General features: G+C 37.0%; 4 protein-coding genes and 1 pseudogene across 11 annotated transcripts; 3 read left to right on the forward strand and 2 right to left on the reverse strand.

Annotated features, from left to right (window-relative positions):
* Nucleotides 1-71,092: 71,092 nt before the first annotated feature.
* FREM2 (FRAS1 related extracellular matrix 2) lies at nt 71,093-311,592 on the forward strand. Its single transcript, XM_072610422.1, has 24 exons — nt 71,093-76,573; nt 86,537-86,626; nt 178,930-179,076; nt 186,487-186,717; nt 196,960-197,085; nt 199,629-199,880; nt 252,485-252,634; nt 254,800-255,009; nt 255,850-256,047; nt 257,552-257,716; nt 257,807-257,989; nt 259,770-259,900; nt 261,396-261,554; nt 263,499-263,802; nt 265,709-265,840; nt 268,154-268,485; nt 288,718-288,910; nt 290,744-290,848; nt 296,655-296,782; nt 297,081-297,215; nt 299,989-300,115; nt 302,158-302,345; nt 302,759-302,905; nt 303,248-311,592. Exons 1-24 carry the CDS (start codon nt 71,368-71,370, stop codon nt 303,758-303,760), a joined length of 9,552 nt encoding a protein of 3,183 aa, XP_072466523.1. The 5' UTR covers nt 71,093-71,367; the 3' UTR covers nt 303,761-311,592.
* On the forward strand, nt 108,276-118,603 carry LOC140504942 (protein MANBAL pseudogene; annotated as a pseudogene).
* Nucleotides 311,593-322,845: 11,253 nt separating the features above from the next.
* Nucleotides 322,846-355,942, reverse strand: STOML3 (stomatin like 3). Of its 2 annotated transcripts, XM_072610434.1 has the most exons (7): nt 346,132-355,942; nt 335,585-335,688; nt 335,427-335,499; nt 331,286-331,368; nt 326,806-327,009; nt 325,691-325,825; nt 322,846-323,558 (listed from the first exon to the last, which is right to left on the reverse strand). In XM_072610434.1, the coding sequence occupies exons 1-7, from the start codon at nt 346,181-346,183 to the stop codon at nt 323,337-323,339; spliced, it is 873 nt and encodes a 290-aa protein (XP_072466535.1). In that variant the 5' UTR covers nt 346,184-355,942; the 3' UTR covers nt 322,846-323,336. The 2 variants fall into 2 exon arrangements, with proteins under 2 accessions (XP_072466535.1, XP_072466534.1); XM_072610433.1 differs by lacking the exon at nt 346,132-355,942 and having other exon boundaries at nt 335,585-335,920.
* A 243-nt stretch (nt 355,943-356,185) lies between these two features.
* On the reverse strand, nt 356,186-383,456 carry PROSER1 (proline and serine rich 1). 6 transcript variants are annotated; one of them, XM_072610424.1, is made up of 13 exons: nt 382,565-383,456; nt 374,118-374,183; nt 371,682-371,750; nt 367,074-367,168; nt 366,048-366,141; nt 365,457-365,567; nt 364,242-364,325; nt 363,347-363,425; nt 362,858-362,953; nt 361,078-361,119; nt 358,603-360,364; nt 358,052-358,202; nt 356,186-357,601 (listed from the first exon to the last, which is right to left on the reverse strand). In XM_072610424.1, the coding sequence occupies exons 1-13, from the start codon at nt 382,607-382,609 to the stop codon at nt 357,479-357,481; spliced, it is 2,817 nt and encodes a 938-aa protein (XP_072466525.1). In that variant the 5' UTR covers nt 382,610-383,456; the 3' UTR covers nt 356,186-357,478. The 6 variants fall into 6 exon arrangements, with proteins under 6 accessions (XP_072466525.1, XP_072466528.1, XP_072466527.1 ...); XM_072610427.1 differs by lacking the exon at nt 374,118-374,183; XM_072610426.1 differs by lacking the exon at nt 361,078-361,119.
* A 301-nt stretch (nt 383,457-383,757) lies between these two features.
* Nucleotides 383,758-400,989, forward strand: NHLRC3 (NHL repeat containing 3). 2 transcript variants are annotated; one of them, XM_072610431.1, is made up of 7 exons: nt 383,758-384,133; nt 386,981-387,133; nt 388,174-388,321; nt 391,837-392,037; nt 395,577-395,668; nt 397,027-397,139; nt 397,734-400,989. In XM_072610431.1, exons 1-7 carry the CDS (start codon nt 384,050-384,052, stop codon nt 397,960-397,962), a joined length of 1,020 nt encoding a protein of 339 aa, XP_072466532.1. In that variant the 5' UTR covers nt 383,758-384,049; the 3' UTR covers nt 397,963-400,989. The 2 variants fall into 2 exon arrangements, with proteins under 2 accessions (XP_072466532.1, XP_072466533.1); XM_072610432.1 differs by lacking the exon at nt 397,734-400,989 and adding an exon at nt 397,245-397,724.
* The last annotated feature ends 115,972 nt before the right edge of the window (nt 400,990-516,961 follow it).

Consider the following 516,961-nt stretch of genomic DNA (forward strand, 5'->3'; position numbering starts at 1 on the left):
GACAGCAAAGTGAAGATTCCTACATGCAAAGCCTCCAACAAAAATATGAAATGGTCTCAAGTCATGGAGGAACTCAAAAGGGATTTTGAAAATCAAGTAAGAGAAGAAGAGGAAAAATTGGGAAGAGAAATGAGAGTGATACAAGACATTCATGAAAAACAAATCAACAGCTTGCTAAAGAAGACTCCAAAAATGTTGAAGAAAATAACACCTTTAAAAATAGACTAACCCAAATGCCAAAAGAGGTCCAAAAAGCCAATGAGGAGAAGAATGCCTTAAAAAACACAATTGGTCAAATGGAAAAGTAGGCCCAAAAGCTCACTGAAGAAAATAATTCCTTCAAAATTAGAATGGAGCGAATGGAAGGCTATAGCTCTATGAGAAATCAAGAAATTATCAAACAAAACCAAAAGAATGAAAAAAGAAGACAATGTGAAATATGTCCTTGGAAAAATAACTGACATAGACAATGGATCCAGAAGAGATAATTTTAAAATTTGTGGTCGACATGAAAACCATAATCAAAAAAAGAGCCTAGACATCATCTTCTAGAAAATTATCAAGGAAAACTGCCCTGATATTCTAGAACCAGAGGATAAAATAGAAATGAAAAGAATCCACTGATTACCTCCTGAAAGAGATCCTAAAAGAAAAACTCCTAGGAATATTGTAGCCAAATCCCAGATCAAGGAGAAAGTATTACAAGCAGCCAGAAAAACAATTCAAGTATTGTGGAAAAATAATCAGGATAACAGTATTTAGCAGCTTCTACACTATGGGATCAGAGGGCTTAGAAGACGATATTTCAGAGGTCATGGGAGCCAGGATTAAAACCAAGAATCATCTACCCAGCAAAACTGAGTATAATACTTCAGGGAGAATAATGCAATTTCAATGAAAGAGAGGACTTCCAAGTATTATTGTTGAAAAGACCAGAGATGAATAAGAAATTTGACTTTCAAATAAAAAAATCAAGAGAAACGTGAAAAGATAAAGGGGAAAGTGAAGAAAAAAAGGACTCATTAAAGTTGAATTTTTTACATACCTACATGGAAAGATGATTTTTGTAACTCATGAGATCTTTTCTCAGTATTAGGGTAGTTAGAGGAAAAATATGTATGTGTGTATATATGGATGTATGGATGTATACATATATACATATATATTCATAGAAAAAAAGATAGATAGACAGACAGAGGGTAAAGAGGGAGCTGAACATGAATGTGCTGGGAGAAAGAGAAAGGGAGAAGTAGAATGTAGTAAATCATCTCACATAAAAGAGGCCAAGAAAGAGTTTTCACAATGGAGGGGAAGAGGGGGAGATGAGAGGGAATAAGTGACCCTTTCTCTCGTTGAATTTGTCTTAAGGAGTGAATAGCACACATTCAATTGGGTATGGAAATCTATCTTACCCTGCAGGAAGGCAGGGGTGAAAGGAATAGGAAAGGGAGGATAACAGAAAGGATGGCAGATTGGGGCAAGGGGTAATCAGAAGCAAACACTATTGAGGGGGGAGAACAATTTAAGGGAGAGAATGGAATAAATGGAGGGCAGGACAAGACAGAAGAAATGTGGTTAGTCTTTTGCAACATAACTATTATAGAAGTGTTTTGAATGGCTACACTTGTATGACCTATATCAAATTGCTTGCTTTCTTAATGAGGGTGGGTAGGAAGGGAAGGAGGGAGGGAGAGAATGTAGAACTCAAAGATTCAAAAATGAATGTTAAAAATTGTTTTTACATGCAACTGGGAAATAAGTCATATAGGCAACGGGGTATAGAAATCTATCTTGCCCTACAGGAAAATAGAGGGGAGAGGGATGGGAGAAGGGAGTTAAAGAAAAGAGGGCAGACTGGGGAAAAGGGTGGTTGGGGTGCATGCTGTCCTAGGGTGAGGGAGGTGAGAGATGGGGAGAAAATTTGGAATTCAAAATCTTGTGGAAAAATAAATGTTATGTTAAAACTTAAAAATAATAAATTCTAAAGTATAGATTTTTTAACTCTTTGTAGTCTTTTGTCATCTTATGCACTAGAGAAAGAGCACCATATTTGTTCATAGATTGTTTTCGTTGTTTTAGGAAATGGTGTCCAAACCCATATACATCTTCCTCCCTCTCCTAGGGTAATTATCCTTTCCAGAGATGGACTAGTTTTTAAGGGTACTGTTTGTAACACTTTATAAATGCCACTGAAACACATGCTACTACGAACTATTTCATTTCCTATTCAGGTTACCGTGATTTCTCCAAAATGAAAGCTGATGAAAGACAAAGAGAGATTTCCCACATATTTCTAAATACCAAGACAAGACTTGAATTTCTTCATACCTGTAGCAATAGCACGCTGCTGTTTTGTATGGAAAAATATCTAAGAATCTGCTAAATCCAGATAGCTCAGTGCCTCTAGTGAAAATGAGAACACTTGATACTTGAGCCCTACTTCACAGATCTTCCATCTCTTATCTGGGTATCCAGGCAAGATCAATTGCCTCTTTTGTCACCGAGCCACATTTGTCTTATTCTTCCATTCCTTGCCTGATTTGTTTTTAAAGACCCTCAAATAAAAGAAGGCTTTTCTCATGAGTCTAATAATCTTCTAGAGCTCTTTGCCAATATTTCACTCATAAAAAAAAAGAAAATTTTCAGATCTCAATCAATTTCTCAAAATATTAACAATAAATATTTTTCTCAGCTATCTCCAACATTACATAAATCATTTTGGTCAATTTTTACAAATCACATTATCACCCTGCCTTATTAAAAAAAAAAAGAAGAAAAGAAGAAAACTAGTCACTTTTAAACATTTTAGTACTTCTAAACCTGAATAAAGATTATACATAAATAGAATGTGAACTCCTGGATATTTTTAACCCTGTCCTGTGGTAAATACAGGTGAAGACAATGAACCAAAGAAATCAACAGGACCCTCTTAAGGTCAGACCCCTGGAATCAGACTCAATCAATGTGAGCCCAAAGTCTAGGTGAGTTTATGAACTGGGAGGAAAGGGGAATGCCCTGGGCCAAGTGTTACAGTGTCATAACAAACAGCTATCACTAGAGATATACAGGAGGAAGCTAGATAATTATTTCTTGGAGATATCCTACTCATGTGTATTTGTGATCAAAAGACCTCTAAGATCTCTTATGAAGTTGAGATTCTATGATACTGTCAGGTAGTAATAACCTGGTACTTTTCCATTACCCACGTCTGATCTAATTGCCCAGGTAACTGACGATATCTTTCTCTGAGGTTGTCTCAACCAGGTCATGGGGCTACAAAACTTTGAAGGGAGGGTTGGTTCCCTGGTTCTTCCATGGGAGGAGGGGTAGAGGTCAAAACTTTGGGTAGGATCCACAAGTGTGAGTCTATTCTAGACCAGTGGTTTCAAACTCAAATAGAAATGAATCTATATTGTGGCATATTGACTTAGAAAATCACGGATTAATATCATCTATGTTGCTATTTCATTTTTAGTATATAGTACCAATGTCTACTACACTTCCTGACACAGAATAGTCATTTAACATTTGGTTCTTGAATGAATGGATGAATTCCTACCTTATCAAAAGTGATAAACTCCAGAAAAAACTAGCAGTTTAACAATAACATTAGCTGGCATTTATTAAATAACTATTCAAGGTTTATAAAATGCTAAATCAATGTCCATTATTTTATTTGGCATTCTCAAAAACCGTGTGAGATAGATACTATAGGCATTATTGTCCTAGTTTTATAGAGAGGAAAGCAAGAAGGTTAAATGACTTGCCCAAGGTCACACAGCCAACACGTGTCAAAGGTAAGATCCAAATGCAGGTCTCACTTGATTTCAAGCACAGAATTCTTTTCACTACACAATTCCAATTTAAAAAATAAGTTCCCATTGTGCAAAATATTTAATTTGCTACATTGCAAAGATGTGTGCATAGACAAATTGTATATAAGATGGCCTGAATCTTTATACTCATGCTCTAGAAATAAGGTATTTTTCAACAAGACAGAGTCAATAAACTCCTAGATCCTATCTAAGAAGTTATACATAAATTCTTGAGGACTGTATTAGATGTATGACTAATCAAATAATAAGGGTGCAATCCAGGTCTCAAACCTTATCATTCATACAAGACTCTCCTGATTGGTAGAGAGAATATGACATGATACTATACTTGCATGAGGGACAGGTTGATCAGAGAGCTTTGGAGAGATAAAAGAAGGGAAGCAAGGAGAGAAGGAAGGAGGGAGGGATAGAAGGAAGGATGGAAAGGAGAAAAAAGGAAGGGAGGGAAGAAACAGAGGAAGGAAGAAGAGAGGGAGGAATGAAAGGACATTTATCAGTTGCTTATTATGTGCCAGCTACACTTTGCTAAGGAAGGGACATTCTTCCCTCTTCCAGAGAGGACACCAGAGATTCTAAACATTCTGGAGAAAGAATCAGGGAGAGATGCAGCAATGTCAAGCATAAAGTATGCATTTAATTGATGCTAGTTTACTAACTTTGGAGTAGAGTAAAGTGGAGAAATGTCAGAAAAATTATAACACAATATAACACATAACATAACTAGGATATTTGGTTTCAAATTTGGTTTCAAATAGCTGCTACTTCCAGGTTGTCCTTTTGTCACTATCACTTAACATCTTGTCTTCTTTAGAGTTTCACTCCATTCCTCTATATTACTCAGTCAACATCCTTGTCACAGTTTTATGCCAGCTTTCAATTCACTCTCTCTCTCTTTAAGGAATATGTACCTGTCTCACAGACAATTTGGTTTCAAATTGTGGTGGTAAAGGGGAGGTCTCTACTGGCAAATCACACAACTCTATCCTCAGCATCATTGGAGTGCACATTTTTTTAACAATTTGGATAGTGATATTAATGGCAACATGTCACATATGCTGATGATATAAAGATGGGAAGTACAGCTAATCCATTATATGATGGAATTGGAATTTTAACAGATCTCAACATGCAGCAACAATGGATCACTTCTAACAAGATTACACTTAATATGGATACATGTAAAATGTTAAATGAGTTAAAAAAGAAAAATGATTACAAATTCCAGGATGAAGAAGTAGCTAGATAGAAGTTCAAGAGAAAAGGTTCTGGAAGTTTAGGTGATCTGGCAATCAAACAAATTATTGTGATCTTTTTTTAAAAAGAGTTCATAGAACTATAGTGTCCAAGTCAGACTGTTCAGTTCTAGTCTCTACATTTTATGGCAAATTGACAAAAAGGACCATGTCTAGTATTAATAAACTCCTTTTCAGTCTAAATCTCTTCATCTAACTAGCTTTGTATCATCTAGTACACATAGAAAACTAGCTTCCTTCAGAAGATTCCATATCCTTGACCACCTCTACGATACTAGGATTTCCTTTTCTCCCCAACACATAGGATTCAAAAGGGGAAAGGAAAGAAATAAACACTTATTAAGCACTTACTATTGCCAGGCATTGTCCTAATTTTAGTGAATATTATCTCATTTGACCCTCACAATAATGCTTATGTAGGTACTTTTATTAGTTCTATTTTACAGTTCAGGAAACTGAGGCATACAGAAGTTAAGACACTTGCCCAAGGTCATATAGAAAGTAAGTGTCTAAGACTACGTTTGAAATCAGGTCTTCTTGATTCCAAGTCCAGCATTCTATCCACTCCATCAATTAGATGCTCACTCCCATCCCTGCTCCTAACTGCTACTTCTAGGCTGTCCTTTTGTCACTATCACTTAACATCTTGTCTTCTTTGGAGTTTCACTCCATTCCTCTATATTACTCAGTCAACATCTTCATCACAATTTTATGCCAGACTTCAGTTCACTCTCTCTATTTAAGGAGTATGTACCTGTCTCACAGACTTCCTCTTTCCTACTTAGTGACTTCACTATAGAAGCTGAAAAACTGGACATCCACTTCATAAACTCCCATGACCTTTATTCTATCTCAGCCAAATAAAGGGATGATGGCACTATCATCCATAATTATACTAAGTCTATGATCCTCAACTCTGAAATTTTTTGTCATTACAATCTCATAATTATAATCATAGTCATAACTATTCATTTCTTCTTCTGACACATTCTTCCTGAACCTATTCTTCTTCCTAATCATGCCCTCTAGTTCCTCCACCCCTTCCTGTTTTCCTGTAGTCATCCTTCTTGCTCTGGCTTCACATTCATCTTTTCAGAATTTTAATCCTTTTAACTATACACTGTCATTTACTCATGATTGTCTTGATCAATTATCTTATCACGCTCACATCTTGTCAAACCTCAGTTTCTTTGTTTTTTACTTCCCCCATCAACTGTTTTATCCATTTATACCTGTCCACTTGTTGCTCATAGCAATAGTAATCATGCTGACTATATCCATTGTAAATTTGTTACAAACCCCACAACCACGTGGCCATCCTTTTATTCATACTTGATGGGCTTTACCCCATTTTCCTACAATAGTCATCTCTTCTAAACCATATCTTTTCTCTTCTACCCTCCCCACAACACCACCGAAAGGAGTAACTTATTCCCTCCCCTTTGGCACTAGATCTTACCGAGAAAACTAGATTATCTTCCATTAAATCTATTTTACTTCTCACTTCATATCTCACAACAATTTTGTATCATTTCTCATTCATTCTCCTTTGATTTAGCTTTTAAGGAAAAGATGGGTCTTCTCTTTGCTTAAGGCCAGCCCTGCACTTGCACCCTTGATTTCATTGCCTTTTTCCAGAAGCTGGATCCTCAGGCAGCCCTTCATTCTCTTTCATTTTCCATCTTTCTACATTCACTGACTACTTTCCTTTTTACCACATATATGTCAACTTCCCAATCTTTACAAACCATCACTTCATCTGGCATCACTTCAAGATATCATACTGTATTTTTCTCCTTTTCACAGTGGTTGGTTTTTGTCCTTCATTCTCAAAGAGGACCAAAATGACATCACCATGGTAAAGTGAAATTTCAGTGTCCAACTGTGGCTGATCAGACCAATAGGAATTCAGAATGCTCTACCACAGGTTGGGCATGGATAGTCCTTGTGAATATTTGAGGTGGATCCTCCAAATTTGCACATAATATGTTGAATTTGTGCTGTCTCAATTCTGCTTTGCTCATATAACACAGCACCCTTTCTGATGTGGGTACACCATGCTGAGCAGTCTTGTGCCAGTGTCTCCCATGTTGCACAATCAAATTCAAAGTTCTTGAGAGTGTCCTTGTATCGCTTTTTCTGACCATGATGTGATCGCCTGCCCCATGTGAATTCTCCATAAAATAGTCTTTTTGGCAAGCGTACGTTTTGCGTTCAAACAATGTGGCCAGCCCATTTGGAGTTGTACTCTCTGAAGCACAGTTTGAATGCTTGGCAGTTCAATTTGAGCAAGGACTTCAATGTCTAGTACCTTATCCTGTCAGGTGATCCTCAGAATCTTCCTAAGACAGTTCAAATGAAAGCAATTCAGTTTCCTGGAATGGCACTGGTAGACTGTTCATGTTTCACAGGCATACAACAGTGAGGTCAGCACAATGGCTCTGTAGATCTTCAGTTTGGTAGTCAGTCTAATACCTCTTCCCGCCCAAACTTTTCTTCAGACTCTCCCAAAAATGCATGCATCAACCTCATTTTCAATATGTATGTCCCTGTAAAGTATACTACCAAGGTAAGTGAACTTATCCACAGCATTCAGAACTTGTCCGTTTGTTGTAATCGACGGTTCCAAGTATGGATGGTGTGGTGGTGGCTGATGGAGCACCTGCGTTTTCTTGGTGTTAATTATTAGACCAAAATTAGCACAGGCAGCAGAGAATTGATACATACTTTGTGGCATCTCTGTTTCAGAGGCTGCATTGAGCGCATAATCATCAGCAAACAGAAAATCATGCACCAACACTCCCTCCACTTTCGTCTTTGCTTGTTGCCTTTTCAAATAGAAAAACTTACCATCAGTATGGTAGCTGACCTTGATACCATCTTCATTCTCATTGAAAGCATTTGACAACATGGCTGAAAATATCATGGTAAAAGGCATGAGAGCAAGCACACAGCACAGTTTCACTCCATTGGTGACTGGGGAGTTACAAGAGCATTGTTCACTACCCAGAACTTGGGCAAACATGCCATCATGAAATTGACGTGCTATATTGATGAACTTCTCTGATGAACCAAATTTTGACATAATTTCCCATAAGCCCTCATGACTAACAGTGTCAAAGGCCTTGGTCAGATCTATAAATATTGAGTACAGACCTCTGTTCTGCTCCTGGCATTTCTCCTGGAGTTGTTGGGTAGCAAACACCATATTGACTGTTCCTTTGCCCTTTCTGAAGCCACACTGGCTCTCAAGTATATGACCATCTTCCAGGTGAAGGATTAGCCTGTTAAGGAGGACTCTAGTGAGAATTTTGCCAGAAATGACTAAGAGAGAGACCCCTACCTGTGATTGTCATAGGACAATCTATTCCCTTTACCTTTATAGAAATGGACAATGGAGGCATACTTGAACTCCTAGGGAATAACTTCCTCCTTCTGTATAACCTGAAAAATTTCAGCTTTTGTACGAGCAATGGTTCCCTTACCTTGCAAATCTCAGCTGGAATAGAATCAGCACCAGGTGCTTTGCCACATGAAAGGAGCCTAAGGGCCCTCAAAACCTCTTCTTCAGTTGGAAGTTCAGCTAAGAAGGGATTGACTTCAACCTGAGATAAAGTCAGTGATCTCAGCATTGATTGTTGATGGTCTGTTGAGAACACTATGGAAGTGTTCAGCCCATCACTCTTGGATCACATCCTTATCACTAATCAATGTGGCTCCATCAGCACTAAGTAGCTGTGATACATCATAGGTTTTTGGTCCATAAATAGCTTTCCAGGAATCATAAAAGCTCTTTGGATTGTCATTATCAGCATAAAACTGAATTTCATCTGCCTTCTTACTGAGTCAGAAATCCTCTAGAAAGAATTAGTCATATGAGTTTTTTCCATTTCTTCACCACCTCCCTCTTCTTAAGCCTCTTTCAATCTGGCTTTTGATCCAACCATTTGACTAAATTGTTATCTACTTTATTATCAACAATCTCTTAATAGCTAAACATGAAAACTTTTTACAGTCCTCATCCTAATTGACCTCTTTTTGTTTTGTTATAATCAGCACTTCCTCCTGGATACTCTCTCACTCTTCGAATCTCATAACTTGCTATGTTCTGTGTTTCTGATTTACCTTTCTCAGTCTCCTTTGCCAAATCATCTCTTACTGTGACTATTACCTTAGCCTTTTCCTTTAACTCTCTTTTCTATAATATTCCTTTTTGATGATCCCGTGAGATTCCCTGGGTTCAATTATTTTTTTCATATGATTCTAAAATATCTTTATCCAGTCACATTTTCTCTCCTAAAATCTGGATTTATATTGCCACTGGGCTATTGGACATTATTTGGATGTCCCATTAGCATCCCATTAGAACTTACCATGTTCTCTACACTAATCCTTCCTCTGATTTCCCTTCCTTCTACTGAGAAATACACTATTCTTCCTTTCATATAGGTTCTCAACTTCATAGGCCTCTTTTATCCTCGTTATTCCTTGTGTCCCATATTCAATCATTTCCCAAAACTTGTTTATTCCATATTCACAAGATCTTTTACATCCCTTTCAATTTCTCCATTCACATGATCACCACCTAATTTATGGCTTCATCTCCTCTCAACAGAACTATTGCAATAATATTCTAGTTGGTCTTTCTGTTTTCATTTTTCCCCTACTCTAATTCATCCTCCACACAGAAGTCAATTAAATATTTCTAAGCCATAGCTCCTATCATATCACTGCATTACTCAAAAATCATCAGTGGCTTCCTCTTGCCACTAGGAAAAAGGAAAAAAAAACATCTTTCATCTATAATCTGGCTCTCAACTACCTTTCCAAGTAGTTCATGTTACTCTTTTGATGCATTCTGTTTCCATCACCTTGACTATTAGCTCTTACCCAAACTGGGCACTCCATCTTCATGGTGTTGCACAGACTGTCCTATATGCCTTGAATGTACTCCCTCCAAATTCAGGTGTTAGAATAACTAGCTTTCTTTGAGATCCAACTCAGGTATTACACTTTAAGAAAAGAGTTGTACAATTCCAGATTTGTTAATTTCCATTCTCAAATTATCTTGTATTTACTTATTTATGTACATATTTTATTCCCCTACTTAAACTCTGGGATTAGAGAATTTTTTTTTTTAATCTTTAGCACAAACTTAGTGTTCTTCTTCATCCATAGGTAGACTCTTACTAAAATGTTTGTTGACTCCAATTGAATGTCCAGAAAAAAATGCCTTTCACTGAAGACAGACAGAATGGTGACTTATTGAGACTTGGCATGGAACAGAACTTGCTCATAGTAGGTGCTAAATAAATTCTTATTGGATTTGATGTTACACAGTGGGTTATATTATACGGCATCTAAGGCTCCTTTCAACTGTATGGTTTATATAAATGAATTTTCTTTGGATTTCAGATCAATATTAACTCCAAATATTTATGCCTTACATTTCTTTTCCTTTGAAATTACAAATGTAACAAAATTTAAAATTATTTTGTGGGTGGTTTCAGAAATTGTAATAAAAGAGAAAATTTTTCCTACTTTTATAGTTGTACTAATCTGTACATTGTGGTAAGATGCAGCAAAATGGTATCTGAAAGATTCTCATCAAAGTTTTTGTTCTTCTCCATGACTGTTTATCTAGGAATAGACTGCAAAGTGTGGTGAGTATGCTGCCCTCAGCTTCCCTTTCAGACACTGCAGTATAATTTCAGCAACTACTGCAATGCTTTTCCCATAAATAATGATATGCCCTTGGTATGCTTTCCTTTTTAAATTTCCTGGAATTGGTAACTATGAAATACAGTAGAATCACTGGAATAAACTCACATATTTATTGCTTTAGCAACAGTCTAAATAAAAATAGACAAACTTTCATTTTCTTCTGTTCTTTATTCAGGTTTGCATTAGTAATGACAATATGATTCTTTGAGATCATAGGAAGAGCATTTAGAGCTGGATTTAGGAGCATCTATATTTTAATGAAGTACAAATGGTTTCCAGTTGGTTAACTCATGTCTAGTTCACTTCTGGCTTCTTACTGAACACAGATGGTGAAGATTTAGTTACAAGTGTAACTATTCCATCTTCTACTTTTAATTTGATTTATTTGTCTTTAAATGCGACTGATTCCATCCATCCAACTCCCCATTCCACTCCCTCCAATAAAAAAAATGACATGGTACAGTGGATAGAATGCTAGATTTGGAGTTGGGAAGATGACAGTTCATTAGTTAATTAATTTATTTTTTTTGTTTTCAACATTCACTTCCACAAGATTTTGAGTTCCAAATTTTCTCTCCATCTCTCCCCTCCCCTCACCCCAAGACGGTGTGCATTCTGATTACACCTTTCCCCAATCTGCCTTCCCTTCTATCACCTCCTCCTCCTTCTCTTATCTTCTTCCTTTCTATTTTCCGATAGGGAAAGACAAATTTCCATACCCCATTGTCTGTATATCTTATTCCCCAGGTGCATGTAAAAACAATTTCTAACATTTGTTTTTAAAACTTTGAGTTCCACATTCTTTCCCTTCCTCCCTCCCCAACAGTTCAAATCCTATATCAGATACTAGCTTTGGGACCTTGAGCAGGTAACTAAACCTTTTTATCTTCAGTTTCCTTATCTGTAAAATAATAAAGTTGCATTCAGTGACTTCGAAGGTTGTCTTCCAACTCTAAATTTATGATCCTATGAGTAAGATCTCTCTTTCTTCTTTTCTCATGGAAAGAGGAATTACTCCCTCCTACCTGGAGTAGGATAGAACTGTGGTTAGCTCCTAAGATAATCATTGAACCTTTTGATTGGTACTAATATTCATTTGATTTTGACTGTCCAAACCTGACAGTAATTTACAAAAATTCTAGAGAGACTTCTTGAACTTAAGTCAAAGATACTCAGGAAGTCTGAGGAAGGATGAATAAACTCTTCATTTTAGAGTATTTTATAAAACATATTTTGACATATTTTTCAGTTTGTCTTATGATGTTTTATTGATTTATGTGACCGTGTGTATATAAACATGTATATGACTACATATGTACTTATTGAACTTAACAACATAACACATCTGCTCATTAAATTATTGATTAATAAGGACAGTTCTCTGGTAACCACTATAAACAAACTGGCTACAAACTGATCAGGGACCCAAAGCAAACTTGCAAGTTCAGGCTAAGACTCACTTGTCTGGTTCAGTTTGTTGACTACTGACAGCCACAGTCAAAGACTCTTCATTCCTGGGTATAAATTAGAGCAGATAAACTGATCTATAAAATATCTAGTAAGGCACATCTCTCAAATCCTTCCATTAAGCACGAGAATTTGTGCCTAACACTACCACAAACTTTAATGAAACTTGATAGCAAGAGGAAAGTTTTAAACATATGTAGTTACACTAATGGGAAGTACGGATGGAGGGCGAGATTTACATAAAAAAATCAAACTGTTTACTACTTTTTAATCCATGCCCTCAGAAATACAGAACCAAGACCTCTTAGTGATTTCTCCTGACTCTCTTTTGATTCAGCAGGCAGAATAGAAGGAAAAAATAATTTCTGAAGTTTTGACCTTTTTAAAGTACTCTGAAAGTGTACTTTAAAAAAAATAATGCATGTAATGCTATTTTTCTTTCTTTCTGTTTACATCAGGGGAAATGAATGAGGGCAGAATTTTCCACTATCTGGGCTCTTTGTTGTGTTTGCCCATCATTCCCAGGAAAGGAAAGAGACATTATAAAAGCATCTCCCAAAGTTTGACTTATTATATATTTCCTTGTACTAAAGACTTAAAGAGAAACCTGAAGGGTTAACGTAAAAGGACTCATGTGGTTGAGATAAATGAAGCTTGACATATACCAATTCAGACATAAAGGTGGTTAACCTGTCCCCCCTAGGGAAAAGAAAAAGCATAAGAACTATAGTTTGGAGGGAAGATTACTACTTCCTCTCTCAATAAACCACACAGAAATATTTTAATATTTAAATATTAAGTTTCAATTAAAAGTTGTAACATTTTGCATAGGATTATGCTATTGAATTTTTCTGCATGGTGGAATTTAATATTAAATGATGACATTTGATATTAATATATTGAGATCATGTAAAAATGATGAATATGAAGAAAAGAGAAGCATAGATCATAGCTCTAGAGCTGGGAAGGATATTAGAGGTCTCTTAATGAACCACCCTATCCCCATTTCATAAAGGAGGAATCTGAGAACCTAAGAAATTAAATAACATCCAAGGTCATTTCAGCTAACATTCAGGTGACAGATGTGAGATGTGAGTTTCAAATACAGTCACTCTGGCTCCAAGTTCAATTGTCTAACTACACCATGATATAGCCCATGGAATGGCTTTTATGAGGTGGCACAGAATACAAAAAGTCAAAGAGAATAGTATAACTAATTGACTACAGTAACATAAATGAAAATAACATTAAAGAGTAGATGAACTCAGACAAAATTCCCTGAAAATTTTGTTTCTGGAAACAAAGAAGAGGAATACTTATTTCTCCTATTGGTAGAGAAGTGTAATGTGTAAAAAGTATAAGTGCTTCAGATACTGTCAGACAGTTGCTTTGTCAATTTGTTTTACTTATCTCAAAAAAAATCTATTACAAGAAGTAGATCCATGGAGGATGGAATATATCAGAAAATGACTATGACATTTTAAAAAGGAATTAGTGTTTTTAAAGAGGAAAAAAAGCTTGAGACTGCTGGACACAATCTCTGATCTAAATCATAGAATGAAAGATTGAAAGTTGTAAGGGCTACTACAGATGATTCAGTCCAAATCCCTCATTTACAGAGGAGAAAACCAAGGCAAAAAGGTGAACTGGTTCATAAAAGGAAACATAGGTTGCAAATACCAGATACAGGAAAGATTTTAATCCAGGATTTTTTTTTTTTTTTGCTTAGTAATAGCTAGCATTTTTATTGCATGTTAAGGTTTGCAAAGCATTTTTCACATATTTTCTTATTTGATCCAAAACTCTTTTCTGTGTAACTCTACCTTCCTTGTGGAGTAGGAGGGTATGTGGTAGTGGGGGATGAGTTAGATTACTTCCAAACAACAGGTCAGATGAATTCCAATAATGCCTGGCTAGAGGTACTTAGTAAGTGTGTGTGTGTGTGTGTGTGTGTGTGTGTGTGTGTGTGTGTGTGTGTGTGTGTGTGTGTGTATGTGTGACGTAGTTTTTGATGCAACAGGTCATTATTGTTCCCTTTCCCTCTTTGGAAAAATGCAAAGCATATATAACCTGAAAAGTCACCAAGTAATGGCTGAATGCCCTCTGGGGTAGTCCCACTTTACAGTGTAAACATGTATTGGTTCAACTAATGTTCATTTATTCATGAAGAAGGGGGAAGAGGGAATCACTTCATGCCTTGTGCACAGCTATGTATGACAGCAAAGCCTCTTGCCATTGCCAAGAGGAAGAGGTCCTGGGGCAACAGAAGCACAAACCCATGACAGTGTCTAATCAGCCCTGAAATAACTTGACTGAGACCAAGTCTAGCAGTTACCTATCATCAACAGAGCTGGATAAGCATGACCTGAGTGGCTCAGGGGAATCAAGGACACAGTGCTGCAGACTGAAAGTTGTCTGGCAAATGATCTAGCTGGAGCCATGATTTTTATCAGCTGTCACTCCTGCCTTAAGGACAACATCTCTCAATAATGGAAATATCTAATAGTAGACTTCATAGATTCATAGGCTGTGAGATGGAATAGGGATCTTAGAGATCTCCTAATCCACTCCACTCTCCTATTTTACAAAACAGGAAACAGTAGCCCTTAGATGCCCATGGTCATGAAGCAAACAGGATGTAGATCTGATATTCAAAACTAGGTCTTTTCATTCCAAATTCAATTCCATTTCTTTTCCATCAGGCTAAGCAGAAACAGGTTCCTCTCTCAACTGAATAAAAAAAGTAATTATAGACTGGTCACTCTGTGGGATCCCATAGCTAAGATGCTCATACAGGACTTTGCTTTGTGATCATGAGGATTTCATCCCCTTTAATGTCTTAAACTTATTTCTCAGTTGGCTCTTTGTATGAGACTTTCTTTCACCTTTTTTAAAAAATCTGAAATGCAGGCATTTTCACAAAGAAGACATGTCCAAAAACCATGTCCTTATATTCCTTTTGGAGTAGAGACACCTGAAAAGATGAGCTCATTGGTTACGGCTTTCTGTGCAGAGGACAAAATATAGTATTATATATGCTTAAAAAGAGACATAGTACAACAAAAGGGAAAAACCATAACAAAGAAAAGCAAATCAAAAAAACCCAAAAGAGACAAAACTCAGAACATATCAAGGGAAGAGTAAAAGGCATAGGTGTTATCTAAAGCACAATCATCAGGTTTTCTGTCCAACATGACATTTTTTTTTTCTGTACTTATTTCATCATATAGCTAAGTAGTATTATCACCAATAATGTAAGTTACCAGTAGATCAAGGTTGGCATCGAATCAAAAGAAAGAAACCAGGAGTAGGTTTATCCTTGATTTCTTCTTATTCCATGTCAGGACACTGACTGATGCCATCCATTGCTATAGGATTAAAATTGTCATTCAATAATACCCCAATGCATATTTTTTTTTTGTCTACTTTTGGACTTGTTCAGACTTGTGAAGTATTTTAAAAGTGGACTAAATGTTTGAATGTTAACTGAAGATAAATTTGGTAAAGACTAGAGAACTAGAGCTGGAATGGACCTTAGAAACCATCTAGTGCAACTCCTTATTTTATAGATGAGGAAATGGGTCTACTGCTGCAAAGTGACTTACTCAAGGTCACCTAAGTAGGAAGCATGACAGGCTGTAGGTCTTCTGTCTCTGAACACTGTACCAGGTTGTTTCCTATATTTCTCCCTTATTACATTAAATGTGTAACAATCCAAGGCAAGCACCTCATAGTCATCTTGATTCTCTAATCTTTACACTGGATAACTTATTGGCCAGAATCTTGCTTTTTTCACAGCAGGATTTGCCCTTTCCTCTTCATAGCCATAGCCATTTATTTAATACAATCACCAATCATCTTTTACCCTGGCAATTGCAATATTCTCACAGGCATCCTCCATTTCCATCACCGAATCTTTCATTCTCTCCTTATCATACCTTCCAAAGTTGTGTTCTTCACCTAGTCCATTCTCTCTCCTTGCTATCAGTACCACAACATTTGCAACAAAAGCAATCCTGATTAATATTTAAAAGTGACAAGACAACTACAGTGGGCATTCAGTTTAAGCTATCAGCCTCTTTTTATACCCTGTGCTACAAAACATTGTGTTAGAAATTGTTTGATTTCTACAAGTCAGGCTGCGTCTACACAACAACTGGAAGCATCTTAAGTCATATAGTGAAAATAATATGATATTAGGGGGATTTTAAGCCTACTGTTGGCATCTAGAATAATATGCTTAATTTGCAACTTTGTTTGTTGGCACTGCCCCAACAATCAGTCAACAAGTATTAACTGAGTGCCCCCAGGGTGTATGGCATATCTGTACTGTATCTGCTGCTGTAAACATATGTAGAGTTTCCAGACCATGTGCATTGTTCTTCTTCAGCCTAACAATGTAGACACTTCCTTGAAGAGACATGCAAAAGCGAAGAACGACGCAACATGTTTAAACTCGATGATGTCTCCTGTTTCTGTTTGCATGGTAAAATCTATCTCAGAGTAAAATATTTCAAATATTTATGGATGGTATTTTGCTCTTAGTGCTCAGAGAAAGCATTGTAATCTTCAGAACCTTTGAGAAATATCAACAGACAAGCACAACCAGGTGGCTTGGATTTATAACGTTCCCATTTCTCAGAGATGGAAAGACATAAAACTTAAGTGATATACCTAAGGTCTCAGAGCTAATCAATAACAGAAACAAAGAGAATTCTGACTAAACTAACTAAGTCAAAGTATACTTCACTAAACTTATAGAATAGTAACTGCCCCACAATAATTTTTTTCAGTCTGAGTGTCTATTGGATTTACAGTAAAATGAAGGATTAGTACGGAAAATGGTTTGTATTGGTTCTATTTGGAAAGGAAACGTGCTAAACTGGGAGAAGAAGAGCCATAATAAGATGCTGGTTTCTAGCCCAATTCCATCAATATACTAAGAAACTAAATAACCTAAGACAAATCATGGCTCCTTTTTCTCATCTACACAATGACGGCTTTGGACTAAAACTTCTATAATATTACTATTATGAGAGACAGTAGTCTGTTTGACTGAATTCAAGACCTGCCTCTGACACACTAGCTATGTGTCCTCAGAAAAGTAGTTTGACCTCTCAGTGCCTCAGGTAGCTCTCTAAGACTATGAATTTCAGGGAACTAATCTATATTAGGGTGTTTCTTAATCTTGAGTTTGTTACACTGATGAATTTTTTTTTTAAAGTCCAGTCCTCTTTCCCCTACAAAAAATGGTTTTCTATAAGTTCTAACATTCTTCAACTCTAAAAATATTTTCTAAAAATATATTTAGAAGGCACATTCTTTTTCTAGGCAGTTTTAAATCAACATTTTTAAATTTTGAGGTCCCCCCATGAAACTAATGATTTCTTGATCATCAGATCTGATGGTCTTTAATTGGTCTTCATTCTTAGACCAGAGACATGTTTGTGTCATGGACCCCTTTGGCTACCTGGTGAACACTACGGACCCCTGCTAAAAATAATATTTTAAATGAATAATGTAAATCTACGTATGGACCCCTTGAGAAGTCTGTGGACCCAGATTAAGAACTAATTTATCTGCTACGTTTGCCATTATTGGTCACGCTGTCCTGAATATTGTCTCCTCTCGGGATTTTTGTAACTTACTGTCTTCTGGTTTTCCTACCAGGTTGCTGCTTTTCCTAGTGTGTTGTTTTTTAACCTTTCTTTGTATTTTCAGCACTTAGCTCAGTGCCTGGGAATAGTAGGTGCGTAATAAATACCTATTGTGTTCATCCTTCGTTGCCGAAGAAGACCGTGCCATCAGAGAAACAATGACATGACTTGCACTTGACTTGGTTTTGAGTGAGGGAGGGCTGTGCAGGTCACCAGACTCACTTCTCCCCATCTGAATCCAGTAACCAGATATTCATCAGGATGACTAGAGATGACCCAGGATGAGGCAATTGGGGTTAAGTGACTTGCCCAAGGTCACACAGCTAGTGAGTGTCAAGTGTCTGAGGTGAGATTTGAACTCAGGTCCTCCTGCACTGGTGCTCTACCGACTGCACCACCTAGACTTTCTTGATAACCAAATTGATTATGTAGATAACTTGCATATGTGTGTGTGTGTGTGTGTGTCCAGCCCAAGCTTCTTTATCACCAGTTGCCTATTAGACAATTCACACTGGATATCCTAGAGACATCTTAAATTCAACACATTCAAAACAGAACTCTATCTTTTGCCTGACCCAAGCCATTCTTTCTTAAAAGATTCCTTATTTCTGCCAAAGGGAACCACAGTTCCGCTATTGACCACCCTCTTCTGAATATTCTCTTTTTTACAATTATCCCATTTGATCCTCACCAAAAACACTGAGAGGTAGGTGCTATTACTATCTCCATTTTATAGAAGAACAAGCTGAGGCAAGCAGAGGTTAATTGACTTGCATCACCATTCCTCCAAATGCATAACTTTGACATTATCCTGGACTCATCACTTTCATTCACTCCACCTATCCAAGTTACTAAATCTTTCTATTTTTACTTTCATAACATTTCTCACATGAAGTACATTTTCCCTACTCACATATCCACCACTCTAGTTCATATCCCTATCACCTTTCACCTGGACCATATAGCATCCTTCTTTTAAAAAAGAAATTTCACTTTTAATTTTTATTTTTTAATTTATTATTAATTTATTCATTTAAATATGTTGACTTCCAAATTTTCTTCCTCCCTGGTATTCCTCCCCAATCCATTAAGAAAGCTAGCAATATGATATCATTTATGCATATGAAGTCATGAAAAATATATTTCCATATTGGTAATGTTGAAAACAAAAAGCAAGAAAAACAAGGCAAGTGAAAAAAAAAAGGTGCTTCAATCAGCTCTGGAAGTTCATCAATTCTCTCTCTGGAGGTGGATAGCATTTTCCACCAGGGTCCTTTGAAATTGTCTTGGATCATTGCATTGATTAGATTAGTTAATTCTTTCACAATTGATCATCATTACAACATTGCATTTAATATTTACAATGTTCTCTTGATTGGCTCACTTCACTTTACATCAACTCACGTAACTTTCCCCAAGTTTTCCTGAAACCATCCTGAGTTCATCATTTCTCATAGCACAATAGTATTGCATCACAATTATATGCCGCAACTTGTTCAACCATTCCCCAGTTGATGGGTATCCCCTCAATTTCCAGTTCTTTGCCACCAAGAAAAGAACTGCTATAAACATTTTTGTACATATAGGTCCTTCTCATTGTATCTTTGATTTCTTTTGGATATAGACCTAATAGTCACTGAATCAAAGGGTATGCATAGTTTTTTAGTGCTTTGGGCATAGTTCCAAACTCCAGACTGGAGAACTCCAGTTCTCCAGAATGACTGGAGCTATTTACAATTTCACCAATAGTGTATTGGTTTACCTATTTTCCCACATTCCCTGTAGCATTTGTTATTTTCCTTTTGTCATGCTAGCTAATGTGATAGGTGTGAGCTATCACCTCAGAGTAGTTTTATTTTGGATTTGTCTAATCAATAATGATTTAGAGAATTTTTTTTTTCATGTAGCTATTGACAGATTTAATTTCTTCTTCTAAAACTGCCAGTTCATATCCTTTGACCATCAATTCCCTATGTGTCTGAGAAATGAGGAATGTCTTCCTTCCTAATTACCTACCTCAAGTCTCTTCCCATTGCAGTCCAACTTGACACTTCTATCAAAGTAATCTGACCATGCACTTCTATGAAATAAAACAGTGTCTTCCTATTACCTTGAGGAGAATATAAAAGTGGTTTAGCTTTTAAATTCCTATGTAACTTGGCTCCAACATAACTTTCCATCCTCACTAGATGATGGATCCCACACTCTATGATCCAGTCAAACTGACCCTATATCTGTCCCTTATGTATGACACTCCATCTTCCATTTTCATGATCTTGCATTAGCCATTCCTCATGCTTAGAATGTGTTCTCCTCTCTGAGAGTCCTCTCTTTTTTTAAGAGGCATCAACTTCTGCATAGAACATTTTTGATCTCCTGAATGCACTCCCACTCATACAATAACTTGTATTTAACTACTTTGTATATATTTAGATTTATTCACTTTGTGTTTAAAGTGGATATATTTTCTTTTTTAAAAAATATCTATTTAGTAATTTATTTTCCCCATTTATATGTAAAACAATTTTAACATCAATTTTCAAAATTTTAAGTTTCAAATCCTCTCCTTTCCCCCCTCCCGTGGAGAAGGCAAGCAACTTGATGTAGGTTTGTGTAGTCATGCAAAACATATTTTCATATTAGTCATGTTGGAAAAGAAAACATAGACCAAAAAAATAACCAAGAAAAGTAAAGTTTAGAAAAAGTATGCTTTGATCTTCATTCAGACTCCATCAGTTCTTTCTCTGGGAATGGATGGTATTTTTCATCATAAGTCTTTAAGAGTTGTTTTTGATCGTTATATTGATAAGAATAGCTGTCATTCACAGTTGATCATCTTACAATATTGCTGTTACTGTGTACAATGTTCTACTCATTTCACTTTGCATCAGTTCATGTAAGTCTTTCTATGTGTTTCTGAAAGCATCCTGCTCATCATTTTTAAAAACACAATAGTATTCCATTACAATCATATACCACAACTTGTTCAGCCATTCCCTGATTGATTGGCACCCCTCAATTTCCAATTATTTGCCACCACAAAAATATATCTGCTATAAATATTTTTGTACATACATATCATTTTTGCTTTTCTTTTTAATTTCTCTGGCATACAGGCATGGTAGTGGTATTGCTGGGTCAAAGGGCATGCATGGTTTTATAACCCTTTGGGAAAAGTTCCAGACTGCTCTACATAATTGTTGAATCAGTTCACAAATCTACCAGTAGTGCATTAGTGTCTCAATTTTCTCATATCTCTTCTAACATTTGTCATTTTCCTTTTCTGACCTATTAGTCAATCTGATGAGTACAAGGTAGTACCTCAGAATTGTTTTAATTTTGCACAAAGTGGATATATTTTCATCTGTATTTTTTGTCTGTCCCATTGGAATGGTGGTGTGTTTGTTGCTGAAGAAGACCATGCCATCAGAGAAACGATGACATGACTTGCACTTGACTTTGTTTTGAGTGAAGGAGGGTTGTGCAGTCACCAGCCTCACTTCTCCTCCAGAGCCATCTGAATCCAGTGACCAGATATTCATCAGGATGACTGGAGATGACCCAGGATGAGGCAATTGGGGTTAAGTGACTTGCCCAAGGTTACACAGCTAGTGAGTATCAAGCGTCTGAGGTGAGATTTGAACTTAGGTCGTCCTGACTCCTGCACTGGTGCTCTATCCACTGCACCACCTAGCTGACCCAATTGGAATGAAAGCTCATTGTGAAATATGGATAGTATCATTCTCTGTATTTGTTTACTCAGCCCCTACCACATTGTCTGGCACAAAGTAGATATTTAATAAACACTTGTTGGTGATTTATTGAAAGTAGTAGTGAGAATAAATAGAAATTGAGATGAAGCAGGGAAACAGGAAAAGATTATGGTTTAGCACTGACTGAACCTGAAAACAATCAAAACTTTCAGTAGCCAGTATATAAATCAAACTAGTGATTGTTTTCCTAGTACATGGGACAGCTAGGGGCACAGTGGATAGAGTACCAGTCCTGGGGTCAGAAAGATTCATTTACCTGTATTCAAATCTGACCTCAGACACTTACTAGCTATGTGACTCTGGGCAAGTCACTTATCCCTATTTGTCTCAGTTTCCTCATCTGTAAAATGAGCTAGAGAAGGAAATAGCAAACCACTCCAGTATCTTCTCCAAGAAAACCTCAAACAGGGTCATGAACAGTAGGACACACCTGGAAAATGACTCAAGAACAACAACAATCTGATCAACCCTGGTCTATAGAATCCTTGAATATTCTTTGAGCATTGTGAAGCTCGACATGTATTCTTTCCATCTCTACTTTCTATTCTTCCTTGATGCTAAGAACTTGTGTTGGAGATAGGAAAAGAGAGTTAGAAATGAGGGATAGAGGAATTGGACATTGTAAAAAGTATAAATCTATACTAAACCTAGATACAATTATTCCCTAAACATTGCAGGGATTAGGGAGGCCATGCCCCCACAATCTAGACAATTCACATAAAAATGTTTGACCCTTTCTTAGTATGAGATAATAAGCCTTCTGTCTTCATGGATTTCCAGTTCCTTTTTCTTGATATGTCTTCTGGTTGACTCATTAACACCTTAATGATGGGCAACCACAGCAGCCATTTTGCCTGAATGAAGCATATCAAACAATTCTATTTTTTACTTCAAGTTTATCACTTTCCTCTGTTTCTTGGGAGTACTTTCCAGATCACTAGGAACATTATAGTTGGTACCCATGATTTTAATAGAGTTTATGGAATTTAACAGCACAAGATATGTGAAATTTGAGATACAAAGATCACTGCAACATCACCATGGATGTCACGTGAGAGAATGTCATACACATACTTGATATCCCCAAACCAGTGCACAGAACTACAGTACTTTTATCACAAATTTAATTTAAGAAAAAAACTGTTAAACAGTAAAATGCTTACAATGCCGGTAATATTGTGCATAATAGTATACGTATATGCATATATATGTGTGTGCGTCATGTATTTATGAGTTACTAAACTTTTTAAGATATCTCCACATTTCTAGCCCTTATGTGTCATCTGCCGACTTTCATGATCTTTTTTAAAAACTTTATCTTTCTGCTTTTAAAAATTATGGATTTTTATGGTAACAAAGGACAAAATATATTGATGTTATACAACATTATACATATATTTTTACGCATTTTGGAGTTTGGTTTTTTTTTTTCTGTGTTATCTACTGGCCTTTGCCTGTCATCTGTGGCTTCAGCAAAACTCCCATTCATTAAATTTCCACTTAATTTCTTAAGGTGACCCATGATATATCAAAACCTCAATGGGAAAAGCTGTGATGTAGAAGGGATAACCATATATAGCCAAGGGACCAGAATTTCTACCATGCATATCCTTAACAGTCTCTAGCTAGTCCCTTAAATTTTCTGTGCATTGATAAAACAATAGGCAAAAAACCATATTTCTCAAACCTCATAGAATTTTGCACAGTGCCTTGTACATTATAGATAGTGTCCAACAAATATTTATTGAATGAATAAATACTCTTTAAAAATAAATGAAGTCTGATTAAGACCATTCAAAAGGAACAAAGAAAGGTTGCAATAAGAGAAATACATATTGCCAAATTTCTGTTTGCATTCTGAAAGAAGAATTGTTAGGGGTAGATGATATGCTTATTTAACATGTCATGCAATACCCTTTTTGAAAAAGGATGTTAATGTACAAGCTTTCTAAACTCAGGCTTTTAATAATATAGTGTCTGCAGACTCGGACTTTTAAGCTTTAGTCAAACAATGATCATTCAAATTGACAACTACAAGAGGCTCTGGAAAGGCTAAGCAGTGAACAACTGAGTCATTGCTACATATGGTTTTGGAGAGAAAGGGTCTTGGAATTCCCCCATAGATTAGATCTATAAGCCTAATAAGCTTAATAAGATTTCTTCATTAATTTTGTTATGAATATACATAAAAGATACACAAGTATCTTTTATACTCAAGTATCCATTCTTCTTTTCATTTTCATCCAATGTTTTAGTCTCCCTCAACCCCACTGTCTCGTCCTATCTCCTTGGGTTGCTGTGAGGATCAGAAGAAACTATAGGTAATGCCCTTTGCAAACCTCAAAGCATTCTATAAATATCAGTTATTCATTAATTATTATTATTGTTAAGTAGAGCAAAGTAGCCTTTTCTAATATCACTGCTCATCCAGTAGCATGGAAACAGCTGATCTTAGTAACTAATAAATAATTAGTTAATACAGGAAGCTTTTGGGTGACCCTTTTCACCCACACAATAAGGCTTCCTCAGTCAGCCTTGCTCTTCCCCTTCCATCCTCTAAGTATGAAAATTGCCGGTTCTGGTTCAGGAAATGTATATGACAGATAAGTCAGATTATGTGAATTGATGAAAAAATCTTATCAAAACATAGTCATAACAAAATCCCCATGACCTCTGGGAGACTGGTCAGCAAAGTAGAAAGTACAGATTATTTGATATTTGCTATCAACTATGTATTCATGTGTGTCTCATCGTTGCACTTATAAAAATGTAAGAAGTATTCTTTAAAATATTCAAGTATTGCGTTTGCCTTATGATCAAATTAGATCTTAGTCTTCTTCAGAAACACACAAATTCCTGCTCCAACACTGAACAGAAGGTCTGCTCAGAAACCCACTAAGAGATAGAACACAGCTTCCCATTTGTATATCATATTTTCTGGAAGATTGCCAATGTTCCTTAAACTTTCAAACATTTAGATTAGGGGACCAGAAAGAATTGTTTAACATTTTATTTGTGGAAATTTTTGCCTGTTCTTCAACACTGAATTACATGCACATACACACACACACACACACACACACACACACACACACACACACACACACACACACACACACACACACACCCTTCCTCCAGCCTCAAGCTATTTTTTAAAGAAAAAAAGCTGAGGTACAACAGTCAGACTCACTCTTACTCAATAACAATAACTAGCATTTATATAGCACTTTAAGGTTTTTAAAACATTTTACGTAGTTTATCTCACTAAATATGACAACCCTGTGAGGTAGTTGCTGCTATTATCCCTATACTACATATGGGGAAACTGAGGCTGCTAAAGATTAAGTGAGTTGCCTGGGGTTACACAGCTGGAAAGTATGCAAGCAAAGACTGAAAATCAAATCATTCTAGCTTTAAGTTCCACCAACTCTATAAGGAGCAAAAATGCCTTTGACTTGTCCTGGCAATATTTGAAAACAAACTACATGTATTTTGCTTAAATGGGGCTGGTTAGTTGAAAATCAATCCCAGAAAAAATGTTTCCAAAGTGATACGTATGCTACAACTCCAAAGACCTAAGGATGAAAAATGCTATCCACTTCCAGGTAAAGAAATCATACACCCTGTGTGCAGATTGAAGCATATTTTTTTCCCTACAACGTTGCTAATGTAGAAATATGTTTTACATGACTTCACGTGTCTGTGAATTGAATTTTTTTCTACATTTCTTGCTTTCTCAATGGGCAGGAGAGAGGTGAAAGGAGAGAGAGAACTTGGAACTGAAAATAAAAATAAAACAGTATGTGTATATTGGCCTGCCTTGGCGAGGCTTGTGATGCACTGAGCAAGTCAAGTTGTTAAGAATATTGGACTTCTTTTATATATTTAGTGGCAGACTCCAAAATAAATCAGAGAATCTTAATATACTAAGAGTGGAGAAGACATCTTGTGGATGTCTTAGTATACTAAGCGTGGAGAAGACAGGATTATAGATTGAGTTGGAAGAGATTTAGGAGACTAAACGGAATTTTACAGAGAAAGAGTCTGGGGCTAAGAATGGTTCAGTGTCTTGCCCAAGGGGTAAAACCAGAATTTGAATGCGGGTCCTTTGCCTCCAAATACAGTGACTTTTCCCCTACTTTTATACAAATGTACTATTATTGGGATGATGTTCTTATTTGAGCATGAAGAAATTTAATTTATCAATAGAGATGGTGCAGGAAAAATAGATGAAGAATGAGCCTGGAACCTCAGAGATCACTAAAATGGTTATGAAAATAGTGTAGTCAGGAGATAATGACAAATCAAAGAGCAAGATTTGAGATAATTTCTCAATTTATTTGTTGAGTTTAAAGGACTAATAAGACATCCAGGTAACGATATCTAGGGAGCAATTGGAAATGGAAGTCAAAAAGAGAGGTCAGAGCTGGAAATATAGATTTAAAAGTCATTTCATCCATTATTTTCATTTGATGAGAAACAATGAATAAATTGTTATTTTGATACTGTCAAAGTATGAAACTGAATTGCATGTCTGTGCATGTGTATACCAGTCCTAGACAACTGAAAAAAGAGAGATTGACTTTGGAAGCAATAGACATATGAGGGAAGTTGCTGGTTCACAGTGTCCCTGATTTCCTGTTTATCTCTGTAGAAATTCCTGGGAATTTTACCTCAGGTGCAATTTATGTGTCTTTCTAGGTTGAGTTATACTCTCATCTTTTTCTTATCTAAAAAATTAATTCACTCATTTATTTTTCTGGTATATTCTCGTCTGTGGGACTTATCCTATGCCTGTTCTTTATTTGTTTGGATAAACAGATTTATTCTCTATTTATTATTTATACTGGTCTTTTGTGTACCTAGTATTTGGTAGCAAGGAGGGAAACTAAGCTCAATGAATGAATTCAAAACATGATGGAAATAAAATTGTTTCTAAACATTTTACGTGCCTTATTTTATTTAAGCATCACAATAATCCTATAATAGGTATACTCATTCCTGTTTTACAGATGGGGAAACTAAGGCTTAAAAAGTTTATAGCTAGTCAATGATCATATGGCTAGAACTTCTTTAAGTAAGATTAAAACCTAAGTCCCAACTCTAAAAATAATAATAGGTTTCAGCCCACTTTCTGTAGTGCTTTAAAGTTTGCAACATATTTTAGAAACATTATTCACTAACCTCCTCTCTAAGGTAGCAGCTTTTATCCCTGTTTTACATAAGAGGAAAGCGAAGTTGAGAAGTTTTCCACTACACTACATGGCACGTAAAAAGTAGCAGTCACCACTCCTCCTTCTGGGTGAAGCTGTGTCCTCAGCAGCTTCTAAAATACGAACAGCCTTGTATGTCTGGCTCAGTTTCTGCCCTCAGGGTTTAGAAGGGGGAGGTCAGAGCTCAGAATACTTACTGCTATGGCAGAAATAATTTACATAGCAATTTCTAATTTAAAAAGCACTTTGCAACAGCTCCATGAGATATCAGTAGGCCAGGGAAATTATTCACATGTTAAAGATGAAGAAATGGAAACTAGTAAGTGTCTGAATCAGGATTTGAACTGGCCTATTTTCTTTACCTCTAGTGCTCCTCTTATTATACCAAGTGCCTGTCCACATTACATTTTATACAACAAGAATCATCAACCTCATCAAATAACTAGTGTTTGTATGATACTTTAAATTTTATCAAGTGTTGAATGCGTTATCTCAGTTGATCCTCAAAACACCCATGTGGATTAGCTATAGTTCTTGTTCATCCTTTATTTTCACAGAAGACCAGTGACATCATGGGTGATGTCTTGACTTGCACATGAATCGAATTTAAGTGAGACAGAGTTGCTCGAAGCCATCACCGCCACTTTCTCTTCAGGATGACTAGAGTTGGCCCAGGATGTAGGGCATGACCTTAGTATCTTTGATGTCTGACCAAGATCTAAGAGCTCCATGGCACCTGCTTCAGCCACTTTCATGTCTGTTGGAACAAATTGTTCTCTTCTTCCCATTTCACCAGGGAAAGTCTTCATATCCCATATTCACTAATTATTCCCATTTTACAGATGAAGAAACAGAGAGGTGTAATGACTTGCCCAGGATCACATATCTGGCAAGTTTCTAAGGCAGGTTTGTTGACTCATCTTCTTGATTCTAAGACCCACATCTACCCATTGGCCTCGTAGCTGCCATGGATGTGATGGGTGATGCTAGTGGTGATACCTTTAATTCAGAATATAGACTTGAAAATAAAATATGCTACTTTATCTACCTTTGTCTGATTTTTATGTCATTTGTAACAGTTTAATACATTTTAGTATATTAGACATTCAGGAAATTTCTGAGTTCTTTTTTCTTATATAACTAAAGACAGGAAGATAAGATAGGCTAATCATGTAGCACAGCCAGAGTATTCCCCTGGTATTCTCAAAATATCAGAGGAAGATGATGAAGACCCCCAGCAAGATGGCTGAACCTCCTGGGGTGAACTTGGGGGATAACATGGATGCTACTTCCACAGAGTAGGCAGACATGGATAGATTGTATTCCATTTCATTGGAAGGAACCCTAAAATCAGTGAGATCACAGATTCATTTGAGTACTGGGGAACTAGAGATCAAAATGTGAATTTTAACATTTTACTAGCATGAAAAAGTATATGTGCATATATATATATATCTATATATATATCTACATATATATATCACACAGCTGCATATCATGTGATATAAAACATTCCAAGGTAGTGGTTTTTTTTAATTCAGTTCACTTCCGCCTATCAATGCCATGAAACATATATTAAGAAAGAAGCTACATTTAGAATTCATGTTAAGTCAGAGGCATTCATTAATTCTTTTAATAGCATGGTTTTCCTTTGTGGCTAAAGTAATCCAGAACATTTGCGAAATATTCTGATATTTATAGTTCTAACACTACACTCTTTTCAGTAACATGCAAACACACAGGATAATAGCAGTAGTGCCCCTTCTACATAAAAGTAGCCTTCTTTGATGAAACATTTGAAAAAAATTTAGAAGTAGGTCATTATTCAGATAGTGCAATGCCCATTCCTATTTGTAAGCATGCTACATGATTATCCATGAGTTGAATGTGAATTAGACTCCCTATTAATTTCTAGTGAAATGGATCACAAAACCTAAGTGATAAAAAAATGATTAATTAATTATTCTGCTTGATTCTCCTTTCCAAATAGTCAACTTCGCATTTTGTTTTGTTTTTTTTTTAAAGAAAGAAAAACCTCTACAATCATGTCCAAAATTAATGACTCCAAGATCTCCAGTTCTGACACTTTTGTTGTAACATTCAAAAGTAGAAAAATGTGCCTGGATTCATGGAGACTCTCATCTGACCTTATATAGAGCACTTTGTGGATACCCTGAGGGCTACATGACATATGCTACAAAAGAGATGAGCCTCAACAACCTCTGTTCAAAGAAAAACTCAACTTTATACTCTTATGCTTTATTCCTGGAAGATTAATAAGTCTATCTATAAAACCACAAGGACTAGAGTTTTCTTGTTGGTTATAGGTTATCAGACTATGTTACCTGCATTTATAAGTGTAAGTGAGGTGAAATGGGGGTCCTCTTATCAAATTGAAGAGTTCAACCAATTTGATAAAACCATAGAGCATGAGCCTTTGTGGAGCTGCATTTGAGAGGCACCTTTCCTTGGCATATTGGCATGTCTACTGCTGCCTTCCACAGAGAGTTATTGTTTGAGTTTCAGGGATTGGGGATAGAGCCACTGATTGGAGGTTGTTGACTCATTGGTATTCAGTAGGAGAGGCTCTTTTCAGAGATGCTGCCTTTCTCTATGGTATATAATAGCAAGCTGATAATATACAAGCTTAGACTTCCTTTTCACCTTCAGAAGATAAATTAATAGGAGAGTGGCACCTGTCTTTATCTCCTCCTCCTAGGCAAAATGAATGGCTATTTTGGGACATTTGCTTGCAATAGGAGAAGGCTTATGAGTAGATTTTCTAAGGTCAAAATCTAGTAGCAGCCAGGATATTATAAGATTTCCTAAAGAAGTATATGATAAAAGAACATGTGAATGCCTACTCTGGCCAAGGGCGGAGTCCTAGGCTTTGAGGCTGACTCATAAGTGATGCATAATTTAAGAGTTCTTAAGTTGAAGAGTTCCTAAGTTTGAGAGTTCAGGGACTGGTCCTTCTTGAGAAAGAAGGGGTTTCACTGATGCAATGTGGTCTCTGGAGAAAAAAGATCACTCACATAGTGATTGTGCATCAACCTGTTTGGAGAACAAAGCCAATTACTTGTTTGCATAGGGCAGTACCAACTCTCTGCCAACTTCACTTTTAGTCCTTTCTGAGAGGCAAATATGTGGGCTATTTGGGTGCCTTGTGTATTTCTGTATCTGTTTGTAGACTTTTCTAAGTCCTTTGCATCTGCTGCATATTTTTGGCTGTTGAGTGAAATAACTTGTCTCATGCGCTTGAGTATGCCACTTTGCATGCTTGTATGGGACCTGCTAGCCCTTATTACCCACACTGGGACAAACATAGATATAAGCTTTCTTATGGAGATTTAGTAGAGTAACTTGAGGTCAGGGCAATAAATCAAAGAGAGAAAATAACCTTCTTGGTCCCTAGGATCACATCTGGTCTATTTGAGCCCTGGGCTAAGAGTTACAGGCACACAAAATCACCCATACTACAATAAAAAGTCCTCCTCACATCAGTCACCAGACACCAGTATGTATGAACCTCAGAGCTCTTAAAAAAATCAATTTGACTATGGAAAAATATTCCTTTCTAATCTCATAGCTAACTACCGGAAATTGGTACTCAATATTTTAATGTCATTAATTTAACATATTTAAACTGTGTTATATATTGAAAATTAAAGTACTAATCAGAGCAAGGAATAGTGCAAGATAGAGTAGATATAGTCTCAATGAATCAAATATTCTGAGTATAGCTATCAATCAGTCAGCATTTATTAAGGAACTACTCTGTGCCATGGGCTTTGCCAGGTCTTGTGGATAAGGACTGGACCTATGACTTCATTAGTACAGGTATGCCTCATTTTACACTTCAAATTTCTGTACTTCTCAGATATTGCTTTTTACAAACTGCAGATTTGTGTCAGCTCTGCATCAAGCAAGTCTATCTGTGCCATTTTTCCAATGGTAAGTGCTATGTCATGTCTCTGTGTCATATTTTGGTAATTCACACAATAACTGACCCTTTTTCATTATTATTATATCTGTTACTATGATCTGTGATCAGCCATCTTTGATGTTACTATTGTAATTGTTTTGGGGTGCCATGAACTGCACCCATATAAGACAGAAAACTTAATCAATAAATGTTTGCCTTCTGACTGCTCTACCTAGTGACTATTCCCAGTCTCTCTCCCAGCCTCCTTATTCTCTGAGATAGAATAATATGGAAATTGGGCCAAGCAATACCTCTACAATGGAAGAGCCAATCCATGTGGCAAACTTCATTTTTGTCTTATTTTAAGAAATTTCCACAGTCACTCCAACCTTCAACAATCACCACCCCAATCAGTCAGCAGTCATTGATGTTGAAGTATGACCCTTCAAATATAGCTTCCTGAGGGCTCAAATGACAGCATTTTTTTTAGCAATTAAATATTTTTTAATTAAAGTATGCATGCGGTTTATTTACACATAATGCTGTTGCGCACTTAGATTACAGTAGAGTGTAAACAAAACTTTTATATGCCCTGGGAAGCCAAAAAATGCTATGATTTGATTTATTATGATACTCAATTTATTGTAGTATTATTGAACTGAACCCATAATATCTTCATGGTAAGCCTGTATAGGAAATATCTGGGTGAGAAAATTTGCTCTATCAATGCAAGTTACAACTTTATCTACAATTTATAGTCTTAAAGAGTTTCCTAGAGCACTGAGGTTAAGTAACTTGCACAGTCACACATGCAATATGTTTTTGAGTCAGGACTTGAAGCCAGGTCTTTTTGACTCTAAAAACTACCTTTTTCACTCCCTTACCTTGGATCCCTGAAAATTTAGTGAAACTATTTCCAGGACTTAATTGTTTGGAAGAACTACATCTTATACAACTGACATACTGTGGCTTCCTGGTGACCTAAGGCATAAAAAGGCCTTGCCCACAAGTAGTCAACACTACTATTGTTCTGGGCTTCAACACACTTGACTAGCATGCTTTTATATGAAGATGAGTGTCCTGATCAAATGAATCAACATCGTATCTTTGCTGAATATCCCTTCCAAGTTATTGTTAAGTAAACTTCCTTTTATAAAATATTATATGGTCTGCAAGTTATTCCTTTCATTCCAAGCCTGAATCACTGGAGCAGGCTGAGTCCTGCCCTAGAACAGAGGGAGGGTTGTATTCTCTTTGAAATGAAGAGTTAATAGAATTTCCTTTGCTAATTTCCTTTCCTATGTTACTCTTTTATTTAATACTTCAATATATTTAACATTGTCTTTCATTAAGGCACTGAACATTTGGAGTTATAACTAGGGTGGGTAATCAGGCCCTAGGGCAAATAACTGCCTCAATTTGGAGGCACTCATGATGGGTGATTTAAAGGCAAGGGGGCTGTTGGTGTGATGGGATCAAGGCTTATGGTATATCTGGGGTGAGCCAGTGTCAGGATGATATGAATGAAAGTGAGAACAAAAAGCTTGATTGTCTCCTTGACAAAATCTAGTGAGGGACCCAAGTTCTGGACTGACTTAGGGATGAGGAGAAGGGCCCTTAACCCAGCAAGTTATTCCCTTCAGTGCAGAGTGTGGTAACCCAAGGGTCACTTCATACCATGGATAGCAACCTAGGGAAAGGAAGCATATAAGAAATTAATGGCAGTTTGGTGTGGTTTCCCTCCCCTATCCATGATCCAACTAGGGGGAAGAAGAAGACATCCCAACAAAAAGATGAAGGCTAAGAAGGATCATTACCACTCTATCATTTGATTGGAAGGCTGTGCCTTCCTTGAGACACCCCTGTCTTCCCAATTCTGAATTCCCAAAGCCCCAGCTTTGCCCTCCCTGGCTTCTTAGACCTTCCCAAGTTCTATATCTTTGGAAGGAGAGAAGTAATTGAAAGGAAGATGGGGGGATTAGGTTGAAACTGTGAGGGAAAACTCTGCTAGGGGAAAGGGAAGAATTTAAGAGACTGGTCTTCTGCAAGGATTGGAATACCCTGGGGAAGGGAAATAATTTCCCAGCCCTACAGCATCTCAATGATCTCTGAGGAGAACTTCAGGAGAAGAACACGCAAGTATATTAAAGTAGAGGGGGAAGTCAAGTCCAGAGTCCCTGCTTAAGACCCATTTTGGAGAAAAGAAAATTGAAGTTAAGTGATTTACTCAAGATCTACACCTCTAATATATGGACAAAACTGTGGCTCAAAAGGCTAGGTTTCTGATTCCAGATTGGATGCCCTTTCCACTTCAGCATGCTTCATCTAGTATCTAATAGAATAGTCACAGCCTTTTCCTGTCCAGATGCAGAGATACACTTCAATTTCCAATCGTTTTAAAGGCATGCTATCTCTATCAGTTACATCATCTCTACTACCTCCCTGCCAAAACTTTGGATACCACTCGTTGAACCACCCTGAGCTTTGATAGGGCAATTTTGGTTTTATTTTACCCCATATACAGTTCTTTATAGGAAATTTTACAGCATGACTCCATGTATATATACTATCCCCCTTCCAAATCTTTTATGTCTTATCTTCCCATATTAGAATGTAAGTTTCTTGAGGGCAGGAACTGTGTTACTTCTTTATATTAATATTCTGAACAGTGTCGGGTACACAGTTAGTGATTAATAAATGCTCTATTTTTCTATCTGCCATCTGTTTATTGACATGACCAGGTAAGGAAATCATTGTTATAGCAAGAAAAGATCAAAAGTCCTCAACATCCTCATTAAAAAATATACAGCCTTCATTTCTTCTATGACATCTGTGGGAAAAGTGAATAGTCACATGTATGCATTCATACTTGCCCTTCAGGGAAAGGCTTGGGCATAACACTCATGCATAAATCATACTTATTTATAGTTCCTTAAGTCATTCTCTTACTCCAAAAAAATGGACAATTCTTAATGTATGTTTATAGCTACAGAACTCACAATTCAGAAAAAGAGATGGAGTTGGTCAGGCAAAAGAGATATTGTATGATATATACATACAATCATAAAAGAAACTATGTTTAAACATTATTTTTAGAAGGAAAGATATACAAATTAATAACTCTGGCAACAGTTATGATTTTTGATTCATGCTTATTTAATCATTCCAGAATGAGAGACGGAGACAGAGAAATATTTGAGTAAACTAATCCATTTTTGCTCTCCTCGATGTGAAAGATTCATATAAAAAGAAACACCCATTAAAAGATACAAATTGTAACATATCTAAAAATACTGAACTAGGGGTTACTCAAGAAATACTATAGAAAATTTCCCATAGAACCAAGTATATAATATTCAGAAAACCCTTGTAATGTTACAATGTTACTCAACATACATTTGTTGAGTTTCAACTTTATGCAAGGCATTATGTGATAGACTGAGGGAGAGAAATAAAATAAGAATTTAGATTCAACAAGTAATTATTAAATGCAAGCCATGTTCCAGACACTATGATAGGTACTGAGTATCCAAAGTAGGGTGGGGAGAGAGGAGGGAGGAAGGAAAGAAACTGTGCCTGCCCTCAAGAAGGCGTTTTACTGGAATGGAATAACATGTACACAGATAAATAAATACAAATATATAAAAAGTAACTACAAAATATACTTACATTATAATGTATACTTACATTGTGTATACTTACATTCTACTGGAAGGAAATACCATGTACACAAATATATAAAAAATAACTGCATATAGTTACATATAACTACATAAATACAGAAAAAGTAACTATAATAAAATGTATAAAAGGAACTCTGTTGCAGTGAGAAGTGCACTAATATCCTGGCTGTTCTAGGAAAACAAGTGATTCTAGGGGTTTCCTATACTAAGAAACTCTTCCTTTGTAAATGAATCAAAGAGACTCTGATGATTGCCTGTTTCCCCCTTTCTTTTCATTCCTTTGCAGTGGTGGCAGGGAAGGAGAAAGGAGACATGTATATGCTGTAGCACACATGCTGTCTTTTAAAAAAATAATGTTTTTCTAGTTACATATAAAATCAATCTTAACGTTCATTTTCTTTTAAATTTTAAGACCCAAATTCTCTGCCTCCCTCCTTCTTCTCCTCCTTCATTGAAAAGGTAAATAATCTGATTATCATGTACTGTCATGGAAAACATATTTCCATATTAGTTATGTTGTAAAAAAATTCAAGAAAAAATAGTTTTTAAAAGTATGTTTTTAAAAACTTGCTTCAATCGGCATTCAGTTTTTTCTCAGGATGTAGGTAGCATTTTTCATCATAAGTCCTTTGAAATTATCTTGAATCATTGAATTGCTGAGAATAATTATGTCATTTCAGTTGATCATCATTACAATATTGCTATTACTCTGTATCATGTGCTCCTGATTCTGTTCATTTCACATTGCATCAGTTCATGCATGTCTTTCCAGGTTTTTCCGAAAGCATCCAACTACTCATTTCTTATAGCACAATGGTATTCCATCACAATCATATGCCACAAATTTTTCAGCCATTCCCTGAGTCACCCCCTAAATTTCCAGTTCTTTGATAACACAAAAAGAGCTGTTCTAATTTTTATACATATAGGTCCTTTTCATATTTTTTAACATCTCTTTAGGATACAGATCTAGTAGTGATATTCCTGGGTAAAAAGGTACACGCAATTTTATTGCCCTTTGTACATAGTTCCAAATTGCTCTCCAGAATGTTTACATCAATTCACAACCCCACCAACAGTGCACTAGTGTCTCAATTTTCCTATATCCCCTCCAACATTTCTTATTTTCCTTTTCTATCATGTTAACCAATCTTGACAGATATAATGTGGTACCTCAGGGTTGTTTTTAATTTGCATTTCTCTAATCGATAGTGACTTAGAGCATTTTTTTCATTTACTTTGATTACTCCATCTGAAAACTGCCTGTTCATATCATTTGACTATTTTTCAATTGCAGAATGACCTGTATTTTTATAAATCTGACTCAGTTCTCTATGCATTTAAGAAATGAGGCCTTTATCAGAGACACTGGCTATAAAAATTCTCCCCCCAGTTTTTTGGTTTCCTTCTAATCTTGGCTGCATTAGTTTTGTTTGTGCAAAATCTTTTTAATTTCATGTAATCAAAATTATCCAACTTCCTGTAATGCTCTGTATCTCTTGTTTGATCATAAAGTTTTCACTTATCCATAGAACTTACATGTAAGATTTTGCTTATGGTATCACCCTTTATGTCTAAATCATGTACCCACTTTGACTTTAGCTTGGTATATGGTGGGAGATATTGTTCTATATCTGATGTCTATGAAACTGCTTTCCAGCTTTCCTAGCACTCTTTGTCAAATAGTGAGCTATTGTCCCAAAATTTTGGATTTTTAGATTTATCAAACACTAGATAATTGTGGCTATTTACTATTGTGTTTTGGGGACCTACTTTATTCTAGTGATATACCACTCTGTTTCTTAGCCAGTACCAAATTGTTTCAGTGATCACCACTTTGTAATACAGGTGGACATCTGGCATAGCTAGGCCAGCTTCCTTCACATATTTTTTCATTGATTCCCTTAATATTCTTGATCTTTTGTTCTTCCAAATGAATTTTGTTATTATTTTATCTAACTCTATATAATAAGTTTGATAGTTTGATTGGTATCACCGTGAATAAGTAAATTAATTTAGGTAGAATTGTCATTTTTATTGTATTGGCTTGGCTTGCCCATGAACAAATAATATTTTTTCCAGTTTTTTAGATTTAATGTTACTTGTATGAAAAGTGTTTTGCAATTGTGTTCATGTTGTTACCGAATTGTCTTTACAGGTAGGCTCCAAAGTATTTTATATTATCTAGTTATTTTGAATGAAATTTCTTTTTCTATCTCTAGCTGCTGGACTTTATTGGTAGTATATAGCTTTTATATCCTACAACAAGTTTTTAGTTGATTTTCTACAATTCTCCAAGTATACCATCATATCATCTGCAAAGTGTTTTGTTTCCTTATTGCCTATTCTAATTCCTTCGATTTCTTTTTCTTCTCTTATTGCTATAGCTAGCTATAACAGCAAGCACCCTGGCACATGCAGGATAGCCTGCTAGCACAGGTTCTTAGATCTGCTTTTCTAAAAGGAAAGCAACTTTTGAGGGGTCAACAGTCTTCTTTAATCACATATACCAAAAGGAAAAATACAATCAGAGAAATAAAGACTAATAGATAGGACTTCTAACTGTCTGACCATAAGCAATACATGCATCGCAGATCAACAGACAGATCCATCTGTCTGACCATTACATAGATTCATAGTTACCAGAGAGAGATGGAACAGCATCGATGATTTGTCAAAGCTGGGGAGCTCTTAATGACCATCCAGAGTCTCATCTGGCACATAAACATTCTTCCAAAGAGTAAGCTCCAAAGCAAAACTTTACCTCAGAGTATATATGCACTTTTCAGTGGCAAAGGGCATCATGACCCCTATGACCCAGTACCTCATTAGAAATTAACAAAAGGTGTGGACCTTCCTTCAAAATAAGCCTTTCCTAATCAAGCTTACTTTAATGGGCTTCACATGAGGCCATTTAATGGGCAGAGAAGATCTTTAACTCTCATTATACTAGCATTTTTAGCAGAATATTGGATAAGTATGGTGTATACACACTATCTTAAGGGGTAAAAAATTTTACACAAAATTTTGAGGATTGGTGGTCTGTGATAGAATGCATTAATTGAGAAGGTTTGGAGAAAAGGACTGGCTGCTAGGGAAAAAGCAGGTGTTGCTTTAGGTTTGTAGGAAGAAATATGGAAACAGCAGCATTAGCAGATATTAATTATACTCTTTCAGTGACAAACAGTTCTCTGAAGCCAGAGAACTACCAAGTTCCTCAAATCCACAGATGGCAAGGGATTCTAGTTTGTCCAGTCAGTTTTGAGGCTATTTTATGCCATATAATATTGTTTACAGGAAAAGACACAAAACCTGTCTGTTCCCCCTATTTTTCCCTCCCAAGACAGAGAGGGATAGTAGAGAGTGTCGTAGGCACTTCTGAAAGGTTTCCCTTTTCTCACCCCATAAAAGGCATATAGAGAGATAAGTCCAAATACTTCTTTACCCCACAATAAGAATCAACCTTCTTCCAATGTGCTCCCAAAAGATGCTCCACACTCTCTCTAACCAATCAGCAAAGCAATTCCTCTATTCCAATTAATAAGTTCCCAGTCAAGCAATAGAAGTCAGCTGTCATTAAGTAGAAGACTTTAATGTCTTCAGTGCTCTGCTTTTTGTGATGCCCATGTTCTTTTTATTCTTGTATTTCTTCTTTTTTTCTGTCATTTCATGTAGTTTTTTTTTTCTGGCTTCTTACATCTTTCCTGTCAAAACCTCTTGGTGGTAAGTGACTTTATGGGATAAAACTCATGAAACCCACCATTTAAATATAAGACCATCATTTCTTATATAAATTTGCCATAGCCTCTAGTTATTTGACTTACAACTTATTTATTATAAACCTCAAAACTCTAAAAAACAGTGGTATAAATGAATCGATAGACCACAATACCCTTCAGCTATTGTTACTTCAATAATTGTTGCCCTTTCATTGCTGGCCCTCTCATTCAGCTCAGGGTAAATTTTTAATCTTGTCCTCAGAACAATCTGTTTCTTTCTTCAACATTCAATCTAAAATGCATTGTTGCTTCTCATGCTGATTTTTGATCATTTTCCCTTATTCAAATGATTTTTTTCTTTCTTATTCAGCAAACTACTCATCTATGAAAAGGGCAATCTTGTTTACAAAAAAAGAAAATAAAAAAATAAAACCTTTTACTCAACCCAGACACATCCTCAACTTATCATCCTATATCTCTTTTCCCATTTGTGGCCAAAAACCTAGAAAGAGCTGTATACACATTTGCCTCCATTCCCTTTCCTCCATTTAGTTTCTCCCTTACAGTCTGAAACCCTAATTACTACCTTCAAACTTACCAACATTCTCAGCTAATAAATTTAATGAGTTTTTCTTAATCTTTATTTTGTTTGGCCCCTGAAGATTTTGACACTATCCTTCAGCCCCTCTTCCTGGATATTCTTCCCTCCTTAGGTTTTTTGATAGCATTAGTCTTTACGGATTCTTCTGCCTTCCTGACTGCCCCTTCTCAATATCCTTTGCTGAATCTTCATCCACCTCCTGTGCAGAAGTTGTGGTTGTTGTATGGGCTTTGTCATTGCTGGCCTTTCAGTTTCTCTTTCTCTACACTCTATTTCTTGCTGCTCTCATCAGATCCTATAGGTTCAATAATCATTTCTATGCAGACAACTTCCAAATTTATGTATCTAGCCTCAGGTTCTCTCTTGAACCTAAGCCTAATCACACCAGCCACCTACTGGCCATCTGTAGCAAGATGATCTATTAGCATTTTTAATTCAATCTGTCAAAAAAAGTACTCCCTACTTTCCCCTCTCCATTCTTCCCCCTCATCTCTCCTCCAAACTTCCCTGTTTTTTGAAAGTGATTGAAGACAATACTAACATTTATAGTTATTCATATTCTAATACTTTATTTTAACCCCATTTATCCAATCAACTACAAAATGTTATCAAGTTTACTTCCATAATATTTCTTTCACAATTCTTTTATCTAAAATCACGTATGGAAGTCCTTATCATACTTCACATGGACTTTTGAAACACTCTGCTAATTGTTTTTCTTTTAGGTCCCTTTCCTTGAAAATCTGTCCTCCACATACTGTCAAGTTAAAATTCTTAAAATATACAAGTCTACTCTATATTCTTAAAACACAGGTCATTACCACTCAACTGTTCACAGATCTTACACGGTTTCCCATTATCTCTAAAATATAAAGGAAATTCTTCATCCTGTCATTTAGTGACCTCCATATTTCCCACCTAGATGTGCTTCAGACTCACTTCCTTAATAGAATTTCTTTCCCTCATCATCCTTTGTAATTGACACTGATGTGTAAGCTATAATTCATCCTTTTTTTTCAAATCTATGACATGGGCACTGATATTTGAGATGAATACATGCTTCATGAAATGAAATCTCCTACTGTCATTACAGACATGATAAAACCAGGTCTGCCACCTCTTTTGATTCTCCTTCCCAAGGAAAACCTATAAGCCATCCTTCCATTTAGTTGAAAACTATTTTTGTCTTCTTGCTTCACTCATATCAAACTTTGAAGATTGAGAGAATTTAGCTCTTTAAACATGATATCTACTCTTTTGTCTTAGGACAAGAATCTCCATTTTGAAAAAGCTAAATCAATCTTTACATCCTAAATTTTTTTTATGTTCTTGTTGACTTTTAGAAATTATCTATAAAAGTAGAGGGATAGACAATAATCTCTAAAGTCTCTTCAACTATGACAGTTTCGGTGGTTCTGTGATTCTATGAAAAAGAGATTCAAATTGTAGAAATTCAAAAAATGCTTTAAAACACAGAAGCATTTATGAAGAGAAGGGATGATCCCTACAAGCCAGCATGGACTAAAGTCATGTTCTGTGAGCCTAATTTTTTTCTTTGATAGGGTTTCTTGAAAGATCTGAAGAATGATGAACTTCTGGAAGAGTACTGATAAAGAAGTTTCGCAATATTTAATTGAAAAAGATGAAAAGATGTTAGCTGGTTAATAGTAAAGTCAAGGGAGATTCAGGACTAGTTGAATGATGTAAGATAGTGAATGAAAATTAATATCAACCGAGAGAAACTTCTCTGTTGCATTGTTTCACAGAACAAACTACTTGGACCTATTTCAGTCAATCATTTTATTAATAATTTTAATGAAGACTTATCATCCTATATCTTTTTTTAGTTGAGTTTAGAAAAAGCTAAATAACTGGACACAAAAAGTAGTGAGAAACAAATTTTATATAAACTTGGATACAGGCCTTTGATGGAATGTCCCAGGGATCTGTTAGTGGTCCTGTGCTTTTAAACATTTGTATCAGTGCCTTCTCAACAAGCATATATGAATTGACCAGTAATTGCCAAGTACTGTGCTAGGTGTTAGAGGTCATAGTATTCAAATGTGCAATTGATACAAAGCTAGAAAGGATAACTAATACATTGGTCAACAGGATAAAATAATTAAATATAATAGGATTATATTTATCAGGGATAAATACAGAGTCTTACATTTTGGTTCAAAACATCAGATTTACAAAGACAAGAGTGAAGAAATTTAGTCAGAAAAATTTGTGCTAAAAAATATAGGGGGAGGGCAGTGTTAGAGGCAGTAAAAAAAAGCCAATATTAATCAACAATATGAAATGACAATCAAAAACCCAATGCACATCTAGAGTAGGAAGATTAATGGTAGCATGGTATCTGGAGCAAGTAGATGACAATTTGACTGCACTGTACCTTGTTCAGGCCACTTCTAGAGTATGGTGTTCAGTTTGAGGATTCCACATTTTAGGAAGGTTGTGAGGAACTGAGAGTGCATCCAGAAGGACAGTGACAGGCTAGAGTCTGCAAACAAGAAGGGCTTTATTGAAAGTTCTAGGAATATGGAACCTGAGAAGGCAGCTAGATGGCATGGTAGAGACAGCACCTGACTTAGAATCAGGAGGAGTAGAGTTCAAATCTTGCTTTAGACACTAGCTTTGTGACCATAGGCAAGTCATTTGATTTATCCCAGCTTCTATCAGATATAGACTGTTCTGATAACAAGATGGTGAACTTCCCCTCAAATAAATGTACTGAGAGAATGAGTCTAAAAGTAGAGAAATGACAGAAGTAAATGAGAGCTGTAAAGTGTCATGGTCTATCAGTCCATTTTTGTGTGACTGTCTTCAGAGTTTTGAAATTTGTAACTGATAAAACACAAGTCCAAGCTTATTCATCTGTAAAATGGGAAAAACAATCATAATAGCATTTACTTCAGTTATTGGTATGTTAAAATGAGGTAATATACAAAGCACTTTCTAAATCTGAAAGTGTAATTAACATTTCGTTATTACTGTTGCTGCTATTGCTCTCATAGTAAGTATAGTGGGATATTTCATGTGGAAGAGAGATTAACTTTGTTCTTCTTAGCCCAAGGAAGAAGAACTAGAACAAATCGATGAAATTTATGGAAAAGTGGATTTAGTTTTAGAAAAGCTTCCTAACAATTACAGTCATCCAAAAATGAAATGGTTTGTCATGGCCTTATTTTATTCAGTATTTGTATCAATGATTGAATGAAGGCATAAGTGAATTTGAAATAAGTGGAGATTCCTCCATCTCTGAGGTCTGCTCCCCTCATTTTTGAGTTCATCCTTGGGATCTCCAATTAAGAAAGTGCACACTTCTATCCCAGCTTAGCTTCTGACTTTCCACAATATTTTTCCACTCCCATTTATGGCTCCTATATATGTGTTATTTTTCCCCTAATGGAATGTAGATTCCTGGAGGGCAGAGTCTGTCTTTCTTGTGGCTTGAATGTGTTCCCAGGTTTAACTCAACAGCTGTTTACATGGTAAATGCTTAATCTAATCTCTAATACCCTCTGAGATAATGGCTTTCCCCTCATTGTTGTTTAGTTATTCAGAAGTGACCCTGTGGACTTCAATGTCCAAGGGTTGTTTTTTGTATTTTTGACAAAGACACTGGAGTGGTTTGCCATCTCCTTCTGAGGCTATATTTGAACTCAGGTCTTCTTGACTCCAGGCCCAGCACTCTATCCACTGAGCTATTTAGCTGTCCCCATTAGAGTTTATCAAAAGACAGTGGGATGACTAATTTCTGGACAGGCATAAGATGGACCCAAAGAGCCTGTGGTCCCCAATTACCCTGAGGACTGTGTTAAATGACATGCTATGAAGGGATTATGATTTTATGTTCAGCCTAGTGAAGAGATGACTTGGAGGAGAGAAGAGGAGGTAGGGAATGATAACTATCAGGAAGTTTTGAAGGGTTGTCATAGAAAAGAAGAACTATACTTACAACCACTAATCTAGGAGGACAGAACTAGCACCACTGGGTAGAAGAGGCAGATTTCAGACCCTTAGAAGGAAAACACTTTTTAATAACTAATGCTCTTAGAAAGTTGAATGTAGTGAGCATGGCAGTCTTTAAGCAGAGACTTGACCATTTGTCTGGGACATTATAAAGGGAATTCCTGATCCTATATAACTTAGATCATATGACCTCCAAGGTTCTTTCCAGGTCTCATATTCTATGGCTCTATGTAAATTTTCTAATTTAAAGATGATTTCTTGCCTCCAGGGTAATACAATGTGACTGGTGTAGATTTAATTGTGCCATCAAGATAGATAAATAGGGCTGCCTATTTGTCTTATGTGAATTAACCTGCTTTAAAAAACTTCTTTTTTTGTCTAGCAAAACAGATTTCAATTCTGTTATTACATTCATTGTCTCATTTCTGTTGAAGTATATTCCTAATTGTAGTTTGTTAGACTTAATTTCAATGCATCATTAAATTAGCCAAGATATTATTAATTTGAAATGCTTTCAGATTTTTGCCAACGTCAGCTATGCTCTGTTATGATACATGACTATGTGTACATTATTAATCACATAGCACAATTAACCCATTCACTGTTTTGCAAACTATATTTTTAATCAGTGGATACAGTAGTGCTAGCCATCCCCTTGTACTACAAAATGTTTTGGCCAAAAAAAGGAATTTTGAGTCCAGTTTTCTGTACTTCCCAATGAAACCCAAAATATAGGTCAGAAACATGAAAAAAAGGATTTAAACCTTTTTTGTGTCATGGACTCCCTTTGGCATTTTGAAGTTTCTAGGTTTATGAAGCCAGACCAGAATTCTATGGACCATCTCTTAGAATAATATTTTTAAATGGATAAAATAGAGGAAGATAGGTGGTGCAGTAGACAGAGCACTATCCCTGAAGTCAAGAGGACTGGAGTTTAAATCTGGCCTCAGACACTTACTATCTGTGTGAGCCTGGGCAAGTCACTTAACACCAATTGACTCAAATAGATAAATAAATGTATAAAATACATAGAATTCTAATCAAAATATGGTTAAAATATTTTTAAACCTAATTCACAGACTGTAGCTAAAGAACTTAGATTAAGTTCTGGATTAAAGAACTGGATTAAAACGCATGCTTTAGTATACAATGTACTTAAAAACTTTTGGAGCACATAAAATCATAGTCTGGATCATTCCATCTCCAACACTTAATTCACCTATGATCAGGAAATAATAAACATAGTAAAGACAGAAGGAAACACCATGTATTCATAGGCACATGGCATCTGGGTGGGGAGATAAGCCAGCTGTAGCATTACTTGCCTATTGTCACTGATCCTACCTCTCTTTCCAATAAAAGGCTCACAGTATTTCTTTCACATACTAAAGCCATGAGGAAGAGAGATTTCAACTTCATATGTGTGTGCCTTTTGTATACACACCCAGTTCTAATTTAGCAGCTAACTAAAAGGCTTTTCATCACCATGTGGTAAACTGACAGGAAACAGGCAGAGAATACCTGTGCGTTCTCATCAGGGAAATAAAAAAGAAAACACTCTTCCATCATGAATTTATGGAAGCACAATGACCCAGTTTCCATGTAGGTTCATACCAAGCGGAGCATATTGTGCATGATTTAAGGACTGAGCTCTCATTAGCCAGTCCCTTCTTTTCTAGTTTCCTTTTTCTCCAAAATTTGCCTTCTAGAATCATAATTCTATTCATTAAAAACTTTTTTCTTTCTCCCTTCTGATTCAATTCTTTTCTCTCTCTCTCCCTCTCTCTCTCTCTCTCCCTCCTTCCCTTTCTCTCTTCTTCTCTCCCTCCCTCTACAGCTACTAAAGTAAGATTTTTTTAATTGATTTTTTAAAAATGTCTTACACTTTCTTGTCTTATCAAACAACATATAAGTAATATAATATATATTATTATTGATTTAAATTCATTATAATGTACATTAATTATTCCCATTTACTCTAAAATAATGATGCAATCAGGGACTACTAAAGTGGATAAACTTGAATTTTTCCTTCAGTAACTTTCCCCAAGCTGTGATTCTTTTCTTTGTTATTTATTTTACTTTCTCTTAGCTGTTTCTGATCTCCATAGCCTCTTTTGATAACTGTAAGTCATCTGTGAGTGTCCTCCCCTCTCCTGGCTCTTTGTTTCTTTCTTTACTACATACATGACCATCTCCAGTCATCTTGATATATATCTGGTCACCTGACCCAGATGATTCTGCAGGAGAAAGAGAGGCTGGTGACTTTGCACTTGTCTTCCTCACCTCAATCCAATTCACATTCATGTAATGGCATCACTTCCATGATATCATGGTCCTCTTCAAGAATGAAGGGCAAACAACAACAGCACACACACATGCACACACATTCATGCACACATACACACACAAAACTAAATGGATGAATATACATCGATTGTGATACAACTGTATGTCCATTGAACTACAGAGTATAACAATAGTCTAGGCACAGTGATTAAGACATGAACTAGGGAGAGGCTGTATGAATAGATAGGAGGGAATACAAGCAGCAAAAATAAAACTTGGCAACTGATAGGAAAAAAGGTAATGGAAAGGGAAAAGTCAAGGATAACATAAAGTGTATGAAACTTGGTGATTAAAGCATGGTGTTGTAATCAACAAAAGGAGAGAAATTAAGAGAAAAAATCTGTTTCTGAAAAAGTAAATTAATGCCATTATTGACATACTGAGTTTGAGATGCTTCAAAATGGAGATAGTGAATAAGCAATTAGTGACATAGCGTTCAGGTTCAAGAGTGACATTATGAAAATATGGGTTTGGGAGTCATTGTATACAGATATTTGAAACAATGGGGCCTGATGAGATCACCAAGTGAGAAAGTATATAGAGAAAAGAGAGTCTTATTGAACAAGACATGAATGATGACCCAGCAGAGGCAACTGAGAAGGAAAGGTGGGACCATAAGCAGAGAACCAAGAAACAAGAATTATCAAGCAAAAGAAAGTCCCAGGAAGGATGGATCAGAGAAGACTCCTACAATGAGATTGGATTATGATGTTCACTGAAATAAACAATTAAATTGATTATTAATAACCTTAGAGAGAAATTTCTTTCTTTTATTAGGGTACAAAGTCAGATTGTAAGGGACTGGGAAAGTGAATAAGGAAAATATCCAGTAAAGGTTTTGGGGGGATTTGGGTTGTGAGAGGAAGAAGACATATAAGACTAGGACAACAACTTGAAAGGGAAGGCAAGTCCAAGTATGGTAGACCACCTCTCCTCAACTTTATGGACTGAATCTTCTTTAAAGTGAGTGTGCTGCAGTTCTTTTGTTGATAACTCTATACTCTGAGGTAATATCATTTTAGATTATATATCTATACATAATTATGATTTAGATATTTTCTAAAAAATTAATTAAATTTATCATCATATAGGACTCTATTTTTATTAAAAGAAAATAGAAATGGATGATTTTTAGAACCACTATAGAATCAGCAATACGATAAAGGACTTCATTCACTCGTTATGAAAAAGAGTGCATGTCACATATTCATTTGATGCTCTCAAATTGTTGGCTTTTCACTCTTTTAACAATGTGCAAACTGATGAATGTGATCAAAGTAGCAATTAGTCCTTTATACAATCAGTAAGGATCTGCATACATCGGTTTACATTGCTTAAATTTCAATATGATGAAGTGAACTGTATTTGCTGGTTTTGTTATGACAACCATTGTTATGGAGATGAGTATATCTGTCTTATGAGGAGAGAAAGAAGAATGACTGAGAGCCTCATTAGGGCCTAATGCCAACCATTTCTATGGGTGTCTTGGATAGTCATACAACTTCAGAGCTGGAACTCTTGAGTTATCTTTTAAATATTCTGATGTAGTTTAAGGTACTAATCAAAATTATGAAGATGTTTTAAAAGAAATTTTCATTCTCAAGAAAGCATTTGATAGAGTCATCTAAAACTTGTATTTACAATATTTCTGGCTCATTGATAATATGAGTAAACCAAAGTGGGACATTTTAAATTAATGATGCTCATGTATATGTCTAAGTCAGAAGGTAGACATCTGGTTATGAATTGAGAAAAGGAAAAGAACAGGTCACATTGGACCTGGTAAAACCAAATTTAATATTCCCTCTAAAGACTGTTATTAATATAATTGGGGCCTACAATAGAAGAAGCATTAAATTGTTTAAAATATCAAAAATAATATTGAAAGTATATTGGATAACTATTTAGCATATCATCATCTCACAAAACTTGGGAAGAAAAATTTCAACAGGACACTTGTTGACCTAATCATAAGTCATAGACTTAGTGTTGTAAGGGACCTCAGAAGTTTTCTAAACCTATCCCTTTATCTGGACCTTTTTATTGAAATTGCAAGGTATGGTAGAATATTGCCCAGACAGACAAAACTGAAGTACTAAAGACAATGGTGGACAGCAGACATGACAGAGAAAGATTCACCAGAATGGAAAAGATAGTCAGTAATTCTCAGGTAAAATAATCTGAAAGTAGGTTGGTTAAAAGATTTATGGTCTCGTGTGTCTATAATGTCACAGTCTAGACAATAGACATTCTTCACACATGAGGTTTCACTGAATGAGCTCATACTTTTAAAAAACACATATAATAGATAGAAGGAGGGGCACATAACTAAGAATGAGTACAAAATAATGGCACAATTCTTCCTAGAGTGAGTTGAGACTTGAGGAAAAATGCTAAGGACAAAAAGGCTGTTTTACCTGTGCTTAGGGCTATGGTTAGACTAAATAGAAGAAGGAAATGCTAGGTATTCACCACTGGGGGAAGATGGAATAATGAGCATGGATGAGCCAGAGAAGATGTGGATCTTATATCTGCCTTTTCTAGCAAGGAGAATGGTTTTAAATTAAAAAAGATCAACTAAGCATTGTAAAAAAAGATAAATGAATCCCTGCTTCATAACTTATTAATGGGGAAACAGTAAAATGTCATTGATCAATTCTTTAGATACTCTAATATAATTAGTTCCAGGTAAATTGCATTCTGTGATACTAAAAAAAAATGAAAACCTTGCCGAAGTGATCATATAACCATTATGAGTAATTTCTGAGAAATCCTGAGAGAGAAAAACGAATGGTACATAAAAGACTGTACTCAGAAAAAATGTCTTGATTTTCAAAAGTAGGATCAAGATTGAGGCTGACAACTATAAATTGAGTTTGAATTAAATCTCTACAAAAATTCTAGAAACAATTATTAAACAGATAGTTTGTAATCCCATAGAAAACAAAATATTGATTTCTAGCCACCAGCATGTGTTCATTAAGACATTATTTCCAAGAAAATTCATTTCCTTTTTTTGATAGGGTCAGTAAATGGTCCTTGTTTTCCAGTTGCGTCAGACTCTTTGTCCTCATTTGGGGTTTTCTTGACAAAGATACTGGAGTGTTCTGACGTGTCCTTCTCCAATTCATTTTATAGATGAAGAAACTGAGGCAAACAGGGTTAACTGACTTGCCCAGGGACACATAGCTAGTGAGTGTCTGAGGCTGTATCTGAACTCATATCTTCCTGACTCCAGGACTGGATTTCTATCCACTGCATCATGTAGCTATCCTTATCCTTGTTCTTTTTTCCCCATTGCATCAACATTTATTTTTCTGGTTATTTTTATAGCCTTCAATTAATATATATATATGCACATATATATATATATATATACATATATATACATATATATATATATATATATGAACATAGCTACCACTATTGTCTCAGTGCTTTTTTCCACCGATTTTTTAGCAGAATGATTGGATTTTTTTTTGTTTCACATAGTAACAAGAAATGAAAAATTTCCACTACAGGGCTTCTGGTGCAAGGGATTCTAGCCTGACTTCTTACCCCAGAGAAGAGCAAGAATTAACCTTCCAGAATGATCATGCAACAAGCACGTAGCAAGAATTAGAAAAAGTAGGGAACCCCCTACATGAAGGATTTACTAAGGAACCCCAGAGAACCCACTTTGAGCTTATATAATTAGAAAAAATTTGCAGTTAGCCCACTTTCTTAAACCCAGATCACCTAAAGTATATTATATTTTAGTGAAGACAGGTAGTGTTACTCATACTTCTACCTTAGAACACCTCAACTTTGTTAGGCAGAACTATTTTTTATTTTACAGAAACTTTGTGATCATGTTGTAGGAGGAGGAAGGTCTAGTGCCTTCACATGGTTGTAGCAACTAGTTTAGCATCATAGAATTTTATAACTGAAAGAGACCTTGCATACTTAGTCCAAATTCTTCATCTAGATGAAATACACACAAAGAAGTTAGGAATGTTGCCCATTGTCATACAGCTGGATGGTTGGCAGTACCAGAACCAGAAACAACACAGTATAATAAAAGTGCTGGGTTTAAGAGACAAATGTGGCTTCAAGATCTGATGCCATAATAGACATCTTTGTGACCTTTGGTATTGCCTTTTGCCTCTGTAAAATGAGGCAGTTGGATTAGTAAGTCACTGAAGACCATTTTACCTCTTACTACTCTGTGACCTGTTTCTTGTTGAGTATGAGTCAGCTGAGGCTTGGAATCCTACATGTCTGTAGATTCCGATCTCCTGGTTGGGGAATCTCTGCTTTTCAAAGAATCACCTGCCTTTCTCTTCATCCATTTCTTACAAATTCATTTTTTATGAATGACTAGCTATAATATAATCTTCATTGGAGAACTAAAAGTGTCCTTGGTTTCCATCTCTAAAACTGAGAAGCTCATTGCTAGCAATGGTGAGAGAAGAAATGGCACCATGGCTGTAAAGCCCTAGGGAGTTAATGTAATTACAGAAATATCATCCTTTCATGGCCACAGACTTGGCCTATGGGACAGTTAATAACTGCATTTCAGTCTCAGAATAGAGAAGGGAAGGCGCCAAGCAGTCATCTGCTGGAGCCCCATCCCAAGTTCTTATCTCCTACACAGGTTCAAATAGTACTGAAGATTTGAAGAGAAATTGACTATTTCAAGGCATTACTTTGATAAATACCTACATGTATATGATTAAGCCTTGGACCAAAATATTAGCTTGTTGATTCATTGTCCCCTGCTGAGTCAGTATGGAAGGTACATGCATAGGGCCCATCGGTTTTTTTTTCTTTAGATTTAAATTTAGGAACCTCAAACAATTGTTCACCTTATCCTTGTCCTATTCAGTTGTTATATGAAAGAATCAGCTCAGAAATTTGTGAATGACGTAAATCTGTTAGGGATCACATCACCAATATATTGGAGGACAAATGGAGATTCAAGACCCTAAAATGCTAGAGTCATTGGCTAAATCTAACAAGAAGCCAACTCATAGAGGTAAACTAGGTGGCATAGTGAATAGAGTACTGGTCAAAGGGTCAGAAAGACCTGAACTCAAATCATGCTAGCTGTGTGACTCTGGCCAAATCTCTTAACCTCTCTATACCTCTATTTCCTCATCTGTAAATTGAGCATAATTATATCACCTACATCTTGGATTGTGGTGCGGATGAAATGGGATAATTCTTGTAAAATATTTTGCAACTTTAAAGTGCTGTATAAATGTAACATTATTACTATAATTACTCATTTTAGCATATTGACAAAGGATAATTTCCACATGTTGTTTAAAAAATAAACATGAGTGTGAGATAGGAGATATTTTGCTAGTAAACAATTAATATGGAAAATCCCTAAAGGTTTTAGAGAATTTCAAACTCAATATTAAATCAACAATGGCACAAGAGATGCTACAGAACAAATGTGATATTAGGCTGAATTCATAGAAAGCTAGTTTGTATGATGAGGGAAGTTATAGCCCCCCTGTACTTTGTCTTGGTTGTCCCACATCTAGAGTATCGTGATCAAATCAAGGAACCATATTTTGGAGGATATTGACATGATAGAGTGTGTTTAGAGAGACGCAATCAAGATATTAAAGGATTTAAGGATCAGTTGAAGAACTTGAGCATTTTTAGTTTGAAGGTAGTATGACATAGAAGATATATTACAACTGTATTCAAATATCTGAAGTGTGATAGTGGGAGAAAGCAGGTGTATGATGGTGTGGTGGAATCACTTGAACCATCTTCTAAGAGCTGATTGTGAAATTTTTATTGTGAACATTTATACCTCAGAAATTTGCAAATGCTAAAAATTAGGTCTGATTTATTGTGTTGGGTGTCTAGTCTTAAGAAAATGATAAAGAATGTATAAATAATTTAAATTAAATTTAAACGTGTCACAATCACATTTTTGAGGGAGGGAAGGAGTTGGACTTGTACGTGACTACAGAATGAAGAACATTGAGCAGAAGTCTAAGAGAGGTAGTTATTTTTTTATTCTTTTATGCATTTCCTTTCTTTTTGGATCCACTCTGGGGTTTCATGTTCCACACTCTTTGGAGAGTCTCCTGAATTCTTACTTTTTCACACACATTTTTATGTCTTAAATTGTTCCAAGAACTTTATAAATTCCTTGAGGATTTATTTTTTATATTTCCTTATGATTTTTGCATTTTCTCTATTGATTTATCTGCCTAAGTTCTAGGATTTTATCATGAATTTTTCCTTTAACCCCTTCTCCTGTTGATGAACTTCTCTTTGAGCCTCAGTTTTGTGGAAAGGCCAAGTCTGACCACCATTATCCTGTTCCTGACTTCTGGACTTCATAATCATGTCCCTTTTTGTGTGTTATCTTCTGTTAAAATATAATTCCCTTGAGGGTAGGGACTGTTTTTCATTTTACTTATAAAGGATCTGTTCCATTAGTTCTTCCTTCCTTTCTTCCTCCCTTCCTCTCTCCCTTCTTTCTTTTCTCCCTCATTTCCTCTCTCCCTCCCTCACTTCTCCTTTCCCTTCCTTTCTTCCTCCTTCCCTCCCTCCCTTCTTCCCTTCTTCCCCTCCCTTGCTCATTTCTCTCCTTCTTCCTTCCTTCTCTCACTTTTTCCTCCCTTCCTTCCTCTCTGCCTCTCTCCCTCCCTTCTTTCCTGCCTCATTCCTTCCTTCTACTTCATACACTATAAGGCTTGCTTGAGATGATATCATAATACTTTTCCCTACTTTTTATGATATTTTCACATGAAATATAGACTGTTTTACCTGGTCCAAGGAGATAAAACTAGGAAAAATAGGGCAGATTTATGAAAAATAAATGCAGGTAAGGAAACAGAAGTAAGGGAAAATTTCTTCATAATTATAGTTGTTCAATGTTTCAGGAACTAGTGGTTTTCCCTTCATTGGAGGTCTTCAAGCAAAGACTAGAGGACCATTTGTTTGGGATGTTGTACAATTTGGTTTAAACCTGAATCATAGAACATTCACCCCTCATTTGCTTTTGTTTACCTTCTTATGTGTCAGTATGACTAGTGGTCTTGTTCAAACTCCACTTAAATCCTGGCAAGTTCTTTAATTTTGAACTTTGTTTGAAAATTTACAGGTGGAAAATTCATGGACTGTAAGGTCCTAGAATAGCTGACATGAAAACTCTTAACAAGAAACCCTGCCAAATGTTAGGAAACATTAAACATTTTTTTAAAAATGTGTTCCCTGCCTGAGGCCTTGTGTGTTGAACATCAAACCAAAGTGAATTGTTATTAATGACTTGGGTCAGGCCCACGCAGCTGCAGTAACCTGGCCCAACTCCATTTAATCTCCCCTCTCTTTCTTACTGCCTCTACCTAAAGAAGAATAGCCTTCATTTTGCCTTTGATACTTTTGAATAGAATTTTATTGGTAACATTTTTTTAAATTTCTCCACTATCCTCCTTCTCTCCTTGCTCAGAGAACTGTCCCTCAATAAAAAAATTGTTTTGGAAAAGAGGAGAAAAAGAATAGAAAAAAATCAGCAAAATTAATCATCATATCACAAATAGACTTTTCCTTTAATTATAAATTACTGTCTTCTTTTCATGTTATTTCATGTTACATAAACTAGTTATCAAATGTATTCAACCAATTTTTCCCTTCACTAATCTTGACCCCATTTCACCCTACCAATATTCCACCCCATGAAGTCCTAAAACTATTGTCTCATTTCAACCTACAATTTCAATTACCCTTTTGACTGGGGAGGAAGGAGGGGTTGAAGGTGGAGGTGGATGAGAAGTTATAGTCAGCTTGTTATGCTATTAAGAATATAATTTGAAGAGTGAAATGGGCAGAACCAAGAGAATACTGTATACAGTATAAGCAATATTATTTTGAAGAACAACTGTGAACAACTAAGTTATTCTGAGTATTATAAACATGCAAATCGACTACAAAGGACCTATGAAGGAAGATGCTATCCACCTCCAAAGGAAAAAAGAAACTGCTAAATAGAACTATGTTTAGTGTGGTTTTATATTGTCTATTGACCACCATTTGATGGTCTTCTCTAGTGTGGGGTGGGGAAGGAGGGAGATAGTTTGGAACTTAAAATGTGACAAAAAAAATAAAAATATTTTTTATAAAAAGGGACGAAGAACATACTTTACACTATGGTGGAAAGAGTGTCACTCCATAGACTGTGGAACCTTGAGTATGATTCTATTTCTTTGTATGTGTGCATAGGGTGGCAGGGTGGAAGGGACGTTGAGTAATACTCTTTAGTACAGTAATTGAAATATAAGTTTTGCTCTGATTCTTTCATTTCTTCACATATTATGTGGTATATTGGATAGTGTTTCAGATCTGTAATCAAGAAGATCTGATCTCAAGCAGTGTGACTGGGAAATTCACTAGACCTCTCTAAGACTTTTCTCTTTTGTAAAACAAGAACAAAAATGTCACCTGTTTCAGAGTTGCAGTGAGGAGCAAATAAGTTAATTTATGTAAAACACTTTGCAAGTTTTAAAATAACGTACAAAAGCAAACTATTGTAATGTTATCATTATCATTACCAACTGTAAAGAGCTAGAATATTGTATTCAGTTTCAAGGAGTCAGGTTACATGTGTAATCATAAGTGTTAGGATAATATAATGTCCTTAACTTATGAATTAATTAGATTTAATATTTAATCTTGAGTTTGGTATATATAATTTGTCCTCACTCAATTGAAAATTTTATCTACATTTTAAAAATTAAAATAACAAACAAACAATGATTTGGGGAAACATATTGGAGATAGATGGGAAAGTATATTGTATTTAGGTAACAATACTAAAAGAAATAATACCTTGTCCCTTATTTATGAAAATGAAGCTATTAATTCATTGTTCAGCAGGGCATCACTAAGCTTTGAGGTTGTGGGCTGGTGATTTTTTCCCACAATAGCAGTCACATAGTTGTCTCATACTATTTCCCTTTTAGAGCAATAGTACACATTTACTAGTTATAGCCAGCAGTTATGCTGGAAGGTAAAGCAGAGTGAGGTAAAGTGGATGATGAGTTCAGTGAACCAGCAAGTCCAGCATTATTAGCACTGCAGGAATGAACACAGCTCACAGGTCTCCAGGTAATTCCAGTTTCATAATACAATTAAAATTCTTAAAAAGTAAAAAATGAAATGTCTGCCATGGTAATAAGCATGTGGAACTTGAGTCATTGATTTTAAGGACTTTTATGATCACAGTTCATGGAACAGCATTTCTAAATTAACTTGGCCATAGAACTCCTTGAGACTTAAAATGAGAGAAAGAATGAAATTGTAGGAAGAGAGTCAGATTTGGAATAAAAAAGCAAGAGATCCAATCCCAGCTCCACCCCTTCTTACCTTGATGTCCTTGGCTGATCAGTTTAGCTCTATGAGTCTTACTTTCTTCATTTGTAAAAGGAGTATTTTCTCCATTTAAGGAAAGAGACCAGTTCAGACATCTTATTTCTCATCTGGCTGCACTATGTTAGGAGTTCTCTGATGTCATTCTCCATCATGCCTCAAGAAGCTCATTATTGGGATGACCTCACTATCTTGAAAGAGCACATCGGGGCAGAGCCAAGATGGCAGAGTAGAAAGACGCATATACCCTAGTTCTGAACCCACAGCCCATAAAATATCTGTAAAAAAAGAACTCCAAACAAATTCTGGAGCTGCAGAAGCCACAGAACAATGGAGCGGACGAGATTTCTGTTCCAGAGAGCCTGAAAACCTCTCGCAAAAGGTCCTTCGTGCTGCGGACGCAGAGTCAAACCCAGCCCTGCTTCGGCCCCGCGGCACCAAGAGGAGCAGATCCAAGAGGGCTTCAGGGATGGAATCTCCAGCAGCCGCACGGGTCCCTCCACCCACAGGTGACAAGGGTCGGTGAGAGGGTCTCTTTGGTGGGTCGAGAGGGGAGTGGGGTGCCCCCATAGCTCGGGCCCCCTCGGGAGGCGGCAGTGGAGGCGGGAGCTGACTTGGGCTCCCCAAGCAGGCAGGAGCTCGAATCCATTGTTGAAGGTCTTTGCATAAACCCCCTGAGGGAACTGAGCCTATGAGGTGGCCCTGCCCCCACCTGAGCACCTGAACTTGATCTCACACTGAATAGCAGCCCTGCCCCTGCCCAAAGCCCTAAGGCTTGGAAGCAGCATTTGAATCTCAGACCCCAAGCACTGGCTGGGCAGATCTGGAGGTGAAGTGGGTGTGAACAGAATTCTCAGAAGTCAAGTCACTGGCTGGGAAAATGCCCAGAAAAAGGAAAAAAAAAATAAGACTATAGAAGTCTACTTTCTTGGTGAACAGGTATTCCCCTCCCTTCCTTTCTGATGAGGAGAACAATGCTTACCATCAGGGAAAGACACAGAAGTCAAGGCTTCTGTATCCCAGCCCATTCAATGGGCTCAGGCCATGGAAGAGCTCAAAAAGGATTTTGAAAATCAAGTTAGAGGGGTGGAGGAAAAACTGGGAAGAGAAATGAGAGACAAGCAAGCAAAGTATGAAAAACAAATAAACACCCTGCTAAAGGAGACCCAAAAAAATGCTGAAGGAAATAACACCTTGAAAAATAGGCTAACTCAATTGGCAAAAGAGGTTCAAAAAGCCAATGAGGAGAAGAATGCTTTCAAAAGCAGAATTAGCCAAATGGAAAAGGAGATTCAAAAGCTCACTGAAGAAAATAGTTCTTTCAAAATTAGAATGGAACAGATGGAGGCTAATGACTTTATGAGAAACCAAGAAATCACAAAACAAAACCAAAAGAATGAAAAGATGGAAGATAATGTGAAATATCTCATTGGAAAAACAACTGACCTGGAAAATAGATCCAGGAGAGACAATTTAAAAATTATGGGCCTACCTGAAAGCCATGATCAAAAAAAGAGCCTAGACATCATCTTTCATGAAATTATCAAGGAAAACTGCCCTGAGATTCTAGAACCAGAAGGCAAAATAAGTATTCAAGGAATCCACAGAACGCCACCTGGAAGAGATCCAAAAAGAGAAACTCCTAGAAAGAGCACATCAATTTTTGTATTCCACCCCAGTATTAACCTCTGCCTTTCTGAATGGAGGATAGGAGTCTATCTCCAAATCTTCATTTAAGGAAAGAGCTCACCTTAGATGTTTCCTCATTTTTCACCTGGATGAACTACTCTGGGACTTCTCTGACTGACTTCTCTAACCTTGTTTTGTCTCCCTCCTCCCCTACCCCTTTTTCAGCTTTTTTTTATATTACCTTCCCCCATTAAATTATAAGTTCCTTGCAATCAGGTAATGTCTTTTTTTTAATATTTTTCCCCCAGCATTTAGCACAGCATCTGGCACATAGTAGGTGCTTAATAAATGTTTGACTGTTAGCGATTGTTGAGAAGGCTGGATTGAATAAGCAAATTTTAAATTCCGTTCTCTGATACTGAATATTGATGTGACTGATAAATATTATGTAATCTGGGGGCATTGATTTCTCTTGGAATAGTCAATGTTTGTGTAGCAATTTCGCTTTTCAACACTTTGGATGTATTAAATCATTTAATCCTCACATCAACCCTGTGAGGTAGATATTATTATTAGCCTAATTTTACAGGTGAGGAAACTTAATCCCAGAGGTTAAGTGACTTGCCCAGTGTCCTACAGCTAGTAAGTAACTGAGGTAGAATACAGGGTCTTCCTGAATTCTTGCAACAAAGCACACTCCTACCCCAACAATGAACAGAAATAACAATGAGAACTAGCAGGAAAAATGACAGAGATTATCTGAATATTAGTAAGCATGGAAGAGAATATATCAGTTCCCTACAGACGTTATTCTATTTTTATTTCTTTAAATGCCAATTAATAGTTACATGTATGCAAAATGCAAGTTTGTCTCCCTGATAAAGGAGAAGATAAAAGACTGAAGAAATGCCTTCCTAATTTGAAAGAGAAAATGAAGCTTTCCTTGAAAGAATGGAAGCAAGGGGGTGGGGGTGGGGGGGAGAGCATCCTTGAAAGCCAAGAGGTATTCAAACTTATGTCCTAAATTTGGAGTGTGCAAAATTATGGCACAGAGAGAAAAGAGACAGCCCGCTGAATTGTTGGAACTGTATAATTGGTATAATTGAATCCTTTAAGGAGGAAGCATCTTTTTTGTGCCATGGACTAAAGATCTTTCTAAGAGAGAAGACACTAATCAATGGAGAGAAAGAAAAGGGGAGATGAGGGGAAGGAAGGGAAGGGGAGGGGAGAGATAGATCCTAATGGTTGGAGATAGGACCAATTCTTGAGGTAGATAGGAAGGAGATTGCAAAGAATTGAGAGAGGCATGAGAACCTGACTCCTACTTTACATCTGTCTTCATTACTAAGAACAATGATTTTCAGACTGGGAAGATGTAATGGTAATTTAAATGGGGAGATCTTTCCCACTCATTAATAACCTGCCTTGGTCACATGGAAGCCTGAGTCACATGAATCTGAGTCACATGGAACATGTGGTGGGAGCAATTTGTTGAACCGGTGGAACAGAAAGAGGCAAAGCTAGAGCAGAGCTGAAAGGAAGTTAGTCTTGAGAGCAGTCAGAGCTAGGAAGGATGCAGGCTGTTGACTAGTGTGAGTGACTTTGTGATTGCTTGTGATTTTGTTTAATGGAACTGGTTTGTGGGAAGCCTACCAGGGGGAAGGCTTGGAGATGGCAGTGCCCCCTGCATTGTTATTGTGTATAGATTTTTGTTGCTTTGATGGATTTGGCTTTCTGGTGTCTGAATAAATGTTTTGGTTGTGTCTTTCATATGGAGAGTCTGTTGTATTTTGCAATTCAGAATTGTGCCAGGATATTGCTGTAGGCGCTGTGAATATCACATTGGTGCTACAGAAGAAAAGGGCAGGTAATAGGTAACTGAACATAACATAAGCTAAGTGCTGGTAAAAGAGGATTAGAAAGAGATGCAATAATCACAAGCCAGTATGAGTTAATCAAGAACAGATTCGGCAAACTCACTTCATTTCCTTTTGTCAGGGTCATTAGAGAAGAAGCTACCACATAAACAGCACACCAGGATTTCAGCAAGGAATTTGACAAAGGCTCTCCTGCTATCCTTTTGAACAAAATGGAGGTATGTGTGCAATGTAATAATATAATTGAGTGAACTTGTTGCTGGTTAAATGATTTGACCTTGAAAGGAGTTATTAATGGGAGGGTGGTCTCCAAAGGAGTTCCACAATGATCTATCCACCCAGGTTTGTTCAATATTTTTATTAATGATTTGGATGAAAGCCTGGGTGACAAATCTTTTATTTTCATAGTAGAGAAAAGTGGGAGAGATAGTCAAACTATGCAATGACAAGTCAGGATCTTAAGTTAGTGGTAATAAAATAGGAATAAAATAGAGTTTTAACAACAAATCAAATGTTTAAGTTAGTGAGATGGAGAGGTCATATCTAGACAAAATTTCACAGGAAAAAAGATCTGAGGGTTGGTGAATTGAAAGCTCAAAATAACATCACAATGTAAAGTACCATCTCTCTAAAATTAATGGAATGTTCATCTGAATTAATAGAGACACCATATACAAAACGGGAGAAGTGATAGATCTGCTATGTTTAGATCACACTTTGAATATAATGTTGAATTCAATACATCATATTTTGGAAAAGATATTGATATATAAATATTATCCAAAAGAGAGTAACCAATATGATAAAGAGACTAAAGACTTGTATCAAATAAATGCCAATTGAAGGAAATGAGTACATTAAATTTGATAAGATTTGATTAAGAGAGGGGGATGTTAGCTGTTTTGTGGTATTTAAAGACTTTCGTGTTATAAAAAAAAGATTCTACTTGTTGAATTCAGGTTGATTTCAGCTGTTTATAAGAATGAGTTTCCTATTAGACAATTAAAGGTATACAAATGGAATAGGTTACCTTGAGATCTTTGAGCCTCTTCAAAAGTATTCAGACTGACAACTTTAATCAAGTCATTTGTAAAGGAAATTCCAGTTCCAGCATAGTTTGGCTTCTGTGTTTGTTCCATTTACCGGTTTCCTTGAAGACTCAATTCAAATCCCACCTTTTTGCAGAAGGCCTTGATTGGGTCTTTCCTCCCCAGATTGTTAGTGCTTTCCCCTCAGATATTACTTGCAAGCTACCATATATATAACTTGTATGTTAGTAGTTATTTATGTATGTCCATTTATGTATGTCCATTAAGCTCCTTAAGGGCAGGAACAATGCTGCCTTTCTTTGTATGTCCAGAGCTTAGAACAGTTTCTGGCAGATAGGAACATTTAATAGTTGACTAACTGCTTAGTTGACTGCTAAGTGTCTAAAGCTTGACTAAACTGACTGGGTATTGTGGTTCATGGCTATAGTTCCTATTGCATAGGAGGCTTGGGCTGGTAGATTGTTTGAGTTCTGGAGTTTTAAGCTTCAGTAGAGTTAAAGCCAGTCAATCAGGTGTCCACACTAACTCTAGCACTAATATGATGAACCCCAGTGAAGGAAGGGCTACTCTGTGTGAATCAGCATTAAGAGAGATGGACCCACAGGGAAAATCAAAGACAGAGAACTGGAGTGGGAGAAGGAAAGATTAACTACGTTAATTTATCCTCACTTAATACAATTTTCCCAGGAAAGATATTTTCATATACAAAGATTCATGAACTTACCTATTGTCTAAACTGACAACATGTTATATAAAATTATTGGCTGGATCTGTCAGTAGGCATCAGTTGGTCAGTCTATCAACATCTATCTATTAAGTGCTTCCAATGTGCCAACCTCTGTCCAAGAGGAACGCTAACAAGTAAATAAGGAGATATTTCAGCTTAAGCAATTTAATTTCTCACTATCTTATCTTCTTACATTCTTTATATTATTACAGTATTATTTTTATTTTAAGTAATTAAATTGTCATGAATAAGCTCTTATTTTTTAGCACTCCAATGAATGGAATCTCAATTACCTTAAGGGATATGTATTAAAGTCCTTCCCCAGTCAGCTACTACCTAGACTCTCCTTTTCAAATGAACCATTTGTCTCTAGCATTCATTTTACACTGAATGATGAATGACTGAGCCAACACTACAAATTTTTTTCAGGGCTGTTTTTTTCTGCTGAAAAATTGCAATTTTTAATATATTCTCCATGCCATTAGGGGGATGCAAGGAGTAACTAAGACGTCAGCAAAATTCTTAAGAACATTTAAACAAAAGACAATTTTAAAAAATACAAGATTATTGATTTTCTTCAGGCTCCTTAAACTTAATTGTGGGACAGGTCTCTTTCTACTCCAAACAAACTAGTGAACTCTACCCTTCCAGCAGAGTACCATACTTTGGATGCTGATCTTATCAATTCTTCCAAGTCAAACAGAGTTGAGATTTAAAAGGGAGGAAAGGAAAACCCTGAAGCTAAAAGGAAACCTTGTTGGTCACCCAGTTGATCTGTTTTATCCCAGTCAAAAACCAATCTAGTGACATGTAGCGCAGGTAAAGGTCATAGTGCATTTGGTTTAAGACATTTCTCCAATGAGACTTGTAAACCAAGGTTTGGAATTTTAAAAAAAGAAAAGAAAAGAAAAAATAAGGGCCTTGTGGCATTTTGTGAGAAATGTTGTATTTGGCAAGGACAATGCAACTTACCCAAAGATCACAGTTCTAAGTTGAAAGAAATCTCAGACATCATCCAGTCCAACCTTCTTATTTTGTGGATGAGAAAACTGGGGCACAGGAAGATTAATTGACTTGCTCAAGGATATATGCAAAAATAAATATCAGAGATCTGAATCTTTGATTCCCAGACCATAATTGCACTGTACCATATTGATCATCAAAATTCCCCCTTTTCAGATAGCAAAATATTATTTCTAAGTCTAAAATGTCTCTTAGAGAGACATAGGAGCTGGACTTATGATTTCACTGATATAGAGAACCCCCAGAGAAGGAAACTTTCTATCAACACTGATTAGTTATTTTTCTCCAACTCTCAGAGCAATGAGAGGTTAAGGGACTTTTCCTGGGTCACGCAGCCAGTATATATCAGAAGTGGGAATTGGACCTAGTTCTTCTTGGCTCTGAGGTCAACTTGTTACCCACTATGTGATATGTCACACTGTTGCTCTTAAATATGGTGCAATATGGAAAATATCCTAATTCGAGTATATAAGTATATTATTGATATTATTATTGTCATCACCATATTCTCCCATTATTTATTAGGACCTTCCAATTAAATAAATATATGTTTTAATACTTAGTAGTTCATTGCAAAGTTGTATAGGAGGATGGCGAATATTATGCTGTGGAATATGCATCAAAAATAGGAAATGAGTGAGTCAAACGTTTGGATATCTCATAAAATCGCAGATTTATATTGAAAGTGACCTTAGACATCATGACATCCATCCCCATCAGCTTACACATGAGGAAGCTGAAGCCCAGAAAGGGCACACAGCTAGGAACTGTCCTAAGCTGTATTGGAACCCAAATCTTCCTGATTTTATGTCCAGGGCTTACATCTCTATATATGAAGACTTTCTTTAAGAAAAGAATAAGGAGGTATTAGTCATGATGAGTATGAAATAACATCAACAAAAACCTAAAATTGATTATAATTTAACATTAAATCACTTTAACCATTATTAATGATGGATCAGAAGAATGCTATAGATATATTTTTATCAAGATTTTGGCTGGGTTTAATAAAGTATAGCAGGCTAGAATGCTGAACTAAATCTAATAGGACAAAATTTATAAAGCATAAATATCATCTCACCCTTGGATTTAAAAAAATCAATTTTACAAGTACAGTATGGGAAAAGACCTGGTGAGACATCAGTTTGTCTGAAAAAGTTCTGAAAGATTTTAGTGGACTGCAAGCTTGAGTCAAAAGTGCAATGTTTCAGCATTATGTATACACACACACACACACACATATTCATATATTTATATAGTTTTCAATGCTGTGGATAAGTTCACTTACCTTGGCAGTGTATTTTCCAGGGATGTACATATTGATAGATACACAATGAGGTTGACACACACATTGTCAGAGCTAACTCAGTTTTTGGGAGGCTCTGAAGGAAAATATGGGAGAGTTATTAGACTGAAACAGAAGTCTACAGAGTCATTATGCTAACCTCATCACTGTATGCCAGTGGACAGTATACCAGCACCATGCCAGGAAAACAATCGCTTCCATTTGAATTGTCTTAGAAAGATTCTAAGGATCACCTGGCAGCATAAGGTACCAGACACTGAAGTCCTTGCTTGAGCCGAACTGCCAAGCATTCAGACTGTACTGCAGAGAGAATGGGCTGGCCATGTTATCTGAATGTGAAATGTACATTTTCTAAAAAACTATTTTATGGAAAACTTACACAAGGCAAGCATTCACATGGTAGCCAGAAGAAGTGATACAAGGATACTCTCAAGGTATTTCTTAAGATGTTTGAAATTGATTGTGTGACATGGGAGACACCGCCACAGGACCTCTCAGCATCAGAGAAGGTGCTATGCTCTATGAGCAAAGTAAAATTGAATTAGCTCAAAAGACACACAAGATGTGCAAATTTAGAGAATCCATTCCAAATGTTCACATGGATTATTTGTGCCTGACCAGTGGTAGAGCATTCTGAATTTGTATTGGTCTGATCAGCCAGTTGGACACAAAGTAATTTGACTCTAACACAGTGATATTATTTTGGTCCTCTTTAAGAACCAACATATGTGTGTGTGTGTATCTGTATGTGTGTGTGTATATACACACATACATATAAACATACATACACAAATATATGCAGTCTTGGATTCCTTTCAAAGTCATAACTTTTAGGGATAAAGAAGTGGTTGTCCTCTATCCTGGTGAGACTCTAACTGGAGAATAGAGTTCCTTTCTGGCGACTGCAGTTCAAGAAAGAAATTGATGGAGCATCCAGAAGAGAGCAACTGCTTTGGTGAAGGACTTTGAGTCCATGTCATATGAGGATCCATTAAAGAAAATGGATTATTTTTTTTTCCTGAAGAAGAAAAGATTGACACTATATATGATAGCTGCCTTTAAGTACTTGAAGGACTGTCATGTAGAAAAGGAAACAGATAAGTGCTATTTGGCTAATAAGGGCAGAACTAAGAACAGTGGACTAAAGAGTCAGAGACAAGTTTAGGTTATAGATAAGGAAAAGGTTTCTAACAATTCGATTTTTCCTAAAGTAATATGTTGTTATTCTTTAGTCATTTCAGTCACATCCAACTCTTTGTGAAACCATTTAAGGTTTTCTTGGCAGAGATACTCTATTGGTTTCCATTTCCTTCCCTAGCTGTTTTTATAGATGAGGAAACTGAGGCAAACAGGGTTAAGTGACTTGCCCAGGGCAGCATTATACCACCTAGCTGCCCCTCAAAGTAGCATGGTTAGCCACAGAAGTTAATGAGCTTCGCCTTACCGAAGGTAAATATGCATTGTCATGCACATCATAGTGGGAATTCCTTTTCAGGCATGGGTTAAAACAGAAGTGGGCTACCTGTGTGCTTGAGTCAACATGTGGTTCTCTAGGTCCTCAAGTGCAGCCTTTTGACTGAATCCAAATGTTCTGCACAGAAGAAATCCCCTTAATTAAAGGATTTGTTTGTAAAACTTGGATTCAGTCAAAAAGCTGCACCCAAGGACCTAAAAAACCACAATTGGCCTCGAGGTCACATGTTGCTCACCTCTGGGTTAGATTATGTGGCCAAAGAAGTTTCCTTCAATACTGAATTTCCACAATTCTGTAAAGATTTACAAAGAAATTTGTCTTTTAAATACAAATATTCTCCAAATGGCACTCTATGGTTTAGAATCTTGGAATACCAAATTTAAGGATGCCCAAAAGGTAAAAAGGGAGATGCATAAAGGACAAAAATAAGCAATGTATCTCCTACCTTCTAAGTGGTGTATTGGACAGAGTGTTGAAACTGAGGAAGTTTGGGAAGACCAAAGTTCAAAAACTGTCTCAGACACCTATTAACTATGTCACCCTGAACAAGTCTCTCAACCTTTTTCAATCTCAGTTTCCCCATCTGTAAAATGGGTATAATAATAGCACATATTTCACAGGGTTTTTAAAAGGATCAAATTATATGATACAGGCCTCACAAACTTTAAAAGGGCTGCCTAGCAGACTCTAAGACCTACTTGAAGTCTCAGAAAATTAAAACATATGGATTGAAAAGTAGGAAACACATATTTGCTAAATGCTATGTCACGGGCACCATGCTAAGTGCTTTATAGATATCTCACCACTCTGGCAGGTAAGTGTTATTATCTCCATTTTGCAGTTGAGGGAACTGGGGTGCAGAGGTTAAGTGACTCACCCAAGGCCACACATCTGCTAAGTGTTTGAGGACAGTTTAAACTCAGTTCTTTCTGAATCTACACCCAGCACTCTTTGCACTACAGCACCTACCTCCCTCTAGTGGGCACATAATTCCTTTCCCATTAAGTTTAGATTTGAACCATGTGCAAATATATACATACAGACATACACATGCATACATGCGCACACACACACACACATATATATATATATATATATATATATATATATATATATATATATATATATATATATATATATATATATATATATGAGAAAAATGCTTAGTGGAGACAACTTCAACTTCATGCAATAATGTGAAATATTTTATTCCTATCTTATTCCTGGCACAAAGATAAGAAAACAGGTAAGGGATTCTAAAGATTAGGACCTTGCTATATGACCTTGGCAAGTTACTGAATCTCTCAAGTTCTTAATTGTTTGATCTTTAAAATGAGGTTAGACTAAAACAGAGCAGCAAGTTGACACAGTGGATAGACTGCCAGGCCTGAAAGTCAGGAAAACCTGAATTCAAGTCTGGTTCAAGTTCAAGTCTCAGACATTTACTAGCTGTATAACCTTGGGCAAGTCACTTAACTCTTTTTGCCTTAGTTTCTTCATCTGTAGAATGAGCTGGAGAAGGAAATGCCAAACTCCTCCAGTATCATTGCCAAGAAAAACCCCAAATGGGGTCAGGAAGAGTCAGACACAACTGAACTACAAAGACTAGAAGATCTCTAAGGACTCATTTCAACTCTTAATAATCTCTAAAGCAAAAATTAACAGTTGTAAAATGGCCATTTGGATTTTCCTCCCTTTCATCCTTTATATGTTCTAACACCTGGCAGGCTCCTTCTTGAACTAATCTCATCTAAAGAATTGAAAAGAATTATCGATCATATCAACAACAAAACTAACAAAAACCACATGATTGTCTCAGTAGATTCAGAAAAAGTTTTTGACAAAATACAAACCCATTCCTATTAAAAACACTGGAGAACATAGGAATAAAGGGAACTTTCCATAAAATAATAAGCAGCATCTACCTAAAACTTTCATATGCAATGGGGCTAAGCTAGATGCATTTCCAATAAGATCAGGGGTGAAACAAGGATGCCCATTATCACCTCTGTTATTCAATATGGTACTAGAAATGTTAGCTGTAGCAATTAGACAAGATAAAGAAATTGAAGGAATAAAAATAGCCAAAGAAGAAACTGTTATCACTCTTTGCAGATGATATGATGATATACTTAGAGACACCCAGAGATTCAAGTAAAAAGCTATTTGAAATAATAAACACCTTTGGCAAAGTTGCAGGTTACAAAATAAACCCACACAAATCTTCTGCATTCCTATATATTAGTAACAAAGTCCAACAGCAAGAGGTAGAAAGAGAAATCTCATTTAAAGCTAAGGTAGACACTATAAAATATTTTGGAGTTTACCTGCCAAAACAAACCCAGGGACTATATGAACACAATTACAAGACACTTTTTGCACAAATAAAGTCAGATCTAAGTAAGTGGAAAAACATCAGTTGCTCATGGGCAGGCCAAGCCAATATAATAAAAATGACAATTCTACCTAAATTAATTTACTTATTTAGTGCCATACCAATTAAACTATCAGATAATTATTTTCTAGTGCTCGATAAAATAATATCATAATTCATCTGGGAGAACAAAAGGTTCAGAATATCAAAGGGACTAATGAAAAAAAAATGCTAGAGAAGGTGGCCTACAGATACCAGATCTCAAATTGTATTATAAAGCAGCAATTATCAAAACCACTTGGTACTGGCTAAGAAACAGAAGGGTAGACAGGTAGAATATGCTAGGTACTCAAGACACAGTAGGCAATGAATATAGAAATCTCCTGTTTGATAAACCCAAGGACCCCAGCTTCTGGGATAAGAAATCACTGTTCGACAAAAATTGCTGGGAAAACTGGATAATAGTGTGGTGGAAACTGGGCATAGATCCATGCCTAACACCATACACAAGAATAAAGTCCAAATGGGTACACGATCTAGGTATAAAGATTGATACCATGGACAAACTGGAGGAGCAAAGAATACTGTATTTATCAGATTTATGGAAAAGGGAAGAATTTTTGACTAAAGAAGAGATAGAAAGCATTATGAAGTGCAAGATGGATAATTTTGATTACATTAAACTGAAAAGTTTTTGCACAACCAAACCCAATGCAACCAAAATTCGGAGGGATGTAGTATATTGGGAAAGAATTTTTACAGCTAATCTTGGGGATAAAGGCCTTATTTCTAGAATATATAGAGAACTGAGTCAAATGCACAACAATACAAGTCATTCCCCAACTGATAAATGGTCAAAGGATATGAACAGGCACTTTCCAGAGGAAGAAATTAAAGATATCTACAATCATATGAAAAAATGCTCTAAATCACATTTGATTAGAGAGATGCAAATCAAAACAACTCTGAGGTATCATATCACACCTATTAGATTGGAGAACATGAAAATGGAAATTGGAGAACAGGAAAATGATAAATGTTGGAGAGGATGTGGGAGAATTGGAACACTAATTCATTGTTGGTGGAGCTGTAAGCTCATCTAACCATTCTGGAGAGCAATTTAGAACTATGCATAAAGGGCTACAAAAATGTGTATACCTTTTGACCCAGCAATATTGCTTCTAGGATTGTACCTCCAAGAGATCATAAAAATGGGAAAGGGTCCCACATGTACAAAACTATTTATAGCAGCACTCTCTGTAGTGGCCCCAAACTGGAAATCAAGGAGATGCCCATCAACTGGGGAATGACTGAATAAATGATAGTATATGAATGTAATGGAATACTATTGTACTATAAGAAATGACCAACAAGAAGACTGCAGAGAGGCCTGGAAAGACTTATATGATCTGATGCTGAGTGAAAGGAGCAGAACCAGGAGAACTTTGTGCACAGCAATGACCACAGTGTGTGAGAGTTTTTTCTGGTAGAGTTGGAACTTCACAGCAATGCAAGGACATAAAAAAAAAAAAATTCCCAATGGTCTTCTAAGGCAAAATACCTTCCACGTCCAGAGAAAGAACTACGGAATTCAATTGCAGAATGTAGCAGATCATTTTTTTGTGTGTGTTTGTATTATGTTTTGGTTTGTTATATGATTTCTCTCATTTATTTTAGTTCTTCTACACAGCATGACTGTAGTGAAAATGTATTCAATAGGAATGGATGGATGGATCCTATATAGAATTGTATGCCATCTTGGGGATGGAGGGAGGGTGGGGGGCAGGTAGGGGGAAAAAACCTAAGTTTTATGGTAGTGATTGTAGAACATTAAAGATAAATAAAATTTATATATATATATATATAAAAGAAAAAAGAATTGAAAAGAAGCTATGTCTAAGGTGACTTCTGCAGCCTGTCTACTTGTCACAGACAATATCATCACCTCCAAGTATTTCAAGTGCTGTCACAAGGAAGACATAGTTCTGCTTGACCCTAGAGGACAAAAAGAGAAATAGGAGAAGATACAAAGGGGACAAATTTTGAATTGAACTAAGGAAATACTTTCTAAAAATTACAGCTATCCAAATACAGAAAAGACTGCCCTCAATGAAATGTGTTCTCACTAGAGGTTTAGAAGCAAAGGCTGGGAGTGGCTAGGTGGTTCAGTGGATGGAGCCAGGAGTCAGGAGGATCTGAATTCAAATCTAGTTTCAGATATTTACTAGCTGTGTGACCTTGGGCAAGTCACTTCACCCTGATTGTCTCAATTCCTCTTCTATAAAATGAGTTGGAGAAGAAAATGATAGACCATTCCAGTATCTCTGCCAAGAACAAAAAATAAGGTCTCAGGGTCAGACAAGCCTGAACAACCACTACAAGGGATATAGATAACTTTTATGCATTTCAATAACAACAACAGTTATATAGCACTTTCACATTTGCAAAACCCTTTATAAATATTATCTCACTTTATCTTCACAACAACCTTGGAAGGCAGATGTTATTGTTATCATTCCCATCGTACAGAGTTGAGGAAACAGAAGCAGACAGATTTAGTGACTTGCCTACAGTCACAAGGCTACTCTTGGAGGATAAATTTGAAATCAGGTCTCCCTAAGGCCATGTCAACTATTCAATCCACTGCACCACTTCACTGCCTCAACACCAAATCATATATTTTCAAAATCATCCAATTCTTGTTTTGCAAAATGTGAAGACTTTCTTAAGCTACTTTAAATTGTCTAAATGACAGTTCTGAAAATTTTAAAAATACTTTGAGGGATATCTTGTTTTTCCATTACTTTTATTTCTTAATATATTCTTCACCACTCCCCAACCTAGAGATTCATCCATCTCTTGTAGCCAAGAATAAAAAAAGAGAGAAAAATCACCTCATAAAAATTAAACATACCAACCCAATTTAATAATATATGCAATATTCTACAGCTATTTCCCTCCACTTCTGCAAGGAGGGAATGTTTTTTTCATTTCTTTTCTATGGCCAGACTTGGCCAATATGACTACATAAAATTCAGTGTCTTCCTTTCTTTTTTCTTTTTTTTGGTGGTTTTTTGCTTTTCTCATATACGTTGTTGTAGCCGCTGGGTATTCTCTTTCCTCAATTCTGCTTCCTTCTTGCTCCACCAGTTAAAATGAGGGTTTCTGTGTTTCTCCAAATTCTTCATATTCATTTTTGCTTATGGCATAGTAACATTTCATTATATGAATATACCACAACTTGCTTAGCCATTCCCAAATTGATGAGCATCTATTTTGTTTCTAAGTCTTTGCTACCATTAAAGTGTTGATATTAATATTTTGATGTATATGGGATTTTCATTGTCTCTTGTTTCTTCGAAGAATATGCCTAACAATGAGACCTCTGGCTCAAAATGTATACATATTTAAATCACTTTTGAAGGCATAATTCAAAAATTTTTCTCAAATAGTTGAACCAATTCACAGTGCCACCCACAGTGTTTTAGTGTGCTAATCTTGCCTTAGCCCCTACAACATTCATTATTTGCAACACACCTTTTGTGTACAGGGAGCTAAATAACAGATAAAATCATGAAATATCCATGATGAAGGTGAAGAATATTGGAAAAGTAGTAAAGATAGGTTCTACTTTTGATTCAGCTTTGAAGTAGCTTTGTAACTGAGGAAATTGTTTCATCTCTCTGGGCCTTCATTCCTTGACTTGCTAAACTATCTCTAAGTCTTTGATTCTGAATTCAGGATAAAATCACAAAACAAAAACTGAAAATCACCAAATTTTACATTGTATAGCTTAAATATGAACCAACTGAAATAAATATTTCTTGTACTTGTAACCAGCTCTCCCCACCTCAACCCTCCAGTATGGTCAGTCTCCCAGCTCCCAGGTATGCCACTGGGCTAAAGTGTACAGGGAGGAAATGACTGGTCAATTTCTATTTTCTTGTGAGTTAGATAAAATATTTTGCTAATGATAAGCAAACCTGCCAAATTATTGGAACACATGTGAAATTCCATTAATTTTTTTTTTTAAAGAAACAAATATCAATGAAAAGGTATAAACACAAGAGGGCAGGAAGAACTCAAACTTTGAATTCTGACTACTGTGAAATTCTATCCAATTTATTTTAGCTTGCCCTCCGGATATTTATCAATTCTCTTTACATGCAAAGAAATGTGATGCTGACAAGTAGATTTAGTTTGTGCTTGGTCTAATTATTGCACAGGGAACAGGAATATCTCTAATGACAGCTCTTCAAGCCCTTCTCGGCTTTTTGAGCGCCTGGGGCCACTTGCTCTCCAGCTCCTTCCTTAATTTGGTTCTTTCAGGATTCTGCACAGACTGCATTTCTCACGCATTCCAAGTGCCCCTTTCTCTTAGTTTATGAACTTTGATAGCAAAGGGGGTGGGGAAGGAGGGACTTGTAAAGCCACCCAAAGCTCAGAAGTGTATCCACAGTGTTTCTTAAAGGCTAGAAGAAATACCTGGGAAGTTTTGGCTCTTTTCTTATCAACGCAAGTTATTATTCACCTGAAAATCTGCAAGGGTCATCCTGAACTGCCACGATTTCTGGACTGGCCCGGGACAGATGAGTTCAAGCTTTAGATCCAGTTTCCCGCCCCCTCTATCCCCACCTCTTTTCTAAAGGGAAGGGCTGTACTTCAGATTCGTAGCCAAGAGGGAAAAAAGCAGAATCCCCAAAGCCCAAAGGAAAATGATTCTATGAATTCAGGTCCGCGCACCATGTTCGCGGTCCTCCACGAGCAACCAGAACCCGGGTATTGCAGAGTAGGGGAAGCCTGCTAGTGCTGGGAGCTCCCAGCAGGTTTGCTGCCAAACTCTTTCTCCCTCAGATCACTAAGAACAACCTGTTGCAGATTTTCTCCCCTCCACTCACCCCACCCTTTCCCAGCCTCTGCCTCCTACTTGATTGGCAGTAGCTGGCATCCAATCCTTGACGAGGGTCCCTCCTCTGCAGAGAATCCATTGGTCACTCTGACAGGCAAGAGCAAGAGGGACAAGGGGCGGGATTTCTCTCTCCGCCCCGGGTCCTCCAGGACCTGCAAAGGAGGGGACAGGGGAAAACTCAGTTTGTAGCGCTAGCCTCGGAGTCAGAAACTGTGGAGACCGTGGAGCTGGCAGGGCTCGGCCCTGGCGGAGCCGTCCTTTGAGCAGCAGTGCTAGCCTGAATTGCATTGCGCTTTCCTCCCGGTCCTGTTACTTCTGGGACCATTGGACAACGCGACAATTTTGCTCAGCCCCCTACGCTTCCCAGGGGTGCTGTTCTCTCCCAGTTAGGGAAGTAAAAGACTCTCAGGCGCACCTTCATAGACTAAGGAAGGACCGGCACCATGCACCACGGCGTGATCAGAGTCACAGGAACTCTCGGGATCGTTTCAGCGCAGCCCGGGACTGTTCGCTCTGTCACCTCACGGTCACTTGGCGTGCATCTGCTGCCCTGGCTGTTACTCCTAATTCTGTCACTAGCGAGGTGGGTCTCCGCTCAACTTGATGGCCCCAGTTCCGCATCGGGTGCCCCAGCAAAAGAGGTCATAGTGCTGGCCAACCGTGGACTCCGGGTACCGTTCGGGCGCGCAGTCTGGCTGGACCCGCTGCATGACCTGGTGCTGCAGGTGCAGCCGGGGGATCGCTGCCAAGTGGTGGTGTTGGACAACGACGCGCTGGCTCAGCTGCCTGGTCACCTCAGCCCCAAACGGTTTCCCTGCGACTTTGGACCTGGAGAGGTGAGCTACTCGCACCTGGGCGCCCGCAGCCCTTCACGGGACCGAGTCCGATTGCAGCTGCGTTACGATACTCCCAGCGGGTCAGTGGTGCTGCCCCTGGTGCTGGAGGTGGAGGTACTCTTTACCCAGTTGGAAATAGTGACCAGGAACTTGCCGCTGGTCGTAGAGGAACTTCTGGGTACTAGTAATCCATTAGATCATCGTAGTCTGGAGTTCACTTACCAGCCTGAGACAGAGGAATGCAGGGTAGGCATCCTGTCTGGGCTGGGGGCTCTTCCTCGCTATGGGAAACTTCTTCACTATCCACAGGCTCTAGGAGCAGAGAGGGACTGGCGAGGGGGAGAGGGATTGGAGAAGACTCAGATGATGGACTGCAATGCTTTCCTGGAACTCGGAGTGCGATATTTGCATACAGCACCCGGTCACTCCCCAAATCGGGATTGGGTACCCATGGTCGTTGAGTTGCACCCCAGGGGTGCCCCACTAGGAAGCCCGTCTTTGAAACGCGAGCGCTTTCAGGTGCTGGTGAGGATCCGAGGAGGCACAGAGAATACACCACCTAAGCCCAGTTTTGTTGCCATGATGATGATGGAGGTGGATCAATTTGTGCTGACTGCCCTGACACCGGACATGTTGGCAGCTGAGGATTCTGAATCAGACCCTGATTCGCTGATCTTCAATCTCACTTCTCCCTTCCAGCAAGGTCAAGGCTACTTGGTGAGCACAGATGATCGAAGCTTACCTTTGTCTTCCTTCACTCAGCGGGACCTGCGGCTCCTCAAAATTGCTTACCAGCCCCCAGCAGATGATTCTGATCAGGAGCGTCTTTTTGAACTAGAACTGGAAGTGGTAGATCCAGAGGGTGCAGCCTCAGATCCTTTTGCCTTCATGGTGGTTGTGAAACCCATGAACACTCTAGCTCCCGTAGTCACCAGAAATACTGGTCTTATCCTTTATGAAGGTCAGTCTCGGCCCCTCACAGGGCCCCCAGGCAGTGGACCCTCCAATCTGGTCATCAGTGATGAGGATGACCTTGATACTGTGCAGTTAGAGGTAGTGGCTGGCCTTCAGCATGGGCATCTGACCCTCTTGGGTTCCCCTAGTAGAGATCCTGGTTCTGGGCCACCACGAAAGCACTTCACAGTAGCTGAGCTGGAGGCTGGGCAGGTAGTCTACCAGCATGATGATAGTGATGGCTCTCTGAGCGATAACCTTGTGCTTCGAATGGTAGATGGAGGAGGCCGGCACCAGGTACAATTCCTCTTTCCCATTACCCTGGTGCCTGTGGATGACCAGCCACCGGTCCTCAATGCTAATACTGGACTAATGCTGGCTGAAGGAGATACTGTTCCAATTCCACCACTGGCTTTGAGTGCCACAGACATTGATTCTGATGACTCTATGATACTTTTTGTGTTGGAACCTCCCTACTCAGCAACAGGACAATTGCTACTCCGTCAGACCCATCCACCCAGAGATGGGGAGGAGCTTACTGGAGGCCCCTGGAGGCAAGTGGTGGACTCCCAGAAGGGTACACTATATGAGAGGTCAGTGATAGAGTGGCGACAGCAGGACATTATAGAAGGGCGACTATTTTACCGACACATTGGTCCCCATAGCCCTGGAGGGGGTCCAGTCATGGACCAGTTTGTCTTCAGAGTCCAAGATGACCATGACCCTCCCAATCAATCAGGGCTACAAAAATTTGTGCTGCGTATTCATCCTGTGGATCGATTGCCTCCAGAGCTAGGCAATGGTTGCCCACTGAGGATGGTGGTGCAAGAGTACCAGCTCACACCACTAAGAAAAAAGTGGCTGCGCTATACTGACCTGGACACAGATGACCGAGAACTGCGCTACATTGTGACTCAGCCCCCCACAGACACAGATGAAAATCATTCTCCAGCCCCACTGGGCACATTAGTTTTGACTGATAACCCCTCAGTTGCAGTAACCCATTTCACCCAGGCCCAGATCAATCACCACAAAATTTCTTATAGACCCCCAGACCAGGAACTGGGTGTGGCTGCTCGGGTAGCCCAGTTCCAGTACCGGGTAGAGGACCAGGCTGGGAATATGGTTCCAGGGACCTTTACTTTTTATCTGCAGCCGGTTGATAATCAACCCCCTGAGATCCTCAATACAGGTTTCACCATCCAGGAGAGAGGTCAGCACACCCTGAGTGAAACTGAGCTACATGCTACTGATGTGGACACTGATGCCACCCATATCTCCTTTACCCTCATTCAGGCTCCCAAGCATGGTCAATTGCAGTTAAACCAGAGAAAGCTAGTAGTGGGTGAGCTCTTTCACTTGGAGGATATTGTTCGAGGCAGGGTCACTTATGTCCACAATGGGGATGAGTCCCCAAGTGACAGCTGCTCTATAGCAGTGAGTGATGGTCTTCATGTGGTACCCATTACCCTCAGAGCAAATGTACGCCCAGTAGATGATGAGGTACCCATTCTGTCCTTGCCTGTTGGCACCCTGGGCTCTTACCTAGATGTGTTAGAAAATGAAGCTGCTGAAATCACAGCTCATGTAATCAAGGGTACTGATGAGGACACTGATGATTTGATGCTGACTTTTCTCTTGGAAAACCCCCCTCTATATGGGGAAATCCTGGTCAATGGAGTCCCAGCTGAGCAGTTTTCACAGAGGGATATCCTAGAGGGATCTGTTGTCTATGCCCATACCAGTGGTGAAATTGGCCCATTTCCCAAAGAGGATTCTTTCAATCTGACATTGTCAGATATGTCTGAGGAGTGGCGTATTGGTGGCAACATTGTGCAGGGAGTTACTGTGTTGGTCACCATTCTCCCCATTGATAATCAAGCCCCAGAGGTCATTGTAGGTGAGCAATTTATGGTAGTGGAGGGTGATAAAAGGGTAATTACCACTTCTCATATAAGTGCTGAGGATGTTGATTCCCCTAATGATGACATTTTATGTACAATAGTTACTCAGCCTACTTCAGGATATGTTGAAAATATTTCCCCAGCTCCAGGCTCAGAGAAATCAAGAGCAGGAATAGCCATCAGTGCCTTCACTCTGAAAGACCTTAAACAGGGGCATATTTATTATGTCCAGAGTATCCACAAGGGTGTGGAACCAGTGGAAGATCGATTTGCATTCCGTTGTTCTGATGGGATTAATTTTTCTCACAGACACTTTTTTCCCATTGTGATCATTCCAACTAATGATGAGCAGCCAGAAATGTTTATGAGAGAATTTATGGTGATGGAAGGCATGAGTCTGGTTATTGATACTCCCATCCTCAATGCTGCTGATGGAGATGTTCCTGCAGATGATCTGAATTTTGTTATCACCCATTTTCCCTCCCATGGTCACATCATGAACCAGTTGATAAATGGTACAGTTTTGGTGGAAAGCTTCACCCTCGATCAGATCATTGAGAGTTCTAGCATTATTTATGAACATGATGACTCTGAGACTCAGGAAGACAGCTTTGCCATAAAACTAACTGATGGCAAGTATTCAGTGGAGAAGAGGGTGCTCATATTGGTCATTCCTGTTGATGATGAGACCCCTAGAATGACTATCAATAATGGACTAGAAATTGAAATGGGAGAAACCAAAATTATCAGCAACAGGGTATTGATGGCAACTGATTTAGACTCTGAAGATAAAAGTTTGGTTTATATTATTCGTTATGGGCCAGGGCATGGCCTGTTACAAAGACGAAGGCCTGATGGTACAGTTGAGAATATCACCCTGGGCATGAATTTCACGCAAGATGAAGTGGACAGAGATTTAATTCAATATATGCATTTGGGGCAGGAAGGTATTCGGGACCTGATCAAATTTGATGTGACTGATGGAATAAATCCCCTCATTGACCGATATTTTTATGTTTCCATTGGTAGCATTGACATGGTTTTCCCAGATGTTATAAGCAAGGGAGTATCTTTGAAAGAAGGTGGCAGGGTAACACTCACAACAGACTTACTGAGCACCAGCGACCTCAACAGTCCTGATGAAAATTTAGTTTTTAGCATCACCAGGGCCCCTGTGAGGGGTCACTTGGAGTGCACAGATCAGTCAGGAGTACCCATCACTTCTTTCACTCAGCTTCAGCTTGCAGGGAACAAAATTTACTACATTCACACATCTGATGATGAGGTGAAAATGGATAGCTTTGAGTTTGAAGTCACTGATGGACGTAACTCTGTCTTTCGTACTTTCCGGATCTCCATTAGTGATGTGGACAACAAAAAGCCAGTGGTCACTATTCACAACCTGGTGGTGAGTGAAAGTGAAAATAAGCTTATCACTCCCTTTGAACTCACTGTAGAAGATAGAGATACTCCTGACCATCTCTTAAAATTCACTGTCACTCAAGTACCTGTCCATGGTCATCTTTTCTTCAATAATACCAGGCGTATTATGGTCTTCACCAAACAAGACCTGAATGAAAATTTGATCAGCTACAAACATGATGGGACAGAATCAACTGAAGATAGCTTCTCATTCACTGTGACTGATGGCACACATGCTGATTTCTATGTTTTTCCTGATACTGTATTTGAAACAAGGAGACCCCAAGTGATGAAAATCCGGGTGATTTCTGTGGACAACAGCTCACCTCAAGTTGTGGTGAACAAAGGTGCCCACACCCTTCGCATCTTGACAACTGGACACTTGGGTTTCATGATTACAAACAAAATACTGAAAGTGGAGGACAAGGACAGCTTGCATACTTCCCTCAAGTTCATTGTGACAGGAGCCCCACACCACGGCTTTCTCTTCAACCTGGGGAAAGGCAACCACAGCATCACTCAGTTTACACAAGGTACCATTCTCTTTTCTTTACTTGCAGTTACTGAATACACTGGGTTCTATTTCCGGAAGTGATAGCTTTCATTGACAAATGCAAAAATAGAGTATGAGAATAGGAATCGGACCAGATTCAGCTCTAGGCTCAGTTACCAGCTTCCTGTGTGTGACACTGTGGATGTCACTTAAACTCTGTGCCATTGTCTACTTTATAAAATGGGGATACTAATACCTACCTAATTCTGCCTCAGAAGGATGCAGTGAGACTAAGTGAGATGATGCTTTTGATTGTTTTTCCCCTTCAGGAAGAAATTAGGAATTCACTGCCTTCTCAGTAGCTTAGGTGCTTGAGCTTTTATCCCATTCCTGGATTCTCTGGTATGCTTAGGCTTATGTTGGGAGTACTACAAAAAAAAACTTTTAATCATTATCTGTAGTCATATGTCCACATTTACTGACTGCTAGAGGAGATAGGCAGGGGAAGAGGGATGAATGAATGTCTGGGAGGTGATGACACTGGGGAGATCCTGAGGGTTTTAAGGGGGAAAATGTCTTGGTTTGGAAGAATCAAGTCTGCTAGGAAGTTGAGCATAGATGGAAGAGAAGACCTGCATCATATTATGTCTAAAACAATTAGTGGGGTTAGGGAGAAATGACTGTTCTACATCACTCTCAAACTGCCTGAGCCATGTTCCCTTCAAGGTTCATACCTTTAAGGGAAAAAGTTTTTCCAAATACACAGAAGAAGCTTTTAGATTTTTTTGAAAAATAAAATGAATCTAGCTTGGTCAATTCATCAGTATAGAGAATTCTCAGGGTGGATACTCTCTCCATCATACAGATTAAGAATGAACCCATAATTTACATTCTTAGAGAGTTGCCTGAGGTACTGGGAGATGAAATGACCTCTCTACCCATAGGCACACAGACAATATATTTCAGAGGAAAGGCTTGAACTTGGGTCTTCCACATTCTAAGGTCTGTCCTCAGTCCACTACATGATACTTTTTTGGAAGAATGCTGCTATATGAATCCTAATACCAGTAGTAGTAGTAATAAAATTATTAATAACAAAATGTAACTTTGAACCTAGATAAAACTCACTTTAGAGGACTTTTTTTGTCTGATTTGATTTCAGTTGGTTATTTTGAAGTTGTTCTTAGAATTCATAAGATCATAGATTGAGAACAGGTCTGGGATCAGAAATCTTGAATTCCTGGCACTCCAAGTTGAGTATTTTGTTTTATTTTTTTTCACACAGCACCACACTGACTTCTCCAAATAACTCTGATAACTGACCAGAATGTTCAACCTTCAGAGAGAAAGTTGCCCTTGATTTTTGTGTAATTTGCTTCATTTTACATGAATATATTTTAATATGAAAAATCCAAGAATAGAGGAAGAATACCTGTCCAGTTATACATACCAAAGGGCAGTTAGGTGGTACAGAGGATGGAGATCTGGGTTTGATTCAGGAAGACTCATCTTCCTGAGTCCAAATCTGGCCTCAGACATTCACTCACTGTCTGTGTGACCCTGGGCAACTCATTTAACCCTGTTTGCCTCAGTGTCCTCTTCTGTAAAATGAACTAGAGAAGGAAGTGACAATCCATTCCAGTATCTTTGCCAAGAAAACTCCAAATGGGGTCACGAAGAGTTGGACATGACTACAAAGGATAGAAAAAACATCAAAATATTTGCACCAAAGATGCATTCATCCCTAGAAATATCATTACATAGTGAATTTTTGTTGTTGTTATACAGTCTTGTCTGATTCTTCATGAACTCATTTGGGGTTTTGTTGGCAAAGATACAGAAGCATTAGTCATTTCCTTGTCCACTTCATTTTACAGATGAGGAAACTGAGGCAAATAGAATTAAGTGATTTGGGGAGGGTCACACAGCTAGTGAGTACTTGAGGCCAGATTTGAACTCAGGAAGATGAGTCTTTCTGACTTCAAGTCTGATACTCTGTGTGTTAAGAGGACTATTGATTGCTCATAATTTTGTAGTTATTCATACATATTGTACCTTGCTACATATTTACTTAGAAAATCATTTGGAAAGTGTGATGATAATAATAACTCATTATTCTCATGGTAAATGGTGAATTAATTTATTCTTTCAAAACACAATGAGTGAGTTGGATTAGATGGCTTATAAGGTTCCATCCTAATTTTAAAAAATAATAAACCCTGAGTGAGATGTTATTTAATGTGCACAACACATTTCCACCTTTCTGTGAGGATATCAAGGCTCTGTTAACAACATGTGGAAAACTAAGGCAATTATTAAACTAATTCTAGCCTCCTCTCCCCTCTAGCCTTCACCAGTATCTAGCCTCCAAATCACAAAGGACAAATTGCCTCCATTCCCTAGATATTTTAAAAAGTGTGTTTCTAATCTGAATTAAAGTTCTTTGAATGCAATACACATTGAACAAATGTTTGATGAATGAATGACTGAATAAACCATTTGCTTTGGCTCCCTTTCTCTGCTTGCATATAGCCTGAGGCAGGAAGGACAAGTGATTTATGCATAGCTGCTAGTGGTATAGTTAGTTACCTCATTCAGCGTTCTCTCTCTGGGTGTAAAGCCCTGACCTCTAGACTTTGTGCCCCCCTCCTTTTTTTTCAAAGTGCTTTGGTTGCTTTCATGAAAATCCCTCTCCGGGTGACAGAATGGAAACTGGATATAGATCCCTCACAGTGATTTTTAAGCTCAGGGATGATGTTTAACTCTGGGACATCCCACTGGGAGTGTCCTTTTCCTGTTTCTAGATTCCTAGCAATGCTCTGCTTTTAGACAGCAAATGCTTTGGGAGTCTCAAAATGTGTTAAAGTGAACTACTTGCCTGTTTTAGACCCTGGCAAGTAGCCCCACACTCCAACTCCTTGAATCTTGGCTGAGTGCCTAAACATACCCTAGGGCCTGTAGAGACAGGCAAGCTACAGAATGCCAAGTGTCATGCTGAACCAGCAGGACACTTTTTTTGTCAGGGGCCCTGACATGTACCATATAAACGATACCATGCTGTCTTTCATCTGGTCCATGTTCATGTAAAGAAAAGAAGGTGAGAGGGATATTTACTGAGCATTGAAGAGCAGAAAATGATGCTTTAAACATTCTTCCCCGCTGTGAAAAGGATTAGGTATTACAGATAATAAGGGGTCCTGGTGAATTTGGAGTAAAAGGTTAATTAAAGTGATCCCAGACCAAATCCCATAGCTCTGAACATGAGTTATCTTTTAAATATTGCTGGATGGCAGGCCTCCACTGCTCCACTCTGCCCACTACTTCTCTACCCCTTCAGCTCTTGTAAAAAGTACGCCATAGACTTGTTCTCATTTGCAAATGTGAAGTAATTGTAAATGATGAACCTGCTTTTGTGAGGCCAGCAAACTCACATAACTCAAGCAAAGATCTAAATGTTTACTAAGAAAATTACTTTACATCTATATATATAGAGAGAGAGAGACACATACATACATACATACATATATACATACACACACACATATATACATATATGTATGTATGTATATGTATCAAACAGCACTCATTTCAACAAGTTGAGGCTGGAGCTTGATTTATAGCAGTTATTTATGGAGATTAGATAAGTGAGAAAGAATGAAAAAACTCCATTATGGAGTTGCCATGGTTGCTTTTCTAGAAAGGGAATGATGTATGTGTCTAGGGTGAGGGCTAAGCTGAGCTGTGGCATTTGATCCTGAAGGATTTATTGAACTATATTTTGATGGGATTTAGTGGGTTAGAGAAATATATGATGTTATACATGTATGTATATGTACACATATGTGTATGTAACATTACATGTGTATATATGTATGTATACATATACACACACATTCCAATTTTAAAAATACAGTCAGGAAAACTGCTAAAGCAATAGTTTAGGCAGGCTAAAAATATTTTTCATGTAAAATTGTATTCCAGATGAAAAAGGAACAAATAAATACTAGAATTATTGCAGGATACAATCATATATAGTATAATTTAGAAGTCACTTTGGAGAAACTTAATATATTAACTCAAAGAATAAAATTTAAGTTATATTTTGAATTCATTTGCAGCTAATCAAGTGATAAATTATATTTTATTAATTACATAAAACATGAGAAGATTGTGTAGATTAGCAGAAAGTTACTTTTGTTAACTTCTTAATTCCTCTACCCTTTAACAAAAAGCATCTATCTATCTATCTATCATCTATCTATATGCACACAGAGGGAGTATTCATACCTTAAACATTGTATGTGTATGTAGTTTAAGTATGAATACACCCTAAGAACTTTCATCATAATCTTTATTAAACATTTTGGGTTTAACTTTAGAATAACATTGCTATAATCAATGGTTCTCATTCTCTGAGATAAAAAAAAATACTTAGATATTAGGCTTTCAGACCTCTTAAAGGATGAGATGGGAAGATAAATATAGTTTTGGCATATTTTAGCTAATCAATATCACCTGCCTTGACTTGCAATGAAAATCCTGGGACAATTGATAGTGATATATTATAGATGCATGTATTCTTTTCATTTTTTATCAATAACATTTTATTTTTCCCAATTACACATGAAAACAATTTTAATATTCTTTTTTTAAAAATTTTGAGTTTCCAATTCTATCTCTCCATCCCTTCCTTCCTTCCTCTCTTTCTCTGGGGTGGTAAGCAATCTAATATAAGTAAAACATGTACAAGCAAGCAAAGCATATTTCCAGATTAGTCACTCTGTGAAAGAAAACTCAAAAACAAAAGGAAAAACATGAAAAACGGTATGTTTTGGTCTGTATTCAGACTCCATCAGTTCTTTCTCTGGAGATGGATAGCATTTTTCATCATGAGTCCTTTGGAATTGTCTTGGAATGTGGTGCTGAGAACAGCTTAGTCATTCACAGTTGTTCATCATATAATATTACTGTTACTTTGTACAATGTTCTTCTGGTTCTGCTCACTTCGTTTTGTATCAGTTCAAGTAAGTTTTCCAGGTTTTTCTGAAATCTGTCTGCTCATAATTTCTTATGGCAAAATAATATTCCATTACAATCATATACCACAGCTTGTTCAGCCAATCACCAATTGATGGGCATCCCCTTAATTTGCAATTCTTAGCCACAGGAAAAAAAAGAGCTATTATATTTTTGTACAAATAGGTCCTTTTCTCTTTGCTCTTTTTATTCTTTAAAAAAATCTTTGAAATCAGTTTTGAGCTAGTGCTTCGTTTCTCTGGGAATACGCTCCTAATGGGCTTTATTCCTTTCTTAGGAAATAGTGATGCAGAACTTCGTTTCAGTAAGGAGGTTTTTCACATTCTGCTTGCAGAACACTATAGTCTTGTCATTGTAAATCAGCCAAATTTTCTTTAAAATTATGAAAGGAAGGGAAAAACTAACCAGAGGATCTTAGCATCTGGTCAGAAGTCACCTTAATTTGGAGTTATTTAGCTATGTGGGCAGAGCAGTGTAATTTTCTTCCAAAAGATAAGTTAAGACTTGTCAGTGTGAATGGGGGGCTCCTTAGGTGTTGAAGTAAGGTTTCATTATATTACTTTCCTGCCATTTGTGTTAAGGGCAAGAGTCAAGTATGATTCAGGGAATGAAAGAGGACTAGGATGAATGCTAGCTCACCTGTCATTTCATTTTTTTCCCTCCTAGCCTTGAATTTTCTATGAATTTACTCAGTTGGAAGGGATTGGGGGGGGGGGTTAACTAATAATTCTTGCCACAGACATTCTATAGATAGGATTTTTCATGACCTTAGACAAACCCTATTTCCAAGCCTCTTGAATTGGATTTCATTTTGCAACAAAGGGACATCTCTTTTCTACAACAGCACATGCAAAATAATGAATACTAAACCATATCCCTCTATACCCCCCACCCCAGCCCTAAGTTACTTTGGAAGTTGTGTCATCCACAAGTATCATAGATATGGGCAAATTCTGACTTAGTGTTTTTAAAGTGAACTATTTGAACTTTTTTTCTCTACAAATTCGGTGTATAATATGGGGATGTTGGCACCTTGTTTTAGGTTTATATCATAAACTCAATTGCCATTAAGCCATATTGGCCTGAGTTTAATGCAGTTAAAAGTATACCTCCTACCATATGTTGGAAAGGGTGAATGTAAAAGAAATCTGTAGCCTGAATTATCATGAGGGAACAAAGTCTGATTTCATATTGACATAACTGGTAGATGATATTTTATTCTTGTGGAGCAACTTATTTAAAGAGCTTAGGATTTTTTTTCTTTTTTTAAAATTTATTTTTCATGTTAAACATTGACTTCCACAAGATTTTGAGTTCCAAATTTTATCCCCATCTCTCCTTTCCCCTCACCCAAGGACAAGGTGCATTCCAATTACCACTTCCCCCAATCTGCCCTCACTTCTATCACATACATCCATTTTCTTTTCCCTTCCCCTCTATTTTCTTGCAGGGCAAGATAGATTTCTATGCCCCATTGCCTATATGTCTTATTTTCCAGTTGCATGTAAAACAATGATTAGCATTCAATTTTAAAACTTTGAGCTCCAACTTCTCTACCTTTCTCCCTCCATTGAGAAGGCAAAGCAATTCAATATAGGCTATATATGTGTAGTTTTGCAAAAGACTTCCACAATAGTCATGTTGTGTAAGACTAACTGTATTTCCCTCTATCCTATTCTGCCCCCATTTATTCTATTCTCTCTTTTGACCCTGTCCCTCCTCAAAAGTGTTTACTTCTAATTACTTCTTTCTCCCATTTGCCCTCCCTTCTGTTATCCCCCTACCCCTGTTTATTCCCTTCCCCCCCCCCCAATTTTCCTGTAGGGTAAGAGAGATTTTCATACCCAATTGAGTGCGCATGTTATTCCCTCCTTAAGCCAAATCCAATGAGAGTGAGGTTCACCCTTTCCCTCTCACCTCCCTCTTCTTCCCCTCCATTGTAAAAACTTTTAGTTGTCTCTTTTATGTGAGAGATAATTTACCTCATTCTATTTCTCCCTTTGTACTTCTCCCAGTATATTCCCCTCTCACCCTTTAATTTTGTTTTTTGTGGATATCATCCCTTTATATTTAACTCACCCTATATCCTCTATCTATATGTATAAAATTCATCCAACTATCCTAATACTGAGAAAACTCTCAAGGGTTACAAATATCATCTTTCCATGTAGGAATGTAAACAGTTCAGTTTTAGTAAGTCCCTTATGATTTCTCTTTCCTGTTTACTTTTTTCAAATTTCTCTTGATTCTTGTGTTTGAAAATAAAATTTTCTATTCAGCTCTGGTTTTTTCCTCAATAATGCTTGAAAGTCATCTGTTTCATTGAATGACCATTTTCCCCCCTGAAATATTATACTCAGTTTTGCTAGGTAGGTGATTCTTGGTTTTAATCCTAGCTCCTTTGACCTCTGGTATTTCATACCCCAAGCCCTCTGATCCCTTAATGTAGAAGCTGCTAGATTTTGTGTTATCTTGATTGTGTTTCCACATTATTCAAATTGTTTCTTTCTGGCTACTTGCAATTTTTTCTCCTTGACCTGGGAACTTTGGAAATTGGTTACAATATTCCTAGTTTTCCTTTGGGGATCTCTTTCAGGAGGTAATCAATAGATTTTTTTCAATATCTATTTTACCTTCTGGTTCTAGAATCTCAGGGCAGTTTTCCATAATAACTTCTTGAAAGATGATGTCTAGGCTCTTCTTTGGATCATGGCTTTCATGTAGTCCAATAATTTTTATATTGTCTCTCCTGGATTTATTTTACAGATCAGTTGTTTTTCCAAAGGGATACTTCACATTGTCTTCTATTTTTCATTCTTTTGATTTTGTTTGATAATTTCTTGATTTCTCATAAAGTCATTAGATTCCATTTGCCTCATTCTAATTTTAAAGGAATTATTTTCTTCAGTGAGCTTTTGGACTTGTTTTTCCATTTGGCCAATTCTGCTTTTTTAAAGCAGTCTTCTCCTCATTGGCTTTTTGGATCTCTTTTGTCACTTGGGTTAGTCTATTTTTTAAGGTGATATTTTCTTCAGGTTTTTTTGGGGGGGCGGGGTCTCCTTTGCCAAAACTGTTGATTCATTTTTCATGATTTTTTTGCATCACTCTCATTTTTCTTCCCAATTTTTCCTCTGCTTCTCTTATTTGATTTTCCAAATCCTTTTCAAGCTCTTCCATGGCATGAGACCACTTCACATTTTCTTGGAGGCTTTGAATGTAGGAGCTTTGACTTGGTTGTCTTCTTCTGGTTGTGTGTTTTGATCTTCTTTGTCACCAAAGTAAGATTGTATAGTCTGATATTTTTTCCTATTTTTGCTCAGTTCCCCAGCCAATTACTTGACTTTTGAACTCTTAGTCAAGGTAATTCTCTGCTTCCAGTAAGGCCTACTATCAGCTGCTCAATACCCCCACAATCTGTGGACCTAGAGCTCCAGAAATAGCCTCTGCCACTGCTCCTGCTGCTGCTGTGGCTGCTATGGGCTCCACTTCCTCCTCCACTATCCTGGGACTGGGGTCGGATTGCACCACTCTCTCACACAAGCCTGATAGCTTCCTTCCACTCACCTTCCAAGTTATCCTTGATGCCCTGGGGTCAAGAAGTATGGAAACCACCACAGCTACCAGTGATTCGGTTCCCCAGCCCTAGACCTGCTCAGGCCCCATCCATGCTGGTGCAGCCCACCTTGGACTGCACTCCACTCCCAGCCCTGTGTGACAGATGCCTGCATTCAACCTTCCAGGCTGTCTTGGACTAGAGATCTGCCTCAAACTGTCACTCTGTGGGTTCTGCAGCCCCAGAATTTGTTCAGAGACATTTTTATAGGTATTTTCCAGGGTTTGGGGGAGAGCTCAAACAAGTTCCTGCTTTTACTCTGCCATCTTGGCTCCACCCCCCCTTAGTTATTTCATAGGCAATAACTCATCACCAGAATGTCTATATGTAATTGGCAGTAGTTAGCCTAACAAGCCTTTTAACATGTCCACTCCTTTGAGCCTCTGTACGTTGTCCTATTTTACTGATATAACTTGACCCTGAGAAGGATAATCTACCATGAGATCCATTCATGGAAGATTGTACCTACACAAATCACATTATAGTCACTATACAACATTGAATTTATATTCTTGCAAGCATTAGTAAAGTCTATTTGTGTACATATTTCCCCTTAGGTGGGCACTTAAAGTTGTGTTAAAAGGGAGGAGAAAACCTTGACATGCTTATTAGGCAAATAAATATTGGACTATTGTTGAATCTGTTTTTAGTGATGATTTACTTTTCATGTAGTCTTTGAAATAACTACTATCTGACTTGCTTGAAACAAATATTGGTTTATGTTGGTGATTACAATGTTAGAAGAGAATGTTATTGGGTCAATTCCATTGCCAGTACACCATCACTGGTAGAAATAATGAAATAGTATGCTCCTTGAAGATAGGGATTCTATCTTAGTCAACTTTCCATCTTCCTCAAAGCCTATTACAGAGATACTCTGTAAATGATTTAGATTTAATAGAGTTAAACCAAGGGAAATTGAGGAATGAGACAGAGAATGGGTACCCAGGGATGCAGTGTACCAAGAGAGGGAAAGCAGAGATGAAAGGATACCAGAATTGAACTCTTTTACTGCCTCACATTTTTAGCTAGGTCTGACATCTCCTATGTCTCTCTCTGGACTCTTTAGTTTCTTTAGCTGCACTCAATTTACCTTATTAAATGTAAGTCAGATGCTAGAAGACCAAATACCAATATGATACTAGGTTAGGAAGTCTAGAGGCCTTTTTCCATTTCAGAGCTCTGTATCTAACAATGGATTCAGGCATGGGCATGTTAGATAAGCATTTTTTGCATCTGACTGAGCAAAAAGGGATGGGGTGGGGGAGGGCACAGGTTAATACCTGTTAGATAATCTGCACTTGTTTTTCAATTTTAAAAAGTCATTCTATTCTTTTGTTATTTTTTTTTCAGCTGACATTGATGACATGAAAATATGTTATGTCTTAAGACAAGGGGCTAATGCCACAAGTGACAGTTTCTACTTTACAGTTGAAGATGGTGGTAAGTACTGTGTTCCACATTCTAATGAATGGGAACAGATATTTAGTGCTTTATTTAATACCTGCTTACAGTCTAGGCTGCACCAAACTGGTATTATTTTGGTACAATAAAGGCTTGCTATTTTGTATAAGCAATTTTACAAAAAAAAAGATGTCATAATTTTTCTGGAACCAACACAGTCATATTCTGCTAAGAGGAAAAGTGATACATCCCTTTGAGAAAATGTGGAAGAGAGAATTGTACTTTAAAAAATCTCAGAAATTATTTTGCTTTTCATAAATTTGTTTACAGTAGTTATTGCCAAGGTATCAGTAGTAGAAGCCAACATGAATGTAAATTTAATTTCATCTTCCTATTACTAGTGATTTATATTATAAACTTGAAACTATTTGTTTTTCTTCAATATTGACCTAATAGTTCCAGTTTAAGGCAATATTTCTCAAAATAAAGGTCTAAGCAAAGGTGCTATAGATAGTCTTATAATCAAAAATCTCATTTTCCACATATTACTATTGCTCCCCCATCCAAAGGCTCTGACTAATAACTTGCTCTCTTATCCTTGCTGTTAGCCAGCCTGTTCTTTCCTTTTCCTTTAATAGAGAAGACAAAATAAAAACATTACTGTTCTCTTCCTTCTCAAGAAAAAAAAAAAAGAAAAGCAACCCCAAGAACTGAATGTCAAGAGTAGGGGCAGGGTAAACATTTGGACAAAGGGAGGATACAGTTATAATACACTTTAAGAGGAGAAGGAAGAAATCACATAAGAGATAATAATATGATAGTTGATTATGTTATTTTTTAGGGATATTCCATTATGTCACCTGTATCTATATTTGTACTACTTCTGCTAGTTACCTGCCCTATAACAATTTATAATCTAAAGTAATTATTCAAAGAGATCTCACCAGATAACTATGCTTAACAAGATCCAAAGCACTTAAGGCATGAAGACTGCTAAATATGTGCCAAGGACCCAATAAATCTATCAACCAAAAATGTCTATCTATCTACATACTATCAACATATTCATATTGATTTGGATTCATATGTTATATTCTTGTTACCTCCCTTAATCAAAATAAATCCAACTCCTTCATTTCTAGAGTGATTAAATTATACTTAAGTTTCTCCACTGGGTTAGCAAGGTCATTCAATTGATAAATGGGATCATGGTATGAAATAAAGTCTGAAACTGAAACCAACCTCAGGTGTTTTCTAACTTACTATTCTGACTTAGTTTTCATGACTCACCTGGAAGTGCCCTTCTATGTGCAATTCACTTAATAGACCCTAAAACAATTTGAATTCGTGTAGCATTCAGCGGCTAAGAACTAAATTAGGAACTCCTGATGACAGGTTTTCTTGGCAAAAATAAAGTTCTATAACATTTTATGAATTTTCCCTCCAAAATTACACATAAATTTTTATAAAAGAAAATGGAAATAATTCATCAAGGTCAATGTGATGTGTTTTTTTTTTTCCTTTTTCATTCTTAAAATAAAATTCTAATTTCTGGGGATCATATTGTTTTACACATTCTTCAAATGGATCACAGGGTAGCATTTACCTTAAAGTTTTAACCTTCATTCAGACTGTACAAAACAATGAGTCATACATGATTTAATGAAAAATGACTAGCTGAAAATGGTGAGTTTATATTTGTAAATGATAGAAATATGGCTGGGACACTAAGAGTTTTCTGTTCGGAAGGAGAAGTAGAATGTTCCATTACCCTCTTTAACGGTTATAGTTTCACATGAGAAGGAAAAAACTCAGAGTATTACTTGATATTTCCCTCCTTTCCATTGACTTCCAAACATTGGTTGTGGGGCTCAGGTAGGTTCTGGCAGAATATCAGCTGAGTAACATGGTTTCAGTGTCCCTGGCGTGAAACCAGTTCTTGATGGAAGAATCCACACATGAAGTACCCTAAAGACAGAGAATGAAATGTCACAAATATCTTTAGAGTTGTTTTTCTTTAACTTTTATTTGTTAGGATTTTGTGTTGCATCCTAAAATTCCCAAATATTTGCATGGCCTCATACCTTGAATAACTATCTTCTTTGAAATTCTGGTGTTGCTGAATTATTTCAGTCATATATGATTCTTCATGACCCCACTTGGGGTTTTCTTGACAAAGATACTGGAGTAATTAGTAATTTCCTTCTCCAGATCATTTTACAGATGAGAAACCTGAGGCAGAGAGGGTTAAGTGATTTGCCCAGGGGACATAGCTAGTAAGTGTCAGAGGTCAAATCTGAACTGAGTCTTCCTGATTCCAGGTCCAGTGTTCTGTCCACTCTGTCACATAGCTAGTCTTTGAAACCCAATTTAAGATCAAATTCTGTTGTCAAATATATGGAGGACTCTTATTGAAATGGATGAATGAGGCTGAATCAAAGGGAGTAAATATATTAGAGAACCACAGAAGTCTTAATGGCAGAAATTTTCTTTCAAGATTTCCCAGCCCCTCTGTAGAGCAAGAATGCAGTTCACAATGTCTATGTATATATATATATATAGGTGTGTGTGTGTGTACGTGTGTGTCTTCCATTATGTATAAAACTGAATCTAGTTAAAGACCCATAGTAAAGGAGATAGGATCCAAAAATGAATACCCTGTGTTACTATGCTACATTTAAGCTCTAGTAATACTGACAATTATTTTGGTTGGGACATATTATAATTAAGAATATCTCTTGTGGATTGAAACGTGAACATTTTGTATCTCTAAATTTAGCAACACATTCCATACAGTAGGGGTGAGAGCTCTTTCTGAATGTATAATTAAGGAACCTTTTGAAGTCTTTATTTTTAAGGCCCCTGCTGTGTGTACCATCTGGAATAGTGAATTGAAATAGTAGATCCAGCTTATCTCTAATCATATATAATGATTTAATTCGTATACTGCTTTACTTAAAATCTTAGTAGTAAATCTACGTCACTGAATCACTATGAAGTAGGAGAAAACATTTCCTATATTTAATCATCAGGAAGTGAATAAATAGTATAGTTGAGTTTAGAATTAAGGGGTCTTTATCCCTAATTTAATATTCAACCTTTTATATCAAGTCCTTTTCTAAGTCAACAAGATTGTAAAGAAAAGCACCTTGGTGTTTTTTTTTTAGCTAAACAGTTACCTTCTAAGGTTATTGCAATATTAACAGAATGCCTAGAAGACTTGTAAATTAAACATTCAGAACATGCCTTTCTGGAAGCTCAAAAGTAAAACATGACCAGAGGAAAATGTGGAAGAGACTTAGGAGAATGGAAGAGGTAGAAACAACTGGGGTTTCTTCCATATACTCTTAAGGACTAGAGATTAAAATAATAGGATGCTCATCTTCAATTCTTGGAACTAGAGGCAGGAGAGCATTCCAGGTTCAGAGGTGTAAGATGGAATGTTGTACACAGGGAGCAATATAAGGAGGTTAGTTTGGTGGAACTACAGAGTACTTGAGTGTGAATAACATATGAAGAGTCTGGAAAGACAGGCTGGAGCCAGCTAGTGGAAGACCTTAAATACCAAATGGAGAAGTTTATATTTTATGCTAACAGTAGTGGGAAACCACTAAAATTCTTAAGCAAAGGAGTCATATGATCAAGATTTTTAGGAATAGCGATTTGGCCTTTTGTGGAGGATGAATCCAAGAGGGAAGAAATTGGATTCAGGGAAAATATTTAGGAAACCATTGCCATACAAAGTTCAGGCAAGAGATGATGAGGGGTTTGGGTGTGAGAAGAGAAAAGTGGATTGATGCAAGAGATATTAATGATGTGTAATTGATTGGAGAAGGAAACTACTCCAGTACATTTGCCAAAAAAGGCAGACACAAAGATTCAGATATGACTGAATGACTGAACACAAACGACATGGCTGAATGTGACAGACATGGCTGAATGTGACAGATATGACTGAATACCAGCTGGCTGTTAAGCAAAGGTGAGGAGTTGAGTATCTTCTTGTCTCAGTTTGAATGCAGTAGTCTGTTGGGTGATGCCCCTGCCTCAAGCTTCTTTCCCCACTCCAGTCCATCTTCAATTCAACTGTCAAAGTGATTTTCTTAAAATGCAGGTCTGATCATGTCACCTCTCAACTCAGTAAACTCCAGTGGCTCCCTCTCATTTCCAGGATCAAATATAAAAGGCTCTGTTTGTTTTTTAAAGTCCTTTATAATATGGCCCTCTCACCACCCACCTTCTAAATCTTCTTGTATTTTGCAAGTCAGTGATGATAATCCTTGAGCAAGGCTCTCCTATCTCCTAACTATGGGCATTTTCACTGACTGTCCCTCATGACTCTAATGGTCTGCCTCCTCATATCCACCTCCTAGTTTCTCTGGCTTCAAGTCCCAGCTAAAATCCCACATTGTACAGGAAGCCTTTCCCATTTTTTAAAAATTCCAGTTTATCCTGTATATCACTTCTTTGTACATAGTCATTTGCATGTTATCTTTCCCATTAGACTCTGAGCTCCTAAACAGCAGAAACTATCTTTTGCCATTTTTTTTTAAAATCCCAGTTCATTGACTGACTAACTGGTTGATATGAAACTGAAGCAGAGAAATGTTGAATAATTTGTCTGACATCCGTTTTAGTCATAGTGCTCCAATTGGAAGCTAATTCTAGTCCCTAAGCCACCTTCCCACGAAGTATAATGGCATTTGAATTGTTTAAGGTACTTGGATTGGCCAAAAACTCCTCGAAGTCTTTTGTGGGACTTCAGAACAGGAATTAGAAGTGATTAGTAAGCTAACAACGAAATCATATTATTGTTAGCCATTTTGTCAGAAAAGTTTAATCTTCAACAATCATTAAGTATCTGTTATATGCCAGTGACTATACTAAGCATGGGGATACAATGAAAGGCAAAAACAGTCTCACATTAGACTGTTTCTGTCCTCAGGTATTTCTCAGTCTCACGGGAGAGACAATATACAAATAGCTATGTACAAACAAGATTTATACAGGATAAATTGGAGACAATCAACAGAGGAAAAACACTAAGATTAAGGACAAGTGGGAAAGGCTTCTTGCAGAAGGTAGATTTTAGGCTATTTGAAGGAACTCAGGGAAACCCTGTGGTAGAAGAATAAAAGGAGGAAGAGAATTTCAGGAATTGGGGAGTGCTGGTGAAAATATACTATACGTGTATGGGCAGTGGGGAACAAGAATGGGATGTCTTGTGTGAGAAAAAGCAAGGAGTCCAGAGTTACTGGATCTCAAAATATGTGGTGATGAATAAAATGTAAGAAGACTTAGAAAGGTAGGAAGGAAAGTGGTTATGAAGGGCTTTAAAAGTCAAATGAAAGATCTTGCATTTGATTGTGGAGGTGAATAGGAAGCCCCTGGAGTTTACTGAATGGGAAGGAAGAAGTAAATAGTCAGAACTTCACTTTAGGAAGGTCACTTGGAAAGATGAATGATGGATGAAATGGAGTAAGGAGACACTGATGCAGTGAAAAAAATCAAAAGTTGGGGGGCGGAGCCAAGATGGCGGAGTGAAAGCAACGACTCACCTAAGCTCCTGGAAAAACTCCTTTGGATATTTCTGGGGGGAGAGTCTGACCAGACTTTGGAGGTGTAGAATCCAGTGGGAGACGGACTTTGACAGATTCGGAGCCCAGGCTGGACTGGAAGGTCCACGGGAGGGATCTGTTCCGCGGGGGTAAGAGCCCGGCGCACAGCGCAGCGCGGTCGGCGCGGCAGGGCGGAGGCGACCCGAGGGGCCCGAGAGTGGCGGGCGAGACCAGCGGAGCAGGAGATAAGCCAGGCCGAACCAACGATATCAGCGCAACAGCCTTTGAAATCTTCAGCCTAAAGACGGGACTTCAGTGGGTCACTACTTGAACATCCAGAAGCTGGGATGCCGGAGTGATCAGTAAGTGCTCTCCCCTCCCCCCAGATGACCGTGAGGGAACCATAAAATTCTTCCCCAGATTGATCCTGGATCAGTGGGAGCAGCAGAAGGGGGCGGGTGGTCTCATAACACCAGAGGCTGGAGAGGTGGCAAAGGGGGATTCTTCCTACCGTGGTGGAGGCTATCTGGAGGGACAGACGACCCAGGGCAGAGAAAAATTCGCACTGAGACCCAAGCAAGCCTCAGCCCGGGAGACGAGCCCCAGGAGGGGCGGGAACACGCATTAGCCTCTAGGCGTGCCCCAGCCCTCCAGGGGAAAAGGGAAGACAATAGGGAAGCTGGGATCACCATCCCCCCCCCCCCCCCCCCCCCCCCGGACCTTGCCTTTGCCTCAGGCCAGCTGAGGAGATAGCCTGAGACCAGACCACACCTCCCACACACCTATCAAGCTAAACCCAGGGTTGATCTGGGAAACAACAACAACAAAAAAAAGCCTGCTTTTAGCCTAGACAAACATCAACTCAACTTAAAAGATCTGTATCTTCTGACTGAAAGAACCAAAAGCTACAACACTCAGCCAACATCATGAATCAGAAAAAGCAGACGAAAAGTGAAAAAACCATAGAATCTTTCTATGGGGATAAGGACCAAAACACAAACACCAAAGAGGTCAGAGCTGAGACTGTACTTCCATCTGAAACCTCAGATGGGACTATGAATTTCTCGCAAGCACAACTAGATTACCTGGAACGTCTGAAGAAGGATATAAAAGAAAAACTGGCCAATGATTTTAAAACCATAAAAAAAGAATTCACTGATGAGAACATCAATCTGAAAAAGAAAATTGAAGAAATGGAAAAGGAAGTTCAAAAATTAACTGGAGAGAATAATTCCCTAAAAGGAAGAGTTAATCAAACGGAAAAGGAAACTCAAAACCTAATAGGGAAAATTGATCAGATGGAAAAGGAAACCCAAAACCTAACTGGGAAAATTGGTCGAATGGAAAAAGAAGTACAAAAATTAAATGGAGAAAATAGCTCCTTAAAGGGAAAAATTGGCCAGATGGAAAAGGAGATGCGAAAGCTAACTGAAGAAAACAATACGATCAAGATTAGAATTGGGCAAGTAGAAACTAATGACTCAATGAGGCAACAAGAGTCAGTCAAACAAAATCTAAAGAATGAAAAGATGGAAGAAAATCTAAAATATTTAATTGGAAAAACAACTGACCTGGAAAATAGATCCAGGAGAGAAAATCTAAGAATTATTGGCCTGCCAGAAACCCATGATGAAGAAAAGAGTCTGGACAATATCTTCCAGGAAATCATCAAGGAAAACTGCCCAGAAGTACTAGACTCAGAGGGCAAAATAGTCATCGAAAGAATCCACCGTTCCCCACCGGAAAGGGATCCCAAACTCAAAACCCCAAGAAATATAGTTGCCAAATTCCAGAGCTATCAAGTGAAGGAGAAAATACTACAAGCAGCCAGAAAGAAACAATTTAAATATCAAGGTCACACAGTCAGGATCACACAGGACCTTGCAGCTTCTACATTAAAAGATCGAAAGAATTGGAACCCAATATTCCGTAAGGCAAAGGAGTTGGGACTCCAACCGAGGATCAACTACCCAGCAAAGTTCAGCATAACATTTCAGGCAAGGAGAAAGTCATTCAACGAAATAAGGGATTTCCAGAGCTTCCTGACCAAAACACCAGAACTCAATAGACAATTTGATCTTCAAATGCAGGTCTCCAGAGAATCATAAAAAGGTAAACAGAGGGGAAAAAACAAAAACAAAAACTTGCAACTCAATTAGGGCAATCTATTTACCTCCCTGTAAGGGAAGATGCTACCTGTTAATCTTGAGAACTGTGCAGCTATTATGATAAAAGGGATATATGTAGAGGGAACGGGCATAAAGTAAATGATGTCATGGCAAAAATATGATTTAAGTATGAGAAGGGAATGTAATAGGAGGTGTGGAAAGGGGGAAGCAGAAAATGGCAAATTATATCACAGGAAGAAGTACAAAACCATAGTAGAGGGAAGGAGGGGAGGGAGATGAGCATTGTTTGAGAGGTACTCTCATCTGATTTGTTCAAAGGAGGGAACAATAACCTTAAGCAGATAATCCTAACTAGCTCTATAGGTAGTAGGAGGGGAAGGGGGAAGAAAGGGGAGGGTGGCTAAAAGGGAGGAAAGAAGCAATAAGAGTAAAGGGGACTAAAAGGGAGGGGGGCTAAAAGAAGGAGGGGAAGGCTGCAGGAGGAGGGGGAGAAAAGTGAATACTATTGAGGAGGGGAAGGGAGACGGGAGAGTTAAAAGCACAAATGGTGGGAAAGAGGGTGGAGGGAAATACACAGATTGTAATCATAACTGTGAATGTGAATGGGATGAACTCTCCCATAAAACGGAGACGGATAGCAGAATGGATTAAAAGCCATAATCCAACAATATGCTGCTTACAAGAAACACATTTGAAACGGGGGGATACACATAGGATAAAGGTCAAAGGATGGAGCAGAATATATTGTGCTTCAGCTCATGTAAGAAAGGCAGGAGTAGCAATCCTAATCTCAGACAAAGCAAAAGCAGAAATAGATCTAATCAAAAGGGATAAGGATGGAAACTATATCCTACTAAAAGGCACCATAGACAATGAAGCAATATCATTACTAAACATGTATGCTCCAAGTGGTATAGCATCCAGATTCTTAGAGGAGAGGTTGGGGGAGTTGAAGGAAGAAATTGATAGCAAAACTATACTAGTGGGGGACCTCAACCTCCCCCTCTCTGAACTAGATAAATCCAACCTTAAAATAAACAAGAAAGAGGTTAAGGAGGTAAATAAAACTCTGGATAAGGTAGATATGATAGATCTTTGGAGAAAATTAAATGGGAATAGAAAGGAATATACCTTTTTCTCAGTGGTACATGGAACATTTACAAAAATTGACCATGTACTAGGACATAAAAATCTCACAATCCAGTGCAGAAAGGTAGAGATAATCAATGCATCCTTTTCAGATCATAATGCATTAAAAATTACATGTAATAAAAGGCCATGGAAAGAGAAACCAAAAATCAATTGGAAACTAAATAATCTAATTCTAAAGAAGGATTGGGTTAAAGAAGAAATCATAGAAACAATCAACAACTTCATTCAAGAGAATGACAATAGTGAGACAACGTACCAAAACTTATGGGACACTGCAAAAGCAGTTATTAGGGGAAGTTTTATATCTCTGAATGCTTACATAAATAAAATAGAGAAAGAGGAGATCAATGACTTAGGCTTGCAGTTGAAAAAGCTAGAAAAAGAACAAATTGAAAATCCCCAAGTAAATACCAAATTAGAAATACTGAAAACCAAAGGAGAGATTAATAAAATTGAAATAAAGAAAACTATTGAATTAATAAATAAAACCAATAGTTGGTTTTATGAAAAAACTAATAAAATTGATAAACCTTTGGTTAATCTGATCAAAAAAAAGAAAGAAGAAAACCAAATTACTAACATTAAAAATGAAAGGGGTGAACTCACCTCCAATGAGGAGGAAATTAAAACAATAATTAGAAACTACTTTGCCCAACTTTATGCCCACAAATTCGATAATCTAAACGAGATGGATGAATATTTTAAAAAATACAAATTGCCCAGATTAACAGAAGAGGAAGTTGAATACTTAAACAACCCCATCTCAGAAAAAGAAATTGAACAAGCCATCAATGAACTCCCTAGGAAAAAATCTCCAGGGCCAGATGGATTCACAAGTGAATTCTATCAAACATTTAAAGAACAGTTAATTCCAATACTACATACACTATTCTTGAAAATTGGGGAAGAAGGAGTCCTCCCAAATTCTTTCTATGATACAAATATGGTTTTGATACCCAAACCAGGAAGAGACAAAACAGAGAAAGAAAATTATAGACCAATTTCCCTAATGAATATAGATGCAAAAATTTTAAATAAGATTTTAGCAAAACGAATACAGCATCTAATCACGAGATTAATACATTATGATCAGGTAGGATTCATACCAGGACTACAGGGCTGGTTCAATATTAGGAAAACTATTAGCATTATCGACCACATCAACAACAAAGCTAACAAAAACCACATGATTATCTCAATAGATGCAGAAAAAGCTTTTGACAAAATACAGCATCCATTCCTACTAAAAACATTGGAGAACGTAGGAATAAAGGGAACTTTCCATAAAATAATAAGCAGTATCTATCTAAAACCTTCAGCAAGCATTATATGCAATGGGGATAAGCTAGATGCATTCCCAATAAGATCAGGGGTGAAACAAGGTTGTCCATTATCACCACTATTATTCAATATGGTACTAGAAATGTTAGCTGTAGCAATTAGACAAGATAAAGATATTCAAGGAATTAGAATAGCCAAAGAAGAAACTAAGTTATCACTCTTTGCAGATGATATGATGATTTACCTAGAGAATCCCAGAGATTCAAGTAAAAAATTACTTGAATTAATAAACAACTTTGGCAAAGTTGCAGGGTACAAAATAAACCCACACAAATCCTCTGCATTCCTATATATTAGCAACAAAGTTCAACAGCAAGAGATAGAAAGAGAAATCCCATTTAAAGTTAGGGTAGACAGTATAAAATACTTAGGAGTCTACCTGCCAAAACAAACCCAGGGACTATATGAACACAATTACAAGACACTTTTTGCACAAATAAAGTCAGATTTAAGTAAGTGGAAAAACATTAGTTGCTCATGGGTAGGCCGTGCTAATATAATAAAAATGACAATTCTACCCAAATTAATATACTTATTTAGTGCCATACCAATTAAACTATCAGACAATTACTTTCTAGAGCTGGATAAAATAATATCAAAATTCATTTGGAAAAACAAAAGGTCCAGAATATCAAAGGGACTAATGAAAAGAAATGCTTGGGAAGGTGGCCTAGCGCTACCAGACCTTAAACTGTACTATAAAGCAGCAATTATCAAAACCACTTGGTATTGGCTAAGAAACAGAGAGGTAGACAAGTGGAATAGACTTGGCACTCAAGATGCAGTAGGCAAGGAATATAGCAACCTTCTGTTTGATAAACCCAAGGACCCCAGCTTCTGGGATAAGAACTCATTGTTTGACAAAAATTGCTGGGAAAACTGGATAACAGTGTGGCGGAAATTAGGCATAGACCCATACCTGACACCGTACACAAGAATAAAGTCCAAATGGGTACATGATTTAGGTATAAAGATTGATACCATGAATAAACTGGAGAAGCAAGGAATAGTGTATTTATCAGATCTATGGAGAAGGGAAGAATTCTTTACTAAAGAAGAGATAGAATGCATTATGAAATGCAAAATGGATAACTTTGAGTACATTAAACTGAGAAGTTTTTGCACAACCAAACCCAATGCAACCAAAATCCGGAGGGATGTAGTAAATTGGGAAAAAATTTTTACAGCTAAGCTCGGGGATAAAGGCCTCATTTCTAGAATATATAGAGAACTGACCCAAATGTATAATCATACAAGTCATTCCCCAATTGATAAATGGTCAAAGGATATGAACAGGCAATTTTCAGAGGAAGAAATTAAAGCTATCTATAATCATATGAAAAAATGCTCTAAATCACTATTGGTTAGAGAGATGCAAATCAAAACAACTCTGAGGTACCACATCACACCTATAAGATTGGCAAACATGACAGAACAAGAAAATGATAAATGCTGGAGAGGATGTGGGAGAGTTGGAACACTAATTCATTGTTGGTGGAGCTGTGAGCGCATCCAACCATTCTGGAGAGCAATTTGGAACTATGCCCAAAGGGCTACAAAAATGTGCATACCCTTTGACCCAGCAATATCGCTACTAGGACTATATCCCCAAGAGATCATAAAAATGGGAAAGGGTCCCACATGTACAAAAATATTTATAGCAGCACTCTATGTAGTTGCCAAAAACTGGAAGTCAAGGGGATGTCCATCAATTGGGGAATGGCTGAATAAATTATGGTATATGAATGTAATGGAGTACTATTGTGCCATAAGAAATGATGAACAAGAAGACTTCAGAGAGGCCTGGAAGGACTTATATGACCTGATGCTGAGTGAAAGGAGCAGAACCAGGAGAACTTTATGCACAGCAACAACCACAGTGTGTGAGAGTTTTTTCTGGTAGACTTAGATTTTTGTAATAACACAAGAACTTCTGAAAAAAAAAAAAAAATCCCAATGGTGGACCTCAAGGCAAAAAGCCTTCCACACTCAGAGAGAGAAATATGGAAGTCACTCACATAATGTAGCAGATCATGTTTGTGTATGTGTATCTGTTTGTGTATCATGTTCTGATTTGTTATACGGATTCTTTCATTTATCTTAGTCTGACTACACAGCATGACGATAGTGAAAATATACTCAATAGGAAAGTTTATGTAGAATCTATACAGAATTGTATGCAGTCGTGGGGAGGGAGGGAGGTAGTGGGGGGTGGGTGGGGAGGGATAAAATCGCAATTGTATGGCAGTGATTGTTAAACATTAAAAAAAATAAAAAAATTAATAGGAAAAAAAAAATCAAAAGTTTATTGCCATGGACCAGGCATGAGGAGGTAAGGGCCCACACAGGGGTGGTGATGGTATAAGAGGAGAAAAGGAGGCATATGTGAGACATTGCAAAGGTAAAATCAATAGGCCTTGCTTGGCTACAAGTCCTATGGGATGAGGAGAGTGAGGAGTTGAGGGTTATTGCCCTCAACTTGAGGGCAAACCTAGATGATTGGGAGATAGAAATGATCTTTGGATTTATGGATGCTGAGGAGATCACCAAAGAAGGTAGTATATACAGAGAAGAGAAGTAGACATAGGACAGAGCTTGGGGGCCACCAAGTTAATGGGTGTGACTTGGATGACAATTCAGAAAGGGAGACCAACGAGTCACTAGCTATATAGAAGAAAAATCAGAAAAGAGCAGCTCTAACACTTCTGCATTACTTTGGAGCATGATCATTTTAAGGTAGTAGAAGCCCAAATAGTACATTTCCCCTTCATCTTTTTAAAATACTAACAATTATATAAAATGGAATTTGCTAAGATGTTGGTTGATATGGTCTTTGTATTTATTACCCTGTAACAAGCTGCATGCTTTGTAATATAAATTGAGAACATAGAAATACTGTCAGACTCATGGTCAAACAAGATGATAACACTGACAAATGATATGCTAAATTTATACAGTGGAAAATGTTCAAAAAGTTCATGGTCCTTCTAGCTATCAGTAAAAGTAGCATTAAGGAATATTTATCTGTTTTCCTCTTTTTTGCATTTTCCCCAAGTGATTCAATTAGAATTATACATTTATGAAGCATCTGCTATGTACTAGATTTTGGGAAAACCAAGGCAAAATGAGAAATGGTTTCTGCCCTCTGGGAACTTATCTCCTACAGGAAGAATTGCATAATTAAGTTATATAACAATATTTAAGGATAGGGCTGGCAAGTGTCAAGAACTAGTTACGTCAGGAAAGGCAACTAAGATGAGTGTTGAAGGAAGGAAGAAATTCTAAGAGATAGGATGAAATGACAGTGCATTCCATGTATGGGTAGTAACTTGTGCAAAGGCATGACTGGAGGAGATGGAATGCTGAGTTTGGGGAAAAATAAGGAGGCTAGTTTGGCTACAGTGAATGAAGTGGAATGTGTATATACACATGCATGAACATATTTGCAAGTATATATGCATGCATTTGTTATAAGTGTATATTACACATATATTTATACCTATTATATATATGCAGGTATGCATTAACACATATACATACAAATACACATAGATATATACATATATACCTACATATTATCTTTTTTAAGCTTCTTAAAAATTTAAATTTTAAACAATATAATATAAATTTTAAATAATAAATTTTTTTTTTAAAACAAAGAATCACAGACAAAACCCAGCTACCCTTCTGATACAATTCTGTGTAACTACATTAAGCTTTTTAAAAAGCCTATACTGCACTAAGACTTTTGGGACAAAATACACACACAAAATTATCGTGTAAATTTCTTTTTTTTCATTTTTCCCCAAACCCCCACCACCACCCTAGATAGGAATGATTATCATTAGACACAAATAGGTGTATACATATAATATTATTCTCTACATACGTCTATTTTTCAGTTTTTTCTCCAAATGCAGATAGTGTCTTCATGTGTCTTTTACAGTTAATCTGTGCATTTATATGAGTTCAAAATAAATTATTCACTCAAAATCATTCTTAAAACAATATTGCTGTTACTGTATACAATAATGTTCTCTTGATTCTGCTCATTTTTCTCCTCATTTCATGCAAATCTTCCTGTTTTGCTAAGATCATTGAGTTAGTCATTTCTTATAGCACAGTAGTATTCCATCACAACTATATTTGTTCAGCCATTCCCCAACAGATGGACAACTCTACAATTTCTAGTTCTTTGTCACCACAAAGAGAGCTGTGATAAACATGTTAGAACATATAGGCTCTTTTCCTTTTTCCCTAATCATCTTTAGAGATACACCCAGTAGTGGTATTGCTGGGTCAAACAGTATATGGTCATAATATTTTTAAAAGAAAAATAATAGTAGAGCATCCCTCAGGATAGGCCTGGCCTTAACTGAATGGAGTATGAGGCTACCTAAACTCCATCCCTAGACTAGGAGATGATTTGAGGGGTACCAGAAAAACCTCCCCTACCCAAAAGTATCTCCTTTATCAGTCTACACAATACCTGAGATTCCACTATTAAAAAATCATTCCTCTGAGATAAGGGCACCGCCTTCTTCTGAGATTTTTAGAAGTATAACTCCTGAGAAGAAAGACATTATTTTTGTCTTTATAGTCTCGTCCTAGTACAGTGTCAGGCACATAGTCAATCCTTAGTCAGTATTTGCTGACTGAACATTGCTTCCATCTGGTAGATTAGAATACTGAGGTTCTGAAAGGTTCAGTAACTAGTGCATACTGATACAACTAGTAGGTATCCGAAGTGGAAGCCAAGATAGTAAAAAGGAAAGAATCAGAGGTTATACGTTCAAATCCCACTGCTGACAGGTATTGCCTGTGCAACGTTGGTTCAATTGCTTAAACTCTGTGTACCAGTTTCTTTATTGGTAAAATGAAGGTGTTGAAGTTCATGGGCCTCCAAAGTAGTGGGATGGCCTCTAATTCTAGATCATTGGTTCCATAGCTTCAAACCCAGGTCTCCTGACTCCAGTTCCTTAAGGATACTTTTTCTACTACCTCTTCTCTACTGCCTTCCAAATTTCCATAAAGGGATGAACATTTTTTTTTAAATTATAAAAGTAGTTTCTGCTGATTTCAGAGACAGTAGGAAACCTCTACCTCTTCTTTGGCAGTTAAAACCTGGGCATAAGCAATGGTAGACAGGAGGAGAGGTGGTATAGGGGACAAACCAGCAGAAGGAGCCAATGAAGCAAGGCTTGTAAGCAGAAGAAAAGCTAGGGCCTCTGACCTGCATTTCAAGAGGAACTTTTTATTTCTTGAATAGATTAGAAGCCCCTCAAGGACAGGAATTATGTCTTATCCCTTTATTCTACTTTTCTCCAAGTGTCTAACCCAGAAATTATAGGCACTGAACAACAAAACCAAACATTCAGGAGGATAATAAAGAAATTGTTCCCTCTATAAGTACCTTTCTCCACAATTCCCATCTGGTCTACTGGCTTGCTTCACTCTTGGCACATAATACATTTTTCCTAGCTCATAAACTCCTCCAGCAGTGAGTACTCTATTGTACAATCTCAGGGCCAAGTGGATGTCATTTAGTACATCGTAGCAGAAATTTAGCAAGTGAAGTAGTATTTTGGGTTCCTTCCATGCTTTTCATTCTTAGTGCTTCCCCCCTAGAGACACATACACATATCCCTTTGTGATATATTCAGCAAAGGGTTTGAACAATAATTGCTGAAGCAGACAATCCAATGAGTTAGAAAATCAGCACAATTACATATATACATATATACACACATACAACACATGTAACATACAAGCATATATAGATTATATATCACAAAATATATCACACATATACAATAAGCATAGGTATAAATGATATTTTATATAATAGGCTAAACTGGGTACCTAACCATATGTGTGTATGCATATGCATATATATGTATGTCTATATATACACACACAGACACACTATGCCTCCCACTCTTACCCCACCTGTTCTTGTAGCAGGGCGCAGAGAGCAAGTGAGCGTTGCTTCTTGATGCACAAGTTCTTGAAAAAGATGGCAGCCTGGCCCACATATGGCCAACAGGCCTCCTGTAGTACAAGCTCCACCAGCAACAAGACCAGGGTCAGGGTAGTGAACTTGACCCACTCCCAGCCCAGGGCCTCAGCCTCCAAGGTGGAGAACTCCAAGTAACATATGGCCCAGAGTACACTACACGACCAATTCCCAGCCCAGGGTTGTCAGTAGGTGTAGACAAAATAGGTATAGGCAGAACAAGGGGTAGTAGAATTCTAAGTTCAGGCAGTGCCTGGCAACAGTTGGATGGGAAAAAAAGGCAGCACCCAGGAGGGACCAGGAGGCCAACTAGGAAGGTCACTCTCCTCTATTTTGTTTCCCACAAAGAGGGAGGTAGCCTCCAGCAGCTACAGTCCATACAGGCTAGAACAAACCCAGAAAATTCAGGACCAGGTAGAGGGTATCCACCAGGCCCAAGTTTTCATGCACTTGCACCAGTCAGACCACCACAAGAGCTCACATCTCTGCAGTCATGGCACATAAATCCACCTTAGGAGAATTCATGGACTGCCATGATGATGATAATGATCTCACTACTTATCCAGACCCTTCCAAGCCAGTGTTTCCACTAGCTGGGGCTAAAGTAGAGGCTGTATGGCCCTCTAGGAAAGATAGACAACCACTTCCAAATCCCCTTCCTTTCCCCTCCACCTCATCCTTCAGTAACTTCTCCTCCTTTGAGATCCAGACACTCCATATCTACTGCCCAGTGAAAATCCTGGTATCAATTGTCTATAGACTTCTAGGACACTTTTCTTCCATCCTCAATGAGTTCAGCACCTAACTCACAATTTTTCTCGCCTCTCCAACTCTTGACCTAACACTAGAGTCCTCATACATGTTAATATTCCCTCAAACATCCTAACCTCTCAGTCCTCAACCTACTCATTTTCCAAAATCTACTCTACCCCACCTCAGTCATGCACAAACATATCATACTCATAATCTTGCCGTACCCCAAAATACACCACCTCAAGTACATAAATCCTGAAATTCCTTTATCTGATAATTTATTGGCTTCCCATCTCTGCCTCTGCCTGCTTATACCAAATGCAGTTCTTTACAATGAGGAAGAGCCAGAATTTTGTAAGTAGGAGCAGAGGGCTGGGTCTTTCAGGAAATCCTTACACTTAGCTGGTCTTAAAATTATTTGTCTTAAATTTACTTGATTTTAAAAGTGAAAATTATGCTTTTATTATTAAATTTGTATCGAGTAGTTTTCTTCTCAAATTTTATTAAACATATTAGAAAACATTAAATCAGTGATGGAGAGGAAGGTAAAAGTTTAAATGAGGTTCTAAGGTAGAAGATGGTACCTGGGACAATTGTAGAATTCTTTCAGGCCCTACAGTAAACAATCATTATAGTAAATCTTTTAAATGAAGGCTGTTTAGAAAATGAGAACTGTTTGTTTGTTTTTCCCTCACACACCAGAAAGTTTCATTTGGTGCTTCTGGATTAACCAAATACATGGTAGAAGTGTGTTTCCCTAAATCATGCCAGACAGGAACTCCTGGAATATCATATTACAGGAGAATTAAAAGAATGTAGAAGATTACTAAAGAATATGGGATCATTTCACATTGGAATTAAGATTTCAGGGTAGAGCAAGGAGGAACTGGAAAAATGATGAGGTTCAATATTTTTGAGAATTTTCCCCCTAACTCTAAAATCTGAGTCACACAGAAAGAGCCCCAGGATCTTTAGAAAAGGTCATTTACCATCCCTAGGAAAAGTTCATTTATACCATTTTCAGGGAAACATCAGCATCTCCTTAGAGAATTTCTCATTTATAATTAATTAAAACCTCAGTGGCACCAAAAAATGTTAACCAAATCTCTACAGTTTTTAAACCTTTCAAACTAAGCTCTGGGAAAACATCATGCTTGTTTGTTTAAGTGCATTTGCAGTAGAATTGAAAAGTCCTTCTCCACCAGGTCCCTTCATTCCTTTCCTCTCTTTTCTTACTTTGCTTCCTTCCACACATTTTGCAATCTAGTAATACCCATCATCTTGCTTTTTCTCAAATATAACATTCCAAATAGCGACTGTCCCTTTTCACTGGATGTCCCCCATTCTCAGAATGCTCTTTCATCTCATCTCTGCCTCTTGATTTCCTTCACAATGCAGTTCAATTTTTTTCTTCTAAGAGGACTTTCCCAGTCTTCCCCCATTGTTAGTGCCTTTCTCTTGAGATTACCTCCCATTTATATACATATACGTATATATATATATATATATATACGTATATATATATATATATAAGTATATATATATATATGTCTTGGATGTATATCTTGTTTGCTTGTAGATATTGTAAAATATCTATAATTTAAATATAAAAAATGTAATACCATAACTCTGAATACTAACAGCACCTCATGGATCAGATGGGAGAAGTCAAAGAGAAGAAAATGAGATGTAGTAAAAAACAAAATAAAACAAAATTCACTGAATTTGGAGTCAGGAGACCTTACTTAATCTCAAGCAATTAGAGTTGCCCAGAAGTAACTTGGGCTTCTCCAGGAGATGGTGAATTCTCCCTTCCTGGAGATCTTCAAGCAGGGGCTAGAATATCATTCACTGACTATGATAATAAGACATATGGGTTGAACTACATGACTACCAAAGTCATTTCCAACACTCACATCTGTGATTTTATGATTCTTTGATTCTGATTCCCTGAACCTCAGTTTCCTCATCTATAAGAAGAAGAATCTGAACTTGATTTCTGAGGTCCTTGGCTAACTCTGAATCTAAGAGCAGAAGAGAGGGAGGAGAATTTTTTAAGGCTTTTTTTTAAACAAGAGGACTTGGTAGTAAAATTTTATAAAGTTCAGTTCAATGCTATTTGCACTGTGGTATAATGAATCAAGTACTGGACTTGGGTCAGGAGACAAAGGTACAAATCCTACCTCTCTAACATGCTATCTAAGGGCAAATCACTTAACCTCTCTGTAAAGGATAAGTATTGTGTAACTGAGATAATATATGTAAAACTTTTTACAAACCTTTGGAATAGAAAGCTCTTGCTAAGGAAGCTACTAATGAAAATCAGCAACTATGCTACAATTTATAGTCTTAAAGAATTGTCTTAGAGAGGTATGGGAGAGGGAAAGGCATCATGTTTTCTGCTCCTCAGAGCAGTTCCTAAGTTAAGGACCCCCAAGAGGAAGAAACTCTCCCCAAAACACTCACCCCGCCCTTCCACAAAGTCCATGAAAAAACAGAAGACACTGATTCAGTCCAGTCAGATAATTAAAGATTGGATGGAATTGGAACAGTGGTCCAGCATGATGACTGAAGCAAAAGGGACTGGAATTCAGCTGAGACTGGTTCTGTCTCCTCAGATGCTATTTGGAGCAGGAACTAAGGCCACTGAAAAGTAAATTCAACACATGGAAGGAAGTTGAGACAGTTTTGAGTTCGAACCTCAGGATAAACCCACTATCAAAGGTCAAGGAACCAGAGAATAAGTAACAGAGGATAAAGAGGGGGAAAGCTAAAATCACCAAAGATCTTAAAAGGAGAAAAATTCAATTAAAAACCTAGAGCAGAGATAGAAAGAGAAATCCCATTTAAAGCTAGGGTAGACAGTATAAAATACTTAGGAGTCTACCTGCCAAAACAAACCCAGGGATTATATGAACACAATTACAAGACACTTTTTGCACAAATAAAGTCAGATTTAAGTAAGTGGAAAAACATTAGTTGCTCATGGGTAGGCCGCGCTAATATAATAAAAATGACAATTCTACCTAAATTAATATACTTATTTAGTGCCATACCAATTAAACTATCAGACAATTACTTTCTAGAGCTGGATAAAATAATATCAAAATTCATTTGGAAAAACAAAAGGTCCAGAATATCAAAGGGACTAATGAAAAGAAATGCCTGGGAAGGTGGCCTAGCGCTACCAGACCTCAAACTGTACTATAAAGCAGCAATTATCAAAACCACTTGGTATTGGCTAAGAAACAGAGAGGTAGACAAGTGGAATAGACTTGGCACTCAAGATGCAGTAGGCAAGGAATATAGCAACCTTCTGTTTGATAAACCCAAGGACCCCAGCTTCTGGGATAAGAACTCATTGTTTGACAAAAATTGCTGGGAAAACTGGATAACAGTGTGGCGGAAATTAGGCATAGACCCATACCTGACACCGTACACAAGAATAAAGTCCAAATGGGTACATGATTTAGGTATAAAGATTGATACCATGAATAAACTGGAGAAGCAAGGAATAGTGTATTTATCAGATCTATGGAGAAGGGAAGAATTCTTTACTAAAGGAGAGATAGAAAGCATTATGAAATGCAAAATGGATAACTTTGATTACATTAAACTGAGAAGTTTTTGCACAACCAAACCCAATGCAACCAAAATCCGGAGGGAGGTAGTAAATTGGGAAAGAATTTTTACAGCTAAGCTTGGGGATAAAGGCCTCATTTCTAGAATATATAGAGAACTGACTCATATGTATAATCATTCAAGTCATTCCCCAATTGATAAATGGTCAAAGGATATGAACAGGCAATTTTCAGAGGAAGAAATTAAAGATATCTATAATCATATGAAAAAATGCTCTAAATCACTATTGATTAGAGAGATGCAAATCAAAACAACTCTGAGGTACCACATCACACCTGTAAGATTGGCAAACATGACAGAACAAGAAAATGATAAATGCTGGAGAGGATGTGGGAGAGTTGGAACACTAATTCATTGTTGGTGGAGCTGTGAGCGCATCCAACCATTCTGGAGAGCAATTTGGAACTATGCCCAAAGGGCTACAAAAATGTGCATACCCTTTGACCCAGCAATATCGCTACTAGGACTATATCCCCAAGAGATCATAAAAATGGGAAAGGGTCCCACATGTACAAAAATATTTATAGCAGCACTCTATGTAGTTGCCAAAAACTGGAAGTCAAGGGGATGTCCATCAATTGGGGAATGGCTGAATAAATTATGGTATATGAATGTAATGGAGTACTATTGTGCCATAAGAAATGATGAACAAGAAGACTTCAGAGAGGCCTGGAAGGACTTATATGACCTGATGCTGAGTGAAAGGAGCAGAACCAGGAGAACTTTGTGCACAGCAACGACCACAGTGTGCGAGAGTTTTTTCTGGTAGACTTGGAATTTTGTAGTAACGCAAAAACTTCTTATAAAAAAAAAAAATCCCAAAGGTGGTTCTCAAGGCAAAATGCCTTCCACACTCAGAGAAAAAAATATGGAAGTCATTCACAAAATGTAGCAGATCATGTTTGTGTATGTGTATGTGTTTGTGAATCATGTTTTGATTTGTTATATGATTTCTTTCAGTTATTTTAGTCTGACTACATAGCATGACTATAGTGAAAATATGCTCAATAGGAAAGTATATGTAGAACCTATACAGAATTGTATGCAGTCATGCGGAGGGAAGGGGGTAGTGGGGGGTAGGTGTGGGGGGGATAAAATCCCAATTGTATGGCATTGATTGTTAAACATTAAAAAATAAAAAAAATAAAAAATAAAAACTAGAGCACATGTAGAGAAATCAATAACAAATATGCTAAAATTAGAGGGAAAAAAGACTACCAAAACATCCAAGAGATTACAAAAATATCGCAAAACAAAGCAAATTGAACCAACACTTGATGAAACATAGATAGAATTCCCAAGAGAGCATGGAAAGACAGTATGACATTTTAGAATGGTTTAAGGGAGATTAATTTTCAGAGAATTTAATAGGAAAAAAATGGCAAAATGCATGGCTTGCACAGCAGAAATAATTAGAATTATAAAAAAAACACCCAAACAGCTTGACTCTGTTGTGGCTTCTCCAGAGAAGTCAAAAAAGAGAACAGTAGATTGAGAATATCAATATACTGAAATCAAGGATAATCTGGAAGAAGAGAGGCAAGAAGTATGACTTCTCTATAAACAAAACATAAAGATCTTAAAAACAAGGCTATAGCGACTTCAGGAGAATTATCTAGGGCAAGAGCTGAAGGAGTTTTCTCAGGGTCACATAGTCAGTATGTATCAAAGGTAAGACTTGAATCCAGATCACCCAGACACTGAGCCTAGAGACTTCTCCAGCTGTTATGATAAACTACCAAATTTTCACTAGACAAGCAACTGGAAAACAAAGGCTTCTGATATTCAAGAATATTAATTTGGCATTGTATGGATGTAAGGTGGGTGAAAGAAGGAAGAAACTGGTTGCAAGCAGATCAATGAAGATATTATTGCAATAGTTTAAACAAGAGGTGTACTGGGCAAGGAGTAACAAGGGAGCAAATAGACTCTGGAAAATTATATTGGCCATATGGCATTTATTAAGTCACTCTACTTCACTGGGCCTCAGTTTCCCCATGCATAAAATAAGGGCTTTTGGATTAAATGACCTCTGAGGTCTCTTTCAGTTTCAAATCTGATCCCATGATTAGTTTTTACTGGAAATTATTGGGTGAGATTTCTCTTTAAAGCTATAAAAGTAGAGCTCTAGTCTCATGCATTTTTGATGATCTTATGAAAGAGATTGGAAAATATGCCCACTTGGCATGGTAGGGAGGAAGACCTGAAGCTTTAATTTTATTTATTCCTTTTATTAAGACAACTGGCCAGCACTGACCTCCTTTGAACTCTCATGTGACACAGGGCAAGCAGCCTCAGAAAGCAAGGCTTACTGTTGGCAACAGAACTGGGCCATCAGGCATACCATCAGTGTCAAGTGTTACAGCTACATGAAGGATCTGGGCCCAAGCCAGTCTTTTTTGCTGCTATTCTGTAACTGGGTCTCTCAGTGCCCAGATACTTTCCCATCAGTCATACTTTGTAATTCATATACTCTTAAATACATAAATAGAAGCCTGGCATAGTAGTGAAAGCTGCAAAGTCATTTCTGGATATGGAATATCATGAGTTCACAAGGGGCTTTTTGGAGTTCACATGGTATATTCAGCAGTTCAAGAATCATAAAACAGCAGGAACTGAGCATTCTAGGTAGAAGAAACATGGCCATGGAGTTAGAGAGTAACATCAGGGTTAGTGGCCAAATGGATTGCTGATTACTAGCTTAAACATAAAGTAAAGTAAGGACTAAAATTTTTTAAATAAAGGCAGTGATCAGGAAAATGAGGTCTGAGTAGAAGCATTAAGAGATTATGTAGACCTATTAGTCTTAGAGAGAAAAAGCAAGCTTTTTTGGCAATAAAATTAATTGCTGGTGACATGAGAACCAGAGAGAGACATTAATGCCTTAAGGGGGTTATAATAAGGCAGTGAAGTAATGTCAGACTTGGATAGAAATATTTTTTGATCTGTGAGTGAAAAGAGAGCACATGTTTTAAAGTACAGATTCAGGGAATGGGTGTTGGCTGCCATAGTTGAACATGAGCCACTTCTATTTCTCATTGAGTAATACGGAAGGGTTCAAATTAGCGTGGTACGAAAGGGCATACACTGAGGAGATCTGTTTTTCAGATGCCTGAATTTAAATCTCTGTCTTAAAAGATTTACCCCTTCTCGTGAATGTGGTAGAGGAACTTCTTACATTAAGTGAAGAGTTGGATGAGCTGCCCATTCTCTTCGGGCTTCTATGTGTAATATGACAAGATAAATTTGATAAGCCTAAAATATAAAACCATATATAATTCATGTGTGTATATGTATATATAATTGCTAATTTCCCTTTACAACTACCTTTTAATTCTGCTTCATCAGAAATATTTTGCTAAAAACACGGACTCTTTTGGTAATATAATTATCCAATAACTGAATGAAATAAAAGACTGGGCTTCATCGCCTTTGGAAAATTTTGTAATACTTTTAATGACTCCCCCCAAATACTTTCTTGAAACAAAGGTATATCTCTTAAAAGATAATATTTTCCTTGTGGAATACATGACTGAGAGTTAAGGGGAACTGCAGTCTCTGGAAGAGTTAAGGTTGAGGCTAATTCAAAGTCAAGAGAAAGATTCATGGTAAGTATGAGCAGGCCATAACACATTACAAAGGGTTCCTCATGAGGAAAATCATTAAAAAAAAAAGTCATTAGAGAGATGTATGGCTAGCAGGGAAAGATGAGACAATCACATGGGGAGAGGAAAAGAAAGTAAAGGAATATGTTCCTTATTGGTGTCCCTATGATGTTGAGAATGAGAGGAAGACTCTCCCTACCTATCCCTACCCAGACAATTTTGGGGAAGACATGAATAAGTCACATCGAATGGGCAGGCATGTTTGGGTAAATATGTATAATCATTGTGAGAAATATCCAAATTGATGAGGTCACAGATCCATCAGAATACTAATGAACTAATGCATAACTCTACGTTTATTTTGAAAGACTTAACATATATACCATATTTACTGCCATCATTAGTTATTGTGATTTTTAAATGTTAAGTAAACCTCACAGAGTATATTTTAACTTTCCATTATCTTAAATCATCTTTATTTTGTGCTACTTGATAAAATAATACTCATCTGCTCTAAATTTGTTTCATGTGTCTAGTAACCCTAGAAGTATTTGTTGAAGGGCTATACGCAACCCTGTTTGGATTCTTACTACACATTACCTGTTGGAATTCAATGGAATATGTTTCCGGGGCAGCGGGAGAGTCTATTAGATTCCTTCAATGGTTCAAACCCCTTTAATATGGGGAGATGTTTGCTGAAGAGATCATTTCAAAGAAGGGGCAAGTAAGTGAAATGGTATGCCCCCAAAGAGTAGATATCAGAGATTAAATGGTATTCTAAATTTTATATTTATTTCAAGTTAGGGAATAATCCTAAAGAGCTTTGGGGGCAGATAAATTGTGCTCTGCAAAGTTATGAATGTAGAAAGAGGGCATAAGAATAGATATCAGAGATTAAATGACATTCCAAATTTGTAGACAATAAATCCTAAAGTAGAATGTCTGAGGGGTAGATGCATTGTGCTCTGGAGAATCATTAGTGTACAAAGGGGGCTTCTACTTCTCATCTTTTGTAACTATCTCCTCCTTCACTCCTACCTCATGTGAAAAGGTGGCTTTTCTACTTGCAAAGGAAAACTCCACATCCACCCCTGATCCCATCCCATTCCATCATTCCTTCTCAACTTTTTATAGTCAATTGCCTCCACTACCATGCCAACACTCTCTTCTTCAAGTAATCCCTATCCACTGTTACTTACCATTTAATCTCTGTTATCTACTCTTTGGGGGCATAACATTTCACTTATTTGCCCCTTCTTTGAAAAAATGTGGTGAGTACTAATGTGTCTAGTTTGCCCCATCTAATCTTATCGCCTTTCTACCAGATCATCCAGTATGTCCATTTTTAATTTACCTCTCCTTCCCAGAGTGGCAGGCATGTTCAGTGAGACTCCCAGCCTATTTTAATTTTTACTTGAGTAGTGATCCAGCTCCACAGGAAGCCTTTCCCAATCTTGTAGGGCATGGAAAAATTAAAAACATAGCACGTGAGTTTTCTGAGCTAAAACTACTTATAAACCACTGTGCTAGTACCTTTAGTAAAATTAAGATTGTGTTTCTTCTGATTAAGTCCTGGAAATACAGTATGACAAATCTTTTTAATTCAGGAAACAATTATTTTTAATGTGTATATGTATATGTGTATACCATGTTATATATTAGACAAATTAAAAGTATATTTGTGAGTTCAGTACATTAACTGGTTGCCATAACAAAAAAAATGTTTGTACTATTTCTCTTAGTGTATATTCTTCTAGGTAGATTAACGTATATGAAGGCTTGACTAATTTTCTTGATTGATGACTTATTTCCATGTGGTGAAAATAAATTAACATTTTGTTGCTGTCACATTTAAAGAAAAAAAGGAATTCAAGCATCATGAGTGTTTTCCTTGGTTAATAATAATAATAGAATTTTTATAGTTCTTTAAGGATTGCAAAGCACTTGATAAATATAAATATATGTATGTATAAACATTATCCCATTTTTTAATTCATTCCCTCTGAAGAAAATGTTACATAAAACTATTTTCCTATGAATTTAAATAAACTATGATTAATACTCTAATTTCTTTCAAATAATGATTTGATAGTAAACTTATCTTTATAGCCATACCCAACAAGCTTATTATCTGATGTTATTCTAATCTTCTGCCCTGCTTCACTTCCCTCAATGAGGTCAAAGGGACAAAATGCCATGCTTAATCCTATTCAGCAAATAAGGAAAAATAGGGATTCATTAACATTTAACTTTGTGATAAAGGGTAATGAAGGGGCAAACCACTTGGGAAAGCTATTGGTTTTCTTTTCTTTTCTTTTCTTTTTTTTTTTAAAGAAGCCACATGATTTCCTTGAATACTACATGTACATTTTTAAAAGAAAAAACCACAATGCACCATTCCTTTTTGTTAAGAGCAAAAAATACATGATGACTGAAGAAATATTCGTACTTCATGCTTCACTAGAAGTACTATTTTTTAGAAATGGGAATGTAAATTTAGTAATATTATCTAATTATTAAAGCCTTGAGACTGCAATTCTCCACCCCTGATCTAAATGAAGATAGAACAAAGGAAGCTGAGAGATTTGATCAGACAGGCAGAGGAACAGGGAGAGAGCAGTGTCACAAAAAACCTAGACCAAAGAGAACAGCCAAATGAACAGTATAATTGTTAAGTGTCAAAAACTACACAGAGGTTAAAAAAGGATGAGGACTGAGAAAAGACGATTGCATCTAGCAATTAGAAGATCACTAGGCAGAGCTGCTGCTGTCTTCTGGAGGGAAGTGCGGCCCCAGGATTTGGGCTCTGGGTCAAATTTAACTTCTTGAGTGATATAAAACAAGACCAGAAACTGGTTTGGGCATGGCTGCTGAGCTCAACTTCTCTTCCCCCGAGGTCCCAGAGCCTACTTTGCTAGAGAATCTTCTTTGCTATGGACTGTTTTGGGGGGGCTGTCTTCCAGCTTATCTGTGTATTGGCCATAATCTTCCCCATTTCGAAGTCTCATGAGGTGTATGAGGGACATTTTGAGCCAAGAAAGTTTGAGGTGACCAAGAAGCCAAAGGGGGCTGCTCCTTCTCCAAGCAAAACATCCAAGAAGGAGATCAAGAAGAGATAGAGCAGAAGCTGCCAAATGTGGCACGTGTGGCCTGCTCTACTTGCTTCAGAATCAAGTACTCTTGAAGAGAGACCATTGCAGGAAAATCAATCTTCATAAAAACATTTGTTTGGCATCATCCTCCTTACAGAATCTGAGTTGGAAGATACATCAGGGATCATCTAATCCATTCTCTATGTGAATAGGAATCCTTTCTACAGCCTCCCTGATGAGTGATCTTGCTGCCTCTGCTTGAAGACCTCCACTGATGGCGAACTACTACCTCCTGAGGCAATCCATTCCCCTTTGGGATAGATAGCTCACTGTTAGGAAATTTTTCCTTACATTGAGCTAAAATCCACCTCTGAAATTTCTACCTACTCCTTCAGACACCAGGGAGTTGAGATGGCACTAGTGGAGCATGGATACCCTTCAAGCACAGAGGATGATAAAAGCATGAGAATTTCATTCGCCTTAGGTGGCCAAACCATCTCTTCAAATCTTTTTTAGTCATGGCTCCTGAAGCACAGCCCCTTCAGAAAATGTGGGCTATACCACTACAGTGACATTTGACTTTAGGAGAAATGACAGAAGAATTATGAGCACATTATACAAGCAAGGGCCATATATATTGGGATACTTCGTTTAAAGGTCATGTTAAAATAACTGAGCTGCTTTTTAGTGTTTAGTCATCTTAAGTAATTTTTAATATAACATGTATGTACACTATCATTCAGGATCTGCATCCTAATCTGGACAAGTCTCCCTGATTCCCAATCCACTTTTGCCTTCACTTTAAAAAAAAGGGTTAAGCCCTCTTTTTGTCAGAATGATGTCAAGTACAGTCTTAGTAATTAGTGAGACTAAGGCAATTGAATCTGAGAGGTTGCCTGAAGGAAGGGCAGCCTTTTCTTGTGGTGAAAGTGATTTTCAAAATCTGCACCAAAATATTAATCATCTTTTTCCTTTTCTTATTGAAGCATTTTCCAGTATTTCCTCTGATTTTCCCTCAAAAGATAGATTTCGGAAAGGATTTTGCTAAATAAATAAATGTTTTCCATGTAGAAAATGGCCATAGTCTCAACCTCTAAAATATTGTTTAGGGTGTGTATTTGTTTTACTCCTGCTGCCTCCTTGACCTATTTTCTTAGTGTGTCTTCTGAAGCTTTCCCACCCAAAACAAAGCTTTTAGTCCCAGCTTAAGGAGAAAGATTGGGATGAGCATGAGAGAAAATTAATAAGCCACAATGCATGATGAAAAAAAATGGAAGATCACTAGCACCTTTGAAGAGGGAGGTTTTGGTTGAATGACCAAAAGCAGATTGGAAGCCAGATTGGAAAAACGTTTAGAACGGAGTGAGAGTACAGTAATGGAATCAGCTAGGATAGACAGCATTCTCAGACAGTTTACCTGTGAAGTAGAGGAGAGGTGTAGGATGATAGCAGGGATGGTAGGATAAAGTGAGGAGTTTTTCCTAGGATAGGGAAGACATGAGAATATTGCATGCAACAACCAGTTGGATAGATGGAAATTAAAAATGGAAATGAATATAGGAATGACAGTGGGGATAATCTGCTATAAAAGATAGAATGGGATGGGAGATGATATCAAGGGAACATATAAAAAAGTTTTTCCTTGGAAAGGAATATGAAATAAAAGTAAAGGAGACAGTGAGGGAAGATGTCTGAAAGATGAGATGTGGAAAAGAGAACAGGAATCTCTTGGTGATTGGCCTCAAGTTTGCTTTTTTTTTTTTAGTCAAGTATGAGGAGAGATTCTCAGATGCAAAGGTAGAGAATGGAGAACCATAAGACATTGAGGAGGAATGGAAAACTTTGGAATAACTACTGTGCTAAATGGAAGAGTGAATTAATTAGAATCAATTTGTGTATCTGATTCTCATAAAAATTTCCAACTTAATAAAACTTTTCCAGGGTAGCAACTAATTTTCAGTGGAATCGGCTTTGTTCAGAAAAGTTATGGGTCAGAACACTAATGTTGTTATTATTAAAGAATGTTATTACTAAAGCAGGTTAAATCATTCATTAATAAGCAAATACTGCTTAACACATGACTTCATTACAAATGGTATTAGTTTTTTTTCATTTTAGAGAATTAAGTAGAACATGAAAAGAATAAATAATTAGGTCTGGCATTTTTGTTGAGTTCATTCCTGTTATTCTTACTTTCAAACATAATTGTATTCATATTTGAAAATTTCATTTAATATGGTATCTTTAATGATAAAGCTTGATTTTCCTCTTTTTATTCATGAGAACTGGAATTCTAAATTATTGTAGATGCAGAGAGACAAAGAAGTCTGCCACTCATTTCTATGCTGCATAAACCAGTAGAGACATGTTTAATTGTAGAGTGATTTAACAAAGAAGTTCTTAACCTTTTTTGTGTGTTGTGGACCCTTTTGTATGTCTTATGAATAATGTTTCTGATAATTGAAGAAAATATTAAATTTCATTTAGAGGTTAGTGAAAATAAAGATGTAATTTTTTTCTTGTTCAACATCACAGATCCATACCCAGGTTAAGAATCCTTGATCTAATCCCTGATTTTACCACTACTTCTGTATCTGAGCTGACAAAACACTGAAAATAACATTGTTAGGAGGCGTTGAGATAGCCCCTTTGCTCTCTTTGAGGTATTGCAAAAGGTATTAGGGATGAAAAAGGTCTGCATACATCAAAAATCAGGCAGAAATCGGCCATACCTGAAATTTTGACTGCATCCCATTAGACCTAAACTTTTTGCTAATTTGCCCAAGGAACTTCTGCTACCAATGTTTTTCCTATTAGACATTCTCATGCTGTCATCAGTAGTCTCATTGCTATAAAGCTAGGGATAGTTGGAAGACTAAGGCTAAGTTTAAGGAGTTAGCAGATTTTTCTTTCTGTTGCATTTGGTAGTTAATATAATAGCAAGTTCCCATTATATGTGCTAATAACTTTTGTTTCCCTCTTATTTATACCCAGTTCCATACACCACATCTGTCATACTGAAATTGACTGAATGAAGAATTGGTCATTTTTCTTGGAAAGGTCTTCTTGAATTTACAGTTGTACTTCAGAGGCAGTGTGGTGTAATGGCTAGAGTTAGTCTCAGAGCCTTGATTTCAAGACCTCACTCTGATACCTATTGGCAGTGTGACACTGAGAAAAATCACTTAACTTCTCAGTGCCTGATGGCATCTCTCTAAGACTGTTTCAAAAATGCTAAACTGCATTAATAGAGGGAGTCCTCTCATTGGGAAACTCAACAATGAAATCTCAATGGCAATGATTATTCAGATTATTCAGAATTCACCTTTGGGAACCTAAAGGAAAATATGACAAAGTCTTCTTTTACAAGATCCATTAAAAAGTGGCAGTTAATGTCTTATCCATTATTATATTTCACATAGATTTTGTATTGACCCAGCACTACCACTACTAAGTACTTTCAAAGATGATCAGGGAAAAAAGCAAAGAAACTATATGTTCTAAAATATTTATAGCAACTCTCCTTATGGTGGCAAAGGACTGGAAATTGCGGGGATGCCCATCAAGTGGGAATTGGTTGAACAAGACATGGTATATGATCCTGACAGAATACCACTATGTTTATTTTTATAATGATCTCTAATAACCTGAAAAACTGGTCAAAACAATAGCAAAAAATCAGCAATAATCCAACAAATCCATGCACTACTATTCATTAAGTAGAATTTTCTTTCTGAACAATACCTCGCTATGTTACTAGTATAAAGATCGCTTTCAGCATTTTTACAAATACTCAGGTTTGGTTTGGTTTTTTAGAGACAGTTGCTGTACTCATATTGATTATTGCATTGATTTATACTCAAGGTTCCACGGAATGAATAGAGGACAGGGCGAATGATTTCCCCATCTTGGTAGACTCCCATTGACTTCCCCTTGTTGTCCTGACAAACTGATGACAGCAATCAACACTCCTTTTCTTTACAGAGATTATTTAGATTTAAATAGATGCTATCAGGCCAATATCTCCCTGGTAAATGTAAACATCCAGATGAGTTACATGCTCTAAACTGAACTAGAGCATGGGATGGTACACGTATTTTATCTAGCTAGGAAGAAAGCAAACATAGGAGATTTAAAAAGGAATTTAGTTTTGGACTTTTTTCTACATAAAATTCCTTTAGCTTCATTCATAATACAAACAAAGTAAAAATCACTTGAAAAGAATTTGTGTTTTAAGCAGTTTTCTTCCAAGTTCTTTTCTTAGGAAATTTTCACATTTTAGAGTCACATATTTACCTTTTGGTAATGTATGTTGTGTTTGGATGTTACACGGACATTGGGAAATGCTAAACCTCAGAGTTAGTGAATTGTTATTTTAAAGTTATGTCCACCTGGGTTTCTGTCAGTTTCATATTCATTGTATATCTGTTACTAGCTTAAAAATAGCTTTTTACCTATCTTTATCTCAGCTTTTAGAGATGTTCAAAGTATTTTACTAGCTGTATGATCCTGGGTGTTACTTAATCTTTCTAGGTCTCAATTTTCTCATCCATAAAATAAAGATAGTAATAGCACGTACCTCACTGGGTTATTGTGAGCATCAAAGGATGTAACGTATGTAAAACATTTTGTAAAGTTGAAAGCACTATATAAAGGTTAGTTATTCTTAGCTCTTATTTTTGTCTCAGTTGCTAGTCAGGCTGATTATAGGACAATGATTTACACATGGTGCTCCACAGGAAACATAGGGTGGGCGAATGGGGGTGGGGGGATGATTTCCTTATCTTAGTGGATTCAAGTTTATTATCCTTGGATGTTGTATAATACTGGCAATAGTGACACTGGCTGTTGCTGCTTTGTTGTTGTTGTACTACTCATGAGATTTGGTGGTTTCTAAAACACCAAATAACCAAACTTTTATCTACCATGCATTGCTACTTAAAGCAATATATTCATGTTAGACATTGTTCAATAAAATCTTGAAGGCAAAAGGAGAAAGGGACAGCAGTGGCTGAGATGGATGGATAGTGATATGAAATCAAGAACATGATCTTGGACAGACTTTGGGAGATAGCACAACTAAATGACTAACAAACAGCAAATTAAATCTATTTGGCTTCTTTAATCATGTGGATCTGGTCAGGCATTCTTAATTTGGGCTCCAGGAACATACAAAATTTTTAATAGTTGCATTTCAATATAATTGTTTTTCTTTGTAATCCCATGTATTTAATTTAGTGCATTTAAAACATTATGTTGCAAAGATGTCCATAGGCTTCAGCAGATGACTTAAACAATATTAGGAGCCCTTGATCTAGATATAAAATAGATTCAGATCTTAACTGAGTATGGAGATGGGGAAGGAACAGTACAGATAATTACCATTTTGAATAATCTTATTTCAGTCTCTCTCCCTTCCAACTCTCTATGCTACAAGATCTCATACCATCAAGTCCTCAAATGTTGTATGGTGCTTCTTCTGTTGTAGCCTAAGGAAGAAAAAAATATTTCATCTCTCGAGGAGCTATGCAGTCCCTGGACTCATGAAGGCTTCAGTCCCTTCTCTTGGCATATGTGTATGTATGTATATGCATGTATATGTGTATATATATATATATATATATATGTACATATCCATTACATACATAAATGTATAAATACATATATGATGCGCATGTATGCATACAAATATATAAATGTATGCATATATACTTATATTGCATCTGCACATGATGATAACTAACATTTGTATAACACTTTAAGATTTGCTAAATACTTTAAAAATTTTTCATTTTATCTCACCACAACCCTGGGATACAAGTGCTATTATTCCCATTTTGCAGATTGACAAACTGAGGCAAATCAAAGGTAAGTGACTTGCCCAGGGTCACACAGCTGATGTATCTGAGGCCAGGTTTGAACTCTAAGTCTAGTATTTTATCCACTTTGCCACCCAAATGCCTTCATATTTATCACTTTAAGCAAAACAGTATATCATTCAGACAGCTAAAGTGAAACATTCAAGAATTCTAAGAAGAGTAGACAAAAGTAGTATATATTTCTTGTACCAAAACTGAGGAAAAGAGTTTGAACGTTGTATTACTTGGCCCAAGTTTTTGGCTTTAAACATAGCAGTACTGAGAAGCGATTTCATGGTTAAATTCCTTCTTTAATTCTACCAATGGTCTGTTGATGCTTATATAATTCCTACTACATTTGATAAGTATCTGATTTGATAATTCATTACAGGTGATTTCTACAATCCTACTTGATGAGAGTATTAATTAGATCCAGAGATTCCTGTTCTAGTATATTTCCAAAATTTTTGCATTTTATATTGTTTAGAATTAAGAGAGTCATCTCCACAATTTGGGAAGAATTTTTAATTCCACTTAAAGCCAGTAATTAACTAACTTTAAGACTGCTGGTGGAGGAAAAAAGATTTTCCTGTGTGTGGGAAAGAGATGTGTATGCGTTCTCACACAGACAAATACACAGACTTTTTCTAATGTTTTCCAGGGCATGAAAAGCTTCCTAAATAAATGAGCCATTTTTAGAAGTTAAGAAAACCTTCGGGTCACTAGAAGGAAAAATAATGCAGGGCTAACCACTTACAAAATGTTATTAAGTGATTGGGAAGACTTCATTAAATTCTAGATAATTTCTGTAGAGATGCATGTATTTCATGTAAATCTGAGTTAGCATTTCATTTATTTTCATGACAGTGAAGGAGATGAAACAGCTACCATTCACTTGACCCACCTATTTACCTTTGTTGTATCACCATTTTCCAAGTTACCAGACACCTTTCTTGCTTCTATTTACTTCAGCAGTTTTCAAATTTTGTTAACTCTTCTTTTCCTTCCAAAATCTATTGTAACTGTCTCTTCTATTAGTTTTCACTACCAGGACCTTAATTTAGGTTCTTATCACCCATTTTCTAGCTGATAATCTCAACCCTTCCCAACTAAAAAAAAAGTTACTTTGGTCTCCAAGTCACCAGTTGTTTTCCAGTTCAGTCCATCCTTCATACTAACACCAAATTAGACTTACTATGTTTAGTATTGCTTTGTTCTTGAACTGTTTCAAGAGCTTTCAATGGTTCTGTAATACCACCATTCCCATCCCTTCACCTGCTTCTTCAAAATAGTCATTAACTACCTTTCTAATCTTATCTTCTGTGAATCTCCTACAAATTGTCTGTATTTTTACCAAATTGTACAGTATTTTTCATATATCACTCCCACACTCCATCCCTTGGATCTTTGTTCATACAATCCCTTTCACTTGGAATTTCTTTCCCACAGTCTCTCAAAATTCTACCCATCTTTTAAGGCCAAGTTTTAATAAAAACTCCTTCATGAAACCCTGATCACTCAAAGGAAGGAAATAATGTTTTCCCTTTTTTAAATCTCCTTTACCTCATTATTTGTACTATTTATATGTTATTTACCGTAGTGGTAGAAGGACCATTAAGCTTGGAGTCATAAAACCGGATTTGAATTCTGGCTTTGTTACTCAATTAGCTATGTTATTATGGTTAAGTTATTTAACCTTTCTTCACTTTAGCTTCTGAATTTATAAAATTTAAACAAGGAATGTGTCAGGTGATACTCCTTTCTAATGGGGACAATTATATTGATTGAGAGGAGAGCATAAACGAAGAGAATTGCTTTTGAAACATTGAAAGAGCAGCACAACAGAGAGGACACCAATTCATAAGAAGGAAGGAAAGAAGGAAGGAAGGAAGGAAGGAAGGAAGGAAGGAAGGAAGGAAGGAAGGAAGGAAGGAAGGAAGGAAGGAAGAAAACAAAGAAATAAACATTATTAATCACCTGCTCTGTGACAGACACTGCTATATGCTTCTACCAATATTGTCTTGATCATAAAGATGGCTGAAGTGTCTCCTTAGTAATGCATGAAATTAGAACTGACATTAGGACTTTGAGACTAAAGGCTGAGAACCTTGATACTTAGAATTGTACTGTGACTATGAGACAGCTATATACTGCCTAATTTTGGTCTGGTTGGCAGAAATGTGGATTTGGTCTTTTTTTAAAATCATAAGATAAAAGTGAGCCATAGCTGTTTCAGAGCAAAAGCTTAGGTCAAGACCAGACCTTCAAGGTTGAAGACCAGATCTTTGAGCAGATATGAGAAGAATCCTCAGAATTGGTTCTGAAGAAGACCTCAGAGTCTATACAGTTAACTGCTTCTTGGAAGAGCTGATTGGAGAAAAACCTTTGCCTTTTTGAAGAGTTGATTGTAAATAATGGTTCTCTACCTTTTCTGGCACTTCCATCTACTACTTGAGAGGTAGAGGCCAGTAAAAGGAGAAGTACTTATTGTTGTTATTGTTGCTGTGTTCATCCTTTGTTTTTGAAGAGTACTATGACATCAGAGAAATAATGACATGACTTGCACTTGACTTTGTTTTGAGTGAGGGAGGGCTGTGCAAGGTCACCAGCCTCACTTTCTCCTCCTGAGCCATCTAGATCCAGTGACCAGACACTCATCAGGATGACTGGAAATGACCCAGGATGCAATGGGAGATCTTGGCCTTTTAGGCAAAGACTTTTTCAGGTACTTACCGAAAGTGAGGTAATGCCCATTCAGTGAATAGGCCTCTTTAAGAAGTAGTCAGGGGATGGTCTCTTTAATAGAAAGGAAAAAATAAATAGGTAAATCGTTCTGGGAGGGGCAAGAGCCTCAGGGTTGTTGAGGTAGAGTCAAGAAGACCTGTGTTAAAATCTGGGCTAAGACTCTCAGTTGCTATGTGAATCTGGACAAGTCACTTAACATCTGTCTGCCTCAGTTTTCTTGCTATAAAACAGGGACAATAATCATATCTGCCTCCCCAGACTGTTTTGAGGATAAAAAGAAATTATATTTGTTAAGCACTGTGTAAGCCTGAAAGTACTATAGAAATCACATACGTATATACATATTATATTTGTAAATAAAACTTTTGGGAAGGTCCATATTTGTGATATAATCAATGTTGGGAATTCCCAACATGGAATCCCCCCTCCAACAATGTAGATGAGCAATGGAGACTCATTTGTAATTTAGAAAGTAGACTATGGAAATGAGAGATTAAATAAATAACATATCCATGCTTATCCAGCCAGAATGTGTCAGGGGCCAGGCTTGATCATAGGTCTGCCTGAATCTAAGACAAGCCCTCTATCTACTATTACACACTGCTTCTCTCTGTTACTATAATGATTAAATCATCCATACAAAAGTGTGAGAATTTTGCTTAGCAGAATTCATGAGGAAGAAATAAAAACTTATACCAAAGTTAAGGATGGATAGTGAAGATCAGAATCTAAATCTTAATATGTCCAAACAGTTAAGCATATCTCCAAATCATCTTTTATTGTTTCATGTAAGATCCAACAATACTTTTTTCAGAAAGCTGGAAAAAAATACATCATGAACAGCTGTTTCTCGGAATATTTTTGGATCCTAGTCTTGGGACAGGGCTTTTGTTAACAGAGTATAATGAAATGTCAGACCTGAGCCAAGGAAAAAGACCTGGAAAAGGTCTGCAGACCCCAGGCTTAAGGTCTCTCTTTCACAGAAGAAAAACTTAATATTTCCTCACAAACTCAAAAAAGGAATGGTCTACATGTAGCATCTAACAGAAAATTGACCCTGTCCAGCAAGAGATTGGAGAGTTCTGGAAAAAGAGCAGCTCTGTTTATGAGATAAGTTGCAGTTTAGATTGTCCTTGAGTGATACTGAAGATGAAGTTCCATAGTCCAGAGCTATGAATTGGTCCTAGAAACACAATCCCCTATTCATAATCCTCCATGTTATGCTTTTCAGTTTTTACCTTCTTTCCCCTGTGAATATGGTGCATTACTAGGAGAGTATGCCCTAAGATTATGGACAGAAAATTATATTTTAATTATTTTTGCTTCACCTTCTGTTTAATGAATATTTCTGTTTAAGAGATAATGTGTCACTTTGGCTGATTTTTTAAATAGGAAACAGTTGTAGGGGCTCAAGAGTGATAGTGTATGCTAGTAGACATATGTTCCCTTTTCAGTTTATGCTTTGGTCCATGAGAAAGTTAGTTGTAATAGTGTACTTCCTCTGGGATTCCCCCAACCTTCCAGAATTGGTGAAGATTGGGTGAACAAGCCAGCTTAGAGAAGAAAGAGAAAACTGGGTGTCAGGTCACATGCCACTATATTACACCAACTATTTATCAGACATAGTTATTATGAGCCAAGCACTCTATAAACTATATCACATTTTATGAATTATCACTATTATGTCTCATCTCTTTCTTGTACTACAGACTCCTTGTGCACTATTAGTATATGTTACTCATCTTTGAATTACTCATAGTTCCTACTATATTCTTGTACATAATAGGCACTTCTTCAAATTCATTCATTCCAAGCTATTTTAGTGTCTTGAACAAAACTAATGTTATCATGGGAGATAGTGTAAAGTTCTGATTTCTAGTCCAGAAATAAAGGATGATATCACAGCACAAATAAGAACTGGTGATATATCTCTGGTAAAACTGCTGTGCATAACTATAAAAAAAAACCTTTGAAAGTAAAGCTCTAGGCTAGTGATGAAATATATTTAGTATGTCAATTTAAAATCTGTAGTTATGAAGTGTAAAATCAGTCAAGCTTTATGAAATTATCTGACATGTATATATACATACATCATTAGAAACTATTTTAATGCCTCATCTTGAAAGATATCAAGCATTATTTCACACTATTTCACAGAAGTGCATTTATGAGAGAGAGGAAGGAAACCAGTATTAATTACTAGTTCACAAAATCTGTTTCCAAAGAAACTCAAACCACTATTTTTTTTACATTACTTTAAAAGATTTGCTGATTAAACCCTAAGGGAAATGGTCCAAGAAGGGGGATTTCTTTTGTCATTGCCAAATTAAAAGAAAACTAGAGTCTTTATCTAGAAAGAGTATAAGCATACAGAATAATGTAACAAAGAACAGGAAGGATATTTGAAATCTTTTGCTAACTAATCTGTAGGTTTCCAGACTTCATCAAGGAAACAAGTGAAATGTGGAGGAAAGGTTTAGGGAAGGAAGGGCACTGAATAATTGTTGATGATCAAAAGTATAGAGAAACTTCTTATTACTGAATGCTTTAGACTTGAAATAATAGTTTAATATTTTGTAAATGTTAAAGGGCTTTTAAAATTATAGTTGTTTTTTACTATTATTGTACCTAGAATGAAGAATTATGAATTGGGAAGCCTTTTGTCTCCAGTTTTTTTCCAGAATTGCTATGTGATTTAAAATAGTGCATAAACGCTTCATGCACATGTCCCCAGTTACCTTAAGCAGAATGTAGAAGCATTAAAATCTTTAGCTTAGTTTCATGTTGATGTTTTTGCCCTCATAGACCGAGCCTATATTTCATGGATTGATTACAACATAGGTTACCGCAGATGCAGGGTCTGGTCTTCAGCGATGGTATTGTTTCATTATTATTCAGGTATCCCCAGTATATTGGCACAATGCCTGGCATATCCAAGGCACATACTAATTGATTAGTTGATTCAGTTTTACCAGTTGTGAAATTCCATCTTATCAGCTGGCCACTGAATGATCAGGAAGTGGGGAAATGATTCATGTTAAGTAAACTTGGGAGACACAAATTTATAAACAAGAATGCCAGTTTATCATTTTATTTTTAATATTTTTTTGAGTTCCAAATTCTCTCCCATTTACCCTCCCCTCCCCTTTGAGATGGCAAGTTATACATACATATATATGTATATATATATATATATATTATACATGTGAAGTCATTAAAATATTTCCATGTTAGACATGCTGCAAAAAAAAAAAGTGAAAAAAAAGTGAAAAAATATGCTTCAATCTGCATTCAGAGTTCATCAGGTCTCTTTCTGGAGATGGATAGCATTTTTAATCATGGGACCTTTGGAATTGTCTTGGATAATTATATTGATCAGAGTAGCTAAGTCTTTCACAGTTAATCATCATTACAGTATTGCTGTTACTGTGTACAATGTTTTCTTGGTTCTACTCACATCAGTTTGCATCAGTTCACGTAACTCTTAGTTTTCTGAAACTATCTTGATCAACATTTCTTACAGTGCAATAGTATTCTATCACAATCATCATCATTTCCTTCCTTTTCTTTCCTTTCTTTTCCTTTCCCTTCCTTTCCTTTTCTTTCCTTTCGCTTCCTTACCTTTCCTTTCCTTTCCCTTCCTTTCCTTTCCTTTTTTTCTTTTCTTTCCCTTCCCTTCCTTTCCTTTCCCTTCCTTACCCTGCCTTTCCTTTCCTTTCTGTTTCTTTCCTTTCCTTTCCTTACCTTTCCTTTCCTTTCCTTTCCTTTCCTTTCCTTTCCTTTCCTTTCCTTTCCTTTCCTTTCCTTTCCTTTCCTTTCCTTTCCTTTCCTTTCCTTTCCTTTCCTTTCCTTTCCTTTCCTTTCCTTTCCTTTCCTTTCCTCTCCCAAAACCTTAAACTTACTGCACTCTGAAGCCCATAGTTTGTATCATACTAGACCCCTGCCCAAACTCCATTTAAGGACTGTTTTCTGGACCCTCCTGGTTTAAGAGTGATTATCAATAGTAACTATTGCTGTTTCCCTCCCAGCCTGATTTAGTTATTTTTCTTTGCCTCATTAAAGGGGTCTATTCACTGAATGGGCTTTACCTCACCTTAACTGAGTACAGAATAGGCCTTGGCCTAAAGGAGCCAAGGTCTTTCATTGCATCCAGGCCATCTCCAGTCATCCTGATGAATATCTGGTTACTGGACTCAGATGGCTCAGGAGGAGAAAGTGAGGTTGGTGACCTTGCACAGCCCTCCCTCACTCAAAACAAAGTCAAGTGCAAGTCACGTCATCATTTCTTTGACGGCATAGTCTTCTTTAGCATTGAAGGATGAACACAACAACCACAACACCACAATTTATTCAGCCATTCTCCAATTGATGGGCATCCCCTTAATTTCCAATTCTTTGCCACCACAAAAAAGAGCTGCTATAAATATTTTTGCATGTGTACCTATTTTTCTACATCCACTCCAACATTTGTCATTTTCCTTTCTGGTCATTTTAGTAAATCTGATAGGTGGGAGGTAGTACCTCAGTTATTTTAAAGGAGGAAATTACAAGTACAGTCCAAAAAGTCCCAAATTAATTATATTTGTCATCTTTTCCTTTTTTATTTTTGCAATAAACTATGGTTTTCACATTTGAATAGTAAAAGAGCCTATTTGGATTTCAGCCCCAAGTCCACCATTATCTCACAATTGATGTGACTGTGAATGAGTTGTTCAATCTCTCTTTACCTCAGTGTCTTCATATACAGTGACCTAAAAGTCTTAGTGCAGTTTTAAGCAGTTGAAACTTAAAATTGAATCAAGACTTTTGGAAGAGCCTTATGAAAGAAAGCTTAAAAATACCTGCCTTGCCAATCTCATGGGTGATTGTGAGAAAAGCTCTTTGCTTATGAAATAAGGGATTATTTTTAATGTTCTTTAAAACTCTTGACTCACTTACCCTAAGAGGATGCCAACTTTAAAAAAGTCAATTTCATCCAGCCCAGTTTTGTGTAGCATTTCCTAACATTATGATAGAGGAGTAAGCGACTAAAAACCAAGTTACTATCATGACCCTTTGTAAAAAAGGAAATTTCAGGATCCCTTCTGATTGTAGGTGCCTGTTTAGCTCTCTGTTTCTCACCATCTGTATTTGAAACCAAGTCAAATCAACAAGAGTTTATTTTCTACGACATGCCAGACACTGTGCTAAGTGCTGAGGTTACAAAGAAAGACAAAAATAGCCCCTGCCTTCAAGGAGTATACAGTTTAATGGGAAAGACAACATACTCACAGGATAAACTGGAGATAATCTCAAAACGAAGTCATTAGCATTTGGAAAGGCTTCCTGCAGAACAGATGGGATTTTAGTTGATACTTAAGAGAATTCAGGACATGGAAATGAGGAAGGAGAAGTTTCCAAGCTACAACTTATTGATGACAATGAGAAAACAGTCTGGGTACCTAACAGAAAGAAGGACTGAGTCACCAGAAAGAAAGTGACTTCTGAACTTGGGGTGCTCATTTCTGCTAAGGTGCTCAAGGTTTGATTCCAATAGGGAGATAAAAGTCCCTTCATGTGTACTATTGATACTCTCCACACCAGCCCCTAGTTGTGGAATCTTTACAAGCTTTCACAAGGAGATTTCACCAACATTTTCATATTCCAGATCCAAGTCATCCCCTGCATGATCTAACAAAATCATGTAATAGTAGGTGGAGGAAAGAAAAATATTTTTCCATTATCTATCTGATGAACCCACAAGGGTGACCTCACCCTAATTTGGAATCTGATGGATTTTACTAATGGAGTTAAATGGTGGTTCAGTTAAGTGGTGAACCTTCTGCCAAGTTGCCAGAGATTTTAATTAAAAGGGTGGAAATGAAAGGTGGTGATTGTCAGGCCTGGCAAAACTAAATATGGCTCCATTGATGATTTTAATTAAGGTGAAAAGGAAGGTATTGTTTTAACTCTTCCAAAATTTGCATAGGGTAGTTTTTAATATTCCAGATCCAAGTTTCTCTGTATTTTAAGAGAAACTTTCAATTGACACGCCAAAACTATCCTATAAATCATAGGTATTTCAGCTCTTAATTTCTGTGTGCAATGATGATAATATTTACTGCTTCGTAGATGTTAAGGGAGAAAGGAAGGAAGGAAGGAGTGAGGGAGGGAAGGAAAAGGTGATGGAGGAAAGGAAAGGAAAGGGAGGGAGGGAAAGAAAAAGTAAGGGAGAGAGAAAAGGAGGGAGGGAAGGGAAAGGGAGGGAACGAGGGAGGAAGTGGGAAAAAAGGAAGGAAGAATGGAAGAAGGAAAGAAGGAAGGAAGGAAATAAGCATTCATTAAGCATTACAAGGTACTGTGCTAAGTGCTTTACATATATGATCTTATTTGATCCTCATAACAATTCTGGAAGGCAGGGAAATAGAGAAGTAGTTTTCTGAAAATTTCCTCAGGAATTTATTCGTTAAATTATTCCTTCCTTCCTTTGTTCACTCATTTATCAAGAACTTATGTGTGGGGCATAATCATATGGTTTATTTTTGTAAAGTAGATGGTCAAGTTGTGTATTTAATAAGTAACCTCTTAGGTAAAGGCTTTGATTTTATTTAATCCATAAAACAAGGTGTTTCGACTAGAGGACCCATAAGTTCCATTTCAGCTCTAAATCTATGATCCTATGATTCTGAGGATCCCAGACCATGGACTGTGATTCACATTCCATCCAAACGTATGCTTCATCCATGTTTTTACCCTCTTCCCTGTCTTTGTTTTCTCTGGACTACTAGACCTCCTGAGACCCTTCAAAGTTTTGGAACTACCACCCTGGAGTTCTGCTCTTCTGATGAGTCAACCAAATACATATGATGTACTTTGTCTAATCAGCCTCAGGCCCCAGAAAATACTTCACAAATGTTGACCCCCAACCATTTCCTTGCAATCTACCCTGCTACAGGTGATATCCTATACCTCTTTGTTCTGGGGATGATAATGAAATTAATTTTACCACCACTTTTGGAAAGGGCATATAAATCACTGTCTCTGTGACTTCTCAAGCCAAATCATCCTCCCCTGGCCATTATTTTTTAAATGTGTTTTCTTCCCCCATAATTCCTTTGAATGGAGGGACCATCTTACTATTATTTTATGGCTTTAGATCTTAGAATAAGAAGTGTGTAATAAATGCTTTTTATTCATTCATTAAGTGACTTATCTAGCTAGTTAATGGCAGACTGGCACTTAGGACTCTTGTCTCTTGACTCTCTGAATAGTAAGAGTACAAGTACATACCCGTATTTCACAGTATGGATTTTGTATATATGAATGTATGTATATATCCAAAGAGAAAGAGAGAGATATGTAAGAAGTCCCAACCTGCTAAAATCTAGGCTTTATTCTTAAAGGCATTTCTGCCTCTAGTCCAGTGGTCTCCAACTCTTCCTCTGACGGGCCAGGGAATGACCCAGTGGAATTGCAAAGACCCCAAGGGTGGTATGATCAACCAACTAGACTATGAGAAGATAGATTACATCCTGCACTATTCATTAGTGAGGTCTGTCTCCAACACATCCTCACTAATCCTTCACCCATTATCCATCTGAAATTCCCCTACTCAGCCCTCTCTTATTGCTGTGCAAGGTCCTGACCTTGCCACTTCTGCTGAGGGTTGGCCCCTTAAGGCAATTATAATTTAATTACCATCTGCACAACCACAGCAGCATCTCTGTGCTCACTATGCCCACACCCTCCAACCCCCTAGATCACCTCAGGGCTGTGAAAAGGGCCCCTTGGGAAAGCTGTGCCTTTGAGACAGTGACTAGTGAATTAGATCTCTGCTGTCTCCATATTTTGTTTTGAGTGGGAAAGAATGTGTTACACTGGGTGAGCAGCCACAGATAGGTTGCAATTTGCACTGCAGAACTCATTACATTATCTCCGCCTCCCATCCCCACCCCACCCCCTAACCCACCCTGCTTGCATCCTTCCCTCTTTCTGTCCAGGGCATCACCATCCCACTCAAGTGGCAAGCTCCATATCATCCTTAATTCCTAACTTTTACTCACTCCACATATCCAAGCAGTTGCCAAATTCTCTCATTTCTACAATATTTCTCTCCTGTATACTCACATAGTCAGCATACTAGCCCAGGTATTCATCCCTTCTTGCCTGAATTATAGCAGGGGGCCCTGACTGGTCACCTTTCCTCAAGACCCTCCCTTCTCTAATCTGTCTGCTCTACTAGACCCACCTCAGGCAAGTCTGATCATGTCACCACTGTTCAATTAACTGTAGTGTGTCCTTATTGACTCTAGGATGAAATACAAATTCCTCTGCCATCTAAAGACCTTCACAACCTACCTTGTTAATCTCCCTATCCGTTTCTTTCTAGTTTTCTTGCACTCTATAGAGGAGCTAAACAGATGTTATGGAAATTCCTCACTTTGACACAAAAATACAATCAAAACATCCAAACATAAATAGGAAATTGAGGTATCCATTAAGCAGAACCATATAAAGAAAGGGAAATGGATTTATATTGAAAGCCTTCTGCTTAGTGAAAATCAGAGACAATTTATCTCTTCTCATTGTTTTTGCTTATATAGGAGGTGAATATCAACACATGTAGAAACAAAATATCTGATAAGCTTTTTTATGATCACTGACACTTGTAACCTATGGTTTTTTGTGGCTTTATTGCAGATTTGAGCAAACATTAAAATCTTTAAAGATGTAGCTGCTTGGCCAGCAACATCTGATAACATAATTACTAACAAACAACTGTTATTTACAAGTCTGGCCTTTTCTTCAGAACATGAGCCAGTTTTTAGAAAATAATGAATTATATATATATGTATATATACATATATGGATATATACATATATATGTATATATGTATATATATACATATATATGTATATATGTACATATATATCACATTGCTTTTACTAAAATATACATAAGCCACATTTTACTAAGAGCAAAATATCTTTTTGTTCCATTAATAAAAAGACAAATGTGTTTAAAATATTATTAACATTAATAAACTGGAGAGTATCTAGAGGAGAATAACAGGGATAGTGCCTGGCACATAATAGGTCCCTAATTAATTTACATTGATGATTGACTGACTTATTCAAGGACCTTGAGTCACCTTATTATGAAGAAATGAGCATGGTTGAAGGAACTAGGAATTTGCATGGGGAAAATAAGACTGAAGGGGAAACGTGATAACTCTCTTTGACGTGAAATTACTACATGAATGGGTGTCATGCAGATTAGACTCATTCTGTTTAGCCCACCATGGCAGAACCAGAAGCATTTAGTAGAAGATGCAAAGAAGCAAATTTAGACTTGATGTCAAGAAAGCTTCCTTACAACTGGAGCTGTCCCAAAGTGGAATTGGCTACCTCTACAAGGGGTATCTCATCCTTACTCCTGAGTGGAAAGCCTTCAAGGAGAACCTGGATGAGCAGTATGTGATATAAGCCCCTAATCACTATGATCAAACATGCTATGGTGGACACTCATTTCATATACAGAGTCGATTAAATGACCTCTCACATCCCTTCAAACTCTCAAATTCTATGCTTTCTATAATCTCAGTACTTTTTACTTCTACTGTCTATTATATATAATATTACAGATATAATATATAATATATCAAGAACAAAGAATGAACAACCATAACAAGATTAGTACAGTAGTACATATACGTATATTTAATTTGTAAATAAATGTAGAGTGTTTGAAAAAAAATTTGGTCCACTCTGTACATATGTTGGGAATGTCCGATTTTTTAAAATGACTGATAGGAGTGTACAATCAAAAATGTTTGGCAACCACCAAGAAATTAATTAATTCTCCTTCTATCCTTCCCTTTCACCCTTAACTTTTTCAGTTTTTAAGGGGTTTTAAAGGGAGGGTTTTTTTTTTTTCATTTTAAAACGTGGTAGCATCAAAAGTATATCCAGGATCCATTTTTTACTTTTGCACTTTTAGAGAAAACTATGTTTCCTTCAACAATTTCTTGACAATTCAGAGCTATATTTGTAAGAGTCTAGTATTGTACTGCACATCCCTTTGTGAAGATGTGTGGAGATGTTTGATCCTGAGAGGGTTGTGCTTTTTGGTTTTTCTGTTGGCTTCCCAATCAGTTTGCCACTGGCCACCTCTTTTTACTCTTAGTGGACCTGCTGTGACAACAGCCCTTCTCCTTATTGCTAATTTGCAGCTTCCTGTCTGCTATGGGTTTGACAAGAACCTTGCCTGCAATGTGAGGGATGGATAAAGGGCTAGGAACTCTGCATCAGGTGTTTCATTAAACAGTGAGTTGACTAAGTGACATCTATTTTAACTGATCAGAGATCTTTTTATCCCCTACTGATTTTGTGGATCTTGGTTCTATTGTCTTGATTGTGCCCTGAATATGTGGGCTGCGACTATACTGCATTACATAATTATATACCTGATTTCCATGCAAGAGTTACAAATGCTTTGTAACTGTTCAAAAGGTAGAGATACCCATGTATGGTAGACCAGAAAGAACATTGGATTTATGACCAGGAGTCCTGAGTTTAAATCCCAGATGTGCCACTTACTGGTACGTGAATTTAAGCAATTCAGTTCCCATTTGTAGAGCAACGTTTTACACCATATTAAATACATTAAATAAGATTTTTTTTTGTGAGAATCAAATGTAATCACGTATGCAATTTGTGGCTGTAAATAACTTGAAAATTATTTTATTTATGTGAAAGGTTTGGTTTTTGGGGGGGGGTTTGGTACAAATCTATGGTGTAGGGAACATCCTAGTGTGTAAATTCTACCCACAGATGCAAATCTATACCTGTCTGCAACTTACAACTTGGGAGCATGAAAGGGTGATATAGCCATTGGGTGTCAGAGACAGGATTTGAAAACCATCTTCTTAACTGAGAGACCAGCTCCCTATCCATTACACAGTGTAGCCTCTCATGGAAATTACTATTATTATTAATGTTAGGTGGTAATCAATATTTAGTATAAAGTCATTTCTGCTGCCCCATCCTAGTATACTCTAAAGTAAACTCCATTTATGTACCTAATGGGGATTGCATCCAACAGCTCTATAAACAGGCATAATCTCCTATCACTGATCATTGATTTAAAGCAGGAAGTTGTTCTGAAGTAGTCAATAGAATATTCCAGGAGCTATCTCTGTTTTGAATCTTATTAAAACTTTTGCATCATTTTAATGAAATGAGAAATGTATTTTTCATTCAATTTAATGTTCTAATTTCTAACTTAATGTTTTAAACTAAAATCTAATGTATTAATTTTTAATATAATTTTTAAATTAAATTTTAATATAGTAATATTTAATTTAGTGTATTTAATTTAAGTTTAATTTAATGTATTCAGTGCTCACTATTAGTAAAGCACTGCCCTTGCCACTAAGGGAAATTCACTGATATATAATGTAAAGATGGCCTTAACCTCATGGAGTTTGAAATAAAAAAGAAAGTAGATTTTTCATTCAGAACATATTTTAATTGAGTATCAGTACTGGAGAATATGCCCTTGGGGTTATTGTATCTTTTTTTCAAGTAAGGTTGTACTTTGGGGACACTATGTTTTTTTGTAAGTAAGATGGATGTGACAGGTGTTCTACACATCCAGTGACTTTATTTAGATCTACCCTATATGACCATGAATTTATGTACAACTATAAATGTTAACCCTATCTTATGTCAAGTTTCAAATTAAGATTTTGCAGTCAGCAATAGTTTTACTTTTAATTATCCATTTCTTTCCAAGATTAGAATATTCAAAGTCTAGTTCCTTATAGTAAGACTTTATACATGAAAATAAAGCAACTTTATGTATACCAGCCTTGGCTTTAATCTATTATCAATGAAGACAAAAGCAGAAACAACTGTCAGAACAAAATACTTTAGAGAACAGCCAATGTAGAAATGATGGATGAAGGGCCATTTGTCTTTTTTTTGTTTGTTTTGAAAAAATTCTTCATTAGGCCAAGTTGATTAGAAAGGGGAAAAGGGAGTAAAAAACTAATGGTTCAAGAATTCAAAGGCAAGCAAAAAAAGTGTTAAAACACATGGACCTTCCTAAATAAATAAATATCCTAGGGTCACTGATGCTTCATACTGATCCTGGATCTAGTTGAAAAAATGATTTAATTATATTTGTAAAGAATTTCCCAGGAATTTTTTCTTAGTTTCTATTGATATGTATCTTGTCCCAGAGCAGGTCATATAATTTCACAAGAAATTTCTTAATTATGTTATATTTGGGCCAGATCTGTGATTTCAAAGACATAAGAAACAAGCTGTGAGGGACTTTCTCTACTAATGCAGATCAGGCTCTTCTCTCCAAAAACAAAACAAAAAAAATAAGTAAGGGTCATCTAGATGGTTCAGTGGATAGAACACTGACCCTAGAGTCTGGAAGACCCGAGTCTGAGTTGCCTCAGACTCTTACTAGCTATGTGATTCTAGACAAGTCACTTAATCCCATCCCCAAACCCATGAAAACAATTTAGTCTGTAGAGAGTTGTTTGGAGGCATTGAAAAGAAGTGACATGTTGTGAGTCACACAGCCAGTACATGTTAGAGACTCTTAAACCTACATCTTTCTGATTCTCTGACTCCACTTTACCTACTACAACACACTGCCTCCCATCTCCAATAGGAGATGAGCTCAAATAATTTCTTTGTTCACAACTACACAGTAGAGGGTAATCCTTAAATAAGGTCTATCCAACCAGTGTTGTTTCACACTAAGATGAAATCTTAAGTAATGCACCCAATAATAATAAGCCATGGCTCTCTTGTCCTCCATCAGAAGGTACTTGTCTCCTGAAGCAGTCTAAATCTGTACTGTCTTCTCAGTAAAAAGAGCAATGGATGCTGTAAGTTCTCAAAAATTTTAGGGCATTTCCTTAGTAATGGTTCCAAGATACAACTTAAATAAATAAATGCATTTAACCTGGTAAAATCCCCCCTGCATTAGGCTCTTCCGTTAAAGCAGGGGTTCATAATTTGGGGTCCCATTTTAAAAAAATATACATTTTGATAACTTTCAATATTATTGGTTCCCTTTGTAATCATTTGTATTTCATTTCATGAATTTTAAAACATTATTTTAAGAAGGATACTGTAGATTTCACCCAGCAACCAAAGGAGTTGATGACATAAAACACTTTAAGAACCTCTGCCTTAAAGCTTTGCTCTTACCTTTACCTTTATTTCATGAAACCATATCTTTTGTCAGAGTTTAGTTTTGGAAAAGATCTTAAAAAAAAAAAAAAGAACGTCTTTTCATTGCCTTTCCAGTCACCTGCAATTGTTATTCTTCTGAGACTTTAGGGCACCAGGTTTTTGAAACTATATGGTGTCACTATGAGAATACTGGCATTAAAAAAGATGAGCGTTTGTGACAGGGAGCGATTAAAAATGCAAATTAAAAGCATTAAAGCCAGTGCTGTGCATTTCCTAAACAAGATGCATCCTCATTAACCGCTACTACTCAGTCCTGCGACCAGCTCAGAATTGCTTGTCTGCAGGCTCTAGGACATACACAAATTCACCTAGGTATCAAATACTTTTGATACACATAATACCATATAGATCTAGATAGATGGAGGTATAGATTTAGACAGAGATATAGCCATAGATGTTCACATAAATACAGCATATACATAGACAGATATAGATATACATATATAGAAATAGACAAAGGTATAGACAGATAAAGATATGGATGGAGACATAAATATAGAGAGATATCCTATCAGTATAGATAGATATAGACATAAGTATGGGTATAGAACATAGAGACAGACACAGATGTAGACGTTGACATAAAGTCAGGTGATATGCATTTTGCATCCACTTTAGGCAGCTAGGTTTGTTGTTGTTTTTGTGCTGTTTTGTTCTGTATTCTGTAATCTCAGTGAGAAAGCCCTGTAGTATACCAGAGCTCAGCATAATATAATAAACACACTTGTTTGTGAATAGGTAAATCGGGGGATCTCACTATACTTACATGAAATGTTCCTCTTCTCTTTGTATTTTGTGCTGGACGTAAGTGATTAGCTGCTTATTGTACGTGAGGGGAGTTCATTTTACTTCTTAGGATGTTTTGTATACTTTGTCTAGCACTTTTCAACTCTTATTTTAGAACGTACTCTGACATATAGACCCGAGGCTTCTGAGTAATGAAAATCCTTTGGTCTGTTTCATTTCTGCAGGAAGGGAAGGGAATATACATTTCTATAATATGCACTATGTGTCAGTTGCTTTGCAAATATTATTTCACTTGATCCTGACAACAACTTTAAGAAGTAATAACAGCAGGTGCTGCTATTATCCTCATTTTATAGTTGAGGAAACTGCAGCAAACGAAGGTTAAGTCATTTGGCCAGGGTTGCACAGCTGGGATGTATCTGAGGCTGGATTTGAACTGAAGTTTCTGACTCCAGGCCTAGTAATAAAGCCACTGCCCCACCTAACTGATTTCTAGATCACAAACCAACTCTGTAGCATTTTGCTAAAGTATGTGAACAATATAGCTAGAGAAATTCTTAGGATGACATCTCTTGTAACTTTTAGTGTGCTTATTTCCCATGGAAATGAAGTTGGTTTTTTCTATGAATTTTAGAAAATTAAAAACAAATAATTATGACAAGAACACTAAAATAGATTTTCTTACAAACTGTTCTTGTAAAATTACTGAGAAGTATATTAACCTGAGAATTCCAATAATTTATAAGAGACTAACAGATCAAATTACCTACACACGATAATGTGACAAATTGATTTTTATATTCTTCAGAGAACAATGTCTTATCTTATTTCTTTTAAATGCATATGAACATGGAATAAGAAGTATTCCTAGGCTAGAGTGAATTATCTTTCCAGCTCATCCAACGCATGCAGCTGTCTTCCATGTTCAATTCGAACAATAAACTGAATGGCCATTGTACAGGATTAACTAGACTTAAAAATTGGCAATAGAAGAAAGTCAAGCTAAGGAAACTGCTTCTTTGAATGAGCCATATTTGACACTGGTTCTTGGTGGTATAGACTTTCCCCTTGAGATGTGGCGTGTGCCATTTCAACCTTCAGAAGGATGAGATGTTTTCATGCCACCTCTTCTTAATTTTCACAAGCTGGTGGACTCCAAGAAATTGTGGAGAGAGCCTATATGTGAATGAAAAAATGGAACATTCCTTTTCCTGAGTCTACTAACTTCAAAGGCATTTAAAACAGGAATCATATAACTAGACCCTGTTGTTGTAAGTCTCAAATGACATAATGCATATAAAGCAGTCTGTAAACTTTAAAGTAACTGATGAGGATGATGACGTGATCATGACTCCCACACTACTCTACTCTAGTAGAACAAAGAATCTATGGTACAAAACTGGGGTAATTTTCACTTTTGTGAATTGCTTTCTAACTACCTTAGGAATTGCTTTTACCTGGGGGTACATGTCTACTTTCTTATTGAAGGAAGTGATTATTTGAGTTTTCTGGCTGTAAGTTGTACTAGATACTGAACCATGGCAGGGACAAATGGTCTGCTTCCAGAAGTAGTGAAGAAGTGGATTACCTCTCACTCAAAGTCTTCAAACAAAGGCTGAATGGCCACTTGCTGGGTATATTATAGTGCATGTTTTTGTTCAGGTGCAGGTTGACTAAGTTGACCTCTGAAGTACCTTCTAATTCTGAGGTTCTGAATGACTGTGAATTGTGCCCAGCCCACATTCTTTAGGAGTTCGTATTCTATGAGCAGAGCTAAGACATACATTCAATCTACAATACAAAGTTTTATATGGTAAAGGTCACAATGGTGGTGCAGAATACAATACAATTTGAGGGGAAGTAGAAATCACTTCTGCAAAGGTTCATGAGGACCTTCATGATGGTTTTCTTTCAGTTGGTTATTGAAACAAAGGTAAGATTTGAACAAGCAGAGAAGAGGAGTTTGAATCTGTTAGTTGATGGTCTTTTTTTTTATGCCACAAATTCCTTTGGCAATGTGGTGAACTTTCTTAGGAATAAGGGTTTTTACAGGCATCTAGATGGTGCAGTAAATAGAGTGCTGGATCTGGAGTCAGAAAGACCTGGTTTTAAATCTAGCCATAAACACTTATTAGCTGTGTGATGCTGGACAAGTCAACCTCTGTTTTCCTCAGTTTCTTTAGATGTACAATAGAGATAACAGCACCTACCTCCCAGGGTTGTGGTGAGGATCAAATGTGTAACATTTGAAAGTGCTTAGCACAGTGCTGTCACATAGTAGATGCTGTGTAACTGCTGGCTGTTATTACTAATTATTATTTTATTATTATTAAATACATAAGATTACAAAGTCTATTATATTAAAATACAGTTATCAAAATTTATTGTTGAAGTTCAAGTACTTTAGGTTAAGAACCCCTGCCCTAATTAGAGGAATAAGTACACAAGATGAGAAAATTCAAAGTCTGTTTGAAGAATGGTGAGAGGTCAACCAGAGTATGTGACAATTGTAGGGGAGCTGAAAGAGATAAGGTGGGGAAAGTAGTCTGGAGCCACATCATGAAGAATTTTGAATTCTATATTAAAGAGGTTGGATTTTGTTGGCTAAAGCAATGGAGAATGACCGAACATTTTTAAACAGTGTGGTAGTAGCATGATCAAAGTTTTACTCAGACTAATATATCAGTAGTGTATGTCAGGATGCACTAAGATGGGGGAGTGTCTGGAGGTTTGAAGAGGTAAAGATGAAGTAGAAGATTGGTGAGGATTTAGAGAAATGTTGAGATTGGGATAGAAGGTAAGGGAGCAGAAATATTTTGGGAAAGAAAGTTTAGGTTGTTCATATCACACATAGCCTCAGTTTTCTCAACAAGTAAGAAATGACTTCATCTTCTGAGAGGAAAGGAGACAGTAGCAAAGAAATGGTAGAGAAGAGGGAAGAGGGAGAAGTAGGGAAATGACTCAGTATTTTGAAAAATCTGGGAACATTGTTTTGGAGAGTCACATATAGAATCAACAAGATACCAGTGAAAGTATTTCCCAGAAACACTGAATATATCTCACATTGTAGTTAGATACAGTGGGCTGGTTATTTTCATTCATATCCAAAGAGGACCAAAATCACATCACTATGTTGGAGTCAAGGTACAGTATATCTGACTGTGGCTGATCAGATCAATTCAAGCTTGGAAGGCTCTACCACAAATCTATCACAGCTGGTCCATATAAAGTTAGATATAGTGAATTGTAGTGACCTAGAACTGTTTGCAGTGACACTGGGAAACTGGGGAATAGAAACAGAAAAATATGGTTGCAACCACAATTACAACCATCACCTCTACCATAAAAAAAAAAAATAAAACTCTATAGATGTACTAGGGGTGGGCATTGGCCAAAAAAAAAAAGGGTTAAGAATATAGTAGAATTAAGGATGTAACACAAGAGTAATCTTAGAATAAGAGTTGACAGTACAACCAAAATTAGACAAGATCATAGAGACATAAAAGAATGTCAAAAAGTCACATAAATACTAGGCAACACAACCAGAATCTAAGCTCAAAATTTTACTCTCCAAATTCAGTACTTATTCCATTGTACCACAGGACAATTTAGGAAGGCAAGTCAAGCCAGTAGAGGACTACTGTACTTTATTCTCACAATAAGAACTGTTGATAGAAAGCATGTGTTATAAGTGGACTTCAAAAGAGAAAGCTTTGTTATCATGGGGACAGAAGCAAATCATTCAAAACATATATGTCAACCAACCACTATGTGTGTGACAGAGAGAAATAAACCACGGTCTGAAAGAGGCATTGGGGAGCAGGATGTCTGTCTATTCCTTCTTTTCTCACAATGAGAAGGGTAAGACTACACACACACACACACACACACACACACACACACACACACAGACTCTAAGAACCATCAGGCATTGTCATTCACCTTGCAGTTAAACTCTACTATAAATGTTTTTTCTTGTGTTGAAATATGAGCTCACCAAGAGTAGAAATTGTCATTTTACTATTTCCATGCCCAGTACTATTTCACTTACTCATCATTCATTCATTCATTCATTCAGGGTAGGAGTAGTTGTCTCTGCTGAAATGAGCTATAGGATAAATAATATCCGGTGGGTAAATCCATGTTTGGGTTAAAGTGAAAATATGAAGGGAGTACTCATCAAAAAGATTAACTATAGAACAGCTTTCTACCTATAGAATGGAAGTCTAAGAGGCTGCAATGGAAATTCCTAGACCTAGATTGGACAGGGTGAACTGAGTGTAAAGAAGGAAACCTTGCCTGGATATGAATGAGAGTGAAGACAGGGAGAAAATGGCTTCAGAGGAGAAATACTAAGTAGGAAGACTTACTGAACAAATTTAGAGAATTGATCAACCTGTGTTCCCAAGTGGAATGTAGGTCAGATAGCTCCTTTGAAAATTTGCCCCCCCCCCCACCTAGATTGTGAAAAGACTCAGATGTTAAAGGTGAATGGCTGCTAAGCAAGAAGTCAAGGAGATTTTAACAGTCACCAGAGAGATAACAAAAGCAATATCTTGTCATCAATCATTGATGATAACTTTGGGGCATTTCTTGTGGTAGCCAGAGAAGACTTTCATAATAGGACTATGCTAAAATGGCAGCAGGGCTGGGTATTAAGGTTAAAGGGGGCAGACAAAGAGAGAAATCTGCAGTCCAGGTCAGCACCTCTCATGCTAAAGAAGAGATCGAGAGTATGTTCTTTAGAACTTTCAAGTCCCTGAAGACCCATGATCATGGTACCTGTTTCTCCTCCATACTGGTTCCTCTTTCATCCTTAAAATAGGATGCTTCCCACCTTGATTTGATACACAACAGCAGTCTGAAATTGACTCCCCAACAGATATCTAATTCCTTAGAGTTTCCCAAAGAAGGATGGAAGTGAAGGTAAGTGTAGGAGGTAGGGAGAGTGGTAGTAGTAGTAGCCCTCTGCATTATACAGTATTTCTTGCACTAATAAAAATAGAGGATTCTAAGAAGCTGTAATCCATGTTTATTTTCAGTGACTGATGTAACTAGAAGTTATAGAATAGCAGGTGGTGTTTTGTTTAATATAGGCAACTAATCCTTATGATTAAAGTCAAAGGAATTGTAAATCACATATGTTGTCATGCTTTCCAGTCCAGACTCTATTAGTTTTACTTAAGAAAAAATAGTTCTGAAAAGTTATTGAGTAAAATTTTAGTTCTTATTTTGTTCCAAGCATTATATGTTCCCTACAACTTGTGAAATGTCTTTCTGAAATTATGTTTAATGACCAATTAAAGGGAGAAATGACTCTCCTATTTCCTAACCCAGAAACAAGTGGAGAGGAAAGGAGGGGATGGGTCCAGGAGCCTAAATAAGCATTTGAGAAAGCCCAATAAATTGGTTGCATAAAATAAAGATAGTATAACAATGGCTTATGTAATGCACTAGATCTCCTTCAGTTTAATGTTATATGGTATTATGTATGGATCAATTTTCAAGAAGATAAATTAAGCAAGAGAGTGCTAGCTCCACAGAGGATCTCCTAAGTGCCAGAAATGCTTAGCCCACTGTTCTCTCATTTCCCTCACTTATTGAATATATTGAAGCCTTTTTGAGTTTGATTAAGAATTTCGCTTTAGAAGTTTGTGTTGTTGGTTTGCCTCCATTATTCGTAGAATGATATGCTTTGTATATATTGAAACTTTTGTTATTCTGGTGGGTGAAAGTGGAACAGATCCTCAAAACTGTTAGAAAAGTATTCACTTCTCTTTTCCCCTATAAAATCTTTTATAAAATTATTCACTATGCTATTGAGAATGAATGTTTTTCTTTTCTTTCTTCTTTTTTCTGAACCTAACAAAAGAGCACTTACATATCCAATATGGAAGCAGAAGAGGATTGTATGAGAGACCATAAATTTCTGTTATGTAGAGTTTGATTTTCTTTTTACGTATATAATAAATTCAGTGTGTAACTTTCAAAACTGTCCTGGTAGTGTGTAATTATTTTCTACTGTTCACTTGAAAGATTATTTTTCCTATCCCTAAAGTCCTTACAATTATTGACATATATTTTCCAGTAATGATCTTACTATTCTCTTGCTATTATTAGAATAAGTTTTCATCTATATGTACATTAAAACATGGAAGGAAGAAATAAAACAGGAAGAGGGGAGAGAAGTCCTGGGGAGAATTATGTGTGAGGGAAAGATGTGGATATGAAGGAATTTTTGTTTGTTGTGATTTACGAGATAAGTTCACTACCCACAGTCTATGTTTTGGGGCCAACTCGGGAAGATAGTAGAGTCCTCTAGACAGCAGGAACAGTCTGGATACATAGCGTCCATTGGTTGCTATCTGACTGCATATTCTTGTACATACTCCTATTATAGTTCTGTAGCTTGACTATCATGGGGTATAGGTTTGGACAAGCATAGAGAGAAAGATCTTACTCAGATTTAGGGGATGCATGCCTCTCTCAACCAGTGGATTCATTTAGAATTACTGAATACCAAAAACCTATAGACAAGATAGGTTTCAGAGGTGCTTTGTTAAAAGAGACACACAGGAGCAATTTGTTTGGGCATGCTTTTTCCAGTCCCAAATGACAGTTCTGAAAGGGTCAAAATAGCCTCCAGATACACCCTAAACACAACTGCTGCAGCTCTGCGTTTGTCTTAAGTTCCAGAGAACATTAGAAGGAAGTCACTGAAGTAGGTTAGGTAATTCTGACTGGTTGTCAGATTCCCTGTCTTCAGAATTTACATTCTTTAGTACACTTGCTTTTCCATTGTTCCCAAGTTCTGATGCATTCTATGTTCTTTCATTTGTTTAGGGTGATCATTTCAGGGAGGGGAGGAGTTTATTAAGCAAGATGGGTTCAGTCACAGAATAAAAGCAATTGAACTGAACCACCTTGCTTCTTTAGTGTCACCCATTATCAGTTTTCTTTCATCATTTGTTTAAGATGTAACATTTTCCATTCCTCTCATTTCTTTATTAAGTTTCCTTCCCTAATACCATGGAGGACGCTACCATCCTTCCAAGCACTCAGGCTCATAACCTCATTTCTTCATTTACACTAGCCCCATGTAACCACTATGTTGCTGAGTCCTGTTTGTACTACTTTCACAACAATTTATTATACATAGGCATACCTTGGAAATGTTGTGGGTAGTTCCAGACCACTGCAATAAAGGAAATATCACAATAAAGTGAGTCACGGGAATTCTATGGTTTCCCAGCACAAAATTGTGTTTATAGCATATTATAGTCTATTAATTGTGCAATAGTATCATGTGTATGTAAATCACACACACACACACACACACACACACCACACACACACACACACATATATATATATATATCTTAACTTAAAAAAATACTCTATTGCTAAAAAATGCTAGGCATCATCTGAGCCTTCAGTGAATCCTCATCTCTTTCTAGTGGAGGGTCTCACCTCAAGGCTGATGGCTGCCAACTGACCAGGGTGGTAGTTGCTGAAGGTTGGGATGACTGTGGCAGTTTCTTAAAATAAGACAACAATGAAGTTTGCCACATTGAGTGATCGATTCTTCTTTTCACTTAAACACTTAGAGGCCATTGTAGGGTTATTAACTGGCCTAATTTCAATATTATTGTGTCTCAGGGAATAGGGAGAGAAACAGGGAGGACAGCCAGTCAGTGGAGCAGTCAGAACACACACAACATTTGTCAATTAAGTTTGCTGTCTTATACGGGCACAATTCGTGATGTCCCCCCAAAATTATAATAATAACATCAATGATCACTGATCATAGATCACCATAACAGATATAATAGTAATGAAAAAGTTTGAAATATTGTGAGAATTACCAAAATGTGACACGGAGACACAATGTGAGCATGAGCTGTTGAAAAAATGGCACCAATAGACTTGCTCAATGTAGGGTTGCCACAAAACATCAATTTGTGAAAAATGCAGCATCTGTGAAGTACAATAAAATGAAGCACAATGAAGCAAGATACGCCTGTCCTCTTCTCTCCTTTGACCCTGCCACCACCCTAGTGCAGACAATCATTACCTCAAGCCCAGACTTATCACCGTAGCCTGCTGGTGGGACTCCCCTCCTCAAGTCTTTCCCAACTCCAACCCATCTTCTGCTCAGCTGCCAAGTCTCTTTCCTAAAGCGTTGGTCTGACCACATTACCTCCCTATCAGGATCAAATATAAAATCCTCTGTTTGGCATTGAAAGCCCTTCACAACCTAACCCTTACCTTTCCAGTCTTGTTATAATTTATTTATGCCATATAAATACATGTATGTATATGTGTATGTATATGCACATATATGTGTGTGTATGTGTGTAGATGGATACATAGATTGGATAGATAGAAAGATAGATAGATAGATAGATAGATAGATAGATAGATAGATAGATAGATAGATAGATAGATATTTGTAGGTTGTCTCCCCCATTAGAATGTAACTTCCTACAGGGCAGGAACTTTTATAGCCTTTCTCTGTATCCTCAGGATTTAGCTAGTACCAGGCACATAGCAGACATATAATGAAAACTTGTTGACAGATTGAAGTATATTATTAGTTTTATAGTATTTCCCACTTTTTTCTGGGGTAGGGGTGGAAATTGAAAAGGTGATATGATTATAAAATTACTTGCCCACAGTCAGACAAGGAGTAAGTAGCAGAAGTAGAATTCAAACTCAGAACTTTCCATTCTATCACAATGCTTTCCCTGTCCCATCCCTGCTACCACCCAACACAGTCTTTCCCGTGAGTTTTTGTTCTTTGCACAATATTCTTTTAAAGCAATCTTCTCTGCTATTTTTGTGGCATTCCTATTAATATTTCCAGTCCTTAATCAATTAAATAGGTTTCCTTTTGCATTTCCCCTTTTTTGTCCTCCCTTTTTCTCTCGTCCTTCTTTCAGAACTTCATTGTACTTTTTATAATGCTTCTTTAAGAACATCCAGAGGGCAAAAGGAGTTCCCAATACGTCCAACAGTAATGGATTATTCTAATGGTATCACATGCTTTCAAACATGATTCTACTACTTAGAAACTCTGGATTTCTTCCAGAAATTATGAGAAAAGCTGATGTCATTTATTCTTTAAAAGGGGAAAACTTTCCCATCTGTGGAATATTTTTATTATTACACTCCTATATGCAACTGGTAAGAAAAGAAAACTTTCTTCTGCATATCAGAAACTGTAAAGTTTTAATATTTCTTAACTGCCTTCCCATTCTCCATTGAGAATGTGTTTCTCAGCCTAGAAAACACACCGTTGAATTTTGCATGCCTGGAGCTCTATTATGAAGCTATATCTCTCTGGTAATGTGTATGTTTTTGAATATGGCTCATTAAAAGGTAGGTATTACCTGTTTTCTTTGATGGTTGTTTCTGATTATACCTGTTAAAGAGATAAGCACTCCTTTGTTAGTTGCATGCAGTTTATATTCTTAGCCGAAAAGTCTATGCATCAAAATAGTAATTAGGTGTAACATCACAGGAAGAAATTACACTGAACACTTTAAAAATTCTTTTTTGTACCCCTGAACATATGTGGCTGATTCCTAACATTTAAAATAGGATAGTGAAGATTCTTAAATGTTTCACTTTACTCAACACCAAAAACGGATATCTTATGGGTATGGTAATAACTCTGGGGAAACTGATTGGCTACACAATTTTCTCATCATATACAATGACCAGTCTAGGAAGCATTCAAACATCATACCTGAAACTTACTATCTGTATGACCTTGAATAAATCCTTTGAACTTGGTTCTCATCTTCTTAATCTATCAAATTAAACATTTGGACTAGATGGCTATGAGATCTTTTCTAGCTCTAGAGCTATCATCCATGGGGTATTGCTGTGTATGTAGGAGAGAAAAGGCAGGGAAGTCATTAAGTTTTGATGAAGGTAATGCACAATTTGTTATAGCTTGATTGCATTCCCGTCTCTCCTTTCTCCCTATCCTTTAGACTTCCATAACCCTATCTGTGGACGTCAGAGGGAACAGAATATAGGGGTCACCACTGGACACTATCAGCAGAATCTCCTCAGACCCAGCAACTGTAAATGGTAAAATAGGGAAGTAATTGGACTGAGGAGAGAGAAACAAGTTCAGAAGTGGGCATATGTAAAATTCATCCTACCTCTAACCATAATATTGTATATATTATATAAATATTATATATTTAAAGCATTATTTTCTCCATCTTTGCTCTGATTTTCTTTCATAGAAGGTCAGTTCTCAAACCATGAAAGATAATTTAAATGAAATGGCAGGATATTTTAACAAATTATTTTATTTAACTTGCAGGTCCTGGTTGGGGTCCTACATAACCATCTGCTTCAGATATGTGTCAGATAAGTGACTAGACCACAGATAAGAAGGAGAAATGGCCAAAGACTAGTTTTATGAAGCTCCTGATGAGTAAAGGGAATTTATAGGAAAATGTTTTGGGTCCCATCACTATTCTTCGTTATCCAAGAGTGATCTCTGTTTTTGAAAAGTTGGTTGAATATTAGTTTGCAATTTATACCATTTATTATTTCATACTCGGAAAGCTGATGGACTACGTAAAATTAGAATTTCCAGTTATTCTTTTCTTTAAAGCAAACAAAAAAAGATTGTGTTGTCTCCTACACAGACTTCCTATGTATATCACTATATTTCAACTGCTATCACCATCTTTATTTTCATTAGTGCCATTTTTTCTTCCTCATGCCAAATATCAGTTAATAAAAGTTCAAACTTGGTGGCTCCACTATCACTGGTAGAAAAAATAGTTGGATAGACATGTTTGTATGGATTGTCCCCATTTTTCATCTATTTGCTGACCTTTTTTTTTCTATTTCATTCTTAAATATTCTTAGAATGATTTGACTTAATTCTCTTTCCAGGCTTCTAATAACTTTTTTTTCCTCTATTTCTTCTTACTGTCTACTACTCACATTCTTCCACTACCCTCCTTTATAAGGGTTTTCAAATGAATTTATATTCTGAACCAGTGTTACCTTTGGTTTCCAAATCTCTCTATTTGGCAAGTAGATCACATTTGCTAGTTGAGGTCATTCTTTTCTCTTTGGCACAGTGGCAACTGATTCTACTACCATAGCATGCTTTTAATTGTGATATATAGAGGAGGTTGGTTAGGCAAGTGACTATTTACCAGAAAAGAATTGCAATATGGACAAGATCTTGATTTCATTGATTAATATAAGGAACTACTAGATTAGGAAATTCCCCCTACCGATGCAATGAGCACCTCTTCTGCAACTTAGTCTTAGAGAGTTGTCTAGAGTGCTGAGAAGCTAAGTCATTTATCTAGGGTTACATACCAATTATGTATTAGAAGAGGCACTTGAACCCAGGTTTTCTGTTTCCAAGGCTAGTTCTCTCTCTATCACTCCACATTGCTTCTTTTACTAAAGAACAAGTAGTTAATAACATTATATATTGCTTCTATTTCATTCTTATTTGTATATGCCTGAGATGTGTAAATCAGTATTTTAATTAGACAAAGAAATGGAAGACCAGGAAAATGAGAAGTAAAATAAAAGATGATTTGAAATATATTGTGGTGTATTTCAGTAAGAAATTGTGATTTGAACAATACTTGCACTGTCATGTGCTATTAGAACACTGCATTGCTTGAAATGAACTTGAACAAACATGAATTGCTAATGTAGTTTAATTGGAGCCAATAGGTAAACCTAATAATTGAGTTACTTTTTGCTTCTGTATTTATTATTGCTAGAACAAAAGCGACAAAGGGAATTACATTACCCTATTTGGAGTCATTATTTTCCACAAGGAAACAAAAGAACTATTCTATATTCTCCATGTTGATTATTTTATGGCTTATGTCAAGTTGATGAATTGAATCTCAAAACATGTACCTAATAGAGTGCCATGAACTCAGTAGGCGTCAATACATATTGATGATAATGAAAGGCTTTTGGTTGCAAATGAAAACACAATTATGAACATTTACTTTAAAAATGAGTCATTTGTTTTTCTTAATGGATATTCCAATATAGAGGCCAACAAGCTTTTATTCATAGCTTTGACTCACCCACTCTGGGAAGAGTGTATAGTAACAACCTTTGCTTTTGAGGGAGGAAGGGATGTAGTTTTGATTTGCCATGATTCCAATTTTTCCCCCCAGAATATGAGCTAAGTCAATTCTCTCTGTGAAAGGAACATGTACCACTGATACGCCCAAGGTATCCCACCCAGAGAGGGCACATGATAGAGACAAGTTGGAGAATAATTGTTGATAATGGCTAAACTATTAATACTAGGCTGTTCCACAGGGTATAAAGCCTTTAAGCACCTCTTGATATGACTAATGCCTTTATCTTATCACAGTGGCCATATTTTAAAAGGGCTGGCAGTTGCTGACTACCCTGATGTTTTCCCCTTCATTTGCTTCAAATCATATAAATAAATGTTTAGCGTATAATTACTGTGGACAGTGAACTGTGGAGAATACAAGACAAGTAAATTTACAGTTCTGAAAATGGGGAAAATTGTAAGACTTACCACCCAGTGCTGCTATAAAGACAAAATACCCTGTGCAAACCTTAAAGTGCTCTATAAATGCTAGCTATAATTAAATAAGACCAAGTCCCCAACCCAGATGAACTTATACTTTAATGGAGGATAAGATAAATAGAAAACAAAGTAAAATTTAAAAAACAGTATACAAGCTTTTCTTTGTGAGTTCAGAAGAGAAAGCAATACTATTCTGTTGTAAGATCAGGAAAGGTTCGATGGAAGAAGTAGCTCTTAAGAGATAGTGTTAAAGGATAGGCAGAGATGATGGGCAGGGAATTCATAGAAATTTAGACTGAAAGCTAGAATGGGCCTTAGAGGCCCTCTTTCTTATTTTACTTATTTTACAGTTGAGGAAATGGAGGCTCTAAGAGGTTAAGTGACTTATCCAAGTTCCTAAAGGTAGTAAATGTCAGAGTCAGAATTTAAATATAGGTCTTTAAGTTCAGCGCATTTCCCACTTCCATGGTGGCATAAAAGCACAGACCATGCTCAAGAAACACAGCACATCAAATTTGGCCATAATGTACGTCATGGACTTGAAAGCAGTAGCAGTGTTGCTATTATAAAGCCTGAGAGGAACCATGGATGATTTTAGTTTAAGACAATAAAATTATAAATCATTTTTTATTTATATCACATTATCTGAATTTCTTGAGTATTTTTAAGATAAAATTAAGCTGAGTATTCATTACATTTAATAGGCTGAGATAAACTTTAATGCCAACTGAATATGATGGAATGTTGCTAAGGCACATCATGTGGAGCCCTGTTCAGGAAAGATTCAAATTTATAAAACTGAGAATAATTATGCATTGTATCCTAGAGTTCTACTGAACTCTGACCTCTTCAAAACACACCTAATAATATGTTTGGTACAAGGGCAACATTTTAAGGAGGATATTCATAAGCTAAAGACCATCCAGGATAGAGTCATCAAAAGAGTGAAGGACTCTGAGATCGATCTCATGAGGATCATTTGAAGGAATTGAGACTATTTAACTTTGACAAAAAAGAAATTTATGGAAGGACATGATATTGTATTCAGCTATTTCAATGTCTATCAAGAGGGATTAGGCTTTTTTTTTCTACTTTACCCCAAAGAACAGAACTATGTACACAATAGAAAGAAATTGCAAATGAGCAAATTTAGCTTTGCTGATGGAAAATAAAAAGCAAACCCAAAAATTTTAAAAAGGACAAAAAGACAAAAAACATCCCTTCATAACAATGACAGCTGTTCAGAAGCAGAGTGAGCTACCTTAGGAAGCAGTGAGTCCTCCCTCATTGGAGATATTGGAACAAAGGTTAGATGACCACTTACAGGCATGTCACCGAGGGAATTCTGGTTCAGGATGGGCTGAATAGATGGTCTGTGAGATTCCTGCCAACTTTCAGATTTCTGCAGTTCTGAGAAATAACATACCACTGCAATAAAGGGCAAAGAGCCAGTATATGTTTAAATAAGAAGAAACTCTAACCTGAATGTATAAATTGTGTTGAAATTGAAGTACCCAGAGGACTGGGAAAAGCAACCTAAATTCATAGAGAAGCAAATGGTTTCGTGAACTTCAAGGAATTTAAGTGCTACACAAAAATAAACATATATGCTGAAATTATAATCAGTGGGTATGTTGAATATATCTAAATAATCTTGGACTATTTAAAACACTATTTAAAAATCACCTGATAGTTTGGATAAGGAGATGACATTCCTTTATATCTATTTGAAAGCATGCTTCTTTTCTGTAGAATTCTTTATTTAAGTTCCCTAAAAGATGGAAAACATTCAGTCAAAGAAAAAAAAAAGATTTGCGATAATGGAATATTTTAGTTTCATTTCTCCTGAGTAGAAGAAACTTCTATTTTCCTAAGTAGAAGAAATCTCTATTTTTTTCATAGAAATGCATGTATGTATATATATGTAAATGTAAATATATATACATTTATACTTAACTAAGACATAAAATGAAATTGTTCTTTTAGTTGAGTTTTTTAATCTCTTCTCTCCTAAGCAAGTCCCATGCTCTCTAAACTTCAGCTTTCTCATCTACAAAATGAGAGAGTTTAACTAGATGGCCATTGAGACCCCTTATAACCCTAATATTTTGAGTTGCACTTTTCTGTATTAAATTTCCAAACAAACCAAAATAGAATGATCATGAAAATATTGAAAAAATCTAAAATTTATAAAGAATTTTTTAAAGATTCCTGGTATTGGAAAAAAGCTCTTCAATCATTATGTAACTGTACTCCTCTGGCTTAAAAGAAATGACTGTACAAAACAAACAAAAACCAAGACAATTTTGTCAAGTGATGCTCAAAGCTTGGCATTTGTTAGGCTAAGGTGAATGTTGTACTTAAAGACTGAAGCCTGAATCCCATCATTATGGAAAGACTAATGCTGACTTTTCTTTGTTCCGCACTCCTACAGCACTCTTCTTATCTGTCAATCTGAGAATGTTTTGCTTCTTGCTCATGTGTCCTCATGACAATATCCCCAGGGCATCAGACTTTTGGAGCAGGTCGCCAAGTAGCTCCCCAAATGGAGGAGTCTCAAGTATAGTAGACGCTATTGTCAGTCTTGTATACTGCCTAGGCATGTTTTGTATGAATACAAGTTAGGTGGCTATCCAGTTCAGACCAGTGATTTCTTGTAATGCTTTGGGTCAAGAGGTCATCTACATTTGCAGAATCCAGCATCAAGATTGCAAATATTTACAGGCCACTGTGCCAGCCTAGCTTTCTTTCAAAGCAATGGCCTTTGTTTTTACAGAGCCATGTGAAATGCAAAGGTCTTGGGCAGAGAATTATGCTGAGTGGGTCAGATGGTATGTAGCAGTAATGCTCATTCCATGTATTTCATTCCTGGGCAAAATAGTTAAAGGAAAAACACAGAGATTCTCTCTCTCTCTCTCTCTCTCTCTGTCTGTCTCTCTCTCTCTCTGTCTCTCTCTCTCTCTGTCTCTCTCTCTCTCTCTGTTTCTCTCTCTCTCTCTCCCTCATCTCTCTCTCTCTCTCTCTCTCTCTCTCTCTCTCTCTCCCTCATCTCTCCCTCATCTCTCCCTCATCTCTCTTCTCTCTCTCTCTCTCTCTCTCTCTCTCTCTCTCTCTCTCTCTCTCTCTCTCTCTCTCTAGCTCATCTATATGTATCTCATACATTTATGAGAAAGAGAGAAGGAGTGAATATACTGACATTTACATTTATTGTCTATAAAGATCAAAACATTTATATTCAAACATATAGGTATGTATCTACATATGTTTATGCATACGTATATACATATGTATTCTGTGAGTCCAGTCTTGGGCATAATTCTAAAAGATCAGTATTTCTGCTTTTGGTTCATTGCCCTTCCAAGCTTAGCTCATATATAGGCCATATCTAGGTTTCTGCAAATATGGATAACAGAGTTTAAAATATTAAATGATAACATGAGAGGTGAATATCTAGGGGCAAAGAAAAGATGGAAGAAAAGGTACATGATACGGCAATGGAGTCACATGTTAATTACTCTCCAGTTTTGCCTAGAACCCTGGTTAAAACCAGTGTAATCATCAACATCTTCCTACTACTACTACTACTACTACTACTACTACTACTACTACTACTACTACTACTACTACTGCTGCTGCTCCTCTTTCTCCTCCTAATGACAGTTAGCAATGATATAGGACTTTAAAGTTTGCAAAGCACCTTACAAATGTTAACTCATTTTATCTTCACAATAACCTTGAGAGGTAAATATTATTTTTCCCCATTTAAAAAATGAGTAAACTGAGGCAAACAGAGGTCGTGACTTAAGTGTAATTTTAATATCTGCACTAGACTACTGAATTAACCTGTCAGAGTTATTTTGGGAGTTATGGATTTTATTTGCCTCCATAAGAGAGATTTTTCTTGAGCATGAAGTTAAAATATTACATTCAGTTAGATGTGAACTAATGACACATCGAAATTCTTGTGCCACCTGTATGCTTTAGTTAGTCAATAAGCATTTATTAAGCATCTACTCTGTGCTGGGCAGACGCAGATACAAAAAGAGGCAAAAGACAGTCTCTGCCCTCAAGGAGCTCACCATCCAGTAGGAGGAAACATGTGAACTAATACATACAAACAAGTTATATACAGGATAAATCAGAAATAATTAACAAAGGACGGCACTAAAATTAAGAGCAGTTAGGGAAGGCTTCTCAGTAAAATAAGGGGTTTTAATTGGGACTTCAAGGAAGCCAGAAGGTGGAACTGAGGAAGGAAAGCATTCCAGGAATGGGAGACAATCAGAGAAAATGTTCATAACTGAGAGATGGTGTGTCTTATTTGTGGAATGGCCAGGAGGCCAGCACTACTGGACCAAAGAGTACATGGAGAGGAGTAAGGTGTAGAAAGACTAGAAAGGTAGGGGAAGACTAGGTTATGGAAGGCTTTGAATGCCAAGCAGAACATTATTTTGTATTTGATCCTGAAGCCAATAGAAAATGAAAGGAGTTTATGATAGCGGGAGGGTGAGGGGGAGTGACATGATCAGACCTGTGCTTTAAGAAAATCTCTTTGGTAGTTGAATGGAAGATGGATTGGAGAGGGGAGAAAATTGAGGCAGGCAAACCCACCAGCAGATTGCAATAGTCTAGATATAATGTGATGAAGGCCTGTAGTAGAGTGGTGGCAGTGTCACAGGAAAGAAAGGGGGAATATTTGTAAGATGTTGCAAAGGTGGAATCAGCAGGTTTTGGTAACATAACAGATATGACAGTGAGGTGTTGAGAGATAGCGAAGGGTCCAGGATGACTCCTACTTTGCAAGCCTAAGAAACTGGGAGGATGGTGTTTCCCTTTACGGTGATAAAGAATGGTGGGGTTAGGGGATAGGGGAAAAGATGGTGAGTACTGACTTGTATATGTTGAATTTAAGATGTCCACTGGACCTCCAGTTTAAGATAGGCAGTTGAAGATGTAAGATTGGATGTCAGCAAAGCAATTGGGACAGGCTAAGAAGCTTTGAGATTTCTTAGCATAGAGATGATAATCAAATTCATGGGAGTTGATGAGACCACCAAGTGAAATAGTATAAAGGGAGAAGAGAAGAGGACTCTGAAAAAGAGGGACAGACCTGTAGGACATCTATGGTCAGAGACCATGATCTGCTAGTCTCGATATTATCTGGTCTTACAGACTTAAAGTAATGTTGTCCTCCTTATCCTCTATAACACACTGCCACAATATTTCTTAAATTCATACTTATTACTCACATTTTCACCACCATAATTCAGGATATGATTACCTCTGGACAATTGAAGTAGCCTTTTTAATTGATCGTGCTACTTGTAGTCTCTTCTCTTTGCCATTCATTATACATGGGCACCAAAATAATCTTTTTAATGAATATATCTAACTATACCACCATATATATGACTCAACTCTCCCAAGCTCATTCAGTGGCTATCCATTGCCTACTGAGTAAAAGGTAATCCCCTTAACTTGCTTTTAAGGATCTTCAAATTGCCTCATTTCATCCTAAATCTCTGTCTCTGAAATCTTTCCCTCCTTTATGGCCCCAGCTCCACTGCCACGTACTCCAAGAGGTCCAGTTGGAAATGATCTTTTCCCTCTTAAAATTTTTTCTCGCACTTGCCTAGACCTCTTTATTTATTCCTGTAAAGGTCAAATAGAAATATTCTACCTTGTATCATACCTTTTTTTGTATATGTATCCAGATAGTAAGCTGCTTGAAGGCAGAGACCATGTTGTTTTTAATCTTTGCACCCACAGTACCTAGAACACAGTGCTTTGTACAACAAAGTAGGTGCCTAATACAAATTGGTTGAATGAAATTGAATGTATTTTTTTTCCTACAATTCACACAGAGGAGCAGCTACTTCACTGGATAAAGGAGACAGACTAGAGGAATATGTTCTTTTATTTTCTTTTGTCTTTTAAAAACTTTTTGTTGAGTTTTAGGAAAGCTTATGCTGCATCACACCATTTCCTCCTTTTGGAGTTTCAATTTACTCTGCTTTTTCCATTGCCTGTTGTTCTATCTGCCTCGGAAACATTCTGCTAGGTAAGCCTTTAAGCCCCTTATCAGAGCTGGGATGATCAGAAGGTTCAGGTGTCTGCAGCGAGTAAGATAAAGAGGAAAATGGGAGGCCGACCTAGCTCATTGTACAGTGTCATTGATTTTGGCTCAGCACATTCTGTAACTCCCTGAAACTCTAATCTTTGTTGCTTTTGGAAGCTGATTCTGCCTTTGGCTGTGAGGAAGCTGCCTTAGAACACTAAGCTGTAAACAAGGGGATGCACGTGTCTCTAAGTATGAGCCTCGTCCCAATGAAATAAATGTAAAAGTCCTGTGTATGGGCCATGTTTTCTAGCAGTGACTCTCTTTTGGGGGTACTTCCCAAAGTTACATATTTCCCCTGAAGTTTGATTTAGGAAATTGCTTTGTTGTGAGTTGAGATTTTCATCACAGCTGCAAAATCCCTTAATTGTTTGCACCCAAATATTCATGATAATTTAGGTAATCATATTTAGTAATATATGTTAGACTACTTAATGCGTAACATAATTGATAACTAAAAACTGCCCAACCTATTTGCATTTTTATTTTATTTGTTGCCTTCTGATATTTGGTGAATGATAGAGTAAAAACATTTTTATTTTAACCAGAGATAGATGACAAGGTATGGTAGGAATAGTAGAGTTTGGAATCAAAAGACTTTGGTTCATATCTTGACTCTGATACTTATCTGTATGACCTTGGATGTCACTTTAATCTCAATGGACTTCAGTTTCTCTATCTTTAAAATGAAAGGGTTGGGCTAAGTGACTTCTAAGACCCTTCCCTTCTAGCTCTATGATCCTGCCATATGTGGTCACCACATTTCTTTTCTCTTGGCAACTTCATAGAGAACCCTTAAGAACTGTTCTTTCTTGAATTTGGGCTGTTACCATAAACATTGCACTCTGGCTTCAGGGTGTTTCTTTGAAGTCACATCTGCACCCTAGTAGACTCTGTATAGGTAAAGCTTTTATCATCAGTACTTTGTAGAACAGTTCATAGAACTTCAAGAACAAAAACTACTGCTGATTCACTTATATGCACTATAATACAAATGCCAAATCATTTTTTAGAACCATACTGGAGGATTTATTGAGATTTTTCTCATTATCTGTAAAATATCTTTTGATCTTCATTCCTGACTTACTCTGATGTTTAGCTATGGAATTGACTGGATAGAAGAAATATTTATCTAAAATTATATTCAGATAGAAGAAACTTTGAACATCAGCGAGTTTTCTAATATTTGAAATGGAGATAGGTATCTTGGGGTAGGAATTGAAGGCATGTTTAACATTTGAAAGCTTGGAATGTCAGCTTTCAAGAAGACTTAGAGTCTATAGGTCAAGGGTAAATAATGTGGCCTCTACAGACAGGGATGCTGTTTTGTGTTTGACTCATTGCAGGTAAGCTCTGAAAAAAATATTCCTTTCACCCATGAATTCTCTCCTATGACTACTTCCCACAGTCCAAAAATCCTTCCTTTGTTTCATATTAACTGAATGAAGGAAAATGTAGTTTGTCTTGGCTGAAAAGTGAATTTTTGTTATACCAGTTCTCATTTTTTATGAACATTAAAAGAAGCCCACAATCAGGGTAAAGGATAAAATACCCCATTCCAAAGATCCCAGTGTTATGAGATAAATCAAATAATGAGAAGCCAGACACATATCCAAGTACTGGCAAAGTCTTTCCCTTGCCCCAAGATTATTCGATTGCTTCTCAAGACAGAAGAGTCAAAGAATAACATTCATGCTTAAGGAGGAGTTTGGATGAAATGACCTCTGAAGTCCCCTTCAAGGCCAAGATTCTATGATTTTAGGAATCATATGACGCAAGAGATGAATTCTTAACAGATCTAGCTCCTCCCTCCAAGTCCAGTGATGGACTAAAACCCAATAAAACTGGAACAGACTACCACAAGATGGAACCCTGAGTCAAATCCTTAAAAGGCAGCTCTTTGACAAACTCATATTTGATAAGTTGCAAGAATATTTCAGGTAAATGCTTCCTCTACCTCAAGCAAACTCAGCCCTCACTTTGGTTGAAATTTCATCTACCCTTTCTCATTTCCAAATCTTAAGTCAGTCTACCTACCATGCCATTATTTGTGTTGATTTGATTCCCTTTCTGGTGCCTCTATTTTGCCTGCTCCAAGGAGCTGTTTCTTATTTAATTTTCCATATGTGCCTTTCTGATCCCAAGCTGTACCCACTTATTATTCAGTTTTGACATATGCTTAGGTAATTATGACCTAGGCTAGCTTTGAATTATAATGATCATTTGCTTTCAGTCTGACTTACCTGCTAAAGCCATCTGACATCCAGATTTGCTGGCCTTGACTTCTGTTTACATGACCAAATCATATCCCAACATTCCATTTCTAAATATTCAATCTCCACCCTCTGTCTAAACCATTCTAGGTCCACTCTCCCAGGGAAGTTCCTATCCCAGGTCATGAAATAGGCTTGAATCCTTGATTCAACCATCTTCTGTGAAGCATAATTGTCACTCTGTAAATTTTTTATTTTGAGTAACTAGATGCAAGCTCAAAGGTCCAGCGTGAAGCTAGTCATTTTTAAAGAATCTGTTAAAAATAAAAATGATCGTCCAGCTCAAATGCCCCCTAGATCGTGAAGCATTTCCTGACTCACCCTAATCTTTGCACCTTTTATAACACTTAGCTTGAATTTCTCTTCTGTATTTCCTTGTGCCTTTTTGCTTTATAGTCAAGTATCATATCCCCAAATTTTCTTATCATAAAAACTAATAATAATAATGTCTCATATTTACAAAGATGCTTATTTTGCAAAGTGCTTTATACACATTGTCTCATTTTATCTTCATAATCACCCTGGGAGATAAGGCCTATTATTATTATCAAGAAGGGGTTGTAATCTCCATGTAAGCAGAAACCACATTTTATTTAATTTCTCTAGAAGTTCTACCTGCAGTACTTAAAAAATTCAAAGTTTCTTTTTAATTTCATTGGCACACCTACTGCTTTTATTGATGCAAAATTCAAGCCCTCTATACCATGGAAGCATTTTTAAGAGCTGTGTTAGCCAAACATTCCATACTCTTATACCTTCCTAGATTATGAACTCCTCTGAATTTAGGAAGAGTAGTCCAGAAGCAACAGACCAGTTGGCCACCTTTCTTAATACTCAATACCCCAAGTTTGTTAGAACTTGCTAGAGCATACATTCCATTGCCATAATCTTCAATAGCCATAGGTCACCCCAATGTCACTAGGAAGGGCAGAGCAAGGCTTGACTGAAACACAGTCTAGGGTTTGATTACAAATTTATTGATATAGCTTAAGTTGAAATGAATTATTAGAGCATATCTCTACAAAATATTTTCCCAGAAACTAAGAAAAAAACCCAACATGATAGTAATAAAAACTTCGAGTTTAAATAGTACTTTCCTCCTGAACCTGAGTGACAAATAGGGCAAGCATAAATCTCCCCATTTTACAGGTGAGGTAAAAGAAATGAAGTGGTTTGCTCAATTCAAAGCAACCAAATAGGGATGTGAAGTCATGTCCTCTGCCTTAGCAATCCAAAGTATCTTGCAGGTTGACTAGGACAGAATTTAAAAAAAAAAAGTAAAAAAGTTCTGAGTTGTAGTCATTTGAACAAACGGCCTAATGTAACACTTCAATTAAATACACATAAGAAAGGTATAATCTATCATGGAAATATCCTGTTAAATCCTGTGATCCATCACCCCTTGGTTATTTGTAATTTTGATTTTTCCAAGGCTGCGGAACACTAAGATTCAGTTGTTGTTGTTCAGTCATTTTTTCATGACCCCAGCTGAAGGTTTTTCAGCAAAGATACTGGAGTGGTTTGCCATGTCTTTCTCCAGCTCATTTTACAGATGGAGAAACTGAGGCAAATAGGGTTGAGTGACTTGTCCAGGGTCACACAGGTAATAAGTTTCTGAGGCTCAATTTAAACTCAGGAAGATGAGTCTTCCTGACTCCAGGCCTGGCACCTCTTATCCATTGCACCAACCTAGCTCCACAATGCCCACTACCACCACAACAACATCTGATTCTTCCAAGGCTGTGGCACACTAAGATTCATAGTCATATAGAATCACCCAGAGATGATTTGTATTAAAGAAACATTTTGTAGGAGGGACCAGTGTGTCTGTCAAGGCACCGCTCACTTATTATCCCAAAGTGTACTTACAGGCATTATCTACTCCTACTCCATTCTGGGCTCAGATTATAACCCCCTCCCCTACCTCTTGCAGCACCAGGCCTGGCACATAGTAAGCACTTATTAAAGCTTGTTGATTGGTTCACTGGCTAACAATAGAATAGGTTCATAAAGAGTATAATGAAGGGCTAACTCAGACTGATGTTTTTTTCAACTCAGTTTCTAGGAAATGGGTGTTGCCTGCACCGCTCTTTTGTTTTTCCATCATGGTTGGTAAGACTGATTTCTTTAGAGTTGTTGTGGGATTTTTGGAGGAAATTTTGTAGAACACTGTAACACAAAGCAATTAGCATAATGTTATCCTTGAAGAGGAGCTGCTGGAAACTCTCACCACCATTTCATCATTACACAATCTTTTTTTTTTTTAACTTTGCTGAGAACATTTTCCATGATATTAGTAGATACTTTGGTTGAACATGTCTATTTTTTCCTCACTTGATATCAATACTCTAAAGATAATTTAGCAATTATTTCCCTGGCTACATCTGCAACATATCTGTATAACTTTGTGTGTTTGTCCTTTGTTTTAGAAAAAGACCATGACATCAGAAAAATGACATGACTTTCACTCGACTTTGTTTTGAGTGAGGGAGGGTTATAAAAAGTCATCAGCCTCGCTTTCTCCTCCTGAGCCATCTGGATCCAGTGACCAGATATTCATCAGGATAACTGGAGATGGTCCAGGATACAATGGAAGACCTGGGCCTTTTTTGGCAAAGGCTTATTCAAGAACTCACTTAGAGTGAGGTGATGCCCATTCAGTAAATAGGCCTCTTTAAGAAGTAATCAGAGAATGGTCCTTTCAATGAGCAAAAGAAAAAAATGTATAACTTTAATTATACACAAATATATAAATTTTATGTATGTATATATAAATTATGCATCACATGTCATATACAATTTACATACATATAAATTACATATTTATATGTAATTTAATTTTAGGTACACACAGAAGACACTTTGCAAAAGTGCCTTCAGAGCTACATTTTTTCTTTGACCAAATTAAAATAAGTAAAAAATAAAGTGTGATTGTTATGTTCACTATATACCTTTCAGTTAATCATATAATCATAAAGATATAACCTATTTAATGTGGTGGTTACCTTCTCATACTTTCATTGGAGACAGTTTCCTGAAGATATAATAGGAATGACAAAGTAGACATATGGATTGGTAAAGAATTATCACTTTTTAAAAAATACTATCTCTGATCTCCTCCATTATTTCTCAATCTCTTTAAAATAGCTTAAAAATTGATGCTTGAATGCTGTTAATTGTGTCCTCTATATACATTTGGGTCACTTATCTACTCTTCCAGACTTCATTTTCCTAAATGCCAATGCCCTCTTACATTATGTACTGAATTCAATTGAGCAATGATTCATCAAGTGCCTATGTCCCATGTACTTTGCTGAGGATACAAAGTCAAAAAGGACATTCAATCCAACCTGCCCTCAAAGTGCTTAAAGCCAATTAGGGAGAAGCAACATTTTGCAAGTAAATAAATACAAGATGTTTACAAAAAATGCAAAGGAATTTTGGTGGACCAAGAATATTGGGTGATCAAGAAAGACTTCACATGGGAGGTGGCATTTAAGCCTTTAATGGAGCTTGGGTTTCCCAGGAGATGAAAGGGAGAAGGGAGAGGATTCTATACCTGAAATACAGCCTGTGAGAAGCTATAGATTTAATGGCATGCATGGAGAAGAGCCCAAATATTATGGCTTCATTATTGTTAATGAAATATTTCATTATAAAAATTCTGGGGCATCATATCTTTATCTTGTCCTCTTTTCAGTTTTAGTCTGAATTTCCATATGATGGTTTGGTTTTAGCTAGAATTGACTTCTAATTCTGTGCTTGTTCATTTTCTGCTAAATTGCTTCAATGCTGTTTTGTGAAACAATACTGTTCATAGTCTTTCTTCATTCTCTGTGATATTTTTGTAAGTAGGCTTTTCTTCCTTGAATTATGCAGGGTTGATTTTCCTGAACTGTAAGGAGGTAAAGTGTCAAAAACATTTCTGGGTTATTTCTACTTTTTCATTATATCACGGTCTTCTTTCATCAACTGAATTCCTCTAAGAGAAATGGTTATATCCAGAGTCAATGCCTTTTATCCATTTCCCATTTTTAAGGATCGATAGTTTGTTTAAATAGATCAGAATGGAAGTGGCATAATTATATCATCTCTATCCTTTCTTCCAGTTGGTTTGCTTTCATCTCTTTTGCTTTAACTAGTTGATAATCTGACTAAACATACATAGCTGATTCCAAAATGATAGCTATTTTATTTTATTTTATTAAATAGCCACAACTATTTTCACTTTGTCAAGATATAGTCAATTTAATGTCAATTTCTGACTGTGTTCTTGAAGAAATGTAGGTGACAGGTTTCCAAGTACAAAAATCATTATCTAATCTTGTTCATTTCTTGACCCTGAATCATATTATTCAATATTCAGTTTTACTGATATCCCATATGTTTACTTTCTTATTGGAATGACTGATGAACAAAATACATATTGACATAATTTGGAGAATCTTGTCAAATTATTTGTAGACTTTATTTCTTCATCCTCTATAATGGATGTTTGCCTATAAGCTGTCATGCTAGTTTATTTGTTTAGGCCAAATGATCATGTACCTCATGAAATTGTGATTTTTGTTGCCTACAACTATTGATTGTTGTCCTTCGTTCTTGAAGAGGATGAAAACGTCATCATCATGATAAAGTGAAGTTTCAGTATGTCCAGCTGTGGCTGATCAGACCAATATGAGTTTGGAATGCTCTACCATAGGTCAGGCACAGATAGTGACTAGATACTCCAAATCTGTGTATCCTACATTACTTTGTGCTGTCTCAATTCTGCTTTGCTCATAGAGCACAGCACACTTTCTGCTGAGGGCACACTATGCTGAGCAATCCTGTGCCAGTGTCTCCCATATTTCACAGTCAAATTCAGAATTCTTGAGAGAGACCTTGAAAGTATCTTTGTATCGCTTCTTCTGACCACCACGTGATCACCTGCCCCATGTGAGTTCTCCCTAAAATAGTCTTTTTGGCAAGTGTACATTTTGTATTTGAACAACATGGCCAGCCCATCAGAGTTGCACTCGCTTGGCAGTTCAGCTTGAGCAAGGACTTCAGTGTCTGGTACCTTATCCTGCCAGGTGATCCTCAGAATCTTCCTAAGACAGTTCAAATGGAAGCAATTCAGTTTCCTGGCATGGCATTGGTAGACTATCAATGTTTCACAGGCGTCCAACAATGAGATCAGCACAACGGCTCTGTAGACCTTCAGTTTGGTAGTCAGTCTAATACCTCTTCCCTCCCAAACCTTTCTTCAGAGCCTCCCAAACACTGAGCTAGCTCTGGCAATGCATGCATCAACCTCATTGTCAATGTGTACATCCCTGGAAAGTACACTAGCAAGGTAAGTGAACTTACCCACAGCATTCAAAGCTTCTCCATTTGTTATAACCCATGGTTCCATGTGCGGGTAGTGTGGTGGTGGCTGATGGAGCACCTGTGTTTACTTGGTGTTAATTATTAGGCCAAAATTAGCACAGGCAGCAGAGAATTGATCCATACTTTGTTGCATCTCAGCTTCAGAGGCTGCATTGAGTGCATAATCATCCACAAATATAAAATCATGCACCAACACTGCCTCCACTTTGGTCTTGGCTTGTAGCCTTTTCAAATTGAAGAACTTACCATCAGTATGGTAGTTGACCTTGATGCCGTGTTCATCCTCACTGAAAGCATTTGACAACATGGCTGAAAACATCATGCTAAAAAGCATGGGAGCAAGCACACAGTCCTGTTTCACTCCATTGGTGACTGGGAAGACACAAGAGCATTGTTCACTAACCAGAACTTGGGCAAACATGCCATCATGAATTTGACATGCAATAGTGATGAACTTCTCTGGGCAATCAAATTTTGACAAAATTTTCTATAAGCCCTCACAACTAACATTGTCAAAAGCCTTGGTCAGATCTACAAACATTGTGTACAGACCTCTATTCTGCTCCTGGCATTTCTCCTGGAGTTGTCGGGCAATAAACACCATACTGACTGTTCCTCAGCCCTTTCTGAAGTCACACTGACTCTCAGATATATGACCACCTTCTTGTAGGATCAGTCTACAACTATACAATGGAACTAACCTGCTCACTTCTTTATTTGCCTGTCTGAGGAAAACAGTCTGTGCAATTTTATTGATAAGGTGATTTCATTAATAAAGAGTTCTTTGGTACGGATCCAAAGGACAAAGTTATAGCTATGTTTTATTCAACGTAGTTAGTTTGGAGTTCATAGTTTATGTTGGCTTGAATTGGAGAGCTAGTTTGCTTTTTATAACTAGATCAAAGGCAACAAAGTGTAGTAGAACAGTAACTTTTGGAGGCAGAGGACCTTGGACAACAAATTCTTGCTTGTGATACTTAGTGCCTATAGTAAGAGGAAACCATTGAACCTCTCTTGACCTCAGTTTCTTCATCTGCAAAATAAGGAAATTGGGTTATGTGGTCTCTAAAGCCCACTTCTGGCTCTGTATCTGTCATCACATTATTCTATAAAATTCACCATTTTCTAAAGGTGTATCTAAGAAATAAACTTATAGCTTTATTCCTATGGGATATTTATGTAGACATAAAATTTTACTTTCCCAGAAGAAAAATTGATTTTCTTGCCACATTTCAGTTTCTTTGCTTTCTGTAGCAAAATATCTAAACAAAGAGCTTTTATATAAGTCCAGAGCATTTAAATCACTAAAGTAGAATTGGGGGATGGAAGGTGGGGCTCTGTTTCTAACCCTGGCATAACTTTAAAGGCATCTGAGCAGTCACCAAAGAGTTTGTCCAATCAAATATTAAAAGTTAAACATAGATTACTTTGCAAAATTAATCTGAAATAAATGAAAAGAAAAAGCATAAAGCAAACATTTGTGGCATTTGTGCTAGTCTACTCAACCTATTTCTTTCATTTGTCATATCGCTTAAGCAGGACCAGAGGTAGGGTTAGAATTCTAGACAATGATTCCCTTTCTATAAGAAGTGTAATCTTTCAGACAGGAAAAACTGTATGTGGGGTGTGTGTGTGTGTGTGTGTGTGTGTGTGTGTGTGTGTGTGTGTGTGTGTGTGTGTGTGTGTGTGTGTGTGTGTGTGTTTGGGGTGAAAGGTGACTCACATTTTTTTTTAACAAGGGAAGTCAATTTCAGGGATGGGGTTGGTCATCCATCATAGGAACAGTGGCCAAGGGACCAGGTGTGATCCAATATATTTCTTTTTACTTTAAAGCCTAGAAATTTTAGACTTTCCAATCTTGATTTTGCTGTTGAAAACAAAGACCTTGGGTAAGATCATGTAACAAGCTTATGTGAAAGGAATAAAACCGAATCAAACTAACCCTTGAGCATCTCTCCAGGAAGTTCGCATCCATTCACAAGAAAAACACTCTTGATGGCTATCTGTCCCTCTGTTAAATTTACAGTCACAGTAGTAGCCAAAGAGATTAATGAAGGGAATAACTAAAACAGCAATTATTTTGTTTTGTTTTCTCTTACAGGTGACTTATAAAATAACTTTTAATGAAATCCCCAACCTTTGATTCCCCACCCACCCACCCCTTTCTCATCCCCTTGACTGTTTTCTGTGGTATTTTAGGGGGAATGAAGTAATTTCCAACAGCCCCAAATATGACCCAGACAGTAATTCAGGTTAATTGCTATGGATTTTGTATATAGTAACGTGTGGGGCACTATTTTACAAATAGGGATCAGAAAACAACCTCACATCACAGAGAATTAACCAAGTAAATGGTGCTAAACCGGTTACTCTGCGGTGGTGACTGAGAAGTGCAGCTTTCATTTCCAAGGGGAGTCTCCTTTTGGGGGGGAAGTTGTCTGGCGCCACAAAAGGAATTAGGCTATGATTGGAGCAAAGACCCGAAGGCTATTAAGTTTATTTTAAGAAAGTGTTGCCAGAGATCTAATAAATTTGTTTGTAGCTGCAGGCAGTGTATGCATGAAATCTTGCTGAGCCAGGTGGTGGGTTGTATATGCATGAATGTTCCTTGTTTTTTTTTTCCCCTGAAGTAGGCAGAGGGTGTGGATTTTTCGAATGAACTTAATTCAGTTCTAGGTAAAATAGGTATTATTTCAACAAACAATTTCCTCACAGTGTATTCTTTCACTTCTATTTTTAAATCTATTTGCATCTGCAAACTTTGGTGGGAATAAAATTATAAGAAAATACATGAGTAATATTAATGAAGGAAACAAAAACTATTCTATAAAATTGTGGGGGGGGGTTTCTTTAGTTTGTTTGTTTTTCCTCTGAAATCTTAGGGATACTCTGGGGAGGGGAAGCTGCCAGTAAATATCTTGAGAAGGGAAACAAGAAAGGGTTACTACCAACTATATTCTACTCTCCAACAGGAATTCCAACAATTCTAAGATAGAAACAAATACACAATTTTTTGTGCACACACTTTCAGCATTAGCCTTTATACATACACACACATGAAGATAATATATTGTCTATAATATATATGTACTACCTATATATCTGTACCACCTAGCTGCTATCTATTTATACATATATAATAGCTACTGAAAAATATTTTTTTAATTTTTAGCTAAGTAGTTTATATATGGATATATATATATAGCATTTATATAGCTTTTAAGGTTTGCAAAGTACTTCACAAATATACCATTTTATTCTCACAAGAACCCTAGGAGGTAGGTGCTATTATTACCCCAATTTTACAGATAACAAAACTTAAGCAGACAGAGGCCAAATGACTTACCCAGGGTCACACAACTAGAAAATGTCTGAGGCAGGAATTCTTGAATTCAGGTCTTCCTGAATTCAGGTCCAGTGCTCTCTATCCACTGAATCATCTAAATGTCATTTAATCCAAGTTTGTCATTTTTAGGTGAGAAAATTTTATATTCACTCTGCCGGTAGGATACATGCTATTTCACCTGTTCAGATATAAACTCTTTCAGGGCTGGAACTATTTCATTTTGTCTTTGTCTCCAATTAATTGGCACAGTTCCTGGCACATAACAATCTCTAAATAAATTCTAGATCGATTGATTGTTCTGGGCCATGAGCTGGTTAGTAAATGTGTGTGTGTGTGTGTGTGTGTGTGTGTGTGTGTGTGTGTGTTTCAGGGAGTCACTGATCCCAGATTCAGACCCATGTTCTCTGATTCCAGAAACAGGATTCTCTTTCCTGTACTACGCTGCCTAAATCAAATGTATCAGTTTTGAATATAGTAAGAATTAAATCACTTCCCCAGAAAAAAGAACATGTGCATAATACAATATGTGCTATAGATAATGCAGTATATAGTAACTCATATTTCTATAGCACTTTAGAGTTTATAAAATATGTTTCTCACAAAAACCTGGAAAGGAAGGTAATAAAAATACTATCATTTTCATTTTGCAAATGAGAAAAGTGAAATTTTGTGAGATGTTAAGTGACTTTCTCCAGGTAACAGCTAGTAAGTATGTGAGGGGGACTATGAATCCAGTTATCCTTACTTTCATTGTATCCTTCTGAAATGTGACACATTTCATGGGCACATGTGCACACACGTACACACACTTATTCAAAAAGATATTTGGGTATTTTTCTATCTCTAGAATAGTGCTGTGGAACCCCTGATACATGAAGTGACTGGATCTCATATGCTGTGGTTTTGAAAATGTAGCATTGACTTTATAAATCTTTAATGAAGCTGGCAACCATTTATTAAAGGCCTACTTTGTGCCAGACCCTTTGTTAAGTGCTAAAGACACAAAGAAAGGCAAAGATCATCTCCAACCAAAAAATGCTCACAGTTTTGTGGAGAGAAAACATGCAAACCACTATATCTAAACAAGATATACCCAGGATAAATTGGGGATCATCATCAGAGAGGAGGTACAAGCATTAAGAGGGATCAGAAAGGGTTTCTTGCAGAAGGTGGGATTTTAATTGAGACTTTTCCAGGCAAAGAAAATAACCAGTATAATTGCAGGGTTGGGAGATAGTGTCTTATCTCAAAGGACTATAGAAAGAGGAAAGTATTCTATCAATGTTATTCTTATTCTGGTGTTTATATGTCCACTCTTTTGTCTTTTTTCATCTCTGTATTTGTCTCAGCTTCTGTGGATGTATGGTTTGGGTGGCAGGGGAAATACTCTTACCAGCCCAGTGACAGAATATATCGTCTTTAGGCCTTAGTAGGGAGTTTTCATGAATTTCTATGGCTAAGACATGTATGAACTTACGGCCAACCTTCTAAGAAGCTTCTCCTACCAGAGTTGGGAAACCTGCAGCCTCAAGGCCACATATGGCCCTGAAGTTTGGAGAGAGTCAAAGGGCCACACTTGAGAACTTACAGGGCCACATGTGGCCTTGAGGCTGCAGGTTTCCCACCCCTGCCTGCCCAAAAGGATCATTAGATAGGGATCTCATGATCTCTCGCTGGTCCCAGTGTCTTTTCATCTTGGAATGAGCCACCACAGCCTGAACTACATTGTCTTAGTCTTGGAGAATTCCAGGATCACCTCCAAATAATTCATGAAGCATCAGAGTAGGACTTCAGTCAAGGCCATTTATATTAAGGGTAGCGTCAAGTTTAGTTTCTAGCTTTAACTTCATTCTGCACATTGACAAGCCCTAGATTTCCCACAATTTATTTTTTTGCTCAATTAGAGGGAACCAGGAACTTGTATATTTCAACTAGTTGTTAGTGACTGAAGGCCTGTTTTCTAGAAAGTCCCTTTTAGAAATTCAGTGGGCACCCTGGAATTACCCTCGATCAAGCACGAGCCAGAGTTGTCACACCAGTTTTGTGTTTAAAAAGCGTGCCTCATCTTCTGAGGAATCAGACAAGGCTGTGTTTTTAGGGAGGGTTAATTGGAGGTTGTGATTCTTTGTTGTTCTGAAAAGGTATTGAGTTCCCATGGCCTATAAGAAGAAGTCATTAGACCAGCTGGAAAAGTTCAAAAGAGGTCTTTTCATCAAAATTTCTGTAGCTTTTTAGTGCTAGTGTTTGGGGACAAAGCATTTGGGAGTGTGGTTTTCAGCTGTCGGGCACCTGTTGTGTGGATTTATGACATCGGTTAAGTACTTTAATTTGTTTCAAATGAGATTTGGTGAGTAGCTTACAATACATCACATTCTGTCCATTCTAGAAAGGCCTGCTATGGATCATATATCATTCAGAGTTAAATCTGCTTTTGTTTCTATCTGCTTAGATCAAACAGAGGAAAAATTTCTGAATGTTTATCAGTTGAAAAATTCTGCATTTTGAGGACTTTAAATCTCTACAATACAGTGAGGAACTTGCCGACAGGAAGGTTCCAAGGTTCAGCTCCAGACATTTCCTTGCTGTGGAATCACAGCCATGTTACTTTTCTGGGTTTCAGTTTCTTCATGTGTAAAATGGGAGTAACATCTATCTCACAGCATTGTTGTGAGGATCAAGTGAGATAATGCTACACGTTTTCACACCATAAAGCTCTGTATAAATGTTAGCTACAATTTATTAGCTGTTATGTTTTAAAATGTGTCTAGGTGTATCATATATATTACGTCACATATATTATATATACACGATATATATGTATATACACACAGAGTCTGCTGATAAATTAGAAATGTTGTCATAGTTAGTATACCACACCTCAAAGGAGAACAGTCATAGTAGATGAAAATAGAATTCTCAAAATTTACATGTCAAACCAATGTAGGTTTTGAGTAAATAATATTTTGTATAGATATCAGAGACAGTTTATATTTTCACTAGTATGTAATCAGAATTTAATTCCATGCAGAATTAAGTTCATATCCTAGATTTAAAAGATTGATGACTTCATCATTGTGGTTATTTCCTAAACAATTCAGTTACCTTGGTAGATGCTCTTTGTGAGTTACGTTGCTGGAAAACGTTCATCAGTTGTTGTCAGAGAACAGGTAATGAAACATACTTCCTTCTCCATGTCAGTGAGGTGATGGACAATTAGGACAGAATATTGTATCAGACATAGTCTTTGTATTAGATGTTCACAAAATCTTATTATGAAAGGATTCATTTGAGTGGGGTGTGAAAAAGCCTATGATTTAGAAACAAAAGGAACAGCTTTATCTCAAATTTTATATATAATAAACATATTATGTCATAATGTCACATAATGTATATATATATATTATAATGTGACCTGTAATACAATAATGCATAATAAATAATTACTATATTTACCACAATATATTATTACCATCACCAGGTATCCAACTCTTTAGTGATGCATCTCACAGAATTTTGTTAAGCTGTGATCAGGGAATATGTTTGTACCAAAAACCTTTCTGAATTGTATATATTTTGTATTTGATTATATGCATTCATGCTATTTGACCCCAAAGAATGGAAGTTCCTTTAGGGCAGAGACTTATTTTTACTCTTGTATTCCAAGCACAGTGTCTAGCACATAGTATGCAATTAATAAATACATCTTAATTGATTGATTAGTATAATTTATTTCTTAGCATCTATTAAGAGCTCTGAGAACAATTGAGCATCTCTATGACATGATATGGGGCACTAGAATAGGAATTTACTGGATGTCTAGTTAAATGCCATCAATTGATCTTGCGTATACCTTGGTTGGTCATAGTTGTTTGCATGTTGTCTCCCTATCCTCCACCCAATCGGACTACAAGTGCCTTTAAAGCTAGTAATGTTTTTTTTTAATCTTTCTTTGTATTCTTAGCACTTAGTACAGTGCTTGGCACATAGTAGACTCTTAATAAATATTGTTGACTGACTATAAAAGTTCCAGGTGTGACATTTGTACTAACTTTGCACAGTTATTACAATAGCCAATGATGGGACCTCAGTGAGTAGTATCACCGTCTGAAGTTTGCTTTTTTCTAGAGTGTGTCTTAGAATGTCATACTTTAAAACCCAAGCAGGCTGGTAACCAGTGTTTGGTATTTTATTTCATTGACTCAAAAGCCTCATTCTCTTATACGGTACAGTCCCACTGATCTGATAGACCCCCAGAACTCTCAATCTTCAAGAACACAGCCATGAATTTGGAACTGTGTCCAAAATAAGTAAAACTCTCACCAATTAAGAAAATGGCTGTTATAAAAGCCCAGGTACTATTTTTTTTTCACTAGGGAAAGAGTTAAGAGATTATTATCTAGCTTTCTCTGGAAATGTTCAGATCTCCATGGGTTGCTATGGACAGCTTGCCAGGACCATTAAAGAAGGATAATTGTGGAATCTGTTAGTCATAAAAAAACAACAGTATTGAGATGTACAGGTTAATAATAAGAAAAGACTCAGAAGAAAAAAAGTATTTGGTCCAGACTTGTGATTTTTTTGACGTAGAGAGCTGACAATCCAGAAAGTCCCTCTACTGTTACAGATAGATGACTTTTGTGTAATTTACAATCTCAGAAAACTGAGAGGTTAAGTGACATCAAGAGTCAGAAGGTCACAGAGTCACACAGCCATCATGGGTCAGAGATGGGACTTGAACATAGGACATCTTGACTCCAAGCAGATAGTAAACACTTAATAAATGTGCCTTCCTCTCTCGATTGGTGAGCTCATTTGCTCCCATGGGTGCAATTTTCATCTTCAAGCAGATGATATAAAAATCTACTATATGTGTCTGGTTTCAGTCTCTTTCCCAAGTTCCAATCCCACATTATCACCTACCTGTTGGACGTTTCAAACTGAATGTCTTGCAGCTATCTCTAACCCTACTCACTATATCACAGTGCCACTTCTGAAAATAAATTCCAGCTAGAAAATTAAAGTTTAGGGACCATTTAGATCAGAAACATGATTCATGCCAAGAACCTTGAAGACATTACTGTTTTATAACATAGCACATTAACTGATGCTCATAATCTTCCCACAGATTATCAATAGAAGACAAACTATGTTAAATTATTCAATATGTCTTGTTTGCTAAGACAAAAAGAACAATATAATAGAAAGACCTTGGAGACATTTTTCAATGAGATGCAGATACTAGGTTTTAAACTTTTTTTTTATCTTTACTACCAATCCTTTTATTTAATCTTCAGGTTACTTTGGGAGTTTCCTCTTCTCATATTTGTGTTACAGATACTCATCTAGGATGTTAACTAAGGAGGTCATTGATTTATGATCTCTGGAATATTTACATAACTGCAAGGGCTATGATTGAAACCTGAATGAAGGAAAAGCATCATGGGCAACACAAGTACATGTATTAATGTAAAGAAATTTTGTAAGAGTGCAATTGTCAGGGCTCGGTAAGTGCCTGAGCACTCTGGGAGGGAGAGCTCTGGAATGCCTACATCTGACCCATGTCATGTTAACAGGGCAGGCAGAATGTTGGGTATGCTCAATTTCACTTGTCTAAACCTCAGCTGAGTCCACTGTGCTCTGGGGCCGCCACTCTCCCCTCTCCATTACCAAGTGAAACAGCCCCTTGGACCTAGACCCCAAACCATGTGGGAGTTGAAAAGTGGGAGGTATGCTATCCTAGTGAAAAAAATGAGAATAAGGACACAGTGCCAGTATTTAGAAAGGCTGAGGGAAGTTGTAACCAAGAAAGAAAATAAAAATAAGGACTTTTACATAAGTTAACAAAGCATGACTGAAATACTTCCTATCTTCCTTATTCCTAACTTTCTGGACTTCAGAATCATCCCATCTCTACTGCTGGCTCATTCTGGAATTTATCTTAGGTTTTCTAACCCTGGAATAGCCTACCAGTACTGCTCAATATTTCTCCACAAGGTCTGCCCCTTTTTCCCTTTGGCAAATTTCTCCCAGAGCCTCATTTTGTGGAAGGGCCCAGGTCAGGCTGCCTTCTTTCTCCTTCTGATCCTGTGACCGAGGTTCTAGACCTTAAAACTAGTCCCTCAAACTAGATGCCCTCTGCCCCTTCCAATCCTTTTTGTGTGTTTTCTTCCCTGGTTAGAATAGAAGCTCCTTGAAGGCAAGAAATGACTTTCTTTTTGCTTATATATTTGTATCTCTAGTGCTTAGCATAATTTCTGACATGTGCAAAGTGCTTCATAAATGCTTTCTTCTTATTATAAGTATCATTTTTTCCCATTTTGCCCATGGTCATACCCCTAGTGTTAACAATGAGATTTGAATGCAGATCTCCCAACTCCAAATTTTGGGTGCTCAGCATTCTACCAAAAATATCCTGTGTGCTAGAGATAAGAAAGTTACAAAACATATTAGTGCCTTACAAAAAAAATCACTCATAACAACTCTTACCCCATTTTACAGATTAGGAAATTGAGAGTGAAAGAAGGAAACTTTTGCCCATAGTCACAGAGGTAATTTTAGAGTCAGGTTAATAGAATCACAGATTTAGAGTCAGAAGGGACCTTCAGAGTCATCTGCTTTATCCACCTTGTTTTATAGATGAGGAACATGAGACTCTGAGAGGTTGTGATTCTTCAAATCATAACAGGGAATAAGTGGGAAAGTCAGGATTTAAACTAAAACTCTCTGATGTCAAATCATTTTAAACCTGAAATCCAGGACTTTGAAATTAAAATTAAAAATAATGAAGTTACAAAGGAAAAAAAGCTTTGACACCTACAAGATTGGTTTGGTGTGGGGGATACTAATGTATTGGATGATTACACAGTAAAATGGAAAGAACGGTTGATTTAGAAACAGAGGACCTGGGTTTAAATCTTATTTCTGCCACGTCCTATCTATGTGACTCCTGGGAAGTCAATAACCTCTTTGGACCCTTTTCCTCATCTGTCAGATAAGAATATCAGACTAGATGAACTCTAAGGGTAAGGAAGTATGAAACAGCCTGACAGGTATGTTCAGTGAAGGGAAACCTCCTATTCTCAGTTTATCATTAAGGTTATTCAAATGTGTCCAACCCTTTGTGAATCTGTGGACCATACTATCCATGGAATTTTCTTGGCAAAGCTACTGGAGTGATTTGCCATTTCCTTTACGAGGGGATTAAGACTAACAGAAGTGTGACTTGCCAGGGTCAGGCAGCTAGTAGGTGTTTGAGGTCGAATTTGAAGCCAGGTCTTCCTAACTCCAGGTCCAGTGTTCTATCCACTGAGCCATCTAGCGACCTCTGTTCTTAGCCTCTATTTCTTAAAAAATCATGTTAATTCAGCACCCTCACATCCTCTCACCCTCCTCTTCTAAATCTTCTTCAGCCTAAATTCTGATCTCACCATTAAAATGAAGCTGTCCTCTCTAAAGTTACCAAATGATCGCTTACTTGTAAAATCTAAAGATCTTTTTCTCAATCCTTACCTCTCTTGACTTCTTTGCAGCACGACACTGCCATTGTTTCTTTCTTAACTATCCCCTACCCTCTAAGTTTTCAAAACTTTAATCTCTTCTTCCTAATTGTCTGAGGGCTCATTCTCAGTTTCCTTTGCTGAAACTTCACTCATGTCATGCTTTTAGAACTAAAGGTACTCCCAATGCTTTGACCGCTGCCCTTTTCTCATCTTTTTTTATTCTCTCATTTTGTGATCTCATTAGGTCCCATGGGTGCAGTCTTCATCTCTAGGCAGATGATGCAGAGATCTACTGTACATAACCAGTCGTAGTCTCTCACCCGAGTTTCAATTCTACATTATCAACTATTGGATATTTCATACTGCATGTCCTGTTGATATCTCTTAACTCTGTCTCTATGAGTAATGAAAGTCCCTCATCACCTCTGCCTCTTAGCATCCCTGGCTTCCTTCAAGACTTAGTTCAAACATCACTTCCTACAAGAAACTATTCTTGGTCCATTCAGTTACAGCTGCTTTCCCCTTTAAGACTATCTTCTATCTTCAGGACATGTATTTTATGTGTACCTATTTATGCAGGTTGTCTCCATCTCTACTACCTCTAGCACTCCCTTAGAAGGTTAACTTTCTGAAGGCAGGAACTGTTTTGGCTTATTTTTGTTTTTTGTGCTTCTTGGGTTTTTTTCCCAATCCAAAGTGCTTAGCCTATTGTCTGGCATTAATGCTTAATAAATGCTTGCTGAATGGATTGGAAGGGGAAAACAGGAGTTAAGGAGGAATAGGAAATGAAATTAAACAGATTTGGACCTCTTTGTCAGAAGCTTGAAAACCACAGATGACTAGACTTGATTTTATACATTAGGAGGGCACTGTTATAGGTTTTTAAGCAGAAAAAAGACAAGATGAAAACAGAGTTCAAGGAATATTGCTTGACAGTGGTGTGGAAAAGGCAATGGATGGAAGGAGGCTTGCTAGGGAACTCAGTTATTAATTCAGTCATAAGGGGATAAGGGTAATTAGAGCATAATTTTTACAAATTCAAATTCAATAGCTGTTAAAGTGGTTACTACGTGTAGAGCATTGTGCTATAGTAGATAGAGCACTGGTGCTGGAGGCAGCAAGACTCCAGGTTCAAATCCACCCTCAGACACTTGCTAGCTGTGTGACTCTGAGAAAGTCATTTAGCTGCAGACTGCCTCAGTTTCCCAAGAACATACAATGAGGATCATCATCTCAACTGCTCAGGGTTGTTGTGAGATAAAAGGAAATAGTATTTGTGAAGTATTTAGCACAGTGCCTAGCACATAGTAGGTGCTTAGCAAATGTTTTTACCCTCCTTGACTCCCCAAAGAGTATATGCTCTAGCTAGAGGTAAATACAAATCTAACACTAACTAATACAAAGTGGGGCACTATAAACAAATAAAGTGGGCACACAAAGAGGCATTTTGTTAGATAATAAACAAGGAAAAATTATTTCTGACTGATGGGAATTTAAAAAATTAGCTTTGGAATTGAACTTTGAAGGATGCATAATTTTTTTTTATTTTTACCCAGATTGCTTGTTTCTTTTGTTTCTTCTTTCATTGTCTTGTGTTTAGTTGTGAGGCAAGTTGATTATTTTTGTCCCATAAATATGATTTCATACCTAGAATGAACTAACTGTAGTTTTAGACCACAGGGACACTAGAAAGGAAGGAAGACTTGAAAACACTTCTCCCGACTGTGTCCATGTTTTAGCCCCATTTCAGAAAGAAATTACTTATCACAGCATTGTTCCTCCCCGCACTTACCTTTCTTAGAAACAGTTGGGAGACATCAAAGGAAGTCATAATAAGAAACACTGTGAGGGGAGTGCATTCATCTGATAACCATTTTTCCTTTCTTTTGCCAAGTATAGGAGCTTTCACATTAGAGATCACATATATTTTCTTTTCTTCTGTTAGATGGACAGCTCCATTTTGCTAGAAAGGTGGGGAAAGAAAGCTTTGTCTCCCCAGCACAGAAGACATTGGCATCTGTGTGCCCAAAGGAACAGGGTGGAAAGCATTCTGAGAAGAGACATTCTTAAGTTGCTATAATTAAAATGAACTAAAGTGCTCCCCAGAAGAGTTCAACTAACCCAAAACAATTTTTATTTTTTTTAAATCTTGCTTTTTTTTTAAGTCACAAATGTTCCCTTCAATCAGTAATAGAGCAAAACTTGCTCTGCAGCAGCCTCTTGTGGGGAATTAAGAATTCATAGCAATATGTGCCTTACTAGTATGCCACAGCCAAGGCTAAATTGTGGGTAAGGGTAAGTTAGGGGTGTCTGTTTTGTGGTTGTCATAGTAGAATTCTTCTGGTACTTACCTTCCTTGCTTCTCCCAATTCCCATTTCTCTCTCCGTCTTTCCCTCACTCTCTTTTCCCCTCTTTCCCTTTCTCCCTCCTTCTCTTTACTTATTTGTCCCTCCCTTCCTTTTAACATATATAGTTTAATAAATTCGGAAAAGAAAAGGAAAATAAACATGATCTCCTTTGGAAAAATAAAACAATGTGATTACAGTTCTACCGCTCTAGCATTTTATTATTGTTCAAATATGGTAAGGCACTTCTTCTGAGGGAAGGGGGCAGATATGTAATTTCTTCTATGCAGTGAACTACCTCTGATCAAATTCCCTCTACCAGCATAGATTAGTGACCATTCCTCAACTTAAGTGTTAGGGAGTTGTCTGGGACACAGATGTTAAGTAACCTACCAGGTTTCCAGAGTTCATATGTATCAGATGCATGACTTGAGTCTAGGTTTTATTAACTCTGAGAGCAGTTGTCTGGTAGTTACACCAGGGATGTGTTTACATGAGGAGTTCCCAGTTCCAGCCAGATGTCTCATGAATGTTCCTCATCAATTTGAAAGAACTTTGAAGGTCTTTATTTCTATAATATCTAAATGTTTGAGCACACACACATTTTGTTCACTTGTGTCCAACTCTTTGTGCCCCCATTGACTTTATTGTCCTTGAGGTTCTCTCAGCAAAGATACTGGAGTGGTTTGTCATCTCCTTGTCCAATGAATTAAGGCAAACAGAGGTTAAATGACTTGCCCAGAGTCACTCCAGGCTCAGCACTCTATATACATATACACATATATGTATTCAGATATATATGATGATATATATGGTGATTCTTAGTGTATGCTAATACACATATATGTATTCAGATATATGTATATGTATATATATATATATAAATATATATAAATTTCATTTTAAATAATTTAATGAAATACAGAAAGAAAAATTCCTATGAAATGAAAATATTTTATTTATATTTCCCATCTGATCAACAATTGGAGAGGCAACAAAAGAGCTAATTATTCCAAGGGACCAGAAGTTCTCTCCCTGCAGTTCCCCCCTCCCCCAAGAGATCCTAATTATATTCTTGGTGGTAACTGCATTTGTAGCAATGGAAATGTTAAGTATATGCTTTGATAATTATGTTGACTATAAACACAGTAGAGAAATATTAATACTTATTCATTTAATCTATAATTATTATTATAAAACTGGCTATGGAGTTGAAAAGTAAATAGCAGCATACTTGCATATGCCCTGATTGTATTTATTTCATTTCCGTCCTGCCCTGGGGCAATGGTGCCTTTAAGTGATACATACCCTAGGTAGCTAAAACTTTTTCCAATTCTATAAAAATGTGGAATGTACTCTTTTTTAAATTATTATTTTAAACTTAAATACTCAAACTTAAATACAAAATAGGAAAAGGAAAGAAGCATTTCCATGGCTACAGAAGAACGTAAGGGAGAATTCAAAGGATACAGCAATAAATTTCCATTTCAAGAAAGCCTATATAATAAGTACAGCACATTGCATTCAGAGCTGTTCATCTCTTCTTTGCTTCCTTGGGAGTTTTCTTTTGTTCTCTGTTGTGTATTTTTTACTTTGTTCCTTTTCCCCTTTTCTCCCTTCCTCCCCCAAAAAAGGCTACAATTAAGCATGGAAGTACATATCTATCTATATCTGTATAGATATAGATAGATTTGTATATGTATATGTGTATATAGATAACATCTTCCTTCATAAGTCCAAGTCTTTCCATGTTTTTCTAAGTTCACCAACTCATCATTTTCATTACAGCATATTCCAACCTTATACTGTCTAGTTATTTAAAATAATATTAACACTTATCAATATCACTGACATAGTGTAGTTTCCCTGTTTTCCTCTTTTTATTAAATCTGTTTTAGCTTTAACTTTGTCTAAGACCATGATTACTAGCCCTGCTTCTTTTTGGAATGCACTTCTGCATAAGGATACTTAGTTACACTGTTCTACGATCAAACCAAACAAAGCAAAGCATTAAAGAACTCAATAATTATTAATAACAAAACATAAAGATTGGTTCCTTACTCATCTGTCACTTAGCAGAATAGTTGCGCTACTAAATTGTTTCCACTACTTCAATATCTTTTATTGTCAAGTCATTTTTCTACTGATTTTCGTGAAAAATTAGCAATTTGTTCCACTGGAAATAAATGTTAGTCTCCAAATGTAAATAAAACCATATTGAAGAAAGCAGCAATTTCTTTTAAAATCAATAATACATATGTATATATTATACATATATTTGAGAGTAGTAATAACATTTAGAATATCAAGAGCAATTTCTAAGTATTATTTTTATTTCTATCTAAGGAAAAATGATAATGATTATTTCACTCTGCCAATCACACACATTGAAAAATGCCCCAGCTTCTCTCTTCCCCCTTTTTCTTATCAGAAGAACATGAAGTTCTGCCTGGTTTTTCACAAATGCTACCATTTTAGTATAATGTGTTAATCTGCTAGTTTTTTAAAAATGAACAGATAGAACTTGGATGAAGTGAGAGGAGATACAAAGATACAATAAAACAAGACCTGGCTTTGAGTTATCAAATAGCACATTTATTGACTCATCCAATGGTAAATGAAGTTATGGGGATTATATATACCAAAACTCATGACTCAGGGAACCAAAGAATTCTGTAAGGCAAGGTAGTTAGGAACTGGAGAGCAAGTTATTACAATGATTTTTACATTTTATAAGTTTAAAACTGTATTAAACTGCATTGTAAGAAGATATTAGATGTAATTTGTATCTTTCTTATGCCAAATTATGGTGATTCTTAGTGTATGCTAAATGTGTTTACTTGAAATCTAAGGAATATATAGAGAGAAAAAGGATACCATTTTGATTTTAATATTCTACCTTCCAGGGGGAAATAAGTTGACAAACCAACATTTTCATCTGAATTGGGCATGGATCTCCTTGGAAAAAGAGTACCATCTGGTGAATGAAGACTCCAAATTTCTGGATATTGTCCTCAAACGAAGAGGTTACTTGGGAGAAACGTCTTTTGTCAGTAAGTTCATTTGGTTCTTCCATTCTATTTCCTGTTGAAAATGTGTACTTTCTTTCCTAGCATGGGAATTTCAATGGAATTTCCTGGTTTATTTCTAAATCTTAGCAATGTATAATACCAGCTAAATTCTTAAACTGAGTATGTGACTACAGATTTATTCTAATGTTTAAATGCTATGGCTTATCTTGAAAAGTACTGCCCAATGGGACTTGTAATGAAGGCTCCAAGTCTCAAGGTCCTTCCTACTCTGGGTCTTTTTTGTAGTCAGGTGCTGTTTTCAGTGTGTAATCCTAGGGCAGGAACAAAAGACAAGGGATATCAGAAATCTGTTTCTAAAATACATCCTTCTTACAATACTCTGTCTTCAAGTGACCCTCAGAAATATACTTCCAAAATGGAAAGTTGTTTCTGCATACAGGCTTGAAAACAAAGCAAAATAAATGGCTCAAATATATTAGATGGTAGGGGTAATGTGCTTTCTCTATGTTTAACATCTAGAGAGCTTTAGGATGTAGCCATGTAATTAAACTGTTCAAGTAGTTGTATGAAATCTATGTGAACATTCCTTTGATAATGAACAAACAAAAAACCATTCAGTAGTAACTCATTAAGCATATAGGAGGAACTTCCTGTCATGGGTTGCACTTGAATGCTCAGGTGAGCCCTTACAAGTTCCAGAGGAACAAAGCTCACTAGACAAAGGAAATGTTCTGTGTGCTTTTAAAGTCATACTCATGGTGGTATTGTAGAGCATCGCATAGTTATCATGCTCTGCCTCCTACTCATCTCTTACATTAAAAAAAACACATAACAAAACCAATGCTAAATAGAAGAGATAACTCTTCTTCCATCAAATTGTGTTTCAGTGCATGCAACTATAAAAAGAAAAAAAAGGGCATGTTTATGGTTTTAGGTAGTAGTGTGATAGTCAACAGATCACAGGGTCATAACTTAAAAGATGGAACGGACTTTTTAGTTCATCCAGACCAAAGTTATCAAACACATGACTCATAGGCCCTTGAATTGGATTTTTAAAAATTGAAATATTTGACAAAATTAATAGAAATATAATAGAAAATAGATAATGTTAATATGTGGTTTGATAAGTGAGTTAGCAGCCCTCAGGGATCCTCTCGTGTAGTTTAGTGGCCCTGTTTATATTTAAGTTTGACACCACTGATCTAGTCCAAGCATCTCATTTTTCATATGGGGAAAGTAAAGAGAGAAAAATTAAGGGAATTACCCTTAGGCCACTCGAGTAATATAGCTATCATTTCCACCCTAGTAGGGAGAGGGTGTTAGGGGCATGGTGCCACCATTATCTGGAAAATCCATGTACATTTTTTTGGCCTTCTCTTAGGACCAGAGAAGAAGCCCAAATTGTTATGACATTAAAAGCTGAAATATGTTGATATTTTACAATACTATATATATATATATATATTTTACGTATTTCTTACTTGCTAAACTTTTTCTGCGTCTGCTGGTCTTCACCTGTCATCTGCAGCTTTTGTAAAACTCCCCCAAAATTACCATCTTATTTCATATACCAATCTGCAATATGTTGAAACCACAATCAGGGAAATTGTGATGTAGAAGGGATAACTGTAAGTGGAAAAAAATGGAATTCAATCAACAGTCACTCAACAAACATTCAGGTACATGTCCTCTAAGACAGTCGGTCAACAAATATTTAAGTACCTACAGCTCCTTTGCTGACTACACTGTTGCATGCCTGTGAAAAGTGAACAGTCTATCAGTGTCATGCCAGAAAATGGAATCCCTTTCCCTTGAATTATCTCAGGAAGATCCTGAAGAGCACTTAGAAAGATAAGGTACTAGGCAATTAGGTCCTCTCTTGAGCTAAACTGCCAAAAATTTAACTTTACTGTAGACAGCACAAATCCAGTGCCAAACTCATGCTTACCAAAAAGACTATTCTGTGGAAAACAGACAAGATAAGCCATCACGTCGTGGTCAAAAGAAGTGGTATAAGGACACTCTCAAGGCATCTGTGAAGAACTTTCATATTGACTGAGACATGGGAAACACTGGCACAGGGCTGTCCAGCATCACATGCCCTCATGAAAAAAGGTGCTGTACTCCATGATCAAGGCAGAATCACAGAAACACAAAGGAAACATGAGTTGTGCAAATCCAGAACCACTTTCCCTCTAAATGTTCTAATGGACCACTTGTGCCCAAGCTCTGTCAGTGCTTCCAAACTCCTATTGGGCCATCTATTGTCTTTTTCGAAAACAAAGGACAAACAACAACGTTAAGTACCTATTATATGCCAAGCACAGGGGTGTATAAAAGGATGATAAAAGACGATGCCCCCTTTCCGGGAGCAGTGGGAAAATTATTCATGTAACTATGTACAAACAAGCTATATGTAAGATAAATTGGAAATAATTAATAGAGGGAAGGCACTAGAATTAAAGGGAAGTGAAAAAGGTTTTCTTTATAAGATGGGAACTCTCACGCTGGAACTTGAAGAAAGTTAGGAAAATCAGGAGACAGATATGCTGCCTCCAAACCCATTTTGAATGGCAATAAAGGAATCGCAATAATATTCAAGAGTCCTTTCAGATTTCAAGTTATGATCCTACAATCAACTATAATTTGTCTTTGTACTCACATTGCATTGTATAGATATCTTCCAGGCCAGATGAATAAGAAGACCAGTTATATTAACGATACCTAGCTTACATTTTGGGACAGCTATGTGGTGCTGGACCAGAAGTCAGAAAGATTCATCTGAATTCAAATCTGGCCTCAGAGACTTATTAGCTGTCACTTAACCCTGTTTGCCTCAGTTTCCTCATCTATAAAATGAGCTAGAGAAGGAAATGGCAAACCACTCCAAGATTTTTGCCAAGAAAACTCTAAATGGGGTGAGAAGAGTCAATTATGACTAAATAACAACTGAACAATGACAACAAAAGCTCACGTTCACATATCATTTTTAAGTTTAGAAAATATATACATCATTTCGTTTGATTGCTCTCCACAACCCTGTGATATTGGTGTCATAATTATATCCATTTTATATATGAGGAAAATGAGGTGAGAAGAAGGTTATAGGGATATGCCAAGGTCACATAACTTTTAAGTGTCTGAGGCAGAATACTAACTCCAGTTTTCCTGATTGCAAGTCTAGATTCTATCCAGTAATTCATCTAACCTTTTATGTAGGAACTCTTAACCCAATTATCGAAAGTGGAGGAAAAACCAATAAGGTCAATTTCATTTGAGAGTAGACACCAGTGTCACAAGACTAGTAAGCAGTATTAATGATCTCCTGGATCCCAATGTCCTGGAATGTTTTCTGTTTTCTTTGAAGACAGTTAAAACACAATAAATAAATTCGTTCCCTCTTTAGGTTGGAATTTGTAGCTTAAAAAAATTACCTTTCCTTATATATCTTGCTTGCAGAGAGGTGTTTTCATTAGCTCTTTTTAGATGACAGTATAGTCACAAATGATTTTTGAATCTCTTTCCTGACTGTCATCGCAACCAAATGACGTAGTAATAACATATCAGGACAGTTCATTTTTCATACTTTGATACAGATTCAAGTTTGGGTTTTATTTGAACTTTGTGCCTGGAGAAGAAATGGAAGAGTGGTCTAAAAACAAATCTCTTTAGCATCACTTAGAATGTTTGCATCTGTTTACATTTTATGTGTTTTCTCAGAATGAACAGCTATCTTTACTTTATCAGTCACAACATGACCAGCTAATGATTAATCAATAAAGTCAACAGCTGCAGAATATTCTCAGTAAATGCTCTTTCAAGACATTGTCTTTGGTTCATTCTGACCTATTGGCTCCCTTTGGGTTGAATATTAAAACAATGAACAGTTTCATGCTTTATCTGGTGGCTTTATATTTGTTTTGTGTGATTATGTGGCTTTTATTTGGAACAAAGCATATTTTTTTCCCCACTAGACATGGATGTCATCAGCAGCAAAGATACAAGACTCTACCACTGTTAAGTGGTTAACCTCACAGAGTTACTAAATAACCTGAGGTGATATAAAATTGGAAACCTCCCTTTGGTGGCCCACACCTTGTCAGTCAGAGCAAACAGGAATAGGATTTAGCATGCCAGGGCCAGGAAGTAGAACTCAAACAGAAGAGTGGCCCTTTAGTCTTCAGAACCTCAAAGGGCTTCCTTTCTTTCCATGTGTGATTCATGTCCTTATGTGTGCCTGAAATATCATCTCCTTAATCAAAACTTTCTAGAAAAAACAAAATCAAAATGAAACCTTTTTCCTTTCACCAAGCCCTATGCAGCCCACTAATATACTCATGAATATTTGATGTCGCAGCTAATATCGGGGGAGAATAATTAGAAAATTCAAGAATTGTACTTGAGTTTATAGTTTTCTTCACAGTGGTAATTACAAAATTGCTTCATTCACAGGCCCCATTAGCAAAACAGAATGTGTATAAAACTTCACCTGCTTCACTAGCGAGCTAAAATATCCAAGGACCCACATTAAAGTACAGAGAAGCTCTTTCACACTTCCAAGTCCTAATGAGGGCCAAAGGATTTTGTTTAACAATTAATTATCTTTGGAAGAAAAGTATGAACTTTAGCACAACTCATGAATTACCCACCTGATTTTCCCTGTGCAGGTAATGTTTGGCAGAAATATTTCTGCTGTGTGTACATTTTACCATTTTAATGGATTTCTGAAAGAGGGGGCGAAATTCACAAGAGGCTAGTTTTTTTTTTTTTTTTTTCATTTAGCTTTGGACCTCATTACTTCTTGGAGAAGAAATAGAAAGAAGAAGATACAAACAAAGTTGTTTGGTTACTCTTTAGAGACTTGCATATATCCTCTCGTCCTAGAATTAATGAATATTTGACCAACCAATATAATTAAAGGTGGCAAATGAAAACCATTTAAAGTAGATGTGATAAGTAGAGTGCCTGACATATAGAAGGTTCTATATAAAAGCTGACTATTATTATCAGTATAGTCAATAAATGCATTGGTAAATCAATCAAATATATTGATATTGAGTACCTACTATGTTCACTTCCAAGTCACAGCATCCATTTCCTGATGTCATGGTCTTCTTCAATAACAAGGAACAACCAACAGCGTAAAAGTTACCTTCTAAATGCTATTTATGGGCCATCCAAGGAAACAAAGATATCTGTGAGGGCCCATATCAAAGTGGCCAGAGTGCCAGGCCAGGAAAGACCTAGGTCTAAATGCTGTTTTTGACAATTATGAATTGCATTATAATGAGTAAGTCATTTCACTTTTCATAGAAATATGTAAAATGAAGATTATACCTATACTTCCTACCTCCCAGGGTTTTACAAAACCCTGGCTCAAATTATGATATATACTTTTCAGTGTTTAAATTGCTTACATAAATGTCAACTCTGATTACCCCATTTTCAAGGAATATTCATCTGGGTCATAAAGTAATATTAATACCCCATATATGTTATTTTATATATCTTATAATTTTAATCAATAGAAGTATTTTCATCACATTTTATTTGCTTTATGTTCAAGAAAAAATCAAACTGATTATATATGTACATATTTATATATATGTATATGCACATGTATATATATGTATATGTGTGTATACATATTTTGTATATATATGAAATATACATACAAACACTTCTTTTAGCATGGAGTCCTATACTTACTCCTTATGTTGTGGCTTGACTACATGACCAAAAAGATCAGTAACAATTGAAGGGGAACTGAGAGGAGGCAGAGTAGGATCAAAGGGTGCAAGTATCCAGTCTGAGATCCATCATTTAGCCAGAAAACTTTTCAGAGGTCAAAGCCAGAAGTCAACTAAGTAGTTTATGCCAAGGATTAGGTAGAAGGTCATAAACTGAATAAGGGAACAAAAGATTCAAAACCAGAAGGAAATCTCCATGTAAAACATTGGGTGGATCAGAGGGCAGGGGGGACTCAGGGAAGAATGGAATGGAGAAAAGTATAAATTGTAAATGAAGGGCATTGCAAAATAAATTTTTTTATTTTTATGGCAACATGCTAGCCATATTCATCTGGGGTACAAGTAACTTTGGACCTGCCATATGGCAAGATTCAAAAATATCCACAGGTTTTATATAGTACTGCAAAATCTCATGAAAACTCACCAAGGAAATTTTTTTTCCTTTTTAGTAACTATTAATCTATGTCTGCAAGTTATCATAACTTATTTTCAGCAAGATGAAAGATAGTTCTCACTGGGGAAACAGATTTGTAGTTGGAAATATTGGACTTTAATTTTTTTAAATGTCATTTCCTTTCACTACCTTCTGATCTACAAAAATAAGAATATAATGTCATTTTTTTCAAAAATGGGCAGCACCTATCAAAAGATCAGTATTAACAAGCATCTTTTGCCAACACTGCCCCTGGGAATAGAGAAAAGATCCCATCAAACAGTGACCAGTATATATGCTAGAAATCTCAGAAATGACTCTCCCTTTTATCAGTCAGTGTTGGCCCCTAATTGAGGTTAATCCCAGAGGTGTTGAAAGCTATGCCAAGTGTATGAGGAGTCAGAGAACATAAAGGATGCTCCATAACATTCTACAGTACAGCATGCCTGTCTAATTATGGAACCTGTTTCTTCTCTCAAGTTACATAAATTTTAGTTTCTATCTTACCTTGAAGATAAAATTTTGGATTTTTCATAGTAAGATTTTTTTCCCAAGTAGCTCTGTCATCAACTATAAATAGTCTATAAGACTGGAAAATATATGTTAACTCACTTTTTTTTCTCAATACATGGAATTCAATTTCATTTTGTTTCTCAGGATTAAATGTACCTGCAAAAACTGAAGCATGTGGATTAAGTCAGAATTTTTATCATTGTTTAGTTAGAGTCAATTTCTTATTTGAAATCAAAACATTAATAAGCATTTATTGTGCACCTACTATATGCCAGGCATTGTGCTAAGCACTAGAGATACAAAGAAAGATAAAAACCAGTTCCTGTCCTTAAGGAACTCACAATCTAATAGAAGAACAGAAAGAAAAACATGTTTTTCAATTAAATGAGCAATCTAAGGAACAGAAATTTTACTTCTAATCTTTATCAATTATCAAAGTTATCAAACTAAATTTCCTCCTTAAAGGTTGTTCACTAATATCAATAGTCTCAAGATCAACATTAAAAGAAGCATTCCCAGAGAAGGATCTATAGACTAGTTTACTGCAGAGAGGAAAGGATTGAGAGGGAGAGAGGGAAAGATAGAAGGAGAGGAGAGAGGGAGAGAAAGAAGGGGGGGAGAGAGAGTGGAGAGAGAGAGAAAGAGAGAGAGAATTAATCAACTCTAAGTAGAAAAACCTGAGTAATTTGATTTCAAATGAAATTAAACAAAACTAATTCTGTGTTTCTTTGAAAGGTATTGGCACACAAGATGGTACAGCAAAAAAAGACAGAGATTTCAAAGGAAAGGCCCAGAAACAAGTGCAATTCAACCCAGGTCAAACCACAGCCACCTGGCGAGTGCGAATTCTGAGTGATGGTGAACACGAGCAGTCAGAAACCTTCCAGGTGGTGCTGTCAGAGCCCGTCATGGCTGCTCTAGAATTCCCTGCTGTGACAACAGTGGAGATTATTGACCCAGGAGACGGTAAGAGGATTTAATATTTTTTCCTGTTGTTTCCAAAATTCTATCTTTAAAATGAATTGCAGTCTGAACTTTCCATAGCAAGAACTTTCCAAAATAGCAGATCTGTAGTCAGTAAGCATTAGGAATAAAATTAGAAATTAAATGGAGTTAGATTCTTTAAAAAGTTATATGCACCACAAATATGGGTTAACTAATTTATTCTCTTTCCTTTGGCAATTCTTTCCATTTTGCCTTGTTTCCCTTAAATTCTTACTTAAGAGGTACATTGGCATGTAACATAGTAAAATCAGGCCAATTAATATTTCCGATTTGAAAATTAGGTCCCTTCTTATTATTTCTAACATCTTATCAGTTAGATTTTCAATTGTGACTTTGAGAAAATCAATGAACCTTCCAGGGGTCCAGTTGTTTTTTCCTTTATAAAATAAAAGGGCTGTACAAAATGTCCTCTGAAATCCCTTCCAACTCTAGGCGTAATACCTTATAAATCTACTAATTATTACCCCCAAAGGCAGTAGGGCATAATAACAACAATGTCTAACATTTATTTAATATTTACTCTGTCCCAGCCACTGTACTAAGGGCTTTACAGTTATTATCCCATTTGATCTTCACAACAACCCTGAAAGGTAGATGTCATTATCCCCATTTTACAAAATAAGAAATTGAGTCAGAGGTAAAATGACTTGTCCAAGGTCACACAGCATCTGAATAGCACTTCTGTCTAATTCCTGAAACTGTTTCTTCTCCAAGATTACAGAAATTGTAGTTTCTACACTTACTTTAAGAGAATATATTGCTTTGGATTTTTTCCAACTAGTACTTATAATCTTAGAGTTGCCTCTTTATTGAGGAATTAAGAGACTTGCCCAGAGTCACAAAAGTTGGCATGTGTTAGATTCAGGACTTGAATCTAGGTCTTCTTGACTCTAACATTAGACTTTTTTCTATTTATTCCAGTGGCATGGTGGATTGAGTTTGGTCCAAGAGGTAATGAAAGAAATGCCAAGTGAATGGAGAATGAGAGAGCAAAATGATGCTCTGTTACATTCTAAAATATAATTTATAAGAATAATAACAGCTGGCATTTGCATAGCACCTACTCTATGCCAGTGTTGGAGCTCCTTGGAATAAATCCTACTATGAAAAATACAAAACAATGTATTATCTTAAAGTTAGGCTAAAAACTAAAACGTATGTAACTGGAGAGAAAAAACAGGTTCAGGAATTAAACAGATATGCTACTCAGACACTTAATAGCTTTGTGATTTCAGGCAAGTCATTTAACTTCTGTTTGCCTCAGTTTCTTCATCTGTAAGATGAAGATACTAATAGCACCTTCCTCCCAGCATCATTGTGAAGACTAAATAAGATATTTGTAAAGTTATAAATGCTAGCTACTACCAGTAGGAGTAGTAGAGTAGTGGTAGTAGCAGTAGCAGTAGTCGTAGTAGTAGTAGCAGTAGTACTAGTAGTAGTAGTAGTAATCGTAGGCTGTAACAGAGCATCCTTTCTGCACTCTCATTCTTCATGCACTTGGCATAACTTTCAATGCCTTTGGAGCAACCTCAATCCACCATGCCACCTAGGAATAAATAGAGAAAAGACTAGCTCAAGAAGACCTAAATTCAAATCCCAAAACTAATACATGCTAACTTTTGTGACTGAACAAATCACTTGATCCTCAGTGCTGAGACAACGCTAAGGTTATGAGAATAGAGACAATCTGTATTGATAGGAGGGCTTTCTTCAATAAAACGCAGGTCCAGACTCATTCTATAACCCCATCTCCAAAATACTTGTTTTAATATTGACTAGATTTTGGACTTTCTTTGATATTGTTGGGGATGTTGGATAGCATATACAAAATGTATTCTGTTTCTCATTTTTTTTATGATTTTGTCTCCTCTGTCCTCTTGCTCTTCATGGCTTAAAGCTTTCTTTTAAGTTTCTTTGGACTTAAATTTTCTTATCTGTAAGCATGCTTAGGCCAATGGTGGTCAATATGGATGAACACTGCTGCTTCCCTCTGGCCCTTGTCCTTTCTCCCACTATTGTCACCGGCCCTCAGGGCTGCCTTTTTCTCAGTCCTAGATGAAAATGATGTCTGAACAGTTTTTTGAGGACCACCTTTTTTTTTTTAATGAAAACGTTTTAGAAGCTCTTCTGAAGTTAAAATCCCCTGAGCCAGAAACCATGGTTTGTTTTTAAATGGCCAGCTCACTTTGCTTTGTCAATCAAAGAGCTCTTAAAACTCTGCCAAGATAAAATCAACCTGAGTGCACTAACCAAAGGAGTCATGAGGAAACCTTGCTTTAGATGGTTGAGCACAGTTAAATGTAGAAAATAGAGACTCTATTGTTACAACTTTAATTTTTTTAAAACCCATCCTGCCTCTCATTTAGTTAAATGCACTGTTCAAATATATTCTAGAGTCCCATAAAAGGGCAATTAGCATTAAATTCGATTTGGTCAGCATGGTAGAAGGATAAACCAAGCTTTCATCTGGTCCTGAGAATTTGGTAAATGCCCATGTAACAAAGCTTCTCGATTTAAAAGCCTAATTTGTTCTTAATGTTCACTCATGTGTTAAAATTTTGTTTAAATTCACTTCTGAATACTTGGTTGCTAACCTACAAAGCTGAATTTCCTTGTATCAAGAAAGAAGAGATTTGGTTCAATTTTATTCTGCCCTGCTATTCATTAACTCCATCTGCCTTTTTTACGCCCCTAGTCATATGGAATTGAAGGGCTAGAAGTGAGCTAAAGAGGCTTTCCAATCTACAGTCTGTCTCCAATTCTATCCTGTATCCAAAAAGGACCTAACCTAAAACCATCTTAATTGTCTGTTGTGCTTCGAAATGTCCAAAGGAAATCTCTGCTTCTTTTCATAATGCAACCTCGTGTATGAAACCTAGATAATTAGCAAGTGCTGCTTAATACCTAGATTGTACTTCTCTTTTTCCAATTTAATCCATTTTTTCTTGTTCTTGTTTCAGTACAAATAGAGAAGAGCTATTCACCTTAGAGTTTCCATTCACATATAAATAAATCATGAAATCAACAATGGCCCATTCTTCATCAGATTAAATTACCCTTTGCACCATCCCACAGAGAACAAATTTCCCAAACCTTTAGTTTTTGTGATTACTTTAGTCCATATCTAAATTCTTCATATTTCATGAAAAGTTATAAGGCTTTGACTATACACCACACAAATATTGAGTGGAGAGAAAAACTCATGATTCTCATATTTTCCTTTTCCAGAACATGATTGCTTAGATTTTTTTCAGTTTTTTAATTGCTATACTACAAAAGGCAACTGCTGTGTTGAATAGAGAACTGACTTTGGAACTACCTGGGTTCAAATCCTGTTTCTGACACATCCTGGTTCTGTGACTTTAGGCAAGTCACAACCTCTTGAGCCCTAAACAGTTCCCTAAAAGCTCCAATTGTGAAGAAGTTATTGACCTGCATTGGTAGAGGAAGTTTCTCTCAAAGAGTCCCTACACCATAGAAATCACTAGTCCAATCCCAACACTAGTCTCCTTTCCAAGAGCATCCCTTTCTCTTCATAGCAAGCTGTGAATAAAACCAGTCAATCAAGTATTGATCAAGCATCTCTCTATGCCAAATTCTCTGTTAGATACCAAAAATACAAAGAGCAAAGTGAAATTGCATATTACCAGGAGAAATAATAAACAGATGTAAAACCAAAAAAAAAAGTCATTTTGCACAGAGATACTAGGGGGAATCAGGAAAAGCCCATGTCTTCCTCTCACTACCCAGAGATAAACTATCAGTCCTTCATTCCTTATTTATGTATAGCTACGTCTACCTCATTTTCCTCTTTACCCAAATTCTTGGAGAATCACAGGTTTTCATCAAATTGGATCCATTATTTTTTATAATTCAACAGGACATCCTCAATTAAAAATGCAATGTACTGTAAAATTCACATAACTAATTGTTGTAAAGACAAGAATTTTTTCATCTATAGAAAGTTTGAGCTTAGTCATCAAGCATACTTTGAACCTTTGTATACCTTAAGTAGAAGATATGAGACATTCAGCAGCACAAGATTCTAGAAACCCACCCCAGCCTGAGAATTCTTTATGACAGAATTTTGGTTAAAACAGATTCAAACTTCTAACCTTAGTGCAGATAGTTGTTCATCACTGGCACCTGGTCACTCTACACAAACAGTGACCCTTCACAGACAAAGAGGACCACCCAAATATGGATATGGTGCTCAAGAAGCTATGGAACTTGCTAAGCCTCAGTGATTCACTACCCATATCTTTAGGAGGAAAAATTGTTTTTTAATTGAAAATTTGGACAAGAAAAGCAGATGTTTACATGACAAAAGAAGGAGGCACACCATACTCACCTCTTGTAAATGTCGGTATCTTAATGGAAAAAATGGTTAATTCCCATGCCATGCCACATTTAGAGCCTGGTGTAAAAATGAAAGGTGAATGAAGAAAATCAATTTTATCTTATAGACTTACAGAAAATTTAACACATCTTGTCATTTTTCTTTTCTCTTTTCTGTCTGTTTCACTTTGGAGTCCTATTTTTCTTTTAGTCCACTAAAAGCTTTGTTTCCTTGTTTCTTTCTCTGTTTTATAGAGAATTATAGAATTTTAAAGCTGAAAGAGACAGCGCATCCCTCACTTTGGAGATCAGAGAATCAAGCCTCAGTAGATTTATTCCTTAGCTTAGAAAAGAAGCTAAACATTTTCAAACAGTATCATTTGATTGTTTTCATTAGCCTTGACTAACCCAAAAAGATTAGATTTTCCCTTAGAGATGAGATAATAGGAATTCTCTCCCTAAATTCACAGGATTAGAACATTACAAAAATTTAGAACTGAAAAAAGACCTTTGAGTACATAGAGTCCAACTCCATCTCATTCTGCAGATGAAGAAACTGAGGTACAGAGAAAGTCATTTGCTCAGGTTCACACAATTAGTAAGTGCCTGAAGTAAGATTAGTACCCAAGTCTTCTTGATTCGAAGTCCAGTGTTCTATCCACAGTGCCTCTGCAAGCAATAACCATCTCGCCTTACACTGATTATCTGCTGATTGGGTTGGAAAGTCCCACAAAACAAATCCCACTAATTCCTGGGATCACTGTATTGAATTCCTATGAGTGACCGGTCATGGTACTGCTTCCTTCTTGTTTCTTCCCCTTCTTACTTCCAATGCTTTAAAGTCTAGAAAGCATTCCCACCCACCAGAGAACAAATGGCAAATTGTCCATAGGGGTCCTACAACCATTTCAAATGACCTGAAAGGACTAATTTCTAGAACATACTTTAACAGTGCCCTTCACCAAACAGAACATAGTGTTTCACTTTGTTACTCAGAATAACCATTTTAAACACAACCACTTTGTGACTTAAAAGCTTCTCACCTCTCTGACTCTTACCACCCCATCGCCCCCCACCAACTACTACTGATAATGCAGTGTATCCTCAATTCTCAAAGAATCTGTGAGGTTTTATTAGTATTTTTTAAAGTAAACAAATATTCTTAGGGAAAAGCATGCAATGACAAATCCTTAATTCACAGACAATTTTTAAACACACATAGGCACAATTTGATTTTCTAGAAAAACATAGAAAAATATTTCTATCTTTATTTTCAAAATGAAGCTTTCTTCTCTTTTAAATTTTCATATTATCATATTTCTAAACACAGACTTCCAGGCTGTAACTTCATTGAACATATTGTAATTTAAAAATACTTCCTTATAAATTCAATCAATAATATTTTGTACTCATGAATGTAAGGTATAACAGATATTCATATTGAAAAACTTCCTTCTCTCTTTATGTCAGACCACTACTAATCAAAGCATAGGTTTTGTATGCATTAAAGAATATAACCTTATTGAGTCAACTCTACCAGGACTGGTCACCTAAAATATTTAAGTAATTCAACACTATTATTTAGATTGTAAGCTTGAAGTCTCTTCTAACCTCTTTATGGAAAGAACTAATTGAATTTTCTGTTTGGAAGAATGACAGCAAAACATAGACATATATGTGTGTACAAATGTAGTCTTGAACTAATGGATTAAATATTTGCACACTTTAAATACGTTTTCATTGGGACTGTATTAGTTTGACTAATTATTATTTAACAAAGAATAAACTTCATTCACCCAGAAAAGTGTGGAATTTTGCATGTCTCAAGAACTTTAATGTAATTGAATAAAAAGATGGCAACTTTAGTGCACCTTGTATGAACTCAAGTTCATGACATAGAATTCAGATGACTCAAGCATTTTTTCCCCAGACCTAAAATTAATTGTAATTTGTTGCGCTGTAGGGAATGTAGGATGAGGGAAAAACTGGGTAGCTGATTCATGTCCAGTGTTAAATGTGAGCGTTGAGGTGTCAAGAATTGATAAAATGACAGTTCATTCTAACTGAGGACAGAGAAGTGATAAAGAAAGGAGGCCAGCACATCATCCTGCCAAAATCAGGAATTTTACCTTTGAACTACATGCATGAATTCTCACTGCAGCCTGTGTGGGTCACAGCTTTATGTGATTAAGAAGTTTTAGGAAAAATGGGAGGTTATGACAATTTGTTAATCATACAATATTTATCTTCTAATAGACACAGAAAGGTACAAATGGAAAAGATTCTTCTAGGAAAAACCCTATTTAAAAAAAAAAACAAAACTAAAACTACACAAAATAAGTATAGGCTTTTACTGACATTAAATAGAATTTCTTAACAATCCAACATGAGAGAGAGAGAAGGGAGAAGAGAGGCAGAGAGACAGAGAGAGATACATACAGACAGAGAAAGAGAGAGACAATTCATTAAGCATATTAACACTGTGCTAGTGCAAAGGATACAAATATAAGGCTACAAAAAGACAGTCTCTGCCCACAAGGAGCTTATATTCTAATAAGAAAAGACAACATAAAAGGGGAACTGGAATGGGGGTTTATTGAAGTGAGAACTGAAGGGGAAAACATGGAAAGCAAGGTGGAACCGAGAGAGAAGACATTGTAAAATGCCTGTTTTTCATGCTGTGGTGCTGCCATACAGGAACTCATCAATCAGAGAAAGTTTTCATGTTTGTATAGTACCTGAAGAAAGTCTTCAGCCTCCATCCTATTCTTGAATTGCATATGTAATGCAATGCCAAACAGCTCTTAGGAGTGGCATGTTCTTGTCCATGATTTCTATTAGTGTTCCTATTTATTATACATTGGTGTTTCCACTGTGGTTGATAAATGTGATTGTCTCTCTTTTATAGAGGAGAAAAAAAATAAGGCATGGACAGGTTAATAAATTTTCCCAGGTTTAGCTTTCAAATATGTAAGAAATCCTGTATTCACCATCAGTTGTCCACAAATTTAAGGAACACAATATAAAAGTATTGTTATATTTACAGAAAGTTGTTTCAATGGACTACATTTAATACCAGTCATGAGACTATATTTTCTTTTCTTTCTTGTGTCTCAGTTTTTAAGAATTCACTTTCTCCTATTAAATTTTACAGAGCAGTAATAGTCTTTGCCTGTCTCTGTCTCTGATATAATAGTATTTGGTCAGCTTATAGAGCAAGGCGTTTTTTGTGTGTCATGCACCTCTTTATTTTTCTGGAGAAATCCACCAGTCCCTTCTCCAAATAATACTTTTAAATGTCCCAAGAGCATAAGATTACCAAGGAAATCATTTATATTGAAATATGATCATCAAAATTTGTTTTAGAAAATAAGTCCATGGACCCCAGATTAAGAACCCCTTCCACAGAGAAAAATGTTTCCTTCTCAGAGTGCTAACTACCTCTTTATTTTGGCTTATGAAAACCACTTGGAACTTTAACGTAACAAACAATGGCAGTGCCAGTAATCACAAATATTTTTCTGTTCAGATTATGTTCCAGTCATGCCTTCTGGCTCACAAAGAAAGCAATGGCTGTCAGTTTCAACTACCAAAGAACAGTAATATTGATAACATTGTTTCATCCTCTTATATTACTGAAACATTCATTCATTCACTTATTCCACTAACCAAGAGGTATTCAGCATTTTTATTTTTCATTTTCTATAACAGTGGCAGATCTTTTGGGCAACACTTATTTCTAAGCAGAGAAATCGCTCCCTGGGCACATGTTTTGTTGAGTTTTTTTCAGTTTTTTTCTTTCTGCTTCTCTTCCTGCTTTTCCAGAACCTAAATTCACCTTTGCAATTCTTTGTAATCTAATTTAAATTGGATTCTTTTTTCACTTGTCTTTGGTCTTTGACTCTCAAGGCATTGCTACTTTAAGATAAATTGATCATGCTATTGTAAAAAAATTTTTTACACCATCACTGAATTAGCCCAAAATGCTGTGTCCACTTGGAGCAAGCTGCACACATGAAATTATCAGCTTTCATGATAAAGTGAAGTAAAAAAGAGATCTACCAAAAAATACCACCAAATCAACCTCTCCTCCTCTACATCCCCCCCCACCACTTTCTCCCTCTACATATCCAGTCACATTTCCCATAGATAAAAAAAAAAGCCCATGGGAATAGATAAGCCTGGTACTGTGCCCTCAAGGTCAGCAAGCCCAGGACTTAGTCAAACCAAGTGGAGGAGTGAATTCCAGAGCTGAAGGCCCCCCACCAAGAACACCCTACTTTTCTCTCTTTCATAATTCAAGTCTACTGACAAATGGAAGGAGTGCTGCCCTGCCTTACTCTACAGGCTTAAGTGGTACAGGATAAGAAAGTGATATTCAAGACTCAAACCTCATGGGGCTTTAATAATTAAAATCCAACACATGGAATTTTTCAAGTAAATTTTATAAGTAACTGTCTGACTAGTATAGATGAGTTGAATATGTATTAATTATAATAAATACCACCCAGCAAATGGATTTTTCCATGCAAAGTATGACTTGAAGTTTCATGCAGGGTACAGTAAAATAAGTCCACTGGCAAACATTAAATTTCTTTTGATGATGGAATAATATTCCCTATATTCACCTGAAAGAAAACAACACTACCAAAATATTATACATATCAACTTTCTGTGATATGTTTTGCTTTTATTGTTGCAAAGTCTGATGAAACTCTCTACCTTGAGAAAGAACATTGTGGGTGTGTTTTTGGTTTAAAGGAATTAGAAATAATGAAATCCTAATTCATAACCATGTAGTTCATTCAAAGCTGAATTCTATTTCATAGTCTTATGTTTTTCAACTAAGAATAATATGGGATAAATTAGCTAGATTAAAAACAAGTGCTCTAAAACTAATTCAGATAATAAAACTGGAGGTTTTTAAAATTATATTTGTGAAATCTTAAGGTCACAGATTTTATCTAATGAGTATCTAAAAATTTTCCAGGAAGTATTATTTTCTCACCTGCAGTATTTCTAGCATTCTTTGATTGTCAGAGAGTCATGTGATACAGTGCTTCAAAGAGAACATGATGAATTGTTTTCAGTATTCTTTTTTATAAGGAAATTGTCAGCAAAACCTTTATGTAATGAGTTCTGAAGTAATTAGACCAAGCAGTCATTTCCTACATCGCTATATAGTAAATATCTTGGAAAATCATTTAAATCATCTGAACGAAATTTTTTATCTTTTTTTTTTTAATATATAGCCTTCTATCATTAAATAAAAAGTGAGAAATTTATACTTGTGTGACTATACTTGTACATATCACAGTTACTTTTCTAGGGAAAGAGTCCAAATAAATGCTTCTTTACCTCTGATGAATAGAGCCCTGAATTCCAAAGGAATTCTGCTTTCAAAAAAAAAAGTGTACATTATTCCCTCTAAGCATGCAGCATCCAAAATGAAAGAGATTAAATTAATTTGCTGAAGTTTCATTCTCTGCCAAGAGGCCAAAACTAGTTTCCAGGGAAGGTATGCCAGAAGCCCTTACTTAAGTGAGAAAAAGAGATTACAGAGGAGATGAAAGAGAAATCTTTTTTTTTATAATTCCCAAGGAGATGATGCTTTGGTTCTGAGTTTGTGTGTTTTAGATGTTATCTCCTTCCCCCCACCCCACCCCACGCACTTTCACACACACACACACACACACACACACACACACACACACACACACACCATTGTTCGTAGTACTTTGTGGAAGGAACGACAACAAACAAAAACAAACACTAGGAGAGGTTTTGAATATGTATGTGGTTGTTTCACAGGTGATGATCTCAGGAAGTACAGTAATGACTGTTTATTCTATGTTATCTCTGCAGAATCAACTGTCTTTATTCCTCAGTCTGTCTACACCATTGAAGAAGATGTTGGTGAATTGTTCATCCCCATCAAGAGAAGTGGAGATGTGAGCCAAGAATTAATGGTGATCTGCTACACTCAACAAGGTAGTACAAGTCAGGTTACATGTGAATGATGACTGAAGAAAAGGGAATCCTCTCAAACCAAAGACACAGATAGGTTTTACACTAAGAGCAGCTACCTCCCCTTTTATTTTTCGCAAACCACTAATTGGTAAAGAAGCTTCAGAGACATTCTTTACCAGGGATTGAAGACTAATGAAAAATGAATAAATAAGTTTACTTTGCCAAACAACCTTAAATGCCTCAGGTAGAAATACTCTGATTTAAAGGAATTTGAAGGTTCTACATGGTAGATCATTGATGATGAACTTTAGTGGGCAGGTGTCAAATAAGCTGTCCATGTGTACCACAACACTCCTGAGTGCAGCCAAATCCGATGAAAATGTAATTGGGAAACATTTAACAAAATACATAAAAATATAATACAACATAATTAATGTTAATTTGTGGCTTTCTAAGTCATTACTTGAGTTTGATGCCACTAACGTAGTTAGGAAGAGTGGTGCAGAGTATTGGAGTCAGGAAGATCTGAGTTCAAATCCAGCCTCAGACATTTACTAGCTGTGTGACCCTTATGTATAAAATGGAGTTAATTATAACACCTCCCTCTCAGGGTTATTGTGAGAGTCAAATGACATAATAATTATAAAGCATTTAGCACCATGTCTGGCACATAGTAAGCTCTACATAAATGTGTGCTCTTATTATACAGCTAGGTGGTTCAATGGATAGAGTGGTAAGCCTGGAATCAGAAAGACCTGAATTCAAATGAGACCTCAAGCACTTACTAGTTATATGACCCTGGATGTGCCACTTAACTGTGTTTGCCTCAGTTTCCTCGTCTGTAAAATGAGTTGGAAAAGGAGATGATAAGCCACTTCAGCATCTTTGCTAAGAAAACTTCAAATGGGGTCACAAAGAGTCAGACACAACTGAAATGACTGAACAACAAAAACAGTTATTATATCCTATACTTAAAACCTGGCCAATCATTTAACCATTCTGAGCCTCAGTTTCCCTATTTATAAATTGAGCAGTATTTTAACTATAATGCTTACTCCTCAGTTTATTGTTGTGTGGATCAAATAAGAGAATAGATATGTGTGTATATACACATATATAGTTATATATATGTATATATATGTGTATATATATATATACGTAAAATGCTTTGCATACCTTAACGAGACATATAAATGTCAGTAATTTGTAGCACCTGGATAGCTGTGTATTTTTTGGATTTTTTTTAATACTTGCAAGGTAATTTAAAATGACAAAATGCCTAACAGAAGAAAGAACATCTGAAATTTTATAGTTTAACTATACCAGACCCACATTTTGTTTTGTAACGACAAATACAATATCTTGCTGAGGCATTTATGTGTCTTTCTAGCTTAATTTATTAGAGCTTAAACTCAGGACTAACTCATACTGGATTTGTGGCTGACTTTTCCATAGGTCTAATCCATCATCCATTGACAGGTACTGATTTTCTTTAGCATTCTTGGGCTGTTTTGATCTTCTAGTAGAAGGAATAAACCAGTTTACCAAGGAGGATATCTTAGCAGGGTAAATCATTACAGTAAAATCACAGCAGCCAGAGGAAATAGTGTGTTCCACTGCACTGAGGCAAGATTTCAAGATCAACCACTTACTGGCCATCATATAGACAGCTAAAGATTATTGGAATTTACGCTAAATTCCACCTTAACCATCTGGGTGCCACTCACTCCTTACAACTCCATGACATATTCCTAGGAAAATCTTGTGGGTTACCCTAATTAGTTTAGATTCCTAAAACACACTGTATTAGTCTTCATTACTTAACCCAACACCTTTCCTGCTCCCTTAAAATATACCTTTGCCTCAGAAATAAATAATATCCTCTTTCTGAAGATAAAAAGTCATTCTGGTTGTTTGCATACATATGGTAGAATAAAGAATGACAGTTCAGATGCTTGAATATTAAATGTTAGTTACATCTTTCAAAATAATTTGCTTTTGCATGAGCAATACATATATATATAATCTGTAACAAAAATTTATGCTAAAAATGTTTCCTTCCCTTTTTATGTCAAATCATTTCTAACCAAAAAAAAATGGTTCAAAATAAATTGATTTTGTATGACACAAAATTATTCCTTAATTTGAATTATAATCTGAAGAACCTTACTAGGAATGAAATGTTTTTGCTTACCTGAAACATAAAAAACTTCTGTATAGCTTTTTAAAAGTTGTACTTAGGTGAAAACAGTCATCCACATCAGATCTCAGATCATATTGTTATAATTTCTAAGGCGGTCTTTAAATTGTACCTTTGATTTGGAACTCAAGATGAGGAAAAATGGGAGACCATAATATTTACTTTTAATTGGTTTGGAATAAGCTTAAAATCCTTATAAATGTCAATAATAACTAATGTAATGGGAAAGGGAAAGAAGTTATTGATAATTATGATAATTCATTGGGAATAACAAGGCAAAATTCTGAATATGAAAATTAGTATCTTTGCAAGCACCTTTGAGATATTTTTCCTCATGAAATTTTTAACTGCTCTCTCCTGCTAGGCACTGCAACAGGGACTGTCCCAACATCTGTGCTCTCCTATTCTGATTACATATCCAGGCCTGAGGATCATACCAGTGTTCTCCGATTTGACAAGGATGAACGGGAGAAAATGTGCCGGATTGTTATTATTGACGACTCTTTGTACGAAGAGGCTGAAACATTTCACGTTCTGCTGAGCATGCCCATGGGCGGAAGAATTGGTTCAGAATTCCCAGGGGCTCAGGTTACGATTATCCCTGACAAAGATGATGGTAAGAACTAATTTGTCATTCTAAATGTGTCTCTAGAAGAAGCAAAATGTGGCAAAGAGTGATAACATAATATGTGTTATCCTCCCGTTATATATCAATTTGGCGTTCTTTCCTTCTCTACCTGTTTCCTTCCTCAGTCAAGCCTAAAGTCAGTGAAATAGAAACCTTTGAAAAATTAAAATATTCACACTTATTTTAGAATTAATTATTCACAATCTGCTGCCTCTATGTCTCTGAATAATGTGATTTTGTCTGCATAACATGATTTTTAAGTGCTTAGAGAAAAAAGGCCATATATAAATGGGTTTCATTTTATACACTATGTAACCTGATATCAGGCAATATTAAGTGATTATTTTTTTTTAACGATGAGTGGGGAATTTAAGGAAAGAAATACAGGTAAACCCAGTTATTTTCTGCTTGTGCTAGTCTGGATGGATTTTGTAATTAAACTCTGTATCCAAAGTCATTCCTGATGGAACCTGCCAGGCAAGGATGTTAAATCAGTAACTAGAAAGCTTGTGAAAGAGAACAGGAGGATCTTGTTCCACCTTGCCCTCTTAAAGAGAAATTCCAAAGAAAAATCCCTTCCTCTGAAAGGAAGAATGACAGAGATGGAGAAACAGATAGAATGAAAGAGAAAGAAACAGACACAGGCAGAAATGATAGAAACTTTCCATGTAGAAAAGTGTGTTGTTGGGTTTAGTTTGGGGTTGTTGGTTTTTTGGTTTTTTTTTAAACAATCAGTGAAGAAAAAAAGTGAGACATGGATGGCAGTGTAGGGAGCCACAAAGAGACAAGGATGCATGATGTTTGTTTATTCTACAGTGCCAGACATTCCCTTAGGGTAACAAGGGGGCAGCTAGGTGGTGCAGTGGATAGAGCACCAGTGCAGGAGTCAGGAGGACCTGAGTTCAAATCTCACCTCAGACACTTGACACTCACTAGCTGTGTCACCTTGGGCAAGTCACTTAACCCAATTGCCTCATCCTGGGTCATCTCCACTCATCCTGATGAATATCTGGTCACTGGATTCAGATGGCTCTGGAGGAGAAGTGAGGCTGGTGACCTGCACAGCCCTCCTTCACTCAAAACAAAGTCAAGTGTAAGTCATGTCATTATTTCTCTGATGGCACGGTCTTCTTTGGCACTAAAGGATGAACACACACCCACACGCGTGTGCGCGCGCACGGTAACAAGAAAAGAATGCCAAAGCCAGAGTTTTTGCCTTGGGAAGAAAATCTGTTGGAGCTCTGACACCTAAACACCGCTGAAGTCTTATGAGTTGGGGACTACTGGGGACCAGGAAGGCCCTTTGACACACACTAAATGATCCTCAGATAACCATTTGAAAATGAGAGCAGGCAAAGTGAGGAAAAGGACAAGGAAAGATAATAATTGGGAGAGAGCTTTAAAAAATGATTAATTCTAACAGCATCTGCTTATTCTGAAAGTATTATTTCCTTTTGGTGTTTAGGTTTATTAAGAAGTTAACTTTTCGATATAAATAAGGTAAAAATCTATGGTGAAATCTGGATAAATAATAGGAACAGTGATTTCACTGGTAAAGGAAACTACTTGGTAAGGAAACTCCCTTTACCAATACAGACAGGTATCATATAATCTTAGAAAGTAGCATAGAATGAAGAAGTTAAACAAGTTCCCCAGAGTCACACAGCCTGTATGTGTCAAAAACAGAACTTGAATCTAGATTTTCCTAATTCAAAAACTGATTCTCTTTCCACTACCTCACACCACCTTTCAAGCTTGTACAATGTCAGTGCAGTTTCATTTTAAATGAAGTAGAAAGCCCTAAAGTTACATTATATATTTGGGCACACTACCACCATGCATGGCCACCTAAATTCAAGAATGATTCTTTCAAAGTTGAATAACATCCTTGGAAGTGGAAATTCCAAAGGAATTTCTTTTTGGGAAAAGTAATACGTTGTAGGAAAAAAAGATCATTTAAGGCCATCTAGTGGTTTTAAAATAACGTGCAATGTTAGATTTAAGAAACTGCCTTTCAGTTCTGTTAAAAATTTTCTTTTCAATATTTTTAAAGTCTTTTTTCTAAAAGAAAAAAGTCCTTTTGAAAATAAGATTGGCTGTCTATATCCAGAGTAACTTAATTCTCTATATTCTATTCAAATTTCCATAATGAGGGGAGAGGGGAAGTTTAGAGGGGAGAATGCAAAAGAAAATTTAAAAAAATTATCAAATAGCAATAGAATTCCCACTTCATTTGAAAAAGACCTTTGTGGATAGTGGAAGTGTTGATGGTTATGGCCATCATTGCTGGCTTCAAAAAGCCTCGTAGTATTAAACTGCCACATCATTTTTCACTCTCTTTTTCTTCTGGGCCATAAGGAGAGAAGAAGCAAGGGAAATGCAAAATGTAGTAGCTGTTTTTCCATAAGGAACAACAATTTTTAGCTTGAAGTTGAGTAGAAAAGGATGTTATGTTCCCCATGATAAAGCTAGGTGGCAGAGTGACTTGAATGCTGGACTTGGAGTCAGAAAGAGCAGAGTTCTAATCTTGCCTCAAACATGTTATTACAAGTCACATTACTTCTTTCAGCTTCAGTTTGTTCTTCTGTAAAATGGAGATGGGGTAGCTAGGTGGTGCAGTGAATAGAGTGTGAGGGGCCTAGGGTCAGGAAGACCTGAATTAAAATCAGGCCTTAAACACTTACTAGGTAGGTGCCCATGGTTAAGTCACTTCACCCTGTTTACCTCAGTTTCCTTATCTGTAAAATGAGCTAGAGAAGGAAATGGCAAACCACTCTAGTGTCTTTGAAAAGAAAATTCTAAGTGGAGTCATGAAGAGTTGGATACAACAACCAAATGGGGATAACAAGTATCTACTTCACAGAGTTGTTGTGAGGATCAAATGGGATAACAGATGTAAAGTGCTTTGCAAACTATATAGAACCTAGCTATTAGGAATAGAACCCTATGAGAAGCCTAGCTGCTTGGACCTTGAAAGTATACCTCAAACACCACCTACTGGCAACTTTTCTGGATTTCACTCATTGTTCCTGAGCCCTCTGAAATAGTAGTCTTCTAAACCTGCACCTTTAAAGGGAAATCAAATAGCAAAGAGTTCATATATGTAAAACCCAGGAATACACTTAAATAGTGTATGTGTCTGTGTGTGTGTGTGTGTGAGAGAGAGAGAAAGAGAGAGAGAGAGAAAGAGAGAGAGAGAGAATGAAAATCTACAAGAATATTTTTAAAATTCAATTGTAATGAGTTTTAAGATATGATCTGATAAATTTAGAGATTTCTGATTTACCACATTTTCTGCTTGCTTTCTAAAGCAGGGTATTTACACATCTATGTACATGACTGCCACATCAGTAATTTCATCCCTGATCTCCATCCCAACTTCTATCCTATGTTCTCAGCTTTGTTGAATATTCCTTCTTGGACTTTCTACTCTCACCATATCTAAAACAGCATCCTCAAATACCAGTACTCTTTCTGACTTCCCTGTTTCTGTCAATAGTACTCTTATTCCCCCTGTCACAGAAACTCAGAACCTATATCCACAGGAAAACAGTCTCTTTAATGTTCCTACCATCTCTCTCTTCTTTACTTTTTTCACTGTTCCTGAGAAGCTTCCGGTCCTTATCATCACATGCCAAGATTATAGCAATAATTTCCCACCTGATCTCATTAGCTTGAACATTAAACCCAGATGAATCTTTCTAAAATAAGTATCAAAAACCTTTCATTTTTTCCATTTGCGTATCACATAATCTCTAGGTTGTTGTTGTTGTGTGTGTGTGTGTGTGTGTGTGTGTGTGTGTGTTAAGCATCCCTTCAGGAGATAGGTGAAGTTTATGGGTTCCTTTTAAGAATAATGTATTTAAATGATTGAAAGAGAAATGCTTAATTTTGTCTGGAGGCTGGTGAAAAAATTTTTCCCATCCAAGTTCATGGACCTCCTGAAATCTGTCTGACCTCAGGTTAGGAACCCCTGACTTAGAACAATAAGGGAAAGGGCTTCTTTTATATGAATTGATATGAATGATCTACAAAAAAATCAATCAAAGGAAGCAAAAGAATTTATTTTAGTTTGGTGGGTGATTTTTAGAATTAGCTTGAGATATTAAAAAGTTTAATTCACTTGATTTATATAGTAATAAAAGAATATGAAATTTTTTTATTAAGTATGACAAATATTTTGAAAATATGCTTAAATTATGCACTGTGCTCAATTTTATTTATTTTCCTGTGCAATGGGCTTTCTCTTGATTCTGAGTCTACCAGTTCAACATAGACCAACATTAAACCTGGATGAGTTATACTTTGCACTTTCTACATGACCAGCACATCTCCTTTTCCAATCATACATGTCCTGAATAATATCTGTATGGACAATAGTCTAACAGGGGTGAGGAACCTAAAGCCTCAAGGTCACATGTACTCTTCTACTCTTGGGTGCAGCCTTTTAACGGAGTCCAAGTTTTACAGAACAAATCCTTTTATTAAAGGGATTTATTTTGGGAAGTTATGTTCATTCTTCGTTTTCGAAGAAGACCATGACATACAAGAAATGATTACATGACTTGCACTTGACTTTGTTTTGAGTGAGGAAGAGCTGTGCAAAGTCACCAGCCTCAGTCAAAGGGCTGCATTTGAGGACCTAGAGGGCCAGATGCAGCCTGGAACCTGCAAGTTCCCCACCCTTGGAATCTTTCACCTAAGTTGCCAAACTTCTTGTCTCTCACTTCCATTCAAACAGTACATTCCATTAACCTTCTAGCCTTTCTATAAACTGAACATTCCATCTCCATGCCTTTGCACACATAGGCTGTCCCCTCACCTCTTGAATGCATTCATTTCTGACTTCTCCCTCGTAGAAGTCTTAACTCATTGGCTTCTTCCTCGTGCCCTGTCTGTGTGGCCTTCTGGCCTTCCTTCACCATGCTCCCAGTCCAAGTACCTTTATAACTGCCTTTTTCTTTCTCTTGTGTGCTGTCTTCCCCCATTAAAATGTAAACTCCTTGAGAACAGGAGCTATCTTTTTTTTCTGTTTGTATTTGAATTCCTAGCCCTCAGCACAGTGTCAGACACATTATAAACTTAACAAATATTTGTTGACCAACTCATTCTTGAAACTGCATTTTATTCAATGTGTCTTGAAAGCCATTAAAGCTTAAAACCACATGAAGACTTTTAGGACATCCTGCAACTCAATCAGTCAAAAAGCATTGGTTTTAGGTGCCTACAATAGGGCAGACACTATGCAATGTGTTATATTTGCCCTGATCTCCTCCCAAATCCAGCAGAATATTAGGTCCTTAAGGCCAAGAAGTGTTTTTCTGTCTTTGTATCTCCAGTCACCTTGGACACATTAGAATTAATAATATTTGTTGGATTGGAATATATTAATAATAGCAATACTAAATTCATGAAATATTAGTATTATAGTCAGAAAAAGGGGAAATGAAAGGAAAGCAGAAAGACACAAGCACATGTATAGCATCAAGAACCAAAGGAGATGATAAGTAATGATATGAACATTTTTATCCATTTTAATATGCCTCTCTACAACTTTTTTCATTGTTTCAAATTCTTTTCTCAAGGACCATACTGAAGTCTCCTCTCTTGTAAATATGAAGGCCTTTCATATATTTGAATACAGAAATTATGTCTCATTTTAATCTTTTCTTCCTTAGGCCATATCTCTAGGTGACCATATTACCCCCCCTATCCCACCCTCAATTCAATAAAGTCCAGTGGCTTCCTATTACCTCCAGGATTAAGTATAAAATCTTCTGTTTGGCTTTTAAAGCCCTTCACAAACTTGCCCCTTGCTACCTTTTTCAGTTTTCTTATAGTTTATTCCTGTCTAGTGTACACTGAGATCCAGTCAACCTGGCTTCCATGCTACTCTTAAGCCACTGGCCATTCCATCTTCAGGCTCTGAGTATTTTCACTGACTATTGTTCTCTAGGTGTGAAAATTTCTCACTCTTCTCTATTTCCTAACTTTCCCGGCTTTACTCTTAGGTATTTAGGTACTTCAGTAATTAGTTAGATAATTAGGTCCTTGGGATATCTGGGGTGTGAGGGTTTGCCTAGCCCTTTCCAGGGCTGCTCATCCATCTTTCACTCAACTCTAATCTGTAGTTCCTAGCTGTAGCACACGCACACGCGCGCGCGCGCGCGCACACACACACATCAATAAAACTGTGGCTACCACACCAGAGTAAAACTGCCTCAATAGACAGACCAAACCAGGTTGAAGGTTAATGGAATAGACCTCAAATCCATTGGTGAATTAAGGAGATATCTACCTCAAGCATGTGAATATTTCCCCCAGGGGAATGAGTGAATGAGAACAATTTGTTCCAAAGACTATGAATGTGGCTGAAGCAGGTACTGTGGAGTGATTAGAGTTTGGTTAGACACTGAAGACAACAAAGTCATCCACTGCATCCTGGGACACTGTCAGTGGTCCTGACTTTTGTCCTGCCACTGGACTTGAGGACTCTGGGAGAGTGAGGTTGAAGATTGTGCAACTCTGCCTCACTTAAATCCAATTCACACAGAAGTCAAAACCTCACCTGCTTACTTCTTCATGTTGGTGGTCCTCTTTGAAAACAAGGAAAAAGAACAACTTTAAGGACAGGGGTACTGAGGGACTTAAGCAATTATATATAAGTACTTTGGTAATAAGGTACTTAGTTATTTAGGTATTTAGACACTTAGATAATTAGACGAGGGTATTTTGGGCCGAAGGCACTTAAGTACTTAGGTGGATGTAGTTAGGTATTTAGTAATTAGGTGCTTAGGCACTTAGAGATTTAGGGTTATAATTAGGGTTAGGGTTCAATCCAGAAGCAGACTGAACTGGATTAAATCATTATTTTTACCTGTTTTGAGTGAATGGAACTGTTTTCAAGCAGTCTGAATTGGACTGAAACCGTTTAAACCCATTTAGGCCAGACTGAAATGTTTCAAATCAGATTGAAATGGTTTGAACAGTTTTAAACTGGATTTAACAGGTTTGAACCCATTTAAATTGTATTACACTCAAGTACTTAAGTATAAATTAGGTAATTAGGTACTTAAGTAATTGGGGACATAGATACTTTGTTACTTAGCCAATTAAGAAGCTAAGCACTTAGTCACTTAAAGTAATTTTGTGATTTGGTACTTAGGTACATAATTAGGTACTTTGGCAATCAGTTCATTGGTTACCTAGGTACTTACGGATATTGACACTTAGGTAAGTAGGTACTTAGAGGCACTGGCATTTATTTATTTAGGAATTTAGGATTAGAGTTAGGGTTAGGGTTCAAATCAGATTGAACAAGATTGAACCCATTTAAACTAGTTTGACCCTAAAGTCCCATTTTTACAAGAGGACTTTGCCTGTCCTTAATCTCAGTGCCTTCTCGCTATTATCTCCAATTTATCCTATTTGTACATAAGGTTTGTATGTTATCTTCCCCATTAGACTGTGGACTCCTTGAAACAAAGAACTGTTTTCCCCTTTCTTTGCATGCTCAACACTTACATGATGCAATATGGGTGCTTGTTTAATAAATTCTAATTGACTGACTGACTCCAGGCTCCACATCCTAAAGTTCTTTGGTTACCATAGTCCACATCATCTTCATGAGCACATAGCATGGTTGCTAGCTCACCCAGCATTTGAGGAACTGTTTCTACTACAACCAGTTGTCCTGGCTTTGAGCTAGTTCAAATTCTTGTGCTCATTTCCCATCCAGAGGGTTTTATGTACCCCTCCCATTTTCATGCCTGACCAAAATATAGGCTATAGATCCTTTTTCCCTTCTTCAAAGGGAAATGAATCAAGTCATAGAGCTAGGAATGTTGTTGTTTGCCCTAGTTCTCAAAGAAGACCATGACACCAGGAAGGTGATGCCCTGACTTGCAAGTGAATTGGATTTAAGTGAGGGAGGGCTGTGCAAAGTCACCAGCCTCACTTTCTCCTCTGGAGTCATCTGGGTCCAGTGGCCAGATATAGATCAGGATCACTACAAATGGCCCCCCAGAGCTAGGAAGACAGACAGTCAAAAAGGGAAAGAGAAAATAAATCTGGTGGAGGGAAGAGAGACAGAGATAAAAGGACCTGGAGAAGCAGCAGAGTAGAAGGTAGATAAGATTTAGCAGGTACTCCAAAATGTTTGGGTTTCCTATTTTGGACTCTTATCTCTTACCACAAAGCTTATCTCATCAAAGCTTTTGTGTTGCTAATTAGCTGATGAACCACTTTTCTCAGCTGCTAAATTGTTAAAAATTTTCTGAGTCTCAGCCACTAGTCCAACCAGTTGTGGTTATTTCCTGGGCTCTGGTCACCAGGACAATTTCACCTGCAGACCGGAGAAGACTAGCTTGAGGAGGTGTAACTCCACTACCCATACTTCTATTTGCATATGTAAAGAATACAACAGCATAACCTAGAAGCCTGTCCATCTAATATCTGCAGTAACCGTAAAACCTTTTTCCATGCAAACAGACATTAACTTACAACCACTGATTCCCCTTTGGGTGAGGCAGTGCCAATACTGAACCCTGAACAGCACCTCAGGTCTGAGCTCCCAGCTCAACTCCCTGCCCTCACTTCCCACTTCTTATCAGGGTCTTTGACCCTGATAAGAATCCCATAGGAACCCAGCAGAGTCATGACATTGAGTAACTCCCTCCAAGATCTAAGTAGAGTACCTGTGTGTGTCCATCCTCAGCCACTGCACCCCCCTCCACTGTAAAGTTTGCTTATTTAACTTTCTGCTCCATTTTGTATCTGCTCCAGTGTTAATGTCTCCCCTAACAAACCATTATTATCCCTTGAAGCCCTTTGACAGATCTGTGAGCAACGGTAACTTTTTTGACTTAAGAGAGTATTTGTTGAATGAATGAGTGAATGAACAAATAGCCCTGTGTTGCCTAGAAAGGGCTAATCTAGCCTCCAAAAGCACTATTTACTAAGAGACTGTCTGAGCAGGGCCCCTTATATTTGTCTGCCCTTGGGCAGATCTTATAAAGAAGGTATAAACATATACACACATCTGAGAGGAAAAAGTTGCAATAGCTTTGGTCTCTATTGGATTTTATTACAGATGATCTGATGCTAAAATTCATAAGCATTGTACTCCTAATGAGTCATGAATATCTAACCTAAAGGTATCTTATCAATTATATTGCAACTTCTTAGGCTTAGAGCACTCAATCTAAAGCAAATACTTAGGAGAAAGGGGACCGGATAGTGCAGGAGATTGACAAGGAATCTTCACTGAGCTTGAAGTTGATCCTGTCTGAAATGTGAAAATACTTCCACCCTCTAGAGACCAGTGCAAAAAAGCAATGAGTGGGCTGCCTTTGCACTTGAGATGGTTCACTTGTTTTGGCAAAGCCCACTTTTGCTAATTGGCAGCATCAGCAAAGAAACTGGAGAAGAAATGGATCACAGAAAATTAATCAATTTCTCGATATTGAAAGGATTTAGCCACATTAAGAAATCTACCAAAGAAGTGCCTCAATAGAAGAGAAATAGGACATTTCCATTTCCATCTTCCTAATTTGGAAATACAGATATTCAAATCTATTTTTTCAATTCTGAGAAAGAATTACAGAAAACTCACAGATTTGGTGATTTTGTGTTTTATTTATAAAATAAATTTAAACCCCCCAATAACTGCGTAAAAATAAATTTTGCTAAAATGAACTATATTTTAAAATTCTATCATAGGCTTTGAAGCTAACATACGTTAGTCATGTTAGTTCTCTTTAATCATGGGGAAGTGTTCGCTAATTCATATGAATAAGATAGAATAATCAAGTGTGTTTGTCCTTTGTTGCCGAAGAAGACCATGCCATCAGAGAAATAATGACATGATTTGCACTTGACTTTGTTTTGAGTGTGGGAGGACTGTGCAGGTCACCAGCCTCACTTCTCCTCCAGAGCCATCTGAATCCAGGGACCAGATATTCATCAGGATGACTGGAGATGACCCAGGATGAAGCAATTGGGATTAAGTGACTTGCCCAAGGTCACACAGCTAGTGAGTGTCAAGTGTCTGAGGTGAGATTTGAACTCAGGTCCTCCTGACTCCACTGGTGCTCTAGCCACTGCACGACCTAACTGTCCCTAGAATAGTTGACTAGTATATTGGAAAAGACATTGTGTCCAGACTCAGAAGACCTGTATGTGGCCTAGGGAAAAACACTAAGCCAAGTCTCAGTTTTCTTTTCTTTAAACTAAGAAATCAGACTAGATCATCTCAGTTTAAAAAAAAAAATGTCCTGAGTTTTTTGGGTTTCATTCTATGTTCTCCTCCTCTGTAGAACTCCCATTTTCTTGTTGGCTCGTTTCTTTCAGTATTCTTTACAAGAACTAGTGATATTTTTGAGGAGCAATATTTGTGATTTGAATTTGCCAGTGAAAGATTAAAGTCTAATCTGTCACATTTCTACAAAGGCTTTAAAAGTTTATAAAATAACTTCTTCATAATAACCTTTTTGCGAATATTATTTACATTTTCTAGATGAGGGAAAAATTGCTGTCAGTTTTACTATAATATTTGTTATGAAAATGCTCATTTGTTCCAACATGATTGATATTTTAGAGAACAATTTGAACATACCATGAATTCCCACCTTACCGAGCTGAACTGAGCTGTGTAAGGAAGGAACATAAAACTTCACGCACACGTATACCTCAAACATCTATCAGCAAGTTCATTTCACGACAAGTATTATCCTCCAAGGTTGTGGTTTTTTCTATTCTTTAACATTTGAGACCTTTTCTGTATAAAAAAAATGCTGGGTTTTGGAGTTATACTCTTCTGAAGCGACCCCTGATCCCCACGAGCAAAAACTCAGCTTCACTTAAGGTTTCTGAGGCTGCCAAAATTTATGATAATGTTTATGTATTTATTAATTATTTAACATGGATAAAACCATACTCTTTTTTTTTAAATTAGGTTCCTATCATTTTTTTCATTTATCACTGATAAGTTGTTTTGTGTATTGTGCTCCTATCTCCAATTTCCCCATGAGCCCTGTGATTTTTATTGCCCCATTTTCATAATATAGTGATTTTTAAGGAACTTTTATGTCACATTATGGCAGAACTGATTTACCCACAGTTGCGCAATAACATAGGCTGGACTTGCATCTTCTAAGAACCAGAATATGATTCTATATTCACTGAAAGCTAAAATTTTTATCATCTTCAGAAATGAATAAACAACTCTCCATCCTGGACATTTTAATCATCTGCCCACCTGAGAAAGAGGGGGCTAGGACAGATTCATTTATTTCAACATGCAAGTTTATAATATATTTATTGGGAACCAAGTACTGTGCTAGAAACTGGGTATACAGAAGAAAAAAATTTAAAAAGAGTCCATACCCTCAAGGAGCTTACATCTGACTAGAAGAGCATGAATATACATTAGTAAATATCGATCAACAAGTTCCAGGCACTGTTCTACTAGCTGCTGAGGATACATAAGAAAATAAAGCTGTCCAAAATATATGCAAAATGAATAAAGAATAATTTTGAGGTTGGGGAGAATAAACAATTGTGGAAGAAATAGCAAAAGCCTCTTGTAGGAAATGATACCTTGCTCCAAGATGTAAAAATGAGGAGTGAAAAACATCAAACAGATCAATCTGACTTGAGCAAGGAGTATGTACTCATCCCAAAGAATGGGTTGGAGCCAAATTGTGATGGACTTTAAATTTATACAAAGGAGTTTGTGATTTATCCTAGAGGTAATATAGAACCATGGGAAGCTTCTTGACTGGGTGGGTGACATGGTTAGAACTGCCTTAGGAAAATCAGATATTTAGCTGTGAAGAGATGGTTAGGAGATGAAAGAGGTTGTATGCTGGGAGACTAATTAGAAAGCTATTAGAATAATTGAAAGAGGTGATACAGGTCTGAAGTAGTCTGGTGACCACAGAAGTGGAGAGAAAATGTAGATGTGAGAGATGTTATATGGTAGAAGCAGCAAGTCTTGATATTGGATTAGACATGAGGCATCAGAGAGAGGGAAGCATCAGTTCAAACCTAGGTGATAAAACAAATGATAGTGATTTTGTGAATCTGAGATGTCCATGGGACATGCAGAGTGAGAGTTCTTAACCTTTTTTTGTGTCATGGACCCTTTTGGCAATCTGGTGAAGCCTATGGGTCTTTGTGAAAATAATATTTTTTTCTTTTTTAAAAATTTATTTTATTCTGAACTTAAGAAATAAAAGAAACATTTCCATAACATAGTAGAACAGGAAAAAAAGGATGATTGTACATGAAACTGCAAATCTCATAATAATATTCTAAATGCATAAAACAAATTATAAAATGTTTTAAAAATATAATGTAAATTATAAAGAAAACCAATGATATATTGTTTAATTATTAAAATAATAAAACTTTAAAAAAAACAAACTTATGGATGCCAGTTGAAGAATCTTTTATCTAGTTATTAATATGAGACCAGAGTTCAGGAGACAGATGAGGTCTTGATATGGAGCTTTGGGACTTTTCTGCATAGAGATGAGATCTGAACTCCTGGGAACTGAGAGGAGCAAAAGAGATTATAGAGAAAAGAAGAAAAGGTCTGTAGGATACCTAGAAATAAAAAGACAGGGCATAGATAAAGAATCTTCCTTAGAGACCTCAGGAGTAGGATTGGTCAGATAGATGGGAGGCAAGCCACAACAGTATCATAAAAAACTAGGGAGAAGGAGAGAGTAGTTTGAAGGTGGTCTACAACATCAAATACTGTAGGGAGTCTAAGAATGACGGAAAATGAGAAAATGCCACTGTTTAGAAATAGAGATCATTTCTGATGTTAGAGAGATCAGATTAAGTCAAATGGTAGTGGTAGGAGTGAGGAGAGGGGATAGAAGGGCAGGATTTGAGAATGCTAAGTTTCAGTAATGAAGTGTTAGGTGAGAAAACCTGATCAACCAGTGTAGATGGCATTTTTTCCTAAATCTGTCTGCAAAAGGGAGGATGAATATAGGATGACAGTTTGCGGGTCAAAGGCAGGAAGGTATCCATCAGGGAATTTTTGTAGACAGCAGGGAAGGAGCCAGTGGATAAAGAAAAGTTAGAGAGAATAGTAGGGAATAATGAAGAAGAAATAGCCCAAAGGAAACAAGAAGAGATGATAGCAGGAGCTCAAAGGGAAGGGGATGGTTTAGCAAAGAGAAGGAAAATTCTTCATCAAACAACGGAACAAAAGAGGAGAGAATGAATGTGAGGGATGAAACTGAGGGAATCTGAAGTATATAATTAGGGAAGAACAGAGAGCTAGTAAAGTTTTATATGAATGTTAGTTTTTAGTATACTAATTTTTCCAGTAAAATATTAGGATACCTCTTCTGCTAAGATAAATCAGAGAGAGGATTGTGTGGGAGGCTGAAGGAAAGTTTTAGAATATCCAATATGAGTCCAGTGAAAGAAATGTCTGGAAACAATAAAGGTCCAATTAAGAGCAGATAATGTTAATTTGTAGTGGACATAGCACAAGGCCTTGTGACTTCCCCCAGGGACATTCAGTAGCACCACTGGTGGGAGCAGAGAGGGTGTTTGATAAGAATACTACAGGAAAGCTGTTTGGAAAGGTGTAAGTAGTGAAAAAATAAGCTAGACAAGGGATTCAAGAATAAGAAAAAGTAAAAAGTTGAACTAATTACTATAGGGACAAGATTCTGAAACAAAGAAAGTAGCTAGAGTGGGGGTGATCATCTGGGAAATCAAGGAAGTGACTGATACTGTGGGAGTCCAGAAAAGATTAATGCATAGGAAAAGATGGAAGAGTAAGAGGGTATGGTCAATTAGTGAAATTATAAAGGTAGAATCCATATGGATGATGATGAGATCAAGTGTGTAACCAGGCTGTGTACAGCTGAGGTGACCTGTTAGGTCATGGTTAGAGATGGCACAGAAGAAGACATGAAGCCTGGATTGTCTAGGCCCTGGTCCTTATCCAGACCTAGTAGCATGGTGGCACCAGGTACAAGTCAGAGTTGAATGAGGTGAGCCCTGTATCTGGACTCTTGCTGGTTATAGGACTGGGACTTTACTCAAGATGATCCCTCATCTCCAGAAGTCTTTCTTTCTGGGCTTTAGAATGCTCTAAGAACATAGAATTCCTAATAAGCCTGATCTTTACCTTCAAAATTGTTTGTATTGTTTTATTTTCCTTTATCTGATACATGTTTCCATTGTACAGATTAATGGGTGGTTTGGAATTTTAGGGCTCTGAGTGGGGTATGTTCTCAGCACATAGGAAACCTATGTGCCTGTGCGATTCATCAATTCCTTGTGATTTGCCTTCCACCTCCTCCACAGACAGATCACAGAACAACCTTGTTGGCAAAGGAGACTGTGGAATGTGGGGCTCCCTCATTATGCCCCTAGGGGAGTGTGGTTGAATAAATGCCAAAGTGGCCTCACTCTTGGCATGGTTTTTGATACAATACTTGTTGCATTTAACTTCTTAGCTGTCAAGAGAACTGCATGAAATGTGACTCCCACTGGCTTCATCCAAAGAGGCCTCTCACACTGAAGAACAAGTATCTTGCTTCCTTTCCAGGGATCCATGCATCTTATTTCTCTAGTTATAAATTTTATTTACCTCTAAAAATCAAATGAAAATTAGAATTGTAGAGATGGTGTCAAAGTGAATGAGAGTTCTGATGGTTGCAGAGGTTAGACCTCACAAGCACTTTAGTACTTTAGTTGGGTTCCTTTGAGTACAGGATATGATCTTCATCTTTGCATGCTCAGAAACACAAATTTATCACTTCACCCAGGGGTTCTAAAATTTTAGTCCCACTAACCAAACACATAAGAGACAGAGAAGTCAGAAAGACAATTCAACTGACCAATTCAGTGATCCTCCATCTCCAGACTCCATGCATTTGCACTGGTTCTCCCCTGTGCCTGTAATGCAATGCCTCCTCCCCTCTGCCTCTTCTGCATTTTCTGACTTCCTTCATGGCTCAGCTCAAATTCCACCTTCAGAAGTCCCCACCCCAGTACTTTCCCTTTAATGTTATCTTGCGTCTATATTATGTATATCATGTATGACATAGTTATAGGTGTGTTGTCTCCCCAATTCCAATGCGAGCTCCTTAAGCAGAAACTGTCTTTTTGACTTTCTTTATATCCTTGGGAACATAAGCAAAATTAAAAAAAAAAACCAAAAACCATGGTTGCAGCCCGCAAGTTCACCTTCTAATTGGGAAGCCAACACGCAAATATTCATGGTGGTTGACTGACTAACTTACCTGCTCAGAACCTCTAGACAACTGTGTCAGATTAAAAGATGAAGAGCCAATTTTACCTTGCATCGATAGAGGGCATATTATCATTTAAAGTTCCCTATAATACTGAAATGAAAGGTCTGGTGAAAAAAAAAAAAAACCCTTTATATTACTTGTCTATCTGTGTATGTTTCATTATCCTCCCAGGAAATCTGTGTTCTTGAGCATAGGACTTGTCTCAGTTTTTTGTTGTTTGTGCCTTGCACATAATGGATGCTGAGTATATGTTTATTAAGTTGATTTGAATATACTTTTTCAAAGACCAGACTTCTATTTTACATACTCCCTGCCTGGTACTTGACCCACTACCAGACACTACGGCTCTGTCTTTCTTGGATAGTGTTGGATAAACACTGACAGATTCTCAACTCTTTGACTCACTTTTCCCCCTAAACTTCACATAGAACATCAGGCTTCCAATTGCATTTGCTACATGTCATAATTTCAAAGATTAAAGCTTATCTTACATTAGTTACATTTAGAGCAATGAGATTTCAGAAACAGCCTAGTTTCTTCAGAAGGAAGTTTACAAACCATCTCAGGGTGAATGAGTCACTTCTGTTGCTGGTTAATCTCATCTATTTTATGTTGACTTTTTTTAAACCTAATTTCATTTCATAAAGCAGCATTTTTTCTTAGTTCCCCAAATTCTATTAATCTACTTATTCGTAGTTTTAATTGCTCTAGATGCTTAGCTAAAGAACCTAAGAAATTGTTTCCTTAATTAAATCGGTGAAATTAGTGTCCTTTTTAAAATAAACATCTTCAATTTTACGAGATTCTTAAATTGACAACTGCAAATGCCTTTGTCCTGTATGAGTGAAAAATAAAAATTATGCATATCTAATGATAAATAACACATATATCATTTGCTATGTGTTAAGCATTTTACAATTATCTCATTTCATCCTAACAATAACTCTGGCAGGTTAGGTGCTGTTATTATATTCATTTTTACAAGTGGGGAAACTGAGACAAACAGTTTTAAGTTAAGTGACTTGCCTAGAGTCACAGAGATAGCCGTTGAAATTTTTCAGTACTTCCATCCTGTAGAGTAAAAGCTATCAGAAAATTAAGGAAAAAATTCTTAAGATAAAAAATAAGGCTTATTTCAACTTTGTGGGACTTAAAAACAATGTATCTAATTTATTGATCACCCCTGAAATAACAATCATCTACATATTTGAAATATTTCTAAGATTCTCCTCTCATTAAAGAGAATTGTGTCAGGGGAACATAGAAAACTATCTTGGCACTTTTAAAGCAACACTGATAATTACTGGAACAATTCAAGTGCCATTTTGCTAGTACAAAAATGACTTATAGTACAAGTATAAACTTATACTTACATCATTAACTCAGAGGGGTTTTTCCCAGGAGTGCTGATGGTATGTCAGTGTGATAGAAGTGTATCACATCTCTGCATTTGTCTTATTCCCTTTGGGACCACGGGCACTTATTTTGTGATACATCTAAATACAGCCTGTAAAAGAGTTTTGCTTTTTTTTTTTGTTGTTTGCTTTTGGGGATATTTTTTTCCTTGAAAAACAAACTAGTCCCAAAAGGATTCATTTGTACCAATGGCCCCATCGGTACCACACTCTTATCGGCTGAGATAACCTATTTCCATCTATCATAGCTTATCAAGTAAATGGAACATAGACACTCTTCAAGGATACAGTGGATCTTTCGTCTCATTAAAATGCCCTTTTTCTTAGTGTGTACCATAATCCAGCCCATGCCATCTCACTTTGTGAAACTCCTGGCCCTTTCTGTGAATTCCCCTTAGAATATTCACCTAATGTGGCCACAGCTTTCCTTTTGAGGATATTCAGTTCTTTTTAGTCATGTCTGACTCTTCGTGACCCCATTTAGTCACACAGCTAGTGAGTGTCTAAGGCCAGAACTGAACTCAGGTCTTCCTGACTCCAGGCCAGTCACTCTATCCACTGCACCACCCAGCAAGCATGAAATACACAAGCTCCATGGAATATATTCACACACAAATGCAAGCCCTCACACATATAAGCACATATATAGAGAGCAGAGGAGAAGATTCTATGAGTTATTCTACATTTTTTAAGTTCACACAGTTAAATTGATAGACAAGCATCTATTTAGGCAGGAGATAACTACAGGGAAATAACACTGTGAACAAGCATCTAAACCTTTGGCAAAGAATCTGACAAGACAGTGGAAGCTGGGTGTTGCCTGACAGCTAACTGCTCATTTATCAGAGAAATAAGCAAGAAATAGACATTAAAGAAAAGTGACAAAGGCAACAAGTTAAATATTAAAACAACAAATATAAAAAAGAAAAAACCCGAACTCTTCCTCCTTCCCTAATGGCACATTTATAAATACTGGGGTTTGCTTTAAGCATACAAAAGAAAACCTCTCCCTCATTTTCTAAGCCTTGCTTTTCTGCTTTGTTTGTCTGTCAGTCTCTCAGTCTCCCTTGTCTCTTCACTGTCTGTGCTGGAATTCTTTTGCCTCCATTTGTACTTTTGCCTCAAACTAAAAAGAGAGAGGAGAGGGGGAAGTGGGAGAGAGGGAGAAAATAAAGGAATGAGAGAATAAAAGAGGGAGGGAAGAGGAGAGACAAGAGACAGGGAGAGAGAGACAGAGAGGGAAAGAGAGACAGACAGAGAAAGACAGAGAGAGAAAAAGGAGGAGAAAGGAAAAGGAGGAGAGAGGAAAGGAAGGAGAGAGGAGAAAGAGCCGGAGAGACAAAGAGATACTGAAATATTTTTCTTGTTCTTGTGTCTGATCACTGCCTTCTAACTCACTTCCCTCACAGTAATTTTTTTTTTCAAATATATCTCCTAGGATGAAAGGGAAATATTTTCTCTACCAAGCCCTGGGGCCTAGGGGCTATGGGAATATCCCAGTAATTTTGCTTACTACATGCTTCCTCTGCTGCCTGTTTCCTTTTGGCATCCATTGGGGACCCTTTTTGTTTTTGTGCCAGGTCTACTCATTTCTCTTTCTGTATAGTATTTCTCTAAAATTAAACTCTCATGTAGACCACAAAGAAAAATAGATGAATATTTAATCCGTTAAAGGAGAGGTTTTCTTGAACATCCTTAATACGAAAGCGGGCTACTCTGTAGGTCCTTAGAGACAACCATCCTATCTGCATTAATGTGTGGATTTTGTTTTTGTTTTCTATCAGTCAACATTCACAGAGCACATACTATGTGACACTATGCTAGACCCCTAAGGAAGATATAAAAGAAACAGAAGAAGCAATCCCTGCTGTTAAGGAGTTTGCAATATGAAGATGATAGGTCAAATACAGACAACATATACTTATGAAAAATACATAAAAACCCATCAATTCAGTGCATCTAAGGCACCCAACAGTGCAGTTAACAATACATATACATATTTCTAAACCTTCTTGTTCTATATGTTCTACTTGGACCCCAGTGGGCAAACCTAGGAGCCATGGCTAGAAGTTGCAAATAGGTTGGATATAGTAAGAAAAAAACTTTCTAACCACTAGAGCTCTTCACAAATGGAATGGACTGCCTTGGGAGGTAAGCGAAGACTAGATGACCATCTGGCAGGCATATTGGTTCTTTCTCATGTTCCAGTTAGACTAGAGAGCTTCTAGGGAAAATTTAATTTGGGAGAGATCACTGTAAGCTAGGAACATTTGAGCAGGACATTAAATAAAGCAAAGATGCGTAATGAGTGAGTTCTAAAGCAGAGACAGAAGACTGCAAGAGTATGGATTTGACTGGCCATGAAAGGAAGTGACATGAAATAACAGCTAGAAAAGGCTAGAAGAGCCAACATTTAGAGGATACGAGTGCTAAATGAAGGAGTCTGAGTTTGGTCTTACAAGATCCTTTAGGGAGTACATAACTAGAAAGTATCTGATGCAGGAGTAAAACTGAGGTCTCTTCCTTACTCCTTCTGTCTAGGGCAGCTAGGTGGTGCAGTGGATAGAGCACCAGTGCAAGAGTCAGGAGGATCTGAGTTCAAATCTCACCTCAGACACTTGACACTACTAGCTGTGTGACCTTGGGCAAGTGACTTAACCCCAATTGCCTCATCCTGGGTCATCTCCAGTCATTCTGATGAATATCTGGTCACTGGATTCAGATGGCTCTGGATGAGAAGTGAGGCTGGTGACCTGCATAGCCCTCCCTTACTCAAAGTCAGGTCAAGTCATTTCTCTGATGACGTGGTCTTCTTTGGCAGTGAAGGACAAACACACAAACTCCTTCTGTCCTCTGCACTACAAAAAAGAATGAATGGTCTGCATGGAGACTAGAAAAACGAATGTTAAGAGTAAGAATTTGTTGATGTTTATTTGACACTATCCAAGAGGGAATTTTTTTTTCAAATCCTACATCAAATACTTTGTAGCTATGTGACCCTGGGCAAGTCACTTAACCTCTTTTAACCTCAGTTTCCTCATATGTAAAATGGAGATTATAATAATGCCTACCTTTCAGGCTTCTTACAAGGATCAAATGAGATAATATATGTAAAGTGTTTTGCAAACCATAAAGTGTTAAATACTATTGTTGCTAATGTTATCTGGCAGGCAGGAGTATTCCAGACACCAGAAAGTTATACTAAAGTGAAACAGGAATAATTAATTGCCTCTAGCCCCAGCCTATGTAAAATATCCCACAAGAGCATCTAACTCCCTTTGCTCTGATTCCAAACTCACCTTGAAACTTTCTAATTATTAACTAAATTTACTCAGTAAATTCCTATCAGGAAGGGAGTTGACTTGGACAAGTGTTGCACGTATCCCAGTCACTAAAAAGGTCTATGCCCTTGAGAAATTAATGAATTGAAACCATGGTCTACAAAGGAATCACTTCCCCAGAGCCCCATCACTCATGAATTTTTTTTAACCAGACCTGTGATTTCGTCAATTTAAGGAGTAAGGAACTTCATCTACCAGTGCAAATCGGCACTGTGTGAGTAACGTGTAGTCTTCAAGAGTTACTTGAGATCCTGAGAGGTTAAATAATTTACCCAGGGTTACACAGCCTGGATGTCAAAGGAAGGGCTTGACCCCAGGTTCTTCTGACTCCCGCACTAGTTCTGTTCACCAAGCCAAGTTGCCTCTCACTTCTACATGACTGGCTAAAATCAAGTTTCTGAAACTGCAAAGTCAAGGATCAAACCCAGGCCCACAGTGACCCTAGGATGGTGTAAACTCCTTGGTTGGAAACACCTTGATGAAACCTGTTTAAGCAGCTCTGTCTTTTTCCTCTTTTTACTGCAGCAAGGTTTGATAGGGAAACAATTTTCTATGAAAAAAATGGAAATGACTAGCTAACAAATTAAATTCTTGATCAAATTCCCATGGTTTCACATCTTTGACAGCTAAATTTCCCATTTTGTTCATCAAAAGGATTTTCATATAGACAACAAAATTCCTTTGAACAGTGTTGATACTATATGGCATTTACTTTCTAAGTTGTACGTGTGAATGAATTCTATAGATCACAGACGTTACACACCTCTGCATGTTAGCAGAGGTCAGGTTTAATAAGACTACCACATCAGAACCTTTATTTTTTTCAGGTGGAATAAAAGCCAATATTGGCTACATCGTGATTATCTTTACTGGTATTTACTTGCAGGTTAATTAGAAAATATTCAAGCCCAATACTTTGAATCTATTTTATCTCTTTGAGCCTAAACCAATAGTAGGTTTCAACTAACGTTTTGGCTTCCCAGTCAATCCTGGAAAATTCATCATGCTAGATCTAAGCCAAGAGTAAGTACAAAGCTACATGGTGGTCTCTTTGTTGAACTCAGTTCAAACCCATTCAAAAGCAGGCTGTCATCAGAAAGACTTTCTTGACAGCAGGGGTTATGAAGACAGAAAAAAAAACAGTTCTCAGAACACATGGAGGTTATAGTTGTGTGGGAGTAATTCATTTTTTTCATTTGTCCTGAATTAAAAGACATGGTCCCTGGCCTGTTTCTTCTTGGAACAAGTGCTTCATTTTAATAAAAGCTACAATTATATAACGGTGATTTAATCATCGCATTGAAGGGCTAGATACAATTGATGTAAGCTCTGGATTCAATGAAAGAATAAATCTTTATTTAGCCACCAAAGCAGCTGTATGTAGTTGTGTAAGCTTTAGTTAAAGCAATAGTAATTGTTGATGGAGAAATGTGATTCCTTCCTGTCACAGTAAGTAGGTTATTCATTTAATTGCTTCATTAGCACTTTGTCTAGGAGTGTTTTGGCTACTTCTTTACCAATCCACCCCGTTCTAGTCGCTAAGTGTTAAATAAAGAGATCAGAGTTTGGGAAAATTCAAAGTCCTTTCACTCTTTAGAGTATGTTGCAGTGTAATTTATCAACTCTATCAGTCCTGTCCCCATTACTTTCAAATAATCCTTACATGTAGCATGATTTCAAGCCCTTTGCTATGTTGGTTCCTCACCTCTGGCCATATGCTTGCTTTTCAAAATATTTTTTTCAGATTTGAAGCCCAGAACTGAACATAATACTGTGAAACATAATAGACTGTAAGGGCCATAAGAATCTGTCTTATCTAACTTTTGTATTTCTCCAAATACCTAACGCACTGCCCTGGACACAGTAGGTACTGAACAAATTTTGTGTGTGTGTGTGTGTGTGTGTGTGTGTGTGTGTGTGTGTGTGTGTGTGTGTTTAATGAATCAAATCAAAATGTAGTCAATCAAGATAGAATGAAGCAAGATAACCCATTTTGTTTTGGAGAGTACATTTATTATTTATGTAGCATAAGAGGGCATTAGATTTTTTTTGGCCATCGTGACAAACTGTTGACTCATTTTGAGCTGGAAACTCACTAAAATCCTCCGATATTTTCTAGCTCATTAAATTCAGCTCATTGTTCCAGTCTGTCAAGAACTATTTGCTTCCTATTTCTCTCATCAGTTTTATAAGCCAGAGGTGTCAAACTCACAAGGTCTGGCAAAGCTCCCCAGTGGCCTAAATCAGATTAAAATGTAATTGGGAAATGTTTAACGAAATAAATAAAAATACAATACAGCATAGATCATGTTAAATTATGGTTTTCTAAGTCAATATGTGAACTACAGGGATCCATTCCTATTTGAGTTTGACACCATTGATGTAAACTACGCCTTCCAGATTAATACCATTTGTAAATTTAATAAACATGCAATCTAAATCTTTAACAAGTTCACCATTACGAATGTGGCCCAGATTATGACCAAAGAAACATCTTTTAAGCATTCCACTAGAAACTTCCATTCAAAGTTGCTAAGAAGTTGCTAAGTTGTTACTCCTTGGCTCAGTCTATTCAATCAATTTAGAATAGTCTAACTGTAAAAATTATTCAGTCCATATTTTTCAATCATGTCCACATGGATTTTGTAAGAGACTTTGTCAAATGAATCCCAGAAAATCAGATTTGGAAAGGACTTCTGAGATAATTTGTCCCAACCCATAGCAAGTACTCATATAGCCTCTGACTACAGACCTCCAGCAATGAAATGAACTCCTGGGGTAGGCCCTTCTATTTTGAATAGCTCTAATTGTAAGCTGGACAGCTAGGTGGCTCAGGGGTTAGAGCCCTGGGCCTGGAGTCTGGTGACTTGAGTACAAATCTGGCCTCAGATACTTACTACCAGTGTGACCCTTGGGCAAGTCACTTCACCTCTGCCTTAATCCATTGAAAAAGGAAATGGCAACCACTCTAATATATTTCTACAAAAAACCTATGGACAGTATTGGCATGCTACGGTTCACAGGGTCATAAAGAGTTCGACATGACCAAACAACAAATTGTTAGGAAGCCCTCCACCCATTCTTCTGAAATCAATAAGCTTTTGATCATCAAACCCAATCTTTTCTCTGTGGCACTGGTAACTGTTGACCACCATCTTCCTATTTTAAACTGCTTTTTGCCTTGACTCACATTTTACTTCTCTGTATAGCTTCTTTGACCAGTCTTTCTTCTTCAGTGGGTTCTCTTCCTTCTCCTGTCTTCTAAATATGAACTTCTTCAGTGTCTAACCAAGCTCTAAGTGTTCTTCATCACCTGCTTCATCTACCTTCATGGCCACTGGAACAAATTGTTCTCATCTGCTCATTCCACCAAATAAAGTCTTCACATGCTTGGGGTAGACACCCCCCTAACTCACCAATGGGTTTGAGAACTCTTGGTTCTTGGTTACCTTCAACCTGGTTTGGCCCGTCTGCCAAAAAAAAGCCTCTGAAGCTGAGATACAACAAAGTATGGATCAATTCTCTGCTGCCTGTGCTAATTTTGGCCTAATAATCAACACCAAAAAAACACAAGTGCTCCACCAGCCACCACCACACCATTCATACGTGGAACTATCGGTTACAACAAATGGAGAAGTTTTGAATGCTGTGGATAAGTTCACTTACCTTGGTAGTGTACTTTCCAGGGATGTACACATTGACAATGAGGTTGATGCATGCATTGCCAGAGCTAGCTCAGTGTTTGGGAGGCTCTGAAGAAAGGTTTGGGAGACAAGAGGTAATAGACTGACTACCAAATTAAAGGTCTACAGAGCTGTTGGGCTGAACTCATTGTTATATGCTTGTGAAACATGGACAGTCTACTAGTGCCATGCCAGGAAACTGAATTGCTTCCATCTGAACTGTCTTAGGAAGATTCTGAGGATCATCTGGCAGGATAAGGTATCAGACACTGAAGTCCTTGCTCAGGCTGAACTGCCAAGTATTCAAACTATGCTTCAGAGAGTGCAACTCTGATGGGCTGGCCACTATTGTTTGAATGAAAAATGTTCGCTTACCAAAAAGACTATTTTATGGAAAACTTGCATGGGGCAGGCGATCACATGGTGGCCAGAAGAAACAATACAAGGACACTCTCAAGGTCTATCTCAAGAACGCTGAATTTGACTGTGCAACATGGGAGACACTGGTGCAGGATCAGTCAGCATGGCATGCCCACATCAGAAAGGGTGCTGTGCTCTATGAGCAAAGCAGAATTGAGATAGCACAAAGTAAACACAGGATGCGCAAATTTGGGATATCCACCCCAAATATTCATATGGACTCTCTATGTCCAAGCTATGGTAGAGCGTTCCAAGCTCATATTGGTCTGATCAGCCATAGACTGACACACTGAAATTTCACTATACAATGGTGATGTCATTTTGGTCTTCCTCGAAGATGAAGGACAACAACCAAATATGAACTTCTCCTAAGGTTCTATCCTTGTTTTTCTTTTATTTTCTATGCACTCGCTTCCTTAAGACATCCATTCTCAGTCCAACTACATCCTGAATGAGAATGATTTCCAACTTAATATCTCTAGCTATAACCTCTTTTCTGGTCTTCAGAACTACAAATAAAGCTGCCACTTAGATATTTTTATCTATTATACCCTGTCAGCATTCCACCTTCAAGATATTGAAAGTCAAATCCATCATTTCCCTTGCAGAAAACTAGTTCATCTACTTGTCTTTCTAGTATGGTAATGGGATACCATCCTCCCAGGAAATGAAACAAGCAACTTAGAGAGACATATTTTGCCTTATTTTTGCCTTATCTCCCACCACTTTTCTTCATACCTTCCACCAAACTAGACTTAGGGGTCAAAAAGTAATCCCAAACTTGAAATATGTTCACCTACCTCTGTGTGCTTGTATATGCTTGTCCCTTTGCCTGGACTGACCCTTCTCTCTTTTCCACATTTAAAGTCCTGCCCAGTCCTGCCCAGATCAAAAGCTACCTTTTCAATGAAACAATCTTTGTTCTTCCACAAAGAATGATATCCTAGAATCTCTTAAATCCCTATGCTTCTGTGATAATCATACTGAAATCTATTGTCCTAAGGCTTAAGGAAGTAAAACCTCAAATGCTGAGATTTCTTATAACCAGGAAAGCAAAAGGCTATTTAACTCTTGTCCTACAGTCCTAGAAGAATTTTTCAGTATGAAATCAAATTGGTCTGGTATTAAATCCAAGTACTGATCATATTAGAATTATATTGGCCAAGGATTTTTCCAACAAAGTCACTGATTTGGTAGTAAAAGTACTGCCTAATATTGTGTCACATTTTACTCTTTAAAAATGCTTTTTTTTAAAATGCTTTAAAATGGCTTATTTGGAAAGAGCAGATTCAACAAGAGTTAAAAAAAAAACAAAACTCATGGGTACTGCATGAAGATTAGAGCCATGGTGCAGAACTAAACCCAATAGCCCTTTTTCTATAGTAATATATAAAAAGCAGGAAATTGGCCCCCAACCGTGGAATTTCTCATTTCACTCAGCTGGAGAAACAAATTCTTATCTAAGTGTCTTCGTCATGTAGTCAAAACTGAAATAATTAGGAGGGAGAATAGAGATTTCTGAACCCCAAAAGAAAAATAGACAATGCAACCAAAATTTATATGAAGATCTGATTCATCTTTGCCATGTATGCAAAATACTCAGTGTATCTTCTATATGCAGAGATTATTATGTGCAAAAAGGTAGAAGACCAGCATGGATTAGCACAGTCTATCATTCTACACTTAGATTTGCTTACAATTGGTTTCCCTGAATTCCACTTTCGCAGTACTGACTTCTGCTACACACATTCACTGTGCAACTTGCACTGATGTATTCTTTGTTCCTTGATATATCCCCCACCAACTCAGGCTACAATCCCTCAAAGACATCTTTGAGAGCTCCCAAAGCCACTGTCTGCCCTTATATGAGACTTTGTGAATTTCGCCAGGCTGGTGCTTCAGTGACAGACACAGGTTTTGCTTCCAGATCTCATTTAATCCTCATAGTGTAAGGTTTCCATCCATTATCTTGATCTTGACTCATCTGTGTACACTCTCCCCAAAAGAATGTGACTTCCTCGAGGATAGAAACTGCTTTATTTTTTTAAAGACACATGGTATAGTACATTACTAACACATAGTTTTGTTATTTAGTGGTTTTTAATTGTATCCAAATCTTCATGACCCCATGGTGTTTTCATGGCAAAGATCTTGGAATGGTTTCTCATTTCCTTCTCCAGCTCATTTTACCACTGAGGAAACTGAGACAAACAGGGTTAAATGACTTCTCCAGGGTCACACAGCTAGTAAGGGACTGAAACTGGATTTGAATTCAGATCTTTCTGATTCCAGGCCTGGCACTCTATCCATGGTGCTACATAGCTGCCTACATAGTAGGCCCTGAATAAATGTTTTTTGAAGTCAAATAAACTAGAGGCCTCCCTCCAGATTGACAATAATAATCCCCATAATCATTACTCTTTAGATCTAGCCATTCAACCTGCAACAACTAGCTAGACATTCAACCATTCCAGTTTTCATCTTATCTCCAAGGAGATCTCAATTCTCTTTGCAGAATGTCTTGCTGATATCCAGGCATGCTAGCAGTATCACTTTGATCTGCCATTAGAGTAAGTCAAAAAACAAAAATGAGGTAATTCTGGCATAATTCATTCTTTTAAAAACATCATTGCATTACATGTAAAAAAATTTTAACGTTCATTTTTTAAAACTTTGAGTTCCAAATTCCTCCCCTCCCCTTTGCCCTCATTGAGAAGGCAAGCAATCTGATATAGATCATACATGTATAGGCATGCAAAGTATATTCCACTTTAGTCATGTTTTGAAAGAAAACACAGACCAAAAAAAACCCCAAAAAACAAAAATAAAGGTTAAAAAATAGTTGTATTGATGCTTTTTGTTTTTACTTCACACTTATTTCTAGATATGCCACTTTATATCCTCTTTTGTAGTAAATAAAAACAGTTAAGCAAAATCAACTGGCAGAGTTGTGCCAGTTGAGGTATAATTCATTATACACCCATAGTCCATGCCCCTCCCCATGCTGCCAAATACACCTCTCCAGCAAAAGAAGGAAGTTGCAACCCATCATTGGTCTTTGTAATTACTCTGGGTCCCGCATATTTCCCAGTTCATATGAGCCATAGGAACATGCTTTAAAGCTGACAAGGATCTCAAAAGGTATCTGGTTGAGCCTTCTTATTAAGATTCTCAAAATTTCTTATATTAATCTTTTTTTAAAGTACAATAATATTTCATTACATTCATATACCACATTTTTTTTCAGCCATTCCCAATTGATGAGTACTATGATTTATTCTTGAGAAACCCATAGTGGGTGTTGCCAATCACACTGTCCCTTTCTTAATGGTTATGACAATCTCATTTAATAAAGCATTCTAAACTCTTTTTTTTTAATCAATTTTTAACATTTATTTTCACACAATTTTGGGTTACAAATTTTCTCCCCTTTTATCCCCTCCCCCCCCCAAACCCGAGCTTTCTAATTGCCCCTGTGACCTATCTGCTCTCTCCTCTATCCTCCCTCCCTGCCCTTGTCTCCGTCTTCTTTTTTGTCCTGTAGGACCAGATAGCTTTCTTGACCCCTTAACCTGTATTTCTTGTTACCCAGTGGTAAGAACATTACATTTGGTCCTAACACTTTGAGTTCCAACCTCCTTAGCTCCCTCCCTCTCCACCCCTTCCCCTTGAAAGACAGGCAATTCAATATAGGCCATATCTGTTTAGTTTTGCAAATGATTTCCATACTAGTTGTGTTGTATAGGACTAACTATATTTCCCTCCATCCTATCCTGTCCCCCTTTACTTCTATTTTCTTATGGTCCTTTCCCTCCCCATGAGTGTCGACCTCATATTGCATTCTCCTCCCCATGCCCTCCCCTCCATCCTCCCCCCAACCCTGCTTGTGCCCCTGTCCCCCACTCTCCTGTATTATGAGATAGGTTTTCCTATCAATATGAGTGTGCATTATATTCTTTCCTTTAGTGGAATGTGATGAGAGTAGACCTCATGTTTTTCTCTTGCCTCCCCTCTTTATCCCACCACTAATAAGTCTTTTGCTTGCCTCTTTTATGAGAGATAATTTGCCCCATATAACTTCTCCCTTTCTCCTCTCAATATTTCTCTCTCACTGCTTGATTTCATTTTTTTTAATATATGATCCCATCCTCTTCAATTCACTCTGTGCACTCTGTCTCTATGTATGTGTGCGTGTGTGCATGTGTGTGTGTGTGTACTCCCACCCAGTGCCCAGATACTGAAATGTTTCAAGAGTTATAAATATTGTCTTTCCATGTAGGAATGTAAACAGTTCAACTTTAGTAAGTCCCTTATGATTTCTCTTTGCTGTTCGCCTTTTCATGGTTCTCTTCATTCTTGTGTTAGAAAGTCAAATTTTCTTTCCAGCTCTGGTCTTTTCATCAGGAAAATTTGAAAGTCTTCTATTTCATTGAAAGACCATTTTTTCTCCTGAAGTATTATACTCAGTTTTGCTGGGTAGGTGATTCTTGGCTTCAGTCCTAGTTCCTTTGACTTCTGGAATATCCTATTCCATTCCCTTCTATCCCTCAATGTAGAGGGTGCCAGATCTTGTGCTATCCTGATTGTATTTCCACAATACTTGAATTGTTTCTTTCTAGCTGCTTGCAATATTTTCTCTTTCACCTGGGAATTCTGGAATTTGGCCACAATGCTCCTAGGAGTTTCTCTTTTTGGATCTCTTTCATGCGGTGTTCTGCGGATTCCTTGAATATTTATTTTGCCTTCTGGTTCTAGAATCTCAGGGCAGTTTTCCTTGATAATTTCATGGAAGATGATGTCTAGGCTCTTCGTTTGATCATGGTTTTCAGGTAGTCCCAGAATTTTTACATTGTCTCTCCTGATTCTATTTTCCAGGTCAGTTGTTTTTCCAATAAGATATTTCACATTATCTTCCATTTTTCGAATCTGTGCGGTATGTTCTGAGAGATCTGTCTTTCTCGAAAAGTCCTTTGCATCCATCTGTACCATTCCAGTTTTGAAAGATCTATTTTCTTCAGTGAGCTTTTGAATCTCCTTTTCCATTTGGTTAATTCTGCTTTTGAAAGCATTCTTCTCCTCATTGGCCCCTTGCACCTCCCTTGCCAGCTGAGTTAGGCTAGTTCTCAAGGTGCCAATTTCTTCAAGATTTTTTTGGTTCTCCTTTAGCAGGGAGCTGATCTGCTTTTCATGCTTCTCCCTCATCCTTCTCATTTCCCTTCCCAGTCTTTCCTCCACCTCTCTAACTTGATTTTCAAAATTCCTCTTGAGCTCTTCCATGGCCCGAGCCCATTGGGTGGGCTGGGACACAGAATCCTCTATTTCTGTGTCTTTGCCTGATGGCAAGCATTGTTCCTCCCCATCAGAAAGGAAGGGAGGAAGTGTCTTTTCTCCGATAAAGTACCCTGCAATAGTTTTATTTCTTTTCCCTTTTCTTGGCATTTTCTCCAACCAGTGGCCTGACCTCTGAATGTTCTCCTCACACCCACCTCGCCTCCTGGTCCTCCCAGCCAGCGTTTGGGGACTGAGATTCAAATGCTGCTTCCCGCCTTAGGATTTTTGGCGGGGGCAGGGCTCCTATTCAGTGTGAGAATTAAGTTCAGGTGGTCAGGGGCAGGGCCGCCTCTCAGGCACAGTTCCCTCTGGGGGTTTATGCACAGACCTTCCACAATGGATCCAGGCTCCTGCCCATTTGGGGAGCCCCCGTCCGCAGCCGCCTCTCAGCCCCCACCTCCCGGGGAGGCCGAGCCATGGGGGCACCCCACTCCCCTCTCAATCCGCCAAAGAGACTCTCTCACCCACCCCCGTCAGTCACCTGTTGGTGGGGGGGGCCCGTGCCGCCGCTGAAGATCCCGTCCCCGTAGCCCTCTCGGATCTCCTCCCCTCAGTGTCGCGGCTGCGGCAGGGCCGCACTCCGCTCCCCGTCCCAGCGCCCAGTCCGCAGCACGAAGGACCCCCTGCGAGAGGTCCGCAGGTCTCTCTGGAGCAGAAATCTCCCTCGCTCCAATACTCCGTGGTCTCTGGGTGCAGAATTCGCCCTGGCTTGGTCCCCTCTAGCCGTTCTGTGGTTTGTGGGTTCAGAGCTATGTGTATGTGCGTCTTTCTACTTCGCCATCTTGGCTCCGCCCCCTCCAGCATTCTAAACTCTTGACAAGAATTAAAATCAAACTCATCAACCTATAGCCGGAAACAATTTTACAGACCACTTTTAAAACCTATAGTTTGAATAACTAATCTCTCCCAAAATTTATTTTTGTAACAGACATAACATAAGGTAGCAGAAAATTTTGGACTTGGAAGCCGGAAACAGTACAATAAGAAAGATGATTGCACACAAAACTGCAAATCTGCTATGCACAATTCGCTGTTCCTTTCAAATATGCAACAAAATTATCATGTAAATTTCTTTTCCTTTTTTTCTTCCCTTCCCCATCCCCACCCTAGACATGGCTACCATTAGATGTAAATATAGATATATAAGATAGATGGATGGATGGATGGATGGATGGATGGATGGATGGATGGATGGATGAATGGATGGATGGTTACATAGATAGATATAAATTATTCTATACATATTTCTATTTATCTGTTCTTTCTCTGGATGCAGTGTCTTTCTTCCTTTATGTCCTTTATACTTAATTTGAGCATTTGTAATAGTCAAAATAACTTAGACACTCAAAGTTGTTCTTAAAACAATATTGCTGTTACTGTATACAATGTCCTTACTCATCTCATACTTCATTGTTTTGTGCAAGTTTTTCCATATTGTTTCTAAAATCATTGAGCTTATCATTTTCCATCAGTGTCATATACCACAACTTGTTCACTCATTCCTCAGTTAATGGACATCTCTGCAATTTCCAGTTCTTTGCCACCATAAAGAGAGTTGCTATAAACATTTTAAGAGTCCATAGGTTCTTTTCCTTTTTCCCTAATCATCTTTAGAAATAGAATAAGTAGTGGTACTGCTGGGTCAAAGGATATAAGTAGTTTAATAACTCTTTGGGCATAATTCCAGATTGTTCTCTAAAATAGTTGGATCAGTTCACAATTCCACCAACAATGAATTAGTGTCCCAGTTTTTTCCACATCCCCTCCAACATTTGTCACTTCCCCCTTCTATCCTTTTAGTCAATCTGGGAGACATAAAATGATATCTCAAGGTTCTTTTAAGTTGCATTTCTCTTATCATTAATGATTTAAAGTCATTTTGAATATGACTATTTTAATATGACCATTCCTATTTTCAAATGAAATCTATCTTATATTAAAATGTTGCATATTTTGAACTGATATTGCCAAATGCAACTCAAAAATTCCATCTTATGGAGGCGGAGCCAAGATGGCGTAGTAGAAAGACGCACATACACATAGCTCCGAACCCACAACCCATAGAACAACTACAAAGAAGTAACTCACGGCGAATTCTGCACCCAGAGGCCACAGAACATTGGAGCGAGGGAGATTTCTGTTCCGGAGAGACCTGCAAACCTCTCGTAAAAGGTCCTTCGCGCTGCGGACTGGGCGCCGGGACTGGAAGCTGAGTACAGCCCTGCCGTGGCCGCGGCACCGAGAAGAACAGATCCGAGCGGGCTTCAGGGACGGGATCTCCAGTGGCCGCACAAGTCCCTCCACCCACAGGTGACGGGGGTCGGTGAGAGAGTCCCTTTGGCGGGTCGAGGGGGGAGTGGGGTGCCCCCATGGCTCGGGCCCCCTCGGGAGACAGAAGCTGAGGGGCAACGGCAGACCAGGGCTCCCCAAGCAGGCAGGAGCCTGGATCCATTGTTGAAGGTCTGTGCATAAACTCCCTGAGGGAACTGAGCCTGAGAGGCAGCCCTGCCCTCACCTGAGCATCTGAATTTAATCTCACACTGAATAGCAGCCCTGCCCCCGCCCAAAGCCCTGAGGCTGGAAGCAGCATTTGAATCTCAGACCCCAAACACTGGCTGGGAGGATCAGGAGGTGAGGTGGGTGTGAGGAAAATATTCAGAGGTCAAGTCACTGGCTGGGAAAATGCCCAGAAAAGGGAAAAGAAATAAGACTATAGAAGGTTACTTTCTTGGAGAACAGACATTTCCTCCCTTCCTTTCTGATGAGGAAGAACAATGCTTACCATCAGGCAAAGACACAGAAATCAAGGCTTCTGTGTCCCAGCCCACTCAATGGGCTCAGGCCATGGAAGAGCTCAAAAAGAATTTTGAAAATCAAGTTAGAGAGGTGGAGGAAAAGCTGGGAAGAGAAATGAGAGACATGAAGTCAAAGCATGAACAGCAAATCAGCTCCCTGCTAAAGGAGACCCAAAAAAATGTTGAAGAAAATAACACCTTGAAAACTAGCCTAACTCAATTGGCAAAAGAGGTTCAAAAAGCCAATGAGGAGAAGAATGCTTTCAAAAGCAGAATTAGCCAAATGGAAAAGGAGATTCAAAAGCTCACTGAAGAAAATAGTTCTTTCAAAATTAGAATGGCACAGATGGAGGCTAAGGACTTTATGAGAAAGCAAGAAATCACAGAACAAAGCCAGAGGAATAGAAAAATGGAAGATAATGTGAAATATCTCACTGGAAAAACAACTGACCTGGAAAATAGATCCAGGAGAGACAATTTAAAAATTATGGGACTACCTGAAAGCCATGATCAAAAGAAGAGCCTAGACATCATCTTTCATGAAATTATCAATGAAAACTGCCCTGAGATTCTAGAACCAGAGGGCAAAATAAATATTCAAGGAATCCACAGAACACCGCCTGAAAGAGATCCAAAAAGAGAAACTCCTAGGAACGTTGTGGCCAAATTCCAGAACTCCCAGGTGAAAGAGAAAATATTGCAAGCAGCTAGAAAGAAACAATTCAAGTATTGTGGAAATACAATCAGGATAACACAAGATCTAGCAGCTTCTACATTAAGGGATCGAAGGGCATGGAATAGGATATTCCAGAAGTCAAAGGAACTAGGACTAAAACCAAGAATCACCTACCCAGCAAAACTGAGTATAATACTTCAGGGGAAAAATTGGTCTTTCAATGAAATAGAGGATTTTCAAGCATTCTTGATGAAAAGACCAGAGCTGAAAAGAAAATTTGACTTCCAAACACAAGAATGAAGAGAACCATGAAAAGGTGAACAGCAAAGAGAAGTCATAAGGGACTTACTAAAGTTGAACTGTTTACATTCCTACATGGAAAGACAATATTTGTAACTCTTGAAACATTTCAGTATCTGGGTACTGGGTGGGATTACACACACACACATGCATACACGCACACACACATAGAGACAGAGTGCACAGAGTGAATTGAAGAGGATGGGATCATATCTTAAAAAAAATGAAATCAAGCAGTGAGAGAGAAAGATATTGGGAGGAGAAAGGGAGAATTGAATGGGGCAAATTATCTCTCATAAAAGAGGCAAGCAAAAGACTCATTAGTGGAGGGATAAAGAGGGGAGGTGAGAGAAAAACATGAAGTCTACTCTCATCACATTCCACTAAAGGAAAGAATAAAATGCCTACTCATTTTGGTATGAAAACCTATCTTACAACACAGGAAAGTGGAGGATAAGGGGATAAGCAGAGTGGGGGGGGATGATAGAGGGGAGGGCATGGGGAGGAGAGTGCAATTTGAGGTCAACACTCGTGGGGAGGGATAGGATCAAAAGAGAATAGAAGTAATGGGGGACAGGATAGGATGGAGGGAAATATAGTTAGTCCTATACAACACAACTATTATGGAAGTCATTTGCAAAACTACACAGATTTGGCCTATATTGAAATGCTTGCCTTCCAAAAGGAAGGGGTGGAGAGGGAGGGAGCTAAAGAAGTGGGAACTCAAAGTGTTAGGATCAACTGTAATGTTCTTACCACTAAGAAATAAGAAATACAGGTAAAGGGGTATAGAAAGCTATCTGGCCCTACAGGACAAAAGAGAAGATAGAGACAAGGGCAGAGAGGGATGATAGAAGAGAGAGCAGATTGGTCATAGGGGCAATTAGAATGCTTGGCGTTTGGGGGGGGAGGGGAGAAAAGGGGAGAAAATTTGTAACCCAAAATTTTGTGAAAATGAATGTTAAAAGCTAAATAAAAAAAAAATGTCAAAAAAAAAATTCCATCTTATTTGTCTCCATTTTTTAAAATTTTCAGTTGAATTTAAGAAGTTGTATGATATGGGGAATAAAATAAGGAAATATTTATATGGCTAAAAGTAGGCTTCTAAATAGCTGTATTTATTTTTAATGAGACTTTATCTCTTTTTGTGGGAGGGGGCAGGGGGAGTGGATAAGTGAGAACAGCACTAGCAGTGATAGTTGTAGAGATTCCAAGAAAGTAAAATGACTGCAAGGTCATATCCTGTTAGCTTTGAGGTTGAGCTGTTTGTTGGCAGCTGGAATACATATGACTATTTCCCAACAGTGGTTAATATCACCAAAAGAGCTAGCTACCCTGCTGACGAACAGCTCTCCTACTTCACTGGAACCATTGAAACACCATACAATTCACAGTAAGAAAGATGTTAAATATATTTGTTCCACTGTGCGCACACATGCACACGCATATATCTGCAGCTTCTTGAGACCTTCTTGTCATTCCCATCAGACAGCACCATTACAAAAAAAAAAAAAGAAAAAAAAGCAACGGTTAGGGTTGTTTCTATCTTTCTATCTATCATCTATCTATCTATCTATCTATCTATCTATCTATCTATCTAAGTTTTGCATATCTTATACTTCAGAATGACCTTATCATCACAGTGTATGAAATGACTAGTACCAGAAATAATCCCTTCTGTCTGTTGATTGAGTAGAATGAAGTTATTCAGTAATAATAAAGACTGCAGAAATAGGAATAGGCTCTAAAGATTATTAAATCCAGGGATTCCTAACTTTTTTGTGTGTGTCATGGACCCTGTTGGCAGTCTAATAAGCCTGTAGATTACTTCTCACAATAATATTTTGAAGTGAATAAAATCCATTGTATTATAAAGAAAACAACTACATCAAAATACTATTATTAAAATATTAAAAATAAACACTTCAGGTAAATATGAACCCTTCACTTTCCAGATGAAGAAACTGAACCATGAGAAAAGAAACAACTTTCCCAAAGTCACACTGTTAGCAAGCAATAGAGCTAGAATTTGAATAAAAGTCCTTTTAGTCTATGTCCAATGACTTTCCACCACAACATGCTGCCCTAGAAATAGAGGAACTACCACATATATATTTCGAAAGTCTCAGTGAACCCATTCATTTTAATTCTTCTGTGCAACATGACTAAGGTGAAAATGGGTATTTAATAGGAATGTATGTGTAGAACCTATATAAAATTGTATGCTGTCACAGGGAGGGAGGGGGGAGGGAAGGGAGAAGGAAGGAAAAAAATCTAAGTTATATGGTAGTGATTGTAGAACACTGAAAATAAATAAATAAAAATTTTTTAAAAAAAGTCTTGGTTCAGTTTTAAGTCAAGCTTAGGGTGTCCCAAAAGTCTTAGCGTCATTAGAAGCTTTATTTATTTTAATTATTTTACTTATGTTAAGTTTGACTTAAAACTGCACTAAGACTTTTGGGACACTATAATCAGGTTAGGTCTTTGGATGGGTTATTACTATTCAAGGGACTGAAGTAATGTAGCTCATGTGGTCACTTATCAGCGCTTCATTGACATCATGCATGGCAGATGTGTGCATGACGAATGAAAAACCCAAACAACAGAATTTCTGGGTAATTAATAATTTATTAATTAGACTAGCTAATAATCAAGAAATTGATGATCAGTATTTTCTTTTGGTAACCAAAGACAAAGACATGAAGAGACTGGAAGATTTAGCATATCTCTAGAAAAGGAGGTACCCCTGACAGGTGAAAATTAACCCTATCTGGTGAACGATTAATGTGGGGATGAGCTAAAAGTCTGCAGCTTCTCCTGCTGAGAATGTGGCTTGATCATGAGACTCAGCCACCTTTAGCAACCAAGACAAAGGAATTCATCTCCACCCAGACCACTCTGATGGGTTTTCTCCTTCATGAGCTGAGTCACCCTAAACTCCAATGAAGAGGTACAAGGACATGGGCTTATTCCTTCAGGACAAGAATTCTCCTAGATTAGATTCTGTTTACACTTCAAACAGAAGTAAGGACCCCTAGTTGAATAGGATCCTGCCCAAGATCAATGAGCATGCACCCCAAGAATTAGGGCAATTTCATCTATAAGCCTTTCTTAGAAAGTTTGTAGCCAGTAAAATTATTTGACTCTATAAATTTTATAAGGGTGGTAAAGTGATATAAAATTTTTATCTTTTATTCAATCTTTCTATTTGGCTGGAAAAGTTATTTGAAATGACATTTTAGCCAGATCTAGCCAAGCTAAAAAAACCAAAAAAAAACAGAGTGTATACTAGCACTTTGTTTTAAGAAGTTTCAGGTTGATTTGGACTGCCAAGTACTCAATTAGGAAGTAATAATCTATTCATCACGAAGACAGCTGAAGGATTTGGAATCAGTCCTCCCATTGACATTGTCCAACTCAGTGGTTGCCAATAGTTTCAACTTCAGTCTTGTGAAACTGATGAAAGGAATACTAGGGGTTCACTAGCTAGTAATACATAAATAATCTGAATGCAATAACTTTGGGAAAAGGAAACCTATCTTTTCACACCTGATTGACCCGAAATTTATCTCAGCTTAAATTTCCCCTCAAGTATGTATTAATCTATCTCACAGTCCATGGAAGTATGCTGATGAGCCAAATCTCCTCATTCAAAAAGCCTACTTGGAGTTCATACTTTTTTTCCAGGACAGAGTTATGCTTGATCTGAGGGATAATTTTCAATAATGTGATACTAGAAAAACATTACAAACCAAGGCTGTGATGCCACACATAGATACAATGGCACAATACAATCTTGCAGAAAGAACAAAAGATACTTATATGTTCAGAATCTGACTTCATATTTTCACCAGTACAATACACCTTCCAGATATCTAAAATATGACAGACCATACAGCTATTAACTGGATGTCAATGAAGTTAGGGAAGTTGAAAAGGATGGCATGGCAGAGATGGTCCAGTTGTAGGGGAAGCAGAGAGATTGTGTGTGTCAAAGTTGTTTGTAAACGTAGGTGTAAATACCAAAGGACCAGAAGCTTTCTTAACTAAGGAGGAATGAAAAAATGCCACTACAGATATAATATGCTAATGTAAGAGTGAGTAAAAAAAAAAGCATCAAGCACCCTGTTGACTACTGGTTATCTGTATGTGGTAGGAGGAAGCATGGTTCTGACAGATCCATTAGTGTGTGGAAAGGAATGCAGAGATTGTGGGGGAAAAAAGAGGTCAGTGTATTGGAAGGTACAAGTGAGAACAGTATGCAAAGGGAGTGATTGAAAGAAGGGTTCCCAGGATCACTAACTGGAGTGTGTTAATGAGTCTACGTGAATATGTTGTTACCTCTAAAGCGCTTAATTTCCATGTAGTATTGAAGTTTTCAGAAATAAGTGTGATATCAGAGTGAGCACAGTAAGCTGGTAAACTAGTAAGAAGCAATCTCCAGCAAATGGTCCTTTAGACTATGACCTCCTTTGCCCTTTTTGTTGGGGGTGGCGCACTTACTGTGTCTGTCATGTAGAAGGGGCTTAATAAATGTTTGTTGACTAAGAAAGGGAGTAATTAGAGAGAGATGACAGTGTTTCTGTAGAATGATGGTACATTTTGAATGTGAAGCAACTCTTGAGACCTCCTCCTTCCAGTTGTCAAAGAGAACACAGACAGAAACATGCAATAGAAATATCTTCCATTGTCTTCCTCTCTCTTTATCCATAGATTTTCCCTGATTCCCAGGTAGGTGGTGCAATGGATAGAGTTCTAGGCGTGGAGTCAGGAAGACTTAAGTTTCCAAATGACCCTCAAACATTTATTAGCTGTGTGACAAGTCATTTGAGCAAGTCACTTATTTCTTGTTTGCCTCAATTTCCTCATCTGTAAAATAAGGATAATAATAGCACCTACCTCCCAGGGTTGTTGGGAAGATCAAATAATTGTAAAGTGCTTAGCACAGAACCTGATGCATAGTAAGCAATAAATGTATAGGCTACTATTATTAATTATCTTAACAAAATTCTAGAAAGTATTATTAAGGGAATGGTTTCTAAGCATTTTCCCCTCTCTTCAATTCCAAAAGTTGCTATTCCTGCTGATTGCTTTTGGCTCAATTACAAAAATTCCTAGCTCTCGCTCTGTGTCTTTCTTCCAATTTCATCTACAAATGCTCTCAGGATAACCTGACTTAACTGGATCTTATTCCATTCTCCCTGTAAGCTAATTTTCTCCTTAGCATGGTCTTTTTTCTGGATGTCTACTTGAAAACTTTCCATTTCAACGGAACTTTCCATGGCTTGTACTTTGATAGTGTAGCTTTTGAGAACCAAGGCAACAATTCTGTAACTAGCGAATGGAGACTTTTATGGAAGTATTTTTGGTTTTTTGTTAATAAAGTATAATAACTTTATGTCCTTTAAAAAACAAAAATTTGTTTAAATGAATTTCTCAGGTTTCTTCAAATTGTAGCAATCTGAATCTGCTAATCTATGAACTTTACTTTCCACTTGAAAAATAAGAAAAAATAACCATATAGAGTAAGTGTTAAACTTATACCATGTAAAAATATTTTTAAAGAAGGAAAAAATCAGCAAAACCAAAGAATACATTTTTAAAATCTGACAATATATGCATTGTTCCAATGCTCCCCCCCCGCCATGGACCCACGTCTTACTTCTGCAGAGTAGATAGAGGTGTTTTCTCTTAGCTCTTCTTTCAACCATGCTTGTTCTTTGAAATTTTACAATCTTAATTATGATTTTTTTGTAGTTATTCTGTCTATTAACATTTTTGTAGTCACTGAATATAGTGCATCCTGGCTGCACTTATTTTACTTTGCATCTGTTCATGTAAGTCTTTTCATATATCATATTCATCATTTCTTTCAGTTCAATGATATATTCACATACCAAAATTTGTTCAAATTTCCCTACATGAGACATCTATCTTGATATCTGATTCCAAAACACAGAGGTTCATCTGACCCATTTTTCTTCCCACTGATTGGAATACACAAGCATAATGTTTGGAGAGGAGGTACCCTGATGCAGCAGTGTAAGTGGGAATTGAATCCATATATATTTTCCCATCTCTTCTTTGGGATGAAGCTTGATTATAATAGCTTCACTGGAAAGAGATTTGATCATTTGATCATTTTTATTAGTTGCATGGTTGTAATGTACTGATTTACTGACTATGCTTTCTCGATTTTGCTTCACTTCATAAGTCTTCCCATACTTCTCTGCATTCTTTGTGATCACTTTTTTTTATGGCAAAGTAATGTTCCATTTCATTTATACTTGGCTTTTAATTTATTTTAAATGCTTATATGTCCTAAAAGCACCTTTAATAGGAGCTACTATGGATTCCCTTTCTTCCACTTTCCTAATGGCTCCAAATTCCTGAGAATGACTTTAGAGATCCCTAAACCTGTGTGATCTCAGCAGTGGCAAGACAGCCTTTGATTTGGAATAGAGTACAATGTCATTTCATTTATACTGATGTCTGAACCACTTCTAATTAATTGCAGAAACATTTGTTTCTTCTGTGGAAGTAATTATGATTTATATAAACTGAAGAAAAAAGTTCAAAGCATCTATAGCTGCTTTCCCAACTTTGAATAGAGGTACATGTAACAATTGATTGAGGAAGTTTTATTGAATTAATGTAAAGGGTTCCTTATGTACTGAATAAGTGAGCTAGGAGGCACAGTGGATAGGATGCCAGCCCTGTTGTCAGGAAGACTCCTCTTCCTTCAATCCAAATCCAGCCTCAGATACTCCCTAGTGTGACCCTGGACAACTCACTTAAACCTGCTTGCCTCAGTTTCCTCATCTTTAAAATGAAGTGGAGAAGGAAAGGGCAAACCTAGACTATAGAATCTCTGCCAAGAAAACCCCAAATGGGATCATGAAGAATTAAGTACTGCTGAACAATAGTAACATGTGCTGAACACTGGGTTAAGTATTGGGAATACAAATAAAAAGACAATTCCCACCCTCAAGGAGATTATATTCTAATGTGGAGACACAACAAAATGAAAAAGTCATAGATATAGTGGGGATTTTGATTTGGAAAGTTAGAGATGGTAAATGAAGCCAAAGAGTAGATTAATACACTCTTTTTTTAAAATTAGTTATATTTAGTTTTCAAAATTCACTTCCATAAGATTTTGAATTTTTAATTTTCTCTCCACCCCTCTCCTTCGTCCTTCCTAAGATGGCATCAATCTGATATAGACTACACACACACACACACACACACACACACACACACACACACACACACACATATATATATTCAAATTAAGCATATTTTCACATTAGTCATGTTGTAAAGAATTAGAACCAATTGGAGGAAACATAAGAAAGAAGAAACAAAACAAAACAACAAAAAAGAGAGAAAATAGTCTGCTTTGATCTGCATTCAAACTCCAAAGTTCTTTCTCTGGATGTGGATAGCATTTTCTGTTGGGAGTGTTTTGGAATTTATTAGATCCTTGCATTACTGAGAAAAAAGAAGTCTATCAAAGTTAGTCATTGTACAATGTGCCTGTTACTATGTACAATGTTCTTTCTCCTGATTCTGCTCACTTCACTCAGCATCAGTTCATATAAGTCTTTCCATGTTTTGCTTAAGTCCACCAGCTTATCATTTCTTATAGCACAAGACTATTGCATTATATTCATATGTCAAAACTTGTTCAGCCATTCCCCAACTGATGGGCATCCCCTCAATTTCCAATTCTTTGCCACCACACAAAGAGTTGCTATAATTATTTTTGTACATGTGGGTCCTTTTCTCATTTTTATAATCTGTTTGGAATATAACCCTAGAAGTGGTAGTGGTGAATCAAGGGATATGCAGTTTCATAATCCTTTGGGCATAGTTCCAAATTACTCTCCAGAATGGTTGGATCAGTTCACAACTCTAACAATGCATGTGTTTCAATTTTCCCATATCTTCTCCAACATTTGTCATTTTCCTGTTTTGTCATGTTAGTCAATGAGATAGGTGCAATGCAGTATCTCAGAATTGTTTTGATTTGCATCAATAGTGATTTAGAGCACTTTTTCATATGTCTATAGATAGCTTTAATTTCTTCATCTGAAAACTGCCTGTTCATATCCTTTGACCATTTATCAGTTAGGGAATGATTCATATTCTTATAAATTTGACTCAGTTCTCTATCTATTTTAGAAATGGGGACTTTATCAGAGACACTGGCTGTCAAAATTGTTTCCCACTTTTTGCTTCCCTCTAATCTTAGTTGCATTTGCTGTTTGTACAAAAACTTATCAATTTAATGTAATTGAACTTATACATTTTAAATTTCATAATATTCTGTATCTCTTGTTTGGTCATAAATTCTTCCCTTGTCCATAAATCTGACAGGTATCCATTTTGACTTTATCTTGGTATATGGTGTAAGAAACTATGCCTAGTTTCTGCCATACTGTGTTCCAGTTTTCCCATAAAACACCCTTTCAGGGAAAAATGACAGTATTGGTTTGATCATGGTTCCTAATCTGGTAAAATGAAGAGCAAAGTGGATTGGACAATACAAAATTTGTTAAGAAAGTAGACAAAAGATGGCCAGAGAGTAAATGAAGTATAGCTGGAGCCTGTTTAAATGTGGTAGACCACATAACAATGTGAAGTGTTTACTAACTTCTATGATAGGCTTCCACGGCATAAGTTGAAGATATGAAAGAATCAAGTCCTCCAGGAAATGGTGAATGGATCCCATCAAATGTTAGGAAGTTTCTTCTTGCAACAAGTCTAGCTGCTTCTTTGCAATTGATTCCCACTGCTCCTAGTTCTGCCCTCTGGATCAAGCAGAACAAGTCCAATCTCCTTCCACAGAATAGTTTCTTATTTAATTAAAGATAGATATCATGTTTTTCCTCCTTTGTAAATCATTTTTTATAAATTTTTTGTTTTATTTCTAATTTATGAAATAAAACAAGTATTTCCCTACCATAGTATAATAAAAAAAAGATGGTTGCACATGAAACTGCAAATCTATTATGTAAATTTGTTATTCCTTTTAAATATATAATAAAGTTATATGTGGATTTCTCTTTTTCCCTCTCCCCCAGCACCATAGATGACCACCATTAGACATAAATATGTGTGTATGTGTGTGTGTATATGTGTGTGTGTGTAAAGTTATTCTGTACATCTGCTTATTAGTTCTTTTTCTGGGTGCAGAGAGCGTCTTCTTTCATATGTCCTTTGCATTTAATTTAGATATTTGTAATAGTAAAAATTTTATCCAAGCTAAAAACAAAACAAAAAACAGTTTCTTCAACCAGCCTTCAAGATCCTTTGCCACCTGTGCTTTTCCTCATTTTAATCCTCTCTAGCTTATCAATTCTGCTACCTTGAAAACTGAAAAACAAGCACAAACCTAAAACTATACCCATGTAGCCCTCTTCAAATACTGCTGGGTTAGTCATGAATCCGGATAACCATGAAGTTTGGTTAAAGCTTGTGCATGAACTTATTTTGACCCTGAGAAAGGCCACATGATAGTTTTAGAAGTAGATTGACAATGCAGTCTCTGATAACATTACTTTTGAGGGAAAGGCATAAATCCCCAACTGAAATGTGTAGGAAAATATGGGCCTTAAGTTATCAGCACATTCTATAGGCACTAGCATTTCTTCATTCAAAGGAAAATATGATTTGTGGAGAAAGGAGTACATAAATGCATCTTTTTAATCTCCTGCATATAATAATTAAGAATTACCTCTTAAGTTTATAGTGTATACAAAATTAACTTCAACCAAAAATAGATATTTTGATAGTGTTTTGAATGGTTAATTATGACTCAGAACATAGGCATATGTAGTAGTAGTGAAGGGAGAAATGTATATGTGTTTAAATAATTCAAATAAATATAAAGTAGAGAAAACCTTAGAAAATATTCTTAACCGATTACCAGGTAAGTTCCTTTTCATGCAGGACATTGTTTTCCTTTTCAAAGTGAAGATTGCCTCTAGATACAAATAGAAGCTGAGCAGGATGACTCCTATACCTGAGACATCTAGTCTAGATGTGTTTTTCCAGTCTTGTTGAAAATCTGTGGCACCATCCAAGTTACAAGCTCTTGGCCCTAATATTACCTTACTACCCTCTACTTCCTAGAATCACAAAAAAATGAATTTATTTGCTACTAAACTATATAGGAAGCAATTGTCTTTTTTTTTCCTTCATCCTCTTTCTTTTCAGTACTGAGTAAAAAAGATTACAACACATTTTTTTTATTCTTAGATGTTGACTGTCTTATCATACAGTCCTATTTGTCATATACACAAATGAAAGTAGTAAGATGTAGCTTGAGATAACAATTAATACTGGTATATTTTCTTTTCATCTCATGAGATAAAATGTGATTATAAACATCAATCTAGACACCACAGACTTTAAAAAGAAAATTTAAGTTATTCTTTTTGCCCTCTGGGAGTGGGAGAATGGTTTTATTAGTTTCTCATTATCTCTGTTGCAGGTGTATTGTATAACATGCTAAGCCTTCTCATCACCCTCAGCATAAAGGAAATACACATGATCCTATCTGTGCCATGTGGAACAAAAGTTCTCACATCAGCCTTGATAAGTGTATTAATGTTTAATGAGATTATATAGACCTGTCTAAGGATGTGGCTTTAATCAGGGTCCTTCCCTCCTAATGCATCACAATCAAAGATAAAGAGAGTGAACTTTCATTACTCCAGTAAAGGCATACTGTATATCTCAGCCAATTTGAATGTCCCAAAGAATTAAATTATTAGGATCCTAGAACACCATAGAAAGGTAACATGAAGTAGCAGATAGCCAATAGTGGAGTCAGGAAGACCATAGTCCAACTCCAGTCTCTCACACATACTAGCTAAGGAATTAAAAGTTCGTTAGGCAATGCATTAAGACTATAAACTATTACTGAGTAGCCTACTGAAACAGTGGAAGGAATTTTGTTACCAGGGAGTTCCCAACACAGATAAAGTCACATATTTAGATATGAAAGAGAAGAAAGAGAGAAGAATGAGAAGCAGGAGGAGGAAAGGAAAAGGAAGAAGAAGAGGAGGGGAAAGGGAGAATTAAAGGAAGAAGAGAGAGGAAAGAATAAGAGGGGAGGGAGAGAAAACTGAAGGAATAGGGGAAGAGAGAAAGATCCTTTGTTCTTGCTTCCATAAAGGGTAGTGAGTGCATGGAACAAGACCAATAGTCTGGACTTCTTCCCATAATGGCCTTGGCCAAAAAATATCTCATTCTTTACTTAAGCCCATCCCTTCTCTGTCAGGAGGTAGGTGCCATATTTCATCATGAGTCCTCTTGAATCATACTTGGATATTATATTGATTAGAGTTCTTACCTTTCAGAGATGTTTATCTTTACAATATCAGTGTTTCTGAATAAATTGTTTTCCTGGTTTTGTTCATTTCACTCTTCTTCAGTTCGTACATGTCTTCCCAGGTTTCTCTGAAACTATTCCCTTCATCATTTCTTCAGCACATTGGCATAATTCTTCAGCCCTTTCCTAATTGATGGGCACCTTTTTATCTTCCAGTTTTAAACCAACAAACACAAAAAGAACTGCTATAAATATTTTTTGTACAAGTCCCTTTTTTTTTTCTTTCCCTTTGGAGTATAGACCTAGCACTGGCAGCACTATTTCGTTTAATTCACTGTTAGGCGCAATTCAGTAACTTCTTCCATTCTTTCAAAGGAAAGAATTCATTATTTCTAATAAAATGGAAGCTAGAGAAAAAAGAACACTGAGTATGAAGTCAGAAGAGTCTTGAGTTTGAATTGTATATCTGAGTCTTACTAGTTCTGTGACCATGGTTAAGTCAATCTCTTTGAGCCTTAGTTCCTTCTTCAGTAAAATGGGAGTAATGTATATATTTAGTACTTTCTAACATGGTTCTTATTAGTATCAAAATGAGATAATGTACAGAAAGTATAAAGAAAGCCTTATATCACTTCATAAATATCAGTTATTATTTTTCATCTCACCTGGTCTCCTCCTCTTATAGAAAACAATATTTAATCTTGAGTATACCAATAATAATAGTTGGAATTCACAAAATTCAAGGCTAAAAATACAACTTACTTATTTTAACTAATTTAATCTTCAAAATAACCTGGTGAGACTAGTACATCAGATATTATTATTCTCCTTTTTGTAGAGGAATAAACTGAAGCTTGGAAAGATTGTGACCTGCATATAGTTATACAATCAGTGACTGTTTGATTCAAACCAAGGTCTTTCCTGACAGCAGCTCAAACCCTCCACCCACTGCTATGTACTGTTTAACTAGTACTTGGCCATTGGCAGAAACAGAAACATAATAGACACTCAGTAATGAGGTGGTGTACTGGATAGAGTGTCAGCCCTGGAGACAGGAAGACTCATGTTCTTGAGTTCAAATCTGGCCTCAGATACCAGTTGTATGACCCTGGGAAAGTCACTGAACCCTGTTTGCCTCAGTTTCCTCATCTGTAAAATGAACTGGAGAAAGAACACACCAGTATCCTTGCCAAGAAAACCCTAAATGGGGCAACAAAGAGTTGGACACAACTGAAAAACCACTGATCAAGAAAAACTCACAGCTGGTTTCCCCGATGTTCTCTGTAGTGCAATTTCCTCAGTCTTCAATTATTCCTATTAGTAACTCTTAAGGTTAGCTATCATGACAGAAGTGCTTAGTTGCTGAGACCTCCTAAGCAGAGCTTTATTTATAATAGGACTTTCCCGTGTTTTTCTCATGATCCAGCACTAACTTGCCTTTGATTTGTCTGCCAAAGCCCTAATGGAGGCTGTTCTAGATGTTGTGAAGGCTTTGACCTAAATTCTGTCTTAAAGTTCCTTCTCACTTGTTCTATTCTTTTCTTCCTTCTCCCTGTTGATCAGATGGAAGATACTGATTCCTATCTTTCTGCCTCATTTTCCTTTATTTTGCTGGCTATTGAAAACCACCTTATGTAAGAGCTTTCATGTCTTTTTTTTTCATAGCATATTGCTAGCTTACCAGGCTGTCTTTGATCCATAATTAGCAGATTCCTGCCAAAGCTCTAATGAAAAAAAGGAATTGTGCTTAGCTGTTGCCTGTTGATATCTTAAGTGGATATTCAACTGCTGAACACATCTTGTTTCTTCTCTTATCTCCTGTGTACTCCTCACTGATCTGATTCCAGACACCTACATCATTTTATTACTTAATTATCTCAGGCAGCTAGAAGGTGCAGTGGATAGAGCGCCAGTGCAGGAGTCAAGAGGACCTGAGTTCAAATATCACTCAGACACTTGACACTCACTAGTTGTGTGACCTTGGGCAAGTCACTTAAACCCAGTTGTCTCATCCTGGGTCATCTCCAGTCATCCTGATGAATATCTGGTCACCGGATTCAGATGACTCTGGAGGAGAAGTGAGGCTGGTGACCTGCATAGACCTCCCTCCCTCAAAACAAACTCAAGTGCAAGTCATGTCATTATTTCTTTGATGGCATGGTCTTCTTCAGCAATGAAGGATGAACACACACTTAATTACCTTAGCATCTTCAATTCACAGGAATGACAATATGATAATAAGTTGAGGAGAGTAACAAAGTTGAAGAAAGGTTATAATGTGAATTTTTCTCTTAGTATTAGCTAGACTTGACTGAGCATGTTTGTAAATAGAAGGGACCCAGTTGACAGGGGGAAAAACGAAGACAGAAGAGTAAGGTTAATCACTGAAGTTAGATTTTAGAGGGGAAAGGAGAGGTTCAAAAGTATGATGTTAATCCTAGGCAAGAAAAAGAGACTTACTCATTTTTTTAAAGAGTACATCATTTTAAGTTTACAATTCACCTCAAAGCTAAAGAACATCCTTTAATTCAATCATACTACATAATATATTGTCAAAAAAGATATGCTTAAATACGCAATGCTCAAATTTTTTGAAAGGTAGGAAACTAGGGGTGTGAAACGCTGCCTATTCTGTCAGATATTGTTGCTTTGTCGGTTGGTTTTGCTTGACTGTGTTTGACACTGCAGAGGGGTGAAGGATTCAATGGGGAATATATATTAGAAATATATATCATGTGTCTACAGCTGGAGTTTTTAAAGAAATGAATATACTTATAAAAATGGATCAAATTTCAGAAGATTTCAGTAGACAATTGGGGCTTGATCTAAAATCAATTTATTGATTGGGGTAATATTTTGTTTCAGTTGTATATTAACTGTTCATCTTGGGCTAGCCTCTTTCTCAATATATGCCCTACTTTTCTGGACATGGATCACTTAAACATTTTTCTAGCGTTCACTAAATAGTAAAAGAATAAAAAAAAAGATCTCCAATATATTGTAGACATTCTTTATGAGGAGTTTATGGAAATACAAAGACAAAAATAATCTAGGAAAATAGGTCATAAATGGATTATAATTTTCACTTGGGAAGGGAGTTCTCATACTTTTAAGATTACAGATCCATTGAAATGTGGATGAACCATTCAAGAAGACCCAAAAACATTTTCATTCCTGTCCTAGGAAACTATCCATATAATAGTACAGTATCACAGCTGAAAGGGATCTTATTGTCACTATGATGGTTATGGTGGTATTAGTTATTTTCAAATCCAATCATACCTAAGCAGGAAATCCTTTTATAATATTAACAAGTGATCAGTCAGTCTCTGCTTGAGCACCTTCAGTAGCTGGATATTCCTTTCTTACTGGGGAAGCCCATTCCATTTTATAACAACTCTAAGCTTTTGGGGTTTTTTTCTTTATGTTAAGTTAATATCTGCCTGTTTAATAACCTTTACATGATACCCCTTCGAATACTTGTCCCCTCTAAGAATTCTCTTCTTCAGTCTAATTCTTCATTACTTCAACAATTTTCATATGGCATGGTCCCTAACTTTTCCCCATCCTGGTCACAGTGTTCTGGATATGCTCAAAATTATTGTAGCACTTCCCATAACATTCCTGACATAATTCTATCTCACCTTTCTCTGTCACCTCTTTCATTCTGGAAATTATGTTGTTTTTTTCAGTGTATTATAAAATCATATTAGCTTTTCTAGTTGCCATGTAATGTTGTCAGTTCATGTTAACTTGAAGTCCTCTGAATCTTCTAGGTATTTTTATATTAATTGCTATCTAGCTATATCTATCCTGTTCTACATTTGTGATGCCTATTATCCAAATCCATGTTGAATATTGTGAGTAGATGCTTAATTATCATATTCAGTCCCTTGTTGTAGATTGTAAAAGCATTTTATCTCAAATTTGCCATTCAATATATAACTTATAGCTTCCAACTTCATTCCATCCATAAATTTGACAAGCATGCCATCTATGTTGTCCTCCAGGTCATTGATAAATGGAGACCAAGTTGTGAAAGACTAACTATATTTCTCTTCATCCTATCCCACCCCCCAATTATTCTATTTTCTCATTTGACCCTGTCTTTTCAAAAGTGCTTGCTTCTGACTACCCCCTCCCCCAATCTGCCCTCCCTTCTACCATTCTACCCCCCACCTTATCCCTTTCCTGCCTACTAGCCTGTAGGTAAGATACCCAATTGAGTGTACATGTTATTCCCTCCATAAGCCAAAATCTGATGTGAGTAAGGTTCACTCATTCCATCTTACCTTCCCTTCTCCTCCCCCCCCCCATTGGGAAACCTTTTACTTTATGTGCTATAATTTACCCCATCCTATTTCTCTCTTTCTCCTTCTCTCAGTATATTCCTCTCTTACCCCTTAATTTTATTTGTTAGATATCATTCCTTCATATTCAACTCACTCTGTGTCCTCTATCTACCTATCTATCTGTCTGTCTGTCTGTCTGTCTATCTATTTCCTCCAAATACCCTAATACTGAGAAAGGTCTCATGAATTACAAATATCTCCTTTCCATGTAGGAATGTAAACAGTTCAACTTCAACTTTAATAAGTCTCTTATGATTTCTCTTTCCTGTTAACCTTTTCCTGCCTCTCTTGATTCTTGTATTTCAAAGTCAAATTTTCTGTTCAGCTCTGGTCTTTTCATCAAGAATGCTTGAAAGTCCTCTTTTTCAATGAATGTTCATTTCCTCAGAAGGATTATACTCAGTTTTGCTGGTTAGGTGATTCTTGGTTTTAATCCCAGCTTTTCTGACCTCCAGAATATCATATTCCAAGCCTTCTAGATCTTCCAAGATCTAGAAACTGCTAGATCTTGTGTTATCCTGATTGCATTTCCACAATACTCAAATTGTTTCTTTCTAGCTACTTACAATATTTTCTCCTTGATCTGGAATTCTGGAATTTGGCTATAATATTCCTAGGGATTTTCCTTTTAGGATCTCTTTCTAGAGCTATTCACACAGAGTTTTCCCGCTGACCTTTTAGGTGTATGTGAGTGGGAAGCTTCAACAGTTGCCAATGATTCAGTCCCCTGAGGCCTGCTCTGGCTCATGTGTGCCAGTACATCCCACACCAGACTGTACTTAACTCCCTGCGTGGTGTGATAGACCCTTCCTGTCAACTTTTCAGGTTTTCTTGGGCCAGGGATTTGTTTCACTCTGTCATTTTGTGAGTTCTGTAGTTCTAGAATTTGTTTAGAGTCATTTTTACAGGTATTTGGAGGGCTTTGGGGGAGAGGTCAGGGAAGTTTCAGCTTTTACTCCATCTTGCCTCTGCTTTTATTTTTCATTTTTTAAATGAGTAAGTGAATAAAAGTATGAATTATGCTCCTAAAAAAAGCAAAAAAATTAGTTGAAATTAAAGATGATCCTTTAGTTTGGAACACAGTACCTCCAGAGCTTAGCACAGTATCTGATACATAGTAGGTTCTTAATAAATGCTTATTGACGACTTTCAACCTAGTCTCATCTTGGAATTACCAACAGAGAATTCTGTGTTTAAAAATTAACAATCATCAACTATTAATAGAAAAAAGACTAGCATTAATAATATGTGTTCTTTGACTTGGTAAAGCCCAGATATGTTTCTTCATCATAATCAATTAGGTGTTGGTTTTGTTTTGTTTGTTCTTTGTAGTTATATGTTCCCAGTAGATTGTAATATAACCTGATGTCTTTTGGATGAGCTTCAAATGATTGTGATTGAATATTTTTTCCCCTTAAGATATTCTAATTTAATGATTTTGCATCTTATCTAACAACTTAAGGAAAACAAAAGACTGAATAAGACTAATTTTAAACATAATTGCTATATACAACTATAAAATGAAGAGCTTTTGGTCCATACTTGACTGAATGAACATAGACCCAAAAAGGAAAACTGAGATTTTAAACAAACTTCATGATTAATAATAAGATCTTCCTTCATTTAAGTTATTTTACCCTATTCACTTTCCCATTAATATAATGAAATGCAAGGCTGTGGGGTCAGGAAGAGATTTGGGAAATCATGAGGGAAAGGGAACTGATGAAGGCAGATATTACATTAATAAGTAGGATTTTTTCCACTATTGAAGCAAACTAGTTGGTCCCTTAATCCAAAAATCTAATTTATCCAATAATGTAGTTTGCAAAGACTATGAGGGGGAAAAGATTAGTGTGTTCCTTTATTCAACTCATTGGATCAAACTCAACATTTTTCCTCAAAAATGACTTCAGGAGCCTTTCAGAAAACCTCAGATATGCTATGGTGATGGAGCTGGTTAAAATGAGAACTCTCTGTGTTAGTTATACTTTCCAGTCTCTTTATCTTCACCTTTGTCTGCTTGCAATGAAGTGAGAAATGTCAGGAATTTATTGGCTTGCATTTAAAGTCTAACTTGACTAAGGTTAATAAGATAACACCTTCATCTATACACACACACTCACATGCCCTGGCATCCACAAGTGCAGAAACAGCTCAGGTTGAAAGGTCCAGAAGTAGGGAAATATGTTTCCAGGAGATTTATCACCCATTGGACTAAAATATGAAAACAAAATTCCCAAGTTTGGTTTCATATGCTATAAGAGTTCTCAAGAAAAACTATTTGCTAGTTATGCTGCACAAAACATGAACAAAATAAATTAGCTTTCTTTTATTCAGCTATTTATTTGGTCCAAATAAATAAAAGAAGGGAAGAAATGAAACTGCTTGTGAAGGAGTGCACAGAAAGGGTTCTGTGTGTCTGTTTCTCCTCATGAACCAATGGTGTTAGGGAATGAGCTTAAATTAAAATCATATCCTCTGAAGCATGAAAATCAGGCTCACAATGGTCTTGTGTTTTAAGGAGCAAAGGCTCAAGCTCCATGCCTATTTTGGCCTGGAGCCACCCTGGCTTTATTGGAAATCACAATTGATAAAGAGCAGCAAAATACAATAAGTCACTCAAATTTTCAACTCACAATATGTCTGTAGTCAACCACTTAGTCAATTGGCTAGAAGGTGAGCCTGAAGTAGCAAAAATCTCATCTTCTATCCCCCCAAATCATCTTTTTACTATGAATAAGATAGTGAAATGACTTTCAACAGAGGCCAACTTACGCCTCAAACTCTAGCTATCTGTTTCATAAATGTGTGTAGTTAGTCACAAAGTTGAAGAAAAGAGGCATAGATAGGTCAGTCAGTACAAATCTATCACTGCTACTGGGAAAAGTGGATATGAATTCTGTTCTCCCCGATTCTGACTGGCCCTCAGGAGCTCCAGTGAGACAAAGTCATTCCCATCTGTGAACCCAAATTTCATATAGAGGAAACAAGGCACCCCATAACCCCAGAGAAATCTCTGAACCAAGATTCCTGGATATAGTGACCCATCCAACTATGTTAATCTTAATGATTCATTCATAGCATTGGGGTTGATACAGAGTCCTCAGAATCAAGAATGAGACAGTGTCAGGTTTCAGGACAATATGATTAAACTTATGTAAGCCATGAGTTAAACAACTGGATCTGCCATCCAAAATAAAGTCCCATGCCAGAGGAAATAAACCAGAAAAATAAAAAATAAACACAGATCTTCAGCATCATGTAATGATATCATTTTTAGTATAACTCTAAGAAAAACTAGCTGGCCTGTAGGTAAATCAATGGAATTCTCTTTTAACTTTGGGGTTTGGGAAGAAGACTAATACTCATACTTTAGGCTAACCATCTTTTATGAGGCTTTTAGAAGTTGTTATGATTCAGGAAGTATGAAAGACAACTCAAAGTTCATGCACATCCATGTAATATGTCCTGTTCTGATGGGATTCTACTAAAGTAATAGAGGAAGAAAAAAATCATATAAGACTGATTAATGCTCTATGTACCCAGCATTCATAATTCAAGTCAATTTTCACTCTCTATAAAGATGAAGATTTGAAGAGAAAATAAAAATAACATGATTGGATTCTATTTCTTTCTCACTAGAGCCAACTTTTTACTTTGGTAATGTCAAGTACTCTGTTGATGAGAGTGCTGGATTTGTAGAAGTAAGCATCTGGAGAACTGGTACTGATCTCTCAAGGCTTTCTAGTGTTATGGTGAGATCTCGGAAAAGTGAGCCCCCTTCTGCTGATGGTGAGTCATTTCTTATACTAGTTGTCATTTATTTCTTGGCTTCTGATAAATCTAGGGCTTTCAATATGGTATTATTACATTTAATTCAAAAACTAACCCTAACTCTGTCACTTACTACTTATGTGACCTTGGTCAAATCATAATCTGTCTAGACCTATTTCCTCATCAGTAAAATAAAGTCATGGATGGACTAAATAAAATCTGAGATCATACAACTCTAAATTAATGATTCCATGATCCACAAAATGAATTCAATTCAACAAACAAGCTCACTTTTGCTCTTTATTAAAGATGTTTTCTAGGTAATGTAAAGATGAATATTATCTGTATTACTGAGTAGCAGTGTGAAGTAGAACTTCAAATGCTATATCAGTTTGAATAAAATTACAAAATGTTACAGTTGATATCCTTAAAAATATATTTTTGTCATTATTAAGTAAATATGAGACCTTTTGGAATTATAACAAATCATAATGCATTACATTAGACTAAGTTACAAACTAATAACTAAATAATCTTCTTCATCCAAGAATCAGAGATGTACAAATTAAGTTTTGTATTTATTATTTGGTTCTTTTTTTAATAGCAAAAAAAATCTGTTCATACTCTTTTTTTTTAGCATTTTTTTTTTAGCATTTTAGCATTTTTTAGCATTTAGCACATTCCATTTAATGAATGTACCTAAAGGTCTTTGTTGTTTCAATTACATATTATGACTAATTAAGGAAGCCAGATTTTCACAAGTTCATTGAATAGATAAGCATAATCACATGGCTTAAGCTTGTGAAAGATCAAGAGGGTCTCTCCAAAGTGGAATCCTGGCAAAGCTATCATGAATGATTCTGAGGAAAGGGTATTGAAATGATTCAATGTGGCTCAGCAGAAAGCTCTCTGATGAATTCACATTCAAAAAGAACTTTTACAAAAAGATGGAAGTGATGGATATAAAAAAGAGTGGCACATTCCTATGAGAAAATTTTCAGAAAGGCTAAAGTCTAGAGTGAGCTAAAGGTTGGAAAAAATGCAAAGGACAACAAAAAGCCCTTTTCAAGCTGTTTGTCAAAAAGAATAAGGAAGGGCGTATTCTTGGCTTGGGGAAGGGGATGTGATGTGATTTTTTTGTTGTTGTTCATTGATGCTTTATTAGAAACATAATGTTAAACATTCATGAAACCAACTGTCTTGTAGCTACTTAAAATTGAATAAATTAGTTTCAACATATAGAATGTCCGTAACAGCATGTCATTCATTCTCCAGTCTCCCTCAGCCTTCTTTGTCTCTCCATTAACTCCAGTTATCTTTTCCTTTCACATAGGAATAGTGTTCTGGTTTGGCTCTTGTGTGGGGGCAGGAAGTAAGGCTTTAATTCAATTTAATTCCATTTATTTTGGTAGGAATCCATTATGTGCCTACTTTGTGCTCTTCCTAGCATAAGGGCTATGTGACCCTGGGAGAGGCACTTCAACCTCACAATGCTTTAGACAACTCTCTAAGACAAAAAGTTAAAGAAAAGGTGTTATTTTGCTTTGGTTGAGGGTTTCCTTCCCTAAGAGTTCCCTATACCAGTGAAATCATAGGCACAGTCCCTATCCCTACCCCAACTATGGGTCAGGCACTGTGGTACATGCTAAGGACCCAAAGTCAGAAACCAAATAGTTTCTCTCCAAAGACCTTAGAATCTCTGGATTATTTCATAAAGATCCCTGAGGATTTCTTTTATATTCTAGTTCTTATCCATCTTAATTGTATTGGACTATCCAATGAACCACTGGAGTTTCTTAAGCAGGGAAGTAATATGGTCAGATCTCTTCTTTAGAAATATCCATTGGTGAGTTTTGTAGAAGAGAAAATGAAATGGGGAAAGACTGAATACTGGAAGAACCATAAGGTTATTTCAATACATTGGTACCTGACTGTAGACCAAGTGAAAAGTGATGAGAGCCTGAACTATGGTGTTAATTGGGGAAATGGGAAAAAAGAGATAGACGCAAGAAATATGGGGTCTGGGAGAGGGTGGAATTGATAAGATTTAGCAACCAAATAGATGTGAAAGGTGAGGGAGAAAAAGAGTTAAGAATCCTCCAAAGCTGTAACCCTGAGTGACTGGAAGGATGATAGTTTCTTTTGTCACTCTTTAATCAGTTAATCATTTATTTCCCTGATAGCTGGAACTGACTATGTGGGAATCAGTCGTAATTTAGATTTCCCACCTGGAGTTAACCTGCAAACTCTCCGCGTCATTATTCTGGATGATCGAGGACAACCGATATTAGAGGGAGTTGAGAAGTTTGAATTAGTATTACGTATGCCTATGAATGCTGCCCTTGGAGAACCCAACAAAGCCACAGTTTTTATTAACGATTCAACCTCTGATTGTAAGTGTCTATCATGTTCATGTTATTCATAATATTTAAAAGTGCCATAAGGCTATCTGACCATTTCTAAATTGACATTTCAAATGGGTTCATCTTTTCCATAGGTAGACCTCATAGAATTTGCATTCACTAAAGCTATTTTTAATCTTTGTCTCAAATGAGTAATTATAATGGAATTGGATACTAGTTGTTATGGTCTCTATTTTTCTGACAATTTGAAAAATTCAATTCAACATTTATCATGCTGCTTCCATGTGCAAGACATTATGTTTTTTATTGCATTGAATTCTCATGGTACTTTTTTTCTTTCTTTCAGTTGAAGCAATTCAAGTGCCATGTGAAGTAACACATAATCAGTTTTTGTTGGTTTTGCTTAATGAGATCACCATCCATGAGTGTGCAATGGCCACTCATGGGTGAATCGCTAAATTTTCTGTGTAAGCACTGAAACCTCAGAAATCAGCAAATATTACAAATCAGGGCTTGATTTATTCATTTGTTGATTTGTTCATTTTCCATTACTGGAAAACATTAATAATGAAATTAAATTTTAAAACGTTTTGAGCATAATTATTCTTTATCTAGGTAGCCAGTTGTTAAACATTTGCCAGTATACCTCTGACCATAACCTACATCAAACCTGTTGTGATGAAAATTCCTTGGAAAGAACTAATTATCCTTTTGAATACTATTAACTTTTTAAAAGCTTACTTTATTCACCTTTTATATTTTTACAAGTGAAAAGAATGATAAAATAGGTTACAATTAAATATATTCTGAGCAAATTCATCAAAAAATTCATTTTCAAAATATTCTGATTTTTGTTTCTCTTATTCATAGTGCCTAAAATGCAATTTAAAGAACGTATCTACAGTGGTAATGAAAATGATGGCCAGATCGTTGCCATGATTTATAGGAGTGGGGATATCCGACATAGGTCTTCAGTGAGATGCTACACTCGGCAAGGATCTGCACAAGTAATGATGGACTTTGAAGAACGCCCAAACACTGACAGTTCCATTATCACATTCCTTCCTGGTAAATTAAGACTTGGATTTTGGGTTGTAGAACACTGCATATAATGTCATTTTTTTTATGGATGTATTCCTTTGCTAATTTTTCCCTCCTCTTCTACTTTCTCTTTTAAAAAAAATATTATAAAGGACAGCTTTCTGGTAGAAAAGAAGGGACATAGGGGGATATCTACGTTATGTACAAATAAAAGGTAACAACAACAATCTATTTTTAAAATACATTAAAATGACAAGGAGTAATCACTGATTGTAATACTTTTACTAAGCAGGTTTTAATTTTCATGACACTTTTTTTTATGTGTTCAAGATCTAAGCACCATTGATTGTGGTTAAGGTTGATTAATAACAAATTTATTCTTTCTAAAAAGGAAACACATTTAATTTTTTTTAATTTAAAATTTTTCTCAGTCCCATGTCTATGGCAATAGATATGCAATTACTTTTAATTCCTTCAATTTATTTTTCCTTTTTTTGATTCATGTACTATTTGAACTACTAATTGAGGATTTTATTCTTAAATAATAGTTTGCATATTTACAAAAACATGAAATTAAAGTACTAAAGAAAAAATATTAAATGAATAATCCCTGAATTCTCTTCAAGACTGAGGGAGGATCATGCTTGTAGTGCCTTACTGGACAGAAGAAAAACCTCCCTCAGTTTCTGTCCTCATTGGAAAGTGATGACAGTTACAGTAAACTAGTTTTACAGGGAATAGTATGAAATTCTTCCCTCCAGGATGTCAAAAGGATGGTGTTATGGTTATCAGAATAGCTGTAGACAAGCTCATCCTTCCTCTCTGTTGCCTTTGCCATGTCCCCTTCTCCCAAATGCTATTACCTTAACCCTAGTTCAGGCCCACCTCATTTATAATCTGGACAATTAATGCAATCGTTGCCTAATTGGCCTATCTGACTTCCATTACTCTCTTTTCCAATCTACTTTCCATATAAGTGTTAAAATAGTCTTCCTGAGCCCAATGTTTGACAGTCACTTTTAAAACGCACTCCTTAGTCTAATATTGAAAGTTTTTTTTCAAAATATAATTCATTAAATTAAATAGTTCCCAATTATATTTTCAGTTTCCTCAAATTTGTAATTAATATCTACTATAGCTTACAACTGAACATTTAGCAAGCCTCTAAAATCAGTAAGTTCTTGGGACACTTTAAAATTTTGCAAGTTGAAGGGCATAGCTTCATTTTAAAGTTCTGTTTACAAAAAGGAAAAACTTGGACCATAAATCAAAAAATTACAATAAGAAATCAATCCTGATTAACCTTTGTATGTCAGTATAGAAAACTGCCTATTGAACTAAAAACATGCAGTCACAAATGGAAAATCTCTACAAAATTTGGAAAATATATGCAGTTTTCTAAAAATACTTCATACAGTAATGATTACAAGTATAAGAAATTGCACCCTCTTCCACTATACATTTTTCTCTATGTAAATGTGCTCATGATTAGATGGTACATTGACATCAGTTTCTTGCATTCTCATTCCAGGTGAGACTGAGAAGCCCTGTATCCTTGTTCTGATGGATGATGTAATCTATGAGGAAGAAGAGGAATTACGTCTAGTTCTCGGTACTCCACGAAGTGAATCCCCTTTTGGAGCTTCAGTTGGTGAACAAAATGAAACTTTGATAAAGATCCGAGATGATGCTGACCGTAAGAAGATATTTCCTCCATTCTAAGATGAACTAAGCATGGAGATTATGACCAATATAATCACTTTGACTTTATCTTTCAAAATTTCAGGGACAATTATTAAGCTTGGAGAAACAAAATTTAGTGTCCGTGAACCAAAAGGACCAAATCAGTCAGTCATTGTGAAAATCCCTGTGCTTCGTCAAGGAGACACTTCCAAGGTTTCCATTGTGAGAGTGCACACAAAGGATGGCTCTGCTGTCTCAGGAGAAGACTACCACCCCGTGTCAGAAGGTAAGCAGGCTCCATACTTTAAGCTGATTTAGTGTTATCTTGATTCCTGTACTGGTCAATGCATTTGAAAAAGAAAAGAACTGTGCACATGAATATGTAGATATTTCCATTGTTGCAGTGGATGCCCATTAATTGGGGGATGACGGATGATGCAACAAATTGTGGTATGTTAATAGAATGGAATATTACCCTGCTGGACAAAACAAACAATGCATGTGGTTGAATAGAGAGAAGCATAGAAAGACTTAAATGAAGTGGCACAAACTAGATTAAGAAATCCAGGAAAGCAATATACACAAAGACTGCAAATGTGAAATTGAACAAACATCACCACCAACAACACAGCAATTAGAACAGAATGTGGGGAAGTTATGATGAAGTTTGATCCCAAAGACAAATTTGAAAAGCCTTCTCACTTTGCTTTTGTGTAGAGATGGAGTTCCATGCGTAACATTGCATATAATGACAGACTTTTTCACTATCTTGGTTAATTTTGCTGAACTATTTTTTCCTCTTTTTATTCTTTGTTAAAACGGATTGTTCTCTGGGAGAGAAAGGGAAGAGAGGGCAAAGTATGTAAGAAAAAAAGATTAAGCTGTTTCAAAGATGTAAAATATCATAAGAAATACATGTAACGATAGATGCGCAAACAAAATAAATGGAAAAAAGAAACTCTTAAATTTAACATTGTTGTATCCAGAAAGAACAAAATATTAAGATGCATTGACTAAATATTTAAAGAAAAAGTTTCCATTTCATGAAGTGCTATTTTTCAATAGTAAATTTGGGAGGGGGGGGAGGTGGACAGAAAAATATATGCATTAAGTCATCTACCCAAAGGCGTTATTCATTTTATCCTGATAATTGTCCTACTTTTTCAAAAGGCAAATACTAAATGCAATCATCTGTTTTTAATCAATATTCTATTTTTATCAACATACCATGCCATGTCTACCAGGACATGTCCAATAATGAATCTAAGCAAACTCAGCTACATTCCTATCTCTAGAAGAAGAAAAAATAAGCAATAAGGAAAAATATTTTTAAATACTTGTAGGATCATAGGGTCCAGAGCTAAAGTGTACCTTAAAAATCATCAATCCAATCTCCTAATTTTACAGATGAGGCAACTAAAACCCAGGGAGGCAAAGGTCATGCAACTAAGTAGTAAGCAGCAAAGTAAGACTCTAAACCAAGGTCTTTTGATTTCAAATCCAGTCTTCTTTCCATCATGGTCTACTATATCTAATCACTCAATTTTCCTACAGACAAAATGCAATTAAGCTAAAATATGAATTGAAATGAAAACAAAAACTAAAAACCCATTTAAAGTTTTTTCTCCCCCTAGAGGAAAAACACTCCCTGAACTAGTAACAAAAACAATTGGATGGATTCAATCAGTTTAATCTATACCTAGTCACATTAACTTGTACTTAATATTCTAGAGTAAAACAAGAGCCAGGTTTAAAACCAAAGGTTCTGGGTTCAAATTATACCTATAACACAATATCTATATGATTTTGGAGAGTTTATTTCACCTCTCTTGCCTCCTGTCTATAATGAGGAGGTTGAACTAGGAGCCCTCTCCAGCTCTAAATCTTGAGCTCTGATTTTATCATTCTGTGTTCCTAGCGTATGCCTGACACCAACTAGTGGCAGCCATGTAGTAAATGAGTAATGGGAATAGAAAATCCTGTTTACCTTTTTTCTTAAACCACAAAAACTGTTAATAACCTGTCCTATAGATTCCAGATTTAAATCTGTCTTTTTGCATTTGTAGAAATTGAATTTAAGGAGGGTGAAACCCAGCACACTGTTGAGATTGAAGTACTTTTTGATGGAGTCAGAGAGATGAGGGAGGCCTTCACTGTTCACCTGAGGCCCGATGAAAACATGGTAGCAGAGACACAGGTAAGTGAGCAGTGCTCGTGTGCAAGTATTCCAATGGTTGCCAGGTAACATAGGTTTATCCTAAATCTGCTACAAAATTCCTACATAGCTGGTAGATGTTTGAGGTAGGATTTGAGCCCACTTCAAGTCCTGTGCCCTGTCCACCTATGTAAGAGTCTACATTGCCTCTTACTGGACCCTGTGGCCTCAGAGCGCAGGCCCTGTTAGGTCTTATTAGACCAGAATGGACATATGGACCTGGAAACAGATTGCATCTGTACTTGCAGAATTTCCTAGCTAACTTCAGAAAGTCATCTTACAAGAAGTCTGGTCACCAGGAGATAAATGTTGTTGGCCACACCAGTGTATCAAACCATCTACTAAGATATAGAGAGACTGCATTCTGCATTAGTTCAAGGGGTATCTACGTAGATGAATCCACAGGTCTCATTTTGAACCAACAAAACAGATTCTTTGCTCACTCACTTTACTCACTTATCTCTCAGTCTAAGTTTCCTTATATGTAAAATGGGGATAATAATAGCACCTACCTCCCAGGCCACCATTAGGTTTAAGTGAGATAACATTTCTAAGATGCTTATTATAGTGTTTATTTAGTAGGACGTTAATAGTTGCTTATTTCCTTCTTTCATTTCTTTGTAAGGATAGAGACTAGATCTGTGTCTTCCTTGATATAGAAAACTCCCACGTGAGTAAATTCTCTCTAACCAATGCAAGTTGGCATCTTCTCTACCACTAGTTATTCTGTGACCTTGGTAAAGTCATTTAACCTCTATGTGCAGAAATTAATAATAGCACCTAATTCTCAGAACTGGCAAGAGGATAAAATGAAAAGATATTTATATGAAATATTTTTCAAATCTTAAAACTCTATATAAACACTAGCTATTCTTTTTATTAACTTAGAATCTTGAAGCATTGCCTAGAACACTGAGAAATTAAGTAACTTGTCCAAGGTCACAGCCTGTATTTCTGTGAGGTAGACCTTAAACATAGGTCTTCTTTTCTTGAAGGCCAGATCTCTGTCCACTACCACATGGATGGCCACTATACTTTTACTAGTCTAGCCTAAGACTACATTAGCTTTTTGGCTAGAACTTCCTATCTTATCTTTAAAATTATCATGAGAGCTTTACCAAATATCATGGTGAAATCCAGATATGCTGTCTATGATACTTCTCTGATCCACAAATCTAGTACCTAAATGGCAGGTAATTTGATAAGAATCACTGTTCTCCTTCTTAAGCTATATATTTATTATAAATGTAAATTCAAAACAGAAGTTTTCTCACTAAATTTCTTCTATTTTGTAGTGTTTCTCTGAAAAAAACACTTGTTTTTACTTGATGTTGTTTTTTAAATTCAAGAAGTAGAGACAGATCACTTTGATTTATAATTTCAGAAAGAAATCCTAATTACATCAAGAGCCAATTTGGATTAGTGTGTTTAGAGCAAAAAATATTATTAATAAATGAGATTTATTCTTTTTTTCTAGGTGACCAAAGCCATTGTGTACATAGAAGAAATGAACAGCATGGCAGATGTCACTTTCCCTTCTGTGCCTCAAGTTGTATCCCTTTTGATATATGACGATGCTTTCAGAATTAAAGACAGCCCTGGCCCAGTGCCTGGCTACCCTGTGGCTTGTATTACAGTAAGTGGGAAACTATGGAATACAGTTTGAAAATAACTGATTTTAAGAAGTTATAATAGATGATACAAACACCATGTTATACTAAGATTGAAATATAATATGCTGTAGAGAAGAAAGGAAAGTGAGAAGATAGAATAAATTTATGTTTATCTGGGTATGATTATCTTGAATTCCCAAAGGAAAATTTTAATGATATTTAATGAATGATTTATTTTTGTTCACACACTGATTTATTCATCCATTCCTTCATTCATTTGTTGAATACCAACTAGGAATAGGTATTTCTTAGGTGCCTTGGGAATAGGAAGACGAATTAAGATAAGATAATTATTTTCAAGAACATTGCAAACTATTAAGGATATTTTTAAAACATGCACAGACAACTACAATGACCTACCTATGTAATAAGAACAATATAAGGGTTTAAAAACAATAGGTATTAGTGGACAACATTCTATGACTTTTTTTATATCTTTCCAATGAGTAATAAGTTTTTATACATAATAGTCATTTAACAAATGATGGTTACTTTGGATTGAACTCATAGGAAATGGAGATAGGCACCATTTTATATATCCACAGAATGTTTCATGGAAGAGATAGACTTTGAATATGGACTTGAAGAACTGCTAGGATTATTGGATTGAGAGGGATGGGATGGAGAGTGGAGTAATTCTAAGCCAACGTATACAATCAAAGATATAGATGGATCAAAGAACAAATCATGTACAGAAAATGGCAAAAAATATCAAATGGAAGAACTAGTGCATTTGTATTATGTGTGCAATGTGTAAGGGACTATGTTTATCTCATTTATCAAATATGGACACTCTCCAGTTTTATGTCCTCACTAAATCATTGTGCCCAAAATGGAACACAATAGTCCAGATGAGTTCTGACAAGGTCAGAGTACAATGGGATTATCGCTTCCCTATTCCTGGAAACTATGCCCTTCCTCATATAACCACAATTGCATTAGCTTTTTGAACTGCAACGTTATACTGCTGACTCATACTGAGTTTAAAGTATAGTACAACCATAGATCCTTTTGCAGAACAACTGATATCTTTCCATGCCTTCCCCATTATATAAATCAAGCTGATTTTTTTGTGCCCAAATATAAGACTTTACATAAATCTCTACCAAATCTCATCTTATTGGAGTCATCCCAATGTTCTATCCTAGCAAGATCTTTTTGGATCCTGACTCTGCATCCACTGTAATAAAAAACTCATTTAAAGGATTGATATAAGCTAATTCCTACAATTTCCATGATATTCATGGATAAGTCTTTCTCCAGTACCAGAAGTAAGGTCTAAGAAAATGAGCTCATTATATTTATTGAATGAATTAATAAATCTACAAAAGTAGCTTGGGAATGCATGATGGAGGACTTCAGTGTGAATTTGGTTTACAGTGAGGGTTGGTGCTGTAGGAGTATTACTCTGGCAACAGTGTGCAGTATTGAATGAAAAGAGGACAGAATTCACAAATATCAATTAGGTGCCCATTATCCTATGTATGAACTATGTGTCTATAATAAAGTAATAGCAATGGAAAGACATATCAAAACAGAAGAATGGACTCCTGATTGGGGAAAACTTAGTGAACTAAAGAATCAAGAGTAACTCTAAAATTCAAAGATCAGGTAAGTGGGAAATATTGGTGCCATCAAGAAACATGGGAAAGTGAAGAAGAAAAATTGATATGTGAAGGGAGAGAATGAGTTTAAACTGTCTGATGATAGTGTGGCATTCCCATTCAAGATACTCATTAGAAGTCTGGCAATGTAGGACTAGGGCTAAGGAGAAAAGACAGGGCTAGACAGTAATCATCAAGGATCATAAAATCACTGAGAAAGTGCATAGAAAAAGAACTTGAGAAGAACAATTTCCACCTAATCATATGTGATTGCTACAGTAATGTTATGTCTGTTTTCTGTAGGCGTGCAACCCCAAATATTCTGACTATGAGAAGACAGGTTCTATATGCACGAGTGAGAGTATCAACGACACTTTGACTAGATACCGATGGCTTGTTAGTGCACCCACAGGTCCTGATGGTGTGACTAGCCCTATGAAAGAAGTGGATTTTGACACCTTTTTTACCTCCTCTAAGATGATCACTTTGGACTCCATTTACTTTCAAGCTGGTTCCAGGGTACAGTGTGCAGCTCGAGCTGTGAACACCGATGGAAATGAAGGGCTGGAGCTAATGAGCCCAATTGTCACAGTAAACAAAGAGGAAGGTAATTTCTGCCCCTATTCATTTAAAATTGAAGCTGTAGGCAAATTTACATAGTATCTATATAAAGAACAGTACTGGAAATTTCTCATCTCTAGAAATCATTTCTCTCAAGCAAGGATCAGTCAGAATCACCCTACAAACACATGCTTTTTGTAGTAAGGAAAAACATTTTGTTCATTCTAAAGATCATGATCCCCCAAATGCATTTAATTACGGTTGAATTTATACAAATTCAGTTCATGTGCACATTTTCAGGAACACATTAACTACATAAAATGAAGTATATTGCAGTCGTATGTCCAGTATCTTTTATTTAGTGATAATGTTTTTTCAGGCAAATGTGCCTCTTTCCTTAAAAAAGGCAACATGATAGTTTGCTTTGGAGCCAGGAAAACCTGGGTTCAAATCCCACCTCTGACAATTACTAACTGTGTGACCCTGGAAAATTCACTTAACCTCTCCATGTTATAGGAAACACTAAGGCTATAAGTTATGGAGGAAGTGATGACTCTCATCAGTGAAGGGAGTTCCCTGTAAGAATGAAATCACAGGTCCAGTCTCTGTCCCTTTGATTAATATCTATGGTTTTTAGTCTCTTAAGAGATCAGGCAATTGCTTTGGCAAGAATATTAAACACTGCCATTATACAAAGTGATCTGGGAATGAAATGGACTCTTTTAGTTGCTTCTCCCTTCTCCTTCCACTGTAATAGTGAACTGCCTGTGTACTGTTCTTTATTCTACCTGAACAGAAATGGATAAGAAATTTAGTAGTACCTTCTCATAACCCAAGAGTTTGATCCTTTCTGTTGAAAGGAAATCATACTATGCAAGCTTATGTTGAATAAAGGCAGAGAAGCAGATAGATGGTACAGTAGATAGAATGTTGGAATTAAAGATTAGGTCTGAGTTCAAATCCTTCCTCAGACACTTAGCTGTAAGATTGGAGGCAAGTCACATGACTTCTTTCAGCCTCAGTTTCCTCCCCTGTAAAACGGGAATAATAAGAACATATAACATAAAGTGCTTTCCAAACCTTAATGTGCCAAATAAATGCTAGCTATTGGCATTATTATTATACGAAAATTATGTCAGAATTAGTGGTGCTTTGTTCGTTTTAATTGTGCCCTGAGTCACTTTTACTTTTTTAAAATATGACTCAATATGAAGGGGAAAAAAAAAAACTACTTTATGTCTACTTTTTATTAAGTATAATGAGTTTAATTCATGAACCACAAAGTATTTACTTTGAACCCCTTTATATTCACACAAATGACAAAGTGTCTTAAAGATGAAAATGCTAATTCAGCATGATCAACCCATGTGACTTTTTTCTTATTCATGTCCTTTCCTTTTTGTGTAGATAGCCTTCCTAGCTGAACTTCATAAACAGCTGAAAAGAATTTTAGAGAACACAAAGTCTAACTCCCGTCATTTCCATATAAGGAATCATGACTTGCACTGTTACAATACTAACAAGTGTCTGAGATAGAATTCATATTCTTTGAATCAGATACTGCTGATTTAAACTGCTGTTTGAGTGTTGCTACAACCCTCTACCTACTAATCCCCCAGGTTCTGTTGCCATTAGGAAGGCTTCACGACCTCAGTCACAGTATTAAATTAGCTCAAATGTCCAAAGGTAATAGCCCCCTAATTCCCTTCCAAAAAACATCCTCTGGTGCCTTTAGTAGAGCACATAATATAGGTACGATTTTCCCAGAACTGTTTATTGGATTCTCTCTTTTATTTCTTGATGGCATGCCCTGATGATGTAACCTGTCATTCCATGTTTTTTCTTAAACTGATTTTAAGAGAAACTATCATTAAAAAAAATGTGAGCTCCGCAGTAAGTTATTCTTTCTCTCAACGACACATATAAGAACATTATTTATACTTTTCACAAAGGTCTTTGCCAACCCCGGGTGCCAGGTGTGGTCGGCGCAGAACCTTTCTCAGCCAAATTGCGTTATACGGGCTCTGAAGATGCAGACTACACAAATCTCATCAAGCTCACTGTCACAATGCCACACATTGATGGTAGGTAAAGCAATTTAGCCAAATTATGAAAATATTTTTGTAATTAGCATTTTTGCTTACTATCCCAAATAACCCAACTCATAATTTACAAACTCAAGTCTTTGGAGACCTTTAACTAGCATGTCCCAAGACGGTTGTTCTGCCGAGTTGTTTTTGTTGCTTTTTTTTTCTACAACAGCATTTTCTTCTCTGTACCTTTGAAATTTCTTTTCCTCCCTCTACCTTTGAAAATCAGCAAACAGGCTGCTTTGTTCAATGAAGCCACAGACAAATATTTGAATTCCCACCTTTATGAAATAGGAACACAGACAGTTGGCTCTTGCAGTACTCAGCAGCCTTGCCAAAGATTTAGCCAACAGGTCCATGGTGTTAATCATTCAGTTTAATCATTCACTTTAGTATTTGATGTAGCTATCTGAGCACTCCCTTTAAACAAGTGGTGGAGCTTTGTGTGTGTGTCTCTAAATATTTATAATAATAAAAACACTTTCTCAATTGGAACCCTGAATGAAAGATGGAAATAGCAGTCTAAAATTATTTCATTAATTTTGCTAATCATATTTTGTTATTCTCTTATGTTTGTGGATTAGAACTGAACCTGCCACTGAGACATGTTAGGAAATTTGAATATATTACCCTAAGTACAGAAGGTACTCCCAAATCTTGAGTCCAATCGATTATTTTACCTATTGTTGTAAATACCCCTGCTTTAATTTAAAAATTTTTAAGTTTCATTTTACGATACAGTACCTTGTCTCTTTATATATGTATGTGTATGTGTGTGTATATGTTGAGAGACAGAGAGATACACACATATAAGATGCAGCCAAAAGGGTCAGGAATAATGAGAGCAAAATCTGCCTGCCTCACTTAGGGTGAATATGGGTTGCATCCTACCACAAGATTATGAGGATTTCTGGGGAAGCAGAGATGATATGTAAGACTCCTTGTTGCCTCTCTTTACCCAGTAGCAGAATGATTCCATGATCTAGCTCTGTAAGGCCAATGCAATACCCATAGCAGCTGCTATGAATATATATACGTATTTCCAGGGTAGATTTACAAAACATAATAAACTCTCTTTCTCAAAGGCAAAACTAAAATATTTATTTAGAACATCACTATTAGGACACCAGGAGACAAGATTTAGCAGGGCACTCATCACCAATCCAGAGAGCCAACATCTTAAGCATTCTTTCTGTCAGGCCTCCCCACAAACAAGTTCCCCTAGGCAGAATGCTTCTCTCTCTCTATTTCAGTTAAAATTCTGTTGGGCAAGCCCCTCCCACAACGGGCTCCTTGTGACTCAGGTTGTATCATAGTTGTGAGCTGGGCCAGAGCTCAAAGCAGGTCACATAGTCCCACTAATGGATGGGAAAGATCTTCCTATTCCATTAACATTACAAGCTCTCAACCTATAAAGGTATCAACTGGATACAGGAGGGGCACAGAGATGAACCTCAGAAAGCAATTTGATCTAATAGAGAAAACCCCAGACTTGGAATCTAGAGACCAAGGTTGTAAGTCACAGTTCTGACTCTAAGTAGTTATAGGACCTTGAATAAGTTCCTTTGTTCCTCCTAGCTTTAGTTTCATCTGTAAAAATATGGATAAAAAGATACTTCCTCATGGAGCATTTAGTAAACATTAAAACATAGTCTGGTAAAGTGGAAAGAGTGTTAAATTTGGAATCAAGGATCCAGGATTCTAATTCTGGATCCACTACTTCCTGCCTATATGGCTTTAGCTAAGTCACTTCACTTCCTTCAGCTTCAGTTTATTCATCTATAGAATGAGAGACCATGCGGCATAGTAGATAGGCATGGATTAGAAGGCAGGAATGCCTAGGTTCAAATCCTACCTCACTTATTTACTACTTGTGTGACTCTATTATGTCAGTTCCCTCATCTTTCGAATGATAGGGCAGGAATTGATGGACTCCAAGTTTACTTTTAGTAACCTCTAGTAAGACTAGAACTTCTAGTTCTCAGTCTTTGACCTATGACTAGATCAGGGGTGGGGAACCTGCGGCCTCAAGGCCACATGTAGCCCTCTAGGTCCTTGACTAAATCATAGGGCTTCACTTGAGGACCTAGAGGGCCACATGTGGCATCGAGGCCACAGATTCTCCACCCCTGGACTAGGATAATCTCAAAGGGCCTTTCCATCTCAAAATCTGTGATGTTATACTCCTTAAAGTGCTATCTATATATTATATAGTCTATGCAAACCATTTTGTAAGATCTATCACCTAAACAACTTTGAAGGTAACCACCAGACATGACCAATAACAGTGATAATAATAAATTGTAGGCATGCTCCCCGTGATCTCCACTAGAGAGCTGTCCAACTTTGAACTGACCCTCAGTCCTGATGGCACAAGAGTTGGGAACCACAAATGCTCCAACCTTCTGGATTACACTGAAGTAAGGACTCATCATGGTTTCTTGACTGATGCTACCAGAAACTCAGAAGTGATTGGAGAGACATATCCTTACCAATACAGTGATGCCATCAGGGGTTCTGGTACCTTGCGGTTCTACCGCAACCTGAATCTGGAAGCCTGTTTATGGGAATTTGTCAGCTACTATGATATGTCTGAGCTCCTTACAGACTGTGGAGGCACCATTGGGACTGATGGGCAGGTAAGAGTTTGTAACATATGTTCTTTTGTCCCTAATGACCAAGGTCATGATATGTGTGTGTGTATGTGTGTGTATATATATATATATATACACACACATACACACACACATATGTATGTATGTATGTATATCTCTATGTAGAGGAGTTTTGCTTTCTGCTCTGGAAGCAGAATAAATCTCAACTCAAACTGACCATCTTAGTATATAAAGATATAGATATATAAAACATATGAATACATATAAATATATCTATGCATATATAGGTGTGTGTATATTTGTATTTGTGCCATTAGCCACAAGAGAAATAGATTATTAGGTATCAATGACTCAGTGAAAATCTATCATTAATACTGGAAGAAAAGACAAAATATATTTCCTATTGACAGTGAATCAATAGCGTTAGTTTTGTATATGAAGGATAGTACATCATTATTATTAGACACTAGCCTTTCCTAACATACTTTGTTTCCTTTACAAAAGTCCTTAGAAATTTCAGCCCTGATTTCTGTCACATGCATTTTTTGATTTACATGCATGTGCCCAGATATCGGATATGACACATCATAATGAAACAAATATGAGGTGGAAAACAAAAACACCAGTGACCAATCTAAGTGCTATCTCTCCTCTCTTCACTTTTTCTTCCTATTTTTTGTCCTCATTTTCTCCTTTATAATTTTTACTTTATACTTTCTGTCCTTTTGATTCCTTTCTCTCCCCTTTCTTCTGCCTCTTTTTTGTTAATGTGTTCTTGCTAAATGTCTATGTGTATCCCCCCCATCGCCACCCTCCCACCCCCACACACACACTTCAAATTACAAATGGGTAGGGAACAAAACTAGAAAGCACTGGCTTTAAAAAATGGGTAATCACCATACTTAGACACTTTGCTATTTTAATACAACAATACTAAAATGGAATCATGAGCCTAACAATATGGCTTCTTCCTCCAGTGATGTAGATTACAGTTTCCTCCTGCCTTCTTATCTTATGTGTTTTTTTTCCATGTCCATCCTTAAGATCTCCATAGGGAATTGACCCAATATGTACAGGATTTTCCTCTAGAATCTAATTCTACTGACAACTCATAAATACCAGTGGAGTTTGATGCTTTGGCTATTCATTATTCTCACCATATTATGCTGATTATCTCACTGTCTTCTTTTCTCATCAGACACCTCTATGATAATATGCTTAACACTGATTTTGATAACCATATGGAATTTAAAACATGAAGAATTTGTTAGTTTATTGACTCTTTGTTTTGAATATCAGCTAAGATCTTACTCACTGCGGTGATCTTGGGTTCCTACAGGCTAAATAAGCAAAATAAAATCTCCTGTAAATCTTAACCAATCCATTCTGTTCAATAACCAGCAGAACTAAGTCTGGAGAGGTTCAGCAGTAAGAATGGTTGCTGGGTGAGAATTGTCAGTAATTTTTTCAACCACAGACACTGGTAGAAACCATGTTTACCTGAGGTCTATGGATAGATTTTAGGAGGTACATGAACTTAGATAGGGAGAATAGATCTTTATTTTCACTAAGTTCACTATTAGAAGTTAGTGAAATTTATCATTCCTTCCACTGTTGAAAACCTTCAATCTGAGAAGTGATCCATAGGCTTTACCAGACTGGCAAAGGAGTCCAAGACACAAAAAACTTCAAGAACTCTTGTTCTAAGGCAGAGAGGAGCAGTGGTCTGCATCAATAAAAGGGATATGTACTTACACCATTGAGTTGCCATACCCTCAAAGTATTTGACCTAGGAGTAAGGCTTTATTTCCTGCCAAATCATGAGAACAGATCTTTCCTAAGAAAGCGAGCATCAGAACAAATTCTGTAGTAAAAGAGTTCTTAACCGTTTGTTTGTAATCGACATCTTTGGCAATCTTGTGAAGCATGTGGATGCCTTCTCATACTACTGTCTTAAATCTATGAAAGAAAATACATAGGATTATCAAGGAAAACAATTTTGTTGAAATATAGTTATCAATAAAAGATTAAAACAAAACAAGCTCATGGATGCCAGGTTAAGAAACTTTTCTGTAGAGGTGTTAGATAGAAGGCATGGTGTTACAAATTTGGCTAATGTCAAGAAATGACTTAGCTGCACTATTTTTATAGGGTGTTAAAATGTGGAAGAAGCGAAGTAATAGATAGCTCACTTTCAGTCTCATTAAGCTTCAAAGCTATGAAACTGACTTTGTTCAGCCTGTGTGGATGTGGGTAGATGTCAGCGATTTCTAGGGATTCTCCAGACAGTAAGACAGTGTATAAAACATACCTCTCTAGCGCCAAAAGAAATTGGTAATTGTACCTGCTAGTAAAAACTCAAACAAAAGAATCCTATAATTCTTACTTGTCACTCAAAACCATTTAAATCTATCTGTAGAAATAAAGGTTCAAGCTGGTAAGCCAAGACTTTCTTTATGTGTCGTAATTAGGTATTTTAGCTCCATGGGCACAAACTGTCACATTTTATAAAAGAACTTTTAAAACCTTTAATTCAGTAATGCTTAGTACAGGCTTTGCGTTTCTTAGCTGAGAACATTATATTTCTTAAAGTTTCCTAAAACAAAGGTGTTTTTATGAATAAAGCAGCATCCCCCCAAAAAGGCACTCAAAGTATTATAAGGAAATTGAGATTCAGGACACCTAGTTTGCTCCCAATTCTCCCATTCACTAGCCCTATAATTATGAAGCATTTATTAAGCACTTACTCTACGCTAGGCACCATGCTAAACTCTTGGGTTATAAAGAAAGGCAAAAAACTGTCCTTGTTCTCGAGGAGCTCACATTCTAATGGTGTGACAATATAAAAATAATTAGGTATGTAGAAGATATAAACAGAATAGATGGAAGATATTACTATATATTTATATTAATATATTGTTAATTTTTGTTATTATATTAATTAATAAACTATGTGAAATATTATGTCATGTTCTTCAGCGACCAAAGTGCTATCATTTAATTACAGCTAAAGGGACTATGGAAGTCATCTGGTCTAATCCTTTCATTTTATAGATTAGGAAACTGAGTCCCAAAGATGTTATATGATATGCCCAAGTTCACACGGGTAACAACAATACTCACATTTTACAAATGAGGAGACAGGAGTCCCAGAGATACTAAGTGACTTGCCCAAAGTCACAAGACGATAAATATCACATAAATTATCACATTTTATCCTCACAACCTTGATAAAGTAGGAGTAATTATCTCAATTTAACAGTTGAGAAATTAAGGCACAGAGTGGTTAAGTGATTTACCTGAGGTCATACTCTCTAGAACAGCCTAGAATGCAGATCTCCTAGCTGCCAGACCAGACATTCCTTCCGTCAGTGTAGAATACAGCCCCTCCATACTTTCTCATCCTATAGCATTCTTATCATAGAATGCCATTTATTGAGTTACCATTGCTAATTATTTCAGGGCAAAGAGAAAAAGCATTTGGTCTTTTCAAGCTCCCCCTTTTCACCTCTTCTTAGCTTGCCTGGTTTTTTTCAAGAGAGTTCAAATCTCATCTTCTGCAAAAGGATTTTCCCAGTCTCTCCTGCCCATTGCTAGTGCCTTCCTCTTGGAAAATGCATTCCATCTAGCCTGTTTGTATCTTGTATTACTTAGTTCTTTACATACTTCTTCCTTTTTTAGAATCTGAGCTCTTTAAAGACAGGAACAATGGTTTTTCACTTTCCCAGTACACAGGAAGTACGTAACAAATGCTTGGTCAACGACTTGCTGACATTAATATATTGAAGCTCTAGAACAGAGGAACTCTTGGACACATGATCCTGTCTTATAGAGAGGAAATCTAAGGCTGCCTTCCCCTAACAATGTTTCCCAATTTGTAGAATATCCCACATCTCCTCAAAGAGGGAAATTTTAAATATGTGTCAGAGAAAGTGCCTCCTGGTTCTAAGAACTAAATCAGCCATGTTTTCTCACTAATATGTAAGACACTAGTTTTAAGTGTCTTGGTTTTCAGAACTAAGAAACTTTCAAAATAATGTTTTACTGAAGAAAGTATTTTACGAATTTACTGAAGTACTATATGAAGCAACAGGTGCTTATAGAAAGTTGACCTTGAAATAGCAGAGTCCAAATCTAACCTTTGACACCTACTGGCTATGCCCCTGCACCCTCTCTGTGCTCTTTGAAATCTTAAAAAGTTGCAGATAAAGGGTTAGAATTCAGATCTAGCTGCCAGACCATTGGTCAAAGGGCTTTTCTCTTCTGGGAGTTTCTTGTGCCAATTAAAACCCAGATCCAGCCCCTATCCTTCACCTATTGAAGAACATTTCATTTCTTAAGATTATTTATGTTCTTGTTCCCTTTTCCTGCCTCCAGAAGAATTTTAGGATTTAAGGAGGTCTCAGGTCTTATTTTGAGGCAAGATTTGCAAAGTGTGTACCTTGGATTTAGGAAAGTCTTTGGGGTAATTCTGTGTTTTACACCACTTGTAGTCAGTAAATTTCTCTTAGTTACCTAACTATGATATTGTCCAGTAGTTGGTAATGTTTATCATGTTGTGCTAGGATTAATGGTTGGGATATAGTGAAAGAGCAGCTAACAAGAATGCTTCTTCTGTTCCAGGGCAGCTAGGTGACAACAGGAGATAGGGTGCAGTGCCTGGAGTCAGGACCTCCTGAGTTCAAATGTGTGCTCAGACATTTACTAGTTGTATGACTCTAGCCAAGTCATTTAACCTGTTTTCTTCAGTTCCCCATGTGTTGCCAGTCCTCTGCTTGGAAGCATTGGAGCTCCCTGATTCAAAAAACATTTAACAAGGATAATTCAAGAACCATGTTAGGCATTGGAAATAGAAAGGCAATGGTCATCAATTTCCCTTTTTAGAGTTTGGCACCTTTGCTCTAGGCTACTCTTTAAGAGCCTAAATTGCACAAAAGCTGTTAACTGGTCTTAGTAGACGGGTTTCCTCCCCTGAGAATTTCTTATATTAACAAAATCACAGGCTAAGTCCCTATCCTTCGTCCCTCTCAAAGATTCAGAGAACCCCCAAATTGGCATATAGTCCAAGAAAATTTTGGCCAGTGATTTTAAGGGGGGTTATTTTATAGACCAGTTTACCCAGTATCATGTTCCATTTGTGATCTTACTTGATAAACAGTTGGATTTTGACACAGATCAAACCTGGGTCTTGAATTCTGCCTTTGATGCATGTGAGCTATGTGACTGGACAAGCCACTTAATCTAGTTGAGTTTCAGTCCCCTCAACCATAAAATGGAGATAATGTATCTCATAGGACTATTGTGAGGATCATAAAAGAAAAGCTATGTGAAACACTTTATAAAATGTAAAATACTATGTAAAAGATAACTAGAATTTCATTGTACCCACAGTACAGTGAAAAGGATGCTAAATTTGGAGTCAGGGGATATAGGTTCACATCCCATTGCTGCCAATGTGTAACCCTTGTTCTATCATCAATCATGACTTGTGAAACCCCAGCCTTGGGTGATTCCTATAATCCACCACTTTTGCTTCTAATTACATGCTGCTGAATAGATGTAGATAAAGTTATGAAACTATATTGACTGTATCTGACACAAATGTATGTTATATAATCTCAACTTGGCTCTCATTTCATCAAGGCAGTTCTTATCCACCTCCATAATCAATTGAGTCTCTCATCACAGTTATTTCAAACTTTTCAATTCCTTCTCAAATTTTCCATAGCACCCCTTCACCTAATCTCTCAACTGAAGAAATTGTTTCATCCTTCACTTAAAATAGATAAATAAACGAACAAACAGATAAATAAATAAATGGATGAATAAATAAATAAATACATAGATAAAAGAATGAATGAATAAATGAACAAACGAATGAATGAATGAATAAAAGTGGAGGCCATTGCCTACAGGTCCCACTTTACCCTTTTTTACCTCATACCACTCCAATATTTTCCATCACTATTTTCTCTTTCATTTTTGTCAACTTTCTTCATGTACACCTGACACCATTCCATCCTGTCTTCTCTGGCGCATTGCCTCCTTTATCACCTCACCCTCTCACTAATTTTTAATATCTCCCTATCTACTGAACCTTTTCCTGCTTCCTATAAATGTGCCCATGTTTTCCCCATAATTAAAAGACCTTTATTTTATCTAGCAATCTCCACTAGCCCTCATGCTTCCCCTTGTAGCTAAATTCCTTGAGAAGGCCACCTGCAACTGAAACCTCTACTTCCTCTCCTTTGAATCTCTTCCACATTGTCTCAATCTGGCTTCCATCTTCATCAGTCAACAAGAACTGCTCTCTCTGAAGTTACTATTGATCTCATAATTATCAAACACAGTGACCTTTTCTCAATACTCATCCTTCTTGACCTCTTTGAAACTTCTTATATTGTTGTTCAATTTCTTCTCCTAGATACTCTCTGCTCCCAAGGTTCATGATCTTTCTTTCTCTTGGTTCCCCCTTTACCTGTCTAACCACTTCTCATTTTCTTTTGCTGGATCTTCATCTAGATAATTCCCATTAACCATGAGTATCCACCAAAGTTCTGTCCTGACCACTTCTCCCCTCCTTCTATGCTCTCTCACTTGATAATATCACCACATCCCAGGGGTTCAACTATTATATCTATACAGACAAATCTTAGATTTATATATACAGACCTAGACTTTCCCCTAGGGTCCAATTTCACATTACCAAGTACCTCTTAGATAGCTTGAACTGGACATTTCGCTGTCATCTCAAACTCAGCATGTCCAACACAGAACTCACTATCTTCTCCCTAAAAAAAAAATCTCTCCCCTCTTCCCATCTTTCCTTTTATTTCCATGGGTACTAATACATCCTAATCACCTAGACTTAAGTTATAGATTTTTCCTTCACTTTTCACTTGCCAGATCTTACCATTTCTACCTTCATAACATCTCTCATATGTACCCATTTCTCTCCACTTACTGTGCCAACACCCTACTGTAAGCCCTAATCACCATGATATTGCTACTGCAATAGGCTGCAGGTGAATCTGCCTCTGTCACAAACCTCTCCCCTCTCCAATCTGTCTTCAACTCAACTGCCAAAGTCATCTTTCGAAAGTGAAAATCTGACCATGTCACCTCCTCCACACACTCAATAAGCTGCAGGGGCTCCCTACTGCCTGTAGGATCAAATATAAAATCAGTCGAAGCCCTTCATAAACTAGCCCCCTCCTACCTTTCCAGTCTTCTTACTCTTAAATTTCCCTCTTTGGACTCTGATCCTGAAACATTGATTTCTTGCTGTTCAAATCACTTGATATTTGAGGACAGATAGGTGGCTCAGTGGATAGGGCACTGACTAGAGGTAGGAAGACCTGATTGCAAATCCGGCCTCAGGCACTTACTAGCTGTATGACCCTGGGCAAGTCACATAACCTCTGTTTGCCTCAGTTTCCTCATCTGTAAAGGGGAAAATAAAAACATCTACTTCCCAGAGTTCTTGTGAGTGTCAAGTGATATAATAAGTGTAAAGCATTTAATACAGTATCTGGCACATGGTAAGTGCTATATAAATGTTAATTATTTACTACTGGTAGTGTTATTGTTATTATTAACACTATCTGAAGATTCTGTGCCTTTTCACTCACTGTCTCCCATACCTGGAATTCTCTACCTTTTCACGTTGGCTTTTCTTAAAACTCAGCTCAGTTCTTACCTTCTACAGGAGGCCTTTCCAGTTCCCTTTCTCAGTATTCGTGCCTTCTCTCTGAGATTACTCTGTGCTCACACTGTACTTATCTTTTATAGACATAGCTATTTGCATGTTATCTCCATGATTACAACATGATCTCCTTGAGGGAAGGTACAGTTTTGCTATTTTTTTTCTTAATTCCCTAGCACTTAGCACAGCACCTGTTTTATTAGTAAGAGTTTAATCAATGCTTATCAAATGACTGATTACTCTCTGTGGGCCTCAGTTTCCTCATGTGCAAAGTGAGAGGGCTGAATCTGATGACCTCTAAGGTCCCATCCAGCTCTCATGTGATCTGTTATTATTGTGAAATGTTGTTACAATGGATTTTCCTGCCATATTTGAATATAGCAGGGATTCCTAACATTTTATTTATAGGATAAGCTTTTGTTTTTAGAATTAGAAAATTCAGCATGTGACCTTAGGCAAATTATTTAATTGTTACTGGCCTCAGTTTACTCATGTGTAAATTGAATTGGTAGGACCAGAGGACAACTAAGATCCCTTTGTTAGTGAATCACATTGCATTTTTACTGCTTAAGCTTCATCTCATTGATGTCTATCCATTTTTCTAACTTGTCAATGTCCATTTGAATGGTAATCTTACCGTCCAACACAGTAATTTTCTAAACAATGCTTTTATAAAATGCAGAGATGACTTATTCCAGGTAGAGAGATATTGTTTCAGTCAAATACTAACTCTATATTTTTATTCTCTTTTGCTCTGTTTAATTCTGAGTGTGTGTGTGTGTGTGTGTGTGTGTGTGTGTGTTATTCACACGACCAACACTGATTATCTCTCTGGTTGTCAACATTGTTTTTCCTCGCCAACAGTCCTACCCCATGGGGTGAAAGTTGGCAAATGCAGTCTTTTCTTGAGTTCAACATCCCCAGGAGATTTCTGGTACACAACACTATGAATGACAGATGATGAAACTGCAAAAAAATACGCTTTGAGAAATATACTGGCAACCACAAAAATAGTAAACAAGTTATAGACCACCAGAATGGGGAATGAAATGCTTCTCAAAAGATGCACTTTTTGTACATAGCAGAAAACAAATTTAATAATTTAACTGTAACCTCATCTATCAGCATTATATGTGGAGAGTAAAATTTTGCATACCACATAAAAATTTCAATATCTTGCCAAAAATAAAACTAAAATGCATCCTCATGAAATTCCATGATTTTTACCCATGATACATTCTTAAACTCTCAAAGGCAGCTACCTCCTTTCTCTCTTGTGCTCCTTTTATTATATTCCTTCTGACGTATAGCACTCTTTAAAAGAGAATTATCGATCTACAGCTGGAATGGCCTCAAAGTCTCCTGAATCCAAACCCCTTGTTTTATAGCTGGAGAAACTGAAGTCTAGAGAAGTTGTGACTTGCCTAAAATCACATAGTTAATGAAGATCAAACATGAGAATATAAACCTAGGTACTCTGACCTCATCATCAGGACTCTTTTTTTCTGTCACACTCTGCAAATGGCATTAATCCAGCCCTTCCATAGTTTCTCCTTTTCCTGAATCAAATTCAGGCCCCAGCAAAAAAGAGAGAACATTTATGTACCATTTTTACCTATGCCCTTTTAATGTACAGGAAGCAGAAATCATGAAAGCAAAATGCACTAATATCAGTATGGGGATAAATAAATAATACCTGGAGGAGTTTGCATTCTATCAAAGGAGACAATATATAAGAACCCACAAAATAAGGAAGAGGCAAGTTAGGAGTGGGGAGGGCAATAGCAGCTGGATGGGTTAGGGAAGTCCTAATGTAGGAAATGGTGTTTGAGCTGAGTTTTGAAGGAAATTAAATGATAAGAAATTGAGATCCAGAGATATAAAAGAACCCATTGTTGCTCAGTCATTTTCAGTCACGTCCAACTCTTTGTAATTCTATTTGGGGTTTTCTCAGCAAAGATACTAGAGTAATATGCCATTTCCTTCTCCAGCTCATTTTACAGATGAGGGGAACTGAGGCTAATCTTGTTTCAGTGACTTGCCCAGGATCACAAAGCCAGTATCCAAGTCCAGATTTGAATTCACAAAGATGAGTCTTCCTAATTCTAGGTCATCATTCTATGTACTGTGCCACTTAGCTGCCCACAAAGGAACTCAAGATCACACAAATATTAAGGAGAAATTCTAGGACTCAAACCCAGGTCCTCCAACTGCAAATCCAGTGCTCTCTCTACTAGACTATGCTAAAAATTTGCCCAGCTTTGAACTTTCTATAGAATTTAGATTATTTGTCAATAGATAAATGTACATCTGTCTACTTACATATCCTTTCTTTATATACTTACAAAGGAACCCATGGGCTAATTTTTCTGCTCTTACAGGCAATAAAGTCTGCATCCCCATCTTGCATCTGCATACTTCATGTAGACAAATATGGTATTCACAACTTCCATTCATTTCCTGCCAAGCACTTAGTGGAAATTACTTTCCCTCACATAATTCTTTACTTGAGTTGGTCCCACAGCTCAAGAAAATTATTCAAATTAATTTTACTAACCACTTCAAGTTAAGACAGAGAGCTTCTTGAGCAATTTTTTTGTGAATTACAGTAAATAGCTTGAATCTCATAACCAAATGAAGTTGTGTAACTTCTCTTCAACATTCAGGAAAGAGATCACATCTGGCTGTGGTCAGAAAAGGATATCTCTACATTCACCTACAAAAATTCTGACCATCTAATTTATAACATGAGGCAGCTAAGTGGCATAGTAAATAGAGCACTCGACCTGGAGTCAGGAAGACCTGGGTTCAAAAGTAGCCTCAGACACTTACTAGCTATGTGACCCTGGGCAAGTCACTTACCCATGCTTGCCTCAGTTTCCTCATCTGTAAAATGAGCAGGAGAAGGAAATGGCAAATCACTCCAGTATCTTTGCCAAGAAAACCTCAAATGGGGTCACAAAGAGTTGGACACAACTAAAATGTCTGAACAATAACAATTTATAACACAGATGTTGCACAGCCAGAAGAACCATATAAAATATCCTCTAGAACTACCATCTCCAAGTCATCAAGCAGCTGTAAGCATTGACTCCAGCTTTCCTCTGTTTTATCCTAGCTAATTTCAGTTGATTTGAATTTAGTGATTATGTTGAATTAATCCAATGAGTAAGTCATACGGTCTTAAAATCTTAATAAAACTGCCATCACACTATTAAACTGAGTTTACATCCCAAGTACACAAAAGTTGTTTTTCTTAAGATATTGATACTTTGGAAACTTTTTCAAAAAACAGTTTTTCAAAATAACAAATGAAGTCAGTTTAGGGAAAGTTCCCCAAATGTCTTATTATTAAGTAACAATATAGGAACAAGTACAAAAAGTAAGATTAAACATTGACATTTCAAGGCTGATTTGGGTTATTTTCATTTTCGTAAAGAAAAATAAGCCTGCTGTTCATTTTGCCTTCAAGTGATTTGGTCATCTGCCTTGCTAGGACAAATCTTAACTTTAATACCTTGTTAGGTGAACAGGCAACTGATAACATTTTTCAGTGGGCATGAATAGGTTACAGGATCATAACTCCTAATATAGATACAGTTCTAAACAATAAACTTGGTGTTTAACTTATGAGGTCTCCAGATCCCTAGGACTCAGTACAAAGACTTCAAAAGTAAATGAATAATTTGACTTAGCTGCTTAATCTGACTAATTTATCATCTGTAAGCTATGTGACATGTTTTCTTAATATTCTTAACTATCCCATGTTACAGTATCTTTAACTTATTTTTAGACCCTTTTTAGAAAAAAAAATTATGCCTAAAGTAAAATGAAACTAGATTAAATGAAATACAACAAAACAAAATAACTTTAAGGTTAAGTGAAATATGTTCCTTCATATATAGCCAAATTTACAACTTGGATAAATTTGTAGATGACTAATACTCTGGGGAAAAAAAGATGATCCACTAAAGAAGGAAATGGCAAACTGCTCCAGTATCTTTGGCAAAAAACCCCCATGGAAAAAATAATCCATGGGGTCACAAGAGTTGGATGCTACTGAACAACAATAGTCCCCAGTTACAAGATTTTTCCCTCCTTTGCCAATGTCAGCCAGTCTTTAGTTCTGGTTACCATAAGACTAAAGTTATAGGTAATTTCTATCATCAGAAAACTCTGTATAGGATGTCAAAGATACTTTAATAGTGGTAGGTAGGAAAGAGCACTGGACGAGGGGTCAGAAGAACTGTGTTCAAGTTATAACACAAGTTGTAATCCCTTCCATTCTTTTTCATCTGGTACAATGCCTTTTCGTGTCTTTGTGTAAATACCTTGTAGAGGATCTACTCAAGGCAGCATTGGCCTTCCTCTCATTCTTTCAATAATGTATGGATACATTGTGGCACTCCAGTTGTCAATCTGTTGTCCCTACACTACATGGCTGGCCAACCTACTTTCTCTGGTCATCTCTGTTCTGGAATGTCTATTATACCACTTCTTGGTATGTCATCCATAATACTTGCTGGTTTATTATCACCCTTTGAGGTATCTATGATTTTCATTCCTCTGAAATTATGATATCTCATTATTTGCTGCTGGGGGAAAATGAATTTTGTCAGCAGGGTACAATTTGGGCTTATTTGAGACATCGTACAATTGTCTGAATGTGATTCAGTCCCATCTGCTTCTATGTGATTCTAAACCCAACTCACTAGCTTCTTGCATTTGCTATGTGTCAAGCATGATGGTAAGTATTATTGGTTCAAGATATTTATTAATGTTCTGACTTAACCGGCTGTCCTTACAACTATAGGTGATAGACTGGATAATTGACATTCTTTATCTGCTTTTCTTTTCTTGGTGGGAATACCCAGGATGCCTGTTTTGAATGATCATGGTTTAGTCAATTTGGTATAGTCACTTTCATTTTTTGTGATCTTGTTCATCACTTTCTGACCCTCTCCAAAAGAAAATATTCACGTAATCTAGGCATAAGGACTCTACAAACGTTTTCTTTACCTCAAACCACATTTTCCAGAATAGTTTTCATGATCCCTCCTTTAGCTAGAGTCAGGGTGGTGCAGAAGAAAGTGAACTAGACTTAGAATCAGAAGACATTTGGGTTCAAATTCTTCCTCAACCACTGATGCAAACTTCTTGAGAGTAGGGATTGTCCCATTTTGAACATAGTAAGTATTTAATAAATGCTTTTTGCTTGATTTATTACAATGACAATCATGAGTATCATCCTAGAGTCTCAGTTTTCTTACCTGTAAAATGAAGAGAAGTATTTAATTGAAAGGCTTATTTTGAGCAAAATGCCCTACAAACATTCAAGTGTTATGTAAATATAAATTATCATTACCCACTTTTATTTTGAAGGGAAGGTAATAAAGCATTTATTAAGCATTTATTGTGCTAAGCCCTGTATTAAGCACTGGGGATATGAATACAAACAAAAAGGAAGACTTTCCCTGCCCTTAATGAATTCACACTCGTTTTGGGAAAGACAACGTACAAAAGGAAGATGAAAAGAAGGGGGCAGGGCAGAGGTACCTGTGTCAAAGGATCATGTGTCAAAATCCTCAAGATGAATGTTCTGGAAGGTACTCACCAATGTGAAAGAGGACCAGCATGGCACAAGGATGTGCCGAGGTGAGATGGTACCTGACGCTTAGAGGCAAAATCCAGAGAATCAGAAGCAGCACCAAGAGAGAAAAGTTCTAAATATCAAATTATGTATTGATTAGATTTAGACGATAATATTAAGTTCTTCATAGCATTTTCTCTACTTCATCCATCGCAATAGATACTGGAGTGTAAACTTCAGCCATCTTCATGGTGATCCATTCATTTCGGCTCATCTTCAGCACCAGGAAGCAACCTGATCCCTTGTCCAGGAAATGATGTTTCTTGTTGACTTTGGGAAATGATGAAACCAACTTGTCAAATCTTGTATTTACCTCTGTGTGGTGATCAAGACTTCCATTTATCTACGACATCTTTATGTTTTCAGGTTTTATTTATAGTGATTATATCAATGTGGATGTGGTTTATATCTTCCGAAAGCCAACCAAGAGTGAAAAAATGTATGAAAGAGCCTAATAATTATGTGGTTACTGGCACTGTCTGCTCCCTCTTCCACCAGGGATTCATTGTTTCCTCCACACACACACACACACACACACACACACACACACACACACAGTGAAATAGGTACTAAATTAGTTATTTTCTAATTCATTTAGCATATTATGAGGGTATTTAAAAATTAAAAGTAATTTATTAGGTAAATTCAATCAGAGAGAGGTGGAAGGACAACAACAACAAAAAAGAAACTTCCATAAACTTAATTCTGTCCTGACCATAAGACAAAATTGCCAGCAATTGGAAATAGATATCCTAGAGATTTCCTTTGCTTTCTCAATCATAAAGAGAATGAACTACGAGGGAGAGTTTTATTTAACACTCATGAATTCCCTGCTGGAATCCTTCAATTAAGTAAGCATTCTCAGTGTCTGTTTGTGTGCTTTCCTATGCTTTGCAATACCTCTGTGTCGTTCAGCCTCAATACTAAATAACCTCAACCTACGTCAGTACAACAAAGAATTAAGCCTATTCTTCTAAATGTCTATTGTCTATAAGAAATGAAATAAGTGGAGGGGAAAAATAGGGTTCACGCCAGTGCATTATTCTAAATGTCTGCACTGTGTCCAAGTTAATGATTGAGTACATCTGAAAATATGTGACTTGGTGTGCTTGAGAATTTGAAGTACAGCTATAAGATGTACCTGTCCTGCTGCAGCTCGATCTTTTGGCACAGCTGCTGCTATCACAGTCTTTGTTCGATCTGTCTGCCATCTCCACAAGCCACTAGACTAAGTAAAATATTAACACCTGGGAACTTTTCTGAGTATGGGCCTCAACACAGAAAAGAGGAGGAACAGAAAACTCGTTCTCCTGTCCATTTAAAAAAGTCCATTGATAATTCAAACAATAAATAAATATTTATCAAGTGCCAACTATGTGCCAGGCACTGTGCTAACTGCCGAGGATATGAGAAGAGGCGATAGACAGTCCCTGTCAGCAAGAAGCTTATAATCTAACAGAGGAGACAATAAGGAAATAAATAAAAACAAAGCAAGCTATATATAGGATAATAGAAGAGAGAGCAAAAGTATCAAGGCTTAAATTTAGCTTGTTTTAAGAATAAAATCTGTCTCAGTTATAGCTACATTAACATTTCTTTTTTGAGTTGATTGCTTGTATTTCATGTCTAAGTCATAAAGATTTAATTTTAATGACTCCCCTCATAACAAATATTACATATTTTTTATTTACTGTTGTATTTAGTAAACATTTTATATAAATTGTTTTCCAGTTATTCTTTCACAGTAGTGTGGCAAAGTTGACAGATTGAAGTAATAACCATTTAATTTGTATAACAATTTCATTTTCTGTTGTTTAATTTTATCAGTGAACATGGGAAGGAAGATATGAATTATGCCCATTTGTTGGGACCAGAAAAGAGATATAATAATGTTTCCTATTCCCAAAACTAAGCATTCCTTTCCTGATACTACTAATTGTCAGTTTTCTCTTCTTCTTGGATTTATTTTCTGCTTCCTTCTCTTTTTCTTTTATTGTCATCTTCTCAATAGAAGGTAAGTTCTTTAATGGAAGAAATTGGTTTTCCTTTTGTCCTTCTGTCTCACTTGAATAGCACAGGACTTTGCCCATAGCAGGCACTTTAGAAATATCTATGGATTAGATTTTATGTAACTTTCTCAAAATCTGAGAAATGAAGGTAGGGCTAAAACTTAGTTTTCTTTACCCCAAACTTAGTATTATTTCTGTTAAACCATTCTGCCCTTGCTTCATTTTCTCCATTTTACATATTATAAACTTGATGAACTACAAGGGAGAGTTCTGAATATTTTTAAGCAAAACTTGTGTTAAATTCACATAGAAAAATATCAATATGAATCTCAACTATAATATATGGATTAATCACTTTTCTTGTAGTAATAAAAAGGTACTTAAAGATCAATTACTAAATTGCAGTAATGACTTATGCCTGTTAATATGTTTTCTCAGATTACGTTTATGGATTTCACTAAGTAGCTGAAAAAAACTAATTGACTAGGAATCACATAGCTTGGTAATTGACCTTTCTATTTAATGTAGATTTGTTTATTTGGTGATTCTATGACTTAATTTCATGAAAAGGAGGCAAATTATTGTACATGTGCCAACTAAAGTTGCTCAACAATCCCTTGATTTCTGTTGCCAGCTCAATAATGGATGTACTTTTCCCTATTTAACTTCATCTCATTTAGGGCCAACAATTTCTTAAAGGCCTTAAGGTTTCCTTTAATTCTCTTCTGATAATACAAGTTATTGATAATGTCACCCAACCCATTGTCATACACAAATAAGTAATATGTAGTTTTCTAAGCAGTCATTTTCCCCAAGTACTTGATCAACTTCCAAGGCCAAACTTATTTTAGTAACAAAGGACTATAAAGAATTTGATTTGGATATATTGTCTCATCAGAGTGTGTCAGCCAGAACAATGATGTGAACTTACTGCTTTTAGGTTATTACTTACTCATCTAAACTATTTAATTTCTTTCTTCCCAGCCTGGCAAACCAACCAAAGAAATAAAAGTTAATCTGAGTGATTGAAACACGGTATTTGGTAATGGATAGTCATTCCTTTACGCTGAAATAAGTCTTCCCTAAATCATATCCCCACATTTCCCCCAACCCTTCAACAAAAATGTTTCAGTAAAAACATTTGCAATCTAGTGGGTGAAACACTGGCCTGGAAATCAGAGGATCTGAGTACTCATCCCAAGTAAGTTTCTTGCTTTCTGTGTGACCTGGGGCAAACAACTTAAATTTTTGGCACACTGGTTTTCTCACAAAATGAGGATAATAGCTAACCTGTCCTACCTACCTCCCAGCTCAAGGCTTAAAGGAGACCTTTTATAGAAAAGCTTTTGAAACTTAGAAAAGACCTATGAATATGATTATTAATAGATTTGTTCTGCAATATGGAGAGATTTCTAGGTAAGATATTTTTGCTACCATGTAGATTGCCAAAATAGCCTGTCAGCTTAAATTCAGTATTGAGTAACTCATACTTACATACTACATACACCATTATAACTCCCCCAAGTCAATTCTTCTTTACTCCCAACTCCCCTATTTCAGGGAAGCACAATGTTTTATGCCATGTTTCTATATTTATGCCCCCTTCTTTTGACTTGGACCCTTTGGAATTCTGGTGAAGCCAATGGATCCCTTCTCAGAAGAATGCTTTTTAGTCCCTAAAATGAAACAAATAGAATAACGTAGGAAACCAATTATACTGAAAAATATATATTTTTTCCTATCCAATTTCCCTCTAAAATTCAGAAGTTAGTATGCACCAGGTTAAGAACTCCTATTGTAAAGCAACTTACAAGTGCTTTATAGATATTCCCTATTTCCTCAGGAATGCTTATATTAGAGGTTCTGTGACTTTGATAGTCAATCAGTCAGCCAACAAGCATTTAGTAAGCATTAACTATCTGACAGGTACTGCTCTAAGTGCTGAAGATACAAAAACAAGAAAAAAAAAACATCCTCACACTCAAGGAACTTACATTCTAATGGGGAAGATAACATATAAAAGAAAGTTCAGAAGAGTGGGGGAAGGGGGAGAGAAAGGTAGCTGGCTGACCATGATGGAAAAGTCTGACCTGGGCACCCTCTTTAATGGAAGTTCCAGAAGGAGCTACCCGATCAGAGAGAACTGAGGAGCTGAGATATTTTCCAGGTAATACTATGGAAAGCATGCTACTTCCTCTCATTCACATAGACCTAGTAGAGAAGGAAAGGACAAACCGCTGCAATATCTTTGCCAAAAAAACTCCAAAGAGGATCACAGAGAGTCACAACAGAAACTACTCGACAACAACATAAACCTAGAGCAAAAGCTGGTGAGCAGCTGTAGAAACTGCAAGGGTCGGTAACTTGGTTATTTATCATACATGCATGCATGTATGTAGGTATGTGTGTATTGAGTTGATGAATGAATGAGAAACAATTTTTTAAGCTCTGTGTTAAACATTGGGAATCCAGCTAGAAAAATAAAGACAATACTTATTCTCATGGAGAACATATTCTAATTAAGGGAGGAAACACTGGTAGGAGGGTAAAGCTTCAGGACAGACAGAAGAGAGACAACACAAATGGAGTAGCAGGGGGACCAGGATCATCCCATATAAATGACTGGAGTAGTTCCAGCAGTGTTTCTGGCCATGTTGACTTGATGCTGCCCAATTCAATTCGATTCAGCTACCACGTGCCTAATATGGGCAAGGCATTGTACTAGATGTTGAGATGGCAAAATAAAAAATAAAAAAATAAAAGAAAAACATCCCTGTACCTACCTTCCAGGAGCAGTATAATAAGTCTTGACCTTCCCAGGTCAAAATGTATTAAGCAGTCATTCAACTAGTATTTCTTAAGTGCCTATTTATGCACCAGGCACTGTGTTAAAATCTAGAAGGAAAGCCAAAATAGGGTGTTCTTCTTCTAATACTTCACATTTTAATGGGGGAGGGGAGATGATAAGCAAATAATAATATACAAACAATTTAGACAGCAGAAAATGGGCTAATCTCAAAGAGAAAAGACATTAAGGTGAAGGAGAAATGCAAAAAAAAAGACTTCTTTGGAAAAGGTGTGCTTTGAGATGAAATTTGAAGAAAGCCAGGAAATCTCAAAGGTGGAGATAAGGAGTGAAAGAGTTTTAACACAAGAGACAGCCAGTGAAGATACTTGGAGTTGGGTGATGGAATGTTGTGTCTTAGTCCAAAAGATCCTGAACCTGGAAAGGATTATTTTTGTTTGGGGGACAGAGAAAGAGAGGTGGGAGTTTGTACCTTACATTGGAAAATTCATGGAACAAGAAACCTCCTGGGAAGCTATTAACCATTGAAAGCAGAGTGTCTGCACATTTGGGAGTAATCCCATTACAAGCAGGCTGTGCCTAGCAACATGGAAGGTAGATTTGGATAGTTTACATAAGAAAACTCTACGAACAGAAAACCATTTGAGGCTGGGAAAAGTGGTGCTGTTGGAACTTTATTAAGAAAAGATTACAAACAAAAATAAAGAAGGAAACAAAGAAAAAAAGAAGAAAAAGGGGAAGGAAGGAAGGAAGAAAAAATAAAAGAAAATGAACATTGTAATTATAATTACCAAATTCGACCCCCAGGAAAGAGTTGGGATTATGTGCTTCCCTCCCTTGGCAGAGGGAAGGGACTGCACGTAGGGAACATTACTTGTACCTTCGGGTGGGGTTTAAGTATTGACTGGTTTTCTGAACTGCTTTTGTTTTTTCTTTAAAAAAAAAACTTTGTGAAAAGAGTTGGTTTGCTTCGGGGGAAGGGGGTACATATATGAAAATATATATACATAGATATATGTATTTTAAAATGGAGTTGCTATAAAAGATAGCATTAAAATGAGATTTTAAAAAAGACTTACTTTGAACTGAAGAATATTATTTACCAAGGTCATTTGGATGTGTGGCAATGGGAGCCTTACCTGAAATGGCAATGAGGGCTCTGTGGAAGAAAAAAAATGTGGAATCAAAACACTTGGTTGGGAATCCTGGTTCTGCTGTTTGTCAGGTGTATAGCCTGAAGAAAATCCTCTCATTTCTACGGGTTCCAGGTTCCCATTCTGCAAAATGAGGGTTTGGACTAGCATGAGATAATCTATAAGGTCTGTTCCAGTTCCATAGCCTATGATATTATAAGTATATCTCATAATGGAACTATAAGTATAGAGATGACTCCTCTCTCTCTCTCCCTCCCTCCCTCCTCTCTCTCTCTCTCTCTCTCTCTCTCTCTCTCTCTCTCTCTCTCTCTCTCTCTCTCTCTCTCTCTCTGTCTTTCTTTGTCTCTGTCTCTGTCTGTCACACACACACACACACACACACACACACACAAGCAAATCTTTAGTTATCTCAACTATACTTTTAACATCTCAGAAAAATAGGCATGAAATCCAAATAAATCCCTCAGTTACCAATGTTCCTCAAGACACATGCCACTTTGGGGGCATCCCATGCAAAGTTATGGAGAGAGACACAAAATGTTTCCTTCTTTGCCTCATGAAGCCCAGATTTTTTTAATGGGTTGGGAGACTGGAGCAAAGAATGGTCCAAATAATGTGACTGTTAGCTTTGTATAGTTGTGAACTCAGATTTCAGACTAAAAATTCTTAGTTCCATATGAAAACAGTTCTATTAACAGGTCTTTAACTGACCCAGAATTGAATGGTATGGAACAAAAAAGTAGGTAAAATGTTTCAGTTTCAGTGATTCCTTGAAGCAATGATATTAAATGAAATAAAAAGAAGAAAGTTCACTCTGTGAAGTAAATTGACCTATGTCCAGGAGCCAGCTTTTTTTGTTGTATATTGTTTAGATGCAATAATGTTTGTGTTTAAATACAACTGATGAATACAATGATGTCATCCATCTATAGGTCCTGAATCTAGTGCAGTCCTATGTCACACTGCGAGTTCCACTCTATGTTTCCTATGTTTTCCATTCCCCTGTTGGAGTGGGAGGATGGCAGCATTTTGACCTGAAGTCTGAGCTTCGACTCACTTTTGTGTATGACACTGCCATCTTGTGGAATGATGGAATTGGCAGCCCACCAGAAGCAGAGCTGCAAGGTAGGTGCTAAGATTTCTAGGGCTTTAAATTATTTCTATTCAATATTTATAGAGATTTGTTTCCTTAATATTCATAAATATACATATGAAAAGCACCCCTTTGTCAGTCTGGCAGAACCTATGGATTCCTTCTCAGGATCATATATGGGTTGTTGTGTTGTTTTTTTAAATAATTCAAGGTAATAATTTCAATTAGAGAGATTAATGAAAATAAAGATGTATTTTTAGCTATATAATTTCACAGACCCTCTGGAATCTATCCTAGGACTCCTTGGGTCCATGGATGACCTAGAGATATATATAGCCTAAGGAATTTTCCCCCAGTTCTAAGTTCCAGAAGATTGAAAATAAATTTCAATATATATATTCAATTATTCTTTTTAAATAGCATCAGTTTTCATGGAAAACCCCTAGACTTACTTTCATAATTAAAGTACATTAAAAATTACATCACTTAAGACAATCAGAAATATTATGATATATAAACTTTATGACATGTCTGGGGAAATATTCTACCAAATAAAATAATTTGTGTATTGCAAAATAGCCCTATGACTCAATCAAGGCAACCTAGGAGCTGATTTCAGTTCCTGACAAGGAAGAGATACCTCTAGTAAGAGATACCTGATCAGAAAAGTTGCATAGGGTTTTATTTCTGAAAGTTAATATACAATAGAAACATTGTGAAACACTGTGAAATAAATATTAATCTGGACACTGGAGAACTATGGTGACAAATGTCAGTATAGGGATATATTTCATGTTTTCACTTTTCCTAGGTAATGATCTTTATATATTTTAAGGTTTTCAAAGAACTTTCTGTAACTATGGTGACAAGTATCACTACAGGGCTATGTTTCACATATTTTCACTTTTCCTAAGCAGTGATCTTTATATAACATGTTAAGGTTTACAAAGTACTTTCTGTATATTATCTCTTGACTTTAGATCCATCCCCATTCCAGAGTCATGATTCAAAGGCCAGAAATATGCAGTTAATTAGTCCCATTAATCAAACAGGGTACTGTTTACTTTCAAAAATACAGTGTTATCCTAGTTACATATCCAGTTGTGGCACAATGCCCATAACACCCTTTTTTAAAAAATAGAGAAAAGAAAAAAGAACTGACAGGACATTTCAAGTGTAAATTCATGGTCTTAACTGGATTATAGTTTTCTTAAGAGAGATGTCAAATGTCATGATATTATTGAGAAATGACCCACAGATCATCTTAAAACTGTTTTTTTTTATTTTACTTAAAAAAATATATTTTATGAGATACTTTTTATGCTTCTAGTCTCCAGCATAAGGGCATCACATCATTCTTGTAGCTCAAGCCAACTTCTATCAAACTGCTAGATTTCCTAGGGCAATTGTTTTCTGCAAGGCTATGAATTTTAATAGAATCTGCAGAATGCAGATACTTTTAAAGCCTTAACCTACAAAACTCTCTAATTCTGACAAGTTTGTGTGTTTTTCAGCTACCTCTTCATTTCTGTAGGATAACGCTTCAGGGGAACTTTCACAAGGCATAAGACTCCTAGTGGTTCTGCTTGACTCGCAGAGTTTGCAATGACTTAATCCACTTTCACCAGTTTTATTTCTTCTCATTCCCAGACATCTTCTTTTACCCTGGAATAGGAAGAAACCGAATGCTGCTGCCATTAACACATGTCTGTAGGATTCTCCTCTAATCTCTGATGAAAGCACCAAGAAAGTTTAACAACATGAAATAATTTTTAAAATACTTGAACTATTGTTCTTTAAAATTCTGACTTGGATTTCTTGTTCCTATATATTTTTTCACCTCTATTTGGTCTCTTGCCTGGTAGGTTCCCTTTATCCGACAAGCATGCGCATCAGCGAGGAAGGGCGTTTAGTGGTAAACTTCAAGACAGAAGCTCGATTCCATGGTTTGTTTGTGTTGTCTCATCCTGGTAAGAACTTGTTTTCCTGTTCCTATCATCTCTCAATAAGATAAACATATGTTTCTTCTGTTTGCAAATTTTTCAGTGCATTTGCCCAATTACAGAAATCCTCCTTTTAAAATACATCAGTTTTCTATAAAAAAAAAAATTGAATGTTGTTCACTGATAACCTGGATTATTATTAATCCAGCAGTTCTCAAAGGGAATGCCATGGCACACTACTCTTGCCAAATTCTATGGCATTTATTGTTGCAATATTATTGGTCTGAGCACTTTTCCCAGTAATTGTGTGGAACTTACACTTTCAACTGCATGAACATATACATACCCATATACACACTCTTCCGGGTCTTCCAATTTGAGTTGGTGTTACCAGTTCAAATGTTGAGTCTTTCATGATCCTTTTAGCAAAAGTAATACTAGACAATGAGCAAAAACATTTCAGAACCACTGACATAATATATAACATATTGCTTTTATCTAGAGCTAGACTGGACCCATGATTTCACTGGCATAGATGGGATGGCCTCAAGGTCATAGGTTTTCCACCCCTTATGCTCAAATGAGGAAATTCTTTCTACAATCCAAGTCACCACTTTCTCCATAATTTTGTCTTAAAGATTACCTACTGCACTCAGAGGTTAAACAGCTTACTTAAAGCCACTCAGTCAGTATCTGCCAGATGCAAGAATTAAACACAAGTCTTCACATCTTTAAAGCCTTTTCTCTATTCAATGAGGAGGAGAAGAAAAGGGAATAAACATTTACATAGTGGCTACTGTGTGCCAAGGCACTGGTCTAAGCATTTTATAATTATCTCATTTGATCCTCACAACAGCCCTGCAAGGTAGGTGTATTGGTATCCCCATTTTATTGTTGAGTAAACTGAGGCAAACAGAGGTTAAATGACTTGCCCAGGATCATACAGCTAGTGTCTCAGACTGGATTTGAACTCATATTTTCATGACTGTGTCACTTAGCTGCCACAAGGGTAGGTACTTCCTTTGCTTTAGTTTATTTCATTGAAACTGTAGGATAGTACAAAGGAGCTATCAGTAATATTTTCTTATATAATAATTTATTTTAATAATAATTACAATAATAATATTTTTCCTTATATAATAAAATTTTCTTATATAGAAATAAAAAAGTAGTCATACCTTCTGTTTGTACCATTAAGTATTATAATAGTAATTCTAATACCCCAGTGCCTAGCATTTTGTTCTGTATATAGTAGGTACTAATAGACTTATTGAATTGAGTTGAATGGAATTAAATCTTAATGGGAACTAGAATCAAAATAGCAATACATCCAGTAATGAAAATTATGTAAACAAAGGCAATATATTAAATGTCTACAAAATCAAATAAATTAAGAAGGTTAAAGTGGGTTCCAAATGGCAGAGGTCAAAACATACTTCCTTTCTAGTAAGAAGTTATCAATTTTCTTCGTGGGAAGTTCTATGTACATTCTTTTTTTAAATTTATTTATTTTAAGTTTTCAACATTTATTTCTACAAAATTTTGAGTTCCAAGTTTTCTCCAAATCTCTTCCCTCCCCCACCCCAAAACACTGAGCATTCTAATTACCCCTACCACCAATCTGCCCTCCCTTCTAACATCCTTCCCTTCCCTTCCCTTATCCCCATCTTCTCTTTGGTCCTGTAGGGCAAGATAAATTTCTATATCCCATTGTCTGTATTTCTTATTTCCCAGTTGTATGCAAGAACAGTTGTTCCTAAAACTTTGAGTCCCAACTTCTCTTACTTCCTTCCTCCCTACCCATCCCCACTGAGAAGGCAAGAAATTCAATATAGGCTATATATGTGTAGCTTTGCAAATGACTTCCACAATAGTCATGTTGTGTAAGACTGAATATATTTCCCTCTCTCCTATCCTGCCTCCCATTTCTTCTATTTCCTCTTCTGACCTTCTCCCTCCCCAAGAGTGTTGACTTCTAATTGCTCCCTCCTCCCATTGCCCTCCCTTCCATCCTCCCCCCCACCCTGCTTATCCCCTTCTCCCCCACTTTCTTGTATCATCAGATAGGGTTTCATACCAAAATGAGTGTGCATTTTATTCCTTCCTTGAGCCAAATATGATGAGAGTAAGCTTCACATTTTCCCTTTCACCTCTGCCCTTTTTCCCTCCATTGAAAAGTCTTTTTCTTGCCTCTTTTATGAGAGATAATTTGCCCCATTCCATTTCTCCCATTCTCCTCCCAATATATTCCTCTTTCATCCCTTAATTTTATTTTTTTAGATATGATCCCTTCCTATTCAACTCACCCTGTGCTTGCTCTCTCTCTCTCTCTCTCTCTCTGTGTGTGTGTGTGTGTGTGTGTGTGTCTGTGTGTCTGTGTCTGTGTATGTGTATGTGTGTGTGTATGCATGTGCATCATCCCACCAACTACCCAGATACTGAAAAAAGTTTCAAGAGTTACAAATATTGTCTTTCCATGTAGGAATGTAAACAGTTCAACTTTAGCAAGTCCCTTATGATTTTTCTTTCCTGTTTACCTTTTCATGCTTCTCTTGATTCTTGTGTTTGAAAGTCAACTTTTCTTTTCAGCTCTGGTCTTTTCATCAAGAATGCTTGAAAGTCCTCTCTTTCATTGAATGACCATTTTTCCCCTGAAGTATTATACTCAGTTTTGCTGGGTAGGTGATTCTTGGTTTTAATCCTAGTTCCTTTGACTTCTGAAATATCATATTCTAAGCCCTTCAACCCCCTAATGTAGAAGCTGCCAGATCTTGTGTTATCTTGATTGTATTTCCACAATCCTCAAATTGTTTCTTTCTAGCTGCTTACAATATTTTTTCCTTGACCTGGGAACTCTGGAATTTGGCCACAATATTCCTAGGAGTTTCTTTTTTTGGATCTCTTTCAGGAGGTGATCAGTGGATTCTTTCAATATTTATTTTGCCCTCTGGTTCTAGAATCTCAGGGCAGTTTTCCTTGATAATTTCATGAAAGATGATGTCTAGCCTCTTTTTTTGATCATGGCTTTCAGGTAGTCCCATAATTTTTAAATTGTCTCTCCTGGATCTATTTTCCAGGTCAGTTGTTTTTCCAATGAGATATTTCACATTATCTTCCATTTCTTTATTCTTTTGGTTTTGTTTTGTGATTCCTTGGTTTCTCATAAAGTCATTAGCCTCCATCTGTTCCATTCTAATTTTGAAAGAAGTATTTTCTTCAGTGAGCTTTTGAACTTCCTTTTACATTTGGCTAATTCTGCTTTTTAAAGAATTTTTCTCCTCATTGGCCTTTTGAACCTCTTTTGCCAATTGAGTTAGCCTATTTTTCAAGGTATTATTTTCTTCAGCATTTTTTTGGGTCTCCTTTAGCAAGGTGTTGATCTGCTTTTCATGCTTTTCTTGCATCTCTCTCATTTCTCTTCCCAATTTTTCCTCCACCTCTCTTATTTGATTTTCAAAATCCTTTTTGAGCTCTTCCATGGCCTGAGCCCATGGAAGCCCATTGAATATTTATTTTGGATGTTTGGGATACAGAAGCCTTGACTTTTATGTCTTTCCCTGATGGTAAGCATTGTTCTTCCTCATGCGAAAGGATGGAAGAAGATATCTGTTCACCAAGAAAGTAACATTCTATACTCTTATTTTTTTTTCCCCTTTTTTGGGCATTTTCCCAACCAGTTACTCAACTTTTGGGTTCTTTGTCAAGAATAGGGTATACTCTGAGAATCTGTGAGATCTCAGTTCCTTCAAAGTGGCACAATCAAGTCTATACACTGGTCTGGGAGCAACAAGAAACTTTTTTGCCCAGAATCTGTGAGTAGTAGAGTTTCCTCTCCACAACCACCTCACTTCCAGTTCCATCAAGCCAGTACCGGAGGCTGAGAGTCAGATGAGCTGCTCCATTCTCCCAGGGGCCTTAGGGTGGGGGCAGGGTCACCACACAAGGTTCAGTTTCCCCAGGGGTATTACCATGAGGTCTTCAACAATGGATGCAGGCTGCTGCCAGCCTTGGGAGCCCCTACCACTGCTGCCTCTGCTGCTGCCACCTGAGGTGGCCTGAGCTATGGGGACACCCTGCTCCCTTCTCGGCTAACTGAAAAAAACCCTCTCACTGACCTTTAGTGCTTGTGGGTTGAGGGATCTGTGCTGCCGCTGGAGATTCTGACCCTGAAGTCTGCTCAATCCTGCTCCTCCCAGTGCCACACAGCCAAGGCTAAGCTGGGCTCTGCTCTGCATCCAGTGCGACAGACCTTTCAGTTGGGTTAGAATCTGGGTTAGAAATCTCCTCCACTCCTTTGTTCTGTGGCTTCTACTGCTCTAGAATTTGTTGAGACTCTTTCTTTACAAGTATTTTATGGGCTGTGGGGGAAGAGTTAGTGTATGTGCATCTTTCTACTCCACCATCTTGGCTCCATCCCCCATGTACTTTCAATAACAATGGCTATATTAAATAGTTTTGCTTAATGTTTTTATTGCAGAGTTGGGGGAGGGACTATAATTGGAAAATGATTGATTGATATGCCAAATGAAAACGTATTACAAAAATGTGGAATTGTAAGAACAATGGAATTTAAACTTTATCCTCAAGATGAAGAACTGGCTTTTCTAATAGTGTTTTATGGATATTATCTGGGGAATCTCACTTGCAGTGCCACTCTGTGAGACACCCATCCTAAACTACAAGTTAACCGTAAAAAAGGAGTCAACAATTCTCCAAATGCTGAAAGAATCCTTATTTTTAAAAAATGTCTTTATGAAGATCTTTTCCTAAAATTATTTAGCTCTTTATTATACCAATTCCCACCATTCCAAAGTGTACATGTATCTGTCAGACCTCAAGGGGATCAGAACCTCATCCACATTCGTTTCTTCCCTTTTCCTGAATGTGTTCTGACAACAGAGAGAATGGACTTGCCATTCAGAGAATACGGGTTTCTCATTGTATCTTTAAAGAAATCAAAGTACAAGAAATAAAGAACCAATCAAAATAATTTTGTTTTCTTAGCCTTGACAATCTGTTGAAAAGCAGGAACTTTCTGACATAATTTACTAAGCTAAAGTGTTTTAAAGTTAATCTTAGCATGACATGGCCTCATATGAGTCTTTAAAAATAGATTCTGTACTTAAATTAGACTTGCCCAGCTGTATTGACTGTAACTGGTTATATTAAGTTCATCTCATAACATCTGTGCACTAGAAATGTGTGTAACTTCTAACTCACTTGAAAAGAGACCCTAAGCAGTTCAAGTCTTTCAGTGAACTATCTCATAATTAGAAAGGGCTTTAGTGATCTTCTTGTCCAAAACCCTCATTTTACAGTGAGAAACTTGAGACCCAGTGGGGTGAAAAGACCCAGGATCATACACAGAAACAGATCCGGAATTCAAACTATCTCTCGTGACTTCAAACCTAATGTACTTTCCACCATATAACACTGCCTATTGAGTGTATGGTACAATAGAGTGAAATGATCACAAAGAAGCAAAAGAATTGGTTGTCTAGCCCTGGTACTTCAACATGCAACCAATTTTAACACACACATATTATATGTATGTATATATATATACATATATATACACATATATATGTAGGTAGGTAGGTATATATGCATGTATATACATATATATACATACACACATTTTTAATATATATGTAATATATACAAGTTAATTTCTCTGATTTCATTTCCTCCTTTGCCTCTTGACTACAAAGAGTTGTATGCAACAAAGGAGATAATTCATATAAAAAAGTATTTTTAAAATGAAGCACTTTATAAATGCAAGGTGTTGTCATCACTATGATTGTTGATATTATTGCTGTTGTTGTCTGTATAGCATCTTCCATGACCTCTATGATCATCTCAGCTGATCATCCCGGCTTGACTTTTTCTCTCCGCCTCACAAGGAGTGAGCCAACATACAACCAGCCAGTCCAACAATGGAGCTTTGTTTCTGACTTTTCGGTAATTGATAAAGAATCTACCTTTATTTTCTTTTATTGATGCCTGGAAATCAGTGGATTTTAACTAGATGCTCATGAATTTGTAAAAACTTTTTTTATAAATGCATTTCAATATAATTCCTTCCCTTTGAAATCTTGCATATTTTATTTTGCACATTTAAAATGTTATTCTATGAAGGGGTCCATTGGCTTCATCAGCCTGCCAGAGGTGTTCATGATACTTAAAAGGTTAAAAACCCCTCCCTGACTCTTGTGCAGCTTTTTAACTAAGGGCTATATTTTCTCTTTACCCCTTCCAGGTCAGGGACTACTCAGGAACATATACTGTGAAACTGATACCATGCACAACCTCTCCACATCAGGAATACACCTTACCAGTGATTTGTAACCCCAGAGAGCCAATCACATTTGATCTGGACATTCGATTTCAGCAGGTAACTCTTAGAGAATTATTTCTTTGTTGTGTCACTTTACTGGAAGGTTTTCATAATAGTGGAGGTCACCTTTAACCAGTATCCGGCATGTCATATCCAAATTTTAAAAAAATTAATTATACCATTATTTTTTCCAATGAAAATGGTATTTGTAGTTGAAATCACATCATTTTTATTTAACTTACAGTTAAAATTAACTATCTTCTAAACATGTTAAAGTGACAAAACTTTATTCAAATTAAGATAAGAGCTTCTGAGATTTTGTATTATTGAATATGCAGTAATCCCTCTTATAGACAAAGTGTTGATATATTCAGTCATCTTTTCCATGTCATAAATAAGTTATAAATAAGTACTTAGCATAGCACATAGATGAGCTGGCACAAACTCACAAGCCAAGACCTGAAAAAAAAATAAGCAGGACCTAAAAAGTTAGCTCATGAACAAGTTAGAATTATAATAAAAATTGAAATACTTTTAATATCCTATGAACTATTCATCATTTCCCCCCAAATCTTCCAAACAATCCTATCACTGTTAAGGACACTATCATCCTTCCAGACACCCAGGCCTTTGATCTTCACTCTCAATTCTTTAGTCCCACTCTCCCTATATATCCAGTTGATTACCAAAACTTCCTTCACATATTTCATGTATTTACCCTGCTCTCCACTCACACAAACACAGCCTTAGTTCAAACCATCACCACCTCTTACCTGAACTACTTCAATAGTCTTCTAACTGGTTTCTTTACCGCATCTCTCCCCACTCCAATTTATTCTCCTATCAGCTACCAAAGCAATTTTTCTAACGTGAAAGTCTGGCTACATCTTCTCCTACCCCCTTCTAGGAGCTTCAGTGTTTCCCTCCCACCTCCAATATAAAATACTAACTCTCCTGTTGGACATTTAAAGCTCTTCAAAATCTGTCTCCTTCCTACCTTTCCAGCCATATTATGCCTTATTCCCTTTTGTAAGTGATACAGTCTAGCTACTCTAGTTTACTTGGAGTTCCTCCAAGAAGATACTCCACCTCTTACCTCCATTCTTTGAACTGGCTGTGTTCAATGTCCAGAATCCTTTACCCCCAATCTCTGTCTCTTAGTTTCTCTGGTTTCCTTCAAGGCTCAGCTCAAATCCTACCTTCTACAGGAGGTCCTACTTGGTCTTCCCAGATGCTAATGCATTCCTATTTCAGATTTTATTCATATATTCTGTTCTGTATATATCTTGTATTACCTATTCATATATAAGTATATATACATGCAAGTGTGTATGTGTATACATACATATATACATTATATATATATGTATATGTTGTCTGCTCCAATCAAATATAAGTTTCTTGAGAAATGGGACTATTTCTGTTTGTTTGTTTTTTAACCTTTTTTGTACCTCTGACACTTAGTACAATACCTGTCACATCCTGAGCACTTAATAAAGACTTGTTGCTTCATTTTTTACTGAAATGCCAGTCTGAAGCATCTGTTGGATCACTTGTGGGTACGTCATAAGATTTAGAGCCAGAGGGACTCTTAGAAATCACCTAGTACCACCTCATTTTGCAGATGAGAAAAGCAAAATCTTCAAAATGTTATGGGACTTAGTGCCACATAATAGCAAAACTGGCACTTGAACCCAGGATTTCTCACTCAGAATTCAGTATTCTTGTCAATTCTTCATGCTGGCCCTGCTGCTTAAACTGCAGGGTGCCCCTAGGAGCAGTTCTTTAAGGTAAGTCAATTTCACTACAGAAAGTAATGACATCTTAATGACTGTCTCTCCTGAATTGGACTCAGTAGACTTCTCTAGGCAGAAACTGCAACCTTGGGGATAATTCCCTGAAGTATACTTGTATGTTTCTACTGTGTTTTTTTCTTGATGTTTAAGGAGAATTTCAAATCTTACATTTGATGCTGGTCCAAGCTATGTAACATTGCTCTTCATAAAAGAGATAATATTGAGTGTTGGCTAATAGTGAGCTAACCACATACATTCCATAAAACAAACAAGTGGAAAGGATCTAGACTAGTAGTGTTTTTGTTTTTACCCCTCACAGACAGTTTGACTCATCATTTTACATGTAAGAAATAAATGACAAATTGGTATAGTAGTATGAGGCTCATAGTTTTAAAGACTGGGGTTCAAATTCTGTCAGTGAATGAATGAACGAAATTCACTGAATTTCAAGCAACAATCCTCTAAGATTCATCTCCTAAGTAATGAATCCTGTTCACTTTTCCTAAGCAAAGGAACAAAGAGCATATAGCTTTTCTCAGCTTTCTCTTACAATATCTCCTAAGAGTTGCTCTGTGATTCCCCAGGTAAAAAAGTCCATAGGAGTTTCATGGGTTCTGTGAAGCTCCCAAGCCAATACATAAGGCAATTCTTTTATACTCTCCCCAAGGTCTCACACTTGGGTTTCCAACCAATCCATCTGGTGGGATATTAATTCAAGTGGTACCAAGTCTGTTTTAAAGCATCATGGTCCACAACAGATGACTTGTCATTATCAGTGTCATCCACCAAAGAAATCACATTGTTATATAGATCTAATAGGTCCAAAAAGGGCAAACATAATCACAGCTTCTGGCATAGTATCAACATAGTGAATCAACAGCTAAATATATATGCTATGTTACAGTGAGGTTGTCCACAGCACACAGACAATATTGAAAGCTGCATTATCTTGGGCATATGAGAAAAAATTGTTTTTTGACATCTTCACAATGTTCAAAGGGAATATGTTAAAAGGTCTTTGTGATTCGTTTTAGGTCAGTGATCCTGTGGCAGCTGAGTTTAGTTTGAACACCCAGATGTTCCTCCTATCCAAGAAGAGTCTCTGGTTGTCTGATGGATCAATGGGATTTGGGCAGGAGAGTGATGTTGCATTTACAGAAGGTATGTTTACATGTAGAAAGTGGTCTGATCTAGTTGCTATCCAAGTATGTTTACAAGACTATTACTTTTGCAATTATTTTTGTATAGAATAAACCATCTCTTTGGGGGACCTTCAAAAATAATTTTTAAAATTCTTTTTCATACGGTCATTAGAATTGGGCATTTACTATTGGCCAATTGCTATCTGTGGTAAAAGTACCCTTCCCTGAATGATTTTTAATATACACATATTTGTAGATGCATTTTCATTTTACTTTGCATTAGAATTACAGGGATTTGACATATATATAAGCATGGAAGAAAATAAGAAAGAGGAACTTGTATGATGAAACAAATGAAAAAAGTGTATATATATATATATATGTATATATACATATATATATACATATATATATACAAAGTTATAAATTATTGTATCTCTGTGACTTCTACTTTTTCCAATTATTGAACTCATTCTAAAAGATATGTATAGTATACATATCAGTCTTGTTTTCATAATTATTTTTTCATATCTAAAATATGGATATGTTATTACTAGCAGCATTAGAGGCAGTATGGTTTAATAACTAGAGTTGTGAAAATCCTGGAAATCAGGAGGCTTGGAGTGAAGTGCCCTCCTCAGTATATGTTGGCTTTAGAACCCTGGGTCAATTATTTTACCTCTCAGCACTGGGAATGGTGAAGTTATTGTTCAACCTATTCCACTAATCCATTTTTCTATTTTTTCTTATCCATTATCTGATAGTTTTGATAATTTCTACTTTAGGGGATAATTGTGATGTGAGAATACTTCCATTCTCTTTTGTTTTACTTTTTGATGATCCCCTTGATATTTTGTTATGATTTTGTTATGATTTTGCCAAATTAGAAATATGGTGCAGAGGTCAGGGAGCTTGTCTTGAAGTCAGGAAGACTTCATTCATACTGTTCATGTGATCTTGAGCAAATCATTTAGCCATATGTGGCCTCAAGGCTACAGGTTCCTGACCCCTGATAGCCTTTCCAGCCTCCAGGTTACTTTCTAGGACTATGAGTTACAGGGAAGGAGGCAGAATGCATTGGGAATAGTAGATGTCTTCCTCTAATAAGTAGTACCTCTAGCTCTAGTAAAAAAGAAAAAATATGTATCTAGAGAGATATCTGTGTGATTGGTGTTTTAATCATCATAACATTAAATATATAAATTAAAATGGGAAGTATTTATTGAATATCTCTATTTAATTATTTTTGTTATTTATGTAAAAATTGTTTTATAGTTGACTTTCTGTGTCTAACATACATCATGGCATTGTGGTCTGGTGAAGAAAGTGCTGAGCTTGGAGTCAGGAAGTTCTAGGTTCTATTTCCAAATCTGAGACTGTGATATTTTATAAGTCATGCTTTAACTACCTATTTCAGTTAGTTTTCTAGGACTTCCCTACTAACATCACAAATCCTTAGCTATATTTTTGTATGTCTTGGTAGCTTAATTTCCAACTATATCAAAGATTTTGTCATTATTTTAAATGTTACTGCTCTGTAGATTTGAATGATCTTTAGAAACACTTATTGTGAGTTTTATCTAGAGCATTTCATTTTTTATGTCATCTTAATCTGGCACATCCTTCAGAAATAGCTTTAAGTTTTGCTTTCAGATGTTTTTTAAAGTAAAAAAAGACTAATTGATCTCTTTAAAGACACTATTTTTCAAGTATTAACTCACGGAGAGTGTTATTCTGTTATATTTTAAATTTATTTATGTAAAATGAATAAAATTATAATGGAATACTTCAAATATCAAATGATGGGCCAAGCTGTGAGGGGCATACCTGCCTTTGATCTAGTACTAACTACATTGAAAGAGCTACAATGCCTGCTGGGATGGACACGAAAAAAGAGCAGGTTTTCCTAGAAAAGCCTTGAAATAGACCTTTGGACAACCACTGAAGACCTTCTATACACCTAGAAACAGGCCAGAGATGGTTTTGTGCCAAAAAAGTCACCCCTTTGTCTCTCTCTCACAGGAGATTAACAGGGATAGTATATCCTCTCTCTTCTTCCAGGTGATATCATTTATGGTCGAGTCATGGTGGATCCTGTACAGAACCTGGGTGATTCCTTCTACTGCAGCATTGAGAAAGTGTTCCTATGTACTGGAGCTGATGGATATGTACCTAAATATAGTCCAAGTAATGCTGAATATGGCTGCTTAGCAGACTCCCCTTCTCTCCTGTATAGATTTAAAATTGTGGTAAGTCCCCATGATTTAAGGCACTGAGTAGGTTTCCAATTGGTCGGGTTCTGTATTACTAAAACTATCTAGTCTTCTTGAGCTTAGTCACATAGAGAAAATTTTGTTTTGCTCTTTATTTACAAGAAGGATGGAGGAGAGAGGGTGATGGAAGGGGAGAAAGCAAGAGAGAGAAGAAGAAAGGTAGGAAGGAGGGAGAGTAGAATGGAGGGAAAGTAGGAAGGAAGGGAGAAAGAAAGGAAGGCAAGAAGACAGGCAGGAGAAGAAGGAAGGAAGGAAGGAAGGAAGGAAGGAAGGAAGGAAGGAAGGAAGGAAGGAAGGAAGGAAGGAAGGAAGGAAGGAAGTTAGTTGCATCCTTGGCTTACAAAGTGTGGTGTTATCTTCAGCAGCCAGTCATTTCCTTTATCATTTAGGACAAAGCTCAACCAGAGACCCAAGCCACTAGCTTTGGAAATGTCCTGTTCAATGCCAAACTTGCTGCAGATGATCCTGAAGCAGTTCTTTTAGTTAAGCAGCCTGGATCTGATGGATTTAAAGTTGACTCAACACCACTATTTCAAGTGAGTAAAGAGTTAGTCTTTGGGATCTGGGAATCCTGGGCAAGTTATTCAACTTCTCAATGCCACAGGCAACTCTCTGAAACTGTACATTACAGAAAAGATGGCAACCTGCATTGGCACAGGAAGATTCCTCATAATGCAGGGAACATAGTAGGTGCTTAATAAATGCTTATTGATTGATTAATAAATAAGCGCTCAAATATCTTTTGAATGAATGAATATAACAAATTAAGTGAAATTAGCATCCTTTAAAACTTACCCTCTATTGACATCCTAAGACTTAGTTAACAAGACTGACCAAATAGTTTTAGTCTGATAATAACAAATTTATTTGTTTTCCAGGTTTCCCTTGGCAGGGAATGGTACATACACACAATCTATACAGTGAGATCAAAAGATAATACTAACCGAGGTATCGGCAAAAGGAGTGCAGAGTACCAGTACCACTCTCTCTCAAGTCCTGGGATACTTAAAACATCCACACAGAACAGAAAGAAAAGAGAGGCCAGAAATGCTCCCTCATTTGCCAAGGAAATTGGGGCTAAAAACAACAGGGGAACAAACATCCAGCATATAGCCCTGGACCGTACCAACAGGAGGCAGATCCCTGAAAGGGAAGTTCCTCTGGATGGAGTTCTTCCCAGGGAGTTAAACAACAGCAATCCCGAAGTAAACCTCATCACAGTTATCACAGGTGTGGCCACTGGCCTGCTTACCATCTGTCTAATTGCAGTTACTGTACTGTTGCTAAAGAGGAAACAGAGCTCCAAAGAGAAGGAAGCCCCAGCAGGATCAGGGAGCACTGAACCAATGATGCCCCAGAACAGGTACAATAGTGACAGCTCAGAGGTTTGATCTCAGGTGCTACCGTTCAACTTCAAAAAGGAACCCAGGGTTTTAAACTGTGAACAGACAGTTCTGGAGTCTCTAGGCATACTCACAGACTCTGATTTGAACTCTTTCTTCCCTTCTTGCAAACACAAGAACACTTCAGAACCAGTCTCTCATTCTGCCAAAAGCTCAATCTCATGTCTTCACAGCAGTGCCAGCCACTGAAAGGACAGAACTGAGACAGAATGACATTTCACTGTAGCAGTTTCTAAAGACTGTGAAGAAGAAACTATCCAAAGGTGCTAGTACATCTTATGGACAATAGAAGAGGAAGCCTGCTTTTTCGCTTTTTCACTATGTATGAACTTCAAAGGTGCAATTTTCATGTTGTTTATTCAGGATATACAGTTTGTTACTAGAAACTTCATTTTCATTAATCTGGCAGAATGGGAAGCATGTCACTTAACATGACAAGTTTTCCAAGAAATGAAGACAGCACAGAACCATAACTAAGGCTATCTCTTAATCCACAAGTTTGGGGTTTCTTAAACTATGTGGGAGAAGGAGAGAGAAGAGATCTAACCAGTAGTCTTTGATCTGATTCTCACCTTCCCCCAACCCACTTTGTTTTGTTTGCTTATTTAAATTTAAACCAAAGAATATGGTCTGTCTAGAAGAGAGCACATTTTATGGAAATGGGACATCTCTGTCCTGATATATAATGGGTTATCTAACTACTATATTGTAAATTATACTTGTTAACAATACCAACAGATATGGGAAAGGACATGGGCTTGGTAGCATGTTGGTCATCTAGAGAAGATGTAATGTTAAACAAGACACAAGACACAACTCTGAAAGAATTGAGTTTAGAAAAATCTGCAACTCCAAGTCCTATATTTATAGTTAGTTAGGACATTATAGAAAATGGATGTGAAGGAGCAGCACCTACTTCATTAGAATAAGTTGTATTTATTAATATAGTGATATCTAATGGTGATGTTTCTTGAAAGAACTATAAAGAATGACAGCTTCCTATCTCCTGGGATAAGGCCAGTCCTCAGTGTGCATAAGCAACATGGTCATTTGTGTATGTATGAGGATCAAATTAATGATGACACCCTTTAGGGATGTTCTAATTAGAAACTGATCTAGGTGCAGAGAACACTCTATAGCTTCCAAAAAGGCCCCACAAGATCTGAGAAAAAGTCCTCCTTAATCGAGAAAAACCTCTTTGCAAACCCCATGCTTATGAATTAGCCACAATTTTCTAGTGTAACATAATCTTTTAAAATTCATATATTTATACACATATACTCATATATCTATGTCTATACATATAAATATGTGTGTATATGTATGTATACACACAGAAAGGTACACACACAAAAAATTTAGTGAAAAAGTAACTCTCAGCAATGATGTATACCCTTAATCTTGGAAAATAAGTGTCTACAGTGGTTGGGAGAAAAGTGAAATGAATGTGATTATATAATATGGGTTTCCCTTCCCTTGGTCAGCTTGGCACCATTGCAGAAATCTTTGAGAAAAAAACGGAGTAGGCCAATTTCTTCACTCAACAAATGAGTTTACCATGGTTCAATTACATTTCAAGGGCCCCCAAGCAGCATCTCTTACCAAGCAGATCCATATAGTGCCTTGAATCCCAAGATTTCCCCTATAATTCAGTGGGAAGACTTCTGGAAGCATTCATACACAGTGTTCTGGTCAATAGGTACTATTTGGCTACCTCATAGTTTGCATGAATTGAACATTAGCTCTGTTGCTGCAAACAGTCTATGAACTGTATATACTATTTAGTGTTTGGACCAGTTTGTGCAGAGCATAGAATCTCACCTAACTTTAAACCATCAACAAAAAGGTGACACACAAACCAACCTCACTACAGGGCTACCCTTTAGGAGTGTACCCCAAGACTATGTTACAGCTGTGACCATTATAACCAGATCCTTCTGAGACTTCCAATAATCAATACCTTTACAAACCCATCTTAGGTCAGATTCCTTCTTATAGTGATGAGTGTTTTATTGATGCTTTTGTTGGATAGTTCATGGCATGTAGAATCCAATAAACACGCAACTTTCCCTGTTAAAGAACTAGAAATCTTTGCAATTCTCTCTTATTTTTCTTCCTCCTCTATTTTTAGAAAATATTATTTCATTTTGGTTTGGGGAGCAAAGAGGGAGTGTCTGAAAAATAGTTGAATTAAAATTGTGCAGTCTAACTTTCTTAAGTCTATAGGACTTAAAAGGGAGAAAATAGGAAGTTTCCTAATGAAATCCATTTTTATTTACTACAGTATGTAGAGTATCTTAACCTTCATCTGTAGATTATGCTCCCCAACCACAAAAAGAAATTGGCAACATATAGATTTTTTTAAACTATTTCATGGACTTTTTCGTTTCAACACATTATCATTTTGTGAAGAGTTTACAGCTTTGAAAACAAAATTCCTGTTGTCTAAAGCAGGAATGGAGCCAGTTCCCTAGAAGATAATCAAAAGTTATTGTTTGACCCTAAAGTAGAATGGCATTTACTGAAAATTCATAGTATTAAAAAAAAATGTCACTGATCTTTGTAAATCTTAGTATTGTGCTAAGGATCCACTCATTGGTGAATCTTTTTGTTTGTTTTTATTTTGCACATGTTAACAAGTAAATTGGACTTACATTTACTTAGTCTCAGTCAGTCCAAATTTATTGTGTCCAGCTTGCTCTACTAGCCACTGTAAGGAATTATAAAGAAAACAGAAGTCTTGGTTCCTTCTCTTTACAGTTCTTATTCTACTATAAAACTTTTCCTGAACCAAGAGTCATATCAGGGGCAGCATGGATTTGAGTTTAAATTCATTCTCTGCCATTTACTACTTGTTTGACCTTGGGCAACTCATTTAATTTTTCCTCATCTGTATAATGTAGGGGAGAGGCCCATGTATCTTTAACGTAACTTTCACCTCTAAAACTTTGATCCTGTTATCTCTACGGTATTTTGTAGCTCTAGAACTAATATGACACTGCATACCTAGAACAAAAAGTACTAATACTTGAAGGAACTGTGATTTCCTAAGCTCCCAGCTACTTTTCCTATTAGACTGTGAGTTCCTTAAAGGCCAGGACTGTCTTCTGTCTCTTTTTGTATCCCCAGTGCTTCTGACATAGGACTTAGTACCTAGTAGGTATTTCATAAATCTTCACTAACTGACTGACTCTGTGCCAGAGACATGATTTGAATCTAGACCTTCCTGACTGGGCTCTAAGTTCTGTGCTCCTTCTACTATGTTACTTCATCTCTTGAGTGCTAATATTTGTCATTAAAAAACAAAAACAAAACAAAAATGCTGTTCACCATTGTCACCACACGTCTGTGTTTATAAAATGTGAATGAAAATCCTGAAAAGCATTTTCATTTCACATAACTGTAAAACAACTTGTAACAATGCAGATTTGAACTCTTATCCAAATAGTAGCCTTATCTTATTAAAAGAATAGAACATGATATTTAATTTCAGGATGTCATCAGTAGTATTCTCCATATTGGTTTACTGAAATCTATGTCCTAACAGGTTTCTACTCTGTAAGAATTTGAATATTATAGATCCAAATATATTAAAATTCAATTTTTAAAAATTCACCAAACATTTATTGTGTCTACTATATTCAAGACACCATTTTTATCTCTGTAAACTGTTGCTATCTTAAGTATGATAATAACTTGTTATTATAAAGCAGCTCCATGTTGGACCTCACCCAATGGTGCTTAGTTAGTGAAGCACCCAAAGGGCCTCATTATAAGCCATTCTCACTCATAATTCCATCCCACAAAGTGGACTCTAGTTGCCAGGGTTAGAGAGAAGCAGACTCTCATTTTTTACAAAGGTACCTTGTCCATTCATAACTTTGGTGCTCAAAAAGTATTAAATGACCACGCTAAAGAGAAGATTTATCAATTAATTATTATGCCCTTGAACCAAAGGACCTTTTATTTTTAGAGCATGTAGTTACATTTCCTTTGTATTTTTAAAGAAGTTGGTTAAACATATCCCTGGGTCAGTTACATGGTTCAGATTCAAATTCTCTTTTGTTTTCAATAGTGTAACTGTTCATCAATCTCAACATTGTCATTTTTGTTTTCATTGTAATAAAAATACATCCTACGTGGATTGAAATTCCCTTCAGCGTTGAACTGACAAAAGAGAAGTAATCACAATTCACGTTTATATAATTGAGATTTACAAAATACTTCCCTTGTAATGTCGCTCTGAAGTATATAAAGTAAGTGTTATTATCCCAATTTATAGATGAGGAAAGTGAAGTTTGGAATGTTAAAGTGACAACTATCATTAAACAAGAAGAAGTTATCAAAGGCAGAGCTCAAACCCAGGTCTCCTGATTATATTCTTTCTACTATAACATGGTTCCTCTAATAGAAAACTAAAAAGTAAAACTGATAATAACAACTACTTTAACTCTTTGAAGTTTATAAAATGCCTTGCTCAGAAACAGTTGATTGATATATACACAAGAAAGGCTCCAGCAGTCAAATGAAGAAGAACCCCTAAACAACCAGTCTACCCAGTATGCTGGGCTTGGTTCAGGTAACCACGTCATTTGTCAGGAATGTAGAAATACCAGTTCCTCTATTTTTGTATTCTGGAAACAGCCCCATAGAAGTAAAAACAACCAATATTTTATCTCCAGGATAATGTGGCTCCAGTTATGTAGATCTGAACAAACTGGCCTCCAAAGGTCAAGAATTACCTTAGAGGGTCATGTTCCATGAATCCAATCTAATTTCTCCAAAATAGTTATTTTATCATTTCCAGCTGATTATGATTTTAAACATTTATTTCACATAACATACTTGTCATTTACTTTTACAGTCTCATTTCTTTAGCCACCTTGAGAAGTCAACTAAAACTCTTTTTCTTATTAGAATGAAACTCACAGAAAAGTTGATTGCATGGAATGGCATCATGATAAAGTAGAAAAGGACAGACTGGAATTAGAAGATGTAGGTTTGAATAATTACACTTGTCACTTCCTACATCTCCTGTATGGCCTTGGCTACGACCTCTCAGTGTCTCAATTCCTTCATCCTTGAAAAGACACCTTAGAATATATGATCTCTGAAGTCTATTTTAAATCTAAAACCCTATGTCCAGATTTTCCCAGCACAAGAGTGATAAGGATGAAGTTGAAATTCCTCATATTGTCGCTCTGTTCTAGAACTTCTCAGTTCACATATTCTCTTTGACGCAGGACTTTTTTATGAAACAAACAAAACAAAACCCAAAACTCAAATGAGAGCAAGCAACTAGCTTAAATCCTTTCCCTCCTTAGCATATTTCATTAAAAAGTAATTTCCTTGGGAATAATTCTAAAATGGCATGGTAACAACAATGAAACCAAGAGGAAACATACTTGCCTACACGTAGTAGCTGTTAAATGCTTGTAGATTGATTTATTGGTTGGTATAAAATCAAAGAAGCACATAGGTTAAGACTTTCATTTCTCAGTGCTTCCTTACTCTTTAACATCTCTTTAACTCTTTAACATCAACAAATTGCTCTAAGGTTCTACCAGTTGTTTTGATTTCTTTAGATTATAGCTAATCTCAAAATGGAAATGGAGACTATGTTTCAGAACATATAATTCAGAACAAAAATTACATTGGGGGCATTTAACATATAAAAAAATTAGCCCTCCCCTAACCTAAAGCTAATTAAGTAAAACAACTCAAAGGTGAGGCTTTTTCTATTGGTTTGCATTAGGATGTGACTTAAGGTATGTCTCATAAGGATATGTCTAACTTCTGAAACTTCCTTTTACATTTCCCTAAGTGCCTTGGTGCTTTGTTTTGTTTTGTTTCCATTTTCCCTTAAAATATTCAATTTCATAGGAAACCCTGCCAAAGTTAAACCATTTCCAGCAGTGAAATCCTACTGTGATACCAATAATTCAGCTTATGTTTCATTTCTAATTAAGCGATCGTGGGTCTCATTACTGTTCTCCTTCCCCTTTGGGTGCTATTACTGATGTTCCTAGATCAGAACTCTGCTCATCTGAGAGATGGGAGAAGTCGGCACAGCACCTGTCTATGGGGTGTCTCTTTTGTGTAGAGTCCTGCAACACTTTTACATGAAGGAACAGAAAAGAACTACCCCAAGGAAACATAAAAATCATCGAATATTTTAATGGATATATTTTCCCAGTTAGTTTCTAACCATTTGTTGATGGTTTTTCAACAATAATTTAATAGACAAAAAAGATCAAGTTCATACAATTGTCAATGATATGCAATCATTTCAAATACTATGCAAATTTATTTGAGTTTTAAGTGGGATAAAGCATGGAAATAAACTCCAATTGTAATGAAAATAAAGACAATGTATTATAGTGATTAAGTCAGCCTTGGAACTAAGAAGACCTCGATTTGAGTTCCTAACATGTTCTAGTGGTGACCATAGATAAATTAATTTTTCTGTATCCCCTGGCAGCATTTTAAGACCAATTTTGATTTTGTGAGGAATTAAAGATCTCGAGGAGGGAGTTTCCTCCCCTAATATTCTCCTTTTTGTTCAAATCACAGGTCTAAACTAAAAGGGAAAAACTGTGTCTAGTAAAATTACTTTTCAAACATGATCAATTTTAAATTTATATCTCTGCCCCCCCTTTTTTGAACAATTCCATTGAATCTGATGCTAATTGACTAAAGAAGCCAGTTTCTAATTTCATATTGAACTTTTAAATATGAGTAAAATAGTAAATGTGTTTTATGTAACATGTCTCTTGGTATAAGTATTTTATAGCAAAACACGAGAACTCTAATTGAAGGACAAATTGATGAGAAGGAAAATAAACCAAGATGAAAAAAGAGAATAATAAATTTACAAACAAAAGGCATCCATGAAGTAAAAATTAAATTACTGGTTTCAAAACTAAGTGACTGTAAAGCTTATGACTAAGTTAAGCATATTAAGATGAGGAAACAAACTATTCACATTCAAATGGAGAGGAAGTAGATGCAAGGTGAAGAATGAGAAGTATATCTCTGGCCATCGTTAATGTAGGCATTTGCTTTGCTTGATTATGTATATTTGTTACAAAGGTTTTATGTTTCATTCTTTTTTCAAAGGGTGGGGAGGTAGAAGTCAGAGGCAGAGAAAATATTTTGTTAATTGAAATAAAATTTAATATAAAAAGAAAAGTAGTAAAGATCTATACCAGTGTTCTCCATTGTAGCTTCAGGATGTTGAAATCTTTGGCAAAATATTTCAGGCCAATTTTCCTATTAAATGTATGTAGTAATTTTATTAAGTGCCTTCTTCTTCCCCAAAGTAACCTTCACATAACTAATGATTCGAAATTTATCTAGTCATACCATAAGATTATATATATATATATATATATGTATATATATATATATATATATACATATATATGTGTGTGTGTGTGTGTAATGAATGTATTTGCAAAGTTTTGTAGCCCGTGTAACTTTTTCTATCAGACTATTTATAATACCAGCAATGTGCAAATATTTCCTATTGTTATTACAAATGCTGAGATTTTTTTTATTACATGTGCATTTTCTTTCTGTTTTACATACCAATTATTTGTAACTATTTAATCTCAAGTCCATGCCTATAATAACAAGGTTTCTTTGCTGAAAAAAAAAACAAAACTGTAGCTATTTACTTTCTGGTTACATCTCTGTGTATGAGTACTAACAACAGATAGGAATTGAACAGTATATTGGTGCTTGTTGTAACTTGTTACTTAGACCAAAAGCACAAAATTGTTATGGTCTGCAATAAACCTCATTTGTTTTTACATCCATTTCATTTGTTTCCAGTTTTAAATATTTAGAAATCTATATCTGAACTGCTACCATGATGGTTGTAAGTGATAATGATTTTGTCATCCACTAAATTAGATGCTTAAACTCTGAAGGTTCTCATTTTCCCTAAAGTAAAAACTTGAATTTGTTTATCTAGTAAAAACAAAATTAATCAGCTAGATATATTTGTTGAGAATCTAATACATATGAACACTTTTCTAAGTGCTCTGGTCTCTATATTCAAGAGGTTCACAAGCTACTTGGGAAAAATAAGACCAAAACATGTGAAAAGTGAAATAACAATATATAAGGTAAATAATGGGTACACCCTGATTTACGTATGCCCAACTTACATGAACAGACATATCGAGCAGCTGAAAGTCAGACTGCCAAATATACTCCTCTCCCTAAGACAGTTCTTAGAGATTTCTCTCTCCTGTCACAAGGCAAAGCCCAGTGTTGTCCAAGACTACCGCCTCTCTATTCCCAACCCAATCACCTCAATCCAAGATTGCCTCTCCCCTTAGATCCTTTCTGAGTGGAAGTAAAAGTCAATCATTTCCAGACCATCATTATTCTCACCTATATGTTTTTACCTTTCTGTACAAAGTCTATTCAAAGAACAGAAAAGTTGAAGGAGGACAGCTACACAGGAGTTGTCCATGTTTCTTTCCCAGCTGCAAACAGTAAGGACTTATTGAAAAACTCATAAGAAGAGTCAAACAAAGTAAAGCACATGAGGGGCAAAGTGGAACAACAGAAGAGATAAAAATCTGAAGAGAAGCAGTTGACATGGGGCAAGAGGAGAGAGATGGCAATGAAAAAAGAACCTTACCCCTGGGATCCGAAGAAGTTAATGATGGCCCATAATATAATAAGATTTTTTTTTTTAAATTAGACTTTAATAAACAAGTCCCACTAGATAGTACAATGGATAGAGCACTGAACCTAGAGTCAGGAAGTCATCTTCCTAAATCCAAATCTGGCTTCAGGTACTTACTAGATGTGTGATCCTGGGCAGGTTACTTAACCCTATTTGTCTCAGTTTCCTCTTCTGTAAAATGAACTGGGGAAGGAAATAGCAAACCACTCTAGTACCTCTACCAAGAAAATCCCAAATGGGAATACAGAGAGTCAAACACGACTAAAACGACTGAACAACAATAATAATCCCTAGGTTTAGAGTGAGAGAATCGTATCCACCATAACTCCTCATCCCCTGAAACTTCCTTCCCTTGCTGATCCCTAGCAAGCCAGTCACAAAGTCAACTAGAATTTATCAAGTGCCTGTATGTGCCAACAGTAGGGATACAAAGAAAGGCAAAAGATATTCCCTGCTTTCAAAGAGTTCACAGTCTAATGAGAGAGATGTGACAAGTTTCAGGGTCCTTGTTAGCAACTGCCCAAACAAGCCAGCATAGTATGCAAACAGAAAGGTAAATAATTTATTTGTCCACTGCAGTGTGGATAAATCAGAAGGTGATGGATATACAAGACCTGTTAAAATAAGAAAAAGGGATGCTTAAATTGTTACAAGGAAAGAACATGTCCTTTTAGCACAATCATTTTTACACCAGACAACAGTATCTTTTGTATCAGTCAGTTAGTTAATTATCATTTGTTAAACTGCTTTTCTGCACTTTATTCCAAGAGATAAAGAAAAAGGGAAGAGTTTCTGGAACAAATGATATCCTATGAGTTTTCTTTTGTAATCCTAAAGTAATTAAGCAGAAAGGAGGTACAAAAAGGGACTTTCAGTGCCGTCAACAGGACATCCTAAAAAAGGGGAAAGAAAAATAATAGCAAATATAGAACAAAGTGGAGTCAGTTGCATATGCTCTATCAAATCCAAAAAAGTTGTTGTTTGTTCTTTGTTTTCTAAGAGGATTGATGACATGACAGGTGACATCTTGACTTGTGGGTGAATGGGATTTAAGTGAGGCAGAGTTCCACAAAATTGTCAGCCTCACTCTATCCCCCTAAAATAGATGAACTGCCTCTGCAGGTAGCAGTTTTCCCCAAAGGTAATAGCTTCACCCTCATCGGAGGTCTTCAAACCATGGATGTATAACCATTTTTCATACATGTTGTAGTGTGGACTCTTTGCCATGCAGATTGGACTAAATGGGCACGGAGGACTCGCCTACCTCTAATCTTTTGTCTAATTCCACCATACTTCAGATCCCCTCTGGCCTGTGCTGTCTGTCCTAAGAAAACATACATTATTCATCTCACTACTTCTCCAGGGAGGTACTCTGAGTTTCTGTAAACTATAAATGAACTTAGGAAAAAGAAGCCAGCCAATCACAAATCAAGTATTTTCTGCTTAAGCAATGCCCCAAAGCAATCAATGCACGACTGATTCCTAAAGGTATGGTACAAACAATAAGAATTTAAGAGTCAATGAGTCAGTGAGCTCTAGTGGTGTGAGAAGTCTTCAGGAGGAAACTAAATCGGGTCTTGAAAGAAGGGTGCAAATTTCACTTAGGCCTCCAATTCCCTCAGTCTATCAGTCTTTTAGGCAACTAAGAGGAGCAGTGATTAGAGCACTGGGCTTGGAATCAGGAATCTTCATGAGTGCAAATCCAGCCTCAGATACTTACCAGCTGTTTGACCCTGGATAAGTCATGCAACCTTCTTTGCCTCAGTTTCCTCATCTCTAAAATGAGCTTGAGAAGGAAATGGCAAACCACTTCAGTATTTTTGCCAAGAAAACCCCCAAAAGGATCATGACTCATCCACAACACTAAACAATTTAAACAGTCTGTTTGGCATACTTAAACAGCTAGCATTAGAGCAAATATGTCAAACCTATAGAAATATGTCCAGGTATGCCCAGAGATGGATGCCTTCATCAGTATGTTCAGGGAACATTCCCTGGTAATAACCATGCATCACAGTCTCTTATGTGTTCTACTAACCATCCAATATCTTATCCTCATTTTAACATCCTATGTCATGCCATCCATCAGCTTTTGAAGGCACACAGGTTGTCCTCTAGCTTTTCCCATTGTGTATTCAGTCACCTTATAATTCTGTCATGAAGAGACTTCAAATGATTCAGAAGTCTTATGGAAACTGGGAAGTTTTTATTGCCTTCGTCTAACTGAAGCATCAGTCATTTTTAATATCCCCAGGAGGGACATTCATCATGGTGCTGAAAATGAACTACTTCTCATTCTTCACCCATTTAAAGAGGGGTCCAATTCCCTCATTTAAAAATAAAATCACAACTGACAGTTAAGATTAGTTATTACCTTGTCCTTCACCCCAAGGGTATTCCAGAATATGTTGGTTTTGGCTAAAGATGGGATTAAAAAGTATGCCTTCGGAGATGGCTTGTTAGAGTACTTCTGAGATCTAATTTTTCTTTAATATCAAAATTTATTAAGCTATGGACATAGCTAAGATAGAAATATCAAAACAAAAACCACCCCCACCTTCTTTCATTTCAGTCCCTGTGGGCATAGGTATTCTCACTGCCCAGGCAGCCCCTAAGGTGGGCTGGAGGCATGGGTTTTCTGGAGCCAGCTCCAACAGGCTCTAGAGAGCTGGTTGCTAAATTTTCAATACAAGCATTTACACCTCAAATTCTACAAATCAAGGCATGATTTATTGTTTTATTGATCTTCTAGATTTAAGAAAGTAGTGGACAAAATGTCAATAAGACAGATTATACTTAAAGTGTGTTGTGTCCATTTTTTTTTCAGAGAATCAGTTGTTAAACATTTGCCAGCATTGCACTGGCTGGGAGTCCAGGAGAGGAGGTTCATTGCTAGCACAAATCTGAGCAGAGCTAGAAAAGTAGCCCCTCTGAAAAGCTTTACTTGAGAACTTAGAGTATATGATTATGACATCACACCAAAGTTTAGTGAAGATTTTTCTAACTTAGGAACCAAGCAGAATCAGGTGGTGTGTATAAAAGTAAAATCAGTGAACTTGGAAGTAGATAACCTGAGTTCTAGTTCTAATCATTCTCCTTAGCAGCCAGTGTTACTGTGACCAAGGCATTGAGTCTTGGGTTTGTTCCAGTAGAGAAAAGAGAATTGGGCAGAATGCTTTCTGCGGTTCCTTACTGTTCTAAATTCTATGACCCCTGCTATCTTTGGGATATCAAAGCCCCTTCCAGAACTGGATCCTTTGATTGTTCCAGATCAAGTCTGTGGTACATTTCTACCATTTGTTTCAGCCACAAGTCAGGCATGGAAAAGTGGACAAAGTGTGTTTGCATTGTTTCCTCTAACACTACATGCCCAGTACCCTTGGCCTCTAATCCCAGCTATGACCCTAGCTAGCTATGTGACCTGGGTAAATTATTTAAGCTTTTTGGGTCTAAGTTTCCTTGTATAAGAAAAGAGCTGTTACAATAATCTTTGAAGTCCCTTCTAAATCTAATATTCTACCACTCAAACAGTCTCTTGATTCAAATCCTACTCCAGTTCTTGTATAGTTAGGTAAATATTTTTAGTACTCTGAACCTCAGTTCATCTCTAAAATGTAATTCATTCTAACTGACATTCTTCTAAGTCTATTCTTACTCCAATTCATACTCCACACAGTTACTAGTGATTTTTTTTTTATAACCGAGGTCTGATCTCATCATTCCCCTAGTTGATAAACACCCTGCTCTTTTAAGGATCAATTATAAATTCCTTTGGCATGTGAACCCTTCCCAATCAGGCTCCAACCTAATTTCAAGACTTATGATATGTTTCTCACTTTTGTATATACTATAGTTCAGTCAAACTGGTCTGTTTACCATTCCTCATACAAAATACTCCAGCTCCCATCTCTGGGTATTTGCACTGGTTGCTGCCCATGCCTAAATTCACTTCCTTCTCATCACCTCTTACTATCCCTAGTTTCTCAGCTTAAGAACTACATGAAGACTTTTTGTATCTCCCTCCAATTACTAATATTCTCTCCACAAAAATGATCTTGTATATATTTTATATATACATATAGGAAATATGTTGTCTTGAAGTATATTATAAACTACTTAAAGGTGGGGAATATTTTATTTTTGTATTTATATCCCTGGTTCTTCTTGGTCCCAAGGGGAAAATGAGGAGCAGTGGGTCGTGGTTGTTGAAAAATAAATTGATTAATATAATGAAAAATTGCCTATAGATTTAAACGATCACAAAGTAGAATTGGCTGTCTTGGGAAATAGTAGGTCCCCTCTCAGTGGAAGGTTTAAGTAGGAGGCATGATGGTCAATTGTCTAGGATTTTGCATAGAGAGCTTTGTTCAAGCCTTGGTCAGATTAGGTGGCTTCAGACATCCCAACCATCTCTGAGATGAAGTGGGGTATGGAAATGTTCACTGAAAGAGACCACATTTGATATTCTGATCTCTTTCCCCTATTTTTCCCTTACAGACCTTGAAGCTTTACCATTCCATCTTCCCAGTGAAATAATTATGAAGTTTCCAAGAACAGAGAAGATCAAAGATGCTACTGCTGAGGAGAACTTGGTTTGAGTACTGACCATTTTGAACCAGCACAGCATGAGGTCTACAGTGTCTTTATCCCATGGAAGTCATATGTGGGTCACAAAGTTAGAAAACCAGTAAAGTTTTGCTCCTCTGTTGCCTATCTCTAGAGTTTCAGGCCTGGGTGGAACAGTGGATAGAGCACCAAGCCTGGAGTCAAGAAGACCTGAGTTCAAATCTAGTCTCAGCCACTTATTTGCTGTGGAACCCTAGGCAAGTCACTATACCTCTGTTTGGCTCAGTTTCCTCATCTTTAAAATGGTAATAATAATGGTACCTGTCTCATAATTAGCATAAAACCTGGCACATAGTAAGTGCTCTGTAAAAATTAGCTGTCATTATTATTGACAAGCTTCTAAGGACAGGGCTAATCCATCCTAATGGATAATAGGTTTCTTTTTATCTCTCCTTTGAAAGGTACCCCTGAAGACAAATCACAGAGAAGTCTGGATGCTTCACAAAATGTTAAAGGCAAGTCTGAAACTGCAAACAAAAGTATGCAATAAAAGATCTGGTGGGGTTGCCTCTGTTCCTGTGAATTCATGTGGGTTCAGGCCATTGATTTACTTTGCCCTTTTATTGAGTTTATGAAGGCACTAACATTTTGCTCCAGTGTGAAAATAATATATAAAACCTCTTAAAGCTGAGGTCTTTAAAATGTTTGCCCAGGAGCAATAAATTTGATTTTAAAAGTCTGTTAGCTGGCTGCTATTTACTACCTAAGGCAAATGCTTTAAACAACATTTTCGTACCTTTTTTTACTTCACTATATGAATGCGCCCCTGTGACTAAGATCGTTTTGGGCAATATGTTCACAATGAAATTTGGTAGCTTTCAGATGGTATTCATTTCTCAATCATTACACCATGAAATTTCCTGAAACAAATTTGTCAGTCCTGGCACATGCCAAGTCAAAGCCTATGTTAAGGCTCTAAAATGAGATGGGTAGAGGGTAATAATGCACAGTAGGTGATTATGATGAACAATTGGCCAAGATTAGATCCCATGGTGAATGTTTAGACAAAAACAGGCCTGCATATGAATGGAGGAAATATAGAAAACCAGCTACCCATAAGCATAGGTAGCTTTCAAGACATGAAGTATAACCACAAAGAAATGAATGTTTCATAGAGTTAAAAGTACTGTGGATCTTAAAAGCATACTATAAAGGAGTTTTTAACTATAGAGTAACAGTGACTCTCCGGTTTTCACTGCCTGATGGCCAGATGTGTTACACTTCACTGTGTTCCACTGAACTTCCCATACCCTAACAGCAGATTGTTGTGTCCATAAGGACAAATTACCTGAGAGACCGAGTGTTTTAAATGAAAGAACAGCTCTTTTACAAAGGATTATTTACTTTAAAGACACAGCAAGAACAAATTTACTAACATCTCAATACCTGAGGGGCATAATCTCCCTTTTAAACCACTACAGTCTCTGGGGAAGAAAGAGAGATGAGATTCACAGCTTAATTTCTACATAGCATAGTCCCACCCAGTTCCAAGTACAAAGTCCCTCTGGACTTGTGTCTCAGCACCCTGGACCTTCATGGCTTCCCTGATGGGCTAATAGTATCATCTGGCTTTGAATCCTGAGTCCTAGGTTACCATAGCTCATATTCTTGGGTTCAGGACTTCACTGACTTTACCTAGAACTGAAAAGGACAAACAAAACAGACTAAATATCAAACCCATTTCTTGGAGTGACATCGCCTAAAGGGAAAGGGAGAATGTAGTCGTTCCTCCACACTCGACTTAGCACATGGTATGCATATTTAGGGTAAAGGAGACCTTTAATCCCTGGAGGCCACTACAGAGACAGGAGTGAGACTGTCCCAATCAAGTAATTTCAAAGACATATCCCCTTCTGACCATATAGCCAAAGGAAAGAGCTGCTCCTAGTCACACAATAGGGGAGCATCATCACTGTAACAATATATAGCACTACTATGTTAAGCATTCTACAGTTATTATCTTGTTGATCCTTACAACAACCCTGGGAGGTAAGTGCTATCGTTATCCCCATTTTATAGATGAGGAAACTGAGACAAGTAGGGGTTAAGTGACTTGTCTAGGGTCACACACCTAGAAAGTATCTGAGGCTGCATTTGAACTCAGGTCTTCCTGACTCTAGGTGTCCTCTCCTTGCTCCCCAATCTTCAGTGTCCACAGACCTCTTTATCAATCTCTCTGAGATGCCCTGCACTAGAAATATGACTGACCTTTTTGTTTTCCTGATCAGAATTCAGTCGGGTATATTTGTTAAATCTTTGTTGAGAAGATAAGGAGAGAGCTAGATTCTAATGCTTCCTCCTATTCCACCATCTTGACTCTCCCTCCCAGCAGCAGTTCTCAGTGTTAGACATTCTCCTAATCAGCATCGGCCATTTTATGTGATTCACATACTAGAGCTCATTGACCCCAGCTGTGAGTGGGGCCTTGAAAGAAAGAGACAGAGAAGTGGAAAATTTTGAGGAGATGATAAAATTGAGGAAAAGAAAGAAAAAGCAGGTGATTCCAAGGCCCAGTAGAACACTACTGTGGGGTGCCCTTGGGAGCCAGGTAGCAGCAGCCACCACTGGGTGCCAAAAGGAAGGAAGAACTCTGAAGTGAAGAAAGTGAGCACCCAAGCCAATGTAGCCCACATCATACATTTTGCTCCCACCTTGGCAACAAGACCTCCAGGTATGAGTCACTCCTCTAAATTTCCCCATTTTTTGACATTTCATTACCTATATCAACTCTCAATTATACAAACAACTCTCACACTTCACAGAATCATCTTAGCTAATAGCTGTGTCTTCCTTCTCCAGCAAAAATTTACCAGTAATATGCCTTACAAGCAGAATTGGCAGTTTGAGTTTTCAATCAAAATTTAACTTCACCAACATAGCATTCTAGGGGTGGGGAGGAAGGCACCAGGTGATGCAACAGTTATACTTCCATACCATGGAGACAGGACCCCTCTCAATCTGTAATCTCACATATGGAGCTACTACTTTCCAGATTCAGAACAAGATTTATCCATGACTGTCCATCCTGTGTGACTCCTAATAACTATTATATAATAAAGTATTTTATAGACATCATCTCATTTGAGCCTAACCCTAATCTGGGAAAATAAGTACTTTTGTTAGTATTATACTCATTTTACCAAAAAAAAAAAAAAAAATAGGCCCAGAGAGGATAAGTGACTTGACCATGATTGATGGAGGTGATGCAAAACCCAAGGGTAGGGTACTCAAATTTTTGCAAGAGTTCACAGCTCATTCTGACTTAGCCAAATCTTGGTAGAAGTGATGCTAACCATGCCAGCTGCTCTACAGGAGCTAGTTACTCTATCTATATTTCATGGAAATCTGGGAATCTCTTGCTTTTCTGAGGCAGTATCCTCTGGTATTCTAGATATTTTTGTTTATCCTTCATTTTTCAAGAGGACCAATGACGTTACAAGGAGATATCTTGACTTGTCCATGAATTGAATTTAGATCTTCAGCCTCACTCTCTCTTCCAGAGTCATCAAAGTCCAGTGGCAAGACAAAAGTCAGGACACTTGGCAATGGCTAGGAGTCTCTGCTTCAGCCACCTTCATGGCCACTGGAACAAATTGTTCTCATCTGCTCATTCTGTCAGGAGGAAAATCTTCACATGTTTGGGTTAGACATCTCCCTTATTCATCCATGGGTTTGAGACCTGTCAATTAGCCTCAGCCTGATTTAGCCTGTCTGTTGACACTGTTTTGCTAGGGCATCTCTGCTATGCATGCTACAACTTCTTGGAGTGGCAGGTGGATACCAAAGGTAAATAAGCACCTCAGTAAGCCCTCTCACCATAGGGTCTAGTCCTCCCTGAATACCCCAACCCCAATTATATTCTAGATATATCTACATACATTTTCACCTGATCAGGAATGGTGTCTACATGACTGCGAAGCTGGGAGGGGCTGAAGTTGGATGAGAGGGTGCCCTTGAAGGAGGAGAAAAGAACTTGAAGAACTAGAGCTTTGAAGCTATGATGATGCTTTGCCATTTTTCATAGAACATAAAATGCTTTGGCTTCCATGCTGTGTTTTAGGCAAGGTGGGCGCCAAACCTCTGTGGGATTACAGAAGTGAACATCATTTGAAAGCCACTGGGGGTTGGAAAGAGATGGTTTTGATGGAAAATTTGAAGAAAGATTTGTTGCTCCAAGACAATGAATTTCACACCCCTAGACAACCTGACAGATAATCTCATCTAACTGAACAGCAGGAAAAATTATCAAGAGAAGGACTGTCAGTGAGACCCAAGGCCACTGGGTTGGGGAGAAGCTGATGAACAAGAAACATTTTCCTTAGTTCATGCAAATGGGGACTAGGTGCAAACAGCAGTCTTCTAAGGGTTGGTAGTAGAGTGATGTCTTTTGATTCATGCATAAATTGGATTTAAGTGAGACAGAGTTGCACAAAGTCATCAGACTTATTCTCTCCTCCAGAGTCATCATGGTCCAGTGGCAGGACAGAGTCAAGATGGCTGGCGATGGCTCAGGATACAGTGGATGACCTTGCCATCTTTGGTGTCTAACCAAGTTCTAAGCTCTCCTCATAGCCTGCTTCATCTGCCTTCATGACCATTGGAACAAATTGTCCTCATCCACCTATTCCACCAGATGAAGTCTTCACATGCTTGGGTTTGTGAACCTAACTCACCAATGGGTTTGAGAACCCTTGGTTACCCTCAACCTAGTTTGGCCTGTCTGCAGAAACAGTTTACTGGGATGTGGCCGCTACACATGCTTCAGCTTCTTGGAGCCACAGGTGAGAGTTAGGCAGAACAAGTGGACACCAAAGGTGGAAACAGCCCCAAAAAGGCCTCGGCAGCCATCACACCAAAGGTACTGGTCCTCCCTGAACACACCCTACACCCTGGTAGTACAGTACAATACAGTATGGTATCTAGCTCATTCTCATTGCTGACTCTGGGTTCTGGATGGGAAAAAAGAGGGACCCTGTTTGTGGGTAGGTAGTGAAGAAACACCCACTAGAGGCAAAGAAGAGACCTCAATTGTTTGAAGTATTTTCAATGTGATATACCCCTAGGACCAGTGCTAAGTAGTTATTTTTAAGCCTGGGACAAGAGGAAGAAAGAACAGAATAGAAGTGAATTTCAAAGATGCAGCTTCTAGATGAGGGGTATGAAGTGTTCAGAATCATCTGGTCATTCTGTTTTAGCTATCTAATCTTTGCTAAGTGATATTATGTTTAAGCTAGTAATGAAATGCAAGTGTTGGCTATAAATGTTTCAAGCTGGGTACCCTGGAACAAAGTTCCAGTCATCTGCTCTAGTTAGGTCTCTGTCTAGGGCATTTGGACCAAGAGTGCAGCCCTCCAAGGGAAACTGAGAAATGATCTTCCCTAAGAGGAGTATCAGAGATATGGGGCTCAGATCCTTCCCATGACACTACAATCACAAACCAGAGGCTAAAGTTACGAGAGAGCATTAACTGGAGCATAATAGGTACTCCTAAATGCCAGTTCATGACCTGACAGGTGAGATTCAGGAGTAGGAAAGAATATATCGATATCCTTCCAAGCCTGAGGAGAGAACTAGAGAATCTTTAAATGATTTTATTGTTACGTGTGTATGGAACATAACATGTACTTAAAAACTCTTGTTGATTGATTAACTGATTGACTGAGGAGCCTCTATGGACACAGCTTTTCTTTTACTCCTCCACCCCCAATCCCAGTGTTCACACAAGGGCAAGAACAGAGGACCATTTGGAGGAAAGAATTTAATATTTCATAATTATCATTATTATTGTTCAAGGATGCTTAACATACAACTAATTTGGAATTATTGAGAAGTGATTGGGTAGAAATATAGCATTCATATCATTTTATAAATTACCTGAACTATCTATCTACTATAGTTTAAGGGAACAAAGGTCTTAATGACAAAGGTGAGCCTCAGCTATTCTGAAAAGGCTCCTGCTGATGTTCATGGATTATGATGTTCATCAATTACCACACAGGAATGAAAATACTACATGTTCTTCATCATTCTTGCTACTCTCTGCACCCACCCACCCCAAATGCCACTTTAAAAGCACTCTACACTCTAAGCAATGTTTCCATGTTGTATCTATAACCAGCTGTGGAGTCCCCTATTACTTGAGTTTTAAAGGATCCTGACCAATTGCCTGTTTCTCTACTAAAACAGATCAGACCTCTCTGAGCAATAGGGCTAGGCCAAGGGGACTGACTGTCACTATCTCTCTATTTTTTTCTTATTGTCATCATAGCTGATGTTCCCTATGCCCTCTAGTATATTCATGGGCAGAGGGAAGACAATGGTGGAATTCTTCTCTGTGGCCACAGTAGCCAAAGTTTGCAGATAGCGCAGCTGAAGTGCTACAGGAGATTCAGACAGTACCAGAGAGGCTGACTTCAGTGATTTAGAAGCATTCATCTCTCCTTCTGCAGCTAGCACCTACAGTAACAAAGGAACAAAAAAACATCATTCACAACTGCATTTTATTCAGAATTTTCCAGCAGCCCATTCCTGGGTCACTTGGCAATCATCACATTCCACCCCTCGTGTTATTTTACAAAGAGATGACTGGAAGTTAGAGGCTTCTATTTCTTCCTTTGATCATTTATTCTAGGGAATGTTTTCTTCACCTTATTACTGGCACATCCCATTACAAGATCTAATTCAAATTCTGCTAAATTTCAATCATGAAGAGCAATGGGTACTTCTGATTCCTGAAGGATGATATCTTTGTCCTGAAAAGATGGGAGGGGGGTGGTAAAGATGGACCACAAGAGGGATCCTAGGTTATGTTTGGTGGATCTGGGGTAGTTGTGACCAGATAGTTTCTAAGAGGGACACAAACCTTAGGGTTATGTCTAGCAGGTCCCATGGTGGGGAGGAGCCCTGAATTGTGATGGTAAATCCTGGATAGGCTGGTGGCTAGGAGAGAGCCCCGAGTCATAATCCATGACTCTTATGAGGTTTACAATGAGGAGAGCCATGGTAAGGGTAAAGGGTAGGTCCCAGGAGATGTGATCTTGTAGTTTGGTTGGTGAGATCAAGTCAGGAGTCTAAGGGACCCTCAGTTATAGTCCATAAACCCTGTAATAGGATGTTAAGTTTCTTGGCAGTGGAAATGGTTTTCATCTTGCTTTCATATTCCCAGTGCCTAATAGAATATTTTGAACATAGTAGGCTTTGAAAACATACTTAAGGGTTGAACTGGATTATATACTAACAGTGGATCAAAATAATTCAATGAGGCTTAAATAGTATGGCTAAAAGTAGCATGTGGAAAGTCAGGGTGTTTTATTCCTTAACTTTCTGACTCCCACCCCTATTCTCTTATTTTATTTCTTTGCTTATTCTTTTTATTACTGTATATTTATTTTATCTTATTTTATTTTACAGGTAATGGCTCTCTAACTAGGGGAGAAGGGATACATGATGGTGATGTAAAAACAAATGTATAAATAAATATTTTTTAAATGAACAAGAATCCTTCAGGAAGTTGATCACTCTTTTCACCAAGCGCTTGTCATTACTACTGCACTAAACTGTTTTCCAAACTCAGTGCTTTGGAATGGCTGGGACCAAGCTAATAGCTAATCACACACCAGATGTGTGGTAAAGAAAGATTGCAGAAAGGTTTATTTCACAATAAAAGCATACAAAGAGCTACAGGGAGGGCTTCTAGTCTCTGTTAGTTCCTAGGAATACAGGAAACACACCCACACAAAAATAAAAGGTTTATTGGGGCCAGGATAGTTGTAGAACTGGAGGGACTTGAGTTCGCTCCCCATTTTCCAACCACACCAGCCTAGACTATTGCTGAGCCAAGAAGTTATGGAGCAGATATGGGGCAGATTGCTTTACTTTTGCCTTCAGGTGGATTGATCTAGAAGGACATAGAGTCATATCTAAGATGATAGCAATGAGGTCCTAAGATTTATTTTAGAAGATACCTTTGCTCATTGTTTTTAACCTCACCTGCTAACTTTTACTTGTTTTTATCTTTCTCTGAAAGGCTTTTTAACTGTCCTGGGAAGTGCCTGGAGAAGAGGAGGTAGTATAAGAATAGGTTTTATTAGATGTGTTGGTAATTTGAACCTTCACCCCCTGAATGACCAGGTATACCACATACAGAATTACTCCCTGGACAAAAGCAGAATAACTGGATATATCCAAGAAACTAGTCAGAACTCCACTTAGGTAATAGTATTAGAGTGTATTTTTATCTTTTCTTATACTATCTGTGTAACATTCCTTTAAATAGTGCCAGCGCTCATTTTCCCTAGGTCCAGAGGCAAATTCTTATTAAGAACCTTATTACTGAGAATAACAAAAATAGCTAACATTTATGGAGCACTTGAGGGTTCACAAATCAATTTCCATGTTATCTCATTTGGTCTTCATAGTAATAGTGGAAGGGTTACCCCCATTTCAGATGATAAAACTGAAGTGGAGTTAAGTGGCTTGCCTAGTGTCACCCAGCTAAACAGCAGGATTTTCTCAAGATTATCAACTGGTCTTATTTTCCCCATGATTCTCGGGTTGGAGATTGGCTCTTAAAAATGAATGGTCCTTACCTTGGCTCTGGCCTCTCGGGTGGCCTCTGCTTCTGCAGCCATAGACCTTTGCAACTGCAAAGGAATCCGGACATCTTTGATTTCCACTCGGGCCACCCGGATGCCCCACAACTCAGTAGCATCATCAAGTATTGTCTGTTTTAGAAACAAGAGAAAGAACCATACTGACCAAAAAATAGGTCACTAACTGGGAGTATCTTTCACGTGCTCTGTATTTACAAGGCTCATTCCCCTCCTTTTTTTTTCCTCCTTTATTATTTATTCCCCTTCTTTAGGCTTGGCAGTCCCTTGACTACTTGACAGGATTCAGTTTGATTGATGACTGGGCTGATTCCTGGAAGGATTAATCTAATCTAAATTTCTCCCGCAGGATAATGCTCACCATCCAGGTGTGAGGAGTTTTCACAAAGCAGGCCAGGGAGATCAAGCCACAGGGCAAGTGTTTCAAGGAGTTTCCTATGCTCCTCTTCCCCTAACCCATTCCAAACTTTCCTAACCACTTCCAAGTGGGCACTTGGCACTACTCAGGGTACTTCACATCTCTATAACAGCTTAAGCCTAAAATAACTCAATTCTTAAAGTTCTTCAGAAAAATAATAACTTATGTTTATAAAATACTTTAAGTTTTGCAAAGTACTTTAAAGATAAGAGGGTTTCCCCAATGAAGCTAAGGTCTCAGCCATAAACCTGATGTTCAGTGACTTGCCCAAGGTCACACAAGTAGTTAATGCCTGAGACAGGTTTGAAACTCAGATCTTTGTGATATCTGAGTCTGATACTCTATCCACTATGACATTTCACTGCCTCTTGGGTAGTCCTTACTTTATAATGTTTAAAGGAAACAAGACACTAAGGTCCAAAACATCACTGGAGCCCTCTATGTTCCCAGTCCTTCCCCAACAGACTTTATGATTCTGAAAGATGGCAAAAACTCCAGAATAAAGCCTATATCCTTGAAAGTCATTGATCTTATATATGAATAGATGGATGGATGGATGATAGAAAATAGATTGATTGGTTGATGATAAATAGATAGTAGATAGATAGATAGACAGACAGACAGATAGATAAAAGATCACTTCAAGCATGAAATGCAGATTGTTGATACTATATACCTGGATGCTATGGGCAATAACTTCTCTGCCAGCTAAGATCTGGGACAAAGTTTGTGTCCCCAAGACATTTCTCAAAGTGGTCTGGGCCAGTAGGAAAGTGGCTTGGTGAACATCATTGACATTAGCCACAGCAGAAACAGCGCTGTGGATTCGGTAGTAGACCACTCCATCCACTTGGGTAGTTACAGAATCTCTGGTGAGGATCTGTAGAAAAAGAAGAGAGAGGCTTCAAGCTGTTCTGGCTCTATATTCCTATAAAAGCTGTTGTGACCTTGGTACTTCATCTACATTTGTAGGTTAAGGAATCTGAATTTCAAGTTTCTATATGTCCTGACAGTTTTCTATCCCTTTTCTTCTCCCCTACCAATCCCTACATTGATCATCAATTTTAGCATGAAAAAGAAAAATTGAAATCTGTGCATCCATGCATGTGTGTGTCCTTGTAGAATTTTAGAATTGAAAGGGACTTTAGGCCTATTCTAACCTCATTTAACTAGTGAAGAAGCTGAGGTGCAGAGATTAATTGATTTGAGTCTAAGTTTGCACAACTAGCTAAAATTCAGACAACCTGGCTTCTAGCCTGATGCTCATTCCAGTGTCCTACATGGTGTACATGGTCTAGAGTTGGTGAATTTCACATCTTGGGGAACTTTATTTTCAAGGTATGGCATGTAATTCAAAACAACATTAAGAAGTCATAACTATATTATTTAACTTTTGTGGTTCCATTCAGAGGTAGAAAACAAGTTTCCCTGATTCCAGCATATAATACTTAATCGATCAATTGAAGGAACAATTTTGCTACTTCCAAAAGTGGATGCATTTAAAGTTGCTTATTAAGACCACTAGATGGCAGTAGAGACCATGCTGTATTTGGGGGCTAAAAGAAAAACTTAACTATGGCTCGCCCCACATTTATATTAGGTTTGGACTGAATTGACCCCATGTTCTGGTGTTGTGTAAATAAGATTGCTAGTGTGTAATAGTGAGGGAAAATTCTATCTCACAGAAGTAAAGACTTTTACAAAAGGTGAGAAAACATTTCAGTTTCAGTAGACAGTATTATTTTTTTAAGAGAATGAGGATCTTGATGCCCACTTGGGGAATGACATAGCAAAGGGGACAGACACCCCAGCCTGCCTTGGGGCAGCTTCTGTTGGCCTTATTCCCCTAGGAATCTACTTGAGCTTTTCTAATGTGGACTCAGGCATCTTTAGAACACTTCAGTTTTGCTTCTAGATCATCAATCTCAAAGCTAAATTCATTCAAAATGTCTTGAATTAGGAGTCAAGAAAGAAACTGCTGAAACTGCTCAAGATTGCTTGTTTACTACTCAGAGCAGATATTCTCTACATTTGAAAAAAATAAATTCAGAAGACTTCCTAAGGCAGTGGGGGGCTGGGGAAGACTGCTGTTGTTATTATTGCAAGTGTAAAGTTAAGGGAAAATCTTTAAACTGTTCTTTGAGAGAAAACTTAACTTCTACATTTTTATTCAATTCCTCTCAAAGTATATTTTAAGGCAGAAATTGGATTTCAATTGGGGAGGGTTCCCTCTTTACCAAATAGACTGTTAGCATTTCGAATGACAGACAACCCTCTAAATTTTATCCTTTTATACTTAATTTCTTCAAACCATCTGTAATTTGGTTGGTGTGCATACTCCCTCTGCTATCACAGAACTACCACCATCAGTGATTTATCATTGATTTTGATGGGTTACTGTGGTTAAAATGAAAAAAAAATCATTCTGAAACCAATCAGGTGATGAGAATGAAAATAACCTGGTTGGTCCTGGGACCACACACACGCACACATACATACATACGTACATACATACATACACACACACACACACACACACACACACACACACACACACATATATATACTGATTTTGAGGCTTTCCAGCTAGGTAGGACTTTCCAAAACTCGCCCTTCTTTGGCACAGCCTTGGAGAATTTTTTTTTCTATAAATAATACATGTATTTTGGTTTAGTGCTCCTGCCCTCAGGTTTGATGTTTACTTTTTCCAGTACTTTTTTGCTCCATGATCACCTTTTTGTTTCTCTCTCCCCTTTCTCACTTGTGCACGTGTGGAGATTTCTGCTGGCGAACTGGCCTTGCTTCACTGTGATTGGCGAAGATGTGAACCTTTTTTTAAAAAATACTTAAATTGTTTCTTTTGTTTCATGTTGTATATTTGAAATTTTAGTTATCCTCTGAAGCCTTGGAGAATTTAAGCTAATATGATCATAGACTCCATTAAAGGGAAAGGCTCAGAGCTTCCAGGAATAGAGAGCTGATAATCCCACGGTCCTTGGCTCTCATCTGCAATACTGAATTCAGGACTGGGCCCAAGGTTTAAGGATACTGATTTTAAAAAAGGGGGAGAAAAGGATAAACTGGAGAATGTCAGAGGAGAAAAACCAAAATGGGGAAGGACTTTGAGTCCATGTTAGAATCAAATGAAGGAATTGACCATGTTTAGCTTGGTGAAAAGAAGACTTGGAATAAGGATGGGGAGGGTTGAGAGACATCTTCAAATATTTAAAGGGATGCCATGTGGGAAAGGGATTAGATTTGTTCTGCTTTACTCCAGAGAAAGGAACCGGTCCTAAAGCAATGAGTGGAAGTTGTCAAGGTCAATTTAGGCTAGACATCAGGTAAAAATTCTAATAATTAGAGATATTCAAGTGGAATGAACTGCCTCAAAAGTAGGTCCTGGGTCCCCCTCATTGGAAGTCTCACAGCGGAGGCTGGACAATCATTTGTCAGGGATGCCTCTGAAGTCTGTTCTAGGTATAGATCAGGGATTCAATAATTCTATATTGTAGTGGGGATTCCTTTCATGTGTAGGTAGAACTAGATGACTACTGATGTCATTCAACTCTCAAATTCTGTGATTTTTGTGACTCCAGAATCACCTCCATGGACCAATCATCAGAGTAGAGTTGTAAGCAAACTCCACCCAGATAATGATAATTCACATTTCTATGGCACCTTAAGGCTCACAAAGTGCTTTCATTCCAAAATTCTGGGGAGGTAAATCACATAAGTAGCATTAGCTCCATTTGGCAGATGAGACAGACTTCAGTGACTATTTGCCACTAAAGTGTAAAAGGTGCCAGACTAGGTGTTGGCTTCATCTCTGGATCTCTTCTTAATGGGTTCTGTGACTTTGAACAAGTCACTTCATTTCCCTGGGCATCAGTTTTCTCACTTATAAAATTAGAAGACTGGATTAGATGATCCCTAAAATTCCTTCCAGCTCTAAAATTCTATGATTCTATGAAAAACCATTTGTTTGAGATGTTTTTGTTTAACTTTTTCCCCCGTATTTTAGTAGTTCTAATTATGGATTAACTCCTAATTTTTGTAAATTGTGTTTTATTCTTCCAATTTCAATTTCCGTGAAAATCTAGTGTCTCTCCTATATTAGTTTAACAAATGAGAAAGGAAACTACTCTGGGTGATAACCATTTATTTTTCTCTTTTTTCTGGTTATCTTTCTCTAGGGTCCCAGCATCTTTGAATTCCTATAGGTATTTGATTCTTTAGTTCCACTTTTTAATCTTATTGGATTTTTATATAAAAGGTCCTAGGACCCTGAACCCAAGAACCTTGGGAATAGTGATGTCTCTTCACCCATCTTTGACCCAGCATACAGTTCCATAGGTTCTGGAGCCATGGCTAATAAAGAAATCTTTGTGAAGAAGGGATTCAACTTCCTTACCACCACCAATATCAGCTGCTAAGTAACTTCCAGCAGCAGGCAAGTAAGCCCAACACAGCCCTGAAAGTAGTAATACCCTCTCTGACCCTTGGTCCTCCTCATCCTAGGAAACAATCAGCAGAGATGGTCACTTGACAATCATTTCTACAATTGCTGCAATTTGCAACAGCTATAGGTACAGAAAACCCAGAAAAGAAAGTTTTTGTTGCCAAAGTCCCTGGTACCATCAAATGGTTGATCAGAAATCCATGCTTTTATCAGTGGAAATGATATTAAAGACAATATGTTATCACCTGCTGTACACTGAGAACAATTAGATCTTTTCATCTGACTTACAGCCAAAACCTTGTATATGTATTGTTTCCCCCTAATAGAATGTGTGGTCCTTGAGAGCAAGAACTCTCTTACTTATATCCCCAGATTAGCACAGTGCTTTCCACAAAGCAAGCACTTAATATTTGTTTTTTTTATTTCCTTCATTCAAAGGAACAGGAAGAGCCTTTTGAAATTCACAAGACTATGGAAATCAGATGCTAAAGAAGTAATAATGGGTAGGAGCCACGTTGTATATATTAACATGTGACTAGTATATACTCAAGCAAACTTAAAAAGGCAATGCAAGGGTCCACAACTTTATGAAAGTAAAATCACCCAATCAAGTTAAAGAAGGCTACTTGAGATTTCAGTATACTAGAATAGTTTGGCTTTGTATTTCTAATGGAAATTGATCATGAATGATTGGTACCTCTTGTGGGGGGATGTTGCAGGTAACAGTTCGGAGATCAACTTTGACAAAAACATCTACACATGGTAGCACCAGGATCAGACCTACCAAAAAGAAGGCATATTTCAAAATATTTTCCTGGGTATTCAAAAATAGATAGATAGATAGATAGATAGATAGATAGATAGATAGATAGATAGATAGATAGATAGATAGATAGATAGATAGATAGATGGACGGACGGACGGACGGACGGACGGATGGACGGACGGATGGACGGATGGACGGACGGACGGACGGACGGATGGACGGACGGACGGATGGACGGATGGATGGACGGACGGATGGACGGACGGATGGATGGATTGATGGACGGATGGATGGATGGACGGACGGACGGATGGATGGATGGACGGACGGACGGATGGATGGACGGACGGACGGACAGACAGACAGACAGAAAAACAGATATTTAAACAAACAGCCACAACAACGCTTGAGGTTAAATTAGGGTTCCAAAAGCTCTTGTGACTTTGTTTATATTAACTGTTGTTTTCTTCTCTATAGCCACCAAAGATCCCTAACATTTATTTTGACATTTTCTTCCTGTTTGGGGGTTTCCGATCTCTAAAAATCCAGGATAATTTTAATGAGAGTTATCTGAGGAAACATTTCATTATAAATCCATATGAAAGGCATATCACCTGGCCTTGAATGTCATAGGCTGCTTCCTTGTGAAATTCTTTCCCAATCATCTCTGCATTATAATTCAATAAAAGAATATTACTGTGGGAATCTTCCTGATAGTCTACATTCTCTAAATCCCCATTGTATTACAGAATTGATGGTTCTTTCACTGTTGTCTTCTGATTCAAGTCTACCGGAGGGGAAATGATAATTGTAGATTCTCTGTCACTAAAATATGTTGGTCAAAAGAAGCAAAATAAGATTCTAGGTTAATGGTAGCTTATATTTACATAGCATTTTAAGATTTACAAAACACTTTCCTCACAAATCAGTGCAAAGTATATGGAGCACAATTTTGCTGCTGGCAGTAATGCAAGTGGAATGTTCCTAGCTCCACTCTGTTTCTCCAGGCTGGGCAAGTGAATTTCCTAGTATGTTTTGCCTGAACCTGGAAAGCAACAAAGTTTATGATAATAATTGAAAAGAATTTTCTCTCTACAACATAAACAGCAGACTTCATTCAAGGAGAAGAAGCTTCTTAAATAAGAATAAAGGAGTTAAAAAGAAAGCTTCTGCTAGCTTTGTGCTTACTAGCTGCATGTGGCTGTGGGTCTGATTCACAAAAAGAGTTGAAATAGCTATTAAGGCAATTGATTAAAGTTTGATTTGGGGGGCAGAGTATCAGACTTTGAAGACACTGGCAAATATTTTCTCCATTTTACATACTAGCTAACTAAAGCTTAGATAATTAAAGCAATTTGACCAATATTACACAGTTAATAAGAAACATGACTGGCAAATTTTGCACCTGAAACAAGTAGCAATGGCAAAATGTACCTGTGTGTCTTTTAGGAGGGAAAAGTGTACACCTTAGGATACCATGAGGTTCTTAGTTGGTAGAAGGAGAGGAAGCCTACTACAGGATGAAACTGCTGCTACCACTATGATGCTAGGGTCAGGTAGAGGAAGAAGTATGGCCTGATGGTCCTTCCTGGGACCCCTGAATGTCCTGTCCTGGTACTAAGTTCTAGTACCTAGTACCTAGCTCACAGCCCTAGTTATAGCTCTGCTAGTAAGGACCACAGTTTGAACCCACATCTTCTGATCTCCAAGTTCAATGCCTTTTCTACCACACTGCAGGGGTCCCTCATTATTGTATCCCTCCACAGTACAGCGCCCCTGCATAAGGATTTATTTTGTTCATGGTCAGTTGTTTCAGTCAGGTCTGACTCTTCCTGATCCCATTTGGAGTTTTCTTGGTAAAGATACTGGAGTGATTAGCCATTTCCTTCTCCAGTTCATTTTACAGATGAGGCAAACAGGGTTAAGTGACTTGCCCAGGATCACACAGCTAGTCAGTGTCTGAGGTCAGATTTGAACTCAGGAAGATGAGTCTTCCTGAGTTCATGTCAGACACTCTATTCACTGCACCACCTGGCTAGCCCTAGGATTTGTAAGGATTTCACAGAGTTGCTAAAGTGATGAGTTAATGCATCCCTGTCTTCAATTAATTGTTTATTCATTTGGAGGGAGAATTTTTAGAATGAATGAATTAAAAAAATTAGTATTGGCATTTTGGATGTGCCAATCTATTCTCATTCTCATTCATTATATAGATGATTATAGAAGCAAAATATGGGTTTTGATTCTAAGCTCCATATAAATGGCTAATAATACTGTAGAAGGGAAAGAAAAAAATACTACTGGGATGCTTTCTTCCCCCACAAAATCCTGATCTTTCAACCTTTGTTGTGACTTGTCTTTAGAATGACTGCTTTACGGTGACTTTCCCTGTTGGTGGTAGATAACAGATGGGATACAAAATGATGTTTAGCTTCAATTAGCAAAAGTGCGGAGTCTTTTCATTAACAGTTTGGATGACTTCCCACTGGTCCTTATGGCATTCTGAAGTAACTCATTAGAGACGTGTATGACGAGCGTAGTTAACCTGGGACATTTAGTACATGAAAACCCCTGGGAAATGGGTTCATTGGTAAAGGATGGTTTTTCCCTCCAGCATACTGTATGTTGGAACTACTCTATTATCCCCAGATCAAGATTTATTTTATTTTTCACTCTTACCCTGTCCAAGAGAGAATGATTCTGTTACCCTGTTCCAGAGTGATAACTACTGTATACACTTTAGTTGTGATGGTTCTATGTCTTGTCTTTTCTCAAGATCAGAAGCTCAATTCTTAAGCCTCTGGCCCAGAGGTTCTGAACATTTTTCATGTGATAGATCCTTTGTTGGTCTGGTAAAGACACTGGACTGAGAATAATATTTTTAAATGAATAAAATACATAGGATTACAAAGGAAACCAAATACACTGAAACACTGTTTATCACATAATTTTTAAAATACAAAACAAGTTTATGAACCCTAGATTTAATACTCTTGTGGGTTTTTCACAGTGTATTTTTAGAGGAGGGAGGGGATGTTAAAAGTATAATTCTTTTCCCTCTGATGATTCTAGCGTTAATCTGCCATGGCCATCCTCTTAATAAACTCCCATATATAAAAGTATCCTCCATTTGATGCCTAACAGATCTTTAGGTACAAGTCTTCATTAGGCTTCTAAGTGTTATTTTTTTCTAGATATTTGGCCTCTTGGGAAAATATCCTAAGGAGGTATTTCGATGGAGATGTAACTAAGCCAAGGTCAATATCCCAGGGGCCATATTTTACTATAACTTAAGTTTCATGATCTTCCATAGATTCCACACTATGTAATACCACCCTTGAAAGACATGCCCCTCTTCTGATGCCTGCCTACTACCCTGCCTCTCACCTATTGACTTCCTCCCTCCACCTCTTCCCAGGGTTTGAGAGATGGGGTTTGGAATTGTTGTACATGTGCCACCAGCAATGGTTCTAGATTCCTTGAGAGATGGGCCAGCCCCTCCCTTGGTACAATGACACATAACCACAGCAGTTTATCCTCTTTCTCATCCCATCACCCCAACACACATACATATGCCTTCAAATGAATTAGCCCTGAGTGCCAGGATTCATAGTTGGAGTCCTGATTGATTGATATCTTTCTTCTTTGAAACTCATTTGATTTGTCCTGTGAAGAGAGCACCTCTTACAGGAATACTCACCTTGTTCAAATAATATGGCCCAGATCATATCTTTATCAGTGCTCTGAATTGTAACCTAGTTACCCAAAAGCTTAAGAGAAGCAGTTTATCCCTCTAATTCTTGTATGTTCTAAAGGTGTCTGTCACATGGGAAGCAGGAGATGGCAAGAAAGATGGATTAAGTCCATGAGATTTACCCAGGTGGCCCAAAACCCACCTTGACTTGAATGAGACCACTTAGCAGCTCAGAAGGGCATTTAGAAATCAATTCTAAGTAAGTTCATATCACAGTGTTTCCATTTCAGTGCTTTTCATTCTCCAGGGAGTTCTACCTTTCGGTGGTATTGCCAAAACTGTCAACACAGCTTAATACTGGAAAACATTATTTCTTACCTGGCCCTTTTGCTTTGTTTGCTTGGATTCGTCCAAGTCGGAATACAACAGCCCGTTCATACTCCTTAACAATCTAAGAGAATAGTAGAGTGGGTTTAGTCTCAATGTTATCATTCTGCAGCTTTTAGGAGTAATTTATTATTTCCCCAGGGTGTTACCTTTAGGCACATCCATATGGAGAAAGGAAAGGTGATGATCATCAACAGGAAAGAAAGACAAACCAGGAACCAGCCACAAGCCCCAATGTTTTTATTGTGAGCATCTATTGAGTGAGTAGAAGGAGAGAGGTTACTGCTATTGTCCATTAACGAGCACTGATATCTTAAATGGCTGCCATCCAGTACAGATGGCATCCATGGAGGTGGATGGATTCACCTGATTCTGCTAAAGTGACATGTTTAGTCTAATCAAAATAAAAAGTTCACGTTTATGTAGGGCTTTATTGTCTATCAATGTACTTTTCTCACAATTATATAAAATTGGTGGATAGCATATCAACCAATTTGATTGATTTCAATTTTCAAAACACTTATTAAGTATCCTTTACGTAAGCAGCAGTGGGTTGAGGACAGGAAAGCAAAAAAGAGAAAACCCCTTCAGAAACTTACACTCCCCTGGGGGATATGACACATATTCAGATAAGTAAATACAAAGAGATTTAAAGAGAGATACAATTTGAAGAGGGAGTATCTGAATACAGGTACACTTTTACAATCTTTTCAGCATTTTAATACATTCCTCTGCTCACTCAGCACTAACAAACTGACCTTGTTTCTTACACATAATGTTACACCTCTCATTCTCCTGTCTTTGCACTGGTTAACCCTCCATGCCTCTGGTGCTCTACCTCTGCCTAGTCAATTTCCTGTCTTCCTTTAATATTCAAGACTCAGTTCATGTATCAACTCCACCACTGGCCTTTCTCAGTCCCACACCAACCCCAGATACTGGTGCCTTACCCTTCAAGACTGCCTTCCAGTTACTCTGGATTTAACTGGTAGATACCAGTTTATAAACACATTGTCTCCCCTCTTAGGATGGGAGCTCCTTTAGTATCTTGGTATCTTTGGCACAGGAGCAGCTAGGTGGTACATTGGATAGAGTTATCAGGCTTGGAGTCAAGAAGAATCATCTTTCTGAGTTCAAATCTGGCCTCAGACACTTAATAGTTGTATGATCCTGGGCAACTCACTTAACCCTATTTGCCTTAGTTTCCTCATCTGTAAAATGAACTGGAGAAGGAAATGGTAAATCACATCAAAATATTTGCCAAGAACCCCACAGAGAGTCAGACACAACTGAACAACAAGCAACATCTTTAATTCTTGGCCCACAGGAAATATATGATAAATTCCTATTGATTAAGACCCAAACAATGACTGTTAGATTGATCCCAAATAATTGAAGGTTTGAATACCTTACCTACAACTCTGGGTGAGCACCTCTGTTCAATAACCCCTCTCTAGGATTCCTATAAATGTTTTATAAACACTCAAGATTACTTTGCAATTTAAGAAATCTTTGCTTTGTCTTATGTAATTATCAAAGGAACAAAATATTTGGAAGACCCTACCTATCCTTTCCTTCCCATCTAGTAAAAGAAATAGGTATAGATGAAATGTTTTTATGAAGTTTTTTCATTTGCTTGGCAACCTTACTGGAAAAAAAAACCCATCCTTTATAAGTCTTTACCAAGAATATGCGGGCTTAGATTATAAAACAAATGACCAAAGGAAACTGGAAATTTGCAGATTTTAAGAGAGAGGTGAATGAAAGGATGTCTCTGGTATTAAACTATAACAGTGATTTGCTGTCTGACTCAGGGTAGCAGGAGATGATGTAAAACTGGCCAATTGAATTCCCTTTTCAAAGTGACTGTCTAGAGACCTACGTAACTTTCTTGGTTGAAAACAAGGGTTGGTATGAATAAAAGAAACTACCCTAATTAAGCTTATTGAAGCCCCCTTCTTGAATGAACCAGTGCTGTCCTTTTTGCTAGATCTCTGCTAGAACATTCCCCTACTTCTGGAAATGAACTCATCCCCATTCAATAACTTATTTTTGCCACCATTTTGTAGTTCTTGATGTCAAGATATTCCTGTGATTCAAACCCAGGCCATCTGTAGGCTACAGGACCATCTCAAGAGCAAAGCTACAATCAGTCAAAAGGCCAAAGAGTCCAAAGCAAAGGCTCAGAGGCAGGGACCACACATATCACCCCAGAAGAGGGAAGAGAAAGAACATAAAGGGACAGTTAAACCCATGTTTGCCCACAGATATGACAAGAACTTTACAAGTCTGAGAGATGTACTCCCAGGAGATCTTACCTACAGAGGCACCTTCATCTCACTCTTATGACCAGCTAGCTTTGGAACATAAACCCTTCCCCATATAACTGAATAATAACAGAATCAAGGCATGTGAAAAATTAATTGTAAATTAATTCAATTTATTATAAATAATATTTATATCATATATAAAATAAAAATAAATTAAAAATCCTTTTTTAAAAAGCACTGTATTTTTCCATTAAGCAGACCACAGTGGAAGAGACAGGCCTGGGGACTGCTATAGAAGAGACTCTTGACATTCCAAAGCAACTCACTTGGCCAAAAACTTCCAAGAGCTCCCTACTGCCTCCAGGGTTAACAAACAGTTAAGGGCCTCCATATTCTACAACTAATCTTTCCAGATTTATTTCCCATTAACTGCCTTTCATATACTCTATATTTCAGTCAGACTGGAGTACTAGCCATATTTTGGTCTGTCTAGAAGACTGAAATGCCATATAACTGGACTCCATTCCCTACTTATCTGTTGCAGTGCTCTTCAAGGTCAACTTTGGTTGTCACTTTGAAGCCTTCTCTGATACCAGCTGAAAGTAATACCTCCCTCCTCAAATTTTCTTCCATCTCTTGGTCTAGCTCTCTCCTTTACCTTTATCACATTCTACCTCCAATCTTACTTTTTTCTGTATCTATCATGACCCTTCTTTCCCTATCCCATGATATAGTAAGCTCCTTGAAGTCAAGAACTGAGTCCTTTTTTATCTTTGTATCTCCAGGTAGTAGCACAACGTCTTACACATGGTAGGAGCTTAATAAATGTTTATTGAATTTAATTTTATTGAATTATTCATCACAGACTATCAAGTACAACAAGACCAGGAAGTTCAAGAGCAGAGATTTCCTGAGATAACTGGGCAACTTCAAGGAAGTCTGCATTTAGTCAGAAGGAGTGATGCAACAGCTTAGTGATTTTTATCTTAAAAGTAGTAAAAGAAAAAAAAATCTTTGTGAACTTGGCCCACTTCAAGAGTGGAGAAAAAGTTTCAGTATCCTTACTGGACAGAAATAAAAAATGGAAGAAAGAAAACTGAGCATGGTAGGAACCTGGATTCAGATTTGACCCTGACACTGGTTTTCTGACTGAGGGTAAATCACTTTACCACCTCTGTGAGTTTCATCTTCATCAATTTATAAAGTGGGCATGAACATTTTAAAACACATGTCGCCCTCTCTTATGGAGTTATTGTGAGGGCAATGCTCTGTAGACATTAATGCAGTATAGAAATGTGAGCTCTTGTAACATGTGTCCTAATATGGATAGTGAATATAAAGGATGAAACAGTTACTGTTACTAGGTCATAAAATCTTTGAGAAGGACTATGTATTACTTAAACTTTGTTTCTCCCTCAGTCCTTAGTGCCCAATAAATATTCACTATGTATTTATATGTGCGCATTATTGTCTATCACAATGTTCTGCAATACAGTGGGTGCCAAATGTTTGCTATGTATTTATATGTGTGCACTAATGTCTAGAAAAATGCTCTGCACACAATGGATGCCTAATAAATGTTGAGAATGTATTATGTGTATGCATTATTGTCTAGTACAATACTCCACACAAAATAATATTTACTATATTATTATATAAGTATCATTGCATTTAGCCCTGAATTTAGGCTCTCTCATAGAGAAAATGAATGTTAACATGTTAGAGCTAGTTCTCCCTGTAGTATATTTTACTCATCATAAAAGTCACATCAACTTCTCTTCCCCATTACTTGAACAGGATGGGTAGAAGGCATGAGGCTTCAAGGGAGAAAACATCAAGCAGGAACCTCCAACTGGAGATGCTATGTGGGAAAGGACAGATACCTAGCACATACAACCAAAGCCAATCCAGAGAATGTTGGAACAAGGCCTGTGCAGGCTGGTGGTACAGAGAGATGTCTAGATGCTAGTGCAACAATGTGAACCAGACCAAAGTTGCTGCTTCTGTCATTTGGAAACTAGTGACTAACAGACGAAAGCTAAGGAAAAATACCCAACCTGTAGTACAATGGGGTTGCAATTCCATTTACCTATGCAGGGATTTCATTAATTCATGCACCGAGTTCTCTTATGCCATGAGTTCAACCTCTGGGGAGGTAAATGGAGCTCCCTAGGAGGGAACTCCCAAATTTCTTTACTAAGGACTATGGTCATTTCTTTGTTCCTTACTTCTTAAATGAACCTGTTCTATTTTTAATGCCTTTGTCAGCCTGGGAGCTTACAGAGGAACTAAAGGCCCTTTGAGAGATATGAGCAGATTCTGATGTTTCCAGGAAAGCTATTCTATTCAAGAATGAAACAGTGAATACAGGAGATATTGTGACCCAGTTAAAATACAGTGTCCCAAAAGTCGTAGAGTAGTTTTAAGCTTTTAATAACAGAAAACTGCACTAAGTTTTGGGAGGCACCCTATACATTCTGATAAATTAACAGTTTCACTAAAAACAGCACACACACAGGCTTAGGATTCAAGAGTGAAATACAACTGTGGCAAAGAGAGTATGAGGTTAACAATATATCAGATGGTTTTCCTTTAAGGACAAAGAAAGCTGGTGTAGCAGATACCAAATACATGAGATAGATGTGACTCAATAAATCATAAGCGTAATTTTCGGTCAGGAAAAAGAATGTTTTAGATGTGGAGATCACAGAAACACAGCAGTTCCTCTGATAAAAACGAAATTGTGTATGACCTTTGTGTTGAAAAAGGGCAGATCTTTTCAAACTGCCCAAGACTATGTCATAATTTTTATTATAGCACAGCTGGGTCAAATTCAAGGAAAAGCCCACAAAATGAAAGGAAAAAAGACTCCCCAGAGATTATAACAACTGCCCAGAGTAATGGAGGGAATTCTCCTGGGGAGAAAAGGAGAATGTAGAAGAGGAAAAGATTGGAGTCCAGGGAAGGGAGAAAAAAGTTGAGTCCAGATTTTTAAAAAAGTGGTATTTTGAATTGTGGTAAGAGAAGAAAATGCAGGAAAAGAGTTAGGGAAATATAATAGGTGCAGAAAGCAAATATTAGGAGGAAGGGAGCTCTCAAAGAGGGAAGAAGACAGGTAAGAAATTCAAGTCTCCAGAGCAGTCAAGGAGGGGGAGGGCAGAAGATCTGAAAGGAGGGAAGAGAGCACTCTAAAAGATTAATGGTAGAACAGATCAGTCAGAAAAAGAAGACTGCTGTAGATAGAACCCAGGTCTCTAAGAATAGAAGAGATAAGGAATCTGAAATATAGGGGAAGAGGTAAGACAAGAGAAGTTAAAGGATGGTCAAAGAAAGCCTTAACATATTATCTTTAAATTACACAAATAAGTAGAAAGCATGAATTTAAAATTAGTGTAACAAGAATTGGCATGTGTACAAAGTACCTCTGGTGGCATCTCCCCACATGAAGAGACTGAAGACCCAACTTCTGGGAGAGTGGTGATGATGCAAAATAGAAGTAAGTGCCTTGGAAAAGCATCACAGCAAGTGTAGACAATTTGTAATTGATTCCAGTTTGCTAACCACTTGCTTAGAACTGGGAGTGCCTTTAAAAGGGTTAGTAGTTAGAGTAAAAGTCTGTAACTCTTTTTACCCCAAGGAACAAGAAACTTTCAGGGCTCAGCCCAGGGGTTAACTGAGATGAGAACTTATCAGAGATCACTGGTTGAACTAATGCTAGAACTGAGCTATCTCTAAGTTCCCTCTTTCTGGAAACCAAAGTGGTAAAGAGGAGAGTGTGCCCTTAAGATATTGGGGGGAAATGTTTGTTCTTTTATTTTTGCTAAATTAGAAAAGAAAAAAAAGGAAAAGGAAAGAGAAGAAGGGGAAAGGGAAGGGGAGACCCAACAAATACTTGGTCTCTAAATGCATCACAGCAAAACATTTTGGAGTAAGTTAACCAAAGATCCTGGAAAATGAAAAATGGGCAAGCTATATTTACAAAGAAAAAGTTTGTGAGATCATATTAAAAGGAAGACTTGCAGATAAAGCCTATCCATGTTAACAAAAATGCAGAAACTTATAAATGTACAAAAGAGTTGAGAACTATCCAGAAAAAAGTTAACTAAGCAAAAGAAAACAAGGAAAATTTGAGAATACTGAATTTATAGGAAATGCACATAAAATCTACAAAAATATTGCAGCCTCTCACAATCTCTAACTTCCTTCATAGATGGAGCAAATGTTCCCTTCCACATAAACAACTAGCACTTCTACGCACCTCACATTACCTTGCATTTATTTCACATATGTTTATAAAGGTACATATCTTTCCTCTCATGGAATGTTGAAAACCAGAATTGTTTCATTTCTACCTGTGAACACCTACCCAGCATAGCACTTAGTAGGGTCTTAATACAAGCATGTTCACTGATTGATTAATAGGAAAGTGAGTTGTCTAATTACTTCTAAGTCGAATTTACTAGGTTATATCTCAGCTCTGCCATTTGCCATCTGTGCAGCCTTGATGGTCTCATGGAGTACCATTGGAAGGGAACCACAGAAGTGATCTAGTCCAACCCCATCATTTTACAGAAGGAGAAATTGAGGCTCAGAAGACATAATTTTAACTCAGATCTTATGACTTCAAATTCAGTGACCTCTCTGTTACACTACATTGCTTCTTTTGGGCAAAACATTTGACCTCTCTGGGCCTCTATTTCCTCATTTGTAACATGAGGGATTTTGGTCTAGAAGATCTCTAAGGGTTTCTTCCTCTGTAAGTCCTATTCTGCGGTGGCCTCTGAAACCACAGGTTCCATTCTGGGATGAGGGTTATAGAGGTATCACAAGTTTCAGTCCTACAGGCATCTCAGGATTTCTGGTAGCTCAGGAAGGACAGCATCAGTTAGATCAGCTTCCTCCTGACTCTAGGTTGGTGGCCAAACCCTGGACTTTTCTGAAAGAGCCACCATTTCGCCTCTGTACTTCGCATGCTTTATTTTTTATCTGAGGGAAAACAAAACAAAACAAAGACAAAAACAGCCTTGACCTGTCAGAGCATCCCCGGGGTCCCACCAAGCTCGTGCGTCATCAATCACCAAGCCTGGAGATCAGCTTCATTAGACACTAAACTTGCTACAAAGTGAATAAGGGAGAACACGGTTCATCTTGTGAGAATTACACCTGAGCATTACAAATACCCAGGCTGCCCCTGCTAGGAGAATTGGTGGTGCCCTCGCTTGTCATTAGCAGCAGATTAAAGAGAGAGGCTGCTGGGCTTTGATCTTCAGGGAGTCAGGGAGATCTATCCCTGGCCTGTGCCACACTCTCTACTGCCTGCAGAAGGGAAAGTATTGTCCCATCTTGCCTTTCTTACTTTGTGATAAAATCAGTGAGCAAGTAAGTAGAGATGTGAAGATTAAAATTATTCAGGGAAGGAAGCAACCTTGCTATTTCCCCACTACTCAATCTTCCTGACATGTTGCTATGTTATGTATGTTATGTATGCTATGCATTTCTGAGGCAAATCTCAAAGTCGAGCTATTATCATTCATCATGATGAGGCAGCAGTGAAGTGGGCACAGTGTGACCCTGGGCAAATCATTTTAACCTTTGTTGACTTCAGTGTCTTTACTTGTGAAATGGGGATAATAATAATAACTATCTCCCAGGATTATTGGGAGGATCAAATGAGATATTACATTTAAAGCACTCTGCAGACTTTATGATAAATAATAATAGTTAATATTTATATGTCATTTACTATGTGCCAGGCATTGTGCTATGGGCTTTACAATTATTATCTCATTTGACGTTCATGACTGGGACATAGATGACAGTATGATCCCCATGTTACAGATGATGAACCGAAGTAAGCAGAGACTAAGTGATTTGGCCAGGGTCACAAAGCTATCTGAGGTGGGATTTGAACTCGGATCTTCCTGACCACAAGTCCAGAGCTCTACTACAAATATAAGCAACATCAAAGATAAAAACAAACAAATACCTCAGCTGGGCTCTTACCCTTATTCAGCAATCATTTAATTCTATTCCTAATATAACAAGGAATAGCAGAGAGAGAACTCCAGTTGCAATCAGGAAGACTTGACTAGCTCTGGGACACAATCTCCCTGTGTCTTAGTTTCCTTGAGTAAATGAAAGGGCTGGATTTAATGGTTTCTAAGGTCCTTGTTGATTCTAATCTATGATTCTATGCACTTATATCATTCTTCATAAATAATGACCAGATCCTCTTTACTGGAGTCACCAAACCTTCACCTGCCCTTAAAGAAGTTGATAGAGTTTTCTATTTCAATAAGAATATCAAGGTCATTCAACTGTTAGTATCAGTAAGTATCTACCATGTGCCAAGTAGGTAGGATAGAATAGGGCAGAACTTAAATCAATAAAACTATCTTCATGAAATTGCATGAAGTCTGAGAAATTTCAGGAGGGATTTTTTGGTGTGCAACTTATTTTGAAAATTAAACAGCTAAGTTAGCTCACCCCACTACCTGGAGGAACTTATAGACAATAAGGGTCAGTTAAAAGTATATACTTCTTTTAGTGTGCAAACTGATTTATAGCTAAAACAAAAATTAATTGAGACAGCACTCTCAAAATAACATAGAGATTAACTTGGGGGGAGAGGGAGAAGGAACACCAAATATTTTTAGTTGAGATAGTCGTCATTTAAAGTTCTCATAAGAAAGTAGCAGCCTCAAATTTAAATTAAAAAAGAAAGAAAGAAAAAATAATCAACAACCATCAAATAAACAGATTTCCACCTTCCCAAAGCTGGCCAAATAGCCACAACTATCCTGAACCTACTGGATGAAAGACTGCCCTACACAAGTGGCGGCATGCCCAGCAGTTATAGTTGCTGGTGATCCCATTCAAATAACTCACAAAAGAAACCTGAATGTCTCCACCAATCAGACTTCAGTCAATATATGATGGAAATGAGTATCAATAGTTTCCAGGGGCTTATGTGACTAAACTGTAAGTCTCCTCTCTCCCTTCTTCCCCATTTTAGGTTTTGTCTTAGGGATGAGGGAGTTCATTAAAGAAAGGAAATATTTTAGTTTAACACATTCAACAAACATTTGTGGAGTGTCTACCAGGAAGAAGGAAGTAGACTGGGCTCTAAGGATCCCTAGAGAGATGTCAGATGGCATTTCTTTCATGGAGTTTAGATATTTAGTACTTTAGTGTTTGGAAAAATTCCTTCAAGTCTAAATTCATTTTTAAAATTTCCCCTAAATTGATATATAGACACCTGTTCCCTTTCCAGCCTCAAATAGTAATGAAGGCACCAAGGAACCATTTAAGGTGATAACATTTCACACTTGTCCAAAGAGAAAAGGATATAGTAAATAACAGTAAGAAGTTCAATAGTTATAATGTCATGATTTAGAAATCATTTGATCCAACTTCCTCTTGTTTATTTGTTTGTTTACAGAAGAGAAAACTTAGGTCCAGAGAGTTTAATTTAATTCAACAAACACTTACTAAGCATTTATTATATGAAGGTACTATGGTAAGCACTGAATATACAAAAACAAAAAAAAAAAAAGTCCCAACTTTGAGAAGGAACTCAGACTGAGATATTCACAAACTCCCTTTGCTCCTTTCTTTAGAGAAAACATAACAATGATGGAGGAAGGACAGAAGAAAGCGTGAGTGAAAATCTGTCAGAACAATTTTTCAGTGATGTAGAAAGATGCAAGAAATTATCCTCAAGAGAACTGTTTTCTTAACCCAAACAAGCTTCCCAGAGGATATAATTTTTCTCTTAGAATCTCTCCATTTACGAGAAATGTATCGGTCTTTCTGGTTTTTAACTTGGGTTCATTCTCAACATCTAGCGTACATCAACTAAGAGGGAGAGAGGGTATTCTCTTTCTCTCCTTTTTATCAGTCTTGACTTATAATTCATTTTTCCTTTCACTCATAAGAAAATCAGATGTATGTTAAAGATCGCAGAAACCAGACACTATCTAACCCTTCCATGTAATTAATGTAAAAGTTAAGTATTTTTATACAAGTGAAAAAATATAGCAAGTCACAAACTTTTCTCCCCTACTCAGGAAAATTAAAGAAGATCCAACCAGTCTTCTTTGGTCTAAATGAAAGTCCAACCGTCTCTATTTAGTTAAATACACTCCAAGATCATGTTACATGAAAAGTAGACCCTAATGAGATCATAGACTTGGGAGGAAATTTAGAAACTATGGAGTACAAGCCCACCATTTGTAGATGAGGACACTGAGAAATCAACTGATTTACCGAAGGCAGCATAGATATTAAATAGCAATGACTATGCTATTTACCTACCTACCTCCTTGGCCTCTAGGTCCTGGATTCTTTCCACTATACCACATTAACTGTCTGCAATGTTTACTATACCTATTCCATTATAAAATGAGGAAAGGAAAAGAACCTACCGACTAAATTCTGTTTATCCTGCTTTTCAGGGGAGGACACCCCAGAATCCATCACATCCTCAGAAAAGTTTTATTGCTGTGCAGTTCTGGAGGGACCAGTTATCAGAAAGCAGATGAGGTGTGACTGTGAGAGGGTGAGAAAAGAGAAAAGAATGAGTACATGAGAGATGCTTCTTCCCATTCAGGAGCACCCCAAGGGGTTAGTTACCCAGGTGAAGGGAATCTGTTTCCATAAACAAAAACCAAATACCCTTTGTTGGTTGAGTTTGCCTTCTATAGAAAGAGGACTTGAAAAATGTAACCTGCCAGTGAATAATACTATTTGAAGTAGTCTGGTTAAAAAAAAAAAAGCAGAGGCAGGGAGGAGAGATTTCTAGCTCATCTAGGAAGGGACTATTTACTTCCCATATTCATATGCTCTCAACAAGTATTCTATTTTCCTTATCTCTAAGTCAACAAGTCAACAATAATTAATTAAATGCTTACCACAGACCCTGCACCCAAACACTCTTCCACATAGTCTTGTCACTACAACCAAAGTCATTTCCATTTTGATTTGGTAATTTGCCCTTCCTACCCCTCCTCCCTTTGGTCTTATTTTCCTCAGGCTGGTCTAATTACTTCCCTTTCCACAAGTATTTACTAAGCACCTTCTTGATGCTAGCTGATAGAACAGGACCCTAATGATAAAAAGCAAAAATGAACAAGTCATTGTTCTTACATTCTGCCAGGGTATACAGGTTACATTCTACCAGGGTATACAGATTTATATGAAGTATTTATTTCTTTGCATCCCCAAAAAACCAAAACCTTAAAGTTCATTTGTTTTCAATTTAAATATCAGTATTACTGCTCAGTACTTTGGTAGCCTTGGGTACTTTTGCCTTAACCTTTCTGGGCCTCAAATTTCCTCCTTTATAAAATGATAGTGCTTGAATAGGTCCCTTCTAGCTCTAAATCTTATGATCCTTTGAGTGACATTTCTGACCCCCTGGCATTCAGTCCCTTTTCCCAAAAGTTCTCCAAAAGTACAGCTACAGGTGTCCTGGCTTTTTCTGCCAGGCATAAAATAGGGTGGGATATTAGATATTTGAGTTAAAGTGAAAGAAGAGGGGGCATGCAAATTTTTGAAAAAGCTTCCTGTGTTGGATTGATTTAAAAGGATTATTTCCTCTCCATTCTTATTAGTTATTTTTAGCTAAGGATGCTGTAGTATTTCTGCTACTCAACTATACATTTCCTGTCCATAACCAAACCTGTCATTTCCCATTGATTCAAGGATTTGGAAAAGTAGAACAGCGAAGTAACTGGGCTACACAAAGCCTTCCACCTCTTAGGTCTAGTTTAAGAAGGGTTTGTTGAATTGGGTGCCATCAAATGTTTATCTGGTCTAATTTCACTCTCCTGTCCCTTGCTTGGCCTGCTCCAGGCCACTGGGAATTTGAAAGCTATTACTGACTCTCTCCTCTGAATGTGCTTCTTCCCATTCAATATGAATAGATTACTAATCTCTTTATATCTTTCTACATTATTACTTGGTTACTTCCCTGATTCATAGAGATTCTTAGCCTAAAGAGGAATTAGGGAAGACTTTTGAGATCTGGGCAAAAAAATGACAAATTTTTGAATGCTACCACAAGAGGCTTGAAGTATTTGTCACTTGTGAACAACAAATATTTTTTGGACAAGATATTTCAAACAGCTATTTAATGACTGAAATATACTGTCATTTAGCCCACATGGCATTTAGCATATACTTTTTAAAAAAACTATTTATTTGTAATTTATAAAACAAGCATTTTCATAACGTAGTATAATTAAAAAGATTGCGCGTGGAATTGCAAATCTACACAAGTTGCCATTCCATTTGAATATATAATAAAGTTATATAAATTTATTTTTTCCTGTTTTTCTCCTCCCAATAGCTACCATTAGACACACACACACACACACACACACACACACACACACGTAAAATCATTCTATACAAATTTCTATTTATCAGTTCTTTCTCTGCATGTAGATAGCATCTTTCTTCATGTCCTTTCTAGTGAATTTGGGTATTTATAATAGTCACGATGACTTATTTGCTCAGTCATTCTTAAAACAATATTGCTGCTACTGTATACAATGTTCTCTTGGTTTCACTCATTTTGTTCTTCATTATTTTGTGGAAGTCTTTCCATATTCTTCTAGGATCATTGAGCTCATCATTTCTCTTAGCACAATAGTACTCCATCACAATCACATACCACAACTTGTTCAGCCAATCCCTAATTGATGGGCATTCCTGTAATTTCTAGTTCTTTGCCACCACAAATAGAGCTGCTATAAACATTTTAGAACATATATTCCCCAATCATCATTGGAAATAGATCTAGTAGTGGTATTGGGTCAAAGGGTATAGGCAGTTTAATAACTCTTTGAGCATAATTCCAGATTGCTCTCCAAAATGATTGAGTCACTTCATAAATCCACCAACAATGAATTAGTGTCCCAATTTTTCCACATTCCCTCCAACATTTGTCACATTCCCCTATCATATACTTGTACTGCTATGTATTTTAAGGTGTGCATTTTTCATACTTTCCAAATGAAATTTTAAGTTCCTCAAGGGCAGGGAGTATATCTGAGATACACACACACACGCGCACACACACACACACACAACACAAACATTACACGTGTGTATGGATATGTCTATATATACATTTTACAAATTTGTGCATGTATATGACTATGAATTTATATTTGCATATGTTTATTGACCAGGCAGCTAGGTGGCATAGTAGATAGAGTGCTGGGCTTGGAGTCAGGAAGACCTGAGTTCAAATCCTCAAATACTAGCTGTTTGACCCTAAGCAAATCACTTAACCCTGTTTGCCTTGGTTTCTCATCTATAAAACAAGCTGCAGAAGGAAATGGCAAAGCACTCCAGTATCTTTGCCAAGAAAACCCTAAATGGGGTCATGAAGAGTTGGACATGATTAGAAATGATTAATCAATAATATTTACATACATACATACTTATCCCATGACAAACTAAAATGTATGAAGATGAAAGGCAGATGGTAACAGTTAATACATCTTCCAATTCTGAGATCTTTAGGGGAGGAAAACCTTAAATAATACTTGCCCTTCCCATCAAACAAACAAGGAAAAAAGGATATAAGGAGAATGTGGTAGAAAGAAGAAAAAAATTTGGGATATGGGAGTGGAAAAAAGAAAAAGGAAGGAGAAAATGTTCCTATTATATGATTCTATCTCTTGGACCTTCAAGTTAACCTGTGGACAAATACTTTGAAAAGTTTTGCACTACTTGTAGTGATACAGCTTTTTCTACTCCCAGGTTTAGGTGAAACAAATGACCTAGAATCTTCTGTCATTCCAAATCTCAAATACATATAGAACAGTTTACTGACCTACCTAGGACTCCATTTTCCTCACCTGAATCATACACGTGGGACACACAAACACACACACACACATAACCCACAAGACACACTTCCAATCTTTTCAGAATTACAGAATTTTAGAGGGGGAAGGAACTCATGTTTCAACTCTGTCATTTCTTTGGAAAAGGAAAGAGAACACTCAGTGATGCTATTTTGGTTGCAACGTAATTACGAGATTTTAAAAAAATGACTGTGAATAATTTTCATGTCATTAACAACATATTAGTTGCTGCCTATCACTTTAATACTTGGTAGAAAATAATAATAATAATTGTTCCCTAATGGCAGCAAAGCAGTACCCTAAGGTGAATGAATGCAAATATGTCCCCTTGGAAGATGACTAATCGACTGTTTTTCTGTTTTCAAAATGTTCCTCTTGTCCCACATTAAAAAAAAAAACAAACCAAGATTTATTTCAGCAAAGAGCGAACACTTAATGTGTCTTTACTAGCAGGTCAAGAATGTTAGGAAATTAAGATCAACAGAGAGACACAGACAGAGATAGAGAGACAGAAACAGAGAGACAGAGAGTATTCCTCTGTAAATACCAACTTGAAACAATGTTCAAGTCCTTTATAAAATATTTGTCTATCAGAATAGTTCCCCATTCTCACTGTCTGTGTTTCAAAATAGTAATGATGTAACTTCTTTCTACTGTGATGGAGACAAAAGAGATAAACATTGTAGCAAGAGGGAAATTTAAGTGTATATTTTGTTTCCTCCTCCTATTCCTTCTTTTCTTCCTCGGTCTCCCTCTCTCTCTGTCATCTGTGTCACACACACACACACACACACACACACACACACACACACACACATACAGCTCCTGTACTGTGGTAGAAAGACAACTGGCAACAGAGTCTAGAGAACATGGTTATTCTGACAGATCTAATACACATTAGTTTTGCCCTTAAGAAAAGTGACTTTACTTCTTTAAGACAGGATCTTTGCTTGCAGAAGGAAGGAAAGAAGGAAGGGAGGGAGGAAGGAAGGAAAGAAGGAAGGAAGTCTTTCATTGAATCATAGAATCTCTGAGTTGACAAGAACCTCAGAGGCCACCTAGTCTAAAAAATGCCTGAGCAAGTATTCTCTCTAAACCTCCTGAGCAAATGATTTTCCAAGTCACAGTCAAAAACTTATAGTGAGAAAAATCTAATACCTCCCACAGAATTCCATTATCCTTTTGTTAAAAAGTTTTTCCTCAGCTACTTTGATCATAACATCATGGATAGGGGTACTCCTGCCAATGAAGCCAGTCTGTATTTCATTTCATCTATAACTGCTTATCTTTTGCCTTTCAGTCAATTCTGTGACTGTTACAATGTGGTCTGATAAAGACTGTCACTCATGAAAACTTGCCTGTTCCCTTCTCCTATCTTCCACTGGGATTTCTTTTATGTGTGTAGATTACTTTCAAAGATTTTCTAGAGAAGGGGAAAGAAACATACGGATTGGTTTGTTGTTCAGTCATTTCAGTCTTATCCAACTCTTCACTTGGGGTTTTCTTGGTAAAGATAACGGAATGGTTTGCCATTTCCTTCTCCAGCTCATTTTACAGATGAGGAAACTGAGGCAAACAGGGTGAAGTGACTTGCACAGGGTCACATGGGTAGTATCTGTCTGAGGCTAGATTTGAACTCAGGAAGATGAGCCTTCCTGATTCCAAACCCAGTGCTCTTTCCACTACACTGCCTAGCTGACCCAGTGAATTGGTAGTAACTGATATTTCTTGATCAGGTCTTTTTTTGCTTTTGTTTTTGTTTGTTTCTGGCAGGAATAATCCCTGTGACTAAGTTTTTATTTTTCAGCTATTTTGTAAACAACTTTTTTTCAAGACCCTCAAAATAATGTGACTTGCAGCCTAGGCTTCCTTTCTGTCTGACTGGTCTTGTCCAACTCGCATTCCCCTCCTTTGTTTAATGCCATTTCTAATTTCTCACACAGCACATGGAAGGCTATCAATGAATTAACAAGCATTTGTTAAGTGCCTAAGTACCTACTAGGTGCCAGGCATTGTACCAGGCTATGGGGATTCAAATATAATAAATGAAACAATCTCTACTTGCAAAGAGATGCCATAGAGGAGAGAAGATGGACAAATGTGTATTATATGTATACCTCTCAGAATAAATACAATGAAAATAAATACAAAAGAAGCTAAATAAAGGATGTTTGAATGAGAGGACATGAGAAGTTGAAGGGATTCAGAAACATTTCACATCTTAGATAGTACTTCAACTGTTTTATCAGAAGAGTTCCTTCCCCCTCTAAGATTCTGTAAATCTGAAAAAATTGGAAGTGTTTTGGGTGTGGGTGTGTTTGTGTGTGTCCCACATATTTTATCTGACAAAAAAACCCCTTTTATCAGAAGGGTTTTATGAGGGAGGGGTCAGGAGATAGGATATTCCTGGGCTGGGGGAGAGTCAGTGCAAAGCCATGGAGACCCCAGATGAAGCGTTTGTTGTGTGAAGATAGGCCAGTCTGGATGATTCCTACTATGGTAGGGAGAATAAAATACAATGAGGCTAGAAAGAAAGGTTGGAAAAGTTGTAAAGGACTTTCGAAGCTGATGAGAGTCGTTTATATTTGATTCTAGAGGCCATAAAAGGCACTGGAGTTGACTGAGTAGGGTAGTAACATGGTCAGATCTCTGCTTAAGGAAAATCACTGACAGCGGAAAGGATGGATTGAAGTACGGACAAACTTGAGGCATGAGGATCAATTAGGAGTCTGTTGCAACAACCTAAAGGAGGGGTAATGAATTGAGACCTAAACTGAAGTTCCATGTGAGAGAAAATGGATTGGATGTGAGTGTACAGGTAGAAAAGTAAAAATTTGGCAAATGGTTGGATGCGTGAGGTGAGGGAGAATGAAGAGTGGAATGTAACAGTAAGATAATAAATCTGGGAGAATCGAAGGATGATGGTACCTTAACAGAAATATGGAAGTTCCTTCAATAGAAAAAGTGAAGTTTAGAAGTGATAGGTTTAAAGTAGGTGGAAAAAACGAATAGGCTCTATTTGGAGATGTGGAAATTGAGACATCCCTGAGACGTGAACTTTGAAAGGTCGGACACATAGATTATATCACATGTTGCCATGGTTATAGCAAGTTTTGTTATCAACCATCCTACTGCATGGAATGACAAACTTTGGGAGAGTACACTGTGTATAGGGGGGTTTCTCTTGTTTCTTACTGTTATTTACTTTGATATGCAATTTGTGTGTACTCTGGGGTGGTATAAAAAAATACTAGTGGGGGTTTGTGCACAAGTTTTGGGCAAATGCTGGCCCCAAAGGAGCTGAACTTGAGGTAGTCCAAGATTACATCTGCATATTACCAATTAGTTCATGGATGTTTGTACTGTTATTGTTAGGATGTCATAAGCATCTTGTGACTAGGAATTGTTTCATTTGCATTTGAATTTCTAGTATCTAGCACACAGCCTGGCATACAGTAGGTGCTTAATAAAATACTTTATTAAAACCTTTATTATTAAAAGTCTTGCTTTGTGTTTTAAAACTTCCAGATTTTAATCAATTTTCCCTTGTTAAAAACACAAATGGATGTTTTATGTATCAACTACTTAGACAATTTATTGCATGTGTTCAGTGATTTATTTTAAACTAATTAGTCGTTTTCTGTTAGCTATTTTGACCAGTTTCTGATGGTTTTCCACATCACTTGAATGCATATTTTGTGTAAGACACAAAGCAAAGCAAATGGACTTTGTACAGATACCTGCAGCTTACAACTTCTTTCACTTACCTTAAACACTGATTCCAGATAATCTTACCATGAAGTTCAGTGTTTTGCTCATACTGAGCTGTTTTAATTACTATCTTTTGGTTTTCTTCAATTGTCCTTTACACATCCATTTGCATTTCCTCATCAGCTGTGGTTTCTTTGGTGAGAATCACCAATGGAAATTCAGGTTTTCCTGTTCTGGCTGTGATACCCTCTGTGCAGGCCATAAGTTTTGCTCACATGATTCTTTTTCCTCCCTTGGAATACAGAGGAATATTTTGTTGTAGTTCCATGTTCTCCTGGGAATCTACAGGGTCCTCCGCTTCAGTAGATTCATTTTCTTCTGCCTTGTAATATTTATTCAGAGAAGTTTGGAGTCATTTAGATGTCCTGGGGGGAAAGGGAATATCCCATTCTTTTTAATATTTTCCTTCGTGGTTTATCTACTTGTGTTCAAGGTTAACAGAATTTTCTTCCTTTTGGGATGTCCAGCCATTTCAATTGTTTTTTCTTTTCCCTTTTATATTTCCCTATCTTAATTTGACTCCTCTTTCGATGGTAGTCTCCCAGAGGGCTAGACTTTAAAGGCATCCCAACCTCTTCTCATCCCACAGAATTCACTTTTCACTGGCCTGTCTCTGCCTCAAGTGACATGGGGGAGAAGAGGCTGAAGGTAGAACTGATGTCAGGTGGATGCCTATCCTCTTCCTTCTGGCCTGAAGGAGCCTCATTACACTTTGGTATGAGCCTTTCCCAGTTCCCTGGATGAGTATGGTAGCCAACCAGTGCAAGGTGAGCCGCTCTTCCCACTCATTCTCATGGCCCCCCCTTCCCAAGAAAAACGTTTCAGTTTTCCTCTGCCTCTACCTCTTCCTCACAAAAGAAGAGGTTAAGTTTTGTTTCCTGTAGAATAATGGATTGAAGGAAGGTGAAGGGTCCTGGCAGACTACAGGAGGGGAGCAAGGGAATTGCTAAGTTGATTCCCAGAAAACAAGCCTATAGATCTTTTTATGAAGGGGGTAGTGGGTAAGGGGGTTTCACTGGGGAGATGATAGACTGAATTTTGCTGTTTAGTTCATCAGATACCTCATTAGTGTCTTAAGTTTCTGGAAAAAATTACAATTGCTTTTATCTTTTGTGGAGAAGGTGGCACTGAAGCTGATCTTTAAAAGCCTTTTTTTCTTTTTTTAGACGATGCTGGGGAGGGAGTGTATTCTAGCCATGAGGGATAGATGGGTGAGCCTAGAAAAAAAGCTGGAGCTAATTTGCAAATGATGTTAAATGACTACTGGGAACTACTTGAACTTCTTGGTCAGTATTTCAGACCTAGGCTTAGGAATATCAATTTGGCAGCTGCCTTGGAGGATGGAATGGAGGATTGAAGCCAGGAGAGAAATTAGGTTATGGCTACAGTCTAAGTGAAAGGTGATGAGGGCCTTGTTAAGTGGAGAAATGAGGAAGGATTCCACATGTTATGGAGGCAGATTTGACAAAATTTGGCAACTGACAAGACACAAAGTATGCGGAAGAGGGAAGAGTTGAGGGTAAATAAAGTTGTAAACATAGGTCACTAGAAGGATGGTGGTAACCTCTACAGAAATAATGGACTGTTTTTGACAAGTAGATTTCAAAATGCCTATAGGATATTCTGGGAACTTCTGTCAGTCAGTTGGTGAGGAAGAACATAGGTGCAGCAACTAGGACTGATATACAGATTTGGAATCATCTGTAGAGAGAATTGAACTCACAGGAGCAGACAAGATTATCATGAAAGAATATAAAAGAGGGCCCAGACAGTGCTGTAAAACAGGGGGCAAGACTAAAATGATCCTACAAAGGAGACTAAGGAGCAGTCACAAAGGTGATGGAGGCAGCAGGGGCATGATGGAAGTAGATCTTTAAAGCTAATGAGGGAACACCTACAGCCAAGTTCCAAATGGTCCCTCTTATCCTCTGAGGCACACACACCTTACCCAATTCTTGTGGTTTCTCAGTAGAAGAGCTGGCAGAGGGCTTTAGAAAGGAAAAGCAAAATGACTAAGAAGCAAGTTTTCAGCAAGGAACCCACAGAAACTTCAGCATAGAAATAAATAAATATTCAAAGAAGAGAACTTCTCATAATGGACAAATTTTCCACACCTTCTGGGCCCAGGAAGCCTACTCCTAAACACCTCAAGTCAGTGAAAGAGGGAGAAATAATATAAACCAAGAAATATCTTCCAGACAGTAAGACTCTGGGTCAAACATATGCCAAAACAGGTTTACTTAGTTATGTGATTTTAGCCAAACCAAAACCTCTGTGTGCCTCAATTTCCAAAATTTATCAAATGGTTACAATACCTGTCTTGTCTACCTGTCAGGAGCATCTGAAAGATGACATTAAATAATTCTCTAAAATGCTGCATAAATCTATGTGCTACTATGAGCTTGGCAATATGAATTTTAAATGAAATAATTATAGAGCTAAAGTAACTGAGAAAAGATGGGATCCAAAAGATTTCTACCCTTACCCCAGTCCTGTTAAGTAGTTATATGACTATGGTTTCATATTACTGAGTCTAAAAGGTGAATAATTTCAGACATAAGCACACCCCTCTTTTAATTGTTCAAAATTTAATAATTTCATTTTTATACTTAAATGATTACTTAAATTTATGCTCAATAGTATGAACTTAAAAGTATTAATTCAATTCAGAAAGGTAATAACATAATTCAGAACATTATATGGTAATTTTTTATAGACCATCTAATATACAGCATAAAACAAAGTATATCACTTACCCAATCCATATAAGTGTCCAAACATTTATTCAAGTATTTTTAAACTAGAAAAAAAAGTAGTCACTAAAAACTTTGTGCCATGTCTGTAAACTTTATTTTAAAAATTGTGTTAAAAACTAATCATACAGGAATATTTTTATTAATAGGCTTAAAAAGTTTGTTCCCCCATTAAAGGAAAATACATTAGCAACATCTTCCATCAGAGACCATCTTTAAAAAAGTAAAACCTCTAGGTGCTGAAATGTTCTACAGTAGATTTTCTACAGTTCACACTTGTAAATCACAGGATTGGAGACCATTCTCTCTACTGTTTTTCTCTAAAATCCAGTAGAGATAGCTGTCTTAAACAAATAACTTTCAATCATGTGTTACACTACCACAGGTACTTAAAATAGAGTGCACACTGCATTTCACTAACAAAGGAAATCTTTTCTATATGTTGCCATACCATCTTTTTCAGTATTTAAGTATAATGTCTTTCAAAGAGAAATACTAAATCTCATGACTGTAAACATTCACCAAAGATTTCCAGTACAATGAACAACAGAGATGGCCTAGATGCCAGTCAATTGTTCCTATTTGTACAAATGCTGTCACCACTACTGTTAAGAAACATATCCTGAAGGCAAATTATTACAGATTCAGCTGTATTTCTGTAAGAAAGCATGCCTGGAAGTATTATTTTACTCAAAATACCTGAAATAGTCATTCTAATGACCAGAATAAGCACCATTTTTCTAGTTACTCCTTGCTGAAAATATATTTTTCAGTTTAGTTCAGCAGTATGTGCAAGACATTTCATATTAGTATTTGAAAACTATTGGGGGCAGGGGAAAGAATGGGGAGGGAAAGGTGTCAGGAAGGAGTCTCAAGTCCCCTTCATGTATACACTTGGAGTTCCTATTGATACTAATAGGAACTACTCATGCATACTAAAGGGCAAACCCTAAGGGCCACATGCAACCTTTAATCCCTAGGCACAACTATTACTGATGTCAAGAGAAATCACAGGCAGATTTAAGGCTGTATTCGGCTGTAAAGAATCCAATCTCCTCTTTACCATTCTTTCTGTATAGATCACACATACCAAAATTTCATAAGATGGGAGATAATAAATACAGAAAACTTTTGTAATATTGTTTCCCATATGGTGTGTCAGTCCTATTTACATGGGAAAATGTCCATGTTTAAAACTGCTATAACGAAAAACTGCAGCTACAATTTAACTCTGAGACACTAACATTTCCCCAGAGTAATTCTTATTCTCATTTTCTGACCTCCCCAACTTCTTTTTTTGCCAGGGTGTCTCACCACAGTCCTTAAACAATTTTGGTCTTGCTTCAAAGGAGGAAAAAACACTATATTCACTGCCACCCACTTTGGGAAAGTCCAGTCTGTAATGAAAATGGGGTTCCTGGCGCTGAGGGATAACTAGGAAATCCATCAGGCTGAGCTGGATAGCTCTCCAAAGCTGAAGCTGAATGTACCTAAAACAAAGAGTAAAAATTAATCTACGAAGTTCCAGATATAATTGTTAACAGAAGCAGGTTTTCACTTGTATTTAACAAACATACAAAAACTACAATATAGCGGGGGGGGGGACAGAAAAATGTTTACCTGAGTCAACTGTGAAACTGCTTAAAGTTTAAAGAACGAGTCAGCTCCACACAAAACAGAAATGCTACTTTATTGATCCAGATGTTCTTTGAAAAAATAGAGGAACCACAGAACAGGAAAAGTAATCGAGTTAGCAGAGCCAACTCCACTTTAAGGAGGGCAGTATGACTTGAAGGTCTGTGGTGTGAGCTCAGTTACCATTTAGGTAGAAGACCAGTGAGAATAAACACAGAACAAGTTCTTCCTGCCAAATGCTAGGACTTCACACTTGGCACTAAACGGTCACCACTCTGAAGTACTTACAGGTATGACTGGTTTACCTGCTGTAAGAGGGCTGACTGTGCAGCTGCATTGTGCTGCAGCTCCTGCAAGGAAGACTGCGAGGGGTTCTGCGAAAACCCGGGTATTCCTGGGAGCGACAAAAGTCCAGGAAAAACAGAATTTCCAGCCGCTTGAAGTCCAGATGACAATCTGTAACAAGTCCATTAGGGAAAGTTCATGAACAAGAGCAAATGTTTCCTACTTTTCCTACATTTGTCAAATATATTTCATATAAATATTAAACCTTATTATACTTTCTGATATTCCTGAATTCAACAAACCAAAACACTGAGATCTAATTACCAAGTTTACAAATGTGAAATTATATATGCACCTATTTTCCCCTACGTTTAGCATGCCAACATTGCTTCAAGAAGGCTGTTCAGAAAGCATTTCTGATTATAAATGGTACATTATGAGTTCACAAAAAATAAATGCCACTAAGTATCTGACTTTGACTTCCGCCCAACAGTTGACTGAAAATTAGTTTTTTAAGGGTACACAAGGTTAAAATGAAGGCTTTTATGCCATTTTAGAAGCAAAAACATACCCAGCTTGTGCAACAAGTGCAGAGTTGAAATTGGAACTAAATGCGGATGCAAATCCTGGCAAGACTGGAGCTGGTGATGGTGCTGTAGCAGCTGCTGGCAATGGTGCAACTGCTGGTACTGTAGATGATGCCTGGAATCCCGGGAAAGAAGGGAGTGCAGGAGTAACTGTTGGAGTGTTAGAGACAGGAAAGCCATGGTAGGATGGGTTTGAAGATGGTAAAGGTCCTTGAGGAACAGAGAAAAGGGACGGGATGGCAGTAGACAAGTTGAGGGGAAACGGTGCTGCTGAGACAGGGGCCGAGGCTGTAAGCCCTGAGATTACAGCTGCGGTAGAACTGGGATGAGGGACCGATGTGGAGGAAGCAGTTGTAGGAGTAGCTATTAATGACCCCGGAAGAGATACAGAAGGATTAAGTGCTGAGTTACCAGCTAGAGGAAAGTTATTGGTCAGAGAAGTGAAAGGAGGAAGAGCAGTAAACACAGGAGCAATTGGAGTGGAGGAACCATGAGGGGTCACGGAAAGAGGCGCAGAACCATTTAGGGGAGTACTCAAGGAGGAGAGACCTGATAATGTTGGATTAAGGCAAGTGGATAAACTAACTGGCACTGATGCTGCTGCTGAAGTAAATGCACGACCTAATGCTGCTGATAAGCCTAAAGTGCTATGAGACGGAGTAGCAGGATGGGGAGGGCCTTTGAAAGCTGAAGGTGTGGGGCTTGTAGGCTCAGTTTTTACCATGATAGGAATACTTGTAACAACAGGGGTAGCTGGAATCTGCAGTTCTGGATTGCCTGGGTGGGGGCCATGCAAAAGAGAGACTGAGGAACCACAGCTAACTGGCAGTGCTATCGATGATGATGCAGGAGTGGCTAAAGGAGATTGTGCTGGCAAAGAAGAGGGAGTGGAACTTGGATTGGCCACAGAAGGCGATGAAAGACCTGGGAACATAGCCATTCCTGGAGTGGCAGACCTTTGGGGTGTAGGTGTAGCCGATGGTGTATAGCATTTGTTAATGGATGAAGCAGGAGGATCGGAGTTTTGATTAGTGAGAGAAGATAATGAAGCCAAAGCAGAAGAGTTGATTGAAGTTGTATCATTTGATGTCAGAAATCCTTTCAAGACAGACAGAATAGGATTATTCAGCCCCGGAAGACTGGTAGCAGGACCACCAGCAATTACAGAGGAAGCTGGGCTAGATACCACTTGGGGAGTAGGTGTTAAGGACAAGGGAAGCCCTGCAAAAACTGATGATAATGGAGCAGGATTAAGGTTATTAGTAGAAACAGCTGTAGAAGTAGCAGGAAAAGGGAGGCTGTTAAAAGGGGCAGAGGTAGGAGCAGGAGCGGAAGCAAATGCTTCATTGGGAACAGGAGGAGCACAGGGTGCAGCAGAACCCTGTGGGGCAGGAGGAGGAGCAGCTGTAAGACCTGACATAGGAGTTAGACCAGAAAAAACTGTGGGGATAGGGGCTGAAGTTGTATTATGTACAGATGTAACAGGAATTGTTGCCAATGAAAGGGTTTTGATGACAGTTGATGTTGGGATTGATGACTGGGGCATATGGTTTGCTGAAGAGGCCTGCCCTGGGAACACAGGAAGGACAGGAGTGGAGGAGTTCATCCCAGAAATGACCGGAGTTGCTGGTGCTGATGGATGATTTACTGCCTTCACTGGAGATGGAGTAGGGACTGGAGTAGCAACAGGTGTTGAAGGATTAGAACAATGAGGAGAAAAAAGCTGACTGGAATGGGAGGAAAACGCTGTGAAAAATAAAGATGAGCATTAAGATCACAGTAAAATTTAAGATGCATTTTTTTAAAGACACAAATGACAACTTAAAATCTAGAACTGGTGGGATTTTTTTTGCATATGAACACAAAAATCACACACATACACACCCACACACACACTTTTTAATATATTGTGATCACAGAGAGGCAGCAAAATACAATTGGAAATACACTGGGGTCCTGGAGTAGGAACCCTTGACCTCAATTCACAGCTCTGACATCTGCTAGGCATGGGACCTTGCTGAAAATCATTTCATCTCCCTGAACACCTCAGATCAATGACTGTAAAAAAGAATACAGATAATTCCTGCACTACTTATTTCAAAGTTCTTCTGAGAAAAATACTTTGTAAATTTATTAATTTTTTTGGGGGGGAGGGCATTCTTGGATAGGAGTCCTGGGGCTGTGATTCCATTCAGGTAAGAAACTATGTGAGTAGAAACTACCTCCACTAATAAGATCAATAATTCTTCGGTCTTAGCATTGCTTGGGGGCACTAAGAGAATAAGTCATTTCCAATAGTCACATAGGTAGGCCCTGAAGTCAGGTCTTTCTATTTCAAGGATAGGGCTCTGGCCACTATATTATACTACTTCTCTTTAGTGTCAGTGAATAAAAATTAGCATGATGCACCAGGAAGAAACATAGTAGTTATCCTCTCAGTCAGTAAATCTGACACTTACTTGGATTTTGGGGTTTTGATGGATTAGAAAGTTCTTCATTTTCTGCAGGGAAAAAAAACAACATGATTTTAAGGTCCCACAGAACTGTTTTTCTTAATTGATTAGAGATGGGAGTCACATGAGTGTGTAAGGCCTATGGATTGTTCCTGATGGAAGTCATTTCACTATCTCATAGTAAGGGAACTTTAGATTCTCAGAGTAAGAAAAGGGGACAAGTGCCATCTAGTCTGTAGTGTTCACACTGCTGTTAAATTCACTATAACATATTCAGAGTTCTTCTCAATCTACAAAGGACCAGGCCCCTTCTTAGTCCACAGAGGAATACGTTTCAGGTAGTAATAACAAAATGGTTGAAACAGAATTATCATTTGGGATCCACTGTTCAACACCACATCTTTATTCTTCACTGCCAAAATCATAATACAGAGGCCTAAAAATCCAGATGGAAAGGACTTAAAGTTTGCTGGGACAGGCTAATTTCCTTGTAGCTCTCAATCTATGATCCTAATTTTTAGGAGCTTAGAGAGGCTCCCTCTCCCTGGCCCATTTCCTTTTCCTGATGCTGAGCCAGAGGAAGTTAACTTATGAAAACCAAAGATTCCTGTCACAAGTACCATTAATGTACATGTGCACATATTATCCACAATTGCTTTGCTGTTGCACTCTAAGGATCATGGGAACCTTCCATCTGACTGGCAGCTGATACCTTCCATATGACTTATCCCCCCTATAAGAATGTGAGTTCCTTACAGCAGGAACATGTATCCTTGGCACTTAATGCTTTACATATAATAAGCATTTAATGAATATATGCTTTTTCCATTCATACTTTCATCCACATCCACTTCAGAAACTTCCTAGCTGTGTTACAGTGGGCAAGTAACCAAACTCTTCACTGCCTTAAGCTTCCTTGTCTATAAAACAACAGGGCTGGACCATCTCTGGGACGTTTTGGGTTTCACTCCTGCCCAGTAGATGGCAATCGGGTTCAAGCTTCCTTAATGAGATTAGTTTGATCCAGATCTTAACCATTTGTTTGGTCTCAGTGACCCAGCACTGAGGAAAGGGCTTCAATGCTCTGGCTCCATGTGACTGCACCGTCTTATACCTGAGCATTTCTCAGCATTCATCCAGCTGCTGACCCTCAATGAATCTTCTAGTGATTGCTCCAATATAGTCCTCTGACTTTTACTGTGGTATTATGGAAAACGGGTTTTCTATGTCAGTATGCCATGAATTCACCTTATCTATGTTGTACTGTATTTTAAATTATGTTGTTCAAGACTTCTCCATGACATGTAAAGTTTTGCTGGTCAGGTCCCAGGCAATGAGTGTAACCCCTCTGCTCTATCCTCTGTCACAAGGACAGCATTAGAAGCTTCAGATGCTCTGGGGAAATCCTCAGCACACTCTCTCCAGAATTACTTATCCACTGGACTGACAGCCCTCCCCAATTTGGAAATTATATTAGTCTGGTATCAGCTGTTCTTGATAAAGCCATGCTGATACTTAGTGACCACCTTTCTATGTCACTTTTTTATTCTTCACATTATCTTCTAGCCTCGTATGTTTCCATCTTATCACTATTACATTTTCACTAGCCTCCTGACTCCTCAAAAGAATTATGGCGGGGGAATAAACTCTGCTTTAGAATTTCAGGTAGCTTGTTTTAAAGTATTTCAAATCATAAGGCTATAATATGCAACTGTGCATTATCAAAAATAATTTTCTGGATAAAAGAAATGATCTAATGTTAAGATCTATATAATAGGATTGTTACCTGTTGCCACAGCATTAGGAGTATATGGAGGTGGAGGTGGGACTCCTGGAGCTATGACATTGGCCAGTGGTACCAAACCTGCATTATTGTAAGCACCTAAAACATAAATACACAAGGAAATACATATTGTTCCAAAGTACATAACTTGGTGTTATTTAATTTCACTCACAATATTACCTGATTTACTTCCAATAGCATTCATTATTACAGCGACCAAATAGAGCTGATACAAGTTATTTTATATAATGGAAAAAATATGAATGTTCTAAAATACAAAACAATTGTTTCCACTTGGTATGATAAAATACAGTAGCTAATGCAAGAAAAATGCATTATGACACTTCTGGTAATTTTCAAGAGTACATACTAGATTTTCAATTTTTCCTAATTTTCAAGAGTACATACTTTCAGTAAACTTAGTAAATGAAATATTTAACAAATGAAACAGTATATGCACATAAGTCAAATCAGAATCCAATAACATCTTACTTGGTGCAATAGTTGCATGAGGTCGGCAGGGGGGTATAGGATACGGAACAGGTTTATGTGGATTGTATGTTGCAGGAGCCTGGATAGGGATAAAACAATTTCAGCAATAGTAATAGAAAATCAAATATGCACTACAGCAAAATATTTGTTCAAATAAACTGAGTCTCCCACTATGCACACTGGATCCCATAAGGCACTTTTCCCTATCCATCTATGTAGTGAGAGGGATGCCTATCCAGTACCAATGGTGTAAATTTCAGTTTTAATCCTAAATTTCAGTCACTTAATTCACACATCCTCAATAAGTCACTTAACTTAGTGATTCTTAAAATGTGAAATATCATGTGTCAACTTCCTAAACATTAAGTCACTGAAGATGTGGAGCTCCACAATGATTTTTATAGTTCCTTGAAAAAGTCCTATGACAGAACCAGAAAGGCAACATATACAACTGCAACATGGAAAGAGAAAGAAAAAGGAAAGAAGTGTAATTATACCGGTTAAACCTTTCCCTCCCACCAAAAGAGAAGATACATCTTTCACCTTTCTTTGCAGAGGAAGCTTTTGGTATGGAATATGGCACACACTGTTTGACTCAGTTGATGTGTTAGTGTAGATGAATGGATTTACCTGTTTCCATCCCCCCCTTTACATTAACTTCTAGAAGGAAACACTTTCTGAAGACAGGAAGAGGAGTGATGTATTTGGAAAGGAAGATGACAAAAAACAAATAAAAAAGAAATAAATGACAATCTAATACCCAGATGCAAAAAATGAAATTAGTGTCTGGCACTAATGACAGACTTTTCACAGCTAATAAATGAATTTTTGATAATAGTGTTCTTGTATCTCAAGATTCCTAAGACTATAACCATATTTTCTATTCCATACATACTGGTTTACATGGGCCAAGTATCCTTGCAGCTATTCCTTTGCCTTCGTTTGTACAATCTTCATTATCCTTTTTGATAGGGAAACCCTATAAAAAAAAATAGTAACTCAAGATTATAATATTCTACATACAGAAGATAGTATAGTAGTATAGTAAAAGAAAAATAATATGGGGCTGAGAGTCAAAAAATCTGAATTCAAGTCTTATCTCTGAGACTGAATTACAAATCCTAAGTCTGGTGTGATTATATACAAAGAATTTTCTTTGTGTGATCTACAAAGAATATTAGATTTAGAGTCAAGGGACTAGATCTGTCTCAGCACTCATGCTATGTGATCATCAGCAAGTCACCTTAAAGCTTTTAGGAGCTCACTTTTTTTTTAATAGAGTGAGGGTCACATATCCATTTTGTCAACTGTAAGATACTAGTTTCTGAATATAGCTTCAGTCAACAAAGAAGAATATTTTTTTTTCCTTAAATATGTGATCATCTCTGATTTAGTTGCAGATCTTCTTTCAATCAACAGACTATATACTGCTCCTCTAGGAAATGGTTTTCAACAACTGCTGTAGCAGAAAAATTCAATGCCCTGCAGCTAATGAGAGTTATCAACACTGTTCTGAGTTGTAACTAGTCCTTCATGGCTCCACTCAGATCTCACTTCCAACAAGCTTTCCCTAATTCCCCATTATTATCAGTGCTCTCTGCAACTTAAAATTACTTTATGTATCAGAAAATGGTGCCACCTGAAATACATTTTTTAAAAAAATACTACTAGTTATCTGGCCTCAGACTCTTAGTACCTGTGGGACTCTGGACAAGTCACTTAATTCTGTTTTCTCATCTGTGAAATGAGCTGGAGAAGGAAATGGCAAACCACTTTACTTGCCAAGGAAATCTCAAATGGGGGTCACAAAAACATGGACATGACTGAAATGACTTAACAACAACAATTAGTTTCTAAGACCTATGAAAAATAGGGGGTTGGGAGAAGAGAGTGGTAGGTAGGCAGAAGAAAACTAGTTAATTCCAGGTCTGAAATATCACGAATTCTAAACTACTAGGATGCACATTAATAATGAACTTGCAATTTCTGATGACATAACAGAATCTCCTTCATGTACGCATTTTTCCACCACAGATTTTCTTTACAAATTAAAATTATTTTAAACTTGTTCTTTATCCACAAGAGAGTCATATAATCATAGTTTGCTTACTGGGAAAGTTCCATTTATCTGACTGGGTTTCCCTTTAGGATATGGGTTGCCAGGAATCATTCCACAAGAAGATATCATGGCATGAGGAGCTTTACAACCTCCCTTTAAAGCCTGCAACAAAGCCAAAAGGAAAATAAAAATGAGACTCTTTGGAAACTCCCACCTTGTTATGAAACAATTAGTACCTGAATATGTGATAAACCAACATTTAGATAAATTCATTAATAAATGGCATAATAATCCAAGTTCCTAAAAGAAAGGAAGGAGATGAGATACTGATATCTCATAATTCGGAGAACAGAGCATCAAAGGTAAGCTGCATGATGACATATAGGATTCTGTTGTAGAAACATTTACTTATTTGATTATTAAATTTTTCTTCTCATAATCACTAAGAAATGACAAAATGACAGCGTTGTGACATTGGGGAGGTTCCTTCTTTGTGAGTTGAGACCTGTAAAATCAGGGGACTGGGAGACTTAGATGATTTCCCAGAACCCTTTTAGGCCTGAAATTTTAGGACCAATATATTGCTTCTTGGAACTCTAAAAAAATGTGTATTTGTTTAAATAAAAACCTCTATAAAATTACCTGCTCAAGAATTCTCCTACATCGCTTCTTTTCAGACATGTTGATCCTAAAAAGATCTTCAATAAGGCGATAATTCTGTGCATCAATAATGTTCCTACCAAGAAAATAAAATTACTGATTTTTTTTCCATTTTTTAATTTTTTTGTTGTTGTTATATGGGATGGTTTTCTGGATGAGAGGAGGGAGATAGGCACAGGGGAAAATCAGGCAACATAAAAACAAAAAATAACAATAAAAGTTTGTTTTTAAGAAGTACTGACAGGTGATGCAGATGCTTCATTTCCATCAATTCCTATCTCTTCTACAGTATTCAGTGACTTACAAAGTACTTTTCCTACATCTCAGCTTAAAAGAAATCTTAAAATTCTTGATTTCTCCAGTAAATACAAAGGAGCAGACCTAAAATTATCAAAAGTCTAGGTCCTCAAAGAAATCATAAATCCAAAAAACAAAGTTTTGCGTTCCTTGCTCTTTAACAGAAAACTTTATCTTTAAGAGGGCAAAATGAAATGGTCAAGACAAAGAGGGATCAGGGGTCAGGGGACCAAAGGTGGAATATTAACTCTGCAATGTACTACCTGAGAGACTTTGAGCAAGTCATTTAATTTTATGGACTTCAGTTTCTTCTTCTCTAAAATGAGGGGATTTCATCTATTATCCTATGAACTCAATATATGACAGAATAAAGCAGTCATATTCTTTTAGCACAGTGATCTGGAAAGCAGCAGGCACGCAGTCGTAAGAATTCCAAAGGAAAGACTAACTGATAAAATGTAGACAGGAACAACAGCAATTTCACAATCCAGCTCTGTGGTCTCAATTTAGGGATTTAATACAGAAAGAGTTCTACAAGAAGTACAATGGCTTTTCCTAGAAAGAAGTAAAATAAAAAGATTCTTTCCTACCAAACATAATTTAGCACTGTTTAAAATTCATGGTTATTAAAACAAACATTTACTAACTTCCTTCATAGCCTAACTGAAATCTTTTTATCTGAAACAAAAAAGGACACAAAGAATTACTCACGAAGCCAACAGTTCAAGAGCAACCAGCTTATCTTTGCTGAAGGTGAAGCAATTGAGGATGTTGACCACTTTCACTGCAGGAACAGCCACCATTTTCTAGTAGTAGAAGAAAATAGGTAATGGACAAGTCACAGCATTTATTCCCCTGTCTCCAGTCCCTTCAGAGTGGCACAGGTACTAATTGAGACCCTGGGCAAGTTATGTCTGCCTTTCAGAGTTTCAGTTTCTTCATCTATACAATAAGGGATTAGACTAGACAACTTCTAAACTTCTCTAGATTTTTGATCCTATGATGCCCCCTTACCATCCTATGCTGTTGCTTTTGTTATGGTTTAAGTCACTATCAACGTCATCAAAATGCCATTTCTGTAAAACAAACAAACAAAAAAAAACCAAACTTGCTTGGGAATTTCAATGTAACACCAGTAAGTCAAAATAAAGGTTTAAAAAAATCTAAAGATGCAAGTCTTTTATGTCAGAAGCTGAAGAGCTAAATCAGATTAACATAGAAACTTAAATTATGTGCATGATTCTTGTATTGGCTCTATTGTTGGTTCCCTATCTCCATTTTAACTGAATAATGTATCTAAATTTCATTCAGGGTTAAAAAGAAAGTCATACCTGGGTTTGCTCCAGGGACCCTAGCTTCTGGGACAGGAACTCATTGTTTGACAAAAACTGCTGGGAAAACTGGAAAACAGTGTGGCAGAAGCTGGGCATAGACCAATGCCTGACACCACAAGAATAAAGTCCAAATAGGTACATGATCTAAGTATAAAAAACTGATACTACAAACAAATTAGGGGAGCAAGGAATAGTTTATTTGGCAGATTTATGGAGTGGAGGAATTTATGACCAAACAAGAGACAGAGAACAGTATGAAGTGCAAAATGGATAATTTTGATTACATTAAACTGAAAAGTTTTTGCACAAACAAAGCCAATGCAACCAAGATTAGGAGGGAAGCAGAAACCTGGGAACGAATTTTTACAACTAGGGTCTATGATAAAGTCCTCATTTCTAAAATATACAGAGAACTGAGTCAAATTTACAAGAATACAAGTCATTCCCCAATTGATAAATGGTCAAAGAATACGAACAGACAGTTTTTAGAGGAAGAAATTAAAGCTATCTATAGTCATATGAAAAAATGCTCTAAATCACTATTGATTAGAGAGATCCAATCAAAACAACTCTGAGGTACCACATCACACCTATCAGATTAGCCAACATGACAAAACAGGAAAATGATAAATGTTGGAGAAGATGTGGGAGAGTTGGAATACTAATTCATTGCTGGTGGAGCTGTGAGCTGATCCAACCATTCTGGAAACTATGCCCAAAGGGCTATAAAAATGTGCATACCCTTTGACCTAACAATACTGCTTCTAGGGTTGTGTCCCAAAGAGATCATAAAATGGGAAAAGGACCCACATGTACAAAAATGTTTATAGCAGCTCTTTTTGAGGTGGCCAAAACCTGGAAATCAAGGGAATGCCCATCAGTTGGGGAATGGCTGAGCAAGTTATGATACATGAATGCAATGGAATACTATTGTGCTGTAAGAAATGATGAACAGGTGGACTTCAGAAAAACCTGGGAAGACTTATATGAATTGATGCTAAGGGAAGTGAGCAGAACCAGGAGAACATTAAGTAACAGTCATAGTGTGTAAGGATTGTTTTTGACAGACTTAGTCTTCCAGAGCAAGGCAAGGACCTAAAACATTTCCAAAGGACTCATGATGCAAAATGCCATCCACATCCAGAAAAAAACTATGGAGTCATAACACAGAATGAAACAGACTATTTTTTTCTTTTGTTATGTTTGGTTTTGTTTAGTTTTACTCATGCTTTCTCCCATTCATTTTAATTTTTCTATGAAACATTACTAATGTGAAAATGTGTTTAATAAGAATGTATGTATAGAACCCATACAAGATTGCATGCTGTTTTTGAAGGGAGGGGGAGAAAATTTGAGACTTATGGAAGTGATTGTTGAAAACTGAAAACAAATACATTTTTTGGGGGAAAAAGATATCGGGGTTTCCAGTGTCATTTTAACTATTTGTATGATAGCAAGCAAGTCCCTATTGAGGGACTCCCGTTTCTATATGCAATGAGAAAGGGTGTGGAGAAGGCAGTACAATACATCTTCTCTTTTAGTATATGAGCTTTTTGATCAACAAATTGTGTTATCTAGGAAAGCTATCTATTCCCTGGCAGTTTTTTAAACTTTCAAGTGAAAACGTTTGAATTCAATAATCCCTAGGATTTTCTGGAGCTTGAATATATAGTTCTATATATACACACCAGTGGAGGTTATCAAAGTTAAATATATTATTATAATTGTGTACAATAATTAATGCATTATCTTATATAACACTATATTTTATATATATACATATATATACACATTAATAAATATAAATTTAATAACTGAGTATCTCCACAGGCTTGCTTCATGATTGTTTAATGACAGGGGAAAACCAAAGAAAGAGCCCTACAGAAAGTTATTTGAGTCACTTTGCAAAGATTTATTTAGAGCAAGATTCTTAACCTAAGGTTCTCCAGTCTTATGGCACCTCTCTATTTTCTATGATCTTTCAAATATCATTGACAGTGGCTCAGCAATCGCTTCTGCTAGGTCTTTCAGGGTCTGAACAAATAGTTCACCTCGGTCAAGTGACTAACATTCATCAAGGGCAACAAAGTGTGCTTTTACTACCTCTTTACTTATCTTAGACATCAAATCACTGTTAGCCATTTTTGTTCTCTAATTTCCATTGTAAAAGACAATTCTTTGCAGAGAAAACTTAAACAAAATAGGAATTAGGAAGCTCTTCTATTTTTCTGTTATTTATCATCATCCCACCCACTCCAAGCAAAGATCCTATTCCTTCTTTGATCCTGCCTGTACTATCAATAATAACCCCAACACCTTTATGCGGTCCTCAGTTTCCTTGCCAGCCTCAGCTCATTTGGGGATAGACCATTCCTGATTCTTTTTATAGGCCCATACCATGCCTTATATTTATTTTTGACTTGGTTTTGTTTCCATCTTCTATATATTTATTTTCAAAATCTAAGTTGGTTGGTAACTTTCCCGTGCATTCACATAGGTCTCTTCAGATAAATCCTATTTTTATTCTTATTGGAATTGTCCATCTTGGAGCATTTTCATTCTTTCTTTATACATTTTATATCATCTTCATACATTTTAATGCAAAAGAATGCCATCTCTTTCCACAGAACACTTTTGATATCATAAACTGTAGATGGAATTTCTATCATTTCTACCCCAGTAAGTAAGAATCAGGTCCAGAATAGAATTTCTCTTTGTTGGGTCTATAACATTTTGAAGCATGACATTAACCCTAAGGTAAATCAAGACATTATTAACTGTTCTGCTTTTCATGGAGAATTCCAGAAGATGTCTAGAACTACTATTTCGTGCCTCAGGGCCAGGCTTATGATCCATTTCCTGAAGTCCTCATTTATTATCTTTCTGTCCAAGTGGTTCAGTGACTTGCCACTCCAATGGTCACATCATTTTGATATATCTCTGCTCTGATCTGCACCTTAATACTTTCCTTCATTTATCCCTCTCCCCCTCGTTTCAGAATTCTCACATGAATATTCCTTATTACTATACCATTCTACTACACCTACCAGTTCCTTTACCCATCCCATTTCTTTTCATGAGGTACCCCATATCCAGAACCACAGTTCAGTCAAAGGCCTCATGCCACCAAGATGCAATGATACCAGAGGCCAAACATATCCCCTGGCATTGGCTGTCCCCTTGCTTAATCTTGGGCTGGACAGGTTTTACCACTGGACAGGTTCCTGGTTTGGACTGGTTTTTCTTCTGGGCACTTCCGGGTATTTCAGCTGCTATTTTTCTCACTTCTTTGTGGTCCTCTCTCTAGTATACATCAGTGGGGGCACATATAGGCATTCTTCTCATGCCCTTGTTCTTTTCAATTTACGGCTCTTTTGAATAAATTAGCAACACACTTGTCACATATGCTCTGCTCAGCCTTCATAGGGGTGCTCCATTCTTTGCTAGAAATCTGTCAACCCCAGACCGTAAGCTGCAAGCCATTGACCCACTATGGGGTCAATACTGTCTCCAGTAGGCAGCTAAACAAGATAATGTTAAGGTTTCTTTCTGATTCTTGAGTGTGACATGATGGAAGGCAATGTTGGACTTGAAATCAGACGGTACAATTTATTTAAGTATAGGCTGTGTCACTGTTAGCTATGGAGTCTCAGAGAACTTAGTGTACTTTTTGGAGCTTTAGTTTCTTCATCTATATAACGAGGGTATTGGACAAGATGGCTATTAACATCCTTTTCAGGTCTAGTGACATTATTCTAAGACTTCATGTGGTTTATCATATGTAATTTGTATTGTTCTGAATAATCACCAGCTTTTCCAAAATGGAAACCAAACAAATTTAAAGTCATCTTGCCTGATACACAAGTTTTCAAACTGGTTGAAATTAAAAAAGCAATGGAATAACTAAATAATTAGACAAGACAGTATAGCAAAGAAGAAATTTGAGTCATATATTCTAAGAAAAGGAGGCAAAGTGCACACTTACATGTTGTAATGCTTTCACTGCCTTCAGCTGGGGTTCAGCCCAAGAAAAGTATCTCAGCAATTCAACTACCTGAAATAAAGGATAAATAATTTTACTCATATGGGTCTAAAGCAAAATCAACTATTTTTGAAAATATTTTGCGTGTTGATTTTATGACTAGTTCTACACCACCTCTACTGTTTGCCCCAGAGTCAGACTACAATCATGGTCAAACATCCCAAGTTCAATTAAGGCATAAATAAAGTACAGGATATATCAGAAAGTTTCTAATTCCAAAAGAAAAATGGTTATTTATTACTGAGATATAATATTAGTCATATGAATGTAAAGATATTTTAGTTGATAATGACTGAATGAGGAAACTGCATAAAAACATTAAATAAATACTAGTTAAAAAAAGTTTTAGTCAAAGACTAAAGACAATGAGACTTTGGAACAAAAGACATTTTGGAATCAATGGCCTGGTTCACAATTTGAGCTGGTGAAATAGAATGGAAAGCATTAATATCAAGGTATATTTCCTAAAAAGTACAATCAACAGATGTATTTCTCAACAAAAAGGAGAGGAGAAGCACCTCAGATTATGGGGTTTTTTTGGGGGGAGGGTCAAGGCAGGTATACCAGTTGGAGCAGGAAACGGGGGGAAAGCTCTTTGTGATATCAATGTTGAAAATGGGTTCATTATCAAATCAGGATAGTTTAAATACATTTAATCAAGAGAGAACAGTGCAATAGCATTACCATGATTGATGGTACAGGGGAGACTGAGTGCTAGAACTAGATCTGGAGTCAGAAAGACCTGAGGTCAAAAACAGCCTCACTCACTAGCCTATGTGACCCTGGGCAAGTTAATGAACTCTTATCTGCCTCAGTTTCCTCAATTGTAAGATAAGAATAATAAGAGCACCTGTCTCCCAGGGTTGTGTGATACCTATAAAGCACTAAGCACAGTGCCTTGCACAGCAGGTGCTCAATAAATGCTTGTTTGGTTCCCTGCCCCCATCACATTACCTGGTCCAGACTCCCCTTCACTTTTACCTCTTTCTTTTGCCTCAGAGTACCTTGATAATTAGTTCAATTGGAACAATGCAGAAACAGTAAAAAATCTGGGTCCTAATCTTAATTTGACAACTATATGCATGACTTTACAATACAATCTGGCTTCTCTGCATGTCATTTTCTTGTGCAGTATTATCCCATTCTTATCAGCCACTTGGGGAAAGAGCTTGAAGAAATCAAATTAGTGAAGCATTTTTTGCTCCTTGGAAGAAGGCACTTTATAAATGAGATCATAAATATGCATTCTTCTAGGTACTTGGAAAGAATGCATACATACACCTTTTAAAAAGGTCACATTGTGAGTACAGTAAAAGCCCTCATCTGGAACCTAACTAATCAGAACACTACATAACCTAGCATCTTAATAAAAATGTTCTATCTTGTAAACTAACTACTCAGCTAATGTTAGCACACTTTGAAAAAAGTCAGATAATATGCAATTGTCTTTGATGACAGTTAAACAGAATACATCTATAGGGAAAAATTGAGAACTTTTTCTTAAAACTCTACAGCTATAAAAAGTAGGAAGCTTTTCTGGAAAACTTAAAAATATAAAAGTTTGATTAGAAAAGAAAGAAGTTTGTAAAAGACTTTCTTCTAAGAAGAAACTGGACAACCTGTTAAAGCAATAAGGTTTGGTTATGAGATTGTAGAATTACCAATCTAAAGTTGCCCCAGAATTACTAAAAAAAAAAATAAACCCTGAAGATGAAATCAGTTCTTTTCCCCTAATTTCCCATACATCTCTGCCAAAAAAACCCCCACAAAACAACACACAAACCAAAACTCCCAAAATAAAGTTCACAGAGGTTTAAAGTTCAAAGGTAAGGAATAGAAAATATTAAAAATTCTTGAGAAATGCTAGATAAACAAGTTAAGTTCCAGCATTTGCTACTCCTGGAATACTTTTTCTTAACTCAACCTACACTTCTCTACTCCTTCCCAGAGATTTTCCTTTGTTAAGCAAATCAAAGGCTATTTCAGATTTGTATTTCTATTACTGGCCGAACTCTAGTTACTCTCACAAACATTTTGTAATTGACCAACATAATTTTTGCCAACTGCACACCTCTCTCAAGTAATAAACCTGATAACTGTGATTAAACTATGTTATTAGGCTTAAAAATATTATATTGTCTGGAAATTGATAGAAGTCATCTCTCTTATTGTGTCTATTCAAGGAGTCAGTTTCAATACCATAAATCATGCTGCTTCTATTATGGCATCTCACAAGATGGAAAGAATTTTAAAAGTCTTAAATAAACACAGCAGTAAATGAATCTGGGGCTCCAGAGATCTGAGGTATTAAGATTAATTACATGATAATATTGTCATGAAAATCGTTTCAGTGCTAAAAACAAAAAAACTGAACAGTACCTGTTCACTAGAGAAGTATCCGTGCACATATTCAATTGCTTTTAATTTGTATTCTGTCAAAACGGCCTAAAAAAAACAAACCAAAAAACAAACCATACACACAGTTCCGTTAAATGTGTAAATAGCAAAAACAATAATAAGCATCCATGAAAATTACCCTGCAAATTATCGAGTATTCTTTAGTATCACTGAGCAACAGGAACACACAGAAACTCTAGAGCTGGCAGTTCAGATAACAATAATAACAACAACTAGTGTTTATGTAGTTCTTTTAAAGTTCGCAAAGTATTTCAGAAATATTATCTCACTTAATCCTCACAATGACCACGCAAGGTAAGTATTATTGTTACCCCTATTTTAGAGTTGAGGAAACTTAGGCAAACAGTTATAAAATTACTTGCCAGGGCCACACAGCTAGAGAGTATAAGCGAAGGAAGGATTTGTGCTCAAATTTTCTTGATACCAGGTCCAGTGCCCTGCGTACCGCACCACCTGACTTGTACCCATACAGGAATCCCCCACCTACAACCATCCTAAGAAATGTGGTTCAACTAGCCTCAGTCTGAAAACCTTTAGTGGCATGGAACCCACCACTTCCTGCAGCAGTCCTTTTACTTTTTGATACCTGTGATAGGAAACATAATTATATCTAGCTGAAATCACCTTGTTGACACTTCTACCCACTTCTTATTCCATCACAAAAACTCCTTCCCTATTTCTACACCTATTCCCTAAGCTTGCCAGTGATGGCCCACTGTAACCCAGAATCCCAGGTTAAAGTTTCAAAGCTTTCTTCAGTAGAACCTCTCCCTCAAATTCTGATCATATGACCTTTACAAATCAAAGTAGAACAATTTGAGTTAATGCTTATTCTAAGAATTTGAATATATACAGGCTCTAGTTAACAATGAAGACCTGTAAAACATTTGTCTGAAACTTGGAATGCAAATTCCCACTTTAAAATGGTAGGTGGTGAGTTTATAGAGTTCACAGATTATTATAAATTATTATTTATTATTAAAAATTATTAGATTTATAGTTTATAGTTCATGGAGTTTAAAAATAGGCTTCTATTGGCTAGCTTAGGAAACCAGAAATCATGTTTTAAATGGTTATGGTAGAATGAATTTTGAATTAACAATCACTAACATGCCAAAATGTTTTGTTTGTAAGAGTGTTTTGTACCTTTTAGAAAACCAGTCTATCCTACCTCAGCAAAGAGAGCAAATACTATTAGTGAATACTCGTTTCTAATGACACACAACTGGATCATTAGACGTTTCCTAGAAATACACATGAAAGGTGTAGGAAAGGTCAGAATCAAAGACATAAATGGAGGTTTTAGCTTGGGCAAGAGATGGGTCACATATTCTCAGTCACCCAAGGGAAGCATTAAAAAGAATGGGGTGGGGGGATGTACTAGAGTAGTTCTGAGGATAACATAATTAAAATATTATCCTCTTCCATTCTTCAACATTGTCTTCAGTACCCTGTGAGTCAACAGTAGCATTCAAAACATCATCGATTTTTCTATACTGCACACTCATCCAAAAACACTCATACCAAACTACTACTTGGTCAGCTCCATTCCACTTTTTTATTCAACTCTGAAGTAAGTTTATTAATCAGGTGTGAAAGACAGCATCCATTACAATTTCAAGAATTTGTGTTAATGGCTTTTGGGGAAGGCCATTTTCCCTTTATCATTTTCACAGAACATTTCCCTCCCCTCAAAAAGCATAATATCACTTTTTAAAAAAGCCTTCCTTAATATATAACTTAGAATTATTCCACTCACAAACAACATTAAATACAGTATATATAATATTTTGTGATTTCAAAGTTCTGAACTGAGTATATGATGGATCAGTAAGTTATAGACAGGCATGCTATACAAAACACATTTAAACATGTACTTTTTAAAAATTACATACCATATTATGAAAAAAATCTTTTTTTTTTTAATGTAGGCTTAGGTTTTCATGTTTTAAGACAACATAGTAGAATAGAAATTAGAATGAGGTGACTGGGTTTGAATCCTAGCCTGTTACTTTTATTTGTGACCTATGATAAAATCAATCATATCACTAGTTTCTTTAGTTGTAAAACAAAGGCACTAGAGGAGGTTTTCTTTAATGTTTCTGCTCAGTGTCCAACAACCTAAAATATGGTGAGGAGTGGGAAAAAGAACTTGAAGACATCAGGTAGTAAAATTAAGAAAGCTGTTCTTTTCCTAGGAAGTAGGAGTCTGAATAAATTTTCTGGGATAATAATTTTATTAAGGTGGTTTCTTATAAGTAGAGCTATCAAGAAAGAGGAGCAGGAAATATAAACGACAAACTACATGCTATGAAAGATTGTAGAAACTGCATCAGGAATATGTAAAAGTCAGTTAAGATTTTCTAGGTGAGAGTAAAAGGTAGAGGTGATATGATTGTCACCGATAGCAAAAGTATTGGCTGAACCGAGACCTGAATCATTAACTAAAAAGACTGGTCCAAAATTAAAAAGAACTTAAATCATTAACCAAACAAGAACTATGATTACTTTGTTCCTAACATAAGTACAATTAGGAATTCGTTTCTTTTATATTATCTATGTTCCAATTCTAACATCCTGAGTCACATACAACAAAAAGGTAAATCGATTAGCTCCCTAAACATTTTAGACACAAAAACAAGAGATACTTTATTTCTCATGCCCTTGATCTAAAAGAGCTGGAAGAGATAATAAGATCACTTGGTGCAATCTGCACTTGAACAGGAGTCCCTCAAACATTTCTAACAAATGGTCATCCAGACTCTAATAAGGATAGGGAACTTATGACCTCCTAAAGCAGCTCATTTCAATTTCACAAACATTTATTTGGTGACTGTTAAGACTGTTTCACCAGCCCTCCCTAAAAAATGTGAAATATAGGCCAAATCATTATCTTCAAATAGCTTCCTTAAGACACGCTTATTAATAAAAGATTTAAACAGTTCTGATAAAAAAAAATTCACAAGACTATATAGCTTTCATTACCAAATGAATTTCAACAGGATAACTACTACTGGAGTTCAAAGAGCAAAATCTACAGAGGAACGCACAGCTAGTAAAGACAGTAATAGTGAGGAATGGGTAGGGTTTAGATGGATAAGAAAAACAGAAAGGTTAGAGGGGAAGAAAAATGAGAAAGAAAAAAGGACAAGAGAAACATGGTGGTAAAAAAGAACATAATTCTGCTAGACCCCAGCTATAAGATTTAATTTTTATTACTTTTCATGGAAGTTATCTTGGAGTTTCTCCCCTAGCCCTGACCACTCCCACCACTTGAAGGTTGTGAAATAGTTCTGAGCAATGGTAAGGGAGAATCAATATCAGAAGAGTCCACAGCAATATGTAGGCAGAAGATAACTTTACCCACTGAGTTATTACTGGAGATGGATATGTTCACCGGGCATTAACACCAAAGTATGACAGAACATGAGATATTGGTATTATTACCTTCTCTTAGAGGGAAGTGAAACAAATCTAGCTGGGTTCCAGTGCAAGCTTTGCCAGTTATTAACTGTGTAATCCTTAACTTCATTACATTCCAATTTCCTCTCAACTACAAAACGATGGAGTTGGAGTAGGCACTCAGGTCCCTTCCAGTTCTAAAATTCTATAGTTACTTTTGACTGAAATGTCCTTCATTGTTTGACCAGCTTAGCCTTTTTCTGAGGCTGCCTTTCCAAAAGAAACTGCAGTAATTCTAAGTCCTCATCTTTATTACATGCAGGTGGAATAATGTCCTGATGATGGACACTGAAAGACTTAATGCTTCTCAGAAGACATTTGATGTTTCCCATCAAAACCTAGGTACCTTAGAGTCTATTTTTGTCGAATCCTTCATTTTAGAGAAAAGTATCAGAACAGTAAAGTCACATATTTAGTGGCTGTCCAAGCCAATACTGCAATAGAAGTCTACAAATTTCTAGTCCAGTTTCTTTCTACTATCACTATTCCACACCTTTCTAAGAGCTAATTTTTCTAATTTCTCATATTTAAATGGAAATTCACTTAAAGTAGTACATTCAGATTTTGTATGGCAGAAGAATAATCTACATTGGAAAAACAACTAAAAATCTAATGCTCTACTGGTGAGGGGTATAGTTATGCAGACAGGAATTTTCACTTAAGCTCACATATCCTTAATATACTTCACAGTTAAAATATTTTAACTACAAAACACAAAGCATATAGTAATGCTAAGGTGGTTGAATCTGTGTCTCTCTCCTCCAAAGCATCACTGCCCAGTGAAGAGTTCAAAGGTACATTAGTAGTGAGGTTGGACAGGAAAGCAGAACAAGGTTTACATTCACTGTTGGAGGCCAAGAATGCTCTCTTCTTCCTCAAGTGAATTTTCCAAAGAGATCCTCTTCGGTTATTTAATTTCATGGTGAAGCTAAAAACACAATATATAATTACTAACTTGCCTCATTTAGAAAAAAATATAGGAACATCTCAATAGTGGGTAACAGGGAAAGGACATTTGGAATCAGCATATGCTCTAGGTCCAGGATTCACTAAGGCCACTTGATTTCACCTCCTTCTGAGCCCGTAGCATGAGTGCCTACATCATTTTGCAATTATGTAGTTGAAGGGTGGGGGATCTGTGGCCTTCTAGGTCCTGGGGTATGGCCTTTTGACTGAGTCCAAGTTTTACAGAACAAATCCTTTGATTAAGGAGATTTGTTCAGTAAAATTGGGATTCAAAGGGCCACACTTGATGACCTAGAGGGCCACATGTGCCCTCAAGGCTGCAGGTTCCTCACTCCTAATGTAGTGCTGCTACAGGGCGTCAAAGTGGAACAGTGGATAGAGCCCCAGGCCTAGTCTTCATGAGTTCAAATCTGGCCTCAGACATTTACTAGCTGTGTGACTCTGGACAAATTACTTAACCCTGTTTGCCTCAGTTAACTCAACTGTAAAATGAACTGGAGAAGGAAATGGCAAACCATTCTAGTATCTTTGCCAAGAAAACCCCAAATAGAATCATGGAGAGTTGGACACATTGAAAAAACGATTAAACCACAAAACTCCCTTTAAACTGACTTACTATAAGAAGTTTCTAATTGTTCCCCATATTCCTGAAGTTCTTGTGTAAAACATGAGTTTTAAACTTAAAGTTTTAAACTCACTTTTCCCACTGTACCAATGTTATATCAAAACAACAACTGACATTCACGGTATTAAATGGTTCAAAACTCTTTAAAGGCTTACAAAGTATTTTATATCCATTACCTCGTTTTTATCCCAACAACCCTATGAGGTATTACAATTCCCATTTAACAGATGAAGAAACTGAGGCTCCAGGGTGCTTAAGTGGAGCTCCAATATTCAGTTTGACGAGGTATCTGAAGCAAGACTCAAACTCAGGTCTTCATCTCATAATCTCAGACTTGTTTCACTATTTAACAATGTTAGTCTACCTTACAAAAGTCTATCAAAGCCCTGATGAAGTTGATGAAGTTGAGTACTAACAAAAGCACTAGTCTGACCTCTGGGACCTAGCAACAGGGAACATGGAAAACTTCTTTTATCTCCTTGACTATATACTTTCCACTGTTTCCCCAGGTCCCCAAAGACTTAAAAGATTTACAGATTTAGAGTTAGAACAGAACTCAAGAGACCATTTTACCCCAAACTCCTCATTTACAATGGAAACTGAGCTCCAAGATGGTAAACCAGCTTCTCCAAGTTCACACAGTGAGCTTCAGAAAAAGGATCTGAAAGTAGATCTTCTGACTCCACACTACTTCTAAGTCCCTCATGACTTAAATCCCTCATTCCACCACTATGATTCCCCATCGTGCTTTTCAAACTAAATATCCATAAACAAAACTCCCATTTTTCTTTAGATTCCCTTGAAGTCCTTAGCTGAGATCAGCTGTAAAATCTAACCAGTTTGACTATCTGATATTCTGTTTCTTCCTTTCATTTGCCAGACTGGTTCAAACTGAGAGCTCTATCACAAGTCCTATCTATCCCCTGTAAGACAGTAAGCACCCTGAGGACAGGGCCTATCACTTTTTTAGGTCTCAGCACCTACACTTGTCCTGAAGATGGTAGGTATATAATAAGTGTTTCTTGCACTGGATTTGCTGAATGTTACTTCTACTTTAAAAACCCGTATATTCTCTCTAAAAACCCAAAGATTTTCCTCCACAGTTCCAACTTCAGCAACAGTTAGGAACTTCAGCAACGAGAGGAGGGAAGAAAGAATAAGGGTAGATAAGAATTAAACTTTAACATACATAAATTATTTGTAAAACAACAAATGTGTACAGTGCTCTAGGATTTGCTAAGAGCTTATACCATCTAACTTGTGAAGTTACTATTCCTATTTTACAGATGAAAAAACCAAGTGGAGTTGTGTGACCCTGGGCAAATCACTTAGTCTCAAAATATCAAATCTATCCACCAGATGGATGCCTGCTCATACTTTAACTCCTGTGTTCCGTACGAACTGTGCATTTGTTAAAGTCACTCCTCTCCAGCCAGGTTAAACTCTTTGGGGGACCCTCTACCCACTAATATTTTCTAACCCCCCAAAACCTCAGGCATCCAAAAATATTTTGATTACAGAACATTTAAAAATAAGTACAATTCTTTCTTGAAAAAAGTTGGAACTTTCCAATACATAAACTAAAAGGTAGTCCAAACAAACATCCAATATCCATGCTTCAATGAATAAAACTGTTTGGTAATTAGCATATCAATTGTTCATAAAGGAGTACTTCCAAAGAACTTCTTAAGACAGTGAGTTCTAGTTAAGCATTTACTTAACCAAATTATTTGAATGACAAATTCTTTCTTCATGGACACTGAGAAAGAGGCAACCTCAGGTCTAATCAACATCAAAATTATCATGGATTCCACATCAGATGGAATTGAAATCAATAATATTTTTACTGTAAATTCATTTTAATTGGTTTCAAACAAAAATTTTAGCTTGCAAAACAATCTCCTACTCTGCAAATTTAATGTGACAGACTTGCATAAGAAATATATTTAAATTAGAAAAGAATTTGACATGAACATTGAAAACAAAAGACAGATCAAAGGAGCACAAGGGGTCAACATTTATAGGAGTCAAGGAGTTTAAAACCAAAACCAAACTTACTAAACAAACTCTATTCAAACAAACTTGAAATCTTTCAGGACCTTGTAAGCTACTTCAGGTCTTGTAAGCTACTTTAAGGAGGCAGCTAGCTGGAGCACGTCTGGTCCTATAGAATCTGGAAGTGCTGAGTTCAAATTCTCCCTCTAGCACTGAGTAGCTGTGTAATCCCCCCTACCCCCACACTCCCCCAGCCTAGTCACTGGAACTCTGTAAATAAGCCTTAGTTTCCTCATCTGTAAAATGGGGATAATAGCAACACTTCATTAAAGTTAGGCATACTTCTAAGAAGTCAACCTCAGCAAATTTACTTTGTACCAGCTATGAAAACATCACAGAAATTTTTTTTGATAACAAATTTCAATGAATTCATCTAACTTTTTTCTAAGGAGGAACTACTATATCATGTTGTGGAATTTTATCTTTAAATGTTGCTGCACAAAAAAAAAATCTTAGTTCCTTCTGGTTTCTGACAAATTATCAGGTAAAAAATGCCTTAGACAGAAGTAAATTTCTAGAATTTATAACCAATATTCCAATGCTTCTGTAAGCAAAAGTAAATATACTACTGAAGAAAGCATGTTCCAATAAGTTAACCTGGGGCACTTTTTCTATCAAAACAAGAAATAATTTTTTTTTTCTGTTTTAATAAAAAAACTTGGCATAATCTTGGAAATGGGAAAAAAGCTGCCTGGATGACAAATGGTATTAAATAGCTATGTTGCATGAGAACTTCGGACATCCTACATTGTTAGATAATTCCATGTAAGAACGGCTACTAGGCAACTATTACTTTTGGAGACATTTTCTCCCCAAAGTTTGGAGGGCCTCGCTGAAAATGAAACAAGTCGGACTCCTCAAACTTCAAAGAGCTATTAAACTTTAGGCGTCTGTACGGTACCGAGATCTTTGTTAAATGGGATGGTTCTTGGAGGGGGAGGGATACTGGGAAAAATTCTAGTGCTGTAAAATCAGAACATATCAATAACGTAGGATGTATATAGGTAAGTCTGTGTACATGCACACGTGTATATGTACACTTATTTGTGGGCACATATATGAACACACACACATATATCTCGTACACACGTTTACTTTTTTTTTTTTTCAAAGAACCGAAATCTATGAGAAGAACACTAGAACCCCCCTCCCTGACCCAGCAGTCCCAAATGCCTGGCACCGGAACATCCCATCTCCCGCTGGATCAAGACCTTTGCCCGATTACTTCAAAGCACGATCCATCCGAAACACTCGGTTTTCCGAGGCACTTCTCCGAGTCACCGGCTAACAACGTTTTTACCTTTCTGATTTCGTCCAGCACCGTTTCGAAGGACTTTTTATCCATCTTGATTGCAGTCCAGCCGTAGTTAGGTGTTCAACAAAAGCATTCGTCCCCGCCTGCTCAGTTCTGCTTTATTTAATTTAGAAAGTAGCTACGGTACAGGTAGCAGTAAACGACCCCGAAGGTTAAGGTAGAACGAGGGGATTAGCGAAAGAAACTCTTAAAAAAATAAGCCGGCCGAAAAAGCTGAAACTTGGGGGAAAGAACAAAACGACAATTCCCTGCAAAGTTTCCCCAGTTCCAGGGGCACGGCGGGGAAGGGCTTATGCACTCCCCGGTGAGTTACAAGCAGGGAGCGGGACTCCTACGGAAGAGAGAGGGGCGCCCGGGGCCCGCAGCGGGGGAGGGCCGAGCAGCAGCAGCGGCGGCAGCACCTGCGCCAGGGCTGCAGCCCGAGAGGAGGGAGGCGAGGCGCCCTGCACCTGTCCCCGCCTCCGCCGCCGCCGCTCCGGGAGCCGTCACGGCCAGCCCGGCCCCATGGCCGGCGCGCACCCCGCAGCGCTCGCTCGCTGGCTCACGTCCCCTCCCGGGCCGGCGCCCTCGGCTCCACACGCTCCGGGCCGCGACGGCAGCGGCGCTGGGGCTCTCTTTGTTACCAAAATCCGCGGCTTCCGGGAGCGGGCTAGGCAGCCGAGCGCCTGGAGAGCCGGATGGAGGGGGAAACCTTCTGGAGTAAGGGGGATCTCGAGGACCGAGGAGCGAGGCGGGGCGAGGCCGCCGGGGGCTCGGTGGCCGAAGCCCCACCTGCGGCCCCCACCCCAGGGGGGGAGGGGGTTGGTGGGGAGGGACCTTCAAAGCCGTGTGTCGCGGCCGAGAAACTCAACTCTCCGCGCCTTCGACACGCGAGGAACAAAACACAGCCCCCCCCCATACCCCCTTGTTGAGGCCCTCAGCTGGGGTGGGCCGTCTACTGAGAATGCCAGAATTCACAAAAATTTGGGGCGGGATTTTAATCTTTCCCTTGAGTCTGAATACATGAATTCTAGGTGTTGCCCACTTTATAGTCCAGATTTGCTAGGGATTCCTTGATTTTCCACTCCAAGCTGAGGCGTATAGGAAGAGAGCTCGGTGAGGGCAGGAGCCAAGGCACTCCCAGGTAGGACCCAGGGAAGGCCCGGCCCCGAACAGCCCCGAGGGGCGGAGCCTGGTAGTCACCTGACCCCACCACCTGCCGTGTCGCGTGATTTGTTTGTCTGGAACGTAGGTTGGAGTAGCGTTTTAGGGGAGCTGCTGGTTCTTTTTTTCCCTTGTGGCCCTTCCTTATTTTCAAAGATTTTTTTTCTCCGCTTCCTTCCTTTCTTCAAACTCTGTCACGGAGGAGCGAGGAGCGTCTCTCTCACGGGCCTGCTGAAGTCCGTTGGTGCCGCGTCCTGCCCTGCGGCCACCCTTCAGCCTAACCCCGTTCCTGTTGCTGTCGCCCCCATCCCCACCCCGGCTGCGCTCATGGCCCGCCTCTGGGTCTGTGTGGGGGCCGCCACCTCTTTTTTGGCCGTTTTGGTTTTCCATTGCCGCTTCTGCAGGTCGCCGGTGAGTCTGATGGGAAGGGAGGATTCGTCTTTAGGGACGGATGTGAGTGGGTGATCGGCTGGCACCTGTACAATAGGAACCTGCAGGGATTAGGTTCTCCTGACCCCCCGCTGTGCCGTTAGACGTCTGCCGCCAATAAAGGTCTGTTGTGCTAACATAGTTGTACTGCCCCCCAAGTTCCACACTCTTGTTCTCCAACTACGGGGTTTGTAATCTGATTTGTACGGCGGATGTTCCTGGAAGCCCCTCAGTAACGTTTTTTAATTCGTAAGACAAAATATGGAATTACAACCAGTTATAAAAGTATTAGAGAATAACGTGTGATACAGGGATTTCAAAGCGATGGTGAGGATAAGCTATATTTCTACTTTTGGCCTGGAGTCAGAAAGACATCTTACAGAGTTCAAATTTGACCTTAGACACTTACCCTGGACAAGTCACTTAACCCTGTTTGGCCTGAAACAAGGATGTCCGTTATCCCCACTGTTATTCAATACGGTATTAGAAACGTTAACTTTAGCAGTAAGAGAAGAAAAAGAAGTTGAAGGAATTAAATAGGGAAAGGAGAAACAAAGCCATCACTCTTTGCAGATGATTTGACAGTATACTTAGAGAATCAAGTAAAAAACTACTTGAAATAATGAACAACTTTAGTAAAGGTGCAATATATGAAATAAACCCACATACATCTTTGACATTTTTGTATATTATTATCAAAGCCCAGCAGCAAGAGATAGACAAATCCTACTTAAAGTTACGGTAGATGCTATAAAATACAAGGGAGTCTGCCTTCCAAAACAAACCCAGAAACTATATGAACAAAATTACAAAACACTTTTCACACAAATAAAGTCAGATCTAAAAACTGGAAAAATATCAGTTGCTCATGGGTAGGCTGAGCTACTATAATAGAAATGCCAATTCTACCTAAATTCACTTATTTATTCAGTGCCATTCCAATCAAACTGCCAAAAAATTATTTTCTAGAGGAAGAAAAATAATAACAAAATTCATCTGGAAGAACAAAAGGTCCAAAATATCAAAGGAATTAATGAAAAGAAAAGCAAAGGAATGTGACCCAGCTGTACCAGATCTTAAATCACATTATAAAGCAATAATCATCAAGACTACTTAGTACTGGATAAGAAAGAGTGGTAGATCGGTGGACTAGGATAGGCACAAGACACAGTAGTCAGTGACTATAGTAATCTGCTGTTGGTTAAACCCCAAAACACCAGCTTCTGGGATAAGACCTCACTGTTTAACAAAAGCTGCTGGGAAAACTGGAAAACAGTATGGCAGAAAGTAGGCATAGACCAACATCTTATACCATATATCAAGATAAAGTACAAATGGGTACATAATTTAGATATAAAGGCGGAGACTAGAAGAACAAGGAATAGGTTACCTGTCAGATTTATGGAGAAGGGAAGAATTTATGACCAAATGAGATGAAGAACATGAAATACAAAATGAATAATTTTGATTACATTAAATTGAAAAATTTTTGCACATAGTCAATGCAGCCAAGATTAGAAGGGAAGCGGAAAGCTGAGAAATAGTGTTTTCATCCAGTGTCTCTGATAAAGGTCTCATTTCTAAAATATATGGAGAACTGAGTCAAATTTATGAGAATACAAGTCATTCCTCAATTGATAGTCAAAGGATATGAACAGGTACTTTTCAGATGAAGAAATTAAACCTATCTACAGTCATATGAAAAAGTGCTCTAAATCTCTGTTGATAAGCGGAATGCAAATCAAAACAACTCTGAGGTACCACATCATATCTATCAAATTGACTAACATGACAAAACAGGAAAATGATAAATGTTGGAGATGTGGGAAAATGGGAACACTAATGCATTATTGGTAGAGTTGTGAACTGATCCAACCATTCTAGAGAGCAATTTGGAACTATGCCCCAAGGGCTATTAAAATGTGCATACCCTTTGACCCAGCAGTACCACTTCTAGGTCTATCCCAAAGAGATCATGAAAATGGGGAAAGGACCCACATGTACAAAAATATAGCAGCCCTCTTTGTGGTGGCCAGGAATTGAAAACTGAGGAGACTCCCATCAATTGGGGAATGGCTGAACAAGTTGTGCTAGATGAATGTAATAGAATACTATTGTGCTATAGGAAGTGATGAGCAGGCAGACTTCAGAAAAATCTGGAAAGACTTACTTGAACTTATGCTGCGTGAGGTGAGCAGAACCAGGAGAACACTGTACACAGTAACAGCGACAGTGTGTGATGACTTATTTTGATAGACTTAGTTCTCAGCAATGCAGGGATCTAAGACAGTTCCAAAAGACTCATGATGGAAAACGCCATCCTTATCCAGAGAAAGAACTGGAATCTGAATGCAGATGGAAGTATACTATTTGCTCTCCTTTTCTTCTGTTGTTTTGTTTCTTCTTTGTGTGATTCCTCCCATTGGTTCTAATTCTTTACAACTGATTAATGTGAAAATATGTTAGATATGAATATGTATATAGAACCTGTATCAGATTGCATGTCTTGGGATGGGGGAGGGGAAGAGGGGGAGAAAATTTAAGATTCAAAATCTTAAGGAAGTGAATGTTGAAAGCTAAAAATAAATTAATTTATAAAAAAAAAAAATGTTCCCTAGTCTGTTAAGAACAAGGGTTAAGAAGGTTAAGAACAACTGGTTTAACCTAATAAAATTATTGATTCCTTATAATTGACCAGCTGCTTTTCTAAATGAATGCCTGTAGAGAAAAATGAAGCTCTGTAAAACTTGAAGAATCTGAAGTTATTCTTAAAATGTTTTCTTTTACTTTACTATGGAATCAATTCTGTTTCTCTTATTTTTGTTTAAGGGCTTAGAGACTTTTGGTTTTTTTGTGTCTCGGAGAACAGAGAAACCTCTTTACCATTTGGATGTGAGCTGGCCTAAACATCCAGAGTACTTCACTGGCACAACATTTTGTGTTGCAGTAGACTCCCTTAAAGGATTGGTTTATGTAGCACAGGTAAGTAAAAATGGGATTTTTTCCCTCCTTAGGGAATAATATCATTCCTTTCTTTTTTACTGTCAATGCGTTTTTTTTTAAATTTATTTGTGTTTTCACCAGTATGGGGAACATGTTATGAAGAAACTTTCTTTATCTTTGAAAACTGATCATATCTTTATAACCTTTGAGGTTTGAGATTTCTTTTTTGTCAGTCTGTAAACATTTCAGTGTCCACTATGTATCAGGCTCTACACGAAGAGCTAGAAGTACAAAAAGAAGTTAAAGACGGTCCCTTGAGAAGCTCACGATCAAATATGGGAGATAATAAGCAAACAAATATGTTCATATAAACTACGTATAAGATAATTAGAAAATAACTAATGGGGAAGATACTAGAATGAAGAGGGGTTGGGAGAGTTCCTGTAGTAGATGGGATCTTAATTGGGATTTGAGGAAAGCTAGGAAGCAGAGATGAGTGAGAGTATTCAGAACCTGGAAAACAGCAAGAGAAAATGCTCAGATCTGAGAGCATGTCCTGTTATTGGAAAAATGCTGTACACATAGTAGTATTTAATAAATGTTCATTGATTGGAACAGTAAGAAGACGAGTATCTCCGAATCAAACAGTGTGTGGCAGGAAGTAAGATATGATAAACCTGGAAAGGGTTGCCTAAAGGAACTGAGATGCTAAGTGATATTCTCTTGGTTACACAACCAGTATATGTCAGTGGCAGAACTGGAACTCAGGTCTTTCTGCCTCTAAGACTATCTGTCCCTTTGTCTACAATGCCATGTCTTCTCTATAATTCTTAACCAGTACCACTTAGGATATGTTTGTAATGTTTCTTAAAGATCTCGTTGGAGTTTAAATGTTATATTGATTTAATTGCATTGCATTAAATCAGTCTGAAAGTGCCAAAGATTTTGTTTTGATTGTAGTTTACCAGTTAACAACCATGTTAGATTTAGGGGTGGCATTTCTTTAAGTTTATGTAAGTTTACATTTTATTTTACTTAAACCTGGTTTTGTCTAAACAGCTATTTTTGTATACCTTTAGAGAGGGGATAACATTCCAAAGGTATTAGTGTTCACAGAGGATGGATATTTTCTACGAGCCTGGAATGACACTGTTGACACACCTCATGGTATCTTTGCAACCAGTACCCAATATGAACAATCAGTCTGGATCACGGATGTAGGAAGTGGTATGTGTAGTAACATCTAATAAATTATGTTGGAAGAACTTAATATCTTCTCCCATAATTTTCTTTGTTGTGCTTCATTGTTTGAAAGCTGATTTCCTCAAATGATCAATTTCTCAATTCTAAGAAACTTAGAAATTTCTTTCGCCCTTAGAACTTCAGTCCAGGCAATAAGCCATGGCAACTGCTGTGGGCTCATTGATGATTCTTACCACACTGAAGCTAGCAATTACCCCATCATCCTCCATGGCCCACCAGTGAGAATCATTGAACTAGACTGGGTCAGTGATAACATTGACTTTGATGACTGAGTAGCCCAAAGACACCTAGGACCTATCTCCATTTTGGTCAGCACCATGGAAGAGATCTATTTAGGGTAGAAGGCCTAGTGCTCCTCTTCTGTAGGATATTTGAACTTTGGATTTGTCCCCATCATTTGCCTCCAGGAAGAGCTAGTGAATCATATTTGACTGTACTACAGCACCTCCAGATTGGTTAATTTTAATTGCTAGTCTGATTCCCAAGCTTGCTATTAATATGACAAAGAATTCTCTAAAACAAGCTAGAGAGGAAAAAGATAACTTTGTTGGGTTACATGTTTTATTCCCTACTTCACCTTTTTCAAACTATCACATCATTCTTTTGCATTGAATGCTAAATTGTTATTGTTTCAAAAGAAAATTCTTGTTACTAAATGTGTTCATAAATGTTTAAATTGTAATTTGCTTTTCTGTGTTGGGAAAAAAATATAGATAGATATAGGCATATCTCTCTATCTAGGCATATATATATACACATACACTGTAGGAATCTGGACCCCTTTATTAAGAAAGAATAGGAAACACAAATGAAATGTGACTTTTTTCCAAAATTGACCCCAAATAGCTATTTTTTCAAGACAATTGTCTTAAGACCTCCACTAGCAAAATTAAATTTTTTGTTAACAAGTAGATATCCTCTGAAAAGGATCTGTAGTATAGTAATTGGTGTAACTTGTTTCTACCAAGTATACCAACAAAATGGGAAAACCAAGGTATTTTAGCAACACATTTAGATTCACAGATAGAGAAGGGGCAAAAGACAGTTTGAACTTGTGACCCAGGACTTGAGGAATAGTGGTGACCTTGAGTTTATTAAAAACTTTACAAAGGTGATATATATTTGAGAGATGCATGGTTTTTCTGAGACAGAAATTCATAGACTAGTTTCCTCAACCTAGATTAAAATGAAATTGACAGTTTCTAGTCAGTATTGTAAATCCATCATCTAGATCCATTCTTGTAGGATGAATTAGGATTTTAGTTTGTTTGTACATATCACATCCCATTGAGTTTATTTGACATTTTTAAAGATAACAAATTTAAAATTCTCCTATTTTTGGTGGTCACATTTACCTGACTTATGACTTGTGAAGTTTTAATGCTTGAAAGTTTTAATAATGAATTTTTAAAGAGTTATTTATCAAATAAAATATTAAATGCTTTAGGAAAACTGAAGAAAATTACTTTTTTAAAAATGAATTCTTCCCTAACATCAGTTTGTAAATCTAGATTTTATTTTATACTAATAGAGTAAAATCCTTGTAGTATAATACTTTTTGGTGTATAATTTGAATCAGATTTTGCTCTCCACTTGACTGGATGCTAATATCAGTAACAACAACAGTAGTAATAATAGCATTTTGGAATCCTTCTTTAGGCCAGGCACTATGAGAAGCACTTTACAAATATTCACTATTCAGTCTTAACAACTCTCAGAGGCAGATGCTGTTATCCCCATTTTACCATTAAGGAAACTGAGGCAGAGGTTAAGTGACTTGCCTAGGGTCATACATGGCTAGTAAGTGTCTGATGCTAGGTTTGGACACATATCTTCCTGACTTCCAGGTTCAGCACTCTCCACATCCCTTCTTACCTCTTGCTTTAATGAGACACCTAGTTTGTGTGTCCTGTAATAAAAATGTCACTAATGAAAGGTTTTCAGATTTTTTTAGACCTAATGTTTTTAGAATTGATAAAACTTTAAAAATAGATCCCATATACAGTAAATATTGTTGCACCAAAAGATTTCAGAGCTTCAACTGATGACTCACTTTTTTTTTCTTTTGGACCATTTTTGCTATGACTGCATCCTAGGACAACTGTAAAACCTATGCTGTCTCTGAGTTAATTGTAGGGAGATTTGACATGATAGTCTTTTTCAGGCTCTCATTGTAAAGGACTTACACTTTCAACACAGTTCATCCTGTGATTCTGTTTTTATAACATTCCACTAAATCCCACACATTCAAACAAGATAAATTTTCTTTCTTCTTCCATTGTTTTTTTTCCCTAGCCACAGATGTGTTAAAAGTCTTTCCTAGTTGCCTCAACCTAAAAGAAAATCCATTCCAATAGTCAGAAAGTTGGCTATTAATAAGCATCATTTTATTTTTTTAAATGAAATTCTTTCCCTTTTTGCATTTCTTTATAATCAAATATGCTTTTTGCACCTTTCCAAACATCTTGTGGTTCAGCCTCTGGAATTATTCTTACTAATTAATCAAGACTCCAAACAGTAGGATCTGGAGGTGGAAGGGACGGACTTTTAGAGGCCAGCTGGTCCAACCTCCTCATGTTACAGGTTAGTGACTTGCCCAAAGCCACATACCCTTTTAGTGTTCGAGGCAGGATTTGTACTGACTTGAGAACCATGCACTTTCCACTCTACATACCGTGCTTAACTTTTAGTTATTTTTTAAAAAGACAACTGGAAATTGATTCAGATTAGTTTAAATTTGTATTATGCAATTTGTTACTTTTTTGACACTTCAAATTATAGATTTAGTTTTGAACCTCCACATTGATTTCCATTAGTTTTTATCTATGATAATTCTACAAAAGAAGTATGTTTCATGCTTTTGCTTGCAATAAAATCTACATGGAAATAACTGTCTAAGTAAAAAGTTAAGACACCGACAACTTTAGAACATTTATTCTTTAAAAAATAGTTGAATTATGAGTACCAAAAGAAAGATAGTATGTTTGTATTATAGAAATTATAGCCTTCAAGGGCCTACAAAAGCTGGACTGTTATACTAGAGAAGTAGAAGTTACAAACTAATAGTGTTTTCAAAGTTACCCCTCAGTACTTACATCTCTTAATTACAAATGTTATGCGATGTCAGAATAGGTCCAAAAGGTCACATTTGCTTGGTTCCAATGATTTAGTAATATTACTAACAGAAAACCCTTTTCTAAAATAATCAACATTGGTCAGATCAGTCTACAAGATTCAGTATAAGAAGAAATGTCATTTTTAAAAATGAAAGGACCCAAATCAACCTCAAACAATTGAGATTTTATGTAATAACGATTTAGATAATAGTGCATGTGAGAATACAGTACCATATTATCTACCCCTTCCTAGTCTTTTCTGATTTTTTTCCCCTTAGTTGTTATTTTTTTCATTTAATGCACAATCTATTTAACCATTTGTCTAAGAGCTTTATTTGTGAAAAGTGCTTATTTTAAATGCAGGATCCTATGGACATACAGTGAAAAAATACAACTCCTTTGGTGACCTCATTCAAATTCTGGGTACTCCAGGCAAAAAAGGAACTGGTATAAACCCAATCCAGTTTGATAACCCAGCAGAGATATATGTGGAAAACACTGGAGAAATTTACCTTGTGGATGGAGATGGAGGACTGAATAACAGACTGTTTAAATTGACCCAAGGTATATAACCTCATTTTGGTGCTAGAATCATCTAGAAGAGTGGTCTTAATTTAGGGCTTATAACCAAGGAAACCATGACCAAAGGGTGACCAATTAGTTTATGGAAAGATGAATCCTAGACTACACTTGCTGTGCTAGCCAGGTGGTTTGTCTCCAACACTCCATTGTTCTCCCTTGTCCCTCATACCCACTAGTCTCCAGTGATTACACGAGTTTCCAAACTGGACCCTTATGCTCAGGGCATGAACTCCGCAGGACACATAACCTTCTTAGGACCACTGTACCAGCAACTACACAGAATTGGCAGAATTGACCCTTCTGGGCTTACCTGTGTTCTATACTACTCCCTACTCTCCCCTTGTCCTTGTGTTTGTGACAAAGTGCCCTCAGAGGGCTGGTGAATCCTATCCTTCTACCACCTTAATAGTTAATGGGACAGAGTGTGTTCCATAGGATGACTAGAGATGGATGGGCTGTGTTTCACATCACGTATCTTGTTGCATTATTTAACTCAAAAAATGTACCCCTTTTTCGAACTTCTCTATTTCTATCCATTTACCCAATTTCACAACTTAATGAATCATCTTCTATTCCTTACCCTCTTTGGCAGTCATCTCAATATCTCAAATATATCCCCTCCTCTCATACAGCTGTTGTCTTCAATTTGGGATCTCATCTCCTCTTGCCCATACTGCACCCATGTACAGCTGCCACACTGATGTTCCTGACCATGTCTCCCTCAATAAATTCCAGTGACTCCCTATTCATTTTAGAGACCTATATTATATCTTTACCTGAGCACAGTTACACACGCACATGCGCATGTGTGCACAAATAAGTAAATATTCATATTCATATATTAGGGTGCATGATCAAGAATCTTTACTGACAAAAGCATATTTTTTTATACATAAAAAAACTTTACTGATAAAAGCAAAAAGTTGGGAGACCACTTTTATTTTATTTTAGGGACAAGGGAGAACAACGGAATGTTGGAGACAAACCACCTGGCTAGCACAGCAAGTGTGGTCTATGATTCATCTTTCCATAAACTAATTGGTCACCCTTTGGTCATGGTTTCCTTGGTTATAAGCCCTAAATTAAGAAGGCTTTTATTTAATGTGATAGATGTCTTTTGCTGTTCATATAGCATTTGGATATATTGTATGGAAAAATGACTGGCACATGGTATGATTGTGTTAATGAGTCATTCCTTAACCTCAGAAGAGTAGGTCAATAAAGTGAAGTTTGTATAGGAGCCATAGTGACTGGGCTGAAAAAGTGACTGGGTGACCATAAGAAAAAAAATTAAGGAAAAAGAAGTTTAAATTTGAGTCTAAGAATTAATGATTTATTTGATTCTAATAGGAATAAACAATCATAATGCAGGTGAAAAGGTATAGCTAATAGAGAATTATTTAAGTGCTAAACTGTGGTACTGACTTAGGTAAGGCAGGGTGTTGCAAAAGTCTTAGTGCTTAAAGCTGTGCTAAAATTTTGGGATTATACTATATATATATGAGATTAAAGAAGAGAAATATTAGATTAAATGTTGGCAGATTCTGTAAGGAAGACTTCATAAAGTGGGACTGGAACTGAGCCTTGGTTTGGATAGGTGGTTGGTAGAAAGGAGGACATTCTGGGCTGCGGGAGAAGCAAAAAGGTGCTGAGGCAGGAAAAGGTATGGCATTTGATTTTTATCCTTAGTATCTTATAGACCCAATGAAAATTTTTGTGGAAAAAAATGTGCCATGAGAGCAGTGTTTTAGGAAGATAGAACCAAGTGCAAGGATAATTCGGTGTGGGGAAGATTTCAGTTAGACCGCAGCAAGGAGGGTATATATAGGCCATGAGATGATGAAAGCATGAACTAAATTGATGGAATGGGAATAGAAAATGAATCTAACAAATATTTCTTATGTAGAGAATGGCAAAAATGAAACCATCCTTGCCTTCAAGGAACTTGATTTCTATTGGGAATGGGAAGAGGGAGAGGCAGAAAGAGTACATGGACATGTGTGGGTACACACATGTAAATTTGTAGTATGTACAAGCTAATTAGGGAAGACACTAGTAGCTAAAGGAATTAGGAGCCACCTCATGTAGGAGATAGTAAAGGACTCCACTTTGAAGAAAGTTAGAGATTCTAAGACATGGAGGTGGAAAGAGAACACTTGCCAGGAAAGGAAGATGGTCCTCACAAAGGCAGGGGTGTTATGTGTGGGGCCTCTGTTATGTGAAAGTGAAGAATGTTTGGTCAGTCTGGAAAGGTAGACTAGAGTAAGATTGCAAAGAGCTTGAAGTGCCAAACCCAGGAATTTGTTTTATTGTAGAGATGATAGGAAGCCATGGAGCTTTTTGAATGGGACAGTAACATGGTCAGCCTTGTGTTTAGGAATATCACTTTGCCAGCTGGATGGATGATTGATTTGAGAAGAGAGGGGATAAAGGCAGAACCAGTTAGGCTAGTAACACCCAAAAGTGAGGTGATGAAGACCTGAAATAGTAAGAATGGAGAGAGAAGGAGAAGGGTGCGAGAGACATTATGAGGCATGGAATTGATAAAATTTGATAGATGATTAGATGCTGAGATGAGGGAGAGTAAACATTTGAGGATCTCTCTAAAATTGCCCATCTGAGTGACTAGCAGATTGAGGGAAATTAGCAAGAGGGATTGTTTGGGAGGAAAGTTTTTGAGTTGGTTTCCTACAGGATATCCAGTTAGAAATGTCCAGTGGGAGATGGTAATGTAGGATTGGAACACAGGCAAGAGACTTAAAGATGTTTCAAAGAGATGACCATTTAATCCACAACAGCATGAACACAAATCTAATATGAGAGCTAAGGAGAGAAGAGTGTTACAGATGACTTCAAAGCTAGCATGGCAGCCTAGAGAAGTGATGGTATTGGTGACCTCTCCTATAGACATTAGTCTAGCATTTAAGGCCTTTTGTTATCTGGCTCCCCCTACATTTATAGCTATATTTCATGAGCTCTGCATTTGAGCCAAGCTGGCCTAGTGATTGGTCTTCAAACTTACCTTGTGTACGTGTGTAAGTTATACCCCTTTCTTGGAATGAACTCCTTCCTCATCTTAGGTGTTCCCTGATCTGTGAAGTTTTCGCTGATTTCCCCCAATAGGTCGTCTCAATTTTCTGTGGAAAATTATGTGTTTACTTATCTTTTATGCCACCAGTATACCCTTCTTGAGGGAGGAAGGCTTGTTTGTGCCTTTTATTCCTTGTGCTGATATTTGGTACTTAATTGAAGAGGAAGTATAAGAAGAAAGATGGAAAAATTAAGTCAGCTTTTTTCTGGTGGTTGTGGGAGAGCAGATGATTTAGGAAAGGAAAAGGAGTTAAAGAGTTCCTCCAGATTTGAAGTTTTGACATAGTTTTTTGATTCTTAACTTTTTGGCTCAGCTGTGTAACCATATACTTTTTAAATGATATACCCTGTGTTGTGATTATTTGAAGGGATACCTCTTTCATTGTTCTATAAATTTGACAATACATGATTTAATATTTTCTTATATCTAGACTTTGTCATGCAATGGATTCGTGGGGAAAATGGAACAGGTCCAGGTCAATTCAACATTCCACATAGTATAACTGTTGATTCCACTGGTCGGGTAAAAACATTTTTCTCCCTATATCTAAGTACACATTTATTTGAAACATTGAATATGGAAGTACTTAAGAGATAAGAAAGTACCTCATTGTTTTAAAAAATCTTATTACCCATACTTTAAGTCCTTTAAAATGCAGGAGGAAAAGTTTTCAACAATTCAAAGTTTCATTCATTTTTGTAGCAGAAAAAAATGCTGGTTTTGGCATCATTTGAGACCTCTCTAATACTAGCTGTGCCACCATGGGCAAATCAGTTTCCCTTTGTGAATCTCAGTTTTCTCTTATGTAAAATATAACTAATCACTATCTCAGGATTGCTTTGAGGATCAGTTGAGATGTGTGTAAAGCAGTTGGCAAACTTAAAAGTGATGTTAAACCTTAGGTATCTGTAAGCTGTTAGGATTTTTGTCAGGAACAGAAATTTTAGGACTTGAAGAAAATGTGTTCTTTATTTAGATCCTCTCATGATTAAAGGGGATTGAGAGATGTCAAGCCTGAGCCTTAATGTCCTTCCTTTTTTAGTATGCAAAGGCTTTTTTTCTTATTTCTAAGCAAGATTGGTGATAGTTCACCCATCCAGCCCCCAGAAGCTCACTTGACTAAACAGGCTGAATCTCTTGACACAGGTATCGTCAGGGACTCATTTTAATACTAGATAGGTGAGCTCAGCCATTTGGCCATTCTCACCACCAGAATGGGTCCCAGCCCATCCATGGCTACTTTTTCTCTGAAAAATTCCCTTTCATTTTCTTCGACAAATCTCTGTGGAGGCTACTGGAAGTCAATGCAGCAATTGTGTTTTTTGGGGGAGTTTTCATATGTTAGCGTGCTCCCCCACATATTTGTTGCTGCCTTTTATGCCATTTTATAAAGATACCGTGGAGTTGGTAATATTCTGTGCCTATTTATGCTTACCATGTTTTTTGTTTTTTAAATATCTATTGACATTGAATAAATATGGATTTTCTTGTTATATCTTAAGTCAAATGAATCAGCCATAGTATATTCTCACAGTGCTACAATTAAAGTGACTTTCTTCTGGTTCTCTGCCACTTGTTCTTTTTAAGACTGGGCCACACTAGCTGATGAATTGTCATGGATTATAATCAGAATGATTTAGTTGCCAAGCATATAGAGTTATTTGTGAAGTAGTGGGTCCAATGCAGGGCTACTTGTCTCACTGAATTTTTTTATTGACTTTTAATAGAAAATGTACTACTTTTGTCTTTTCCTTTTTTATGTGAAATAGCTAATGTTTTATGTTATTATATAGTAGTTCGTTATATACAATAAGCCATGTGTTTGGAAAAAAATGTTTTCAATGTAGATCTTTACTAATAACCATTTAATTGATTCCTAGGTATGGGTTGCTGACCGAGGAAACAAAAGAATCCAAGTATTTGATAAAAATACAGGGGAGTGGTTGGGATCATGGAGTGCTTGTTTCAAAGAAGATGGTCCTTATTCTGTCAGGTAATATTTAAAGAGAGATTTTTAAAGTTATTAGATTTGTATCACCATTCCTCTGGAAGAACTTTGTACACTATTAAGAATTTGTTTAATGTTAAAATTTGCAAGCAAAGAAAAAAATGAAGACCATGAAAGATAAGAAAGAAAAACAGTCAGAGAACTGGTCATGGTGTGGCATATCCAACCCAAGACAAAGACAAGCATCAGGCTCCTGAATGTGCAGCCAGTAAACACTAGGTGTGTGAGAAGAGATGCCTTGTCAGCTTCCCTCAAGGTCACTGGTGGTGGGACCTGTAAGCTGAGATGTTCAGTCCACTGGCATACACCTTCAACTTCACTCACCTAAAAAGGACTCTTTTTCTAAGACTGTATCTATTGAGTATTGCAGAATTAGCTTTTCATTCTCTTATTTTAAATAGTAAATTAATCCACATATCTCCATGGAGTGTTTGGTATGTACTTGGCACTAGGTTGAGTGCTATAGGGATTACCAGTGTGTAAATAATCTTTGTTCTAAAAGAAGTTGTTAAAATAGTTGTCATATGTAGAACATTTCACATACATTTAAGAAGTATTTCTTGTATTTTTCTCTTGTAGGTTTACTCCTGATGAGAAATACCTCATTGTTGCCCAGTTGAATATCAACAGGCTCACTTTATTATCTGCCCCCCCTGTAGGGAACATTGGGGACTGTGTTGTGGTAAGCACAGTTCAGCTAGCCAGTCAAGTGTCACCACATCTTGTGGATGTTGATAGGAGGACTGGAGCGATCTATGTGGCAGAACTTGGGGCAGAGCAAGTTCAGAAATATATCCCTTTAAAATAAATAAATATCTTCCTTTACTTAGATATTCATAAATTTACTTTTCCCAAGGAATGACCATTATAGATGTTTCTGTGGAAAGCTTTTTTGATTTTCTCGTTAATGACTAAATATTCATGTAAAAATTTAGCATTCTGGCATATTCTTTAAAAAAAATGTTTCAGGAAGCTTTCTGTTTTTATTAATAATCATTGAATCCACATATTGGTACCATCACATCTTATGTATATTTTTTTTTGTTTTAGAATACAGGGCAATTTAAGGGAGAAAAAATTCCAAAGAATATTGGGATAAAAGGGTACATCATTTTGATGTTGAACCAAATAGCTTTCCCATGGAAGGTTGCCTTTGGAGTGGAGAGTAGTGATATAGATATGAGTTGAAGGATATTTTTAAATTCTTTTTTCAAAAACTAGCTGCATATCTCAAACTGATACGATCAATACAGGGAATAGTACGTGAGTGTTACGGATTTTAGGACATCAAAAGTATGCCATTGAATTAAGTTTGTTTCTATGGCTATGAACTATATCGTTTAATTTTTTAATTTAATAATATAGTAGTACCTATGCACTTTACCATGAAAGATTTAAAAAATAAAAGATTGTGAGCTTTTGCTTCTTAGGCCCTTATTAAATTTAGAAGGAATAAAGACTGTCTACCTCAGGAAGGGGTTGGAGAATTAATATGCTGGTGTTTGCCAAAAGTTTCAGTTGTTGAGATCAAAGGTTTTTTTTCTTTGTTTCTATTCCTGTACTATTCTTTCATGTGGTCTACCAGCGTAATTGTAACCAATTTTCAGTTTGTTCTTCTTTATTCCAGTACTTGATGCTACTCAGTAGGGTAGTTAGCATGTTCTTCAGCTAACCACCTTTTCCTGTCATTATTATGTACTTCCTATATCACTTGGCAGTGTTATCTGCCCTAAATTAGTTATAGCACATGTTTACTCTCAGGGTTTTTTCCCTCCTAAGTCATCACATACCCCAGCCAGCCCCCCTCTGAGACTCTATTAGTTTTTTAGAATTCTTGTTCATTTCAGTGTTGACCTAAGTCAGATATAATTTATAAATTCAGTCTCTCCACAAAAATCACATAATTCATTTGAAAGGCAAAGACATATGATTTTGTGATTATCCATGCAACTGTAGTAATCCTAAATTAAGAGTTTATGGGTCAGCATTTTGTTTGCTTTTTCCATACTTTGTTTTGGTATGTTCTTTGGAATGTAAGTTGTACAAAGCCAAGGACTGGATAATTTGGAAGCTCATTTCTGTTGTTTGACACTTGGTACAGTAGCTCTCTTTATAATTTATCTTATGACTTTGGTAGTTGAACTTTTGATAGTCATCAGCACCACTGGCACCATAATCATTTTTGTGCACAGGGCGTTTTTTTTCCTGTGGCATAAAATCGTGTAAGAGTTGGTTTTACTTCCAGTCAGCTTACGGGTATCCTGGATGCCACTGGGGTAGTTATATAGTTTTCTTGATTACCTCGGAATGTGTGTGTTCGTCCTTTGTTGCCGAAGAAGACCATGCCATCAGGGAAATAGTGACATGACTTGCACTTGACTTTGTTTTGAGTGAGGGAGGGCTGTGCAGTCACCAGCCTCACTTCTCGTCCAGAGTCATCTGAATCCATTGACTCGATATTCATCAGGATGACTGGAGGTGACCCAGGATGAGGCAGTTGGGGTTAAGTGACTTGCCAAGTCACACAGCTAGTGAATGTCAAGTATCTGAGGTAAGATTTGAACTCAGGTCCTCCTAACTCCTGCACTGGTGCTCTATCTGCTGTACTACCTAGCTGCCCCAGCCTAGGAATAATATCAATAAGTAGAAGTGATAACTGTATAATTTCTAGCTACCAGACTAAACTAGTACTTAATTTAACGATTTTGAATTTGCAGCTTCCCCACAATTTTGCAAATTCCTTTTCTGTATATGGAGATATATACCTAGATATACGTAGATATAGCTATATCTATACCTATCTATCTCTCTATATTTATGTATATAATATATCTATATTTACATATAGATATACGACAAGGTGAACCCATGGTGGCATACTAACTGTGACTAAAGGCACAGACTTACTCATAGTAGTTGTATGGCTATAAGGAATTCACTTACCTTTACTCTACTCAAGTTTCCTCATAAAAGAAAATGGAAACAATGATACTTTTACTAATTCACAGGGTTGTTGTGAATAAAGTGTTTTGTAAACCTTAAAATCATAGAAATTTCAGTGCATTATTCCTATTGACTCCATTTTTGTAGTACAGACACATGATTTTTGAGAGAGTAAATATGGGGTTGTTTTTTTTTTTTGTGAGTCGTCATGCTTTATTGCCACAGTCAAATTTAGAACTTTATAAGCACAAGACTTAGAAGAATTTAGGATCTGGATATCTAAATGTAGTCCTATCATTTTAACTAGCTTTTGTGACTTTGAACAAGTTACTTCTTTAAATCTCTTCTTCCTCTGTCAAATGAGTCATAGCATTGTGGCTTTCAAGCTGGAAGGGATGAAATAATATTTGCTCTCCTACTTTGGAAAAGTATGTTTTGGGCCAAAATGACACCATGTAGATAATAAAAGCACTTTGAAAAATTTTAAAGCACATATGCGCCTATGCAAACAAAAAAGATATTGTGAGTATGTGAGTAGATAACATTTATGCCATGGCACTGTATCTAGTAATTTATGAGTATTCATTTGCTTTTATCACTTTCATCAAAATCGAGCCCCTCTCTCAGCCTCAGAATCCTTATCTGTAAGCTAGTGATGATAATCATACCTTTAATATTCCTCTCACAGGGTTGTTGAGGATCAAATAAAATCATAAATGCCAGTTATCTCATTTTGAAATCTGTATACAGATAAATGATTTTAGAGGGGTTGGCTTGGACTCTTGTTGCAGGGGGAGGGTTTGGTTAATTACTCATTTTGTAATTCTCACATTTGATATTGTAAACCAGATTTGTGCAGATAACTTGCTAATAAAACTTTTTAAAATCGTCATTTTTGTAGGCGTATTATTTCACCTTTTATCTTCAGAGAATGAATGAATAAATAAATATAAACATTAAGACTTCCTGAAGCTGAGCAAAACACATAGAAACTAGAAAATCAACATTTAAAATAATGACACTCATTTTTTGTCCATTTGGATTCATCAGAGATAACTTAGTAACATGAAAAGACTTAAATGTGATTTTATGTTATTGTTCTCTTGTGCAACGTATCTAAACTGCAGAAAATTGCTAGTTTTTTTTTTTTTTTAAGATAAATGATTGAAATTGCCAGAATAAGATAAATCAGTGTGCTTTCTCTGTGAAAACAGAAGAGGGCAGTGGAGTTCTGTTCAAGATAAAAAGCATCTTAGTTACACTAAAAGTTAAAATTTTAAGGCCCCATTAAAGCACACTTTTAATTTTTTACCGTTTTCTCAGTCTAACAATGAAAGTCATTATTTTTGTAGATTCGGTATCTGTTTAAAGTATTGTTGGAAGTCATTTTCCCATTAGATCTCATGGTTGAAACAAAAATATGCCTTCAGTAATTTAGTCTGTTGGCCAGAGGCTGAAATCTTGGCATTAGCCAGATGTGTTAGTACAACTTGCTATTGTAAGTTTGGTATAGTAACAGTTTATTCAGATAATCACATACCTTTCCATTCCTCCACACTGGGTTTTATAGCAGTTCTGCCATTCAAAAAAGCAATACAATGCACTAGGAATGCCCAGTTTATTATGAACAGATAAAAAATGTGGGCCAGGTACAAAGGAGCCAAATGATTTCCTAGAAGTGGAAGCAAGAGTTCATCTTGACTTTTCAAAATCTCAGACTATTTTCTTAACAGAAGAAATAACATTTACTAACGAACTGAGAAGTTGTAGACTGATGTGAATGCTTCAGACATTCTGTATTTTGTATTGCTGCTATATACAACATCTTCAGTTTTCCAGACCAAGTTGGAGGATACCTGTGTGCTAAAGTGTATGTATTTTATCTTTAGGAGGGACTAATAAACACAATTTAGAACTTAGCATACTACACAGTAAAAAACACCTTTGTTTTGGGTATCTGTGAGAATAATTTATATGTGATCACATGTGTCATGAACTTTTTTGATAATCAGTGCCTTTAGTCTGTTGAGCTACATGTTTCTAGGGTTCCTTTGTCCATTTAGTGTCCGTGGTGGGTAATACAATAGCATGACCCAGATTCTCAGTTTTGCAAATAAAATTGATTTTCATATTATGACCTTTGTTCAGATCCTGCCTTGAACGCTTACTAGTTGTGTGACTGGGTAAATCACCTCTTTTTGCCTCAGTTTCTTCCTATATAAAACTAACTTAACAATAGCACCTACCTCCCAATATTGTTGTGAGGATAAAATGAGATATCTGTAAAGCATTTTACAAAGAACAAGGTAGAACGTATTCGACCATGAATGAACCTGTTGATATCTTCTTTATGGAAATGCCTTGTTAAGTCCAGCAAGTTTCATCATTAGGTAAGGACAAAGTGATTAAAATTTTCAGTCACAAAAGTTAAAGGCATTAACATTAACAAAAACAGTTAAGTGTAAACAACATTTTGGGAAGGAGCTAAATTATTTTATTATTGACATTTCTAATGCTTCACGTATATAGATCAGTCCTATGATTCCACTGGTAAGAGAAATTCTAAGAGAGAAATCTCCATCTAGCAAGCTATATTAGATCTTCAACTTTCAGATCTTAGAGAATTGTGTGGTAATAGTGAGAGATGAATGACTTGTCTGAAGTCATATATGTGCCATTATGTGTCAAAAGATGGACACAGGTCTTCCTGACTTTGAGACCTGCTTTCTAGCCACCGCACCACGTTGTCTCTTCCCGCTTGTGCTTAGTAGATACTAAATGCATGCTTGCTAACGAATACATTGGTGAACACCAAATAAAATCACAAAATACGAAATTGTATCTTAATAGTCAGGAAAGGACTAATGCTGAATTAAGTGGTTTGTGCAGACAATGAAAAGTTAAGAGTACTGATTCCCAACATCATTTGTTCCTTGAATCCCTTTCAGTAACAACAAAAATTGTGTTGTGAATCCCCAAGGTAATTTAATATGCTACTCAATATTCTTTTAGATTTATTCATTAGCTGCTTAAAATAACTGCAAAAATTATTTTTGTCTTCCCAAAGCTCCAATTTAAATTTATATAATTATGCAATTTTATTTTGTCCATAATTATAAAAACAATATAAAATTATAATTATAAAAAGTTGCAAATTTTGTCTGGGACATTCTTTTAAGAATTGAAGTAATCCAGCAAGACTTCATATTAAATTTATTTCACCAATTTTATTCAATATAAAAACATTTTTATGGAAAAAGTTACAACTTGGAAGGTGTTTAACAACATAATGAATTTAATTTCAATGTTGGAATTTTATTTGAAAAAATTGTGCAATATTTGACAACACCAGAAGTACAGTCTTACGTGTTTAAATAGAGTAAGTATACTCACAAATATATGGTAGGAAAAATTTACAAGTTTTTTTTTCATCTTGTGGAATACAATCTCTTTCATCTGAAAGATGGAAATTCATCTTAAAAATATTTTAGCCACCTAACCAATTGGTGAAAATGAATAATTGTGAGTTTAAAAATATTTTTCTACTGGCTAATGAAAAATGCATTATTAAATGATAAGCATATCTAAAAGCCAATTGCATATATTGATTCATTTCTAATAAATTTTACATATAAAGTAATCTGTAAAGAAGAACCTCTTTAGATTGACTTCTGCCACTGGTACACCAGCAACCCCCTCAGAGAAACCCTACTGAATGACTGACCAATGTTGTCTACCAATTCATTTGAAAATCTGCCAGAGAAAATAATAGTAACATAAGTGGAAGGTAAGTTTAAGTTGCAAAGCAGCCCTAATACTGCAGTGAGAAGTAATAAAAGGTTTGTTTCTATAGAACATTTGTAATGAACCATGAAAGTTTTAAGATGACTTGTAATACTCATGCCTAGCAGTTGTGGCTTTCAAACAGCCTGGCATTTGTACTTCAAGAATGCACACATCTGTTAACATCTTGCTCACATGATTATATAGCTGCTGAGACAGGATTAGAGGGTAATGGAATGAGGGAGCTACTTTGGTGCAGTATACAGAATGCATATATGCATATACATCTGATCATCCATATGGAATAGATTTGCTTTCAAATGTGGAACCCTATTGAAGGTTTGGAAACAATTTGATGACAGGTTAAAAAACTGCTATATGTTGCAACTAGTCAGAAGCAATCCAAGTTTGATGTAATCAATGTATGAACACCAAAATTGTGCACATGATCATGATGTTTTTAAATTGTAGGAAAAAAGTCGTATAATGTTTCAGACATGCACATACATGTTTTCACAGGGGAAAAATAAATTTGTAACATAGTTGTGTGATTATTGCTTAAGGCACTTTAAAGACTTTTTAGTATGAGCCCCTTGCACCATTCACAAACCATTAAGTAAATGGAAACCACTGAATTAGAGCAAAGGTTAAAGTCAACATCACATTAGAATACAAGATAAGAAAGAACAGAAAATGAATACAATAACTTTAACCTGATGTATTCCAATGAACCATCGTTACAAAAAAGGGAAAACTGAAAAAAGGCAAAGGTATAACAGACGAAGCAGCCCTGAGGAGGCCAAAAAAGCCAAAGATGGCTTCAGACAGCAAGTGATTGACCAAATCCAAGGGGTGGGAGCCAAGGGCAACATTTCATTTAGGATATAAATACATTCGCTTCTTTCTTTTTATAATTACTGTCAGTAAAATCAAATAATATAAAATTGGGAGCAAAAGAGGATACTCAGCATCAAATAAAGTGGGACCAAATGATAAATGACAAAAGCTAATGAAATGCTTTTTATTTCTGTCCCCTTCTAGGTAAGTCTGAAGTGTTGGGAGGGAAAGAAAGAATTGTCAGTTGCAGAAGAGCATTATAAATCTGGAAAAGCAGTCCTGGGAAAGGTGGCGCTCACCAGAGGGGTGAGTTTCTTGACTCCCTTGCTCCAAGTTATTTTCTCATTCTGAAGCCCCACCACTGTCTTCTCGATCCTGTTTTGACAAGATTCTCTTGTGCATTCACCATTTTCATTTGTCAGCTTTATCCTTTTAAAAGGCAAGCTTGTCACTGAACAGTCTGTGAAGCAATATCAGTCTCCTTAAGTCACTCCCTAGCTCCCTTCTTTCCTTGTTTACAATTGAAAAGTCAATTTTGTTCCTGAGTATTTTTTCCCTGAGGATTGTTTTGTCATTGCAATTGTTAAGGTTTTCCTGCTACATATCTTGGAGTTAGAAAAGCAGGTTGTTTTCCCCCCCAATCAATGTATTTTTTCAAACAGTGCTTTGTTCTCTATATTCAGAAATTCTGGACAGTTTTCTTCATTATTTAGTCTATTGTGATAGTGGGTTTTTTTGTTTATTTGTTTGCTTTGCCTTAAGTTATACCTGTGCATTCTGTTATTAAGGTCAGCCTCTGGTTTGCATAGAATTCATGTGTTCTTTTAATGTTGCTTTTGGCTTCTCTTGTGCCGGAATATCCTTCACTTCAGGATTTTCATGTTCTGAATCTGTTAATCATAGCTTTGACAATATTATCCATCATGGAGTCAAAAATTCCCTACTTTGTTCATTCATTCAAATCAACAGTCATTTATTAAGTACCTACTGTGTGCTAGCCACTGTACTGAGCTCTGGGGATGCAAAAGCAAAAAAGAGCTCTGTTCTCAAGAAACTCACAGTGGTAAACAGAGGAGAGAAAATACAAAATGCAAGTATTTACAAACTATTATATCATTGTACTTCCTGTAAAACATCAACATATAGAAAAACAATATATAGAAAACTTAGAAAAAACATGTGAAGAAATTGAGGAAAATGACTAGACAGCCATGAAATATGGTAATTGTCCTTCACACTTGAAGAGGACCAAAATGGCATCGCTAGATCAGGGTCAGCGTACAGTGTGTCTGACCAGACCAATACAAGCATGGTCATAAGCCAAGGACAATAGTCTGTATGAAAATCTGGACTAGAGATGTCTCAAAATTTGCACATCCTATATTTCTTTTGAGTCACTGCAATTCTGCTTCATTCATAGAGCACAGTACCTTCTTGATACAGGCACACCACACTGGGTGGTCTTGTTCCAGTGTCATGTCCCACAATTCTGCAGTTCTTTAGAGACCTTGAGAGTGTCCTTGTATCATTTCTTCTGAGCTCCATGTGAGTGCTTGCCTTGTGTGAGTGCTCCATAAAATAGCCTTTAGGCAAACGTACATTTGGAATTTGGGGCAGCTAGGTGGTTCAGTGGATAGAGCACCAGTACAGGAGTCAGGAGAATCTGAGTTCAAATCTCACCTCAGACACTTGACACTCACTAGCTGTGTGACCTTGGACAAGTCACTTAACCCCAATTGCCTCACCCTGGGTCATCTCCAGTCATCCTGATGAATATCTGGTCACTGGATTCAGATGTCTCTGGATGAGAAATGAGGCTGGTGACCTGCACCAGCCCTCCCTCACTCAAAAACAAAGTCAAGTGCAAGTCATGTCATCATTTCTCTTATGGCATGGTCTTCTTTAGCAACGAAGGACGAACACACACATTTGGAATTTGAACAGCATGGCCAGCCCATCAGGGTTGTACTCTACAGTAGAGTTTGAATGCTTGACAGTTCAACTCAAGAAAGCAATCTCAGTGGCCAGTATCTTATCTTGCCAGGTGATCTCAGAATCTTCCTAAGATGATTCAAATGGAAGCAGTTCAATTTTCTGGCACAGTGCAAGCTGTATTTCACAAGCATATAACATTGAGGTCAATTCAACAGCCTCTGTAGACCTTTAGTTTGGTAGATGGCCTAATACCTCTTCTCTCCCATACTTTACTTCAGATCCTCCCAAATACTGAATTAGTTCATATGCAACATTTCTTCTCCACCTTATCTGGTGGCCAGAACCCTGAGCCTAGGCTACCAGACTGCCTCACCCTTCCAGCAGAATTGATGCTCTGTGCTCTGTATTCTCTGTAAAGGGAAGAAAAAAAAGGATTTCTGTGCAGCTGTGAGGGTCAAATAGAGATTACATATGCTGGCTTCTTACCAAGGTTTGTTACTGAGAAGAATGCTAATATTAAATCAGAGATTTTGTGGCTGACAGGTGTTCACAATAAAGTTAGGAATTTCCAAAAAAAAAAAATCCTTAGACCATTTAACCTATGTATTAGTTTCTCTTGATTCCTTTCCCCACACTGATTTTTATTGCAACTCGAAGTGTTATAGGGACTACCAACTCAAAGCAATTGCTTTGGAATTTTTTAAGGGTGGGTCTCCGAAATCATTAAGGCAGGTTGGTGGTGCAATAAATAGAGAATGGGCCTAGAGTCAAGAAGATTTCTCTTCCTGAGTTCAGTTCTGGCTTCAGACACTTACTAGCGGTGTGACCCTATTTGCCTTAGTTTCCTCATCTGTAAAATGAGCTGGAGAACAAAACAACAAACCACTCCAGTATTTTTGCAAAAAAAAAACTCCAAATGGTATCACAGAGAGTAAGATCCAGCTGAAATGACTGAACAATAACCTTTAATTACTTTAAGTACTGACTGATCTTTTTGCTGTCCAAGGGACTCTCAGAAGTCTCTAGCACCACAATTTGAAAGTGTGGATTCTTCAGTGCTTGGCTTTCCTCATATTCCAACTCTCACAGCCATACATTGCTACTGGAAAAACCATAGCTTTGACTATATGGACCTTTGTTGGCAAGGTGACGTCTCTGCTTTTTTAGGATGGTGTCCAGAGTTGCCATAGCTTTCCTTTCAAGGAACAAGCATTTTTTAATTTCATGGCTGCAGTCACCATCTGCAGTGATCTTCTAGCCCAGGAATATAAAATCTGATGCTGCTTCCATTTTTTTCTCCCTCTATTCGCCAGGTAGTGATGGACCCAGTTGCCAAGACTGTATGCGTGTATGTGTGTGTGTGTGTGTGTGTGTTAATGTCAAGCTTCAATCCAGTCTTAACACTATCAACTTTCACTCTCAAGAGGCTTCTTAATTCTTTTTCACTTTATGTTGTCAGATTGCTATCATCTACATGTCTGAGAGTGTTGATATTTCTCCTGGCAACCTTAATTCCAGTTTTTGATTCATCCAGCCTGGCATTTTATATAATGTACTGTGGATGTAAGTTAAATAACTAAGGTGACAACATATAGCTTTGTCATGCTTTTTTTCCAATCTTAAACCAATCAGTTGTGCCATGGTCAATTCTAACTACTGCTTCTTGAACCACATACAGGCTCCCCAAGAGTCAAGTAAGATTGAGGATTATGGCAAGAAGACTTGCCACATTTTGTAGTGATCCACACAGTCAAAGACTTTATGTAGTCAATGAAGGAGAAGTCAGTGTTTTTTTCTGGAACTTCCTTGCTTTCTCCATAATCCAACAAATGTTGGCAATTTGGTCTCTAGTTCCTCTGTCTCCTTGAAAATGAGCCTGCTCTTCTGGTCGTTCTTGGTTCACGTATTGCTGAAGCCTACCTTGCGGAATCTTAAACATAACCTTGCTGGCATATGACATGAGTGTAATTGTTTAGTAATTTGAGCATTCCTTGCCATTGTCCTTCTTTGGATTGGTACATTAACTGATCTGTTTCAATCTAGTTGCCACTGTTGTGCTTTCCAAATTTGCTGGCATATTGAGTACCACATTTTAACAGCATATTTTAGGATTTTAAATAGCTTAGCTGGAATTCCATCACTTCCACTAGCCTTATTGTTAGCAGTGCTTCCTAAGGCCCACTTGATTTCATTCTCCAGGATGTCTGGCTGTAGATCAGTAACTGCCATTGTGGTTATCAGTCATGTTAAGATCTTTTTTTTTTTTTTTTTTGCATAGTTCTTTTGTGTATTCTGGCCATTTCTTCTTCATCTCTTCTGCTTCTGTTAAGTCCCTACCACTTTTGTCATTTAACATGCTCATTTTATACATGAAAGTTCTCTTGATACCTGTAGCAAAGGGGCAGCTTCCCAGCAGCTACATACTAGAAGATACTATTAGAGGGCAACATCTTACTGAAAAAGCTGAAGAACTAAGACCAACAGAAGATAGAGGAACTTGGCTATTACTACTAATACTACTATGACTTCTACAACAATTACTACTACAACTACTACTCCTCCAATGCAATAAACATTTATTAGTGCCAGACACTGTGCTAAGTACTGTGGATACAATTAGTAAAAAAAAAAAAAATCCCTGTCCTCAAGGAGCTTATAATTTAATGGGGGTGGGGTGGGAGAAAGGAGGCAAGAAAGGGAGGGGAGACTTGTTCCTTGGAGTTGAAATCAGGCAGAGTAGCAGGTGCAGAGTAGAGTGAACCCCAAAAGTTTAGTTTCTGTCCTCTAAAAAAAGGCATTGAGAAGAGTTTGGCACTCCACTCCACTCTCCAGCCCTACTATTACTACTACCAGCACCATTGACCCACCACCACTATTACTAATCAGTCAATAAATATTTAGGTACTTACCACAAGCCAGTCACTGTGTTAAATGCTGGGGATACAAAAAAAGCTAAAAGACAATCCTTACCATAAAGAAGCTCACAGTCTAATGGGAGAGAGCATATGTATGAAGCAAACTATATACAGGACAAACAGAAAATAATTAATAAAGGGAAGGTGCTAGAATTAAGGGTATGGGGAGGATTTCTAGTAAAAGAAGGGATTTTAGTTGGATTTAAAAGGGAGTTAGGGAGGTACTACTAGCTAGCATTTTCATTGTGTGTGTGTGTGTGTGTGTTTGATGTGATCCTCACAAGAATGTGCGAGGTAGGTACTATTCTTATTCCCATTTTACAAATCAGGAAGCTGAGATTAATAAGTAATTTGCCCAAGGTCACATGTCTCAGAATTCAGAATATAAGATTTCAACTCAGGTCTTTTAAAATTTTTAAGTGGAAAATGATAACTCAGTGCTCAGAAAATGAAGGAATGCCTAGTCCAGACCAGAGTCTCCCCTTCCAAAAGCAACATGATACTAAGTTGTAAGTGTGGCACCATTGCCAGAACAAATGACATTGTCAGAGGATATAAGCAGCCCTTCAGTATCTCAGGTATGAGTTGCTCCTCCCATTCACATGACACATCTCTGGACACATTTATCCCTGTATGTGTGCTTCTACATACTTGTTCTCTGGATACTCAGTGATGTGGATAGTGTGTTGGACTTGCAATCAAGGAGACCTTGATTTGAATCCTCCTGCATGGTGTGTTATATGGATAAATCACATAATTTCAGCCTCAGCTTCCTTACCTGTAAAATGAGGTTTGATTTGATAATATCTAAGGTCCCTTCCAGCACTAATCTAAGTCTATGATCATCTGAACCTAGGCTCATATGTATATGTCCCTCTATGCCTGGTCCTTGATCACATGAGTTTGCTATATGTTTTACTGACGGTATGACATCTGGGGAGAATGTCCTCGGTATGGGTATGGGGGCAGTCTTTTCTGTCATTTAACTGCTATGCTGTTTGGATAAATGCCTTTTATTTTGAACTGACCTGTCTTTTCTGGTTGGTTAGATAGAAATAAACACTTCAGTGAAGACTTTCGGTGCATGCTGACCAACAGAGCCTCAAACCTAAGGTCTCATTCTGATGCCCTTGTGTAAATGTAGGTGCAGAAAACTACAAAGAAATTTGTAGCAGACATAGTAAGCACATTTTTTTATATACTCTAGCACTGTTAAGCAGCAAGTGCATAGGAGTTGAGAAGGTAGATGGTGGGAGTAACACAGGGTTGAGATTTGGTCAGGAATTGATGATAGGACAAAAACAAGGGTTTCAAGTGTTGAATTGGTCAACTATGAGGTCAAGATTAGGACCTTATAAAGAGAACACAATGAAACGATGGTCTGGCAGAGTAGGCAGGGAGTGACCAGAGGACAAGATGAACATGAAGAACAGGTTTAGGAGAAAGGAGTAAGGCACAGGAACAGATGAAAGGATTTGAGGCTATGCTCAGATAAGGGTAATGAGTACTTATTGGTCATGACCAGATCAAGGGTATGGTTCAGAAGTGGTTTTGAAGAGGTGAGCATGGGGGACTTGTCTAAAGAAAGTATGTGGCTTCTTAGGGAATTCATCAACTAATATTTTTAAAAATTTGTACAGAAGATCATAATACAGGCAAATAGCCAAGGAAAACTATAAAAGAATAGCAGCATTCTATAAAAGTAGTGGTAGGAATATTAAAGTTCAGAATAAGTTAAGACTAGTTGCAAGTACTAAAAACAATGGAAAATGATTTTTTAAAAAAGTTTTTTGAGGGGCAAGAAGAAGATCAAAGAAATGGGTTTTGCTATTTAGAGTATATGGTTAATAATAACAGATAATGATAAGAAAGTATAACTAGACAACCATTTTGCTTCTATTTTCTCTTCCTTTGAGGTGGTGTGGTAGAATGAGTGTCTAGTTAGAAAGTCACATTAAATAGTCGATTCCCAAATTGATGCAACCATGACAGCCACATAAGGCTGAGACTATAAACCAATTTTTCTGTGTGATTTTTTTTTGGTGATTTTTACTAATCACAGACCTGAAAAGAACCTTGTGCCTGCAACCATGATGAATAAATACTCAATGGGTCATATTGCAGAGGTATGTGGAGCTGAAAGGGACCTTAGAGAATAGCTAGTCCAACAACCTCATTTTCCATATATAAAAACCGAAATCCAGGATGGCAAACTAATTCACCCAAGGTAATTTTATTTAGTACTTTCTCATAAGTATGGGTTAGCAAATGTTTCTATTCATGTCTCTCAATTTCAAGCATCTTTTAGGAATTGCCATATATCCAGTCTCACTATTAGATATGGACTTTCACAATCTGTGAAAGTTTAAATTTGAAAGGGAATTGCCCACAAACCAGAAAGACAGTGCTTTCTACTCATACAAGGTCGAACAAGTGGCTCAAATCTTTTTAGTCTGTCAGTAGGGCTTGTGACAGATTGTGCTACCAGAAAAAAGAAAAGGAAATAAGCCTTAGATCATCAATAAAACATGTATTAGAGAACAAGCTGGAAATTATTTTTAAAGCCAAGCCTTAAATTTATTTCTTTTTTAGAAATGAACATAGCATTGGCTAGTTGAAATAAAAATGTTTGTTACTTTGGAATTGGGGCTTAAATTCTAGCCTTGTGATTCACACAAGAAAGAACCATGTTCTAGTTGCTTAGAAGTAAGTAACAAACACTTGCAGGTCACATCACCAACAAGAAAGAGGACTAAAATCAGTCAACAAGCATTTGATTAACATACAAAGCAAGATATGCAGTTATGTACTACACACATACACACACATATACATATGAGTATATACACATATCTTATGGAAAATATGCCTATATATGTATATATGTATTTATCTTATAATATACAGTTATGATGTGGATACAAAGGTTCCCTAAAGATTGAGTTGCGCTTTCCTTGTTTTATCCTCTGAAGGCACCCTAAAGTCTTTTGATAACAAAGGTGCCCTAAGGGTTGAATTGCTCTTTCCCTGGAGCCCTAAAGTCTCTCCTTATCTTGAGATACCATAAAACTTCTCCCTTATCCTGGACCATAAAATTCCTTGTCTATCCTCCCTCCTGGGTCATAAGATTCCCTTGTCTCCCTTATATTGTGTCATTCATCGCCCTCATCCTGTGTTCTCACTTTACAAGACTTATCCTGTCCATTCTACCTCAACCCCAGAAGTCACTTGGGCTAGATTCTGAGACCAGTGAAACATGAATTGCTCAGCGAGGGATGAAATTGAGATGATGTTGAAGTCCAGCTCACAGGGAAACCACACTCAAATGTGAGGGAGTCAGAAAGTGAGCAGTCGGAGAATGTAAGGAAAAATGATTGAAATTACCAAAAGAAAGAAAAGAAAAACTTTAGTTAAAAATGGTCGGCATACACAATTAAATCAACAGGAAAAATATTAATAACAGAAGAGTATTTGGCTTCTGCATCAGCTAATAGAATCTAGATATCTATGAATAAACATTGTAAGACAACAAAAAATGAACATCTCATGAGATAGTAAATTGGATTCCCAAGAGAACACTGAATCATATCAGGATATTCCTAAATGATTTTTAAGAGAAATAAGAATTGTGACAGGAGAATTTGTGAATTACAAAGCAGAAATAATTGGAAAATAGAAAAAAAGTTTAATTGATAATGATGTCTCACCAAAAAGAGAGTGGGGTGGGGGTAGATACCTGATTGGGAAAGCAAATTCATAGAAGTGGGAGACAATCTGAAAGAAGAGAAGCAAAAAGCAATAATTCTAAAAGAAATATGATCTACATACAAGCAAAACATATTATTCTAAAAGACAGGATGCATATAAAAATCTTAAGGATTATAAGTCTTCCAGAAGAACATTACAAGTCAAAACATCTGAGCATTATAATACAATAAGTAATAGAAGAAAACTGTCCGGAACTTCTAAGAACAGAAAACAGTGATAGTTGAAAAAATCCACAGCTTGCCTTTAAAAAAATAAACACACACTACTTCAAGCTATAAAATGCCTAGTGGTTAAATTGAACAATTTTAGTGACAGATGGAAATTTTGCAAGTGACCTGGAGAAAGATGTCTAAATATAAGGGAAAGGAAATTTGAATAATACAAGACTATTATGCACCCACCAGAAAGAGCAGGAGAGAATAGAAGAATAATGTATTCTGAAGAGTAAAGAGTTCAAGATGAAACCCAAGGTGAACTACACTACAAAAGTAAACTTAACCATTAATGAAAAAAGATGTACATTCAGTTTTTTAAAATGGCATTGGATGCATATCTAAAAAGAAAACAAGATCTGAACATGTTATCTGCTTTTCAAAGAACCCAAACTACAGAAATTTTTTAGAAGTAAACAAATACAGCAACCAAGAACAACAAAAAATAATAGAAACCATTAAGAGATATCTTCAAAATTATATGCAAGAAGACAACTTTGAAAGTAGAAGTCAAATAGAAGTAATGATAGAGAAACAAACCTGAACAACACCTTGCCTACAAGAGAATCAAAAAATAAAAGTCTCAGACAGGGAAAGAAAGAATGACAGAATAATGAAAAGAATGAAGGGAAAATTCTTTTTAGAAAAAGGAGCAGAGAATAAAATTTAAAAATTAATAAACAAAAGAAGTTGAAGAGGAGAATGAGGCATTTTACTTGCCTACTTAGGTGAGGGTAAAAAATAGATGGAAAAAATTAAATAAGGAGACAAAAAAAATGAAAAGAAAAAGTAACTAGTAAGTTAGGCAAATGACAATCTGTGGCTTACAAGAAATACACCATAAAAACAAAAAGATGTACACAATAAAAATGAGGGAGTGGAACAAAACTTAATATGTATCAGGTAAACCCTCCAAAGCAGGAATTAGAATTATGCTGTCAGACAAAGCAAAAACAACATTCATAATATAAAAGAGATAAGAGAAAATATTATGCTGAAAGGAACCATAAGCAGCAAACTAAAATCAATATCAAATTCTATGCTCAAAATGCCTTAGCAAAGGAAAGATCTGAACTACAAGAAAATACAGATAATAATATATTAGAACAGAAGATTTCAGTGTCACTCTCAGTTTTGGACAAGTTAAAGAAAGATAAACCAAAGGGGAAATATAGAATTTAATAAATTTCTAAAGAAATAAGAAATAAAACACTTATGGCTCCTAAATGAGCTCTCACAACTAGAGCTCTTATGGCTCTCACAACTAGAGAATATTTGTATTTTTTCAGCAATATGGACTTTAAACCTAATTTACTATGTATTAGGTTATGGAGAGATTGCAAATAAACGTCACAAAACTGAAGTAGTAAACATATCCTTTGCAAAGCATAACATGCACACAGTAATCAGTTTAGGGATCATGAACAAAAGACACAAACCCCAATGGAGACTTAAAAATGAAATCCTAAGTAATGGGTGGATCATAGAATAAATCATGAAACAGTAATTTTATGAAAGAAAATTATAATATGGAGACCTACAAAACTCTATTGAATGCAACTATATCAGACCTTGGGAGAAAAATCATGTACCTACTAACTTACATTAACAAAATAGAAAAGAGAATGAATGAATTAAATGTTCTTTTTTTTAAAAAAAGAAATAGAAAGTCAACAAATAAACCTAAAATAGACACAACATAGGAGATATTAAAAATTAGAGGAGCAATCAATAAAATGAAAACAAAAAATTTTAGAATAAATAAAACTAATAGTTCTTTGAAAAGACTAATAAAATTGATAAACATTTAGCCAATCTGACTAAAAAGATGGCAGAAAATAAAATCAGCAAAGTAGCAAATGAGCAAAGTTGAATCACAACAAAACCAGAAGAAATAAAAATATGTATTATATCCTACTACAAACTTTTATGCAAACAAAATTGAGAGAAAAAAATATATAGAGGAATATCTTCAAAAGTATACAATACCCAAACTAACAGAAGACCAAATAAAGATCCTGAATAATCCAATCTCAGAAAAAGAAACAGAACAACCTGTGAAGGAACTACTAAAGATAAAATTTCTGGTTTTGATCGAGTTATAGGAGTATTCTATTAAACTTATAATGAACAAGTAGTATCAATATATTACAAATTTGTGTTAAATGGAGAAAGTACTCTGCCATATTGCTTTTATCAGATAACTGCAGAATTAATAACTAAATTAGGGAAAGATAAAACACAGAAGGAGAACTGTGAACCAAAATCATTAATGAATATCAGTATAAAAATTTTGAAATAAATCTTGTTAGAGAGACTACAGAAATTTATCCACAACATCATTCATCATGATCAGTTTGGATTTATATTAGTGATGCAAACATGGTTCAACATTAGGAAAACGATCAACACAATTATGTTAACAACAAAAAATATCAAGATGCATATGCTTATCTCAATAGATGTGGGGAAAGGCTTTTGACAAAGCATAACATTAATTTGTGCCAAAACAAAGAAAACCCCAACTCACAAAGTATAGACACAGAGTCGCCTTTTATTAATATCATAAAATACGTCTACTGAAAATGAAAAACAAATATATTCAATGGTGTTACACTAGAACCTTTCCCGACAAATATAGGAGCAAAGCAAAGACATTCTCTCTATCCACTATTATTTGACACAATTCTGGGAATACAATAATAACAAAACAAAAAGTAATTAAAGGCATAAAAATAGATGAAGAGGGAAACAAGTCTTCATTTGCTAATAATATGTTGGTATATTTAGAAAATTCTAGGGAATCAGCAAAGATGCTAACATAATAGTTTTATTACAAGTGGAAGTCTACAAAATAAGATGCTCAAAAATCAACAGTATTTCCATATAATAACAAAATCCAAGAGGCAATAAATAATAGAGAGGTAAATCCTTCCCCAAATAATGACAAAATGCATAAAATATATGTGGATCAGTTTTCGAAAGCATATAAAAGAATTATGAATTCAATTACAAAGTGCTCTTAGTATTTTCTTGCCAAAGATGCTAGAGGGGTTTGCCTTTTTCTTCTCCAGTTCATTTTATAGCTGAGGAAACTGAGAGAAACAGTTAAATGGCTTGCCCACAATCACACAGCTAGTTCTGAGGCCATATTTGAACTCAGAAAGAAGAGTCTTCCTAACTCCAGGCCCAGCATTCTCTTTACCCCATCACTTAACTGCCTCTGTCATCCCTACTCTTTCACTTGTTTTCAATCTCTCTGTCTTCTGGATCATTCCCTACTGCTTACAAACATGCCCATCTTTCCCCATCCTGAAAAATTCCTCACTTGACCCTTCCATCCCTGCTATCATCCTAAATCTTTTCTTCTCTTTGAATCTAAACACCTACAATAGATGTCTCTACTTTCTCTCCTCCTACTCTCTTAACCCTTTAAAATGTATCTTCCAGAACAAGAAAATGATAAATGCTGGAGAGGATGTGGGAGATTTGGAACACTAATTCATTGTTGGTGGAGCTGTGAGCTCATCCAACCATTCTGGAGAGCAATTTGGAACTATGCCTAAAGGGCTACAAAAATGTGCATACCCTTTGACCCAGCAATATCACTACTAGGACCGTATCCCCAAGAGATCACAAAAATGGGAAAGGGTCCCACATGTACAAAGATATTTATAGCAGCATTCTTTGTAGTTGCCAAAAACTGGAAGTCAAGGGGATGCCCATCCACTGGGGAATGGCTGAATAAATTATGGTATATGAATGTAATGGAGTACTATTGTGCCATAAGAAATGATGAACAAGAAGACTTCAGAGAGGCCTGGAAGGACTTATATGATCTGATGCTGAGTGAAAGGAGCAGAACCAGGTGAACTTTGTGCACAGCAATGACCACAGTGTGTGAGAGTTTTTTCTGGTAGACTTGGAATTTCATAATAACGCAAGAACTTATTTAAAAAAAAAAATCCCAATGGTGGTTTTCTAAGGCAAAATTCCTTCCACACTCAGAGAGAGAAATATGGAAGTCATTCGCAGAATGTAGCAGATCATGTTTGTGTGTGTGTGTGTGTGTGTGTGTATTATGTTTTGATTTGTTATATGATTTCTTCCATTTATTTTAGTTCAACTACATAGCATGGCTATAGTGAAAACGTGCTCAATAGGAAAGTATATGTAGAACCTATACAGAATTGTATGCTGTCATGGGGAGGGAGGGGGGTAGTGGGGGTAGGTGCGGGGAGGATAAAATCTTAATTTTATGGCAGTGACTGTAAAACATTAAAAAAAATAGTAAAATTAAATTTAAAGAAAAAGAAAAAAAGAAAAAACTGAAAAAAAAAGTTACTTAACCCAGTTTGCATCAGTTTCTCCATCTGTAAAGTGGGATAGTAATAACACCTGTTTCCCAAGGTTGTTGTGAAGATCAATGAAATTTGTAAATTTGTAAAGTATTCAGCACAGTGCTTGGTATATAGTAGGTACTATATAAATGCTAGCTATCATAATTATTGTTGTTAGCTATAATAAAACACAGAACATCCTATCTAAAGTCATTTAAGTTTTCTTGTGATACAACACTTCATATTCATTGAGAAATGTGAGAAGTGAATAAAAAAACTTTGCAAATGATCTCTTAAAAAAAACAAAAACAAAAAACAATAACATGTGTCTTCCAACCTTCTTCTTCTTGTTCATTCTGGAAGAGGACCAATGACATCATGAGGGTGCTATCTTGACTTGTGCATGAATGGGATTTATGTGAAGTGGAGCTGTGCAAAGTCATCAGCCTCACTCTCTCCTCCAGAGTCATTGGAGTCCAGTGGTAAGCTAAAGTCAAGACAACTGGTCTTCCAACCTTATCTTTCCACTGAAATTACTCTTTCCAAAGTAGGGGCAGCTAGGTGGATAAAGCAGTAGGTAAAGCACCAGTGTAGAAGTCAGGAGGACTTGAGTTCAAATCTCACCTCAGACACTTATCACTCACTAGCTATGTGACCTTGGGCAAGTCACTTAACCCCAGCTGCCTCACCCTGGGTCATCTCCAGTCATCCTGATGAATATCTGGTCACTGGATCCAGATGGCTCTGGAGGAGAAGTGAGGCTGGTGACCTACACAGCCCTCCCTCACTCAAAAACAAAGTCAAGATCAAGTCATGTCATCATTTCTCTGATGGCATGGTCTTCTTCGCCAATGGATGTACACACACTCTTTCCAAAATAACTAATGATCTTTTAGTTACCAAATCCAATGGCTTTTATCTGTATTCTCCTTGACTTCATTGCAGCCTTTGATATTGTTGGTTACTCTCATCCTTAATATTTTCTTCTCTCTAGAGTTTTGGGACACAGTTTCTATCCTGGTTTCTCTCCAAACGATGTGACTTTTCCTTCTCTGTCTCCTTTGCTGGATCCTCTTTCAGATCATGCCTTCTATATACATATACTCAGTGTTGTGTCCTGGGCCTTCTTTTCTTCTCCCTCCATATTACTTGGTGATCTCATTAACTCCCATGGATTTAATTAGCATCTCTATGCTGATGGTTCTAAAATCTACCTTTCCTGCCCCAAAATCCCTGCTGACTTCCAATCTTGAATCTCCAACTGCCTTTCAAACACCTCAAACTAGATGTCCAGTAGATATCTTAAACTCAACATGTCCAAAATAGAACTTATTATCTCTCCCACTAAACCTTCCCCACCCCCTACCTTCCCTGTTACTATAAAGGGCAACACCATTGTCCTAGGCCCTCAGATTCAAAACCTAGGAATCCTTTTGGACTCCTCAGTTTCATTCCCCTGTCCCCAACCAATATATTGCAAAAGACTGTCAATTTCACCTTTGCAACATCTCTCCAATACACCCCCTTCCTTTACATTGCCACCACTTTGGTGCAAGCTTTCATTACCTCGTTTGGATTATTGCAGGTAGGTTTGCCTGCCTCAAGTCTTTCCCAACTCTAATCCATCCTCTAATCAGCCACTAATTTCCCAAAGCACAAGTCTGATTATATCAACCAGTGGCTCCATATTGCCTCTAGGAATAAATTCAAAATGCTGTTTGGCATTCAAAGCCCTTCTTAACCCAAGTCCCTCTTACCTTTCCAGTGTTCTTACAGCTTACTCTGCTGAGCCAGTTGTTAAATCTTAGTGTGAGCATTTTTACACCAGAAATCAACAAATACTATAAATCAGGACTTAATTTATTGTTTTGTTGATTTCTAGACTTAGGGAAGTGATAGAAAAATGAAAATAATGCAAATTAAATGGAAATTTAATAATTAATGAATCAAATGGAAAAATGTGTTGTTAGTACTTTTTTTCCTAGAGAGCCAGATGTTAAAATTTCCTAGCATATACCTGCCTATAGGTATTTAATTCTTCATATCTTTTACCAGCTGACATTGCCTAAGGCATTGAACTAGGCTGTTGTGTTTGTCCTTTGTTTTCAAAGAGGACCATGACATCTGGGAAATGATGGCATGACTTGCAGTTGATTTAAGAGAGGGAGGGCTGGGAAAGGTTAGCAGTCTCACTTTCCTCCAGAGCCATTTTGATCCAATGACTAGATATTCATCAGGATGACTGAAGACGGCCCAGGATGCAGTGGGAGACCCTTGCCTTTTTAGGCTAAGGCCTTTACTGAACTAGGCACTGGGAAGACAAAGATACCATATAATTCCTGATTAGGAGCTTCTAATTTAATGTCTGTTAGGTGGTGCGGTGGATAGAGTGCTGGGCATGAGTTCAAATATGTCCTCGGACACTTACTAGCCCTGTGACCCTGGACAAGTCACTAACCTCTATCAGCCTCAGTTTCCTCATCTGTAAAATGGAGATGATGCTAATAGCACCTACCTCAGATGGCTGTTCTGAGGATCAAATGTGATGATATCTGTAAAGCACTTAGTATAGTGTCCAGCATATAAGTGCTGTATAAATGTTAGCTACGATTATTATTGTTTTTATTATTGTTAGCTGGAAAAGGACATGTACAAAATAATAATGTTGTCAGAGGGAATGTGATAAGTGAAAAGAGAGATCCAAATAAAATTACTATGAGAAATTTGAAGTGGGAGAAATCACTTTCTACTTATGTATATACATTATGGTAGTGGTGGTGATGGTGGTTGTTTCGGGCATGGGGAAGATATAATACTTTGGTCAACTCTTCCAGGACTGTGCATACCTAAATACAGATGGATCTATTTGTATGATGTTGTGTGTACTTGGTGAGGTCTCTTAGATTTACATTCTTTTTAATATCATTATCCACTAAAAGGATGTTTTAATTCATAATTGCTGCTTGTCAGGTTCTGCCTTAGGGTTGCTGATATCGTAAAACAGATTGCAGCTTCTATACCATTTGAAATTCTATGTATTTGTTTTGGCTCATTGAATCTTCTACAATGATTGAGAAAATAACCTTCCATCCACCAGTTTTTCATTCTCTGAATAAGATCAGCAGATATTAGGCATCAGATGTTTAGACATCCTGATCTCTGATTTCTGACCTATGAATTAAAACCAGACTGTAAGAAAAGGATTAGAGGAATGAGGAGCTGTTAATGAAGTCCCAAACTTTTTCATTTACTGAGAACTTATTGGAATAAATTTAGAATTTAGTGATTCAGTATCATTAAAGTCTGATCTTTCTGGCTCAGACATGCTTATTGATTGATCATTGAATTATAAATTTAGGTCTAGAAGGCATGGGAGAAGTCATATCATTAGTTCAACCTCCTTTTACAGATGAGGAGGCTGGAGGTTTGGAGAATTGCTTCTCTCTGATTCCTAGGGTTTGCAGGGAAAATCATCTATGTTTGACTGTTCCCTTCAAAACTCTCTCTGTCAGGCCCCCTAATCTTAGGATGCAATGCTGATATAAACTAGAATGATTGTATTATTAGAGCTACAAAGGACCTTAGGCATCTTTGAGTCAAACCCCCTCCTTTTGTTTTAGAACATGTGATCCCAGATCTAGCTGATGGGGGCCTCAAGAGTCTATCTGGTCCAACTCCATTCATTTTATGAATGAGGAATGAGGCTCTTACAAGAATATAAACCTCACAGAGGTGATCTGAGGCTGATGAACTACAAGTTAAGATGCTAATGATTAATAAGAGCCTAGTATTTTAGCCTTCCCAGATAACACTTGTGTTTTAATATCAACATGGTGTGTGTGTTTGGATGTAGATTTCCTGAAATGTTTCAATTCTTAATAAATAAGAAACTACCTACATATGAATGAAGCCATCTGGTGATGGAGGGTAGAAGTTGCTAAATGTGATGATGATTTTAAACTTCATGAGTATGTAGCTCTTTTCACTCTTAGCACTTACAACAATTTTACATTGTTTATCATTTTTTTTTATTGAACTTGTATTTAAAATTTCCAGGTGACTTGAGAGGTGGAGTAGCACCAAATGGTTAGTCTCCTTCTACAGAAAATCAATGTGTGATGTGGAACTAATTTTTCTGAAGCAATCTTCATTCCATTAGTCTCTCAAAGCCTCCTTTGCTGAGTTCACTGGTTTCTTAGTGATCTGAAAGAGATAGGATGTGCCTACAGTTGGACAAGTCCTCTATATACTTTTCTCATTTCTGCAGTTTCAGCATGGTAAAGCATAGCTTGGAAAGGAGCTAAGATTTCCAGATGCTTGGAAGAACACCAATTATTTTAATCAGACTGCATCTCTATTTTCTAGGCACTTACACACTGAAATAGATAACATTAGAGAAGACAGAACTGTCAGTGTGCATTATACAACCTAGGATAACACAAAGAAAAACCTCCAGTGTAATGGAATTATTTAAAAATTTTACTTCCTTATCAATTTGTCTCTGAAAATTTGTACATTTTTTCATTGATCTTATTTCCTTGAGAGCAGGGATCAGGTTAGCTCCAGTACTGGTACAAAGTGGGATGGGAGAAGCAAAGGAGGATAGCATGCCTCTCTATGCATAAGAGGGATGAACAGTACCTCAAGAAGGAATCTATGGAGGAACTGCTCAGGTTCATGGTTAGAGACTGTGGCTACCTTGTGCAGCTTGTAAGCTTGTAAGCACAGATATATCTTCCTGCTCACCCCCAAATGTGCATGATTCTGGTAACAGCAAATAAGCACCTACTCTGTACAAGATATTTGCCAAATATCTCATTGAATCTTCACAACAACAATGATGATATTATTATTCCCGTTTTCCAGTTGAGAAAACAGAGATTAAGTAACTTGTCCAGGGTACACAGCTAATATGCATCTGAGGTTGGATTTAAACTCAGGTTTTCCTCACTCTCTCACTAGAGAATCACCAAGGTAATTTCCAGCTCTAAATCCATATTCCCCATGTATATCCTCTTACATTTCTCCAGCATTTTTTATTTTAATGGGTTTGATTTTATGATTGGTGTCAAACTGTTACTAAAACATTAATGTCATCACCCTACCCCCATTTGCCTTACCTGACTTGATTGCTAGTTTCTGTTTCACTTGACTCCCTCTTAATTCACTATGGTAAAGGAGGAACCTATAAGAGTTCCCTTGAAGGTAAACAAACAAGTCCTTAGACACTCAGAACTAGTTGTGTTTCCAGAGGGTATTAAAATCTCAAGTGCAACCTCCATGGAGTATTTGATGTGGAGGCAGGGAGGGAGGACCTGGAGCTTGGACATGGGTATGTTTAGACATGCCCAGGCGCTCTTTTGGAGAGGGCAGTGTAAATTCCATTACTTAGTAAAGCACAGAACAGATGGCCCTGTCAGTACTAGGCACAGCACAATCATGGGCCATATGAGTATTCCCGAACAGTGCTGCATATGCAAGCCCAAGCTGCCAGCAACACCTCTGGTATTTAAATCCTAGCATACCACCCCCATCCCTCCAGTAGATAGCTTACAGAAGAGAATTTGCTTAAACAGTGTGGGCTCCATGATTTTAGTTTTCAAGGACAGAACTGGGGTTATTTCTATATTTCTTTACATTTTGGAAAATTAACACTAGCTAAGTTCTCTGTGAAGCAAGTAGGTGGTGTCTTACAGTACCCAAAAGAAGTACATTGGGGATTAAGATGAAAACCTCCTAGCCCTACCACTGTGGAGGTCATTTAAAGTTTACCAGTGAGGATTTCAGAAGTGAATGATTTTTATTTCTAATATTGCTGTTTTAGTGTAGCACCTCTCATTGGTACCAGCATCTATCTATAACCTATTTGGATGTGTATTCTATTGATCAGAAGCCCCCATCTTCCCTCTGAATTTCCAGCCAGTCACACACACAGAAGGCATCATGACAGTGCAAAAAAGAACACTTAAAATAAATGGAAGTTAATTAATGGAGAATTAAAATCAGGCTGTAAGCACTGTATCATGCATTTCCCAAAACTACATCCTCCATATTTTTGAAGCCACATACAAAAAGGTTGCTCAAAGCTAGGTGTTAAAAACCAGTTTCAGGGACAGTTTCTCAGCCACAGTGACAGCCTGGAGATCACCAGAGAGAATCCTCTGGCTTCTCATCATAGCAGTGGCATTGGGAACTGGGCTTTTTGGAGAAGTGACCATCAGTCATTGAAACCTCAGGCAGGTATTGAGTCAGCTGCCTCTAACCATCATCAATGAGGTCTAGAAGAAGAAAGGTTGATCTCAAGGCATTTGCTCCTCTCCTGTTCTGTTACCCTCACTCATCATTGTTCTTTCCCTGCAAGACAATGCCCAACGTCCTACCAGATACGCTGCAAACAATGTTATTCAAGTAGAGTCTGTAATGGGGTAGTGTATTCCCCTACACTTTACCCAAGCTTGTAGGGAAATAGAATCTCCCTCAAATTAAACAGAGGATTGAGATAGATAGGAGATTCCTATTAGGAATGATTAGAATCTAGGTCTTTCTTCTCTTTGGAAATCACTCTCTTTTAGAAACTTCCCTGTGTACAATGTGCACCCATGAAGCCAGAAGTCAGATTTCAGAGTGAAATAAGAGAAAGTAAGTGAAGGCAATGAGTGTAGACATCATTTGTTTTTTTTTTTCAAGAAGTTTCATTGTGATAGTGAAGAGAATATGGGGTAAAAGCTAGCAGGGATGATATGATCTTAAAGTTGAGGGATAATTGGGCATATTTGTAGGCAGCAGGGGTGGGGGAGGAAACGTATAGATAGGGAGATATTGAAGATTAGATAAAAAAGCAGGGCCAATCTACTAAATAAAATGGGAGATGATGGGATCGAGGGTATATGTAGAGGGCTGGGTTTTAGGAAGATGAAGGGACACTTCATAAGAGACTGGAATAAAGGGATGATGTTAAGAGGTTTTGGGATGAGGAGAAAGGGAGAATAAAGACTTCATGGCAAAGGGCTTAAACTTTCTCAGTAAGGTATGAATTGAGGGCCCCAACTGAGAGGGCTATGGGGTATTTTAGGAAACAAGGAGTAGTTTGGAACAGCTCTGGCAGTGAGATGGGTAGAGAATCAATTAGGGAGAATTAAAAATGCTGTGATAAAGGTCCAGTTGGGATTAGACCTCATTTTGTAGTGCATGAGTGTCAACCTCAAATAGAAATCAAAGTACTCTAAACCATGTTTAAGGATCCCTGATGGCCTTAGGTTGATTTAGAAAATCAAGTGCTAATCTATGTATGGTCTATTGCATTTTTATTTATTTTGTTAAATATCTTCCAATTACATTTTAATCTGGTTCCTTCTGTTTTGGGTGTTTGAACCTTCTGTGGTAATGGACTCTAAACTGCTTTCCTCCAGTTTCATTCAGAAGGTGATGAGGAAGAACAGTGGAGCAGGCAACTGGCAGGAATAATCTAAGACTGGGGTTTGGTGAGATGTGAGTAGTGACAATACAAGGAAGCAAAGGACTTCAGAACAGAAGATGGGGGAGTTGAATTTGTCAGCCAAGAGGTTTAAAATAGGGAGGTAGGTGAGTAGCTGGTTCAAAGTTGATGGTTTGGGAAAGTTCAGAGGAACAATAGGATTGGATTTCTTGATGAGGACAAAGAATAAGGCTAAGGAGAGGGGGGAGATGGAATATAGAGATGGATAATTATAAGTTAAAGGAATTTCAGAGGTCTTGATTAAATAAGTGGGACGCTTGTGAATGATAATAAGATTAAGTGTGGGACCATCTCTGAATACAGCTGAAACAGAGTGGAGGGATAGGTCATAGGAACTGAGTAGATCAAGGGATTGAGAGGTTAGGGTATTGGAGCAAACATCAATCATGTATTTTGAGATCCTCTAGTATTAGGACAGGAGAGAAAGTGCAGAAAGGGAGATTATGAACCAGGCAATGACCTAATTGAGAAAGGAAGGGCGAATTTCCCCAAAGAGTTCAAATGACATGTAAAATGGGAGCAAAAGACATTTAATTGGAACAGAATATGTGTAAATAGCACAGAACTGAATTAGATCATAAACACTTCCTTATTAATCCTTCTTTACCCCTAACATGGCCAGAGGGGAAAACATCAGTTCAAACTCCTGGCCCAGGTGTTAGAGATCTGTTAGAAATTATGTATTTTTCTTAACTACTTCTTTCTGTCTCAACTTAGTGCCTAAGAATGTTGATCTATACCCAGAGGTTCCCTAACTTATTCAGCCCATCGTCCCCTTTTAAAAATATATTACTCAGCATCCCTGTGGAAATCTACTTTCTTTAACCCTTTAACATTTACAAAAAATTTTGCATTATTTCAAAAAATATATATTACTAAAAAGATGCATCTTAAATTTAATATTTTATTGTAAATTTGTGGGCTTTTTCCTACATTGAAATTTTGATAACACAATATTCTGTCAAGTAACTGCATAGTGAACAAGTCATTACAAGCACATGTCCCTGCCGATGCATACTGGACTTCTCTGTGATTACTGCCAACACTTAGAAAATAATATAATCATTATGACTTCAACTTTGTTACACAACAAATGAAACATATATGAATGGTTTTTCAAAATTTTCTTCTCCTCTTCTTTTCTTATGATTCCACCACCCCTTTATTTTGATTCAACAGCCCCTAATTACACCAGCACCTACTACCACCCCCCATCACTCCACAAGGGGCAGATCACCCATTCTGGGAACCTCTGATATGAATCAGACCTTCAGTATATCCCGGTCAGGTCTCAACGTTTCCATATCTCTGCATTCTCCATTCAGAGAGCAAATCTCACAACCTACATCCATGCTCCTAGTATGGTCTAGATGTGGTTAACATTTATCCTTGGTTCGTTTTCCCCACTATGACTATATATTCACCTGTCAGTGATAGCCTGGAGTCCTTCTAAATTCTGCCAAATTCTCATTGGTTCTTTTAAATTGACTGTATTGTGAATACTCCAGTCAGAGTGCTTGCTTGGCAACATCACTATGCTACAGTGTTCACTCATAAATTTTTGGAAGATACAGTTGATAGAATTTCCTCCAATGAATGAGGTTCTCTTTTAGACCCAACCACACATCATAGGAAGAGGGATTCTGTCCAAAGACTCACCCCTCTACAGTAAGAAAAACTTAGAAAGTTAGAAAGTGTGGTCTGATTTTTTCCTTTGGCTACATCAATATTAATTCAATATCTTGTGCTTATGTGAAATAAAGAGATTTGATAAAGGAACAGATATTTAGAGAAATAGATAAATGGATGGATACATTGAGAGATGGATAGAGATAGAGAGGAATAGAGAGGTAAATAGAGATAAACAGAGGAATGGATAGAGATATATAGATAGAAGAATGGATAGATAGACAGACAGATAGATGGATAGATGGATGGATGGATAGATGGATGGAGAGAGAGAGGGAGGGAGAAAGAGAGAGAAAGAAAGAGAAAGAGAGAGAGAGCTTTTATTAAGCACTTGCTATGTGTCAGGGAATGTTCTAAGCCCTGGGCTTGCAAATACCAGCAAGCAAACGTAATCCTCGTTTTCAAGAAGAGCACATTCTAAGAGTGGAAGACACATAAAGGAGAACACATAAAGGAAGACACATAAAGAAGACACATAAAAGAGAAGTGTGGTGTGGAGTAATGTGTAGACCTGTGACCTGACAAGATAAAGTAAGACCTCACCTCTCAGAGGTTCTCATTTACTGTCAGAACAGTTTTATGAAGTAAAGTCTTATGCTCTCCCTTTTAATTACTTAAGTAGATGAGAAATTCATTAGCTCTATGATGCAGAGCAAGCCTCAGTTTCCTCATCTGTAAAATGATGGGGTTGAAATCCTCTTCATCTTCATTTCCTCTTCCTCCCTCCCCCAGCTACCTGAGGAGGCAGGGACAAGTCCAGGACTGGATTGCAGAGGTTTTTCCCAATTTTCCCAAACTTCATCTGCTAGTATCCACAGATATATGATATCTGCTCCTGTCTGCTTCATGGGTTGTACCATTATTTCCCTTTCTGTCTGGTCAGCATTTCACCTCTATTCCCAGTTTGATCACCATCTCTTTCCCTGTTTTCTATTGCAAGGGGGTTGACTATATCCTGCCCTCTTTCCTATCTATTCAGGAGCCTACACTTGGATTTAGCCTTTCCATATCTTTAGTCTTCTCTCTTTCAGCCACAAAGCTTTTCTGCTACAGACAAATACCTTTCTAAGCCATAGAAACCAGAAGGACACTCTGGGGCCTGAGTCAGTCAAGTCAATGAGCATTTATTAAGAACTTATTATATGCCAGGCACTGTGCTAGACTCTGGGAACTGAAAGACAGGTTAAAATAATCCTCACCTCAAGGAACTCACATTCTAATGGGGGAAACAATGAACAAAATGCTATACACATACAAAATATATACAGAATAAACAGAACACAATCTCAAAGGGAAGGGACTAGTATGGAGGGGGACTAGGAAAGGCTTCTTGCATGAGGATTTTAACTTGAAATTGAAGGAAGCCAGGGAAAATAGGAGGCAGAGATAAAGAGAGAGAACTTTTCAGGTGTGATAAACAGCTGGAGAAAATGCACAGTCAAGAGATGTAGTATAGTATTATCTACTAGGAACAATAAGGAGGACCAATGCCTCTGGATTATAGAATATATGGAAAGGAGTTAAATATAAGAAGATTGGGAATGTAGGAAAGGATCAGGTTGTGAAGGGTTTTGTAAACCAACAGAAAATTCTATATTTGATCCTGGAGCTTATAGGCAGTGACTGTAGTTTATTCATAGAGGCAGTAGAGTCCGTGGTCAGACATGAGTTTTAGCATAATCATTTTTGTAGTTTAGTGGGGGATAAACTAGAGTGGAAAGAGATTTGAGGTAGGAGACCATTCAGCATGCCATTGCAATAGTCCAGGTGTGAGGTGATGAGGACTTGCCCTTAGGAGATAGGTTGTGTTGCAGTGGGGATATATGAGAAATGTTGCAAAAGGCTGAATCAACAGAACTCGACAACATATTGGATGTAGGGTGGGGGGAGAGTGAGGAATTGAGGATAACACCTAGGTTGTGAACCTGGGTGACTAGGAGTATGGCAGTATCCTTGGCAGTAACATGGAAGTTGGAAGAAGGGAAGAGTTTGGGAGGAAAGATAATGAATTCTGTTTTGAGCGTGTAGAGTTTAAGATGACTACAGGACATCTAGCTTGAGATGACTGGTAGGCAGCTGAAGATATGACACAGGAGGCTAGGGTTGGATAAATAGATCTAAGTGTCATCTTCAAAGAGATGATAATTGGAGAACACAATCTAGCCTGGGGCCTCTTGTCTCAGTGACATTATCTTTGGAGTAGGGGTCACAAAGTAAAAGAGGCAGCCCCCTCTTCCACAGAGGCTATTTGATGCTGGAAAGTTGGAAGTAAGCCACTGAATCAGCTGGGCATTATGCTAATGAGGACATGCCCTATGGAGTGACCAGGATTCAGAGAGGACACACTAACACATGTTGAAACATTTAGGTTAGTACTGAAGCACAATCCAGGTGATAATTTGCTTGTTGATATATTGGCTTTGTAGTCATGAAGATCAGGGTTTGTGTCTAAACTCTTAATACTTTCTAGGCTAGTCTTTATGTGCTTTAAGCAACTCCTAGGATGTATCCATGAAGTCAGAGACAGATGGGTTGCATCTTCACTGGTGGTAAGCGTTCCCACAACTAGTTCCCTCAATGAAAAAATCAGAGATACTTGGAATATTAATCCAATATCCTTCCTTCCCTGCAAGCCTTACTCCCAGAGCTCATCATGGTGTGGATATGATTGGTTGTTTAAAAGATAGACTAGGGAAACACAAACTCTCACAGGACCCACAAAGCTGGAAAAGCATTAACTATGTCTAGCAATAGTTTGCCCCCAGAAGTTGCCCATCAGGTTGTGAAGACCATCTACCAAGCTGGGGGTGGGGCAAGGTGAAAAGGGTGGGGAGCCTGTCTCAGTGGAGATATTACCTGCATTAATGAAATACTAAAGTAATATACTCCTGGAGCCAGCTGGGAATAAATATAGTACTTTGTCTTATAAACAATTCGCCTCTTACTCAGCTATCCCCAAACTCCAGGCATTAGCAAAGCAAGGGAGATGAGCTGACTGCTCCTAGAGAGGCTCTCCAACTTGTGACAATGAGCAATGAAATTTGCTGCTAAAATTCATCTAGTAGAAGTTTAGTATAGAAATGCAATGCATACATTTCTTTAGAGTTGTGTGTGTGGGAGAGGCAGGGAAGTGGGTTGCATTGGTCTGTTTAAGTTAGTATTTTTTTTTTTTTTGCTGATACATAGCAGTTTATACTAAATGTGTCAGCCTATCAAGCAAACCCATCAATAAAGCTGAGATGACTTAATTAAATATATAATCTTCAATTAGGAAAAAATGACTGAGGAAACCCACTATTTTGATAATTATGGCACCCTTTAATTCTGATAGCCACCTTTTTGATTGGGTGAGATATAAGTTTTTCTGTCCAAATCTAGCATACTGGTCAATAGAGTATTAAATACAAGAAGAAAGGCTGAAAATAAGGTCCAAATAGAAACAACATCAAGCAAGAGGAATGGCTGTAAATACCTAGCATGGGAAATACTTATAAGATGCAGAAAGTACCAGCCAGTTAGGTGGCTCAGTGGATAGAACACTGGACCTGAAGTTAGCAAGAGTTGAGTACAAATCTAATCCCTCTACCTCAGGTACTGATTAGTTGTATAATTATGGATTAAATAAGTTCCTCAGTTTCCTCTCTGTAAAACAGTGATATTAATAGCATTTACTTTCCAAGGTTGTTGTAAGGATAAATGAGATATTTGTAAAGCTCTTTACAAACCTTTGCTATGTGAATTGCTAGCTTTGACAGCAAGTTATTTGTTCCTTAAGTTGTAGACCTTTCCTGATCCCCTACCCAGCTGCCAGTGCCCCCTCAAATTGCCTTGTTTGTATTTTATCTATTGGAAGGTGGGAATTTTGCTGTCAATCCAGATCAGCTGTCAAAAACACAGGAAGTAATCAAGGATGATGAGCTGTTAATGTGTTAACATGATAACATCTTGTTATCTCTTTATGAAGTATGAACACCCATCTCTGATTGAGTCAGAAGCAGCAAAGTAGAAGAAAAAAAGGATTGGTCATGCCCCAAAATACCCTTGAAAGACACAGTCCAGTCATTTTGAGGTAGTCAACAAGAAATTCAGCAGAGAAGAAACTAGGTCTTTGCCTATTGTGTAGGAGAGGAAGGAATTTTCTCTTCTTTCCCAATCCCCTCCCACGTACCACAAGTCATGCCCTCTAACAACAGAACTTTTGGCACAGAAAGTAGCACTCCCATCCAGCAGTTGAAGAGTAAATTCCAGAGAACTCAAGTCTCAGTTGAAAAAGCAAATACATACTCCAGGACTGACACAGATAAAGAGGGAAAATGACTTAAGATTGGAAGCAACTTCGAGGGGTTTGACCCTTGGCATCAGAGAAGTGACCCAGCTATGGATTTAGGAGAGAGCCAGGAGGGGCATTTGAGATCTGAGCTTTGTGAGGACTCCAGTGGGAGAGAAAAGAGACTCTGTAGAACTAGTAGCCAGGCCTTGGTCATGTGTTCTCTACCTATGTACCTCACTATCATTGTACTCTTCCCATGGATGATATGTGTATTTGTGGGAGAGTGTGCCCAAGGTTTAGAGGGGAATCTATATGTAGCTACTGTTCAGACTGTGCAGTCTTGATAATTAATTTTGATGAGAAATAACTATTAATAGGAAACACATTGATGGGGGCTTGTGAGCTATGATTTTAGAAGCACAGGGGCATAAATTACCCCTGGAAGTACAGACAGTGCCCATTGGGGAAGTATTCTAGAGAGAGCGTTACATTTGAATGTATTTATATGTATATATGTTGCCTCTGTTTCTAGAATATGCTGTCTCTCTTTCTAAGTAAATTCCTTGAAAGCAAGCACAGCTTCATGTTTGCCAATATTTCCAGCTTGCAGCATAGCGCCTGGCACATAGGAGTTACATAATAAATGCTTGTTAACTGATTGTTTAGAAAAATATTAGAAATAAAAATAATAAAAGAAATAAAAATTTGAGAGGTCATTGATTCCATTTCATTTGCAAGTGAAGACATTGTTTCCCAGAGTGAAATGATTTACTCAAAAGTCACAGAGTTAATTATTGATATAGCCGATTTTGGGATCCAGGTCTCCTGACTCTCACTCTAATAATAATTTAATTGTTACTAATTTATATGCTGGGCAACTAGGTGGCACAGTGCATAGAGCACTGGGTCTGGAGGCAGGAAGACCAGAGTTCAAATCTGACCTTAAACACTTACTATGTGACCCTAAACAAGTCACTTAACCTCTGCCTGCATAAAACTGGAGAAGAAAATGACAAATCACTCTAGTATCTTTGCCAAGAAAACCCCATGGTCAGTTAGTCCAAGGGATCATGAAGAGTCGAATGTGACTGAACAACAGCAATTTCTATGTTGCTTTATTTCATATAGGCCTTACAAATCTGTGAGGCAAGTAGTTTAGGCACTTTTTTCTCCATTTTACAGGTGGAAAAAGCTGAGGCTTGTGGAGGCTGTGATTCATCCAGTGTCACTCATGTCAGAGTGTCAGAGGCAAGGTTTGAACCCAAGTTCTCCTGAGTGCAAGTCCAATGTTCTATTACCTATTATATATAGTTTACTGCTTTGCCATACACTTTCACATTGGCCCCACAAGATAAAGATCTTCTACATGAATTATTTTGTTTTTCTATAAATGTAGCAGTAACACATGTACCTTAAATGCATTCAGTGCTTCCAAAGTGTGTATCTTATATTCCCCAAGGAAGCTGAGTTAGGAAAAGGTGAAGCAGCAAGGCTTACTACTGTTATACTTGTACTTCCCTTCCTCTGAGCATGAGTGAGATTAGAGAAGGTAGACAGATATCAGGTGGTGCACCAGGAAGTATAAAGAGAACCTCTGGTCCTTGCCTGATTCACATTCTTGGCATGTATAATTAAATCACGTGCAAGTGCTTGTATGGTTCTGCAAAGTCTGCTTGAAGTTGTCTTACCTCTTGCAAGACACAAATAATTACATTATGTCCTCAGGTAAATGAGATTTAGATGTGTTGGTAAGTAGAGCAGACGCAGCCGTTGCAGGTTTAATTAAACATTTGCCTAACCATATAAAAAGACAGTGATAGATCTTCACAGCATCTGGCAGCTTTACCCGTCCTCTAGTCATCCTTTAATTAGCATGCTGGTGAATCTAATAGAAAACGGCTTGAATGCAGGGCCAGATGGCCCTCCCAACTGACATGGGGAATGAGAATTTCTGTCACATTTATTTCAATGCGAGTTTCCCGGAGCCAATGGAGTTAAAGGCTACGTGTGGTGTCCTCCTAAGCCAGTAAGTTATTGAATCTTGTTCAACTAGAGAAGTCCTGGTGTGTGTGAACATCTCAGAGTTGGATTTTCTCTTTCTCCTAGTTAATTATTTGTACTTTATAAAAAAAAATTAACTGACCTTTTGAACAAGTTAAAGAGAAAGCTTTACATAAAACAACAAAGCCAATTAATAATCAGGCAAAACCATGCCAGAGGACCAGGTATCAATCTGAACATAAAAGAGATCATTTTAGTTTTAAAAACTAGCAAATTTCTTTACTATAATTATCTCCCAACTACTTTTGTTAAAATGACAATGGGGTAAACTCAGATAAGCACAAAAGAGAAATGCTAAACAGTGGAAAGTTTTCTTTTATTTTTTAAGGAGACTTGGATCTCTATAGATATTACATTTAAAATGATGACAAACAAGAAGAGATATCCCCTTTGGTAGATGAAAAGAGAAGGAAAGATCAAGAAAGATGAGAGTCAACATGATGTACACACTGGATTCAAAGCTGGGTATGGTCATTTTCTAACTGGGTGTTCTTGGGCAGAACATCGTTTTTCTGGGGTTGAGTTTCCTCGTCTATAAAATGATGGAGTTGGACCAAATGACCTCAAAGGTCCTTACCCATTCTATATCTATGACTCTGTGGATGCATGCAACTAATGGACAAATTTTATTCTTCTAGGGGTATTTGTTCAGAACCTTCAAATGTGGATCCGTGAAAAAGATTGTTGACTTTGGAGTCAGAGAACTTGTATCCAAATTCTGTATCTATCTAATCTTGAGTAAATCAATTAACCTTTTTGGTTCCCAGTTTCCTCAAATGTAAAACGAGGGGATTAGGTTAGACAACATTGAAGGCTCCTCCAAGCTCTAAATCTATTCTTCTAAGACTATAAAAAAAATAGGCATATGGCACTTATGCATTGTTAAGAGTGATTCTAGTAGGTAAGAGCTGAACCAGACCAGTTGGTTAGCTCAGGTTTGAAATTAGAATGAAATGAGACCCTCATAATCCATTTAACAGCCAAAGGTAGGTACACTTAATTATAAAAGGGTGGAAGTTCATTGGTGATCCAGTTGACTGAGACATTTCTGGGCTTCATATTGGTCTAGCTATTGCCCAGAAACCTCAGGAAGCCACCCCTGCCTATTCTACTCAGGTCACTAGGAACCTACACCAATGTCCTAAACTCTAATTCTCTGAGCCAGTTAAATTTTGAGGACCATTTTAAGGAAAGTCTTTTAAGGAAAAGAACCAGTCCAGCCTATAAGGGGGCAGACTCTGATAGATATTCCTACTACCATAATTTTTTATTTCAGAGATCATTGAGTCCAAGATATTCATTTTACAGATAACAAAACAGCTCCAAGAGTTTAAGTGGTTTACTCAAAGGTCACACAGAGACTGAGAGTCTGAGGTGGGGTCTGAAGCTAGAGATCTTAAAATGAACTTTAGCATTTTAACATGGTTGTATTTATTTTATTGAGCAATTGTTATTTATTATTTATTTACTGGACAGCAAGGTGGCACAATGGATAGAGTACTGGGCCTGGAATCAGGAAGACTCATCTTGCTGAGTTCAAATCTGACCTCAGATATTTATTAACTGTGTGGCCCTGGACAAGTTACTTAATTCTATTTGCCTCGGTTTCCTCATCTGTAAAAATGTTATGGAGAAGGAAATGGCAACCCACTCCAGTATCTTTGCCACAAAAACCCCAAGCATTGTCACAAAGAGTTAGAAATGACTGAACAACCATGACAAAATATATTTTAGAAGCTTTGAGAAGGAATTAAATTACAGACAATAATTTACTAACGTAGTAAATTGTATTAAACTAGCACAAACCAAGCCTGGAAACAAGATTCATGATGACATATTTGGAGAGACTGAATATTATTCAGGGCCAAGTGAACCTTTCCTTGGAAGTTCATATTCTCTATAAAGGTGTTTGATTCAGCACCTCGGAGGCAGTGTTAATCTCCACTGCATTCAATTTTCAAGGAGCTATTCACACTTTTAGTGTAAATAAAAGGAAGTGTCTGCCTATAATTTTAGGTACAGAAACAGTACAACATTAGACCTTCCTTATTCAAGGAGCAGAAAGAAATTTCAGTGAATCTCAGTTAATACAAATATGGTCATAACCCAGTCAGAAGCTTAGGCAACTTAAAGAGTCCAGGCAATGAATATTTAGTACTCTAAGGTCTACTTGCTCCCATTGAAGGATCTAGAATCTGGGTCAGGCAAAATACCTCAAAGTCCTTATTCCCAGTTCCTTGATAATTATGTCATCTTTTCCACAGAATTCATTTTTATTAAAATTAAACAAGGCAATGAGATGATATTCTTAGTAGAGAGTCAATAGATGTTCATTTATTCATCTAATAAACATTCATTAAGCCTCTCTTGGGTGTAGATCACTGTAGGAGGTACTGAGGATGATCCACACTCTCATGAAGTTTAAGTCTAGTAGCAGGATAAATGAATATACAGGAACAATTGTAATATATAATATTTATGTAAAACATAAATTTAAAAGAATTTAAAATGAGCTGGAGAAGAAAATGCAAACCATTTCAGTGTCTTTGCTAGGAAAATCCCAAATGGGATCATGAAGAGTCAGATATAACTGAAACAAATGAAAAAAAATGTTACTTGATAAACACATTAGAAAAATGCAGAACAAATTACTTGGTGAGGCCCAAGAGTGAAAGTTATCACTGACAGGGTGGTTGCAGGGGAAGAGCAGGACAGGTCGGAGCAGGATCAGAGAAAACTTTATAGAGAAGACAGAATTTAAATTGGCTTTTAAAAGGTGGAGATGAAAGACCTATTCTTCATTAGTAAATTCCAGAATTCTGACAAAAAATCTGGCATGCCAGCGGTTGCTCATATTGTTTCCATTTTACATTTTCTTGCATTTGAAGTTGTTATAATGCAACTAGGTTGCAAAAAAAACTCAAAAAATTTAATTGAACAACTTTCCTTTTCCCACCAGGATGAGGCTAGATAGCTATTTAATTGAATTAATGTTAATGCATAACATTAGTTTTGTTAGCCATTTCTATTTTTTAAATTTTTAGTTATTCTGACCTTGACAAATACCAACAAATATTAACATTTATATATGCAAAGAATAGAAAAATCATATTATTTATGGAACTATAAATCTTGTTACATGTAGCTTGTTTTTTAAATTATATACTAAATTCAACATATTTGTTAAAAAAGCTGTCTTATCTTTATTTTTCCTCTATAATTTCTTCTATTCTCTCCTGTGCTTCATTGATGCTTCTTCCTTCCTTCCTTCCTTCCTTCCTTCCTTCCTTCCTTCCTTCCTTCCTTCCTTCCTTCCTTCCTTCCTTCCTTCCTTCCCATTCTCTCCTACCCAGAAATCACCACTCCCTTCCCAGAAATAAAAATCCTCTCCAGTAATAAATTAGCATAGCCATACAAAACAGATACACAAATTGGTCATTAGAGGTCCAGAATGAAACACCCATTTTTGGGCTAATGACCAATTTGTGTAAATTTAGCACAATTCCATACCTGATTTAAAGTTCTAACTTTTAAAGATATTTTAAGGTCATGACTCTATTATCCAGTGTTAATTAATTCTCCCTGTTTTGTATCCTTTTCACATTTGATTGACATGCCTCTTGTGCCCTCGTCCAAGCCATTGGTAAAATTGATGAACAACTTGCCAAATATGAGGTCCCTGGGGAACTCCCTAGGAGGCATTATTGCAAGTTGACCTACTCTTTGGGACCAATTCTGAATCCACAAAACTGTACTATAATCCACAGCTTGTCCCCATGAATAGTTCTGGAAACTTTGTCAACAACTTTAGTAAAATCTAGATAAAGTATCTCTATGGGGAGGAAGAAAATAAACATTTATTAAGTGCCTACTATATGTCAGGCATGTGGTAGGTGCTTTACAAATATTATCTCATTGATTTCTCAAGGCTCTACTTTTTATCTCCATTTTACATTTCAGGAAACTGTTGTATACAGAAGTTAAATGACTTGCCCATGATCATATGGCTAGTAAATGTCTAAGGCCAGATTTGAACTTAGGTCTTCCTGATTCTAGACCCAGAGTTTTATTCAGTTGGTCACTTTGATGCCTCTACAGCACTTTTGATCCACTAGAGTAGTAACCTTAGTAAACCTGTCAAAAAGAAAAAAAGAAAATGAGATTAGTTTGGTATGTCCTAATCTTAATGAATTCATGCTGCCTCTTCTTGATCACTGCTTATTTTTCTAGATTTTTTGCCTTAGCCATCACATTAATGAATAATATATTCTATAATTTTGCAGGAATTGAATTCAATCTTATTGACCTATCATTTGCATATTCAATCTTCTTCCTTTTTTGAAAATTGTGCCAACATTTCCCCATCTTCACCTTTACTACAAGGTGAATATTTTAAAGGAAGGTGACCATTTGGAAATATTAGTACTGGTATATTTGTGGCAGCATGGTACTGTAGATAAAAAGCTCCCATCAGAGTCAAGAATACTTGAGTCCAAGTCTCACCTCTGACATGCACTGCTTCTGTGACTCCGGTCACATCATTCAACCTCTAGGTGCTTTAAGCTACACAAGAAGACTCTAAGTTGAAAGAATGGTGCCAACTTGCCTTGGTAGAGTGACTTTCCTTTTCTGAGAGTTCCATAATTAAATCTAATCATAGATCCAGTTTCTCTTCCCTATATTTGTGAAAACAAAATAAAACATCTCTCTGCTTTACAACTATGAATCAATTTTCTTTCTTTTTTTTAATTATTTGTTTTCACTTTTTGATAATCACTTCCATAAGTTTTAATTAAAACAAATGGGAGAAACCATGAGAAAAATCAAACCAAACCAAAGCATAACACAAGAGAAAATAGTCTGCTTCATTTTGCATTCTGAAACCATATTTCTTTCTCTGGATGTGGATGGCATTTTGCATCATGAGTCTTTTGGAAATGTTTTAGGTCTTTGCATTGCTGTGGAGGACTAAGTCTATCACAAATCGCTCCACACACACTATGGCTATTACTGTGCATAATATTTACCTGGTTCTTCTCACTTCATTCAGCATCAGTTCATATCAGTCTTTCTAGGTTTTTCTGAAGTCTACCTGTTTGTTCATCATTTCTTACAGCACAATAGTATTCCATTACATTCATATAACACAACTCCCTCAGCCATTCCCAAATAGATAGGTATTCCATCGATTTCCAGTATGTGGCCACCACAAAAAGAGGTGCTATAAATATTTTTGTACATGTGAGACCCTTTCCCATTTTTATGATCTCTTTGTGTGACAACCCTAGAAGTGGTATTGCTGGGTAAAAGGGTATGCTCATTTTTATAGCCATTTGGACATAGTTTCAAATTGTTTTCCAGAATGGTTGGATCAGCTCACAGCTCCACCAATAATGAATTAATGTTCCAATTCTACCATATCTTCTCCAACCTTTATCATTTTTCTGTTTTGTCATGTTAGCCAATCTGATATGTGTGATGTGGTACCTCAGAGTTGTTTTGATATGCATCTAATTAATAGTGATTTAGAGCATTTTTTCGTATGATTGTAGATAGTTTTAATTTCTTCCTCTGAAAACTGCCTGTTCATATCCTTTGGCTATTTATCAATTGGGGAATGACTTGTATTCTTGTAAATTTTATTCAGTTCTCTACATATTTAGAAATGAGGCCTTTATCACAGGCACTAGTTGCAAAAATTCTTTCCTAGTTTTCTACTTTCTCTTAATCTTGTTTGCATTTGCTTTCTTTGTGCAAAAACTTTTCAATTTAGCATAACTGAGATTATCCATTTTATATTTCGTACTGTTCTCTATCTTGTTTGGTCATAAATTCCTTCATTCTCCATAAATCTGACAAGTAAACTATACTTTGCTCACCTAATTTGTTTAGAGTATCATCTTTTATACCTATATCATGTACCCATCTGGACTTTATTCTGGTATACAGTGTCAGGAATTGGTCTATGCCCAGTTTCTGCCACACTACTTTTCCAATTTTCTCAGCAGTTTCTGTCAGTGAGTTATTATCCTAGGAGCTGGGGTCTCTGGGTTTATTAAATAGTAGACTGCTATAGTCATCGACTATTGTGTCTTGTGTACTTAACCTATTCCACCGGTCTACCCCTCTATTTCTTGGCCAGTACCAAGTGGTTTTGATGATTGCTGCTTTATAGTACAATTTAACATCTGGTATGGCTAGGCCACCTTCCCTAGCATTTTTCACTAATTCCTTTAATATTCTAGAATCTTTTGTTCTTCCAGATGAATTTTGATATTATTTTTCTAGCTCTATAAAGTAGTTTTAGGTAGTTTGAGTGGTATGGCACTGAATAAGTAAATGATTTAGGTAGAGTTTTTTTATTATATTTTTATTATATTTTATTTATTATATTTTATTTTTATTATTTATTTATTATATATATTATATATATTATCTATATATAATATATATTATTATATATATTTATTATTTATTTATTATATTTTATTATATTAGCCTAACCTACCCATGAGAAACTAATGTTTTTCCAATTACTTAGATCTGACTTTGTGTGAAAAGTGTTTTGTAATTGTGTTCATATAGTCCCTAGGTTTATTTTGGCAGGTAGACTATCAAATACTTTATAGTGTCTACACAAACTTTAAATGGGATTTCTTTTTCAATCTCTTGTTTTGGAGCTTTGTTAGTGACATATAGAAATGTAGATGTTTACGTGGGTTTACTTTGTATCCTGCTACTTTGCCAAAGTTGTTTATTGTTTCAAGTAGTTTTTTGCTTGATTCTCTAGGATTCTCTAGGTATATCATCATAACATCTGCAAAGAGTGATAACTTAATTTCTTCTTTGCCTATTATAATTCCTTCAATTCCTTTTTCTTCTCTTATTGCTAAAGAAAGCTAACATTTCTATTATCATATTGAATAATAGTGGTGATAATGGACATCCTTGTTGCACCTTTGATCTTATTGGAAATGCTTCTAGCATATCCCCATTACGTATAATGCTTGTTGATTGTTTTAGATAGATGCTACTTATCATTTTAAGGAAAGCTCCATTTATTCCCATGTTCTCCATTGTTTTCAATAGGAATGGATGTTGTATTTTGTCAAAAGCTTTTTCTGCATCTATTGCGATAGTAATATGATTTCTTTTTGTTTTGTTGCTGATATGATCAATAATGCTGATAATTTTCCTAATATTGAACCAGCCCTGCATTCCTGGTATAACTCCCATATAATCAAAGTATATTATGATAAGTTGCTGAAATCTTTTTTTGCTAGTATCTTATTTAAAATTTTTGCATCTATATTCATTAGGGAAGTTGGTGTATAATTTTCTTTCTCTGTTTTGGCTCTTCCCGAGTTAGGTATCAGAACCATATATTTGCTCCATAAAAAGAATGTTGTGAGACTCCCTCTTCACCAATTTTCCCAAATAGTCTATGTAGTTTTGGAATTGACTGTTCTTTGAATGTTCTTAGAATTTGCTTGTAATTCCATCTGGCCCTGGAGATTTTGTGCTAGGGAGTTCATTGATGGCTTATTCAATTTATTTTTCTGAGATCACCTTATTTAATTATTTTACTTCCTCTTCTGTTAATCTGGGCAATTTATATATTTTTTAAAATATTCGTCCTTTCACTAAGATAGTCAAATTTATGAGCATACAGTTGGGCAAAATAATTTCTAATTATTGTTTTAATTTCCTCTTCATTGGAGATGAATTCACCCTTTTCATTATTAGTACTGGTAATTTGGTTTTCTTTTTTTCTTTTTTTTAAACTGATTGAGTGAATGTTTATCAATTTTATTGTTTGTTTTTCATAAAATCATCTCTTAGTTTTATTTATTAATTCAATAGTATTCTTAATTTCAATTTTATTAATCTCTCCTTTTGTTTCAGTATTTCTAATTTGGTATTTAATTGAGGATTTTCAATTTGTGCTTTTCCTAGCTTTTACAGTTGCATGCCCAATTCATTTATCTCCTCTTTTTCTATTTTATTCATGTAAACATTCAGAGATAAAAAAAACTTCCCCTAAGAACTGCCTTTGCTGCATCCCAAAAGTTTTGATAGGTTGTCTCATTATTATCAATCTCTTGAACAAAGTTATTGATTGATTCTATGATTTGCTATTTGACCCACTCATTCTTTAAGATTAGATTATTTAATTTCCAATTAATTTTTTGGTCTATCTTTCCATGGCCCCTTATTACATGTAATTTTTATTGCATCATGATCTGAAAATGATGCGTTGACTGTCTCTGCCTTTCCGCACTGGATTGTGAGATTTTTATGCCCTAGTACATGATTAATTTTTGTGCATGTGACATGTGCTACTGAGAAAAAGGTATATTCTTTTATATTCGCATTTAGTTTTTTTCCAGAGGTCTATCTTGTCTGCCTTTTACAGAATTCTGTTCACCTCCTTAACTCCTTTCTTGTTTATTTTGAGGTTATATTTATCAAGTTCAAAGAGGAGGAGGTTGAGGTCCCCCACTAGTATAATTTTGCTGTCTATTTCTTCCTGTAATTCCCCTACCTTTTCCTTTAAGAATTTGGATACTAATACCACTTGGTGCCTATATGTTTAGTAATATTACTTCATTGTCTATAGTGCCTTAGTAATGAAATTACTTCATTGTCTATAGTGCCTTTTAGCAGGATGTGGTTTCCTTCCTTATCTCTTTGGATTAGATCTATTTTTGATGTTGCGTTGTCTGAGATTAGGATTGTTCCTGCTTTTTTTTACTTTAACTGAAGCATAATATATTCTGCTCTAGACTTTTACCTTTACCCTGTGAGTATCCCCCAATTTCAAATGTGTTTCTTGTAAACAACATATTGTAGGGTCATGGTTTTTAATCCGTTCTGCCATCTACATTTTATGGGAGAGTACATCCAATTTATATTCACAGTTATGACTACTATCTGTGTCTTTCTCCATCCTATTCCACCCCCCACCCTTTTTAAAGATTCGTTTCTCTCTTCTTCTTTCCCCTCCTCAAAAGAGTTTTACTTTTGACCAGTGCCTCCCTCAGTCTGCTCTACCTTCTTTTAGTGTCTCTCCCATTTCTTTCCCTTTTCTCTTACTATTTCTTCCCTCCCTTCTAACCACATCTCCCTTTTCTTTCCCCATTCCCTTCCTACTGCTTGTAGTACAAGTTAGGATCCTATACTTACTTGAGAATATCATTCCCTCCTTGAACCAAATTCAATGAGAGTAGAGCTCAAACAATGCTCAGCTTTCTCCCTTCTTTCCCCCTTCTATAATATGGTTTCTGTGCCTCTTCATGTGATATAATTTACCTTTTTCCTGCCTCCTCCTTTCCTCTTCTTCCTCCTTATCCCTTAATCAGGATTTTTATCATCACATCAATTAATTTATACTCACACCTTCTATCTATGTATATCCATTTTAAATGTTGTAATAAATATACAGTTCTCAAGATTATAAAGTATTGGGAAGCCCTGGGCGGTCTGAAGTAGTAGCAGCATAGCATATTCTCAAACATTTCAGCCTAGAATGGGAGTCCAGTGGAAGTGAGTGAGAGACAATTGGAGAATCCAGGTAACTGCAGCAGCTAATCCTGAGTCTATCAGTCTGCAGATTAAATGTCTATGAGTCACCTACTTGAACTTCTGGGAACCAAGATGGTGGAGTGATCAATAAATACTATACCTCTCCCCTTGTTGACCTTGAAAAACCCAGAGACTATTTCCCCAGGAAAAATCCTGGAACAGTGGGGATCAATCAAAGGGGTAAACAGTCTCTTAACCTGTGAGGATAGAAAAATTGCAAAAAGGGGTCCCTCTTCCTGTGGCTGGAGGGAACCAGTGCAGGACTGGAGCTATCCCAGATAGCCCCATCTCAGCAAACTGGGAAGGGACCCTGAACTCCAGGAGTTTGGAGCCTGCAATCACCAACACCAGGACCCCAGGCTTGACTGAGCACAGCCAGGGGAATCAGGAAGACACTAGTGCAAATGGGATTCACCAACCACTGAGCCTGCTTGTGCTCAGAAGAGTACACCTCCTGAGGTCAGATCACCCCTTCCCCACAGTTAATGCAACTAGCTCTAGGGTAACTCTGGGGAAATTCAGAAAGACTTCACCTGTCCTCTGCTTTCGCACACTAGCCAGCTCAGTACCAGGTAAGCTGCAGCATTTTAGCTTCTAGCTGAAAGAACCAGAGACCACAATACACAAAGCCTCAAGTTCTAAGCACAAGAACTGTGGGACAGAGCACCCTGTGCCCCAGAAGCAGAGATGCACTTTAAAATCCGGGAAAAGGGTGATCATCATGAGTAAGAAGCAAACCAGAAAAGAAAAAACAATAGAATATTTCTGTGGGGACAAGGACCAAAATACAAATACCAAAGAGGTCAGCACTGAGACTGTACTCCCATCTGAAACTTCAGAAGGGAATATGAACTGGTCTCAAGCCCAAAGAGCATTCTTGGAAGAGCTCACGAAGGATTTTAAAAGTCAAATTAGAGAAGTAGAAGAAAAACTGGCCAATGATTTTTAAAATATGAAAAAAGAATTCACTGAAGAGAACAGCTCCTTACAAAGGAAAACTGGACAAATGGAAAAAGAAGTACAAAACCTAACTAGAGAAAATAACTCCTTTAAAGGAACAATTGGGCAAATGGAAAAGGAGATGCAAAAGTTAACTGAAGAAAACAGTCTTAAAAATTAGAATTGGGCAAGCAGAAGCTAATGACTCTATGAGACATCAAGCATCAGTCAAATAGAATCTAAAGAATGAAAAAATAGAAGAAAATGTAAAATATCTCACTGGAAAAACAACTGACCTGGAAAATAGATCCAGGAGAGAAAATATAAGAATTACTGGTATACTCAAAAGTCATGATGAAAAAAAGAACCTGGACAATATATTCCAAGAAATCATCAGGGAAAACTGCCCAGATGTCCTAGATCCAGAAGGAAAAATAGTCATTGAAAGAATCCACTGTTCACCTCCTGAAAGGAATCCCAAACTGAAAATGCCAAGGAATATCATCGCGAAATTCCAGAACTGTCAAGTGAAGGAAAAAGTACTGCAGGCAGCCAGAAGAAACAATGCTAATATCGAAGAACCACAGTCAGGATCACATAGGAGCTTGCAGCTTCTACATTAAAATATCAGAGGAATTGGAATATGATATTCTGTAAGGCAAAGGAGCTGGACTATAACCAAGGATAAACTACCAAGCAAAATTCAGCATGATATTTCAGGCAAGGAAATGGACATTCAATGAAAGAAGGGATTTCCAGACCTTCCTGATGAAAAGGCCAGAGCTCAATAGAAAATTCGATCTTCAAACACAAGTCTCAAGAGAAGCATAAAAAGGTAAACAGGGAAAAAACTTGTTATTCAATATGGGCAAACTGTTTACATTCCTATAGGGGAATATGATACTTGTTAATCTTGAGAATTGTATATTTATTATAATAACTAAAAGGGATATACATAGGTAGAAGGAGTGGGTATAAATGAAATGATGTGATGATAAAAATGTGATTTAAGGGTGTGAAGGGATTGTAACAGGAGATGTAAAAAGCAGGAGGCAGAAAAAAGGTAAATTATATCACAGAAAGAGGTTCAAAAACATATTACAACAGAGGGAAAGAGGGGAGGAAGATGAGCATCGTTTGAGATTTACTCTCATCTGATTTAGTTCAAGAAGGGAACAACAAACTCAGTTAAGTATAGAAATCTAATTAGCTCTATGGGCTGTAGGAGGGGAAAGGGGAAAGAAAAAGGAGGGGAGGTCAAAAGGGAGGGAGAAGTAGTAAGGGAAAAGGGGAGCAAAAGAGAGGAGGGTTGAAAGAAGGGAGGGAAGATTGAGGGAGGCATTGGTCACAAATTAAAACTCTATTGTGGAGGGGAAGGGAGAAGGGAGAACTAAAAGCATAAACAAGAGGAAAGGGTAGGGAGGGAAAGACACAGATAGTAATCATAACTGTGAATGTGAATGGATGAACTCTCCCATAAAACAGAGGTGGATAGCAGAATGAATTAAAGACTATAATCCAACAATATGTTGTTTACAAAAAACACATTTGAAACAGGGGGATACACACAGGGTAAAGGTAAAAGGTTTTAGCAGAATATATTGTGTTTCAGCTCATGTAAAAGAAGCAGGAGTAACAATCCTAATCTCAGATGAAGTAAAAATAAAAATAGATCTAATCAAAAGAGATTAGGAAGGAAATTGTATCCTGCTAAAAGCACCATAGATAACGAATCAATATCACTACTAAACATGTATGATCCATGTGATATAGCATCCAAATTCTTACAGGAGAAGTTAAGGAAGTTACGGGAAAAAATAGAGAGCAAAACTATACTAGTGGGGGACCTCAACCTCCCCGTCTCTGAACTTGATAAATCTAACCTCAAAGTAAACAAGAAAAAAGTTAAGGAGGTGAATAAAACTCTGGATACAATAGATAAGATAGATCTCTGGAGAAAATTGAATGGGGATAGAAAGGAATATACCTTTTTCTCAGTGGTACATGGCACATAAACAAAAATTGACCATGTATTAGGGCAAAAAAACCTCACAATCCAGTGCAGAAAGGCAGAGATAGTCAATGCACCCTTCTCAGATCATAGCGCAATAAAAATCATTTATAATAAAAGCCATGGAAAGATAAACCAAAAATTAATTGGAAATTAAATAATCTAATCCTAAAGAATGAGTGGGTTAAACAAGAAATCATAGACACAATCAACAACTAATGACAACAATGGGACAACATACCAAGACTTATGGGATATTGCAAAAGCACTTCTTAAGGGTAGTTTTCTTTCATTGAATGCCCTACATGAATTAAACAGAGAAAGAGAAGATCAATGAATTGAGCATGCAGTTGAAAAAGCTAGAAAAAAAACAAACTGAAAATCCCCACGTAAATACCAAATTAGAAATAATGAAAACCAAAGGAGAGATTAATTAAATTGAAATTAAGAAAATGAACTAATAAATAAAACTAAGAGTTGGTTTTATTAAAAAACCAATAAAATTGATAAACTTTTAGTCAATTTGATTAAAAAAAAAAGAAAACCAAACTGCCAATATCAAAAATGAAAAGGGTGAACTAACCTCCAATGAGGAAGAAATTAAAACAATAATTAGAAGTTACTTTGCCTAACTGTATACCCATAAATTTGACAATCTAAGTGAGATGGATGATTATTTTAAAAAATAAAAATAGGAAAGGGTCCCACATGTACAAAAATATTTGTGGCAATTCTCTTTGTGGTGGCCAAGAACTGGAAATCTAGGGGATGCCCATCAATTGTGGAATGGTTGAACCAGTTGTGGTATATGATTTTAATGGAATACTATTGTGCTATGTGAAATGATGAACAGGAAGACTTCAGAAAGTCCTGGAAGGACTTATATGAATGGATGCTGAGTGAAAGGAACAGAATCAGGAGAACTTTGTACACAACAACAGCCACAGTGTGCAAGGTATTTTTCTGGTAAACTTAGCCCTTCACAGAAATGCAAGGACCTAAAAAAATTCTCAATGGACTCTTGAGGCAAAATGCCTTCCACATCCAGACAAAGAACTATGGAAGTGGATTGCACAATGAAGCAGATCATTTTCTCTTTTTTTATGTTATGCTTTGTTTTATTTTGTTTTGTTTTCATGCTTTCTCCCATTCATTTTAATTCTTCTATGCAACATGACTAAGATGAAAATTTAAAAAACAAAAAAATAAAAAACAAACAAGTATCATCCTCCCATATAGGGATGTAAACAGTTTGCCCATATTGAATAACAAGATTTTTTTCTCTTTTTTCCCCCTGTTTACCCTTTTATGCCTCTCTTGAATTTTGTATTTGAAGATGAAATTTTCTATTGAGCACTGACCTTCTTATCAGGAAGGTCTGGAAATCCTTTCTTTCATTGAATGTCCATCTCCTTGCCTGAAATATTATTCTCAATTTTGCTGAATAGTTGATCCTTGGTTGTAGTCCTAGTTCCTTTACCTTATGGAATCTCATATTCTAATCCCTCTGATCTTTTAATGTAGAAGCTGCAAGGTCTTGTGTGATCCTGACTGTAGTTCCTCATTATTTGACTTGTTTCTTTCTAGCTACTTGCAGTATTGTCTCCTTGACCTGATTGTTCTGGAATTTGACAACAATATTCCTTGGTATTTTCAATTTGGGATGTCCTTCAGGAGGTGATTGGTGGATTCTTTTGATGACTATTTTTCCTTCTGGATCTAGGACATCAAGGTAATTTTCCTGAATGATTTCTTGGAAGAGACTGTCTTGGCTCTTTTTTTTTTCATCATGACTTTTGAGTATACCAATAATTCTTAGATTTTCTCTCCTGGACCTATTTGCTAGGTCAGTTGTTTTTTCAGTGAGATATTTTAAATTTTGTTCTATTTTTTTTCATTCTTTAGATTTTGTTCCACTGATTCTTGGTGCTCACAGAATTGTTAGTTTCTACTTGCCCAATTCTAATTTTCAAAAAATTGTTTTCTTCAGTTAGCTTTTGTACCACCATTTTTAGAGTTATTTTCTTCAGTTAGGATTGTATCTCCTTATCCACTTGATCAATTTTACTTTTTAAGGAGCTGAATGTATTTTTAGAATCATTGATCATTTTTTCTTCTACCTAGTTAATTTGCCTTTTAAAATCCTTCTTGAGCTATTCTAAGAATGCTCTTTTGGTTTGAGACTAGTTCATATTCCCTTTTCAGGTTTCAGATGTGAGTACAGTGTCAATGCTATCTTCTTCTGAATTTGTATTTTGTACTTCCCTGTCTCCATAAAAAGGTTCTATGGTCTTTGGTTTTCTAATTTGCTTCTTGTTAGTGGTGATTGCCCTTTTCCTGGCTTTTAAAGTGCATCTCTGCTCCTGGGGCACAGGAGGCTCTGTCTCACATTTCTTGTGCTGGGAACTAGGGTCCTGCTTAATGGCTTTGTGTTCTGTGACCTCTGGTTCTTTTAAGTAGAAGCTATATAATACTGCAGCTTATCTGGTGCTGAGCTGGCTGGTGTGTGCCAAGGTTGAGGTCAGATGAAGTCTGAGTTTCCCTGGAGTTACTCTTAAGCTCATGGAATGAAGTATGTTTGTGTGTGTGTGTGGGGGGGGGGGGCATGGGGCGGTAATCTGGCTGCTGGAGGTCTCCTCCTCCCCCAGAGCTGCACTAACCCAGCTTGCCCTGGTGTCTGCTCAATTGCTCCAGGTGTGCTAATCACTCCTGGAGTCCTAGTGTTGATACTTACCAGTTCCACCACCCCTGGGCTCAGGTTCTCCTGCTAGTCAGGTCAGGTGGGGCTTGCTGGGATACTTCAGGTCCTGTATTGGTGCCCTTCAACCACAGCAAGAGGGACCCTTCCTGGTGGTCTCCCTAGCTAAAAGACTGTTTACTCCTTCTGCTGGGTCCCCTATTTCAGGATTTTTCCTGGGGCAACATTTTCTGGATTTTTCAAGATTAATCCAGGAGGGTAAGAACATTTATAGTTTACTCTGTCATCCTGGCTCCCAGAAGTTCAAGTAGGTGACTTTAAAATATTTAGTCTATCAGCTAATAGTTTCAGGAGTAGCTGCTGCAGCTGCTGCCATGGACTCTGCTCTTCTCTCTCGCCCAGTTCTGCTGGACTCTTGTCCTGTGCTGAGCACTTTGAGAATCCAAACTACCACTGGTGATTCAGCCCTTCTGGAGCTGTTCCTGCTCTGCTATGACTATGTCTGTGCTGGTGCCTCCGTGTGCTCTGCACTTCCCCACCCTGGTATAACAGATCCTTCCTGTTGATCTTTTGGGCTGTCCTGGCCTGAATAGCTGCCACACTCTGAATCCCAGTGGATTCTGCCACTCTAACATTTGTTCAGATTCACTTCTTAGAGGTATCTAAGAGAATTTGTGGAAGAGCACAGATAAGTTTCTGCTTTTACTCCATCATCTTGGCTCAACCCCCTATACCTCAGTTTTCAAAGAAGAAAAGATGGAAGGTGGTCAGTCACCTGTGCTTTTCATGAATTAAGCAGGCTGGGATGGGAAAAGAGGAAGAGATTTTAAAGATCATCTAGTTCATCATATTTTAAAGATCAGAAAGCTGAGATATTAGAAAACTCAATGACTCATTCAATAAGGTAAACAAGCTAGTAGCTGGTAAGTGGCAGAACTAGTGTTTAAATCCTTGTCTTTTGACTCCAAATCCAGTGGTTTCCACTCAACAAGGTAGCCTAGAGTTTCTAATAGCATAAAGGTATTTGTCAGATAAGAAACCATTAAAGAGAGCCATTTTATCAGTGACTGGTTTTCACTTACTATCGTGTAGTGAAAGCTCATTATGCTGAATCCAAAATACTTGGGTCTGAATAACTCTTCCATTTACTAACTATGTGGCTTTGGGCTAATTACATTCTTTCTTTGAGCCCCAGTTTCTTAGCTTTAAAAATGGGTATAATAATACTTGCACTCTCTATGTCATGAGGTTTATGTGAGGAACAGATGAGGAAATAGATGTAAAGTTCTATGTTAAACCTTAAGATTGATACAAATATAAAGTATTATCATTCTGACTTTTTGCTTCTTTAGAGATTAATCTTGAGTTAATCTATCAAATAAGTAGATTAAACCATGCAACAGCAAAAAGGGTATTTTACTAAATGAGAATTTTGATCACTGAAATGCCTATTCTATTTTATATCCCTACATCACTATAGCTGTATGCATGAAATATGTAATACAGTAAAGTATCACACCATGAAATTGCCCAATGAAATAATGAAAGTGGATTAAACAGAAAGACAAGTGATATTCATCAATCCAGATTTAAATGATTCCTTGCTTTGTTTACTGGAATATCACATGAATGGTTACAATACAAAAGACAGAGAATAATTCCATTGACAAAAGACTTTTCCTCTCTGTGTATTATCATAATTGTTTCATTTTCATTTCAGATTGTCTCATAAACAAAGCATATACAAAGGGTGATAGGGTGCATAAGAAGTGTGGTATAGTGGAAAGTGCATTGGACTAGAAGCCAGTTATTGGCTAATCTCATAGTTGATAAAGTTATGGGCATGATAATGTGTATTGCTGACCCACCAATGAGGAAGTGACCCATCTTCATGCTCTTCTTGGTAATATCAGTTAGGAACCAGTATCTTATACAATAGATATTTGAAAAGAGATAGCATAAAAAATAGTTCATCCTTGCTCACTTAATTGTAATAATAAAAATTACTTATATTTATAAAGTTATGTATTAGGGAAGCTAGGTGGCTCACTGGACAGAGTGCTGGAGCTGGAGTCAGGAATATTCATCTTGCTGAGTTCAGACCTGGCTTCAGCTACTTACTAGCTATGTGACCCTTGGCAAGTCACTTAACCTCAGTTTGCCTCAGTCTCCTCATCTGTAAAAATGAACTGGAGAAGGAAATGTCAAACTACTTCAGTATCTTTGCCAAGAAAACCCCAAAATGGGGGTTGTGAAGAATCAGATATGACTGAAAAAATGACTGAAAAAAAGCATTTATCTAGAGTGCTATTCTAAGGGCTTTTCAATTATTATCTCATTTGATCTTCACAACAACCTTGTAAAATTAGTGTTATTATTGTCCCCACTTAACAGGTGAGGAAACTGAGGCAGAGTTTACATGACTTGACCAGGGTTGCACAGCTAATAAGTATCTGAGATCGGATTTGAACTTTGCTCTTTATTACTCCAGGTCCAGAGCACTATTCATAGTATCACTTACCCATCTAACTATAGTAATTGCTGGTAGCAATTGTTACCACTTTGAATGAAGATGAGGAAGGTAAGACACTGCCTTTTCCCCAACTTAGTTCCTGACAGTTCAAGAATATTTTCCAGTGAGTCATGGTTTAAAGAGGCAACTTCTTGTCATGGACGTAGGACAAGACTCCTATGACACTATTGACATTCCCCTCCTTCCAACTAATTCCTTCTATTCACAAAACTTCCAATGCAAATAGGTGGATTCACAATTACTTTGTTTCCTAGGTAATTAAGTTGAGGAGATGGATAAGTAACCTGTTTGACAGGAATTAGAGGGCAAAGATTCTGAACTTCAACTCTTCTCATTTCTTCCTGTTACTTTCTAGATTCTGGACAACCGATGGAGGAGGAGCCCAGCACCTCAGCTCCTACTTCTCTTACCTTGCTATCTAGTACTAAGGAGAACTGAGTCAGAGATGTGCTGAAACCATCTAGAACCTGTGGAGAGTTGACTAAAAATTTTCAGGGGTTGCATTTATGACTCAGAAATTGGAATATGCTGCAATTTAGGGCTTGATTTGCTACTTTGTTGACATTCAAGATTTAAGAAAGTGATGGAAAAATGTTAATAATGCAGATTAAGCTTAAAAATGTTTCATATTTACATTTTTCTTTTAGAGAGCCAGTTATTAAGCATTTACCAGAAAACCCTTGGCTGAAAGCCTCCATCTGTCCTGGTTTTTGTTGCTGTCTTGGCTCTGCTCTGCCTAGAGCTCGGAAACAAAAAAGCCTGTCTTTGAAGGAAGCCTCTTGTCCTCTAACATGAGGCAGCTTCAACTGGCTTTAGGGAGACATTAATTGTTGTTTTATTTATAAGAATCATTATATGCCTTATGTTTCTAGGATTATTGTTATGGATGACATTTTTATTAGAGGATAGGGAGGGGGATGAGACCTATGATTTAATTGGTATAGGAAACTCTTGAATGAGAAAATTAACTTTACCAAGGTAAATCTGTTCCTGCTCTGCAACTTTAAAATCTTAGAGAGTTGTCTAGAGCACTAAGAGGTTAAGTGACTTTCTCCCAAGATCACACAGCTAGTATATGTACTAGAGTTAAAACTTGAACACAGGTCTTTAAGGTTAGTAAACAGATATAAAGCATACAGGCATATATATGTATATATGTACATGTGTATTCATGCATGTACATAGCACAGATATATTTGCATGCACATGCATGTTTGCATACACACATGTGTGCATGTGTATATATACATATAACATCAACATGCGTGCATATGTGCACATTTACACAATATCAACATATGTGTATACATGTACACGTATTTATGTAAGTTTGTATATATACATGCATATAACATTCAGATATATGTGCATGTGTGTGTGCGTGTGAGTATACACACATATATAAATAATACAGCTAGGTGGTATAGTGGATAGAATGCCTGGAGTCAGGCCTGGAGTCAGAAAGACTCATCTTCCTGAATTCAATTCTAGTCTCAGACACTTACTAGCTGTGTGATCCTGAGCACATTACTTACCTCTATTTGCCTTAGTTTCCTCATCTGTAAAATGAACTGGAGAAGGAAATGGCAAACCACTTTAATATATTTGCCAAGAAAACCCCACCTGGGGTCACAAAGAAGCAAACATGAGTGAAATGATTGAATGACAACTTATTTTGTATATATGCATATATACATACATATGTATGAATAGATATATACACATGTATACTCACATACATACCATTCAACATATTCATCTAATATAGAATATCCATCAGTCTCATTTTGATACTACTGGTTTATGCTATGGAATATTTTATAGGAGATACTTAAATAGCATCGTGAAGGGGGGGAGGTATGTCTGACTAATGTAGTCACATTTGGACAAAGTTCAGGTTTGAATGTCTGTAGTGAATTTTGTGCTATAACTGATAGTGCTATAGGCTTCAATCTAAGACATTCCCCATTGATTTTCCCTGGAATCTTGATTGACCAGAATGATTTAATGTAAATTTAGCTTTTAGCTTCTATTGTAGTTATCACTTAGTAATGTGTGCAGAGTCAGTCTGATGGCCTGCCATCCAGGTTATTTATAGGTCAGTCTTGATTAGCTTTTGCTCTTTCTTCAATTTGTTTTCTCTCTTTAGTTTTTATTTAATATGGAAAGGCAGTGTTTATATTTTATATAGTACAACAGGACTCCTTTTAGCTGGGCAAGAGAGAACATTTGATGGTAAGACCCAGAACTAGATTTGTGGTCAGAGGGCCTGGTTTCAAATCCTAGTCCTTCCATCCACTATGCAACATTACTTCACATTTTTATTACAGAAAAAAAAAATTATGAAGCACTTAATTTGTGCAATATATAATGCCAAGCACTGGGGATACAAATAGAAAAGAAAGATGATTCTTGCTCTCCAGGAGCTCACTTTATAATTAGAGAAGAAAACATATAAAGGAGGGTTCAGCTTCATGACTAATGGAAATGTTAGGTGATACTTAGGGTCCAGAGGATCTCAAGGTATGTAGTAATATCCAGTGAAGTTTGGGGAGTTGTGGCAGGTCATTTGGATCTTAACCAATGACTATTGGGAAGGAAATAGCAGCCCCAACAGTTGAAGGGTTCTAGAATCAGGCAGAAATTGAGATGTAGGGTTTGACTTCTAGCTGAGAGTGGGCTTGGTCAGAGCTGAGAAATAGAAGGGGGTTGGTCTCCAAATCGTGTTCTTACTGGTTTATTATTCACTCAGTGGTACATGGGCAGCAAGTAGGTTCTGAGTGAAGGAGTCTAAAAAAGATCTTAGGGTTTTAACGAGCTCCAACCTCAACATGCATTATCTGTGTGATTTGGTGGATCAAAAAACTAGCATGATGTGATATTTCATTAAAAGGGATATCATTTCCTGGAAAGTAAAAACCACAGAAAATCAGAATTGATAGTCAAAGAATACAGAAGAGATAGTCACAGAATTACAGAATATTACATTTAGAACCAACTACAGCAGCCATCCAATCCAATTTGCACTAAAGGGCCTCCTTGCTGCTAACATACCTGAAAAATGGTCATCCAGCCTCTGCTTAAGTATCTCCGGTGAGGGAGAGTTCACCATTTCCCAAGGCAGTTCTCCTATTTTACATTTAGACTGCTATAATTGTTAGAAAGTTTCCTCTGACACCATGCCTAAGTATTCCTCTTTTCCCAGACCAATGTCACCTGCAAAGTGAAAGAAATTTGGGAATTTAGCCTATGTAAGAGAAGAATTAGGGGGCAGTTGAGACCTGGGCTCAGAGATTTGGAGCATTCTCATGTGGAAGAAGGAAAGACTTGTTTTGCTTGGAACGTGTCAAAAAGAACCAGGAACAAAGGGCAGAAATGGCAGAGAGGCACATTTAGGAGAAACTTCCTAAAGACAGAAACTATGCTAAAGTGTTGTAGGTTGCCTCTGAAAAGTAGTGGGTTTATTGCACCAGTGATCTCCAAGCAGAGTCTAGATGACCTCTTCCTGCCTGTCATAATGGGGCACTTCCTTGTAGTGCCCCCCCCTTGTCTCTGTCGGAATCTCTCATCTCTCTCTCTCTTTTCTCTCTCTCCCTCCCTTCCTTTCTCCCTCTCTCTCCTTCTCTCCCTATCTCCCTCCCTCCCCAGCTTTCTCTCTCTCCCTGATCCCCCCTTCTCTTCTTCTGTTCCCCTTCCCTCCATCCCATTGGCTTGACTCACATTCAGTTATCTTTCAAGAAAACTAATGAAAGATGGATGTAGTCTTGCTCTGGTCATGAGTGGTGGAAAGTATCTTCCCTTTCCCTCTGCCTTCACAATGTGTGCAGATATGCTTCTACTGCTTCTTGTTGCTCATAATGACTCAAGTGTTCCTTATATATATATATATATATGGTCATGAAAAGTCTGAGTTAGAGCTTGTATGCCACTGCTAAGACTCTCTTCTTTGGCAGCTTTAGAGTGTAAAAACTAATTGATATCAACTTAGATATTGTTAGATATTGGATGATTAGTACATTGGATGAAGGCTCATATGCCATTTTGTTAAAAGCCATGGCCCTTCAGGGTTGGTTACTCGGATTAGAACTCTGATGGGAGAAGTAGTAAACTTGTGGGGACTCCCTTCACCCGTGTGAGAAGGAGTTGGGAAAGCAGTCTGGAGTGGGTATTTCACCTTTGGAGGGATATGCATTGGACCAAATGGTTAACTAAAGTCCCTTCAAAATACAGCTCTGCCTTGCTCATTGTCATAAAATTAACGAATGTCAGAGGAAGAATTCAAACTTAAGTCTGTTCCAAATTTAAGTGCTTTCCAATCAAATGCATTGCCTCTCAATAATAAAATTGACTTTTAGAAATGAAGATGAGAAAGGAGAAATAATTCACCTGAATTAATTCAACACAACTTCCTGATTTCATATTTTGCTTGTAACTTACTGAGGAGTTTGAGAAAATCTGATAGGTGAGCCACTTAATGAAACAGCTGATTCAAGTTCTAGAAGCAGACAGAATTCATCCTCTTCCACCACTGAATTCATTATTGTCCTTACAACAGCATTCATTGAACACACCAGGAACAATGGCATTGATCTTCTTTCTGTCTGCTGGGTCATGATGCAGCTCTGTGTGCCACTGCAGACAATGCTTCTGTTCCTACAGGTGACATTTTTTTAAACAGATCCACTAAGGATTTCTTTTGTTCTTCTTTGTTTTGTTTTGTTTTTCCTTATTGGCACCTGTATCTCTCTAGGTTAGCAGTCTTCTCTAAGTGCATGTTGCCTTAACAGATGATAATTACGAAATAGTTCTAAATAACTATAGTCCTTCTCTGGAATGCCAACCATGCCAGTCATTGAGTGGTACCATACATCATTCTCTTATAAGAACTGCACTTGAGCAATTTCATTTTAAAAATAAACCTACGTAGAGTGCTACAAATGAATTTTTAAAATAATAACACAAATCCTAAGAAGATTCAATGTCTGAAAGACAAGTGTTAAGAGTTTTCTTTTGTAAGCTAGGATAACATCAGTGGTGTGTCAACAAGTTGTTTTTGTTTGTTTTTCTTTATTAGCAGGAGTAGAGAAATATTTACAGTGTGTTTCCCTGGGCTAAGTCATTCAGGAGCTAATAATGCCCTCTTGGGCAGTTGCAGGTCAAGGTATCACTGCTCTAATATGATTGTCAGCTGGTAATTGCACAATTATTCCTATGAAAACAATTTACAAATATACAAATGGCTACTTCTATAAACTACCACTGAAATTAATACCAGTCTTTTTCAAATGCCATTAATGCTAACAAAATTCAAAGCACTTTTCAGCCACTCTCTAATTTATGTTCAAATCGTTGTTAAGGAAATTTGTAGGTAGAGTGCTGGATTGGCAATCAGGAGACCTGGGTTCAGACCCTGGCTCTGATGTTTTTTAGATGGGTGATCCAGGTAAATCCCTTCATCTCTTTGAATTTGTTTCCTCATCTGGAAAACAAAGGTTATAACTATGCTGTCTGCCTCATACATTCATTTTGAATCCTAAAATGACATATAACTGAGTCATTCACACATTGATACTATGCTTTAAATTTGTCAGAGTATTTTATAAACTTAGATTATCTCATGTCAGCCTCCCCTCACAACAGTCCTGAGAAGTAGGAAATATAGATATTATTATCCCCCTGATACATATGGAGAAATTGAGATTAAATCAATTAAATATTGATAAATTGATAAATCAATTGATCAAAAACTGATAAATAAAAATTAAACAAATTAAATCAGAGATTAAATAATTTATCTAGAATACTCTAGGTGAGAAAGTCGCAAAGTGTTCCTGTTTACAGACCTCTACTTCATTGTACCCTACTGCTTATTCCAAAAGTAAATTTTTAGTCAGTTATTAAAATTCAGAATATCTGTAGAAATATAAGGTGACCACTTAGTCTACATAAATCCATTTAACTGATAATCTAGTTGAGCTATGATACTATATAACTTAATTGTCATATATTATTTTATCTATAGTAAAATGCATTCTGTCTTTCAACTGCAAGTATCAGAGATCATCAAGCTCAGATTCTTCACTTTACTAAGACTTCCGGACTTGCAAAAGGACATACAGCGAGTTAGTGTCAAGCCAGAACTGGGAACCAGTTTTATTGATTTCCAATTCAATTTTCTCTGCTATGCAATTCTGCCTTGTATATATTACTCAGCCCATTTGAGAAGAATGCTGTCTTCAAGGGAATATAGTACCTTAGTTATGCTGTTTCAAAAATGTAGGATCAAATTAGACCAGAGCAGTAGGAGGGCTGTACATTTCTCTCTTTGTAAATCATTCCTTTCATGTGACCCAGAGTTATACCTGGAATGACTGCTACCAGTTTCTATGAAATGCTGCTTTGACTTCTCAGAATCAGAGAAGGCTTGAATAAGGATGTAGAAGAGGAGGGGAGTATGGACCTTCTGGTCTTGCATCCCTCTTTATGTATCCTCTTTGTTTCTGTTTCTCTTTGTATCGGTTTGTCTATCTGTCTTTCCCTCTTTATCTGGTTCCAAAGAGTTCCCTAGGAACTTAATTTTTCTGTGCCACTCCCTGCCTAGGGCCTCCCTTTGGGACATCTAAGCAAGCACTACTTTGCCATTTGGCACCCTGTGCTCTAGTCCTTTAATGAATCCACTTTTATTCCCATCAAAACTGATCTAACCTTCCACCTCAGTTTCATTAATAGGCTAAACTAATTTGAGCTCAAGTTTTGTGAGCTTAACATGTGTTATAACCTCCCAGATAACTTTTGCATGGAATTGAATTTAAATTTGGCCTTAACCCCAAGAACAAATGATCTAGATATTTTAGGCCTTGTGGTGAGTCCAGTAGGAGATGACAGGGGACAAGGTGGGAAGTTTTTCTTGGTGCTTCATCAGGTCACACCACACAGGTAGTTCCTTGCTTTGCCTCTTAATAAAACTGGCCCTTCCTTAGCCCTTGATGGGGAAAAAAGCAAATGGGTGTTACTGTAACCACCACACTAATAGATCACAGGGCTGCTGTACGTATCTAATGAGGCCACATACCTACAAACTCCATACACATGTAGGTAATTGCCCCTGCTAATTGAACAGCGCAGTCAGGAATAAGCTCTGGACCTGGTATCAAAAGACCATTGATCTAACTTTATGGCCTTGGACAAATCCCTAACTCTTTGTGATTCAATTTTATCTCTAAAGTGAAAATGAGAGGTCTTAGGCTACCCACTGCCCTTGGGTTATTATGAGTATCAAATGAGATCATGTGTGTGAAAGTATCGCATTCATTCAATGAACATTTATTAAGTTCTTATTATATGCTAGGCACTGAGAAATCAAAAATAAACTGAGACAGTCTCTTTCCTCAAGGAATTTAAAATCTAGACAGGGAGAAGATATATACACAAACAGTTACAGTAAAAAAAAATAGAATATGATAAGTAACCCCCTCCACACTCCCCCCAATTCAGGGACAGAGAAATCACTTCTAGATGAGATGGGAAAGCTTTATGGAGGTAACACCTGAGGTGTGCCATGAAAGAAGGGGGAAAATATTGAGTGGGTAGAGGAAAGTCCAGGAAATTTTAAGGGGAAGGGAGCCCATTACAAGCATGATGACAGAATAGGTGAATAAGTGAAGTCAGGTGAGGGCAGAGGAGACTTGAGACGAGAGAAATATGCATTAAAAATTTAAGAGATAAAGACGATGGTCAATAAAGTAAGGTACTACATTTTGCTTGTATAGCAAGTATAACACAGATCTCCGTGTTTTTTTTTAAATTTACATTGTGAATTTACATTTTTATGATCTTAAAGATGTTCTTTGTTATTCTTTTAAATTTTTTTTATTTTTTAACTTAATTTATATGTTTTCAACAAATCACTTTCATAATTTTTCTCCCCCTTCCTCACCCTTTTCTCCCCAAGACGGCATGCAGTCTTATTATATAGGTTCTACACATACATTCTTATAAAACACATTTTCACATTAGTAATGTTGCTTAGAAGGATAAAAACAAATAGAAGAAACCATGAGAAAAAACAAACCAGAACAAAGCATAACAAAACAGAAAAGAGTCTGCTTCATTCTGCATTCCGAATCCATCATTATTTCTCTGAATGTGGATGGCATTTTGAATCAAGTCTTTTGGAAATGTTTTAGGTCCTTACATTGTTGTGAAGGACTAACTATCAGAAAGAGTCCTCACAACACTGTGGCTGTTACTGAGTATAATGTTCTCCTGGTTCTACTCATTTCAGTCAGCATCAGTTCATACAAGTCTTTCCAGGTTTTTTGGAAGTCTGCCTGTTTGTCATTTCTTATAGCACAATAGCATTCCATTACATTCATATACCACAACTTGTTTAGTCATTCACCAATTGATAGGCATCCCCTAGATTTCCAGTTGTTGACCACTACAAAAAGAGATGCTATAAATGTTTTTGTTCATGTGGATCCTTTTTTCATTTTTATGATCTCTTTGGGATGCAATCCTAGAAGAAGTATTGTTGGGTCAAAGGGTATGCACATTTCTGTAGCCCTTTGGGTATAGTTCAAAATTGCTCTCCAAAATGGTTGGATCAGCTCACAGCTCCACAAACAATGAATTAGTATTCCAAATCTCCCACATCTCCAAAATTTATTATCTTTCTGTTTTGTCATGTTAGCCAATCTGATAGATGTGATGCGGTACCTCAGAGTTGTTTTGATTTGTATCTCTCTAATCAGTAGTGATTAAGAGCATTTTTTCATATGACAATAGATGGTTTTAATTTCATCCTCTGAAAACTGCCTGTTCATATCCTTTAGCCATTTATCAATTGGGGAATGACTTGTATTCTTGTGAATTTGACTCAGTTCTCTCTATATTTTAGAAATAAGGCCTTTATCACAGACACTAGTTGTAAAAAATTTTTTCCCAGTTTTTTGCTTCCCTCCTAATCTTGGTCACATTGGCTTTGTTTGAGCAAAAACCTTTTCAATTTAATGTAATCAAAATTATCCATTTTTGCATTTCACAATGTTCTTTGTATCTTGTTTCATCATAAGTTTCTCCATTCTCCACAAATCTGTCATACAAACTATTCCTTGCTCCCCTAATTTGTTTATAGTATCAGCCTTTATACTTAGATCATGTACCCATTTAGACTATTCTGTAATACAGTGTCAGGCATTGGAACATGCCCAGCTTCTGCCATACTATTTTCCAGTTTCCCAGTAGTTTTTGTCAAACAGTGGGTTCTTATCTCAGAAGCTAGGGTTCCTGGGTTTATTGAACAGTAGACTGCTATAATAATTGACTACTGTGTCTTGTGTACCTAACCTATTCCATGATCTGCCCCTCTATTTCTTAACCAACACCAAGTGGTTTTGTCGATTGCTGCTTAATAATACAATTTGAGATCTGATAGGGCTAGGCCAGCTTCCCTAGCATTTCTTTTCATTAATTCCCTTAATGTTCTGGACATTTTGTTGTTCCATCTGGCCCTGGAGATTTTTTTCCTAGGGAGTTCATTGATGAGTTGTTCAATTTCTTTTTCTGAGATGGGGTTATTTACACATTTTACTTCCTCTTCTGTTAATAAGGGCAATTTTCGTTTTTAAAATATTTATCCATTTCACTTAGATTGTCCAATTTATGGACATACAGTGGGGCAAAGTAATTTCTAATTATTGTTTTAATTTCTTCTTCATTGGAGGTGAATCCACTCTTTTCATTTTTGATATTGGTAATTTGGTTTTCTTCTTTCTCTTTTTAAATCAAATTTACCAAAGGTTTATAAATTTTATTCGTTTTCACAAAACCAGCTCTTAGTTTTTTTATTAGTTCAATAGTTTCCTTAATTTCAATTTTATTAATCTCTTCTTTGGTTTTCAGTATTTCTAATTTAGTATTCAGTGGAGGATTTTCAATTTGTTCTTTTTCTAGCTTTTTCAGTTGCTTGCCCAATTCATTAATCTCTTCATTGTCTATTTTATTCATATAAACATTCAATCATATAAAACTTCCCCTAAGAACTGCATTTGCTGCCTCCCATAAGTTTTGGGATATCTTAAGAATATCTTAAAGATATTCTTTTTTATTCTTTTAAAATTATTCTTTAAATTGATATTTTAAATATTTTAAAATAATATTCCCCCAATTTCATGTAAAGACAATTTTTAAAAAAAAATAAATTTAGTTACAAATTTCCTCCCTCCCTGGCTCATATCCTCCCTTCCTGACAATAAACAATTTAATATAGCTAACAGGGCAGGTAGATGGCCCAGTGGACAGATCGTTGGCTCTGGAGTCAGGAGGAGATTATATATGTGAAATAATGCAAAACAAATTTCCATATTAGTCATGTTGTGAAATAAAAAAGACTAAAAGGAAAAAAAGTGAAATAAAATAAAAGTGAAATATGCTTTGACCTGCATTCAGACTTATCAGTTCTTTCTCTGGATGTGACTAGCATTTTTTATGAAGTCCTTTGTAAATGTCTTGTATCATTGTATTGCTGAGAATAGTAAATCATTCACAGTTGATCATAATACAATACTTCTCTTACTGTGTACAATGTTCTCCTGGTTCTTCCCACTTCACTTTGCATCAGTTCTTTTATGTCTTTCCAGGTTTGTCTGAAATCAGTCTACTCATTATTTCTTATAGCACAATAGTATTCATTACAATCATATACCATTCCTTGTTCAGCCATTCCCCAGTTGATGGGCATCTCATCAATTTCCAATTCTTTGCCACCATGAAAAGTGTTGCTGTAAATATTTTTGTATAAATAGATCCTTATCTCTCTCTTTTTCTTTCTTTCCTTTTTTAGAGGGTGACTTGCCCAGGGTCACACAGATAAGTATCAAGTATCTGGGTCAGGTACTTGTACTCAGGTCCTTCTGACTCCAGGGCCTTTATTCTATCCACTATGCCACCTCGCTGCCACTTTCTCTTTCAGTTTCTTTGGGATATACACCTAGTAGTGATATTGCTGGATCAAAGGGCACGCACAATTTGACAGCCCTTTGGGCACACTTCCAAATTGCTTTCCAAAATGGTTGAATCAGTTCAGAACTCCACCAAAAGTGTATTAGTGCACCAATTTTCCCACAACCACTCCAATATTTGTCATTTTTTCTTTCTGTCATATTTCAATAACCAGGTCTTTAAAAAAGGAAAAATTTAGACTTTATATCAGGAAAAACTTCTCAACAATTGAAGTTGTCCAAAAGTGTAGCCTTAGGAAACAATGGATTTCCCCTTCCTGAAAGGTGTTTCAAGAGGCTAAATGACCTCTTGTCACATATATCATAACAAGGATACTTCCTTGAGTACTATTTAGAGGTCCCTGGTACCCCTTCCAACTCATAGATTCCATAGTTTTGAGTAGATGCACTATTAGAATTGACCTACATTGATTTTAATGCCCTCTCAATAAATGAGGTGAAAAGGCATAAAGAAATTGCAGTTAAACATACACTGTACTTTTAGAGAGAGGGATAAAGGGTCAACAGAGTTGATTTTATATCAGAAAAACTAGTGCTTGATAGTAGAGCAATAGAGTTGATTTCATCACGCACAAAAAATTGATTTAAAAAAATCTCACCTTATATTGCTCATGAGTAAATTGTATAAGCACACCACTATGAAGGTAAATTAAGCTTATGTGCTGATACCTATTACAAGAATGAAAAAGTCAAGAAATTCTGTGAAGAACTTGACAGGAAGCTCAAAGTCAAATCTGTATTTTTTTAGTTTATATTGTGATTATATTTTGGTACTTGAATAAAGTAGGCTTGAAAACTGTACTGGAAAATATGTTTTGGTATGAGGCAACAAAATAGACCAAAGACTTGTAGATTATAATTGTATCACACAAATACTTTCTGCAAGAAGAGAATTGGAAAGCAATGGAAGTGAAAAAAACCCAAGGACATCATAAAAAGGAAACTGACCACATAGTAATGGGTAGGAATTGACTGGTTATAAATATAGCGGTCATTTCAGAATCAGCCATCTGTGACCTGTCAGTGAATCGACAAGTTAGAGCAAAGGTCAAAGTTAATCATTTGGAAGAGATAAAGGTAAGAGGTCACATTGAATGCCCTTTACAGGAGTTACAATCTGACATTTAAACAAACTGTCAACTGAAAATGGAAAATGGGCAAAAGACATCGTATCTATCATCACTTCCTAGAGAAGTTTAACTTGAGCAAAGCAATCACCACACTAAAGAGATTAGAAGACCTCGGAAACTGTGTCATTCAGCAAACACTTATTTTCCTCTTCAAACAGAAAGAAAGGATGGACCTGAGGAATTAGAATACAAGCTCATTTACAAAATGTTGAAGAGGAAGATTTTTGAGAAGCAGTGAGTAGTATCTTCACAAAACAAATCAAAGCAGCCAAAGAAAAAAATGAATTTATAGATAATATGGCAATGAAATGGAACTAAACTGGATCATTTCAATCACATTTGTAGATGATTCCAGAAGAAAGACTACATTAAAGATATGCAACAGATATCTTGGCATCTTTGTAGTTATGTTTTCATCTGCCACAATAGTGGCATCACCACATTTAGACTTTACTGCCTCAGTAACAGGTGAGGAGGATAGGGTAGAAGAGAACAAAGGAAGCAGGCAGGGTTTTGTAGACAATTTTATGTATAAAACCACATGTTCATATACATCAATTACACAGTTGATTGATAACATTTATTGCAGGGGGTCCTACCCTTTTATGTGTCATGGACCTGATGGGGTACTTGAGCCCCAGTCCTAACACCATGTCTTTGAAAACAACCCAGTTTCCCTTGTTGTAGGACACATGCAGGCCTGAAGCTATAATTCCTCAGACAAAAGCTATCTCAGGGGTGCCTGATGCCCTAGGACTCTGTCTCTGGTGTTTACCCAAGGTCCATGCCTCTGACAGTTAAACAAAAACTGTCTTTTCTCCCTCAGTGTCTAGTATCAACAAAGTTGTTTGTGCTGACTCCCTGAATTTTCTCATCCATAGGTCACTGACTCCTGCTCCCAAAGATACCTGAACCCCTTGCATTACCTAATTAGTATCCTTAACATTCCTTTCCCTGCCCTTTTCTATATACACTTTAGTTTTACCCCCATTAAATTCCAGGTTCCCCAAAGGAACTTCACCTGCTACTATTGGAATTACAGTAAACCTTACCAGTTGACTGAAAAAAGACTTGAGTGTGTGAATTCATTCCAGGCAACTTCCTTGTACCCTGTCATTTGAGGTTCTTAGCACTCCAAACTGCATCAGACCTCTTTGGCAGCCTATGGGCCCCTACTCAGAATAACAGTTTGTTGCCTTCTTTCGTAACTGAAAGAAATACTAAATTTCTGTTAGAAGATGGTAAAAATAAATATGTATTTTTCTTCCCATCAATTTTCTAGACCCTTTACATCTATCCACAACCATTTTGGATATCTATGGACTGTAGGCTAAGAACTTCTAGTTTAGAATGTGTCAAATACTGCTGTGTTTATTGCTTTAAAAAATAAAGTTTGATTCAGTGGCACAAAATTCAGCCTTAAAAGTTCTCTTTAAACAAGGTGTCTCCTACAGATACATTAAAATTACACTAGACTAGACATGACAGATGTGAATATGCATGAGCTATGTTCAACAATTTGCAAAGCAAAACAGGAAGCATCTTCAAGTGTCATACCAGCTTACATGGAAGCCAAATAGAAGACATATCCCCTACTGATGGTGATATTCTCCATATGGTTCTGTTTGCAGATAACAATGAATTAACTGCATAAAGCCTTTTAATACTACAAAGCCTCCCCAGGGAATTAACACAACAAAGAAGACTGGTATAATCATTTATTATAGAAAAACAAAATGAATCAAAAACATATTGACACAAAACTAGGTGATCACAAGATCACCTGGAAGGACCCTTAGAACTCATTTAGTCTAATTTCTTTATTTCAAAGATGAGGAAACTAAGACCTAGAGAGGTTAAGCACATTGTCTAGTGCCATGAAGTAAATAGTATTTGAGCCAACCTCCTCTGAACAGGAAGGAGCAGGTGACAAGTGGGCAGCTAGGAGGTGTAGTATATAGAGTGCCAGGTCTGGAGTCAGGAAGAGTCATCTTCCTAAGGTCAAATCTGGTTTAGACACTTACTAGCTGCGTGACCTTAAGCAAGTCACTTAACCCTGTTTGCCTCAGTTTCTTCATCTGTAAGAAAATGGCAAACCACTCTAGTATCTTTGCCAAGAAAACCCTAAATGGGGTCAGGAAATTGGACACAACTGAAATAACCAAACAGCCACCTTTGACTACATGTCCAATGCTATATGTTACTATATCATGCTGTCTCTACATGAGGAAGGTAGAAAGAATGTGGCAAAAGTCACAAGATGACAACAAAGATGTGGACTCTAGACAAGTCACTTAAATTTTGCCTTAATCTGCTGGAGAAAAAACATGACAAACCAGTATCTTTGCCAAGAAAACCATATACAGGGTCATAAAGAGCCCGAAATGATGGAACTAAACAGAAACATGATTTCTAATAGTTGGTATAATTGGAAATGGAAAGGATGGAAAGGAAAGGAAAGGACTTCCTCATCATTAGAGGTATCCAAAAGTAGATTAGGCTATTTGGGGAGGTAGTGGGTTTTCCATTCCTGGGGATCTTCAAACAGAAGCTGGATGACCATGTGTTAGGGATGTTGTAGAAAATATACTTGGTCAGTTATGGATTGACCTCTGGAGGGATGCACTGTGAGTCTTTGACAATAGTGCTTTCATAAACTGGTAGGTCTAGATCTTAGGAGTGTAACCTGAATCATAATTTCCTTCAAGGGATGTATGTTATTATAAGGAAGCATTTAGAAATGGGAATAAGTTATTATGTATGCCTTTTGGTTTGTTTTTTTTTTCCTTCTTTGGGGATTGGAAGGAAAAGGCAATGGACTAATGGTTCTGTAGTGTGTAACAGTTAAATACCTTATCCAAGATTTCACTGTTTTGGATTCAGATGGATGAAAAAGCTATCTGAGCTCCCTCCCTGCCACTGACTCTGTCTTTCAGTACTACTGATTTTGCCTAACTCCCAAGCATCTGTAAGCTATGTTACCTTTGACAGATTAAAATGAACTAATAAGATACAGGTCAGGAATTGAGCAATTTCAGTCGTGCTTTTGAATCATTTAGGCATTTGGTTTTAAGAGCTTTGAAATCTGAACCACTCAGCTTGTTCTGGAGCTAAGTTAGATTTGATCCATAACTCCAAGCTCTTTCTCTTTAGATTTCATTAATAAAACAAGGGATTATGACACTTCACAAAATATCCTAAATATGCCTTCATAAATTATTTAATATTGATCTAAAACTTATAATCTTTTTCACTTGCTTCCATTAGGAACATATCAAATGGTCCTCTTTCTTATGAGTGAGTTGGACAATTGTGCTACCCACAGAGAAACACTACAAAAAACTCATCCTAGAGTAGGTTTTTGTGTAGATAAATGTTTCCTCCTTTTATTCAAATTTTATAAAGGAGATCAATTCTCCCATAATGTCACACTAGACTAATTTGTGCCCCAAATTTTGGTGGTGTGAGAGAGAATGGAGAATGGAGGAATCATTTTGTAATGAGTTTTTCTTTCCAGTCTGGTGTATAGTCTTCCACCATTTGTTTACTCTTGGAGCTTGGCTATGTAACATGCACACTCTGGTCCAACTCTCTCAGGGTCAGGTGGGCTATATTTGAATCTCAAAGTTCTTGAGTACCATGAGGGGTTGGAGGTGTCTCTTTTCGTTACCAACAGCCATAGCCCCCACAAAGTATGTTCTCTCTTTTGTTAGAGGCCAGTCACTAACACCTCGATTCTATTTAACCACTTAATAATGGCTAGCTTTTATAAAGGACTGTTTATTTCACAGATATAAGATTATACAAATAAGACTACAAACATTTTCCCTGGCACTTTGATTAATGATTTTCCCCTTCCCACCCCACACACTTCATCTTGGTACCTGGGTAGGATTGGACTTTGTATTTAGCTTAGTTCTAACAGAGCATTATTCCCACAAAACTCACAAACAAAGGCAGCATGGCTATTTGTTGAGTCCTTCTATTGGGATAGAGTCACTCCACATTGACCCTTGTTCCTCAAAGTATTTATGTTGGACTGACTACAACACCTAGAGTGGTTTCTGTAATTTCTGGATTTCTGTAACTCATGCTTCTAAGATCAGAGAGTCTGATCCTTTTATCCAGAACAGAAAAGAGTAAATAAACAGGCTGAGGAGGGTTTTTCATCAAGGGCCAAATGGTCTGAGAGGGGGAGAAAGACCTGAGGTCTTTTTCCTTACAACATAGTCTCTCACTTGTCACTATAAGTAAAGAAGTAACCTTACTCCCCCAGATGTGAATGAAACAAAGAAATAAGGGAAGCTGAATGTCTTTTGGGAATGCCTCTAAATACAAGTCAAAGAATCTTCCTTTCATCCCTTAGCTAGCTGACCAGAACCATACGCAGAAGGTTCAGGCATATTCCTGTTAGTCAAAGGCCCAATTCATGACAGTTCTCCTGGAAGCAGCTCCTGAAGCTCCTCCATGTGGAGAGATACTATCTCAGGTGGTCTGGGTATGCTCCAGAACCCCACGACACATGCACAAAAGCAATTCTTTATTCTTTTGACTCTAGCATAAACTCATTCCCTTTGGTGCCTTATTCCCTGTGAAAGCCACAAGAGGACCCTGCATTTTAATCATAGGGTCCAACTTTAAAAGAATTCAGCAATAGAAATGAGATATATCAAAGCAAGTTGACCACTTTGTTAGCCGTTCACTTTCTTCTAAGTCAGAACAACAAGTCCTAATGGATTGTGTTATTTTCAAATATGGGCTCCTTCTGATCCTGGGTTACTTCTCTGCTGCTGGCAAAGATCACTAAATGTGGATTAAGGCATAATTGAGACTGGGTATTCTCATTTTTCCCAAACTTTGGTAGTTTGTTTCAATTATAGTCTAAGCAATGAGGAAACAAGAATATTAAGCATGCTTGTCTAGTCCTCCCAGCCCGTGCCACAGTGAAGAAACTGGGCTGTAGCATAGATTTGAATGAATTATGTGTGCCCATAAAAATACTTCAATTCACAAAGCTATTGACTGTTAGTCATGAAACAAAAACACCTGCCAAAGGAGTTTTATTTTAACTTGTTAATGACACAGCAAATAGACAGACACAGGACGAAGTCATCATTTAAAAGGACAGATTTACACAATCGGCTTGCCACCAGAGCCTTTCAGGATGCTACAGGCTATCTCTAGATCCTAATTAGAAAGGCAATTTCAGGGATGCTATAAGTTAGTTGTCATTCAGAGACCCATCTTCCTCTGTAGGCAGAGAGTGTTGTATCCATTAGCAGAGAGGCCAAGCCCTTTGGTGATTATTACCATCCAGTTGTACCTGGATGGGACTCATTGATTTTTATATGCCTTACTATTTTCCTATGGTTCTAAGAGGATCAAATGCCTTGTTGGGTATCACTTTGCCTATTGCATCAAGGTAATCCTCATCACAACAAGCTTTGAACTCTTGTGAAAAACATCCTGCAAAAGCTGAAATTCCTAGGTATGTTCCAACATTAATAGCTAGCTTCTACCATTCTAACTTCATGTAAGTTTGACTGAGAAATTGGATTTGGTTCCTGTTCTTTGACTGTTACATGCATATTATGACAAAATTTATCATTTTTTATTCTGCCTGAAAACACACTGGATAATAACATTAACAATGCTCCCCCAGAATATGTTTCAATATTGATGCAAACCACCAAAAGATGTACATTGATGGCTAGTAACCTCACAATCTACTTATGTAATCTGCTTAGTTCTTTAAATGGATCTTGGGCATCTGATAATCAATTTGCCTTACATGGAGGTACTGAAAGTGTCTATGAACAAAATTTTCCCAGTCTCAGGACACATCTACACATCTATACTCTACATTTAAAGGTTTGGATTAAATTGACCAGTTGGTTTTAGTCCAATGAATGGCTAGGAACTGTTCTATGATCAGTGAGTAAGCAATCATTTCAGTAAAGATAGTTGAACTAGTTTTTGTTTAACACAACAAGCACTTTAATTAGCATTTGCTACATGGCAGCAAAACATTGAGCACAGAAAGAAAGGCCCAAACCACCCTTGCCTTCAAGGAGATTACATTCCAATGGGGAAGACAACATACAAATAACAATGTGTGAACAAGATATATGCACAGTTTGTTTAAACACATAACTGAAAATAAGTTTTGGTTGTTAAGAAATCTTCCTTTTCTAGAGTTAGAAAAATGTAACTAAATAATCTTTTATATTTTAAACTTAAAGGCCTTTAAAAATACATTTTTATTTTGTTAAATAATTCCCAACTACATGTAAACATTTTTGACATGCATTTGTCTAAAAATTTTTGGTTCCAAATTTTTCTTCCTCTCTCCTGCCCCTCCCCTGCCCCTTGAAAAGGCAAACAATGTATCTATTACAATTTTGAAGTCATTCAAAACATATTTCTATATTAACCATGTTGTGAAAGAAAATACACACACACACAGAAGTCCTTAGAAAATTAAATAAAGTTTTTTTTAAAAAGTATGTTTCAATCTGTATTTAGTATTCATCAATTCTCTCTCTGGAAGTAATACTTTTTTCCCCATCGAAATAGTCAAAGTAGTTTAATTCTTCCAACCCCCTGGGTAACAGTTGGGATTTATAACAGGAAGGCAATATGAATAGGCTGGTTCAATATTAGGAAAACTATCAGCATAATTAGCCATATCAATAACAAAACAGCAAAAATCATATGATTATCTCAATAGATAGAGAAAAAGCTTTTGACGAAATACAACACCCATTCTTGTTTTAAAAAAAAAAAAAAGCTTTGGAAAGCATAGAAATCATTAGATACTCTCCTAAAATTATAAGTAGTATTTATCTGAAACCAAGAGCAAGCATTATGTGTAATCAGGATAGATTAGAAACCTTGCCAATGACATCAGAAGTGGAGCAAGAATGTCCATGATCACCGTTATTATTCAACATTTTATTAGAAATGCTAACTATAGCAATAAAATAAAAGACATTAAAGGAATCAGAATGAGGAAGCAAAACCATTGCTCTTTGCAGACGAGTATCCTTAGAGAGTCCTATAGAATCAACTAAAAAACTAGTTGAAAAAATTAAATTTAGCAAAGTTGCAAGATATAAATTAAACCCACATAAGTCATCAGCATTTCAATATATTATCCACAAAACCCAAAAGGAAGATGTAGAAAGAGAAATTCCATTTAAAATAACTTCATACAATATAAAATATTTGGGAGTCTACCTGCCAAGACAAACCCAGGGACTATATGAATACAATTATGAAACACCTTTCCCACAAATAAAGACAGATCTAAACAATTAGAGAAATATTAATTGCTCATCGGTAAGCTAAGCCAATATAATAAAAATGACAGCTCTACTGGAATTAATTGATTTTTTCAGTGCCATATCAATCATACTACAAAAGAATTATTTTACAGAGCTAGAAAAATAATAACAATGGTTTGGAAGAAAAAAAGTCAAGAATATCAAGGAAATGAGTGAAAATAAATGTGAAAGAAGGTGGCTTAGCAGAACCAGATTTCAAATTACATTATAAAGCAGTAATCATCAAAACAATTTGGCATTGTCTAAGAAATAGAGTGGTAGATCAATGGAATAGATTAGGTACACAAGGCACAGTAGTGAATGATCATAGTAATCTAGTGTTTGATAAACCCAAAGATCCAAGCTTTGGGCCCCAAAACTCAACATTTCATAAAAATCTCTGGGGAAACTGGAAAGCAGTTCAGCAGAAAGTTGTCATGGAGCAGTATCTCACACTGTTTATCAAAATAAGGTCAAATATAGTATCAATATAGGACAAGGTATAAGTGATTTAGACACTAGGGATGATACAAGTAAGTCAGGGGAGCATAGAAAAAATTAGCTGTTGGATCTGTGGATAAGGGAAGAGTTTATGACCAAACAAGAGATGCAGAAGATCACAGGATGTAAAATGGATAATTTTGATTACATGAAATTATAAAGGGTTTCCACAAACAAAACCAATGTAGTTGAAATTAGAAGGAAACAGGAAAGTGATAAATAATTTTTACAGGAAGTTTGTCTGATAAAGGCCTCATTTCTTTAATATGTAAAGAACTGAACCAAATTTGTAAAATTGTGAATTATTTTGCAACTGATAAGTGGTCAAAGGGTACAAAAAGGCAGTTTTCAGAAGAAGCGAAAGCTGTCAACAGTCACATGAAAAATGCTCTAAATTATGATTGATTAGAGGAATGTAAATTGAAATAACTCTGAGGGGACTGTTGCATGCCTATCAAATTGGCTAACATGACTGAAGAGGAAAATGATAAATACTGGAAGGTATGTGGAAAAATAGGCACACTAATGAACTGTCGGTGGAGTTGTGAGATAGTCCAACCATTCTGGAGAAAAATTTGGAACTATACTCAAAGGGCTATAAAACTGTGCATACCCTTTGGTCTGTATCCCAAAGAAATAAAAAAAAAATGAAAAAGGACCTATATGCACAAAGATATTTATAGCAGGGTTTCTTTTGGTGGCAAAGAATTGGAAATTGAAGAGATGTCCATCAATTTAGGAACACCTGAAATTGCCATATGTAATTATGATGGAATACTGTTGTGCTATAAAAAATAATGAGCAGAATGGTTTCAGAAAATCCTGGGAAGACCTGTATGAACTGATGCAAAGTGAAGTGAGCAAAATTAGGAGAACAATGCACAGTAACAGCAATATTGTAAAGATAATCAACTATAAAAGACTTAGCTTATCTGATCAAGACAACTATCCAAGACAATTCCAAGACACTCATGATGAAAAATGCTGTTTACCTCCAGAGGAAGAAAATTAGTGAATTCTGACTATAGATTGAAGCATAATTTTTCATTTTATTTTTCTTGTTTTTTGTGTTTGTTTTTTTTTGCAATATGGCTAATATGGAATAATGATTTCACATGTATAATTGATATATTACATGCCTTCTTAATTCTTAAGGGAGGGGCAGGAGGGAAAAAAGAATTTAGAACTGTTAAGACTTTTAAAAATGTAATTGGAATACATTTAACAAAATAAATATAATTTTAAAAAAGCTCGTGATGTACTTGGAATATAAACTATTGAATTGTGACCAGAGAAGGAAATAGAAAAGTAGAAGAAGGCACCAGCAATTGAGAAGTTTAAGAACTTTATTTTTAGGGTGCATGTAAGTATGTCTTCCACAGCCATGTGTTTCAATCTTCAATTGCCATTTCCTATTGCACTGGATCTGCAGGACAAGGGGGGAAGGGTGCTTGAACAGGTGAGATGGATAGAACCCAGATCACCTGAAGTATCTTATAGACCAGAAAGGGGGAGATTACTCTGACAAGAGTTCTTCCTCCTGGGCCTTACACATGAGGAATCAAACAAGAACTCAACATGTATTCATTCAGGTCAAGGATATGTTTCTCAAAAAAAGACTACACATGCATTTCTAGCTCCATAGGAGGTGCTCCAGCTTAACAAAAATCCATGCCCTGTAATCTGGTCAAGTGGAAAGGTGGACATAACAAATAAATCAGGGATCCCTTGGATGATGACTTCTGCTACACTGCTTTACTAATAATAGATTGCTGGACCTGGAATCAGGAAGACCTGAGTTCAGATTTGATCTTGGACACTTTCTAGCTGTTCAACCCTGGGCAAAGAACTTAACGTTGTTTGCTTTAGTTTCCTCCTCTGTAAAATGAGTTGAAAAAAGAAATAACAAACCACTCTAGTATCCTTTCCAAGAAAACTCCAAATGGGGTCACAGAGAGTTGGACATGACTTAAACAACCCAATAACAATAAGAAGATATCCCATAAACCAAACTCATAAATCCTTGGAGAGTAGATCCAGGAGAAGTAGGGAGGAAAATGTGGTCTACTAGTAAGCAATGGATTCAAAACAAATAAGAAAAGGCTCAGAGCCCTGTCAGAACAAAAAGCTACTAGCTGGTGTTTGTGTAGAACTTTGGGGCTTGCAAAGAGCCTTACAATTTCCCTGAGAGATAGGTGCTATAGGCATTATTAGCTCCACTTCAAAGGTGTAAAAACCAAGGATCAGTGAAATTGAGAGAGATGCTCAGGGTTATGGAATTACTGAATTTTATAGCTCATAGGGACCTCAAGATCCATCTAGTCTGACCCACACCTGAAAAGGAATCCTCAGTGCAACATACTTGACCCAGCAAGCAAGATAGGTGGGATTTCAATCCAGATGTTTTTTGACTGCAAATCCAACTCTCTTCTCACAATATCATGCTACCTTTGGAGGTGAGGGAGAGGAGAGAGGAAGGATAAAGCTTCATTTAGTGATAATTTTCTTCACGAAAGAAAATAATCCAGTGTTACTCCATTTTATGATAGGTTCTTACCATATACTGCTTTGTTTCTTCCTGCAGCTCCCAAGACTCCCCTCCAAGGAGGAGCAAAGTGGCTCAGACACCCAACAACTCCATAACATACTTTTTACTATGTTCTGATTTTAGTGGCAAATTGGGCAGTTTATGACAGGACAAGGTTATACTATCAGTTCAAATGTAGGTTCAAAAAATGGAGTTGGGGTACCTAGTTTGCCTTGAAAAACTATAGCCTGGATTCCTTTAGAAATGACTGATTTCAGGAATATCTATAGAGTGTGTCATTCTTCTAAATTTTCCTTTGTGGTACAATGTGGCGGATGAGAGTGAAGAGCACAGAGACAGATTTTAGAAACTGTCAGGAAAAAAAGTGCATGTGTTGCTTTCTGATGATATCTTTTGGCAGATCAATTTCTGCCCCCTTCCTCCAGCCCTCCCCCCTTCACCCCACTCTCCACCCCATACCTATTGTACTTGTGATCTCTCCATCTGGTAAAAACTTCACTGTAACTATTCAGCTGAAATGCAGCCAGGGAAATACAGTTTAATTTAGGCCTCTGAAAGGATTGTTTGGTTATTTTTTTGAGGTCTTTTCTCATATGTACTTGTCACTTTGAAGACAACAGGCTTATGGGGAGTGTTTATTACCCAAACCATAACAAAATTACAGTATTGTAAACGTAGAACTAAAAGGGGCCTAAGAAATTATCCAGTACAAAATTATCATTTTAAACAAAAAATTGAGGATCAGAAAGGGTAAGTGACTTAATGAAGGTCAAACAGGTAGTATATGGAAAAGCTAGGATTCAAACCCCTCTCTTCTGATTCCAAATCCAGCACATTTTTCCACTCTGCCATTTATCTTCCTTCACCTTTAAAACAAAACTGGGATTGCTTTTTGGAGAAATAATGTCTACATTTTATATCACTCCCTTTATTCTAGAGGTCTTTTATAGATGGGGTATAAGAAGGTCATTCATTCAGTTCTGATATGCCACATGCAGGAAGGTATAACTAAACAGCCCCTGGAGGCCAAATGTGTACATTTGTTTCTTAGTAAGGAAGCTGAAAAATAATAACAATCTTTGAAAAGACAGGGAGAATTCTTGAACCCCAAATGCCATTGCCTGGGGTTTGATTTTTATAAGCTTAAGTGAGGTGATTCCTCTAATCTCTGATTCAAGATACTCTAGGTAGAAAGTCAGGTTAATAGGGCCAAGACCAGGGTGTTATTTGCATCACTCAAATACTCAGATGGATCTCTGATGTAATCAATTTCGGAGCTCGCTCCACTAATGTGGATTCTAACTTATCTTAAGCTACCTAAACATTCTGTGCTCCTCTTGTCCTTGTCCTGCCCTAAGTTTACCACCTCAGGGCATTCACCCAACATATGGAGGTCTTCTTTACTTTCCCCCTAACATTGCCTGGGTGCCTGGAGAACAGACCGGCTGTCCACCTGTCATATCTTGCCCCGTGTGGCAACTCCAATTTTTCTTCATATCATAGATTTCCTTGATGATATTTTAAAACTCTTATTCTTCTTCTAAGTCCCTTTTGGTTATATATTGCATCCTGCTCATATCTACCAGAAGTTTCTTGACTGTCCTCTATGATACCCAGTTTAAATCTTCAGAAACTGTTATATCCTATGCCTCACTCTTATACAAGAATACTAGTAGAATACTGCATTAAAAAGATAAGGCAACTAGGTGAAGCAGGATATAGAGAGCTGGGCCTGGTGTCAGGAAGACCTGAGTTAAACAAGGGCCTCAGATGCTTACTATTTCTATAACTTTAAGTATGCTATTAAACTTTGTCTTTCTCAATTTCCGCAACTATAAAATGGACATAATAATAGTATCTACCTCCCAGAGTTGCTGTTATGATTAAATGAAATTTTATTTGTAATGCAGCTAGCATAGTACCTGGTAAAGCATAAGACTTATTACTATTATTATCAGTTTCCACTGGAAGCTTGGGGTCTTTGAAAGGTGCAACAGGAAGGACCCCAGCATACACAGGAGGGCCTGCTGTACAGGTTCTTAGATCTGCTTTTCTCAAAGGAAAGTAACTTTGGAGGGGTCAGCAATCTACTTTAAGCAAGTACATATACCCTTCACTTAGCTCAGGAGGAAATGTCAGCACCCTAAACTTTGGAGAAAGCAGAAGCAGAGAAATAAAGATCAACAGATGGGCTTCCAACTGTCTGACATAGTTACCAGAGAGAAAATCCCCAGCATCAGGAGCTCCTTAGCAACTACCCAGATTCTCATCTGGCCAAACAAACACTGCCAATGAGTAAGCCCCAAAACAAAACTTCACTTCAGAATATATATACACTTTTCAGAGCCAGAGGGTATCAAAACCCTTGAGAACCAGTGCCTCATTAGAAATTAATAAAAGGTATGGACCTTCCTACAAAACAAATCTCCCCTAATCAAACTTCCTTTAATGGGCAGGCCCATTAATGGGAGGGAAAGATTTTTAACTCTCATTAACATAATTAACATTATAGTGGGGCTTTGCAATTTTCTGAAATTTCCTGAAGGCAACCCATCATTTTTCTGTTCAAATAGAACCCTTTACAAATGTTAGATTTTGTGTGGTGTGTGTGTGTGTGTGTGTGTGTGTGTGTGTGTGTGTGTGTGTATGTGTGTATGTGTGTGTGTGTGTGTGTGTGTGTAAGGGCAGCTAGGTGGTGCAGTGGATTGAGTGCTGGCCCTGGAGTTGGGAAGATCCTTCAAATTTGGCCTCTAACACTAACTGTGTGATCTTGGGCAATTCACTTAATTCTGTTTACCTCTGTTTCCTCATCTGTAAAATGAACTGGGGGAAATAGCAAATCACTCTAGCATTTCTGCCAAAAAAATTCTAAATGGAGTCCTGGAGAGTCAGACATGACTGAAAATGACCAAAAGGATATGTAGACATACATACACATACACACACATATACACATACATACATATACCTACATATCTGTATATGTATAGAATAGATCTCTCTCTCTCTCTATATATATATATATATATACATATATATACACACTTATGCACACATGCTCACTCATACATATACACACACATATATTCTATTTAAGTTCATGTTATAATCTCAGCATCGGCATTAAAATTCTCCATGTATTTAGTTTTTCCTGCATGAATGGCCATGTCAAACTCTTTTGAGTGGTTATAGATTTCTCCCAGCAGGCTCTGTGATTTTCTAGGGCTTAATATCATTCACAAACAAGAGCGTTTGGAGGACTTCACCATTCATAAAGAATACTTCTTCAACTTACTCTGCACTGGATCTCCTACAACAGAAAAGGCATAAATCTTTGGTAAGCATACATCTCTCAGTTTTATGTCTTCTTTGATATTTATGGTTTTAGCTATTTCTGTTGTGTTTTTCAAGGAATCTTGAAAGATTATTGATGGATTGTGTTAGGAAAGAACCTTTAAGTCATTGTTTTCTTTATTAATATTCTTTTTCTTATTATCAACAAAAGTAACCATTATGAGATGTTATATTCTTTATAGTCAATCATGTAAGGATAAATATTTAGTTCATTGTTAACTAAGAAGACAAGACTGGGAAAGGAGGAGAATGTGTAGCAAGATCAGAAGTGATATATTGGGAAAATAATGAGGGGTGAAAGCACTGAAGATCATGGTGAGAATGAAGAATGGGTTGAGGAAGATTAAAACATGGGGGGAAATGGAGTGGTTGATAATTGGTTGTAATTAGAAAAAGGAATTTCAGAGTTCTTGATCAAAGAAGGACAATACCTACAAGATGACAATATCAAGAGTATGCCCAGAACTATGTGGAGCTGAATAGATTGAAAAAGTGGGAGGTTAGGGTGTTTAAGGGAAAATAGATAGATTGATAGCACACACACACACACACACACACACACACATATATATATAAATATATGTATATATATATATATAAATGCTTATGTGTGCATATATAAATCAATCACTTCATATAATAATAACAATAATAGCTAACAATTATATAGGCATATTATGTGCCAGAACCTATACTAAGCACTTTCCAATTATTATCTCATTTGATCTTCACTACAGATGGGATTATTATTATCCCCATTTACAGATAAAGAAACTGAGGCAAATAGAATTTAAGTGACTTGCCCAGGGTCACAGAATTAGTAAATATCAGAGGCAAGATTTTCAAGAACTGGGATAGAGAGGGAGACTGTGAGCCTGGAGAAAGGAGGAAGAATGTTTCCAATGAATTTTTGCCAGATCATCCAAAATGACCCATGAAATGAGAGCAAAAAGCATTTGAATAATATAGTGAAAGGTATTACATTTTTGTAACTTGTAGTGATATCTTGCAAAATTTATGCCACTTTCTTGCAAAATCTGCAACACTAATGTTTGGGCTTCTTAAGTAGGAGCTTTCCATAATTTTCAGTAGCAATGACCCAGACTTGTATTAACCTAATGAACCCTACATTTCTGTAAAAAAAATTCATAACCCAGACATTTATTTGATACTTTTTTGTCAATATATTGTTTGGATTCATGTGGCCATACACAGTGTGGGGCTCGTTGGTTCCACTCTTGAACAGAAGTCATTTCATAGATTTCATCTGGTGGTAAACCAGGATTGGCTACATTAAAGAAGACCAGGGGAGCCAAGATGGCAGAGTAGAAAGATGTACCTACTCTAGCTCTCTCCCCATAGCTCATAAAACATCTGTAAAAAATGACCCTAAACAAATTCTAGAACAGCAGAAGCTACAAAATTACAGAGTGAAAGAGATTTCCAGCCCAAGACAGCTGAGAAGGTGGACAGGAATCACAAAGGGCTCTGAGTACAATGCAGTCCTTGGAGTGCAGTGCAGCCTTGGTTGTGCAGCAGGAGCAGGCCTCAGGGGCGGAATGCCCCAGCAGCAGCTGATTACTCAGATTACTCAATCCACAAATGCCAAAGACAGCTTCAAAGATCAGCAAGGAAGCACTTTCACCTAGGGGAGAAGAGAACATGGTCTGGCCCCATAGGCCAGGGTGGCAGCAGTATCTGTGGCACAGCATCTGTTTTAGGAGCCCTCCACCTAAAGCCCCTGGGGAAATCAAGCAGCTGATCTGGATTTCAGCCCTGAGTGGCAGCCCTGGGGTGAAGAGGATCACTTTGTCATGATGGAGCTGGAGGTGGTTGTGGAGAGGGAACCCCACTCACAGATTCTGGGCAGAAAAACTTTATCACATTGGTCTTGGAGCAGAGAACAACCCAGCCCTGGCCACGCAGCTCGAGCAGGCCTTAAGGGTGGAATACCCAGCAGCAGCAGCAGCAACTACAGATCCCAGATTGCTCAACTCACAAAGGCCAAGAACAGCTTCAAAGAGCCAGGGCAGAAAAGCTTGCGATATCTCCCAGACCAGAGTGCAGGCCAGGAGAGGAGTAAACTCCTCTTCTCTGACTGTGCCACTTTGGAGGAAATGAGAACTCATGGCTCCCCAGAGTATACCCTCTTCTTGACAAAGCTCTCAAAAATCAAGTAACTGACTGGGAAAATGCCCCAAAAAGGGGGAAAAAACAAAACTATAGAAGGTTACTTTCTGGTGAACAGATATTTTCTTTCATCCTTTCAGATGAGGAAGAAAAATGTATACCATCAGAGGAAGACCTAAAAATCAAGGCTTCTGCATCCAAAACCTCCAAAATAAATATGCAATGGTCCCAGGCCATGGAAGAGCTCAAAAACGATTTTGAAAATCAAGTAAGAGAAGTGGAGGAAAAATTGGAAAGAGAAATGAGAGCAATGCAAGAAAATCATGAAAAGCGAGTCAACGGCTTGCTAAAGGAGACTCAAAAAAATGATGAAGAAAATAATATCTTTAAAAATAGACTAACTCAATTGGAAAAAGAAGTCCAAAAAGGCAATGAGGAAAAGAATGCTTTAAAAAGCAGAATCAGATATATGGAAAAGAAGGTTCAAAAACTCACTGCAGAAAATAGTTCTTTAAAAACTAAAATGGAGCAGATGGAAGCTAATGACTTTATGAGAAACCACGAAATTACAAAGCAAAACCAAAAGAATGAAAAAATAGAAGACACTGTAAAATATCTCATTGGAAAAACAACTGACCTGGAAAATAGATCCAGGAGAGACAATTTAAAAGTTATAGGACTTCCTGAAAGCCATGATCAAAAAAACAGCCTAGACATCATTTTTGAAATTATCAAGAAAACTGCTCTGATATTCTAGAACCAGAGGAAAAAATAAATATTGAAAGAATCCACCAATCACCTCTTGAAAGAGAGGAAGGAATAACATGCACCTTCAATTTGATACGAAAATCTATATTACACTATAGGAAAGTTGGGGAGAAGGGAATAAGTGGGGTGGGGGAGATGATAGAAGGGAGGGCAAATGAGAGGAGGGAGTAATTAGAAGTAAACATTTTTGGGGAGGGACAAGATCAAAATAGAGAATAGAATAAATGGGGGGCAAGATAGGATGGAGGTAAACATAGTGAGTCTTATACAACATGACTATTATGGAAGTCTTTGGAAAAACTATACATATATAGTCTATATTGAAGTACCTGCCTTCTCAGTGGAGATGCATGGGGAGGGAGGAAGGGAGAGAAGTTGGAACTCAAAGTTTTAGGAACAAAGGTTGAGAATTGTTTTGGTATGCAACTGGGAAATAAGAAATACAGGTAATGAGATATAAAAAATGATCTTGCCCTACAAGAAAAGAGAGAAGATGGGGATAAGGGAAGAGAGGGGTATGATAGAAAGGAAGGCAGATTGGTGGAAGGGGTAATCAGAATGCAAGGCATTATGGGGTAGGGGGAGGGGAGAGATGGGTTGAAAATTTTGGAACTCAAAATTTTATGGAAATGAATGTTGAAAACTGAAAATAAATAAATAAATATACAAGAAAAAGAAAAGAAGACCAGTGGCAAGCACCTATTTTCAGTCTTTACTATTGCTTTGAGAAGTAGTGCCTATTTTTCCACAAATATTTATGTAAATTTTGATTTATCATGTGATCTAACATCAATCTATCAGTTCATTTCCTCTTTTTAAGTGCCAATCATTCTATAGTCATCTTGAGGTAATGGCCTCTTTGTTTTGTTAATATTATATAAGAATTTGCTTAGACACCTTCCAAATTTTTTGTCATCTGTTTTACTGTTCAAAAGTATATGTTAAGACTAGCACTACATTTTAGAATTTGTTGTTTTCCATTTTTTGCCAGAGTAGTTATATTTAACTACTCTATATCTTGGAGTTTTCAGGATAGTATTTTGGGGGTTTTTGGAGATCTGTGGAGTTTTTAAATTGACACATTATTTTCTGTGCTCAGTAGTTCTGGGCAGTTTTGTTTTATTAATTGCACTGTGATGTTGAGGAGTTTTGTTTTTGTTTTTTACTTCTAGACTTGTGATCCTTAAATTGTCTCTATAGATCCTGACTTAAAGTTCAGTTGTTTTGCTTACATGGAAACCATGGATGTGGCATTTGTGTTAGAAACAGGATTGGTGAACTTAGTGAGTGTATTGCCACTTCCAGGGATCTTGTGCTCATTTGCTCTTGATTTATTTTCCTCTGTTTTACAATTTTTATTAATAGATGTTTGGAGTCAGTTGGATGATCTGGAGCCCACAATCTCTTCTGTTATTATCTCCCTCATTGACTTATCTGATTATACTCAAGGTTTTTAACCGAGTTTTGTTCTTGCTGAGATTTTTAGTAATTTCAGTGCTTTTATATTGCTTATCACTCACTTTATGACTTCTTCCCCTTTGATGGCAGTTTCTTTGAGGGTTAGACCTCTAAGCTATCTCAGCATTCTCTCACACTGTTTAATTAACTGACTTCAATTTCAGCCCGCAGATGGATACCAGGCCCCTGTTCCAGACCTGGTAGAGCCACAGAAAGGCTGCAGTCGTACTTCATTTCCTTCTGTTCCTCAGTTCTCTGGTTGAGTATTGCACCATAAGGAGCTGACTTCTGGGAGCCAAGATGGAGAATTGATTGATAATTGTTGACCTTGACAAGCCCAGAGAATATCTCCCTGGGAAAAATCCTGGAACAGTGGGATCAGTGAAAGGTGTAAACAGTCTCTTAGCCCATGAGGCTAGGAAGATCACTAAAGAGGGTCCCTCTTGCTGTGGCTGAAGGGGACTAGTTCAGGATCAGAACTTTCCCAGACAGCCCCACCTCAGCAAACCAGGAGAAGATCCTGAACCCCAAGGGGGTGAAGCCAGCAATCACCAACACCAGGACCCCAGGCATGCCTCAGCACCCCAGGGGAATCGGGAAGACACTACTGCACATGTGATCACCAACCACTTAGCTTGTCTATGCTCTAGCTCAGCAGAGAAGACCTCCTGTGGCCAGACCACCCCTCCCTCACACTTAATACAGCTAGCTCCATGATAACTCCAGGGAAACTCAAAAAGACTTCACCTGGCCTCTACTTTCCAACACCAGCCAGCTCAGCACCAGGTAAGTTGCAGTATTTTAGCTTCTAGCTGAAAGAACCAGAGGCCACAATGCACAAAACCTCAAGTTTTTGACACAAGAACTGTGGGACAGAACCCCCTGTACCCTAGACCCAGAGGTTTACTTTAAAAGCCAGGAAAAGGATGATGATCTTGAGTAAAAAGCAAAGCAGAAAAGAAAAGACTATAGTATTTTTCTATGGGGACAAGGACCAAAGCACAAATACCAAAGAGGTCAGCATTGAGACTATACTTCCATCTGAAACTTCAGAAGGGAATATGAACTGGTCTTAAGCACAAAGAGCATTCCTGGAAAAAATCTCAGGAAGGATTTTAAAAGTCAAATTAGAGAAGTAGAAGAAAAACCGACCCATGATTTTAAAAATATGAAAAAAGAGTATTGCACTATAACGTGCTATTACACAGTTGTCCCGGATAAAGCAAGCTTCAGCTTTTTTGGTTTTCCATGGTATAAAAGTTTGTCAAAGGGGAGGAATTGAGTTCTATTGCAAGTCTGTGGATCAGTTTGTGCAGCCCTTCCAGAGTAAAGTGGACAGTGAGAGAAAGGGGGAGTTGAATGAATTCATTAGGGATTAGATACGAGCCTTCTCTACTGTTAGTTTGTTGGATTGTTATCTCATTGCATTTCTTAGTGTCTTAGACAATGAAGACAGTTGACTGAAATTTCTTTCTCTTTTGCGTGTAATTCTTATTTTGGATAAGTTTGAGAGGTTGTGAGGATCAGAGAAACTGTCTAGTCCTGCATTTTATTGGTCATATGACCTGGTAAGACTGTTATTTGCTATAAATTTGTCTTTCCACTGAACTTGGATTTCAGGATGCCAGTAAGTTGCTTGGCATACAAAATTATAACTTTCTCTTTGGTAAATTTGTGCTGGATTTAAATTGCTTGCCAAAGACTAAAGTATTTTAAAATATTACCTATAGTAATTGATTATATGTTTTATCTAAAAATTCAAGCTCAAAGTCTTTAGTCTTTATTTTTTCCTCAACATAAATAAAAAAATTTGCTTTATCAAGTTAAATGACATTTTGACATTATTGGAGAAAGTTTTTGTTTTAACATTTTTTTCAGTTTATCTATCTTCATTCCATTTATATATATATGCATCATATAGTTAATATATTTTGTATGTAGTATCATTATTTATTATTATTTTATTATTAATTGTTATTGTTAATTTTTAGTCATTATTGTCATTCTCATCAGTTTAAGGAACTCAGCATAGAAACTGTTTCTTGTGATTTACCCATGGTCACATAACCATTATATGTCAGGAGTACTACTTGTCTGAGTCTAGGCTGGCCCTTCATCTACTATATTATCCTGCCACTCTCAGCTATTATTATAATTATGATATTGCGAATCATTAAATGGAAGGGAAATAGGGATTATTTCATTCATTGTATTTGTATTCCCACTGCTTGGCACACAGTAGGTACTTAAATACTTGTTGATTGATTATTGTTGAACAGTTTTGATCTTCACAGAGATCATTTAAGTCTCTAAAATGATAAGCTCTATTGTATTGTCACAGGCTAAACCCTTCTGGGTCTTACATAAGAAAACATGAGTTCAAAATCTTTTTTTAATGTTTTATGTCCCATATACCTTGGGGATATCCACTTAACCTTCTTAAGCCTCAGGTCCCTCATTTGTAAAATGAGGGAGGTACACTAGAGGATCCCCAGGCCCTTTCTATCTCTTGATCTCTGATTCTATGATAATCAGTGGTTTCACAGATTCATTCTACTGGTCACAGTGGACTTAAATGAGACACTGCTGATAGTTCAAAATAACCATTCACCCTTGAGAAAAGGAGAGTTAGAAAACACTTAGGGCATATTTCTAATGAATATTGTCCGGGAAAGCCATCTTCCTATGTGCAGAGCAGGACATTTGGTGAGAGCATATAATGTAAATATTTAAGCATTCTTATGTCAATCCAACAGGACTAACACTTACTCAAAATGGATTTGGAATAAAGCTCTTGGAAGGAACATACCTCAGAACTTGACATCTTTCAAAAGTTCACAAGGGAAAGTTGGAAGGATCATAACAAAAAGAGATTAGGGAGACAAGCCAGTGTGGGGTGTGCCTGCCAAGGGCTACAGATTTGATTTCCAATGGCTCTGCCAATATTTGAGGAGCTGGAGCTGGCTGTTCTGTTTAAATAGAAATAAATAAATAGAAGTTGACATGGAGCTCAAACTAGGCAAAGGAAGTGAGGGGCTAGTTTTCCTCTCCATTCTAGCGGAGGAGCTAGCATCTAAGACCTGCCTAGAATCTTGTCTTTCAAAAGACATTTTAGTACGTTGTCCAGAATAAATTTTAGTAACTGTTGGTTCCTGAAAATAGGCTGCCTGGGCAGAATGACCTGTAAAGCTCTTTTCCTGGGTTTTTGGGATTTCTTTTGGAAATTGGAGCCACAGTCTTAATACATAGGAAGAAGTCCTAGTTTGGTGTGGGAATCTTAGGGCTGTTTCATTTGTCAGTCCTGTTTGCTAAACAGCAAGGTACTTATATTTGAAATCTGTAAATCAATATAATGTGTGCTAAAAGAGACAGTATAGAAGGCTAGTTATAGTTCCCCAAAATACAAGGCATAACAGAATAAAAGAGGACAATCTAGGTCATTAGGACAATTCAGAAATCAAAACCCTTAAAGATTAGAAAGTGTGGCCTCTTTCTGTTCTGTAGGTTTCTTTTTAGCTCATTTGAAATTACGTGTACAATGTTCCTTTTTGTTTCCCCTATACTACTGCTATCACTTCCCTTCTGCTCCAGATTTGGGGGCCTGACCCTGTTTAACGTCAATGCAATACCCACAGCAGCCACTATGGAGATGTGTGTGTATTTCCAGGGTAAATTCGCAAAACATAAGCTCTCTTCCTCAAAGAGGAAACCAAGACCAAACACTAGAAAGCCAAATCCATCATAGTAACAAAGAAATCTATACATGTTATTAATGCAGGAATCATGGCCAATTCCCAAAACTTAAACTCTCTTCCTCAAAGATGAAACCAAATTATTTACTCAGATACCAGAAAGCCAAATCTATCATAGTAACAAAGAAATTATATTATCAATGCAGGGAACATGGTCATCTCCAAGCCTCCCCTCTGTCAAGCCTCCCCACAAACAAGCTCCTTTAGACAAAATTACTCCCTCTCTCATGCTAGTTGCTCTGCCCTGCTTGTGCTCTCTCTCTCTCTCTCTCTCTCTCTCTCTCTCTCTCTCTCTCTCTCTCTCTCTGTCTATCTCTCAGCTCCACCTCATTCTGTTTTCCTGCAGAATCCTTCCTATTCCACCCATTTGGCAAGCTCCTCCCACCATGGGCTCCATGTGACTCAAGCTGTGGGCTGTGCCAAAGCCCAAAGCAGGTCATATGGGCCTATTAAGGGACAGGGAAGAGTTTCAAATTCCCTTACCAGTACAGCCTGTCTTCCTCCCCACTGGCAGTCATACCTTCCCCTTTCCTGGGAGCAGGCAACCATACACACTGACACAAATTCGATCTTGAGCTCCCAGAACTGAACTCCAAGAACATCATAAACTCTTTGAGGTTAGGGACTATTTGGTCTTATCTATGTATTGAAAGTCTTATCATTTTGGTCTTATCTTTGCACACAGTGCCTACCAGAGGAGAATCACTTTAAAAATGCTTGTGCCAATAACAGCCATAATCACTAAAAATTAGAAAAATCACATTAAAACAGCTCTGAGATTACACTTTATGCCCATTAAATGGATCAACTTGACCAAAAAGGAAAATGACAAATGCTGGAAGAACTGTGGGAAAACAAGAACTTTAGTGAACTAAGATTGTGAACTGGTCCAGTTCTATGGGAAATCAGTGTAGAACTCTGTCCCTAAGCTATTAAAGCTTGCATATCCTTTGATTTAGTGATATTTCTAAAAGTTTATACCCTAAAGAGATTAAAGAATAATAATCCATGTATATTTAGAGAATATTTAGAGAACTTTTTGCAAAGAATTTGAAACTGAAGGAATGTCCATCAGTTGGGATGTGTCTGAACAAGTTATGGTATTTGAATGAAATGGAATACTGTTACACTATAGGAAAAGGGGGGAATGGTTTTAAAGAAATCTGGGAAGGCTTGTATTAACTGATGCAAAGGAGGTGAGCAGATCCGGGAAAATGATTTATATAACAATATTATAAGGACAAACAACCTTGAAATACTTAGGAAAGCTGATCAACTATAATTCCAGAGGAAATGGTGAAGCTTGCTACCTATCTCCAGATAGAGAGATGATGGACTCATATATGTATTTATGTCTATACATATATGGGTGTATGCATATATACGTATATACAAGTGTATATGTATATATATGAATATATATTTGCACATATGAGTGTATGTGTATATGTGTGTATGTATATATGAAATCAACCTGAGACAAATGTTTAGTAACAACAAGTAGATATAGGGTCTGTAAGATTAAGAGGGAGTGAAAAGTCTCAAACAGAACAAAACTTTGAGTTTAAGTCCACTATTTCTAGGAACTGTGATGTACAAGGGAAAGTTTGCCCTGGTTCATGGGAATGTTTATGTGCAGGCATATCTGGGAAATAATCTGGGTTCAGTTCCAGACCACCACAATAAAGTGAATATTCCCATAAAGAGTCACATGAATTTTGCGGTTTCCCAGTGCATATAATAATTATGTTTATGTTATAATGTAGTCTATTAAGTATGCAATAGTTTTATGTCTAAAAACAACAATGTACATACCTTAATCAAAAATACTTTATTGCTAAAAAATGCTAGCCATCATCTGAGCCTTCAGCAAGTCATATTGCTGGTGGAGGGTCTTGCCTTAATATTGATCAGGGTGGTGGTTGCTGAAGGTGGCTGGGGCAATTTCTTAAAATAATGCAACCATAAAGTTTGCTACATTGATTAACTCTTGGTTTCACTTCAACACTTGAAGGCCATTGTAAGCTTATTAACTGGTCTGATTTCAATATTGTTGTGTCTTAGGAAAGAGGGAGGCTGGAGGAGAGAGAGATAGAGACAGAGACAGAGAGACAGAGACAGAGAGAGACAGAGAGAGAGAGACAGAGACAGAGACAGAGAGAGAGACAGAGACAGAGACAGAGACAGACAGAGACAGAGACAGACAGAGACAAAGAGAGAGAGACAGAGAGAGAGAGACAGAGAGAGATTTGGGAGAACAAGCCCAGAGTCTCATTACACTGGGATATATGTGCATGATAGTTGAATATTATAAAATGAAGCAATTTACTTTGCTAGCTTCTTTAGTTTATCAGGCCATAGTACTAACATCTCCAGTAGCTTGCACGTGGCACACCTGTTTGGTTGTGCCCTCAGTCTGTCATTCCCAACCCCTAGAAATCAATTTGAGGTTGAGGTAACCTTGTCACTCTGCATTTCTTTGTTTAGAGGGATATAGTCATGGGGAAACAACCTTCCAGCCAGGATGGCTGCCTGAAGGGAGACAGATGACCCAATTCTCACATATCTACTCTAGCAAAATGCTGAAATTCACACCAGATCAAATAATGATTAAGAAATTGAATGAGACTTTACAGTAAATGACTTCTTCCACCCCGGAACTGGACAGTCAGCCAGAAGATCCTTTGCAGTAGGAATTTGCCAGCACAGGTTTAAAAAAATGTCAGTCGCTTCCCGGAATGACCAGATGAATCACAGAAGCATGTAGCTTACAAGGCTCTGTGTCAAAGGATAAGAAGAATGGAGTTCTTCCCCAAGAAAGCCCTAGCATGGTCAGAAAACCTCAGGCTCTGGGAGAACTAGAGTGGAGATCCTAGAAGCCTCTAGAAGAAGCAACCTGTGTGACTCTAATAGCACTTAGGCAAGCCCAGGAATATCCTGAGATGACACCAAGGATCTTGAAGTTCCTGTGCTCTGAACCTCAAAGATCCAGTGGCGTCTAACCCTAAGAGATGAAGGTTAGTACGGGAACCCAGGTAAGCTGGGTCCCTTTAGAACCTTAATATCTTCAGTGTGTATTGAGGTAGCTAAAGAAAGATTCAGGTGAGTAAATATAGAATCAGAAAGACTTAAGTTCAAATGCAACCTCAAGGCAAGTCACTTAACATCCATTTGCCTCAGTTTCCCCATCTGGTAATAATAATAGCACTTACCTTGAAAGGTGGTCTTGAGGATCAAATGAGATAATAATTAAAAAGTCACTTACAGTACAGTGACTGATACATAGTAAGGACTATATACGTATCATTATTTATATATTATTATATAAAAATCATTATTAAATGATTAAAGAAGAGTTCAAAACGTACCTGCATAATTTAGCATAGAAGTAATCAGATTCAACAGAGAAACAACTGGAGATAGGGTTGGAGGGACCAAGAGGGGCCATAATATCTGAAAGGAGAATCTCAAATAAAACAAACTTCCTCATCTTGAAGGGGAGAATCGAAAGAAAAAGAAAACTTCTAGATTAAGGGTGGGGAACCTAGGGCCTCAAAGCCACATGTGGCCCTCTAGATCCTCAAGTGTGGTCCTTTGACTGAATCCAAACGTGAGTTATATGAGCAACCTGGAGAGCCACATGTGGGCCTCCACGTTGCAGATTCTCCACCCCTGGTCTAGATTCCAAAGAGGTACCCATCAATTGGGGAGTGGCTGAACAAATTGTGGTAGATATATGTGATGGAATAACACTGCATTTTAAGAAGTGAAGAAATTATTTAAGAGGTTCTGGGTGGTATAAACTGATACAGAATGATATAAGCAGAACTAGAACTATTTATTTATTTATTTTTTGGAGAACAATTTATATAAGGACAAAAACACCATAAAGAAAAACAATTTTTAAAGACTTGAGAACTCTGATTAAAGCCCTCCACTAATCATGTCTTCAGAGGATCTATGATGAATCATGAAGCACCTCCTGACACTAAGGGGATAGATTCAAGTTGCAGAATACTCCTTTTGCTCCATGCTTCTTAATTTTTTTTATAGGGTTTAGTTTTATTTGTCTTTCTTAATCTAGGTGTTTAATTGGGTAGGTGGTAGGGTAGGTTAGCAATAAAGACACACAAAAAAGAGGTTCATTGAAATATTTTTTAAAAAAATACACAGAAGAGAATAGAAGGAAATTCAGAAGGTATCATAGATAAGTGGGGCTGTTTTGAAAGGAATGTGTGGGATTAATATATGTTTTAAAAACAAGAAAGCAGCATGACATGGGAACTCACTGTTTCCCATGCAATCTTCTTTTTGTGTTTTATAGTGTGTTTGAAAATGCTTCTTGATGATTAAGTTAAAAATAAAAAATTTAAAACCTTTGAAGAGAAAAAGCAACAGTCAGCCCTTGAAGGACGGAATGGTTTACTCATCCATGGTACTACTGCCAGTCATCTGGTGGGGGAGGTTTGGAGAGCTGGGAGGAAGTTGTCCTCATTACCCACCTTTTTGCCAGTTCTCCTCCATCTGTTCACCCTTTGCCTCTGGTGCCAGCTTGAGTAGCACTAGATTGGCATGGCTATTGCTGATAGATCTTTAGAAAGACCTGGAGAGGAGTAAAGTCCATTCCAGTAATCTTCACTAGCCTTCAGATCAAGAGGGAAGACATTTCCATTATATGTAATGTAGATTCTTGTTGAAGAGAAATGGTCAATGCCTGACCTTCCTCTGCAATGAGATTCAGAAAAGAAGACTGAAAATGAGCTAATTTCAGTTGATATGATTTCTCAGTTATCTACCAATAAGGTAGAGTGGTGAAGTGCAGGGTTGGGGGAAGGTAAGGCTATGTATGGTAAAGATGAGTCTAAGACAGGACCATGGGAACAGTTGGTATTGACTTGATGAAAATGTTATCATTTACATGGTAACATTTACCCTGCTAGAGAAGGATCCATCTCCCTCAGGGCAGATGGGCTGTCCCTTCTTACAGGAACTTAGCATTCTCAGCAAAGAACATAGCAACAGATCCTGGAATTGCTGTATTACCAGATATAAAACCAAAAATTTTAAAAAAATAGTGAAATTCATTTGATTACATTGGTCTCTAAAGTAATGTGGACAAAGGAATTTTTATCCACAATAAATACAATTTAAATGGCAAATTATTGTTCATTTCATTTTTATCTCTTCCATTTTTAAATTTTTATTTCTTGGAATATTTTATGAGATAAAGACTGGATCTGTGATTTCATTAGCATGCAGAACTCTCTGGGTGAAGAAACTCTTCTGACCATCAGTAGTACTTTCTTTGCAATTTATAGTCTTAGAAAATTGACCAGAGGACTAAGAGGTTAAGTGATTTGCATCAGGGTTATGCTGTCAATATAAAGAGCAGCTAGGAGGCTCAGTGTATAGAGCACTGGACAGAGTCAAGAAGATCTGAGTTTGAATCCAACCTCAGATATTTACTAGCTGTGTGACCCTATGCAAGTCACTTGACTTCTGTTTGTCTTAATCCTCTGGAGAGGGAAATGGCAAACTACTCCAGTATCCTTGCCAAGAAAACCCCATGGACAGCATGGTCCTTGGGGTCACAAAGAGTTGGACGTGACTGAAAATAACAATAATACTATCAGTAAGTGCTAGAGGTAATTTTTCTTGGTTCTCTGGACATTTTAATAATGCATATGTATATATCTATGCTTGTAGATATACACATTTATCATATACTTATGCATCATATGTTCAGTAGTGCATGCATATAATTCACAAATAAATAAATATGCAGATATCAATATTGCCACGCTCAAACCATATTTAGTGATAAGGGTTCACACAGAAGGAGGTCTGTTACATAGGATAAAATTCATAAGGGGGTCAGTTTCATGACAAAGATCATAGGGGAAAGAGTTGAGGGTAGAGATGGATTATTAATCAGCAAATTTTTAATATGTTCCTGCTGCAGTCTGAGGACTATATTAGGTGTTAACTGTGATATATGGAAGACATAGGAAACATGGCTGCTGCCCCCTGGGCATTTATAAATTTGAAGAACTTGGGAGAATCATTGCTATCTCAATTGTGATATTCTCTTACCAGGGTTCTTTCTAACACCTGTTTGTTTGTTTTGTTTTGTTTGTTTGTTTATTTTTTTGTTTTTTCCCCAGAGACAAATTCATGCTTTCTCCCCTGCAGAATAGGAAAGCAGGAAATGGGGTTAAAACAAGAAGGAATGTAGTATAGGGAAGGGAGGTATATATGAGGGTCTATGGATTTAGGTAGAATAGGGACCAGCATAAGGATTAAGATCAGAAGAAATTAAAGAACCAAGGCTTGCCAGTGAAGAAGAAAAGATTTAGCCAAATGAGAATCAGTTTCTGAACTGTCAAATGACTAATTTGATTGACTATATTTTGCTTCTGAAATTCCATTTTTATTGGAAAATGGAATAAGTTTTTGTCTAGAAAAGTTTTGGAAAAGAAGGTTGATATGGAAGAGATTATAATAATTAGACACTAAAAAATTTCTCAGAATAAGAGAAGGGACAGGCTGTAATTACGCCCTCTTTGTATGCTCTGTTCATTTCAATGCCTAGAACTCACTCAGCTAAATCCCACAGAGATCAAACAAATAGACTTTGTGCACTCTCAGTCAGTAAATACTGATGTACGTATGTATGTGAAAACTGTTCTGAATTATTCAATTTCAGTTCTCGCTAATGCAGACCTTCTCTCTGAATGTGCTCAGAAATCATTTGTCACATCAATTTTAGAGCTGGCTCCTTTAAGGGGAGTTTTCCCTAACATCCAGCTGAGTTTTCCTTAGTTCATCAACAGCACATCAATTCTTTTTTATCCCATCCCAGTGACCCAAATATTTTCATACTGCCTTAAAATATTTATCCTGGACTAGTTTCCCATCTTACTGGATTCATCTCATCTTGCTTCAAGCACAGAACTTCCTTTGAAGTCAATAGTAAACCACTCTCATGAAAAGCTCCATGGGGGCAGAGAGGACAAGAAAGAACATTAATTTGATTTTTCCATCTTGGAGCCAAATAGTGATACCTTCAATTTTTTCCTACTTAACCCCAAGAAAGTTTTCTTAAAACCTTTGTTCTTTGTGAATTTATGTAGCTCTATTTCTCAGCCCTTTTTGTTCTTCTGTCTTTTGGTTACTGAAATATATTGAGAGATATGCCAAAATATTCATAATACTACTTTCCAGGGTAGCAAATAACTGGAAACAAAGTAGATGCCCAATAATTAGGGAATGGCTGGAAAGCTGAATTATATGTATAATAGTGAGTCTGATTAATGAGAGTCCAGTATTTAAAGTATGTATAATAGACTTTCACTGGTATTAATCCACACCAAGATACATCAGCTTCTGGGCATTTATAATGGAGAGGCCCTGACTCACATTTCCTTGATTGTTTCTTATTTACTTATTACATGATTATGAAAAGACTTTTGATTGTCTCCTGAGTTGAGAACTGGGTGTAAATTTAGGGAACTCCTCTCTCTCTCTCCCTTTCTCTCTTTCTCTCTCTCTCCCTTTCTCTCTCTCTCTCTCTCTCTCTCTCTCTCTCTCTCTCTCTCTCTCTCTCTCTCTCTCTCTCTCTCTCTCTCTCTCTCTCTCTCTCCCTCACCCCCACCACCAAGGTGACTTTTGAATGAGAAAGAAGAAATGTTATAGCTATTGTATCTCTTCGTTCAGTCTCCAGATGGCCCTGAACACATGGTACCTCATTTATTTTGTTTCTTTGGGTTCATGATTTCCTGATTTTAGGTGAATGAGTATCAGAGATGGAACAAACCAAGTTATGCCCTTGTGAGCTTTGAAAGGTTGAAAGATTCATCAGAGTTCTGTAGCAACTGGAGCTCATAGAAGCAGTAAACCAGTCTAGAGTAGAAACATTCCTGAGAAACAATCTGCTTGACCTGGACTAGCAGTAAATTGACTTTTCAATCAGGATACCATGTCCAAGTAAGGGAAAAACTTGTACTTTGGCTTTTCTACTTCCAGAATGAACTTGGTGGGGACTCCTGGAACCAGGAAGTACCTTTCCTCTTGAATTAGTAGGAGTGTATGTTTTACAGCAACCATTTTAATTTTCAGTCTCCTCTCCCTAGGGACAAAGTGGGTATATAGAAGGGAGAATATGTTCCTAGTTCAGGGGTAGATGGCTTTTGTGCTTAAATCTTTGCTATATCTTCCTGACAGTAAATATCCCTTTGTAAAAGCCAATCAGCATTTATTAGTTTACTGATACTGGGGAGAAGCTGATTAGTTAAACATTGAGAAACATATTAGATGGGAAGTCATGGTATTTTGAACAGGCTTGACTCCTCAGTCTTACTCTTAGCATTTTGAGGGAAGTAGTAGCCAGTCATTCCATAGGGACCCAACCTGACACAGTGAAGAGGGATTGAGAGAATAAACCCAGTGACTATACTATATACAAATGTAGTGGAATGTTAGTACACATAAATTGTGATAAATATGAGGAGCTCAGAGAAATGTAGGAACATTTGTCTAAACTGGTGAAGCATGAAATGAATTGAAGCAAAAGAACAAAATACAAAATGACTACAACGATGCGAATGAAAAAAAGTCACTGAAAGAAAGTCAAACTGAAAAACTGAAAAACCAGTGAAGGTTTTGGAGGAAAAGGTCATAAAATATATGTCCTCTGTTTTAACAGAAGAGAGATAGAGAGCAACTAGGATAGAACATTGTATACATTGTCAAACATAGTCAACATATCAGATGTTTCTGCTTAATTTTTTTCTTTGTTCACATGAAAGAGTTCAATCTGGAGTGAGAGAGGAAGTTTCTGCCAGGATCACAGTGATGTGAACATGAAAGTTAGCAGCAAAATGTTGAAGAAAAAATGGAGGAGGAAAATCCACTGAGTTGAGTAGTATATTCCATTAAGAAACATTTACTATCTCTTTCCCCTATACAATAAAAATACAAAATAATTTTTTAAAAGTTGCAATGGAAACCTATTGGAACTAATTTGTGCCATGGTTCAGAGACTGGCTTTGTTTACTACATTATGCTTCTCTATGTCAGTAAAATTATCACTGTCCTTCCATTGTGCCTAACAACAGAGAGGGGGCAGAAAGGGCACATCCTTATTGTATGGAGAACAAAGAAGACATGTTTTTGTATAGCACCTCATTCGGTCCACACAGTGGTGGACAGATAAGAACAGAAAAATCCAGACACCAAGCTATAGAGTTCAAGAAGGCCAGCTGTTCGTCTCATGTGTGCTGTTTCTTGGCCAGTCATTGAAGGAGTCTGGGACCAGAGGGAAGAAAACAAACTTACTATGTGCCAAGCACTGTGATATTCACTTTAATAAATATTATCTCATTTGACCTCATTTGATTATTGAAAAGATGCTATATTTGTGCTCTGGACTCTGCCTGGGTCATTGCTTTACTGCTAAACGTATCTCAAAGTTGTTTTCCCTAGTTTACTTTGCCCCTGATTCACCTTTGGTTGCCTTTTCACCAGGTCACTCTAGCCAATGTGGTGAAATTTCAAGAAAAAAAGAACTTTCTCTGCAGCTCTCCCAGCTCCCATTCTAGTCACTGCCATAAGAATAGATGACAACTGAACCATTTTGTGCTCTACTTAGGTGCTTTGATATGGACTGGATTCATGTAATTCCATTTCCCACTTTCTCTGCCTTCTATGTCAAGAAGAAGGAAGCCAATTAATTTTTTTTTTCAGAATAGCCCTTGAAAAGCTATAAACATTTAATAGGCTTATAAATAGGATACATTTGGTAAATATTTCCTGTTGTTTTTTTTTTTTGAGTGACTGTCCCATCTACCTCATCCCAGTTGACTGTTCAAGCAATACAGTGTGAAGAAAACAAGGAGCCAGGGGAGGCTGGCTCATGGTAATGCAGCAGACATTAAAACACGGAGAAGGTCAAAGCATTATAGTTTATTACTGTAGTGTTTCATCAGAGATATGAGGTATTAAAATTCTTCTATTGTACCATATTCTTGTGACAGAGGTTGTAATGAGAAGGAGGGATCATACCAAGTAAATGCATTCCAATGACACTGGTGATAAAAAAAGCAAGAAAAGATATTAATACAACTGAAATTTGATTTTGTCTTAAAACAGATTTTTATGCTCTTTCTCCAATTCCATAGCTTTAAACTGTATATCAAAGAAAGTAGCATTGTTTATTGATCAATAATGTCAAAATGTAAGGGATACTCTGTAGTGGTGATTATTCAAATATCCAAATAGATCCATGATCTCATTGATTCACATATTGCAGATCAAAACTCATCCATGCCTGCCCATTCTACACAACTCTGGTTCATGTCCTCCCCACAAGGGATTAATCATTCTAATAATAACATCCACAGTGGCACAGAGGAGTGTGCTAGAATCAAAGTCAGGAGAAATTGGATTCTTGTTTCTGATATTTACAAGGTGAATGATTATGGATAGTGTGACTCATTGGATAATGAACTGGCATTGGAGACAGCAAAGCCTGGATTTAAAGCCCGGGTAGGCAACCCTGGGCCAGTCAGTTAATCTCGTAGTGCTCTGGGACTCTAAGTCTATAAAGTAGAGAGAGTGTTCTGATCTGCATTGGTAGATACAGGAGTGGGGTCTCCCTGTATCAGTGAAATCACAGGCCTCATTCCTTTCCTTATCCTATGACTATAGGCAAGACACTTAACCTCTCAACCTTATTTTCCTCTTTTACAAATTGGGAATAGTGATTTTTGTAGCATTTGCCTCTCCAGGCTGGTGAGATAAACAAACAAGAGGTACAGAAAATGTTTAGCAAGCTTAATGTCCACTTTTTATCTTATACTAATGCCTATTTGTAATGGTAATTTAAATGGGAAGACCTTTCCCATTCATTAATAGGCCCATGTGACCTGCCTGGGTCAGATGGAAGCCTGAGTCACATGAGTCTGTGGGGGGAGGAGATTGCTGAATGGGTGGAGCAGAAAGAGGTGGAGCTAGAGCAGATCTGAGAGGGAGTTAGAATAATCAGAACTGAAGGAGAGAGAGAAAAGCAGGCAGCTGGCTAGCGTGAGTGAGAGAGCTTGTTTGTGATTTGTTTAAGGGAGCCTGTGATTTGCTTAAGGAAGCTGGTTTGTGGGAAGCCTAACAGATGGAAGGCTTGGGGATGGTAGTGCCCCTTGTATTGTTATTGTGTATATATTTCTTTGTTACTATGATGGATTTGGTTTTCTGGTATCTGAATAAATGTTTTTCTTCTCCCTTCTATATGGAGAATCATACTTTGCGATTCAGAATTACATTGGCATATTCATAATTGCCCTCAGTGCTGTGAATATTGCCAGGGTGATATACTATTTCTAATTTTTTTGCTCAATTTTAAGCCATAGAAACTCTCATAGTAGTAAAGTCTATGTCATATGAACAGAAAGTAGGGATTCAGTTTCAGAAGCAAAATACTGTGCGAATAGTTGAGGAAGCTAGGTACCACAGTGGACAGAATATTGGGGCTCTATTCAAGAAGATTTGAGTTAAAATTTGACCTCAGACTAGCTGTGTGGCTCTGGGGAAGTCATTGAACTTCTGTTTGCCTCAGTTCCCTCAACTATAATATGGAGATACTAATAGTACCCATTTATAACAAAGTCCTTGGCACATTGTAAGCGCTCTCTAAATGCTTATTTCCTTATACAATTGAAAACACCAGAATATTTGAAGTTAGAAGATATACATTTAAATCTCTAACTCTTTTACTTACTAGCCATATGACCTTAAGCAAGTCACCTAAACTCTCTTCCTTTAATAGCAATAGCAAACAATAGATTTAGGTCTGGGAGTTATGTTAGAGGTAATCTAGCCCAACTGAGGATACTGAGGTCCATGTGAGGGTAAATGAATTGACCAGTGTCATAGAACTAGTCATTGGCAGGGTGAGGAATGAAACCTAGATCCTCTAATTTTGCGTTCAGCACTATTAATACTAGATCACACTATTTCCAGCTTCCTTGTCTCCAAAAGAAGTGTTGAATTAGATCAGTGGTTCCTAGCATTTTTCATTCTGCAAATCCCTTTCAACAACAACAACAGTAATAACAATAACAAAATATGTTGTGTGAATCCCCAATTTAATGTATTATTCACAATAGTCTTTTAGATTTATTCATTATGTTCTTATAATTACCATGATAATTTTTTGCCCAAAAAACTCTGAATATATATATATTCATGTCATATATATGTTTATATATTTATCATATTTATAAATATGTGTTTTATATATATATATATATGTATATATGTATGTATATGTAACATAACTGGGTAGCTATTTAGTACTTTAGGTGACATTAAAGAACTTTTTAGCCCAGCCTCTTTGGACCATCACTGGGAAACCTTAAGGGTAAGCAAACCACTAAATAAGAATCATTGAACTAGATTAACTCAACTTTAAAGTCCTTTCAATTTCTAAATACTGTAAAGTACAACTGCAATGAAACTTTTCCCATAAGGAAAATATTTCAAAGTTGTAGCCTCTGACCTGCTTATTTGATTACCTTTATTCTTTGGTCAATTTGTAATCTCCTTAATGTGGGTACTCCCTCAAACATAGCAGATTGCAACCTATCCATTACCATTCATTCTAGGTAACTCTCTTCCATGTTCTCTGTAATGTTAGTTATGAGAGTTAAAGATCTTCACCATCCATTAATGGGCCTGCCCGTTAAGGAAGATTTGTTGGCCCACACTTTTTGTTAATTTCTAATGAGTCACTGGTTCTCAAGGGTTGTGATGTCGTCTGGCTCTGAAAAGCGTATATATTCTCTGAGGTGAGGTTTTGTTTTGGGGTTTATTCATTGGAAGTATTTGTTTGGCTGGATGAGACTCTGGGTAGCCTCTACCCAGATGTTGGTGCTTCTCTCTCTGGTATGGTCAGACAGTTGGATCTGTCTTTTAATTTGTGATGTATGGCCAGACAGTTGGAAGCCCTGTCTGTTGGTCTTTCTCTTTGTAATTTCTACTTAAAATTTCTGTTCATATTTTCCCTGAAGTTCAGGGTGCTGACTTTTTCCCCTGAACTAAGTAAATGATATATGTGCTTGATTAAAGTAGATTATTGACCCTTCAAAAATTGCTTTCCTTTTAGAAAAGTGGATCTAAGAAACTGTACAGTAGGCCCTCCTGTGTATGCCAGGGTCATTGTTGATACATTCTCTCATAAATCTCCTTCAAGAGAGCTTGCATCCTTTCTCTAGAGCTCTTCACATTACATAAACATTTAAGTGGCATGCAGTTTATTCATTTTTCATCTTTCACTCCTCAAGCTTTATGACTAGCTTGCCTCATTTTCCAGTTCTACCTCTCCCTAATTATGTTCTTTGAGCTTGCTAAATTAGGACCATAATTACTCAAAAGAGCTTAACTTAACTACACACTCTGGAAAAACCAACTATATGAAGAATGTCTATTTTCCAAACTATAATATTCTGTTGAATAGATAGCATATAGAGTCAGTCTGGATTGATGCTGCGGAAGAGTAATAAACTTAATGAGAGAGTGGGCTGGATTGTCCCAGAGAAACTGCCCAAAGTTTTTAATGATCCTATTCTTCTCCATGAAATGAAAGCCCATCTTTCAAACAGGAATAGTCTTCTACTGATGCTGTATCACTGTGAATCACTGAACACTGACATCTCCAAAGAGTTAAAGTTATGGGTTAGCCAAAGGGCAATAGAATGCTATGTGATGAGTAAGTAGGCTGTATCATATTCCTGATGATTGACCATGAACCAAAACCAGCATAAAGGTTATTGTGTCCCATTTGTTTTAAGAAATATTTCCTATAAAAATTCATTACATAAAATAATTATTTATCTGCTTGTAGTTCTTTCTAACAGGCTTTGGAGGGTACAAAGGAGGCAGTTACCTTTTATCTATGAAGATGATGCTACTGACTATGCACCAGTAGTGTATGTGCTTGAGTTGTTTTTCTCATTGATGAATTTGCACTGATGATAATTAATAATAATAATACTACCTAATGTATATATATATATGTGTGTGTGTATGTGTGTGTGTACATATACATATACATGTATATATATATATACACATATACATATATACATACCTACACATATACATAGTGTCTACCATGGGTCAGGCACTCTACCAAGTGCTTTACCAATTATTATCTTATTTGATCCTCATAACAATCCTAGGAGGTAGGTACTAGTATTATCTCCATTTTACAGAGGAGGAAACTGAGGCAAGCAGCTGTTATGTAACTTGCCCAGGGTAACACAGCTAATGAGTGTCTGAGATCAAATTTGAACTTGAGTTTTCCTGATTTCAGACCCAGCACTCTATCCACTGTGTCATCTATCCACCATTACTCCTTAAGATAGGGTAGAACGTGTGGTAATAGGAAAAATATAATTTTCTCATAAGGAAATAATAGCTAGCTATATAACAGCTCCACAACAAACTTTGCATACATTAGCTCTTTTGATTTATACAACCATACTGTGAGGTAGGCAATGTAAGGAATTAGACCCTATGCTTTTTTTCTTTCCAATACAGCGATGACAGATATGACCTTATGTTTATTGGTGCTGCACTTGCCAAATGAGCTAATGAACATAAAGGGCCTAAATATTTAAACACAAAACTGTGCATATGAATCTTAAGCTTTAAATTTGACTAACTCCTCCTTTTAACCCTCTCTGAAGATTTAAATTCTGTCAGGTCATAACTATAGATATGATTGATTGTAATGAAACTTGTCCATTTGGCCTATTATATCCATTGGCTGCTCCAGGATACCAGCCCATACATCATCTTCCCATATGATCTAGTCAACCACTAGGCCATCTCACCACTTTACTGCCACCATGCAGGTACCTTCCACATGCCAACCCCTTTTACCTCCCCAGAATAACCACCCCCATCACCATTCTCCTATATATGTCATTTTTCTCTATTAAAATGTTTCTAAAGTTCAGAGACTCTCTTTGTGAAATCATGTATATCCCATAAGCAAAGCATTGTACCATACCTAAGGATTGACACTCAGTAAATACCTTTTCATTCATTTCTGTTCAATGCATGGCCATTCTTTGGGATGATCTTAAAAATGAGTTTGGTTCATCAGCTGGTCAACCTGACTGAAGCACTGTGCAAGGTGATATAGATATAAAAACCAGAAAATAAAACAATCCTTGATGACATGCCACTTTCCAGATATCTTCAAGTTAATATATTCTTGCACTCCAGCCTCCACCTCTGACCTATAATCATGCGCCTTCTCAATGGTCCAACTCTCATCCTAGGACCCTAAGTCACTTCCAGTAGACCCAGGTCCACTAGGCTATCTCCCACAGCCTGACCTTTCTTCCAAAAAGACACACTTTTCTTTCCATCCCTAGCTCTGAGCATAGCAAATAAAATCTATACCACTCTTCCTAGAGAGAGCATGTCCCTCAATTGTCCTATGGCTCCAGTTACTATCCTTCTCCTTTCCCTGTCTCAAACACTCCTTCCTGGCTGCCACTCACCCATATATGTTGTCTTTCCCTTTCAGTTGTAAGCTTCTTAAGGACAGAGACTGTCTGACTTGTATTTATATCCCCAACAGTCAAAATCAATGAACATTTATTAAATGCCTACTATGTGACAGGCATTGTGCTAAGTGCTGAGGATACAAAAAAAAAAAAGAAAAAGAAAAAGACAATGACAGCCCTCATGGAGCTTATAGTCTAATTGGGAAGGCAAAATGTAAACAAATATATGCAAAGGAAGCCATATATAGAATAAACAGGAGAAAATTAACAGATGTAAGGCACTGAAATTAAGAGGGGTTGGATAAAGCTTCTTGTAGAGGCTAGGATTTTAATTGAGACTTAAAGGAAGTCAGGATGGTTCATAGCAGAAGCAGAAGAGAGTGTTCCAGGCATGGAGGACAGCCTGAGGAAATGCTTGGACCCGAGTGGGTAGAGTGTCTTGTTCATGGAGTGTCCAACGTCACTAGGCAGAAGAGTATGTGACAGAGAGTAACACAGCACATAGTTAGTGCTTCATAAATACTTTTAAATTTGTATATTTATTTTCAAGAAGCTTATGTTCTATCAGGGGTAACATGGACTTTTACAAATATAAACATAAGATATGTAGTGAATAAGTACAAAAATAAATAAGAGATATATAACTGAGGAATAGTTAGTTATAGAGTGGCATTAGAAAAGATAATATCAAAGGTGCTGTTTAAACTGAATCTTGATTGAAATGAGGGATTCTATGAGGAAGAGCTGATGAGAAGGCTCTTTATAAGCAGGAGGCATATGGAAGGCTAGAACCCACTAGTCTACTCATTTGTTAAAAATGTTTCTATAACAGATAACCTCGTTGGCATAGTATATCTATTGAGACAGGAGAAAGGGAAGGAGGGGCAGGAATTAGAAAAAAGATCAGATACCAGCCCCACCCTTTCTCCAGATGATCCCTTCACCAGTTTAAAGTTGAATATGCTTTCCATCTATAAGGTATCCAGCAGGAATTAAACAACCATTAACTGACTAACTAAATGTGGAAAATGTTGTTTTAACTCAGAAGTAACTAGAAGGTAAGATTTCTTCCTTTTCTTCAGGCTAAAAATTTCAACTGGAAAATGGTCTTGAGCACAAAAAGTTGCAAATTCGGGTGATCCCAAAACTAAAGTTGGCCAGGGTGAATGTATTGAGAAGGGAGTGTCATGTGTGATCTGTAAGAATTCCAATTAATCAGCTAAAAATAATCAGTTCAGTGGTGAACATTTTTGCTCCTTTTTTTTTTTCTCATCAAGTAAGTTTGGTAGAAACTTTTCAGTTTTGCTTGACCCGAAGTGCAGTGAAAAAGGGTATAGGATTTACATTCTTGACATACATAGCATATTTCTTTTTGCACATATCTATCCTGCCTATTATTCAATAAAATAGTAAACATCCCTGTAATCATGATATTCTACTTATGGATACATTATTTTGAGATGTCTTTTTCATTCTAGCTACCAATTAGTTGTTATGAGAAGATATAGCTCTCTAACTCTGTGTCTGGAATATCATGTAAATCAGCCTGCATCTTTAGTAATCTTCATTACTGTAGTGCTATCTCAGAAGAGAATTTTTTTAAAACGGAAAACAGAAATCAGTCCTTATTTTAGCATCATTGTTGTTTAGTGATTCAGTTGTATCCCACTTTTGTGACTCCACGGACCACAGAGCACCAGGTCCTTCTCTCCTCCTCTGTCTCCTGGTCTGTCCAAGCTCATGTTCATTGCTTCTATAACACTACCTATCCGTCTCATCCTCTACTATCTCCTTTTCCTTTTCCTTTCAATCTTTTCCAGCATCAAGGTCTTTTCTAATGAGTCCCATCTTCTCATTATGTGGCCTAAGTATTTAAGCTTCAGCTTCAGTATATGACCTTTCAGTGAATAATCTAAGTTAATTTCTTTAAATATTGATTGTTTTGATCTCCTTGTTGTTCGAGGGACTCTCAAAAATCTTGTCTAGAACCACAATTTGAAAGTGTTGATTCTGAGGTGCTCAACTTCCCTTATAGTCCAACTTTTAGAGCCATACATTGCTACAGGAAAAATCTTAGCTTTGACTATAAAGACCTTTGTCAGCAAGGTGATATCTCTGCTTTTTAATATGCTGTCCAGATTTGTCATAACTTGCCTTCTAAGGAGCAAGTGTTTTTTAATTCCATGGCTACAGTCACTGTCTGTAGTGAGCTTTGAACCCAAGAATATAAAATCTGACACTGCTTCCATTTCTTCTCACTCTGTTTGCCAGGAAGTAATGGGACCAGTTGCCAGGATCTTAGTGGTTTTTTTTTTTTTTTTTAGTGTTAAGTTTCAAGCCAGCTTTTACACTCTCCTCTTTCACCCACATCAAGAAGCTTCTTAACTCTTCTTCACTTTCTGCTATCAGAGTGGTTATTGTCTGTGTATTTGAGATTGTTGATGTTTTTCCTGGCAACCTTAATTCCAACTTTTGATTGATCTAGTCCGGCATTTTGCATGATGTACTCTGCATATAAGTCAAATCAACAAAGTGAACATATAGAGCCCTGCTATCTTTTCCCATTTTAAACTAATCAGTTCCATGTTTGATTCTAACTGTTACTTCTTGGCCTGAAAAAAGGTTCCTCAGGAAACAAGTACGATGATCTGGTACTCCCATTTCTTTTAGCATTTTAATTAAGCTAATTCCATCCCTTGCTAATTTCTTCTGGCAAACATGTAGTGCTGGACTCAGGGGAAACAATACTCAGCCCCTATACTTTCTATGGATCTTGGCCTAATATATTCATTTAGGAGAGGTCAACACCCCATTCATCTTAGCTGGTAGAACTGAAATTGTTCACTAATTGAATCTCAGGACTAATGATCACGTTCTTCAGGATATCTTCAGTATTATATATGGGAGAATCTGCTGATTGGCTAATTCAGCTCAGAGACTGTTAATCTCATGGGGCTGTTTTGGAGCATCCAATGGCAATTTCTCAAAATGACTTTTGAACATAGATAGACATATAGTTTAGACGTTAGGAAATCTTTTTAGAAAAAGTTCAAAGAAATGATAGATATGATTCTATGGCCAGAGATTCCACATTGAAAGGGAATATAATTTAATGAAAAGAACACTGGAATCAGAGAGTAGGAAATCTGGGTGTGAGTTCTGGCTCTCTCATCAGTTTCTTGTATGATTGTTCCCTTGTTGGCCTCAGTTTCACCCGCAAAATGAGGGGGTGGAATTCAGTGATCTCTAAGAGCTCTTCCAATTCTAATATTCTATGACATCTAAGAAAAAAAAAGGAATGTGACTCATGATGGAAGATTTTAAAAATGAACTCAACTCTAAATTTGTTAATAATCCCCTTGAAAGCAGAAAAGAGGAGGCAGTTAAAGAAGTAAAAGTGACTATACAGGGAGCTCTCCAGTGAATTCAGAATACCTGTCACATCTAACTTCAGTCTTAGCCAATACCTAGGTAGAAGGCACACTTTAGGTTTTTCTGCCCTGGCCATATGATACTGTGTATGTGCAAAAAAGGGGACTGGGCTCCCTCCTTGAAGTTATGGTAAAGGTGTAAAGGAATGTTTTCCCCTTGTTTTATGTAGGAGAATGACATATTCCTCAAAAATTAGAGGGCCATCAAGGCAAAAACAAAGAAGAAATGAGATCTGAACAGCCAATGAAAGCAGATCATAATCAGGAGATTAAATAATAAAAAAACATGGCACTGAGGAGAAGGTGGGGAAAAAGTTGAAAATTTGGAAGTCACTAGTAAATATGAGGCTCTTTCTTTTGGTAGGGGTAGGGGAAGGAGAGAGCTCTCCTGTCCTGAAGAAGCAGGTGCTTGAAGAGAAATCATCTAGAATGAGTCAAAAGAAAAAGAAATAAGTAGAAGGGGCTGATTATCCCCATGCCAAAAAATACCAAAGCAAGCACTTTTTGACCTGAAAACAATTGAGACCTGTCTTCCTTCAGTGTCATTCATAAAGACAGGATACAGTAGTGAAAAGAGACTTCAATTATCTGCAGGAACACTCTCTCTTCCCAAAGCAGAAAAATCTAATAAATTTCATGCTTGATTCAACGATCATTTCATTCTTTAAAAGTGGAGGAAACCACGAGGTGGACTTGCCTTTCTGATGAATAGCTGTTGGGTGAAGTAGGAATGATCAGAACCTTTGTAAGGAGTGATCACATCATTTTAGAAACCATGGTTTTGGAGAATCTAATGCTTACTACATATTTTCAGAGTGGGTTTGACATTTTTCAGTAAAAGAATAGGTAGAATAGTGATCACATAGCCAAAAATCCTAAAGCAAAAATGGTTCAAGAGAGATTGGAAGGTCTTAATAATGATACTCTAAATACTAAAAAAAAATCATTTCAAAGAAGAAGAATTGTTGCAGCTGTCTAAGGTGACTTATGAGGATGATCAGGGAACAAATCTCACCTCATAGATTTTTAAAAGCTATGTATAAAAGGTGAAATTCATAAAAGATGATCACAAAACCTTGACTTGGTCCTGTTAAAATAGTGTCAGGATCAATAAAGTTCAGAATGAGCCCAAATTGATGATGAATTCAAAGCAGATTTGAGGTGAAGTGACTAGCATCAAAGAAGAAACAGGGCCATTGCATGGGGAAGATAGGAGAAAGTTTAAGGACAGCAGAGATATAATAGACATGGTTAGTTCTTATTTTGATTCTGCTTTCTATACCAATTCAATTTGTATTTGGACTGGGAACAAGAGCACACACCTAATTAATGTGTTTATTATTACAAATAGTAACTTAGTACCCAAGATAAATAAGGAAATTATAAAAGAGTACTGACTATATTGTCCTTAATAAGTTCAAGACACCAGATCTAGATGTTCAATACTCTGAACCCTAGGGTACTGAAAGGACTAGAAAATATAATTTCAGAGCTACTATTAGTGATCATTGAAAATCTGTGGAGAATAAGAGAGGTCCTGAGCTATGGGATGATACAAAATTACCAATTTAAAAAAAAATGAGTAGAGGCAGATCTCTAAATTAAAAGCCTATGGGCATGACTTCTTTTTCCAGAAATATCTAAAATAAATTAAAGGGATGGTTTATGAAAATCTGAGATGGGAATTGATGTCCACTAACAGTTAGCTTGATTCATCATGGCAGATTAACCTCACCTATTTTCTGATAGAGTTATTAGGCTTGAAGAACCGGTAATACAATACACATAGTCTAGCTAGTTTACCAAATTTCACTGAATTGTTTAACAAATTGTTTTCCTTCTGGACAAAATGGAAAGTTGCATGCTAATTATTAGTAATGTTGATTAAGAAATGGTTGAATGACCAGACCCAATGTAGTGATTACATTATTGAAGTATGTTCAATATCAACTTGGAGCTGAGTTTCCTCCAATGAGGCATTTCAAAGATAGTTTGTGTCTTTGGCACTATGCTGATATTTTTATTAATAATTTCTGTGAAAAAACGATTAAAAAATTTGCAGAAGACATGAGGGAGAGATAGAAAGCTAGATGACAGAGATACACTATAAGGGGCAGCTAGATGGTACAATGGATAGAGCACAGAGCTTGGAAACAGAAAGATGTCTTCCTGAGTTCAAATCCAGCCTCAGACACTTGCTAGTTGTTTGACCCTGGGTAAGTCACTTACCCCTATTTGTCTCAGTTCCTCATTTATAAACTGGAGAAAGAAATGGCAAACCGTTATCTTTTCCAAGAAAACCCCAAATGGGGTCATGAAGAGTTGGATACAACTGAACAAATGATAGGATATAAAGAGATACAGTGGAATGATGGCCTGAATTTGGTAAGATGAAATTTATTAGGGATAAATAATAAATTCTACATTTATGAAACTGAATTTTTAAAAAATCTAGGCAAAGTATAGGCAAGAAATGGCTATCCAATAGTTTATATTAAAAATATCTGGGTTTTAGGTACACTTCAAAGTGAAAATGAGTCAACAGTGTGACATAGCAATGAAAACACTAATACAATCTTAGGATGCATTGAGAGGCAGAGTGTTCAGAGGGATTGTCCGACTGTATTCTGTTCTTGTTTGTTCAGTTCTGGAGGTCACATCTGCAGAAGGACATTGATAAGCTTGAATACATCCATAATGGAGATGGGGAAAAAGAAAGAAGGAAAAGAACAAAGGTCTGTTAAGTGCCTATCATCTGCTGGATACTTGCTAAGTGCCTTACAGTACCATCTAATTTGTTTATCACCATTCTAGGAAGCAGGTAGTATTATTTTCCCCATTTTACAGTTGAGAAAACAGGCAGACAGAGGTTAAGTGAAATGAATGTGGTCATACAGCTGATAAATGTCTCAATTTGTGGTTGGATTTGAATTCAGGTTTTCCTGACTCCAAATCCAGTAATCTCTTCTGCTGTCTAGCTGCTAGGATTCCTAGATGGCCAAGAAAGTAAGTGGAAACCAAGATATACATGGGTCAAATGAAAAAAATCGAGGACATTAGAGGGTAGCATACAAGTGTTCGAATATTTGAAAAGTCATCACATGGGATAAAAATTATTAGACTTCTTCTGCTTGGTCCCAAAGGGTAGAACTGGGAGAAATGGGTAGAAGTTGTAGAAGATATTTGAATTTGGATAAATGGTGTGGTGGGAGGCGGGGGAAAACTTCCTAAAAATTGGAGTTATCCAAAAGTGGATCTAGGTTCTTTAGAAGGTATTTCAGAGTAGAAATAATGACAATTGGGTGGTTGGAATTATGGAATTATCAGACAAGATGATCTCTGTCTGCTGAGTGAGATGTTCATCTGGGCTTCCAGGGTCTGTTCCTCTGTGTAACTCAGCTAATGATTGCCAGGGTTAACTCTCCCTTGAGAACATAGCCACTGTTCTTTGCTGCCTAACATTCCACTCTTTGAAGCTGTTTTCAGATTCAAGAGACTGATATTTTGTTTCTATTTCTATCTGGAGAGTATACTTCTCTGTTCTATCAACTATTCCTTGAACTATCTCCAACTGATTTTCCAAATTCTATTGTCTGACCTTTCAACTTCTATGTTGAAGTAACTTCCCAACTGGTATTTCTCCCTAGCTGAGTAGTTCCACTGCTGGACAGTATAGCTGATTGAGGGTGAAAGTATAAGGAGAGGGAAGCCTCCTTCTCTTTTCCTACCCACTCCACATAGTACTCTGCCTTGGACTCTTCAATTCCCAAACTGCCTGCAAGTTGACTGACTCCAGCTTAACTATACAAATGCTTTCAGAGGAATAGCCAATTTTCGGCTAAGCCAATGGTGTTGCCACTTAAGATTAAATGCTGGAGTTCTAAAGGGATAACAGGATGTTAATCTGGTTGACACATTAACACCTTATCATCTGTGATTACATCCAGGGATTCTTGGACTTGTGAGTTGGTTAAAGACAAAGTACCTTCTATTGTCATAGAATTATTTAAACAATTCAATAAATGCTTATTAAATGCCCACTGTATATAGGGACTTTTGTTAGACACAGGGGATAGAAAGCTTAATAACATAGTTCTTACCCTCAAAGAAGTTCCCTTCATTTGGGTGGATGAATTCAGGTAAAAAATCAGTCTTCTTATTTAGTTATACTTTGTGTATTTTTAAAAGGTGCTCCCTTCCTAATTGTATAAATAGGAATAAATTCTATGAGTAATGACATAACACTTCATCTTCTTGGGAGTATAGGGTGGTTGTTTCATTAACTTAACACCTAATGTAACTTACCAACATCTATTGGTTAACATGTTGATTTTGAGACACATGACACGCTTCATTTCTAATGTGTGAAGTTCTCACCCAAATAGGGTTAATAAAGGGCTAGAATATGCAAAGTTATACATAAACACTATAAGAAGTAGCACAGGATAATGGCAAATATCTAACTAGGAATTAGAAAGTGTGAGTTCAAATCCTAACTCCATCAACCCACTTAACATCTCAGAACCAGAGTTTCTTCATCAGCAAAATGAGAGTTGTAATACTTGCTTTACCTCATAATGTTGTTATGGAAAATGTCTTCTAATTGCTATATAATGCAAATTATTACTATAAGGAAGCCAACTCCAAGTGCCATCTCATACATGAGTTTTCTCTTAGTCCCTGGTACCCTCCCCAAAATTATCTTCTATTTACTTTGTGTACATTTTCTACACACGGATGCATACATGTTGTCTCTCTTGGAAGAACACGACTTTCTTGAGACTACGGACTTCTTTATTTTTGCTTTGAATTTCCCATGCCTAGCATAGTGCCTGGCATATAGTAGATACTTTTTGATTGATTGTGTAATAGAGTATGGAGTTGAGATAAAATGCTATAAGAAAAATTGTGGAGAGAAAGAAAACTTTCAGCCTGGGGATCCAGGGTATGGTTAGTAGAGGTAATAGCAACTGAAATGGGTTTTTATGGAAACCAAGATAGACAATGCAAAAAAAAAAAAAAAGAGGATGAAAATAAACAGTGGCTTCAGCAGCATTGTGAAATGCTTTGGACAAAGGATGGAAGAAAAAAGGCCCTTTGGAAAAAAGCTTGGAGAGGAAGAACATGAATAAGGTAAATATTTTCTTATGCATCTTAGCAGCAGTGAGACAGCTGCCCCTCTTAGGACCGTACAGGTAGAGAAACCTTGCACACCCTCCCCTCATGTCCACGAAGATACAAGAGGATCTTAGAGAGTATTGCAAGGAGAAGATTGTGGGTTCAAAGTTGGAGTGCCAGTGCTGGGAGGTTGCTCATGACTACCTGCTCTTTGATCTAAGAGATCTATGATGTACATTCATTGCTGGTGTTAGGCTTTGTAGTACCAACTATCCCTACCTGCATCTGACTTAAACCAATTCCTTAATACTTCATGTTTGTACTGAGTATGCTCTTGAACCACTCCCCCATTTTCTTATTTTATCAGTAAAGGGAGCTCTTGAAAATCTAACAAATGGTCTTGGAATAGAGTTCCTCTAGGAACAATAATGATCATAGTTCACACTGTGAAGGTTATAGAGGACAATCCTGTGAAGCAGGTAACAAGCATTTCTACTTACAGATGAGGAAACTGAGAAATTAAAGGACTAGATATGTTTCCTAGGCAATGTCAGAGCTGGAACTCACTCATACCCAGGTTTTCTAACTTCATGCAAAGATTTATCTTATAATTTTGATCCAGCCCCAGTTAGCAGTTCTTTTTTCTTTACTGAAAGAAAACACAATTCTCTGTGTGCACAGGCATCATGTTTTGGTAACTAATTTTAGGAAGCAAGAGAGTTAAACTCACTGTAGATCTCATTGAATCTATTCCAATGTAGTCAGAGGGAATTTGGACCCACTCCACTGCTTCTCTTTGAAATGTTTAGTACTTTTATATTTTGGTTTCCTTTCATATACTGTATTTAACAGAAAACACATTTTTCTACTGAGCCTCTAGTCGACTTTGGACTACTCTTGGCATTCTTTGAACCTCTAAATATGGAATCAAAATAGGTCATTGTTTCACTAATTAAGTACAACTATATTTTTTGTACTACTTCAAATCACCATTATGTGTTTGTGATGTTTATGGCTGTTGATTCTGAGTGATTAGGGTATTTTTTTAAAAGCATATTACAATGCTTTAATTTTCCAATAAGTATTTCTTTGGGAAAATGGCTTCCCCACCCCCTACCCCCAATCCATTCTTTGCATGGGAAATAGTCTTTCACATAAGAACACATCTGTTTTCCCACTGTCCTTCTAGCCATTCCAAATGGCCCAGAAACTCTTTGATCTTATATTAGGACCATTCAAAAATTGAACTCTCAGTTCCAGCAAGCAGTAGACACAGGGAGGAACTGACTGTGGCAGCCTGAGGCTTATTTCCATTATTTAGAGCACTTGTACTGTGGTTTTATTTCATGTAAGTACTTAGGGTGACCTGGTTCATATGATCATCAGTTAGACTGTCTTGAGGCATCATGGAGACAGTGACTGACTTGCATAGTCTTCCATTTATTGACCACCTCCTCCTCCATACACAGACTTTGGCCTGAATCTTTCTATAGTTAGAGAGTGTTGACATATCAAACTAGTTAACTACTCTCAGCTTTCTTTTTTTTCTCTCATGAGGATGGTAATGAGGATACTGTCTAAATTTGGAATTGAGCCTCCAAAGTCACAAAAGTACATACCGTTTGACCTAGCAATATCATGATAAGGGCTAAACTCCAAAGAGATCAAAGAAAGGGAGAAAAGACCCATAAAAAGAAAAATATTTTTAGCAACACTTTTTTCTTATGGCAGATATGGAAAACAAAGAAGTTGACCATGAAATGTGAAACGGCTGAACAAATGATGGTTATCCGAATATAGTGGAATACTATTACACTGTAAGAAATGACAAAATGAATGGTTGCATAGAAACCTAGGAAGACTTGTATGAACATCATGATGTAAAATAAGGTGGGCAGAACCAGGAAAACAATCTATATAGTAACAACAACATTATGCATAAGGACAACTTTAAAATATTTAAGAACTCTGATCAATGCAATGCAATGACCAAAAATTACTCACTCCAGAGAACTAGTACTGAAACATGCCACCAACTTCCTGATAAAAAGGTGAAGAATAAAATTACATTTTTGGGTATGGCCAATATGAGAATTTGTTCTACTTGACTTCATACATTTTTGTTTTTCCTCTTTTCTCCCAATAAAGGTGGGTGGGAAGGAAAGAGAGACTAAGGTTAGGATAGCCAAAATAAATAAAGATAGAAAAAAAAAAAGAAAATGAGGTTATTGTAATGCTGAAAAGAAAACAGAAGGAAAGTGAAAAAGAATCACAGATGATCAGGACAGCTTTGAAACTTACATTTTGAATTTATTATATATTTCAAAAAGAAAAACAAGCTGTGAATAAGAGATGCATAGCTGCATTTATAATCTTTTTTTCTGTTTTGCTATGTATGTGGAAATATCCATTTTATTTGTTTAAATTCAAGATATATTTTTTAACACTTATGTTTTAAATTTTGAGTTTCAAATTCTCTCTCTTCCTTTAGTCCCTCCCTCATCTGTTGAGAAGGCAAGCAATGTGATATTAATTATACATGTGAAGTCATACAAAACATATTTCCATATTATTCATGTTGCAAAAAAGCAAGAAAAATACAGAAAGTAAAAAACAATATGCCTCAATCTACACTCAGAGTTCATTAGTTTTCTCTCTCTGAAGGTGGACAGCATTTTTCATCAAGAGTCCTTTGAAATTGATCAGAGGAGCTAAGTCTTTTACAGTTGATCATTGTTACAATGTTGCTGTTATTGTGTACAATGTTATGCTAGTTCTGTTTACTTTGCATAAGTTCATATGTCTTCCTAGGTTTTCCTGAAATCATCTCCTTTGTCATTTCTTATAGTGCAATGATATTCTATAACAATTATATACTATGACTTGTCCATCCATTGCCTAATTGATGGGCCTCCCCTCATTTTCAAATTCTTTTGCTACCTTAAAAAAAAGCTACTATTTAACATATAAGTCATTTTCCTTTTTTTTTTTTTTTTTTTGATGTCATTGGGATACAGATGTAGTAATATTCCTGGGTTAAATGGTATGCACAGTTCTGTAGTCTTTTGGACATAGTTCTAAATTGTTCTCCAGATTGGTTGGACCAGTTTACAATTCCACCAACAGTGCATTAGTGTATCTATTTTTCCACAATCCCCCCAAATTTGTCCTTTTCCTTTTCTGTCATGTTAGCTAATCTGAGAGATTAATTTAATTTGTGTTTCTCTAATTATTTGTGATTTATAACATTTTATAGAATTATTGAGAGCTTTGATTTCTTTTTTCTGAAAACTTCTTGTTCACATCTTTTAACCATTTATCAACTGGGGAACGGCTCTCATTTTTATTAATTTTGTCTCTGTTCCCTAATATATTTAAGAAATGAAAAACTTTATTGGAGAAACTTGCCATAAACCCCCACCCCCTCACCCCTAGGTTTCTGCTTTCCTTCTAATTTTTGCTGCATTGGTTTTGCTTGTGCAAAATCTTTTTAAATTTTATGTAATTAAAATTATACACTTTACCTCTCAAGATCTTTTCTATCTCTTGTTGGATCATAAACTCTTCCCTTATCCATAGATCTGACAGGTAAATTTTTCCATGTTCCCCTAATGTGTTCATGATATTACCCGTTGTGTCTTAATCATTTATCTATTTTGACCTTACCTTGGCAGAATAAATTTAAAATAAGAGTGCTGTTGTTATCATATGGAAACACTTTATTAGTGCTCTCTGTGTTGAAGAAAACATATGTACCCTGGGTTATAAGATCATAGATCTAGAGCTGGAAGTAAGTTTAGAGATCATGTAATTCATCTCCCTCATTTTGCCGATGAAGAAATTGAGATTTCATGAGGTAAAGTGACTTGTTCAAGGTCACTTTGATAGTAAGTAGAACCCTAGATTTAAACACTTTACCCTCTGAACTCTAAATCTGATGTTCCTTCTTCCACATCAATCTCCCTCTTCTGGAGATATTGAAGCTGAAAAGCTTAGCAGGCATTCCATCACTTTCAGAAGTCTTACATCCTTTGGCTGCCAGGGCGATTTAATTAAAAGCTGAGCCAAAGGCCATTTTGGATGTATCAGTCAGTCATTTATTTATTTACTAAGTGTTTGCTATCTACAATTCACCATATTGGAAGCTGGGAATTTTGGAAAGATAGGACACATTATCCATCCTTATGGTGCATTTTGATGATTATCTGACCACAGTGGTGAAGATGTATTAAGAAGACCTCAAAAACATTGCTGCCACTTTTATCAGTGATCTTCTTGCTTGGGATGATGGTTGAATTCTCTCTATCCTCCACTGACCTGGTGATTGAGTCTAAACACCATATTGATTTATCCAGGTTGTGTGGAAGCACTTCATTTACATGACAATGCATTGAGAGAGCTATATTACAGCTATGGGAACTCTCTCTTTATGAGTTGTTACAGCTAAGTGGCACAATGGATAGAGCACTGGGCCTGGAGTTGGGAGAGCCTGAGTTCAAATCCAGCCTCTAAACTTACCAGCTATATGACCCTGGGCAAGTTATTTAACCTTTGTCTGCCTCAGTTTTCTCAACTGTAAAATGGGGATAATAATAGCACTTAACCCCCACCTCAGGTAGTTGTGAGGATCAAATAAGATAGTAATTGTAAAGCTCTTAGCACAGTCCCTGGCACAAAATAATTGCTATATAAATGTTAGCTGTTATTATTATTATTTTAATTATCACTTAGTGGCCAACCTTTCAGTGATGCTCTGAAACCTAGGCTAATCCTAGGATGGTAGCCACAGAGTCTGTCACTCAACCCAGGGCTAGGCCTAGAGTCCAGAAAACCTTAGTTCAAATCTGACCTCAGACAATTAGTAGTTGCACGACCCTGGGCAAATCACTGAACTTCTATCTGCTTAAATTTCTTCTACTATAAAATGGGAATAATAATGGCACCTACCTCCCAGGTTGTTGTAAGGATTAGATATAGGATATATAGATATATAGTTATAGATATATAGAGAGATATATATAGATATAAATAAAGGAGATTAGATATAGATATCACACTATCTGGGTACTGTGCTAAGTTCTTTACATAATATACTTTCTTTACATAATATAATATATATATAATATATGTGTGTATGCATATATATAATATCATTATATATAATATGATATATAATATAATAATTATGTATTATATATATATCCTTTCATTTGCATTACTTAGTATCCATCACAAATGCTTTTGGGTTTTCTCAGAATGTATTAGTAATGAAATTAAAAAAAAATCCAAGAACTAGTCAGTGCTACTTATTCCTCTCATGTTTTTTGTTATTCCACAAGAAAATCTTTAGTTAGGAGATTCAGGCACAGCTGTAAGTCCCTACTCCAATTATGAGCACTTTTATATGCACCATAACTATTTTATAAGAACCTCATTAGTTCAAAATTCTTGCATGGCCCCTGCCCAGTTTTTACTGTGAATACTGCAACCTTGATCTTCACTGTGTCCAACTCTTTAAAGTTAAGGACTCTGTTGTTGAGTGTCTTCCTTTTCCCAGAGTAGCTGGATTGAACTCAAATATCCTTAGTTTAACTTAAAATCTTTCAGGAGAAAAACATAGATTGGATTTTGGGTGTCATCTAAGTGAGCAGAATCTCCCCTAAAAATAAATGGCAGACTCCCTGAATCTTCACTAAACCTAAATCTCATTTATGAAAAGTTTTGGCCTTTGGCAGTAAATGGTATAGAATGTTAACATCTGGGAAAGAGTTAAAAAGTTCCCAGTTTCTCTTGGCAACCTTTTCTCAAATTAGACTCTGAGACAAGGAGAGTAAGTGACCTATTTTGGCTAGATGGCATAGTGAAAAAAGCAGACTCTGACCAGGGTTCAAATCCCCCTTCTGATATTTATTACTTGTGTAATCTTGGTCAAGTCACTTAACCTCCATGGACATCAACTTCCTCGTATGTAAAATATGAGAGTTGGACTTAAAGGGTCTCTTCCAGTTCTACATTTGTGATTTTTGTGAATGCTCCTTTCCAGAGTGCTCATTTTGGTGCCAAAGGATAGGTAATCTATTAAAATGGAGCAGCCCACCTCTGACATGAGGACCATTAAAGCATTGCTATGGCTGCCCCACAGGAGTTCTCTCTGGCCACGTATGTAATCATTTCCTATCATCAGCGGTAGATTGAGCTAATAAACTCAATTGTTTTGTTCATTCCCATACTTCATCATGAATAATGAAATTGAAATGAAGACCTTTAATTGGCTATATCATTCTTCTTAATGATGGCCCCCAGATCACACTGGAGAAAATACAGGTTTCAGAAATACTGAGTTCTGACAATTGCTTAATAAAAAGGCAGTAGATATAGTAATTCCAATATTAGTTAATTATCATATTCCATAAGGCTCAGACTTAGAGGTTAAATTATACAGAGTAATGCTAATACTAATTAAAGATAAACAGCTACTCCTCAATGTGTAGATAGACAAAACTCCCTTCTTGCACAAATCTCCCAGCCCTTTATAAGACCTGAGCCTACACATAGGACAAAAAAGAGGTGAGGTGCTCTTTGGGATTCCCAGCCTCCTTGGTGTCTCATTCTTCCTGGGTTGTTCCACTCCCAAATCTTCTCAAGTCTTAGGTTGATTAGCATGAAACATCCCTGGTAGGCAGCCATTTTAATGGTTCTTTAACTAGAAACTTGTGGGTAGGATTAGAGAAATAATTTAACTCCAGGTCAAAACTAAGACACCACAGAGAGTGCATGAGGCTAAATATGGGGGTTGTTAGAAGTATCTGGGGGAGCTCAACTAAACTCCCAAGGATGGCCTCCACTCACTCTCTGTATATATAGGCACATATGCACAATGCATTAATATATGGATATGTATATATGTATGTACATGCATATACACACATATATACATACATGTATTCACATATATTTCCTTTCAAAGTAAAATATTTTAGAGGAACAACCTATATTTAAGGTAGCATATATTCAGACCAATATTGGTAATTAGGTGACTCATTGGATAGAATTTTGGACTTGGAGTTATGAAGATCTGAGTTCAAATCCTGCTTTAGACTCCTACTTAGTTGGGTAAAACTGGGCAAGTCACAGAATTACCTTCAGATTCCTCCTCTGCATAACAGAGATAATAATGGGGCTTACTTCATAGGATTCTTGAAAGGATCAAATGATATAACATGTGTAAAGTATTTTTCAATAAATGCTAACTGTGATGATGATGATGATGATGATGTTAGATATGGAGCATGGGAGAAGAGAATAAAGGAAGCTGGCATCAGAATCATGAATACCTGTGCCTGAGTGATCCATCTAACATGTACTGGCTATGTGACTGGGCAAGTCCCAGGAAACTTTGCAAACTCCAAGTTACACAACATTTTCTAATCTGTATTGGCAGATAGTTTCTTAACTGGGAGTTCCTTGCATTAATGAAATCAGATTTAGTAAAAAAAATTCTTAAAAGAATTATTGGTCCTATTTTAGATAGGCAGTATAGCCTCTCAGAGAACTGGCTTTGGAGGCAGGAGGAGCTTGTTGCAAGTCCTACCTATGACACATCATAGGCTAGCTATGTTGCTTCTCAGTGTCCTAGGCAACGGAAACTAGGAGTTACAGAGAATGGATCAACTCAAATTAGCAGA

Source organism: Notamacropus eugenii, chromosome 5 (genome assembly GCF_028372415.1).
Source record: "Notamacropus eugenii isolate mMacEug1 chromosome 5, mMacEug1.pri_v2, whole genome shotgun sequence".
Classification (NCBI taxonomy): Eukaryota; Metazoa; Chordata; class Mammalia; order Diprotodontia; family Macropodidae; genus Notamacropus; species Notamacropus eugenii.

Excerpts from the sequence above, each read along its gene's own strand:
- FREM2 (XM_072610422.1), top strand. The coding sequence starts at position 71,368 with ATGCACCACGGCGTGATCAGAGTCACAGGAACTCTCGGGATCGTTTCA. Across the intron at positions 265,841-268,153 it reads CACAATGCCACACATTGATG|GCATGCTCCCCGTGATCTCC; the intron begins GTAGGTAAAGCA and ends AATAAATTGTAG. Across the intron at positions 297,216-299,988 it reads TGGACATTCGATTTCAGCAG|GTCAGTGATCCTGTGGCAGC; the intron begins GTAACTCTTAGA and ends GATTCGTTTTAG.
- STOML3 (XM_072610433.1), bottom strand. The coding sequence starts at position 335,779 with ATGCCATCTGTACTGGATGGCAGCCATTTAAGATATCAGTGCTCGTTA. Across the intron at positions 331,369-335,426 it reads AAACAAAGCAAAAGGGCCAG|GTCTGATCCTGGTGCTACCA; the intron begins GTAAGAAATAAT and ends TCTTTTTGGTAG. Across the intron at positions 323,559-325,690 it reads CCCGAGAGGCCAGAGCCAAG|GTGCTAGCTGCAGAAGGAGA; the intron begins GTAAGGACCATT and ends TTGTTACTGTAG.
- PROSER1 (XM_072610424.1), bottom strand. The coding sequence starts at position 382,609 with ATGGATAAAAAGTCCTTCGAAACGGTGCTGGACGAAATCAGAAAG. Across the intron at positions 374,184-382,564 it reads TGCTGGACGAAATCAGAAAG|GCCGTTTTGACAGAATACAA; the intron begins GTAAAAACGTTG and ends TGTTTTTTTTAG. Across the intron at positions 367,169-371,681 it reads CAGTGAAAGCATTACAACAT|AAAATGGTGGCTGTTCCTGC; the intron begins GTAAGTGTGCAC and ends TTCTACTACTAG.
- NHLRC3 (XM_072610431.1), top strand. The coding sequence starts at position 384,050 with ATGGCCCGCCTCTGGGTCTGTGTGGGGGCCGCCACCTCTTTTTTGGCC. Across the intron at positions 384,134-386,980 it reads GCCGCTTCTGCAGGTCGCCG|GGCTTAGAGACTTTTGGTTT; the intron begins GTGAGTCTGATG and ends TTTTTGTTTAAG. Across the intron at positions 388,322-391,836 it reads GATCACGGATGTAGGAAGTG|GATCCTATGGACATACAGTG; the intron begins GTATGTGTAGTA and ends TTTTAAATGCAG.